This window comes from Felis catus, chromosome C1 (assembly GCF_018350175.1).
Source record: "Felis catus isolate Fca126 chromosome C1, F.catus_Fca126_mat1.0, whole genome shotgun sequence".
Lineage (NCBI taxonomy): Eukaryota > Metazoa > Chordata > Mammalia > Carnivora > Felidae > Felis > Felis catus.
The window spans coordinates 58,463,299-58,971,970 of NC_058375.1; the positions used below are offsets into that span (position 1 = coordinate 58,463,299).

General features: G+C 37.9%; 2 protein-coding genes, 1 long non-coding RNA gene and 1 pseudogene across 13 annotated transcripts; 1 reads left to right on the forward strand and 3 right to left on the reverse strand.

Annotated features, from left to right (window-relative positions):
• The first annotated feature begins 296 nt into the window (after window positions 1-296).
• LOC109502390 lies at window positions 297-214,505 on the forward strand. 3 transcript variants are annotated; one of them, XR_006584388.1, is made up of 11 exons: window positions 321-388; window positions 1,649-1,813; window positions 7,545-7,608; window positions 116,514-116,668; window positions 145,850-145,944; window positions 151,776-151,905; window positions 168,648-168,809; window positions 174,562-174,648; window positions 197,036-197,157; window positions 211,735-213,268; window positions 214,376-214,505. It is a non-coding gene; the product is annotated as an uncharacterized LOC109502390 (long non-coding RNA). The 3 variants fall into 3 exon arrangements; XR_002744525.2 differs by lacking the exons at window positions 1,649-1,813; window positions 116,514-116,668; window positions 168,648-168,809; window positions 174,562-174,648 and having other exon boundaries at window positions 297-388; XR_006584389.1 differs by lacking the exons at window positions 1,649-1,813; window positions 116,514-116,668; window positions 168,648-168,809; ... (2 more) ...; window positions 211,735-213,268; window positions 214,376-214,505 and adding an exon at window positions 154,719-156,636 and having other exon boundaries at window positions 297-388.
• PTGER3 (prostaglandin E receptor 3) lies at window positions 185,948-359,375 on the reverse strand. Of its 7 annotated transcripts, none has more exons than XM_045036002.1 (5): window positions 357,628-359,369; window positions 326,480-326,659; window positions 284,576-284,667; window positions 229,335-229,494; window positions 187,703-187,833 (listed from the first exon to the last, which is right to left on the reverse strand). In XM_045036002.1, exons 1-4 carry the CDS (start codon window positions 358,519-358,521, stop codon window positions 229,467-229,469), a joined length of 1,194 nt encoding a protein of 397 aa, XP_044891937.1. In that variant the 5' UTR covers window positions 358,522-359,369; the 3' UTR covers window positions 187,703-187,833; window positions 229,335-229,466. The 7 variants fall into 7 exon arrangements, with proteins under 7 accessions (XP_044891935.1, XP_044891939.1, XP_044891937.1 ...); XM_045036001.1 differs by lacking the exon at window positions 187,703-187,833 and adding an exon at window positions 213,745-214,622; XM_045036000.1 differs by lacking the exon at window positions 229,335-229,494 and having other exon boundaries at window positions 185,948-187,833; window positions 357,628-359,374.
• LOC123379384 lies at window positions 252,850-259,840 on the reverse strand (annotated as a pseudogene).
• An 11,340-nt stretch (window positions 359,376-370,715) lies between the features above and the next one.
• On the reverse strand, window positions 370,716-387,563 carry ZRANB2 (zinc finger RANBP2-type containing 2). 3 transcript variants are annotated; one of them, XM_011284930.4, is made up of 11 exons: window positions 387,430-387,563; window positions 384,992-385,044; window positions 384,792-384,900; window positions 384,245-384,327; window positions 379,828-379,904; window positions 379,401-379,535; window positions 378,132-378,301; window positions 376,328-376,414; window positions 374,254-374,412; window positions 373,116-373,189; window positions 370,716-372,566 (listed from the first exon to the last, which is right to left on the reverse strand). In XM_011284930.4, the coding sequence occupies exons 1-10, from the start codon at window positions 387,483-387,485 to the stop codon at window positions 373,156-373,158; spliced, it is 963 nt and encodes a 320-aa protein (XP_011283232.1). In that variant the 5' UTR covers window positions 387,486-387,563; the 3' UTR covers window positions 370,716-372,566; window positions 373,116-373,155. The 3 variants fall into 3 exon arrangements, 2 of the variants coding, with proteins under 2 accessions (XP_011283232.1, XP_003990271.3); XR_890632.4 differs by having other exon boundaries at window positions 372,470-372,566; window positions 373,116-373,185; XM_003990222.6 differs by lacking the exon at window positions 373,116-373,189.
• Between the last annotated feature and the right edge of the window lie 121,109 nt (window positions 387,564-508,672).

Consider the following 508,672-nt stretch of genomic DNA (forward strand, 5'->3'; position numbering starts at 1 on the left):
ATGTTGCAGTAACAGTATTAGTTAAATGTTTTAACCACTATTATCACTGTTTTAGAACAGCTCTGTGAGGTTGTAGCAGGATTCTCGCACAGAGTCGTGACACCGAGGCTTTTCTTTCCAGGAAGCAACTTTATTCCTGCTGGCACCGCTCAGCTGGGTTCGTACCCAAAGAGCTGAGCCCCGAATGCCACGTGGTGTAGTTTTTTATATATCTATTTTTTACTTCTTTGTCTCCCATATATAGTAACACACAAACATGCAGTCTGATTAAGTGGTCTCATGTTACAAGGTCATGAGGGATGTTGTCATGTAAGTGGATAGCCAGGTTGCCTTGAAGGTTTTTTTTGTTTTTTTTTTCCTTTCCTTAGGGAGGAGATCCTACCACAAGGTAAGTATTGTTTTATCCCATTCAACAGGGGATTCACTATAATCCATAGAGGCAAAGAGGAAAGGGGGTTCTGGGGGAATAGGTAGTTTACCAGAAGAGGAACTCAGAAATAAGATGGAGAAATAAAGCCGCATTTACTGAGAATCTAATATGAACCAGTGTCTATGTAGAAATTTTACAAATGTTATCTGATTGAATATTTATAATTGAAATATGGAGAAGTTCCCTTAGACTTATTTTACATGTTAGGATATGAAGGCTTAGAGATTTTAGATAACTTTGTGGATCATACAGTTGGTAAAGTATAGCTGGAATTTGACCTCAGTGTGATTGACCTTGACCCCAGAGTTCAGGTATTTATGTATGAATTAATTCATTAATTTATTCAATAGTATTTATTGAACACATCCTGTGAGGCTGGAATTATGCAATGAACCATATGTATAGCAATAAATAAGAGAGATAAATTCCTGTTTTTGTGGAGGGAAATAGACAATAAACAAGTAAAGAAGTAAATGAGCAAGATAATCAGAGAGTGATACAATTGTTGCAAAGACAAAATCCGGGGTAATGGGATGGAGAATATCCAGTGAATGAGAATCACTTCATTAGAGGTGTTCAGGAAAGGCTACTCTCAAAAGGTGATATCTGATCTCAAAGCTAGAGAATGAGAAAGAAACAGCTCCATAAGGATCCCAGGGGAGATCATAAAGATAAAAGGAGTAGTTGACACCCACATCCTGTTGGGAAAGAGATAGGTGAGTGTGCAGAACTTAAACGGGTGTAATTGGCTGGAGCACGCACAGCAAGTAGGGCAGAGTGAGTGAGGAAAAGAGGGGGAAATAGGCAGCACCACGTTGTTGGAGGAGGTCACTGAGAGGGCTTGACCCTGGCTTGACCCCGGCTTGACCCTGAAGCTGGCTCTGGGCAATGCGAGGCTCCTCTAGGCCTCCCTTGTTCTTGGAATGCACGTTCTGCTGCTACTGTTCCCACTGTGGGAGACATTTTCAAGGACACAGCCTTGAGCTATAAGGTGTTGTTGAGATCAGGACTGTATATATGACTGAACCCAGTAAATGCTTCTTTATAAACTTTTAAAATTCCGGTGTGCGAGTGCAAAGATCCACTCATCTTGTGGAAATGAGGACAACAAGCCTTCTAGGTAACTTGTCTTCCTTGTGAAACCCGCCTCCTACCATTCTGAAGTGGCCTGCCTCTTTCTTCCACTGTCTCTTCTCACCCTCCGTGTGCACGGGCCAGCTTCAAATTTCCCCCGGGTCGTCCCCACTTTGCAAACTGACACAGAACATGGATTGTGAATTCGAGTTCCACATTGAGTGAGTTCAAGCCCTGCTTTGGGTGAGCACAAGCCCCACATGTGGTGAGCACGAGTTCTGCATGGGGTGAGCACCAGCCCTGCTTCGGGTAAGCCCCACTTCTCTCTCTCTCTTTCTCCCTCTCTCTCTCTCAAAAAAAAAAAAAAAATGTAAAGGAAAAGCTAGATACGAGGGAGTCTGTGAAGGGAGAAATGCAGGATTTGGAAATGGATTGCACATGCCAGGGACTAGGTAAAAGAGAAAGGGGAAGTCAATGGCAGCTTCCAGATCTTGAATTTAAAGGATTAGGAAATGTACCAAATTGGGAATCTTGAGGAGAGGGGTCAAGGGAATAAGAAAATGATGATATTAAGAAATGTGGCCCATAAGAAATTATAGTAAAATAACCATGCTAAATGTAACGGTAGCTTTCTCTTTTTCTTTGAAAGTTTTATTTTATTATTTTTAAAATTATCATTACTAGTCTATTTTTAAAATTCCAGTATAATTAACATACAGTGTTATATTAGTTTCATGTGCATGGTATCATGAACAATAGTATGCATCACTTAGTGCTCATCATGTAAGTGTGCTCCTAATCCCCTTCATCTTTTTCACCCATCTTCCCACCCATCTCCCCTCTGGTAACCATCTGTTTGTTCTCTGTGTTAAGAATCTGTGTTTTTCTCTTTTTTTCCTTTGTTCATTTGTTTTGGTTCTTAAATTCCACATATGAGTGAAATCTTGTGGTTTTGTCTTTCTCTGACTGACTTATCTTGCTTAGCATTATACTGTCTAGATTTTTGCTTTTAATGCTTGTGCCTTTGGTGTCATGTTTAAGAAACCATTGCTAAGACCAATATCAAGGAGCTTCTTTCCTGTGTTTTCCTCTAGGAGTTTTATGATGTCAGGTCTTATGTTTAAGTCTTTAATCCATTTCAAGTTACCAACATTTATTGAACACATTATTTGTTAAATACCATGCAAAGTCTATGGGTACAAATATGAATAATACAGGATCCCTTTCATCAAGGGGTTTATAGTCTCATGGATAAGATACTCATTGTACCTGGTAAGTGATGAGATGCACACACAAATAATAGAGAGGTTCATGTTGAGTGAAGACTTCTGCAGGAGATGTGCCCAAGGAGAAACTGAGGGATGAATGAGAGCGAGCCAATTGAAGAGAGATGGGAAAGAAAACTGCATTAATAAGGCATTCAGGTGTAAGACAGATGGTACTCAAACTCCAACATCATACTTTTTCCCCAAACCTTGTTTATTTCTTCCTTTTCCACAACCTTTTTTTTTAATTTTTAAAAACTTTTTTCAATGTTTTTATTTATTGTTTGAGACAGAGAGAGACAGAGCATGAGCAGGGGATGGGCAGAAAGAGAGGGAGACACAGAATCTGAAGCAGGCTCCAGGCTCTGAGCTGTCAGCACAGAACCGGACGCGGGCCTCGAACTCACGGAGTGTGAGATCATGACCTGAGCTGAAGTCGGACGCTCAACCGACTGAGCCACTCAGGTGCCCCCCTTTCCCACAACCTTATACTTCAAGCTAGAGGATACCATAATAGAAGTGATGATCTGTTTCATATTCCTAAGATCCCAGGAACAGTGATAGTGTATACGATTTCTAAGGTCAATGCTCTTTTAGTCAATGCTTCAGTACAAGAAACCTATTAAAGCTAAGAAGTCCAGTGACTTTGCCCCATGCTTCTCTGATTGCTGGCTTGCTGATTAGAGACTTTTGTTATATAACCCCAATCCTGGACAGCATCAGGATTACTGCAGAGCTTTGGGCCCTCAGATCATCTCAATGGTATTTAAAAACAAAGTTCCTTTTCCTGGAATCTTAAGAAGTAGAAACTTTGAATAATGTTTATGTATATTTTCAAATAGCAAAAATGACTGCAGTTCTTTCTTGAATTACGAGGAAATCTCCTCTTGTAATAAAAATAATTGCTGATATTATCTGTGTCTTTTTTTAAGGGCCCCGGTTGTATTTCTATGAACAATACATTTTTTCTTTGGAAACATGCAACAGTTCTGAGAACAATATCAAGTGAAGTAAGCTGATTATGTGGTGACCCGGAAAGTTCGTCTGTCTTGTTGTGTGTCTTTACTTTAGTAAGCATTAAAGATATGAAACTCTTTTCAAAGCTCTGTCAGGTCTTCCTGGAAGGCAAGGTGGGGCTGCAATACTTGCAAAGGGGCCCTGTTTTAGTCTGTATGGGCCACTATAGCAGAATACAATGGACCAAGTGGCTTACAAACAACAGAAATTCATTTCTCACAGTTCTGGAGGCTTGGGAGCTCCAAGATCAAGGCCGTGGTGGATTGATGTCTGGTGAGAGCCTGTTTCTTAGTTCATAGTCTTTTCATTGTGTCCTCATGTGGTGGAAGATGCCGGAGACCTCCCTGAGGCCTTTTTTATAAGGGCACAAATTGTATTGATGAGGCTTCTGTTCTCAGGCCATAATCATCTCCCAAAGGACCCATGTCCAGATGCCATCACACTGGGGATTAGGTTTCAACATATGACTTTCATGGGATTACAGACAGTCTGTAGCAGTCCTCTTTTCAAGTTCTTGGTTAGGGGTGGAAGTGGGCTAGAGGGTTTCTATAATATCATTTATAGCTCTTTGTACATAGTGGGCTCTCAATAAATGTTTATTAAGTGACAAAAAGAAAGAACGAATGAATGAAACTCTTATAAGTTGATTGGAGTGTGTGTGTGTGTGTGTGTGTGTGTGTGTGTGTGTGTGTTTCCAGTCACCTCTGAACTGATCTTTCTGCTTTTGCCTTTGTCTCCCATAGTCCATTCTACGTAAGCAGCCAGAGTGATCCTTCTGCTTCTGTTTACACAGAAGTCAGATCATGTCCCTCCTTGGTTTAAAGCCTTTTATGGCTTCCCATCTCACTCAGAGTAAAAGCTGAACTCCTAAAGCTCTAAAGCATTGCACAGTCTGGCGTTTGTTACCACTCTCACTCATCTAATCTGACCTTCACTTCACTCATTCTTCTCCGGCCACACTTGTTGATTCTCATAGATGCTTGGCAGCATTGTCCCTCAGGGTCTTTACAATTGCTCTTCAATCTGCTTGAAATGCTCTTCCCACCTAAATATATAAAGACTCCCTCTTTCTTTTTAGTCTTTGCTGAAATGTCACCTCCTCCATGAGGGCTTTCTTGGCCATCTCATTTAAAATTACAGCCTGCCCCTCTCCCCAACCCCCACCCATTTCCTATCCCTTTTATTATCATCTAACACATTATATATTTAGTTATATTTATTTTGTTTATTGTCTTCCTCTTCCCTAACGTCTCTCCAAACTAATAGAATATAAACTCTGAAGGCGGGGGTTTTAATACATCGTTATTCTCTAATTCTTCTTTGCTCAGAATATATACATGGCACATAGTAGCACCTCAAGAAATACTGGTTCAATGAATGACAAAATCAATATGTGTGTGTGGTCTTTAATAATATTTTTATTTAAAAAAATTTTTTTAATTTTTTAATTAAAAAATTTTTTAATTGTTTTTTTATTTTTGAGAGAAAGAGAAAGAAAGAGAGAGAGAGCAAGACAGAGTGAGAACAAGGGAGGGGCAGAGAGAGAGGGAGACACAGAATCCTAAGCAGGCTCCAGGCTCTGAGCTGTCAGCACAGAGCCTGACATGGGGCTTGAACTCACACACTGTGAGATTATGACCTAAACTGAAGTCAGACGCTTACCCAACTGAGCCACCCAGGTGCCCCTTTAATAATAATTATCGATGTTCATAAGCAAAGCTTCTGTCTGAGACTTCTATTTTCTGTGTCTTCTTCAAAGCCTAGGGCAGAACAAAATAAAGGAGGAAAGGAACAGAATTGACATGAGTCAGTGTTTAGCTGAGTGGTTTAAATTGGACCAACTAAGTAATGGAATGAAGGTCAGAGGAAGCAAAGGGGTAGGGTGTAAGTGTGCGTTAGGAGAGAAGAGATTTCTAGCATGTCTGGTGTGACAGAAGGCAGTGGGAAGGACACAGCCTGGAGTGTGAGAAATTCCTGTTCTCAAGTTCTGGCTTTACTGCTCAATTTCTGTGTGACTTTGGGCAAGCTCCTTGACTTTCTGAGGCTTCTACTTGTAAAAAAAAATACAAATACTACTTTGCAAGGTTGTTGTGAGGATTATATAAGGCAATATAAATAAAAAGAGTGGCATAAAGTAGTTTTTAACAAGTGTTCTTGTCTTTCCCTGAAAACTCTTCCTCTTGGCTCCCACTTCCTTTGGTTATATTAATATCTATTCATTCCTTTTTGCTTTCCTTAAACCCTGCCCACAACCTTAGCTCTTTAATTCCCTGTAGTTACCCAGCTTGGCTGTGCCCTGACTGACAAAGTAATGGGTTTCAAGAGTAGCCTTAGAATTTACATCCCTAAAGTGAAATTCTGAGATTGTATGGTCACAAATACACTTCTTTTCAAGGAAAGTGGTAAAGGAAAAGTTAAAGTGCCCAAATGTCTACCTCTGAAATGAGTATAAAATCAGAAGGGCTCAGTAGCAGCTTTAAAGGGTTCCCAACTTCTGTAGTCACAGGACAGAGATGACTCAGGACCAGGCTGGAGTCTGATAGTCAGGAGGTGTGGGAGAGACGTGTGTGATGTTTCTTTCATGGTGGGTAGCAAGTGGGGAAATGTTTGCGCCTCGCTTACGTGTTGCCAGAGGGTATCCCCTGTGAAGCAGGCTCCAGTAATCAGGTTGACAAGACGTCTCTCCATTTGCCTTTTTCTCACAGCATGTGTATTAAGCTTTCATACACATATAGCTATGGCAGCAGTGTCAGAATCTCTGCATGAGCCCATAAACATGGGTTTCCTTTCACCAAATCTGATCCCGGACATGTATCATTCTCCAGGGGGACCTGACAGTCATCTGGTGATGTACTTCCTGATCACATCAAAGTTCTTTCAACACTGCAGAGGCTGTGCTTTGTTCCCATCAGAATAGACACGTGGTCTGGGTACAGATTTGTCTCTCTGCCCACAGTGGTTCCGTTGGCACGAGCGGTCATAGACTTACAGAAAGTGCTGTATTATCTATCACCAGGCTGTTTCACAAAGCATTTCCTCCACCACTGGGGCACATGTTACATCAAGGAAAGGGCAGAAATAGGTTCATTCCCACAACATTCACTGATTTTGCTTTACTTCAGGGAGCCGGGAGCAGTCACACAGTACCAGCTATGAGATGACATGCCGTAAGATTACGAGCTATCGTACAGATTGTGGTGTATGCCTTAAACCATCAGCCCACATGTGTTAGTCTCCCCCTTAGTCAGAATATGAAGCTCTGGGGTAAAAAATGGAGACTAGAACTTCTTATTTCATTCTTTTTTCTTTTCTTTCTTTCTTTCTTTCTTTCTTTCTTTCTTTCTTTTTTTTTTTTTTTTGCCAGCAAAATGGGTTTGTTTGGGAATAGCAATGATGGATAAACAAGCTATGGCAAAACCACAGGCTAGTCTCCCAAACAAAGGAGAGGAATGCTCTTTTACAGAAAAAAGGAGGAGTTGGGAAGTCTATTATAAACAAAAATCCATTGGAGTAAACTTGGAGTTCTAAGTATAGTGGTTTTTCATTAGCTATGTTGTGGCTGTCTCTTATTGGCTGGGCTGTTGCTAAGTGAGAAGGAAAGCCTTTCTTTTTCCCGCTGGGATAGTAAAGAAGTGTCTATGTTAAAAGTGCTTCTCTTCCTGTTGGGTCTGTACTTGACGAGTGAAAGGGCATGAATGCATCTCCTGCCAGCCTCCATACTGTATTCTAAATGAGATTTCCTTTTATTAATTTTCCAGAGTTTCAACCGTTCTGGAGGTTGGAAGTCTAAGGTCACCATGGTGCCAGCATAGTTGGGTTTTGGTGAGTTCTCTCTTCTTGCTTTACAGATGACCACCTTCTTATAGTAGAGAGAGGAACACTTTTTATTGAGAGAGAGAGAGAGAGAGAGAGAGGGGTGGAGAGAGATGGATACATAGAGAGAGAAGCGGGGCTCACCCAAAGCAGAGCTTGTGCTCACCAGATGTGGGACTTGAACTCACGAATGGTGAGATCATGACCTGAGGTGAAATCAGATGCTTAACAACTGAGCCACCCAGGTGTCCCAAGAGGAATACTTTCTTTTATGCCAAATGACATATTAAAATTGTTTTTGCCTCTTATATGTGTATTCCTGGGCTTGGTAGATTTGGAAGTCTAAGTGCCCAAGAGAGCAATGATTTAATCAGGGAAACTAGTCATAGTCTGAAAGTTCAGACTGCACTCTGGCTATTCTGGGCTTCTCATACCACTAAATCAACAGGCAGAGAAAGGAGTCACTGTTTGCCAACATGAATGAGCCCAAATGCCAAGGGAAAAATGGGTTGTTGCTCCATGGTCAAGGTAAGGAGAACTATGCCTGGGACCTAGGCAATTTGTTAGAACATCTTTTAGTACTCTCTGGTCCAATAGTTCTGGTAACTGGTAGTTCAGTAAACTGTGGCAACTCAGTAAAGACTGAACCAATAAGGACTCAGGTCCTATAGAAATGAAGAGGGTAAGGTAAACAACTTGGTTGTAGAAAAAGCAAGTTGTGGTTATCAACTGAGGCTTTGTATTTACAAAGCCAGTGACCATAGCATCTAAATTGCATGTTAATTAATTGTTGCTGCTTCCCCCTGCTGCCTTGTATTTAGAGTGCTGGTCATACCTAATGTTTTAGACTTTAAGTGGGATTATGGTCTGACTCTGCACTAAAGTAATAGCTAATGATTTGTTTGCCATCTATAGCAGGGACACAGATTTATTTTTCACCAGATAAATGATCAGAATGGATGTTGAGGAGCAAAATGAGTAGACCATGATGAATATCTTCTGCTGCCCCTCCAGATCCACTTCTCACCCTTTGCCTCCTGCTCAGGTGCTTGAGGCTGACTTTTGTGGACAGCAGCTAGTGGGTCCCTTTGCCCTCTGCCTTCCAGTTGGGTTCTGCCAATGGGAGATACTGAGGAGACATTAGAAAAAGGGAAGAGGGTGATGTCAGTGTGTTTACTGCCTAGCTCTCTGCCTGAGGTGTTACACTGGGTTGGCTGCTTTCCTCTGAGCTCTCTGGTTCTGGTAACTGCCACATCATTTGTCTCTCAGGTCTAGGGTTAGAAAGGACTCTTGCCATTGAGAACACTGGGCACTTCTTTGTTGCCTTCTCTAAAGTCTGCCCACTCATTTGTAAATACTTCTTTTGTTAAACCCTGCTGGATCCTCAAAGGCTACAATTATTATTTTCATTTAACAGACTAGGAAACTAAGAATGAGAAAGCCTAAGTTATTTGCACAAGTTTTCAAAAATAGTGGGCTGTGGAAATAAGTAATTGTGGAACTAGGATTTGCATCCAGATGACTACAACCTGATGCTAAGTAAATGGCATCAATCCTGATTACTGCGGCCCATATTGTCCACCAGGAGAAAAGTTTGAAAAGATAATTTATTGGCATTCAAAATCTCACTTTAAAGTTTATTTATTTATTTTGAGAGAGAGAGAAAGAGAAAGCACTAGTGTGAGTGGTGAAGGGGCAGAGAGAGAGAAAGAGAGAGAGAGAGAGAGAGAGAGAGAGAGAGAACCCCAAGCAGGCTCCATGATGTCAGCTGGGAGCCAAGCCAGACATGGGGCTGGAGAACCATGAGATCATGACCTCAGCATTTCTGGCTTGGCTCCCAGCTGACAACAATGAGCAGCAGGCTTGGGATTCTCTCCCTCTTTCTCTGCCCCTTCCCCACTCACGTTTCTGTTTTTTTTTTCTCTCTCTCTCTCAAAATAAATTAAAAAAATCTCACATTTTAGATAAAGATGGCAGTAGGGAGACTTGAAATATATCTGAAAAGAAAGAAAAATAGCCAAATTTGAATATATCAAGCAGATGTTCTAATATGATTTGCAGAACACAGCCTTACTCATCTATTCCGAAAAGACCCCTGTTGGTTTTGTAATGTGTAATCTTTACTTTTTCCCTGGTCTGAGGTTTCTGTCTTTGGTTATGAGGCCACAGGTTGATGGATTGACAGTGGTGGTGATGTGGACAGAGGTGTTTCACCAAGGGTTTTATTGTGGTCACATTATGTTTTAAGGTGGAAAATAATGCCAGCTATAATGGATATGAGACAGGTGAGTGGGAGCCTGGAATGGTGGCCCACACGAGAGAGCTGAGTCTAGTCTGGAAGCCAGAAGAGGTAAGGGAAATGCGAACAATGAAGACAGCTCTATCATTTAGTCTTGGCTTTGAGACCTTTCTGAAAAGCTCATCAGGAATTAACAGGGAATGGACACATGGAAACACCATGGATATAAGACAAAAAAAAAAAAAAAAAAAAGACCTTGTTTAGAAAGACAGAGAAGTGAAAATAACAAGGAAATCTAAAAGAGTCCATTAAGTCAGCCTCAGTCTGTGCCCCCTGCTGGAGAAAGGGGAAATTGGAATGGAACTTGCACGGATGGAATTAGTAAAAGACTAGGATCGTAAATACTTAATGTGTGAAAATTTTGAGAAAAATGCACACATGCTGCATTATAGCACACAAGGGATTTAAAGATAAGCCTGAATATATTTGCATCTAATTGGGTTAATGTGGCACTTTTGCTGATTGTGTCATTAGAGAGTGTGACAGAAAAATGTGGGTCTCACTTTGAGCTCTTCCCTGAATGATGGAACACAATATGGATGGAGGCTTGCAGAAGTGGATTAGCATTTGGTAGTGCAGGGTAGAAAACCACAAGGCACATAAAACAGAAAGCCAAGTGTTACTTCCATTGTTCCATTTATTCAAAGGGGCAATGTTCTGTATAGAACTTGTTGATGTGATTTGTCATGCATTTCTGCCCAGACCTGCACATACACAAACAATCATGGGGGCTTTGTTGGCTCATGCTCCATATCTGGCCTTGGGATCAGAATTGGCCCTTCTATTCCTGGAGCCAAGAAGGATTAACTTGCTTCACCTTCTTGAGCCCGACCAGGCTCAAGATGGAAGAGAAATATGGATCAAGGAGGGAAGAGAAATATGCCAACGTCCAGGATCCTAAGATTGTGAGATATGATAAAAGAAACAGAAAAACACCCAGCTTGCTTAGGATTGTACTTAGGCGAATTTATAATTTTTTTTTATAACATTTATTTATTTTTGAGAAAGAGAGAGACAGAGCATGAATGGGGGAGGGTCAGAGAGAGGGAGACACAGAATCTGAAACAGGCTCCAGGCTCTGAGCTGTCAGCACAGAGCCCGATGCGGGGCTTGAACTCACAGCCCTCACAGACCGCGAGATCATGACCTGAGCTGAAGTCGGCCGCTTAACCAACTGAGCCACCCAGGTGCCCCGGATTGTACTTAGACAAATTTAATGACTAACTGTAGATCAGACAATGGTAGTATATATATTGCCCTGGTGGGAAAGCCTCACCTGAGGGGAGGACATTCTGCCCAGGACCCTCAATGGGGACTTCAACTGAGCTGTTCACCATGGGGCTTCCCCAGTCAGAAGGCTGGATGGTATGAGTACCCAACTTGATGTATTAATCCTTCTTTGTTCTTTTCTATACTTCTCTCTCTTTATGTTTACTATAATTGTTCAATTCCCTATATTCCCTTTCCCTTATAATTAATACAGCTTTCCTCCATGAAACAGAAAGTACTGCTATCATGAATTATTATTATTCAGAAGTCAAAACAAATGAGCAACAATTAAGAGCAAGCTTAACTTTTCTCAGTAATAAGTGAGATGCCAAAGGAGACAAAGTACTCTCAAATGTGAACATTAAATGGGAGCCAGGCTTAGGAAAAACAAGTAGAAGGAGATATAAATACATGCATTAATAATATGTTAAGGACCCTACAGAGAAGAATAGTTGGAACACATACACATTATATATATAATTCTACATGTATATTTTTTCCCATTTATATTTGATTTATATTTGTTTGAATGTGGAGTACAATGGAGGACAGGTCCAGCTAGCATGATAAATGACATAGCATGTATTCTATAGAAAGTGAAAGCATGGGTACTATGAATTTGGCAGCCTATCTCTTGGGTGATGGAAATGGAAGAAATAGGCAAGAAGAGGAGTCCAAGCCAGGTCAGGAAGATGGGTTAGTAGAGGTGTGGCTCTAGGATAAGAATTAAGATCCTGGGTTGGAAGTAGGTCTGTCAAAACCAGCAAAGAATAAAATCTAGAGAAGGAAAGTGAGAACAGTATCTCTGGGGTCTGCATATAAAAGAAGGTCCATAAAACAAAGCACCTGGATCATGACTGTTGTGTCTAGAACAGTGGTTGTCTGCACTTTAGTTTTTAAGCACCTTTGTTGGGTGAGTAGATCAGAGTTAGAAATGTTTGCTGCTCCTCAGTGATGGGGTTTTGTAGATAATTGTGGCTGGTGGTCACAGGAGGAGGAAGAACTAAGGAAGTGAGTCCTCTGTGAAGACTGCAGAGTTTTAAGCACTTCTATCTTAAGGTCATAATTTTTATTGGCTTAGATAATTTTTGTTTTGTTAAAATCTTTTTTAAACTTTTATTTTTATTTTTTAGAGAAAGAGAGAGAGAGAGAGAGAGAGAGCGAGCTGGGGTGAGGCAGAAAGAGAGAAAGAGAGAGAGCCCCAAGCAGGCTCCACACAGTCAGTGCAGAGCCTGAAGCGGGTCTCAAATTGATGAACTGTGAGATGATGACCTGAGTCTAAATCAAGAGTCAGATGCTTAACTTACTGAGTCACTCAGGCACCCCTGGCTTAGGTAATTTTTATAATAAGTATAAACTGTTGAGTTTACTAGTAAGCATTTGAATTTTAAAATCTACCCATTCTTGGACTAAGAAATTTCACCCTAAGAATTTATATGAATGAAATACTCATGTAGCTAATATTTATTGACAGCCTATTATGCGTTGGGCACTGGGGAATATATCAGTAAAGAAAACTAAGTCCCCTGTCCTCATGGAGCTTTCACGGCATAGGGGGTGGACAGGCAATAAACAATGAACAAAACAAAAAACAAATGACTTAGTATGTTTGAAGGTGATCGGTGCTACAGACAAGTAGAGCAGGGTTAAGTGTAGGCTGTGGGAGCAGTTTGTTAAAAGTGTTTAGTGAAAGCGCATTGAGCTGCTTCCATTTGACATAAGGCTTACAGAGGTAAGATAGTGAGTTGTGTGATATCTGGTGAGAAAGAGAAGAATATCCCAGGAAAAAGCAAAAGCCAAACAACAAATGCAAAACTGTCAGGCTGGAGTTCCCTGGCATGTTTGAGGAGCAGCATGGAGCCTGGGGTGCTTCAGTTGAGTAGGGAAGGGGGAGGGATGTAGGGAATGAAGAGAGGAAGAGAGGCCACAGTTAAGAGACTGGAGATGTGAGAAACACAGAGGAAACCATTTGAAAAGTCCTGGGACCTCAATTCTGTTGGAAGGAAGGAAAAGATTAAAGAAGACAAATTGTAAATAAAAACTATAGATTCCTCAAAAGAATGGAATCAAGTTCTTATTTCTGAAATGTGAGATCCATCAATCTGTATCTGTATAAATATAACATAGACATAAGTAGAAACATAGATCTAGATTGATCGATCCCACGCACCACGCCCATGTATACACACGCCCACGCACACACACGGGGTGGTATTGTATTGTGAAAGAGAGCTTATGAGAAGAGAGTTCTGAGAAGTATAGATTTAATATCGTGACTGATGTGATTAGAAAGGCAGAGAAGGGAAGTCAAAGGCACATTTTTAGCTCAGCTCTGAAAACTGGAATTCATTCTTTAAAGCTTTACCTGCTCTGAAATATTAAAATATATGGAAATTTAAGCACATTTTAATTTAAGGCCTTATAAGGGCAGTGTATGTAATAAAAGAACCAAGTGATCAGTCCTGACAACTGAAGTGTAAATAAAAATTACATTCATGATTTCTCACTGTAATACACTGTATTACATGTGTATGTCATTACATACATGTAATGTCTCTACACTGTAAATACATTACTGATGTATCAAAAGTTCTCTTTTGGAAGTTTGACGTGGTCAAAAGTGTGGACTGTGGAGTCAAATAGAATTTAATTTAAATCTTACTTTTTAACTATTTGCCCTTTGGCAAGCTACTTTATCTCTCTGCACCTCCACTTCTTCATCTGTAAGATGGTGATGATATCTACTTTTTAATGAATGTTATGAGTATTATATAATTTATTGCTCGTAGTAGTCACTCAATCAATGATAGTTTATTGAAATTATTTTCTGTCTCCTCATTTGCCTTTCTAAACTCCATGAGGTCTGTGCACACTGAATTCTACAAGATTTTCCCTTTTTTTACTTGCATTATTTCTATTGCTTTCCCTTAAATTTTCTCTTTGATACAGATGAAATCTTTAAAATCATAGAAACTTTAATCATTTAAAACTTTAAAATCATAGAAAAGAGAAATGACTCTAAGTAGAAGTTGAATGTATGATTCTTTATTGTCAACAATAAGAGCTTGGCATTAATTCTACCTAAATCTACGTTTAGAATGCATGTTCCAATGTTTAAATAGACAAATATAAATGATTTCACTAAAAAGAAAAACCTCATTAGCTAGCAGTTAACTCATTATATCAGCTTGAACAAGATATATTTCTCCTGCGGTAGCCATGTATTCTTAGTTTCAAATTGAAACGCACATATGAGACACATGGACAATGGAAGTCAAACAGGTATACTCAAGGCCATGATAAAATTGCTTTGGCAGTTTAGATGTCTGAATATCTAGTCTAAAAATTTGTTAATTTCATGTTTTATAACTCAGAAGTCTGGGAAACATTTGTTCAAAAGATTCAAGGATTTAGAGGTGCCTGGTGGCTCAGTTGGTTAAGTATCTGACTTCAGCTCAGGTCATGATCTCATGGTTTGTGAGTTCAAGCCCCACATCAGGCTCTGTGCTGATCACTGGGAGCCTGGAGCCTGCTTGGGAGTCTGTGTCTCCTCTCTCTCTGCCCCTTCCCCTCCCCCGCTCATGCTCTGTCTTTTTCTTTCTCTCTTTCAAAAAAAAAATAAATAAACATTAAAAGAAAAAAATTCAAAGATTTGAAAAAAGGATTTTGTATGCTTTTATCTTTTCCCCAAACACTAACCAGTTTCATTGATCTTGATCTGTTGCACTTCATGTATTGCTCATATATTAATCTCCAGATATTTAATAGAGTAAAAAATGTTAGAAAATATTATCTTTATTCTGTAACTTTTTTTATACCATGTATTTTAGCTCATGGTACTTTGGGAGTTTTCAACAAATTATTCACAACATATTCCCTGAATGTAAATAATAATGTAGTTAGTAAGAAATGGAAAGGATACATATTTGTATATGCATTCATTCAACAAACATTTATGCCTATATTCATTCAAGAAACAGTTATGGAAGATTTACCATGTGCTGGGCATGATTCTAAGTGCTGAATGAAGTTTAGCAGTGAATGAAATAAGGCTTCTTTAATTGTAGAACTTTGTGGTTCTATAGCTGTAAGAGGATGTAAAAGATATAGCCAAATCCACTGATTTTACAACCAAATAGGCTTATGTCAGAAAGCTAAGAAACTTCCAAGGTCACCTGATTAATGTCAGAATACTAACCAGAAGTTGTTTGATGATTTCTACTACAGCATCTTATCACCAGTTCTTGCTATGAATGTGGAAGAATACTAAACGTCTTTATATATTTGCCTTGGAATCTTCTGCCTTTCCTGGGGCATAACAAAAGGGCTAATCTGCAGATGTTTAGGTTTAGGGAAGCTTTGCAACTTCTTATTTTTGTTATAGTTTTTACCCATCTGTCCTAAAATCTGTTCGTACATCCCAGACAAATTACCATGACAAAAAAACACCTGTGTTGATGATATACGTGATGCAGAGGGTGAATTCTGAGTCATTTTGGTTGTCTGCTACCTAATATTGTTAACATTGAGCTTAATTTATTTCAGGTATTTGGTTGGCCATCCCTTGTTGATTGTTTTTTTTTAGTCAGCAATTTACATTGTCATTAAAATGCCCAGATTGTGAGAGGGACCTTCAGCCTTCTGAATGAAGCAATTCAAAGTTAAATTGGTCAAGGAGTACCCTTTCATTCAAGTGTCCTGAACTACCTTCCTGGAAAATGAATTTAAAAGAGAACTCTGGATAACTTAATTTTTAATAATCTAACACATTAGTAATCATCTCTGGTGCCTTCTTTTTGTGCTGCCAGAAACTCTGAGAAATAGATTTGGCAGAGAAGGACGAAGCTTACTGAGTGATATAGTGCTTCAGTACTACACTGTAGGAAGTAAGCAAAAGCCAAGAGAACTTCTGTTTCACAATTTAATATAATTTCACTGATAAATATGAGATGCTAGAAAACTGATGTTTATGTCCCTGAAGGCAGTGTATAATTTAAATTTGCTGCCTACTTAAGCTCACTCTTAGGCATATTTTATTAGGAAACAGTTGAGACATGCATCAACCTTTATTAATATACAATGAAGCAAGTAGCACTTCCTTTCTAAAACTCCATTACAGCAACATTATGGCAACATTAGTAAACCTGCCTATGGGAATATATTGTCACTCAGAATTGATTGAGGGCATCAAAATAATCTTTAAAAAATTTTTTAAGTTTGTTTATTTTGAGAGAGAGAGAAAGAGTAAGCAGCAGATGGGCAGAGAAAAGGAGAGAGAGAGAATCCCAAGCAGGCTCCACAGTCAGCACGGAGCCCCATGTAGGGCTCAAACTCATGAACGGTGAGATGAACATGAACTCATGAGACCTGAGTGGAAACCAAGAGTTGGATGCTAAAGCCAACTGGGCCACCAAGCACTTCAGGCATCAAAATAATCTTTGGTAAAAGATGAATTAGTGTTGTAGACTAATTCAAATGAAATAAAACTTTGTCCAGGACCGGTCCCCAGATTCTCATTTTCCTTGTCGCCCTTGACCACACTTCCGTGAGCCTGAGTACAGTACACGAGTGAAACTACACTTACAAGAACAATGGATCTGATCACTGCAAGGGGGGCACCTCTTCACCATGGTCCTCCGTGGACCTGATACAGATGTCTCTTTCTGTGACTTTCTTATTAACAGAAGCTAAAAGAGCTTCCAAGCCAGCAGGTAACAATTTAGCCCTTTGCCTGTAATGATGCAAAAAAGCATATCAGTGTTGTTTGATATTAACTTTTAAAAAGGCATTTTTCTTTTCCCTACATAATCTACTTTGGGAAAATAATAGCGACCATAAAATAAGAAGTGACTAGCATATAAGTCTTTGGAACACAATTTTCCCTTGCCGACTTCTCCCTCTGGGTGACATTTCAGAGAACACTGTTCATGCCAGTGCTCTAGAGACATCATGTTTATTTCCTCATTGTAGAAATTAAGGGGAAAAAAGTTAATTATAATTGGGATGCTGCCAGGGAATGTGTGTTGGAGGCATATTTAGGATGGGAAAGTGAGCATTTCCAAGTGGCCTGATGTATATTCTCAAGGTTTCTTTTATATGAATTTGTTTAGTAGTTTTTGTTCATCACCTTCCTTTGTCATTGTCTGTATTTGGAGTGGAGGAAGCTGGCTGTGGGAGCATAGATAGTAATTAGTCCTCTACAGATATGTAACTACTTCCATAATAAAGATAACTAATTAATTCAGCATAAATTATAGCATCCCTGCTAAGTGCCAGACACTGTTTCAGGTTCTGGGAAATATATCTGTGAACAAGGCAAAGCCCTGTTGGCATGTGCATAAAATCTCGGGGTGAGGCAGACATATGAAACAGCAATTATGAAACAGTGTTAGTGCTATAAAAGATAAAAACAAAGGGGTCCCCGAGGGCCCACAGAAAGGAACATATCCTCAGTCTTGGGTGGTAGAGGGGACGAATGAGGGAAGTCTTCCTGGAGCAAGGGATGCAAAACAAATATCTAACAGGCTAACATCTATGACTTAATAGGCAGAGGTTCTGTGAAATTAAATTTGAGCAGATAACACAAGACAGTATTTACTTTCCAGTATGAAGAGGCTCTCACTATCCACTGAAATGATTTGCTAAAAGTCTTTTAAGAAATAAATAATAGTTTTTATCTAATACTCCATTACTTTGAGTCTGTCCTAAGGAAATAATCTAAAATATGAAATGGTTTATAATCTTGAATATCTTAATGATAGTGTTCATTATAATGAAGGAGTATTGGAAACAAAGTAAATGTTTATCAATAAAATAATGTTCATTAAATTTTGTTGCATCCATGCTACTATTAGCGTGGTTATGAAAACATAAAAAGTAGCTTTTTTGCATGTCATAGGAGATAGAAATGGGGGGAAGAGACTACAGAAAGACAAGAAAGAAAAAGGCAGGAAGGCCCAGAAAAAAGCAAAGTATTTAAGCCAGAATCAATCTAGGATTTCTCTGAACATGAAAGCTATTTGTTCATCTTAAATAGTGATTTTCAAAACTGATTTTTAGAAGGGGAAATATTTTTGATAAAAAATTATATCTTTTGTGGATTTCTCATATATACAACTTATAAAATATATAAACAATATTTCATTAATAATTTATTTGAAAATTCCAACTTTTAGAACTTACTTAAAATAAGTTAATTAATAAGAACATTGAGACAGTTTGGATGAGCTCAATAACCTGAAATTAGGTTTTTTGGATAACAGTAACCATCTTTTGTTTATTTCTTTAGTTTGTTTTGGCTGTAGGGTATGAAGAAACTTTTGATTCATTCCAATGAATAATACTGACACTCTTGTAGAGTTTAATAGAAACAAATTATAAAATTCATAAAAAGAATAGAACAAAGACTAACTTAACACTTAAAGAAGGTTAGATCTGTGCCTATAGTTGGCAGGAGGTTCTGAATTCTGTCCGCTAAATAAAGGCGAGTTAGCTTGTAGCTCTTGTTAAGTTGTTTTTCTCAGATATGTTAGAAATTTTGTCATAACACATATGAATAAGCATGTTGGAGTTTATTCCAATCTTTAACAGAGTTTGCAAATACATGATTATACTGTGTATCTAAGTAAAATCTAATCAAATATTTGTATACCCGGTGAAGACAAAAAGTATTACATACATTATGCCTGACTTGAACGGTCATTTTCATAGATACATAGCATGTGCCTTTTTCCTTTGCCAGGGAATGTTATTTATTTTAAATAAGATGTAGATAATTTTGTGTAATTTGGGGAAAAAGTTTTAGAGAATGCATTCTAAAAAAAATAGTAATGCTGTAAACCATTTTACTTACTCTCCGTATTCCTGTCCCCTATAATATAATAAATGTCAAACAAAGTAATAAATGCTATAGGTGTTCAGGGAGAGAGAGCAAAGCGAACTTGAGGAACAAAGAATCTTCAGAGGGATCCTTGAGTTTTGGCTGAATGTTAAACCGCACAGGAGCAGGATGACTGTATGAGGTCTTGCAAAGAACAGCTACAGGTTTTTTCTTTTTTCCTTTTCCTTTTCTTTTCCTTTTTCTTCCTTCCTTCCTTCCTTCCTTCCTTCCTTCCTTCCTTCCTTCCTTCCTTCCTTCCTTTCTTTCTTTCTTTCTTTCTTTCTTTCTTTCTTTCTCTTGGTGGGTGGGGAGCTGAACCGAGATTCTGGAGATTACATGGTGCTGAAAAACATTGGCTTTCTGACTAGACAGAATATCTCAGCCATTAATTGTTCTTAATCTATGATTAAGGATGTGTAGCAATACAGGAACATCATGAGAAATGGAAGAAACACAAAATAACCAAATGGTACTTGTAGAGCTAAGGATGCCGTACCCAAAATGAAAAAAATTATTGGATGAACTTAACAGCAGTTTAGACACTGCAGCAGAAGAAAGAGATGCGTGATCTTAAAAGCATAGCAACATAAGCTATCCAAGATGAAGGATGAGAAAAAGACTGAAATAATATGAAAAGAGACTAGATTACCTATGAGGCAGGTTTCATAGGTATGCCACCTTTCTTTTCACATTCTCCCTGCATTCAGAAGGAGCCCTCATTTAGTTTATGCTCAACTGTTACCTTTTGGAATTCTTAGCAATTTTTGAATAAGGTATCCATCATTTTAATTTTGCACTGATCTCTTCAAATTATCTAGCTGGTTCTGCCTGGAGAATAATACTGAACAATCTGACATTTGTGTAGTTGAGATACCAGAACTGATGGGCAATGGGAGTGGGAGGTGAAAAAAATGCTTGAATAAATATTAGTTGTAATAATTTCCAAATTGCTTCTGGTCCAAGAAGCTCAATGAAACTAATCACAAGAAACATGAAGAAAGTCACACCAAGGATGATCATAACCAAATTACTTAAAATCAGAGATAAAGAGAAAAACTTAAAAGCAGCCCAGAACATTTGATTTTATTTTTTTCCAGTTTTATTGTGATATACTTGATATATAACATTGATAAGTTTAAGATGTACATGTGTTGATTTGATACACTTACATGTTGCAAAATGATTATCACCATAGCATTAGCTAACATCTCTATTACATCATGTAATTATCCTTTCTTTTTTGTGGAACATATCTTTTTTGTGTGTGTAATATGTAACATGTCACATAATTATAATTTCTGTGTGTGTGTGGGGGGGGTATTGAGAACATTTAAGATCTATTCTCTAAGCAACTTTTAAGTATGTAATACCTTATTATTAACTATAATCACCATGCCGTACATTAGACCCCCAGGACTTATTCATTTTATAACTGGAGGTTTGTATACTTTGACCAATGTTTCCTGTTTTGCCCCACCTCCTAGTCCCTGGTAACCACTATTCCACTCCCAGTTTTTACAAGTTCATCTTTTAAAGATTCTACATATAAATAATATACAGTATTTGTATTTCTCTGACTTATTTAACTTAAAATAATGCCTCAAGGATAACCCATGTTGTTGCAAATGGAAGAATTTCCTTCATTCTCATGTCTGAACAATATTCCATTTGTGTGTGTGTGTGTGTGTGTGTGTGTGTGTGTGTGTGTGTGTGTGTATCTTGCATCTTTATCCATTTTTCCATCAATGAACACTAAGATTGTTTCTGTATATTGGTTATTGTGAATAATGCTGCAATAAACAAGGATGTGTAGATATCTCTTCAAGATCCTGTTTTCATTTCCTTTGGATATACACCCAGAAGTGGGATCACATGTTAGTTCTATTTTAGTTTGTTGAGGCACTTCAGTTCTGTTTTTTATAGTGGTGGTACCAATTTCAATTCCAACAGTGCACCAACAGTGCACAAAGTTTCCCTCTTCCCCATATTCAAATCAACACTTGTTCACTCTTGTCTTTTTGGTGAGTGCCATTCTAACACGTGGGAGGTAATCGCTCATTGTGGTTTTTATTTGCATTTCTCTGATGATGAGTGATATTGAGCACCTTTTAATGTATTTGTTGTCCACTTTTATGTCTTCTTTGGAGAAAAGTGTCTATTCAATTCCTCTGCCCATTTTCTAATTGGATTTTTTTTGTTGTTTTTGCTGAGTTGTATAAGTTTTCAAATATATTTTAAATAGTGACACTTTATCAGATGTGTTTTGTGGCCTAACATTTGATAAATCCTGGAGAATGCGCCATATGCACTTGAGAATGATATGTATTCTGCTGCTGTTGGATGGAGTGTTCTATATATGTCCATTAAGTCCATCTAGTCTAATGTGTAGTTTAAGTCCAATGTTTCCTTATTTATTTTGTCTGGATGATCTAGCCATTGTTTAAAGTGGGGTATTAAAGTTCCCTACTATTATTGTATTGCTGTCCATCTCTCTCTTCAGATCTGTTAATATTTGTTTATATATTTAGGTGCTTCTATATTGGGTGCATAAATATTTATAAATGTTATATCCTTTTGATGCAGTGATCCTTTTATCATTATATAATGACCTGTATCTCTTGTTACAATCTTTGGCTGAAAGTCTATTTTGTTTCATATAAGTATAGCTACACTGCTTTCTTTTGATTTCCGTTTGCATAGAATATATTTGCCCATCTTTTCACTTGCAGTCTATGTGTGTCCTTAAATTAAAGTTTGGCAGCATTTAGTTTGTTCTTTTTTTCCTTTTCCTTTTCTTTTCTTTCAGTGCATTCAGCCACTCTATGCCTTTTAATTGGAGAGTTAATGGACTTATATTTAAAGTAATTTTTATTTTTTATGAATATAATTTATTGTCATGTTGGCTTACATACAACACCCAGTGCTCATCCCAACAAGTGCCCTCCTCAGTGCCCATCACCTGTTTTCCCCTCTCCCCCAGCCCCCCCCATCCACCCTCAGTTTGTTCTCTGTAACAAATGATTTTTTAGTATAAGTATGCTCAATGCAATATTGGCAACATACTTACATTAAACATGATTTTTTGTGTTTGTTTTTGAAATCCAAATTTACCTGGATGTTCTGATTTTTAATTCTCTTCTTTTCAAATGAAATTTATATATCCATAAAGACAAAATAACCTGTGCCTATTCATGAAAATGCTACGAACATAATGAAATTAAGATTTACTTGTTACCTGAAGGGTGAAAATATAAATTTGATTTTCCTATTGCTCTTTTGCATTTCTTTTTATTCTTTTTTTTTTAATTTTCTTTTTTATTTAAAAAAATTTACATACAAATTAGTTAGCATATAGTGAAACAATGATTTCAGGAGTAGATTCCTTAATGCTCCTTATCCATTTAGCCCACCCCCCCTCCCACAACCCCTCCAGTAACCCTCAGTTTGTTCTCCATATTTATGAGTCTCTTCTGTTTTGTCCCTCTCCCTGTGTTTATATTATTTTTGTTTCCCTTCCCTTATGTTCGTCTGTTTTGTCTCTTAAAGTCCTCATATGAGTGAAGTCATGATTTTTGTCTTTCTCTGACTGACTAATTTCACTTAGCATAATACTCTCCTGTTCCATCCACGTAGTTGCAAATGGCAACATTTCATTCATTTTGATTGCTGAGTAATACTCCATTGTATCTATATACCACTTCTTCTTTATCCATTCATCCATCGATGGACATTTGGGTTCTTTCCATACTTTGGCTATTGTTGATGTGCTGCTATAAACATGGGGGTGCATGTGTTCCTTCAAAATAGCACACCTGTATCCCGTGGATAAATGCCTAGTAGTGCAATTGCTGGGTCATAGGGTAGTTCTATTTTTAGTTTTTTGAGGAACCTCCATACTGTTTTCCAGGGTGGCTGCACCAGCTTGCATTCCCACCAACAAAGCAAAAGAGATCCTCTTTCTCTACATCCTCTCCAACATCTGTTGTTGCCTGAGTTGTTCATGTTAGCCATTCTGACAAGTGTGAGGTAGTATCTCATTGTGGTTTTGATTTGTATTTCCCTGATGATGAGTGATGTTGAGCATCTTTTCATGTGTCAGTTGGCCATCTGGATGTCTTCTTTGGAGAAGTGTCTATTCATGTCTTTTGCCCATTTCTTCACTGGATTATTTGTTTTTTTGGGTGTTGAGTTTAATAAGTTCTTTATAGATTTTGGATACTAACCCTTTATCTGATATGTCATTTGCAAATATCTTCTCCCATTCTGTCGGTTGCCTTTTAGTTTTGCTGATTGTTTCCTTCGCTGTGCAGAAGCTTTTTATTTTGATGAAGTCCCAGTAGTTCATTTTTGCTTTTGTTTCCCTTGCCTGTGGAGATGTGTTGAGTAAGAAGTTGTTGCCGCCGAGATCAAAGAGGTTTTTGCCTGCTTTCTCCTTGAGGATTTTGATGGCTTCCTGTATTACATTTAGGTCTTTCATCCATTTTGAGTTTATCCTTGTGTATGGCGTAAGAAAGTGGTCCAGGTTCATTCTTCTGCATGTCACTGTCCAGTTGTCCCAGCACCACTTGCTGAAGGATTGTCTTTATTCCATTGGATATTCTTTCCTGCATTGTCAAAGATTAGTTTGCCATACATTTGTGGGTCCATTTCTGGGTTCTCTATTCTGTTCCATTGATCTGAGTGTCTGTTGTTGTGCCAGTACCATACTGTCTTGATGATTACAGCTTTGTAGTATTGCTTGAAGTCTGGGATTGTGATGCCTCCTGCTTTGGTTTTCTTTTTCAAGATCGCTTTGGCTATTTGGGGTCTTGTCTGGTTCCATACAAATTTTAGGATGATTTGTTCTAGCTCTGTGAAGAATGCTGGTGTTATTTTGATAGGGATTGCATTGAATATGTAGATTGCTTTGGGTAGTATCGAGACATTTAAAGTAATTATTGATAGATATGGGGTTATGTTACCATTTTGTTAATTGAGTTCTGTTTATTTTTATAATTAGTTTGTTCATTTCTCCTCTTTGTGTCTCTTTTTTGATTTGATGATATTCTGTAGTGGTATGCTTTGATCCTTTTTCTTTATCTTTTGTGTGGTTATGATGAAGCTTACATAAAACATCTTATATTTATAACTGTCTATATTAAGCTGACAACAGCTTCACTTCAAATGTATACAAAAGCTCTACATTTTTACAATACTCCTTCCACATTGAGTTTTCTGCATATATAAAACAACCACTTCCCAGTCTTGACAGAGAGGCCCCATGGGGGATGGAAGTTAACATTGGTTAGGCCTAGATTAAAGAAAAGGAAATTGAGGGGAGGAAGTGCAGAGCAAGGGAGAGAGGGAGGGAGGGAAATAGGACCACCTTTCCACCCTTACTGTATTGCTCTTCTAAAGCAATACAGTTCCAAAATTACTTGGTTTAACAGTTTATTTATTTATTTTGAGAGAGAGAGAGAGAGAGAGAGAGAGAGCACACAAGTGGGGGAGGGACAGAGAGAGAGAGAGAGAGAGAGCCCCAATGTGGGGCTCGAACTCACGAACTGTGAGATCATGACCAGAGCTGAAGTGCGACGCTTAACCGACCAGGGGCCCCCATTCCAAAATTACTTTTTATTTTGTTTTATTTTGTTTTTTTTTCAATGTTTATTTATTTTTTTTTGGGACAGAGAGAGACAGAGCATGAACGGGGGAGGGGCAGAGAGAGAGGGAGACACAGAATCGGAAACAGGCTCCAGGCTCTGAGCCATCAGCCCAGAGCTTGACGCGGGGCTCGAACTCACGGACCGCGAGATCGTGACCTGGCTGAAGTCGGACGTTTAACCGACTGCGCCACCCAGGCGCCCCGAAAATTAATTTTTAAAGCTCACAATGTACATGCCACCCTTCCATCTACCCATTTTAGTGGTGCTCCACTGCTTACAAATGCAGTGAAAATTCTATAGCCCATTGATATGTCTTATTTATTAATAAAAAAAATTCCATAGCCTTGTGGATATAGAGAAACTGATTCTAAAGTTTAAATAGAGAGGCAAAGATCCAAAATAGCCAACACAAAACTGAAGGGGAAGAACAAAGTCAGAGGACTGACACTACCTGACTTCAAAACTTACTATTAAGTCATTGTAATCAAGGCAGTGTGGTATTGGTGAAGGAATAAGCAAATGCATCAGTGGAAGAGAAGAGAAAGTCCAATAATAGATCCACATAAATATCAATAGCTCTTTCATAAATGGGCCAAGGCAACAACAAGAGAGCAAAGATACTTTTCTCAACAAATGGTGCCAGAGCAACTGGACAATCCACATGCTAAAAAAAAACGTAGACAAAGACCTTCTATCCACCACAAAAATTGATTCAAAACAGATTGCAAAACTATAAAACTCCTAGGAGATAACATAGGGAAAAAGCTAGTTAGCCTTGGGTATGACAATGACTTTTTAGATATAATACCAAAGGCACAAACCATGAAAGAAATAATTGATTAGGTAGACTTTGTTACCATTAAAAACTACTCTGTGAAATATCAAGATGATAATAAGACAAGCCACAGACTGAGAGAAAATATTTGCAAAATACATATCTGAGAAAGGATTATTATCCAAGATACACAAAGAACTCTTAAAACTCAAAATAAGAAAACAAACCATTAGAAAATGGGACAAACACCTTCAGAGAAGCTTCACCAAAGAAGACCTACAGATAAAAAGATGTTCAGCATCATCTGTCATTAGGAAATGGCAAATTAAAATGATAGAGAGATACTACTATATACCTATTAGAATGGCCAAAATATAGAACACTGACAACACCAAAAGCTGTTAAGGATGTGGAGTAATAGGCTTTCTCATTCAGTGCTGGTGGGAATGCAAAATGGTACAGCCACTTTGGAAGACAGTTTGTCAATTATATTAACTATATTAATTATACACTTTTATTAAGAATGATACTTATCAATTAATGACTTATGCTGAACCCAACTTTCCCTCTTAAAACCTTCATCAAGATGATTTTTAAAGGTCATGGAAAAGCTTCTGTATAAAAACCACTGTTTTGGGGCGCCTGGGTGGCTCAGTTGGTTAAGCATCTGACTTCGGCTCGGGTCATGATCTTGCGGTCCGTGAGTTCGAGCCCCACATCGGGCTCTGAGCTGACAGCTCAGAGCCTGGAGCCTGTAGCCTGTTTCAGATTCTGTGTCTGTTTCTCTGACCCTCCCCCGTTCATGCTCTGTCTCTCTCTGTCTCAAAAATAAATAAACATTTAAAAAAAAACCTACTGTTTTTATACTAAATATATATAGACTAAATATACTAAATATACTTTTACCTACCACTCAGGAATCACATTCCCTAGTATTTACTCCAAAGAGTTGAAACTTATGTCTACACAAAAACCTGCACATGGGTGTTTATAGCAGTGTTATACATAATTACCCAGACTTGGAAGCAACCAAGATGTCCTTCAATAGATGAATGGATAAATAAACTGTGATACATGTCTTGGGCTTATAGTCCCTTGGGTGAGAAGACTTGCCCAGGGTAGTTAATGAGTCAACAAAGATAAAAAAAAAACTATTTCATTATGAATTTGGTGGGACCCAAAGATGGCAAAGCATCAAAAGTATCAGTGCTTCTGCTGCCGTTGGATTGAGGCACGTTGACCCCAAAAGATCTCAGTAAATGCTAGTTTAGGAAGCTTCTGGAGTTTACCCAGTGGGAATGGCCAAGAGGAGCTACAGAAATAGCTCAAATTCAGATTCTTTTTAGGGGACGACCTCATAATGGCAGGTGGTGGATGTTTTTGAAAAAGTCTTTTAAAGATTACTTTAAAAACAGTGATTGGGATCATCTGCGGAGCTTTTAAAATTCTCAGGCCCAGGTCCAACTCCCTATCAATTAAGTCTGATTCTCTGGGGCTGACACCAGGCAATATATGCTTAAAAACTTCCCAGGCCATTTCAATATGCAACCACATTTGAAAATAACTGCTTAAAAATAATACTCTGAGTAGTTAACCTTGTGGAAATCACAAACATATACCTACATTTAGTAGCAAAAAGTAATATTATGCAAGTGTGTTTTTATCCCATAATAGAGTTTATTGTGACTATATAACACTCATATTCAAAAAATGCTACATCTCAATCTCAATCAACTTAGAAGTTAGAATGGTGGGATGGTTAAATTTATATGTCAACTTGACTGGGCCATGGTGCCTGAATATTTGGTTAAACATTTTTCCGAATGTTTCTGCAAGGGTATTTTTGGATGAGATGAGCATTCAAATTAGTAGATTTTAATATTAGATTACATTACATCTTAATTGTAGAGTAAAGCAGATTATCCTTTGTAATGTGGGTGGACTTCATCCAATCAGTCGAAAGGGTGAATAGAACAAAAAGAACGATTCCTCCCTCCACGAGAAAATTCTCCAACCGACTGCCTCCTGATTTTACCTGCAACATTGGCTCTTCCTGCCTGATGGCCTTCCAGCTGGATCATCTCTCTGTGGGTCTTGCACATCATTGGAATGCCCTGCAGATTTTGGACTTATGAGCCTTTATAATTGTGTGAATCAGGTCTTTATAATAAGTCTCCTCTCTCTCCCTCAGTATGTGAGTGTGTAATTTTATATTTTTTATAGTGTGTGTATGTGTGCATGTATGTGTATTATTAGTTCTTCAGAGAACTTGATTAATACAAATGTTATTTCTATGAAACTGTTGACTTGTCTCAGAAAAGTGGCTCCACTGACGAGTAGGATTTTGATACTGAGAGGCATGTGAAGAGTTTGAATGAAGTTGTTTCATGAAATTTGAGGGTAGAAGAAAGTAATATTTTTAATGTAATGCATTAATTTACAGAATAGGTGATTTAAAACCAGTATGTAACTAATTAAGTCAAATATGGAGCTATTTGGCTTTTAAAATTTATATTCTTATTAGTATGCATATATTCAATCAGGATTTTACCCTCATTACAATTGTGTTTGTATTCTTATTTGGATATTGAAAGATCATCTTATATTCTGGGTTGTCCTATATCCAGGCCTATGTGGCAATTAATTTTATTGGACCTGTTTTCTTACATGTAATAGGGGATAAAATAGTACCTACCCCTTAGGGCTATTGTGAGAATGAAATGAGATAGTGAACATAAAGTGTTTAGAATAGTGCCTGGCACAGTTATTATTCAGTAATTATAAATGTATTTTTCTTTATCTTTTTATTTATTTTAAAACATTTTTTAATGTTTATTTTTGAGAGAGAGAGAGCACAAGTGGGGGAGGGCACAGAGAAAGAGAGACACAGAATCTGAAGCAGGCTCCAGGCTCTGAGCTGTCAGCACAGAGCCCAACGTGGGGCTCAAACCCATGAACCATGAGATCATAACCTGAGCCGAAGCTGGATGCTCAACTGACTGAGCCACTCAGGCACCCCTAGTTTTTATTTTTTGAGAAAGAGTGAGAGCACACATATGTGCGAGGGGCAGAGGGAGAGGGAGAGAATGTCAGGCAGGCTCCATGCTCAGCACTCAGCACAGAGCCCAATATGGGGCTCCATCTCATGACCCTAGAATCATGACCTGAGCTGAAATCAAGAGTTGGAGGCTTAACTGAGCCACCCAGGAGCCCCTAAATGTATTTTTTTCTTTAAAAGCATATTGTAAGGATAGAGTTGAAGCAAGAATTGGTAGAGTTGAATTCAGATAATTGAAATTAGGTTCTGTTAGTTTGATGTCATTTGTCCAGATAATTTCTCCATGCAAAAACGTCTTCATCATGTATTATTTTTGGGAAAATGTAATTGTTCTATCATTCTTACCAATGGCTAGAAAAAGCAGCTGAGGTTATGAGCTTATTGCTCTGTGAAGACACTGTTAATTTTTAGTGTAATCCTGAGAGAGAGGGTTTAAATTTTATCAATTTGGGGGCAATGTATTAAATACTGCATAATTTTTGTTTGATTTCAGGAACAAAAAAGCTCTCTCTATTAGCACGATAAGGCCTTATAGGCCCTACTTTTTATAGGCCCTACTTTTCAAACACAAAAACCTCATTGCTGCATCTAATTTTTTGCCTATAAAATTATAACTGCATATTTTATTATTAACAGTTATATTCAATTATATTAACTATATTAATTATACAATTATATTAACAATGATACTTATCAATTAACAACTTATGCTGAACCCAACTTTCCCTCTTAAAACCTTCATCAAGATGATTTTTAAAGGTCATGGAAAAGCTTCTGTATAAAAACCACTTGTTACGTTTTCTACAGTAATAATGTGAGAATCTTGTTCATTCATTCACTCATTGGTTTTCAGTGCCAACAGTGTGGAAGAATGTTGTGTGTGTCACAAAAAAGGCATAATCATGGTCCCTTTCCTCAAAGAGCATGGGGATCATTTTAAATCTCCCAGCTGAAGTAGACTGTCTCTTCAGCACAGTCATCCTCTGTCACATTACTCAGTATTTTTCCTCATGACCTACCTAAAAATATATGTTACTTGAATGCGGGTAGTCTTTTCTCCTAGAACAAGGGCTTGACACTAGAAGATACTGAGTAGATATCTGTTTATTGACAAATTATCTTACTAGTATTGATCTACAAGGTAGATATTTTACTGCCAACTTTTTACAATTTAGGAAACAGGCACAGAATGTTCAAGTTATTTGCTCAAAGTCACACGGTTGAGGAAATGTTAGAGCTGGGATTTGATCCCTGTTATGAAGGCGCACAAACAGTGCTGCAATGACACAGCAGATTAGGAAAGGTGACTAATTCTTTTTGGTTGCACTGTAGGTAATTAATAGGAAACACAGTAAAACCTTCATTTGCGAGCATAATTCATTCCAAAAACATGCATATAATCCAAAGCACTTGTATATCAAAGCGAATTTCAAGAACCATTGTCTCAGTTGTGATCATGTGATGTTCAATGTCATGTATTACTCGGATTGCAAGATGTTGCTCATTTATCAAGCTAAAATTTATTAGAAATGTTTACTCGCCTTGTGGAACACTCACAAAACAAGTTACAATGTAAGGTGTTACTGTAATGCTTTAGATGGAAGTTGTTTTACATTCTAGATGTTCTGAAACATCAAGTGGAAAAGCTTGGACTTGATTCAAAAAACAGAAGAGGCAGATTTATAGAGAATATGCTGCTTTTATTGCTTTGTCTTTGCACATACTGATCTCATTGCTCAGTCCCCTTCTCTCCACTGCTTCATCTCCTTTAGTGAGTACTGAAAATAACATTTTGTATTCCTGGATAAACAATACTGGGTCTGGACATATTTTCTTGTCCTTATATTAAATAATACTGAGAATAAGCACAAATAACTTAGCTACTTGCTCTAGGAAAGACATGTTCCTGGAAGGTAAGACAATGAACTAGTTAAAATACTTTACTTACTGAGACAACTGATTCATTGTCCAGACTGGCCTCAAAACCAACCCACAGTTATGTCATAAGCTCTGCCCATTCACATCTAACTCCCTGACTAAATGGGTCTAGTAAAACCCACCTTAAAGGCACTGAGCCTGGATCTCAACATCCTCTGTCATCCCATGTCTTCACTCTTCTGAGACAAGGTAGTGTTATCCATTACTGCAGTAAGTCTCGTAAGTTTAGTTCTGAACTCCAGATTTTTCTGATGGACTTTTAGGGAGCTGACAGTTGACAGTTCATGTCCATTTTTCGTAATACTCAGCTGAGGTATTTCCTTTGGTAGACCTGAGGTGTCCCCTTTAATTCCATGCCCAGACACAGTTAATGCTCTTCTCCTGTGCACCTATACCTTGCTAACATACTTCCCATAATCTATCAGAGTGTGATCTTGCTGTTAGAGTTCCTAAGGGTAGTGGCCATTAACTTTCATCACTGTATATTCTTAACACTACCTTGAACATAGAGTGGGTGCTCAATGATGTCGAATTGTTGACTGTTGCACTTCATGAATGAATACATATACAAGCAAGTGCAAGTAGAGAGACTTACTGTAAGGACATAAGATAGAAGGCCATTGCTATTGTTTATCAATGGGATAATGAGCACTAGTAAATAGAAATGAGTTGCTTCCCCCAAGATGAATCAAATCAGGAGAGTCCAAGTACCATTGGGAACATTTCTGGGACTAATTAAAGAGAAAAGACAGACTTATATTTCTATCAGTGGTTTTCAACCCTGGCTGCATATTAAAATAAGCTAGGATGTTTTAAAAAATCCAGTGCCATCTTCTTGGGTGCTAACCTCACCCTACCACTCTTATTTAATTTGGACTGTTGTAAGGAAGGGCATTAGAATATTTTAAATGTACTACTAAAGCCTCCAAGGAGCAGCCAAAGTTGAGAATCCTCAGTTTAAGTGCTCGGGGTTACTTGCTGGTTCTTTGACATCCTCCCAAGCCCAGGGATTCTTCAGGAGGTATAGTTAGTAGGAGGATGCATGAGATCCTCCTGCCAAGGAGGCTGAGTGGGATTTTGTGTGAAAGATATGGGATGATCCCAGGTTAGCTAGTTTAAAAAGTGTATCCAATATGATCTTTTTTTATAATTTGGAAAAAGAAGACAATTCTATTGTTTGTGTAATTCAGAGTATGAAACATAAATGCTAGTAAGAAAACAAAATACTGCAGTTCTCAATAGAGGCTCCTTTGGGAGTTTTTTAAAACTTTTTTTTTTTTTGTGGGAGAGACTTGAAATGTGAATGTTTATCAGAAGGCAGCATGTGTTTAAAAAACTGTAAAACTCTGCATTTCCCACTAGAGTTACAAAAGTATGTATGTGTTTCTCCTCCGTGCTCCCTTAGCAGCCTCTATTTACCTTTATCTGCATTTCTCACTGTGCTTAGTGTGGAACTTCTGTTTCTCTTTCTCCCCATTAATTTGTAAGCACTTGAGATGGGGGGGCAGGAATATAATTCTCTTTATCCCCAAGTTTAGTGCCTAATGACTCTTAATAGAGTTGGTTGGTTAGAAAGAATGAGGGCCAATAGGGAATGAAACATCAATCATTTGGCTAGATTTCACTACAGCATGATGCAAATAAAATCATGGATGTAAATTCATGCTGGCTCATGGGCAGATGGTTACTCAAAGAAACTGTCCCATGACCGTGTGACTGACTTAAACCTAGGTAGCTGCTTAGCATATGTTGGTGCATCAGAGAAAAATCTGGCCACTATTAACACCTCAAGGACAAGTTCTAGAAATGGTGGCTACTAGAGACAATGTGTATCAAGATAAACTCCATTTATTTTCTCCTCTACAAATTAGAGCACATTACTTCTTACAGGGTAGTTGTGAGGACTGAATTAATTAATGTGTGAAAAAACATAAGATAATATTTAGGGAAGTTTCACTAACTGCCTTTGAAAGAGAGCACATTTGCCACAATATTGACATTTGGGCAGAGATATTTTATTCATTTATTTTCAGAGAGAAAGAGAGGGAGGAGCAGACAGAGGGAAAAAGAGAGCATCCCAAGCAGTCTCCATACTGTCAGCACAGAGCCCAGTGTGGGGCTTGAAGTCATGAACTGTGAGATCGTGACCTGAGCCAAATCCAAGATTTGGACACTTAACTGGTTGAGCCACCCAGGCACCTCTGGGCAGAGATATTTTATAAGGGATTCAAGAATCAGAAGAGTTGTTGAAATAGATGGATTATTAGGCTCCTTGCCATCCTGAGATTCTCTATTTTAATTGTCATTTCATAAATGAAGAAGGTAAGGTACAGAAAGCTAAAGGAATTTCCATATGACTATGTTTTACTCATCTTTTGGGATTCGGATAAAACATCATCTCTTCAAAGAAAATGTCCCAAATACTACTTCCTTTAATCCATATTCTCTCTTAGTACTCTGTTGCTCTTATCACAAGTTGTAACTCAGTATTTATGTGATTATCTATTATTTATGTGATTATCAATTCAATGTCTTCATCCCACACTAGATTACAAACTACATGAGGCTAGAAGCTAAAGTCTTTTTTTGCCATAATCTATAGCCATCCAGAGGCTAGCACACAGTTCTTGGCTCAGAGAAGGTTCTCAAATATTTGTTCAATAAACAGATGCCAGATTAATTGGTCAATTATGTAATAATTAATTAATTTTAAATAATTATGTATTAATTAATGTATTTACTCATGCCAACTTACAGAAAGGATTCAAGTGCATAAAGGGTAATGTATTATCCATTCATTTATTTATTTATTTACCCATTTATTACAATTTTATTTTATTATTTTATTTTTAAATAAATATTTATTTTTGAGAGAAAGCATGAGTGGGGGAGGGGAAGAAAGAGATGGGGGCGGAGGATCTAAAGCAGGCTCTGTGCTGACAGCAGAGATCCCGATGCGACGCTCAAACTCAAGAATGGTGAGATCATAACCTGAGCTTAAGTCAGAAGCTCAACAGATTGAGCCACTCAGGCGCCCCATTACAATTTTATTTTTATTGAAAAGATTAATTAATATAAAGTTTTTACATCTGATTAGTTGTTTCTTTTCCACTACTACTTTTGTTATTATTCTTGGCAACTGCAATACCAATTAAGATGAGTAGTTCTATACTCTGGCCTCTGGAGTCCATGATTTCCTTAATTCTGTATTTTATTCTATCCCACTTTAGCTACTCCTTTTGAACCTATCCTAGACTAGTGTTTTTCAGAATGCAGATTGTGACATATTGGTGGGGCTGAAAATTAATTTAGTAACTAGAATTTTTTAAAAATGGGATGGAATAGAATTTAAAATATGGTGCATTTAAGTATTATGCTGTGAAAATTTGTAGATGTGTAGTAAACATCTATGTAAAATTTCTTTCTTTTTGAGGGTTATTGTCCAAAAAAGCTTGTAAAGTACTAGTCTAGACCTCATCGTCATCATCATCAATAACTACTGAAACTCTGGAACCTCAATTTTAAGCAGCCTAATCTTTTCTCACTACCACGTTCCTTTTTGCTCCACTAGCTTTGAACATTTATCACCCCATGCAGACCTCCAATCCACTCCAACACCCTTTACTGTCCAGTGTTTCCCCTTCTCTCTTTTCTCCTTGCCCAGGATAGAAACCCTGGTCTCAATGCTCTGTTACTCTTTCCTTCCAATTCGCTTAGCTGGCAAAACCAATGATCTGCCCACTCCACACTGGACCCCATCAGGGAATGTGGCTGCGGTTCTGGAAACATACTTTTGCGAAGTGGTCTCACTTTGCATTTATGATTACAAATCTCAAGTGAGGCCTCAGAGCTATCTGTTCATCTTCCTACAATTCCCTAATAAATCTGCTTTCTAACTATGAGGTGCTTTCATACCTTCTCTCTCTGTTAACTTCCAGTATCAGCTATGCCTTCTCTAATCCCTCTAATCTCTAATGAATAAGGGAATTTACTCATTTCCTGATGAAGAACCATCACAATACAACTAAGTCATCTCTCCACTTCTAAATTCCCACCATACTTTCATTCCTACCCATGTATTCTGTAACAATAGCCTGCTCTCACTAAAGCCAACCCTCCCACTTACCACCTGAGATATTGCCTGTGAATTTCCCCTACTTGCCCTTTATTTCTCTGCTTCTTAGTCACAAACAGATCAAAATACTCTAGCTGGGGAAAACACGGTTTGTTTTTGGCTTTTGTTGTTGTCATTCTTCATGCTTCATGACTTGCAGGGTATAATAGGAAGAGGATTGAGTAAATTGAGGAAGCCTGGGATGGGCTGGATGGGGCATCACAATATGTTGCCATGAGCAATTAGGAATAACCAAATGCCATTTTGTGTCTGTTGATGCTCTCTAAAGGGCTAAATAGATAGAAAAGGAGGGGGAATGAATAAGAATACACTGTATACTTCTAGGAGTGCCTGACTGGCTCAGTTGGTAGAGCATGTGACTCCTGATCTTGAGGTTGTGAATTCAAGCCTCATGTTGGGTGTAGAGATTACTTAAAAATAAAATCTCAAAAAACAAAACAAAACAAAACAAAACAGAATACACTTTTAATTCTTAAATGTTCTGAGAGCTGGCCCTGCATCTATATTATGATTATATAACATGCTTTCTTAGTAAAATTGTCTAGCATTTGTGGGAAAGTATAACAAAATTCTTCTCCTTGCTTCTACATCCCCCCTATTGTCTCTTTAAAATATGCTCTGCGCTTCCTCTACTTCCCACAGTCATTATCCTGATGTAGAAGGCAAGGAAAGTTTAAAGGTCTTTCTCACTGGGACCTTGAAGTACTCATTTGCAGAGTTTATGGGAAAGAAGATCCTCTGTTTTCAGTCTCTTCTGATGCATGTATTTCCATTTCCTGACCTTTCCAAAAATGACCTTTCAGAAGCAGTGGTTATTGAGAATGGGAAATAATATGGACGACTCAAACTTTCTACCATATTCTGTTTTAAAATTGACCTCATGGTCATCCCTTAGAAGACTTCTCATGACAGGTTCATCCACCTCAGGAAATTCATGGCTACCACAATTCTTTGCAAAGAACTGCTTAGAAAGATCTGCATTCTATCTCAGCTCCTCCAGTATGTGTTAATGATATTTTAGGTTCATAATTTAAAAATCTTTTAAAGTGTTTCCTTATCTAAGATTGCCTTTTATTCTGGAGACACCTTTATGAATCAGATAAAGGGGTACCTGAGACTTAGAGAGGTTGTTATTGAAGTTACTGGGTTGTGTTTGGTTAACTTTCTAAATAGAGCAGGGCCTGGTGATAGAACTCAAATTTTGGAACTTTTCTCTCTGAGTATTCTTTATTACATGATTACATTGCCTTATTGTGCAGGGCTCCATCAATGTTAATTTTCTGCCCTTTTAAGGATACTTATGGCCCCAAGAACAGCCCTATGTCAGAAGTGTATGTGATTAGATAGGTAATAATAACTGGGTTAAGAAAAGAGGGGGGGCACCCAGAGTGTTTCCTAATGAGAGGCTATAATGTATGCGGATTGGGAAGCAAAGGAGACATTACAGGTGATCAAGGAGCTAAAATAGGTTCACTAGGGCAGAAGTGAAGAATTGGAGGTTGAAAGTAGCACACTTGGGGGAAGGCGGCAAGGATTATTTAAGGCATGTTAAGATGTGTGTCTGATGTACCTTTAGAAAGCTACTATTTGTTGAATGATTGAATCCAGTTCTCTCACTTTAACTTTGAGAAAAGTAAGAATCTAAGAGGTTGGGTAACTTACTAAAGGCCACACATCAAACTCATAGCAGAGCTGGGATTAGAATTTAGGTCACATTTCTGATCAAGTGCTGATTTCCTTATGCTATTTGATCTAATTTAGTGGTTTCAATACTCCCTATGATTGCCAGGGTATTAGAACAATTTGGGAGTTGAAAAAACTGTCAAGGACTTGAACTCATCCCCCAGAGATTTTATTAAGTTGGTTTGGGATGGGCCTGGGCATGCATATTTTTGAAGGCTATTTAGGATACTTTAATGTGTGGTGAGGTAGAGAGCCCCTTAACGAAATTGTAGAACTTTTTCTCATTATAATAGCTAATATAGCTAAAGCATATTCTCCTGTATTTTTTTTTTAATTTTTTTAATGTTTATTTATTTTTGAGACAGAGAGAGACAGAGCATGAATGTGGGAGGGTCAGAGAGAGGGAGACACAGAATCTGAAACAGGCTCCAGGCTCTGAGCTGTCAGCACAGAGCCCGACGCAGGGCTGGAACTCACGGACCGTGAGATCATGACCTGAGCCGAAGTCGGCCGCTTAACCGACTGAGCCACCCAGGTGCCCCTCCTGTATTTTTAAAACAGAAAGAAGAATGCTTGCTTTGAGTATTATGTTTTGCAGTTTTCTTGAGTGTACTTTGCCTTAATGCAGTCATGCACATGGAAGAGCTTCGATCTCTAGGCGTTTAGGGGGATAGGAACAGTTCTCAATCCTAGGTAATGGTGATAATGTACACATTTAAACAGTTCTCCAGATAATTCTTATAGATCTTTCTTCCATGCGTCATCCCAAGTTGGTAATCCCTGTTCTGATGCACATAAGGGAGTTTATTTCTGGGATGTGGCTGACTTAATATTTCTCTAAATCTGCTCATCAATCATTATTTCTATTATGTGTATGAGGACAAAGGGCCATTTGCCATGGTGACCATTTATCTTTACATAGAATCACCCAATCATGACTATAGACTGAATTTCTCATAGTGGTCAGTCATCTTGCACATGTGTCCCATCACAAGAAGGCAAAGTGATGGAATACAGGTGGTGTGCATCAGTTCCACCTCCACTCTCACTGTTCTGTTCCAAACTAGAATGTAACATTCCTATATTATTCAACATAACACCCCAAGTAGGATTGGATGAGTTTTAGCTGTCATTTTTATAACAAAAAAATAATGCCTAGAAAACAAGAACTGAGTTATTTATTAAGTATAGATGTGAAGCTCTGCACATATGAAAGCTGTTGATCCCAGGTATGTGTTTGTAATATTATTTGAAAGTGTTTATACACTTTCCATTCCATCATGCACCTGTCATCCTCCTTCCTTGCTTTTCTTCTTCCTTCCTTCTCTCCCTCTTTCCACTCCTTCTTCCCTTCCTTTTTTTCTTTTTTCTTTAACTTAAAAAAATCATATTTGTATTGCTCATGTATACCATCCTTTTGGTCGTGCTTCCTATCTGTTTTCAGGAACTCTTAATCTTAAATATACAATCTTCCCTTACTCCTGTTATGTAGTTATCCTGAGTTTAAAGATCCTGAGTCTTCTTAAATACAGAGAACAAACTGAGGGTTGATGGGGGGGTGGGGAGAGGGGAAAGTGGGTAATGGGCATTGAGGAGGGCACTTGTTGGGATGAGCACTGGGTGTTGTATGGAAGCCAATCTGACAATGAATTATATTAAAGAAAGAAAGAAAGAAAGAAAGAAAGAAAGAAAGAAAGAAAGAAAGAAGCTTTCTAAAATAAAATAAAATAAAATAAAATAAAATAAAATAAAATAAAATGATCCTGAGCTTATTAGCTACACAAGAACTTGAAACAGTATGACTGTACTTCACTCTTGATTTCAGATTTCCTTGATTATATTGTTTACTTGCATGTCTTAATTTCATCTTCAAATTCATTAATCATAACTGTAATCACTTCACTTTTCTTGCAGGAATGACTACTTCAGGAATCTGTGGTCTTGAATTGGATTAGGAAATAAGCTACTTTTTAAAAAGGTTTTATTTTATTCTTTTAAAATACTTTTTTAATGTTTATTTTTGAGAGAGAGAGAGAGAGAGAGAGAGAGAGAGAGAGAGAGAGAGAAACAGAGCATGAGCGGGGGAGGGGCAGAGAGAGAGGGAGACACAGAATGCGAAGTAGGGTCCAGGCTCTGAGCTGTCGGCACAGAGCCCAATGTGGGGATCGAACTCATAAATTGTGAGATCATGACCTGAGCTGAAGCTGGATACTTAACCAACTGAGCCACCCAGGTGCCTTGGAAATAAGCTATTTATTTTTTTTAATATATTAAATTTATTGTCAAATTGGTTTCCATACAACACCCAGTGCTCATCCCAAAAGATGCCCTCTTCAATGCCCATCACCTGCCCTTCCCTCCCTCCCCCCCTCCGCCATCACCTCTCAGTTTGTTCCCAGTTTTTAAGAGTCTCTTATGCTTTGGCTCTCTCCCACGCTAACCTCATTTTTTTTTCCTTCCCCTCGCCCATGCGTTTCTGTTAAGTTTCTCAGGATCCACATAAGAGTGAAAACATATGGTATCAGTCTTTCTCTGTATGGCTGGAAATCAGCTTTTTTTGAGAAAGAGGTTGCAAGAGTAAGATTTTGGTTCCCAAAGCAGGCTTAGCAGATATTTGAGAGAAAACATAGAAGAGTTAAATAAAAAAAAATGAGGGGCTCATGGGGGGCTCAGTGTGGGTTGAGCATCTGACTCTTGATTTTGGCTCGGTCATGATCCCAGGGTCATGGGATTGAGCCTTGTGTTGGGCACCACGCTGAGTGTGGAGCTTGCTTAAGATTTTCTCTCTCTTTCTGTCTCTCTCTCTCTCCCTCTGCCCCAGCTTGTGCTCATGCTCTCTCTCTCACTCTCTAAAAAGAAGAAAGAAACAAAGAAAGAAAGAAAGAAAGAGAGAAAGAAAGAGAGAGAGAAAGAAAGAGAAAGAAAGAAAGAAAGAAAGAAAGAAAGAAAGAAAGAAAGAAAAAGAAAATGGTATATTTTTGAAACATGTTGCACTTGCAATTTGCTCATTTTATGTGGTAGATGATGGATTCTCCTTTCTGATATCCTCCAGGTAAACAAATATTTTTTTTCAAATATTTTAAATGTCTGGCCTCAGCTCAGAATATTCTCATTGATAACTACATTTATGGTCCTTTAGTTTTCCAGAGTAATTTGAAAAAAGACAAGAATCAATATATTTTGCAAGATCTATGTAGGATGAAGACAATGTGATGTTTTAACCTGTATCAAATGTATACATTTTTAAAAATAATTTTTTAAATTTCAAACAAACCCCTACCTTGTAGCACATTACCGGTATTTTCCCATCTTTAGTTTTCTCCAAATATAATATGGTTGTTACCTATATTTTTTGACAGTGCTTTAGAGAATATTTTATTTTATTTTATTTTATTTTATTTTATTAAGTAGGCTCCACACCCAGTATGGAGCTCAAAGCAGGGCTTGAACTCACTCACCTGAGATCAAGACCTGAATTGAGATCAAGAGTCTGATGCTTAACTGACTGAGCCATCCAAGTGCCTCTAGGGAACATTTTAGAAGAGAGGGTAAATCACACTTTACCTCTGCAAACTTTACTCTGTCCTAGGGAGTTTCTTTATGCTTATGGGATCTTATAATATTTTACTCAATAAACATTTGTGGCTTCCAGGGAGTTGAAAAATTAAAAAAAGTCAAAGTTAGAAAAAATGTTATTTGAAACTATTTATATGTCTAAATACAGATAAAATATTCATATGCATGACTTCATTTTTAGATAATTTCAAAAGTCTAAGATTACGCCCTCTTATACATGTGAGGCTCAGAATATCGCCCTCTTGTAGCTCTTTCCCCATAATAAGATTCTTCCCTAAAGCACTGGGGATCGGGGTTTTACTCATATATTGACATCTGGATCTCTCACCCATGTCCACATGCACAATAAAATGAAATAAATTCTATGTGTCACTTACCAGAAAGATGAAAAACATTTAGGACAATAGATGTGGAGGTGGTTACACTTGATAGGTAAGTCTAAACTGTACAGAAATAGCATTCTTAATCCTGGGACAGCCTTAATTCCAGAGATCAGGTGCTTAAGTGAGAAGCAAATAATTTATTATACTGAAATCATCCAAATTCTTTGGCGTAACTATGAATAGCACTTTATATATTTTATACTTACATTTTTCTAAGTATTTCAAAATTCACTAGACAGATTATTATTTGAATTTTAGATACAAAGGAGAAAAGAAAAAGTTAAAATATCTAAGAAAGGTACAATTCAGGACCTTGTAAAAATCTGACATGACTTGTCTCTTTGCTAGATCTGAAATAATTGTTAGGAAGAGAGAACAAGTGAAGATTTTTTTCTATTGTTTTCTTTCTACAACCCAAAAAGCGTTAAATAATATTTAGATAACATCTGCACTACTTCTCAGCCCTTTGGTGGTAAGTTTTCTATATCAAATGCCTGAGAAAGTTTGGAATCCCCAAGATAAAAAACAGATGTAGATTTGTCTGCAACCCATTACCAAGCCTCATGGGCCTGACAGGACAATGCTTCAAAGAAAGAGAGGTATTCTGTGCTCTTTTGTAACTTTCTCAGCATTTGGTGCATAGGTGTTATAATATCTGTGGCAAAGATGTTTATTTTCCTTGTATTTATTTTTCCCTTCTGCCTTTTGGTGATTAATTCTTCTTCCTCAAATTGGCAGTGCACTGGACATTACCTTTATCAAGCTCTTCTTTACCTATGTGTGGCCATGTGACCGTGTTATGTACAGTAAGATGTAAGTGTGAGTAGAACCTCCACACAATATTCTTTTTTAATGTTTATTTTGAAAGAGAGAGAGGAGACAGAGAGTGAGCGAGAGTGTGAGAAGATATGTGCATACATGAGAGAGAGGCAGAGAGAGAGAGGGAGAGAGAGAGAGAGAGAGAGAGAGAGAGAGAAGTCTTAGCCTCAACAATCAGACAACACAAAGAAATAAAAGGCATACAAATTGTCAAGGACAAAGTTTCACTCTTCATGGACGGCATGCTACTCTACATGGAAAACCTGAAAGACTCCACCAAAAAACTGTTGGAACTGATATATGAATTCAGAAAAGTTTCAGGATATAAAACCAATGTAAAGAAATCAGTTCCTTTTCTATACACCAATAATGAAGAAGCAGAAAAATAAATCAAGGAATTGATCCCATTTACAATTTCAACAAAAATCGCAAAATACCTAGGAATAAACCTAACCAAAGAGGTAAAAGATCTATTCACTGAAAACTATAGAAAGCTTATGAAAGATATTGAAGAAGACACAAAGAAATAGAAAAATATTCCATGCTCAAGGATTGGAAGAACAAATATTGTTAAAATGCCTGTACTACCCAAAGCAATCTGCACATTCAATGCAATCCCTATCAAAATAACACCAGAAGTCTTCACAGAGCAAGAACAAGCAATTCTAAAATTTGTATGGAATCAGAAAAGACCCCCAAATAGCCAGAGTAATGTTAAAAAAGAAAAACAAGGCTGGAGGCATCACAATCCCGGACTTCAAGCTGTATTACAAAGCTGTAATTAATCATCAAGACAGTGCAGTACTGGCACAAAAAGAGACACATAGATCAGTGCTCCTGAATAGACAACCTAGTAATGGACCCATGAATGTATGGCCAGCTAATCTTCAATAAAACAGGAAAAAATATCCAATGGAGAAAGACAGTCTCTTCAGCAAATGATGCTGGGAAAACTAGACAGAAACATGCAGGAGAATGAACCTGGACCACTTTCATACAGCATACACAAAAATAAATTCAAAATGGATGAAAGATGTAAATGTATACAGGAAACCATCAAAACCCTAGAGGAGAACACAGGAAACAACCTGTTTGACTTTGGCCACAGCAACTTCTTACTAGACATGTCTCTGGAGGCAAAGGAAACAAAAACAAATGTGAACTATTGGGACCTCATCAAGATAAAAACTTCTGCACTGTGAAGGAAACAATCATCAGCAAAACTAAAAGGCAACTAACTGACAGAATAGGAGAAGATATTTGCAAAATACACATCAGATAAAGGGCTAGTTTCCAAAATCTATAAAGAACCTATCACTCAACACCCCCAAAACAAATAATCCAGTGAGGAAATGGGCAAAAGACACAAATAGACACTTTTCCAAAGAAGACATCCAGATGGCTAACAGACACATGAAAAGATGTTCAACATCACTCACCATTTGTGAAATACAAATCAAAACCACAATGAGACATCACTTCACACCTGTCAGAATGGCTAAAATTAACAACTCAGGCAATAACAGATGTTGACGAAGATGTAGAGAAGGGAGAATACTTTTGCACTGTTGGTGGGAATGCAAACTGGTGCAGCCACTCTGGGAAACAGTATGGAGGTTCCTCAAAAAGTTAAAAATAGAACTACCCTATGACACAGCAATTGCACTACTAGATATTTATGCAAAGGATATAAAAATGCTGATTCGAAGGGACACATGCACCCCAACATTTATAGTAGTACTATCAACAATAGCCAAATTATGGAAAAAGCCCAAATGTCCATCTATTGATGAATGGATAAAGAAAATATGGTATTTATATGTAATACAATGTCACTCAGCAACCAAAAATAATGAAATCTTGACATTTGCAACAATGTGAATGGAACTAGAATGTGTTATGCTAAGGGAAATAAGTCATTTGGAGAAAGACAAATATCATATAATTTCACTCATGTGGAATTTAAGAAACAAAACAGATGAACATAGGGGAAAGGAAGGAAAAATAAGATAAAAACAGAGAGGGAGGCAAACATAAGAAACTCTTAAATTCAGAGACAAACTGAGGGTTGCTGGAGGGGAGATGGGTGGGGAGATTGGCTGAGTGGGTGATGGGTATTAAGGGGAGCACTTATTGGGATGAGCACTGAGTATCATATGTAATTCTACTCCTGAACTCAATACTACGCTATATGTTAACTAACTTGAATTTAAATTAAAAAATATATATAAAAAAAAAAGAATGTGTCTTCTGAACTGAAATAAAAACTCTGTAATTGGTAGTCATCTAAACTTAGACAAGGTCCCAAGCATCTCTAGGTCTCAGGTTCAGTATCTGTAAAATAGGGGTGATAATTATCAATTTAATCTCATTTACTTGTCACAGGATTAAACAAATTCATATATAAATGGACTATTATAACAGCAGTTGGCACAAAGAAAATTTATGTAAGCATATGATATCATTTAATTCATAAGGAGGTTAAAACAACTGGTATCTTCTCTTAACACTCCTAGAGTTATCCAAATGTATTTTAAAAGAACATATATGCTAACTCCAGTTAATCATTCAGTAAAAAAAAGTTTCAGTTGCTGCAGTATATGAAGTAGAAAAAGGCAGGTCCTGTGTAGGAAAAATATTTTTTGTGTAAGTGATGGTGAGGGGAGATATAGAAACATATTTTAAGGATGAGAGCTAACATGTGGTAAGCACTGTGTATAAGGTAAATGCAAAAATACTTGTAAATACTTTCTCATTTTTCAGATACTATCCTTTTTTCTACTTCTAACCTTATTTTCTCTAAAAATTCCTTATTATGTTTCCCCCCAACAGCTTCCAGGAAACCTGCGAGAGACTATATTGCTAGCTGCAGCAGGGCAGAGAATCTGGAGACTCTTACTTTCTCTGTCGTGTATCAATTGACCATTAAGATGGGAGGTCAGGGGTTTAAACTACTCAGTCACTTTAGCCTTTGCATTCAGTGGTAAATAAAACAACTCTAATATAAATAAATCAAGTCAAAATGATGATTTCTATAAACACTGACCACCTGTGAGGAGAAGGACAATGAGAAGGCCATGCACAGACAGGTGGGTGGCCAAGACCTGACTTCTAGAATAGAGATCATATAATCAGCCTGAAATGACATTTTATACAATCCAACCAAAAACATTCAGCAAGTTAATAATAATCTGAATAAAATAACAATCTTCAGCAATGACCGTAACTTGGCACATAGCATTTAAATTAGTTTTAGCCGTTTATCTTCATTCTAAAAATTTTCTCTAGAAGGCTCTGTGATGTTTCCTGAGAGGCAGTGGGAATAAAATAAAAAGAACCTTATATACTGTCAACCTAGATTATAATCATTATTTCCCTTATGCACAAGATACACAAACAATATTTTCTCTCCACAATCATACCTACTGATGGGTCTCTCCTCTGCAAAGGATGCTGTGTGTCCCTCCACTTCTGCATCATTTTTTTTTAAATTTTTTTTTCAACGTTTATTTATTTTTGGGACAGAGAGAGACAGAGCATGAACGGGGGATGGGCAGAGAGAGAGGGAGACACAGAATCGGAAACAGGCTCCAGGCTCTGAGCCATCAGCCCAGAGCCTGACGCGGGGCTCAAACTCACGGACCGCGAGATCGTGACCTGGCTGAAGTCGGACGCTTAACCGACTGCGCCACCCAGGCGCCCCTACATCATTTTTATTTAATTTGACTCAATAATGAACCACATCAATTTGAGCCATTTTTCCTACACTAAAGATTCCAGATCCCTTACTCAAATACTTTCTTTGTTTTGTAGAACATATATGTCATCTATAACACTAGTCTGAATTACTCTAGGAGAAGTAGTATGTAATTTTCCACTAAAATCCAGAAAAAAACCTTAATGGGACCAAGTGGACAAAGTTTAGCTTATAAATTAATATTTTATCCATCCCAATCTAACTATAATCAAAACATCTGTCCTCACTGTATATTCATCTTAGTTTCTGTCCTTGGATTTTGCATATCCATCAGTAAGTGATGAATTATGGTGGTGGTGGTGATGGCGGAATTTATAATAGCATTATAATTCCGCCAAAAGAAAGAGGAACACAATTAAATTATAGTATAACAGAAGTTCATTTTACCACTCTGAATACCATCAAATCTAGTAAAAATCTTGAGTCTGTGGCTAGTCAGCACAAAGGAAAATAGAGATCTGGTACTAGATAAATAAATTAAAAAGTCAAATTCAAATAAGACTGCCAAAGTCTATTTTGATTTTGGCTTAAATTATCCTGTTGTCTGTCTATATTGATCAAATTAACAGGATTTATGCCAACTTTCCACTTAGAACTATGTGTACATAGCTTATGAGTCTGGAAACATAGTTTTGTTGTACCTAAAGTGATTTTTTAGTGAAAGTTGCCCTGGTCAGCAACAATGGGGACAAGACCAGGAAATCAAAAGGTCCTCACTGTGAATCCAGGGAGCTTACTCTCATCATTGCTGATTCAAATTCTAGAAGCTGGAACTATGATTAGATCAGGACTAGAAGAATCCCCAAGTTCCAGGAAACATGTCAAGAACAGTCAGAAGACCCTTGGAAAACTCTTCTGGAGTTTTTATATTTTTGGCTACAAATGTTTTACCAGCATGATTCAGTAAGCCTCTTGGGGAAATAAATGAAGACCAATGAAATGAGAATAGCCACAGCTGTTTATTCAGAGCTTGCTATAGCAAGGAAGTCAGCCATCTTCCCTGTGTTCTGGTAGAGACTCAAAGGCAGGCAAAGGAGTTAGAAAGTTTTATAGGGGAAAAAAAGGGAAGGCTTCAGGTATGCCCTGATTAGCGCTGTTTGCATGGGGAAGCTGTGGGGAGCTAAGTAGAAGTGGGGTGTCCTATGTGATTGATTATGGAGCATGTTTGTCTTTCTCTGGTTTGTCCTACATCGGCAGCAGAGACAAGAATTAGAGAAGCTGTCAGTTATTGATCAAGTCCTGGCCAATTGGGGATGATTGTTACAGAATTCATTGTTTGGCTTTCTGAATTATTACTAGAGATTGAAATCTGACTTCACACAAGTCTGAAATAGGGGGCTGGATTCCTGGGCTGTTTATTGTAGATAAGGGGGAAAACTTGGGTGGTTTGCTACAGGTTGTGGGTCAGAGTTCTACTTTCTAGCTATATGTTCTGGACATTGCCTGTTTGTATATCCAGTCTCCTACTCCAAACATATTTTTCCAAAAGGAATATAGCTATACATATTGCAATAAAATAAAAGAAGGTAAGGGAATATGTAGTACTAGAAAATTCTATGTCCAAAGTTTTCCTTACTTGCCATTTTAATGTTTCCATTAGAGAATAAGGAAGGTGCATAGGAAGAAACTGTTCTCTGGAATCTCAAGTGAGGTAAAGACATTTCAGTGACGTTTATATTAGTTTATCACTGCTAAGCTGTAGCAATAGAGACCCAAAAATACAATGGCTAAAACAAGAGTCTCTATCTCATAGCAATCCAGACATTAGTAGATGATCCAAGATCATCATCATCATCATCAACATCATCATCATCTATTTTCCTATTTATTTAAGATAGGACTTCTTTCAATTTTTTTTGAATATTTATTTTTGAGACAGAGGGAGACAGAGCATGAACAGGGGAGGGGCAGAGAGAGAGGGAGACACAGAATCGGAAGCAGGCTCCAGGCTCTGAGCCATCAGCCCAGAGCCTGACACGGGGCTCGAACTCACAGACCGTGAGATCATGACCAGAGCCGAAGTTGGAAGCTCAACTGACTGAGCCACCCAGGTGCCCCAATCTGTTTTGTTTCTTAAATTCTATATATGAGTGAAATCATATGATATTTGTCTTTCTCTGACTGACTTATTTTGCTTAGCATAGTACATTCAAGTTCCATTTACATTGTTGTAAATGGCAAGATTTCATTCTTTTTGGTTGCTGAGGAATATTCCATTGCATATAAATAACACATTTTTTTTTTATCCATTCATCAGTCGGACATTTGGGCTCTTTCCACACTTTGTCTATTGTCGATAGTGCTGCTATAAACATCAGGGTGCATGTGCCCTCTTGAATCAGCATTTTTGTGTCCTTTGGATAAATACCTAGTAGTGCAATTGTTGTGTCATAGGGTAGTTCTATTTTTAACTTTTTGAGGAACCTCCACACTGTTTTCCTGGTGCCTGCACCAGTTTGCATTCCCACCAACAGTGCATAAACGTTCCCTTTTCTCTGCATCCTGAGTAACAGGTGCTCAGATGAAAAAAGCCAACTGTTCAGAAAGGAAAGGCAAATATTGCACCTACTCCACCAATAGATGGAGGAGGATTGGTCCTAGCCCACATTTTTTATTGCCTGAGGTTTTCACAGCTGTCTTTTGGACCCTTTATGAATGATGGGATTTAGATTTAGAGATCCAACAAACCATGGCCTTATTCCATTCATTATATTTATTTATAAATTATGACATGGAAAGACTTTGTTGAACCAAACTATTATTCTTTCTTTTACTGTTTTGTTTATCAAATCTCTTCCTTAAAATAACCACATTACCAGGTGTAAAAGAAATAAATATCTTATTTGTTCCTGAGGTAGAGTACATATCTTTCTGAAGACATTCAAATGATCAATTTCCCACCAGAATTAAAAATAAAAAACAAAAACAAAAACCAAAAGCTGAAAACATTCTGCACATTCAGGGAGAGTCAAGCTTGATATGTAGCCCTTGTGTTGTTTAAGATTTTCAGTTCTGCCATGACAGTTGGCCTTTGAAAATGTCCTCTTCTGCTGTTGGTAGGAGATGGTGATTTGTGCTTCTTACAGGAGGCAAATGGTCCTTGGAAGATTTGTTTCCCATCTGGCCCAACTCCAAGCCAGTGGAAGGGGCCACTGCACTTGAATATTCCTCAGTTCTGGTCCCACCCTTGCTAACCTTAATTTGTTGCTGTGCAGTTAATGGCTTCCTGTCATTTGCTGAAGGTCTGAGAGCAGTTCCCTAGTTAATCACATGCTTGATACCTTGTAATGGTTTTATGTTTCAGCCAGATGCCAGGCAGGATATTTTAACTTCCCCCAGAAGCCAGGTGTTAAATGGCCTTATTTAAGATTATTATAGATGAATGGAGGCAAATATTGCACAGATTTTGTGTGTTCTAAAAAAAGGTGATAATGGTGCTAATTAAGAATTCTTTTGGAAGGGCTTCTCGGAAACTGTTATAGGGAGATAGATGATATGCATTAAAGTTATTATCAAAGCTATGGGTGTTTTATTTTAGGCTGATAGTAGGACATAATAGGAGTGCAACCTTTGGATAGTGGATTTTCAAGTTCTTAGCAACTCAGTGTTTACAAGCTGCTACCATTAGAGAAGGCTATTCACTGTCCTTGCTGCTGTAGGAAGGGTAAAAATCGTAGTTACTCCAGGGGAAAGTAATAATGGCACTCACAGTTTGTCAACATTAGAAAAGAAGCCCTTTTCCTATCATCCTGGGAGAGAAACTGCTCAATAAATGTCTAACACTGCAGTGTAAAGTCTAATGCTAATCCTTTGTGTGTCTAAGCTGTTTAACCTGTGATATATACATTTTAATCTTAAAAGATTTTGAAAAAAATTTATTGCTTTGCATCTACCCTCAAGAAAGTGAGCAAATAGGGGTGTCTGGGTGGCTCAGTTGGTTAAACATCCAACTCTTTATTTCGGCTCAGATCTTGGTTTCACGATTCATAAATTCGAGCCTTGCGTTGGGCTCCGTAATGACAGTATGGAGCCTGCTTGGGATTATCTCTCTCTCTCTCTCTCCATAATAAATAAATAAACTTGAAAGAAAAAAGAAAATGAGCAAATATATTTATATATGGCTGTGACTCAAAGGCATGGGATTGCAAGTCTAATGTTTGTGGTAACTTAACGTTAAGGGCGTGGAGGTTCCAGACGGTGGGGTGGTTAATTGTGATGGATGAAAACAACTTTCTAGGGGGGCCTGGGTGGCTCAGTTGGTTGAGCCTCTGACTCGATTTCCGCTCAGGTCATGATTCCACGGTCGTGGGATGGAGCCCCACGTCAGGCTCAACGCTGAGTGCGGAGCCTGCTAATGATTTTCTCTCCCTCTGCCCCCTCCCCTATTCGTGCTCTCCTTCTCTCTTTCTCTAAACCCCCACCCAAACAACAACAACAACAACAAAACAACCAAAAACAACTTTCTAGTAAAACAGTTTTATGTTCTAGTAAAACAACTTTCTACTAAAAAACTTTTGCTAAATCTTCTCCATTATGTAGCATGCCACATCACTTATCAAAACAGCAGTTAATACAGGCTTATGGAAGAAGGAAAAATTTCACTGAATTCTTCAAAGATTCAGATGATGATTGAAAAGAAGATAGAGGAAGTAAGAAATAAAGAGTTGAGATTAAACAATCAGGAATTTTAAGTCATACTGGAGTGTAAAACTGTCATCTCTATCCCTGCTTTCAACTCACACAGGAAAGTTGAATTTTTGTAGACTGCATAAAGAAAAAACAGCTTTTTGACTCTCCCCAATGAATGACTGTATTTAGTCCAATTTTAAGATTGCTATTGTTAGCGTGTTAAGAGGCTTTTTTTTTAACTGCAGTATAGCTGACATACAATATTATGTTAGTTTCAGTTGTACAACATAGTGATTCTCCATTTACATATATTACAAAATGATCACTGCCATAATTGTAGTTACATATGTCACCAAAGTTAGTACAATATCATTGACTATATTCCTTATGCTGTACTTCACATACCTGTGACTTATTTTATAATTAGAAGTTTATAACTCTTAATCCCCTTCACCTATTTTACCCATTCCCCTACCCACCTCCCCTCAGGCAACAGTATGTTAAGAGACTTAACTAGAAATCTTAAAGAATGCAGTAAGACTCTTACAGATGGGGAAGTTTTAATCATATTTCCTCCACCCTCTCCAAAGGGTAGAATAACTAAATGGACTTTGAGACAATGAATTTAGGAAGAAACTATTTGTCACACTAAAAATTCAGGTGTGAAAAACTTTTGTATTCATCGTTAAGAAAAACTGGCAAACCAAGTATTTCAATGCATCTTTATTTGTAACAATTCTGTCCATCGCAATTCTTACATGAGGTCTTTACCTCAATAAGCTGTTGAAATTTCTTAGGCCCCGGTTTCCTTATATATAAATGAGGGTGTTTGACTAACAACCTTTAACGTATCTTTAAGCTCTAACGTTTATGGGCCCTCCATAGATCATACGTTTTTCCATTTCTATCTCTTAAGGCATTTTGTCAATGTTTTAGGGAAAATTAAATAAATAAATAAACTTATTTTATAAATAAAATATAACAAATAAATAATATTTATGGCAAATTTAGAAAACTTAAGGATGGGGGATATAAATTCACTTTATGGGAAGATGCGTAACTGACATCCTTTTAATGGATAAATCAGTCTAGCTACTTATAAGATCTTCTGTGTTTCTTCTGATGCATGGCATACAATCATAGATTCTTCTAAGCAGGCAAAACTTGGATTCAGGTGAAGGGCGTTTCTTTCCCCAGGAACACCAAAGAGAAGGTAAGGCTAGAGGCAAAACAGAAATAATCTGAGAATTTTTGTGAGAGTATTATATTTTGAATATTTGGTTGTTGGCTAAAAATTGAATCCAAAACAGAAATTACATTTTGGAAAATAATCATGGAAGACAGATTCTACAATTACATGAGGTTCAAATCTAGGAATGCTTTGACAATTCAAGAATAGCTCTAGAAACATATAGATGAGAGGAAACAAATGCATATGATGATGATTCTGGCTCAGTTCTGGGGGAGATAAACTGGATGTGCTGTATTAGCAATTATTTCTGCTTATAATTTTTAGAAAGAAGACAAATGACCCTATTAGAAAAAATGCACTTGGCTTCTCTAGGAAGCCATACCTTACGAATGTCTTTAGATCAGAAGTTCTTAAACTATGAATCATGGATTCTCTGATATATCAACTTAGGGGAAATCCACATGATTCCCCGAATTATACACAAATGCATACATGCATTTTTTATGGAGAAGTGATCAATAGTTTCAATAGATTCTTAAAGAAATTTATGATCCTCCAAAGTTCAAGAAACTGCTCCCAAATGGTTATTTAGAAAGTTGTTCATATCTTTAGATTGTAAAGGATGCTTTTCCCCCCTTTTTTCATTTCCTTTTTTTATTTACATTCAAGTTAGTTAGCATATAGTGCAATAATTATTTCAGGGGTAGATTCCAGTGATTCATCCCCTATGTATAACACCCAGTGTTCATCCCAACAAGTATCTTCCTTAATGCCCCATACCCATTTAGCTCATCTCGCCCTGCCCATAACCTCTCCAGTAACCCTCACTTTGTTCTCTATATTTGAGTCTCTTATGGTTTGTCCCCATCCCTGTTTTTATATTGTTTTTGCTTCCCTTCCCTTATGTTTATCTGTTTTGTATCTTACGTTCCACATATGAGTGAAGTCATATTTGTCTTTCTCTGACAGACTAATTTCACTTAGTATAATACCTTCTAGTTCCATCCATGTTATTGCAAATGGCAAGATTTCATTCTTTTTGATTGATTGCTGAATAATACTCCAGTGTGTGTGTGTGTGTGTGTGTGTGTGTGTGTGTGTGTGTGTATCTTCTTTATCCATTCATCTGTCAATGGACATTTGGGTTCTTTCCATACTTTGGCTATTGTCCATAGTGCTGCTATAACCATTGGGGTGCATGTGTCCCTTCAAAACAGCACACCTGCATCCCTTGGATAAATACCTAATAGTGCAATTGCTGGGTCATAGGGTAGTTCTATTTTTAATTTTTTGAAGAACCTCCATACTGTTTCCCAGAGTGGCTGCACCAGTTTGCGTTCCTACTAGCAGTGCAAAAGAGATCCTCTTTCTCTGCATCCTTGCCAACATCTGTTGTTGCCTGAGTTGTTAATTTTAGCCATTCTGACTGGTGTAAGGTGGTATCTCATTGTGGTTTCAATTTGTATTTGTAAGGGATGATTTTTGATTTAAAAACATTTTTTTAAATATTTATTTATTTTGAGAGAGAGAGAGAGAGAGAGAGCAGAGAAGGGGCAGAGAGCACAGAAGGGGCAGAAGCAGGCTCTAGGCTCTGAGCTGTCAGCACAGAGCCCGATGCAACCCACAAACTGTGAGATCATGACCTGAGCTGAAATCAAGAGGTGAACCCTTAACCAACTGGGCCACCCAGGAGCCCCAAGTTTCCATTTTTCTACTATTGCATAATAAAGCATTCCACATGCAAAGTATGCTTATCCTCTCCAAAATTCTTCTAAAGTTTCATCCTATTTTAGAATCAGTTTCAAGATCTGAGATCTTATCATCTAAGTTCAATCCAGGTAAATGAGGTTACTTGTGTGTCATTCTTCAAATGTAGATTGTTTAGTATTCTTCCTCTCTATTTGAAGACCTGTGACCTAAGTAAGGATGACACAGCTATCATCAGGCAGAGTGACAGTAATAAGATATTACAGATGGAATCAGACACAGAAAAGGATACAGAAGTACTATAAAAAGGAAAAGAGTAACAACTCATGCATTAATTTGAGCTATTTAATTTTTCCATAATTAATGCTATACTTCTCAAATGTACTGAGATCATGAAAGCCTCAATGGATCACAGAGGGATTGGTTGACATTAATTTTGACACTGTAGTTTGGAGCATAGCTCGGAAGTAGGCTCTGGGTTTTAATCCCACCTCTAATCTTCCCTGATTGTACAACCTTAGTTATTAATAACACAAGGTTATTTTATGGCTGTGCCTCAAATTTTTTATATTTGAAATGAAGAAAATAATAGGATCTATCTTACAACATTATTGTTAGGATTACATGGTATGATATACATAAAATGCTTAGAAAGGTACTTGGGACATGGTAAAAATCCAATAAGTATTAGCTATTGTTATTTTTATTATTTAGTTTAGTTTAGTTTCCTTCAGAAGATAAAATATTTAGAAAGAATTTTATCACAAGTGGCTAAAATAAATACCACTCGGGTCTTAAAGAAGTGTGCTCCAGTTATCTGAAAAATCTGCTTATATGGAATTTTCTCATTGTAGTAAAGCCAGATAATAATACATTAGTGTCCATATTTCATAGCACAGCTGAAAGGATGAACTGAAAGCCCTCAGAAGTCAATCCTAAATTCCAGTTCTAATAAAATCCAGGAAAAGATTTTATTGTTCTGTTTGCCCTTCTGCACCATTCTTTCTTGAATGGTGTCTTTGAGTATTGCTTGCCAATCTGGTCTGCCTGTTGCTGTCTTCTAATATCCCTAGGGCAGAAAAAATTTCCTTTTGTGGTTTAAAATGTCCTGACATTTCTTCCACTCACTATTTGTGGGGCATTAAAATAAAAAAGCATCCTCGTGCCTGGGTGGCTCAGTCAGTTCGGCCTCTGACTTTGGCTCAGGTCATGGTCTCACAGTTCCTGGGTTCAAGCCCCACATTGGGCTTTGTGCTGACAATGCAGAGCTTGCTTGGGATTCTCTGTCTCCCTCTCTCTCTGCCTCTCTCCTGCTTGCTCTTTATTTCTTTCTCTCTCTCAAAATAAATAAATAAACATTAAAAAAAAAGAAAAGAAAAATGGAACCTGTACAATCATCTTGGGGGAAGCTAATCTATAGAAATACAAGCAGCAATATAAAAGAAGGAATGCAAAAGTATAGCTGATAATCAAATTATGCATGGCATAGAGTACCAGCATATTGATTGCATATCACTTCTGATTAGTAAGTGTCTTTGCCATGCTGGTTGTTATATATTTTTAATATAACTCCTATGTGTAACTATGTTTATGGCAGTACAGTTTGCATTGATGACCTTTTTCTCTTCACTCGCTGATACACTGCCTCCCCCCCCCCCCCCGGAAACTATAAAAGAAAGTCAATATATATCAATAGGGAGATGGTTGAAAACATTTGTTTCACTCCTACTATGAAATTGAGGTCACTATTTAAAAGAATGAATTACAGCTATATCTTCTGTCCTTGAGGGATATCCAGGATCTATATTTAAGTAACAAAAGAAAATTCTATGTAAAAATATCTACCACATTTATCTTGAGAAAGAAGAACGAAGGCAGATGTGTGACAATCTCAGATTTCAAGATATACTACAAAATTATAGTAATCAAAATAGTATGGTCACAAAATAGGCACATAGATCAATGGAAGAAGATACAGAACCCAGAAATAAATCCATACTTATATGATCAATTGATCTAGATATGCAATAGGGAAATATACAATAGGGCAAGAATATACAATGGGGAAAAGTCAGTCTCATCAACAAATGGTGCTGGGAAAACTGGATTGCTAAATGTTAAGAAGTGAAACTGGACTACTCGCTAACACCAGACATAAAAATAACCACATTCAGGTCCTTTAGATTAAGGACCTAAATGTAAGACTTGAAACCATAAAAATTCTAGAAGAAAACGTAAGTAGTGATCTCTTGGACATCAGCTTTAGCAACATATTTATAGCTATATCTTCCTAGGCAAAGGAAACAGGAGCAAAAATACACTATTGGAACGACAATAAAGTAAAATGCTTTTGCACAGCTTTTTAAAAAACCATTAAAAAAACATTAAAAAACCCCAACACCCACTTTACTTAGACATAAAAAAGAATGAAATCTTGCCATTTGCAACAACATGGTTGGACCTAGAGGACATAATGTTAAGTGAAATAAGTCAGACAGACAAAGACAAGTATCATATAATTTACTTATATGTGGACTCTAAAAAGCAAAACAAATGAACAAACAAACAAAAAGCCAGAAACAGACTCACCAGACAAACTGGTGGTTGCCATAGAGGAGAAAGGTGGAGGATGGGTGAAATAGGTAAAGAGGATTAAGAGGTACAAGTTTCTAGTTATAAAATAAGTAAGTCACAGAGATGAAAAGGACAATATAGGGAATATAGTCAATAATATTGTAATAACAATATAATCACAGATAGAGACTACATTTATTGTGGTATAGGATTGAGTAGTGTATAAGACTATTGAATTGCTGTGTTATACACCTGAAACATAAATAATGGTGTATGTCAACTATATAATAAAAAAATATTTCATAAAAAGTAAAAAAAAAAAAAAAGGTTTGTATTCTGCTGTTTGAGCATGGGGAAAGTTTGGAGGATATATGCTACACTACCAAACATGGCTTATCCCAGGAGATGGCATTAGAAGGAGAATCAAAGAAAGATTATTATCTTTATATGTGGTTGAATCATTTCCCTTGTTTCAGGAAGCATGTTTAACTTTTGTAATAAAAATCTAATCAAGTTCCTTGTGAAGCTACAAAGTACTAAGTTTAAGTTGGTTATGGCTGGAATTAGGGCGAATAAAGAAGAGATTATTTTCTCTTTAAATCTGTTTGTATTTTTTTTCAAGTTTTACAGTAAGAATTGATGTTTTTGTTAAATATATTCTAATTTTTTAAGTTCTTTTTTAACGCTTATTTATTTTTTGAGAGAGAGACAGAGCGTGAGTGAGGGAGGGGCAGAGAGAGAGAGAGAGAGGCACAGAATCCGAAACAGGCTCCAGGTTCTGAGCTGGCAGCACAGAGCCCGAAGTGGGGCTCGAACTCATGAACCGTGAGATCATGACCTGAACTGAAGTCAGATGCTTAACTGACTGAGCCACCCAGGTACCCCTGTTCTTATAAAACAATTTTAAGATAAGAGTTCAATACGGTACTTTTCTTGCTAAAAATAACCTGGTTAAATCCTAGAGTGATATATTATGATTGCTTATTTTGCTAACTGCGAAATGAAAACTTGCTTTGATTGAAGGAAGTCACAGTAATGGAGAGGAAAAGAAAGATGAGAAAAATACCCAAATGACTAAGGAAAATGGTAAACAGTATCCAGGAAGAAGTCTCTAGCAGTATGCATAAATGTCACAGTTTTAGGAGATTTTTTTTCTTCCTGAAAGGCCCTAAGTCTTGAAACTAAGAGATTTTCTTGTCTAGAGCAGATGTACAACTGGACACAGAAGTTCAGTACCAATTAGTATAGAGTTGTGGGTGAAACAGGCTTCAATGAAGGTGGTAAAAATTAGTCACGCTGCTTGGTATACTGATACACTCTAATAATATCCAGTATACTGATAAAAAGCCAAGTCAAAAATATATACACTGGAAAGTAGAGGGTTAGTGTATAGAAGAAACACTCTAAGCTCAGGGTAACTGCTGTAATGACACAATCCTAAAATCTCAGTGACTTAACACAGTAAAGGTTTATTTTGTGCTCATGTCCCAGTGCAGTGTTGGTTGGTAGAGGGACTCTACTGCAAGCAGCTATTCTGGAACACAGGTTCCTTTCATCTCGGGTACTGGCACTTCCAATATCTTAATCACTATAGAATGGGAAGATTGAGAATGGGGCTTTGGTTATGGAAGATTTTTTACAGGCCAGTAGAATATATCACTTTCCATTTTCCCAGAACTTGGTTTTATGATACCAACCAATCAGCAAGGAGGCAAGGAAATGGAATTTAGCTGTGTGCCCAGGAAGCAAAGGAGAGAAAGAATGTTGGTGAACTCCTGCAGGCTTTCTTAAGGGAGGGCCTCTTGGGGGAAGACTCCTTGACTGCCACTATTGAGGGAGGCGGGGGAGATGAAGAAGCAGGAAGGAATAATAATGTAAAAGAGAACAACAGATGGAAAGCAGAAAGGGAAAGTGGTTGTTCATGTACTTTTTTGTGCAAAAATATTTTTATATGAACTCGTGATTTTTTTATATGATGTGCTAGGTGAGCACATTTTGGAAAATGTGCTGGAAGTGTATTCTCCTTGGTATTAAACAGAAAACACTATTATTTTCTGTCTGCAAAATTATATGTGAATTGAGACATAGCTGCATCTGACTTTGATCAGTTTGTCATGCAAATGGGATCAGACCACTTTACTTGGAATGACTCATTAGTCTTTCCTGCTTTGTTGATGTTCTCCACATGTAACAGCAGTGTTGTGTAATCTATTGTATGGGTATTATCAGACAGATGTAGAAGAAGACATTTAACAAGTATTCTGGATATGCAGGTAACTATATTCTGCTATTTGGGTGCCAAAAGGGCTTTCTAATTATTTTAGGTGGCATTGTGATTCATTATAGCTCTGTACAAGGACAGGGAGAAGAATCCGTGCCAGGAGCCTGTCTAAATTGCCTTTACACTCCAGTATGGACCAGTGATAGGAGAAGGCTACAACTTCAAATGAAATGTCCTGTCTCCCCTCAAGATACAGCAGATTTTACCCTTAGCTTTATCTCCCACAAGTCTTTCCCCCAAGTCCCAACTCTGAACTCATTAGTACTTACTATTACATTCCTTGCTTATTCTGAACCTTCTGTTCTGGATTGTGGGGTGTCTCTCCAGACACAAGGTAACTCTCTAGAGAATCTGTAAACTCCTTGCAGGCAGGGATAATTATTAGTATTTTATTTTTAGAATTACAAAGATTGTTGGAAATTGATGTGGATCATTCAAATTTGGAGTTGTTTGGGAAAATTTTATAATTTGAGAAGTTTTTGTGTCTTACATGTTTCCTCATAACCAAAAGAAGCATTCAGAGTAGGTTTTGAAAGTTGAAAACATTATTTAAAAACAACAACAGCAACACATTACCTAGTATGAATATTTTAAGAGTTACAATTTTACTTAATGAAAGTATCTTTTTTTTTTTAATTTTTTTTTCAACGTTTATTTATTTTTTGGGACAGAGAGAGACAGAGCATGAACGGGGGAGGGGCAGAGAGAGAGGGAGACACGGAATCGGAAACAGGCTCCAGGCTCTGAGCCATCAGCCCAGAGCCTGACGCGGGGCTCGAACTCCCGGACTGTGAGATCATGACCTGGCTGAAGTCGGACGCTTAACCGACTGCGCCACCCAGGTGCCCCAAATGAAAGTGTCTTTGTATCTCTAGCACTTTCCAAACTTCAACTAAGGGCTAGGGGCATTATGTACATAGCCTTGTATACTTAAGCCTTTACTTTACTTAAAGTAAAGTACTTTACTACTTTACTTATTCTTTACTTAAGCCTATGTTGCTCAAATTGGGGCACGAGAATTCCCTGAGAGAACTTGAATTTGTAACAAGGGAACTTAAAAACCTCAGAATAAATATGGGATAAGTAATTGTAAAAAAAAAAAATAAATAAAAATAAAAAAACCCCCAAAAAACAAAAAACAATCAACCAACCAACTCAACAGAAATAAATCTCTGGTTCACATAAAAACTTGTACAGAACTGTTTATAACAGATTCAGACATAATCACCAAAAATTGCAAACAACCCAACCAGTCAATGAATCAGCGAACTGTGGTATGTCCACAGAACAGTATACTACTCCACTATAAAAGAAATAGCCTAGACTATTGGTTCATTCAATGAATGCCTATGCTAAATGAAATAAGGCAGCTTCAAAAGACTTCATGGAGTTTATGTTCAAAGATACGACATTCTGGAAAAGGCAAATTACAAGAACAGAGAGGAGATCAGTGTTTCCAGAAGTTGGAGTGGGTAAAGATAAGACAGTTTTTGGGGTGGTGGACCTGTCCTGTATCGTAATTTTGGCATTGTTACATGTCTACATACATTTGTTTATATTCATAGAACATATATCAAGAAAGTGCATTTTCGCTGTATATTAAATTAAAAAAAAACATTTTAATCCCAAGAAGCTGACGCCGGCAGAATGTTATAAAATTTATACTTTCACTATAGTAATTTGTTATATTTTTCAGAAGTGATTTAGCTCTATATTTCCAAAGCCATAATCTTGTTCATAGCTTTTCATCCAATAATCCCATTCTAAAAGCTTTACCCTAAGAAAATAGTTTAAAAATATGGGAAACCCATATGCTAGTGCATGTTTATCATCTTTTTAATAAATGAAAATGCTTTCCTATTGCTTTTATTTTCATTGCTATGTTTTCTTGGAAAAATGATATATTTTTCACATACTTATTGACCAATTTGTGGGAAAGAATAAGATTAATATCCTCCAGTGGTTGAAGAGTAGCAGATGTTCTGTTCTTCTCTGTTCAATAAATGCACAAAGCCATCCATTTCTGTGAAATAATTAGAAATAGTTAAAATTTCTACTGTTGTTGCTGTAAATAAATAAACAGATTATGATTAAAAAAAATTATGGTTGCGAGCCAGACTCCTTAGGGGGATTTTGGTTGAAGAGTCTTTCAGTATGTAACATACTTGGAAGTTTGTCCTAAAAGTTTTGTTCCTTTAATCCAACCTGGACTATTGAAGTCTAGAATATGAGAAATTAAAAAAGAATACTAGCAGAATATGACAAATTAAAACTCCAAGTTTTGTATTCTTTTTTGTTGAGAGCTTAATATTTTGAACTCTGCCTTCTGTCTACTATGTACAGACAATGTTCTATACACAGTGATTTAGCTGTGAGCAAAGCAGACAACAGTTTCTTCTCTCATAGAACTCAAATTTTAGTTTATTCAGAAATTGGAACAGAAAGTTTAGTTCCTCCTCAGGTGTTTTCACCTTTTTGCTAAATACATAGGTCTTATATAAGGTTAATGATTTGGACAAAACATTGAAATGTGAATCCTGCTATGTTTTTTAAGAATACATTTTTCTACATTTACCCGTACCATTTCCTACCTTTTTCTCAATCACTCTTTCATCTTCCAGAGAATACTTTTTCTGTTCTTAAACCATTGCTTTTCCCCTGACATTCTCAGTCAGTGAGCTCGCTTCACATTTCATTGAGAAAAATAGAAATAATACAAAGAAAATTCCCTTATCCTACCACTGAATTCACTAACCTGCATGCTTCTGACCTCATATCCACTGCTTCCCTTCCAATTGTTCTGGAGCCGTCAGTGTGCCTATCCTAGGTCAATCCATCTCCTCGAACACTGGATCTAATCCTATCTGCCTATTCATGGAGTTTGCTTCTATAATTATCCACAGTCATTCTGAAATTATCAGTTTTTACCATCAGCATAAAAACATGATACAACATCTCTAATCTTAAAAAAACCATCCCGAGATGCCATGTCTCTTTCTAGCCATGATCCCATGTTTTCCTTTTATAGAAAACTTCCTGAAGAAGTTTTTTATAGATGCTATCTTGCTTTCCTTGCCTCTCAATCTCTAGTGGAATCATTGCAATGAAGTTTCCATCCTCATCATCCTTCTCTAATGACTCTTGCAAAGATTAGCAAAGACCTCCATACTGCTGAAGTCAATGTCAATATTTAGCCCTCATTTCTAAGAGCATATGATAGAGATTTTACTTTTACCTCTTGAAACCCTTTCTTTACTTGGCTTTGGAGATATTCCACATGAATTACCTCATGGACCACTAGCGCTCATCCTTCTTTCCTATATTGTCTTCCTTTTCCATTCTTTCAAACTTTGGAGAGCTCAGGACTCCATCCTCAGTTATCTTCTTTTCTCTACCTATACTCACACCATAGATCATATCCCAAGGCTTGAATAAATACATGCTGATTATGCACAAATTATGTTTTCACCCCTGAATTGCCTCTGAATCATAGGCTACTCCTAATATCTGACTGGATGTCTCTGTAGCATCTCAAATTTAAAGTGTCTAAAAAGTTAACTCCCGATTTCTCTCTTCCAATACTATTCCTCCTATACTGTCCCCATCATAGCAAATAGCACTTCATTTACTGAGTTGCTCAAAAATCTTGGAATCATTTTCACTCCTCTCTTTTTCTGATGCCCCAGACTTAATTAGGAATGATGTCCTAAAGCTGGCCATGTCTTACCTCTTAGTGTTCAAACTACCACCATCTCTTGGTTGACTGCTTGCCTCCCAATTGGTCTCCCTGGTTCTGTAGCCAGATTGTGTCACTGTCCTCTGAGTATCCAATGGTTCCCCATAACATTTAGACTAAAATCCAGAGGCATTACCATGGGCTGCAAAACTGCATGATCTGTCTCCTGACTACTTCTCCAATCTCATTTCCTACTGCTTCTCTCAATTATTTCTCTATATCCTGCTTCTTAAGTATCTCAAGATTATATACACCCCAGGGATTTTACACTTGTTATTTTATCTCCCTGGTACAAGCCATTTGCTTGTAGGACTGCCATGCTACTTTCCTGAAATACAAACTATGTCTTCTACTTTTATGATAAGCAGTTGCCCTGTTTGCATGTCTTACCTCCTCATATTCTTCATATTACTCGTCTTTCTTTGATGCATTATTTACCAATAATAAAAACCCTCCAATTAGAATCTAAGCTCCAGGAGAGCAGGTGCTTATTCTGTTTGGCTCATTATTATATTCTAAGGGCCTGGCACATAGTAAGACCCTGAGAAATATGTGTCAGACTAATGGGGTTGCCAAAATTAGCAAATAAAAATACAAGCTGTCTAGTTAAATTTAAATTTCAAATAAAAAGCAAATTTTTTTTACTATAAGTATTTCCTAAATATTGTCTATATTTTGTCTGGCAAGCCTATGAATTATTAACCTTGAATAAGCTCAAACTATCTAATATTTGTTAAATACTAGTAACCATCACATCTATAAAAATCAATCTTTTTTATACATTAGGCACTCAAATGCTTGACAACTAACTGAATTTGTAAATGAACATCTCCTCTGTCCTTAGGTCTGTATTTTGAGATGCTAGCAAACAGGTCCATTTAGGGGTAGATTTTTGAAATGTGCTATTTGGATAACATGAAGACTATTAGAAGAATCATCTATAGCTCTGTATAACTAAAATTCAAGAACATAATACTGAAGGGCTTTAATCTAGGCAGAATATATTTAATTAATTATAAATATCAGGACTTAATTATTTATAGAAAGGAAAATCAGCTAGCAATGCAAATATTATTTAAATGGCATGATGCAGAAGAGAAAGAGTAGATTGGGAGTCTGGAGATGCAGTTTGTGGCCTCTGATTATCAACTCAGACACATGAGTGGTTGTGTTGCAAGACCATGCTGGGCTCCATTCCTTTATCCATAAATTAATGGTGTTTGACTCCTTAATTTATAAAATTCTTTAAAGATAAAATCTCCTTTATTATATATTGAAAATATACATATCTCAGATGATAAAGCATCTGTTAAAATGATGTTGTGTATTTTGCTATGGTTAGAGAACTATGTGGGCAGGTTTTTGGCAAGTATAAACTTAAATATTAGTTTCAATATTTGTGCTTTAAACTTCATTTTTTCCTGCAAAATGAGGTATTTGCTTATTCATTCAACCAAAATTATTGGGATAATTTCCAGGTATAAATATGTTTGCTTTTGGAGATCCTAAATGACTATAGTAAGATTGTCTCTGCCCTTCAAGGAACTCGTGGTCTGGTCGTGGGAGAAAGACATGTCAAATGCAAGGCCAGGATAACTTGTCATGGTAGAAGTAAATACCAGGTAGCACAGAGGCAGAAAGGAGGAAGAGAGAAATGTCTCCCTTTTGGTAGAGATTGAAGTGAGGCTAAGGATAGTTAAAAAATACCTAACCGAATATATATCTTGAAAGTTAAGATAGACATGACATTGTAGAAAGAGTGAATGTGGTCATTGTCTATGTGTGAATTTGTATAACTGTTTTTTTCACAGTCGATGTCCATGTGTGAATTTGTATAATTGGTTGATGTCTATGTGTGAATTTGTAAAACTGTTTTCTTCATGATCGATGTCCATGTGTGAATTTGTGTAATTTGCTTTTTCTTCCAGGGCCACTTTTGTAATCCACACAATGGAGCTAATACTTGCCTCCAAGCATTTTGGGCAGTGTTGGATGTGAAAATTCCTGACACCGAGTTCAGGATAATTTCCTGAATGACAACTACACTTTTAAGAAATAGACTAATGGATTTTGCATTGATAATGATAAGTAATTTTTAAAGGCTTTAGCACAAAAAGCTTTTGGTGGATCAGTGCCAGTACATGTCAGAGATTACAACCATCTTCAGGAAACTGAGAAAAATTAGAATAAAGTCACATAGTTGTGTTAATGTCAGATGAATTATTATTATTTTGGGGGAAGCATTGTTTTTTATTCTGAGATTAAGCCCTGTGTAGTTATTTGGCTGGAAAATATGCTTTATTTTATGAAAGGCTGATTAAGGAGATGGTTGATTGATTGATTTGAAAAATAATGTCCATACCTTATAAAATATGAAGTTAGCAGTAATATGCTTGTCATATAAATATTTTAAAAATTTAACATTTTTAAAAATTTTTACTAAAATGTAAAATTATGGTAACCATTGAATAAGAATATTTTCTTTATGATAACTGAGGTTTAACATAATACTACCTTCTTTAAGTAAACGTGAATTCTCATTTTAAAGATATATTTAAGATGTATTTACTATTCTCTGACATTAATAAAGCCATTTATTTGCAAGGGATATAATTAATGATTTAAAATAAAAATTCAAAATAGTTCTAAAATTTTTTAATTATTGATAGTACATCATTCATTCATTTACTCTCTCACTCAACAACTATTGGGCACCTACTCTATGGCTGGCACGATTGTAGGTATTTAAATCAATTCTAAACAGGAAAGACTAGATCTCTGCACTTATGCAACTCATATCCCAGTGAAAGAGATAGGCAATAAATGAACAAATCATATTTAATATCTTATTATCATTGCATCAAGTTTTTGCACGAGGGCCCTTGGCCCTTAGCTCTCATAATTATAATATTCTCTTTACGAATTTTGCACAGGGTGTTGAAAATTGCTCAGCTTACTAATGAAACTATGAGAGGCTAGTTGCATAAGAGTAAGACTGCTTCAGCTTCAGTCTCTTTGGGACACTGATGTCTCACTTTAGTAAAGTCAGAAGCTCACTTTTCTCCATCTGTAAAGTGGACATGAGAGAACATTGAAAAATAACGATTGAATGAGATAATGTGGGTGTAGTACAACTTGGTTAGTGCTCCACAAATCTTAGCTATTAACATTATCATTAAATATTAGTCTATTTACACTCAAGAACAAAGAGAGTAGGGTGTCTTAGCAGGCACAATATGGAGAAAGTTCTGGTGCCTTGTCTTTTAAACTACTTGCTGATTGCTGACTCATAACAGGATTTTGTTGCAGGCAAAGTTTAGGATATATGTTTTGACTTTACAGTTATGCACAGATCAGGGGCGCCTGGGTGGCTCAGTCGGTTAAGCGGCTGACTTCGCTCAGGTCATGAGCTCTCGGTCCGTGAGTTCGAGCCCCGCGTCGGGCTCTATGCTGACAGCTCAGAGCCTGGACCCTGTTTCAGATTCTGTGTCTCCCTCTCTCTGACCCTCCCCTGTTCATGCTCTGTCTCTCCCTGTCTCAAAAATAAATAAATTAAAAAAATAAACACCTTTACAGTTATGCACAGATCAAATGAACTCTAGCGAAGTTCACTTTTGTTATTTGATAATGTAAGGGACGCTGTATAAAAAGCGTACCGGTACTGTCGACTGGGTGGCTTATTTATCTCTCAGTAGTGTGCCTTGTGCCTGCGTGAAGTCACTGACACATCTGATACTGTGATTACTTGGTAGACTCTGGACAAGGAGCTATAATATACATGAAGGTGCAGTTTGCATCAATAACTAAAATGCTCTAACAATAAGAAGTTGGATATCATATGTGCTTTATTTTTCCATTTTATGATCCTCACTTCCAGTTTATATATAAAAGCAAAACATCTATTTTCTTATTTATTCAGTATATTTGATAAATATTTAGAATGTTTACTCTGGGCCAAACTTTCACTGAAAATTCTGAGCTTTATCTGACAAATAGGGTATATCTGATAACTTTACAACCTAGAGTCTACAAGTAACATGTTTTATTTGATGGGTCATTCTTCATTAGAAATATTTAAAAAAAACATGAAAATTAGAGAAGCAGTATGAAGCAATTGGAGGTTTGAAAAAGTTGGAAATTTGGAGCCAGACAGATCTAGGTCCAAATCTTAATTCTTTGATTTATTAGCTATATAAATGACCTCTCTGTACGTCACTTTCCTCATTGGTAAAAAGACAAGGATAGTATCTAGTTCATAACGATTGGATGAAATAAGGTAGCTAAAACTACTACCACTCAGTAGCGATCAATAAATGTTCATTTTCTTTCTGTTCTCTTGGCACCACAAAAGACACTTTTAAGTATAGATATGGACGTGTTTGATTTTTATCCATTTATTATTTCATTTATTCAACAGACAATTTTTGAGTAATCCCAATGAGGTAGAATATATGGACAGTTGAATGCCCACACTGCAAGATGACCTACTCTGCTCCAGCATCGTGACTCTGATTAGGGCTGCCCATTTCCTCAGATGTTGGGGGAATCAATGCCACCCCGTACGGCCAAACAGGAGCTGGGCATTGCTGTCCACCAAGTGGTGGGAAGGTTGCAGCAGCTGACATTTTTATTGTAGGCAGGACTGAATGAACAGATATGCTTATTCATTAATAGGGGAATACATTAAAGTGATCCTCTCAGTTTGATTTTTCAACATTTAAAAAATGTATGTAAAACACTTGTGTATCAAATTTTTATACACATGCCAGGGAAAGATAATAAATTGAATTTTGGGATGGTAGGTTAAGTAGTGAACTGAGCCTATAGCCTGAGTGATTGATGAAATGTGATTGCTAACTATGGATAACAATAGCATGTTTGTGTGTATGAATGTTTGTTTGTTTGTTTGTTTGTTTGAGAAGGAGATAGATTCCCCAGACACTGCAGTAGACTTAGGTATAATTTTCCCTTTTGCTGTTGCTTCGAGGGCAGGACAAACCTTGGAAATAGGAGCAACTAGGCATGAGGAAAAATTTAAAGCTAACTACTGTGTCACTTGTGGGAAGTGGGCAATGTCCTGTCTTCCATTTCCCCAGCATCTTGAAGAAAAAAATCCTTGACCCGATTAACAATTATGGTTCATAACATTAAAAATAAACAGCCTATTTTTACTCCTGTTATTCTAGAGATCATGCTAAGATGTTGAGGGTACAAAAAGTAAAAACACCATCTCTCTTAAGTGTGCTGCATAGAGGTGGGGAGGAGGTGTATAGGTAGATACTTTAATAAATAAATACAATACACTGTTATAAATACTATGATCTATATCACTATATGTTATAGTGTGGGGATAAACATGAATGGTCACTTTTTCCTGGGTCTATCAGTCAAGGTTCAGTCAGAAAAATTAAAGTTACTCCATATATTCCAGTTGTAAAAAATCAAGTCAAGGAATTAGAAGCTTTATATTTTTGAAAGAAACGGGGAATCAATTTATTAAAATTGCCACCAGTGTTCTTAGCCTAGGTGACCAGAGTGTGTATGTTTTTTTAGAATTCATCAGAAAGTATAATTTTCCACAATTTCTGGAAAGCTCCTATCAACTACCCCACCCACAACAGTGAGGTAGGTGGCTCTCAAGAGTATTGATGGTTTTCAGTATTGGCTTGTCTCTTACCAGCTGTCTCCTCCACCCCAAAGTAAATATATTTACATATTATCTACCTTAATTTGATTCCCAGGTTTCTTTGTTTTGAGGTCTTTTTTTACCCCTTTTATTTTCTTTGCTATATCACAGGCTTATGCTTGAGTTAAGAAACTAGTTGATTTGGGACAGGATGATAGAGACCTATTTACAGAAGATGCCAAGAAATCTCCAGAAGGGGAATTCATTCTAAGGAGAGAGAGTCGTGCATTCTAGTTAGATTCAGAGAAACATAGGCAAGGTGGATACCACCATGTCAAGCACACAGATCCTTTGTAGATTGAATCACCTAGGACTTGCCTACATTACAGCAAACAATTATAATAAAAAAGAGTGAAATACTCAAAGACCTACACTGGTACAAAATGACAGCTCACTGGCCCAAGCAACTTGTGCCGTGATGAGCAAGGTTAGGAATGACCATTAATGTTAAGCTTAATTCAGGAACTATTTCTCCTGCTCCCAACTTATAAGTTAATGACATGTACTTAACAAAAACAAACAAACAGAAGTTTGGAGAAACTGGCTTTAAATGACCCTCTTCAGAGTCAACTAATCCCTACTAAATCCTCCACTAGGTCCCCCTCTGTTAGCTGTCTTAAATTCCTCTTCTTTCCCTTGCTCTCTCTGCTTTAGGTTCAATGATGAATTTTCTGTTTCTCAAACACTGAATGTGCTATTTCATACTCAAAGTCGTTTCACTTGCTCCTTTATTTTTTTTCAGGTCCCCATTCAAATATCACCTTCTCAGGGAAGTCTTCCCTGATGGCCCCCCTTACTCTCCAACCTGTTTTTCTCTGCATAGTGGATATATAGCACTCATGGATTTCCCCTAATATTTTATGCTTCCTCTCCTCCTTTTGACAGTGTCTCATATTGTGAATCCAGTACAGATTCCAATTTTTCTAATGTAGAAGTTAAAAAAAAAAAGCCTTTCTTGACAATGGAGTACAGATACCACTAATCACATGGAAGGTTTTGAGTTGGAAGGCAGCAGTGTGACAAACAAGCTGAGTGTGGGTACTCACTCATGCTAATGCAAATGTCAGCAGAAGCCATGAGTCCTTGGGTTGGCAGGAGAGAAAACAGCCTTGTTGATAATGCAAAATACAAAAGTTAGCAACAGTAACAGCAGCCATAGCAGCTTCCTGAGGTGAGTTTTGTAATAAAGTTCTGGAGGTCGTTGTTGTGTGAACGTTCTATTAGCTCTTAATAAATTCCTTCCTGCAGATGCAACTAGTAGCTTCTATTACCTGCATTTTTTTAAAAAAAAGTTTATTCATTTATTTGAGAGAGAAAGAAAGTGTGAGTGGGGGAGTGGCAGAGAGAAAGAGAGAGAGAATCTGAAGCAGGCTCCTCTTGTCAATGCAGAGCCTGATGCGGGGCTCAAACTCATGAATTATGAGTTCATGATCTGAGCTGAAGTCGGACGCTTAACCAACTGAGTAACCCAGGCACCCCTTTATTGCCTGAATTTATGACTGAATTATAACAACATGCATTTATTTTTCCTCATGGCATCCCACATATTATTTACTTGATTGTTGTGCTTACTGTCTACTAGAATGTATCTAGAACAGTGCCCTGATTCCTAGAAGGTGTTCAATAAATATTTGATGATGAGAAAAATGGGATAAACATGAAAGATCCCCTTTTGACCCATAGATATTTTAGCTATCAGTATTAGTTGTCTCTTATTACATAACTACCCCAGATGATAGTGGCTTAAACTTGCAAATATTTATCACATCACACAGTTACTATGGGTCAAGAATCTGGGAATGGCTTAGCTGAATGGTTTTGGCTCAGAGTTTCTATAAAATTGCCATCAAGGTGTTGGGAGGGGCTGCAGTTACTTGATGGCTTGACTGGAGCTCAAGGGTTTGCTTCCAAGATAGCCCACTTACATAGCTGCTGGCAGGAAGTCTCAGTTTCTTGCCATGCAAGTCTCTACATAGATTGCTTGAGTGATCTCATCATATGGCTGCTGACTTCTTTCCCTGAGAAGTAATGAGAGAGAGAGAGAGAGAGAGAGAGAGAGAGAGAGAGAGAGAGAGAGACAGTGGGGGGGGGGGGGAGGTTACAATGTCTTTTATGACCTAGTCTCAGAAGTCTAACATACCCACTTCTATCACATTCTGTTCATTAGAATCACTAAGCACTGCTCACACTCAAGAGGAGGGGAATTAGTCTTAAAAAAAAAAAGATTTCATTTTTTTATTTGAGAGAGAGAAAGAGAGCCCATGAGTGGGGGAGAGGGGCAGAGGGAGACAGAGCGGATCCCAGGCAGGCTCTACTCTCAGTACAGAGCCTGGCACAGGGCTCAATCCCACCACCCTGAGCTGAAATCAAGAGTTGGACACTCAACCAACTGAGTCACCCAGGTGCCCCAAAGGAATTAGCCTTTTGGAGAGGAGAATCAAATAATTTTTGGACATCCACTTAAAAACCAACTTCATGAAAGCATGGGGTGAAAAAAGCTGTAGTCCTATTTCCCATCTTTTTCTAGGACTGCCATCACATATTTCTTATCTCCTTTTCCTTAGTAATCATACCCCAATATTATTTGGAGAAGCAATATGCTCATCTAAAATACCATATTTTCTGCCTCTTTGAAGTTTGATTTGGCCATGTGATAAGGTTCTGGGAAGCTGCTGACTCAATAGGAGGTGAACTCTTTTCATACTCCTCTCCTTTACGCCTTCCTGCTCTTTGGAGTGTGAACATGATGGGGGGCTCTCCAACACCTCCTAGACCATGAGCCACCTTGACAATGAAATATAGAAAGCACAAAAATGGAAAAGATGATGATTTTGTGGAGTCACCAAACAAGACCTAAACTACGTCTTCTATCTTGCTGAAACCAATATTACTTTGGGTTATTTATAGTCAAACTAATTCTGATACCTGTATCCTTGGAAAAGTGATTCAACCTGTCTTTTGTTTACTCTCTCTCTGAAATTGTCATACCCCATGGTAACTGACTGGCAGGGCTGAAAGGGAAAGTCTTTGATCCCTGTCTGTTTCTCCCCCATCACATAGATTCCACGGAGGCAGAGGAAAGTCTTTTTTCTACTCATCTTGGAAAAGTTAGTAATTACTGACATTTTCTTTCATTTCTTTAGATATCAGGGGCTTTGTATCATAACACACTTGAGAAAGTCTTCCAAATGCTTTACTAATTTTTGTTTTAAGGGAGATGAATATCTCTCAGCAGGAGAGATCCCGCTTATTTCATTTTCATTCTGTCTGCTGAGCTTGACATTTTATCCTTCACTCTATAGCTCACTGAGACTTTCTGATATCCTTTACCCTCAAATCTATCCCTTAGAGTCCTTTCCAGGCTCTAGAAAACTCCCTATAATGACAATAGTATATTGTCTAAATATTTATTTTGTTATGTGCTGCATACCTTAGGGTAATTATTTCTAACCCTTGTGGCCATCCGGAACAGTGGCACTATTATTATCTCCATTTAAAAAGGAGGAAATCAAGCCCTGGAACCTTGCTCAGGATCACAGAGTTCAAAAGTGGCTAAGTTTGGATCCAGACCAGGCTCAGAACGATCCCAGAGCCAGTGTTCTTTCCACTTCGCCTGCTCTTAAACTCCACTGAGATCTTGCTGGACACAATTACAGTAGAAAGTATAAATATGGATTGAAAATTACAATGTAATTGCCAAATTGGCTGACTTTAGCATACACAGCCTTGGGAATCCATCTGTCTACAACATTTTTTTTCTTAATAGAATTTGTTGAAACCAGATCAGCACATCCTTGCTAGTGGGGTCATTGGCCAGGATATGGGAATCACTTCATGAAATGAGTGTTTATGAAAGTAGGATGTTGCCAGAGGGTTGTGTTTTAAGTGACTATGTTACGGAACCATGCTGGAACTCTGGCAGAAAAACCAAGCGGCACTCAGAGATCTTGGTGGATCAGAGATTTATTTAACACCGGTGGGCTCAGAGGAGACAATTTCTCCAAAGATCTGATCCTGAATGCAAGCGGGAAGGGTAATTTATAGTTGTCAGCCTCCATATTTGTGCTGCATGGGCAGCAAACAGGGCAAGAAGAACCCGGAAGAGGGGTTTCTAAGCCAGAGACCAGAGTTTGTTTTAGTCCCATTGGCCATCTTATGGTGTAAAATTATATTCATTTTCCCAACAGAAACACTCAATGGTAAATAATTAGACCCTGCCCACCTCTCTGCTCACCCTCTCCTGAGGTCCTATCAGATGAGCAGTAGCAACAATGGAAACCAGAGACGTGCAAGATACAGTGAAGGCTGCAAGGGGCAGGAAGGAGGAAGGTGGAAGAAAAAGAGAGATGGTAGGAACATTCACATATATTTCCACCTAGCACAATGCATGTTGTCACTATCTAATTTCAATGAATACTTTATTTAACCTTCACATACCCTATTGGCTAGGCTTTACTAATCATATTTTATTAATGGAGAAGCTGATTGTCAGAGAGTAAAGTCAATGAAATCATAGGTACAAAGAACGATCAAGTAAAGATTTGAATTCAGAGTTGTCTGATTCCAAAACTCATGCCCCTTGTAGTATATCATGTTACCTATTCGTGAGCAGTGACATTAATAGTATTGCCTGTTTTTATCTTAGTTTTTATTTTACATATATTCTCTCATGTACTTTCATAATAATTTCATAATACAGTTGTGATAGTTAATTTTATTTCAATTTGGCTAGGCCACAGTGCCCAGGAATTTGGTTAAACATTATTCTAGATGTTTCAATAGAGGCATTTTTAGATTAGATTAACATTTAAATCAGTAGACTTTGAGTAGCGCAGATAACACGAGTTGGCCTCATCCAATCAGTTGAAGTCCTTGATGGAAAAAGACAGACCTCTCCAGGGGAAGGGGCACATGTGCTTACAGACTGTCTTTGGACTTGAACTGCAACTCTTCTTTGAGCCTCCAGTCTTCCAGCCTACCCTGATGATTTTGGACTTGCCAAGCCTTCCCAACTGTGTGTACCGATTCCTTAAAATAAATCTTTGTCTCTTTCTGTATGTATACATCCTGTTGATTCTGTTTCTCTGAAGAACTCTAATACAATAGTCATTATCACCCCTGTTGAGGATGTGTAAAGAGCTTCAGAAAGGTTTAATAATTCTCCTCTTAAACTGGTGAACTCTCCAAGATCGCACAGGTGATAACTGGAGGACCTAATACTCGAAATCAGTTCATTCATCTCAAGCCTATTTTTTTTCTATGTTTTTTGAAATTATTCTTTAAAAATGAATACACAGTAAAGCTCAGTTTATAAGTTTCTATGGTTACTCTAACAAATTACCACAAACTTGGTGACTTAAAATAACACAAATTTATTCTGTTATAGTTCTAGGGGCTTTAAGTCTAAAATCAGTTTCACTGAACTGAAGTCAAGGTGTGGGCAGGGCTTGATGGAGCCTCCGGGAGAAGAATTGATTTCCTTGTCCTTTTCTGCTTCCAGTGGCTCTATGTTTTCCTTGACTTGTGATCTCTTTCTCCATCTTCAAAGCATATTACTCCAGTCTCTGTTCCCCACATCACCTTGTCTTTCTCTTGTCTGTGGTCAAGTCTCCCTTTTCCTCCCTTTTAGGATGCTGTGATTACATCTGACTCACCTGGATAATCCAGGATAATTTCCCCATCGCAAGGTCCTTATTTTAAAGTTTGTTTATTTATTTATTATGAGAGGCGGATAGAGGGGTGGAAGGGCAGAGAGAGAGGGGGAGAGAGAGAATCCCAAACAGGCTCTGTGCTGTCAGTGCAGAGCCTGACACAGGGCTCGAACCCATGAACCATGAGATCATGATCTGAGTTGAAATCAAGAGTCAGACACTTAACCAACTGAGCCACCCAGGTGCCTCTCAAGGTCCTCATTTTTATCATATCTGCAAAGGCTCTTTAGCTGTATAAAGTAACATTCACATGTTTCAGGGATTAGGACTTGGGTATTTTAGGGGCCATTATTCAGCCTACCACTCTCAGATTTCTTTCCACTTCTCTCTCTCTCTCTGTAATATATCAATTAGTTTTAGTTTGATTACAAAAATATGCTTACTTTTCCTTTACTTTCTCATTTACCTTGTTAATTCTATTATGAAATACATTCAAATGAGGGCTCTGAACAGGAGTGATTAGAAATATTAGAACAAAAGATATAGAATTGTTGAATTAGAAAACCCCATTACATCTATTCTCAAAAATTATGGTTTAGAGTCCATAGACATCCTCAGAGCCCATACATTAAACTTTCTCCCTCAGGAAAGTTTATCAAATCTATTAATTAACTGCAAAGGTAACTGATGAGTATCCCTTCCATTTAGAAGAACAACCGAAATGTAGGACTCTGGTAGGAAAGGAAGCAGACATAACTCGAATCCTCAGACTTTTAATCAGTTCCCAGATGACTGAGAGCTGACTAAATCCGGTGCATCAAAACTCACTTTGTTCCTATGGGTTCTTATTTCCTTCATCCTGAAGAAGCACCCCAGGGCCTCAGTTACTCAGAACTCATACCCATAAAGCAAGTTTTCTGGTGTCAGCAGCTTATTCTCTCTGCTTCAGCACCCTCCTGGGGGTCATGCATGCCTCAGCCAGGTCGAATTGTGCAGTGACAAGAGAGCTTGAGCTTTGTGTTTAGAGAGACCCACATTTGAATCCCAAATCCACCACTCAGTATGTGATGTCCTTGAACTTCATGTAAAACTTTAACTATCGGCCAGAGGAATGTGGATAATAATATTTTCGCACATAGAGGTTGCTTCGAAGGATTGAATGAAAGCAAAGCTATTGTGATTGCCTAGCCTTCCTTACATTTCCTTGGCAGCCATTAACCGTTGACTTATTACTGCGCCTCCTAGCGTTACAGGCAGAATGAAAAGTACCAGATGGTCTATATTTAGAAGCAGCCCTGATAATGCTGCTCTTCTTTGCAGAGACGAGGCTAGCAGCGCTGAAGGTGCCTTAGAGGTGTTGACAGAATGGTTGCGATGGAGCAGTGCTTTCCTCCCCAACAGCCATCGCCTCTTCTAGGCTAATAGAGCCCCAGTTTTGTCCTGACACTGGGCAGCCCTGGGCAGCCTGCAGAGGATGAGTGCCCGACTCTTCTAGGCCAATCGTGATCACTAGTCATTTTTGTCAGTGATTAGTTCAGAGGTGGCCATGTGAATTGTTTCCGGTAGATGAGACATAAGGGAACCTCAGGGAACTTGCCTGAAGAAATTCAGGGAAAGGTTTCCTTCCTTGATTGGTTTAATCACCTCCAATTCATTTCTTTGGCGATGAAAGGGGGTAGGGTGGGAGTCCCTTCCTAGGGTTATGGAGATGGCTGAACACATGACACCAGACACTGGACAGATGAGATTGACAGCAATTTATTAGTCACATGTACTCACAGCCCAGGGAAGGAGGACACCGTGCCCTGCAAGACCACATGGGGATTGCACTAGGGAACAGAGTAGACAACAAGGGCCTCTGGGGACAGGCATTGTAGTTTCAAGAGAGTGGGGATGCTCCCCCTTTTCTGTGGGGAGATGTGATTGGATTGTTTAATAATTCTTCTGGCTGTCAGGGAACTGAAACTTGTTACTTAAGGATAATCGGGAATTGCACTGATCACCTTGAAAAGGAGGATTGTTTGGCTACAGGACCTTATCCGTGGGAAAAGTGTGGAGAGGGGACTTTTATTTATTTATTTTATTATTTTTTAAAATTATTTTTATTTATTTATTTATTTTTTTAAATGAAATTTATTGTCAAATTGGTTTCCATACAACACCCAGTGCTCATCCCAAAAGATGCCTTCTTCAATGCCCATCACCTACCCTTCCCTCCTTCCCACCCCCCATCAACCCTCGGTTTGTTCTCAGTTTTTAAGAGTCTCTTATGCTTTGGCTCTCTCCCAATCTAATCTCTTTTTTTTTTTTTTTTCCTTCCCCTCCCCATGGGTTTCTGTTAAGTTTCTCAGGATCCACATAAGAGTGAAAACATATGGTATCTGTCTTTCCCTGTATGGCTTATTTCACTTAGCATAACACTCTCCACTTCCATCCATGTTGCTACAAAGGGCCATATTTCATTCTTTCTCATTGCCAAGTAGTACTCCATTGTGTATATAAACCACAATTTCTTTATCCATTCATCAGTTGATGGACATTTAGGCTCTTTCCATAATTTGGCTATTGTTGAGAGTGCTGCTATAAACATTGGGGTACAAGTGCCCCTATGCATCAGTACTCCTGTATCCCTTGGGTAAATTCCTAGCAGTGCTATTGCTGGGTCATAGGGTAGGTTTATTTTTAATTTTTTGAGGAACCTCCACACTGTTTTCCAGAGTGGCTGCACCAGTGTGCATTCCCACCAACAGTGCAAGAGGGTTCCTGTTTCTCCACATCCTCTCCAGCATCTATAGTCTCCTGATTTGTTCATTTTGGCCATTCTGACTGGCGTGAGGTGATATCTGAGTGTGGTTTTGATTTGTTGCAATATCTTTTCTACTAAAGCAATGGAAGTTATTGGATTTTGGAGACTGAAAAAAATGTCATTAATTTTCACTGAATAGAAAATGCTCTGAAAATGATAAAAACATTTAATCAATTTATTCAACCAATTCAAGAACAGGCCAAGAAAGAACAGCTTTTCCTAATCTTGCTGACTTTTCACCTTCTCAAAGGTCTGAGAAGACTAGACGTTAAGAAATCTAGGAAGATCACTGGGCACATTAGACCTCTGTGCAAAGCCAGAGGCCTTCTCTCTGGACAATACCTTGTGAACATGTCTAAGGGGTGCTCTCAGCCCTTAGTTGCTCTCTTTCACTTGGTCTGTAGGTAGCAGGCACCAGTGAGTGAAGAGCCTTATATGCCATTCTCAGGAACAATTATTCAATTCTGAAGTAATTGGGAATCCATTAAAGATTTAGGCCAGAAGGTTTGGATATGATTCCATTAGCTTTATATCAGGATCACCTTGGTGAAGGATATCGGAGAGGAGAATTGAGACTAGAGCTACTGGGGAGGTGGTTACCATGGTCAGAAGAAACAGAATGAAGACCTGAGCTTCCATAGAAGCACTGAAGATGCCCAGGTGCAGGGTAGTAAAACTAAAAAATCCCAAATGACTATGTGGGGGAGGAGACAGGGAAATGGAACAGTGAGGGGGATGAGCAAGCTAATTAAAATTACGCCTACTGAAAAGTTAAATCGATTCTGAGGTGACCAGGAGCATAGCCATGGGGTTGTAGCATAATTTTTAATTTTCAGATCTATTTCAGATAGTTGAGGTGCCAAGATAAATGACCTCCTGATTACATATTTCAGTGATATATGTACAGTGAATAAAAAATGAATCATGTTGCCGTCCATTGTAAACTCTCAAAGGTCAAGGACCAAGCCGAACTTTCCAAAGCTCATTTTAAGCATTTCACAAACCTCAAAAATGATAATATTTTCCCCATAAAAGACTCTAGGAAGAGAAGCCCAGAGCATAATTTGAAAGATTTTAGCTTTAAGTAGAAACATCTAAATAAAACTAATTGAATAAAAAATCATAGAATAAAGTATAATATCAGTTATAAACTGAAAAATTAAAATAACGTGTATAATTTGTTTAACTTCTCAAGAATTACTTATCAATATATTAGTTATTACTTATGAATACATTCTATGACCAAAGCATAGCATGAATAAGAAAACTATTACCATATTGGTTAGCTAAAATTAAAAAAGGTTATTATCTGAAACACAGAGTTATATTGAAGGAAGAATGAATTTTTTTTTTAATTTTTTTTTCAACGTTTATTTATTTTTGGGACAGAGAGAGACAGAGCATGAACGGGGGAGGGGCAGAGAGAGAGGGAGACACGGAATCGGAAACAGGCTCCAGGCTCTGAGCCATCAGCCCAGAGCCTGACGCGGGGCTCGAACTCACGGACAGCGAGATCGTGACCTGGCTGAAGTCGGACGCTTAACCGACTGCGCCACCCAGGCGCCCCAAGAATGAATTTTTTTATTAATAAATCAGAAAATATACACAACCCAAATGATGGTTTTTGAAGTGGAAGAGACTAAATTCTTAAAAATATTAATTTCTGTAAGTCAGAAATTTTATCCATGATTGCAACATAGCAGTGTTTTCAATTTCCTAATGAGATTTTTGTAAAATCTTTGAAAATACATAAAATGTAAATTTATTTAAACTAAAAATTATGCCAGATGATGTTTAGAGGTGAATGGGGAAAGGGGATGCTGGGAAATGAAAGGAAATAAAATGATTATACTTATTGAGATATATTTTACAGAAGTTATGCCATGGAATAAATGGAACATATACCCAGAGAACTGGGTTCAAATTCTGACTTTACCAATTCTTAGTTGTGTCACCTTCATTTCTGCAAGCCTCAGTTTCTCCACTTGTAGAATAGGCCATAATTCATGTTTTCTTTGTAAGATCATTGGTAGCATTAGAGAGAATATAAAAAAATCACCCAGCATGACATGAACACTTGTTAAGTAGTAGCTCTTCTTGTTAGGTTGCAATTACCATTTGAAGACCAAGAGGAAGAATTTGAAAAATCACTTTGGTAATCTACTATAATATATTTTTTTACATGCATGTTATAAGTATACAAGTTTTCTTAAGGATTTCAAAAAAGATGCAAATGAACAAAATGCTTTAAAAATCAATCTACTCCAAAAAATTCAGATAAGAGAACATAAGTGTTCTTATGTTACTTGATCACAAGTGTTAATAACAATGTTTATATAGCTTCAGACACTCACCGAGCACATAGTATACAGTTCAGCCTGATCAGTATTAATTTTCCTTGTAAAAGCAAGATGAGACAAATGCCAATGATTTTAAGTTACTTTATTTATTTATTTTTTAATGTGTATTTTGTTTTTGAGGGAGAAAGAGCGTGTGCACCAGTGGGGGGAGGGGCAGAGAAAGAGGGAGACACAGAATATGAAGCAGGCTCCAGGCTCCGGGGCGTTAGCACAGAGCCTAATGGGGGGCTTGAACCCACCAACTGTGAGATCATGACCTGAGCCAAAGTCGGACACTTAACCTGCTGAACCACCCAGGCACCCCTTAAATTGCATCTTTATGCATCTTTTCATGGCATTTTATATACAAAAGTAAATTTGCTGCATGTACAGGTAATGGAACTAAACAGAATGTAGTATTAGAATCAGGGATAAGGGGGGCGCCTGGGTGGCGCAGTCGGTTAAGCGTCTGACTTCAGCCAGGTCACAATCTCGCGGTCCGTGAGTTCGAGCCCCGTCTCAGGCTCTGGGCTGATGGCTCAGAGCCTGGAGCCTGTTTCCGATTCTGTGTCTCCCTCTCTCTCTGCCCCTCCCCCGTTCATGCTCTGTCTCTCTCTGTCCCAAAAATAAATAAACGTTGAAAAAAAAATTAAAAAAAAAAAGAATCAGGGATAAGGATGGGAATATTCAGGGCACTGTTGCAAATATGGACATTGAACTGCATTCCTAAAGATAATATAAGTCTATTTGCCTAAGGGATTGCTGTTTTTTTTTTTTCTTATTTTGGTCTGGAAACATTGGTTGGTTGGTCCATAAACTTCTACCTGTGTTTTATGTTCCTGTTGGAAATATTTTTTCTACAAGAATTCTATTTCTCCGACATATACTTAAGTTTATTCTGTCTTCTCATGCTGGCTCAAATCTGGTTACTTACACAGTACTTCTGGCTAGCAAAATCATGCATATGGAAATATGTGCAAGGTTGGTAATGAATTTTTCACCATTACACAACACCCTGTCCCCAAAGCCGTATCTGCTTTCGGGCTTTAATTTGATGTTAAGGTTCTGCAAATGCTATGTAACTGTAAATAAGGCAAAATAAAATCCCTTTGTAAAAATGAAAACCAATAAATCTAGAAATGAAATAAGTAGAAATGAAGAAATTCAGGTGATGTAGAGAGTTTTGAGATACAGTTGAAATAGACTGTGAAGGCCTCATATTGACAATAAATTAGCTACTGCTTAGCAATCTAATATGCCCACAGGAGCCCCAATATATTTCTCTATATTTTTAGAGTTATTCTGTCATAAGAAGACAGAATATTTCTTTTTATTACCCTGGGAATTTTCTATCTGAAATATTATTTTCTGATCTAGCAAATAGCTATCAAAAATTGTCAGAAAATCCTCCACATTTCAGAAGAAAACAAGAATGATCTCAGGGAAATTCAGAAGAAAACAAAAACAAGGCCCCAGAAGATTTGCTTATATGGATAAATTGAGCAAGGAAAAAAAAAAACACCCACAATGATAATACACTCTGCATTGGCAGAGTCACATTGAGCAGAAGGGCAGAGGGAGAGGGAGAGAGAATCTTAAGAGGCTCCGTGATTAGTGTGGAGCCCAACGTGGGGGCTCAATCTCACGACTGTAAGATTATGACCTGAGCTGAAATCAAGAGTTGGACGCTCAACTGAGGCACCCAGGTACCCTGTGAATTTCACATTCTAATGTGGGCAGAAGAGGGACAGGTAAGAATAGAAAGTGCTGAGGGTAGTGAGGGTGCCTGTGTGGATGCAGCGGGGGATGGTGTATGCACTGGGTGATGGTGGACATGACCAAGATATGGTGCCAGGGAGTTTCTCCTAAAGTGATATTTGAGTAAAGTCCTGAAGAAAGTGATGGAATGAGCCATGTGATTGTTTGGGGGAAGAACATTCTAGATAGAGGAACAAGTGAAAAAGAACAAATGAAAGATGGGAGCATGTGTGATGGGAGCTCTGGCTAGAGAAGCAGGAGCAAGGGGGAGAATAATGAGAGATTGGATTGGAGAGGTACCAGATTACCTGGAGCCTTGAAGACTATAGCAAGTGCTGCTGCTTCTACCCAAGGAGCCACTGGAGAGTTTTGAACAGAGGAGACACAGAATCTAGCTTCATCTATTTTAAAAAAGATTACTCTAGATGCTGTGTTGAAAATAGACCACAACCTAAAACTGAAACTTCCTCTTCCAGACTCCAAATGATTATTAACTTCTGTAGATTTCAAGAAAATTGGCAGCTGAGCTGTTGGCTGAATAAGGACACAGCTCTTCCCGTCTTATGTAATATGCACACTTCCAAATCACGGGACACGAAAGAATGTGTTTGGTTGGCTTAAGCTGACTGACATAGTTAGCCTTATACCTATTTGCCATAAATCTTCTAAATCTTATGTGAAAACACCAGAGCAAGAAAGGGTCACAGATGTTTGAATTAGAAATGCTAATTCACTGAGCTACAACACCTTGGTCAAATTATTTCACCTGTGGAAATAGAGATGACATTGCTAATCTCATGGGACTCTTATGAAAAACCATGCATGCACACACCTACACACAATTGCCCAGTTTAGTGACTGACGCAAAGTAGGCAAGCAATACATATTAATTTATTTCCTCCTTTGTGGACCTTTTGAAACTTAGTTATTTAATAACTGCAGGAGAATTAGGGACCTGGATTGAGAATGACTAGTATAATTAAAAAAAAATTTTTTTTAAATGTTTATTCATTTTTGAAAGATGGAGAGAGACAGAGCACAAGCAGGGGTGGGGCAGAGAGAGAGGGGGACACAGAATCCGAAGCAGGCTCCAGGCTCCAAGCTGCCAGCACAGAGCCCGGCATGGGGCTCAAACTCACGAACCGCAAGATCATGACCTGAGCAGAAGTTGGACGCTTAACCGACTGAGCCACCCAGGTGCCCCTAGAGAATGACTAATATAATTTTAATTATAGATTATTTGTATTATTAAGGCAATTGCACTGTGTGCTGACCTCCATGGAAGGACAGCTCTAGTAAAAAAACAAAAGCTAAGCAAACTTATCCTCAACTGTATATTATCGTCATTAAATGTCATCCAGTGGACTAAATAGAGAATAAAGTTGACTCACTTAACTAAGGACCAGTATTATTGATTACTTAATAACGAGACCTACCCTACATAACTCTATATGTTGGATTTGAAATTTTGGGGCAGATTCAAAGTGACCATTTTCCCCTCAAATGAAGAATCTGCTCTCTTCCTGTATATCATTGCCTGCCCTCCCCCACCCCAGGTGATTTTCATGTATATTAGAAAAATAATGGTGATCAAAGAGTTGAGAAGAATTAACATGAGAAAAGCCTCTTGGACATTAATAAATATTTTGAGGGGTGCCTGGGCCGCTCAGTTGTTTGAACGTCTGACTCTTGATTTTGGCTCAGGTGGTGAACTCAGGGTTGTGGGATCAAGCCCCACTCAGCATGGGGCCTGCTTAGGCTCTCTCTTCCTCTCTCTCTGCTCCTCCTTGGTGCTCTCTCTCTCTCTCCAAATTAAAAAAGAAGTATTTTGAGGTCCCAGATGTAGTGTTCTTTGCTCTAGCTGATTTGAGAAATGTTTTCTAGGCATTTCTTACCAAAAAATTACAGGGCTTCCCTCAGTACTTACCTAAGAACATGAACACAACAGGAGCTCCTATTTGAGAAATTCAAACTACAGATACTTTTGAAGCCTTTCTGTGTGCAGGTAGGATAGTTGTTTTTAAAGTGGGAAAAAATAGGGGTACCTGGGTGGCTCAGTTGGTTAAGCATCCAACTTTGGCTCAGGTCATGATCTCACAGTTTGTGAGAGCCTCTCTCTCTGTCCCTCCCCCACTTATTATCTCTCTCTCTGTCCCTCCTCCACTTATTATCTCTCTCGCTGTCTCTCAAAATAAATAAACATTAAAAAAAGTTAAAGTGAGAAAAAATTTCAGATTTTTAAAATGTTCACAATGAAGTGTTGCCTTCATAAGATATATGTGAAGAGAGAAAGCAAACTCATTCCCAAATGTGTATTAAATATTTCTTATGTTCCAGGAATTTTTTAGATACTGGGGATAGGACAGTGAATAGTGGGCACAATTTTCTGCCCTCTTGGAACTTATCTTCCAATAACAGAAAAGAGACAATAAAATAAACGAGTAAATTAAATAGTAAGATTGATGGTCATAAACACCACGGGGAAAAGTTTCAAGCAGAGAGGGAAGCAGGGAGTATGAAAAGCATAGGCTCAATTTTAGATAGCATGGTCAGAGAAGATCTGAGTCAGAAGGTAATATTGGAGCAAAGTCTTGAAGTTTAGTGAGCTAGAGAGATATCTGAAGGGAAGAACAATGCACGCACAGGGAACAGCAAATGTGAAGACCTTGGAGACACTGCAAAGACTATCTGTGTGCTTAGAGCTGAATGAGCAAAAGGGAGAGTTGAAGGAAGTGAAATCAGAGAGGAAGTGAGGAGTAGGGGGGTAAACATTGGGGAGGGTCTTATAGGTCTTATAGGTTGTTACAAATGGATGTTTACCAGAGGGAAGGTCAGTGGGGGATGGGTGAAATAGGTGAAGGGGATTAAGAGTGTATTTATCACAATAAACACTAGGTAATGAATAGAATTGTTGAATCAGTATATTGTACACCTGAAACTAATATGACACTGTATGTTAACTATACTGGAATTAAAATTTAAATTATTAGAAATAGGTTTGAAATTATTTAAAGGATAAAAGTAAGCTTGAAAATACATGACACAAGTAATAAACTATAAAGACTTATCATTTAGATTAGACCAAGAAACCAAAAGGAATGTCAAGTTAAATTTAACTGCCAGTGACACCTGGGTCTGCTGAGAACAATTGGAATATTGATGGAAAGGGATTGTACCAGGTAATCACACAAAGGGTCCAAATTCATGCCAGTTCTTTCATATATATATATATATATATATATATATATATATATATGATGATTTTTTAAACATTACCAGAAATATATCTTTCATATATATATATATATATATATATATATATATATATAATTGCTTTATGTTTATTTATTTATTTATTTTGAGAGAGAGAGAGAGAGAAAGAGCCAGGGAGTGACAGAGAGAGCGGGGGTGGGGAGAGAAATCCCAAGCAGGTCCTGCACTGTCAGCACAGAGCCTGATACGGGGCTTGAACTCACGAACTGTTGGGATCATGACCTGACCTGAAACCAAGAGTCGGATGCTCAACCAACTGAGCCACCCAGGCGCACCACTCATGCCAGTTCTTTACATTTGTTCTGAATTCAGTATCATCTGTATATTCCCCCTTACTGATCAGTCACATTATTACACATATCTTTCTCTTTTCTTATACCATATTTCTTCTTTCCATCTTTAATGAAACTATTTGTGGCCATTAGCTTGTCAAGGGTTTTGGAAAGGGACACAGGGGTTTTGAAGATCCAAATGTCCCCTATAGTTGGCAGGTTGTTCAGGAAGGGCTCTGTGTGGAGGTTCTAGGCAACTAGAACCATTTGCAATGAAATGGTTGCAGGACAGGACATTTGTCTTCTATTCTCTGTTGTCTCCCTTCTGCTTTTGTATGGTTACTTATCCATGTTCTCTATCCTCTTTTCCTTCTTTTCATTTCTTTCTTCATCTATTCAGAATAGTTCTTGGTAAAGCATTCTGATGGAAAGTTAAGAGGAAATTACATTAATGGGGGCTAGAAATAGAGGATGTACTTTCTCACACAGTGGAGAGAAAGAGAGATCAGATACCCTGGCTGCAGGCTTCAAAGGAATGGCAGGTTGTTGTATGACAGAGCAAATCAATCAGGATGGATCCAAAATGTACAAATTATGTGCAAAGAAGGAGCGGAATGGCTTGAACTCTAACAAATGAGTTCAGACAATAAATCTTTTTTGTCACCATTAATAAAATAACTCTCACAAGAGATTTGTTATGTATATGATGATTTTTTAAACATTATCAGAAATATTATGGACTACAGCCTACCTTGCTATGCCTCAATATCATTCTCTATACCATGGGAATAATATTTTATTACTTCTTTATGGGTTGTTGTAAAAGATTAATACATGCAAGGCACTTTGAACAGTGCCAGCCACACAGAAACTACTCAATAAATGTCAGTGACTCCTTCTCCTTTTATTATTTTTGTCATTACTATTATAGGAGAGGATAAGGTACATATAAAATGATGAGGGTGGTAATGGAGGGCATCCCAAAGAAATGATGCTCAACTGGGGATGGAAGTAAAAAGAGCATGGAAATTACTCTAATTAGAAAAAATTAGCATGTGCAAAGGCACTAAGGAAAGAGGTCCTACTACAGTAGCATGTCCCTCCAGGAGAAGGAGGAAAGGGAGGACAATTTTGAGGAAGAAGTGAACAACAGGATTAAATGCCAGAGAGTTCGAGGACAGTGAGGGCAGAGAAAGAACTTTGGATTTATTGATTAGGAAGCCACAGTGTTATGGGCTGAATTGTGTCTCCTCAAACTTCATATGTTGAAAGCCTAACAGTACACCTCAGAATGTGACTGAATTTGAAGATAGGACCTTGAAAGGGGTGATTAGGTTAAAATGAGTCCATTAGGGTGGGCACTAATCCAACCTGACTCGTGTGCTTATTGGAAGAGGAAATTTAGACTCACCAAAAGAGAGGGATGTGACACACACAAAAAAGACCAAAGCCCATGTGAGGGCACGATGAGGAAACAGCTATCTGCAAACCAAATAGAAAGATATCTCTGAAGAAATAAACCTGCTGACACATTGTTCTTGGAAGTCTAGCTTCTAGAACTGTGAGAAAATGAATTTCTGTTGTTTAATCCCCTGGTCTCTGATATTTTGTTATGGCAGTCCTATAAAACCAATCCATATGGTTACATTCAAAGAGAGTAGGTAATGCGATAGTTATATATAGTCATAATAGTCATAATGCAATAAGTTAATGATGAGTGGATGGCAAGGAATTAGAAGCTATTGGAAAAGTAATAGATTTTTAGGGGGTTGAAAATATACCATGATTTTTTCCCAGAGGATTTGGTTACTGTGGGGATAGACTTTGAGATTTATACAGTTTTTGCTTTCTTTAAGATTTGTTTTTATAATCAAATAATTTTAAAATTCCATGTAGAGAAATTACCTTATCGGTACTTGAGTGTCATAGCTGAATCTCTCTCATGACCACAGGGTGAGCCATGGTATTTACTCTTATAGTGATGATATCAGCAATTCCAAAGTTGGAAATGTTGTAGTTTCCCTAGAGTCAGGAAGAGTTCTATTTTTGTGGCAAGGGGGTGGGGGAGGATGATCCTCGGGAAGAGACATAAAAGTATTGGGGGTAGTCTTTGTTTCCTTCTAAAATACTATCTTTGTCTCAAGTTCCAACTCTTGAATTGCAGAAATAAGGCCACTCACACATTCAAAAAATATTCATCAAGCAGTATTAAATATGCAAGGTCAAGAATTCAGGATTTACAAGAGTTAACGATCTAACTTGATTTCATACCAACCTCTAAAGTTAAGCCCGTTCTTACTGATGCAAAGCTTCTTTGTGTCTCTGTGGTCTTGCCTGACGTTCTCGTCATCCTCACTACAATTTTGGTTATGTTTTATTTATACCTGGAATAGCATTCAATCCCTAGTCCAAAATATTCTCTATGCTTCTCAATTCTATTCCTCTTTTAAGGTCTGCTCAAGTCCTTCCTCTCATAATGAAGTTTTATCTATATACTCTAATCAAAAGGAGTCTGTTTTTTATTATTTCCCATAATGCTTATATTCTATCTATCCTCCAGAATAGGATGAGAATTATTGGCCTTGGTCTTGGACAAACTTTGGCTCAAATGTGAGATCTTTAATTTGACAGCCATTCAACTTTGGGTGAATTGGTTAATTTTTCTGAAACTTCATTTATTTTCTTGCAAAAGTAAATGAGTAAAAGGATTGTGTTAATAATTAAATTAGACTCTGTGTTTGAAGTACAAAGCATATAGTTGATGACCAAGAGTCTGTGTTCTCTTGGTTAGAAGGAAAAGTAACTTACTCTAAGTAAAAATGAGGTTATCTTAAAGACATGAGGATGTCTCACAATAATCCAGGACAGACTAAACAACCGGGCTGCAGAGTCAGTAGGAATTGAGGCAATCTTAAGTGCCAGCCGCTTCCCCATCTTTGTCTTTCTGTCGCATGGCATCCTGTTTCCTCTCTGCAGTTACTCTGATCTCTCACTCCCAGCCAGCTTCTCTGAGTCTCAATTTCCTCATAACATGGCTCAGAAATGGTCACTGCAGCCCAAACTCTAGATGAACCTTCAGCTCAAGCATCCAAATTACAGGTAACTATCTTGTTCTTTCAGTTCAAATTCCTCAAGCAGAGGGTCTAATTGGCTTGGCTTCTCTTCAAATGAGATCACCAAAATTGGTGTCCTGCCTAGAATGGGCCATCTCTGCCAGGGGCAAGCCCTTCCCACCCATTTGTTACCTGCTCACTTTGTAGTTTGCCATTTGCCATATGGGAGAAAGGAATAACAGATTCCCTAAGAGAGAGAGACCCTAGTGGAAGAAAGCTGGGGAGCAGCTACCATAAAATATTTCTAGGATTTCTAATGCAGTGTTCACTGCTCCTAACAATTGAACACTGATTTTACTCTATCATTTATTTTTAATACTTATTTGCCCCAAATGATTGTATTTTCTTTTGTCAACCAAGATGTTTATAATACATGCCACATAACACTTTATATACTGTTAATATTTATTCATCAGCATTCATCAGACATTCATTAGACACCTACCTGTCAAGCACTATTACTACAGATATGGTAATAAATCAAATAAACACAATTCATGATCTTGTGGAGCTTACATTCTGAAATTTTTTGTTTCTATGTATGATCCTACTTAGGCACAGGAGATTGGAAGAGTTGTAATGACTTTATGTAATCATCTTCAGAGTGAAGCCTTCCTTGATCACCCAGTTTAAAAGTGCAACCACTACCACTGTTATGCCCATTCAGTTTTCTTCTTTCCCTGCTGTATTTTTCCTCCCTAGCATTGCATTAACACATCATGTATTATATTTATGAATCTGTGGTCTCTATTACTAGAATGAAAGCTTGTAAAAATAAGAATTTTTATCCCTTTTCTTCCCTGTGTATTTTCAGCACTGATATTTGTTGAAAGCATGAATAAGTGAAGGTCTGAATAAATCATCATACTTAATTTTTGTCAAGCACATATTTACTGTTAGGCACTGTGTGAGCTATTCTTGTACATATTGGTTTATTTACCCTTCACAATAACTCTGCGAGGTTATTTGTTATGAGTATCACCATTTTATAGGTTGAAAAAAGGAAGCATAAAAACTAAGTTTCTTGCCCAAATTCATGTAGCCAGGAGTGAGAGACAAACTTGAATTCAGGTCTTCCTGATTCTAGAGCTCATGTTCTTCACTGAGGAACCATGTACAACTTTTAAACGAAATACTGGCTTAGAGAAATAATGATGAGTCTGCACTGGTCCATGCCTCACTGTAATATTCATTTGTTTGATGACAATATGGATGTAAGGTGGACTTTTGGTTGAGGAAGCAGTGTAACTGGCTTGCTATGCTTGAGTGTTCTTGGCTCCATATCCTTCCTCTCTCCTGCCAGAATTCTCAGGAAGTATGTACACCAGAGGAGAATAAGGAGATAGAGGGAAAGAGGCACTGTAGAAATGCAGCGTAGCCATTCATAGAATTCTGAATTATTTATTCTTCCAAGGATATACGCATACCCACATCTCTTCTATCTAATAAAGAAGAACTCTTCATTGATGTGATGATTGATTCCAGTATCTGTGTCCTGTAGGAATTTGTAGTAAAGTGGGGGTAACGAGGCAACAGCAGGGATATATGCTTAAAGTTGTAGGTCACATAGCACAGGTATCTGACTCAATGTTTCTTAGAGGAAGATTTCCAGGGTGCTGAGGGATGCCTGACACATGGGGAAGCAAAAATAATAAAATACTGAGGAAAATCATGCATGGCCTCATGGGCCCACCAAGAATGAGAAGGCTCATATTCCTCTTGAAACAGAGAGTAGCAGATATCTCCCTTCCTCTTCTCTAGTACTGAGACTACATGCCATAAATCCTTTATTCATAATATAATGAGTTCAGTCTAATTTGCTCCTGCATTTAAAATTATTCATTTATCTTTTATTCCTGATGGAATCAGAATCCTAGAACTGAAAAAAAAAAATTAAGGTTATCTACTCACCATTTTTTTTTTTCATTCAGGACATCTTAGTTTTCCTAATTAGATATAAAATCAGTGGGGGAGGGAGCTTCCTTTACCATCTCTTTGGTTCCAGATCCTACTGTTTTTCACTATTATCTTACAGTAAATATTTGCTGCCCTGGATTGTATTTCTTTGAAGTATTGGTCTAGGAGGCTTGTAGTAAACAAAAATATTTATCTTGCAAATAATGCAAGAAGCCAAGTAACAATATCACCTTGCTCTGAGTACAACATGAAAAGAGCAGATAAACCTGTAGGCTGTGTCCCCAAGCTGGTGTCAAGGCTCTGAGGAGCTATGAATGTAGCCACTGAGATTCTGAAGAGCCTCTTGCTCCAATAAAGAAGGACAGGACACACAGTTCATAATAAGCTCATCAAACCTTTACGCTTTTACTCAGAGACGGTTGTGAATCACCCATAAAAACAACTAGAATATAGTACAGGCTTTAAAATAAATGATAAAGTATAAAAGAGATCAAAGGAATCAGAATTTGAAAGCATAAACAACACACGTAAAAAACACTGAAATGGAGATTTCATACTGAAAACATACCAAAATAACATTGTGGCAATGATGGCAGGGTCTGAAATGATTTTCTGATGATAGAACTGAAGAAAAGAGTGCAGATCACAAACATGGTAAAGCCAGGTAATTGGACATTCTTAATTAATGCATTTGAAAACCAACTAATTCTAGAAATAGTAGCTTCCAGTCTTGTATTTAGTTTTCTTCCTCTTAGTTTCAAATCTCAACACTGCCAAGAATGCAGCTACAAATAGCTGTGTGTCTTCTGTGGAATTTCCCAGTTCCCTTGTGATTGTGTGGAACTTCCATAGATTTTGTCTAGTGGATGTAACAAAAATGGTAGTGTTTAGTTGAAACAAGCTAAAAAACCAAAAGGTACACTCTACTTCATGCTTCAGACTAAAAGAAGAAAACAAAGCAAACCCAGTCATTCAAAGCAAACCCAGTGCTTTGCTTCCTGTTTTCAGTATGGGTCAAAGAAGGCACTGTCTCCCAGACTCAGGTTGTGTGAAGAACAGGCATGCCAGTAAAGGTAATTTAAATGGAAGGAAAAGTGATATTCAGGGACTGTGGAAGTCAGCAATCCACCCAGGAAACTAAACTACTTTGTCTATCTTAAAAGAAATAAAGGGGAAATGAAGCTGTTGAGACCCGAGAGCCAAAATTAGAGTAATCACATTGTAGAAATATCTCAATCCTTCTCCTTTTCCCCTTTCTCCTCTTCTCTCCCCCAACCCTGCCTATCTCTGTCTCTGTCTGTCTCTGTCTCTGTCTCTCTCTATATATCCATATATATCCATTTCCCTTTCTTTTTTGACGTATTCATGGAATTTTATGAAAACATAGAGGATTTTTATGTAACAGAACAATATTTCTCAATGCTTAGTGTTTCTGTTAGTAGAAAAATGGAAACACTGGTAGTTGATTTAGATAGCATTAAATTAAAAATCTCTTTTGTTCTACTTTGTAAGATATTAAAAAAGAAAGAAGCTTTTTCAAGTACATCAGAGATGGACAGCTAGCAGCTGGGTAATTGTGTAATCAGATTTGAAGTGTACATTCATTAATCCATTCAGCAGACATCTCTTGAATACCTCATATGTGACAAACAGTTATACGGCTTTCCAAAACTCAGGCCATTCATGGAAGAGCTTTGGTATTCATATGTACTAATCGCATTTGATGGTGTACTGTGGCATCTTTTGAGAATATAAATGTATGTTATATTTAGCCTGTGATGAGCAGTTGCTTGAGCCATTAGGCTCTTCTATGAAATTGACATGACACGTTGGTCATATTTTGAGGGATTTTGCTTCATAACACTTTTTTTTTTCAGGTTAAATTTTGCTGGCAGATCCTTATTTCCTCAGAGTTAATCATACACATGCACCTTGTTGACAATTGCAGGATATTGAATTTAAGAAAACAAGTTTTCAGGAAATTGTTAGACTTATTGAGTGAATTACTGTCCTTGTAGTTTGAATATTTTCTTGATGCCTTGTTGTTTTTTTTTTTTTATCATTTTCTACATGTTCCATTTGAATGCTGGAGACAGCGTCCTCTAGAATAAAGAATGGAGGAAACTAGACTGATCTCAAAGGCTTAAAAGAGAAAGAACAAAGGCTGTTGTTCAAAGGCAACTGAACAAGGAACTAAACAACTTAAGTTCTAATCCCAACTCTGGGACCAAAGAGATAGACCGTTTTCATTAAGACATGTGTCCTTTCTATACCTCTTTTCTATTAGTTGCTAGCATTTATTGAACTCTTACTATGTTCCAGGTAACTGTTTCAGAATGTTTCATGTGCTAGCTCCTTTTATTCCCTATATATGTGTGTGTGTGTGTGTGTGTGTGTGTGTGTGTGTATTTAATTTAAATTCAAGTTAGTTAACATGCAGTGTAGTTTTGGCTTCAGGAGTAGAATCCAGTGATTCATCTCTTAAATATGACACCCAGTACCTTCTTTTATTCTTACAACAATCTCTATTGGTACTGTGATTATCCCCACTTTACAGATGAGTGGGGAACAGAGCTATTAAGTAACTTGCCCAAGCATGTATAGTTAGAAGTAGAGGAGCTGGTGTTCAAACCCAGGCAGTTTGTTTATCACTACACTGTACTGCTTCCCTACAATACCTTTTATTTATTTATTTATTTATTTATTTATTTATTTATTTATTTATTTATTTATGGGACAGAGAGAGACAGAGCATGAACGGGGGAGGGGCAGAGAGAGAGGGAGACACAGAATCGGAAACAGGCTCCAGGCTCTGAGCCATCAGCCCAGAGCCTGACGCGGGGCTCGAACTCACGGACCACAAGATCATGACCCGGCTGAAGTCGGACGCTTAACCGACTGCGCCCCCAGGCGCCCTGACAATACCTTTTATTAAATCACTCTAATGAAAAAACCAGTGGGATAATGGCTACAATATTCTGAAATTTTCCTTTTTGTTCTTTTTAGACTATTTAAAATTATAAACATAATACTTAGCCAGTTACATAGTTTATAAAGTGAAAATTAAGATATTTTATTCCTTAATACCAATTCTACAAATTTGTCTGTTAACAGTTTGCTGTGTATCCTTTCAGAGATTTTATATGCTCATATCACATGTATTTTTTAAAGCAAAAATGTAATATAGGGTAAGTATTGTTCCACATTTTTCTTTTAAAAGAGAATAATTTATGATATACATTTCTCCATCACTGTGCATAAATTTACCAATTTTCTTAAAGAATTGCCCACAATTCTACCTTATGAATATATAGCAATTAATTTAACTCTGCTTCTACTGATGAGTTTATACTGCTCCTAAAATTTCATGATTACAATAACTTGACAGTGAATACACACACACACACACACACACACACACACAGGTGTACATGTGCATGTATTTCTAGAAAATGAATTCCTAGAAGTAACATACTTTTGAAAATCATGAAGGATAATATTAATTTAAAGAATCACTGTGACTAATTTACTTTTTTTTTTAACTTTTTTTTTTTAATTATTTGTTTTGAGACATAGAGAGAGAGAGCAAGCAGGGGAGGGGCAGAGGGAGGCGGAGAATCTCAAACAGGCTCCACACTGCCTGAGGGAATTTGGAAAAAGGGAGCAGGCAGAAGTCAGGGACATTTTTGTTTCCTCCCGGAAGGGGCTACCTGTGAAGGTGTGCTGTCTGGAGCTGTTGCTGTTCCCTTGTAACCAAGAAGACATATGCCCAAGGATGAAAATCAGTGTATGGAAGATGCCAGAGCTCAATCAGCTGCTGAACTAACCAACTCTGGAGATTCCCTACCTCTGGACTTCTTGTTAAAAGAGTACAAAGGTCTTGATTGTTTAAGGAACTTTTACTTGTGTTTTGGTTAATGGTACCTGGAAGCAGTCTAGTTGATCAATAGTTACTAGTTCGGAGCACTTCCTCAGTTTCAAAAGCCATATTAACGTATCCTACAAATCCTATTTTGCCAAACCAAAGTGAAAGTTTCAATTATTATCCAACAAATTCAGATTATGTAGAGAACCTCTAAATCAGGCTTCAAAGTCTTCTTTTAGCAATAGAAGTTTAAGCGGGGGAAAGAGTGGGTCCTAAATTTGCTTTTCCTTTGACTGTGGAGGTAAGTTGAGAATGTTATAAAAAAATGCATAAGTGAGAACAAAGTACAGGTTTTCCCCCGCTAACAGGAGAATGTTCCGATGGAAAATTTTGTAAGCTGAAATGGTATAAAGTGAAGAAGCAATCACCATTAATTTATGTGGAAAAAATTTTCAGCACTTCCAGGCCCCCAAAATAACCTCTTTTAGGTTTTTCTGATACCTAGGACACATTTTGCTAACACTACCACAAAATAAATTGAGATAAACACGGACTCACAGACTCAGTTCAGAACTATGGCAGCTATTGCTGAGGTGCTGAGTGTAGTTCCCAGGGAAAGAGCTTGGTGGCGCCATTCTCGCTGTTCAAGGTGCGCTGCCTAACAGGTTCTCTCTGAAACAAATGAGGAATGTTATTTTCGATTTTCACCTTTTCTCCTAAGAGTGAAAATCCTCTTCAGATTTTTATTAGTGAAAATATGTACTAACATAGGTTTTCTGTAAAAGGGAAGTGGCATAATGCAAAAATTCTGAAAAGCAGGGGATATCTTTGTACTCTTTTTCCTAAGTTGTGACTATTACAACACCATCACACAGGGTGAAGGAAAAAAAAATCTCATAGCCATTTAATGCACATCAACTGTTTTAGAGAGTGATGAGCTGATGGAGACCAGTTTAGCCTTTCTTCTAAAAGTTCAGAATTCCCAAATATAAACAGTTTAATTTCACTGCATTCTAAGCTTTTGAGCAAAGTGTTCTAAACTTATGAGATGTTGTCTGGCATGCATAATTTATACTAAGTTTATATTTTGTTTTCAGAGGGTCATTTTTGTTTTGTCTATCATTGTCAAACACTTGGGATCTGAAATTAAAATCTTATTCACAAAAGAAATTAGCTCAACACTTATAAATTAACAGGACTCTCATGGAAATGGATCTGACAGATAATCAAAGCTATTCTGCTGGAGTTTTGATCAGAGTTTTAATATTAGTTTAATCAGAGGTAACACTCTCTAAATAAAGCACATGGTATTTTATTTCATCATATAGTAATTTAATTTTCATAACTTAAACTGGGAGGCTTAAATTATATCATTTGCCACTTTCTCGTATTGTACATTCATGTTTAAAAAAAGATAACGCATGCTTACATTGATGATTATGAAATCTGCACGTTCCTTCTGGATCAGAAAAGTCTGAATGCCTACTGAATGTAATGGTCAAGAGTGTGGTGTTTGAGGTCATGTACTTCTGGATTCAAACACCTACTCTCATTTACTTTGACATCTTGCACAAATCATATTATGGCCCTCCAGCCTTAGTTTCTGCAAGTATAAAACGGAAGCAGTAGAGTGTTATATGAATAACGTCTACTTCATAGGATTTGAAGAGCAAATGAAATTATGTAAGGTACTTAGCATGGTGGCTGACCCATTAAAAGTGCCCCCAAAATATAAGTTATTGTAGACAAAAATACTCAACTTCCTTCTGTTTGTGTAGATCATTAAATTTTCTAAATTATTTCTTATATCATCCCAATTTATTTTGAGACAAATGAAAAGATAAGACAGATATTAACATAACTATTTTATAGAAGTTATAAAAAGGGATTGTCAGCAGGCCTGAGATCATTCATTTTATGTTCATTCATTCAATATTTACTCAAAAAATATTTATTGAGTGTCCACTATGGGCCAAACACTGAGCAAGGCACGCCATGATATAAATTAATGGAAGAATCAAAACAAGAATTGTCCGTTATTTTTGTGACCTAGTATGTGGTCACACCAACCCCCTTTTTGTGCAATTTACAATTTCTTTCTGGAAAACTTATCCTTCCCTTATTGTTTGCAACCTTGATGGTACAAAGGGACATGGCATAAACTACGGCAGCCAGTCTCAGTAGCCTGGGTTTTGGAAACTTATGGGGAAGGACACGAGGATAAAAAGAATCGCAGTTTGTTCAGCCCAGATGACGCTTTCCATTAGTCCATGTAAAGATGCTCAGAGCTGCTCTAACTTAAGCCCTGATTATCTGATGCTATAATGTAGGTAAGATTCTCTCTTTCTCTCTCTGTCTCCATATATATATTCCCCCCTTCCTTAGGTTAACCAATGTCAGATTATATTGCTTTCAACCAAAGAAACTTAACTTAGAAACTTTGAAAGTGTGACATCACTCATCCCCAGAAGCCTTGGAATCTGTTTCTAAGAAAACATTGGTATCACGGAGTGTGGTTTTAAATTTTTTTTATAGTTTCTGCCACAGTTAGCTTGCTTTTAACAGACAAGCCTTGACATTCATACTTACCAAATTCATCCCATCTAATTACGATCTGCTGATATTTTCTAGCAGTGCATCAGAGATCTATGCTTTTACTTAATATCTGCTCCTTTGTTCCCATATATGTGCATAACAAATTGAGTTTAATCCTGCACTGAATCCAATCTGTAGTGTGCTAAGATGCTTTATAAGATGACTGTCCTAGAACCTAGATTCTTGGTCTTCTCTATTCTTTCAGAACCTCCTCAATCTTGGGATTGGTTTTCCAGCTCATATCCTTCTTAGCTTGTTATATGTCAGGCACTGAGTACTCGCCTTTCGTTTTTACTCTGAGTATCTTTCTTTCCTGGAAAGCCTTATACTGTAGTCTTTGTGACTACTCTATCTTAGTTTTATTTTGTACCTAGGAAGAGAGAAAGTACTAATTTATTAATGTTCCCTTTACAGCTGAAGCAAAACCAAATAATGGCATTATTTTTTTTAGGCTAATCTATTTCTCTGATTCTTCATTCCCCATGTTTGCTCCATTTCTCTTTTCCATTCTATAACAATCCAGGCTCTGCCTTATGTCTTTCCCTTATGTAGTCAATTTTCTCGGTATAACAAACAACTTCAAAATCTCAGTTACTTCGCACCAAAAAAATTTTTTTTTTCACTCATGGATCTGTTGATGAGCTGAGTTTGGCCTCAGCCTGAATGTTGGGTGCAGATCTGCTCCATGTATCTCTTTGCTTCTTTGATAGCATATGTTACTTTCATGGTGGATGGCAGAGATGCAAACTTCTGAACCAAATCCTGAAAGCAACCTAAAACCTCTGCTTATATCATAGCTGCTACAGTATGTTGGCCAAAGTAATTCACATGACCAACATTAGTGCCAATGGGGGTGGGCAACATACTATTTACTTGGTGAGTGATACTGTAAGGTTGTGTACAATTTTATAGCAAGGTGGGAGGGAAGAATTAGAAACCATAATCCGGTCCACATCTCCCTATGTTCTCCTAGAGCCTGGCATATATCCATTCTATTTATCTCATGCCTTCAGAATCTAAGGTGAGCTAAGAACAGAAGAAAAGCAGAATCCTACATAATACAAACCCATTTAACCTTAGTGTTAGACCTTGCAAATAAAATACCATGTTCGTTTTGTTTTTGTTTGTTTTTTTTTTTTTAACCAAGAGTGTAGAGAGGGAATAAAGCAGTATTTTATGGTGTTCTGGCAAAAGCATTTAGACCATATTTCATAGGAATTCTATATATATTCTAGACAAGTTGCCTTCCATCTATCTTGAAAATATAAACATAACTTTATTGACTACTCAGTATGTGGCAAGTACAATGTATGTTCTTTATGAGCATCACCTTTTACAATTCTTATGAAACCTCTGTGAAGTTTATTGATAAAGAAACTCAAATTTAGAAAGGTTTAGTTTTCACAAAGGTAAGATTAATTGTTCTGTAGCCATGGCAACAATTAGTCAACAGAACTGTTTTTAAATTTGTCCCTTACAGTGAATGCACTTTCATAAGCCAACTTATCAGGGCCAGTCCTCTGCTTCTGAAAGTTAGCCATTCAGGACTTGCACCAGTAAACACACTGCTGAGTTTTAACCCATCAACAGCAGTTTTTACACCTAGTAATCAATCAGGTTTCTACAGATGCCCCTAAGTCTCTATGAACTGCATGCCTCCCCAAATTTTATGGAAGACCAGCTGAGCCTGTGCCTAGCCAGTCTCACTCTTTCTTGCTGTAGTCAGAATATCTTCAGCCTTTGTCTTTTTATTTCAGAGAATGTGTGATGGTTTCATGGTCTTTTGAGAGTAATTTATCTACATTTGCACAGCTGGAAAATGGTAAAGTCAAGCAACAAACCTATTCCATTTGATTTCAGAGCCTAAATTCTTACCTAGCACACTAATCTGCCTCTCCTCATTCCACAGTAGTTACTGCCCAGGTACTCTTCCCTGGAACAGTTTAGCCTCTGGGTTAATTCAACCTTTGGATTGTAATTTAATTTTGCATATCTTAACTATCCAACTAACTTGTAAGATCAGTTGAGCCTTACACAATTTCACATTCCCAGTGACTAATTTATCCATTATTCATTATTAATTTAAAAGATATTCAATGGAGTACTTAATATGTGCTAGGCACCATGATAGTGATGAAATTAAGAACTTTCAGCTCTCAAGGGCTTAAATGCAATGTGAAATGTACCACCACCCATACAGGGTACAGCAGGACCTGAGAGGTAAGAGTGCCTATGTCTGTCGTTAGCATTATGTAAATTGCCAAATGACTGTTATTTGTATATTCGTTCTATGAAGCAATTATTTTATGGCAGAGAAAAATAGTCCTCAAACTGTTAAAACCATTCATAAGTCAAACATTGAATCAGGAGTTGTTCTAACCCAAATATGAGTTCTTTAGAAGGAGGTCACATCATAAATTTGCAGTTTATCAAGTGATAAGACATTTAAGACTGTCATTTTCTGTTTCTACTGCCCTAAAGGTTTTTATTATTTATAAGTGCAGTTATAGTTTTCTAATATAGAATATTACACATTTCAGATAACTGATGCAAAACATTGAGAAAATATGGAAAAAAACTTTCATGATATGTAGTAAAACAGGAACTGGCTTAATAAGGAGACAGAAATTCAGAGTGATCCTTAGTTTCCAATTATACTGGTTCTTTTTTATTTTGGGAGCAAAGCTATTTTTCTGGACACTTCCCGTTCCTTTTCCTTGGTATTCTATCAGTTTTGAAACATAACATAATCACTAAAATAAAAGTGTTGTAGTTTATACAGAAGATGTCAGTGCTTTAGGCATAGAAACAATGTTTTCGTTTAGTCTTGATTAATGAGTGGGCACTGCCTAGGATTTCAGTACTTTTTCTTTTTTTGGTCTTTCCCAAACAACTTTGACCTTTGTTGATAAGTTTCCTGGCAGAACCATGAACTCAGGGCCACTGATTGATTGTCATGTCTGCCTCAGGGAGAACTGGATTCTCTTCTGTCTGCTACTGCTGCATTGAGTTGTTGTGAGGTGATATGTGACATCTCCTGAGTTACAGTGATCTGTGGTCATGATTAACCAAAAAGGCAGTAATTTTCAAAAAATTTAAAACATCAGTGGAAAAGTGATAATTCTGACTGTGATTACTGCAATTTGCTTTTGATCCCTTTCTCCCTTATGGAATCTCTGTGACTCCAGACTGCCCAGCCTCCCCTCCCAGTATACCAGCACTATTTTAAAAAAAATTTTCTGTTTATTTATTTTGAGAGAAAGAGAGAGAGCGCAAGTGGGGCAAGGACAGAGAGAGGGGGAGACAAAGAATCTGAAGCAGGCCTCAGGCTCTGAGCTGTCAGCACAGAGCCCGATACAGGGCTCGAACCCACGGGCTATGAGATCATGACCTGAGCTGAAGTCAGATGCTTAACTGACTGAGCCACCCAGGTGCCCTTTAGCACTTTTGAATCCTGAAAGAAATATTTGCTCTTGTATTCTGAATCTATATGTCCTCCTTTTGTCCAGAGTGTGCCTATTTACAAACCCAACACCAGAAGTTAACTGATCACTGGGATTCGATAAAATTATTCTTTTTATTTTATTTTATTTTATTTTATTTTATTTTATTTTATTTTATTTTTTTTATATGAAATTTATTGACAAATTGGTTTCCATACAACACCCAGTGCTCAACCCAAAAGGTGCCCTCCTCAATACCCATCACCCACCCTCTCCTCCCTCCCACCCCCCCATCAACCCTCAGTTTGTTCTCAGTTTTTACCAGTCTCTTATGCTTTGGCTCTCTCCCACTCTAACCTCTTTTTTCTTTTTTTTTTTCCTTCCCCTCCCCCATGGGTTCCTGTTAAGTTTCTCAGGATCCACATAAGAGTGAAACCATATGGTATCTGTCTTTCTCTGTATGGCTTATTTCACTTAGCATCACACTCTCCAGTTCCATCCACGTTGCTACAAAAGGCCATATTTCATTTTTTCTCATTGCCACGTAATATTCCATTGTGTATATAAACCACAATTTCTTTATCCATTCATCAGTTGATGGACATTTAGGCTCTTTCCATATTTTGGCTATTGTTGAGAGTGCTGCTATGAACATTGGGGTACAAGTGGCCCTATGCATCAGTACTCCTGTATCCCTTGGATAAATTCCCAGCAGTGCTATTGCTGGGTCATAGGGTAGGTCTATTTTTAATTTTCTGAGGAACCTCCACACTGCTTTCCAGAGCAGCTGCACCAATTTGCATTCCCACCAACAGTGCAAGAGGGTTCCCGTTTCTCCACATCCTCTCCAGCATCTATAGTCTCCTGATTTGTTCATTTTGGCCACTCTGACTGGCGTGAGGTGATACCTGAGTGTGGTTTTGATTTGTATTTCCCTGATAAGGAGCGACGCTGAACATCTTTTCACGTGCCTGTTGGCCATCCGGATGTCTTCTTTAGAGAAGTGTCTATTCATGTTTTCTGCCCATTTCTTCACTGGGTTATTTGTTTTTCGGGTGTGGAGTTTGGTGAGCTCTTTATAGATTTTGGATACTAGCCCTTTGTCCGATATGTCATTTGCGAATATCTTGTCCCATTCCGTTGGTTGCCTTTTAGTTTTGTTGGTTGTTTCCTTTGCTGTGCAGAAGCTTTTTATCTTCATAAGGTCCCAGTAATTCACTTTTGCTTTTAATTCCCTTGCCTTTGGGGATGTGTCGAGTAAGAGATTGCTACGGCTGAGGTCAGAGAGGTCTTTTCCTGCTTTCTCCTCTAAGGTTTTGATGGTTTCCTGTCTCACATTTAGGTCCTTTATCCATTTTGAGTTTATTTTTGTGAATGGTGTGAGAAAGTGGTCTAGTTTCAACCTTCTGCATGTTGCTGTCCAGTTCTCCCAGCACCATTTGTTAAAGAGGCTGTCTTTTTTCCATTGGATGTTCTTTCCTGCTTTGTCAAAGATGAGTTGGCCATACGTTTGTGGGTCTAGTTCTGGGGTTTCTATTCTATTCCATTGGTCTATGTGTCTGTTTTTGTGCCAATACCATGCTGTCTTGATGATGACAGCTTTGTAGTAGAGGCTAAAGTCTGGGATTGTGATGCCTCCTGCTTTGGTCTTCTTCTTCAAAATTCCTTTGGCTATTCGGGGCCTTTTGTGGTTCCATATGAATTTTAGGATTGCTTGTTCTAGTTTTGAGAAGAATGCTGGTGCAATTTTGATTGGGATTGCATTGAATGTGTAGATAGCTTTGGGTAGTATTGACATTTTGACAATATTTATTTTTCCAATCCATGAGCAGGGAATGTCTTTCCATTTCTTTAAATCTTCTTCAATTTCCTTCATAAGCTTTCTATAGTTATCAGCATACAGATCCTTTACATCTTTGGTTAGATTTATTCCTAGGTATTTTATGCTTCTTGGTGCAATTGTGAGTGGGATCAGTTTCTTTATTTGTCTTTCTGTTGCTTCATTGTTAGTGTATAAGAATGCAACTGATTTCTGTACATTGATTTTGTATCCTGCAACTTTGCTGAATTCCTGTATCAGTTCTAGCAGACTTTTGGTGGAGTCTATCGGATTTTCCATGTATAATATCATGTCATCTGCAAAAAGCGAAAGATTGACTTCATCTTTGCCAATTTTGATGCCTTTGATTTCCTTTTGTTGTCTGATTGCTGATGCTAGAACTTCCAGCACTATGTTAAACAGCAGCGGTGAGAGTGGGCATCCTTGTCGTGTTCCTGATCTCAGGGAAAAAGCTCTCAGTTTTTCCCCGTTGAGGATGATGTTAGCTGTGGGCTTTTCATAAATGGCTTTTATGATCTTTAAGTATGTTCCTTCTATCCCGACTTTCTCAAGGGTTTTTATTAAGAAAGGGTGCTGGATTTTGTCAAAGGCCTTTTCTGCATCGATTGACAGGATCATATGGTTCTTCTCTTTTTTTTTGTTAATGTGATGTATCACGTTGATTGATTTGCGAATGTTGAACCAGCCCTGCATCCCAGGAATGAATCCCACTTGATCATGGTGAATAATTCTTTTTATATGCCATTGAATTCGATTTGCTAGTATCTTATTGAGAATTTTTGCATCCATATTCATCAGGGATATTGGCCTGTAGTTCTCTTTTTTTACTGGGTCTCTGTCTGGTTTAGGAATCAAAGTAATACTGGCTTCATAGAATGAGTCTGGAAGTTTTCCTTCTCTTTCTATTTCTTGGAATAGCTTGAGAAGGATAGGTATTATCTCTGCTTTAAACGTCTGGTATAACTCCCCTGGGAAGCCATCTGGTCCTGGACTCTTATTTGTTGGGAAATTTTTGATAACCGATTCAATTTCTTCGCTGGTTATGGGTCTGTTCAAGCTTTCTATTTCCTCCTGATTGAGTTTTGGAAGAGTGTGGGTGTTCAGGAATTTGTCCATTTCTTCCAGGTTGTCCAATTGGTTGGCATATAATTTTTCATAGTATTCCCTGATAATTGTTTGTATTTCTGAGGGATTGGTTGTAATAATTGCATTTTCATTCATGATTTTATCTATTTGGGTCATCTCCCTTTTCTTTTTGAGAAGCCTGGCTAGAGGTTTGTCAATTTTGTTTATTTTTTCAAAAAACCAACTCTTGGTTTCGTTGATCTGCTCTACAGTTTTTTTAGATTCTATATTGTTTATTTCTGCTCTGATCTTTATTATTTCTCTTCTTCTGCTGGGTTTAGGCTGCCTTTGCTGTTCTGCTTCTAGTTCCTTTAGGTGTGCTGTTAGATTTTCTATTTGGGATTTTTCTTGTTTCTTGAGATAGGCCTGGATTGCAATGTATTTTCCTCTCAGGACTGCCTTTGCTGCGTCCCAAAGCGTTTGGATTGTTGTATTTTCATTTTCGTTTGTTTCCATATATTTTTTAATTTCTTCTCTAATTGCCTGGTTGACCCACTCATTCGTTAGTAGGGTGTTCTTTAACCTCCATGCCTTTGGAGGTTTTCCAGTCTTTTTTCTGTGGTTGATTTCAAGCTTCATAGCATTGTGGTCTGAAAGTATGCATGGTATAATTTCAATTCTTGTAAATTTATGAAGGGCTGTTTTGTGACCCAGTATATGATCTATCTTGGAGAATGTTCCATGTGCACTTGAGAAGAAAGTATATTCTGTTGCTTTGGGATGCAGAGTTCTAAATATATCTGTCAAGTCCATCTGATCCAATGTCTCATTCAGGGCCCTTGTTTCTTTATTGACCGTGTGTCTAGATGATCTGTCCATTTCTGTAAGTGGGGTGTTAAAGTCCCCTGCAATTACCACATTCTTATCAATAAGGTTGCTTATGTTTATGAGTAATTGTTTTATATATTTGGGGGCTCCGGTATTCGGTGCATAGACATGTATAATTGTTAGCTCTTCCTGATGGATAGACCCTGTAACTATTATATAATGTCCTTCTTCATCTCTTGTTACAGCCTTTACTTTAAAGTCTAGTTTGTCTGATATAAGTATGGCTACTCCAGCTTTCTTTTGGCTTCCAGTCGCATGATAAATAGTTCTCCATCCCCTCACTCTCAATCTAAAGGTATCCTCAGGTCTAAAATGAGTCTCTTGTAGACAGCAAATAGATGGGTCTTGTTTTTTTGTCCATTCTGATACCCTATGTCTTTTGGTTGGCGCATTTAATCCGTTTACATTCAGTGTTATTATAGAAAGATACGGGTTTAGAGTCATTGTGATGTCTGTATGTTTTATGCTTGTAGTGATGTCTCTGGGGCTTTGTCTCACAGGGTCCCCCTTAGGATCTCTTGTAGGGCTGGTTTAGTGGTGACAAATTCCTTCAGTTTTTGTTTGTTTGGGAAGACCTTTATCTCTCCTTCTATTCTAAATGACAGACTTGCTGGATAAAGGATTCTCGGCTGCATATTTTTTCTGTCTAGCACCCTGAAAATCTCGTGCCAATTCTTTCTGGCCTGCCAAGTTTCAAAAGAGAGATCAGTCACGAGTCTTATAGGTCTCCCTTTATATGTGAGGGCACGTTTACCCCTTGCTGCTTTCAGAATTTTCTCTTTATCCTTGTATTTTGCCAGTTTCACTATGATATGTGGTGCAGAAGATCGATTCAAGTTACGTCTGAAGGGAGTTCTCTGTGCCTCTTGGATTTCAATGCCTTTTTCCTTCCCCAGTTCAGGGAAGTTCTCAGCTATTATTTCTTCAAGTACCCCTTCAGCACCTTTCCCTCTCTCTTCCTCCTCTGGGATACCAATTATGCGTATATTATTTCTTTTTAGTGTATCACTTAGTTCTCTAATTTTCCCCTCATACTCCTGGATTTTTTTATCTCTCTTTTTCTCAGCTTCCTCTTTTTCCATAACTTTATCTTCTAGTTCACCTATTCTCTCCTCTGCCTCTTCAAGCCGAGCTGTGGTGGTTTCCATTTTGTTATGCATTTCGTTTAAAGCGTTTTTCAGCTCCTCGTGACTGCTCCTTAGTCCCTTGATCTCTGTAGCAAGAGATTCTCTGCTGTCCTGTATACTGTTTTCAAGCCCAGCGATTAATTTTATGACTATTATTCTAAATTCACTTTCTGTTATATTATTTAAATCCTTTTTGATCAGCTCATTAGCTGTTGTTATTTCCTGGAGATTCTTCTGAGGGGAGTTCTTCCGCTTGGTCATTTTGGATAGTCCCTGGCGTGGTGAGGACCTGCAGGGCACTTCCCCTGTGCTGTGGTGTATAACTGGAGTCGGTGGGCGGGGCCGCAGTCAGACCTGATGTCTGCCCCCAGCCCACCGCTGGGGCCACAGTCAGACTGGTGTGTGCCTTCTCTTCCCCTCTCCTAGGGGTGGGATTCACTGTGGGGTGGTGTGGCCCATCTGGGCTACTTGCACACTGCCAGGCTTGTGATGCTGGGGATCTGGAGTATTAGCTGGGGTGGGTAGGCAAGGTGCACGGGGGCAGGAGGGGCAGGCTTAGATCGCTTCTCCTTAGGTGATCCTCTTCAGGAGGGGCCCTGTGGCAGCGGGAGGGAGTCAGATCCGCTGCCGGAGGTTTGGCTCCGCAGAAGCACAGAGTTGGGTGTTTGCTCGGAGCGAGCAAGTTCCCTGGCAGGAACTGGTTCTCTTTGGGGTTTTGGCTGGGGGATGCACAGGGGAGATGGCGCCGGTGAGCGCCTTTGTTCCCCACCAAACTGAGCTCTGTCGTCAGCGGACTCAGCAGCTCTCCCTCCCTTTGTCCTCCAGCCTTCCCACTTTCCGAGCAGAGCTTTTAACTTATGACCTCCCAGACGCTAAGTCGCGCTTGTTGTCGGAACACTGTCCGTCAGGCCCCTCCACTTTTGCAAGCCAGACTCGGGGGCTCTGCTTGGCCGGCGAGCCGCCCCTCCGCCCCGGCTCCCTCCCACCAGTCCGTGGAGCGCGCACCGCCTCGCCGCCCTTCCTACCCTCTTCCGTGGGCCTCTCGTCTGCGTTTGGCTCCAGCGACTCCCTTCTGCTAATCCTCTGGCGGTTTTCTGGGTTATTTAGGCAGGTGTAGGTGGAATCTAAGTGATCAGCAGGACACGCGGTGAGCCCAGCGTCCTCCTAAGCCGCCATCTTGCCGCTTCTCTCGATAAAATTATTCTTATACTATTAAAAGCAATATACTAACTATAATTTATTGATCATTTCTTAAGTTCTATAAAAACTTAATGTCACGTAATCCTCAGAAAATCTATATAAAACAAGTACTATCATTATCCCCATTTTATAGATTACAAAGCTAAGTTTTAGAGAAATAAATCATTTGCTCAAGTTTTGGTAGTCATGTTCTGGTAGTCTGTTCTAAGTGGCAGACCAGGCTTCCCATCCAGGTTTTCTTGATTCCAAAAGTCCTAGTCTTTTTGCAGAGCGGCCTAACATGTATCCGAGACTGATAAGGGTTTTAGAGGGACCTTTATAGTTTGGTAAGAGATGGTGTCCACAGAACTGCTGTTCACCTTAGAATTTTAAACATCAACAGAAACTTGTGGGGGAAAGATACTTTTTATCAAGTGGTAGCTTTCCTGAAATTTCTCAAAAACTGCCACATAGGTCTCTCATACGCTAGAATCAGGCTAGCTGTGTTCAGCACACTAATAAGTGATACCAGCAGGAAGGGGAGTTCCCTGATGTGTGCAGCCTTTTGCCTTGTGATGACGATTTATCCTCCTGTACCTAATCAGTAAACAAAGGAAACACAGAATCATAATGCACAGAACTATGGAGCATTATGTCAGAAGTGATCTTAGAGGTGACTGAATCTAAACAGTTCATTGTCAGAGGAAGAAACTGTCCCAGAAGTAAAGTGACTTATGTTCACCCAGCTGTGAATTAGGTGGTGGAGTCAGAACTCAAATCCTTTCCTCCCTCCCCTCACTCTCCCCCTTCTTGCTCTTCTTGATCTCTTTTTTTCCCCCTCTGCCAGCATTTATATGTCTGCTATGTGTCAGTCACTGGGGAGTGGGAATACAACGTAGTAAATGCAATAAAAAATCCTTGCCATAATGGAGTTTATGTTAGTGGGGAAGGGCATATTAACAAACAAACAAATAAATCAATAAAATTTATGCTATGCCAGATGGTGATAAAAGCTATGGGAAAAAATACAGCAGGGAAGCGTGAGAAAGTGATAAGAAGAGAAGGGAGTGATGCTATTTCAATAAGGTCCTTCTTAGAAAGGGGGTCATGAGGAGAATTCCAGATGGGGTGACAGCCAGTGGGGAGCACAGTTGGCTTTAACCTGTTTGAGGAATAGCAAGGAGGCCCAGGGCACTGAGAAGAGTGGATGGGGGAGTAAAGCCACAGGATGAGGATAAGAGAAGCCAGATGATGTCAGCCATCTGATCTACAAGTAAGCACCTTTACATCAACTTCGCTGCTTCGTTTCAAGAGGCTCAAAGAATAGTGAACCTAACTAATATCTCTTTTATGGCCATGGCTATGTCAGAGACCCTCTCAGTAGAGATATGTAAGGAGTATAAACCTGCTGGACCCGGAGGCAGCATACCCAAACCCAAGTCCTGCCATAATTAGCTACATCGTTGCCTCGTTTAAGCTTCTTTTCCCTTCTCTATTAAAGGAAGGTGACGTTAGCTATTTCCCAGAGTTTTCATGAAAATCGAAGGAGATAAAAGCAATTTACGTGAAGGCAGTTTATAAGTTGGATATTTCGAGTAATAGCAATCAGTCAATAAATACTCTTGATCACGTCCAGGGTGAATGTAGTGTTTGCCCTCTGGCATCCAAGAAGCTGTTGCTACATCTCTGTCTGGCAAGGTATTCAGAGAGAGGCATTATAACTGGAAGAAAATAAGAAAAAGAAATGATGTTCATCTTTATCTCTGTCTTTCTACCATGACCTTCAACTTCATTACTCACTTGACAGAAATAGAATGTGGGAGATGGCTGTGAGCAGTGTAGTCTTCAGTTAACCCTGTAATTAAATATAGTTTATTTTCTTCACTGCCGGGGTGAGGGAACTTATGAAATTAATAAATCGTATGAAAGTGATGTGGTTTGCTAGATTTGCAGACGCAAGTCTGTTTTGAAATGCACCTTGCAGAATGAATTGGGCACGTGCAGAGTAGCAGCAGCATGGTAGACAAGGTCAGTGAGCAGAGTGCTAACCAGGATGACGTGCGTCTTGAGTGGTTAAAGGGGGTGACATGAGGTGATAATAGTTCAGGTGATGATAAAGGTAACGACTTTATGTTGGACACTAAAAGTCACAGGAAGCCAATGATGTGATATGACGTGATGTATCTTGAAGTCTAGGGAAGTTTCTGGTGAGTGCAGGCTCTGGGACTGTATACGTTGGCAAAGAGAAAGGGAAAGTGAAGCAATTAACTCGTAAATTTTGTCAAGATGAGTGGACATATGGATAATTCAGGCATGCACCACTGCTTTTGATCACAGTGTTGGAATGACCAGAGAAGCTCTCATACATTGACACGTGCAACATTTGTTAACTTGGTGTTTCTAATAACACAGTTATTTTTGTCACATCCATGTGTTTCCTGTAATATTATGTACTTAATATTTTCCTTTAAATGACTTTAAATTTTGAAAAATGTACACACATTTATTTTTTTAAAGGGAATTTACTGTAAATAGGAAACCATCTGTCTTCTCCTAAATGGAGGTAAAAGTACTTAAGATAAATACATTGATCACAGACCACCTAAAATCATCTCATATATCATGAATAATGAACATACTCTGGTTTGGAAAACATAGCATTATCTTATTAGATTATTATTTCAGTATTTTCACTACTTTATCGGCCAAGCAAGAAAGGCTAAGAAAAATAAAGTTGGTGCTTAAGGTCACACTGTTGCTCACAAACACAACTGGGATGAGCACCCAGGTTCTTTGTTCTGGTCTGTATTTATTATGGCCCACGAAGAGGCAGCTGCCAAATAAGAACCTAAGTAGGTAGGTAGAAGTGTGTTCTCAGGATCACCAGGAAGCAATGCATTGTGGTGGCATTGAGACTGCCTAATGGAAAGGCCCTGGACTCTTTCTTTAAATGCCTAAATGCCCCTCATTGTGAATAACTCCCAGGACAGGTTGATACTGGGGCCTCATCCTCTCCAGCACCCGTCCCTGGCCACTTAGAGTTAATCCTAGTCTGAAACAAAAAGGAGCACTAGGAATAATTTTCAGTCTGGGAGGTTCTCAGAAGCCCTGGGGAGTCTTACACTTATTTAGACCTAGAGCTTCTTAGAAGACTTTGGATTGGACCAGGGGCCAAGCCTCTGGATGAGCATAGGTCAAGTGGTAGTCCTTCAGCTTCTTTGGTGCTTTGAGAATCCCATCCAGTGACATCAAATCTATCAACATGGTAGGACACAAGATATGGAGGACTTCAGGGTTGGATGGGGGAAATGAAACTTTGGGTCATTCCTGAGGGATTTCAGGTCCTGGAAACAATACTAGTAATGTAGCAGGATTCTCACACAGAGAGTCATGACACCAAGGCTTTTCTTTCCAGGAAGCAACATTATTCCTGCCGGCACCACTCAGTTGGGTTGAGCCCTGAATATCAGAATTGAGCCCTGAATATCCCGTGGCATAGTTGTTTTTAAAAAATACATTTTCTATTTTTTTGTCTCCTATATATGGTAACACACACAAACATGTAGTCAGATTAAATAGTCTCAGTTTACAAGGTCATGAGGGATGTCATCACGTAGGCGCATAGCCAGGTTACCTTGAAGTTTTTTGTTGTTTGTTTTTGTTTTTTTTCCTTTTCTTTCTTTTTTTTTCTTTCCTTAGGGAGTGGATTCTACCACAATAATACCAGAGGAAAGTTAAATGACATATTCCTTAGGGTGAAATATCTTAATTTTTTTTAAGTTTATTTATTTATTTTGAAAGAAAGAGAGTGAGCATGAGTTGGGGTGGGGTATGGGCAGAGACTGAGGGAGAGAGAGAATCCCAAGCAGGCTCTGAGCTGAGTACAGAGCCCAAGGCAGGGCTTTACTCGTGAATGGTGAGTTCATGAACTGAGCTGAAATTGAGTCAGATGCTTAACTGACTGAGCCACCTAGGGGCCCCTAGAGTGAAACATCTTATACTTAATTAAATATGCAGTGGATACTAAATAAATGCTTATTTGAAAATGCATCAACTTGGCACAAAAACAGACACATAGACCAATGGAATAGAATAGAAACCCCAGAACTAGACCCACAAACGTATGGCCAACTCATCTTTGACAAAGCAGGAAAGAACATCCAATGGAAAAAAGACAGCCTCTTTCACAAATGGTGCTGGGAGAACTGGACAGCAACATGCAGAAGGTTGAAACTAGACCACTTTCTCACACCATTCACAAAAATAAACTCAAAATGGATAAAGGACCTAAATGTGAGACAGGAAACCATCAAAACCTTAGAGGAGAAAGCAGGAAAAGACCTCTCTGACCTCAGCTATAGCAATCTCTTACTCGACACATCCCCAAAGGCAAGGGAATTAAAAGCAAAAGTGAATTACTGGGACCTTATGAAGATAAAAAGCTTCTGCACAGCAAAGGAAACAACCAACAAAACTAAAAGGCAACCAACGGAATGGGACAAGATATTCGCAAACGACATATCGGACAAAGGGCTAGTATCCAAAATCTATAAAGAGCTCACCAAACTCCACACCCGAAAAACAAATAACCCAGTGAAGAAATGGGCAGAAAACATGAATAGACACTTCTCTAAAGAAGACATCCGGATGGCCAACAGGCACATGAAAAGATGTTCAGCGTCGCTCCTTATCAGGGAAATACAAATCAAAACCACACTCAGGTATCACCTCACGTCAGTCAGAGTGGCCAAAATGAACAAATCAGGAGACTATAGATGCTGGAGAGGATGTGGAGAAACGGGAACCCTCTTGCACTGTTGGTGGGAATGCAAATTGGTGCAGCCGCTCTGGAAAGCAGTGTGGAGGTTCCTCAGATAATTAAAAATAGACCTACCCTATGACCCAGCAATAGCACTGCTAGGAATTTATCCAAGGGATACAGGAGTACTGATGCATAGGGCCACTTGTACCCCAATGTTCATAGCAGCACTCTCAACAATAGCCAAATTATGGAAAGAGCCTAAATGTCCATCAACTGATGAATGGATAAAGAAATTGTGGTTTATATACACAATGGAATACTACGTGGCAATGAGAAAAAATGAAATATGGCCTTTTGTAGCAACATGGATGGAACTGGAGAGTGTGATGCTAAGTGAAATAAGCCATACAGAGAAAGACAGATACCATATGGTTTCACTCTTATGTGGATCCTGAGAAACTTAACAGGAACCCATGGGGGAGCGGAAGGAAAAAAAAAAAGAGGTTAGAGTGGGAGAGAGCCAAAGCATAAGAGACTGTTAAAAACTGAGAACAAACTGAGGGTTGATGGGGGGGTGGGAGGGAGGAGAGGGTGGGTGATGGGTATTGAGGAGGGCACCTTTTGGGATGAGCACTGGGTGTTGTATGGAAACCAATTTGTCAATAAATTTCATATATATATAAAAAAATGAAAATACATCAACATTTGAAGTCTTTTCCATGATGAGAGATTATACACTGGGTTGCACCTTTTTATAGATAATAATGACTCAATATTGGTAATTTTATATAGTTCAATCTGATATTTTGGTAGAAAGTGTGAATTGGGCATCATGGACTTCTTTCATAATTCAGTAGTAAAGGTGTCATAAACTTGATCAAGACATGCAACTTTTTGGATCTCAGTTTCTTCATCTTGGTATTGATATGGGAAAAGATTGTTGGTTCCAACTGAGAAATTTGTTTGTTTAATTAAAATTGGAAAAAGAATGATTACTTATAATTTTATTCAGTGAAAATATTTCAGAATATGAGGCCCCAAAAAAACAATTTTTTGTATGTGAAATTTTTTTTTATTTTGAGATACTTTAGGTTCACATGTTATAAGAAATAATAAAGAAGATCTCTACATATTACCAGTTTCCCACTGGTAGAATCTTGTAGTAGTACAATGCAGAACAACATTACAACAACCGTTTTACCAGAACTTGGATCTTGGTCTATAGTTTTTTTTTTTTTGTAGTGTCTTAGTCTGGTTTGGTATCAGGGCAATACTAGCTTCCTAAGATGAATTTGGAGATATTTTCACCTGTTGTATCTTCTGGAAGAAACTATATAGTGTTAATTCTTTAAACTTCCAATAAAATTTTCCATTGCAACCATCTGTGCCTGGAGATTTGGGGGGAAAGTTTTTAAACTATGAACTAAATTTCCTTAATAGTTTGAGGGCCTTTCTAATGATCTATCTCATACTGGGAAGTTGTGGTAGTTTGTGTGTTTTGAACAAGTGACCCATTTATTTATGGTTGTCAAAATTTTGAGTGCAGAGCTGTTTGTACCATTTTAAATTATCCTTTTGATTCTCTAAGACCTGTAGTGATATCCCCTGTTGATTACCCAGTAGGGGCAATTTGTATCTTTTCATTTTTTCTTTGTCACACTTGCTAGAAGTTTGTCAACTTAAATGATCTTTTCAAAAAGCCAGGTCTTTGTTGCATTGATTTTCTCTGTTGCTTTTTTTCTGGTTTCAACTTCATTAATTTCTGCCCTTATCTTTGTTATTTCCTTCTTCTGGAGTTTGTTTCAACTTTGTTTTTTACGTTCTTGAGGTAGAGGCTAGATTGTTTATTTGAAACTCTCTTTTCTAATATATGCATTTAAATGATATAAATTTCTCTCTCAGCACTGCTTTAGTTGTATCTTATAAACCCCGAATGCTATGTTTTTGTCTTCTTTCAGTTAAATGTATTTGATTTTCTTTCAGACTTCCGATTTGACCCATGTTTTATCTAAAAGTATGTTATTTAGTTTACAATATATAGTTCTTCTCCTATTATATTTTGTCACTGATTTCTAATTTGATTCTCTTGTTACCAGAGAACACACGCTGTATGATTTTAATTTTTAAAAATTTGTTAAGCTTTGTTCTATGCTCCAGGTTATGGTCTATGTTGGTGTATGTTCTGTGGTTATTTGAAAAGAATACTTCATTTTCTGTTTTGGGGGGAGGGTTTCTATAAATGCTGACCAAATACATTCGTTTATGGCGTTGTTGCGTTGTTGAATATCCTTGCTGATTTTCTGTCTAGCTATTGTACCGTTGCTGAGGTATTGAAGTCTACAGCTATATGTGTGATTTATCTATTTCTCCTTTAAATTCTTTCAGTTTCTGTTTCATGTATTTTGTAGCTTTGATGTTTGATGTAGAGAAAATACATCTTGGATTCTTATGTCTTCTTGATAGATTGAGCCTTTTATCATTATATTACATCTTTCTTTGCCTCTGGTAATTTTCTTTGCTCCGAAGTCTACTTTATCTGATGTTATCCAGCTCCCTTTTTCCCCCTTTGATTAGTGTTTGTTTTTTTCCCATCCTTTTATTTTCAACCTGACTATAGTAAAAGCTTGCATTGCAAGTAACTTGTTCTGTGAGTGTTCTGCAAGACAAGCAAACATCTCTAACAAATTTTAACTTGATAAATGGACGATGGCTTGCAATATGAGTAACACGTGATGCCGAACATCACATGATCACAACTGAGCCAATGGTTCTTGAAATTCTCTTTGATATTTAAGTGCTTTGGATTACAAGCATGTTTATGGAATGCATTATGCTTGCAAACCAAGGTTTTACTTACATTGTTACTTTAAAGAGAGGTTCTTGTAGATAGCATATAGTTGGGTATTTTTTAATTTGCCCTGTCAATCTCTTTTAATGTATTCAGATCATGTATTGTAATGTAATTATTGTTGTGCCAGGGCTTACGTCTGCCATTTTAATTTTTATTGTGTTTGTACTGGTTTTTTTTTTTAATTTCTCTGTTTTCGCTTTCCAATCTGTGATGGGTTGCTTGAACATTGTTTAGAATTCTATAGATTCATATAGGTTTGCCTATATGTCTTTGAGCATATCTTCTTGTAAAGCTTTTTTAATACTTGCATTATGTATTACACTGTATATACGTAACTTACCACAGTCTATGGATGTCATCATTTTACAAGTTTGGGTGAAGTACAGAAATCTTATCTTCCTTTATATCTCTTTACCCTCTCCATTTCTAATCGTCTAACATGTTTCCTCTTTTTATATATTTAGAACGACAACAGAGGGTGTTAACAATTTTGGCTCTAGATGTCAAACATAATTTAGATAACTCAAGAGGAGAAAAAAAAAAACCCTATATTTACTCATACGTTTGCTTACTGTGTTCTTTCTTCCTGATGTCCCAAAGTTCTTTTATCATTTCCTTTCTTTTACAAAAGTTCTTTTAGGCATTCTTTTAGGATGTATCTGCTAGTGACAAATTTTTTGTTTTCCTTCATCAGACACTGTCTTGATTTGTCCTGAAGGACATTTTCTGTAGGTATAGGATCATGTGCTAATACTTCTTTTCATTCATTACACTGGTTTCTAATGAGATATTTCTTATTTTTCTAATTATTTCTCTCCTATAGGGAAGGTGTTTTTCCCCTCTGGTTGCTTACAAGATTTTTTTTTTCTTTGCTTATTGTTCAGAAATTTAATTATGGTATTTTTTGGCTTGAATTTCTTTAAATTTACACTATTTGGGGGTACATTCAGCTTCTTGAATGTATAGGTTTATGGTCCTTTCCAAATTTGGCATGTTTATGGTCATCATTTCTTCAAGCACTGTTCAGCTCTGTCCTCTGTCTCCTCTCTTTTCAGGACCCTGAAAATGTGAATGTTAGATATTTTGTCCCACAGGTCTCTAGGCTCTGTCAATTTTTTTTAACTTTAGCCTACTTTTTCTTTTTTTCAGCTTAGATAGTTGCTATTGTTCTGTCTTCTAGTTCATGGATTCTTTCCTTTGTCATATTCACTCTGTTGGCTAGTCTATTCACTACACTTTGTATTTCTTCTTTTTTTTAATTTTATTTATTTTTGAGAGAGAGTGTGTGTGCACACATGCACATGAGTGGGGGAGAAGAAGGGGCAGAGAGAGAATGGGAGAGAGAATCCCATACAGGCTCTGTGCTGTTAATACAGAGCCTGACGTGGGACTTGAACTCACGAACCATGAAATCATGACCTGAGCCAAAATCAAGAGTTGGACACTTAACCAACTGAGCCACCCAAGCACCCCTACACTTTGTACTTAAACAATTATACTTTTTTGTTCTAAAATTTCCATTTGATTTGTCTTTATATCTTTTATGTCTTTGCTGAGGTTTTCTATTTTTTTTCACTTGTTTTCAGTAGGTTCATAATTGTTGATTAATGCATGGTTAACATGGCTGCTTAAAATTTTTGTCAGATCATTCTACTTTCTGTCATCTTGGTATCAGCATCTAATTTTTTTTTATTATTCGGTTTGAGATTTTTCTGTGTTTTGGTGTGAGAAGTAATTTTTTTTGAAACCTGAATCTGTGTTGTACTATGAGACTGTGGTTATTGTTTAAGCATTCAGTTTTAGCTGGCTTTCTCTGGCATTGTTCAAGCTGTGGAGGGGGTGTGCCACCTCATTACTACCACATAGAGGTTTACTGTTACTCTCTAATGATACCAGAAGAGAGAGCTTCTCATTATTGCTGATTGGAAATGGGAGTTCTGGTTCACCGCATGGTCTTCACTGATAGTCGAGGGGAAAGGAAGAGGAAGTATGCTTGTTATTGATGATCAGGAATGAAGTTCCTGACTCCTTACTTGGTCTTCTCTGACAGTACCCTTGTAGGAGTGGTGAGACATCTTGTGATAGCCTATCATGGATGGAAGCCTAGGCTCCCCATTCAGCCTTTGGTGGTGTGGGTGTGGATGGATCCATGGCTATTCGGTGATTTGGCTATAGTAAAGCAGTTGTTGTCTAGAAGTTTTTTGTCCTGCTTGACTGTGACTTTTCTGGTCTTTTTGCTAAAAGAGTAGACCAAAAAAAGTTGGGGCTTTTTGTGTGTCTGTCCATTGGCTTTTCCAGGTTGCTGACTTCTTCAACTTCAGGTTTGGGATATATGAGATAGAAAGGGAAACTCACCATGGGTTATTCCATGGGCCTCAAGGTTCTTAACCAGTCTTCCTCTTCTCTCCTCTTCTCTGTACTTTTTAGAGTCTTCTTATGGTCATTTTCATATGTGGTCCATCTACTTGGTGGGAGGAAAAGGAAAAATTTATTTATCCATTTTCCTGGAAATAGAGGTCTCAGTAAACATACAATTTAGAAGATCTTTGGGGAGCCTGGGTGACTCACTTTGTTAAGCATCCAACTCTTCATTTCAGTTCAGGTCATGATCTCATGGTTCTATTGATCCCCATATCAGGCTCTGTGCTAATCGTGTGGAGCCTGCTTGGGATTCTCTCTCCCTCTCTCTCTGCCCCTCTTTTCTTTCTTTTCTTTTCTTTAAAAGAATGTTTTAATGTTTATTCATTTTTAAAAGACAAAGAGGGACAGAGCACAAGCAGGAGTGGTACAGAGAGAGAGGGAGACACAGAATTCGAAGCAGGTTCCAGGCTCTTGGCTGTCAGCACAGAGCCCAATGCAGTGTTCAGACTCACCAACCATGAAATCATGACCTGAGCTGAAGTTGGACACTTAACTGACTGAGCCACCCAGGTGCCCCTAAATATAAGGTTCTTTTAAGCTTTATCCAGCCATCCTTGTTTCTGGGAATAACATCCTGACCAGCTGACAGACTCACTGACTAACTGACTGATTGATAATAACCAATCTTTATGTTTATCAATATAAGAAATGATGATATATGTGTACTGAGGACAGAGTTAACACTCAATGATTGATGCAGAGATACATAAAGGCTATTTTTTCCCATATTGAAATCTTGTTTTTGCATTATCTAACAAAAAAAGAAAAATTCTAGGGACTCCTACCATAAATTTGCCTCTCTATTTACTTTCAAGTTCTCTTGGTCACTATGGGTTTAAGAGATTTAAGAAATGCAGTTTTGGGGACACCTGGGTGCCTCAATCAATTAAACATCCAACTTCAGCTTATGTCATGATCTTTGTGTTCATGAATTTGAGCCCTGCATTAGGCTTTGCCTTAGTGGTGCGGCACTGGTTGGGATTCTTTCTCTCTCCCTTTGTCTTTTCGCTCCTTCCCCACTTGCACGTTCTCTCTCTCAACATAAATAAATAAACTTAAAAAAAAAGAAATGCAGTTTTGAGAAAATTGCCCTATTTATTTTCAGGCCCAAATGTTCTTTATGGGGCAAAGAAAAACTAGTGGTTCTTCGCTCATGTCATAGATAAATTATCTGGATATTTAGCTTGACTTTGTTGTTTAGATACATCTGAACAGTAGGAGAATAAAAAGTAGAGCCCAGTGATTATGAACCTGATGCACTTCTATTGTGTAAACTTAACACTTATTGAGTTATAGGTTTGTTTGCTGAGTTCCTGAGGCTATCCACAGACTCAGGCAATCACTTCATGAAGTAACTGCCTCATCTCTACAGCACAGCCAAGTACCACAATTCTAGCTGGAAGTCATGTTCTGTACTCAATATTGTAGACACAGTAATCTGGCAATTGCACAGCTAAGTAACTGTTCTGTAATAACAATCAGTGTCTGTTAATGACTCAAAATGCAATTGGCAAAGACAACATTTGATAGTCTGAATGAATGGAAGAAACACATTTTCTTCCTCAGCAGACCACACAAAATCAGTGCCTGATTATCAGGCTGGCGGGTGCAATCATTCCACCAGCCATAATGGTTATTGAAATTGCTTATGGGCCTCTCAAAAAGATCCTGGGAATAACAATAGATAACATGTTTTAACTGAAGGAGCCAAGACCAAAGAATTACATCTCACAAAACTTGTTAGTAAAAGCAAATTATTCCTGGTAACTTCAATAAATGGCAAATTACTCTTGACAACAAGTGATCAATAATGTGTCATTGCCAGAAACAATCATCCACAGTTCATACCCAAGTTAGGAAATCATCCTTAGCATTTTGACAAGTGGGGGCCACAGCCATACTTCACTAATGGTCATGGTTTGATCATAAGATAGTATAGCAGAAATGAAATAATAATAATAATAGTAATTGTTATTTTCTGTTTTCCTACAAACCAGCAACCATGATATAATTTTGTTTGGAAAACATCCTTTACTTCTCTGGACATACTATGGAAGCATGAGGATTATGTGGGAATGCAGAAAAGCCTACTCTAATCATTATTTTCCCAGATAATGTTAGTGGTAGAACATGGCTCTCCTTAACACCTCATAGTCCAGGTTGAGAATAGATAAGTTTATTGTTTCTTTTCCATGACATATCACTTACATACTCATCTTCGAGCCCTTTATCTTTCTATTCTTCTGTCTTTATATCTAGTAATTTATGCCTCTATTCATTGACCTTCCTTTGTACCCATCCACCTATCTTTCTTTTTTAAAATTATGTATGTATGTATGTATATATGTACGTATGTATTTAGAGAGTGCGTGCATGAGTAGGGGAGGGGCAGAGAGAGACGGAGAGAAAGAATCCCAAGCTGGATACACACTTAGCCCACTTAGTCCCTATGCAGGGCTCAATCTCATGAGCCATGAGATCAAGACCTGAGCCAAAATCAAAAGACAGACACTTAAATGACTGAGCCACCCAGGCACCCCCACCTATCTTTCACAGTACCTTTCTCTCTAACCAGAAAAAAGTAAAATAGGAAGAAAGAGGAAGGAAAGTAAAGGGAAGAAACTAATATTTTTAAGAGGCATATAGAACATAAAGAAAAGGAAAAACAGCATGATGAAATAGGAGAAACATGTATTTCTGGATTCACAATGAACTTTTTTTTTTTCAGCTCCATTAATTCCTGGCTATATGACCAGGGACAGGTTCCTTGAATCTCACCTCCTGTATTTTGCAAGGGATGATACCATGTCTCTACTTACCTCAAAAGATGAATGCAAAAAGTGTCATCAGTTAACAAACATGAAGTCATTCTGTAATTGCAAGGTACAAAACAAATTTTATATAGTTTTTATAATGAACTTGCATATAATATAGATAATATACTGGATGTTTTCATTTTGTAAGTGTGCATTCTTCTCTAAGAATTTCTTCTAGTATTTGTGTGGTTTTATTTTTAAAAATTTTAATATCTATTTTAACTGGAATTTATCCTTTGCAAAGTATGAAAAAGGCACCAAATCTTTCCCCCCCATATAGACCTGTAGGTGTTCTAATACCATTTATTAAAGAGTTTATCTTTCCCACTGATTCAGATGCTGCTTTTGGCATATACTAAATTTTCATATGAAATTGGATCTATTTTGTATTTTTAAATTTTGCCTATCTATTCTTATGTGAATACACGATGTTTAATTCTATGTTCTTCAAAATATGTTTTCCTATTTGATTCTGTGCATAATTTTCTTTTATCTCTCTTGATCACAGTGTTTTCTCTTGTCCATGTTTAAGTGAAATCATTTTTTTTCCACACACTCTCAGAAGAGGAGTGTTGGCCAGCATTTTCCTAGCTTCACAGTTGTAAAACGACATCTTATTATTGCAGAGTGGTCAAATACATGATTTACACTTCTATGACCCACCTTCTTTGTTCTCCTCCCGTACTTTTACCTAGATCTTTTCTTTCATTTAGTCCTAGTGTCTTTATCCTACTCAGTTTACATTCTACTCCCAGAAGACTCTCCGGGAGGCTGGTCTTTGTCCTACAAAGGAACTTTAGTTGTTTTATTTAAAAATTTTATAGGGTACAAACTGACCCATACCATCTGACCTTTTGCTGTCCCTTTGCACTCACCCATGGCTTGGAGTCTGTGAAACCAGTTCCCACTTTTCGTGTTGTTCTAAGAAGGACCCATGAGCTTTCCAGAATGGATCCCTCAATCTGGGGTTCTTGGGCAATTCAATTTCTGAGTCCTTCTGCTTTCTCAGCTGTGAGAAATTTCTCACCTTCTCTGCTTACTCCCTCACAGTCTCCAGTACAACCGTTGTAGTCAGTTTGCTCTCAGTTCCTCAATGTTGGGGTTGTCAGAGAGAACTTGTTTAGTTTTGCTGTTTTCGTTTTGTTTAGATTTGGCTGCTTTGTTTTGCTATACTGTTTGCTTTGTCTCTTCTGTAGGGGAGTTTGGAAAGTCAAAAACTATCCTGTTCCCCTACAGTCTTCCTTTGAACTTCACCCCTCGGTTTCCTTATAATAGTTTTAAAGGTTTGTCTTTCTGTATATAGTTATTGACTCTATGTTTTATTTTCATGTGGGATATGAAATAAGCATTTAACTCTATTTTTTTCCATTTATATACTTTCCCCCACATACATGCACCTTTTCTTCTTATGATTTATAATACCATATCTCTCACAGGTTTTCATAAATGCTTGGCTCTGTTCTGAGACCTGTATTCTATATTTCTATCCCTACACCAAAATTGCTGTGCTCCAATTACCTTAGGAATTCTCTTTCTTGATCTTTGCTGCTACAAGTCCTCCCCACACCTCTTCCTTATTCTTTGTTGTTGCTGTTCATAATGTACTTCTCTATTCTTTGTTTTCCTCTCATCATGTGAGTTTTATTATCAGCTTGGTAATTTTGCTAAAAATATTGTTGGAGTTTTGGAAAGGCCTGGCTTTTTAAAAACATATTGATTCTTCTCACCTATACATGTGATATATCACCATTTATTTACAGATTTTATGTACATTGAATCCAATAGCTTTCTGAACTCTATGTTAGTTTTCGTAGATTCTCTGTAGAGTCTCTTGAACACTCTTTATAGATAATATCATCTACAAAGAATAATTGCTTCCTTTGCTTTCCTAAATTTATATTTCTTTTCTTTAGCTCATTATTCTGACTGGGCTTCCAATTTGAATTGTTTAGTAGTGGTGGTGTAAATAACATTTTTATCTTGCTACTGTTACTAAGGAGTATACTTCCAATCTTTTACCATAAAACATGATGCTTGTTCTGGATTTTTAGCAGACATTTTTATCCAGTTTAAAAAAAAAAAGATACTTCATCTCTTGCTCCCTAAGAGTTTCTATCATGAGTAAGTGTTGGAGTTTACTGAAGGTGAAGGTCTTTCTTCATCATTTTAGCATTTTGTGTCACATGTTTTATTTTACTTTAATCTATTTACATGATGAATATATTCAGAATTTTTTTGCCCAGTATTAATCATACTTGCATTATTGGTTAAATCCACTTTGTTGGTGATATATATTATAATTTATGTCGCTAACACGAATTCAGAAATAATGCTATTGGCAGTTGGTTCCTGTCTTTCACAAAAGTTCTCAAACAGGGTGGGAGAAAGTACTTATCTTCTTGGAAAAATGGGTGGTAAAGAAAGGGAGGTAAGGGAAATGGAACACTAGCAAGCAGCTCTCTTGGGGAAGCAGGAAGGTAACAGGAAGAAGGTAGATCCCTACATCCCAGTATTCTCCAAGCCTAATCTTACCAGGTAACTGGGGCTTTCCTAGAAGTCACAATTGACCAGTACATGCTACTAAACCATATCTAGACTGGGACAGACCTCTACCATGTTGTTGGACCCACAGAACGTCCAGTGGTCTAGCTGTGCAGGTCAAATCAATCATTTTGTTAGTCTTATAACAAAGAAAGTCACCAACTTATGAGACTTTTTTTTTTTTTTTTGCACTTCATCTACTATATATACAATTTGGTATGAGAGGTGCTCTCTGCCAATGGCCTGAAATTCAAATTGACTGAATCTCACAATCTTGAGTCTTAAAGAAATGGGAATGTTAGGCTAATGTTAGTATACCCCCAAGCTGAAGCAAGAAAATTTAAGTGACAGCCTTGAAGGAGAGCATAGTGAGGTGCTAGGTCTTTCTCAAAAATCTTATTTAATGTAGAAGTGAGTCTCAGGAAAAACACTGGATTGGGATAGTGTCTTTCTTTGTGAGGCTATTGTTCAAGTATATTCAAAAGAGCAGCCACTAAGAGGCAAGTGGATAAAAAAGGCTGTATTAGTCAGAGTTCTCTAGAAAACAGGACTGAGACATAGGCAAAGATATAGACATAGATACAGATTTGGTGATATCTAGATCTAGATCTAGATATCTACCTATCTATCTATAGATATCTATATCTATATCTATATGTAGATATAGATATATATACAGATATCGAGAGAGAGAGAGAGAGAGAGAGAATGCAATTTATTGTGAGAAATTGGCTTACAGGATCATGGAGGCAAGAAGTGTCACAATTTGCCATCTGCCACTTAGAGATACAGGAAAGACAGTTGCTGAATTTTAGTCCACCTCCAAGGCCTGAAAACCAAGGGAGCTGATGGTGTAAATTCCAGTCCAAGGGTAGAAGAATGAGATCTCAGCTCAAGCAGGCTGGCGGGAAAAGGGATGTATCCCTTCTTCCTCCACCTTGTGTGGTATTTAGGCCCTCAAAGGGTTGTATGATGCCTAGTGACTTTGTGAAGGGCAGTCTTCTTTATTGAGTCCAGCAGTTCAAATGCTAATCTTGTCCAGAAACACCCTTACAGACATACCCAGAAATTATGTTTGATCTGGGTCTCCTGTTGTGCAGTCAAACTGACACATAAAGTTAACCGTCATAGAGGCCCACAGGAAAGTGGCTAGAATTTTCAGTCTAAACAATCTATCCTTGTTACAGAATATTGTTCAAAACTTTAACATTTAATGATCATAACCTACTTTTCTAGTATTATCTCTTCATACAACTTTTTTCCCCCTGTTTTTTTGTTTTTTTGTTTTCTCAAAAATCCCCTACTAATGTTGTCTCTGTTCTCTGGTTTTATCTACATGAAGCATTCCTGTCTTTTTAATTAGATTGGTATCTCTAGATTGAAGATACTGCTTTTTGGTCTTGTTCATATTCCTTGCTAAGATATGGTACAAAGACTGTCACATCTTGGTGACTGATTAGCGTATTAGGATTATTGTAGCTTCCCCTATCATTTCCAAACACCACTCATTTTCTCTTTACTAGCTATTTCTCCCCTTAGAGTAGTCAAATAACTTAAAAATTATAGAAATATGTAGTTTTGTGTAAAATGATTTCATCTGCAGAATTTATGAAATTAAAAAAATGGCCTCTTCTATTTCAATTATTCTCTAGTAACATTACTTTAAGCAGTATTAATTTAAAATGTAATACCAGTTCATTAAGAAGTATATTCATTGGGGCGCCTGGGTGGCTTAGTTGGTTAAGCATCCCACTTCAGCTCAGGTCATGATCTCCTGGTTTGTGAGTTCTGGACCTGCATCGGGCTCTGTGCTGACACCTCAGAGCCTGGAGCCTGCTTCAGAGTCTGTGTCTCTCTCTTTCTGTCCCTCCCCCAACCCCTCAAAAATAAAATCAGCATTAAACAAAAAGAAGTATATTCATATAGGCACATTTTCCCCGTGGAGACTAATTTGTTTTAAATGAAACAAATTAAGTTAACTGAATATGTATTCTCCCTAAATCGTTTCAACTAAACATGAATCCTAATATTCCCGTGGGATTGTATTTTTCCAGGGTTGTTTATATTATGTGTCTATCCTTATTCTAGTTAAGGATATTTGATGGCAGGGAGCAGAAAATCATTCAAGGAAAATTAAACAAAAATGCAATGGCAACAAATGCAACTAAGATTTGTGTTTTATATATATTTTTTGGTTGGTCTGGTTCGATGTAATTATTTCTCTTCATCTTTTCTAGAATCTAATGCTATAAACATACCCCAAGCACTGCTTTGTCACATCTTGCAGCTGTCATTGATGTTTCTATTATACATCTCTAAATAGTCTTTAGTCTTTGTGACTTCTCCCTTGACATGTGGCTTATATAGATGAATGTTGCTTAATTTCTAATTTTCCAGATATCTTTCTGTCATTGATTTCTGGTTTAATTCTATTATGATCATGACACATATTTTGTATGATTTAAGTTCTTCTAAATTCGTTGAGGTTTGGTTTATCTACCCAAATATGGGCTAACATGGTGAATGTTCTATGTGTATTTGAGAAGAATGTGTATTCTGTTGCTTTTTGGTTGTATGTTCTATAAGTGGCGATTAGGTCAAGTGGATTTTTAGTGATATTCAGAGGTTCCATATCCTTTCTGATTTTCCATTGTCCTGTTTTGTCAGTTATTTAGAGAAGAGTACTGAAGTCTCCAATGATAAATGTAGATTTGTTCATGTCTCCTTTCATTCTTTCCTTCATGTATTTTGAAGCTTTACTGTTAGGTGCGTAACTATAGGATTATTATGTCTTTTTTGGTGAATTGAGCCCCTTATCATTATGTAAGACTCCTCTTCCTCCCTCATAACAGTCTTTTCTCAGAATTGTGCATTGTATGATATTAATATAGTTACTGTTGCTTTCTCTTGGTTAGTGTGTGCATACTATATGTTTTAATACGCCTTTACTTGTAATATTTCTAAGTATTTATATTTAATAATGGGTTCCTTATACATAGTGTGTTTTGTTTTTTAATACAATCAGACAATATCTGATTTGAATTTTTGTGTTTATGTCATATGTATCCTACTACTTATATACTCTAAGTATTGTTATGGTCTCATTAATATTTACCATATTGCTGTTGTTTTCGTATATTTTTGCTCTTTTTCTTCTGTTCTGGTTTATGTATGAATTAAGTATTTTTTAAGATTATATTTTATCTCTACTATTGACTTATTTTTTCTACATCTCATGTTAATTTATTGGAATAATTACCTTTGGGTTTACAATATACATCTTAAGTTAATCGCAGTCTACTTTATCAATATCTCCTGTTCACCTTTTGTGCTATTGTTTTCTCATATATTTTGATTTCACATGTGTTTTAAACTCAAAATACATTGCTTGTTTTTACTTTGGAGAGTCAATGATATTTTAGAGGAATTAAAAGAGAAAGAAAAATAATGGCTTTTATATTTATCTTTATTTTAACCATTTCCAGGGATCTTCATTTCTTTGTGTAGGTCTGAACTTCTGTGTTGTCAGTATTTTTTCCTGAAGAATTTTCTTTAACATTTCTTGTCTTTCAGTATGCTTTTAATGAATTTTCTAAGTTGCTGTTTGTTGGAGAGTCTTTGTTTCCTTATTATTTTTGAATGATATTTTCATGATATAGAAGATTGACAGTTTCTTTCAGCCTTTTAAAAATGTCACTTAAGCATCTGTCAGTTTCGGCTCAGATCATGATCTGACAATTCGTGAGTTTGAGCCTCACATTGGGCTCTGCACTAACAGTGTGGAGCCTGCTTGGATTCTCTTTTTCCCTATCTCTGCCCCCTTCATCCCTGCTCACTCTCTCTCTCAAAATAAATAAATAAACATTTTATGTATTTACTTATTTATCTGTTTATTTATTTTTTGTTTGATGTTTATTTTTGAAAGAGAAAGAGACAGAGCACGAGGGGAGGAGGGGCAGAAAGAGATGGAGACACAGAATCCCAAGCAGGCTCCAGACTCTGAGCTGTCAGCACAAAGACCGACACGGGGCTCAAATTCAAGAACCATGAGATCATGACCTGAGCAGAAGTCGGATGCTTAACTAACTGAGCCACCCAGACACCCCTCAAAATAAAGAAATAAATATTTTTTTAAAATGTCACTTAAATATTTTTTTAAAAATGTCACTCTATCTTTTTCTGACATGGGAAGTTTCTGACAAGATGTCTGGTGTGGTTTTTATCTTTTTTTTCTCTATATAATGTGCCTTTTCTCTGGATGATTTCAAGATTTTCTTTTTATCTTTTGTGCTTAGCATTTTCAGTATCACGTGTCTAGATGTGTTAATTTAATTTAATTATTAATTTTTACATCCTTTCTGTGTTTTTCTAAGCTTCCAAGGCTTGTGGTTTGATACCTTTAATCTTTTTGGAGAATTTTCAGCCATTATGTCTTTAAATATTTCTTCAACTCTTTTTCTCTGTCTTCTTCTGAAATTACTATTACATGTATGTTGGAGTCTTAAAACTCTTGCATGCTCTGTTTTGCTTTCCCTTTCTAGCTCTTTCTTTGTGTGTTTTAGTTTGGGTGATATCTAGTAACTATCCTTGGTTGTGTCAAGTGTGCTGATAAGCCAGTTGAAGGCATTCTTTATCTTTGCTACTGTGATTTTTATTTCTTAGCATTGCTATTTGGTTTTTTCTTACCCTTTACCTTCCCCATCTGTTCATCCTCAAATTCTCCACTAATTCGTGCATGCTGTCTACTCCTTTCATTAGATAACATATTAATCCTAATCACTTTAAATTCCCTCTCTAATAAGTACGTTATCTAGGTTATCTCTGAATCTTGTTCTATTGATAGTTTTATCCTTGACAATGCATTGTTTTTTCTTCAATGTTGCATGTCTTACAAGGTCTAATTGATTATTGGACATAGCGTGTAGAGGAGCAGAGGCTGGGTTAACTAGTATTCATGACTGACGATGGATATACCCTTCCTTCTGCTAGGCCGTTGATGTGGGATATTGTGTCCATATAGTAAGGATTTTAATTAGGTTTGGGGCTCATTGCTATGGTGAACTTTAGTGCACCACCAGCTCTACATTTCTTTATTATTGCCTTGTTCTTATCATGATGTTTGTTGTTTAGGCCTTTTTCTCAGTTCTTGTCCTTAAGTTTTAGGATTTCTCTGGTGTCTCTCCAGGCTCTTATCCTTTCCACAATGGTAGGCTGCTATTGATTGTTTTTGCTGCTTGTTTGCCTGGTGATGGAGTGCAGAGAAGTTCCTCCAAGTCATTTCCATTTCATACTTGGAAGGTAAATAAATGTCTTGTTTCCAACATTTTGCAACTAAGTAGGGGTAAGAGGCCAGGGAAGTTCAGCATCTAGTTTACATTCATTTGCTTATTTTCTCTGTTTTTGTTACAGTATCATGCTATAATTTAAAGACACTCTTTTTTGAAATTTCTTAAGAGAAACAGAACAAAATAAAAATCTCTCCGGGCTTCTGTGAGAGTAAGGGAGATACAGTTATATAGATGATCAGAGTGGAGAAAGAAATTGCATCTAACTTTCCAAGAAATTTTTCAAAAATCCTTTCATTTTAGCCATTTCCTCTCTACTTTGTTGTGCCAACCATTCCTGAGATTTAGAGGACATTTCAAATTGTATATCATGTTACTTTGTAGCATTTCTCACTGTTATCTTAGGACTCAGCATTTTTTTTCAAGTTTATTTTCAGCTCACACAAATTTTGCTACTGTAGGCTTATCTTCCATTTTCCCTAATTTATGTGTTTATACCTTTAAACTGAATCATGTTACTATTATTTTAGTGGGATTTTTGGGAGGGAGCCAAAGGAAATAGATGCATTTAATCCACAATATTTATACAGAAAGTCCTGTGGCTGACAATCTTAAAGTGATTTATCATTTTCACTTCTTATCCAGTTTCTTTATTATATGAATAAGCAAACTTTGGGAAGAGCTCAAATAGTCCTATTGACATGGCCAGAAATAGATAAAATTGTCTAGGATATGCAGTTTACATTTCATCTCTGGGATACATGTTTGTCATGTCTTATTTCCTTATTAAGATTTTAATTACCATGATGGGAAAGTTTATGTCTCACATGTTTTTGCAGTGCCTGTAATATAATTACTGTTTCCTTGAGTTATATTATTTAAACTCATTCATGTATTTAACAAGACTAAAATCCCAGTTTTAAAGTCCCATAACTTCTGTAAAGACATTGTGCTACATAGAAATTATTACTTATTTTGCATTTACTTGGAGCTTTTTTTTCCCCATAAAAAGTCATCTGTTTGTGACAATCAGAAGGATATATCTTGAATGGGCTTTTAAACCCGAACACCATATAAAAACTAAATTCTTTCTTTTTAATGTTATTTTGGAGTAAGGTTAAGTGCTCTTGTTAATACAAAACTGGCTCTTCTATTTTCTCACAAGAAGTTGCAGAGCTTTCTAATTAGAAATTCTCAAAGTGAGGATATGCCAGTGAAGTACAGATCACTTTTATTATCCCATTTACGTTTATTGGACAGCCACTTAACTTAGGGATCTGTGTTGGGTACTCAGGAGGAGTTCAAGGAGCAAAAATTCCTATCAGGATCCAACTGGCTTTTTAATGCTACATACCTCTTGTCCAGGCATAAGAACACTAAATGCATAGGCTTATTCCCATATTAATCTCTAGCTGATTTTGAAAATTAGACTGGAAAGTTTTAAGGAGCTTGATTTCATTATTTTGGGGCTCAACTTTTTAAATTTTTTTTATTTTTTATTTTTTATTTTTTTAATATATGAAATTTATTGTCAAATTGGTTTCCATACAACACCCAGTGCTCATCCCAAAAGATGCCCTCTTCAATACCCATCACCTACCCTACCCTCCCTCCCACCCCCCATCAACCCTCAGTTTGTTCTCAGTTTTTAAGAGTCTCTTATGCTTTGGCTCTCTCCCAATCTAACCTCTTTTTTTTTTTTTTTTTTCCTTCCCCTCTCCCGTGGGTTTCTGTTAAGTTTCTCAGGATCCACATAAGAGTGAAAACATATGGTATCTGTCTTTCTCTCTATGACTTATTTCACTCAGCATAACACTCTCCAGTTCCGTCCATGTGGCTACAAAGGGCCATATTTCATTCTTTCTCATTGTTGGGGCTCAACTTTGAAGTACTCTTGCTGCTAATTAAGTTTCTTCTGCTCTAATTCTGTTAACAAGATTTTGACCTGAAGCTCCAGTGATGTGTTTAGGTCTTGGTAGCTTCCCTAGGAATCATATAATCAATATCTTACCCGTTTTTCCCTGTTAGTTCTTATTTCCTTAAGGTATGAAAAACCATATTTACCACTTAAGACTAAACCATACCTCATGGCTCACCCTGCTACTAGATTTTCTTGGTAACAACTGTTTTCCTAAATTTGGGAGACACTAAATTTTTGCTTCACATTTTTCTTTCACTTTACTCTGACCATGTACTTGGATGTTCTCTCCCAATTTCTGAACACCCCCAACCTCTGAACCCCTCCATGTAAATCGTTGTGTTTTCTACTATCTTACTCTTGAATCCTCTGTTATTCTTAGGTCCTGAGCCTGAATATATCCCCCAGCCCAGTGATGGTGGCTCATTCCATGTCATGGATTCTATAATAATGTACAGTCACTTTCTGAGACAAAGCAATTATTACTCTTTAGGGATTTATAATCAGGTTAAGTAAGCAATATATGTATAAAAAAACATGAATAACAAGATGAACAAGAATGTTATCAATGCCAAGTAGAGTGGCATACCTTCTCTAAAATATTTTGAAAACTCTGATCTAAAGATCTAGTTTATTTCTTTGTTAATTCATGTCTCCTTAAAATTTGTGAAGTTTTCAGTCATTTTTTTTCTATTTTATGTGAGTCTTTATACACAACTCTACATTTATTACAACAGTTATTATTTCTTCCAATATATAGGTCCCTTAGGTTCTGTTCAGTTTTTAAAAAAATTAATGTTTATTTATTTATTTTATGGGGTGGAGGGCAGAGAGAGAGGGAGATAGAGAAAGAATCTCAAGCAGTCTCCATGCTGCCAGTGCAGAGTCCAATGCAGGGCTTGAGATCATGACCTGAGCCAAAATCCAGAGTAGGATTCTTCACCGACTGAGCCACCCAGGTGCCCCTGCTCACTTTTCTTTATTATTTTTTCTTTCTGCAACTAAGACCTGACAATTTCAATTATTTATATTTAAGTTGTCTGATTCTTTCTTCTGCTTGCTCAAATCTGCTCTTGAAACTCTCCTAAACTTGTCATTTCAGTTATTGTACTTTTCAGCTACAGATTTTTTTCTTTGGTTGCTTTTTATATTTCCCTTTACAATATTCTCATCTTGATAAGACATCACTTTCATGATTTTCATTAATACTTTGTCCATGTTTTCTTTTAGATCTTTGAACATATTTAAGACAATTATTCTCAGTCTTTTCTTAGTAATTTTGATGTCTGGGCTTCCCAAGGGATGATTTCTTTCAGTTTTGTACCTTTGAGTGGCTCATGCTTTCTTGTTTCTTTTATGTCTTGTGTTCTGTTGTTTTTGTTTTGTTATTGTTATTGTTGAAAACTGGACATTTGAATATTACAGTGTAGTCACCTTGAAGTCAAATTATTCCCATTCCCAAGATTTGCTTTTTTTTAAAAAACTATTTTTGCAAAGACTATCTTCCTTATCCTGTTGGTAACTGAAGTCTTCAGTAGCTTTAGTTATTGCTCTAATATTTTAAAAGAGATTTCCTTGAATGCTAGAAGCTAGAAACCAAAACCAAAAAAGAAAACAACTTTTCCCATTTTTGCAGATTGGCTCTGTGCTGGGGTGCAATACTTAGCCAGGCTTTCAATAAGCCTGGTGGTCAGTTTGAAGTGAAAGCCTGGGGTATTTTCTAACCATGTATCTTGCCCTGGGAAAATGTGTGGCTTTCTAAACCTTCCATATAAATAGTTCTTTTCAATATCCTAATTTCTCAAATAATTTTCCCCAGCTTTTCTTCCTGTACCACAGTCTTCTTTTATATATCTGTACTGTAATCTTTTGTAGTATAGGTCTGTACATTGCTAGTTTGCCACCATGTCATAGACTCTGGGTCTGGAGTTCTTTCTTGTCCAGCAAGAAAGCAGGACACAAGATTAAAAGTGCAAGAGAGGCTAATGTACAGGAGAAGACAAGAGCCTTGATTAAGGGTCCTTGCTCCATTTTTATTAGGATCAGAAGGCTTACAAACTTGGTGATGGGTGTGCACAAAGAGACAATGAAACTGAATATTAACTTATGGGCATGAGGGAAAGGGGGTTTTGAAAACATGTGGTGTTAGGGGTTTGAGTTAATACAAAACAAAATCCTGGCTCCTGGCAGAAGATTGTTTACAGCAGACATGAGATGACACCTCTGTTTACCTAAACTGGACTGGGGGACAAGAAAGACAGAGCATGCTACCTCAGAGTCAGCAAGGTACCTTTCTTTTGCTAATTAGCTCCACTCTGGGCAACTTCAGCCTGCTGTGGTTGCTTACCTAATTTTGTCCTTCCTTCCTGAGAAAGTAGCTTTCTGCTATTGCACTAAGTTAGGGGGCGTTTCCACCCTGAATACCTAGTCTTGTTTACCTCATCTTGGAAATTTTCATACTGAGATTCCCTATTCCTATATCTTTGTCTTATACTGGGACCTTGGCCCACTTTACCTATTCTTATTTACCTAATCTTGTTTACCCAAACTTGGGTGTGTACATCCTATGCCTAATTCTTTATGCCTTGTTAACCCATCAGTGCAGGCTCAGGGAATTCCTAAGCTTATTCCCCACACCATAAAGCATTTTAAAGCAATGCCTCCTGCTTTTGAGGCCTCAGTTCTGAGTTAGCCAAAAGGAAATAAGTATTTTGTAAAAGTCCTTCAAGTAGCCCTTAGACAAGTTAGAACAAATCTACTCAGTAATTTGCAAGTAAGATCTACTCTACTCTTTCCAGAAGCAGGGACCAGGGTTCGACAGGATCAATAGCAGGATAAAGAAAATAGAGGTGAGTTATATACAACGGCAACATGCCATTCTTTGTAATGTTCTGTGCAGGAGGCATGGTGGCAAGAAAAAATACCAAGGCCAAAGGAATATTCTCAGCAAAAGTAACAAATGATTGCAGTATGGACTGTGGAATTTAGGTATGAAATATTAAAGATGATAAAGGAAGGTGGATGACTCCCCCTTTGAAGTGAAATGTTTCTTTAACCCAAACACGCATGAAAACCTGATTTCATAAACATTTACTGTCATTGTTCTATTTATATTTAATGACTTGAAGAATAAAATAAAGCATCTTACACAAATGGCTTTTTTTTTTTTATTTCTTAACAAGTCCTACTGAATCAGAGATTTTCAGATACAGTCCAAGTCATTACAGATGGAAATGTGAGCTGTATTATTAAGACTCTGACTCATTTATTGGCAGCTTTCCAAAAGGGGAGATAGAAACAGAGAAGTATGAAGGTTTGCTCATGTTTCTTCCCCTTGTGCAATCTAGTTCCCTGAGAGTCTGTTTTTGGTTACTGTCAGATTGGTTCCAGAGAGGCAGCATTATGGTCAGATTTATCATGTGTTTAGGAAAAAAATCTTCTTTGGATTACTTAGCATTGGAAAAATGATATTTTGTATTGAGTTTTTGATCTCATATCAGTTAAACCCACGCAAGATGACTTGGAAGAGCAGGAAACATACCCAGGAATAATTTTTGATGGGATTACTAAACTTTCCATCTTGGCTATAGAGATAATAAATACAATGTAGGGAGGTGAGATATCTGCTGAAGAAAGGCACAAGCATTTCCATTTAAGTTGGCCCCTCTAGAATGTTTGGGTAGAAACTATGATATGCTTTAATTTTAGACTCTATCACACTTGAGAGTGTTTATTTGACTCTAAAGTGAAGTGAGTTTTCAGTTCCTACAGAAATACGATGCACTAGAAAAAAAAAAAAAAGAAAGATGATGCACTGGTTTAATAAAAGCTGAATACAGAAGACACCAATAGCATATTGATAGTGAACTTGGTCCCTCCTTTAGTTACTTAGAGACAGAGTATATTATGTATATTTGGCATATGCTAAGTGACAGGCATTTTGATAGGTGTGTTCACACTTAACTCTTCTTTTTAATCTCATAAAAAAAATCCAAAAGTGTTATCATTGTCATTTTTACAGGTGAAGAAATGTTTCCCATACCATGTAGTAAGAACTGGGCCTGGAATTTGAATCTACACCCACACTTTTGTAAAATCTTTTCTGTTAACAAGAAGTGATAGAGCATGATGTTTGAGAACAGGATTTCTACCAACTGCTACCTGATATAGTTCCCTTTACTTGAGGTAAAAAGAACTGTGTCTCTCAGCAGAATATTGAGGCTCAGAATAAAGTTACTGCTGTGAGCTTCCCAGATCCTATGGGAAGTGAAAGGAGTTGGGAAACTTCTCAATCAACCCTGCATTTCCATCTACCATGAAACAGTACCTGACAAATGTGGGTTAGAGAGAAATACCAGTGGTGATAGAACAGTTGGAATTTCATGAACAAAACCAGATGGAGGCTACCCTGATACCTCTGAATTTGTTAACTAAGCTCTTGGTTTTGTTTTGTTTTGTTTTGTTTTGTTTTTGGCTCCTTAGGAACCCCAAAGAAATTTTAGCTAAGAAGGCACTTATTTGACCAGTTTATGTTTGATCTGTATTTCTTTCCCTTTCTTTCTTTTAACTTTTTAAAAAATGTTTATTTATTTTGAGAGAGAGAGAGAGAGCACGAGCATGAGTTGGGGAGGGGCAGAGAGAAAGGGAAAGACAGAATTCCAAACAGGCTGTGTGCTGTCAGCACAGAGCTCCATGCAGGGCTCCATCCCACGAACCATGAGATCATGACCTGAGCCCAAACCAAAAGATGTTTGACTGAGCCACCCAGGCACTCCTTCTCCTTTTCTTCTTGTAAGAAGTTTTGCTGGCTTCAAAGCCAGCATCAACTGGATAAGACTACCACTCACAGGGATGGTCTTAAGAGAGGGACTGCAGGGGCCCTACTGAAGTGGGAAATTTACTGAAAGTAGTTAGTAATTTAATTCATCTTGTTTAACACTATCTGCCAAAGTAATGTATAACTTAAAATGTGTGTCTATATATATATGAAATAGTTTACTATTTACAGTTAATTCCACATTTTTGGCTGCAATAAAATTGATTTTCAAATAAATGAAATGTTAAAAGTAAAATTTATTGTACTAAGTACTAAGATTTATTCAATATGACATGGAGGACATTGCTAGAGGAAGAATCAAAATTAAAACCAAGTTCAATGGGACAGCAAAGTTGGGGGAAGACAGTGTTGAGGGTCAATTCTAAAAAAGTGAAGTGTGTATGAAAATAGGAAAGTTAGAAGCTATGGGATATCAAGAGTAAAGCAATGTCAGAGGAATAAGTCAGGACAAATTGAAGTTTTGGGAACGAGAGAATACCTAAGTTCTACTTTTTACATGGCATTTGTGCAGTGGAGGTGATTATTCAAAGGAATCCTAAAGGATGAGGCATTTATTGTTTGTTGTGTCCAATGGCTTGCGTATCAAAAGGTTTCTCCTGAATGAATTCTATGACATCTTGGACCTTTTGCTGTTGTTGTTTTTAGACCTTGAAGAATATTTGCCTACACATACATAAAATACCTTGGTAATTATTTTTTCTAAGGAGGAAGTATGTGTGAATGAACTAGAAAGTGTGATGTCATAGTTTGGGATCTAATCTTAGAAAACCATCATCTAGGGGTGCTTGGGTGGCTCAGTGGGTTAAGCGACTGACTTCAGCTCAGGTCATGATTTCATGGTGTATGTGAGTTGAGCCCCCCATCAGGCTCTGTGCTGACAGCTCAGAGCCTGGAGTCTGCTTCAGATTCTTTGTCTCCCTCTCTCTCTGCCTTTCCCCCACTCGTGCTCTGTTTCTCTCTGTCTCTCAGAAATAAATAAAAGTTAAAAAAATTAAAAAACAATTAAAAAAGAAGAAAACCATCATATATAATTTCTCTTGCTTTTAAAAAGTGAAGTGAAAGAAAGATACAGGTGAAAGATGTTACAGGAATGCAGAGCACTGGCCTATCATTCCCATAGCCCTGTGTGTCCTCAGGATACCAGATGGAAAACTGAAGTTGGAGCTTATTGCCACTGGCCTCCTTTGATCCACAAGTAACTTCAAATAGAATTAATTCAAATAGAAATAATCTGAATAAGAGGCATATGATAACTTCTGATATCAATCTACGCAATAACAAGGCGAACATAAAACTACCAACTTTTACATGAGCAGATGCCATTTCTTATCTCTATCCTAGTGAAAAAGTGAAATCAAAATTATGGTTTACGGAGCTAAAGAAGAGTCTGACTCATGGGTTATGGCCATGATTCATTCGGTGAGATCTTTCTTCAAGGCTAGAACATGACCTAATCAGGTTCACCACTAATTCATGCAGCAGTCACATTTACAACTGAATACTAGGAGATGGGTAGGTGCCTCCCAGAGATGTCAGATGATTTGAGTTGTGAGCAGTTCCTGTTAGTCACCTAAGAGAAAACAGTAACCACTGAGATCAAATGTAAAAATTTACTTACAATTTTACATGGCCAGCCCGGAAACAGAGAAGGTTCCTGGCTATAGATATCCACATAATATAAATAGATGCATAGATTATTAACTGTGTAACCACTAGTCTATTACTCTGAATTTATAATAAACATTTTTTTTAAAGCATCAATGTGGGATTTTTTTTTTAACTTGTCTGGTATATAAATGGAACAACACTGCTCCAAATAGAGTTGTTTCTTAAACAGCAAGATCTGGGAGACATTCACAGCTACTCTACATCTCCATTACAATATTAAGACACAGAAAATTTCAGCTGTAGGGCATCCGGTCCTCAGCATGTGAACCCGAAGGTACAGGAAGAGTGAGCCTGCACTGCTTCAAGCCCTTTTGTCTAGAACGCTTCAGTAAGAGCTCTTTTATGAGGAAGTAATTTTCCCCCTTTCTTAAGATCATTTATCACTTAGTGTATAAACCAATATTTCTATGTATCTGTCACAAATGCTCAACCCTATTCCAGAGCATATTAAAAGGAACTAGTGAAATACGTATATGCTGTGTGAATTCTCCCATATCTTGGGGAATTATAAAATTCTTCTTCCCTCTCTACCCTATCCTGAGCCTCCTTGCCATTTTCCTGCCCTGTGTTCCAGGAAGCTCTGGTTTGTGTGTATTTCACACAAAGTGAGGTGTTGGGCTAAAAACAGTGGACAAGAGAAAGAGAAGCATGCCATTTTCTAATCTTTGCTGTTAAGAAAACACAGTAATGTGGCTGTTTGTATTTAGAGCCATCAAAAGCAAATCCCTGCTTTACCATTTATAGTAGCATGATCTTTGGAAAGTTATTTGGCTTTTCTAAATGTCAGTTTCCCTCTCTGTAAAATGAAAACATAGCAGCATCTATGTCTTAAGATCACTGTGAGGGCTAAATGAAGTGATGTACACAAAGCATGTTGCATATTGTCTCATTTAGTTTGCAATTCATCCCATGAAGTGAAGCTTAGTACTATTCTCACCCTACAGATGAGGAAGCTGAACCTTCCAGAAATAATTAAAATTAAAATTCTCAAGGTCATGCTGTTAACAAGTGTGGGATGTGGTTCAGACCCAGCTCTGCTTGACACTAGGGCCCGCATCCTTCACTGCACAATACTCCTTTGTAAGAATTCAGTAGTTTCTAGTGAGAGAGGATTTAAGTCACTGCCAGAACTCTGCTGCGTAGTCTTTGTATTTGTGATGTATGTCATTTGGCCTAACTTGATTGCATACAAATCTGTCTCCAGTTTTTATACCATACTAGAGGTTCAGCCATTTCTTATCAAAACATTGGTGATTCGTTTAAACTCACAGATCTAAACATCTCTTCAAGTGTTGCAATAGTCTGACCACTGACAGATAAATCCTTAAGGATAGTTGCAGTGAAGGTTCTACAGCTCACGATGGGCACAGCAGATTAGTAGCTGATAGAAGAAGATTCCTCTCTGGGTGTTCTGTAGTTATATTCACAAACGGTAATCCAGCTGCCACCTAATTGAAATGGCTAATAGAGTTATAATGGGTTATCTTTCTTCAAAGCAATACCAGAAAATTCAAACCAAAGAAAATTAGCTCTGCAACTGGCAGCTTAATAGCTTAGTCTAATGGGTCTCAACATTTTTGGCCAGAAGATGCCTGTATGGGACCCAAAGTATGTGCTATGTGTGTTGCTGCTTGTCTGTTACATATCTATTGCTGGGTTCTATGTTAAAAATTAAAACTGAGAAATTTTTCATTTGAAAACAATAATAATAAACCCATTACACAATAATGGAAATCAGTGTCAACAGAAATGACCTATTTTTACTGAAAACTATATTTTCCAAAAAAAAAAAAAAAAAATTAGGAGGAAAGTGGCATTGTTTAACATTTGTGCAGATCTTTTGATGGCTTAATAGAAGACAGCTAGAGTCTTGTATCTGCTTTTGCATTCATTCTGTTACATCACTGCATTTAATATTGACTCTGCATAACAGCGCTGTTCACTCATGAGAGAATGAAAAAGAAAGGAAGATACCATTTTAGAATTATCATTAAGACAGTTTTGACTTACAGATCGCCTGAGTGGGTCTTGGGGACTTCTAGGGGTCTCAGGACTACATTTGAGAATGGCTGGGTTGGTCAATAAACTTAATGGCACAAGGAATGTCCTATCAATGCTCTTTGGTTGATAGCACAATAGTATTCATGGCTAAGATGATCCAAGCTTAAAGAAAATAGACTATTTAGTAGCATAAGGTATTGGAATGCATAAATATCCATTTAGATTTATAAGTTCTAAAACTTTCACACAAGCTGTGGGAAAGGTCAGGGACCTTTGTCACTACTGACATGCAGAGATAAGAAATAATAATAGTCCTTTCTCCTGATTTTTTTTCACTTGGAGCCTTTTCTGATTGCTTCCATAAGCCATTTAACAGAGTGATTGTTGTGAGATTCAAATATATATTCCTTTCTGGTTTTCAGCCTCAACAAACCCATCAGGCATATAGTATGTAAATGAATCTATTGGAGTCTAACTGGCTTTCTCTTCTAGAGGTTTCCAGAAAGTCCAAATCTCCCCCTTTTCTCTGCTTGCTATTTGAAGTATGTGGATTGTGACGGTTAGGAGACTGGTGTACTCCAAGTTTCTTGAAGCCTTAGTTTATTGTAGACTGTGTATTTTGGCAGGCTTCTTGAGAGCACATAGCCTGGCTTGCCACCAGTGTGAAAGTCCCACAGTATCCCTGGGCACTCTTCCTTTCCTGCTTCCCATCAGACTCATTAGGTTCCCATGGAAACATTGTTGAGGCTCAAAGTAGGCCAGATCTACCCCCCCCACCCCACTCCACCCACCCAGGAACACAGTCGCCTAATCACCTCTCCTCAGAGTACAACCTGCTTTCTTCTACCCCACTTGGTTTTCTCTTATCCTCTGCCCAAGGAGTTCCTTAATTGGCTGGTGCAGCTCATTCACAATAGTCTCTGTTAGTCGTATTTGGCTACCCCTGAAGCTAGTTTGGCACATAATAAACCTTGAAAATAAATGTGATACCAGTGTTGCCAATACTGATAGGATTCTACAAAATCCATAAAACTCATTATTATTATTTTTAAAATTTTTAACGTTTATTTATTTTTCAGAGACAGACAGAGCATGAGCGGGGGAGAGGCAGAGAGAGAGGAAGGGAGACACAGAATCTGAAGCGGGCTCCAGGCTCTGAGCTGTGAGCACAGAGCCCGATGCGGAGGAGCTTGACCTCACAAACTGTGAGATCATGACCTGAGCTGAAGTCGGATACTTAACTGACTGAGTTACCCAGGCGCCCCTAAAACTCATTATTTTTGATGTTAGGCCTCAAATTAAATTAAAAAATTAAAAATTTTTAAATTAAATTAAAAAATTTTAATACACTTGGGGCACCTGGGTGGCTCAGTCAGTTGAGCATCTGACTCTTTTGGCTCAGGTCATGATCCCAGGGTTGTGAGATCGAGCCCCACATCAGGCTCTGCGCTGAGAGTGGAGCCTGCTTAAGATTCTCTCTCTCTTTCTCTCTCTTCCTTTCAAATAAAAAAATAAATAAAAGTTAAAAATGTAATACACTCAGGGGCGCCTGGGTGGCGCAGTCGGTTAAGCGTCCGACTTCAGCCAGGTCACGATCTCACGGTCCGGGAGTTCGAGCCCCGCGTCAGGCTCTGGGCTGATGACTCGGAGCCTGGAGCCTGTTTCCGATTCTGTGTCTCCCTCTCTCTCTGCCCCTCCCCCGTTCATGCTCTGTCTCTCTCTGTCCCAAAAATAAATAAACGCTGAAAAAAAAATTAAAAAAAATTTATAAAAAAAAATGTAATACACTCATATCATTCGTAAGACTCTTAGAACACTGTGGTAAAATGTGAAATGGCAGTTGTCATATATTCATAAAAATAACTAACATTTGTGTCACTTTCTAGTCAGAAAGTTCTTTCACAGACATAGTTTCACTTAATTCACAAGAAATGCTCTTTCAGGCAGTTGTAATCCCTGTTTTACAGATGAGGGGGAAAATTGTGTCTTGAGTAATTGAGGCAGGTTTCTGGAGTAACTGACAAAGCTGCATCTCAATCACAGGTATTCAGATTCAAAACCTAGTACCCTTTCTGCCCTATTGGTGTTTTGCACATTTCAGTTATTTGCATATAATTTTAATGTATTTACTATGTCTATGTACTTGAGTGTGCTATATCCATGAACGTAAACGTTTTATTTTGTTACTTAAATAAGTGTATATTGAAAAGTAGCTTGGTATTACTATAGTTTAAAGGAATAATGTAGTAATAATATAGTTTTACTTTGCCTTAAAACAAACTATAAAAATAAAGACAATAAACATAAAACAAAATTATTAAATTTTGGTAAGAGACTGTTGCCTACTAAAACACTTGAGGTCTCATATTCCCGCTGTTAAAAAGGGAAAATAGCATGAGATTAAGAAGATATTAAAGTCACACAAACACCAAACTGGAGCAGTCTCTTGGAGGACTGAAAAGAAATTGAACATGGAAAACTTGAGTGATACACTATATAAAATTATTTCAGTGAGCATGCTGTCAGGAACCGACTTATAGTATGGTATATCTGAAAAAGTAACATAAGAAAAGACATCAAGTTAGAGACAAGGCCAAGTTTACCAAAAAGTAAACGTAAATTGTAATTAAAAAAAACTGGTAAGAATGTCACTCCACCCAGGCGCCCCATCACTCCAAATCATCTAAAGATGAACTGTGTTTGTCTAGGAGGAAGGGAGGTGAATAAAATTCAGATGGCATTTCAAAGGATTTTCTTTATAGGAGAGACCCATGTATAGCAATAATTCCAGTTTGGAAAGAAGATAGGATGGGCCCATTTCTCTTAATCTTTCTTACATCAGAACACTGCTGGGCTAAACAGAAGGAAGCTGCTGTAGTTTTCCAGGCTCCTCAGGGCTGCTGGGCACGCATAGAGGGTCAGGATCTCTGGGCACTTGAAAACCCTTTGTGGCTCACCAGGGCACAGCAGCACACTAGTATGCTGCCACAGACCGATGAGAGGACCACAGGATAAGGAGAGATAAAACATGACAGCAAGGAAGTCACAATTTCTTCCAGAAACATCTATGGGGAATCTTCTATGAGCAAGGCACTTTAATAGGTACTAGGGGTATGTGACAGATTCATATTGGCAGAATATCTGTTTTACCATGGAGGAAACCACGTTAAGGACCTACAACTTGTGGCATATAGCAACAATGGTAAGCTTACAAGTATCCAAGAAATGACTACCATATATTTCTCTAACAAATTTATTTATTTGTTTGTTTTATATACTTTATGAGTCCTTCACTTCATTGTATGCATTTCAGTTCTTCCAATGGCCTCATAAAAGAATGAGTAAAAATGTTAATCTAAGCTCCTTTCTTCATTTAGAAAGTCAAAGTTCACTGGGTACTAACAGTAGAAGAAGCATCTTACTGGTGCCTAATACGAAGTCTTTTAACCTTATCAGTCCCACAGAATCAGAATACTAATCTCACTTTACAAATTTTGATTAAAGAAAAGAAGTGAAACAATGGACAAAAACCCAGCGTTCAGATGGAGGCATTTCTGACTTCAAAGCCGATCTCCTTTCACTATGATGTACTGCAGGTTTGAAATCTGTCTCTATCAATCTTAATCTTGACTTAATGTAACACAAACAGCAAATTATCCAGTGGAGTTACCATAATTAGTTAATTATGTTCCTCCTTTACATACTTCACAAACTGAAACCTAGACACAAGACAGAAGTAAACACACACACACACACACACACACACACACACACCCCTATGCACATGCATTAAGAATATAAGTTGTAATAATACTGTAATTTAAAAATATAAAATCATCTATTCATGTAAAAATTGGTGTTTTCAGTAGTAGGAGAAGACTTCCAAAAATCCTTCAATTATTCATCAACAAATAGTTACAGGATCCCAATAAAATGAAAATTCCCTGACAGATGCACTTAAAGTTACATACTGGGGCCTCTTGTGAATGTCTCTACTCTCAAACACTTTTAATAGATTTTTGATTGAACTTTTGAGCCTCAGTAACAAAAGGTATTCAAAATGAGCCAGGACAGTGTTTCTCAAACCTCAGTGTGCCAGTTTTGATTCAATAGGTCTGAGATAAGGTCCAGAATTCTGCATTTGCACTACTGTCATGGGTGAGACCCAAACTACTGGTGTTGGGGCCACATTCCGGGAGTAAGGGACATGCCAATCAAAATGTGGTCTATAGACCAGCGAAATGTTGGTTACTGGTATACAATGGATTAAATACAGAAACTTGAAGTAAGCATTTAAAATTCATTTTGACAGAGTAATTTTATGTCTACTGAATATGATAAAATAAAATTGGGGCTTGTAATTTATATGTCTTTGTTTTTCTTAATTTCATTAGAAATTTTTATTAGAGGGGCTCATGGGTGGCTCAGTCGGTTGTGTCTGACTCATGACCTCACTCAGGTCATGATCTCATGGTTCGTGAGTTCAAGCCCCACATTAGGCTTTGTGTGGAGCCTGCTTGTGATTCTTTCTCTCTTCCCTCTCTCTCTGCCCCTACCCTGCTTGCTCTCTGTCTCAAAATAAATAAATCAACTTTAAAAAAGAAAAATTTTTATTATATTTTACAAAAATTTTGGTCTTTGACAGTCTGGATATATATTAATGGTCCTTTATCACAAATGATTTGAGAAGAACTGTCCCTGGCTCTTGAAACACAATAAAATTGAATAAATGTGACAAGCAAACATAAAAACACAAGACAGAATGTGTTGGACAAGAATTGAAGAGTTTTGAGGGTTTGGAGAAGTGAAATTAGAATGACCTGGCATTTATGGAACACCTGTTTATATGGAACACACACACACACACAAATATATATATATATATATATATATATATATATATATGTATGTATGGAACACCATACACTATGCTAACACCTTAACATTTAGCCACACAGCACCCCATTTTAAAAAATGAGGAAACTGAAGAATCAGTGAGATTAAGTAACTCAAGTCAAGAAGGGGAAGGGTCCAAAATAGACCCTAGCTATGGATCTTCGTATTTTTAACATCCTCCCTACATTCTACTAGGATCACACAATATGAGTCTCACCTTCCCAAATTAAACTCCAGACACTTTGTTTCTAATCTTCATTATAGCCAGGGTGCAGGCAGGTGTGATCTAGGCTTCATATTGTGAGGATGGGGAATTCAGAGACTGGAGACATGGACACCAGACTAAGGATAGTGCAGAAGACATTGTTGGTGTCTTTTATGGGTTGAATTTGGGTTGAATTGTGAACTCCACCCTGCCATCAACTTCATATATTGAAGTCTTAACCCCTATTACCTCAGAATGTTACATTATTTGGAAATAGGATGATTGGAGAGGTAATTAGTTAAGATGAGGTCATACTAGGGTGGGCCCCTAATCCAATATGACTGGTGTCCTTACAGGGAGGGGAAATTTGCACATAGGCACACAAAAGGGAAATGCCATGTGAAGATGGAGGCAGAGATGGCGGTGATGCTGGAGAAGTCGAAGAACATCAAAGATCACCAGCAAACCACCAAAAGCTAAGAGAGAGGCATGGGAAGGATTTTCCCTCACTGCTCTCAGAAGGAACTGACCCCGAGACACCTTGGTCTCAGATTTCTAGCTTTCGGAGCCGTAAGACAGTAAATTTCTGTTGTTTAAGCACATATTGTTCAACATTTTCTAGAAGTAATATTTAAGCTATCAAATTGAAAAGTCTTACTGAGTGTGGAGGAGGATTAAAAAAAAAAAAAAAAGAAAAAACCACCCAGGAATATCATAGTGAGATGGCAGAACATCAATGATACTAAGAAATATCTTAAAAATTATCAGAACAGAAAGAGAGCTTGTGAGTTTAATCCTGGAGTAATTCTATAGGGCCCGAGGAAAGGGCAGAAACAGGAGCAAAAAAGCTACTTTCAGAGTGAGAGGGGCAATACCTCTATCTCAACTTCACTTTGGCTACAGTCCGGCTACACAGTGGCTTGGGAACCTCTCATCTAGCCATAGAAGGCAAATGTAGGACTAGAGAATCCAAACAGAGCTGCATGTGTGCATGCACACACACAAGGTGGGGAAGAGGGAATCTTCTCTTCATATTTAGTTGTTTCTGCCCTCCTGGGTATGTTGGAAAGAACAGAGCTCAATGTATCAGTATATATTCAATTCAGTATCATGTATATTACATATCTAAACCAGTTGCTACTCTAGGTCTATAAACGCAAACCTAAATGGCATGGTTTCTTCCTCTGTTCACGGAAAATTTGACTCTGTCATACTATTTATTACAACTGTATGAAAAAAATACAATTTTTGAAGGTAGTCTGTTCAGTTTAAGTTTCTCTGGGATTTGAGGATATTTGTTGGAACCTTTCTAGAATGTAGACATTTATTCTGGAACTTTGCTAAATGCCTTTTCATCCCATTTTGGTAAGTTGGTTAAAAAAATATAAATTCTTGGACCCACATGATTCTTGTTTAGGAATCAATACAATTGCTTTAATTTTCTTGTAAACACTTTATGAAGGCAGATAAAGTATGATCTATAAACTGAGTACACCTGAGCATCAGGGTAAAATTTCAAAACTGAGGCATTCCCGAATTTACTTTTAGTGTGCAAAGTAAATGTGCTTCCGAATTAAAAAGAAACAACCATAGAGGAAGTCAAATATTTTCTATTCAGTAAGACATTGGTACTGAAAAGAGAAGAGGTGATAATAATCCATTAAGGATTTTCTTTAAAATCTCTACATACATTACTGCTCATACTTTTATTTTTCATCCTTGCCACAATTAGTTTATAGATTGTTTTATATACATACTTCAGTGGGAAGTTTGTTTCAAGTTTCAGTAACTGGCTAAATAACCAGTGCCTTATATACAAAAGAAAAGTTTCCTATGGAGGAATTGTTTTTCCTTTTTGAATGACTTTTTTGTTGTTGGTGGTGATATACTTCAAAGTGCTCCAAGAGATATGTGTGGGTATTTTCTCCATCAACGCCAAATTTATGTCCTTGTTATGGCCTTAACGAATAATGCTAATACATTGTAATAATAAAAAGTAAAAAAAAAAAAAAACAAAACAAAAAACCAAGACCTAGTTTAAGACCTACAGTCATCATTCAACCGTTTCTTTTTAGTGCCAGTAGGACTAACAATGGAGTTTATAATTCATGATAAGGATAATAACTAATAATGTTATCTTTACAGAAAATGATGATGGAAGAATGTTAAACATTTTATTCCTGTAAAGAAGACAATGAAGGGGCACCTGGCTGGCTCAGTCAGTGGAGCGTAAGGCTCTTGATCTCAGGGTTGTAAGTTTGGGCCCCACATTGGGTGTAGAGATTCCTTAAAAATAAAATCTTAAAAAAAAGAAGACAATGAAAATAAGAAGTGAGTTAAGGTAAGAGGTTAGTTAAGAATGGTTATTTCAGGGGTTATTTTCAGGGGTGGCTGGGTGGCTCAGTTGGTTAAGTGTCTGACTCTGGCTCAGGCCATGATCTCATAGTTCGTGAGTCCAAGCGCTGGAACCTGCTTCAGATTCTGTATCTCCCTCTCTCTGCCCCTCACCTGCTTGTGCTCTCTCTCCCTCAAAGAATAAATAAATAAATATTTTTTAAAAATTTTTAAAAAGAATGCCTACTTCACTTTTATTTTCCTTGAGCCTTAAAAATATCTAAACCATAAGGAAGAGAGAGGGAGAGAGAGAAAGGGAGAGGGAGAAGGAAAGAGAAGGAAGGGAGAGGGAGAGACCAGCTATGATGGAATATGAGCATTGGAATAGTGGAAAGAGTAGGGACTTTGGAATTAGAAGGCATGGCACTTAATTCTTGGGCACAGAGATGTTTGGAGAGGATGTTTATGGTCTCTGAATATCAATTTTCCTAGCTGTAAGATATAAAAATATAAGACAGTGTGACAAAAGCCTTTGTAAACCATCAAACACTATACAAATGACAGTTACCATTCTTCAGACTTGCAGAGAGAATGTAAAAACCTTTGTGCTAATAGAAGGGAGCCAGACCTCTGCGACATCACTGAGCCACATCACCCAGATGCAGATGAACAACCAGGCCACTCTGGAGGAAAGTCACACCGAAGCTGCTAAAACACATGTGTCACACAGGAAATGCCCCGGGGAGAGCAAGCTATGTCTGTTTGGGAGGCTTTCTTAGGTGATGATTGAGCAGCTATTGATGGCATACTTTCTAGTGTTGTTCATAATGAGAAAAAAAAATCTATGTGAGGGCTTTGGAAGATGGGATTCAAAGGCAGGGAACTAGAAGCAAGAGTGTCTATTCCTTCTGCAAAGAGTCTCTCAAAAGAATGTTGTGGTAATAAATTGAGAAATAATATAAAATGCTCATATGGTACAGAGACCACTCCTTGTCTCCTACCGTCAGAGCCATGATGATCGCACTACTGCCGTGCTTTGAAAAGAAGGGATGAGAGATGATGCACCATTCTGCTCAATTGCAGCTTTCCCCTCTGCAAATTACAGTTTTTCCACTCTTTCCCCTCCAAAATACTGATTTCAAATGTCACCTGTCCTCATAGTCTAGACATCTATTTATAATTATACTTAGAGAAGTTCTTTAAACAGCTGAAATCACCTTTCTCCGCTTATTTTCTATCTCTCCTTCCCACTAGAATATAATCACCAAGAAGCTACAGACTTATCTTGACGGTGTATCTTCATTGCCTAGAGCAGTGTCTAACACATTATAGGCCTTAAAAAAAATGATGAGTGAATAAATGAAGAAAGTGACAATATTTGGTTACAGTGCAGGTACAGACAGTTACCCAAAAGGAAATGATATGATCTTATGATTGTCAACATGCATGGATGGATTCAGATGATATAAAACATTTGTTTTCCCCAAAATTCCACAGTGATGCCTCTCTGTGGGTAGCTACTAATCTCGTTGAAGTCTAGTCTCCATCCTTCTTTTTACCCCCTTTTCCTCCTCCTCCCATCTTTCCTCCTGTCTTTGCATCCTTTTGCCCTTTCCCTCACCACCAAATCAATAGTCTCGTTTGTAGCCTGGAGATGAGTTCCGGCTTCCATCAGGGACAGACAATGGTTGGTCCTAATTTCCCAACTAGAAGTAGGCTCAAGTCTTTCAGCCTTAAGGTAGAAATAACTAAAGAAAGAATTTTTCTTCCTCTGTTCATTGCGCTTCCATAGCGATTTCCATAGGATATTATGCTAACAGTGTCTGTTACTTTTCTTTAAATCACAGATGAGGAAGATAAGGGGTAAAAGGAAAGGGCTGGAAGCTGGAGGGGTATAGAAAAGCCCACTGTGTGACATGAGCTGATCTCATAGGGATGGCAACTCAAGAACTCTTGAGTCCTTTAAAACAGTGCTTTTTAAATTTTAATGTGCATAGTAATCACCTGAATATTGTTTGTAGATTTTGATCCAGGAGTTCCAGTGTGGGGCTCAAGAGTCTGCACTTCTTAAAAGCAGCCAGGTGGTCCATGGGTCCATGTTTTAGTCAATCTCTAAAGAGAAATCTTTTCAGTTTGTACCCCTGCTTTAAAACAGCATTATGTAAGAGAAAGAGCAAGATGAATTTGGAATCAGCTAGAACTGGATTTGAAATCTGGCTCCACTAATTCCTTAAAAGATGTTGGGCGAGGATTATTTTTAAAGTATCACTTCTCTAAGCCTCAGTATCATCTGGAACAAGGGGATGATAATATCTGTCTTACAGGATTGCTATAAAAATTAAATGAATTTCGGTGTTGTTTTTTTTTTTTTCAGAGAACACTTTAGCATGGGGTCTAGACTGCTCTCTTTCTGCCCATTTTGAATTCTTCAAAATGGCATATGAGGACTGTCACAATTCAGCCCCAAGTTCTATTTCAAACTTTATCTGCTTCTTGATAAGTGAAACCATCTATACCCATACAGCTTGCTCTCCACATTAACATAATTTTACTTTTCAACTTCTGCCTTACCTAACTTTATATTCCGGGACATGTTTGCCCAGAAAGATTAAGTTGAAACTATTATCTATTTCAGACCCTCTTGAATTTATTTACCGAAATACTCAATTTGTTCTAATTAGATAAATACCCTCTTGTTAGAAGAATAGATCACTCAACTGGGCTCATCAAATTATGTTTAATCTTCAAAGATTCTCTTCAAAGTCCCCACCTTGTTTTATCCATTAATCTTATGCTGTTATATTATGAACATTGTTCAGTACCAATCAGACTCCCTCATTGAAAGATATGCGTTAAATTAGATCCTCAAACCTTACAAATGCGGTTTTGTTCCCTGCTTCCAAGATGCTACTACAATTCTGTCACAGTCGTAAATGGCTCCTCTTACCGCAGTAAGCAAGAAACTTGTCTTTGCTTGATCAATCAAACAGGTTATTTCACTGTTCTTTTCAGAAAGTTGGAAGTCAATAATCTCTTGTACGAAAACGATTATCCACACAAATGTAATTAATTACTTGTTATTTCTTGAAGGTATTATACTTTCTCATAGTTTGTGCTTTTGTACTATTGATTCCTTTTTCCTAGAATATCATCACCTTGTCTTTTATGTAAGTTTCAAGGCTCCAGCTAAATGTTGCTTCTTCTTTATCGAAAAGCTAACTAACAACATGGATCTGCCATGCTTCTGTGCTTCCATAGCATTTAGAATGCCTTTTCTATAATATCCTATTGTTTTCTGATTGCTTGGGAACACACTTTTCTTTCCTAAAGACATTGTGCTCCCTGAATGTAGGTATTGTGCCATTTCCACCTCTATCTGCGCCTTGAATAATGAAAGAAGATTACTAATTGATCAATAAATGTTTGTTGAATGTCGAATGAAAAACATTTAGCTGAACTATTAGAGAAAGAAATGAGATAAAGAAATTTTTGTCAAAAGGAACGGGTTTATTTTCATAAGGATATCTTGTATATCCTCAATTGCACTTTCCTTTTTGTTCTAGATAACCCTCTGATGGCTCTGAGGAATGTTAACCTCTGGAGTAGCAGCTCTCAACAAAACATGGTCCTGCTGATGTTTCATGCCTCTGTCGAAAAGGTAATTTCTCATTTCCCTTTCATCTAGTAATTACAGATGACAATTAAGAGCTTGCAGTTGGTCCAGCCCTTCTATGAGCATAGCAGATGGTTTATTTCCTGTCTTCAGGAAAATTTTATCTCCTCTGGCATCAAGTCTGGATATAAATGTTGTCAGTTTTATGATATGAAATAGGGGGTCAACATTTTGTTTAGCCCAATCAGACCTGGAAGAAAGACTAAGTTTTATAGTGTTGTGAAATCCATGATGGCTGATAACAACGTATCCTGACATAGTTATGTGTCTGTTAAAGTAGTATTACTCGTGTGCACAACAATGCTTTATTGGATAGCCACAATTAATCCAACATGTGGGCTATTAAAGGTAGCAATAGAATTTTCAAATTTTCCATCTACACAAAAATCTAGAAGTTCCAAAACAGTGTCAGAGTTCATGGCTAACAGGTTTTGACAAGAGCTAAGCTAACGTTTGCATTAGTGAAGCATTTCCTAGGTAACAGCATATTGAGACATCAGCGTTGTTGAGGGAAAAAGTAAAATCTAAAGAGTATTTATGACAAACAGTTAGCCTGGGTTGGTATTCCACACTAGCAGTAGGCTGCTTTTGGAAAGAATGCAAAACTATGTATATTGTATCTCAGTTCCTGATCACTTTGGGTCGGTTGGAGGCATAATTACTTAATAAAAAAAATTCAGTGTTCAGTAGTGAGCCTCAGCCATGTTCCCACCTTTGACTGTCATCTAAGAATGAAAGAAATAACCTTTCTTATTATATAAGCTAGTTAGCCCACTGAGCACTCTGGGTAATATTTGTTTCATATCATAATGATAATAAGCATTGTAACTTATTTGTGTTGAGTCCCAATGATTCTGCTTTCTGTGTGGCTTGTGTTAATCATATTTTCAGGAATGTGGGTAGTAATCATAATGGTTTATTATAAATATATTACAATGTTGCCTTTAACATTCATGACCTGTGTGATCCTTGAACAATTCTGGGAGGTAGGAATGTACCCGTTTTACAGAGGAGATGGAGAGTCAGCCAGAAGAAATGACTTTCCGTAGGTCACATGGTTGGTGAATGGAGGAACTAGTGCCAGAACTCCGAGCTCCTGTCTTGCAGAAACGGTGTCCTCTGTCCTACAATACACAGATCCCTGTTAATGTATTTTAAAATAATTACAGAAGAGATGTTACAGACCCTTCACACAGAATTTGATCAATGTTTATTTTGAGGAGAGTGCACTAATATAACATTAGTTTTAATTGTGTTCTCCATTTGAGAACAGTAATCATGAAAAGAAATGAAAAGATTGAGTTCAGGATTGATTTTCTTGTGTTTGCAGCAACGATTGCAGCTTCAAGAATTCTGTAGACAGGCTTTTTTCAGAGATTGTTTTGACTTCTCTGTGTCAGAGTATTAAAGACAATCTCAGCGTTCGGTGCAATATTAATTGTACGGGGTTTGAACTCAAACCTTCTCTATGGATGTGCCTGCGCATTACAAACAGAGTGTCAGGGCAAATAAATACATACTCATGTGTAGCATAATACAAATAATTAATGATACAGATTAACAGCTTCTAAGCATTAGATTGTGCCAGCTCTTACGTGGATACTTGTTTGACATGTAGTTTTCGGTTCATATTTACAACACTACATCGTATAATGGGTGTGGAAACAGGCTCAGTGGAGTAAGGAACTTGTCCAAATTCACACAGGGGTTGGGTGACTGAGTTAGGATTTGAACCCAGGTCTGTCTGATTTCAGAGCCCCTAATGCTCTAAGGCACTGCTTTTCTTTTATCACATTGTGGAGCCTCAGAAATAGGGAGGGACAGATGGAGGACTTCTGATGGAAGGAAGGGAGATGAATGAGTGGGGAGAACAAAACTTTGTGGAAAGGGGCGCCTGGGTGGCTCCGTTGGTTGAGCGTCCGACACCAGCTTAGGTCATGATCTCACAGTTTCTGAGTTTGAGCCCCACATCGGGCTTGCTGCTTTCTGTGCAGAGCTCGCTTCAGATCTTCTGTTCCCCTCTCTCTCTGTGTCCCTCTCCTGCTCCTTCTTATGCTCTTACTCTCAAAAATAAATAAAACGTTAAAAAAAAACAACTTTGTGGGAAAAGAGAGAGGCTGTAGTATGTGCGAACTACATGAGAACAGAAATCAAGAAGATACGGCATCTGGTCCAGACTCTGGTATCAACTAGCATGACTTTGGAGATGTCACATACCTATTCTGTCATTTAATTTCCTTGTTCATAAAATATGGAATTGGGCTTAATTAACAGTTTTCTAGACAGGTTCTGTGAGTTCCAGAGATTCAAAGAGTGACATGGTTTCTAGGAGGGCCGTAAAACAAACAAACACAAAATGCAGCTCACTCCTATATAAAGGAGTAGACAGGGGCCCCTGAGTGGCTCAGTCAGTTAAGCATCCAACTCTTGATTTCAGCTCAGGTCATGAGCTCACAGTTTGTGGGTTTGAGCTCTGTGCTGGGCTCCATGCCCAGTATGGGATTCTCTCTCTCCCTCTGCCTCTGCCTACCCCTGCGCCCCACCGAAAGAATATCCTTTGATTCAGAAAGTCTATTTTAAAATTATCCAAACACATTAATCAGAGCTGCACATAATTTATATGAAGATATTCAGTATAGTAGCAAGATAGTTAACCCAACCCAAGTGTCCAACAGTGGAATATTGCATATGTTACGTATATCCATGCAATAGACTATGTATACATTAAAAATAGCATTTGTGAAACGTACTTAATGCATGAAAGAGGTTCCTTATTTATCGTTAAATAAAACTGCAGGTTACAAAGCTATGTAAGTCTTATGTTGTGTATATTTAGAAAGCTCTTCTCCCACATATCTCTATGGCTGGGTTCCTTCCTTTAAGTTTTTGCTGAAATAGCATCATAATCATACAGTATATCTTCCTTACCTCATGTCATCATGGTTTATCTCTCTTTTTTTTTTAATGTTTGTTTATTTTTTGAAAGAGAGAGAGACAGAGTGTGAGCGGGGGAGGGGCAGAGAGAGAGAGGGAGACACAGAATCCGAAGCTGGATCCAGGCTCCAAGCTGTCAGCACAGAGCCCGATGCAGGGCTCAAACTCACAAGCTGTGAGATCATGACCTGCGCTGAAGTCAGACGCTTAACTGACTGAGCCACCCAGGCACCCCGGTTTATCTTGGCTCTATTTTTTGTTTATTGAATATCTCACTAATGGACATATTATATGCTTTATTACCTATCTCCCCTTCGCTTGAATGCAGGTTTCCTAAACGCAGGGACATTTTCTGTTCACTGCTGTATTCCACTGCCTAAAGGAGGAGCTGACACATAATTAGGACTCAGCACATGATTGCTGAAATGAATATATAAATATACAAAATATTAATGATGATCTCTGGGTGAAGGGCTTATGAGTGCTTTCTTTTTAACATGTCTTTTTTTTGTACTTTTCAAAAATGTTTACAGTGCATACATATTACTTTAAGAATCAGAAACAGATGGAGCAGCTGGGTGGCTCAGTCAGTTGAGCTCCTGACTTCAGCTCAGGTCAAGCTCTCATGGCTCTTGAGTTTGAGCCCCACGTAGTGCTCTGTGTTGACAGCTCAGAGCCTGGAGCCTGTTTCAGATTCTGTGTCTCCCTCTCTCTCTGCCACTCCCCTGCCTGCACTCTGTCTCTCTCTCTCAAAAGAAATAAAAACATTTTTAAAAAAAGAATCAGAAATAGAAGAAAAATAGTTCTAAACCTTCACTTATTTTGGAGCGAAATCTACCTCTGTATCTTCTATCTTCTGAAACTGCCAAATCAAACACCCATCCAATTACATATAAAAGTCATTATAATATTTCAAATAGCTATTCTCCTCCTCCCTGGCATTCCCCTCTGCACCGTATTGCTACCACCACTCCATGGATGGCCCAAATTCAAGTCTCTTCCCTATCATGGCTGCTTTCATTAATCTCTTCTCTTTCTATGGTGAGGCAAAAGTCACTAGTCAATGGTCTAATCTTAGTAGTAAGCTAAAAAACATGCAATAACTTAGTTCTTTTCACTTCAAAGAGGAACACATTGTTTTGTGGCATTGTGCACTCACTTTTGCCTTATCTGTTGTGTACACACATGCACCTATATGCCTCTTACTGGTTCACCTCACCTACTTCATAACTTGGACTTATCTCTTTATAAAAGATAAATAATGGAGTCCAAAATTTAGGTGCATATAGGGAAGTATTTGCTTAATTCATGTATTTTTAAATGTTTCTAATTTTCAGTGTTCTCAAACCTTGGATTTAAAGTCACTGTTAGGGGCGCCTGGGTGGCTCAGTAGGTTAAGGGTCTGACTTTGGCTCAGGTCATGATCTCACAGTTTGTGGGTTTGAGCCCCACATTGGGGTCTGTGCTGACGGATCAGAGCCTAGAGCCTGCTTCTGATTCTGTGTCTCCCTCTCTCTCTGCGCCCCCCCCACTCATGTTCTGTCTGTTTCTCTGTCTCAAAAATAAATAAACTTTGAAAAGATTTAAAATCACCTTTAAAAATATCCAGAAATAAATCAATTAAGGAATGAAATTCATTAGTTTCAATTTGTATTTGGTATCACTGCTGTGAATAAATGGATTCATCTGAGACTGAAACAGAAATATAGTGGAATTTCAAGAAAGGGAAATGGTAGCACCATTTATTTTCTCTCTATACACGTATAAATGAAAATATTTTATATATTTTCAAAATAATGTGGCTTATGTGTACAATTTTCTTCTAAGTACTTAGCACCAGTTAAATAAGATCATCATAAGCTAAATCCTTCTTGAATTCAAAATATCTTTTCTAATGAGGGACATGTACTTTGGCTGGGAGATTGTATTTATATATATATATATCAGTTTATATATCTTTCTTTATATCAATTTATATCCACATATCCATTTGTCTTAACATCTTTTCTTAGATGTCTCTGGTATCACATATTCACATATCCAAAATTGAGTCCATGATTTCCATCTCAAAACATTTGTTGTTTCCCCTTGAGTTCAGGATAAATTGAGAAATATAATAAGGAAATGTAAGATACAATCCAAATATCACTGCTGCGCATACTCAGGAACCCAGGCTGACAGAATCTCTGATATCTTATAACTGTGCTGTCTGGGTCCTTCTGAGTTGCCTAGCAGGAGAGGAACACATGGAGACTCTAGTGTTTCTACCTAGAAGTGAAACTTTTCACTTTTGTTCACATTTTATTGCTCAAAGTAGATCACATGGCCATGCCTAATTCCAGGAAGCCATATGCCCAGAAGGAAGAATGAATGGGAAATCTGGTGATAACTAGAATTTCTTCCACAAGAAGAAACTTAACTTGTTTCATTCTTTTTACTTGGTTTGATCCATTGGACTTTCGTGTTTTGCGCACTTATGATCTTGCTCCCCATCTCTACTCTGTGCTGAGGCCTGGGAGGTGATGCGCACTGGGTCTAGAGAACGCCCAGGCAGTATCTAACCTAGATTCCCCTTCTCTCAACCTTCCTATTATTCCTCCCAAAGCCCTGGAAAAACTTTTTATTTTACTTCCTTCATGGGAGCTGGGGGCATCCCTGAAGCCAAAAATTATATTCTTGCCTACATACACCCTTCCCTATTCTATGATCAATGCCCTAGTCAATTCTTCAAACTTTAGACCGATATTTAAGGGAATTTTTCAGGATTCAGAATACCTCTTTCTCTCTCCAGAAAACCAAGCTTCCAAGAGTACTGCTCTAAATATACCTAGAAAGAAGTCTGATTTGAAACCCAAACCTGAGTAATGTTCCTTTTGTTCTAGGCAAGAACTGCATTTTCCTTAGGAAAAAAACAAACAAACAAACGCTATTCTTTTGAAGTTTGACAAATTACAAGACAACAAGATTTAGAGAGAATTGAGAAGACATAAGATAGTCTTATGTCTTCATAAGGTAAGTTATTTCTTCTTTACCTATATCTCCTCTAAGCTACAAGATTCATGAAGGCAGGAAGCAAATTGTTTGACTCGACATTGTTGAAGCAAAATATTATTTGAATAAACGAACAAGCAAAAGTACATCAGTATTTTGGATAAAACAGGGAATACATTTAAATTTACAATGGGATCCAACATTCTAAAGTTTGTCTCCAAAAATAAAAGGGTGGTAAAGTGCTCTGGGTGGACAAGAAGTTCACTCCAGTGAAGGAAAGGAATCGAGATGCACAGAAGCCTGTGCAAAGTGGCAACGTCAGAGGACAGTGAGGCAAAGCAGGAGCCACTGAAATATCGTCTGACCCAACACTGGGAATTTGTCCTAAGTTCCTTGAGGAAGGAGGTTGTGGAAATCAAAAAGAGCAGCTTGCCAGGGACTCCATATGAGAAGATGTATTTTCCCTCAAATAAACACTGCAGGACTGGCCAGAAGTGGGGGTGGGGTGTTCATTTTCCAGTTAAAGGGCCACAAGGTGGTGGGAGCAGAGCACATGGAGAGGTGGTAATGGCTGAGACAGCAGCTCTGTTGACCGCACAGCACTCTTGAGGTCTAGATTCGGTCCTTACCCATTTTGGATCAAAATCCACCAGAGACTGTACGGGAAATGCAAAAGACTTGGAATCCTCTTGTGACGAGTTCAAGGGCCACAGGTCATCAAGATTAACTACCCATAAGAGGCCTGAAGGACCTCAGCCAACAAAGGTCACACATTGAGGCTGTCATTGCTACATCCTTGCAAAGCTTCTCTCAACACACTGAACAATTAGATGAATGAGGTCTCCTTATGAGAGGAAATTCCACAAAACCCTGTAGGGATGTGTTGAGAAACTGCACTACAACTATTCACTGGGATTTGGAATGATTTTTTCCAGATTTTATCACTTATCAGCCACCAGAGGTAGTTCAACAGCATTAAAACCTTGATGGCACGAATATGACAATGTCCAAAATCAGCCCAGGTGAACTTTGAACTTTCAGTCTACGAATACATGATATTGATATCATTTCAAGTCCAAAATACCCAGTTCTCGGCTATGATATCATTGGCAAAAACTGTCCAGAATTTGAAATTGGAAATTTCTTTGTGACCAAATGTCATGGACTTAGTATAAAAAATTATCCAGCTGGTTCCAATCATAAGAGTAAAACTGTCTCCAGTTCCCAGAAGCCTACACTTGTCTATTTATTTCATGATTGTCTATGGAGAGTGAAGTACTATTTTTATGCATGTTAACTTTCTTCTTATGAAGTTATCATTATGTAAAATTAAATTATAAAAAGTGACCACACTCAATAAATTTCTAACCTAGAATTTTTGTTATCCCCTCAAAATAAACAAGTACTGGAAAATGTCTGAAGGGATCTTAGAATATGATTTTTTGAAAGGTGATCAAGTAATTGCATGATAAGTAACTGTAGAGTCTGCTTTGTTCATTTGTTTTTTTTTTTTTTAATGTTTATTTATTTTTTGAGGGAGAGAGAGAGAGAAAGAGAGAGACAGAGTGTGAGCTGGGGAGGAGCAGAGAGAGAGAGAGGGAGACACAGAATCCGAAGCAGGCTTCAGGCTCTGAGCTGTCAGCACAGAGTCCGATGTGGGGCTCGAACCCACAAGCTGTGATATCATGACCTGAGCTGAAGTCAGATGCTTAACTGACTGAGTCACTCAGGCACCTCAGATTCAGTTCATTTGTAAGAGAGTTGCCAGACTTCGCAAATAAAATATAGGACACACAGTTAAATTTTTATGTCTCAAATGTACATCTGACATAGAGTTTGGTCATGAAGGGTGACCCTGATGATTTTTCTAAGTCCAGCTCCAAAGGCCAGGACCAATCTATAACATACTTATGTTAAAAAAATTATTTGTTGTTCACCATAAATTCAAATTTAATGAGCATCCTGTATTTTATTTGGCAATCCTAATTTGGAGGAACGGGCTGCTTGCCACGGCACTAAAAGTACTATTGTAATTTTTCATTCTGCATTATACTTATACCATTAGTCTTATTTATAAGAGAGGAAAGCAAATTTAATTGGATAGCAAAATATCACTGAATGAGATTACTCTGGATTTTTACTCTATCAACGTTTTCCTTTGCTAATGCTGAGATCTGTATTAGTTGGAGAAGAGGATTTGTTGTGAAGTACTTTAGGGTGGTGTAGCCCAAGATTTTGTAAATGGGAACCGACTAAAAAGAAATTCTCTATACCTGTGAGGCCTCACTTTGACCAGCCGTAGATTTTCATTCTAGCGCTTGAAAATTCCCGATGAAAGAGAGGAGACAGCTTAGATTTACCTCCACTTAGATCCTGGAAGTTCAGAGCTTTGCATCTTTACAGGAATAAATGTTCTCATTTCATTAATTGGCTCAGGGAATTTAGGTCAGTTTAGTGATCTATCACATATTTATGGTGAAAGCAAGTGTACATTGCAAAGCCTCTTGAATTCTTAAAGAGCAGAGAACACTATTTAGAGAATAAGTCACCTTTGTTTGGTTTTACTATTTGTAATAATAAGAGCTCCAATTCATTCAACACTGAGTATGGTACAGGCACCGAATAAATGATCTAGAGTCATTATTTCTCTTATCCTCACAACATTGCTCTCAGGTATTTTATCTCCAATTTATAAATAAGTTTTAATTTTCACCGTGGTTCACACAATTGCCAAGTGCAGAGCTTGATTGTAAACCAAGTTCTTATGTGAAAGCATACATTTTAACCACCACATTGCACTTCTCACCAATTTGTGTGTTGCTTTTGCTTTACAGCATGAGATGACTGCTAGCAAGGCCCTCACAAATAAGCCCCTTTCTTTCACTCAGAGTTACAACTCCTTTCCCCAAATGCCAGGCATATTGAAGCTTTGCTCACTTGGAACTTAGACAAACAGGCCACATGCATTCCTCAAAGGCACTAGGGAAAATGGAACAGTGAATATTTTTCTGCCTAAAATGAATCACATTTTATATCGACTGATGGGTCCAGCAGTGAAACTCTCAAGTTTTTGCTTCAGGGTCAAATTCCTTAAGAGGAGCTTAGGCAGGCCCAGCCTGGCTCACAACCTGCCAGAGGTGTCGTGGATGATTTGATGGTAATCACACTCCATGAGGAAGATCAGCGTGTTTGTAAAAGCCACAAGTCCAAAACCAGTAGTTAAGGGAAAGTAATGAGAGTACTGCTGGAAGAAGATATTGGGAAGTGATTGAAATCGTTCTAGCTTTCAACAGCTAGTGAGATTAGCCTATGGATGAGTCCCTCTTCCTCAAGAAAACTAAGGAAGAGCGTGAATAATCTGCCTTCAGCATCATCAGAATCACCTTGATTGGAAAACTGACACACAGCCTCGCGATTGATACAAAGCACTTATTTTCTTTAGGGGAAATACTATTGACCTTTAATAATCAGGAAAATACAGATGAGAGAAGAAATAAAACAAAGGCACAATTTGTGCTAGTTTACTTCTGTGGTGCTGTTGACACTTTATTGTATATTATTATTATGCCAAAAAGACGGCTCTAACATTAACATTTTGCAGGATACCTATCATGCACAATTTGCTTTGTGTTAAATGCTACCCCAGTGTCCAGAAGATTTAATGTGCCTGTGCTGCTTGTCCATAAACTTTGGCCACAATTGCTATCATTGGAATAATTAAGGAAATATGTGAAGTACTTTATTGACATCATTACTCTATAGTCCTTTGGGCAAAACCTGTGAGACAAATCATCTTTTGTCATCTATTTCTATTGATAATCTCTTAAACTTTTTTTTTTTTTTGAGAGAGAGAGAGAGAGACAGAGTGAGTGTGAGCAGGAGGAGGGGCAGAGGGAGAGGGAGAGAGAGAATCTTGAGCAGGCTCCATGCCCAATGAAGAGCCTGACCCAGGGCTCGATCTCACAATCTGGGGGATCATGACCTTAGTCGAAATTGAGAGTGGGACTCTTAGCCGACTGAGCCACCCAGGACCCAGGAACCCTATTATTGATAAACTGTTAAAATAGAGTCCAGTATTTAATAAAGGTAATGCGCATACAGCTGGAAGTCAGAATATTTATTTGGAATCTGAACTCTGAGATTGACTCCGTTTATGATCTTGGGACTTAACCTTAGTGAGCTTCTACTTCCTACTCTGAAAAATATGGCAGCTTGCTTGGAAACTTGAGCCATTCCATCTAGCCATCACATCTAATGACCCTTGTACAGGGATAGCAATTTATGTCATTCTGTTTAACCAAGATCAAGCGCTTGCTGAATGCTGGGCACCAACACTTCCTGCCCTGAGAGGAGACCCAAGGCTTTAGCAGCAAGCAGCAGGCACTACTAGAGATCTGACTCCAGAAATAGTCAACTAAGTCCTCTAGCCCACTGTTTGCATTGTTGTTCTGGCAAGCTTCGCTGTCATTTAAAAAGTGCTAGTTATTACAAATGGAACCTAATTGTATAAAAAGATTGTGAGAACTTGCAGATGCTTTTGGACTGAATTGAAGGATCTAAGGTATCTGAGCACTTGGGCTATGCTTGGAATATGCACATGGTAGGAGTTCAACCAATACTAGAATGAATGGAGACACCTAGATGGCTCAGTCAGTTAAACATCCAACTCTGGATTTTGGCTCAGGTCATGATTTCACAGTTCATTGAGATCGAGCCCTACTTGGACTCCACACTAATAGTACGGAGCCTGCTTAAGATTCTCTCTCTCCCCGTCTCTGCTCCTCCCTTCCCCCATGTGTGCACATATGCTCTCTTTCTCTCAAAATAAATAAGTAAACTTAAAAATGATACTAGTATGAATGAATTAATTAAAATATTGGGATAAGAATTTCACATTTGATTAAGTTTCCAAAAATGGAAACATCTTCTCCATATTTAGCAATATCATCCATACTCCATAGAAATTTGAGAAATAGTAATATTCGTATATTGTATGATGTTTTATGGCTTGTATTTAACATTCATTTATGTTGTTTTATTTGATGCTATTAAAGCCGTGTTTGTTGGTAAAGGAATTATTACATCCTTCAGTTGTTTTTTTTCAGGAGAAAACTAAAGTGCCAAGAGTCTAAGTTAGCTGCCAAGACTCTATGGTAACAAGTGGCAGGAGGGTATGCATTCTTTTCCACCACACAGTTGTGTTTCTATCATAGTTTTCAGCTGTCACTGAATGAGATAATATATACAAAGTGCAAGACACAGGAGGCAGTGCAGTATAAAATTCATTTCTCCCCTTTCATTCTCTGCTTATCCTGTGGAAAGGCTAGAAAAGAACTTATTTGAGTGGCATGATTCATTTTTCAGGGACCATTGAATGCCTACCAACAGCCAAGAACTATGCCAGGCTTGGAGATACACATGTGAGCAAGACTCAGTCCTTAACTTCAAGTTGCTTACTCTCTACTGCAAAAGACAGACGAATTAGGGTATTTTCCAAAAATGTAGTCCTTATTTGGAGAAGTACCTCCTGTGAGCTAAAGAGAGATACCACATCAGTCTTGGGGCAGTCACAAAGACTAGCCAAGAAAATAACTATCTGACATTTGGCTTTAGCAAGGCTGTGTTGGTATAAAATGTGTCCACAAGTTCTTTGACTTTCCCTTCAAGAGATGGCGTTTAATTTGCCTCCCTTGGGTGTAGACTGGACTTACTGACTTAATAAAAAAAAATATGGCCAAAGTAATGGTGTTTCACTTCCAAGACTAGGTCATAAAAGACACGTGGCTTCTGCCTTGCTCCTTCTCAGACCATTTGTTTTGGGAGAAGTCAGCTGGCATGTTGTTGGGATGTTCAGGAAACCACGTGGAAAGTCTTATGTGATGAGGAGCTGATACCTTTGCCAAAAGGAGGCAAAGGACTGAGACCTGATGCCTATAGCCATATGAGTGAGCCATCTTGGAAGTGAATTCTCCATCCCAAGAAAAGCTTTGGATGACAGTATCCTTGGCCAACAGTTTGACCACAATCTTATGAAAGACCCTGAACCAGAATCTCCCAGCTGAACTGTTTCTAGATTCCTGATCCACAGAAACTATGAGATAAATATTTGTTGTTTTAAGCTGCTAAGTTTGGTTACTTTGTTACATGAACAGTAGGTAACTAATATGCAACAAATGGTAGGGGTCTCATGAAAGTGTTCAAGGTTGAGGGAAGAGCATGTGCTGAGATCAAGAAGGGAGAACATGACATGTTTGAGGAAATGAAAGCACATAATACTACTGGCGACTCAGTTTGGGGCTGAAGGGATGGGAGCGTTGGGTAATGAGGTAAGCAGATCATGAAAGGTCTCATAAAACATGGAAAGGAGTTGGGAATTCTTCCTGTGGCCTGTAATATTTACAAATGAGGAAACTCACAGGTATGGTATAATTGGCAGAAAGTATATGCTCTTTTAATTTTATTCTGCTCTCTTCTCTAATAACATGATTTCTTTCTGGCTAAAAGCCTTGATGAAATGTATAGCCGTTGTAAAGGAACTCAGAAAAGTAGAAGTCACAAATTACATGGGCCTTGAAAAAGAGGAAGTTAGTGACCAGTGTCGCACATAGTTCTTTTGTCAGGGCTGGGAAGGATAGTGGCCAGGGGCTTTATTTGGGAAGCTTTTTGAAACCCTATGTGTTCCATATCTCAAGGGCACACTGGGTCCAAGGAAGAGGAGGGTGAGGGTGGGCTTACTCTGCTCTAGTAATATTGGAGTTGCTAATGAACTATAATCAAAATGGTATTTCCTTCTGGTAAGTTACTGCTTGTAATCCCAGGAAGAGATTGTTCAGTTGTTCTACATTTGGGTCATTTCACCATCATACCTAAAATGTGCAGTGCTGTCAAAAGATGAAAATAATGTTTGAAATGATCCTATGAATGGGCATTACCCCTGCGCTTATCTAAAGCTTATCTTCACATTTGTCTGGTCCATACGTTTGTGCCATTAGTTTGGGGTAGCTGGTGAGAATGCAGTTGCTAGTTCAGGTATGTGTTTTCTTCTGGCCGTTTATATCAAGAATATTTAACAGGCAGTGTATTTGAAGGTAGTGTAAAGGGGCAGGTGCCACAGGCCCAGGTGTTTAGTGTGTGCTGGTGAAAGCAGGTCAGGCAGTAGGAGAGTCCATTCTGCATGCTGAAGAGCAGTTGCTACTCAACTGCTGCCATTTACTGTCATCCAGAAAAGCAGGTCTTACAACCCCAGAGTTTCCGGTTTTTCAATACAAGCCAGGAATCCAAATTTTTATGTGAAATTTCCTGCTTTTTAATTACTTAAACTGAAAATTTGGTTTGTTAAATTGCATGTTAGCATTGAACAAGCAGAGAATAAACACACACACACACACAAGCGCGCACGTAGTTTAGATGTAGCTCATGAGCTCCCAGTTTGCTCTCTCTATTATAATTAACAGCTCTGCCGCCTCAAAATTCATATTCCAAAAGCAGCCAGAGTGTTGCAACTAAAACACAATCCTGTCTACAGTCCTTCACCTTTTACCTCCTTCCTTTAAAGTTTAATTTATGCTCAGCTTTCATTTTTAATTTTTTTATTTTGGAGAGAGAGAGAGAATGCACACATCAGCAGGGGAGAGGGGCAGAGGAAGAAAGAGAATCCCAAGCAGGCTTCATACTCAGCATGGAGCCCAACATGGGACTCGACCCCACGACCCTGGGATCATGACCTGAGCCAAAATCAAGAGTCAGACCCTCAACCAACTGAGCCTCCTGGGTGCCCTGACACTCAGCATTTAATAATTATTACGGGTAAGTGTGTATGTGTGAATGTGGTAAGGAACAAATTTTTTACAAGTGTGAAGTGGTATTATTCAACTAGTTAAATTTATGCTTAGTGTTTAACTAAAGCAAAATTTAATTCAGAATCATGATCTCTGGAAAGCTTGTATTATAAGAATCTGCACAGGTTACTATTTCCCAACTTGATTTCAGATTATTGATGGCTAACAGCTTATATTTGTGTTCCCAGAAGCTAGCACAGTGCTGATATATAGTTTATGGTACAAAAGAAAGAATAAATAAATGAATATGGATAAAAAGAAGAATGTGATCCAACTTCCTTGGTTCCTCATCAACCTCTTGGCTATTTTCCCCAAAATAGAAATAGAGGGCAATAGGTTCTATCTTGGTTTCTTATGAGGATTTTTCACCACCCACACATTCCTATTTCTAGTATAATATGTACTCTCTGAGAGGAAGGGCATGAGTGATATCTACATCCCATAATAGTGCTGCTCTGAACAATACGATGCCATGTTTACCCTTCCTGGCCCCTCAGGATACAGTTCAGTTTCTTGGCTGTTACTCACTAGAACTATGTGTTCCTTTCATTTGGTACTAGAAAGCAGAATGCAAGTTTTAGTTTGCATTTTTCATTACTGGCTCAACAATATGGAGCAAAAAAGATTTCTTTCTGACATCTCTCTTCAAGATAAGAAAATTAAAAGGTTGGGCTTCAGATACAAAAGAGAAGGGAACAAACCAAAATTATCTCGTCCTTTGTGTGCAACATATGGTAGAATTGGCTCGGACTTAATTCTGAAGAAAATAAGAACATCAGTCAAGGACAATGCAATTGCAGTGACTGTTTATGCCTCAGTGAGAGATATCACCATAATATGAATCGCCAGTATTTTGCAGTCACTGCTCTTGGAGCTCAAGAAAATGTGAGCCCTAGGTCTTATATGAGAAATTTATAATGGTGTGAAGGAAGTTTCCAATATATATCTCTCCACAAGTGTACGAAAGGTGCCTATATTTGCAGATTTGGTAGCACCTATCCAAAAGCTTGATGGAGAGGAAGAAATCACATTGAATACATGTATCAATTAAATGGAAACTAAAACCTTCTCAAAAAAAAAAAAAAAAAAAGCAAATGCCTGGTCGGAAGACGTTAAAATCATCAGGCAGATTGTATGTCATTCTCTGTAGGTCAATGACTTTAGCTTTGTCAGGATCCACTGTGTGCACAGACCCTGTCCTTGCTGAAAAGCGTACATGAAATCAATACTTACAACCATAGTGGGATCTCTATGGAAATGCAAGGTGTCATCCCATTTCCTGAAATTATGAATGAGAAAACAAAGTTAAGACATATCCAGATCCGACAGAGAAAATTCATATTGTTAGAAAATTAGAAATAGAGCAACAATATGAATGTACTTAATATCATTGAATTATACGCTTATAAAAGAGAGAGAATGTTAAAAGTAGAAAGGAGAGCTTGGTATATAGTATCAGTCCTTTCTTCTCAGATGAAGAAAATGAATTTTTTGAAGGTTAAATGTACTTGGTAGGAAGTTGTGGGGCTTGCCAGGGGTTTTATCAAGTGACAGAGGAAAAACTTCCCCACTGAAAAGTGTTGTGATTATATTCCACAAGTCATGTTTGTTCAAATCCCCATTTCAGATATATTGAGCACATAGCAAGTGCTGGACACTGGACAGTGGTTGGATATGAGTGAAATGCTGCCAGTTCAATTGTAATGGTTAGAAGCAATCACCTCTTTTGAAATTGATGGGAGCTCCTCAGATCTCAAATGCTAAAACATGTGCAGTTAAAACAGATAATTAAGATGGCATTTAATTTCTCACTATTACCTTTTAGCAAGGGATGAGATATTAGAAAACTTTAGTCTTTATCTTTCAAGTTATTATAAGAAAACCTTGCAACAGAGATGATGAGGTCCAAGTGAGAAGGGAAGTAATTACAACATTTTTAAAGTTTATTCATTTATTTTGAGAAAGAGAGAGAGAGTGTGAGTGGGGTAGGGGCAGAGAGAGAGGGAGAGAAAGAATCCCAAGAAGGCTCCACACTATTAGCACAGAGCCTGACATGGGGCTTGAACTCACAAACTGTGAGATCATGACCTGAGCAGAAACTGAGGCAGATGCTTAACCGACGGAACCACCCAGGTGCCCTAATTATAAAATATTTTTTACACAGCTCAAACCTTATGAATATTACAGCTATAGGTATATATATATATATGTGTGTGTGTGTGTGTGTGTGTGTGTGTGTGTGTGTGTGTGTATATATATATATATATATATATATATATATATAAAGACCCTGTTCTTAAAGAACTCATAGCCAAGTCCAATGCATACAGGTGGAGGAACGTCAAGAACTCTACATTACTCGAGAAAGATTTTTTGTTCAGTTTAAATGAACTTTGAAAAATTAAATTTTGGGGGCGCCTGGGTGGCGCAGTCGGTTAAGCGTCCGACTTCAGCCAGGTCACGATCTCGCGGTCCGTGAGTTCGAGCCCCGCGTCGGGCTCTGGGCTGACGGCTCAGAGCCTAGAGCCTGTTTCCGATTCTGTGTCTCCCTCTCTCTCTGCCCCTCCCCCGTTCATGCTCTGTCTCTCTCTGTCCCAAAAATAAATAAACGTTGAAAAAAAAATTAAAAAAAAAAAAAAGAAAAATTAAATTTTGTAGCCAACAACAACTCACTTTTTAAAAATTAGAACCAGTGATTAGGACAGAAATTGAATGCCAGTTTCTAAACTCCTGATGGGAAGAAATCCCAAAGTTAGTTAGTGATGCATCAATCACATCTTTTTTTAATTGAAAGTGTCTATCTTGAGATTTTCACATAATTCATAGGCTAGAGTGAGAATCTTCTGCATGATAATTTTTTACCTTTTGAACATACCATTGTTGTCAGATATTCTCATTCAGATTTAATTGTTCTGGGGTGAGATCTAGGAATTGGAATTTTTTAAGAAGTCTGAGAAGGTGATTCTGATATGCCAGTATTGACAACCACTGTCATAAATCATTGTTTCTCAGAGAGTTATACTCACAGTTAAGATCATTTTAGTTGGTACTAAATCACTTTAAGTTGTAATTATGAAGGTTTTTAATGTGTATCATAAAAACATATATAAGTAGTCAGTGGGTATTCTTATTTAGGACAAGCAAAAGATTATAAAAAGTGAGTTACTTAAAAATAGATTGTCTATATATCTGTCAATGTCTATGTCTATCTATGTCTATCTATCTATCTATCTATCTATCTATCTGTCATCTATTTATCTATCACCTATAAGAGTACAGTTGGCAAAGGTTGTGAAGGCATGATATAAATGATTGAATTTTAGATAACCCTGAGCTGGATTATGAGATAAAAGAGGAAATATGGAGGGCCAAGGAATTTGGAAGATAAAATAGATTTTAAGATCAATGATGAGATGGGAAGCAAATAGCATAAGGCAAAGATCATATTTTCAAGTATTCTTTGTCAAATGTACTTAGATCAAGATATTTAAGAATGAAAGGAGTATGTGGGTAGGATTGATATACTTTTATGTAAACAAAGAAGCCTTACTGGTACTCTTGCCTGTGTGGATGGCTTACCCACATCTCTGTAGATTTGGACTGGATTGGGTTGACCATGAGATGACACTTCAGGCATTATTTCCACCTGTGAACATCGAAGGACTCCGTAACATTATAGCAAAGGAAACGAAGAGTAAGCCCCAAGAAGTAAATGCTGCTTAAAATCAATGTGGGTCGGCAGTTATTTTCATTGGTTCCATAGGTGTCACCCTATGTGCTCTAAAAGCTTGGCATGTAGTGAGCAGTTCTGTGAATATTGACAGGGAAATCAGTAACGGCAGGCAAATGAGTGTTTAACTTCCCAAAAGATAATTCTGTCATTGGTTCAACAGAAAAGTCAGAATGACACTGTAATTTTATCTCCTGTGGCAACTTTAATTGGCCAGCAGTGACTGCTGAAAGAAGGCATTGAGGAACACTTTGAGGATGAGTCTGTCTCATGGAAAAGAATGTCATGATGAGTTAGTGTGACCATCAAGGAAGTTGCATAGGGGAGTGGCAGTACCATGGTCATATCCTCCATATCTGAAAATGGTTACTCTGTTGTTTGAGGCTATAACATTCAGCAAAATGATCTTAGTCAAGGTAAAACTTGACAGTTTAAAACAAATAAACTCTTCTGGAAGAATGGTAAGTTTCTCACTGCACCAGATAAGATAGAATACGTAGATTAGTACTTTCTGTTTCTGCTTTCATAGTGCGTGAACTTCTCTGACTTTCAGTCTTGCACTTCATTCTGTAAGTCAGTATCTCCTTATTCTTTAATATGCCTGCTTACTAAATGACACGTTTGGAAATAAAGTTGTTTTAAATAGCAGTTTTTACAGCTAGCTGCCCCTGACTATTAATCTATAAGTTAATATAACAATAAAGAGGTTAAGTGATCAGCCTAAGTCTCCTTGGCAGTGAGTATACAATCTCAGCTTTCTTCTAAGAGAACTTGGGTACCTTGTTCTGGGAGGGAAGCCAGATATCATGGCTAAGTGACCCTGGGTCCTGTTGTTTAATCATAGGAGTTGTCTTGTATCTGAGTACATATTTTATGGTTATTAACCTTAGCTATCATAAAGAGTTGACATCCAGGGAGAATTATGCTGGCGTGAAAATATACATACATGTTTTTTTCCACCAAGATATTTCTCTCCAGGAGACATTTCCTGATTGGAATCAGTGTCCGTTTACACTGGTGTTCAAAAAGACATAATTTCTCCTCTCTCAACATCTCTTTCTCTTTTCTTTTTCAACCATTCATTCAAAAATAGGAATATATTATGAGTCAGGTACTGGTTTAGACTCCAGCAATATAACATTGAACAAACAGACACTATTTTACCTCATATATTCTTATTTCAAACAAACAAATTTAATCACATTAGAGAGTGATATATGAAATTATAGGAGAGTAAAAGGGAAAAATGGGAGCACATAAGAGACATAGATTGTGGGACATCAAAGAGGGCTTCCTGGAAGAAGTAACATTTTGGCAAAGTCCTGAAACCTCAAAAGAAGTAATCCAAGTGAGGTGAGAGGCTGAGGTATGAGCATGTGGAAGGAGAGGAGGGAAAAAGGCCCAAGGCTAAGAAAGAGCATGTCACTCAAGGAGGTGAAAGTCTTCACTGTGATGGGAATATGAAAGTGGAGTGGGGAGAATGTAGTTGGAGATTGCACCCTCCACCACAAAATATAGTATTTGGAGGATATTTTAAGGAGTATGAACCTTATCTTGAAAACAAAGAAGCGGTACTGAAGGCTTTCAATGGTCTGACATGATCAGATTTGCATTTTAGAAAGGTTTTGCTCTTTTCTCTTTTTCTTTCTTAACATATATATGATATGTATTATGCACCATATCAAGATAGATTGAATTTTTCAGGTGCTTGTTACTGTGGAAGACTGGAAACAGACCCTTAAACCCTAGTGGAAGATATATAAATCATAAGTTGAGTTTATGACACCCAAAGTACAATGAATATGACAGTGATCTTGTGATAACTTTATTTAGAAAATACTGCTGATTTACTCCCCTCTATGGTGATATCATGGACATGTCTCCCTTGTTTAGAAAATCTGTTGTTAGGGGCGCCTGGTGGCTCAGTCGGTTAAGCATCCAATTTTGGCTCAGGTCATGATCTCACGGTTCCTGCGTTCAAGCCCAGCATTGGGCTCTGTGCCAAGAGGTAAGAGCCTGGAGCCTGCTTTAGATTCCGTGTGTCTCTCTCTCTCTCTGCTCCTCCCCAGCTAATGCTCTTTCTTTCTCTCAAAAATGAATAAATGTGAAAAAAAAGTTAAAAAAAAAAAGAAAGAAAGAAAATCTGTTGTTAAATGGGGAAAGGAAAGAAGTCATTCTATCTCCCCTTGATGAATTGTGTTTCTTAATTTTAAGTAACAGAAATCAAACTCAATCTAGCTTAGGGAAGAATGAGAATTTACCAGTTTATCTGTTGGAGGGGCTGGAGTGATTGGAAGCAGAGATTCAACCCATCTTCCTGCTTGTTGACTTTATATCTTAAGCACTGTTATCCACGAGGAAGGAGACATAGCGCTGGTTTTTCTAATGTCTTAGATTAGATTCTCCAGAAACAGACCCCCCAAAAGGATTTATTAAAAATGTCTCTGGAAAAATCTGATAAGGTCATGGAGACAAATAGACTCAAGAAAATTAGAAGAAAAAAGCTGTCCTAAAGTTAAGTTTGAGAACTTATATTTTCAGTGGTAAAATTTCCTGAAATTGTGATTTTTTTTTTCTTCAGAAGTTCCTGGCACCCCAGGTCTAGGAATGAGAAAGCAGGTACTGGGACTGACCTAGAGTTGGTGTTTGCTGAGTGGGTGTGATGGAAGAAAAGGGGTACTTGGGAAAAGAGGATGTTGAAGGAAATCATGCAAATGGAGAGAAGGACAGACAGCAGGACACTGTTGAAGGAAAATAAAAGAACCAGGGGAACTTTCTGAGGAACCAAACATATGCGGAGCTGAAAGGAAAGGTGTTCGTATTGGCCTACTGACTGCCACAAACTTAACATGTTAAAACAATAGAAATTTGTTCTCTTATAAGTTCTCAAGAAGAAGTCTGAAATGAGTTTTATGTGACTAAAATCAAGGTGTTTCCAGGACTGGTTCCTTCTGGAGGATCTAGGGGTGAATCCATTCCTTGCCTCTTCCAATTTATGGTGGCTGCTGGCATTCCTTGGCTTGTGGCTGCATTATTCCAATTTCTGCTTCTGTCATCACATTGTTGTCTCCACCACTATGGTAGCATCTCCCACTATCTTTAAAAGGACACTTGTGATTACCTCATTGTTTCCACCTGTTTTGCATTACATCTGCAAAGTTCTTTATACCATGTAAGTTAGCATATTTACAGGGTCTGGGTTTGGCTAAGACATGTTGGAGAGGGGCTTTTTTCAAACTCCTACATCACTGTATCAAGATTGAAGATTGTTTATGTTCACAGTTCCCAGTGGAAAAAAAAATATATATAATTGAAGTATAGTCACGAATGGGTATGAATGAAGATCATTAAGTCAGTCCAGGAAATAAAAGAGTAGAGCATTGGATGAGCCATTCTCTTGAATCCTGGAACCATCAGGGTATAGATGGACTTGGGATTCCTTAAGACAATGGTTGAGTAACTTGCTATTGGCCACACCATTTGTAGGGGCTAGAAGTATTCTTATTACTTTTACCAAATATTCAACATTTAGTTAGTTTAGGGAGACCTATGAAAAAAGACAAGGAGGAAATCCATTTTCTCTCTGTTCCAAGGCAAGTTTGATTGTATTCTCCATTTGTACCTCTTGTTTTTCGTTCCAGCTCTCCCTTTGAGCCCCAGACCACAATGCTACCAGATCTATACTCAGTCCTTCTCTGCTTTTTCAGTGCCCTAGGAGACTGATTTCTATGAAGGGGATCTCCCAGGGTCTTCTTGCCCTCTGACTTCCAGTTGGGTTTGCAACAGGGGAGCCTCTGGCAGGGGATCAGAAAAGAGGAGTATTCGTATAGTTACGCACCCACCTCCCGCTTCAGCCCTGACTACCATGGCCCTGGCAGTGACTATGTATCTCCATGGACAAAGTTCCTGTGTAGTGGGCTCTTTCCCAGCTTCAGGTCTTTCTGACCTCTGGTAACTCTGTTCTCTCTTTTTGCCCAGCTTCCTGCTGTTGCTAGATTCTGGGTGCTTCATTATCCCATTTGTTCCTTGACTCTATAATTCTCTGTATACAATCTCCTTTGAATGATCTTCAGGTAGGCCCTTTTGAATGTTTTTTTTTCTTTCTGAAACTCTGGTATAATAGGGCATAATTCTAGCTGTTCATAGTATTTTCTTAAATTATCATTATAGGTTGACATGTCTTCAGAAATCTCTTGGACACTCTTTTTTATTGTGTGGTAAAATAAGCAAATAAATAAACAAAACTACCTCAAGTCTTTTTTACCTGCTATTGGTAGTGTTTTCTGTGACTTGTATCATTTAAGCTTGTCTTCAGTTATGAGTAATAGAAAACATTACCAAGAGTGAGTAATTGGAGTTTGTTTTTATCACATACAAGGAGAATGAATATGATTAGATGCTGATATTGCTTCAGTGCCTCAATATTTCAAGGCTTTGGCTATCACCTTCATGATTCTTCAGTGTTTCCCTCTTGGGTACAAGATGACTGCCAGGGCTTACTATCTGTGTTCCAGGCAGGAACCAGAGGGAAAGATGGCCACACCCACATTTATACTATTACATGTTCAGAAAGGTAATCCTTTCTCAGAAGGATTTTCTGTCCAGAAGATAGTCTGCTTATGCCTTATTTATCAGAAATGGCTTACGAAGGCACTGCTAGGTGCAAAGAAGACAAGAAAAGCAGTAACATTCGATTTTTTCTACAAAGGAGATAAGCAAGGGAAAAGAAGGTTGGAAATAGATGTTAATTAAGTGAGGATGTCTTCTGTACTCTCTTTGTACGTAATCCTACCAAATCATCTAAGGGCATGCATTATGAAGTCGGAGTGCTGAGTTCTAACACTAGGTCCACTATATTCTACCTGTGTGAATTTGGGAAACAACTTAATCTCTCATTGCTTCACTTTCAAGTGAGGATAATAAAAAAGTTTTTCTCTCATAGGGTTACTGTGATGACCAAATGAGTTAGTATGCGTGCAGCATTTAGAACGGCATTGACACATGGTAGGCACTATTTAAATTGTTGTCTGATTTTTTGTTGTTTCTACCAAAACCCTCAAAGCAAAGGCTATAGGAAATAGAAAACGTAAGGGCCAATACAAAGTAACAGGGCAAAGCTTGGTTAAATTGTGAAATTAAAGATTATCTCCTCCTTCATTCATTTTTTCCTTCAACCTTATCCATTCTCTTTGCAGACTCATCTTGCCACCCAGATATCCATCACCCTCCTGTCATGCTATAACAGGAGCTGCTATAACACTCCACTTCCACTTACTGAATGCATTCACAATGTACCAATCAATCTGTCATAGATATTTTTTATGTCCTTACTGTGTGCTAGGGGCTGGGAAAAAATGGTAAGTAATACAGCTATGGCCTTTCTGTGATGATGCTTGTAGTCCAGTTGGGAAGCTGATATTAAAAAATAATTAGAGAATTAATTGGTATTTGCTATATTCAAAATTGGAAAATTTCAGTATTCTATGACAACATGCTAATCTTAGGAGCCCACGAAAGCTTGCCTCAGGAAGTAGCATTTATGCTAAGACTCGAAGGTTGAATAGGAACTAGTTGGGTAGAGAGGTGACATTGGGGCTGGGACAGAGAAGCAGAGTTTCAAGGGCAGAGGCCTAGAAGAAGGATGAGGCCTGGTGTTTGAGGAGCTATGGGCCTATGTCTCTCTTTTCTATGCCATCAGAATCCCTGTGTCCCACTCCCTCTGTGCTGCTCCCAGCATTCTAAGTGGACAGGTAATTATTTGGTGAAACCCTAATTACCCAGGCCACACAAGAGCCTCAGGGTATTCCCTTCCCCTAGTTTCCCTGAAGCAAAAAGACCTTGATAAGCAAATCTACACTTGAAATGTTCAAGATTTCTAAGCTTTGATACTCTGTTTTCAGGGCTATTTGTATTTGAACAAGAAGCATTTAAACATAAATGCTTACTTCATAAAGGGTGACTTCTCCATTAGTGGAGATTTCAGTCCTTTGCCTGGGAATTTCTTTTTGCTCTAAGGAGTTGGAGGGATGAGGCAGACTATTAATGCCCAATATAAAATCACCTCTGAAGGTAAAGTTATATCTCAAGCATGTTGGCACTAATAATGATGTGGAAAACTTACTCTATGATTTAGTATTAGCTGGAACATAATTTTTCCTTATTTATTAACACAATTAAACATTTATATTATTTCCCTTTTATGAAAATCAAAACTTTGAAATCCTGCTTGGAAAATGAGAATAGAAATGAGTTTTAATCCCCTGGATTTGGCTACACCGAATATTCTTTTCTTCATTACTAGTTTGTGCTTAACCCATATAGTCAGATCCTTCAGGAAGCAGTGGCTTTCTTAGGTGTGGTATCCATCCATCATTTCCTCTCTGCTCCAGAGCTCCCCTGTGGCTGGTGAGTGCAGGAAGGGCTGATGCTTGCTGTGACTTCCATTTGCTCCTGAGGGGGAAAGTGAAGTTTCCAATCTTGTAATGTCATGTCCAACCATAAATAGATGATTCAAAAGCCACATTTCTGAGGAGCAAGAGGTTAAAGGGAGCCTTGAGTGTTATAAGTGGTCAACATGCATTCTTCAAGATGGTCTCATTAACTAAACATGGAATGCAGAAGCATTTGTCAATATTATACATGCTGTTTTAGACTGCATTAATAAAAGATTCATTGGTGCTCCACTTCACATCGGTTTTGCCAATTTGAATCTCTTTTAAATGACTGCCTTCTTTGTTTTGTAGCTTACAGCTAAGCTTTTATAGTTACTCTAGCTCTCTCTAGGCTGTCTGCTCCACTGCTCACTCGTGCTCATATACCCAATTATTTCTGTTCTATAAAAGGTATCTGCCTTTCTTAGTGTATGCATTTATATGTTTATTTATACATTGGTTTATTCCAAAATGTTTTTGACACAGTTCAATAGACTGGACACTAGATTTTATGATCATTTTGGTTGCTCAGAAGCTATCCAAAAACTTCTAATATTTTCATTTTAAAACACAAATATTCTCTTCAGATTTTTAAAAATTTAATTCTTGTAAAAGGTATGGTCTCTTTAAAAAGCTAGTTACATCTGATGCTGAGATGTAAGTCTGATTCAAAATACAAAAGTCCACAGCTGTTACCAAGGAAATCAATGACCTCTTTTTTTAAGTAGCTGTTGGGATGCAGGTTAGTTTCCCAAGAAATCTCTAATTGGAAACTTTAGTCCTCAAAAGTCTGCTGGGGATGTGACTATGTGTCTAAAGGTTATAATGTCTAGTAGCATGTGAGGTTAGGGGTGTACAACAAAAAGTCATTTTTTTTCAAGTGTAAATAACAAGTGTTGAGACTTTCAGCTCCTCCTGGGATTACCAGATATTTGGCAGATACTTGATTTAAATTGGTTTGACTTAAAAAGCAAATAGAGCTGACAACAGAGAAAAACTGCAAGGGACATTTTTTTTCTAATTTAAAAAAAAATTATTTATTTATTTATTTTTTTTTTAATTTTTTTTTCCAAACGTTTATTTATTTTTGGGACAGAGAGAGACAGAGCATGAACGGGGGAGGGGCAGAGAGAGAGGGAGACACAGAATCGGAAGCAGGCTCCAGGCTCTGAGCCATCAGCCCAGAGCCTGACGCAGGGCTCGAACTCCCGGACCGTGAGATCGTGACCTGGCTGAAGTCGGACGCTTAACCGACTGCGCCACCCAGGCGCCCCTATTTATTTATTTTGAGAGAGAGAAAGAGAGCATGAGTGTGGTAGGGGCAGAAAGAGAGGGAGAGAGAGAGAGAGAAAGAGAGAGAGAGAGAGAGAGAGAGAGAGAGAGAGAGAATCCCAAGCAGGCTTCATGCTGTCTGTGCAGAGCACGGTGTGGGGCTCAAACTCATGAACCCGTGAGATCATGATTTGAGCCAAAATCAAGAGTCCAAGCTTAACTGACTGAGCCACCCAGGTGCCCCTGCAAGGGGCATTTTAACTGCTAATGACTAGGAACTGCATACAAACCAAAGCTTTTGAATATCCAATGGTGATAGTCAAATGTTTTTGTTGAAGCAGAATAAGAAAATTTGAAATCAAGACAATGCTGAATTATACCTAGATATTTGTATTTAAAATGACTATAGTGTATATATTTGTAATAAGTCCTAGATTAATGAAAACATTGCCTAAATTGTACACTAGATTTCCTTTTCCCCTATATCCACATTAGGGGAAAGTTCAACTGATACCATTTATTAATTTATTGAAGGGAAATTTCTCCATCTCCTAATATGGCAAGATACTATTCAAGGCCTCATGGATACAGAACATATTCTCCTACATTCGAAGAGTTTACTATAGTCCACTGGTAGAGTCAAATACTCAGCTCTCATAATGCAGTGAGATATATGTCATAACAAAGCTATTCATGCGACATTATGAGAATGTAAAGAAGCAACATAGAGGAAAGGCACCGAACCCAACCTGGGAGAAGAAAAAGGATTTAGAAAAGTCTTCTTAGGGGAGCCTGGGTGGCTTGGTTGGTTGAGCGTCTGACTTCAGCTCAGGGCATGATCTCATGGTTCATGGGTTTGAGCCCTGCGTCAGGCTCTGAGCTGACAGCTCAGAGTCTGGAGCCTTCCTCAGATCCTGTGTCTCCCTCTCTCCCTGCCCCTCCCCTGCTCATGCTCCGTCTTTCCCTGTCTCAAAAATAAGTATAAACATTAAAAAAAATTTAGAAAATTCTTCTTAGAGGAGGCAATGCTTCCATTGATTTGCATAAGAATTTAAAAACTACAGGAGCAAAAACAGAAAGGCCATACTCTAAAGTCTACTTTTCAACTAGTGTTAGCTCTTTACATCTTAAAAAAAATTTTTTTTTTAATGTTTTATATTTGAGAGAGAGATAGAGACACAGACAGCAAGTAGGGGAGGGGCAGAGAGACAGAGACAGAATCCGAAGCAGGCTCCAGGCTCTGAACTGTCAGCACAGAGCCCAAGGCGGGGCTCAAACTCACAAACTGTGCGATCATGACCTGAGCGGAAGTCGGATGCTTAACCAACGGAGCCACCCAGGTACCTCCATTACATCTTGATTCACAGTAACCAAATGTTAAGATATAATATAAAGCAACAATATATTAAGATAGTATAGTGTTGGCTCAAGAGTAAGAATGTGATCTGAATTCAGAAGAAAGAGCCCCAAAACTGTTCTTATAATATGTAAGAATTATATTTTGGGATTTATTATATAATAAATAAGGTATTGCAGACAGATGGGGAATGAGATTATTTGATAAATTCTGTTAGGAAACTTGATGTTTGGGGACAAAAATCAAGCTGACCTTCCTGTTATAGCATATGTCAAAATTAATGCCCGATGAATGAAAAATTTGATATAAAAATGAAATAATTTAAAAATCAGAAAATATGAATTAATTTTAACTCTAAGATGATGAAAAATATACTGGTATATATTGATACACTGGACTTGATAAAAAAAATCTGTGTGTGCAAAAATGATCATATTTAAAAGTATATGTTTAACTGGGGAAATTTTAGCAAAAAAAAATATGGCACAGTTTACATATACTTAAGATCACTTCCAGGCCAATAAGAAAAATACAGTAGAATGGGCAAAGAGCACAAGAAGAAAGTTTCCAAAAACTTATTACTGTTAAATATATGGAAAAATAGGGAAGAATATTCAAAATGACAGTGTCTTAATTTGGAGTATTTTAGCAAAATACCATATACTAGATGGATTACACAAAAGACACTTATCTATAACACTTCTGGAGGCTGGGAAGTCTATGGTCAAGGTGCTAGCATGGTCAGATTCTGGTAAGGGCCTTCTTCCTGGCCTGTAAATGGCTACCTTCCTGCTGTACAGACATTTGGTGGAGAGAGGAAAAGGAAGAAAGCTCTGGGATGTCTTTTTCTTTAGGGACACTGATCCCATAATGAAGGTTCCACGACCTCATGTAAACTTAATTACTTCCCAAAGGCCCCATTCTCTAATACCATTACATTGAGGGCTATATGAGTCCAGTGGACACAAAACACCTATGTTTCAGGTGTGCCACATAGTGATTTAACTTCTTTATACTCATCTTCAATATTCTTAATTTTTTTCTCACCCGGGGTCTCTAAGCATCTGAACTAGAAGACATAATTCTTACGCTCTTAAACCCAATTCTTTAAAGATCAGTTAATGTTAGTATCTAGTTTTTCAAAACACTGTTATTGCCTGTTTATCCTATACTGTTTAGAATTTGGAAACTGGTATCTTTTTATCATGTGCAAATGCAAGAAAAATGCTTATTTTCATTAAGGTAGATTTAGATCCTTCTTGTCTGAAGATTTATATGGTACATAAATAGATCTTACATGTGTCGTGATTAACTTAATTGTATCTTGGTACTGTTATCCTCATACCATTGGATTTAATTACATTGCATTATGCCTGGTAATTAAATAGAATAAAATATCATTATATCATTAGTTGGTTTTATAAGGCCTTGAAATCTATTCTAAGAGCTCTTATATGTATTAAAAGTTTTCACCACTAAGATCAATGCTCCTAGAATTGTTACTGGTCACTGAGTTGTCAGGTGTACATTTGCCAATTACTTGGAATTTGAGCTCAAAGGCACCAATGTGCAACTGATTTGGGTGAAGCCTTCCAATTCAACCCGGAGGATGACCATCATTTTGTATCATCTTACTTTTAAATTTGTTCTCTCCCAAATGGGGGTATTGAAAGATTAAAGCAATGACCAGCAAACACATTTTGGCTGAATTGTCTGTTACTATGCAAATAACAGAAAAAAAGTTATCATTTATAATCGGCTGAGTTGTGTCTTCCAGTGATCTTGACACTGCTAGTACAGTGTATCTTGTAAATCTTTCCATGATGCCATGAACAATGACATGAGGGTGGAAATATGGTGATTGAAAGGCAAGCTGGAACTACAGTTGTGACCACAATCCAGACTGTGTACAATTATGCAAAAGATATGCCTTCCAACAAGGGCCAGGTGTATGCCTTTTCTTCTCGAGTGACACTTGTTTCTGTCTCCATCTTGACAGTCATAGTTTCAAGCTATTCTATTTTTTATCAAACCTTGCTTTCTTCACAGAACGTGGAACTGATATGTAGAGGTGCCCTGCTGCATCCCAGGAACTGTGTTATGTATGATGTGTCATTTAAATCTCACAACCACCTTGTAAGTAGGCTGTATTATTACAGTTTTACAGATAAGCAAACTGAGACTTAGATAAAATATATTGCTTAAGAGAAGCTGGGTAGAAAGTGGCATGTCTGGTATTTAAACCTAGTTCTTTCTGGTTCCAAAGATATTAACCATTTCTTTTCTACTGTGTTGACTCACAGGAGGTTGTTTGTTTGTTTGTTGAAATTAAATGGCCTCCTACCATTATCCCATGAACATTGAGGTTATTTGTAATGTAGACATGTGAATGTTGCATTCAGCAAGGATGCTATGGAACCCCTCTAGAAACTGTGAGGATGAACATTTAACATTCCTCTTTATTTTTTTAAAAATTCTTTTTTATTCTTTATTTATTTTTGAGAGAGAGAGACAGTGAGACAGAGTGCAAGTCGAGGAGGAAAAGAGAGAGAGGGAGACACAGAATCCAAAGCAGGATCCAAGGTCTGAGCTGTCAGCACAGAGCCTGATGCAGGGCTCAAACTCACGAACTGCAAGATCATGACCTCAGCCAAAGTCAGATGCTTAACCAACTGAGCCACCCAGATGCCCCTAACATTCCCCATCTTGATCTAGAATTTGAGAAGGGTAGGTATCATTCTTGGATATTTAAAAAGAATTTCCCCAGGTAGAAGGAAGTTGAAAACAAAATAAAAGAATACCTTTTAGGATTCACAAAATTATGAGAATTCAGCTACATATTGTAGTGTGTTTTTAAAGTGTTTATGTCTCTCTTGTTATTCACTAGCATTTAGTGCAGATATACCAAATATGCCAATCTTGCCTCAGCATTGCTACAGAGTGTTATAAGTGTTACAGAATGTTATGCTTAAATCAGAATATTAAAAGGAACCCCAAACTACCCCCTCAGACTCACCCTGTTTAATCCATATTTCTTTTAAGGAGGCTTTGCCATGAATTTACTCATAGAACTAGATTCTTAGTGATTGTGGCCCCAAGTTTATAGAAAAAGACAGATATTTTTTTCTTTAAGCTTTTTATTTTGAAATGATTTTAAATTTACAAAAAGGTTTCAAGGGTAGTACAGAGAGTTTTGTATATCTGATATATAGTCCATCATCCCCTAACATTAACATTTTATATAACCATGTACATTTATCAAGACTAAGAAATGAACATTGGTACATTACTATCAACTAAATTCCAGACTTTGTTCAGGTTTTACCAGTTTTCCCACTAATTTCCTTTTCCTTTTCCAGGATCCAATTCAGTATATCACATTGCACTTAATCATCATGTCTTCTTGGTAAGAGGAGACAGTTTTTAATGTTGAGTAGTAATGATGGCAATGATGCAAATGACTCAGAAAAGGTCATTATAGGTGGAAGGGAAAGTTTATTAATCAACTCCTCTAAGTCCAGAGACAAAAGGAGTGTCCTTCCAGGAGGAAACAATACTGGAAGATCACCATGACTCTCTCTTCCTTATTGCCCCTTTATTTTTTTCTCTAAAGGATAAGATTGAGGAGAACATCATTGTTGACCAAAGCAGTAGTTTCTTTTCCCTCTCCAGCATGTCTTCAAGTGGTACTCACTCCCCTGTTTGCTAATTGTTCCATACACTGAACTCTTAGGAACCAGAGCCTTTAGCCTCTGCATGGGGAAGCCCACACTCCTCTAGCTGCTTCCCTGCAAGTAGATGGATGAGTCAGTTCACATTACGTGGGACAGGGTAGGAAAATCCATTTGGATCTTTTTTTAGGGTGAAAATGCTAATATTCTGAGATCCACAATTCCATCTATTTCTTATGTTTATTTTTCATACAGTTTAAAATGCAGAGAGAACAAAAGTTGTGATTATCTCCTTGCAGAACTTATAGCACAGATCATTTGGTGTGTGGCTTGCTTTTTGTCATGGTGTTATAAAAAATAATCTACATTGATTAAAAATCATTTTTAAAGATGTAATTTAAAAACACTTTCTGTAAAATAAAGCACTGTTAAATCATCAAAATTCCTCATGCAACAATTTACTAATCATATGTGTATATATGTGTGTATGTGTACATATAGACATATTCTGCCTAATACACCTCTTACATGTGTTTATGTGTGTGTATACATTATATGTTAATACATATGTAGGTACATATATGAATATATGTACATAAATTTATACATATATGTACATACATGGCTAAATACATATATGCATATATACACATATACATCCTATACATATACATATTCTAGCCTGTATGTCACATATTAATCAAAATAGGTTAAGTTGTGTTGTGCTAACAAACAACTTCAAAGTTACAACTTATTTCCTGCTCACATTATATATGTATTGCTGATTGACTTGAGACTCAACTCCCCAGTCACTGAGGAAGCCAGGTCAATGAGGACTCTACCATGTGGTGGTTGCACCACCTAGAACACAAGCCCTCTCAATCACTCAGCATGGTAAAAGAGAGCTTGGGCAATTAAACATGAGATTTCCACAATCTCAGTTACATACAATTTATACTCACAATTCATTGTTCAGAACCCATCACAGTGTTTAATTCAACTTTAAGGGCCAATAATCACATCTTCTAGGTGTACAGAAGGCAGGGGAGAATCAAGTATTGAAGAAAAATTATATATAATGTGTACCACATGAAAAAACTCACTTATGTGAAAAATTACTTATGTAACAGGTCAGGGTAAATAACACTAGCATAACACTAGTATAACAAGTTGCTCCAGATTCCAATGACTTAATATAATTAAAGTTTGTTTTTACTCATTTGACAACATAATGCAACTGGCAGGAAGTCAGTACTCCAGGCAGTCAGGTAGGGACTTTAAGATCTAACATTTTGTGACATAAACACTGAAAAGTGAAAACAATAAAGAGGCAGTTGGTGAATGGTCAGATCAGTTTTGTCTTGTATGTCTTGTGTGGTTCGATCCCATAACAAATTAAGTGAGCAGCACCCTGAAAGGGATTGTTCAGCCACTAATTCCCTTAGCTCTCTGATGTGCTACAAACTACTTTTTTGATTGTAGAAAATAACATCCTGATACATAAGCGATGTTTTGAAAGAATAGTCATCCTGGCTTATCTAAACTGGGCTAGACTGCCATTGAAAAAGGGGTAATTTAGAGGAGTTTTTATTTATTTATTTTTTAATTTTTTTTTCAACGTTTATTTATTTTTGGGACAGAGAGACAGAGCATGAACGGAGGAGGGGCAGAGAGAGAGGGAGACACAGAATCGGAAACAGGTTCCAGGCTCTGAGCCATCAGCCCAGAGCCTGACGCGGGGCTTGAACTCCCGGACCGCGAGATCGTGACCTGGCTGAAGTCGGACGCTTAACCGACTGCGCCACCCAGGCGCCCCTAGAGGAGTTTTTAAAGAAAAATTTATCTTCTCAACTTTGCTTCTTCCTTGTTCTCTTTCTTGCCTTACGTTACTTTTAAACTGTTCAGCCACTCCAGCATATAAATTTACTACTGACTAAAGTTGTATTTGCTATTTCCTGAGTTCTTGGTTTATATGGTCCAGTTCCTCAGCATGAATGGCTTGAGGTCTGGGGCTACTTGTCCTCCCTTTGCTCAAGTAAACAAACAAAAGAAAGTTAGTACATAGCTCAGTACATTTAAGATTTGTAAATAACTTGTCATTTCAAAGTGAACTAAAAGCCTTGAAACTTCAACCGGGATTCATCTGAAATTATGTGGGGTTATTAAAATATGCCATAGAACTCATAAAAATATGTACAAATTTATTTCAGAGCTACATTTTCCTCATGGTTAAAGATTGGTTGGAGAGAGCCCAGTACTTAAGTAAGGAATTCTTGGTTCTTGCTCTGGGTCAGTCATTAATGACCTCTATGACCTTGGGCAAGAGTTGAGTATTAGATGACTCCTAATTATAACCATCTGTGAGTTGTTGACTAAACTGGATGCAGCAATTTCTACTGTGGCCTTACAGCTTCTGGATTTTCACTGTGGAACCAGAGCATGCATCTGAATAGTTGACCAGTGATCTGGATCCATATTTTTTAGTGCTTATCTTGTTGATTGAATTTAATAGCTGTGCCAATGTTCACTATCTAAAATCACCTAATGGTGGCCCCTTGGTTGGCTCCCTTTTCAGTGTCGTATATTCACTTCCCTTTGGTTAACTGCAGGGTGGAAATTAGGGTAGCTAAAACAGGAACAGACCCTGGGGACTCCACTTTATAGCCTGTATAAACAAATGACCAGTGACTAGGCAGAGAAGCCTGAAAACAATAATTTTCCAATTGAAATAAAAAGGGCATAATAATTAATATACTACCAAACAAAGGGAATGACAAACTAGAATAAATATTAACTATAAATTCTGGATACCAAGTGAAACACCTGGCCAGTTCAATTATTTGGTATCATGCCACCTGATGCCCAAATCTTTAGATGAACTTAATAAGAGAAATATAACTGAATGGCAAAGATGGTATCTTCTGTTTTTCTGGTATATTCTCTACATCAACTGGTCCTCAAAAGTTACTTTTAGCACTAACCACTTAATACATTTCTCATTCTGTGATAGTTATGCCATCAAAGTCTTAGGAGCAGATAGGTTTTCATCTCTTCTGATTGATATAGAACATGTACATAGGACCACCCATCTTTATTTATCCATGCTTTAACAATATAACAATTGGGCTTATGGTCTTGTATTTTGATTTTTCCTACTTGACTTCTGGATGTGTTTATGTAACATTTTCAGCAGAATAATATTGAATGATAGATTCTGGGTCAGCTTTCATATTCCTTATTTGTGTTCCCAGTTGCAGGCTTATGTAAAGAGGTAAGAATGAATCATGAATATGTTGGTGGTTTTATTTGCCACCTGGGAGTCCTAACTTTAAAGTGAGACATTTGAGTTTTGAGCACTTGAGCCTGCTGCACACATTAAAACATATTTTTGATGGCATAAATGCTTGATTTAATTTTCTGTCCTCACATTGTCTCAGAGAGTTATTGCATATTTCCTTTAACCTGTGTGTTCAAAAATAAGTGAATGACTGTGTTAGTTATGAGGTAGAATATAAATGGTTTCCATGCTTCTCTAGGGCATCTTTCTTCATTGAAGCCTGTCCAATCCTCAACTGTGTTAATATCCGGAGACAAGACAAAGGCACAGTTAATTTATAAATGCATAGTTATGAGGCAAAATTAGATGCTAGCATCACATAAAGCCTTTGCATGATGCCTGCTTGTTCAGGCATATATGACACTGTGAGTACAGTTGACTGAGCACAGCAGTTGTGTAAAATCAGGTTAATATGTTCTAAACTATCCATTAGAGAGAGATCTCAAGGGACAGACTATCATTTTAACTACTAAAAACAGAGACAGAAAAAGGTCAGGTGATAATTCCAACTTTCTTGACAGAAATTTACTATGATTTCTATAAACTTTCTTTGCTTGTATTTATAACATGCATCTATTTGGAGGTTTGCATTCCTCCAAATAACTCAACTATAAATTATTCTTCATTTTGGGTTTAGCTCTATAGAAATTCTCTGAGCATGATGTCATCTTTTGAGTGTGAAGGTGGTGTTGTATTTTCTTAAGATTGTATTAGATAATGCCTTCTTGACACTATGTAGAGCAAAAAATTCTAATAACAAAGGACATATTCTCAGAAGAGACTTAATCAGTTGTGTCTCTTCACTTGGATGAGGGAGATAAGATTACTCCAAAAGAACAGATGCCAATATCCTGCTGAGCCAAACTCAAAATGACATGGGTAGCAATGTAGGTCTATCCACTGATGAGGTGCATCTGAATTTCATCATACTGCTCTTTTATTTCAAAAATGATTAATATTAATTCAGTGTTAGTTTAAATTTTTTTTAATTTTATTTATTTTTGATATAGAGAGACAGAGCACAAGTGGGGGAGGGGCAGAGAGAGAAGAAGACACAGAATCCGAAGCAGGCTCCAGGCTCCGAGCTGTCAGCACAGAGCCCGACGCGGGGCTCGAACTCACAAATTGTGACATCAGGACCTGAGCCAAAGTCGGACGCTCAACCATCTGAGCCATCCAGGTGCCCCAATCCAGTGTTAGTTTAAATATCAGCATTCAAAATTTAAATAACCCAGCAGGAATATAAATGTCATCAGGATTACACAAAGTTCTTGGGCAACTGTTAATATTCTCCACATTTTCTTGATCTTCTGACTTTCTTATACTAGTCAAACATAGAAAAAAATCCTAAACCAGTATGTTTGCTTGTCAAGTTCAGAAAGAAGAGAATGATGATGATGGGTTTTGCCTGAGCTTACGTAATTTCTCGCCCTCTTGAGAAGTGGATTTTATGTGTATCAATTATTTTCATCCTTTCCATTACACATTTCACACTTTCTATACTCTAGGCTCTGGGGATATGGAAGTGAGTAATTCTATACACTAATTTAGTCTGAAATGCCTGTGTGCATTCATTAAAAAAATTTATTGTCCCCTAACTATATATCAGGAAACAGGTACCTGGGATACATTAGTTAAATAAAGATTTTAGCCTTTATGGAGTGTACATTCTAGTGGGAGAAGGCAAGGTATGAACAAAAACCATAATGAAAAGTAAATATTATAGAGTGCCAGAAGGTGATAATTATATTTTTAAAAGGAAAAGAGTGTGGTAAGGAGAATCAATAGTACAACAATATGGGAGCAGGGAGGAAAGCATGTAGAGTTTGCAATTTTAAATGAGGCTGTTGGGATAAACCACAATGAGAAGAAGACATCTGATCAAAGAATTGAAGGAGGTGAAAGAGTCAGCTATGTGCATAACTGGGAAAATATTCATGGGGAAGGAACAGCCAGACCCATCCCCTTAAGGCAGGAGAATGTCTGTTGTGTTTGTACAACAATGAGAATGGTTAGTGTGGATGGAGTGAATTGATCCCCAATGTGAATATGTAAATGTCTTCTAATGCCCAACCCAATTTTTGTGAGTGGAAGAGTTGGATACAATTAACCTATAGCATGATGAAAAAAAAAAGACTGATGAAAAAAAAGACTGAGCACCTAGTATTTGTACCTTATGTTTTCTTAGTTTATCTTCACATTAATCTATAGAGGGAGTTATTGTAATCGCCATTTCACAAATTGGAATAATAATACATAGGTTATGAGACCAAGGTTACAAAGTGATCAAGTAATGGGGCTGAGATTTGATCCCTTTGAATCCTGAATTATTTTGGCTACACCATCCAAACTCACCAGTAGTCATTGCTTTGAGGTTCAATTTCTGAACAAAGCAGCCACAAATATCTAAGGGTTACTAAAACTCAACTCCAACCTAGCAAGTAGTGTCATACTGGTTAATAGGGCCAGAAGTGACTATGACTCCCACTTGTTTTCTGTCACTCACCTATTTCCCGGCACTCCTTTCCCTGTTTACAGGAAGAGAAGCTGTTGAAGGTGACCTAGGTAGAGATCACAGACATCAAGAGATGCAGACAACCATTTAAAACAACCCACCAAAGAGAGCTGTATGACCAGGCTGTGTTCCAGCCTGTGTCCCCTTTAGGTCACATTCCTGAGCAGTCATTTGATAACACCTGCTTCTTCTTCCCAGCGTGTAACTGCTGGAGTATTCTGGAGCAGTCAGCTGGGACATCCAATAACAAAACCTCTGCCTGCAGACCCCCTCCATTCCAAAGATTGGAATCTACCTGTAATAATAATGTATTTTACCTCCACATGCAGTTCTTAGCATGAAATTGTGAATGTTTACATTGTAAAATTTCATTTCTGACCAAGCCTGAGATTTGTAATCCTTCCTTCCCTGAGGACATAAATTGTCTGTTTTCTGATAAGCTCTTTTATTACCTCTGCTTGACCCTCTCTCTTATTACATTGAAAAATAATAAAAAAATTTACGATTACAGTGTACCACACACACATACACATGCTTACTCAGTCATGCTCTTCAGATAAAATGTGTACAATGGCTGTGTAAAATATAATGCAACAAGATTAAAGCCAGATCCGCTGACTGCATTGTTAAGGTTTGCATACCGATGGGAAAGAAAGAAAATTAAAACCAGTTTTTTGGAGGACATGGTATAGATAGGATCCTGGGCACGCACACTTAATTTCCTCCCATGAATTTGGGCTGCTGTGGGAATAAAGTAGAAAAGCCTATAACCTGGAAAAAACTAGGCCTCCTTGTGGTCAGTTTTAGCACAGTGTTGCCAACAGAAGAAACACAATCTAACTCTGATTAGGCTTTCAAAAAAATGGAATCTTGATTTCCACTTTTTCCTGGATGATGGACTAGAAACACTGAATGACCCTCCACTGCAGTACAACTGGGTTGCGGCTGAAGTATTGCAAACGTACCGTTTAAATGTATTCCTCAGATGACAGTGAGAAAAATCTCCAATGACAAAAGGAAAGGAAGCATGAGAAAAAAAGGAGAAGAAAAAGAGAGGAGAAGAGGAAGAATGAGCTGAAACTCAAATACTGAACCATGAATGGTAAGCAGATGGGTTACCTGGTTACCTGGCAGCTGAAGTCCATGTGCTGAGATGCAGAGACCCAGCCCCCAGTCTGTTGCAAAGCTCAGAAATAGAACCTGAGATTTTCACATTAAGTCAAGGCCCTCAAAGTGGGCTAACGTGGTCACAGGTCATTCCACCCTACCTCCAGGTGGAAGATAAAAATCATCTTGGGATGAAAGCATTGGGACCTCCAGGCTACCATAGAGCAAATCCTTCCCTGAAACTGGTGGCCATCTGGAAAGCACTGTTTAAAAACCTCTGGCTCCTAATGAGTCATGATTATGTTGGTTTGTTTGTTTTTAATTAAAAAAATTTTTTTAATGTTTATTTATTTTTGAGAGAGAGAGAGACAGACAGACAGACACTGAAGCAGGCTCCAGGCTCTGAGCTGTCAGAACAGAGCCTGACACAGGGCTCCAACTCACAAGCTGTGAGATCATGACCTGAGCCGAAGTCAGATTCTTAACAGACTGAGTCACCCAGTCACCCTTTCATGATTAGGTTTAATTGGAGGATCCATTCTTCAGGGAAAAAAATAAAATCCATCTGGTGTTGTTCCAGAGATATACCTGAGCTATTAGGACCTTGCACATAATTGTGATCATGATTTGATGTCCGAAATGATGAGAGAAGTTAAGTCAACAGAATCTTTGCTAAGCTTCTGTCACAATGTGTCATATCGGTGTGCCACTCATTATATTAATAATCACAACAACAATAATACAGCAATAATAGCAAATACTTAAAGAATGTTTTTTTGTGTGTGTGTTAGGCACTATCCTAAGAACAAATGTACTGAACTATTTTAGCAAATGTGTTGTCTTTATTTTATAGATAAGAAAACTGCAGCACAGGGAGGTTACATTCTTGTTCACATGGATGGTAAGCACTGAAACCTGGCAATATGGATCTATGCTAACACTAGCATATTGGAGGAACTAAATACATAATATTTATTTCAATATCTTTTCTGTTTGCTGACCTATTGATTGGTCTTGGATGGGCTGGAAAGTAACAGAGATCACTTTATTTTCATCTCAAAATCTTCTAGCTCCCAGGCCTTTCCAGAACCTGGGCCTAGCCCAGTTTGCAGTCTCCTACCTTTAGTGGGAACTAGCATTTGTTCTTGGCATTGCTCTATGTCCTAGAATCTACCACAAGGTTGCAGATTATTCTCATTCAGGGACCTTGGAGCAGGAACTACTCTTTTTCACTAAAAGTCCATTGAGTTTTCACAGGATTATTGATATGGGTGAAGCACTACAAATATGAAACTGCCTATTTCATAGTTCTAAGTAGTAGGATAATGTGAGAGACAAAAATGACATTTGTTATGAATTTCGATCATCTCTTTAATCCAGACTTATGTAAGAGATAAATTACTGGAATTATTATTGAGGAATATTCGAGGATAAAAACGGAAATTCTAACTTTTTTTTAATTTATGGAAGAAAGAATTAAAAATTTGAGTCATGGGTAAATCATTGCCTAGTACATACAAAGACTTAATACAAAGATTTATGAGCTAGCTGGATAAATAAATCAAATTCAGGTCATGGCTGCTAAATTAATAGCAAATAAGAATAGATCAAATTCACTTGGAAATAAAAGCCTTTTTGGAAAATGTTATGAAACAAGAAGCTTACCTGTCCTTTATTATATTGGACATTTTTGAGAATGGTTTCAATTATTCTGTAAATTAGAGTGAGATTTTGTTCAAGGTACAACCTGAAGTTAATATAGATATTACATTTATCATTAAAACAAACAAACAAACAAACAAACAAAAAAGAACTTTGAGGCAAATGAGGTACAAAATCACCAAGATAATTAATTTCTTTTGAGGGTAATATAGGCTTAAATAGAGTGCAAAGTAATAATGATTTTTTCAAATAAAATTATTGACCTTTTTGTATTGTGCATTGCACAAAACCCTAATTTAAGGGCACTGACCTTTTGAACCAAATTAGGAGTCAATTTCCTAAGTGAACTCCTGCAAGGTGCAAGAGTAAACTAAACAGTGCAGAGTTTATGAGCCTTCCTCCAAGATAAATTGTTATGTTAAAATAACTGGGAGGCCTAGAACTCTGAAGAATGTTTGTCATTTTTTAAATGAAATCATTCCTATTTTTGAACAGATTAAACATTACGTGCTACTATTTTTGTCTCCAAATCTGACTCATCACTTAGAATCTAAATATTATTTAGATTTTTTTTAGATTTAAAAATTTATATTGGATACAAACTTGGACTAGATGTGTTATCCCAGGTCAGCTATTTCTTCCAGTTATAATTATTATAATTAGAATCCCCTACTATTCTTTGTCTAATGCATTTTCTCGTTAAAAATATTATTCTAGGGGCGCCTGGGTGGCGCAGTCGGTTAAGCGTCCGACTTCAGCCAGGTCACGATCTCGCGGTCCGTGGGTTCGAGCCCCGCGTCAGGCTCTGGGCTGATGGCTCAGAGCCTGGAGCCTGTTTCCGATTCTGTGTCTCCCTCTCTCTCTGCCCCTCCCCCGTTCATGCTCTGTCTCTCTCTGTCCCAAAAATAAATAAACGTTGAAAAAAATATTATTCTAGGTGATAAAATACCTACTTAGGACTTGGATGTTATCACCCTCTTTGGTCTATTATTATCAAATGTTAAAATAATACTTCCATTTTAAAAACTTTGGTAAGAAGAGAACAAAACTGAGGGCTTTCTCATGAAACCAAACAAATGCCTGTGTTTAAAAATAAAAATAAAAATAATGGAAAGTTTAAATTGGAATCCAAATAAATAACTCTAAGCATTTACAGGTGCCTTTATTTCTCTAGTCTATGCTAAAGAAAAGCCAAAGAGAAAGATAAAAAAAGGAAAACAAAGCAAAGAAAACCTTTACTCCATATATTTCACTTTAAGAAGTTATATTAACTAGATGTTAATATTCAAAATAGCATTACTTCAGACTCACAAACTTACATAATCTTCGAGAGGCATTTGTGCATTAACACCATTTTTGTGTGTGTGTGGAGACAATGTGATAATATAATCTGGTATGTTCTAGAAACTTTTCTTTTTTTTCCAAATCATTTTGACTTTGACATCTACCCATTTAAATAAATTGACATTATCACCTCAACTTTTATTTTGCCATAATATCAAATTCTCATTCAATGCATGGTTTGTGTTTATAAAGGAATTTGAATTTATTTTTCTTTTTCCTATTATCCATATCCTCATCCACCACACAATTAACATTTTGTTTATTGCACTCACCAGACTTGCAAAATCCTGATAAAGATAGGGAATAGGAAAGATCCAGAATAAGGAAAAGTGTAATAAGAGAAATGCTATAAAAAGGAAAAACACCAGTTGAACTTAAACTAATATACAGAACATGATTATAACTGACAAACAGGTTGTCCATAAAGGTAGAATTCTTCTGTTCTTAATATCTGGTTACTGAGTGTCAATGCTTCAGAAAGAAAGGACGTTCCAGAAAGAAATGTAAGTGGTGGTCGTGGTTTTGAGAAAGATTTGGGAAAATGAAAAGACTGGTATGCTGCCTGTTTCCCAAGATGTTTTCATGGACAAAGTCTGGGCTATAGAGAGAGAAAGAGTTTTTGGAATAGAGACACTGGTAGAGGCAGAGATAGAAATTGAAAAAACAAGAGAGGGTGAGAGAGAGAGACACAGAAGATTTACAGAAGACACTAAGAAAATCCATTGCATTTAATAAATGCCAAAAAAGGGTTATTATCTAGAAGATATTTTTAAGACCCTCGCAAATCATTAAGAAATTGACATGTAAACCAGGAGAAATTTCATAAACAGGCCAGTCACAGAAGAAAACCAAATCATCATTAAGAAAGATTCTCAACCTCACATTTCAATCAGGAAAATGTAAAATAAATTAACAATGAGATACCATTTCACACCTACAAGGATGTAAGAAGTGAAAACATCACAAATTTCAGTATAGATACACATGGAGGAAATTCTTATACATATGAACATAAGAAGATGCAAATGCCCTTTGACCCAACATTTGCACTCCTAAATATTTATCTTAGAGAAACTCATGCTGATAGGCACAAGCTAACATGTTCACTGGTTATTTTTTTCTTTCTTTTCTTTTCTTTTTTTTCTTTTCTTTTCTTTTTTCTTTTTTTCTTTTATCTTTTATCTTTTCTTTTCTTTCTTTCTTCCTTTCTTTCGTACTGCTACTTATTATAGTGAAATAGAATAATTTTTTCTTGTCAGGGAACTGACAAATTATGCTTTCTTAAAACTATGGAATACTCTACAGCAGTTAAAATTAATGATCTAGAGCTTCATGTTTCAATATGGATAAATTTCAAGAAATACAATTATGAGTGAAGAAAACCAAGTAGCAAATCATACATATAATATGACAACATATATGTAAATATTCTAAACTCACAAAACAGTAGGATACAAATTTAATGGATGCATATACATGTAGTAAAAGTGAAAAAAAAACATGCATGGGAACTTCTGGATGGGGTTAACTTTCGGGGTGGGCATAGGGGAAAAAGTGAAAAAGAATTGGTTGGGAGGTGTGGTTTTTCTGTGATATTTTCTTTCCTTAACAAAAAGAAAGTTGAGAAACTTCCAGTGATGTGATCTTGGCAGCAAGGTTGATTTTTAATCTCCAAAAAATTCCTCCTGAAAAATAAGCAAATGAATTAGGATAACAAATAAGAAATCCTTTGACAACATCTGTATAAACTAGAAGGCAAGATATTTCCAAAAACTTCAGATTGTGAACACAAGTGATAAATTACCTACAGTAGCAGAATAAGGACACAGCTGGGTGGCAGGAATAGTGAGAAATGAGTGGGGACAGCCGGTGTACTCCACTGGTTGAACTCCAACTCAGGGTTCAAAAAATTTGCCAACAAACATTCATTACTAAGGGAAGAAGACCTACATATTCTGGGTGGAAACATGGGAAGACATCTGAGAATAACCAGTGAAACTAGGAAAAGTCCCAGAATCTCCAGTTTGCAAGTGAATTAAGAAAACTGCATATAGATATGAAAAAAAAAATCAAAGTTCTGAGTAAATTTCAATGTATAGTTAAATGATCATACAATTAAGCCACCAGTTAACTTCCATTTACAAGTTAAGTGACAGAACAAGGATGTAAACAATCCAGAATGTAAGGCATTCTATAGGACAACTAATCCAGTTTCCATAAATCAATGCCTGAGGGGAAAAGGAGGAAGGGTAGGACTTCTCTGAATCAAAAAAAACTTACAAGATGTAATCAAATTAAAGTGGGGACCTTGTTTGGATCCTGATTCAAATAAATCAATGGACACATTTTCCAGACAATTCCTAATTTGATTTTGGACTAGGTATGGGATGATAACAAAGTAACATTGCCAATTTTATTAAGTAATGATGATATTTTCTGAAAAGAAAATGTCCACAATTTTTAGAGATTTATATTGAATCACATAGGGGTAAAATTATGTGGTCTGATATTTGCTGTAAAATATATAAAGAAGGAAAATTGTGAACAGTTTTTTAAAAAAATACATTAAGTTATACAAAGCTACATTAATTAAAACAGTGTGGTACTGGCATAAAAACAGACATATAGATTAATGGCATAGAATAGAGAGCCCAGAAATAAAACCTTTTGCATATGGTCAAATGACTTCAACAAAAGTGTTAAGACTACGCAATGGAGAAAAGAACAGTCTCTTCAACAATTGGTATTGGGAGAATTGGATATTCACATTCAAAAGAATGAAGTTGGATCCTTATCTTATACCATTTACCAAAAATTAACTCAAAATGGATTAAAGGCCTGAATGTGAGACATAAGACCTTAGAAGAAAACACAGGGGGAAAGTTTCATGACATTAAATTTGGCAATGGTTTTTTGGTATGACACCAAAAGTACAGAAGTAAAAACAGACAAATGAGACTGCATGCAATTTCAAAACTTCTACACATCAAAGAAAATAGTCAGCAGAGTGAAAGGCAATCTTCAGATGAGAGAAAATATTTGCAAATATTATATATGGAGTTATATCCAGAATACGTAAAGGACCCCTACAACTCAATGGCAACAAAAGGCAGCCCAATTTAAACATGAGCAAAAAACTTGAAAGGACATTTCTCCAAAAAAGATATACAAGTGGCCAACAAGCATATGAAGAAATGCACATCTAAAGAAATCATTAAAGAAATGAAAGTTAAAATCCCAATGCAAGATCACCTCACAACTATTAAGATGGCCACTATCAAAAAAACCAGAAAATAACTAGTGTTGGTGAGAATGTGAAGATAATAGAAGCCTTGCATTCTGTGAATGAGAATGTAAAATGGTGCAGCCACTGTGGGAAACAGTATAGAGATTCCTCAAAGCATAAAACTACAATTACCATGTGATCCAGTGGTCCCACTTCTGTATATATATCCAAAAGAATTCAAAGAACCTCAGAGAGATATTTGCACACCCAAGTTCATTGAAGCAGTAGTCACAATAGCCCAGAAGTGGAAGTAACCCAAATGTCTATCAATTGGTGAATGTAAAAAGAAGTTGTGGAAAATATATACACTGTAATGTTTTTAGTGTGAAAAAAATAACGAAATCTTGTCACGTGCTACAACAAGGATGAACCTTGAAGACATTATGCTAAGCGAAATAAACCAGTCACAAAGACAATTGGTGAATAGTTCCACTTCTGTGTGGTATCTATAGTAGTCAAATTCATAGTAACAGAAAGTTGAATTGTGGTTGCCAGGGGCTGGGGGACGGGGGAATGAGAAATAGTTCAAAGGGCATAGAGTTTCAGTTTTGCAAGATGAAAAAGTCCTAGAGACCCATTCCATAACAATGTGAATATAGTTAACAATACTGAATTGCACACTTAAAAATGGTTAAGATGGTAAATTTTGTGTTTGTGTCTTTACCATAATTAAAACATAAATAAACAAATGAATGTGACAAAAATTTGGTTATTTTTATATCTTGGTGGTTGGTACATCTTGTACTAGTCTTTTTAATTTTAATTCTATATCCAAATGTTCGTAAGTTTTTTGGTAAAAAAGAAATTTGAGAGAAATATGGTAGTACATTAATATCTGTTAACTTACAGTAGGAAGAAATTGGGTAGGTTTTTTCCTGTGTTTGGAATATTTCATGATTCAGAAGAAGTAATGACTATAGAAAACTGGCAACATTGGACCTTAAGTTTATTCAATTTGAGTCTGTGTGTCCCAATTCCAAATTAGTATAGGATTTCCTTTCCTATACTAGTCTAATCACATAGTTCAAATGGGACTGTTAGGAGGATGATGGGATCAATTCCCAGAAAAGTGATCTGGGCTTTGAAGAAACTTAGAAAGTGTTTTCTATAGGTTGGAAGAACAGGAAGGAATTTCACTGTAGATAAAAAATCAGACACACATGGGCAATGAGGTCCGGATGTATTTCGCTATCACAGTTTGATGCTGCTATCTACTTGTGCCACTAATAGATCCAGAGACTCCTTTCTATTTTTTTTTTTTTCACTTTCTTGAAGGAGGAAAAAAGCAAAACAAAACAAAACAAAAAATCCTTGCAGGCTTCCAAGGTATCTGCTGCTATTCCCTGATAGCTGAAGATAATCAATCATCTTTTCTTTTCTTTTTTTTTTAATTTTTTAAATGTTTATTTAGTTTTGAGAGACAGAGAAACAGAACCTGAGTGGGGGAGGAGCAGAGAGAGAGGGAGACACAGAATCTGAAGTGGGCTCCAGGCTCTGAGCTGTCAGCACAGAGCCCGACGTGGGGCTCGAACCCACGAACCGTGAGATCATGACCTGAGCTGAAGTCGGATGCTTAACCAACTGAGCCACCCAGGCGCCCCAAATCATCTTTTCTTTAGGAAATGCTAAAAACTTGTCAGTTATATTAATGACCAGACAAGATGACTCATGAGCTTTTGTACAGTGTTATTATTGACTACATAAAAAGAAGTTGAATGATTTTGTAACAGCAATGTCATGGGACAGATAGGTAGCTACAGTTGTGAACATAACATAATGTATAAAACTTGTAGAATCACTAATCATACACCCGAAACCAATATAATATTGTGTGTCAACTATACTCAAATTTAAAAAGAAAAAGCAGAAATTGATAATAATATCAACATCAAAACAAAATTGCATTCCCTGAAAGAAATAGGTCATAAATAACTATGAATCTCCCCCCCAACCAATTACTGAGGAAATCTGCTCTAATAATTTTATACCAACTCTTTATTGCATGTTTCTTATGTTTTTGCATGGTTAGGAGAAGTTTCCAAATATGCCCTATTAAAGATCTCTTAAAATTTTATTATTTACTATTTATTTTGAAATAATTATAGATTTACAAAAAGCTGCAATAATGAAAAGTCCTTGGGTACCCTCATCTACTTTCTCCCAATGGTTACATCATGCATTAACTATAGTACGATGTCAAAACAGGAAATTTATATTGGTACAATGTTGTATATGGTTCCATGTCATTTTATCACATATATAGATTCCTGTGGCCGGCACTGTAATCAAGATACAGAATTCTTCCATCACCACAAAGGTCTACTACTTTCAGAATCAAATGTGGAAATTTTGCCTCCCTTTGGGTTACTTTACTGCTTTTCACTTGTAATATAATTATCTTAAATACTTCCTCTGCATAGATTGAGATCCACGTCAGAAAAGTATTAATATTTTCTACTGACACTGCAAGAAGGAAATTGTTTTCCTGCTGGCTGGTAGTGAAAGTTCCCCAACTGGCTTCCTCTTGTATCACTTCTGCGGAGATGGGAGGATGCATTATTACTGCCAGGTGGAGACAGAAGCCCAGGATCCTGGCTGACTTCCACTGACACTGTTGGGAGAGGATTGCTACCACTGGATGAGGGTGGGAGTCCCATCTCCCCGCTTGGCTTCTCTGACATCACACTGCAGGCCTCTACTACAGCCCGGCAAGGGTAAAAGTCTAGGATCCCCATTCAGCTTTTGCTGACAGTGATGGGGCTAGAGCTGCATTTTGTTCCATGGTGCACTTCTGCAGTAGGGCAGTTATTATTTAAAAATTTGTCATCTTGTTAAGCTGTTCCTTTCTTTGTCCTTTGCCAGGAAGAACTAGATTTTATGAGGGCTCTTTTTTGTCAGTTCCCATCAGCTTTTCCAGGTATGGTTTTTCCAGTACCCAGTCCAGGATATAGGAATCAAAAAGGAAGGCCATCTTGGTCTTTCCTGGGTTTCAAGGTTCATAGTTGGTCAGTCTTCTCTATACCTTCACAGTCTTCTTATGTTTGTTTTATATATCATGTCCAGGACTTTTACCTGCACTTAGGGGAAGAAATAGGAAGAAATGCTTTTACTGTATTGTGGTCCAGAACCAGTGACCTAGTGAGATTTTAGAACTTCATGAAGCCTAACTTTGTTCAGGAATTTTTTAATTTGATTAAGAATTAAGCAGCTTTTATTAAACATTTTCTTTGTTATCTAATTGAAGACAATAGAGACATGAGTTACAGTGGAGGAATCACCTCATACCACCTCTAAAAGCTAAACTAATGAATTCAGCGTATCATCTTCAAAGAACAATGTGATTTCCTTTGGAAACCAATAGCAATAGGGCTTGACTATTGCTTAGGTGGCTTAGGTGTGTACTAAAATGACTAAAGGAAGAAATGTGTGAACCGATTATTAACATGAAACTTCAAAAGGGGGAGTGTTCCAAACACAGTTATAATACTATCCTTGTCAACATCATGAAGTGAGAAAATGCCCTGTACAGAGGAGTGGATTTTCCAATACTGTATTCCTAGATGCTCTGTCCTTAGAAAAATGTATTCACTGGGCTAGCATAATCTAATTCATCCCTTTTGTTCTGATTCCACAAAAGTAACTTTGCACTTATCTGTTGAACTCCAGGCCAAGTTCTTAAGGAAAATAAGCTGAGTAGAAGATTTAAATATCTGATATCTGTAGAAATTTTATTTCTCACTAGAATTCTTTAAACTGGCATGCTCACCAGTATCTCATGAGTTTTGATTAGTGTGAGCCAGTTTCTTATTTCCAAACCTTCAAAGCTGAGGAACTGATGATAAAAAGAAGGAGCCAGAGCATTTTACTGCCTCCTTGTGAAGCTCAGATGGCTTTCTTAAGTACTTTCTCTAAACTCCTTAAATTATTTCAATTAAGTTAGATATATGCTTTAGAAATAGCTGAAACTATACCGCTTTAACATGATGACAGATATTAATACCTAATAGACACTAACTACAGTGAGCTAAGAACTATAAAGAAAAAATATCCTTAAATATTAATATTCAAAAGAGTAAATGTTTCCCAGAGGTAATCTGACAATGTGATAGTAATAATTCTTCCATTCAACAAATATTTATCGAGTGACTTGTACTGTCCCAGGTCTTAGGATATACCAGAAAAGGCAGCAGACAAAACTCTTGTCTGCGGAACTCACATTCTAGAGAATGGCAAAAGGACAGAAATAAGACATATAAGTCATATGGTTCTTAGAAAGTTAATAGGTGTCATGGAAGAGAAAAAGTAAAACAGGGTGAAAAAGATCAAGAGTGTGAAGGTTGGGGGTAAGGCAGGATGTAATGGAAAAGAAGAAGGTCCAATTGAGAAGGTGAGATTTTGCACAGACTTAAAGGACATGAGGGATGTAACAAGGACATCTTGTAAGATGGATATGTTACAAGGACATCTGAGGATAAAGCATTGAAAGAGAATTGATGGAAAAGACGGCATCAGAGAAGCAATGAAGGTACACATGACAATGTGGACACTTTTTGGCCATTTTTGAAACTAAGTCTTATACTGACTGACACAAGAAGCCATTGAAGATATTGTTTAAACTTTTGTTTTGATATGATTTCAAACTTACGGCAAAGTGAAAAGAACAAGGAATATTTTTATTTACATTAACCAATTGTTTACTTTTTCTCCCAATTGTTTTTATTATTTGCATTCTCTCAATAGGTGATAGAAAGATAGATGATGGATAGATAGATAGATAGATAGATGATTTTTCTCTGAACTATTTGACAGTAAACTGGAGACGTTTGTGACCCCTTACCACTAAATAGTTCAGTGAATATTTTCTAAAAACAAGGACATTCTCTTACATAACTATAGTACAATTAACAAAATCAGGAAAATTGATATTGATAAACACTGTTATCAAATTCATAGCCTATATTCAAATGTTGTCAATTTTCCCAATAATATACTTTATAGCTGTATTTTTCCCTCTGACACAGACCTGGAATCATTTTTTTTCTTTAAGAAATCTAGTTCCTTTTAATGCAAATGATAAGTAGAAATCAAGACATAGGCATTAGGTGTGCTCATTGCTAATGCTGTCATAACTTTTAGATAATCTCAGTGGACATATCTAGTACATGTACATGTACATACACATATATGGTTATATCTATAATCACTTCTAAATGTGTTTATCTAGGTAGGTAGATATTAAAAATCATGAGTTTATATTAATACTTTCTATTTCAATCCAATACAAATGTTTCTTCTTTCCACATATATAGCTTCCCCTTAAAATACTAGTCCCATTACTTTCAATATATTTACTCATATGTTTAAGCAAGTTTTAATATTGCTAACCCATAGTATTGCAAAAAGCCAACCTACTAACTGAAGTTCAATATTTGTTTAAAGTTTTTAAAGGTAAAATTTCATGCAACAAAATGGATAACTCTTAAATGTACAACTTGATAACTTTTGACAAATGTTTACATCTGTGTAACCTGCAACCCGTCTAGTTCTGGTAAGTATGGAACAGAACCAGCTATGGAAAAGAAGTCCTCAAGAACATATGCAAGGAGGTGATTATAATGACTGACCAGAGAATTTTATTTATTTATTTATTTATTTATTTATTTATTTATTTATTTTAAGATTTTATTTTTAAGTAATCTCTGCATCCAACATAGGGCTCAAACTCACAACCCCAAGATCAAGAGTTGCATGCTCTACTGACTGAGTCAGCCAGGCACTCCCCCAGAGAATTTTAGTGAGGTGAGGAGAGGAGCTAAGGACATGGGGACTGAAATGGATAGGAGATGGAATTAGTGGATTTTGAGATTCATGCAGGGTTGAAGGGTAATAGGGGACATTTTCTTTTGCTGTGTCTGTCATGTCTCTGTGACAACACAGTGATTGACACAATAGATGTTCATTGTCAAAGGTGAAAATATATTGAGAATTCATTTGCTTTTGAATAATCCTAATGGTTTCTTTTCCCTGAGAACAGCTTTCCTTTTCAAGGCCACTTGTAGATGGGTGTCTGCACTTATAACTTGCTTTCTACATTTGCTAATCTTAATATGAATGTGTGAAATAAAAGAGAGAACACAAAACCTGTCTTACGGTTATTATTATTTAGTTTAGACGGCAATTCAGCATTTCCAAGAAAGACGCCTTTCAGCTTTACAATTTTAACGAACAAATGCATCACCTTCTAATGAGAGACTTTTGGTCCTGAAACTCATCTGAAACGTTATAGAGTCCATTTAAAATTTTGTATTCTAAAATAATTATAGTAAGTTATAAAAATACCTCTAAGAATGTGGTGTGAAAGAAAACTATGTTTTCTTCTTCTGTCTTGCTTAATAGTTGATAGCACTAAATTTTCTATTTTAAAAAGAAAAAAAAAGATGTCAAAATCTCCTTATGAAGCCAGCAGATTTAACTCCAAAATTTCCATATAGGTTATTTATTTTTAGACTTCAGCTGATAGAAAACATCTGTTTTGCTGCAACTTTAATATAACCTAAAAATGCATATGTTCATCATCTTTGTCTCATTTATGTAATTTATATCACCCATATGAAAAACCCTTCCCAAATAATCCTTGACTTGAGGTACTGTAAGTAGAAGTAAATGGTCACTTGCAACGCATAAATTCAATCTACAGTTTACTGACCATAGTTTCAGCTGATGTATTCTCTTTATTGCTTTATTAAATGAGATTTTATATTTGTACTATAATATGCATAGATTAAAGATAGCCATCAAAAACAGTGAATGGTGCAAGAATAGCTGGTATATTTTCATAGCAGACTTTAAATTCTGTGACCTTAGGAGTTTATTGAATCTTTATAGTTCACATCTCAGTTGGCTAAATGGGGTGATGGAGGCAGTGACCTGATCTGTTTAGTCTAGAGATTTATACGAATTACAGATTCTTTTTTGGGTTTCTTTTCTTTCTTTTTTTTTTTTTTTTTTTGGTGCAACATGGTTTTTGGTCATTTCATTGCTCTTTAGTATCACCTTTAGAAAGTATATAGAAAAAGAGCACAAAGGTAAAATAAATGTATCATTTTTAAATTTTATGCCTCAAATGTACCAGTAATTATAACTGAGATATAGACCGAAAGGTTTAAAATAATCACTGTTTTTCTCTGACAGACTTTCTAAAATTCTACTATTCTCTAAAGCCTCTTCTCTGTGGGTATAGTTCTCTATTATTTTTCCCCCATTCTGGGCTTAGATTTCCTCATCTGTAAAAAGGGGCGGTTTACTACGGTGCCCCATCTAGCTACAAATAAGCCATTTATCTAAAGCACCCTTCTCAGTGTGGCTTGAGATTTAAAGGTCTGTTGAACACTCTGGGAGACAGCTTTGGGCAAGATCAGTCTCCTGAAGGATATTCAAGGGTTGCTCATGAGGAGGGGAGTCAGGGAGTGCGAGACTCACTTTTCAATGTGCTTCTTGGTTGTTTCAGTGTTTAACTACATACTAGTTTTAAACATGGCTTACAAAACAAGAAGCAACCCCACTGCCACAGGTCTGACCTGCCTGGGAATCTCTTTATTCAGGTATCCCTGAACCCTATTATTATGCAGACCCCTGAATTGGGTGGACTGTCTCTCAGCCAGAATTTGGAGAGATCAAGGAGGCACTGATTGATCTTCCCCACCACGGAAAATTACCACTCTGGGTAAGTCCAGGATTTTCACTGGTAAATTCACCTCCTCCCCCCTACCCTCCTCCCTCCTTTTGACAGGTAAACTGAGTCCCAAAGAGGCATGACACCATACCCTAGTCCAGGGGCACGCTCTATAGTTCTTCTATTGTTAATAAATACATTCAACACTGAACTTCAGCAAAGAAAGGGGTGAAAAATAGTGAGGGGGTGGAGGTAGGAAGCTAGGTTTACCAGTGACTTTGGGTAAGTTTATTTAATCTTTTTGAATCTCAGATTTCTTGCCTATATTTGGGGTCAACAAAATCTACCTTGAAAAGATTGTAATGAGAATTAGAACTACAGTGTAAAGACTTTAGTATTACTGGGGAAAGAGAAGGGACATCATAGGACATCTTTACCATTATGTCCTGGAGTCAGGGAGCCTGTGTCCTATCTCTGACTATTTAAGTGGACGTTGCCAACTTTTGCTTTTTCAGGAGTAAAAGTGAAATAATACCTGTTTTTGTTTTTTCACAGTTACTAATAGAACAAAAAAAGTAATGAAATTACCTTTTTTATTGTAAAATGTTATAGAAACAAGTGAAATTAATGTTTACTAAACTTCTACTGGAGTTTTGAAATTATTAGTTTATTTTTCATATTTGAATAGAGTTGCTTAGGTTGAAATTTTAAAATGTTTTTTTTTTATTTTTTTATTTTTTTTTAATTTTTTTTTTCAACGTTTATTTATTTTTGGGACAGAAAGAGACAGAGCATGAACGGGGGAGGGGCAGAGAGAGAGGGAGACACAGAATCGGAAACAGGCTCCAGGCTCTGAGCCATCAGCCCAGAGCCCGATGCGGGGCTCGAACTCACGGACCGCGAGATCGTGACCTGGCTGAAGTCGGACGCTTAACCCACTGCGCCACCAAGGCGCCCCTAAAATGTTTTTAACGTTTATTTATTTTTGAGACAGAGAGAGACAGAGCATGAATGGGGGAGGGGCAGAGAGAGAGGGAGACACAGAATCGAAAGCAGGCTCCAGGCTGAGCCATCAGCCCAGAGCCCGATGCGGGGCTCGAACTCACGGACCGCGAGATCATGACCTGAGCTGAAGTCGGACGCTTAACCGACTGAGCCACCCAGGCGTCCCAGGTTGAAATTTTAAAGAAATTACTAGATGTCAAACATACAGTCGGATGAGCAGTCTTTATGTTATTCTCCTTTGCTTCTCTTGTCGCTGATAAGCAGCACCACCAGGGCTGACCTGAGGCAGAAATGAGACCATGTGTGCTTGGCTGCTGTCCCTGGTCTGCCCCAAGGCACCTGCGGGGTGAGATTCCCTATTCTCATGCTGAATTTCATCCTCTTGCTCATTGCCTCCATAAGTTACTTCTTAGAAAAGCAAAGAAACTAAATAATTAAGTTTGAGCATTAAAAAAAAATGAAACGCAATAAAAATATCCTTTTAAAACTTTTTAGAGCATGATCATGAATATGGTCACTTTTTGTGATAAATACTAGAGAGACTTACCTATTTATTCCCATATTCCATTCAGTATCTTTAAGAAGCCTAGTCTGTTATATTTTTATTAGTTTCTTTTCTTCAATTTATTTGTCAATGGCTTTACATGTGTGTTTAGAAATTATGTGACTTTATTTTAACCGATTTCGTGAAGCTTTGCGTCTGCGACAAGATTTGCAATTGCACTTGGCACTGTATTTACTTGGCATTATATTGGCATTAGATTTTACAATATCTGGCAATCAGCAAGAAACAGATAAAACATTATACATAATGGGAGAAAATAGAAGCTAGTGATTAACTCATCAGTGAACATGTATGTGTTATTAAGACTTTTGCATCACTATACAATCTGCACTAGTATTATTATTCTCATTTCACACAGGAAGAAACTGAGGCTTGGCCTTGTTAAACTCACCTATAATATAAAGTTAGTTTTACAAGTGACAGGTCAAGAATTGAATGTACATCTGACTCTCAGGGCCCTAACTACATTATAGTAAACGATAAAGAACTTCAATTTGGTTATGTGTTTTTAAGGAAAAGCAAAGCAAAGAAACAAGGTCAAGGTCAATAAAAACTGTTAAAAACTGTTAATTAAATACACAATTGTGTGATCTAGACGATTAATTTTGCGTGAATTCAGAAAAGGATATAGGTTCATAGAATTGGAGAAGATGGGGAATATAGAGATAATTTAGTAATGTCCAAGGCAAGAAAATTGATTGTCCCAAACCACATAATCTGTCAATGACAGGGATGGGTTTTAAAACTACAATCCCTTGCTTTTTCCAAGATAAATTTGTGTCAAAGTAAAAAAAAACAAACAAAACAAAACAAAACAAAAAACATTATATCTTAATTGTGAGATCTGAACTTAAAATTTTTTTTAATATTTATTTATTTATGGAGAGAGAGAGAGAGAGAGTGAGAGCACATGTGAGCAGGGGAGGAGCAGAGAGAGAGGGAGACAGAAGATCTGAAGCGGGCTCTGCACTGACAGTAGAGAGCCCCCAGAGAACCCACAAACCATTAGATCATGACTTGAGCCAAAGGCAGATGCTTAACTGACTGAGCCACCCAAGCACCCCAGATTCAAAATTTTTAATAACATCCATCATGAAGTTAGCCCAAACTGGATAAACTTGATATTACAGTGACACAGAAGAGATGGAGAAAAATATTAGAATGATCCAGCCATTCAACCTGTCTAGATGGAAGCTTTAATGTATATCAGACACTGTTGGGTCCTGTGGCTGCGGAATTAATGAGTAGCTCCCAGTCTGTTAGGAAACCAAGAAACATCTACCAACAAGGATAATATAATGTAATAAGGGCAATTTGAAAGGCAAATCACAAAGTGCTGTGGGCACAAAATGAGTGGGGAGGAATTAATTCAGCCTGAGAGATTTCTATTGATTCTGCTGTGGTGCTCCACAGAAGAGATGAGATTTGAGTATAACAGGCATCTAAGGGGCTGAAGGCTGTGCCAATCAGAAAGAACAGCAAAGGTATAAGATGTCATACAGCAAAGTGTGTTAAAGAAATAGCAAGAGATTCAACGAGGCTCTAAATATTTATCTAAGAGCCCCAGAAATGTATTTTGAAGAATGCTTAGCTTGTGAAAATTGCTGAACCATTCTGTTCAGAAATGTTTTGCTAATTTCAAATTTTTCTTAATTTTGCAAAAATCCTTTAGTATACTTTCCCACTCTTCTGGTATCAGCATTAGCAGCCTCACCATTGACATTTACATTTTAATAATTGTCAAAAGATGTAAGTGTTGACCACCCGTAACTCAGCACAAACTCTCATCACATTGGCTATATTTTGCCTATACGTCTTTGAAAAAATGTCTAGACTTTGTCAGACTATTTGTGTTTCAGTTATGAATGGAATTCAATAAAAGGGTAACAAACTCAAATGGCATTGACTAAATGTGAACTAATGCAATGAGAATCTTTCCAGTTCCATAAGCAAAAATATCTTCCCCTTATGGTATCTGCTCTTTGCATTATGTTCTCCTCTCAGAAGAGTTACCACTCATAAAACTTATTTTGTTTTTTTTTTTTCCTACATAAAGCAAAACTTTCTCATCCTTAACATTTTTTTAATGCCTCAGTGGAATTCTTTGGCTAAGTTCAAGTTTGCATGAGCTTGGAGGGCATCTATATTATAACAGCTTTCATGTCTGTTTCCTTCCTCCTTCCTCCCAGCTCTGAATAGATGGGATCTTAAGGGAAGGGATGAAATCTCACTCATTTAGTATTTTCAGTATCTGGCACTTAGTAGATATTCTATCAGTGAGAAATAGATGAATGAGAATAAGTGAATGAAACTGGTGGAAGCCCCATTGAACTGAGAATTATGAATCTGGTAAGGAGTAAAATTTAGTTGTCTAAGAAAAGAGATTACCTGAGGGAACCTGGGTGGCTCAGTCGCTTGAGCATCTGACTTCAGCTCAGGTCATAATCTCACCACTTGTGTGTTTGAGCCCCGTGTCAGGCTCTGTGCTGACAGCTCGGAGCCTGGAACCTGCTCCAGATTCTGTGTCTCCTCCTCTCTCTGCCCCTCCCCTGCTCTCTCTTTCTTTCTTAAAAAAAATAAATAATTAAAAAAAATTTTTTTAAAGAGAAAAGAGATTACCTGAAATACTGGGATTTTATGGAGCCAAAAATAACCCTCCCCTTTTTACCCATTCCTGAGTTTGTAAAGTTAGACACATAAGATATATGGACATTTCTTTAAGTAAGTTATGCTACTGATACTGTTTAAAGATCATGACCTAAGTCATGACTTAAGTCATCATTTACAATCAAAATAGTTTTCCAATACTTTATCCCAGGGTTGCATAAACTTATCTCCCAAGTTACCTGCATGGCTGACACCACAGGGCCCTCCCAAAGGAGAGTCTCTTTACCACTTGACAGAGAGGAAATCAGAAGATATTTGTTCATTCTAGAAATATTAATCATACATCTGTTATGTACTAGACAATAGAGATATGATGTTGAATAATTTCTGTGATCACAATGTTGGACTGAAGTGAACAGGTTATTTCAATATAGCATAATGGTGAGCAATAGGGAACTAAGGGAGGACAGGAGGACCCCAAAGCCTGGACTTAGAAAACTCCAGGAATGTTTTCTATGGGATATCTAAGATGTGGCTTGAGGGAAGAGTAATAATAGCTCTCTAGTAAAAAAGGAGCATTGCAGACCCCCCCCCCCAAAAGTATCTGAAACATAAAGAACTTTTTAAAAGTAATTGGTAGGTAGAATAAGAATGGACAGAGAGATATAGAGAAGGAAGAGAAAAGGAGAATGAAAACAAGACAAGAACAGTTGGTAGAGGACAGTTCAGGGGGGGTTTGCAAGCTATTTTAGGTACTTTCCATTAGAATCTTTCCTAAATGGAATAATAGTTAACTGAATGGTTTCCAGCTAGAGAATGACATGTGACAATGGCCACTTTGTGAAATATGTTAGGAAAGATGGCAGGAGGACCATTTGGGAGACTTGAACATCAGTAGAGGCAGGAAGGTTGGAGAGAAGTAGATAGATTTAAGAAGCATATAGGATGCAACATCAGGAAGAATTATGGCAAGTTAGTTGAAGAAGAAGTCAAGCCTGATGCCACTGATCTCTCACTTAAGTGGAAAGATGGTTTGTCATTCTCTAATCAAAGTAAGATGTGGGGGAAGGAGGGGTGTGATTTAGGGTGATGATAATGAATTCAATTTTAGATTGATGAGTTTGGGGTGTTTGGGGGTCATTATTATAGCCACATCCAGTTGGCAGTAGGATATATAGAAAAAATGAAACACAAATGTACTCTGGGCTGGAGACAAAGATTTGAAGAACATTAACAAGATGACAGGTTGATCCAGGTGTTGACATTGCAAAATCTAAAATAGAAGAGATACTGAAAAACTGAAATTGTCTACTGAAAGTTAACATGATATAAAAATGATTTTGAAAAACAGATTCTTGGGGCTCCTGGGTGGCTCCGTCGGTTGGGCGTCCGACTTCGGCTCAGGTCATGATCTCACGGTCCGTGAGTTCGAGCCCCGCGTCAGGCTCTGTGCTGACAGCTCAGAGTCTGGAGCCTGTTTCGGATTCTGTGTCTCCCTCTCTCTCTGCCCCTCCCCTGTTCATGCTATGTCTCTCTCTGTCTCAAAAATAAATAAACGTTAAAAAAAATTTAAAAAAAAAAAAGAAAAACAGATTCTTTGAGGAATGGTTATTATAAAAGCTTCAAGTATTCCCCTTGGGCAGTTATAGAGCAGTCTATCCACAAAAGTATATTTAGTACATAATATGAACTACAGTTGCATCTAATTGCCATGGATTTACTTGCTAATGGTGGCTTTTGTTTGTTTGTTTGTTTTCTCAGTTACAACTGGAAATTCTCCCCCATGTTCATCTTTGCCCAGTATATGATTTGGAACAGCTCAATACAATTAGCAATTTCAGTTCAGAACATTGCCAGTATTGGAAAAGCAAAGTGTGACATGTCCTACAAATTAAGATGCACTGCCAAGTATCTTCAGGGTTCCTTGGCTCTGTATGATTAGCTCCCCCATTCATCATGTGTTCATGCAGAATTTTACCATGCCGTCTTGAGAGAATACAGGTGCCCAAAATTCAAGATGTAACTGAGTTAGAGGATTCTACTGCTGGAAGAAAACTTAGAATCTACTAAAGCCAACCTCATTCAAGAATCATGGAAAAATCTTTAAGTCTATTTAGGGCAGTTTTCAACTGTGGGTTAAGATCCATTAGTGGGTTGTGAAATCACTTTGGTAGGTTACTACTTGATTGTTTTAAAAACTGAAATAGAATAAAATAGACTAGAATAGAAAATACCAAAGCATATCACACAAAGAACAAGTAAATATTGTTTTGTAGAAATAAAAGCATGGATAGGAATAGAAAAGAAAGGCATTTTAGTGACTATAACAACATGGATAAATGTGGGAAAGTAACAAAAAATAAGGAATGTGCAGGATTATCAAATAGTTCATGATGGTTATTGCTGAATATAAATGTAGATGACTTATGAGAGAAAAAACTGGACCATTACTAGAGCCCATATTGCACTGGGTCATGAGAAACAACTGGGGAATTAATGTGTTATTCAGGAGGCAACAGAAAATCATGGAAGTTTTCTGAGCAGGGAATCAACATGATAGAAAGTGTAATTCTAGAACTGTATGGAAGGTCATCTTGTACAGAGATCAGGTAGCATTTGTAGTAATAATCCAGACATAAGGAACTCAAAATCTATGTGTGTCAAATTTCTTCCTGACTCAGGGATTTCCACAGGATGTTTCTTTTGCCTGGATGCTCTCTACCACAGCTGCTACCACCTTATGCTTAAGCTATTTACTTCTAGGTTTTCATATATCAGTGAAATTTCCTCTCTGAGGGAAACTTTCTGACCTTCGACACTAGGTTAAGATACATATCACACTTACAATCAAATAATTAATGTACTATTGTTTAGCGTCTATACCATCTGCTAGAATGTAAGCAGAGGGACTCCATAGCAGAGGGACTTTGTCTTGTTCAAAGCAGTATTCTCAGCAGAGTGGTGCCTTTTAAACTGTTGATTACTGATAACTTTCTGTTGAATAAATGAAAGAATGTTGATAGTAACTACAGAAAGAAAATTAAATGCAGAAGACATTGTAAAGGAAAACCCAGCAGGACTTAGGGATTCATTAGATAATTGAGCAAGGAAAAGGAAAGAACCAAAGATTGTCATTCCTTCTCTCAACAAACATTTGTCCCATATACTGTGTTAGGCTTTAGGAAAATGGAGATGAATAAGACATAGTTTCATGGGCAAAAATCAGAGCAGGGGTGTCTGGGTGGCTCAGATGTCTGAGTGGCTTAAGTGTCCAATCTTTATCTCAACTCAGGTCTTGACCTCAGGGTTGTGCGTTCAAGCCCCATGTTGGGCTCCACACTGGGCAGACAGCCACTTGAAAAAAATAAAAATTAAAAATTAAAAAAAAATTAAAGCAAACTTTTGCATAACACTTACTCTATGGCAGACACTGTTCAAAGCACTTGAGGTACATTAACCTGAAAACAACTTCACAAGACTAAATTCACTCTGATAAGTGGCAGAGCTAGAATTCAGTTCCAGTTTCTTAATCACCCTGCTGTACTGCTGCTTCAGCCTGAAGCAAGGAACACAGACAGGTAAACAGATGGTCACAAAATGACATCATAATATACGCACACACATGGTCCAGGAAGTAGCCCAAAGAAGAAAGTGGTTATCTATCAAAAAGGGAGGGTCCAGGAAAGGCTCAATGAGGGGAAGTGACATGAAACTGAGTTTGGGGGGATTAAATTGGAGTTTTCCATGTGGGAAACATGATGGGGAGACCACTCTAGATGACAGCTTTTCAAGGCAGGAAAGTATGAAATAACATGATGTTTAGGAGGGCCTACAATAAGTTTGGAATTCCTGGAAAATTCCTTGAAGCAGAGGACAGCAAATGGTGCTAAAGAGGTTAGAAGGAGAGGTTTGTCTACCACCCTAAGGAGCTGAGACCTGATTCTGAAGGCTGTAGGAAACATGGAAGCATCGTAAGCAGGGGGAGTGGATGGTATATAATACAAGATCAGACTTGCTTATTAGAAATATCGTGAAGCAGATAAACTGAGGGGTAAGCTAGAAGCAGAAAGACCGATTAGGAGACCACTGCAATCAGCCAGGTAAGAGATTATGGGACTAATATAAGGCAGTAATAGTGGACACAAAAAGAAAAGGATGTATGAATTCTGCAGAGCTTGGAAAGGCACTGGATGTTGGGGAGAGAAAAGAAAAAAGTAAGGTCTTTTCAAGGTTCTTGACTTACACCAGACAACTAAAGAGTGGATGGGACAACCAACCAAGGGAGAGGATCTCAGACATTCAAGATGGTGGATTCCATTTGCAGCTCATGTCATTAGGGATAGTCTGACTTTCTAGGTAAAAAGGAATGCACTCAGTAATGTGGGGTCTCCATTAAATAAAATGTTTGAAGTTCACAGTGGACGCCATGGGTGCGAATAAAGTCATTGAGAAAGAACAAAGCAAAGAGCTGAGTGCTGAGCACAGAACCTTGAGGGATTGGTCACAGCAGGGCGAGAAGAAGGGGAGCCAGGGAAGTAAAGTAAACATGACCAGAGAGGCAGGAAGACATTCAGCCAGTGCATCACACATTCCAGAAACAACCTCCCCATGGACTACCATCTGGCAAATTCCTGCTTGTGTGTTCTTTCATTTCATGCTCACGTCGTGTTTCCTACTTTGGAAAGGCTTCCTTGATTGCCTCTTTCAATATAAATCCTTCTGTTCTTTGCTACCAACTGCTACTTGTGTATAATTTGCTCTTTATAGAAACTATCCCTTCATATTTCTGTCTGAATTTGTCTTAATGCATGACTATAAGCATCCTGAGGACTAGAATAATATTGAATCCATTGCCTACAGAAGATGCTTAATAAATGTTTGTTGAATGGAACAGTTTGGGAAACACTGAGTACCATTTAGTTTCCCTCAGAATGGGCCAGTAGAAAATCTATCTAACTGTATTCCCATTCAATGTTCCTAATTACAATTACTCGCAGTTCTCCAAGTAACCCCTGTTGATCTCTGTTCCTAGAAAACTCATCTCATATTAATTGCCTAATGAAGTCCTACTAATTTTTCAGAGCCCAATCACATCTTTCAGGAGGCCTTTGTCACTGCCAACCCAGACATCAAACCACCATCAAAGCCCCCAGACCCAAAAGTTAATCATCTCTCTTCTGTAGGAACTCTGTTTTATGCAGTTTGTGATTCCACATTTTTTTTTTTTGCCCTGACTATGCACTATGATTCTGATGTGTTCATCTCTGTGTCTCACATCGTAAACTTTGAGCTTCTTCAGTGGAAAACCAATGTCTTGAAGATCTGTGGCTCCAGCAGCTATCACAGAAGCCAGCACATGGTGGTGGGTACTTGGGAAATGGGTCAGGAATTGGATGGTTCACAAGCTTATGGCCATCATGTGGGCCACCACTAGAGGGCACTAGCAGCTCAATCAGACTGGCAGTACTTAAGGTGTTCCCATAGGCTGAGACTCCAAGACAGGGCCCTTTGTGAAGGCACCAGAACTCAAACTTGGACTTTTTTATTTCACCCTGGCAACAGGACGAAGGTGGTTGCGCTTATTTCTGCCTCAGTGTCTCTGTTCTGAATAGCTTATTGGATTTCTAGTTACCTTTTCATCCTCCATGCTCTCTCACATACATGTGTTCTCCTTACCTCATCAGGTATGTCTAAGGAACAACTCTATTCACATCACCTCTTTTTAGCATATTGTTCAAAGCCCTGTGCAGTTGCCCAACCTGCCTTTGCAATTGTATGTCTGCCACTGGTCCTGATCCTTCCTCATCTTACAAAAGCTCAAGAAATGCTTTTTGAACTGTGAAGTAATGGTTTTTCCACCAGGGCCCATTAAGTCACAGACCGGAGACGAGTGATTAGTTCCAAATGATCTGGGCAGGATAGAGGCATGCAAAAATGAATAGACAGTGAGGTCAAGCTAAGATTTCTAATATAAATGCACACCTGATTACCTAGTAGCTGGAGCCTTATCTGACCTGAAACTGGCTCTACTCTTAAGTCCCTGTGTGGAGTCATTCAATTTTTAAGGTGCTATTTTAGTTTATCAAAAATTAAATATGCTCTCTACTCCCATGTTCCATTGGAGAAGTATACCTGTCATATTAAGATACTTCTATCAAGTTCCACAGCCTTCTTGCTAAAAGTTTGTCACAGTCACTCAGAGAATTATAAATATCTGTAGCCTCTGATGTGGTTGTGTTGGAGGAAGGGAGGGGAAAAAATGAAGAGGAGAAGGGTAGCAGTTGACTTTTGAAAAGCCATTGCCATATTAAGTATTTTGAATTGCTTCGATTATTCTTTTCCATGGGTTTGAAGTTTATTGGACATGCTGCTATGAGTGGGTACGGCCTCATGTTGGTAAAGTTGTGAGGAATGGTTGCTTTTCTTGGCCATGTGTTCATATTGTTTTTCCAGCAAGGGATAGTGTATTTCTCTTGAAGAACTATTAATAACTTGTTTCCATCTTGTGAACAGTGTACCTAACCTATGGTGCTTCCCTCTTTGCAATAGTTGTGTTTGTACAATGGCTGAAATGGCTGTGTCTCACTTCTGATGGACTCATTTTTCAAACTGAATAAAAATAGCAACCATTATTGAATACTTATTATGTTCCAGGCACTGAACCTTATGTGCACTTAATCCTCACTGCTTATAGTAATTTATAAATCAAGTTCTACTTTTATCTCCATTTTACAGATGGAGAAAACTGAGACTTGGAGAAATTGAGTAAAGTGCCCAAGGGTTACCCAGCCCTAGTTCTATGTGATGCCAAAGTTTGCATGGCAGGTATGACACCCAGATCACAAATACAGATACATATAAAATACCTCATTTGTTTATTTTTATAAAGTTAACCCAAATTGTTCTCTAAGCTTGTTTTGCCAGGGTGGTAGAAAATTTAGGGGCACCTGGGTGGCTCAGTGGGTTGAGCGACCAGCTTCGGCTCAGGTCATGATCTCGCAGTCCGTGAGTTCGAGCCCCACGTCGGGCTCTGTGCTGACAGCTCAGAGCCTGGAGCCTGTTTCGGATTCTGTGTCTCCCTCTCTCTGCCCCTCCCCCATTCATGCCCTGTCTCTCTCTGTCTCAAAAATAAATAAACGTTAAAAAAATTAAAAAAAAAAAAAAAAGAAAATTCAATTCGAATCACTATTGGAACACACCATACCATGAAGCTGTGCTGTGTGGTCCTGGAGTTAGTTGTAGTTAGTACTACATCATCTGAGATACAGTCATTTGTCTACTTACTGAGTCCCAGTGTGATCTTCACTGTTCCAGACTAGAATCCAATCCTTCTGATCTGGCCATTCTCTTGTTCCATCTCACATTTGAGGCATCAAAGGGCATCTTTGGAGTTTGGAAGTTTGGAATCTGGTGCCCAGGGTGCCACTCTCATGGTATATCGAAGAGACATTCCTACTGCCATGGGCCACCTCCCTGGAATGCTATTTTTGCTACTGAACAATGTGTGGGTCTTGACTTTGACCTCTTCCTGAGTTTCTCAAAATCCTGTCTACTGTCATCTTCAGGGTAATAGTAGCATAATTTCTTGAACAAGCTCTCACTTCACATCACAAAGAGCCCTTTACTTTAAGCATCTTCTGTTTTCCACTGTGAAAAAATACCAGAGGCTAAGAAATAACAAATGTTTAGCTGTGAGGTAGGAAAATATAGGAAGAATAAAGGTAAGCTAATATTCCCATAAATTGTTCTGCCACATGTGTTTTGTTTTGTTTTTTAGGTTTTTCAGATGGGTTAGTCTGAATGGGTGTGGGTTTGCTGATAAGGTATAATGAGTTTTGATGACTGTGTCTTTTCCTTGAAAGTCTATTTTATAGAACCCACTGCCAGGAATAGTAGTATTTCTCTTAAACCTCTGGTTTATTTTTGTGTGGTGGATACCATGAATCATGTGACAGACATTTCCCTCTCTGCAGGTCTTTTGGAGACATTTCGATCAGATATGTGTCTGTGTATTCTGATATTCCTAAGAAATATTTTCTAGGCTGAGATGTTTGAAATAAAGAGAAATTTGCTTTAAAAATACTTCACAGGGGCACCTGGGTGGCTCAGTCGGTTAAGCGTCTGACTTCGGCTCAGGTCATTATCTCACAGTCCATGAGTTCGAGTTCGTGTCAGGCTCTGTGCTGACAGCTCAGAATCTGGAGCCTGCTTCAGATTCTGTGTCTCTCTCTCTCTCTCTGCCCCTCCCCTGCTCGTGCTCTGTCTCACTCTGTCTCAAAAATAAGTGAAAACATTGAAAAAAAATTTATAAAAAAAAATACTTCACATTATCATATATGTCAGGACATGGTAAGGAGGGAGACTAATGAAAGTGGCCTCTGATTCAGTCTTTTTAAATAATTTTTAACATTTCTCTTTTTAAATATATAGATTCTAGATTTTTATGTTTAACTAGCAAATACGGTGTTACTACTAAGTAACACTTGTTTAGACCTGATATCACAAGTATAAAAGAAAACCAACAATATAATGCTTTCATCTTTGTTTCTCCTTAAATATTTGTTTTTCCTTCGTGGAACCGGGAGAAGAGAAAGTTTCAGGTCACCCCAGAAGGCACAGAATTGCTGGGCCAGCCATCTAGAAGCAAAGCACAATATGGACCTGTCCGTATTTATACCTCCTCCGCCCCAAGGCAATTCCACAGACTTGAACCTCCCCACCCTTCAGAACAGGAGAAAATTGAATTTATTTCCACTTAAGTTCCAGGAGGTTGCCATGTTCCCCATGGGCACTCCATAAATATTGACTAAATTGAATGTTGCCCTGTGTTATCTTTCTTTCTTTTTCCTTCCCTGGTCCTCTGACTGCTTTCTTGGGGCCTTGAAAATTATATATATATATGTATTTTTCAGATTCTTTTTGTCTCATCAGCTCTCAGTGTGAGGCCTCTCTATTTTAATATCACCTCTTTGTGTTTGTTTTCTCTGTGTGTCTTCTCTCAGTTTCTCTTGGAATCTGTTCTCTCTCTGCTTTCTTTTTCTGAGACTGTCTCTCTCTGTTCCTCTATGCCTCCCATCTCTCTGTCTCTCTGCCTGTCTCTCTCTCACAGATGTACCTTTCTGTATTTGTGTTTGTTCTCCTCCTGGAGTTATCATCTGAAGGGGTTCACAACAAGCCTCCCCAAAATGTGCTACATAGTCAGGTAGATTCTTTGAGCTGTAGTCAATGATGTCCCAAAAGACTCAAGGAAGAGTTTTTACCATCCCCTTAGCTGCCTAAAAGAATTTAGATAGAGGGCCTTGTCCCAGAAGAGAACAAATCACCAGATGAAACTACAAGGAATATGGGACAGGTATGGTAAACTTTCTGTGTCCTATTGTCTTTACTTTGCATGGCAAACATCTGTTTACCACACATTTGCTCTTCCCATTTTCCTGTGAATTGTCTTTCTCCCCTTTGAAGTCTCAGACGCCTACCCCATTCTTAGCTCAAGATGTCAATAAGCCTTAGTTGCCTGACTGTCTGGGGGTCTCATATTGTTATGGCACTCCCATATGCAATTAAATTTGTCTTTCTCCGGCTAAGTTTTTCTATGTCAATTTAATTAATAGACCAGCCAAAGGAACCTAGAAGGGTAAAAGAAAAAAATTTTCCTCCCCTACATATCAAAAATCGTTGCCTTTTTTTCCCAAGAGATTAGACATATTTGAAGATTTTTATAAGTGCTCAGAATAATTAATTTTATGCTTTTCCCCCCTTGAAATAGCATGTTTAGCCCCTAAATATGGGAATGCAGTAACAGCGGATTGGTCTGTATCAACTACAATACATTCTAAGTCATGTAGAGTGATTGTGTCAACTCTCCTCTGGATTTTCTGTTTGCACTCTGCCCAGACAGCACTGCATTCCTCTGTTCCTTCTGACACAAATACGGCAACATTTCACCAGGCGACTATTAGCCTAGAGGGAATACTAACTTCCCCCTTCCCCTAGAGTTTATATCCCGTTCCAGTAATTTGGCCCCAGATACTGGCACAGAAACACTGGTTGCATAAAGTCCCTGGAGCCTGATACTTACTTTTTGTCCTCTGTGCCTCCAATTTTAAAAACTGAAGTGGGACACTGGTTTGCTATTACTTTCCTACATTGACTTTCTGGTGAAGATTTGAAGGGTGTGGTCAACCGCCTCTGGGGTTTCACACAAGTAACTGTATTGCCTTGGGCATTAAAATTAATCCTCCAAACGTTATTGGTAAAATAACATACTAATTGTTATCTAAGAAGGCATATGGAGGATTAAACTTTAAAGGTCCCTGGTACGGATAGAGTAAACAAAACCTTTGCCCTTATATTTAGGAGAAAAATCATATTTTTTCCCCTTAAGCATTCAATATTGAGAGCTTAACATGTGCCAACCACTTTATGCAGAATATCTCATTTACTCTTTATAGCAACTCTGCAAGTTAACAAGATGACCCACGTCCTCGTTTTGCAGATGAGGAACTGAGGCCAAGAGAAGTTAAGTGACTTGACAAAAATCATAGCAGAACTGAAACTTGTGTGTATTTTCACGTTATTGAAATCAATTTTTGTGCCTAGAGAAGAGCTATTCAAGATTATTTTGGTGCAAAATTAGTATTCAATTAATTTGAAACCCTTGTTTTTCTTAAGCTTGTATGCTAGTTTATAAATTGAATTAAGAACCTTATCAATTTAGCAAGTTTAATAATTACTTTGAAGGAATACTTTACAACTTAATTAAATTCTTTGAATATCCAGCCACATTTATTAATATGATATATATTTATTTCCTTTTAAGTACATTGTGTGACTTAACAGTCTTTCCAATAACTTAATTAATTCTTATAAATCTAATAAATTAAGTTTTTAGATATGGTGAACTTCAGTTTCTCTTAAATGTTTCAAATGAAATTTCAATCTGAAATGTTAAGTCTAAAGCAATGAATCAATTACTCATTTTAACTTGGAATTATAAGATTGACCTCTTATTCTAATAGGTCTAATTTTCTTGAACAGTACAAATAATTAAACTTCAAAATAAGCACAGATTCCTAAAGACAAATATTTTAATGCTTTTATATTTTGGTTTTCTTATTCATAAAACAAAATTTTGCTATCATTAAAAGATAAGGACACAATGCTATCTCCCCATTAATTTTGATGTTACTTTCCTAAAGTAATTTTAGCAGATGCCTTCTCAATTTTCTGGGGTTTCTTAAATACCAGAAATATCAACAGGACATGACTGGACCCTTATCTGTTGGGACAATGTGTCTGTTGGGACACATTGAGATCTATTTACCTAAGTCAGTTCTCTCTGTGGTAGACAGCATTCCAAGATGACCTTTAAGATTTCTGCCCCCTAGTGTGCACAACCTGCATAACCACCTCCCCTTGGGTGTGGGTAGAATTTGTGAATATGAGGAGTTATTACTCTTACAATTGTTACATTACATGGCAAAAGGAATTTCCCAGATGTGACGAATTTCCAGATGGAATGAATTTAAGTTAATCAAAGGGGGGGAATTTCCCAGGCAGGTCTGATTTAATCAGGTGAGCCTTAAAAGTAGCCAGAAGCAGTAAGAGTACTCTCCTGCTGGCCTTGGAAAGGGACCTTCAAGTCTGAAAGGAGGTCATAGCCCTGGATGACACCTTGATTTCAGTCTTGATTTCAGCCTGATAAAACTCTGAGCAGAAGATCCAGCCAACCCACATCCAGAGTCCCCCTTAGGAACTGCCAGATAATAAATTTGTTTTGCTTTAACTTGCTAAGTTTGTGGTGATTTGTTAGAAATCAATTTAAAAAATGAATACATTCTCCAACAGGGGTGGTCTTACCACTTGTGTGCTTCAAGTTCAAGTTATACATATCTAAAGCTTTCGTCCACTAACAGAGACCTGAATGCACCACCACCCCCAACTCCAGGCTGTTGTTCCTTGATAGGATTTTGCATCGTTTGCCACGTGAGATATTTAAATGTCTTCCCATGTATAAGAGCTTTGTCAAATATCTAAGTTCCTGTATATAGGAACTTGAAGGAGCTCCTCTCTGTTTGTTATATTCTTCCTGTATTTGGGTCATAACTCATCTAGACAGTATAATGACATCCCATTGAATTCTTTATATCTTTCATCATTTTGCCTAACTATTCCAATGTCAGTTTCTGGAAAACACTAGAGTCCACATATGATTCTAGAATCAGACTCCTTCTATTCTTCCCTTTAATAAGCAGGCATAAGCTAAGTTTTGATGAACAGTCTTGAGTGTTGAAATGATATTGGGATTCCTACTTTCCCTCGTCATTCTGAGAGCATTCCAAAATCTCTCTGGCTAGTGTTCGTGGGTTCTCTCTGCTTTCTCTAAAACACTAGTAATTATATTCTGACATCATCACTTACTTAGTCCCTCAAAAATGTATAATGAGCCTTCTCTCCAATGATCCTGAAGTCCACTTGTGCATTTATTCATTAAGCTTTTCTCTTAACAGTACAATGATAGTTGACCATAATACATAATACTCTGAGACATACAAAGAATAAAAGATAACAATTCTTATTCCATAAGATTTTTATGGTCTATTTGGAAACAAGATATGGATACAAAAAAATCAATAATTTTGCATACAAAATCATAAAGTTTAAGTGATACATGTTAAGTGACATGACTGGTAAAAATACTAAGTGGAGGTACAGATTAGAGTAAGTTAAAAAATGCAGAGCAAGTAGAATTTAAGTTCATTTATTCATTCAACAAGCATATATTTAGTGTCTCTGATGTGTCAGGTGCTATGTTAGGCACTGAGGGGCCAAGAATAAGGCACAGTCACCCTCTTCATCAAGCTAACATCATAGCTGAGAAAACAAAAGCATAAGAAAAGTATGAGGACACACACTATGAAAAACACTATTATGATGGTGTATACAATATGTAATGCAAAGGAAGTGGAGAGAGGAATTAGGCTGACGATAAAGATGGGTGGAAGTCAGTGGTGAGGGAGCCTTTCAAGAGGTGACATTTTCGTTGAACCTTCTGGCAGAAATAACACTTGTCTTTTCGTTTAACCATTTCAGCCATGCCAAGAACTACCCCAAGCACTGTATACTAATGAACCTCATATAATCCTCCCAATGACTTCATTTGATCAAGGATATAACGGCAGTGTGGAGTAATTCCCAAAGATGACACAGAGGTCATTCGGTCACATCTCCTCCAGCACGGCTCCAATCTCCAATCAAAGCTATTCTCGTCTCTCTCAGACTTTTGCAGACTCCGGTCTCTCTGCTGCTGCCATTGCCTTACACCTGGTCTCTTTGTGATCTTTCAAAAACACAAATCAGATAATGTCAGTGCTCTGAACAAACTTTCCAACAGCTTCCCATCTCACTTGCATTAAAACCTAAGGTTCTTAGCACAGCTTTCAAGATCCTGCGTGATTTTGCCCTCAACTCCTGTGACATCATTACCTACCACTCTCTCCTGAATCCGTCATTCTACAGCCACCCTTCTCCCTCTTTGCTGCTCCTTGAATGAACCAAGAATGCTCCTTGCTGATCCCCCTGTCTGGGACACTGTCCCCCAGATATTGGCATGCCTCACTTCCAGACCTCAATTCAGGTCTCTGATCAAATGTCATCTTCTCAGAAAAGCCTTCCTGACCAGCTGTGGAAAACACAACGCACTCACCTCTCTGCTCCCACTTCACTCTGAATCCTTACCCTGCTTTATTTTTCACTGTGACACTAATCAGATATTTTCTGTCTTCATCACTGGGAATAACGTCCTTGAACTTTATACTCCTCTTTACTTTATCCCCAACACGCAACACAAAGCTGGCACTAGAGGCTCAGTAAGTGGTGTTGAATCTGTGTATTCATTAATAAATGAAGTGATTTGTCAATGGTCACATTCTGGGTGTGTGGCAGGGTCGGCCTTTGTCTAACTCTAGACTCCAAGTTCTTAAATACTTCTTACTACTGAGGAAGAAGGGGAAAAATACATTGACGCTGGGGAAAGCTGCAGCATAGAGGATGTGAGAATGAGGGTGCTGATGTAAAACTAGGAAGATGGTTTGGGACAGATCGTGAAGGATTTGGAAGTCTTGGAAAAGAAGCTTATAATTTCCCCTGTGAGCATGGAGAGGAGGCTTGCAGCATGGAGAGGAGGCTTGCACCCTCTAAATATGAGTGGAAAGAGCTTGAGACCATCTGACCTGGGGAAAGGGCATTTATATACAATTTAATGACACTTCAGATCTCTTTTCATTTCCATGACAATTCTACAGAACACTGCACTCTCTAAGGGACTAAGTGGAGAATTTAGCAAATAGATTCCTTCCTGGTATTTTTCACACCTGGCCTGGTATATATAGACTTTTAAATGCTGAAGCTTTGAGTTATGGTTAGCTTTGATTCCTAGTCTCTTTTGGAGATCATTCTGCATATTATTAATCATAATTATTAGAATTATTTTTTATAAAAATGTGTATATGTTGTCCCTGTCTCTGTTGAGCAGCATCTTTTTATTTTTATTTCAGTATTATTTCTGTTTGTGTGTATATGGTGGGGTAGGCAAGGGGGGAGGTGAGTCTCAGGTTTCTGAATCCTACTTCCTGATATTTCTTATGGCCAGAGAAATAATTGAAGTTGGCATCTTTTCAGTTCAATTCGAGCTTCTTTATATGATGGATTTTGTTTATTGCTCTTTGTACTTATTTTCCAATGAAGTCCTTAAATAATTTCTCTCTGTTTTTAAATTTCCAAAGTTTTGTTATCCTTTCTGTGGTACATTAGGAAATATAAAGCAGATTTTACAAATCTGTTTTACATGGGAGCTGCCTGATTTATGTCAGCTATCATTCTCTAGCTGGGTGGTTATGCTAGGTTTCATAATATGCCAAAGCTCATATTCAAATACAAACTATAGACCAGCATGTAAACAAGAGGCAGAGAAATATTTTTTTTTCTTCCACCGAGCAACTCAAAATAAGGATGGGAAAAGGCAGCTTCATATGGGTTTAATCCTGGCTGGAAAGCAATGAAGCAACAACTCTCTTTCGTTTTGGTGGTAATCAAAGCAAGCAAAGCTGTGGGTGTTGACTCTTTGAAAATCAGTGGAATTCTACCATGTATGCTTGCTAGTCTCACCCTGGCCTTTCTCCAAGCTGAGTAGAGAACAGCTCCAACAAGCCCCCCCCCCCCCCGACTGAGCAGAAAAAGCACCGCATGCTTTTTTGTGGGAGATGCTGAAGGGGCATGAAATGCACCAGAGAGATAGTGTTTTTATGCTCTCAGGCAGATTCAAAGCTTCTGAAAAGCCACCATTCAAAGGATAAATAATAAACACCAAAGAGAACCACAGACAAGGGTAGGGAAGTTCAGGAACACATAAATGCATGTATCTATGTCGATCCTCATTTTCCAGTCAGCCTTCCAAGAATTAAACATCACCAGAGATGCTGGGAAAAGGACATGCAAATCTTCGGTAGTAAGAAAGCAGGCCTTGATTTGTGTACTTGGGAATTTTTTTTCTTCTGATGGAAAGACATGGGACATAGCAGTGATGTTTACTTCATGCATTTGTGCAGATGAGACAAAGATCCCTCTTCCTTAGAGATTCTTCTTCTCTCTGCCTGGCACCCTTGTGCTGTGAACGCCATGCAGTATGGTACTGCATGTAGTTTGCAGCCATCGGAGACAGAGTGAGCCACAGCACATTGCAGGTTTGGGAGGTTTATTTGGAAAGTAAAATGCTCGAGAGCTGCTGAATTTATCTCGTGTTCAAAGAAGTCTTTCCCCTCTTTGATGCCATCCTCACTTAGATTTCCATGCTGCTGAACTACTGTAGCTAGATCTATGCTAAATAGCTCCTTTGCAACATGCAAATTAATGCCCCCAAATCTAAATCCAGTGCACCAAAAGAATTTCCACTTAAGGTTGTGCTCCATTTGTTGATTTATATTTATGTTCTGTTAATAATAAATATAATTATCTTATTTCTCTGTTGGAGAAGTTCAGTTTGAAGATGGAAAGGCAATTATTTTAATTTTTGTTTGTATATAAAGATTAACATATCTTGCATTCAGAAAAAATTAAATTACCACAAAAAATGAAAACAAGAATCATGATACCAGTTGAATAATATTTCAAATTAGGTGTTAAGATCAGGTTTCCATTCTAGGCAATATATAATTCTTTTTATAAATTTTATGCTTGATAGTTTTTTCTTGCAGTGACGATCTATTAGATGATTCTTCATGTTATATCTTGATAAAAACTTGAGACAAGAAGGAAAAATGTCAGATTACTAACTTCCTCTTGAAGGCCCCAGGTATCTGTGAGGACTCCTTCTTAGGCTCCTTCTCTTGGGTCAGTTTTCTTTCTTTACTTTTAGGAGTTACCTTCCATTTTACTTTATACCATAGCTCTTTTCCTGTCTTTCATTCCCAAATGTCACCTTTGGGACATTTGACCTTTACTGTGTGACTACTTGAGGTTGTACATTAAGCATGTATGAATTCTTCTTCACCTCTTTCAGAAACTTCATTTGGTGCTTCTATGTTATACTATTTCAATTCAGCTCAATTCAACAATTATTTCTTGATAGACTATTATGTACAGACACTAGACAAGGACTTTGGGGGACATCAAGTTGAAGGGAAGATAGACCTTGCACTCAGCATTCAATAGGCAATAGCAACAACAGTAATAACAACTGGCATTTAACTTTTATTCAGAGTAGTCCTAGAAGTCCTAGCCACAGCAGTCAGTCAAGAAAAAGAAATAAGAGGTATTCATATTGCAAAGTTAAACTGTCGCTATTTGTAGGTGACATGATACTATATGTAAAAAAAAAGTCTTTTTTAAATTATTTTTAAAATTTATTTATTTTGAGAGAGAGAGAAAGTAGGGGAGGGGCAGAGAGAAAGCAAAGAGAATCTCAAGCAGGCTCTGTGCGGTCGATGCAGAGCATGATGTGGAACTCAGTCCCACAAACCATGAGATCATGACCTGAGCTGAGATCAAGCTCCAGATGCTTAATGAACTGAGCCACTCAAGTGCCCTGATACATAGAAAATCTTAACAATTCCACCAAAAACTACTAGAAGTAATAAACAAAAACAGTAAAGTGGCAAGACGCAAAATTAATACCCAGGAATTGGTGGTGTTTCTATACACAAACAACGTCACAGAAAGAGAAATTTTAAAAACAACACCGTTAACAATTGCACCAAAAAAAATAAACTACCCAGTAATAAACTTAACCAAAGAGGTGAAAAACCTTGTACTCTGAAAACTATAAAATCCTAATGAAAGAAATTGAAGATGACACAAACAAATGGAAAGATATTCCATGCTGATGGACTGGAAGAATTAATATTATCAAAATGTCCATATTACCTAAAGCAGTCTACACATTTAATGCAATCCCTATCAAAGTACCAACATCATTTTTCACAAAACTGGAACAAATAATCCTAAAATTTGTATGGAACTACAGAAAACTCCAGGTAGCCAAAGCAATCTTAAGAAAGAAGAACAAGTCTGGATATATCACAATCCCACATTTCAAGATATACTACAAATCTGTAGTAATCGAAACAGTATGGTACTGGCACAAAAATAGACACCTAGGTCAATGGAACAGGATAGACACCCCAGAGATAACGCACATATATAATGTCAATTAACCTATGACAAAGGAGGCAACAATATACAATGGGGGAAAGATAGTCTTTTCAACAAATTGTGTTGGGAAAGCTGGACAGCCACATGCAAAAGAATAAAACTGGACCACTTTTAACAGCATACACAAAAAGCAACTCAAAATGGATTAAAGACCTAAACAAGAGACCTGAAATGATAAAAATCCTAGAAGAGAACCCATGCAGTAATTTCTCTGACAGCCATAGCACATTTTTCTAGCTACATCTCCAGAGGCAAGGGAAACAAAAGCAAAAATAAACTATTGGGACTACATCAAAATAAAAGTTTTTGCACAGCAAAGGAAACCATAAACAAAACAAAAAACAAACCACCAAATGGGAGAAAATATTTGAAAATAATATATCTGATAAGGGGTTAATACCCAAAATATATAAAGAACTTCTACAACTCCACACTGCTGGATGTGAGTGATTCCATCTTGTGCACCACATACATTCACAGGAGTTTTGTTCTATTTCTTTCCTACCTTAAACACAGTAAGCCCTCTTACTTTCTTCATATTTATTTGAATGCTATCCTCTCTGGAACCTGCTTCTTGGCCACAGTGACTTCTACTCATCTTGTAAAACTCACTTTTAGCTTCCCCAAGCTGGGCTTTCCTGACACATTCCCCCCTGGGGGAGCATTAAGTGGCTCATCTTTGGATTTCATCTACAACCAGCAAATCCAGTCACACAAAACTTACCCCACTCCTTTGTCTATTTCTGATCCTAGGCCATGAGCTGCTAACAGGCAGGGACTCTCATTTATCACTGATGATTGTTTAACAAAAGAATGAAGAAACAATAATCCAAAAATTATTCCTCTTTGATTTTGGAACGCATTTCCTGTATTCCAGTTTGCTATAAATACAATCACCCACAACTGGAGATGTCACCCAAGGACTTACGGTTAAATATTAATAAAACAGCCAGAAACATTTCCATGAAATTTAAATGTTTAGCACCTCTAGTGCTGCTCTTTCCTTCACTCCTTGTTACTCTTTGTAGAGGTTCTCTCCTCTTCTCTAACTGATAAAGGCGAATCTTAAGAAATAAAACAAGCAAAAAAAAAGCACCTCCAGTTTTAAAATGTGGGAACATCAAATGACAGCCCCAACTGCTTGACGGAATGAAAACAAGGTCAGTGTCTTATCCTTCCACAGTGGTTGCCCCCCACCCCCAACGCCGAGCCAGAACTGTGCTCTCGAGCCATGCTGTTTGTTTTACAGCTTGCGGACTTGCACAAAATTCTTTTTCTCTAACAACAACAATCATAAAAATAGCATGGTCTTTTTTGCAACCTTACTCATAGCCTAAGGAAAGGAAGATTACAAAATTATGCCAGCATAAGAGCATCAGCTGAGATCCCAAAAGGTCCTAACAATACTTGGCAAATACTTTTTATAATTTGAAGAACTGACTAAGAGAGACATATGCTATGAGTCTTAGAAAAAGACATTTGAGGTTGCCCTTAAAAGTGGGAATGCAGCAAATCAACACAGTCTTTGCCGTGAAATTCTCACTCAACTGAGAAGGGCAAACCCGAAATAGGTCTGAGTCAGTTTTGAAAGGGCTTCCTCCAAGACAGAAATGCATTTCTTTACAATCATCCCATGAACAAGTATTATGGAGCACCTACTCTAAGATCTCTGGTGTGAAATACCCAGAAGTGAGGTAGTAAAATGTGGAGTTTCAGGGGGAAAAAAGACTGGGGGCAGACAGACCTGTATTTCAGTCCCAGTTCTCTCACTTATTCGCTGTTGCTTTGAGGCTTGTTAGTGAGCCTCTCTTAACCTGTGCTTCCTTGTCTATAACATGCTGATAATAACCCTACCTCAGCTTTGTTCTGACGCTTAAACAAGATCGTGTATTCAGAGAGCTTAGCAAAGTGCCTGGCACCAAGTGGCGCTTAGTAAACGGTGGCTATCACCTGCTGACATGTATTTAACATGGCTGGTACCAAGCACAATCAATCTCAAATGAGAAGCATACAGAGAAAATCTGTTACAAGTGAAAGTATGTCTCTAGTCTTCGTGTGCTCGTAAATTATACCAGGCCCTCCAAGGATAAACACAACCCTACTCTCTGTCCTCCGCCAGTAATTATAACCTCCATTAAAGCAAGAACATTTCTTCGTTTTCCTTTCTAGCTTTCTAGAAAGAAACCATTCCCACACCAAACCAAACACCATTCCCACAGCATATCTTGAAGTATATATTGAACCAGATTTCATCAATATCCTTTCTGCGGTTAGGTGGTTGGCTCTTGGAAAGCAGAAACAAGGTCCACTATTCGTCTTTTTTTTTTATGCTGTTACTACTGAGTACAAACTAGAGGGGAATTAAGGACAAAAGAAGACAGCTCAGATTGGATCTAATTTACTAGCTCCATCCAAAAGTTCCCAGATCAATGTCCTAATGCAGCCTGAGGGAAGGTACCCATCATGTGCCAAATACCTTATGTTACCAAACCTAATTTTCATGCTAAGCCACATGAGGTAGATACATATTTCCCCATGGTATAGAGGAAGCCAAGGCTCAGAGCAGTGAAGACTTTTCCAAAGCCAGGCAGCTAAGTAGGCAGCACCTCGATTTAATCTAGAAGAACCTGATGCTTTCTCCCACAGCACACAGCCTATTGATTCAGCAGTGACAGTGGTTTAAAGAATAATATCGGAACAGGGCCAACATGCTGTGCATGGAGTGTAGAATATTGGTCACTCTGCTAAGAGAGCATCTTTTCTTGTGACACTGTTATTTCCTGATGAGGCTACCTCACCAGGACTTTCCCCAGCATCTGTCTTATCCTGGTAGGTGTCAAGATCATAGAGAGAAACCATTTTTTTTTTTTTCACTAAAATCCACCTCCCTGAGTTCATATGTCAGTGTTCAGGCAGGAATGTGAAATGCCTTTTACATGACTAAAATCTCTTCCCTGAATAGTCAAGACTTTTCCATGAATGGATAGAATTTTATAATACAAGATGTTCAAATAGGTCAGGAAAAATTCCTTTGAAAACTACTGCCAAAATGAAATTCTCCAAATGTTCCGGTCGAAAGTACGTTTGCTGCTAGGAATACAAACAACAGAGAAAATTCATTTGTTGATAGCTTCCCTGATATTTTAATTATACTCTCCAAATTCTGTTTTTTTTCCTCGATGTAACAATTTTATTCTCAAAATAAAAATGTTTAATCCACATGTAATAGTAAAATTAATGCATTATCTTTTTTCCTTGCTGTAAAATGAAATTAAAAATGCCAAGAAGCACATTTTGCTTCCAGCAGAATGGAAAGTAACCTTTTGAAGGGCCTGATAAATTTGATTTCTTATGTAGTTTTCTGATAATCATCAGTTTAACTCTGTTAAATACCAAGTGGCATTTTAAGCCTGCAAGTCTGCCAGAAAACTACATTGAATTCCCAGTGTCTTAAGTGACCTTGAATAGCTTAACACATTTCAGTATCTTTCTGGTTGTCTGATATGAGGCATATTTGGTTATTTTCATTGCCTTGTTGAAGGCAAACTTAATATGTCTTTAAAAAAATGTGTTACATAATTTGTTCAACCCATGGAGGAAAATTAGAATTTTTAAAAATACTGTGAATTTTTAAATTCCTGTGCCATTTGGTTAAAAGCTCACCTTTAAACAAAAGAACATTAAAGTTACTCTGTTTTTTGAAATCTCTCCCTTGAAAGCCACTCCTATCCCCCTCAGAGATCTACTCATCTTTATGAGAGACTTATAGAGTAGATGTTATTTTTTAAGGTATTATTTAATTATTTTGAGAGAGAGAGCATGCATGCATGAAGGTGGGGAAAGGGCAGAGAGAGAGGGAGAGAGAGAATCCCAAGCAGATTCTGCGTTGTCAGCACAGAGCCCAACGTGGAGCCCAAACCTATGAAGAGAGAGATCATGATCTGAGTCTAAATCAAGAGCCAGATGCTTAACCAACTGACTCACCCAGGTGCCCCTGGAGTAGATGTTATTAATTCCATTTTATAAATGATGAAAATGAGACTCAAAGAATGTACATATTGTGCCCCAGAAAATGCGACTGTAAAGGGGCAAAGGCAGGGCTCAAACCACTGGGTCTGATACCAGGTCCAATCTTTTAACCTGAAACATGACTTTCTTAACATTCCCTTGTTTTTCTCTCCTTAAAATTTCTCTCTTGATATTTTAACTTTGAATACTCCCTCAGCACCATAGTGAGAGGACAGAATTCTGACACAGATATGACAACTAGAAGACATGAATAAGTAATTTATAGGTCATGATCTTTACCTATCCTTTTTTTATTTTCTCAAAACTACTTGATAGTTGATAGTTCACCCTCTGTGTGTATAGGGCTTTCTGAGCAAGTCTTTTGCTGGGCATGAATAACAAAGCTAACAATCTAAGGTTAATGTGGTTAGTACCCTTTTTTCTAAAGTTTATTTATTTATTTATTTTGAAAGAGAGAGAGACAGAGCATCTGCAAGGGGAAGGGCAGAGAAAGAGGGAGAGAGAGAGAACCCCAAACAGACTCTGGGTTGTCAGCACAGAGCCCCACGCAGGGCTCCATCTCACAAACTGTGAGATCATGACTTGAGCTGAAATCAAGAGTCAGACACTCAACAGGTTGAGCCATCCAAGGGCCTCAATGTGGTTAGTATTCTAAAGGTTTGAACAAGCTTGTCTCTATCCCTAAATAAGATGAGTGGTTCCAGGATTCAACTAGTTGCTTATGGTCAATTATTGCCTTTGAATAGCAGTAACTCCTTATTCCATGCAACTACAAAATCATGAAAAATCCAACATAAGGGCTAATTGAATCAGCATCACTTTATAAACGAGTTTGGGAGACGCAAAGCTGAAATTTGGATTCCAGATTCTGCAAAGACATTTTAGAATGCTCTGCTCAGTCCCTGCAGTGAAGATTTCACAAAAACAAGGTTCTGTTTCACAGAAAGAGCTCAGAGCATACTTGAGGAAGAAAGTATAGAGAACAGGAAAAGAGCCAGGTCTCACATAATGTTATGTACAGGACTGTGACATCAAATTGACACTGTATCCTCTTGACAGACTGTTTTGTTTGCAGCTGTCATCATAGAAGACAACGAGAGTTTCAAAGCTCAAGCTAATTTCACAAAGGGACTTTCAGCAGTGGTCAAGCAGTTGTACTAGACCAAGGGTGCCAAATAAATGCTTTCCACAGATCCTGGCAGTCGGTGACAAAGTCCCTGTAAAATCAGAGTAAGATTAGGAAGTAAGAGCAATGCAGTCCTTACTCTCATGCTGTTTGGTAGAAGGCTGCACCTGATTCTTCTGGGAAAGACTGCCCTTTGCAATGAAATGATAACATTCCTAAAAGTTTTGGCATTAAAACATCTCCTGTTTGAAAAGAATAAGATAATAGATTTCAGGTTTGTTTGTATTTTTTTTATCCTTAATTAAATTACAAGTTGGCCATTGTTAGGGATTGAATTTAGTCCCCTAGCTGAAGTTTTAATCTCCAGTACCTGTGAATGTGACCTTATTTAGAAATACAGTCTTTGGAGATGATCAAGTCAAGATGAAGTCATTAGGGTGGGCCCTACTCCAATATGACCGTGTCTTTATAAAAAGGGGAAATTTGGACACAGAGACAGATACATACAAAGGAAAGATGAAGTGGAGATAATGGGAGAATGTCATCTACAAGCCAGGGAATGGCAAAGAATGCTAGCAACCCCCCAGAAGCTAGGGTAGAGGCATGGAACAAATTCTTCCTCACAAACCCTCAGAAGGAACCAAATGTGCCCACACCCTGATCTCTGTTTCTAGCCTCCAGAATCTTGACACAATACATTTCTATTATTTAAGCCTCCTAGTTTGTGATGACTTGTGTGGCTACTCTAAGAAATTAATGTAGCCATCCTAGATCAATTATCTATTTTTCTTTTATTTTGTTTTGCTTTTTGAAATTTTACTAGTTATTGAAATCTCAAAGTCTGGAAACCCTTAAACCAAATTACCTTAAAATCCCATCCAATCTTAAGATTTTATGATGTTTTACACTGTTGAACATTTTTCCTAATTTTTCTGATTAGTCATTAAGTGCCCACAGGATTGGAGACATTCAGATTCTCCTTAAGAAAGCAGAGTACAAACAGGAACAACATTTAGGTGTTACAGGGCCAAACCTGAGAAAATGTCTCAGCATATGGCTTGAAACATTGAATGTGGATGCTCGATTGATTTCTTTCCCTGTAGTTTGAGTAGAAATAAAACTCGATGCTCCTGGTATAATATATAAGGATCCAACACTCCTCTGGCCATGGATCTGATGAAGGTGTATGTTTCTCAGAAAGTTAGAGAAGGGTACCCAAAAATCTATGGCATCTTCTATTTGGTTCATCAGACAGTCCTCATCTCTCATGGGTCATGGTAACTCTTTTTCCTTTTCTTTCTCCTCCTCAGCAAGCTACACAAGAGGAGATTAGGGGCAGTGAGGTATGTTTTACCAGATCATGCTTGAATGCACTGACGAGGGCCCCATTTCCGTTGCTCAGATGGGTTTGAAAAAAATCCAGCTGGGAATTCATCCATTTATTCACTCATGCATTTATCCAATGAATAAAAAAAAAAAAAAAAAGAGGAGACCCAGGGACACCAAGCCATGCTATATATCACACTGTCATAAAATGACTCTATAATTATAATAACTAGTATGTGTTAAAAATCTCTACCTTCATTTTATAGATGAGCTAAAATAATTGAGCTTGTCCTTGGTTCTACCACTGATGAATGCAGTAGCTTGACCTTCATTCTGTATGTCTCCTCTCCATGTCTCCTCTATATCAAGATGCCTGCCCTTACAACCCACCAGACTGGTGTATACACATCACTGTTCCCTAAGACATGCCTTCACTCAGGAGCTGGCTTCTCCCAGTCTCTACGCACCTCTAACCAAAGTCTATCACCTCACAAAAAAACTGGTCTCCAGAAAAACTTCCAGAATTCCTGGTCTCCATCCTTGCTCAGCCAGCCTCCCAGCACTTAGATTTTTAATTGTGTAACTTCTGTTTGTTTGTTTGTTTTGCATTTATTGGAATGCTGTGCTGTGTTTGATATCAGCATGTCTGTGTATTTGATTTTATCTCCCTGGAAGATCATCTGCTCTTTAAAGGAAAATACTGTATCCCCTAGTTTCTAGTCCTAACCTCGCTGCTAAAGAGATAGACAATATTAGTTATATCACTTAATCTATTTGAACCTCCATGTCCCAATTCATATAAAAAGAGGGTGGTGGGAAGATGCAGTCTATCAACATCTCTTACCCTGGTAGTGTGTATATAGGTCTCCCAAGCATCCCTGTCCTTTGCTGGCTCTGAGAATTGCCCAGTTGAGGCTCATGGCCATATTTGCTCATGTGAAGGCTACTCTGGTCTTATCAACGTAGACCACCCCCACATCTCTGCTGGGCAACACTACTGAGTGTAGACTCAGGTAGCCCACACTGCCGCCTAACCTGATCTTCCTGTTTCTCTCCTCTCCCTTTCATTTGCCATAGAGTCATAAATACTGCTCCAGACCAAGATGACAGATTCTTCTCCACATCCTCTCATCTTTACAGACACCATTCCACCTTCCTAAAGTACGTTTACACTTCCTGCTTCCTCTATCCATCCCTACTCCTATAAGACATGGTCATTCCTCACCCATTCCGTGAAAGCTTTGCTGACCACCAATCTGCCATCAGAATCTGTGCAACTCCTGTAGCATTTAAAAATATTTGTCCCTCTGCATTTTAACTGCATCATATAGAAATAACATAGTGAAATGCTTATGAGCATAGTTGTCTTGGTTTCAGACTGCCTACCTTTATAATCATCACTGTGCCACTTACTAGCTATTTGCCCTGGACAAATTATTGCTCTGCACCTCAGTTTCCTCATCTGTTGAATGAGGATAATAATAGTATTTATCACCTGGAATGTTTTTAAGGATTGATGAGTTAATGCATGAAAGCACATAGAATAGTGAACATATTATTGAGTTAACACTATGCACGAATACCACCCCATATCTCTTTTTCCCTCTAGGATTTCAAATAAGAAAAGAACTAATTCGTTATAACATCAGATTTGTAAAGTCATAAGATCTCCTTTTCTTTCTTTTAAATCTCCCTTTTCATCAACCACTTCATATCCTGGTGCCCTCTCTCCTTCAATTGTCTGAGGTAATAATGTTGACCTGCCCCTCTGCCTGATATTTAAGTAATGCACCACGAATTAGACCATTCCTGTATAATAGGACAGGGTGCGGCTTGTTGTTGGAAAGATGGAAAGACATAATATATGTGAAAATGCCTGAACATGTAGATTCATTCAAAGAATGTTCATTAAGCACCTTTTCTGTACTTAGCATGTGCCACCAGATCCTGGGAAAACAGTCCTTGATTCATGTTGTTTCTGTTTAGTGAAGGATACAGACAACTCTATCTACAGTTGGGATGCGATGTGATTAGTTGTGATGAAGGGAGGAAACCGGATGTTATCATAACCCACAGTGCATATAATTGTCTCCAAAAGTAGAAGAAGGCTTCCTGAAGAAAGAGCACCCAGGCTGAGTCTCAAAGGTGGAATGGGAACCAATCAGTCTTGGAAGAAGGGAAGTCTCCCAGGCTAAAGGATAACCACAGGGGAGAAGACAGAGAGGCCCAGAGCCCCGCTGTGTTTTGGAACTACTACAAGAAATTCTGAGTGATTGAAGAGTGGGAAGAGATAAGCATGGACCAGATTATAAAGGGGTTTTATGCTTCTGCCTGGATTTTACCCTGCAGGCAAGCGGGAGCACTTTGCATTAGGCAGGGGATTAACAGCAACAGATCTGGGTTTATACTGACAGTAGTGTGAACAGTAAGTTGCAGAAGACTGCGGTAGAAACCAAACAGGGTTTTGTGGGGTTATTCCAATAACCTTCATGAGAAAATGCTTAAGGACCTGAACTAAGGGATGCGGATGAAAAGACCAGAGGAAAAAAAGGCAAAATTAAACAAATAACCTAGGAAGGAAAATACATAAAGTTCACACCAGTTGTTTTTGGGGTGTGACTGTACTATATCTTTCAGTGATTCAATGTCAGATTCCTCAACATTTTAACAGACTTTTTAGATGCAGCGAGTGTAATGGTAGGAATTTTGAGTGCATCCCAGGTGGTCTTTGAACGGTAAGGACTTTGGAGGGTGCCTCACCCACATCTCAGTGGCAACAGTCTTTCCCATGGAGGTGCAGCCTTGGGTTGCAAAAATAACCCAAAGCTACCAATTTTATCCCTAATTTTCTTTGGCACATTTATTTAGATACAGAGCCTGTTTCAGATTAACTTTAATTTTATTTCTTATCTTACAGACCTCTGTCCCTATTTCTTTGCTGGATCACTGCCAAACCCCAAGCTCCTATCATGCACAGTAACTATTTCCTTCTTTGTGGGCGGGCAGGCTGCTGGAGCTAAAGGGAGAAGGAGATGTTTTCTGCTATATATATATATATATATATATATATATATACATATAACATGGCTGGACCTTGAAGCGTGGCTGCTTTGTATCCTCATCCTGGGTATCAGGCTCTTGTAGTGTACAGGAACCAATGACCGAGTGTCCAAAGCTCTGAGTAATGCTAAATGTAGACTGAACCACCAGAGACTCCTTAAGTTTGCTTTTATATCCCTTCTGTTGATAATTTTATATTGTAACTGTGTATAAGTGATAAATTGAGGGAGGAAAGAGACTGTGAACATATTGCATTAAGCATTTCTATGAAGATCCTATTCGTATCCTGTCTGAGGTGAGACACGAAATATTAAGCATGCAGTTTGGTGCATACGTTAACATGGGAATTGCCTTCCAGATTATATTTCAATTTTAAGAAAGAAGAAGAGTGAAAGACACAAGCACAGTTTTAAGAGACCACTGCCATATGGAACTTTGTATGCTCCAGGAAGAGTGACAAGCCTGTACTGGAAGGTAATTGAAATTCATGACCAATTTATCTTGCATGGGCCTCTCCAAGCCCAAGTGACAAGGTGCTGATGGTCTCAACCTAAGTGGTTTGATATTCAACTGTTAGTTGCAATATATGTTGGACCAGCAGGAGGAAACAGATAGGAGGAGCTTAGACACACTGTAAGGATGTATACCAGGAATTACAGCTTAGTGAAGTTTGAATCATCTCCTCTTAGGAGAAACAGTGACACATGTGATGAGACTGATGCCCAAGATTTTGGGGAAAGATTTACAAGTAAAGCTGAGAGAAACGGGCTCATAAATTTCCTTGGCAATCCCCAGAGATCTCACCTTGAACTTAGAGGCTCAAGTGCCAAAGCTGAAACTTGAAACATTGACAGATGTCGATTTTTGGAGAAGATTGCTTTGGAGTGTGGTAGCCTTCTGTCTTGTTATTCAGATCCCCATAGTCCTAAATGGAGTTTAAATTCCCAAATTAGGATTGGAGGAGCTGTAAGAAAATGAATAGTCGTCAGCATTGCTTTTGTATGGAGGGGTGTCGTATAGAACAGGAATCGTGAAAGGCATTGGTTTTGACCAAGACTTTCATTGGGCTTCTCTAGATGTTCTATTAGTAAAAAAACATTATTTCAAGTAGATTACCATCACAACATTGAATAGGTACTATAGTAGGAAAGAGAAATCAAAGGTATCCATTGGCTACTGAAGTTTTGCCAGTTCCCAAGACAGACATTTGCATTCAATGATTTGTGAAACTTTTTTGATTACCTAGTACGTGCCTGGCACTGTGTTAATAACATGACTAGAGATGGGCCACAGACAGTTTCTACTTGCAAAGGATTTACAGTCCAGGAAGCATGTGAGGACCACTATTCAATCTAGGAGAATCTGAGAAGTGTTCCCTTCCAAAGGAAAATCTTTTAATAAATTATGTGGAGTATACACAGCACATGCAGCATTGGTAGCATTCAGGAAGTAGGACAACATTCAATCATCTGTTTACTTTTTCCCAAACCTAATTTTGGATTTTGAATCTAAGACTGAACAGGGATTTAGCCATAAAAAGGATGAGAAAAAACAAATAGAAAAACAAATGTGTTGAACTTCAAAAAGATAAAACCAAAGTCAAAGCACAGAACTGAGATCTGAGGAGAACGGAGACTCACAGCTTCTCTCTGCCTTCCCCTCCCTCATACAAAGTGTTTACTAAACTAAGATGACGTGAGTAATATCACTTATCACTGACAGGAAAACTATAAGCTCCGTCAAAGAATAATACTTTTATAGAAGAAACCCTACAACACACAAAAGTTGATCATGAAAAAATAAACTAGCAAGTGAGAAAAGGGAGAAAAGGGGCCCTTATTGAAAGAATAATGATGATGATAATAATAAGCCAAATAAAGAGAATAAGACAAATGTAATAATATAATTTGCACCACTGAAAGGGAAATGGGATTCCAGGGCCCTTCAGCTGCCCCCACACGGTAGTAGACTGAGGAACCCAAGAGAAGTGTTATTCACCATCCCCTGTGGTTCACCAGCTTTGGTGAGAACCAGCCATGTGCCTGGTCATGGGCCTCATGCAGTGGGCAGTACAAAGATGAATGAGTCACTTCTGTATCCTGAGGACATAACAAAAACAAGCTCAATCTACTGGGAAAGTGAACAGTGCTCCGCTCCAGTGGTAAAGTTCAACCTGTAGTAAATGCCAGATCAGAGGTAGAAAGCCAAGAAATCTAGCAGATTTGGAAAGAAAATGAGCAGTCTTTTTTGATAATCAGTAAATACTTCACAGAAGAGGGCAAAAAATAGTGATGAGGTCCAGAAAGAGAGAGAAGGCAAGTAACAGAAATAGCACGTATAAAGGCACAGGGGTAGGAGAGTGCAAGGAATATCCAAGAAATGGCAGGGAGTTCTGTGCAGTTGTCTGGGGGGTGGGCAGGGCTGACCTGAGGGAATGAAGATCTTATTTACCATGTAAAAGGTTTAGAAATTAAATGTATTGGTAATCAGTAGTTAATCAGACAGTGGCATGTTTAGTTTAAGAGAAATACTTGAAATGTCTGTAGTGGATTGAATGGTGGCACCCAAAAAGATATGTTCATGTCTTAATTCCTGAAGCCTATGAATGTTACCTTATTTGGAAAAAGGTTCTTTGCAGAAGTCATGCAGTTAAGGATTTTGAGACGAGAAGGTAATGCTGAATTATCTGGGTGGGTCCTAAATCCAATGACAAATATTCTTGTAAGAGAAAAGTAGAGGGATATTTGAGACAAACACACAGGAGAAAGCAATGAGAAGACAGAAGCAAGGATTGGAATGATGTGGCTTCAAACCAAGGAACACCAGGGAATGCCAACACTTATTAGAAGCTGGAAGAGGATTTTCTCGTAAAGCCTTCAGAAGGCGTTTCACCCTGCTGACACCTTAATTTCAGACTTCCAGTCTCCTGAATTGGGAGAGAATAATTTTCTATAGTTTGAAGTTAACAAGGTTGTGATAATTTGTTGGAACAGCTCTGGGAAATTAATACTGCTCTTCAAAACTAATCGGTACAAATGAAGTAACAATGACTAGCATTAAGTATCATGCTTTTCAATTTACAAACCTCTTTTCTACACATTATTTTATCTTATTTTCATGATAAAACTGTGTGGGAGTAGTATTATTATTTCCCCCATTATATTGTTGAACCTAAGCTTCAAGAAATAAAATCACTTCCCTAAGGTGACCAACTTGTACCCTCAGCTCTGTTTTTACTACTAACCTAAGTTGCTTTAGTAATGAGTCAGCCCTCATAGCCACTACTCCTCATCCACATGTAGTTGATAGCTTCAAATGGCATCTAAATAGCTCTTGAAGTCCGAGGCTGGAGAATAGACCAGAGAAGGAGGGAAAGAGATGGAGGGATCCAAATGGGACCAAGATTAGGAGATTCTAAATAAGGATTAAAAACAATTAGGTGGCCCTCTTCAAATTTTCTTGGGTTTTAGCTACTGATGCTGTAATATTGAGTGAAATGTTTAAACTCCTTGAGTCTCTGCTTCCTATTCTAGAAAAAATGGGCATAATAATCTCTAGCTGGGTTGGTTTAAAGAGTAAACAAACTGTGTATTTAAAAAATAACTTTGCAAACCCTAAGGACACAGCCTAAATGTTAGGTGTAATTATGACAGTTAAATCAGAATGGTGCAGTGCTCTGGTTCAGACGGGATTGCTCATTAGTATCACGGGAGGAACTTTTAAAACTTGCTGATGATGCCTAGATTCTCCCCCGGAAGTATGAAATCAGAATCTCTTAGAGTGGAACTCAGGCATATTATTTTAAAAATCATCTCAAATTATTCTTATACATGCTGCCAGTTTCCTGCCAGAGTGGGAAAAGATGAGCTCTGGGGTCAAATTGATCCAGGCATATATTCCATATAATAACTTTACAATCGCTACTTATAATTGTGTAATCTTGAGTAGGTTACTTGACCTTTCCAAATCTCTGTTTTTTCAAGTTTCCAACAGGTGTAAGAATACTTAGCTCTTAATGCTGCTTTAAGAATTGAATTAAATGTATGAATGAGACAGTTGGTTCAGGTTAGTTTGATTTCCCCCATCCCTTTTGCATCAATAAAGTCAATGGCAAACTAAAAGGGAAGAAGGGAATGAGGGAGTTGCATTTAGCACATGACATGCATTTCCAAAAATTAACCCCAAGTTGCATTTTCTCAATGAAGCAAAGTCATATAGAGGTGTGGCTCTTGTGTTATGAATGCAGACGTCACTAAATGCAAACATCACACAGAGCTGTTTCTTATAAAAATAATAGGTACCCAGGGGTTATAATAATTCACATTAACTGTGAAACCAAGTGTTTCCTCATTAATCAATGCCATAGGAAGGTGCCAACTATTTCCTGTGCTTAGCAAGTCGATTAGATTAGAGTCACAAGACAGCACTTTCATTGTCAAGGGCATTTATGGTCATTGAATGTTAGGTCACCTGTAATAACCAAATGTCATTCTGTTCACCAATAGTGGAGGTGTTCAAAAATTGGTAATAAGATAGGGTGATGGTCACAGATTTTGTGTTATTTTTATTTTAGTTATGGAAGATCTCTGTACTGCAAGGCATTTTAGAGTCCAAACTGGCATTTTTGTCTTTTTTTTCTAGTCTGAAAAACCCAGAGCATGTGGATGTCAGAAAGATGTTTCTTTTCTCTTAGAAATGTACAGTGTCTGCACACACTTAAAAAGCTCTAAGATATTCTACAGCCAGTACATAATTGGACATGCTGTAACAACGTTGAGGATACATGCCTTTAATTTGCAATTATAGCTAAGAAGAGAATATTTCAGCATATTGTGAATTACATTAGAAACTTGTTTATTAAATAAACCATATTGTATTGGTTTACTGAGTCTAACCCCAGTAGTAATAGGCGTATCTAGAGCCCAGATTTTGGCTTCTAATCCTGTTTCCAATAAAAAGAACCAGGGTTCCTCAGAGGAATGGCTGACTCAGGATTGTGGTAAGGATTACACAAAATAAACCTACACCATCTTCGAGTGCCAAAAAGTAAGGACGTGTAAAGAACAAATCAAAGCATACAATAATGGAGATATGTCAAAAGGACACAGAAACCAACTAAAGGAACTCCCAGTGGCCAAGGAAGAAACATTTTAAGCAACAAAATAAAATCTTATTAGATTATAATCCAAAGTATAAACTGAATAAATACCCATGAGTCCGTACTGATATAAATAAATGATTGAATAAATAAGTGGGAGAGAACAGACAAATCTCCCATACAGAGGAATCCCAAATAATTTAATTTTATGTAGATCCTTCATCCTCAAGGAGGCTGAGCACAATTTCCCACTCCTTTTTCTTTTTTCTTAAATTTATTCATTCTAGATAGAGAGACAGACAGACAGACAGACAGACAGAATGGGAGAGGGGCAGAGACAGAAGGAGACACAGAAACCAAAGCAGGCTCTAGGATTCGAGCTGTCAGCACAGACCCTGACTCAGGGCTCAAATCCACGAAGTGTGAAGTCATGAAATCAGACACTGAGCTGAAATCACTTAACTGACTGAGCCACCCAGGCGTCCTTCCCCACTTCTTCTTAGTGTGAGCTGCACATAGCAATTTTTTTCTCCAAGAGTACAGTATGAAAAGGGCAAGGGAGAGGGGAGGAGTGTATTAGTCATGTTTCTCTAGAGAAACAGAACCAATGGGAAATATATATTATATAATTAATTATATATGTAATCAGCTATCAGCAAGCTGGGTAACCAGGAAAGCTGGTGGTATAAATCAAAGCCTGAAGAACTAAGAATCAGGTGAGTCAGTGGTGTAATTCCCAGTTTGAGGCCATAGGCCTGAGAACTGAGATTACAGGAGTGCATGGGTACGGAGGGATGCTGGTTCAAGAAGAGAGAGCATTCATCCTTCCCCTGTCTTTTTGTTCTATTTGGGCTCTCAATTCATTAGATAATGCCTACCCACACCAGTGAGGGCAGATCTTCTTTACTAGGTCTACTGACCCAAATGCTGGTATCTTCCAGAAGCACGCTCACAGACATACCAGAAAAAGTGTTATTGGCTATTTGGGCATCCCTTAGGCCACTTAAGTTGATACATAAAATTAACTATCACAAAGAGTAACTTTAAAGTGGAGAAGTCTGAAAAAAACTACCTTATCAGCTAATCAAGGTCAATATCAACAATGATAAATAATGTTGATAGTAAGTGCTTTTGATATGATGTGATGACAATGGCATTTTACCTCTGTCATCTTTCTCCTAGAAACCCATAGTCCCAGTCCAATTATGAGAGAAACATCAGGCAATTCCAAATACAAAGACAGTCTACAAAATACCTGACCAGGAACATCTGAGAAACTGTCACAGCAAAAAGGGACCTAAGGAGACATGATAACTAAATATAATGTGATATCCTGGTGGAAGCCTAGAACAGAAAAAGGGCATTAGATAAAAACTAAAGAAATCAGAATAAAGTATGGACCTCAGTTAATTATGACATATTGATACTGATTCATTAATTGTAACCAATGAAGTATATTATGATATTGTGATTTATAAGGAATATATATATTTAGTCATTCAGATGACCAAAACATATTTCTCAGACATGTTCGGTCTGTGTCCACAGTTCCTGGATCACAGTTCCCAAACCCTTGGGGTTTCCTGAATGATAAGAGAAATGGGAACGTCTTTTGTTATCATATTTGGTCCTTGTCCTCAATTCCTGAAAATGAGAAAAACATATAAAAAGAGATTGCCAACGGATTTTTCAAAGTGAAAGGCATATCAATAGTTTTAATATGTGCGAATAGATGTAACTTCACAATAGAGAAATACATATAAAACAACAATGAAGTACCATTTAAAAAACCCATCAGATTAGTAAAGACTAAATATTTCATAATATATTGAGATGGTAAGGGTGCATAAAAACAGGTATCTTCCAGTTTGTTGATGAGCATGTGAAATGAAATGCCTTCTTTGGAAGATATTTTAGTGACATTGTAGCAGAAGCTGATGGCACCCTGCCTGTATCCCTGTGTCCATACATTTCAGTGTTAGTGGCCCAGTTTCCAAATGCCATCACCCCCTACTAAAATGGGTTGGCATGAAGGGCATGCACTGGCTTATGCAATATTTCTAGAACATGACAGATAAGGGGATAATGAGAATTATAAGGACAATAGAATTGGCTGGTTGCTGTTAGTGTCATAAGCATTCAGAGAAAAAAAAATGGCAGGCTCAAATATCAATCAGGATATGATATGAAAGCCAGAAGTCTTCAAAGAACTATTTACCATTTAAAAAGCAGCTTTGGTACTACTGGACCTAGTAGAAACTTAGCCTAAATATGAGACATCTCCTGATAATTTGACAGGAGCTGCTCATCACAAGCTGGTTACCATCAGATCCTCCAAGTCATTAGCTTGGGTGGGCACAGCAGGAACCCATCATACAATGATACATTGTACATTAGTGATCAAGCATGAGTATGTCCAGAGGAACAACCAAGTTACATGAACCGGTGGCCCAGCCCCCCATATTACCTAACTTGTTTAATCAATATATCTCCCTCAGGTCACGCCCAAGATTTTACAGAGAGTACCCAATACCAGTTGTCAGAGGATGACAAAACCCAGGTCTGATTCACGAATGGGTTGGCTCAATGTATCCCATAAGCTAAAAATAGACTTATGAAGCACAGCTCCACTCAGGGGTGGTCATAAAAGACAGCAGTGAGGGGTAATTCTCATTACCATGGGCAAGACTTGAAACAAGACAAATGTTCAAGCACTTGTGTAGATGGTCTAAGTGGGGCGGGTTCAACTCTAGCAGATACTGTTGGTGCTCTGACCATATTCTCTCTTCCTTGCCCTTTAGTTCATGCTGTTCAGGCGTCCAGCTGGCAGCACCTGTGTTTCTTTTCTTCTCTGGCTCATAAACCCTGCTGTGCCTGCCTGTGAAATAGGCCAGAAGTGTTAGGGAGTTAATCCCTCCCAGGCAGTGGAACGTAGGGAAGCACAGTGGGAAGTACCTGTGAGGAGAGGAGTATTTTATAACTGAGGTTATAGAGAATTCCTAGCACACCATAATGATAAATTTAGAGTGACGTTTAGTCATTTTGTTACTCCTTTTAAATTATCTACAGACAATCCCATTATTACCAGAACCTAAGGCAGAGTGCTGCTCTGTCCTCAGAAGTCCTTACTCCCAGGATCATACAGTGGCCTTCAGACAATGACTGACATGACAGGATGGAAGTCAATGCACCAATAACCCAGTTCCTTCACCCTCTGAATAGGGTTACCCTGAGATTTGTGTCAATACTGGCTCCTAGAATTCCCTAGAGTTTCAGAAATCCTGAGCTCCACGTACTCAAAGTTGTAAGTGGCTTGCTGATATGCCCATTACTGGCTCCTTTCCTTCCCTGCCTCACTTTCCCACTTCCCTGTTTGACTTTCCCTCGTCACCTGAATAAACTATGTGTATTTGGGTCCTTGTCTCAGGGTCTGTTTCTAAAGGGCCCAGTCAAGATGGGTATCTATTAAACTTGTAAATGCACACACCCGTTGCCCCAAGAATTCTACTTCCAGGAATATATCCTGAAGATATACTCACACATGTGCCGAAAGACATGAGGTCTTTACAATTATAGTAGTAAACACCACTGAGTGTTTACTCTATACTAAACATTAAAGTTCTTTTCAAGTAGCAGTTTTCTCAATCCTCAAAAAACCCTTCTGAAATTATTACCAGATTCCCATTTTCCATAAGAGGAAACTGGGGCATACAGAGGTTAAATACTTGATTAAAACAGTAAGAGCTAGTGATACAGAGCCAAGGTTCAAACCCAGGAGATCTAACTTCAAAGGCCCAGCCTTATCCACTCTATATAAATGTACCAGCAAAGATACTTATAGCAACGGGTTTTTTTTTAAGATTTATTTTATTTTTAGAGACAGAGAGAGAGCTCACAAGCAGGGGAGAGGGGCAGAGGGAGAGAGAGAAAGAGAGAGAGAGAGAGAGAGAAACCTAAGAAGGCTATACACTGAGCATGGAGGCAGGGCTTGATCCCATGGCCCTGGGATCATGGCCTGAGCCAAAATCAAGAGTGGGACACTCAACTGACTAAGCCACCCAGGCGCCCCTAGCAACATTGTTTGTAATAGCTAGTAACAGCCAAAATGTCCATCATGGGAAGCCAGTTAGGTAAACTATGATATGTCATATTAAAATAGAGCTATTAAAATAATAAGGTTTGTATATTAATATAGAAAGAAGCCTAAGATATTGTTACGTGAAGAAAGCAAGGTGCAGAACACTGTGTTTGCTAGAGAGGCTTTCAATCTTGCAAAACCCAAAGAGCTATGTATATATATATATATATATATATATATATGTGTGTGTGTGTGTGTGTGTTTCTCTCTGTATTAATTATGGTGGGAATAGCTATTGCCTTAGGAAAGGCCTGTATGTCAAAGCATGAATGGGAGACAGATTTTACACTGTAAACCATTTTTTACTGTTTTAATCTTTAACTTAAGTATATATTACTCTTTAAAAAGCTATACTAAAAATATGTATAATCAAAATATATACAAATTGACATGGAATCACAGAGGAAGGAGAACTTCATTCTACTTGGATGAGTCTCCGAAGGTCCCATGAGAAGGTCCTACCATATGGGTAAATGCAGATCACTCCTGGTAGAAGCACAAGGGAAGTTCCAGAAATATGAGAGCCCACAGAGTTACAGTTTGATGTGTAGAGTTTGCGTAAAATGAAGCTAGGAAGAGAGGTAGATATCAGATCGTCTGTAGATATATTAATTCACAGGAGAAATGTAATTATTCAGACCAATCAATAGCTACTTGACAAAGACGTTTTTCTTGTAGGCTTTTAAAGATATCTTTGAATACCGTTATATGGTATTACAAATTGGGAAAAGAAAAATGTATCAAGTTAAAAAAGGGTTCCTATAAGGAGTATTAGTGTTCTTCATTTTCTCTTATTGAAGAGAGTTTGTCAAGGAAATATATCTATTACCAATCAGAGGACTGGGGGCACCTGGGTGGCTCAGTCAGTTAAGCATGTGACTTGATTTCGTGAGATTGAGCCCTGCATTGGGCTCTGTGCTGACAGGAAGGAGACTGCTAGGGATTCTCTCTGTCTCCCCCTCTCTCTCTGCCCCTCCGCACCCTCTCTCAAAGTAAATAAATAAACTTTAAAAAAAGAATCAGAGGGATTGGGCAGTTGTTCTGAATAATGGCTGCACATTAGAATCGTCTATGAAGGTTTTTAAAAAAACAAATTCCCTGGATCCCCACATGATACTAATAAAATCAGTGGTTTTAAAACCTCTCCTAAATAATTTTAATGTGTAGTCCACATTCAGGACTCCCAAACTAGAAAGTTTATGGATTTGAACTTACTTTAGAATCTAGTTATGAGTATCTGTATGGATTGATGGAATGTATTTATTAATTCATTCATTAAATATGTTTGGTAACCACACACACACACACACAAAAGAATCAGAGAATTGAAGTGTTGACCGCACCACTTACAAACTGTAAATTCAATGTCTTCATCTGTAAACACAGATCATTATAGTACAAGCTTCATAGAATTAATGTGAGGATCAATTGAGATAATTCATGTAACAATTAATATATTGCCTAATGTTTATCAGGCATTCTATAATTGTGGCTTATTATTATTAATAAGGACTACTAACTAACAATTTCAACATGATCACAACCTTATTACCTTATTGATTTTGTTAGAAACTGAAAACAATGAAAGGACAGCACTTCTCTAGGAAAATTAAGGTCTGCAGTTTTAATTCAAAAGAATCTCCTGTGCTCAAAATTATCTCATTTGCCTTTTCTGCTGCCAAACCCTAAATGACATTTGTGTTCTGCCTAAAAGCATATGGCTGACTGACAGTGTCACAGCTGTGGGATCTGTCAGCATATCCCCAAAACATGGGCCATGTCCTCTGGTTCAACCAGTTACACCCAGAATGCTAAACAATGGCTGGAAGTGTTTGACTACGACTTTAAATGAATTCTTAAAAATTCAGAACATCAGTATACCCAGGGAAATACAAAGATCTACAAGTCATTAGACCTAACTTCATGTTAAAAAAATATTGCAACCATCCTTTCTGCTGAGCATGCTAGCAAAAAGGTGACATTTACAAAATAGAAAAAAAATCAAACAAACTCTGGTTTAAAAAACTGTCACTAATGTGACAATGTACTGGCAATAGATCCTAACTGGCTATCACAAAAGCCACCACAAAAGGATGCCAAAGGTATCACATTTTTTGCTCTAGATTGAAACCCAAATGTGCTTAACCTAAACAAAACATCAGACTGGTAGAACTATAGAGATACATCAAAGAAGCTAGATTAGAGATAGTTGTATCTAATATTTTACCTGTACCTATTCACTGTACCTATTTTCTGACTTTTCTGTTACACTCAGTCACCTGGGAAGTTCCTCCTGCATAATTACAGTGACAGTTCTTGTTTTCCAAACCAAAATTTTGAACACACATTTTTATAACATCAAATACTCTTATGGGGCCAAGGGAACAGAACATCTTAAGACTGTTTTCTCCCTAAATTCTAGAGATCTGGTATATACCTTTTAAGATATATACCCTGAAAATGGTATATATTAAGCTTTTAATTTAAAATACTTGGAAAGTGTGGGGCACCTGGGTGGCTCAGTTAGTTAAGCATCTGACTTTGGCTCAGGTCATAATCTCACAGTTCGGAGGTTCAAGCCGGCATGCGGCTGTGTGCTGACAGTTCAGAGCCTGGAGCCTACTTCGGATTCTGTGTCTCCCTCTCTGTCTGTTCCTCCCCAACTCATGCTCTCTCTCTCTCTCTCTCTCTCTCTCTCTCTCTCTCTCTCTCTGTGTCTCTAAAAAGTACATAAATGTTAAAATTTTTTTTACAAACTTGGAAAGTGTGAGTTCCATGAAAAGAGAGGAAAAATAAACTGGGAGAAGACAACAAATGTAGGATAGCAGAAACTGACTATAATCTCTTTTATTATTATTTTTTTAATGTTTATTTATTATTAAGAGACAGAGTGTGAACAGGGGAGGGGCAGAGAGAGAGGGAGACACAGAATCCGAAGCAGGCTCCAGGCTCTGAGGTGTCAGCACAGAGCCCGACGCGGGGGCTCAAACTCATGAACCATGAGATCATGACCTGAGCTGAAGTTGGAGGCTTAACTGATTGAGCCACCTCTCTCTCCTCATCAAGAACAAGGAACATCAAGTGGGCATTCCTGTGGCTTCTGCCTGCACTAGCATGCTGATTCTGTGGTTGGGTTTTGAACATGAACATAAGATTCTAATTTGTAGTACACTTCTTATTGTAGTTCCTGAAACAAATGATGATAGCTAATATGTAGCTAATATATAATATTCTTTAATACTGGATATATGGGACACAAATGCCCAAGCAAAATGAAACAGAGAAAAAGAACAATTTTGCTATTACATTTAAATTTAAGATATCCGCATCGAGGAAACAGGTATGGTTTCTTGGACACTTATTCAGAGATAAAAATAGAGGCCCTGGTTTTCAGCAACAAGAAGCTGAATAATAAATAACATACCTGAAAAAAATATATAAATCAAAAATAAAATATGAATGATGAATAACACAGGCTAGAACTGCCCTCTGGGCTCATTTAGAATGACACTACATTGTGTTCAAGAAGACCATCTGTAAAACATGGGTTCCACATCCTTATTTCCATTCATCCACACATGCCAGCAATTTCTTTCTCTAATCATTTGAACCACGGGCTTAATTCTGCCCTGTAATTTAGTCTGCAGGGATCTAACCTGACCCAAAGCAATCTTGAGTTCTGAAATGGTGAGACAGGAATAATTTTGCCAGTTCTTCCCTTTCTAAAAAAGGAAATTTCTCTAGTCTGTGTATTCAGGTGTTGGTCTTTTGGCTCATGCTATAAAGAATCTGATCCTTAATTTTTTTGTACTTCTCAGAACCTATAATGAAATATCTTTCTCTTCTAGTAACCCGAGAGAAGCTGAGAAAGTCAGGAACACAGCTGGTGGGTAAACACAAAGAATGGAAAACATATCTTACAGAATATATTTACCTAAGTAGAACACCATTTAGATTTTCACCACCTGCCTGGTATGTTGACTTATATGTATTTAAGTGACTAGATACCATTTCAATTCAGGCATCAAATTATTCAACCACCATACCATTTACTGTAGCTAAAATTTAGGAATAAATAGGCATTTTTAAATCGCTGCTTTTACTGAAGAAAAATCCTTTTATTTATTTATTTTTCACTTTGAGTTTTGCTATAGTTCGTGTGTAAAAGAAAATGAACATAGGATACAGCTATTGCCTGCTGAGTCTACATTTAAAAAATTTTTTTTTAACATTTATTTGTTATTGAGAGACAGAGACAGACAGAACGTGAGCCAAGAAGGGGCAGAGAGAGAGGGAGACACAGAATCCGAAGCAAGCTCTGGGCTCTGAGCTGTCAGCACAGAGCCCGTCTCGGGGCTCAAACTCACAAACCGTGAGATCATGACCTGAGCTGAAGTGGGTCGCCCAACCGACTGAGCCACTCAGGCACCCTGCTGAGTCTGCATTTAATGGAAGTGTTATTTTATACTCTGTGCAGTAGAGAGAAAAACAATTAGAAGCCAGAAAAGTTGGTAAGGAATTTCCATTTAAAATATCCATTTTTTTAAAAATGTTTATTTATTTCTGAGAGAGAGACACAGAGTGCACGTGGGGTAGGGGCAGAGACTGAGAGGGAGACACAGAATCCGAAACAGTCTCCAGGCTCTGAGCTGTCAGCACAGAGCCTGACTCAGGGCTCAAAGTCAGGAACGGCATCAGAAATTATAAATTCCACAAGCCGAGGGTAATAAAATGTATCTTCACAAATGACAAAGGAGCCCTAGACTTTACTAAGTCAGGGCTGGCTCCCAGTCATCACCTAGACCTTTACAGAGGCTCTGTTGATGGCAGCAATTCCTGGGGCTAAAAGTTGGTAAACTGATTAATCCTAACATTTGTTTCAATTTCTCTGTTGTATGTAGAAACTGCTGCAAGTCTTTCAAAAGGAAATGAGTGACAATGCAAAGTGAAAAGGAAACAGACTAACAGTCTCTGGAGGAACTTTAGAGGTTGAGGATCAGTTTTCTACTCCAAACTAAGCTTCTCATTGACACTTTTTCCAACCTTTTGGTTGATTTTGTGTTTTTAATGACAGCCTTCTCAACACCTTAGAGAAAATGGAGGACTGGCAGATTTCTTCCCCTCCTATAATTCAGATGATTAAGACGCCAAAGCTTCACTGTGACTAAGCAGTGCCTCAAAATAATTTCAACCAAGATTTCACTTTCTCAGGGTTCTGCTTGCTATAGGAAATCTCAGAAACCAAACTGAACCAAGGTGTTAATGATTAATTATGGTTTACTTAGTTTTTCCCCCAGATTATGTTTGCATGTTGACATATAATATCAATGTCCATAGCCCCGGTATAAGTATGATGGGAATTTTAGAGATAGATACAAAGCCAATAGTTTTTTTTGGTTTTGTTTTTTTGGGTTTTTTTTTTTTTTTGGTTAAGAAACCTTTTTTCAACAACCCTAGTCAAGAAAGCAAAACAAAAATATATGAACAATTATATAAAATAGGAAAAACGCTGCCTCTGTTTCTCAATAGATGTTGAATTTAGTTTCTTCATAGATATAAAATGGGGATAATACCACCACTTCAGAGTTAAGAATTAAATGAAATAGGGGCACCTGGGTGGCTCAGTCTGTTGAGTGTCCGACTTCGGCTCGGGTCATGATCCCACGGTTCATGGGTTCAGGCCCAGCATTGGGCTCTGTGCTGACAGCTCAGAGCCTGGAGCCTGCTTCAGATTCTGTGTCTCCCTCTCTCTCTGCCCCTCCCCTGCTTGCACTCTGTCTCTGTCTTTCAAAAATGAATAAATGTTTTACAAAATTTTTTTAAAAAGAATTAAATAAAATGACTTGTGAAAGAACATAGCACATCCTAAAAACAGTAAATGTTAGTTTCTGTTCTATCTTCTGATACAAGGATCCTGAATTTGGTATCTGTTGTTCATATTTTATTACCTTATTAACTGTGGTTAGATATAGAAGGGCATGAAGCACTAAAGGAGAAATCAAGAATCCTGACATCTTTTGTGTGTTGTTGATGCTACACAAGTTCTATACAAGGCTAACTCTCACAAGTATACTGGTGACAGATAAGGCTATTAAGGAAGCTTGTAAAGTTTAGTTATAGGCATTACAGTTATTGTTAGTTCATCTGCTTTTTAATTCACACACTCATTCACTTATTCATTTAAATTGTAAATAAATGATAGGTGCTTAATACTTATTTAAAAAGGAGTGAAAGAGACGTTTATAAAGAATTTATTATGTTGTAAGTACTATGCTAAGTACAAGGGTGTTGGCACAAAAATAGACACATTGATCAATGAACAGAATAGAGAACCCAGAAATGGACCCACAGGTGTATGGCTAACTAATCCTTGACAAAGCAGAAAAGAGCATCCAATGGAAAAAAGACATTCTCTTCAGCAAATGATGATGGGAAAAGTGGACAGAGACATGCAGAAGAAGAACGTGGACCACTTCCTTACACCATACACAAAAATAAATCTGAGATGAATAAAAGACCTAAATGTAATACAAGAAGCCATCAATATCCTAGAGGAGAACACAGGCAACAACTTGTTTGACCTCGGCTGTAGCAACTTCTTACTAGACATGTCTCTGGGGGCAAGGGAAACAAAAGCAAAAATGAACTATTGGGACCTCATCAAGATAAAATGCTTCTGCACACAGAAGGAAACAATCAAGAAATTAAAAGACAACTGATGTAATGGGAGAAGATATTTGCAAATGGCATATCGGATAAAGGGTTAGTATCCAAATTCTATAAAGAATTTACCAAACTCAACACCCAAAAAAACAAATAATCCAGTGAAGAAATAAGCAAAAGACATAAAGAGACACTTTTCAAAAGAAGATATACAGATGGCTAACAGACACATGAAAAGATGCTCAACATCACTCATCATCATGGAAATACAAATCAAAACCACAATGAGATACCACCTCATACCAGTCAGAGTGGCTAAAATTAACAACTCAGGAAACAACAGATGTTGGTGAAGATGTTGCTAGAGAAAGGAGAACACTTTTGCAAGTGTATTGCAAGTGTGGGAATGCAAATTGGTGCAGCCACTCTGGAAAACAGCTCTGGAAAAAAGCCCCCTACAACCCAGCAATTGCACTACTAGGTATTTATCCAAAGGATACAAAAATGCTGATTTGAAGGGGGCACATGCACCCCAATGTTTATAGCAACACTATCAATAATAGTCAAACCATAGAAAGATCCCAATGTCCATCGACTGATGAATGGATAAAGAAGATGTGGTATATATTTACAATAGAATACTACACGACTCAACGATCAAAAAGAATGAAGTTCTGTAAATATTATCCATTATTATTGTTATAAAAATAGTAATGATTATTACTATTCTTATTGTCATCATCATAGTACTTGCCCAGTTAAAGCATCTCTATGCTAACCATTAACCTGATAAAAGAACCCATAACTCCCAAGTATTTTATAATCTGACTCCAACATATGCTTCTTTCTGGCTTTATTTCCTGCTACATGCTGCCCCACATCCTGTGCTTTACCATAATGACCTACTTACCATTTCTTCTATATCATGTGTTTTACCTCCTCTGTCTTTACTCAGGCTGTTTCCACTGTTTTGTATATCCTTTAACACAGTTTCTGCCTGGAAAACTCCTAGCCATCTTTTATTTATTTTTTTTTTAATTTTTTTTCAACATTTATTTATTTTTGGGACAGAGAGAGACAGAGCATGAACGGGGGAGGGGCAGAGAGAGAGGGAGACACGCAATTGGAAACAGGCTCCAGGCTCTGAGCCATCAGCCCAGAGCCCGACGCGGGGCTCGAACTCACGGACCACGAGATCGTGACCTGGCTGAAGTCGGACGCTTAACCGACTGCGCCACCCAGGCACCCCTCCTAGCCATCTTTTAATATATTAGAGTTCATTTGCATCTCTTTTGTGAAATATTCCCCAACTTCCACCCCAGGGGAAAAGTAGTCACTATGGTGTTACTGTCATTTACAGATATCTGTGTCTCCTCTACAAGACCTCAAGATCCTCCAAATGCTAACTTTATAATTCATCATATTTTTTTTTTTTGGTGTCTACCACATGTGCTATGTGTGCTAAGTGCTAACTAAATATTTGTTAAATGCGTAAAGTTTTTAGAAGTGTAGAATATTCTCATCCTCGCATAGATTATCTCATTTGAGCCTTTCAAAACTTCTGGGAAGAAGCCAAAGTTGGACATTTAACCGACTGAGCCCCCCAAATGCCCCAAGTTCTTTATTTTTGTTTTTTTTTTTAAACACACATCGTAACAATCTGGGAACCATGGAGTCCAGTTCTAAGGTTTGATTTAAGCAAAACTCCTGCTAGTTGCTTTGAACTGAGGAAGTCCCCAGAACAGAGTTTTTGGGCAGCTCCATTCCTCAAGATAGCTATAAACTAGAGCTTTGTAAACTGCCCTTGTATATAATACTCTGTTGTGTTCCAGAAAACCTATAACTTCTTTGGCATTTTTAATGACTAATCCAAAGTTATGAAATGAAGTAACAATAAAGACTAATAGACATAGCTGTGCTTTGATTCTGCACTTTTCATATGAAATCTATTTTCAGAGGCTTCTCGTACCTTCAAAATGTAAAAGCTGTGTAGTTCTTATCTATCATCCTGTTGTCACATCTTGATGTGGTTTTATAAAAAGTAACTTGACAGAAACTTAGTGAAGTTAAAACAAAAGCAATTCTTCTCCCTAAAGTTGTCTTTTTTTTTTTTTTAATTGTAAACATGCCTTCCAAGAATGATGCCAGGTACAGATTTCTGATAAAATATGATTTAATCTTTCTTATAGATTTTTCATTTGACCTTATAATTTAAGTACATTCAGGTAAAACATCAGATGTGTAGATGGAGAGAATAGAAAATAGTAATTAAAAATAAAATGGGTAATAACTGAAAGACCTAGTAAAATATTGACCAAATAATTAACTTTGTCTTTGGCCACCCTGGTTAATCAAATACTTTGTGACACACATCACTCTGTATGAAATGACATTGCTTTCACCCTAAACAGTGTTTTTCTAAACAGTGTTTATGTCGGAGTGGTGAACTGGGAAACAGGTGGAAAGGTAATTCTTTACCAAATTCCCAGAAGGGCTCTTTTTTTTAAGTTTATGTATTTATTTTGAGAGAGAGAGAGAGAGACAGAGAAAGAGAGACAGAGAGAGAAAGAGAGATAGAACACACAGGGGAGGGGCAGAGAGAGAGAATCCTAAGCAGGCTCCACACTGTCAACACAGAGCTTGATGCGGGGCTCAAACTCATGAACTGTCAGATCATGACCTGACCCGAGATCAAAAGCCAGATGCTTAACCAACTAGCCACCCAGGAAGGGTTCTTATTCAACTTCTTTTTTTTTTTTAATGTTTTTTTAAATTTATTTATTTTTGAGACAGAGAGAGACAGAGCATGAGCAGGGGAGGGGCAGAGAGAGAGGGAGACACAGAATCCGAAGCAGGCTCCAGGCTCTGAGCTATCAGCACAGAGGCCGACATGGGGCTCGAACTCACTGTGACCTGAGCTGAAGTCGGACGCTTAACCGACTGAGCAACCCAGGTGCCCCCTTGTTCAACTTCTACTACCAGTGGGGGGAGATTAGTGAATGAGTAAATGAAATATGGACAAACATGCTAATGTTCCAAGAACAAAGGAAGCTAACTGTTCACAGCAACTCAAGGTAGAGGAAACCAGTCTTGAACTATTACTCAAAAAATAGAAATCTCTTATCAGTTTGAAATATGCTCCCACCTATATAGTCCTATTTTAATGTCTCTGATTTTCAGACCTAAATTATGTTTATATCCAAACATGAAGCTAATGGTTCCAAACCAAATAAAAGTGTTATTTTATGTTCCCACAGTATTTCAAGAAATACCAATGGACTTTGGTTTCAAGGCTTCTGAAATTGAGGGCATAAATTCACAAAATAGCTGGCTGGGAGTGGGATACGGGGTGGCAAATCTCCGGCAGCACTGAAACAGACTACGTACAACACATTGACCCAGACCCCCATGGCAGCCTCTAGCCAGCAAGCAACTGTAGCTACCTCAGGGACTCCCCGTTGCTTCGGACAAAGCCTTTCATTATCTGTTCTTTCCCAGAGTGTTCGCTTCTCTTTCATGTCTAAATCACAATTCACACTCCCAGATCTCCTTCCCCATCTCCACACACTATACTTCAGACACTCACTTTCTTTTATTTTTTCAGGTTTTTATTTAAATTCCATTTAGTTTAATAGTTTCAGGTATAGAATTTAGTGATTCATTATTTACATATAACCCCCGGTGCTCATCACAAGAAGTGCGCCCCTTAATCCCCATCACCTATTTTCCCCATTCCCCGCCCACCTCCCCTCTGGTAACCATTGGTTTGTTTCCTATAGTTAAGAGTCTGTTTCTTGGTTTTCCTCTCTTTTCTCACCTCTGTATTCATTTGTTTTGTTTCTTAAGTTCCACATGAGTGAAATCATATGGTATTTGCCTTTCTCTGGCCAACTTATCTTGCTTAACGTAGTACACTCTAGCTCTATCCATGTCATTGCAAATGACAAGATTTCATTATTTTTTATGGCTAAGTAATATTTCATTATATATATATGGATATCTATATTATATATAGATATATAATGGATATGTATCTATATATCTATCTATATCTATACCTATATGTATCTATATATCTATATCTATATCATTTTCTTTATCCTTTCATCAGTTGAAGGACATTGGGCTCTTTCCTTAATTTGGCTATTGATAGCACTGCTATAAACATCAGGGTGCATGTATACCTTCAAATTAGTATGTTTGTATCCTTTGGGTAAATACCTAGTAGTGCGATTGCTGGAGTTCTATTTTTTTTTTAACTTTTTGAGGAACCTCTATACTGTTTTCCAGAGTGGCTACACCAGTTTGCATTCCCACCAAAAGTGTAAGAGGGCTCCCAATATTTCTGCATCTTTGCCAACACCTGTTGTTTCCTTTGTTGTTTATTTTAGCCATTCTGACTGGTGTGAGGTGATATCTTATTATAGTTTTGATTTGTATTTCCCCGGTCATAAGTGATGTTGAATATCTTTTCATGCGTCTGTTGGCCATCTGGATGTCTTCTTTGGAAAAACAGACACCTTCTTTGCAGTTTTCTAAGGAAATTTAGTTTCCTTCCTTCTTCACCTATAATGCTCCTGTGTCCCCAACCCCCCAGGCAGCTTGCTGAAGTCTTACCCTTCCCCAAGACTTAACTCAAATGTCTTATTTATGAAGACTTTCTAGATTCCCCATCTAGACACACATATAGACACACACACAGAGAAACACATGATTGTAGACCTAAGGTAGAATCAGAGACTCCCTGAGTAACTAGACTAGATTAGTTTAGTTTAGAATCATATATAACATATTATTAATATTGTAATGTTATAAATCCACTAATTGTAATTATTTGCTTACATATCTCTCTCTTCTGTAATTAAACCATGAGCTTCTGAAGGGCAAAACTGCATTTTCTAACTCAGTCACTTGCCATAGTGCCTAGTACTGACCAATGGTTTTATAAATGCTTAATGGGTGGGACACCTGGGTGGCTCAGTCAGTGCCCGACTGAAGTGCCCGACTTCAGCTCAGGTCATAATCTTGTGGTTCGTGGGTCTGAGCCCCTACATCAGGCTCTGTGCTGACAGCTGACAGCCTGGACCCTTCTTTGGTTTCTGTGTCTACCTCTCTCTCTAATCCTCCCCTGCTCACACTCTCTCATAATTTTCCTGGATTTTAATGGAATCCTCCCTATCACCTGGCTTATCAGAAAAACATCATGCCTTTGATTATCTTTCTCCAAAATGTTCTCCTCGATGTTTGCTGAAATAAATGTATATATTTACAGTAATTTCCCAAATATATATCAGTGAACAATGCAGTATATTCTTTTGCAGAGCAGAGATGATCTCAGATTCATTTTTATTTGCCTGGGACCAGCATGTAACAAATGCCAAATAAATAGGTGTTAAGAACATGAAAGGAGAGAAAAGAGCACTTTTTCTTTTGTGCTTAGGTATTCTTGGAAAAAAAATGACTTCAGAAGAATAATGGTAGGGTTGTTGTTTGTTTGTTTATTTGTTTGTTTGTTTGTTTTGACTCAGAAGTTCGGGAAGTGTTAACTTTTGGCCTTGCCATATCCTTCAAAATGGTAACAACACTGCAAGCAGCTAGAAATAGGTGAGGCAGTCTCTTTCATGGAAGCTGATTGAGATGTTACAGGATGCTCTAAGCACACAAATCAATAGCCACAAGTAGGCATAGGATGGGTCTATTTGCTGAAAATAAAATCTTCAAAGACTTCATTGTTCTGACATTATTCTAGCTCCATTTATTGAAAACTTTTATTCCCATTCTTGTGCTAACCTCTTCACATATATTCTCATTTTATTCTCCTGACAATACTATAGACCAAGTATCATTACCCCTCTTTCTACAGAAGAGAAAAGTGAGGCTTAGAAATGTTCATCGGTTTACCTACCATTATGTAGGTATCCTGCCTTAACACAGGATGTAATTCAATTCTGATAGAAAATCAGGGTAAGAAAAAAATCTTTTCTGACTTTCATTCGGGACCTTATTTGGTCTACTAAGTGACCCATACATTTTTCTGTGACTTAAGAACTGAATTTTATTTCATCAGAATTTTCGTTCATCAGAAGCACAGATAAACCTTAATTCTTAATTACCTGGAAAGGGGGACACATTACACCACACACTAAACTATCCACAAGGCAAAACGATCTCAACAATGTCAGCCAAGACTTTGACCAAAGTTAAACAACAAAATTGGCCCATTGAATTCTACTCCTTTTTTTCTTTCAGAGTCACATGTCTCCGAGCATACGCATGAGTAATATACATCATTGTGAACGTGCTGCACTGTAAATAAAACACAGAGCTCAGAGTGACTGGCTTCGATTCAGGAATTCAGCTACTTCAGTTGAGGAAACTTAGTTTGGCAAAGCTTAATTTCTTTAATCTTCTACATCCTCTGACTCTGAAGCTTCACATTGACTCTGTGTTTGGGAAACTCAGTTTCTCCCTGCTTAGTTCCCACATTAGCAAAATTGGCCCATCCATCACCAGCATAGATTTTTAAAGTATTGAACAACAAAAATGCTCATGGATTGACTCTAAGGAAAATTAGATGTCTCCAAATATGTGAATACAGGCAATACATGTAATATTACCCAGAGAATTTGCCTACATCAATGTAAAGATATAACTAAAGTTAATAGTTACATAAGATGATTTATCATTTGAATTATGAAAAATGTGCTTTCTAAAACACTCTCCAGATCTTCTTTCCTGACAGAAGCAGCAATAACAACAGAAACAATAAAACTTCTATAAGAAACAGATGGCCAAGCTTATTATAAGCCATAATGTCAGATGTCATAATAATTGCTTCCTCAAATTGACCTCCTCTGACCTACCAGCTCTCAACTTTCTTTTCTCCACTTTTTAAGATACTTACTTGTTGATCACCAAATCTAAACATAACCACCTTGTAAATATCATTGATGTTACATATGGTTTATATTTTAAACCAGATGTAAAGGGAGAAGACTATGTCTATAGTGAGCCCACCAAGATGCCTTGATCCTAAAGTCAAGTGTAAGAAAGCATCTAGTAAATTTGAGAAAAAGAACGAAAACATTGGAAGAAAGCACATTAAAGACAGAATGGATTAATAAGAGGCTATTGGAGTTAATTTCAGACATTTCTCACTGTAGGTGACATCAGAGATGTACTTTTGTTGGCACATATTTATAATACACAAGAAAATCTACGTATTTCTTAATTCCCACCTCTAATTTTCACGTAGGTAGTCTAATTTAGAGTAAGAGGGGCATTTCTCATTTCTTTTTATCTACTCTTTCTGCTCAGCTATTACTATAAGCAGAAACAACAAAAAATATATCATTCTGTCATTTGGCATGATTTTAGCCTAAATTATTATCATTTTTTTAAACCCAAGATGGTATTTTTTTGTTTTTGAGAGTGAGAGCACACACATGAATAGGGGAGGGGCTTAAGAGAGAACCTTAAGCAGACTCCATACTCAGCATGGAGCCCCACAAGGAGCGCTACACAGACTTGGGCCCTCAGAGCCTCATTCTTCACCAGGAGATCATGACCTGAGCCAAAATCAAGAGTCTGATGCTTAATCAACTGAGCCACCCAGGCACCCTTAACCTCAAGTAGTTTAATAGAGGGATCTTATTCACTATATACTAGATTCTCTGATGAAAGTGGGCTGGTGGTTAACTGGGTAACCCAACTGACACCAAAACCAAGGGGAGGCTCAGGGTCGAAAGGAAAACAAAGAAAGGAATGTGCTAAAGATAAAACTTTTATACTGAATTGTCATGCATGAAATTGAAAAATCAGTTGGATCAATTCAGACAGACCCTCCTATTAAGGCAAAATTCCAGGTTCTTTTGACTCTTGATTTGGCTCAGGCAGGTCATGATCTCACAGTTCGTGGGTTTGAGACCACGTCAGGTTCTGGGCTGACGGCTGGGAGCCTGCTTGGGATTTTCTCTCTCTCTCAGACTATTAGAGGGGCATGGTACATTTAGGAACTAAATAAATAATAGAATAGAGGTATAAAGGGCCTCAATTATTAAGGACCATATATGTGGTGTTAATAAGTTTGGAATTTATTCTGGGAGAAATAAGAAATTCTCAAAACTTCTAATCAGAAAAGTGCCAAGGTTATTTCTATGCCTTAGAAATATTTCTCTGGCTGCAGTGTGTGGAAATGATGTGGAGGAGAGGTCACTCTGGCCACACAGTGAATAGATTTGGTGAGGGAAGCTGAGGGTTGGTTGGAGAAACAAGGCTGGGGGCAACATGAAAGCATTAGAGTAAGCCATCAGGTAAGAGTGCTGGAACTAATTTAGCTGAACTGGGGAAAGAGACAAATGGACAGATTCAAGGACATTACATAGAAGCAGAATTGACACATGTGACTATAATGACAGGAGGGGCAGGTCATCCAGGATAATTCCAGTGTTGATGGCCAGAGCCTAGAGCCCAGGGAAGAAGCAGGCTTTGGGAAGCAGGTCCTGAGTGAAGTTCAGTTAAATGTGATGTCCAGCCAGACACTGGCTATAAAGGTGGGAAGTCTGAATAGCACAGACTTGGAAGTCCTTATAGCATTTGGATGTCAATTTAAGCTATGTAATCCATAACGAGTATGTTGTACAAAAGGGATCAGTTAAATTGCTGGAGAACATCAAAAGGAATAATTAGGTAAAGAGGATCTTGCAAATGTGAATGTATTTGAGATTGCCTTTTAGGTATCTTCAGTCCAATTTGAAGTTGGCCACCCCCCCTACACCTCCCAAAAAAACCTATTTAGACAGCTTAGTGATTACCTATGTCTACTAAAGTAATCCATGGTGTTTCTTCATCATTTTACATGGTTAATTAAATATAAAACCTGAAAATGAAGGGCACCTTTAAAGACTTAAAAGTTAATCATTGTTTATTATATTTACACATCATTTAAATCAATTGGCTAGTTTTGATGTCAAGTGTATTTCACTTTTATATTATCCCAAAGAATAGCAGGTTAGTTCTATAATTTCATCTTATCAAAAGCAGGTAAGAGTTTAACTCTTATTCAAAGTATCAGCTTTTAACTTAGAGGTAAAAGATGACATTTTGGAGCCAAACTTAAATTCTGTAGCTAAAAGGCTCTACAGTCTGGATTACAGATATCTACTTTGAAATACTATTTACCCCTCTTCTTTTTTAAAGAGAATAGGGGAAGACCTTGAGGCATTTTAGCAAAAGGCTTCTTTAAAACTCTTTGTGATATAGAAGTTAAAATAGAAATCAGACCTCAGAAGAAGATGAAAAGATAACACATCAAATGTGAGAGTCTGTGCCCAAACATCGCATTTGAGCCTGAGCACCAAGATTAGGCAGGGCAAAGGTCAAATTACTCTGGAGTTTTTCAGTACAATTAACTCAAGTACAATTTATAAGTGACCCTTACTAAAATTATGGTGATGATTTACAAAATTTACCCTAATGATCCTAACTGAAAGGAAATATCAGTATTTTGGGAAGTACTCCATGATGATGCCATATTTTAAAAACATTTTACATTCTCATTTCCTGAATTTAGTAATAATCATCTAAAGAAATTTCAAGCATTTTCTGGGGGTGCCTGGGTGGCTCAGTCAGTTAAGTGTCAGACTCTTGATTTTGGTTCAGGGTCATGATCTCACAGTTTGTGAGTTTAAGCCCAGCATCGGGGCTCTGTGCTGACAGGATGGAGCCTGCTTGGGATTCTTTCTCTCTTTCAAAAAAAATTTTTTTTAATAAATTTTTAAAAAGTAGAAAAAGGAGGAATTCCAAGCATTTTCTAACATCTGGTTATTATTTAGGTGTTTATTTGGCATTTTTTAACAATCACCTAATAGGATGTTTCATTGGGGTCTTTGATTCAGATTTCTTACCCAGGAGTCACATGATCATTTTTAATCCACTAGTAATTACATTGGGACTACCCTTAAGTGAACAGAAAATATAAATATAAATGATTCAGAGTTTCCAGAAGGGAGCTGGTTATTTACCAGGAAGGATAAAATTGGCCACCTCTTGTTTTATCAACATACCTGATGGATACTTGCAAGAACATAGGGTTATTAATTAAATGTGTACTTCATTGAATGTACATATAATAATGGCAGTACTCCTGCAGAAAGACTTCTCAAGTTCAGAAAACCCCTCTTACTTGTAATGATTTTCTGTTTTATGATAATTTCTTGTAGTATATGAATCTCTGATACTTGGCAGGAACTTTTTATTTTCTTTTTGCCATTAACTACTTATAAAAGAGACAACCTACTACTTTCATAACTTGGCATTATTTAAACTTTTTTTTTTTTTACCTAAACCCATTTTTCCTTTAAAGTGGAAGTTGAAAATCAACATTCTTGTGTCATTGCATAAATCTATGATTACTATGGATGACTCCATTTATATGTGATTTCACCTACCTCTCATCATTACTGTAATAACTATAAAATCTATTTTAAGCCTCAGATTCTCTCCTGAAAAATTTAATGTATGTATACAATAACTCACTGGATAATGCCATTTGGATATCCTACAGAAGTCTCAAAATCAGTATGTTTCAGACTGAGGCTTTCCTCCACCCATTCCTCCTTGTTTAATGTTACCAAAATTTCATCATTCACCCAAGCCAGAAATCATGAGATACCTAGAATTTTATTCCTCTTCTCTCCTCATAAGAAATCAGTCAGGATTCATGATGAATCTATTTCTGAAATATCACTGGAATCTGACCCATCTTTTCCACTCTTGCCAGCACTACTTAATTTAGGACCACTTTCCAGAATTACCAAAAGAGCCTCCTTAATATTATATCTGTTTCTCATATTGCCCCATGAGTCCTTTCATTATAGTGCTACCAGCATTACATTTTAAAATGAAAATTTAAAAACTTGAAAAAAATGAAAATTCAGTCATGTTATTTCTGCTTTAAAATTCCCAGTCATTCCCTCTTTTCTCAGATTCTTTTTTTTTTTTTTTTTTTTTTGGCCTAGGTTCAATATAGTTTATTAATGGGACATGACTAGGTAGGACTTCCCAAGCCCCTTTCCTTCCTCAGGGTGTCTGGGTTGGAAACTGTGGATGTCAGGAGATTCTCAGTGTGTTGGTGGATGGGGCAAGAATTCCTCAACAGCTGAGGGCCTCTCTTTTCCTCTTGTTCTGGCCTTGGCTGGTGATCCAGGGGGCTCTTACTCCTTGGAGGCTGTGTGGACCATACAGCCCATCACCTGATTGCTGTAGCCAGATTCATTGTCATACCAGGAAATGAGCTTGACAGAGTGGTCATTGAGAACAATGCCAACCCCAGCATTGAAGATGGAAGAATGAGTGCCACTGTTAAAGTTGAAGGAAACAACTTGGTCCTCAGTAGAGCCCAGAATGCCCTTGAGGGACCCTCTAATGCCTACTTCACCACCTTGATGTCATCGTATTTGGCAGTTTTCTCTAGGTGGCAGGTCAGATCCATGATTGACATGTTGGGGGCAAGGACACTGAAGGCCATGCCAATGAACTTCCTATTCAATTCAGGGATAACCTTGCCTACAGCCTTGGTGGCACCAGTAGAAGTAGGAATGATGTTCTGGGCAGCCCCTTGGTCATCATGCCACTGCTTTCCAGAGGAGTCATCCATTGTCTTCTGGGTGGCAGTGATGGCATGGACTGTGGTCATGAGTCCCTCCATGATGCTGAAGTTGTCATGGATGACCTTGGACATAGTGGCCAAGCAGTTGGTGGTACAGGAGGCATTGCTGACAATCTTGAGGGAGTTGTCATACTTCTTATCATTCACTCCCATCACAAACATGAGGGCATCAGCAGAAGGGGCAGAGATGATGACTCCCTTGGCCCACCCTTCAAGTGAGCCTAAGCTTTATCCATGGTGACAAAGACCCCGCTGGACTCCACAACATACTCAGCACCAGCATAATCTCATTTGATGTTGGTGGGATCTCATTCCTGGAAGATGGAGATGAACTTTCCATTGATGACAAGTTTCCCATTCTCAGCCTTGACTGTGCTGTGGAATTTATCATGGGTAGAATCGTACTGGAACATGTATTCCAAGTAATTGGGTTGATGAAGGGATCACTGATGGTGACAATATCTACTTTGCCAGAGTTAAAAGCAGCCCTGTTGACCAGGCGCCCAGTACAGCCAAATCCATATTTTTCTCACCTCTGCCATCGTGTCTCAGGGACACGGCTGACACTGCATCAGAAGATGCAGCTGTCTGCTGAATGGGGAGGAGCAGAGAACCTAAAACCCAGATTCTTTAGTATGACTTACAAGATTGATAGAGTTCCTCTGTACAAAATGCTTTCCATAATTGAATTATATCCACGAAGGCCTCCCTTATGATATTATAAGTTCCATAACCCAGCAACCAGAAGAGGTCATATGACTAGTTCTCAACAAAGGCAAAAGTAAAGTGTGCTACTTGGCAATTCAGACCTTAAAGGGAAAGCCTCTAGCTGGACATAGAACCCCAATCTTGACACACAGTTGAGAGCCTTAACACAAAAGGAATCAGGTCCCTGAAGCACTGTGTAAAAAAGAACTCCTAGTGGATCTGTAACATCCACACTGGACTGTTATTAGAGTTAGAAATAAACTTTTGTTGTGTTTGAGCTATTACATTTTGAGGCATATTTGTTACCATAGTTTAACCCACCTCCATGTAATACACTCCAATATAAATAAAAAATATATTTATTATAAATTATATTATAAATATAATTCCATCCCTAATTGTGTGTACAACTTTATCTTTTATACCGATTTCCAACTTCTCATATGTATCCTAAGTTTTACCTATACCAAATTACTTAAAATTCCATAGATAAGTCATGCTCACTCTTGCTTTTATACTTTTGCTCCTGCAGGGTTATACCTTTCCTGCCTTATGCTTTAAGACTGAAGCAGACAATGCTCCTCTGCAGAGAAAGAGAAAGAAAGAAAGTTTTTCTTTCTCTCTGTTGTGGAATGAACTGTATTTGCCCTCCCCTAAATTCAGAAGTTGCAGCCCTAACCCCCAATACCTCAGAATGTGACTGTATTTGGAGACAGGAACTTTACAGAAATCATTAAGGTTAAATGAGGTCTTTAGGGTGAGCCCAATCTGACTGGTGTACTTAAGAGGACACACAGAGAGACATTCATACTTAGAAAAGACCATATGAGGACACAACAAGAAGGTAGCTGTCTGCAAGCCAAGGAGAGAGGACACAGGAAAAAGCAAAGTTGCCAACACCTTGATCCTGGAAGTCTGGCTTCCACAACCGTGAAAAACTAGATTTCTGTTGTTTAAACCATCCATTCTGTGGTATCTTGTTAGGGCGGGCCCTAATAAACTGGTATGCACTCCTTGTAGCAGGATGTTTGTCCCTCTGAAATTTGGGAGCATTCTGAGATGCCTACCTTTTTAGCACTTATCGTAGCTTTTTTAAAAAAAAATTTTAGTGTTTATTTATTTTTGAGAGAGAGAGAGAGAGAGAGATGAAGCATGAGTGGGGGAGGAGCAGAGAGAGAGAGGGAGACACAGAATCTGAAACAGGCTCCAGGCTCATAGCTGTCAGGACAGAGCCTGATGCAGGGCTCGAACTCACAAACCGTGAGACCATGACCTGAGCTGAAGCTGGACGCTCAACCGACTGAGCCACCCAGGCACCCCAATTATCGTAGCTATTTTTAAATCATTGGTTTACTTGTCTGTCTCCCTAAGTCTCTGTGAATCTTTGAAGGAAGGAACTTTGCCTTATTTATCTGCTTCACTGCCCCCTGATGATATGTTGGAAAACTACTGTGGGAAGTGGATAATCGTTCTTTAGAATGGATTACTTTTTTTCTCCACAACTGGCAGCTTACCAGTAAGTAAATAAGTAGTCGTTGGGGTTTTCGCTTGCTGTGAATCCTCCTGACATACCTGGCCAGGCTGCCAAACATGTGGCATTGATTTTGATACAGGATTTCATTATTGAAGACTCTGCCTTGCCATTTTTAATATTGATATGTTGGTATCATTTTGCATATTTACTAAGGTCCGGAAGATGAAGATGGGTTTTAGAACAAGAACAAGATCTTTCAGGAAAGTTGGTGGAGTTGTTGTAGTGAACTGCTTTTAGTATTTTATCCACATTACAATAGCCTCTTTTTTCCAAGAACTACCCCTTTATGCGGAGGTGGGCTTAATCCAGGCTGTGTGCCTCACTTGGTTGGACCAGAGTGGTCACCAGTTCCAAGTCTGAGTAATACAGTTTGATTCGTACATGTTGAATTGAGAATGAGAGAAGGTAATCTTGGTCTCTTTTGAGTGGTTGAAACCAAAGAGATATAAAACTCCAGAACTGTGAGATAGTCATGTGCATTGAGAAACAGACATTTGACTGAAGAATGAGATATATCCCAAATACAGAAGTTGTGTAGAAAAAAAAAAGACTAACACATGGCCACAAAGAGAGAATGACAGAAAGACAGAGAGAAGGAGAGAGAGAAGGGTTGAGAGAGAGACAGAGAAATGGGAGAAGCAGCTGTAATGCCAGTTAATTTTATTTCTTCATTTCAGTTCCTTGGGAAGTCCTATTACACTCTTTGCTCTTGGATTCCATGAGATTTTAAAACAAATTCCATTTTTATTTAAGCCACTTTGAGATTGACTTCTGTTATTTGCAACAAAAGGGTCCCTTGCTTCAACCAACTAGATAGCATAGTTAACATTTGTAATTTTTGATCACCCAATTCATTCTTCCTGGATTTGGGTAGTAACACTTAAACCATCCTATTTAGAGTGACTTCCCTTTATTGTAGCACATAAGGTTCATTAGGGCCAACCCCAGGCCATAATAATTAGTTCAAGAAGGGAAACACGATCCAAACTGGGCTAATATCTCCATTTGCTAGAACTAAGAAGTTGTGAGGAGCTGAAGAATTTTTTTTCTACTAAGGTTGCCTAACTAGTAAGGATGATAGCCTGTAGCTTTTCCTGTTCATCTTGCCTGCATGAAAAGAGAACATTCCTGAGAATAAAACCAGTGCAGGAGAAGGCAAAGAACAAGACCAGAAAAACCCAGATTCTCCAAATGTCATGTAGGCATCAAGATCCTTAAGAACACAAATGGTACCTAGCATGTCATTTTGGGGGTGTCTTTTTACAGCCTTACCTCTTCATTTGAATATTCTGCCAAATCAGTGCTCTATCATCAGTGGATTTTAGTTAGATTAAGTAAGAAGGGTTACTATTTAAGTCCTTGTTATTCCTTGCCATCACAACAAACCATTTGTGTTTGTTCTCCAAATGCTGAATCCTAAGTAGTTACCCCTTTCCATCTCACTACCACCAGCTTTGTGAGAACTCCTGATCTGAACCAGTCTAATAGCCTCGTGATGCATCTCCAAGTCTCTACACTCTTCTCTCTCGAATCCATTTAACAGAGTGTAACGAGAAACATCTATCTAGTCACGGTTTGGGGCCATGGCTGTTATACAAATTACAGACAGTGTATATAAGGGAACTAACACTGTGCATGGCATATCGATTAATATTAAAATGTCTACAACTATAAAGATACCCCTAGAATATTAACAGGTAATTATTTTTTAGTACTAACTGTCTACCTGGTGCTTTATCTCATTTATCCTTTTTTTTAATATCAAATTTATTGTCAAATTGGTTTCCATACAACACCCAGTTCCTCAATACCCATCACCACCCTCTGCTCCCTCCCGCCCCCATCTACCCTTAGTTTGTTCTCAGTTTTTAAGAGTCTCTTATGCTTTGGCTCTCTCCCTCTCTAACCTCTTTTTTTTTTTCATTTATCCTTTACATTAACTCTTTGAGGTACTTTTGCAGGTGAAAACCCCAAAACTCAGAGAGCTTAAAAAACACAAATTTAGAGAGTGGTTGAGATTATATTCAAACCAGGGGTGACTGACTTCAAAGTCTTTGCTTAATTTCCTTACTATCTATTACATCTCTCTACTATATAATTTTTATATTTTCTAAGCAGAAAAACAAATCAAACGTGGCCCCTTCTAACTTGGAGAAGCTGATAACAATGAGACACAAAAGCCGATCTTAGAAAATGCACCCTCGGGAGCCTGGGTGGCTCAGTCGTTTAAGTGGTTAAGCGTGGGACTTCAGCTCAGATCATGATCTCATGTTTTGTGAGTTCGAGCCATTCTTCTGACTCTGTGTTGACAGCTCGGAGCCTGGAGCCTGCTTCAAGTTCTGTGTCTTCCTCTTTCTCTGCCCTTCCCCTACTTACGCTCTGTTTCTCTCTCTCTATCAAAAATAAATATTAAAAAAAGAAAATACACCCTAATACCCTGCTGCAGATCCTTCACTTCATGTTTTCCTTACAGCTTTGCAGTTTTGTGAAAAGCAGCACATGAGAGGTTTTGCTCCTAGCGTGGGATGTGGCCTTTAGGACAGAACACCTGCTCTCAAATTCAGACTGCGTCCCTACCCACCAGTGTGTGTCTGTGCATATGAAAACCAGAGAGAGTGACTCTAATAGACTAAATTGGGATGCTTTCCAAGGACTTGGAGTCATGGGACAACAGATCTTATACAATCTAATCTGACTTGATTTGGCATAAAAACGTTGTTTTTTTTACAAAGAGTTTACACTCCCATATACTGAACAGATCCAGCTAAGTATTGCTGTTATTTTCTTCATGTTAAATTAAAAAGAAACAAATCACAAAGCAGGAATTCCTTCTTCAAAGAAAAACTATCTTTATCTTTTAAAGTCCTTGACTTATTGGGGTGCCTGGGTGGCTCAGTTGGTTGAGCGTCTGACTTTGGGTCACGATCTTGCATTTGGTGAGTTCAAGCCCCACATAGGGTTTGCTGCTCTCAGTGCATAGTCTGCTTCAGATCTTCTGTTTACCCCCCCCCCCCCCACTTGCACTCTCTCTCTCAAAAATAAATAAAACATTAAATAAATAAATAAATAAATAAATAAATAAATAAGTCCTTGACTTATGGAAGTGCATGAAGAAAACGTATAGTGACCCTTTGAAAGTCACATTTCCTGTTGTATGGGGTTGGGGTGCTCACAGAGACTTGGCCGGCAGTCCACCCTACTGACGTAGTTCACACACTTAGACTTCTAGTTTAGTTTTCCCTTTTGACATTCCTACTCCAATAGGACTGAGGCCCAGACCTGAGTCCCAGCGCACTTGGCTAGGGTCCTGACTATTTTTGCTTCAGGAATCAGGTGTGAGTGGTCACAGGTCTTAGGTTTCAGCCCCTCCTACATTTTACTTTCATTCATTGATTTGCCCCTGTGTGTCCTTGAGAGGTTTATATCATTGCAAATATAACTACCTAAGAAGGATTTCAGTGACCAGAAGTAGCAAGATAAATTAGAAAAAGAATAAATTCCAGGGCCTCAGACCTGGGTTTGCTTCATTACCTCGGTAGTATGTTCTTGGGAAAGTCAATTATCTGCTGTATGACTTAGTTTCCTCATTGGTGAAAATGGGGATAACCATTTTTATTCTCAGGGCTTTTGTTAGAATTAACCATGATATCACAGGTAGATATATCTAACACTGTGTTTAAGCTAAAGTAGATGCTCAAGAAATCTATTTTTTCTCACCTTCTGAAAGTAAAAAAGAGATTCATATGTTTAGAAAAACAACTCAAGTTAACTTCTGCATTAGGCAATACCCAAACTCAGTGTCTCACACTGCTGTAGACTGGGATTGTTGGACTTCAGGTTGCATTGCTGGGACTCATGACAGCTGATGTGTCATGCATTGCTTACATCATTGTTGAGAATTTGCAACAAAAATAAGCAGCATGATATCATTTAGAAACAGTTACACTCCATACACTCTTGTTTATTTATCTGTGTATACATGTTCTAAAAATTTATATTTACACATGCTATGGCTTGTTTTGTTTTGATAGGATGGGTGATTGTTTCTGCTTAGAAATCCTAAGAAACAAAATATTTTTATAAAATGTTCATAGTAATCAAAACATAAGTTAAGTGCCAGAGAACACAATCATGGATTTCATCAGGGCTATAGACATAGTGAGTGTAATGGAATAGTAGGGTTTTCCTGTAATGCCTGAGACAGACTCTGGACCACGCTTCACTGCCTGGGGGATCCAGTAATGGCTGGTATACAAAATCAGCACTCCCTGCATAATTGAACATGAATCTTTGAGCTTTACATGTTGCCACTAATTTGAAAATAGCTGCACACTAATTTACATTCATTTTTCTGATATTCAAAGAAAATGGAGAGAGATAATCTAATCACTGAGACTGGGAACTGGTATAACTCCATATACAAGTAGTTTAGCAAGTATGTCTGATATTTTTTTTTTATGTACTTCATTCCTGTACAGGATTTTTTTAAATTATAAAGAAACAGATGGAGCAGACCTTGCAAGAACTGAGAAAGAAAAAATGATCAGTGACATTTCATCTGAATTGGGAATAATTTCTCAAGTCCGTCTACATTCCTGGCTTAATTAAGATTATGAGTTCATGGTTCATGTGTCTGAAAATTAAGATGAATATTCTGATCATGGTCAAACTGGGATCTATTGAATGGGATTTGTGAAATCTTTGTTATAGTTTCTGCATTTTCAGGATGATATTGTAACTATAGGTATGTAATAAAATCTAAATTTTGTTTCCATTTTCTTATCATTCTGAGGGATGTGCATCAGAGCAAATTCTCCAGTCTTGGGTAAAAATGTCAGAAAAAGACCCTTGTGTTTACTGTTACAAAGTGAAGATATTTCCTGCAGAGACCCTTGTCCTCAATTTCAGCACCCTAAACATGGAGACAGGGAGACTGAGGAAAGACAATGAAGAGACAGTGTAGGTGCAGAGCAAGCTCACTTTTGATATCCATTCAAATGTTAGTAATAATGTATTTTAGTACTAGAGGGTATCTTCAGTGGGAGTACTCCAACTCTCTGGCATTCTTTGCTATAATTTGACCTCATCGTTAAATGCTCCTAACCAGGTAGGGGTCTGATGTGTTGCTCCTGACAAGCCTACTCTTGCTGTGGATGGTTCTCCTTCCCAAATGTTTCCTGTAGATAGAGATCACAAACGATAAGCAAGGATGTTTAGAGCATGTTTCTCAAAGGCTCTGCTAGCATTAAAATATTTTCTTAGAGTTAACTATTGGAATAGATTCAAATATAGTTTGCACCTTATCCACAGAGCTCCTCTGTTGTCTCTTCATGTGTGGGGTAAAGAGGTCAAGAGAAAAGTTTTTAGCGATGGGGAGTGAATTACACATACACACACACACACACACACACACACACATACACACACACATACACATGCCTACAAATAGAGATACAAAAGGTTTGTTTCTTTTTTTTTTTTTTTAATTTTTTTCAACGTTTATTTATTTTTGGGACAGAGAGAGACAGAGCATGAACGGGGGAGGGGCAGAGAGAGAGGGAGACACAGAATCGGAAACAGGCTCCAGGCTCTGAGCCATCAGCCCAGAGCCTGATGCGGGGCTCGAACTCACGGACCGTGAGATCTTGACCTGGCTGAAGTCGGACGCTTAACCGACTGCGCCACCCAGGCGCCCCCAAAAGGTTTGTTTCTTACAAAACACTTGGAACAGTTTAAGTCCCTAGGGTTGAGACCTCTTCACTTAAGAAGTTTGGCATTTCATCATTTTCCAGGTACAAAATATAGTTCCACATTCCCCCTATGCTCTAATTTGCTTTCTGATGTTGAATGTTATTAATAGTCAAGCAACATTAAATTAGCCACACATCTCTAAGTTGTCCAAAGTGATTGAGCATCTCCTTTTAAAGTGTCCCACAAAACCAGAGAATACTTGAGACAGTGTTGAGAAGGGAAGAATATTCCAGACAAGAAATGGCAAGTTTAAAATTGGAGTCAAGAAACAAAGTAGTTCAGAAGAGTATAGTTCAAGGGAAAGGAATGATTAAGTTAAGCAAATGGTAAAGGTCATGATGGATTTTGTAAGCCTTGTGAAAGAGTTTGGAAAACAACGATACGCACCATTAACCAAAAAGAGAAAAACGTCAAGGACATTTGTGCTAAGACTTGAGTTGTGTGGTCATTGATGCATTCCAACCTGGGCTGCTCATATTTTGATCCGTTTGTCATCTGTTGAGAGATACTGGTGGGAAGGCTAGTAAAGATATGGATACTCCAGAGCAGTGCTGTTCAATAGAGTATTCTGTACGATCAGGTAACCACTATACACATATGGCTATTGAGAATTTGAGATAAGTCTTGTGCAGTGAGGATGGTAATTGCCTTTAGCTCAGTGGGTAATAAAGGAAAAATAGGGATAGGTTTTTTGGGGATTAAATGCTAGGAGATATGGGCAGAACTCCAAAATCCATTCTGCAAATCAAGAGCAATATTAAGAACATGGCCAAATTCAGTGACATCAGGACAACCAAATCTGAAGACTGAGTGTGTCGAAGTGCAGAGGCATATTCCTGAATAGTTTGGCAAGAGTTAAGGAGCAGAGCAGGGTTGTAGGAGAGTCAGAAAAATTCTTCTGGACCTGATTCACTGAAGTAGCCTTGCCTTAGAAACATAAGGTGTGGTCTCCCCAGGTCGATGTTCATTGTTCTTAAAAAGAAACAGACTGAAATCAACACCCTGCAGCCTGTGGAGAGATTAATTAATTAACCAAGAAGAAACAAAGCAAAAGACGCCTCGAAGGTCTTTCTTCTTGGGCATTTAGAAATGTAAATATTTGCCATCACAAAATGGCCACCAATTATAAATGAATATTAGTCCAAAACTATGAAGAGTTATTTTTTCTTTAATGTTTATTTTTATTTTTGAGAGAGACAGAACATGAGTGGAAGAGGGGCAAGAGAGAGGGAGACACAGAATCTGAAGCAGGCTCCAGGCTCTGAAGTGTCAGCACAGAGCCTGATGTGGGGCTCGAACTCATGAACCGTGAGATCATGACCTGAGCCAAAGTTGGACGCTTAACCATCCGAGCCACCCAAGCACCCCTATGAAGAATTACTTTTAAATAAATACTGGTTTCTTTGTCTGCAGACCTAGACTCTAAAATTATTCAGGCAACTGATGAGAAAGGACTGAGGCAGGTTTGTGGGACTAGTTTCTTCACCTCACTGACTCAGAAGTTCCTCGTAAGTAAACTCAGGGAGTGTCCCTCTTCCAGGCGGGAAATGAGCATGCTCCATTAGTGAGCCACTACTTCAGACAAAATCAGACTGAAAACACATAAGAAAGTCAAACATGCAAGAGATGTATTTTAGAGTGGAATTCTGTTCCACAGAGAGGAACTGGTATAAATTTGATAATTATGCCTAACTTTTCACACATAATACTGGATAATAAATTCTAGCACTTCATGCTGTTCTTTATTCTTTTCTTTCATAAAGATACAATTAATTTAATGTCAGTGTGCCCCAAACAACTAAATGTTAACCATCCATTACACGCTTAATTGTTTTCACCTTTGTCTTATTTTCACCCTTTTTTTTTCCATTAGTTTATGCATATTTGTATTTTCATTTTCCACACATTTTTTATTCTTTTAGTGGTTATTTTTTTTGAAGGACAGAGAGATAGACAGTGTGAGTAAGGGAGGGGCAGAGAGAGGAAGATACAGAATCTAAAGCAGGCTCCAGCCTCTGAACTGTCAGCACAGAGCCTGACACGGGGCTCGAACACACAAGTGGTAAGATCATGACCTGAGCCAAAGTCAGATGCTTAACCTACTGAGCCACCCAGGCTCATTTTTTAGATAATAAGAGAAAATCACAATAAAATGGACAAAAAATTTTGCAAAACCAGATTTGCTCAAGACAAATTTAGAGATACTCCATAGCCTATAGGAAGACATAGTAAGAAATACATGTTTATTAGCTGATTATAAATCTCCAAATTTGACATAGGAAAGGTCATGCATAATAATGGTGCCAATGCATAATTCACAAAAACACAGACATAGAAAAGACAAATGTATCAAAGCCAAGAGTAGCCTCTTCCGTTCACTCTATTTCACTACAATTTGCCCTTTAGTTTAGATTCCTTGGATATTTCTGTGTGATGGAGAATCACACCAGTGTACCTTGAGCAGGGAGATGTAGAGAAGAGTTGAAGATGATTGGGCAGGCCTGGTAAAGAAAAATAGCAGAATACTGATATTTACTGAGCACCGCCTATGTGCTTAAAGATGCAGTGAATTATCTCACTCTTCACAACAGCCCCTTGGCTCATCACAAAAGTATTTTTTTTTTGGCACCTGCAATGTGCCAGGTTCTGTGCTTGGTAAAGACAAGGACGGATAAGATCAAGCCAGTCTCTGCTCTTGTGAAACTCATATTCTAATTCAGAAAACAAAGAAAGAAGTAAACAAAGAAGCAAAAACAAGTTACAAATTAGGATAGGCACTGTAAAGGAAACAAATTAGATAAGGTAGAAAATAATAAGAGAAAACTACCACAGATAGGAAGCATAAGAAAGAGAGCTTTGAAAAAGTATTTAAGCCAGTAACCAAAGGAAGAAACAGAACTATATATGCAGGAAATTGAGAAAAAAAAGTGGAATACCATGTACAAAAGTCCTGGGGTGAGAAAGATCCCTATGTCTACTGAGAAATGAATAAGCTGGGGAAAGAAGAAGAAAAATCATTAGGAGGCCATCAGTAGTGACCTTGCTGAGAGACAAGTTTTGTGTGGATTAGAATAGCAGTACTCAAGATGAAGCGTAGTGAACAGTATCGAGACATATTTTGGAGGCAAGATATATTTTACAGTAGTACTTGCCACATGGGCTTCTTAATATCCCCTACTTTAGCAGATGAGAAATAACCTAAAAAGTTAGGAGATTAACCAAGGGTCTTACAGGAAATAACTTCAAGATGGGGGTTATGAACCCTGCCTTCCTTAAAGTCCTTTCCATGCATCGTACTTCCTAGCTTTATTAATTCAAGGTCAATTCAGGTTTACAGAATCCTAAAAGTAGAAGCTTTTGCCAGTTTGATGATTCTGAATTCAAATATGCTTTAATAACCTGGACAGCATACAGATTTTTAGTTCACAAATCCATAACTTCATTTCATCTAAAAAAGGCACCAAGTTCTACAAGCTCTCCAGATATAGTTGTTCTGCACAAAATACCAAAACACTTTGCATTTCTTCCAGCGATGTGCAGTGTTAACACCATGTATATGAAAATTTTTCCATTGACTAAAGCAGCAATTTGTAGCAATTGTGAACCATATGCTGTTAAGTCTAAACTGGGTAATTTCAGTGACCAACCCATTTTTTCATCTTTGCTAAAAATATGCCTGTATCCCCCCATATTTAAAATGGCCCTGGTTGCTGAAAATCTCTGACCATGCCAAGTAAGTCAACACAAGAAAAAGGTTTAAAATAAGCACTTGGTCTGAAAAATTGAGCCGAAAAGGACTTTGCTTTCTAAACTCAGTACTTCTGCACTTAATTTCTTCGTTTTTCTTCTGTCCTTACTGTTGAGATTCTGGGGGATATATTAGTGCTGATTGCTAGTACTTCCATTTCTCCTTTTTCTCAGAATGTGGTGAATTATTTTCCTCTTCAATTGGCTCAGCATGCTACTTGCTCTAGAAGCGAGTGGGTGCTTCTCTAAGGCTCTGCCTTTTGCTACCACGGGCCCAGCCGTGTTGGGAGCCTCGGTTAGCTCGAGTCTCTGATGGAGACGACCTGAGGCCCGGTCTCCACACCCAACCCCCCACAGGCAGGCTAGGTGAGGGCAAACAAACTTTTGTTGTTTCAAGAAACTAAGATTTTGGGTTTTATTGTTGTTGCTGCTGCTAATGTATGCCCTCGTTTTCTTCACATTCTTTAGGTGAAGGAAATACAAATCTCCAAATTAGGGAAGTTTGACAGGCAGTATAGTTGGCAGACGGTCAGGAAGTCTGCATTCAGATAATCTGTTTTTAATCATTCTTTGCACTTTGCCTGCTCACCGACCCCTCTTTTTTCTCAGCTGTGAAAAGCGACAATCATGTAAGTGCGGTATGACGGTTTGTCAAGTGCCTAGCAGGATGCCAAACCATAGATGATGGTTAAAATGAGAATAGGCATCCTTGAGAAGAGTAGTGGTTAATAGACTAAAAATCTAGAGGGATATATACACATGTACTTCCGACTGAATCTGAAGAGACTGCAAAAATGGCAGAAAAATGGCCATTTATCCCCTCACTCCCCTCCTATCCCTGGAAGCTTCTCCCCAGTCACAAGTGCACCTTTTTGTCCCTTTCTGTGTACCTGATGCTCTCTGCCCTCCTCCAACTCCTCTGTCATAAACTGCTCCCAGGGAACAATGCACACCACTCGTCAAATCATTCATTAAAGTAACCACGTTTCCCCAAGACTTAACTTTTGTTACAAGACTAAAGCTCCAACATAGTATTTTTGGCCTTAGGGGGAAAACAGCAATGGGAAACTTTTCACCTGAACCCAGGACAACAGAGAGGATGCCTCTAGCTTGTTAGGTCCACTAAGCTGGGTGGGTTTCCTGGTTAGTCTTAGACAAGACTTTCATGAAGCTGTCCAGAGTGTGCTGGGAAAAGTACGGCAGTTTGGCAGGGTCTTCTGTGGGCTCAGGACCAGCAGTGCTAGCACTGTGTTTGCATGACTCTTGAAATGGACAGGGGCCTTCTGTACTGTCTTCATACTAAGCCTCACAACAATTCTGCAAAAGGGTGTTAAGAACTTTGTTACAGATGATGAACTGAAGTTTAAACTTTTACAGTCATTTCCCAAGTTCACGTAGATGGAGAGTAGAGGAAGATGTATCCCAAACCAGCAACTCTGATTTCCAGGCTAATCCCCTCTTTCCCTTCACCAACACAGCTTTCTGCCTCTGGAGGAGTAAATGCAATGTTGTCTCTTGATCTTAATAGCATATGCTATCACAGAATGCAGATATCTCTTTTTAGTAGTAGATGGTAACATGAAATTATGTTTTCTACATTTATAAGATAACTAAAAGAAAGAGGGGGGAAAAGAATGAGAGTTTAAAAAAAAACTACAAATGTACTCTTGAATATGAAATTAAGTTGAGATATCCTGTACAGCCATGTGTTCTAGCTAAAAAAAATCCCACTGCTTCAGGTCATTTTCATTTTCTCCTTCATGAAGAAAGACAGAAGGAAATGGGGAAGGATGCTACATTTTTAAGTCCCATCATTTTTCTAAGAAACTATCATTGTTTTCTGGTAGCTAATATAATTTCTAACATCTCATCTATTTGCAGACTGTTTTAAACATTGGAAACATCTTAAAGGTTACAGTGAAAAGACAAGATTTGTAGCCAAACAAACCTGGGTTTGAATACTAATTCCACCATCTAAAGTTATAGACCTTGGGAAAGTGAGTTAATTAAGCCCCACTCTAGAGATGGGCCTCAAGCTTCTCATCTCTAAAATAGAAGTTTACAGTAACAATCTCATAGAACAGCAGTGAGTATTATATGAGATAGTGAGTATAAATCACTTATATATTGAAAAAATTTTAAATGTTACTTCTCCTTTCCTTTTGCATCATATAGTTCTGTAATTTTTATTCCCAAGTAACACACAATCAAGTGGATTTTATTGATTTAATAGATATTTGAAAGAAGGAGAGAAAGAAAGAAAGAAAGAAAGAGGAAAAGAAAGATGGAAGGAAGAAAGGAAAATTGCAGGCCAATATCCCTGATTAACATAGATGCAAAAATCCTCAACAAAATATTAGCAAACCAAATTCAACAGTACATTAAAAGAATCATACACCATGAAAAAGTGAGATTTATTCTAGGGATGCAAGAGGGTTTAATATCTGCAAGCCAATCAATGAAATACACCACACTGACAAAATGAAAAGATAAAAATCGTATGATCACCTTAAGGAGGGAAGAAGGGAGGGAGGAAGAGAAAGAAAAATCTTTAAGGACAACAGTTCTAAAATAAAATGGAGATAGTTTCCTTCTCTGAATGGTCTGTTATTGTTCTGTCAGCAGAGATTGGAAGCACTTGGAGTTATCCTGTCCTTGTCCTCTTTCCCCAGTAGTGAAATAAGTAAGAGATATAAAAACTTTTTGTAACGCTTCTGATAATATCATGAGAAATTGGTCATTTGTTCATGAAGCAGAACATCCTGCTTGAAAGACTTTTAGCTCCTTTTGATTTTGTCATTTATTCACCACTGGAATTGTTACAGAAATATATTTTAGGGCCACTGATCTCATCCCTGTACAAAATTATACATTTATGTTTCAGACAACTGACCAGGTTTCTAATGTAAATCTAAGAGACAGAGGAATTTTCCAATGCCCAGTCTAAGATTGGTCTTAACTAAACCCTTGCTCTTTGTGCTACTTCTGGTAGCGATTTCCTTCCTCATCTTGGAGGAGAACATCTACAGGTTTGGGCAGCTGTCTCCACCCTAAAGAAGGACTAGTTTCTTTTATAGTTTCAGAGTCTTAAATGTGAAATGTGAGATTAAGTACATGGTAGGTGTTGTCAAATGGAGCATATCAATGCAGTTCCTCTATTTCCTACAACCATTAGTATTTGGACAGATACCCTGGGTAATTGTAGGCATTTATAATTAGGTTTTGATTGGGAACCATTTCAAGAAAATGATTTAGTCAGCTGTGAACCAGATTGTTGGCCAAATCTCCCGCCCAACTGAAAACACAGCAAGGCATGTTGATACAAAGAGAACTTTAGAACTATGCTGAAAGTTCCTTTATTTTGCCAAAAACAATTGCATCACTTCCTAGGAACATAATTACATGTCTCATGAACCTCTATTTTTCTTTTTAAAAAGTACAGCCAATGGGATTTTATTGGCACAACCTGTAGCTCAGGATCAGAGTCACAATATGTGCATCAAAAGCAAAGGCTGGGCAATGTTCTGTGTGATCATGAATAGCATTTAGAGGCCTCCAAAGTTCCAACATGAACTGGTGTCAACAGTTGGACATTGACATTAAAAAGACTAGAGAGGCATTTGACCCTCAACCCAAGATGAGACTTTAAAGAGGTTTTTTTTTAATGTTTATTTACTTAGAGAGAGAGAGAGAGAGAGAGAGAGAGAGAGAGAGAAGAGGCAGAGACAGAATCCCAAGCAGGCCCCATGCTATCAGCGCAGAGCCTGTCTTGGGGCTTGATCTCACAAACCATGAGATCGTGACCTGAACCAAACCAAGAGTTGGGATGCTTAACCAACTGAGCCACTCAGGCACCCCCAAGATGAGACTTTAATTAGCAGACAAAACAGAGATGCAAATGCCTGTTATGTTCTTTTGAAGGCTTATCCATGTACAAGCACAAAATTGTAATTAAAAATCTCCAAATAACCAAATCTAACTCAAGAAGGCAGTGGCTGGACTACCATTACCCTCAGTGCTCACTACTAGCATCATATTGCTGTTTGAATGCCTCCTTCAAATGACTTTGCAAATCCTTCATTATCTTGTTTTAAATGGGTAGCATCTAGCATTCCTTAAACCTTCAACCTCTAAGTGAATACATTGCTTTTATTTGGAAACTACCAGGGAAGAAACCTGACTGTTCAAAACAGTGAAATCAACTTAAGTTGATAACTTATGTACAGGAATTCCTACAACCTCCTACTCTTTCCAACATAGAGCACTTTGACTTTAGTCTAATTGGGTCATTTATAATCTGCTACAAACAACACAAATATCTTTCCCAACACTTGTTTATGAGCTTTATATTATTTATTTATTTACTGGAAAAACTTCCAGGTATTTTAATGTCAGAAATATGATCACTTTTGAATTGTCTTTCCTAACTGGAGCCAGGGCTGGCATACATCATTGAGATTTTTATTCAGTCCCTAAACCCATTACATACAGAAGCTGCATCATTTTAGGTGTTATTATTTTGGAGTTTACATGTAGCCTCCTCTCTAAATCAACCAACACATCTGTTATGGGTTGAATTGTCTCCTTTACCCCAATCAAATTCCTATGTTGCAGTTCTAACCCCCAGTATATCAAAATGTGATCTTATTTGAAAATAGGGTCATTGCAGATGCAGTTAGTTAACATGAGGTCATACTGGAATAGACTGGTCCACTATGACTGGTGTTCTTATAAAAAGGAGAAAATTGGATATAAGACACACACTATGTGGGGTGATATGTCTACAAGCCAGGGAATGCCAAACATAGTTAGCAAACCACCAGAAACTGGGAGGGTAGCATGGAACAGATTCTCCCTGATGCTCAGAGAAGGAACCAACCCTACCAACTCCTTGGTCTTTCAGTCTCCAAAACTGCAAGAAATAAATGTAAGCCACCCAGTCAGTGGTTCTTTGTTTTGGAAGCCTAGGAAACTAACACACCTTCTTCACTGGTGTGCCAGGGAATAATCTCATTAGTGATTCCTTTTTTATCCCTGCTCCTGTGTATTAAATGGGAATATGTGCATGTTACCAGTGATCCCAGGAGTTATCTTCAAAATGATGGCTATTTTTAAAATGGATATCTCTAAGCATTCCTTTGGCCTTCCAAAAGATGAAAAATGGTGAGACTTGGAAGGAAAGCAAGACACTTTGTCTTCTTCTTATACCTTCCTTTAAAAAATATTGTAGCAGCCCACTGGGTACATACTAATAGTGAAAAACATTCTGATAGAACTATGAGCATCAATCACAAGTGCAGCCAATTGGACATTCAACTAATGTCTTTAAGGTGGGAGCTAAGCAACGGAAGGATTTCAAGTAAGAAAATAAACAATGAAGTATCTTTGCTATCAGGAAGGAGAGAAGGCCATGGCTTTCATCATTTGGGAAACCAAATAAGATCCACAAAAACAAACTACTGCTTAGAAAATAGAAAAGGAGGTAGTAATATCAAGGGAAGATCAGTAGTCAGCACCTGGACTGAAACCTTGACTTTCCTAGTCCTAGAAGAATTTGGACTAGGCAAATTTCCTACTACCACTACATTCCCAGCTTCCAGATCTTTGAGCCACATTTGATATGTGTAGTTGTCAAACTACTGATGGCAATTCAAGTTAACTTTTTAGAGGACAGTTGGAGATTTGCAAAGAGCTTGTAGCAAAATTTCTTGGGGCCCTATTACGATCATGTGTTGCTTTGGCACACATGTAATTCCTATCAGATCCAGATTCCGGCCACTTACTCAAAATTGAAGCATCCTATAAATGCCTTTCTTGGGGCCATATTTTACCTCTGGGGATTTATAGTGGTCTTAGGAATAACGGCCTCACATGTATCATCTCTAATCTTTGCAGCAACCCTACAAGGTAGGTGTTACTTACCCTGATTTATAAATAATGAAACTGAGGCTAAGGGAAATTAAATATAGAGTCTCCAAGGTCACATAATTACCTAGTGTAAGTCAGGATTCAAATCTAGGACTGTCCAACCTTAAAGTCTGAGCTATCTCTACAAGCTTGCACTATTCTGCCTTTGAAGAATTGCTGGATCTAGTTAGAGAGCAATATTGCAGTTTGTTATTTCTCCTTGAGTTTCTAAGATTGCATTTAAATTTTTGTCAAGTGAGATAAGGTTGTGGCACTCTTTCTCAGCTTTGTCTGTTACCTCCACAGAATCTCTGCCAATGCCAAGTGTAAATTTAAACTAGTTATGTGCCTAGAAAGCCAACCACTGAATGGTTATTCTGAAAGTGTGGCTAACTGCCTGCCTTAAGTAACATATGGACAGTTTGGGCCTTGAATAATCTTGAGTTATTGCTTTTGCTCAAACTCATATCTCATTGTTGCATATCTTCCTTCTGTTCTTTCTTTCACCAGCAAGGACTTGTTGAATGCCAAGTCCATGTCATACACCAGGCATGGAGATGAAAAACATATTCCCTGCCTAGGCTATGCAAAGAAGATGGGTAAATAAACCAACAAATTAAAGCACAGACAATTATTTTATCATTAAGATGTCCTACAAGAAGTGAAACTTGAGCTGAAACTCATGAAAGCCGAGTTATGGTTAATCATATAGAGAAGAGAAGGGAATATCTAGCATAGAAGGAACAGCATGGGCAAAGCATAAAGGCATGGGATTTTAGTTTAGCGTTGCTGGAAAATAGGTTGATGTGGAAGAAGACAACAGAGGCTCAGCAGAGACTAGATTGTAGAAAGTTCTCTGGACTAAGCTAAGTTTTCTTAACCTTACCCTGAAGGCCATAGGAAAATATTAAGGATGTTAAGAATGAAAACAACATGAACAGATTTTCATTTCATTAACAAAATTTCACAGTGACAGAAAATGTGGAGGATAACTGGAGGTCCCAAGACTGGACACAGGACACCAGTTACTGGGGTAAGATGGGAAATGATGGAAGCCTAGATTTAGACCATGGGTGTGAAGATGGAGAGACAGAATTAAGAAATACTTGTAGAACTAACAGACCTTAAAGGATGGTTAGATCTATAAAGAGGTTGGGCACCTGGGTGGCTCAGTTGTTTAAACGTCTGGCTTCAGCTCAGGTCATGATCTCATGGTTTGTGGGTTCAAGCCCCACATTGGGCTCTGTGCTGACAGCTTGGAGCCTGCTTCACATTCTGTGTCTCCTTCTCTCTCTGAGCATCCCCCACTCATTCTCTCTCTCTCTCTCTCTCTCTCTCTCTCTCTCTCTCTCTCAGAAATAAACACTTGGGGTGCCTGGGTGGCTCAGTTGGTTGAGGGTTCGACTTTGGCTCAGGTCATGATCTCACAGTTTGTGAGTTCGAGCCCCATGTTGGGTTCTGTGCTGACAGCTCAGAGCCTGGAGCCTTCTTAGGATTCTGTGTCTCCCCCTCTCTCTCTGCTCCTCCCCTGCTCATGCTCTGTCTCTCTCTCTCTCAAAAATAAATAAAGATCAAAATTTTTTTAAAAATAAATAAACATTAAAAAAATAGATTCTCCCTCTACCCCTCCGCTTAGCTCATGCTCCCTCTCACTCTCTAAAAGAAATAAAATGAAAACAAAACAAAACAAAACTTATAGAAAGGAGGTTAACTCAGCCATTTGTTTTCCTTTATTCCAAAGTCTTACTAAGAATATATTACTGTCTTTTCCCCATTCTCTGTTTATTTTCTTGGTATAATGTTCACTTAATTTTGCTTGAATATCTCTTATTCTTCACAACTACCAGAAGCATTATCACCCACTACCACCAACCCAGCAGTCAACAAGTATTTTTGGAGCACATATTACTAAATCATACTTTGTCCAATCTTGTAACAAATTTATAATCCTCTCTTTTATTCCTGAATTTTTATTAGTGGTCTCTGTTTGGTTTAATCCTGTATTTTCCTTTCTTTTTTAATCCTGTTTTCCTTTCTTTTTTTCTTTTTAATTTGAGATAGCATGAGAAAGGGGGAGAGGGGAAGTGGGAGAGAGAGAGAGAGAGAGAGAGAGAGAGAGAGAGAGAGAGAAAGAATCTTAAGCAGGCGCCAAACTCAACGTGGAGCCCAGTGCGAGGCTCCAATCAATGACCCTGGAATCATAACTTGAGCCAAAGTCAAAAGTCAGATGCTCAACTGACTAAGCCACCCAGGTGCCCCAAAGGCATTGTGTTTTCTTAGTGTGTAATTTTTTCTTCCCTTCCTGTGCCATAGTATTTCAGTGCTTAAATTTTCTCTGTACACCCGTATTTTTAAAAATTATTTACTCAAGACAATGCTGCACAAATATTTCTAGTCCATTTTTAAAGCATTTAAAAGGATTTAACATTTAAGTTGTAAGTTAAATCAATAAACTGATAAAAACCATAATCGGCAACTACTTTCATTAGTAAGTTAACTTTCATTAAGAAAACATTAACTACTTAACTTTCATTAAGAAAGCGACTAAAGATTGTTAGTCATTTGCTTAGGCTCTGGTGTACTTATTTCCAATAAATAAATAAATAGCACTATACTTTGCTCAAAGAATTCACAAGATGAAAATTTTTTAGATCCTCATATGTGTAAATTATACTCATTTTAACCCACAGGCTATATATCTCAAGATACAAAGTTAAAATTCAGCTCCTGTACCACGGTAAGAAATGACATAGTTAACTAGAAGGCAAGTTATTTTGGGACACATGGGTGGCTCAGGTCATGAACTCACAGTTTGTGAGTTTGAGTCCCACATTGGGCTCCCCTGCTGACAGCTTGAAGCCTGCTTGGGATTCTTTCTCTCTCCTTTTCTCTACCCCTCCCCCGCACCAGCAGGGGCTGCGTAGAGAAAGAGAGGGGGACAGAAGATCTGAAGTGGGCTCTGTACTGACAGCAGAGAGCCCAATGTGGGACTTGAACTCAAGAACCCCAAGATCATGACCTGAGCCAAAGTCGGATGCTCAACCGACTGAGCAATCCAGGCACCCCAAGACAAGTTATTTTAAATGCAGGCTTATATTTATCTTATTTATTCTTTTTCTAAAAGTAATAATTCTACACTCAACAAATATTTACAGTTGTTTTCAGGGCACCTGGGTGGCTCAGTCAGTTAAGCACCTGACTTGGCTCAGGTCATGATCTTGCAGTTCATGAGTTTGAGCCCTTTGTCAGGCTCTGTGCTGACAGCTTAGAGCCTGGAGCCTGCTTCAGATTCTTTCTCTCTCTCTCTCTCTCTCTCTCTCTCTCTGTCTCAAAAATAAAATAAAAAATATTTTTAAACATTTATAGTTGTTTTCTTCAAGAAATATAAAAGACTCCCTTGTATCACTCAAATTTAAAGACTACCTCAAATGGCATAACATAGACTTTTAACTATAGAGAACAAACTGTGGTTACCAGAGGGGTAGGTGAGGGGATGGGTGAAACAAGTCAATGGGATTAAGAGTACACTTAAAATAATGAGCATGGAGTAATGTATAGAATTGTTGAATCACTATATTGTACACCTGAAACTAATATAACACTATATGTTACCTATATTGGGATTAATTATTTTTGAATGGCATAACATCAAAGAGGAAAAGTAAATGGAGAAACAACTGTCCACTAAATGCCACCCTTACCCATAGTGTGCATACCTAGTTGTCCTAAGCATTACTTACACAGATTGCAGTCTCGTCACTTAGCCTCTCCATCAAGTTTTTATTGAGTAAATTCTATGAGCTTTGCTCTGTGCTAGGCTCTGTAGATACAAGAGATACATAAAACACGGGTCCTGCCCACAAGGAGCTTACAATGTGATTGGGAGTTTTGTTAAACAAACTATAAAAGCTCTTAAAAATACATTTTGTACAAACTATTTTTATATAAAAAGGCACTTCAGATAATGAAAAAGAAAAGCCTTAGAACCTGAATGAAATGCAGCCACATTTTTATCCATGGATGAGCCTAGAGATATTTTGAATTAACAAAAGATTCAGTAAAAATCTAGATTAATGAAAAATATAAGCACAAATATTTTTAGGACAACAATTAAACATTTAAGTAATGATAGTAATTAAGAGTATATCAAGCTAGGTATATTTTATACAGATGTTTAAAGTACCTGAATAATTACCATTGTCTTTACAATACATTTCTTTTGAATGTCCTTCCAACTACTGAGAATGTTGAAAAAAACTTTTGTTCTCTTGGTTTATATGGTTCCTTTATAACCTGGGTTTTATTATTTATTTCATTTTTAAAAACCATTCGTATAGACAGTAAAAATGTGGATTAATTCAACTCTTACTGAATTTTCATATCTTTTATGGACCAAAGTCCCCTTATAGCTATAAGACACATATACACATTTACATATAAAAGATAATGACTCTAATTTTCTCCTCCTTCCTTGGGAGAATTTGGATAAACATAGCTTCTGATGGAAGCCCAATCATCTAATCCTAACATGCCCTGTTTCCGTAGCTCACCCTGGCCCTACGCCATTCCTCTTCAGACTACCCAGCCCAACCCCTTCTGGAGCAGAAGAGCTGGGTGTTTGCTTGTTTTTGTTTGTTTGTTTGTTTGTTTGTTTGTTTGTTTGTTTCACACTGGGCTGCAGTGGTGCTGTACTAAAGCATTGGTTCTGCAATAGGATGGAGGCGGGCGTAGGCACGAGTTCATTGTTCCAAAGCAAACGTCATAGGTCTAAAATTACACAGAATATATTATACGTAGTCAGGAACCAAGTCTATACAAATCACCTGTAAAGCATTTTAACATCACAGGTTTGTTTGCATATGTTTTCCACAGAGCTTCACAGTAGGTACTATAATTACAATAAAACTGTAGATCAAGCCCCATTTCTCCACACATGACCTCTTTGGCAGAAATTTATTTTATTCTGAAGGCTAATTCTATTCTCAGCGTAATCTCATTACATAATTATGAGAATCCATGTTTCTGGAAGATAATTTTAAAAAGGAAGATGAAAGCCCTTGTTAAAAGTCAGTAAGTGTGTTGCTGAATCATGATCCAGAATATTTGAGAACATCTGTTACAGAACTTATTTAGGGTGAATTTAGTATGAAATGGATATATTTCTGTGGATTAAAAATGAAAGTACCAAAAGTATTTTACACTGGCATATACCATCTCTCCATTAGATTTCAAACTAATTTGACAGAAATCATTTCTAATTGTGTGAGAACTCTTTACCAAGTAGTTGTGATTTTTCAAACTTTTCCAATCATTTTATTACTTGATGACTTTCACATATAGTGTTTTAATAAACATTATTGTATTGAACTGCATGTGATTATTCTGCCTGGATGTAGCTTTGTGGGGGTGGAGAGTAGAGTGTGCAAGCAAGGGAGAGGCAGAGGGAGAGAGAGAGAAAGAGAGAGAGAGAGAGAGAGAGAGAGAGAGAGAGAGAGAGAGAATCTTAAGCAGGTTCCATGCTCAGCATGGAGCCTGACACGGGGCTGATTCCATGACAGTGGCATCACAACCTGAGTGGAAACCAGGAGTCAGATGCTCAACCAACTGGACCACCCAGGTGCGCCTGGATGTAGCGTTTTTAAATCAGGAAAGTTTAACATAAAATTTCCCGAGTTGAATAGCAACATGGAAACAAAGAGCTTTCTTTCCATAACATTCATTTAAATTTGCAACTGCTAATATTGTACGTAAACGTTGCCTTTGTTGAGACTTTACCAATTAAGGCCCATCTTTCTTGGTGTCAAATACTGCACTAGTGTTAAGAGACCTATGGAGAAAATGTAAGAAAAGGATCCTGTCCACCATGAAATAAAATTTGGTTAAGGGGAAAAGACATACATAATGAAAATATTTCAAGGATATTATAGAAATCATCAAAATGAACACTATATAACTTCAGAGTGGGATAGGAAGAGAACAAAGAAACTTAAATTTCAAGGCCTAAGGACAAGGTGAGATTGCACATGTGGGAGATGGGTAGGTTTTGCGTGGGGAAAAATAATCGTGAAGTATTATAAACAAGAATAGCACCAAGAGATTTGAAGTTGATTCTGTCCATGACATTTAAACCTACATAGTCAGGAAACCAGTTTGTATAGTTGAAACTGAGAACTCATATTCTATAGCTGGAGATAAGTCTGGATAAAGAATTAATCACAGTTAATACTTGTTGAGTATCTACTGTGTAAGGCTCACTTTACATACATTATCACAATAACCCCATTACAGGTAAGTATCGTTATCTTTAATTTGTAGATTAATTCATTGAGATTCAATGAAATTAATTAAATTTCTCAAGCTCACAGAGCTAGTGCGTGGCACAGCCAGATTTAAATCCAAGTTTGATTCCAAAACCCATGCTTCTATTATTGTCTTGTAAATGGAATATCATGGAAACCAATCTCACATCCCACTCTACTGTACGAAGAACAATAAACTTGTAATCAAAGAACTTACAGTTGGATCTAAATTCTTACTTACCCATTGAGACATTGGGCAAGCCCTCTTTTGCAAAAATAAAATAATTTTGTATTTTCTCTGTGTGTACAGCAAGTTACATAAAGCCATTTAAAATACAAGTTTGAATGAAAATAATTGTGTTTTACAGCTAATCCACAACTGGTTCAACTATTTAAAGGAATGACTCACTGCTTTGGTTTAATCTAATTGACAGAGAGGACAATGGAGTCACAGTATAGTCTCCTATGGCAAAACTGCTGATACATTTTATCATGGCTTCCGTAGATGTCCTAGTAGGTGAAATCATAATCCTTAGCACAGTGGCTAAAGGAGGGACACTCAATAAATATGTTTTGAACTGAGTGAATGAGGGGGGGAAGGGAAAGAGGAAGAGGGGGAAAGAAAGTACGAGAGAAAGACTGGTTGAATTTACAAGCAGGTAAGGACATAAGCTGAAAGATATTCAGTGACTCAGAAGTGGTTTTTTTTTTTTTAGTTTATTTATTTATTTTGAGAGAGAGAAAGACTCACAAAGCACAGGGCAGAGGGGGTGCAAAGAAAGAGGGAGAGAGAAAGAATCCCAAGCAGACTCCGTATCAGCACAGAGCTTAACGCAGGGCTCGAACTCACAAACCGCGAGATCATGCCCTGAGCTGAAATCAAGAGTCAGATGCTTAAACAACTGAGCCACCCAGGTGCCCTTCAAAAGTATTTTTTAAAAGCTCATAGAATTTCTAATTTCAATTCAGACAAAATAGATTCCTTTATTTCATAAAAAGTAACAAAATTTGATATTTGGTAGCTATATCACTTACTAATTTGCCTTTTGTATGTCACCTGGGAAGAAATTTTAAGAAATCCTGAACCGATAGTGGTAAATCAAAAGGCTATGCCCGGATTTTTTATTGCTCTAACACAATGGTTAATCATGTAGCCTCACTATTGTTTTCTGTGACACCTTAGAAGAGCCCTTAGCTGTACCCACTCCTTTTAATCTTCAAAGACAGAGAAATAGCACTTAAGCTGATTCCTGAGTTACAAAGTGACATATAACCAGAATACAGACCTAAGGACTTTTAGTTCCAAGCTTAGTGCAGAGGAACACAACATCTCCAACACATTCATCACACATTTGGCATAAATATCTTTTGCCATGGTGCCCTCCTGCCTCCATTTGGCACCTTCTTCTATCTCATTAAAGTTTATGTCCTAGTAATTGAATTCCTGCCCTCAAAATGTTGACTTTTCACTTTTGAAAACTTACACTGATTTTTCAAACTCATCAAATCAAAACTACCATAAAATGTAAAGATGTCCATACCGGTTGGGACTCAGGCAATGACTTGAAGTTGGGGGAACACTGAAAAATGGGTTTTTCATTTTCTCACTTTTTCACCATTCTCTGTGAAATCAGGCTCAACTTCTTTAAATATGTACCCAAAATCCAGTTCCAGGATGCAATTTAGCACTCACAGGCACACTTTACGATAATAAACCTGGTTTCAGTGGGTATTACTGATGACAAAAAAACATTATTTTTTTTTTAAAGACGAAAATGAATAATCCAAATCAAACATAAATTCTCCTTCTCAGGTGGGAAGAAATACACAAACTCAGGGAAGCAGGAATTTCAATAAAAAGTTCAGCTCCGTTCTTTCATTATCTGTTAGAATAGAGAGAGAAAGATGTAATAAGCATGGGTAGGGGGACTGTTTTTGTCTGGCATGAAGAGAGGGTATAAGTGAGAAATACTTAGACTTTGAAACATTCTTTTTTTTTGAGTTATTAAAAAATATTTAGGAAGTTTATTTTGTAGGTCACACAACCTTTACAAATGTTTCCATAATTGTATCTTGGTGGGCTGCAGAGTCACTCACTCTGCATGAAACATTCCTATTTGAAGTAATTACATGTGTGTTTTGTAAATAAAAGCAATTTAAATAACTCTGGGATTTTGGATCACTTAAGCTTCTGAATGATTTAATTATGCTAAGTATATGCCTTTTATGAGAAATTTTTCTGGTTCCCAAGTTTATAAATCCAGTAGAATAATTAAATCATAACACTGTATCAGTTGTAGTCACATTGAATAATCTTGTTGTAAAAACAAGTCACAGTGTCTAACAATACCCTAAAAAGATATGAAATACCCTAAAAAGGATGAATGCAAATCTAAATAACCATGAAATACATTTTTTCTCCTATCAAACCAACAAAGTATTTGTGTGTGTGTGTGTGTGTGTGTGTGTGTGTACGTGTGTGTATGTTTTAAAATAATATACAGTGCTGGTTAGGATGAAGTAAAGCAGAAACTCTACCACATTGCTGATGAAATTCTAAATCTTTATAATTTTTTTGAAAAGCAGTCAGACTATGTGCATCTTTAAAGAATATTAAAATTGGCATATTAATTATTTCTTAAAGTATAGTTATGATAAAACAATCACAAATTTTTTTAAAACTATATTTCAGGGGCGCCTGGGTGGCGCAGTTGGTTAAGCGTCCGACTTCAGCCAGGTCACGATCTCGCGGTCTGTGAGTTCGAGCCCCGCGTCGGGCTCTGGGCTGATGGCTCAGAGCCTGGAGCCTGTTTCTGATGCTGTGTCTCCCTCTCTCTCTGCCCCTCCCCCGTTCATGCTCTGTCTCTCTCTGTCCCAAAAATAAATAAACGTTGAAAAAAAAAATTAAAAAAAAAAAAACAACTATATTTCAGTCTTTAGGTAATGATATAGTTCTATTCATTGTGGGGCCAAATTTGAACACAGATTATGATAAGTAAACTACAGTGTACCTTTTAATAGACTATCATAAATATTAAAATTACTTTTAAAATAATTTGTAAATAGTCTGGGGAATGTTTATTTTATGTTAAGTTAGATAAAAACAAGATATGGTAAAAAAAAAAAAAAAAACCAAGATATGGTAGAGCACATGTAATATTATCCTAAGTATGTAAAACAAAATCAAGAAAAGGACAGGGGAAAAGATGAGAAAGAAATTTACTAAAATGATGGCGAATTTTTCCTGAGGAGTGGAAGTAAAGTTTAGCAAGCTGCTTTTCTTGTTAATTTTCTGTGTTTTTCTAAGTTTCTATAGAAAGCTTGGTTTATTTTCATAATGAAGGGAAAGGACAATGGGATTTACTTTAAAAAATTAAAAATGAAATTAGAGTGAGCCTACTAATAAAGAGATGGGAACTGGGGATCTCCCTTCTTTTCCCTTCACTTATTTTCCAAAGAATTCTGCATTTATGGCAAAAAAAAAAAAAGTGCCCAGAATAGATGTATTACATGCAGATATTTAAGGAAAGGCTGTAGGACAATGAAGATGAGTTGAATAAAAACTTTATTGACTTTGAAGCTACATTCCAGAATGAACCAGCTTATTGGTATACTTTAGGCATTGTTGCACACTATATCTCTATTGGAAAACACATTTTGATCTTCCCCTGAGGAACAGAAGTGATTACCTTTCAGTAACTTCAGCCATGAGAGAACAAATGGCCAAAGACTTTGAGCTGCTTAAATGTCCATATCCATCCTAACAACTTACATGGAATGATGGAGTCATTGTACCCAGCCTCACCCAGGGAATGAAATAAAATGAACGTGCTGACTTTCCATTACAATAGCGAGTTCAACTTGTTTGAAAAGCCAAGTGTGTTATGTTTGAAAAAAAAAAATTAAAACTTTTCACATTCTTTCATTAAAACAAAAAAAATCACATAATGGAGTAGTACCCAGAAGATTATTCATTCATTTAACCCTATAGTCAGAAATATTGAAATATTGAAATAAGGTGTTTTAGGAAGGAAGCTAATGCTTGAAATTTAATATGACTATACATTGTATTCGGCATTATGATCTGCTTTCTAGAGTATCCATTCTTTGAAGTACGTGTTTTATACAAAATAAATCTATTCGAAAGGGCAAGCAGGGGTGTGCTAACCATGTGGCGAGCACACTGAGTTCTGATGTCTAATCAAAACAGAGTGGCTTAGCCTTAAAATACTCCTAGAGGGTGTTCTTAGTGTGAAAAATCAGTGACATGCAGGCTCTTTTACTGCATGAGAGTTGACTAGTCACAAGATCAGCCTGGAACCAGTCTCAGAAAGTTCTTAGTTGGAGGAAATTTAAGTGAAGTTGTAAAAACAGCAACAGCTCCTCTAAGGAATCTAGTCCTCCTTAGTCAGATGTGTGTGCTTAAACTGCACTTTAATTCTTAGGGATATTTCGTCCTCGTAGCATGAACGCAGATCAGAACAGAGATAGGGGAAGGCTGTACTGTAATCTAGACAGCTTCTACATCTCACCTTTCCAACTGGTCACTCCACATCAAGGTTGAGGAGCACTGGTGGGGTAAGGAGGTGGAGCTGGATGCATAGTTGTTTGTGTGGTGCCTGATCTGTGAACAGACAGAGGGTTTCAGTGGACAGAATCATTGATGATGATCCCTTTTGTCAGATGACTGTTCCTTGAACATTTTATAGAAAAGCAGAACCAAAAATCTATACATCAATTTGCTTAGCTGTAGCCAACTAAACAAAAATATTTTAGATCTTATCTTCCCAAGACTGCTTCATTTCTGTCTCCAAGCTTTGACCCACCTTCTATTTCCTCCTATAGTTTCACACCATATATTACTTGAGTAGAGACCACACCTAATACGACTTCTAAATCCATAGAGCAGCTATCATACCACTTGTTAAATGGTGAATGAAAACTCACTGGCTTCGAGAGTGCCTGGATGGCTCATTCGGTTAAGGGTCCAACTCTTGATTTCTGCTGAGGTCATGATCTCATGATTTGTGGGATCAAGCCCCACATCAGGCTTCGTGCTGCCAGCCCAGCTTGGAATTCTCTTTCTCCCTCTCTCTCTGCCCCTCCTCAACTCAAAAAAATAAAAATAAAAAAATAAAAAATAAACTTAAAAAAAGAAAAACCCCACTGGACTCAAACGATTGGTGTAGGTAAATCCAATTCTACCACTTTCTAGTTTTCAGTGACTTTCTGTTACTCCTAGGACAGACCATAATTCTTCACATGACCTCAAAGGTCCTTTTTGATCTAGCCTCTGTCTGCAACTCCAGCTTTGCCTGTTGAGGCCACACTAGCCATCTGTGAATATCATGAATAGCATCATCCTCCTTCCTACCTCAGGGCCTTTGCACTTGAAGCTTCCTCTGCCTAGAATGCTCTTCCAATTCCCTCATCATCTGGCTGATTCCTACTTGTCCTTCAGATCTCAACTTGGAATTCACTTCTTCAGAGAATATTCTGAATATTGACTAGGACTGGTCCCCCACTATGTGATACCCACTATTTTTTTTTCAAGAGCTCATTGTAGCTTGCAAACAAAAGTCACTTTTGTGAGTATTGTGTAATATTTGTTGCTATCTCTAGGCTACAAGTTTCATGCCTAGTTGTCCTTACCACTGTGTCTCCACCAGCTACCACAGTGCCTGACACATAGGTCATGGACAGTTAAGTATTTGCGGCACGATTAAATAGGATTCTCCAAATAATAGCTTAAATTCACTGGATTCTCCAAATAATAGCTGAGCAATGTTCTACAAATAGCTTAAATTCACTGGATTCAATAAAAACTACTAAGAAAGAAAGATTTCCTCTGTATACATTTGTTAGTAATTCTCTTATAAGAAATGGCTGAAAAATTAAATTCTTACCAAAAAAAGTATTACAAGAAAAGAAGAAATAAATGAAATCCAGTGTTTCCTTAGTCAGTATTTTTTATTGTGTTCCTTAGGTATTTTTTTCTCAAAGGTTTAGTTAAGATCATTTTAAACAGCATGCCCATTTCATGTAGCATAAATTACATAAGATGTAATTCTCTTTATTACAGACATGTAGTTCTCCAATTCCTGACTGTGTTAAGCAAATATATAATTTCTGTTTTAGGAAGGCAGTATTATTTGAAGGACAATAAAAAGATATGTCTTCTTTGCAAACCAAATAAACAGTTTGGCCAATATCTATTTCAGCACAAATAGAAGTTTAATGGCACTTGTAATAGAAATATTGTGGCTCTGGAAGAGTGGTCAGAGTTGAGGTCAGAGTAGAGAAAAAAGCACAGGATTTTCTATTTATTTTCTGAGCCTTTCAGAATCGCCTGTGTGCCTTTGTACAGAATAATCAATCCAGTTAGATTGGATGCCTAACTACTGGACCCCTAGGTTTTTTCTTCCTGCTCTTATACTACATAGTTTATTGTTTGGAAGCCTACTTTAACTAAGTAAAGTACTTGGGGTTGCGTTATTTGTTGGCTTAACTTGAGGAAAAGATACAACTGTAGGCGTTTGAATATCATGTTTGTCCAATGTCAAGTAACAGAAAAAGAAGGAACTGATGGGGTACCTGGCTGGGTCAGTCAGTGGAGCATGTGACTCTTGATCTGGGGTTGTAAATTCAAGCCTCATACTGGGTGTAGAGATTATTTTAAAAAACCATTTTTAAAAAGAAAGAACGGAAGGGGTGCCTGGGTGACTCAGTCGGTTGAGTGCCCCACTCTTGGTTTTGGCTCAGGTCATGGTTTGTGGGTTTGAACCATGTCAGCATGGAGCCCACTTCAGATTCTCTGTTCCCCTCTCTCTCTGTCCCTCCCCTGCTCATGCTGTGTCTCTCAAAAATAAATAAACATTAAAAAAGAAGAAAGAGGAGGAGGGGAAGGAGGAGGAACTGAAGAAATGAGGCACCGCAAGGTAACATGGGAAGAACTGAGAGCTTGGAAGCATGGTATGGTTCCCTGTTGCACTCTCTAAACCACTCCTCTCCATTGAGCCCTATTTCCCTTACAAACACTCCATGATTCGCTCCATCATTCTCAGAAAACTTTGCCTTTCTTTCACACCTAATTTCTGCAACTTACTCTGGCCCAGCAGCCAGTGGCTCATTCATTTCATGTCTGTTTTCTTTCCTATGTATCTCTTTTATTTTACCCGGTCTCTCCAGTCTTTGTGCCCTTGTCTTCCTGGTTAGTGAATCAGTTTGACCTATATGAAACTGACAGCTTTGTTGGATCAAAAATGGTTGGATGTTGGAAATTATTTATGATTTAACTTAATAACAGCCTTTTAACTAACCAGTGTTCTGACCCAAATTTTTCTCTCTTGAACGCATCCTTCATATTATTTCTAAAGCAAACCTTGGCCAATCCTAAACATCTTTGAATGTTCCCCATGGCTACAGGTAAAGTTCTGAAGACCCACCAGTGAGTGACTCCCAACTTGCATCTCCAGGTTAATCTCTTGCCTTTCACTAGAGCCTTGCTTCAGTCCCTAAACTATACAGTCTAAGACTGGCCAATGCTTTTTCACCCTTACTTACTGTGGAGTTTGCTATTGCCTTTCTAAAATGCCTCTCTCTATTTCCATCCAGAATTCATTCTACTTCTCCTTCAAGACCCAGCCTTTCATTTTCTTGGCAAAGTATTGCTCCTATTATTGTCTTTCTATACCATTGTACACATTATTTAAATTGTACTTTGTCAGTTTCTCACTCTGATTCACAGTAGGATCTCAATAACTTTGTGAATAAATTGATTTCTAAGTAAATGATTGGCCTTCCTATTGATCAACATTGTGAGACAAGGACTGATCAAATTTTTCAGCACACAAAGAACCTACTACATGTAAGTCACTTTTCCAGGTGTGATGGTATGCTCATACTTTAAAAGATTCCCTTGGTTTAGAAACACATAGTCTCCATATGCTTCACATTTCCCCTGAGAATATCTATCCTTACATTTTACCTGTGTACGGCTTTTCTTCCCAGAACTGGGAAGAAAGCACTCAGACACTCAGTGCACATTTTTAAATGAATGAATGAATAATAAGTAAGAACTGTCTTAGGCTGAGTACTCCCAGAAGCAGAACCTAAGCCAAGGATTTGTATTCAAGTGACTTATTAAGAATGTGCTCCCAGAGAAAAACCAGTAAGGAAGTGGGAAAGTAGGACACAGAAGAAACCAAGCAAGGAGTGCAATTTTAAGTGATTCCAGCCTCAGCCTGAACTTGTGGGAAACTCTGGAGTATAAATTACAGTTTCAAAGTTTGTCTCATTTATAAACAAAGAATCTGGGCTTCTCTACTCCCACATCCATCAGTCAGTGCTTCTTTGGGGGAACAAGACCCCCAGGCCCTCTGGCTCTCCCCTTGCCTTTGAAGGTCAGAGTGTAAGCAGTTATCAGCAAGAAGTTGGGGGTGAATATATAGAACTGCTGTATGGGATCTAAGAGGTTCTGGGTAGGACTCCAATTATGTGGGATGTACTACCAGCCACACACTTAGCAAGTTGTGGCTGGTAGTGGCGGGGGCTGCCATATGCAGAGATTGGAGAACTCTGGGAAGGTGTCCTGTAGACAATTGTCTTCTCCACTCCTGCTACTGATGCCTAGGATCCCTTTAGCTAGGGTCAAAACTTTTAAATCTATATGGAGAAACTATATTTAAAAAGAGAATTACCTTGTGTGGAAGAGAGAAGAGGTAAAAAACACTTATGTAGAACCCACCATAGGTCAGACCGGGCCAAATTTGTAGGTGTAATTAAATGTAATGTTTTGTACCCTGGCTTCCATACACACTCAAGTATGGGTCCTTCTGAGAGTGTAGGATGTGCAGGCACTGAAGGGCCTCTCTTAGACATTTTACTGCTTGTCACCATGAAGATGGTGTCCTTTATGCTGCCCAACATCTTCCTGCTCAAGATAAGTCCTTTTTCTCTTGTTTGAGCTAAGCTCATAGGTCTGTGGTTTTTTTTATCCCCAAATTGCCAAACATGTACAATACCCCCTTTGCCCACATTGCTGGTCCTCTCTGGATATGACAGCCCAAATATTTCAGTTAAAGCAACCTTATTTTCTAAGCCATACTACAGAAAATTTTTAAATATTCCAGTTAAGATATAAAACAGAAAAGACTCTGTGTGTGTGTGTGTGTGTGTGTGTGTGTGTGTGTGTATGTGTGATCTTGAATTTGAATTTGACTTTTGGACCAAATTATTTTCCTTGTGGAAATTGTGGTAGAAATATTGATGCATAAGTGGCCACTCGACAGACACCTGAACACAGCCGGGTTGTTTTGTCTACTGCCATGGCTTATTGGTGGCCCCTGGGCCATCTGTGGTTTAGCTGCAGATGCCTGACGCCTGTGTTCCCAGAGCCACTCTGCCTCTGTCTGTTGAATACTGTGTTTTTCTGGGAGGCTCCTTCCAGAATAACCTGGCTGAACTCCACATTAGCTCACTAACTTCTCATCCGCTGCCTGATCCTGAAGAGCTGAGAGGTATGGTAATCCGCATTGTTTTCTTCAGAATTGCAACACCAGATTCAAAACATGTTGTAAAGGCCGTCTGGCTTTCTGAAGGATGTAGAAAACTGTTCAATAAGTACTTATCTCCTATCACTTCTAATGACCTGTGTCCTTGGTACAGATCATCCTCCCCCACAGCTAGCCCTCCTTTCTTCCATCTTTCTGTTCACTGGCTATGTTCCATCCATCTTCAGATATTCCTAAACTTCCCTTATCTCTAGAAATAAAACACACAGAAACACATGTGCTTGACTGCCTGAACTTTCCCCTTTCTGTACGTGTGGTCCAATTTCTCACCTCCCCTTTCACCACCAGCTTTCTATGTGGTACATCTACTACTTGTACTTCCTCTCCCTTCAAAGGTCTCCTAAATAATAGCCCACAATTATAAAGTACTTCCTGTTTTGTCAGGCACTGTTCTAAACATTTTATAAATATTAATGTATTTCATTCTTTGAAGTTGGCACTATTATCATCTCTTGACAAATGAGAAAACTGAGGCACCGAGACATTAAGCAACTTGTTCAGGGTCACCCACCAGTCAGTGGCAGAGTTTGGACTCAAATGCAGATAGTCTGGTTCCAGAATACATGCTAACTACAACCTACACTGCTTCACTGAGTCCAACCCCCATGACAGTGAAAGTAGTGTCTTGGAAACTGGGTATTTATCATAATATCTGGTATGGTAATACTTGGGCTACATCTATCTGTACCGCATAGTAAGACTTAATATTTACAAGATTGTCCCTCTCTTGTTACACAAGTATAATAAAACGTCATAGATCTAGAATGAATAAATTATTCTGATGGGAGCTGCACTAAATGTAATTTTTTCCAAATTTTATATTTTTATGATAGATAAAAAGGGAATCATTGGTCAAAGTAAAAAGTAAAGCATGTAAGTCAATAGGGGCAGAATTTGACTTACTTGAGAGGGGAAAATGGAGATAATTTTAGAATGATGAAATGCAATTCTAGGCTTCTGATATCAAATGGGTTTTACCTAATCGAGGCAATAAGATATGCATTTCTTGATTACTGCCTTGGCATAATCTGGTACAGAGACAATTGAAATAACAAGAAAATTACAGAAAACAGCATAAAATCACACTCCAGAGTATATCCTGGTGACTTTTGCCATCATCTTATTTGTTGTAATTTGTAACACATATCTCGATACGGGAGTTCTTCTTAGGCAAGCATGGTAGTGATCCCTGAATAAATAAACAAAACTGGACATTTTAAAGCTAAAGAGATCACACAGTCCAACCCTCTTATTTACAGATGAAGATATGAAGAAACATTACTTTTTATAGTCACAGAGCTAGTTTGCAGCAATGTCTCACCTAAAATTCAGCTTCCTTATTTCTGTTCCATCACAAAGCCCGATAATTAATTTGCAGATTTGATCCACTTGTAAATACCACTATAGTATATAACAGTTACTCAGCAAATAACTAAGAAAGAAAGAGAGAGAGAGAGAGAGAGAGAGGAATAAAGAAAGGAAGGAAGGAGGGAAGGAAGGAAGGAAGTCTGGCCCGTTATACTAGTCAATGAGCCCCACAGAGGTTTTTATTTGCTTTTGTTCATTGGTGCGCTCCTAGTGATTAGTCTAGAGGCTTCCACAGTGCAGGTTAATTACTATTTGATGTCTAAATGAATGATTTACATAGAGTGTCTCTAAGTAGATTGACATTATTTCCATTTCATAGGTGAAAAAAAATAAAGCTCAGTAATGTGACTTGCTCAAGTGTAGACTAGGACTAGAAACTAGACCTTTTGCTTTGAATTCATTACCTGACTATAAAAATATTGCTTTCTGATAAATCAATTAGTTAATTATTTTGTATAAGAAATGTAGATACATAAACTTCAGCAAAATCTTTGTTTTAATGTTTATTTATTTTTGAGAGAGAATGCATGCAAGCTGGGGAGAGGCAGAAGGAGAGGGAGGGAGAGAATCCCAAGCAGACTCCACGCTCAGCACAGAGCCCAATGCGGGGCTCGATCTCACAACCGCAAGATCATGACCTGAACCAAAATTAAGAGCCAGACACTCAACCAATTGAGTCAACCAAGTGCCCCCATAACCTTCAGTAAAATTCTAAAGAAATGCATACAGCTGGTGGATTATCTAGTGTCATGTGCATGCTGGTCGTAGTCGTGTCTACTCCTTGTCCTGCTATTTCACACTACCAACAAGAAGAAACAGTTCTCTCTTCTTACTCTCCAAAGCTTTCCTTCCTTTCCTGCTCTTTTCTCAGAGAAACAAAAGAGGTAGACCCAGCATCTCTTCTTCTAATGATTGTTTTCATGGCTCTCCATGAGATCTTGAGCAGCTAGAACTATACTAAAGGCTCTAACGTCTTATGATCTTCTCATCAGAGGACCTACATCTTTTGGGTTTTTGGAGCCTCACTGGCCAACAAAAAATTACACTGTAACTAGGCTAGGTGACCTCTAATACTTTGATTTAAACCTGGCCTGTTGGAGGCATTCTATCTCTTTTCCTGTCTAAAACATTAAAATATATTCTACAGTGGGTGTTATATGTAAGTGATGAATCACTAAATTCTATTCCTGAAATCATTATTACACGATATGTTAACTGACTTGGATTTAAATTAAAAAATAATGTCATAAAAACCATTAAAAAGTGGTTATACCAGTTAAAAAATAAAGAAATAGGGTGGAGGGGCGCCTGGGTAGCTCAATTGGTTAAGCCTCCAACTCTTGATTTCAGCTCAGGTCATGATCTCACAAGTTCGTGAGTTTGAGCCCCACATTGGGCTGTGTGCTGACATCACAGAGCCTGCTTGGGATTCAATCTCTCCCTCTCTCTCTGCCCCTCCCTCTTGCTCACTCTTGTGCATACGCCATTTCTCTCTCTCTCTCTCTCTCTCTCTCTCTCTCTCTCTCAAAATAAATAAACTTTAAAAAGTTTAAAAAGTTAAAAAATAAAATAAAATATATTCTAAAGACAAGATACTTTAAATGCAGGTAACACTGGCTTCCTCGCAATAGTACAGGTTGTAAACACCCCAAGAATTCAGAGAAAAGGGAGATTAAAGTGAATCAGGAGGGGTTTGAGTTTTCATCAAGAGATATTGGGTGTGAAAAGAACTGGTGGGGAGGAGGGGAAAGCTTGAACACAGGCCTGAATTTACAAGAGTAAGAAAGCAAACTCAACTGGCTGTAATGTGCAGCTCACTGTGGGGCTAATATTGGGTAGAGCTGCGCAGCAGTTGGGGAGCCTGGACAGGTATCCACTCCAAGAAGTCTAAGCTTTGACACAATTTTTGGAATTACAAATGGATGACTGGCAGCCAGCAACCAAACGCAGGACGAAGGATCAAATGTTAAACACTGACTTCTGGGGAACAGTGTCCCAGGCTCCACAGACAGCAAAAAGGGCTTTATTCGCTGGCTCTCATGGACTATTGTCCACACTTCTACCACATCTTTTACTGTGCCTGGCATATTTGCTCTCACATCCAGCTCCCCAGGGGACTCTGAGAAGCTTGAATACCAACACTGAAGATATAGCTCACCCACAAATTTTCTTTATTTCATGCTACACCCTAAGGGGGAAATGTTTTCCCTTCAAAACACTGTGCAAAATTAGAAAAACCAGAGTTTCCCAGTAACCTAGAAGTCTAACCAGCCTTTTGTGGGGATATCTAGAGGCAGGGAAATTTTCACTGTATAATACTTCTCTGTAAGAAAGAATATAACAGTTTCTTACATAGCATTTGATAAAAGCCTTTAAACACTGTATTTTCAGATAACCAATTAATCATTTTCCCACTGCTAAGAAATTTAAAATGTATTCTCCAACTTGTTTTTTCATTAGCAGGGGATGTACAATGTGTTTCACTTGAATATTTATTTTGAAATCCCTGTTCCCACTTACCATCAAATCCAAATGACTCTTATTTGTGTGTGTGTGTCTGGAAAATCCTTTCTTCCCTATCCTTTCTGCATTTTTCTTAGTTCCTCCTGTATTGTCCACGCACATCATCAGTGCAACCCAAATTAGTCCCCTAAGTGATTTCTCTGCCTCTAGTCTCTGCTACACACCAGCCTTCCGAAAATCTCACAGAAAATCTCACATGTGGTGTAGAAGACAATGGACTTTAAAACTACTACCTGGCTAGAATCCTGGTTCCACTAGTTATTAGCTGTGTGATCCTGAGTAAGTTACTGGAACTTACTGGGCATCAGTTTCCTCCTCAGCTAAATGGGGACAATGGTAGTTAATACCCCATAAGATTGTTGGTAGGATTAAAAGGGTTAATATATAAGAAACACTTAGAACAGAAATAGGGACACAGAGGGAGCTTTCAGGACTTATTAGCTAGTACTATTTCAGCTATACTGAATAGCCAGTCACATCTATAGACGCTTGTAAGAGAAATTCCTCTGCACGACCCCTGCTGAAGGGGAAGCTATGGGCTGCCATATTTTGTACAAGGATTCTATACATCCCAGGCATACCCAATTGGAAAAAGTATACCATCCCAAGGCATAGGCTAGCCACTGATGTCTGACTTTGCCAGTCAAGGAACAATGAGCTGACATGACAGAGATTTCTCTTAAGAACCTGAATTTTGAAATGTTGAGCAAATGAGGACCAGAGCAGGACCAGAGCTGTGAAGAAGCAGATATTGTATGCAAGCACAAATCATTAAGTTAAGAACTTATATTGACAGCAGAGAGAGAAACTTGGTAGTTGATAATGGAAACACAGTCAGGCAGGTAGAAAATAGCTAGGTCCAATGTTGGTGGAAGACTAGTGTGGAATTCTACTTATTTCCAAGTGTTGATTCTCTTGATTCTGATCTATCCTTTAACTCCAGACTACATGTTCCAGCCCGCAATATTCCATTACAATAAACCTCTACTTGCTTGAGCTAACCTGAGAGGTACTCCATTTCTTATATCCCAAAGAACGTAAACAGCATTTAGGTAATAATATTTAGTTATTAATGTTTAGCTAATAATGTTTAGTTATCCCTAATAACTAAACAATGGCTCTGTGGACACCCTAGATGATGAGTTGGGGAACTGGATGCCATTGACCAATCAACTCACTGCCCTACAATTCACCCCATACACTGTCCCTACAGACCTCCTCATCCCAAATTAGCTCCACTTCTATTGGCATATGCCCAGCTTAATTTTCTCTCAAGGGCTAGTTCAGATCCCACTTCTCCATGAATGCCTGGGTATCATACCAGACAGAAGTGGATCCAGGTTTTGAGGAACCTGAAAAGTATAAAACTTTCTTTAATAAAGTGAATATGAAAGCAGGGCGAAGGTCTAGGAAAGATCTGTGCGAGGGAGGGGCTTTGAAGCTTGAGTTTCATTAGCATCACCCTATGTCTATCTGCCTTTGATGCCAACTCAGGAGGAACTTTTCCTCCATAAAATTATCCTACCAGGTACTTTTATTTATTTTTTTATTTTTTTAACGTTTATTTATTTTTGAGACAGAGAGAGACAGAGCATGAACGGGGGAGGGTCAGAGAGAGAAGGAGACATAGAATCTGAAACAGGCTCCAGGTTCTGAGCTGTCAGCACAGAGCCCGACGCGGGGCTTGAACTCACGAACCGTGAGATCATGACCTGAGCCGAAGTCGGACGCTTAACTGACTGAGCCACCCAGGCACCCCTACCAGGTACTTTTATAGCAATGTGTATAATCACACAGACCTGCTAGATAAATTATCACAGTATTATATTTTGCCTCCCACTTTGGGAACATCATCTGTGACTGGGCTGCAGTACTGCTTCTTCCTGGAGCCTTGGGAAGAAATTTTTGATGTCTAAGAGATCTACAATTGCATGGATAAATGTCAGTACCAACCACTGCTCCTGCTCAGTTAGCATCTAGCAAAGGCCACCTGATATTGCTAACTAAGCCATTCTCCATACAGATGCTGATAAAGCAAACCTTGTCACTATCCACATACATTCACAGATATGCCCACACATATGCTTTATTAAATTGCATATGCAAATTTTTATATGATCTTTAGAGTAAAGACCAAAATCGATTTCATGGCATACAAGACTCTAGTCTACCTCTCAGACTTCATTCATCTCTCTCCTTCCTTCTCCATGCCTCACCAGTACCTGCATTGTTGTTCTTTGAATGTTGTGCCTCCTGGAAACTCGGGGATTCTGGCCATGTTGTTCCCTATGTCTGAATGCTGCTCCTCATATGCCTACCTCGCACCATCCAGCTACTTCTTCCTCTAGAAGACTTCATTCATCCTTCTGGTATTGGCCCCCACAGAAGGAGGGTACCACATTATATGTTCCCACATCATTCCTGGCCTCCCCTTACTTGTGAGCAGAACACAGCAAAGTGAAGGCATTTCTGTGATACAGAGGTAGCAGTGGAATTCACCTTTGGGGGAATTCAGTTGTTTTTGTTTGGGGAAATACTTTAATGAGCCCTTTGGATTTTGTGAAGGTGAAGCCCATGGCCTAGGAAGGGAATGGTTTGCATAGAGGCACCAAGTTGCTCAGCAGACCACTGTCAAGGACTGCCTCCCTGGTGGAAAGAGGGAGCTGAGAGGTAATGTTTTTTCTTGGCTTCCTTTTTTTTGTGAGGAAGGATTGGTTGAGAGCTAGAGCAGGTCTGGGGATTTACAGTCCTGGGACTCTGAATAGTCTGAATATGACCGACGTAAGAAACATCAGTGGAGCTGAGGTAGATGGCATCCATTTGTGAACAGCTAGGAACTGGAACAGTCAATGAACGTTAGGGAGTAGTTTTAAATGTGTGGGAAAATATCAGTACATACCACTGTTCCTGTGCATTGAGCATTGAGCATCTGTGGTTTTAAATTTTACTTTGTTTTTTTTCTTTTCACTTCCTCCCTCCCCACTCACCCCAGCCTCAGGTGAAGCTCTCAGTAGAGAGTCTTATAAAGAAGAATTATGAGGGTGAGGCCTCAGAGAAAGAAGGGAGAGGATCACAGTCTGGAGATGAACACCGCAGGGAGAGGAAACTGCCTAGACAAGCAGAACAGAGAAAGCGGAAGGAATGCAGGGCACCTGTCCAGAGTGAGAACTGCCAAATGACAGTGGAGCATGAAGGACACTTGGAGTCATAGAGGGTTCAGGAGGGACTGTGTCTGCTGAGGCTACCGAGAATGTGCTCGAATTCTTCTATTTTTTCTTTTTTCTTTTTCTTTTTTGATGTTTATTTTATTTTTGAGAGAGAAAGAGAGTCTGAATGGGGGAGGGGCAGAGACAGAGGGAGAAACAGAATGCAAAGCAGGCTCCAGGCTCTGAGCTGTCACAGAGCCCAAGAAGGGGCTCGAACTCACAGACTGCGAGATCATGACATGAGCTGAAGTCGGCCGCCCAACCAACTGAGCCACGCACGTGCCCCAAGAATGTGTTTGAATTCTTTTATTTGATAGGAAAGGAAAGGAACACCATGAGGCTAGAATTGGGGATATTTGGTTACAGCCAGAGTCACTTACTGAATATGAATATCACCTGATTGTAAGCTCCGTGGAAGCAGGGTTCCTATCTATTTCATTTCTGCCCTATGCCCACATATTACAATGCCCGGCACAAAGGATGAACTCAATACATATTTCCGAATGAATGAATGATCTTTCCAGCAAGACTCTAGCTTTAAAATCAGGGACCATATTGTAAATACTCTCTAACTCCAAAGAGCCCAGAACGATGTCTGATACAGAATGGCACCAGTTAGTATGTGGCTGGGATTTATGATGCACTATATATAGAGTGAGAAGGGAGATTTTTTTAATCTTAGTTATAACCATGCACACCTGGTCAAATTCACAGCCTGCCTTATCTTTTAAGCACTCCCTCTGTGTAAAAGTAAACCATGCAAAAGGAAGAATAGTTGATTGATACTAACAGAGAAGCACACTAGAGACCAACCCTTTCCTGTACCATCTTTGCTGCTGTCTGACTCACTGAATTTGGTTGGTTTGTTCCACATCTGGAGTTTCCTAGATCTCAGAACCAGGAGGGTGCAGCCCTATCCCCAGAAGTGGACTTTAGCCTTAGCCTAGTTCCTAAGAGATCTATAGGGGCACCTAGGCAGCTCAGTCAGTTGAGCATTCGACTCTTGATCTTGGCTCAGGTCTCGATCTCATGGTCGTGAGTCTGAGCCTCACACTGGGGCCCACTCTGGGTGTGAAGCCTACTTAAAAAAAAAAAAATCCTGCACAGCAGGGATTATCATCATGGAGAACTTGAGCTAGCCAGATGCCTATTAGTGCCCATAATTAGTGGGCTGAGTAATGAATACATGTTGTTACTAGATGTACAGCACATATGGCTTAGCTCTTGTAGCTATTTGTTATGCTGCTTATATTGATTTCAATAATATTCTTTGGATGGATCAAAATAACAAAATTATTTCAACTATTCAAAATTACGCTACTAGTAAAAGAATAAGGGTAGTTTAAGAACTCACACACTACTTATCAATTTAGAGGAAACAGATATTTTTTTTAAATAGGCTTCACGCCCAGCACAGGGCCCAACACAGGGCTTTAACACACTACCCTGAGGTCAAGACCTGAGATCAAAAGTCAGACATTTAACCGACTGAGCCATCCAGGTGTCCCATATTCTTTAAATATTGAAACACCTCCTAAATACTTTTTGGATTGCTAATAGTATTGTTTTGGTCCCCTCCCCACACCCACGGCAACCCACCTATCATTATAGCCCCAGGGAAATGGGAGAGTGAGGCCCAACTAGAAGGAAGAAATGCACGGAGGGACCACAGCAGACAAAAGCCGTTCTAGTGCCGGAAGGAGTGGACAATGTCCTTAGTGCTCCACAAATGCCTCAGCATCAAACCCCGCATGTGGGAGGATGACAAAAAAATAGAAAGCCCAAATAGAAAAAACAAATGGCTACGAGCTTTTGAGGACACGGCCTCACAGGTTGGCCTGGCACTTACGTGTGGACACTTCCAGAGCAGGGGAATGGCAGAGAGGAGGCCCTCATAATTCTCTGAGTATCCTCAGACTCCACATGGTGGAGAAGGCCCCCCAGAGTCGCCCTGGGGTCCATGGAAGAGAAAGGAAAGCTGAACGCCAGAAGGATTGCAATGGAGCTGCTATGTTTAGGGCCAGAGTCTTCCCTACAGTTAGACAGCCAAAGCCAGTGTCTAGAGAAAAGAAGTGGCAAAGCCTTAAGAGTCTGTTGTGTCAGAGAAAATAACGGGACCAAGTCAGCAAAGAAGAACCACAATGCTCAAAATGAGCTCTGAAAACACCAGATTCACATCCCTGAGTCAACGGGGATGCCAGAAGCTACCTAGCAACCAGGAAGATCAAAATCAACTCTAGGGAGAATGGGGAGGACCCCACAGACAGGATCAGGACTCTGTGTAGACAAGTGACCTCTCCTTGTCTGCCCCATTATCATGACAGGATATAAGCTTTCTCCTTCAGATGCCATCTTGGCTAAGAGAAGGGGGGAGGTGGGAGAAACCATGAAGTCAGAGCATTTCCCTCAAAGAGACTGGTTAATGCAAAGTGGAAAAAAAACACCCCAAAAAACAATAGATGGACAACATACTTTCAAGCGTAAGTTTAAAAACCCATCCTCTACTGCTCTACCTCACAGCCTCTGTCCCAGCCATCAGAGAACATAGATTCATGATGAATTTTTGTTCTACATACAAAATTTTTAAAAAGAAATTTTAAAAATATCTAAGTTGTACACTATACAGTTTTCACCCCAGCCATTAACAAAAGTGGAGACGCTTAATAGCCTAACAGATGCTAACAGCACTAAATAAATGTGGGGACTACCTTTATAAATCTGAATATGAGCTTTTAATTTTTCAGTTCAATGCATTATAAAAGTGACCAGGAAGGAAAATGAGACAGTGCCCAAGATGACTAATAAAAGAAGGCCATCCTAATAGCAAACAAGTTAGGAGTCTGTGTCTAAGAACAAATTAAACCTTATAATAGGTGTAAGATTTGTTCTGTTGTATAACTTATAATCAGAGACAGTCAGTGGAGGGTCTTACTGTGATTTTATGTCCAGGCTTTAAAAGGTTAATCACAGGACATACAGCTCAGATAACAAGAAAATGATCAAATGCACTCTTATAGTATATTACCAAATCAATAGTTGGAGGATTGAGTAAGATTAAAGATTATGGTAAATATAGTAATTGCACTGAGTAATGAATTTCATGATAAATTAATCTTTATCCTCCAACTCAGAGCTGATTTGACTGATCTGTATGCACATTGGTTGCTGGAGGATTTCCTCGTCCCTGAGGCTGCAGCTGTGACCACTGTCTGAGGCAAAAGGCTTTCATAGCTAGGAGGTGACTTGGTTCCCTGTCGTCCCATCTATTCTTACCAATAACCCACAACCACCCACTACAATCAGACTGAATCAGAGCCAATGTAGCACTGTCATCAGATTAATGGTTGAATACTAGCAGCAGCTATCAAGGGTCCTTTATCAGGCAAATAGATTAACCTGAGTAGCGGAGGTCAATTCAATTCAGCATTCATTGATTACCTATCTTTTATGTGGAAGACACTGTGCGAGGCATTAACACAAAATCTTGACTTATCACCAGTAAAAATGTTATAAACTGTATACAATTAAATAGTATTCATTATGTTGTATACATATTTAATGGTAATAAAAAATCTAAATCCTCAATGCATTCCCATTTCTGTAAGTGACAAGGACAAAGAATAACGATGATAGTCCCATTACTCACATTTTGGAGTCTAGATCTTCTACAAAAATTTAGAAGTCAGTTATTTAAATACAAAATAATTTAGCAAATCATATATTATTCAGGTTCCCTTATTCTTAGTAATATAATAGTAATACAGTGTGTAATAATATAATAACTATGATCCTCTGGCAAAAACTTAATAGATTCTCTGACATAAAATAGCCCCTTACCCATAAAAGACATTTAAAATGTCATGCAATACAGCTATGAGAAAGGACAACCTGCCATTTGCAACAACATGGATGGCACTTGAAGACATTATGCTAAGTGGGATGTCAGAGAAAGACAAATGGGATATGATATCAGTTATATGTGTAATCTAAAAAAGCCAAACTCATAGAAACAGAGAGTGGAGCGGTGGTGCACCAGGGGATGGGGTTGGAGGTATAGGGAAGATGCTGTTTAAGAATACAAACTGGCAACAAGTAGTAGGTAAACCCTAGAGAGTTCATGCACAGTAGAGTGACTCTAGACAGCAATACTGTTGAGAGACAAGCTTGCTGAGAGACTAGAATTTAATTATTCCAACCACTAAAAGGAAATGATAATTATGTAATGTGATAGAGGTGCTAATTATCACTTCAATGGCAATCATATGAAAATATAAATGTATCAAATTAACATGTTATGCACTTTAAATTTACATAATGTTATATGTGAAATATATTTCAATACTAAAAACGGTACATAAAATAAGGAACTATTCTTTGACTATAGCAGAGATTGCCATTTGCTTTCTAGTACCCATTCTGTCTGTCTTTATCTGATTATTAGCTGGTTCCAATTAAAACACCCCATTTCCAGCACTCTCCCAGTTACGTGTGGCTGTGTGACTAAATTCTGGCCAATTATATATAAAAGAAAAGTGATGACACTTCTGGAAAACTGCTTAAAGGGAAGGGAACATTCTTCTTTATTTAATCCATCCTCCTTCCCCTGAACGGAACCAAATTAATGGCTGGATCTCAAGCAGCCATACTGGACCATGAAGTGGTACATTAAGAATGGCTAACAATAGCTTCAAACTCTGATGATCAGAAATGGCCCAGATCAGCCATGGACTGCCTACATGTAGAATTTGTATAAGTTGGAAAGAAATGCCCTTCTATCTTCTTGTAGCCGTTGTCATTTTGGATTTTTTTGGCATCTGACCAAACCTAACACACTGATAAATCATCCCATCAAGCTAGAATAATTTCTGGGCAGTTGTCAAGAGAACACCTAAAGTAATACAGAGAAAACCATACTGATAAAAGGAAACTAGTGGTGTTTTCATCATGTCTAGCTTAAAATGAATCAAGTAACAAAAAAGCACAATCCTTGAGGCTTTAGGATTTGACATAAGGAGACTGGTTTGGGGGCCCTTACATAGGTCATGCCCAAAAGTTGAAGATGACTCCAAATTGTCTGCATATAATTTTCTCAAAATTTGTACAGCATTTCCACATGATTAAAGACAAGTGTAATAGCATCAAACCACTGTATAATACAAATCTGCTTTCTCCCCATACTGGGTTTACAACACAGCTCAGAAATTGATCTTAAAGCTGGACTTGAATCTTAACTCACTTTAAACCTGGACAAGCTTGTTTAAATTTTATAAATTTCAATTACTTTGTCTATGATATGGGGAAAATGATAGCATTTCGCTCCATTTCCTTTCATAAGGAAGTGAGGATAATCAAATGAAGTAAATATATATCAAAGTGTTACCAATGTTATTAACATCATCTTGGTGTCTCCACTTATGTTTCACTGGGAGAGGCACTTAGTTTTCAGTTTTCTGAGTTTTTATGAGCTACATTTATTCAAGTATTTAGGCTAAAAGAATACCATTGGAAATGGGTATTTGGCTAAATTACAGCTGCTTCTTTTGTAACCAGCATATGAGAAACATGTGGACAGACCCTGAAAATAAAAATAAACTTATTAACTATGTTAGATTATACAGTTGGAATATGTTACTCACTGACTGAACTATAAATGCTGTGTGTAGCAAATTCCTTTAACCTGGAATTAAGGATCCAGCAGAATTTATTTTCACAGAATTGAACAATTATCAGTGGTCATAAAAATGACTCTGGACCTACACAATACTGTTGCATATTCTAAATTATCAAAGACATATCATCAGTAATGGAACCAAATTATTTCACTAACAGCAGTGTACCATATCACAGTCTTCTTTATAACAGGTAGGTTCATAGCAATAAAAACACTAGATTAGCTGAGAAGTGTCTACCTGGAACAGAACAACAAAGGCTATAACTACATTTTACAGATAGCAAAGGTGAGATTGAACTTCTTGCTCAAAAGAAAGTAGGTTATTTGAATTTCATTGTTAAGATGGCTTTCTAGGGGCACTTGGATGGCTCAGTTGGTTAAGGATTTGAGTCTTGATTTCAGCTCAGGTCATGATCTTACATGATCTCACTTGATCATGGGATCAAGCCCCATGTTGGGCTCTATGTTGGATTCTCTCTTTCTTTCCCACTTCCTGTACCCCCACTCCCCACACCCTGCTGGTACTCTCTCAGCCTCTCTCAAAGTAATGAAAAAAAGAATGGCTTTCTGGGGCACCTGGCTGACTCAACTGGTAGAGAATGCAACTCTTGATCTCAGGGTCATGAGCTCGAGTCCCATGTTGGGGGGTAGAGTTCACTTAAAAAATAAATAAATATAAATAAACAAATAGATAGATAGATAGATAGATAGATAGATAGATAGATAGATAGATAAGAATTGCCTTCTGGTCAATTTCTTCTGCAAATTTCATAGGCAACCTTCTGACTCATATCTAAGTGACCAGGAGCTGCCATGTGGTTAGTAGTGAAAGTTCTCTTTCTCCCTCTCTCTCTGTCATTCTCAATTCTCTCTCTCTCTCTCTCTCTCTCTCTCTCTCTCTCTCTCTCTGTCTCTCTCTTTCACTTACATGCACACACATGCACCATTAGAACTTGCTTCTCCAGTATGATTCTAAAATGAGATGCTCTACAAGGACGTGAACGTGAGGCTTGGCTCTGGCCTCACATTGTAGAGCTGACGGTACAAGGAAACCTGTGGGAGAAGAGAAACTGTCTGGATGGATGCCAGACTCTTTTCTCACTGCACCCTTCTTGACAACCCCACTCACCTGCAGCTCTTGTCAGCAAGGCTGACTGGCGGGACATCCTCTCTCCTGTCCCTTCTACAGTCTCAGTCTTCCCTTATACACTTGCTTGATTTTTCTTCCTTTTCACTGCCATTTTCAACATATTATCTTAGCCAGAAAGTGAGAGAATCAGTATGTACGTGGAGTAAGAGGGGAGGAAAGAAATGCATAGGACAGGAGTATGAGGAGACCCTGGTATCAGTTCTTTCCAGGGACGGAGTGGAGATTCATTCCATGCCTCAGCCTCTGACATGGGGACCGAAGAGAATTTTGAATGGGGCCACTTTTGTTTCAGGCATGTTTTATCCTACCAGTACCTTCCTTTCAGATTTGTCCCTCTTTCAGCTTTCACGTTTTTCCTTGGCTTCTATAAAGAAATCCTATCCCAATTCATCACCAAAGCTGAACTATTATTCTATGTCCCATTCTTATAAGGCCCTACTAAGTGGCTAGAACTAATGGTAATAATTATTTTTGGGATACAGAGACTGGCAGTGCTTTACTGTGTTATTTTTTACCCACATAATGCATTTACTTTCTATGAGAAAGTCCTTACTTAAAGGAGTACCAATTCTAGAATTTTAGATCTTAGGGGGGTTGCTATAGATTTTTTAAATCTTTAAAAAATAATAATAATAGCTCACACACAATTTTTACTAAATGTCAAGCACCTTTCTAGGTGCTTTACATATTTTAGCTCATTTGCTGCTCATAACAATCCTAGAGGAAAGGGTCTACTAATATCTTGACTTTACAGATGAAGATACTGAGGTACAGAGAGGGCAAGTACTTTACCTACAGTTATGCAGCTAGTAAGTAGTTGAACTAGGATTTGAACCCAAGTAGCGTGGCTCCAGAAACCCTGCTTCCAACAAATCTAGATGGCAGTCCGAAAAACCACCATGGTTGAAATTAGCTTGGGAAGAAGGCACGAATGCTAGTCTTGGCTCTCCCTCTAAGGACTTGTGTGACCTTGGACAAGTTACTTCAACTCTGAGTATCAGCTGAACTAAATTTGTGGTTTATGTTCTTATAATTTTTGGATACAGTGATATTGTGATATAATAAAAAATACATATATTTTAGTCTTCATCCCTACCTACTGAAATGTTCTGAATGATAAAGGTGTCATTATGATATTTGGTTTTTGTCCTCAGTTCCTGAAAAAGCTCCAGAAGGATAGAAGTGAAAGGAGCATCTTTTGTTATTCATAAGAAGCCCCTTTCAACCTCATCTGAGTTTATGTTAATGAGGTGACTTTTGAAAAACCCTTAAGATGGGGGTCTCGTTGCCAGGGAAACTAACCATATGATTAGAGGCTTGGTACTTTTAATCCCACCCTCTGACCTCTGGGGAGAAGAGAGGAACTGGAGATGAGTCAATCACTAATGGTCAATGATGTAATCAATCATGCCTATGTACTGAAGCCTCCATATGAAACCCTTACCTAGGGGGATTAGAGGGCTTCCAGACTAATGAACACATTGAGGTACTTGGAGGGAGGTGTACCCACAGAGGACACAGACACTCTGCACCTCTTCCACACACCTTGTCCTACACACCTCTTCCATCTGGCTGTTCCTGAATTGTATCCTTTTATAATAAACTGGTATCTAGTAAGTAAATTGTTTTCCTGAGTTTTGTGAGTCATTCATGCAAATTACTGAACCCAAGATGAAGGTCCTGGGAACCTCTCATATATGGTCTGTTTGTCAGAAGTCTGGGAAGCATGCACTTGTGATTGGCATCTGAAGTGGGGTGGGGGCAGTAACTGAGTCCGTAACCTGGGGGGTCTGCATTAACTCTGAATAGTCAGCATCTAATTGAATTGTAGGGCATCCAGCTGTTGTTGAAGGATTGGTGGGTGTGGGAGAAACCCCACATGTTTTATGTCAGAAGTGTGAAGAGTAGGGTGTTGAAGAAACAGTGTTTTTCTTTTAAAAGCAGAACCATTACTTTCAATGAAATTCCAGTTAGAAGCCTGATATACAGGACAGATAAAAGAGAGATCTTGAGCTGAGGCTATAATAATAGCTGGCCTTGAACTGTTCAAAATCCAAACCATTATCCTTGTCCCTAATTCCACTACACACACACACACACACACACACACACACACACACACACACACCAGCAGCAGCAGCAGCAGCAGCAGCAGCAGCAGCTCCTGCAGATAAGGCTCTATTGAACCCAATAGAAATCCTCTTGACTCAATGGTCCCTACAGCCTCTTCCAGCAGTAGGATTCTACACAATCAGTTGTTTAGAGACACCCAGGGATAAAATATCAAAATATGCTCTCCTCTCGTCTATGCTCTCAAGTGGAAACAGCTAAGCTTAGAGTCAGACAAAAAGAGCAAGGAAACAAGTCATCCTTGCACTTGATTTCTTTTAGGGCTCAAGCAAATATGGAAATACTATTTAAAATCCTCACCCTATGCTGTGACTCTCCCTCAGACAAGCAGAAATAAGAAGTACAGGTTCTAAGCACTTAGCACAGTGACTGGCATCTCAGAAGCATCTGATGAATGATCATTGAGGCTGAATTGAATATAATAGCAAAAAATGTCTGAGACTCACAATGTATATAACTACTTTATCCTGGGCAGAACTCTTTGAGACTAATTCCATTATATACTTAAAAAATAAATTCCATGGACCTTATTCTTCCTCTGACTTAAATAAAAGTCAATTTTATTTGAGGTTACTCAATGTTAAATTTTTCCCTCTTCTAACACTGAATGCGGGTAGTAGAGTTAGACATGCTTACTTCCTTCCCACCTCCAGATAATCTCTTAAAAACCTCATCCTCTTTTTTCTGCACAGTGGAACACATTCATTTTTAATTCATTTACTTTTCCACATTATTGTCCCACCTTTGATATGTATTCCCCTCCAAAGTACAAGGGATAAGAGATGATGTCCTTCTTAAGGGTCTAGAGAGACCAAGAAAGATCCTCCAGTCTTTGGCCTCCTCTGTAATGCACCTGCCTGCACACGGGACACTGGTGAACATTCTTCTGTGACAGGAGACTCTGGGTACCTGAGCTAGAGGATCCTATTGCTCTGCTCACTTTCTTAGAAATTCACTATATGCCAAAAAGTGAACTGATGTAGGCAGAAATCTACATTTTGTAACTTAGTCTAAAATATCCGACACGTTAGATTCCCCTCCTTCTGCAGTGCATTAAACCTGGGGTGATGCTCAGGGCCATTTGTGAAAGTAAGATCTGTAGGCTCTGAAGGGCTCAGAGGAGAGTCAGAGTGACTTGGGGAGGCCCGCTCAGGTGTGCTTTTAAGTTTTTCAGTCTTTGAAATGTGTTACGTTGCATGCTTTGCTCCTGGAGGGCACTTTGTATCCCTGTGTGGCTCAGCATAGTAACAGGCAGACAGAGCAGCCAAACACAAATGGGTTGAGTGAGTGAGTGGAAGATTGAGTGAACGATAACTACAACTAATGGGGAAACTGTGGTCCTGTGATAAGAGCACCTGACAGGAAGCAGAAAAGTGATACCAAATATTAACCTATCAAAGCACTGGAGCTGTGCTGGCTGATAGTTCTCTGTTCAGCTTCCTTACATGTCAAAAGGAGGTGTCAGAATTTGCTTCTCTTGAATGCTCTCAGCTTTGGGAAGGGAAGTATTTTTTCTACTCTATCAGCCTCTGACTCCACAGCAGGGTTGCTGAAGGGGCCCTGGAGAAAGCATGCTAGATCCCAAGTTCACACTATTCAGACCTTGTGGCCAAAGGCTGTTCTGCTCCTCACACCATCCTGCTAACCACAGCTGCTCTCCTTCCTGCCAGCCTGGAAGGTCACCTCCGGAACTTCCCATCCTCTACATAAGGCCATTCCATAGACATATGAATCAACACAGACAAGGTTTTCCCTTCACATTACCTTATAAACTTAACATGACTGTAAGAAGTGTTGCACTCAATGAGACTAATATAATACTTTTCAATTACTAATTTAATATTCCATCCAATTTAATACTTTTTCCCATGATGGCACCAAGGAACCTTCACTGGGAAGGAATTAGAGGCATTCTGAGTGACATGTATGCGCAAAAGTTTGGATACCATCATCTCTAATTTCAGTCCCTAATTGTAGTTAACAACTATTTGCTGAAACATGTACTGTATATCCAACATTGTGGTAAGCTCTGTAAGGCTTAATTTCTTTTTCAACTAAAACCCCTTCTTGGATATCCTCACATTTTTTATTCATCTCATTTGTACTGCAGTCATTAAAATAAATTTAAACCATGTTTGTATGTCTACTATATGTCTATATTACAGTCTTCACTGTCTTGGAGGCTGGGGGAAGGAGAGGAAATGGGAGGGTATGGGACACTAAGATTAAAAAGATGTGGTCTCATTCAAGGAATCTAGTGGAGGAGCCAGAAACAAGTGCAGCTGACTATCATATAGCTCAAACAATGAGAGGTAATCACAGAGGCATAAATAAATTATCATGGATGCACAAAGGGGGTAGTTGTTAATTCCAAATCGGGCATCAGTTAAGAATTCTTAAATAGGTATAATTACAATGCACCTTAATGAGAGAGTAGGACTTTCTCAATTAAGAAGAACATTCAAGCAAAGAAAACAGTAGGAACAGAATTGTGAATGTGCATAAGGTGTTTGGGGAAACAATTTCCCAAAGGCTGGTATCTTATTGTCAGATAACACTGGAATGGTACAGTTTTGAATATGTGAAGCATTCAGGGTTTGCACAATGGGCACTGGGAAAACACCAGGCATTTCTGGGGACACCATTACTATCTCCACTCTCCAAAGGAGAGAACTGAGGCTTAGAAAGAGAAGAAACTCATTTCTAGGCCAAGCGTAGAGCTAAAGTTTAACACCAAAGTCCAAATGTTATACCTAGTCTTCTTTTTCTTTTTGAGATACAATTAGCACATACTATTATATTAGTTTCGGGTGTACAACATAATGATTTGATATATACATATTGTGAAATGATCACCACAGTAAATCCAGTTAACATCCACCATCCATGTATAGTTACAAGTTTTTTTTTCTTGAGATGAGAATTTTTGAGATCTACTGTCTTAGCAAATTTCAAAGAGGCAATACAGTATTATTAACTGTAGTCACCATGCTGTCCGTGACATCTACACAACTTTCTTATTTGACAACTGCAAGTTTGTATCCACCTAATCTTAGCCTTAGCTTTTTATCTACAAAATTTGGATAATAACAATTCTTCCCTCCCTACTTGAACAGTTTGATCAAATAAAACTACAGATACTAAAATGCCTTGGAAATTATAAAAGAATTCTGTAAGTGTTGATTGTTTAGATATTAATTTGTCACATTTACAACTAATGTTACTCCTGAAGGTGGTATAAATGTATTTTTGAAAAGGGAAATAGAATTATTTAATGTTAATACTGGCTATAAATGATGAAGTTTCTACTGTGATTTGTACATGTATTATTTCCTTTCACTTACTGGTGAAATAGGTATCATTAGCATCAATTTATGAATCAGTAAACAGAGGCAGAAAAAGATTTAAAAACTTCCCACTCATACAGCTAGTAAGTCAAGAACCAGGTTGCAAATCTATGTCTTTAAATCCCCCGGACTCTTCCACAAGGCTACCCCACGCGGCCTTCCCACTGATGATGTTAAAACCTCTCAGGTAATAATGTTGCTCTTCAGAGAGCAATGAATGATACCAACAATTTCAACACTTCCAACAAGGATGTTAGTATCTGATTCTGTGTCTTAGAAGAGATGTAACTATATCTAACCCTGTTAAGGATCATTTTGTATAAATAAGTCGTATGTTTTCTTTAGGCTTACTTTAACTGGAAAACATGACCTATTTTGCCCCACCCAGTGAAATGAAAAATGTCTTTCTTCAAGAGTAATTGCACTATTGATTAAAAAAACAAAAGCAAAAACAAAAACAAAACAAAATAAAAAGCCCCTCACTATTTATGTAATGGTATTGGTTCCTTACAGTTATTTGAAATTTTAAAAGCTTCCTTAAACATTTACTGAATCATTTGTTTCTATATTTTAAAGTACATTTCTCTTGTTCATAAAATTTAAAAAATAGGGTGGGTAATGTATAAAAATTTGATAAATATTATTCATATTTGGTTTATTCTCCTACAAGATATGCTTTATGCATAGTTAAAAGTGATCTGAGTTTGACCAAATTCACATTCTTGGTGGCCTTTTATATTCAATGATGGCAATCAGATACCCCAGCTAATAAAGTCATTGATATTAATGGCCACCAGCTATTCTGATTTAATTGCTGGAAAATAATTGCTGTAGCTCTTTTTGATAACATTTTTGCTGTTTTTTTGAGAAGAGTTTTCCAAAAAAGTTGTAAACTGGTAAGATGAACATAGAGACCTTGAAGGTTAGCTTTGAGATTAGATCCAACAACAATTCAGTTAGTGTCACATGAGGCAGAATATAAACCACATATAAAGGGTTTTAAAGCAGGGAACTAAGTTCAACATTTAAATTCAGCCATCTTTACGCACCATTTCAAATACTGTGGCCATTTTTACAACTGGTTTTATGTATAAAACCATAGAATCATGGGTTGGAAGAAGTCTTCCAAAAGATATTTGCAGTTCCTGCTTTTACAGCAAACTCCCTTGTGGTTTCTAAGTATTTGCCCGAGCATTTGCAGTCACAGAAAACTCATTACTTTCTAAGATAGGCCTTTCCACCTTAGGCACCACCGATTTTGCTTCTTTTTACATGGGGTCAAAATTTTTCTCTCTGTAGCTTCTCCCCATAAACCTTAGTTCCAGCCTATAGGACATACCATCATATTTCATGTGGTACTCCTTGAAGCATTTGAGAGAATCACACCATTATCCTTGGATGAAGCCAGAGATGAGGAGAAACTTGCCAAGACAAATATTTGAAAGAATAATAATCAAAACATTTATAGTGTTCAACTTTGAGTGGTAGAATATAAGGAATTTTTCTTTGGTTTTTGTGTTCTTCATTGCTTGAATTTTACACATGAATACATATTCTATTAGAATGAAAAGAAAAAGTAAAGCCATTTACATTTTGGGAAAAACATTAAAGTCCTAAATGTAATGGATATGAATTGGTACTTCACTTTGAAGAATCAGAGAATCTTAAATCTGGAATCTGTGCATGATAAACCTCAGTCTCCTCTGGACCTAGACCTACATCGTAGGGATTCATTAAAGATGCATCAGTGACTAAATAAATGCAGAAATTATTCATTTAATCAGTGATCAAATCTATCAAAATCCAACACAAATAGTCTGATTCTCATATCTTTCTTGGAGATATAGTCATCACCAGAGCAGTCATGGTACTAACAACCAAGTTGTCGTTGTTCTCAATCCAAGTACTAAGAGGAAAAAGAACACCTGCATCCTAATTTAAACTGATTTAATGTCTTTTTTAGTTCTGTGTGTTCCTCAATGTATCACATTTCCAAAAAGTCTCTAGTAGTTCTGTTTTCTGCTGATTTTATAGCTAGCAAAAAACAAAGGACATTAAGGCACCCAGAAGTAAATTACTGTTCTGTTTGAACCATGGTAAATCTCTGAGAATTTTGTACATTAAATAATATGGCGATAATGATGATGGAGCATGGCATGCATACTGTGAAAATTAATAAGGGGAAGCCTCACTAAAATGGAGTAGGGAGGCCAGAAGGGAGAACTCTCAGCCCATACCACTCAAGGTCAAGAATTGTCCATTAGGGACCCCAACTGAAGAGAGGTCAACAGGAAAGAATCAACAGTCACAGGTCCCAACAGGAAAAGAGGTACTTTGCGTCTCCTACAAAAATCTGACTACCCCAGCAATTCAGAGAATGAAGAACCATCACCACCCTGAACTCTTGCCTTTCTCTAATGGACTTTTCTTCAAAGAAACCCCTCCCAACTTTTCCTCCTTTTCCATAAAATAACATTCCTCTCCTTTGTTAGACTAGCCTATGGTTTTGCCATCCCTTGCTTGCCCTGAATTGCAAATCTCTGCTATTCCCAAATAAACCCATTTTTTGCTGGTAAATAGCTGACCGTTTCATATTTAAGGTCAACAATACCAAGTGGTTTGCATATGTTACCTCTTCTAAGATTTACAGCTACCCTATAAACTAGAAATTATTATCCCCATAGTCCTTTATAGATCAGGAAATTGAGGGAGCAGGGATGTGTTATACTAGTCTCTATTAGATAGTGGTAGAAAACATTGACTAATTTAACCAGATCCTATTTATTGCTTTTCAGACAAGAACTGCCATACTGAAATTCACCTATTTGCTTATATGCCTTATTATTTATTTTTCCCGGATTTCACTTGACAAAGTTGTTATAGGGACTTTTCAAAATACCTCTTCTGGGTTCCTCAAAAAAAAAAATAAATAAACAGAACTCCCATGTAATCCACCAATTCCATTTCTGGGTTTATATCTGAAGGAAACAAAGTCACTATCACAAAGTGATAGGATTTGCATGGCCATGTTCATGGCAGCATTATTTACAAACCATTTAAATGTTGTTTCCATATATATAATGGAAGAGTTTATTCATACCTAAAAGCAGGAAATCTTGCCACTTGCGACAACATGGATGAACCTTGCAAACATTATGCTAAGTGAAATAGATAAATGAATACAGAGATCAGGATGTCTCTTGCCACTTTACCAATATGGTTATGGACTCCTGAAGCAATCAATATTGCTACTGTGGCTACTGGTATCACTACTAATACAACACTAATAACAATACCTCCTACATATATATTGTACCCATAACTCTTCTAGAATATTTACATATTTAATCCTCATGGCTACCCTATAAAGTAAGCACAAAAATCCAAATTCTTCATATACAAAAATCTTAAAGAGTTGAAGGAATTATTTTCAAGGTCCACAGCTTTTAAGCCAAAGTTTGATCCCAGGTCTGACTCCAAAACACATATTTTCACATCCTTAATGATGACCTGACCATGACACTTTTCCCCCAAAAAAGATACTGCTTATCTACCTGGCATCTCAGTTGCTTCTTTCCTTTCTCCAAGAATATCCCTCCCTCCTTTCCAAATGGTTGTGTTGGGCAGCTGAAAAAGAGCCCCTAAGTTTGAGAGGACCATTCTTCATCCAGTGAATGGAGAATGGTGTTTCCCATTAAGGAACGTCAAGTAACATGTATAATCATTCATTGTTATTTTAATTTTTTTCTGAACATGTTCTCATATTAAAACTTACTCCCATAAAATTAGGTCCATAAATTACTACATTATTTTTTTAAATTATGTTATTATTATTAACAAACCATTATGAAAATCTTCAGACTCCATTTCTCATGCAAATTACATAGAAGCCAGCAGACAAATGGAAATTTGCCTTTCAAACATTTGCCCTAAGCATTGACTCATTTGATTTGGCTTAATTAACTGCTGATTAGTAAAAAAAAAAAAAAAATTAAGTAAAGATTTACATGTAATTGGGTTGAGCCCATTCTGAATAAATGTTAATTGATCCCTGAGATACCTGAGAATTGTTGACTCCTGTAATTATATCGAAATAGTAGAGATAATATGCAAAATTAGACCAAAGCTAAACTCTAAGATGTATCGATTTTTCATGTTATACAGCTATTGGTGACTTGTCATTTGAATCCATTTCCTGATAACAGAATTCAAGTTTTGGGGGTGCCAAGATGTTATTCCCTTGAACAATATGTTCCTCACTGTTCTTATTAGTCTGATAAGTTCTGTGGAAAACAGAGCAGCTAGTTGAAAAGAGAATACTAGTGAATGAATAAAATGTCAGATATACATAACCGATTCTACCTGCTAGCAACAAGGAAAGAAAGACTCAAAAACAGGGAACAGTTTTTCTGTTTCTTAAAGATAAAATATTCTCCATTCTAGAACTGAACTGTATTTTGCAAGAAGTTTGAGCAAATTTCAAAATTAAGCAGGGGAGACAATAGACAGAAGGGTTTTCCTGCTGTCAAAGGCCTGTTCTCCCTCTCTTCCATCTTGAATTTTACATTTTCTCCCAGGAGTCCCTCTGTAATTAGAAAGCAAAAGTACTTAACTGCTTTTCAGTTCTCAGTAAACCTGCTCCTGAGTTAAGCAGGAGAGGAAGTGTGAAAGGAAAAGCAACAACAGCACCAACAACAAAAAACAAAGGGGCTGAAAAGAGATGTACAGTTAGTAACCTGAATCGTGATAAACTCAGCATCCTGCAAACCCTTAGACCTGGACAGGAAGTGGCAATGCGGCCTTTCTGTGCAACCATGTATGGCTGGGCTGCTGACACCCACTCCTCTGCAGAAGCAATTCTGTATCCAACAAGGAAGGGTCAGAATATTTACAGTAGTGTGTGAACGCCCAGGTGGGGCATATAGACTTTCAAATGTTTGCTAAGAATCTTGTGAGCTGATTCTAATTGGTCCTGTTGGAAAAGCTGCCTGTCCATTGCTGCCCAAAATTGTTTGTGGCTGTTTGAAAATGCCCAGGCATCATGACAGTCAAAATCTTTCTCTCACGGGGCCTTAGCGGAGCCCTCAAAGGTAAACTTGAAGCTTTGGAAAATAATCACAGTAGTAATTCTTTGCTCAGAATATGTTTGCCAAATGTATTCTAACCTGAAAGCAGGTAAGAACCCCAGCTTCACTTCTCACTAACTCTGGACTTGGTTGAGTGATTCACCCTTCCTGAGTCCAGTCTTTTCATCTGCTGAGTGGTGATAAGAACACCTACCGTGTGGTATTGGCATGAGCATCTGATATCATATGCAAAGTATAGTAGCTCATAAAATGACATCTACCACTATTGTTATTATCACCATTATTGTTAGTATTCATGTTTACTTAAAATCATTCTCTTTCCTTTCCTAATTTGATTCCTAGAAGAATCTATCAGAAGCCAGTTTTTAAAAAGGTTTGTTCAAAATGAGTGAATAACTCCAGAAATAATTTCAGATATAGGATCTAGAAAACAGGATATCTAAAAAAAAAAAAAAAAAAAAAAAAAAAAAAGAGTCAAAAGGATCAATGGCAGAGAAACCCAGGATTCTAAAGGGGGTAAAGACTACCAGATAGGTTACAATGAGATACCACCTCACACCTGTCAGAATGACTAAAATCAACAACACAAGAAGCGTTAGGGGGGATGTGGAGAAAAGGAACCCTTGTACACTGTCGGTAGGAATGCAAACTAATGCAGCCATTGTGGAAAACAGTATGAACATTCCTCAAAAAATTAAAAATAGAACTACCCCATGATCCAGTAATTCCACCACTAGGTATTTACCCAAAGAATACAGAACGCTACTTCAAACAGATATACACATCTTTATGTTTATTGCAACATTATTTACAAAAACCTAATTATGGGAGCAGCCCAAGTGTCCATGTATATATGTATATATATGTATACATATACACAATGGAATATTATTCAGCCATAAAAAAAAGAATGAAATCTTGCCATTTACAACATCATGGATAGAGCTAGAGGGTATTATGCTAAGTGAAATAAGTCGGTCAGAGAAAGACAAATTCCATATGATTTCACTCATATGTGAAATTTAAGAAACAAAACAAATTAAAACAACAACAAAGGAGAAAAAAGAGAGAGACAAACCAAGAAACAGACTCTTAACTATAGAGAATAAACTGACGACTATCAGACGGGAGGTAGGCGAGGGGATGGGTGAAATAGGTGATGGGGATTAAGAGTACACTTATGATGATGAGCACTGAATGATGTGTAGAATTGTTGAATCATTATATTGTACACCTGAAACTAAGATAATACTGTATGTTAACTATCTTGGAATTAAAACAAAACACTTAACAAAAATTTTTAAAAAGGAAATACACATTTGAGATGTAAGGGATATCACATACATAGACACACACAAACACACACTGATAAGCCCAAGTGTATGAAAATCTACATGACTTAATCTTTGTGATATCTCATGAGCCAAAAATAAAGAAGTAAATAAGATACCTAACAACACAAACTAGGATTTGGTAGTTTGGATGAAGAGCAAGGTGAAAGCAAGCAGAAAACCTTAATAAAAGGAAGACTTGGCCCCTGTATTCAAGGAACTCGTGATTTGGTTGAGAAAAGAGAACAATCTTAAAGGAGAGGGAGAACAGGAACCTAAAAATTCTTTTTAGAGAAAAAGGGAACAGAAACATTGTATGGGCCTTCCTACCTATGTCTCCTAGAGGTTTCCTATGAGCTATTTTTCAAGATTCAGAAGAAAAAAACTTGTGTGTGTTTAGCTGACAAAATTAGCTGCATGCATTCCATAGAAAAAGGAGAATCATGTTTTTCAGTTAGAAGATACCACATAGATAGACCAACTCTGATCGTATAGATGAGGCAACTAAACTTAAAAGAAGCTATGTGTTTTTCTCAAACACACACACCCTATGTGGGACCAGAGCTAGTCTTCTAATATCACTTGTGTGTTCTGGTGAATGCCCAATACTAAATTAGCAAGATGGTACTAAAGTTGCTTGAGATGAGAATATCATAATTAATTTTCAATGTTCCATCAATGAATGGGGATAATAAAGTAATATTAACCATCAACTACTTGTATAGTGCTTTCAAAAGTGTCCTTATCTTATTTAATCCTATTAATGTTGTGCTGATGAGAAAATTCAATTCAGAGACGTTTACTGAATTGTCAAGGGCAAATAACCAGTGAATAGCAAATCAGATAATTAGGCTTAAGTGTTCTGACTCCTTTCTTAATGTTGGAAATTTTTCTTTTTCATTATGACTTAAAAATTTTTGTAGAGCATTTTGGTGAAATGATTTTGTTTAAAATATACTTTAAAATATTTTAAATTACATATCTAATATCTTCGCAGTGGTCAATATTAATACAATTAGCAAATTAGTTATTTCAGTTTTCAATGAAAATCCTGCTGAAGGAAGAGTAACAGGAATATTCAAAATTACCATGGTGAAGACAAAATCTGGGATAAGGATAAGGCCATGCATATCTAATTAGGTCTACACAAACTTTAAGGCAGTGATTCCTCTTCAGAGCTTGTCAATAATCAATATTACTTCTCCAAAATTTTGAACTAAAAATTGATTTTGTCACAACAATTCTTGAAAATTCTAGGCAAAAAAAAAAATGTTTCAATAGTCAAGGATTGTTGAAAATAAATATAAATAGCTTTTCCTCTAAAAATGGCTTTCAAAGGATCTTCTAAGGGAGAAGATTGCAAACCACTGATTCATGAAAATCCACTTGCACTTTTATACACATCTCATACTGCTATACAATTCATGTACACACATCCAGAATGGAGGCTGGTTTGGTATGAAAGAGTGGCTTCCAACAGACAAATACTTTAGTGTTTTAAGATCTCATTTCCATCTTCCTCAATAAGGCTAGAAAAATGCAAAGATAAATGTCATTAGTTACTCCAGACTTTTCCCTGTAGAGAAATACAAGCTATAAACATCAATAGAGCATTTTACTAATAGCTTAAAGTGTTGGCTTAAAGCATCATTAATTTTACATTTGTAACAAGATCTGTGAGTGTATGCCTTGCATTTTCACTGAAAAGATGCAATCATTAAGGTCATCCTTGCTGCTTTGGTTCTAAGTTGCAAGGCAAAGGTGTAGTACATGCAGAAGTGTAACTATGTATGCATCCACACACACATGTAACGTAATAACATAAAGTTACATAATAGAAAATAACAGAAAGGTATATATTCTAACCATTTAGCTCATTTGTGTATAGCATATTGTACTTTTCAGGTGGAGTAAATCCTTTTATTGACTTTTAAATAGCTTCATTTTAAATCTTTCTGGCTGGGTCAGCACAAAGGAACACAGAAGCAAGATCTTTGTTGTAAGGCAAATGGATCACTGAATGAGTTACTCGTAATTAAAAAAATAATAATAACCCTTTTACTTTCAACCTGGTTTTGGTGAGTAGTCTATGCTGCCCCTCTTCTGGTCAGGATTGTGTTCTTTTCTTTTACCCATGTGATGGCAATATTTTAAAATGATTGCAGCTCCTCTTTCAGTAATTCTATCCCTGATTATGTTGTTTCACTATTACGGGCATATAATGAGATGTCAGGCAATTTTGGCATTCACAGGGAAGTAATTATATTGACTTAGCTCCAGTTTTAGATTTTAGCTTTCTAACCAAACATGGAAAGTCATGAGGTTCCTTGAATCATAAAGACTCTCTCACAGTGAGAATTCCTAACCTGTGTCCATAAATTTCCAAGATGTCCACAGACAGAATTCAGGAGGGCTGTACAGTCTCTGACACAATGTAAAAATTCTCTGTGCTTTTTGTGAGGAGGGGATCCATTCCTTTCATCTTATTATCAGAGGGGCCTCTGATCCCAAAGTGGTTAAAAGCCAGTGTTCTATCAGCTATGTTCTACTTAAATCTTATTTTTAAAGGCTCCAATCGGTGGTAATGGTTTCAGAATTATGTTCCTCCAATGTTCTTTTCAAAATAAAATGGAAAAAATCTTATATATTATATTCAAAGCCTTCTTTCCAATATTGTGTATGAATATTAGACATAAACACTGATTATCCACAGATCTCCCTTACTTGGCCTCAGAAATTTCCAGTAGACTAATGAGTACTCTTGTTCTAATTTTTTTTTTTTTTTTTGCTCAGATTTGGACTTTAAGATTTTCAACCTCCCATTCCATACAAACCAAAGGGTTAAGTGTTAGTCATAGAGAGTATGACCTGAACTTTGTCTTCAAAATGTGTGGTAATAGCTCTATGATTGGGGTACTACAGACTGGCATGAACTCAGAAAAAACACAGGCCAACAAAGAGACATTTGCCCAGAGTTGGACTGCTTTTTGATAAAAATCATTTTTCAGATTAAATAAAGCTGCTACGGCTCTGTACACAGACCAAATATGCAAAAATCCCATAAAAGACAGAGTTGGGTAAATTAGTTCTTTCTTACCAAGGCAAGTGTCTGGAAGTGTGAACTTAAGAGGAATTATCACAGACTTTCAAAGGTCTTGGGAGAAATGGACTCATTCTCTTTAGATAGCCCTTTGAGAGACATACAACCCCAGGGCCTCTTATCAAGAGCAAAATAAGGATTGGAGGCATCAATAGAAAGATGATACTTTCTAAGAAATTGTACCTCCTTATTTGTGAATAGGTTTATGCGATTATGGAAGTGGATCAGGGCCCATGGTGATCCAGGCATTGTTGTAGTGGTAGCACCACATTTTTGTGCAGTCAGACACAAACTGGCATTCTAGTGCCTGCCACTTTGGGAAATGCCCGAACAATGCCTTTCAGATCCAAGATCCCACAGATGGCCTTGTCCTGCAAACCCTCAGATCCATAGCCATGTGTCTCAATGGTCATGGCCCTTGCCCTAAAGCAGAGGTTCTCATCTGGGAGCAATTAGTATATTTGGCAATGTCTGATTTCTGATTGTCACAGCTAGAAAAGTATTACTAGTATCTACTGGGTAGAGGGCAGGGATACTGCTAAACACCCTGCAATGCACAGGACAGCCCCCAAAACAAATAATTGTTTGGTCCAATGTGCTGAGAGGCTGAGGTGGAGAAATCCTGTCATAAGCTCATGCCACTTTTGCCCATTCTGAGAGGAAGTTATAGACTTATGCTCTATTTAGACCTATACTACTCACAGGGCCACTAGAATTTAGTTAGTTTGAATGCTTTGGAAATTGCAATTTGGGGCAAAATGCCCTCCCCTTCCCAACTAACATCAACTCCTTTCTCCAAGACACAGGTTAAATGTCATCTCCTACAGGAAATGATTTCCTATTTTAGCATCACCTCCCTCTTACGCTTACTCTAATAGCAGCTCTGATCAAATTATTTCCTATTTCTGTACTATATTATAAACTCATTGATAGCTGATTTTTCAGAAAAAAATCCTTGTGTCTTAACACCTACCAGAATTATTGGCACATAACTGGTACAACAACAAACATGTGTTGAAGGAAGGAATAAGCCCAGAGGACTGGCTTGGATTCTGAGTACCCAACGTCCAAACTGGGTTTATTCAAAACTGTTATGGTGAACACAACAACCTCCAAGGATATCTAAGGATGTCTGACCCCATGTCTGACTGGGCAATGACTCATTTTATGGCATGAGGTTCTACATTGTGATGGTTTAATTTCTGGTGGTTAATTTCTTGATTAACAGAAGGTAACAGAGTAAAGACTATAGAGACCATAAGACCTGGTTGGAAGCCTAGGACCCCCTGGGAGAAATCATGGACAGAGCTCTCCCTAAATACCTTTCCTAAGAGGAAGGAAGGCAAATCTGATGCACTACTTTTATGAGTTTGGCTTAACAGCCTATATTCCACAGAACATCTCCCTTCACTCAAGAAGGATGAGGTGATTGACCTGAATTAGCACATAGCACAGGGGCAGCCCAACATTTGTTTCTACCAATAATCAGCCAACACCAATACCCAGGTACAAATCTATCAAAGGGTCTGACTACAAAGACAATTCTTTGGTTGGCTATGTGTAGATTACACTAGAATACACTAGATGAACTAAATTGAGAACAATTTATAAATATGCTTTTGTATTAAAGACAAAAAATCTGGGATTATAACATAAATGGATATCATGTTGAAAGTGGGAAAAGAGCACCTCAGATCTACAGCAAATCAATGATACTCTGTACTGTACATGATTATGGAATATAAAACAAAATGGTATAATCATCCAGTTAGCATAATGCTGTTGCATATTACATTGTGCTTTTATTTGACAAAGCACATCAAATAGGATTTCAGAAAAACACTTAGCACAATTATAAATAAAATATTCCTGACATAAGTTGGCATCAGGAAAAAAAGACAGGAACATTTCAGAACATTCAACTTTATTTTTCATTGACAAACACAACATAAAAAACATACATTTATTAAATACACAGACTATGACTTGAATGCCATCAAAACTTTGATGTAGTTTTCATAGTCTCTTTTACTCTCCACAATACTGAATACCAGCCTTTAAAATATACTGGAAGATATGTTTAACTATACTTAGGTATCTCCAAAAAAACTTTACACAGAGATGACAAAAGTATATGTTCCCACTTAACCAAGTGTGTAGGGATAGGATGCTGAGTAGGACAGATGGAGAAACATATGCTTTCTATACTGAGCTTCCCATTATGATTAAAAGTGCCAATGATTTCAGTTCTTACTTAAATATACCACATAAGTAGTACTTACACTCATTTATTGTAAACAGATGAAGATAATCAGTGCCTATTTTTAATTTGTTTGTGTAAAAAAATGTTCAACTTTATCTGTACATGAACATTTGGTAAAAGAGGGAGAAAATAAAATATTTCATATATTTATATGAATAAATATGTATAAATATATTTCATATATATATATATATATATATATATATATATATATATACACACACACATGAAAGGAAGAGAATTTGGCTGTCAGTGATGACTTAAGTGAACTGAACACCTGCTCTTACAGAAAAGAACACTGGCCATCTTTGTCTCACTGACACTCAACTGTATGAAGATAAATGCAGTCCCTTCCTTTCTTTGATTCTGAGGAATGGACTAAAAGAATGAAGGATTTTAACAAGTTGGAAATGTATGTTTCCTCCATGTCTTTCCTTACATTCTCTACCCCACCTCCATCCTTCCCTACTCCATATAAGTACCTTTTCAGTAGTCAAAAGAACACTGGAGTATAAGTCATATGCATTTTTCTCTGCCTAACATTGCAGCTTTTATTTCTACACAAACTGAAAACATATCAAGAAACTATTTTTAAATAACTATTAAAGTTTGGTGATTGGCTGCCTTTTGTCTAGATATCTGATTCACTTTAATTAAAAGGCCAACATACTTTGTTTCTAAAGCAATTGACAAAGGAATTTAAGAGCTGCACTTACGAAAATAACTTTGAGGTGGAATTATCTCCCAAATGTTCAAAAAGCTTGAAAAATCTAATTTTGTTCCTCATGATGATCTCTTTCCTTCCTACCTTTACTCCCATAATAACATTTTTCCATCAAAACAGACTTTTTAAAAAAGAGACTCAGATCCATTTCATGTATCAGGGCAGAAGCATACTAAAAGTACACACCTGTTCTCTGTCCTCTTAAAAACAATCCCAGTTTTACCAACAGTAAATATCTGTTACATTCCTTCTGCTGAGAAAATGAATAAACTGGAGGCAAGGCTTAGGGTGACAGTCTCATTCTTAATGAAAAAATATATAATCCAGTAAATATTTGGGTTGTTGAGAATATGCAACTGATTGATTTAAAACTTCTGAAAATCAAATAATTTTCATTCTCAATGAAGAAAATGAGAGACATATAAATGAATATGGTTTGTATCTGATTGAATTGTTTTTCTAGAGAATCAAAATATACTCAGCTTATGGTATCATAATGTAATGGTTTACAATTCACCTTGTATGAATTATAAACCTTTAAATAGAATCTTTGTTGAAGGAATTATAAAATAGAGAATATATAAAGTAAAAATGCTGTTTTCTTTCATTCCTTAAAAGAGTAGAGAACAGGGACAGTGAGATAGGACATGTTAAGTAGTGTGGAGTGAAGATATCTTTCCATCTGACTTTAAAATGAATTGTTGATCTCCTTGTGAGACAAAAATTCTTTGATTCTAGACTTGTTCAAGTCTTTCAGAGATAGGCATAGTCTCAGTTTTCTCTTTTTTCACTTTGAGAGTAAGGCCACCCTGCACTATTCTTTTTACTTTCTTCAGTTTTATTCAAGGTGGACTCAGTCCAAAAGAGACATTCAGGGAGGACATGTGAAAGGTTTTACTTGATCACTGTAGATACGAATTCCTTGTAACATCGAAACTGAAACTTTTTGGGTAGGAGTAATTCAGCTGAATATGAACTTTCTCATGAAATTAGTATCCATGTAAATGCCAATATAATGGGGTTTTAATTTTACAATTTCCCCTAATTCTCTGTTTCATGCTTCAGTAATTACTGCCTGTTCGTTAGAATAGAATACTGAGCTGATACAGTTTTTAACAAATGTGCATGTGAGCTTTAGGCTGATTCTCAAAGTTTGTAAATTGGCTCTATCAAAACCTATGTTAGGAAACATCACAGCTATGTACCACCTCTTATGAGAATTTTATTGCAACTCAGAAAACAGTCCTCTGGACGTAGCCACAGTATTAAAGAGTCTTCATTTTTTAAAATGATATAATCTCATTCATTGAACAATTCTGCACTTTTATTTAAACCTCAATTTTAGCAGACTTTGAGAAATATGCAAGCACAAAACCAGCAAGAAACAGCATCACTGCATATTTGGCATGATTGATCATCTAAACGTTTCACATGGGTAAATCGTAGAAATTTTAGTTTTTCCACATTAAACTTTTATATGTTCGTACGAATAATTACTCTGTAGTCTTTCTGTGTCACTCATCTTCTGGTATCCTGTTTATCTCAAGAAAAGCTTTCAAGGTTAAAGGATTAAAAAATAAACAGGCAATATATATGCCTACAATTTCAAAGATCAAAATGTTTCTACTTTCTGTCTCTGGTTTAATCCCAATACCAAAGAACTATTAAGTGATTGTTGACATGGGGAGATTGAAAGTTAATCACAAATTAGGAGTCAAAAACAACAAAAATATAAAAAGTATCAATAAATAAAAGGTCTAATTCACTTGAAAATCTATTATTAGAATATTGCCACAGATTGACCACCTGTTAAAAATAGTGATTTGTCAGAGTTTCTAGTCAGTCCATTACTCAACATCAGCATGGCCCCGGGGTCTCTTTCAGCTAACTTTTACATGAGCTTACTCAATTCTATTCTATAACGTGGTCAAGAGATCTTTTATGCAATAAAGAAGTGTTAAGTAGAAATATATGTTCACTTTTTGATTCATAGCCATTTATATCTGTCACAATTAAACACAGTTACTTAGAATATCTTGAGATACAGAATTACGTAAATTTCATAAATATTAACACATTTTGTTTCCTCCATTTAAATAGTTTTAAGATATCCACCACACTAATTTTATCTGAAAAGTAAAATGTTCTTACCGGATAGCATGCCATCATTTTCTTCTACAACACAGCATACTGTATAAACTCATCGTTTAGAAAATCAGCACTGCTTTGTAAAATCTACAATAGACGATTTTACATATATTTCTACATTGCACTCAGTCACTTCTTCCCATGTGGTTTCCTAGACCCCTATTATTTTTAACCAATATTGTCAAGTTAGGAATTGTCACAATTTATGCACACATTTTCTTTTCCTGCTCAGATATATATATATATAGATCAATTAAGTATATGAGAATGAATTTAAAGGTCAATAAACTTAAATTTGGAAACAAAGGTTTTTCTACAGTGACTTTAGATGCCTGCTTCCTAACGACATCTAGGGCCTTTGCACAACATCTCTGAAATCTAATCTCAACTACCATCCAAAGGCTGAAATCATTTGGGACTTACATTTCTTATCTGGTTTTCTCTGGATGAACAAATGGTTGCCTAGATAACAAAAACACACCATTTATGTAATTTTTCCTTCTCTACTTCCTTTTCAACCTTGTTCAAAAGCTGCTATTTGTCCACTCCTACCATGTATCGCTGGGAAGATATTTATTTTGTCATTAAGGATAAGTTTGAGGCTGTTTTGTCTTTATGTATTTCTGTGCTTTGAAGAAAAGTGATATTTCTTTGACAGTAATCTCCATTACCATTTGGAAGTATCGGTCTCTTAAATTATTAACACAAATAAAGCACTTTGTTGTACAGCAATATGATACTACACATTTGAAGATAAATTCATATTTCTGTAATTAAATAGGCAGAGATCATTCACTTTATCAGTTTTATGGACTGTAATGGCATGAAGCACTTCAATCATATGGCAGGTGCCTCACCGATATGCACTGAGTTTTGGCAGACATTTATTCATTCATTCATTGAATACATTCTGAACACTTTCTATGTTTCAAGTGTTGGACTAGGTGCTGGAAGGAATAACCCAATGACATTCATTCTGTGTGTGTGTGCATGTGCGTGTGTGTGTGTGTGTGTGTGTGTGTGTATCTGATTATAACCCAGGACCAGAGGACCATTCAAGAGGTAAAGCTTCTTTACTATAAGGTCATTTAAGTGCACTTTTTTTTCTTGAAAAAGGAGGTAGTTTTGTCTAATTCTTCATGAGGCGACCTGTGGGAAACCCAATTCTATAGCATAGAGAGATTTTACAATGGGGCTTTAGTATTAGGTTACTTATCATCATTTTTTCTAAAACATAGGCAGTACAACCGCCATGAATTACATAGGCACTCTCAGATCTCGTTTCTCACTCAGCTTAACACTTTGCTTTAAATTGATTATTCCTGATTGACCTGGGATGGTTTACATATTAACCTAATGCATATATTGTACCTGTTGAAATCAATTCTTCCTCAAATGCCTACTAAACACAGGGGAAAAAGTAGTACTATAAAGAAGTATAAAATAAATCTTAATTTTTTTTTAACTAGGAATACAATAAGGTAAGCTGTAAATTCAGATCTTCATGAGAAAATGTTAATGAGTTTGCAAAATGAATGCTCCAAAGAAAACAAAGAGCATTTTGTGCGGGTTCAAATTAAAAGATTATTGTGTTTGTTGGGGAGATTCTTTTCTTTTTAAGTGCAACTCTCAAAACTTAACGTAATGATCTACTTGTGCCCAAAATATATCAACCTTAGCCATCAAGGTTTGTACACATGTAGACTATAAGAAAAATATATTAATAATAAATATTTAGATAAAGAGGGAACAGAGAAAGTGCTGTGAGGGGTCAACCTTATTAATTTTCTTATTCTATAAATAGGCCAAATTCTTTACGGAACCTTCAAAATATTTATCGGTCTTAGAATCAGAGTTAGTATTTAGATATTCCAAAAGACTAGAGAATACTTTTGGTGGAAAAATCAAGGAAGATAATTAAGCACAGTACCTATATTTAGTTCTCCAATCAGTTCTTAAATAGCATTTGGAAAAACCACTACATTGACTCTCAAGATCAGATTCATGAATCTTATCCAGGCTTGTAGGAATTAAAAATGTATTAAAAAAGAAGAACATTTAGTATTTGGATAGTCACAAATCCCACCATATTTGAAATAAATGGAATTGGCTGTCATTTAGATAATGAGTAAACCTAATTACCAATACAACCAAAACTTAAACTTTATACGTTCAGCAGATAATTTATAGATTGAGCAATATTTACATCAGTACCACCAAATATTGTATACATTATATGTTTTTATCCTAATGCAACTTTTTAAAAAAAATATACGGGGAAAAGAGTGACATGGAGAGAAAGAAAGAGAATACAGAAGACCAAGGTCTTTGAACAAAAGCAAATCTTTGCCTATCTTTGATGATCTATGCATTCAATCCCCCAAGTACTCAGTATACTGGAATATTAACTTTTCCTATCCCATCCCCACCACAGACCAAGATCATTTATAAAAAATGTGTTCATCTCATAAATAATCACATATTCAGCTACAAATGGCAGAGACCCAAAAACATTAGACTGTCACTAATATATTTTCCTTTGTTTGTATTTCAGTACTTTTGGCACACAGGGGATTATCTATGCTTCTGAGACCATTTAGCCTTATATCAAAATTCTCCTTCAATGCATAAATGGTGGCATGTCAGAGATGCCTAAATTCACAGTAAGGTTTAGGGCTATTTGTTGCCAAAAGCTGTGAACATGCAAGTTGATTAGGTGTTCTCTTTCATGCTCCTGTCTGTATTATTTCATTGGATAATGAGATAGGCTGCCCTTTCTGTCCATCATTAGAGCAGCTGGAGACAGCATTTGCTACCTGGCAAAACTTTCGAAGAAGGATCTTTCTTAGCAGCAGATAAACCCAGGGATCCAAGATCTGGTTCAGTGAAGCCAGGCGAACAGCTATTAAGAAGAAGTTGCATTCTTTCAGCTTTTCAGTGTGTGTCTTGCAGTGCTCAACAGATGTCTGATTGAAGATCATTTTCAACATCATTATCTAAGAAAGAGGGACAAATAATTGTTCCAAAGATTAACAAAGTCACATGTATCTCCTCTGCACAATACTTTGCACATAGCTTACAGCAAATTGGTTGTTGGACTGAAATGATTAATTCAGGAAAAATTTATATTCACAGGACACAGCCCTGAATGAATACAAGACATTCCTACAGATTTTCCCTCATTTTTGGCATTTGACCTAATGCAGCCTTTTAAAAAGTACATGTTCTCAGGATCTGGGTCCTTGGTATTTAAGAAGCTTGAAATCTCAAAAACACATCTCAAAATTAGCCAAAGTCATCTGTCTTGATGCAGAAAGTACCAGTGGGTTGACACCCTAACGAAAGCCAACACTTCAACAAACCAAAACAAATTTACTCTTAAACTTCAGTAGTCCTAACTGAAGCAAATTACAGAAAAAAAAGTAGAAGCAAGAAAGGAGGAAATAATACTTATTCTTAGCATTTTCTGAATCCATACAATTTGCCAGGACTCCATCAAGTTCTTTATATGCATTTAATAAAAAATTAAGAGAGATAGAATTACAGTTTCCTTTTTACAGTTGCTGCCAAGGTTTAATGATGTAAAATGGCTGAGCCAGACTTCAACGAGGTTTCCTAATGCCACTTGACCTATAGGGCTTTGTTTTTTTTTTATCTCTCCCTTCTCACCATATACACACACTGGAATGTAAACTTCCGGAGGGCAGGATTTGGGACTATTGTTTTCCCCACTAATATATTGCCACTACCTAAACCAATACTTAATAAACAGTGCTCAATAAATATTTGTGAATAAATAGGTAATATGACATATATATAAATATAATATTATATGACATATATCATATAAATATATTTATGTATGAATGAATAGATATTTGTGATTTCCATAGAAGAGAAAAGAATGAAGGTTCATATACCTCTGAAAAGATATTCAAGCTCATTAATAATCAGAAAAGTGCAAATTATGAGAAAATAAGAACCATTTTACACCCACTAGTTTGACAAAAATGAAAAAATGAGACTTTCCCAAATGTTAGTATGGATGTGGAGAAATGAGGACGCTTTTACACACCATTATCTGGAAAAGTGAACTGGAACACCCACTGTGGAAAATAAAGGCACTGAAGAGAATGAGACAAACGAAAGATTTGAAGAATCTTGTTTCTTGAAGAAACAAGCACTATTTCCTCTGCTACCTGCAAGCAATCCTACTCCTAGGGATATACCATCCTGAATTCCTGCCCCGGGAGTTGTGCATAGGACTGTTCATTACAGTGTTATTCACAACAGCAAAAAACAAACAAACAAACAAACAAACAAAACACAGAAACAACCCAAACACAGGTTCACATTAGCAGACAAAGAAAGGTGCTGACTTTATAACTGGCTCCTGAATTCATCTTTCTAATTGTGCTGCACGACTCTTAAGCACTTGAAATGTGGCCAGGACAAACTGAGATGTTGGAATATGTAATGATTTTATAATGAAATGATAACATTTTGATATATTGTGTCAAATAAAATGTATTATTAAAATCAGCATTACTTTTTTTTTACTTTTTAAAAATGTAACCACTAGAAAATTTAAAATTATATATGAGGCTTTCATTTGTTGCTCACAGTCCATTCTATTGGACCCAAGGTTTCTTGTGAAGCCCGGATGTCTGTCCTTAGGTCATATATCTCAAATTGAGGTCAACATCTCTGAACATCTAAAACACTCTGGACCACAAACCCACAATCCCAGCAATGGCACTTGCTCCCTTATACAGTCATGTCAGTTTTCTTCAAATCCTTCCTTTGTCTCATCCTCTTCAGTGCCTTTTGCTCTTGTTCCAATCTCATCCTACTTCAGCTCCTTCTGTCATCTGAACTATGGTAACAATAGACACCCAGATGGTGCATACAAATGTCAGCATATGACAGATTCATCATCTTAACTAAATTCTAGCTCCGATCAAACCCGCACCAGCTATAAAAACTTCAACTTGGTCTAATTGGACAAATTTGACCCACAGATTCTTAAACCAATCACTGGCAAAAGAGACAGAAACTTCCAGGTTTTGTTTAGGACAAATTCATCCCCTGGGGCTTAAATCATGGTCCTTGACCACATTACCACCTAAATACCTGAGCAAATTATGGTGATATAAGCAAATAAGAACAGGGGAATGGGTAGACAACCCACAGATAGTCATATATTCTTACTCTGTAATTTCTTTCAAAGGAATTGTTTCCAAGTGATTTATACAATAAAAGCAAAAACAGCTGTATAAATAAGTCAATATTTAGCGAAGCATTATCTATATTAGTAAGAAACTAAACACATAAATTTCTAACATCAGGAGTAAAGTTTAATAAAATATTGCTTATTTGTATACTAGTATATGTAAGAATTAGGTGAAAACAGAATATAAAGTAGATTATGTATATAAAGCTATATTGTTATTATAATTAAATTCTGTGAAATACATAGACTTGTGGAAGGCAATGGAATTATTACTATTAAGCAATAATTTACCATTAGATAATTATTAAATTATTTTAAAAGTTGTATGTACATAAAAACATTTCAAACAATTTATGAAATTCTTTGAAAGGAAGTTGATGATAACTGCCTTCATTAATAAGCACGAATTATTATACACCAATTTTTTTTAAATAAGTAAATCTATGTCAGTGTCTTCTGATGCTGGCTCATAGTCTTGTGAACTGAACACTACCTCTCACTGCATACACAGATGGCCCCCAAAGATATCTCTGTCCCAGTTCCTAGAACCTGCAAATATGTTTTCACACATGACAAAAGGACTTTGCAGATGTGATTCATGATAAGGGTCTTGAGATGGGGAGATTCTCCGGGATTACCTGGGTGTGTTCAGTGTAATCACACGGTCCTTAAAATCTGAGAATTTTATCCAGCTGTGGGGAGAGGGAGATGTGTGTACAGAGAATTGTCAGTGAGATACAACATTGCCAGTTTTGAACATAGAGGAAGGGAGCCATGAGGTGAGTTAAGGAATGGGGATGGCTTCTAGAAACTGAAAAAGGTAAGGACATAATTCTCCGAGCTCCTTCAGAGCTTCTAGAAAGGAATGGAGCCCAATGGACACCTTGAGAGTAACCCAGTAAGACTCATGTCAGGGTTCTAACATACAGAATTGTAAGAGAAGTCGGTCTTGTTTTAAGCCCCTAAGTTTATATTAATTTGTTAGAGTACTGCAGTAGAAAACTAATACACCCACAGAGTGAGCTCTCAAAAGAGGTGGAGAAGGGATGGGGAGGAAGTTGCTTGAAAATGATTTACTGTCTCTGATAGATAAAAACATCTCAGCAAGCTTGTTTACTTTGTTCACTTTTATTGGGAAACTTTTTTTTTAACATAAAGTAAAAGTAAACTTCATCCTAACTCTTATTTAAATTACCTCAATTTCTAAGTCTGTAACATGTAAAAATGAATTCTTGTTATTCTATCAGTTAGATTTCAATGTGTTTCATTAAAAGGGATAAAATTTTACTTTCAATTAGGTTGCTTTTAAGAAAAACATACATCCATTATTTCTTTTTTCTCCCTTTATAAACTACTGGAAAGGTTATATCTAGCTCTTTTAACCCCTCACCTCATCCAATAATTAAATATATTTGACCACCTACCATCTTTCAGGAAGTTCTCTGGGCCTGATCTAGAATGATCTAAAAAGTCACTTCAATTACATTTTCATTTTTTCAAATATAAAATAAAATAGTAATTGTCCAACTTCTTATAATCAGGAAAATTTACAAAATTACTAATTAAAATGGGATTTCAGTCATTTTACACAGCCCTCCTTGATCATTTTAAGTTTTTATGGGGCTTAAAAATATAAATTAGACTATTATAGGTTTCATATGCCTTACATTGGTTAGTCCCCTGTAATTTCCCATAATTTACTACGGACAATTCAGTGATTATGAAATTATGAAACCAAGCTCTGTAAGCAATAGCTGGCGCATGGGGAGAGACACTCCAGCTTTTCCCAGAAATCATGAGATGTGCAATATGACAATAACTACAATTAGGGACAGAAAGCATGATACTGTCATTTCCAAATGGCAGCAGGGATGGAAGTAGGACTCCCAAATCCATCTTATTTTGAACACAAATGCAAATTAGCATCCATCTGTTGATTTCCCTGTATTTCAGGAGCTAAACAGTGATTACAATTTTTGCAAATATTTTTCAGACATTCAGACTTTGGAAGAAAACCTTTGGCATGAATATGTAGATTTCTAGTAGAATTCATTTTTCCTATTAGTCCAATTCAATTCCTTACAAGGGAAAAGGGACAAATAAAAACCAGGGTGCTTAGACAGCACAGAGTCTACTTTTTTGGCAAATGCATGGATAATCTGCAAGATTGCTCTGTCTGAACAGCCTCTTGTAATGATCTGGTCAAGGGAGCGGTTAAGACTAATTCTGGGGGCCCGGAGAGCAGCTTTTCTGCCAGCATCTTCCCCAGGCTCCACGTGACTCTCCCAGGCCTCTTGCATCTCCCCGTTTATCAGCAGGAATAGAGAGCTCTTTTTGTGCCCGCGATAAGCAGAAACCCAACTATATCAGCATCCCCTAATTTCTCCATCCCTGCCTAGGGTCAAGGGCAACTGCTTTGCTCCATCTAAACGAAAAAAGTCTCTTTCCCAGTGATAATGACCTTTTCAATGTGTAAAGCACTAACCAAGGAGACGGTTTTTAATATGCTGCATTTGGATTTTGTTTTATTGAAGCAGGATTTATAACTACACGTTTAAAAATCTTTGGTACTTCACTGCTTGATTCAAAAATGCCTTGGGTTATAGGTCATAAATATCTATTGAAGATGATAAATGAGTAAACCCAGAAAAATTAACTTGTAGGGGAGGGAATAAAATTGTGTGAGAGAACTTTCCTCACAGCCAATTTTTATCTATGATGTTTTGTTTTCCATAATCCTTTGTTGTTAGGCTATGGAGGATAACCTGCTCTACTGGAAATTCCCTCTATCGTTTAATAAATGTACTACGTTATAATACAGTGAAACCTGTCTGGGCCCTTTAAATCACTTAATTACATAATTTGAAGGATTATCATGGGAAGAAGCTTCACTGGAGACTTAAAAAATAATTGCAGACTTTCCAGTCTGGTTACAACTCTGTTCTCCAGTTGCCAAATCACCTCAGCATTCTAGACTCTACTGTTTCAGAAGCTTCTCCTGCCTTATCTAATCTGAAAACTGAAAACAAACAGCTCATAAATGTTTAAAAAGTTACTAGAAGTCATGTTATTGCATCTTTACTATTATGTAATTTTATAAAAGTCTTCAAAATAATGACAAATGAAGAATCAGAAGAAATAAATTCTACTGCTGGCCTGGCCACCGTGTGTGATTTTAGGCAAGCCATTTACTCTCTATGCTTTAATAAACTCACTAGGAAACCAAAGGGCTGGCCTGGAAGGCATCTTCCATATACTTCCATGGTTAAGTTTTTTCTTAGCAGTTCTGCGGCAGAGCTGGAACATGAATAAGGAGTTAATGAGAAGAAGAAAAGAAGCCAAAAGGTAAAATATGTAAACAAAAGATAAAATTACTCTTCAGGAAAACCCCAAATGTGTCTTTTGGAAAACAGCAGAGAGAGGAAAATTACAAAGTTAGAAAATGGACAACTGAATAGTACAAGGAACTAGATTCATAAAGCTTTAGGGGAAGATTTTTTTAGAAGTAACTGACTTTGTCAAACACTGACCAAGAGTTAGAGAACCCGCCATGAATCTGACTCAGCTCTGTGTCTAAGTTGGGGACCAGTTAACTAACTTTGGATCTTAAGTTCTCCCTTCTCTAAAACATGATTAATATATGCTTGCTGAATATCTTCTCCATCTAGTATAGTGCAGTTGCAAAAATTAAAATGAGATGAGAATAATTAAGGTCTTTGATTTACAATGAATGCCTCTTCCCAAGCCCCATGCTATTGCACTATTGCATATGCTTCCAGAAGAGAATCCTCTGACGATCAAGGATAGAAGAAGAGTGGATGCTTGAGGAATACTAGGAAATGAATGCATTATCTGTATGTCTGCTTTCCTTACATTTCTACCTGAGTGGTTTTTTTTTTTGAAAGAAAAAAATTTGAACTTCAAAGGTGTTTGGTAATGCAGAACCATTAACAAATCACTGCACAGGAAGACCTCCAAATCTTAAAGAAGCCTGCATTCTGTCACCACTTTATTTGGTACCTAAGAATTACCATTTCCTGTCAAGTTGCATGAATTGTAAATTCTGTGTGATTTGGGTCAGTATAGCCCATTGCACATGGTATGTCTAGATAAATACCTTTCTATTAGAACAGTAAAAAACATGTCGGTAACTAAGTATTCAAATTCTGGCTGAAAAGGGAAAAGCAAAATCTACACTAAAAGTATGTATTCCTTAGATTATGGGTGATAAATTAACTTTGTGATACACATGTCAGAAGAGCTACCTTCATTACTTTTCAAACCTTTACATCTCAGTTGTCAAGAGAAAAGTCTAGAAAATATGTCTTTGTCAAGGTTTTAAAAACATTAATCCTTGCAAATATTTAGATGTAAAACAGTTTCCTTTTTTCTGCCCAAATATAGTTGCATTTAAACCCAGAATTGCTGAGTCCTATTACCCACTCAGAGAACCACAGTATTAATGACAATTATAGTGGTGTATGGTGACAGTACCTATACTTGTAGTGAGCACAGCATAACATATAAACTTGTCTAATCACTATGGTGTACATCTGAAACTAATGCAACATTGTGTGTCAACCCTACTAAAATTTTTTAAACAGCAGTCAACTGATTAAAGAAGGAATCAGAGACGTGGACTAAATTTTGTGTGCAGGGATATTTACCTCAAAAGAAAATTAGGAAAACTTAAAAGGCCAACAGTAAGGCACAGTTTAAAATCTGTGATATCCACTGATTTGCATAGTATATATGAGATATGCATAATACATATGTATTTCAATGCTGCCATTTAAAATGATGTTTTTGAAAAAAATTTAATAATGAGGAAATATTCAGGATGTTAAAAGTAAAAACAAATGTTTATTACATACTATAATTGAATTTTCAAAACATCTCCAAGTGGTGGGGTGCCTGGGTGGCTCAGTCGGTTAAGCGTCCAACTTTGGCTCAGGTCATGAGCTTATGGTCCATGAGTTCGAGCCCCATGTCGGGCTCTGACAGCTCAGAGCCTGGATTCTGCTTCAGATTCTGTGTCTCCCTCTCTCTCTGCCCCTCCCTCATTTAGACTCTGTCTCTCAAAAATGAATAAATGTTTAAAAAAAAAAATAAAACAAAAACATCTCCAGGTGGGAATTAGGGAGATTTATATTTTCTTCTCTATTTTTTTCTTTGTTTTCCAAATTCTCTGCAATAAATGTGTTATTTGCACATTCGCAAAAGAAAAGCATTGAATTTAGAGTAGTTGGTAGCTTCTGTATAAACAATAACGTATTAAATAATTTATTGATAAGATGTTAGTGTCACAATCCATCCTGGAACCACCACATGGTCATTTCAGTTTGAATTCTTAGGTAGTCGATATGTGCATAATTTAACAACCAATAGGTAAACAGTGTGACACTCTATAATTGATCAAAACATTTAACTTAATCATCAAATTCATTACGGCTTATTAGAGAGAATGTGATGTTTAGTGGTCAATTACTGGCTTCTGTAATTCATGGACCGTACATTGAAACATATCCCTCCTTGTGCCACAGCCTGTATTCAATGCAGGCTGACTGTGGTTCTTACCTGATATGATAAATTCTCATTTAACTTTATTTCATGTCAAAATGACACTGTCTTCTCGATCTATGCTGTGAGAGGACTTCATCTCACAGGGTATCCACAGAGACACATCTTGTATGTGGGATGGACACTGGGTGAATATGGACATATTGGGGTCTCTCTGAATTCATGGTCCCCAAACTTATTTCACTCCCTAGTCATCTCTCTCTCTCTCTCTCTCTCTCTCATTCTCCACAGTGAATGAGAATAATTCTGTGATACAGAATCATTCACACATCTTCCACTGTCCTTCACCTCACAGAGTGGGGGCCTTTCGCCTTCTTGCCATCAAGTTCAGCATCTTTTGCTAACCATTCCTCCTTTCCTCTTGTTTAAAGAGAAGAGGTGTTCCATCTCCTACCTAAGACTAACGTTCTATCTGTGCCCCGGATCTTATCCATCATGAATGTCAAAGACCTTACTTTTTCAATTACCTCCTTCTTCTTTACCTTTAACTTTTGGCTTTTTCCCAGTATCATATTAACATATCTAAATTTCTCCTACCTTGAGAAAATAAAACCTTCTGCAGAATTCTCACATCCCTGCACATACTGCTGCAGAAGTTACAGTTGAACTTCTCAAAAAAGTGTCTACCTTCCTTACGTTTATTCTTAAACCTATAATAGCCTGGCCTTAGTGCCCACAAATACTCAAGAAGCACTGTTCCCAAGGCCACCACCAAGGCTTCAAAATCCACCAGACACTTACAAGTCTTTCTTGAAACACTCTCTTCTCTAAGATTCAGGTTCCCAAATGTACTGGTTGGCATTTCCCAAATGTGCCCAAATATTCAAGTTGCCATTTGATTTGATTTGATTTTCTTACTAATTTTCCTGCTACCTCTCTGGGTGATCCTTTGCAGTCTCTTTTATGGCTCCCGTTTCCCTACCCATCCTGAAAATGTTAGCACTTTGGGGTCTTATCTTAAATAATGGGAGGCTGCCTCCTCTTCTTGCTGTGCATAAACTCAGTGGGTGACCTCTTCTACCCCGATGACTTCAGAATCCATCTATGCGCTATAGGCTATACCTATATAGCCTGAGCTCCAGACCGATTAATTTATCTGCCTATAGCACAGCTCTGCCTAGACGTCTTACATCCAACTCAACAGGCTCAAAAGTAATATTATTATCTTTTTCAAAGCTGCTTCTCCACCAATCTTCCTTATTTCAGTGAACCCAATTCCCTAAAACAGAAACCTAAGAGTTATGCGTGATTCATCTCGATTCATTCCTCTCTGCTTCTCCCTCCATTCCACCTCATTATCCATATTCCTTATATCCAATCACAAAGTCTCCCATTAACTTCCTAATATTTGTTTAATCTTTCACTTCTTTCATCTTCATTCCTATTGACCCTAAACCCAGACCACCACCATCTCCTGTCTGAACTACCACAATAGTCTATTACAGGATTTGTTAGCTTCCATTCTGAGCCCCTCCATCCTGCTTACACAGGATGCTCCTAAAACGGGAATGTTACTGCTATTTCCCTTTGAAAAGTTCTGCAATAGCAAAGTCTGAAGTCTTTAAATGAACATGCAAGGCCCATCACCACTCAGCCCCTGTTGAGCTCACATCACCACTCTTTACCCTCACATTTATATTCCAATCATCTTGAACCTCTTTGAGTTCTTTAAAAGTGCCAGTCCCTCCTGCTTCTGCACTTTTACAATATGGACCCCCAGGTCCTTCAACTGCCATTCCCATCTTTCCTTGACCAGTCCCAATGTATTTTTTTGTGTAGGCTTGAAATGTCAATTTATTTGGTATCTCCCTTGACAAAAGCCCAGCAGGTAAGTTTTAATATGGACTCCCCAAATTCTCTACTTCCTTTATCACCACTAAACATTTCGTACTATTGCTTGTTTTTAATTATCAGTCTCTCTTAATACATTAACATTATTACAAGAGCAGGGATTATTTCTGTCCTTTTAGGTTTACCTGAGGAAGCAGCTAACACAGAATACATTACAGTGTATATTCATAAATAATTTTGAATTAATCAATGAATGAATGGTAGGACGAGTACCCCCTACCCATATGGGGGTACAGGATTCTAGAGTTTTTATCTAATGTACAAATCCACCAATATCTATCCCTATTCAAGACTGTGGTCTTGTTGTTTTTGTTGTTGTTGTTGTTGTTGTGTTTCTGCTATTATAATTACTCAGAATAACAGCTTCAACTTAGGTACTAAAGGACTTTAGGTACATACATCTTCTCATCACTCATAATTTTAAGTAGAATGTTCACAGCTACAGTAGTAACCTGGAAGAAACTGGAAAGCTGGGCTGGAGAATCAATAGGAGAAGCAAATATTTAAAGTAAAACATGTTGAATCAATAAGAAAGAAAGAATTCTTGTTATGTATTTAATAACATTTTTTTCCCAGAAATAGAGCTCAAGACAAAACACACAATAAGACGTGCATAACAACACAGTCTTTAATAAGGATATTTACTATCAAATTTATAATTTATAGTAAGTCAAAAGTTCTTTCATTGTTAAAAAAAATGTTATATAGGATTCTAGTGTTCCTTGCTTAAACAATTCTTGCCCACAAATATGAAACGATATCTTATACCTATATTATATTAAGTATTTAAAATACCCTTCAGAGTATCACAGATAACACATAAATAATAGTTTAATTTATTTGTAAAATTCTCTGTCAATGTTAGGCTTCTAGTCAGCGTTAGCATAGGAACTTCCTAACATTTCACATAATTCATTTTCTTTTTCCCAATACAAAACACATCTTCGTAAAATTCACCAGTTTTTTCTATAGTTAACTCTTGTTGTGTGGACTGTAAATAGAGGCTAAGTAATTGTGCAGTGCCAGACCCACAATGGGAGGGGCTTAAGGTGTCTTGCGTTGGTGTCACTTTTTCTTTGACATTAAAAAGAACATTCTGTGATTTCCCAATCATGACAGGATGGTCAGTCTCCAATGCCTCAACCCTTCTGAAGAGAACTGTGTTCACTAAGTTAAACCTGCATTTTTGCTGCTCATGTGAGAAAGCCGCAATTAAACACTTCTGCTGACTCTTTCACCTTTTGGGTCTACCAAGTAGCCGCACTGAAGACATTGATTCCTGCATCCCACTCAGCTCACTGTGCTGTTTTAACAGGTACAAAAGTTTATAGTAAACAGTAAAATACTCAGATTTATATAAATCTTATTTGTTTTTATTTTTTTCTTCTTCAGATGTTAAGTATAACAAAAGGAAGCATAAAAGATCCTCTCCGTGGGGCACCTGGGTGGCTCAGTTAGCTAAGCGTCCAACTCTTGGTCATGGTCACCTCAGGTCATGATCTCATGGTTCCTCAGATCCAGCCCTGCATCTGGTTCTGCACTGACAGCATGGAGCCTGCTTGGGATTCTCTCTCTCTCTCTCTCTCTCTCTCCCCCCCCTTTTTCCCTTTCTCTCTGCTCCTCCCCCCACTTGTGTGTGTGCATGCTGTCTCTCTCTCAAAAGAAATAAACTTTTTTAAAAAGTCATTATATATTTAAAAAAAGATCCTCTCACTGTTGCCTCCTCAGTACACAGATTCTAATAGACTGTGGCTATGACTTACCACAGAATTGTAACTTGCTATGTCCTTAGAGACACAGGTCCCTTTGTAACCCCATTATCCCTTAAAATTTATGTAGCAGCTTTGTAAAACGCCTTCACAATCATGCCTTCCTTTCATGTACCACATATGCAGCAGGTGAAAACTATTGAGTGCCTTGTGTTATTTACATTGCAAACGATAAACTTTAGTTTTCAAAATGCTCTTCTGAAAAGATTGTGCTTTTCATTTTCAGAAAATCAGACTTTACAAAACTACTTAAATTACAGTTAGCAGTTACAATTTTGTACCAGGTTTGAAGAAAGTTTAAACAAGATCGAATTCACACAACATGGGATGTAGGAAAATGGAAACTTGTAACCTATTCATCTTCTATGTTTCCCCCTTTAGGCTGCTTTTGTCTCATCTGTTGGTTTAGTTGGATTCATACCATTTGGTCCAACAGCAGATTAACTAATAGGAGCCAGAAGAAAGCAAACATGAGGAAGAAACCAATTCTTCCCATGACTCAGAAGCCAAACTCCTATAAAGACTATAGGCTCCTAAGAGAAGATAGTCAAATCCCAACAATTGAATCCATTAGCTCCCTCTCTCCTTAAGGTGTGAGTTCCCTGAAGGCATTTTTACTGCACTATATGGCTTCCCAAGGAGGACCTTAAGCGAGTAATTTATAAAATTATTCCTATTACTATCTTAGAGAATGTTATTGATTTCATTTTAAAATCTATATTTAATGTTAGCATTTTCATAAATGTTTTTGCAGGAATTGGTGAATAGATGTCACTAGGATTTGTAAATATTCAGTTCCCTACCCCACTGGGCCAAAACACTTCTGTTTTTGTCCATTTCTCTAAAAATATTTATTGAAATAGTTTCTCCAGTTAAAATGATTTGAAAGTCATTGGTTTAATGCAGCTCTGTCCAAAAGAAATATAATTCAAGCCACTATATATATAATATATATATATATATATATATAATATATCAATATAGAGATTGAGATATTTTACATTATTTTTTTACATAATGCCCAAAATCTGCTGAGTATTTTACACTCATATATGTATTTTACACTCTTAATTTGTAATTATCACCTTTCAAATGCCCAGTAACCACATGTGGCTAGTGGCTACCACACTGGACAAAGGTCTCGGGCTTTACACTTTTTGAGGGCCTATCACATATATTTCCTCAATTAAACTGCACAGGTATCATCACTATAGTGTCAACTGTTGGTTGCCTACCCAACACCCATTCTTCCATCTCCCTTTCTCATCCATACATCTACTTTCATGGGAGTCTAAGCACCCCAGAGCTGATCTCATCCCTAAATACTAGAACGTGTCTGGATCAGGGGTGATGATGTGATCCCATATGAAATAACAAGATCTCATATGAAGCAACAAGAGGAAGTTCCCTTCCCTGGATATCTGGGGGAAAGTTTCTCTCCCTCCTCTGGAGGGAACCAGAGAAAAACACAGCTTCTTACTCCTGCTAGACGTGAACTAGGAAGCATGTATACTAGTCTCCAATAATAAATAAGGGGTACATTCCAAGACACCCAGTGAATATCTGAAACCACAGATAGTACCAAACCCCACATATACTATCTTTTTTCTTATGTCTACATACCTATGATAAAATTTAATTTGTAAATTAGGCACAGTAAGAGATTAACAATAACTAATAATGAAATGGAACAATTATCCCAACATATTATAATAAAAGTAACGTGAATGTGGTCTCTCTCTCAAAATATCTACTACACCTTACTCACCCTTCTTGTGATGATGTGAGGTGATAAAGTGCCTACATGACGAGATGAAGTGAGGTAAATGATGTAAGCATGGTGACAGGCTACTACGGACCTTCTGACAATACATCAGAAGGAGGATCATCTGCTTCTGGACCACAGTTGACCACCAAGTAACTGAAACTGTGGAAAGTGAATCTGTGGATGGAGGTCAGGGAAAGGTTTCTGTACTACCAACCATCCCAAAATCTGAGGGGAACAAGCCATTGATAGGATGAGGCCAACACAGTAGACTGCAAAAGACAGGACAAGCTTTGGTCCTTGATGTCAATGCTAAACTTGGGGATTAACCAGCCCTGAAGGCTGTCCTAACTCTGGATTTGCAGTTGTGTGTTTTTTTTTTTTGTTTTTGTTTTTGTTTTTTTACTCTGAAGCCAATATACTATATCATCTCTAATAACAACTGAGGGAAACATAATTATACTGAAACTTTTGAGCATCTTTTGAAGCACTGTTTTTCTCTTTGTTATTTTTACTGTTTCCCTATTGTTGCTAAAATCCCTCATTGTTTAATTGTTATCCCCAGGGCACCTTCCTAAACATCTTGTTTGTTTGTTTCTTTGAACACCAGGCATTGGAGTAGCTGTTTTCTAGTGTTTCCACCCTCTGCTTCCAATTAACTTTTCTCTTCCATTACAGAAACAATGTTGTGTCTCCCATTCTTGTCTACACTAAAAGTATTTTTTAATCTTTCTGAGAATTTTTATTACTAACAACAACATGGAAACAATAAAAGTAACAAAGGAAAAGAAATGTTTTTAAAAATGCTCACAAGTTTGACTGCATACATAGTACACAGTATTCATTAGACACAAGCTGTATTGGTGGTTTTGGCATCGAAAACATTTGGGTTTGGGGCGTCTGGGTGGCTCAGTTGGTTAAGTGTCCAATTTCAGCTCAGGTGGTGATCTTGTGGTTCTTGAGTCCGAGCCCCATGTCGGGCTCTGTACTGACAGCTCAGAGTCTGGAGCCTGCTTCAGATTCTATGCCTCCCTCCCTCTCTGCCCCTCCCCCACTTGCACTCTGTCTGTCTCTCTCTTTCTCTCTCTCTCTCTCTCAAAAATAAACATTAAAAAAATATATATTTGGGTTTGATTTGCTCAATATCATTTACAAACTCTGAACCTTAAAGCAAGTTGCTTACCCAGCAAATGAAAAAGTAAAGTAAAATAAAAGATATAGATATCATCCACCTCCAACATTTATGTGAAGATTAAAAACCATGTAATATATGTAAAACTCTTAAGGCCAGGATTTATACATCAATTTTCTGATTCCAAATCTAGTTTCTTTTTCACTTTATTATAACATTTTTTCTTTTTTTTTTTTTTTTTTTTTTTTTCATTCGTCCCATAGACACTTAGTGAGTGGCTGCTATGGGCCAGGAAAACTCATAGACTAATAAGGCAAAGTCTCTGTTCTTAAGCAGTTTACAGTGCACAGTGAATCAGACAAACAAATGAATATTAACCAGAGGGAGGCCATACAGTTTAACCATTTATCACATAGGCCATAAAATCAGACAAATCTGGATTTGAAAGTCAGCTCTGCTTTGTGTTAGCCTTGTGATTTGGGAAAGCTACTTAACATACCAAAACTAATTTCCTCAGCTGAAAAAGGAGATAGTATCCTTTCAGAGTGTTGTTGACAGAATGAAATGAGATTATGTCTGTGAAATGCTTAGCATAGTGCCTACTATAAAGTAAGCATTTGTCTACTGTGGACCATCGTCCTCATTGCCATAATAAATATTATGACAACCGTAAATACAACTGTGCATAATTAAGTGATCAGGGTATACACAGGCACTGTGGAGTATAAGGGAGGGCTTTTAAATCTGTCTCCAGGATCAGGAAAGCACGGCCCCCTAAATAGCGGATGTTTCTGGAAAGTTTTGGAAGACAAAGAGTTCCTACTGCTGAGTGGGAAATTGTGTGAATCATCCTAGGAGCTACAAATTGATCTTTATGACAGAAGGTAAGGATGCTGGGGGAAGGATGGAAAATGAGTAGAACATGTGGCCAAATCCAGGATCTTAAGAATTAAACTAAGGGATCTGAAGCCTGGGTGAGAGGACGCTAGATAGTAACATGCCTGAATTCTTTGTGAGAGAGTCACTGTCAGCACACTGAGGTTTGTTCACTACAGCTCTTTCTCTACAGTTATAAGAAAAAAAGATGAAAGCAGGTCTGCAAGAATCCCAATCGTACTATATCATGCTGCGAGTTTTAAAACTGTCAAAACAAATTTTCTAATTTTGACTGTAGTCAAACACTTTCCCACTAGGCAAAGAGAACTCAATAAACAGTTTTATTTGTTTTATAAATAGTTCAGTGAAAAGAATAATATTTGTGAATTGTACTAGCTGGAAAATTTTTGCCTAATAAAACTTTTTACCACTGTATGTGAGTGTTCTACGCCTGAAAAGACAGACAACTGGATGAAATGGAGGTCCCACCTTTACAGAAAATACCTCCTAAATTGTAGGTATCGTGTTGAATGGAATCCTTTAACGGTTTATTGTAGGACAAGTGAAAATTCTTGTCACCTTCTACAGGGATTTACATGACATATTCTCTATAAACCCAAGGTCCTAATAAGGCCAGTCATTGAATGGATCAACGAGATTCTGCAGGAAATCTTGTTTAACCCATGTGATTATCTAATCCAGCCAGTTTGTGTTATTTTTAGGTATTTTCACTCAATCTGTTCTTTTTTGTACATTTTCAATAAAGTAATATGACAGTGCTTTAGTAAACCAAGAAAAGTAGAGACAACCACTATGAAACTGAATGTTATGGCATAAAAAAGCTTCATGTATGCCACTCTCTAGGGGTGTGACTGGGGGAAGTTGTATAACTGTTTGAATCTTAGAATGTGGAACTGAAAAACAGGGATGAAAAATACCAAACTGATAAACTGTTGTGAAGATTAAACTAGATGATCTATTAAAGGGCTTCACACAGCAATTCTCAAGTACTTGCATGTAGTAGGCATTCAGGAAAGATGTCTTTTTGTTTTGTGCATCTCTTTAGCTTCCTCTCCTTGAGCCTCGTTTCCACTCCAACTCAATAAGGGATGTGAACGCATGCGCATGCAGACATACACACACACATTACTGTTGTAATGTTTCTAAAGCTGAATTTGGTGGTAACAACGAACTCCCACCTCTTATAACTATCACCTCGAGTTTGTAGAACTATTTCTTCATATTCTAGGTGGGAGATAAATTCCAGCACTTATTTCCCACTCTTACCCCCTACCTCAAAAATAAGATGCTGCAGGAGCACCTGGGTGGCTCAGTCATTAAGCATCTGACTTTGGCTCAGGTCATGATCTCATGGTTTATGCGTTTGAGTCTCACCTAGGGCTCTGCTCTGCCAGTGCAGAGCCTGCTTTGCATCCTCTGTGTCCCTCTCTGTGTGCCCCTCCCTCTCTCTCCCTCTCTCAAAAATAAATAAACATTTAGGGGCGTCTGGGTGGCTCAGTCCATTGGGCGTCCTACTTCAGCTCAAGTCATGGTCTCGTGGCTCATGAGTTCAAGCTCTATGTTGGGCTCTGTGCTGGCATCTCGGAGCCTGGAGTCTGCTTTCGATTCTATGTCTCCATCTCTCTCTCTCTCAATCTCTCTCTCTCTCTGCCCATCCCCTGCTTGCAGTCTCTCTCTCTCTCTCTCTCTCTCTCTCTCTCAAAAAAATTAAAAATAAATAAACATTAAAAAATATAATAAGATGCTGCAGGAATAAGATCCTTCTTCTGGTGACCCCTTGATATAGCCAGGGGGTAAAAACCCCAAGCTAAAGTGGTCACATCTGCACCCAGGACTTTGAATCTTGAGAGAGTGACACAAAGAAGGGAGCTCTGAGATGGCAGTTTCATCTCGGCGACATGCAAACTGTCTTGCAGTGTGACCTGACGCTCAGCTTTGAGAAGAGCCTGGGCCCTGTCTGTCTTCTAAACCTGGCCCGGTAGCTTCTTATGAGCCCTGTGAACCACTGATATCCTTTTCATATATGCCCTATAGGCTTGGAGTCAGATTCTGTTGTTTGTGACCAAGAACCAAGTTTAGGGAGGAGATTAGAGCTCTGAAGTCAGAAGATATTCCTATACTTCCTGAAACTGATCTACAGCATAACTTAATTAGAAATAAATGCTAGAGAAAAAGGATTTTTTTTAAAATGTTCCCTAATGTCTTTTATAGAACAAAAGCTACTTTTTAGAAATATACTTTTGGGGCACCTGGGTGGCTCAGTCAGTTAAACATCTGACTTCTGCTGAGGTCATGATCTCACAGTTTGTGAGTTCAAGCCCCAAATTGGGCTCTGTGCTGATAGCTCAGGGCCTGAAGCCTGCTTCGGATTCTGTGTCTCCCTCTCTCTCAGCCCCTCCCTTGCTCATGCTCTCTCTCTCTCTCAAAAATAAATAAACATTAAAAAAATTAAAAAAAACGAAAGAGGGAGGGTTGGAGGAAGGAAGGAAGGAAGGAAGGAAGGAAGGAAGGAAGGAAGGAAGAAAAAAGAAAGAAAGAAAGAAAGAAAGAAAGAAAGAAAGAAAGAAAGAAAGAAAGAAAGAAAGAAAGAAAAAAAACTTACTTCTGGATCTGGGCAAATCCTCAGTCTATTCTTGGAGGAAATTACTACCATTAATAAATTCAAAAATCTGCTACCCAGCATGTTGGCTGTTAGCACATTCACTGATTTATACAGAGAAAATTGTCAGATTAACATCAAACCCAGACTACAACTCGCCCTTTATGGAGTTTTCTTCTTTGGTCATCTCACTATGGTGTTAATAGTATTTGTGAGCTTACAGAGCCTCATATGGCTACCTCTGTTCCATTGTAAACCTTACATCACACTCTTAACTCACTTCTGGACAATCCTCTGACCCTAAATCTTTAATTGTGGCTTAACAAAATTCACATTAGTCTTTGAAAATGAAATGGGGTCCTCGGAGTTAATGTCATGTATACCGGTTTCTTGTATTCACAGAACAAAAAAATTATAATAAAGAAGAAAGATGTTGAAACTGCTTCAAGATGACATCATCACTGAAATATTGTATTGTTATAAGAGCAAAATTAAAACCCCATTGTAAATATAAACCTATTAACCAAAAGCTTTGGGAAACAACAACAACAACAACAACAACAACAACAACAACAACAACAAAAACACCATAGGATCTGGCCAATGAGCTGCAAAGCTATGTCATAAACTGATTGCTTAGAAGCAGAGCCTGAACTGACATATGGCAAGAAATCAAAGTGAGAGATACAGAAAGAGAGAGTCCTGGCTTTAGTCTTCCAGAAGGCCACCTCCAACCTTGACACTCCTGCAATTTATGTAAATCAAGCAAACCTCCCCCTCCCCCACCCCTCTACTTTTAAGCTTAGCTTGGTCTGGATCTTCTCCTGAGCATCATGATTCTTAGGACATCCTGTTATTTCATAAACAAAGTTGCTTACTTCTCTTTCTCTGGGTGACTGTCCCAGTTTATGTCTCAGAGAAAAAAAATAGCACCCATTAGATAGAACTTAATCCTGGCTCTGCCCATTATTAACTGTGTAAGCTTGCAGCAGTCACTTCCTTGTTAAGGAACCAAGGGAATGCCTTTGGTGGACAGATAGCCACCTTACTACCAGAGGCCCAGAGAGGGAGGACCCTATTTCTTGTCATAATCACAGGGCAGGGATTAGAGAAATTTCAGAATGTCTTATGAACTCAGTCTTCAAATCTCTTTGTGTGAATACATCCACTTCTCCACCCTAATACCAGCCGTCATTGTCTCTCACCTGGAAAACTTCAGCACCTTCTATCTGTTCTCCCTGCACCTAGTCTTGCCTTTCTGCAATCCAGGATCTTTTAAAAACATAAATCCAATAATGTTACTCCCCTGATTCAAACCTTCCAGTGTTGTCTTAAAACAACATTGAAACTCCTTAGTATGGCCTTATACAAATACAATCTGGCCCCCAGCACTGTCTCTGACCTCACTTCACAGCACTCCACTCTTTCCTTCTCACTTCACTTCAGCCACACAAGCCTTCTCTCTCTCCCTTGAGCACACTAGGTGAGCCCTTTGCTGTTCCCTCTGCCTAGAATGCCGTTCCTATAGATTATCCATACCTGGTTCTTTCCTCCACTCAGGCCTCAACTTAAATGTTGAGAGGTCTCAACACCTCTCTGAGGCGTTTTTCCCTGACAACTCAATCTACAAAAGTTTCTGAGGCTTCCTCTACCACATCACACTGCTTTATTTTCTTAACAGTGTTCATGACAACCTGATTTGTAGGCTATCTTCTTCTACTAGAATGCATGTTCCCTGAGAACAGGAAACTAGTCTATGTCATTACTATATTTCCAGCATCTGGAACTGTGCCTGATGGATAGTAGATACTCAATAACCAACCACTGAAAGCATGAATGGGTAAATAAATTCTAAATGGCCCTCAGGTGTGATCCTATGTTCAGTACTGACAATGGAAAATAATATTGTTTTTTTAGTCACAACCTCAAGTCTCTCCAGGGAATCACTCACTACATATCACGTTTCTTGAGGAAAAGGCCATGTCATCATTCTGTCAGGTTGTAATAGTGCCTGGCGTACAACTGATATTCAATGAAGTGGCACTTAAATGAGTTGATACATCATGACTCCTGCCCCTCACATTGTCAAGATAACTGCATGTAATTTTGTTGTTCATAAATTTAGTGGAAGTTCTTGATACTTTATACAGAAGTATAGTATCATAAAACTTAAAAAAACTGTCTCTAGTTAAATTAAGTATTGTTCCACATAAACCAAGGATGAGCATATCAACCAACATAAGAGAACTGAAATTTTTATATTAGAAACACCAACTCAAGATGAATTGGGTGACTCAGAGGCACCGCGGCTTAGAGAAAAGAGCTTGGCCTTTGACTCCCAGCTTGGCCTCTTACTAGCTCTGTTACCTTAAATGAATCAGTCAACTTCTTTCAACTTTAGTTTCTTCATTATCTATAAATTGGAGCCAATAATGCCTTCCTCTTAGGGTTATTTTAGTAAATTAAACACACACACACACACACACACACACACACAACTAATTGTAAGATAGAGGCCAACACAGTACTTGGCTCTAAGAGAATTCTTTGTGCCCCATGAAAAGCAACAAATTTCCTGTAAGTAAGCTTAAACAATCTCACCAAGAATATTCTAAAAAGATATCAAACACTAAATGGGTTGTTTTACTAAATGACCCTCAGAAGCCAAGAGATTTTATAATGTGAACTGTCTTATTTTACAAATATAGAACAGGAGTGTAGAAAAGCAATACAACTTGCCCAAGATAAAATGCAAATTCTTATTTCTAATCTTCAAGGCAATCTACCAATGCACTCCGCACCCTTTCCCTCATCCTTCAATCCCTATTTGACTGATAACATTGCTCAGCATTCTCAAACATACTTCAACAGAAACAGATTTGCACACCATTCCCAGCACACCTGCTTCAATTTTTTCCTCTGTGTGTCTGCACACACTCCCTCCCCGCACGAATTCTGTGCCAAACTATGTCTCTCCCTTCTCTTCAAGCAATACATAGGGGGAAAATTTTTTTTTCACTAACGACTCTACAACTCCATCAGACCTCAGCATTCACAGACTCTGATGCCCCACCTCTCTAATTCAGGAAGCAACAACCTGCACAATCTTCTTCATACATAAAGCAGATCAACTCACGGTGCCCTCACACACTGCTTTTAGTTGCTTTCCATCATACTTAAGATAAAAATATAAACTCCCAAACAAAAACGACAGGGTTCTGCACAGTTGGCCCCGCCCACATCCTTGGCCTTACCTTGAAGGTGCTCTCCCTCCTACTCACTCCGGTCTGTCCACTGGCCTTCTGTCAGTTACTCCGATGCTTCTGTTCTTTCCCACATTGATGGCTTCACATGCTGATTTCTTCCTCAAAGTATCATCCCTCAAGATTCATCATTAAGTGACATTTTCTGAGCAGACCCTCCTTAACACCCCACACCTCACCGTGGAATCAGGAGGGGGTACTCTTTGACATCTCTCAAAGCATTTTTATCTTGCCTTCATAACATGCTCATTGCTTTAGTGATGTATGTAATGGGGTGCAGGAGCCACCCCCCTTCTCTACTCAGGTGGACAGAGCAAGCCACATTGGAGCAGACGTCATGGAATAATAAGAAGCAATGACTTTGGTAAATGTAGAATGAGTAGGTTTACATAGTGGAAATCGGTGTGGTATCATAAGAAAATTCACACAACACTCCTGGTACATGCCACTGATCACTTCGGAAGAGGCAGACCATCATGCTTTCTGGGGGAAAAAGGGGGGTGGCTGAGAAACCTAACCTCTTCTCCCAAGATTTAAAGCTAATAAACTTGGAGAAGAGTGACTCTGGCTACATTCAGTAGAGGGAGAAGACATGGAAAGTCTTAGAAGAAAATTCATTGGAAGAGAAAGGCAAACTTGTCAGGAGGTGATGTGAGTACAACATAGAGACTAAGGGCCCAGGAAGGCTGATTCCAGACAGTATGTGACCTGAGGCCAGCTGCCCTCTGTGTCCATAAACTGTAGCACAGTGGTTGTCCTCTGGGTAATTACTGCTGAGTTCTATGGCTAGAGTTACGGGTATGAATTAATGTGCTAATGATGGTGCCCAAGTACAGACCTACTATAGCCTGGACAGGGACACGCTACCGCAGGGCCTCACAGCAGCAGTAGACGAGCAGCACTGGCCTTCTGCCCAGACAAGGCCCATCTGCAGCAGGCACCATGTGCCAGTGAGAGCAACCATGGTAATGACCCGTCAGACTGGTGACATTTGTTTATCCGAATGAGTGTTCACTGACTGTCTGCTACCTCAGTAGGTTGAAAGCTTCATGAAAGAACACTGTAGAGCACAGATTGCACACTGCTCAACAAAAAGTGTCATTCACAGAGAATATGTGAACAGTGCGCCCCCTAGAATGAGCCCATAACTGCCCAACACGTGCAATCATGAGTCAGCGCTCATCACCACTGCACCACCAGGGTGAGCAGAGTAGCGGGTACATAGCAAGCCCTCAAACGATATTTATAGATGATTGTATAAAAGAATGTGTGGTCTACTTGGTCCATTTGCATACATTTCTATGCCCCTTTTGAGGAAGTCTTTGGGTGTTTTCCCTCATGCATCTAGTATAGTACGTCCACCAGGGATGATTTTATCTATTTCAAGCTACAGGAAGTCGGAACTGAAAGGAAACTTAGAGGTGATCATTGTTTTATTTTGTTGACGAGGAAAGGAAAACCATAAAGATAAAGTGACTTCTATCACGTGGTGGCAGAGCCTAGATGAGAATCCCTGTCTTTCGCTTCCCAGTGCCTTATTTTCTCTGTGGCCCTCACTTCCTTCTCCAGTCAATTTCTTTTGTTCTCATGGAGCAGAGAGGAGTGCTCACAAGTCAGGGGTCACTTCATCACTAACTGCCACTCTTACCTTAGGACAGCTGAGGCACAGGAATGCAGACATGCATGTTCTCCCAACCCCACACAAGGTGGTTGGTAGTGAGACATTATCTGGGTAATTGCAGACATCAAGACCGCGGTGAAAGCTCCACCCTATTGTCTGGTGAATTCCTCCAAATGCATCTTATGTTTTACAATCTTTCTTTTTCTTTTCCTTCTTTTTTTTCCTTTCAGCATTTTCAACATTAACAACATATTTCTTTTTCTAAATTTGCATGAATCACACCAACAGCAGCATATTCTCAACCACAGAAAGCGACACTTATAAAATATTCAGAAAGTGGGACAGAAAGATCAAATCTACTTTCAGGAATCATATACTTTTCAGAAATATCAAAAGATTGGCGAAAAGTATATTTTTTTTAAGTTACACCTGATTTCCTGGAGGGTCAATAATTGCTTAAAACAAGGAGGATTCCAGCTCTAACTTGACCTCCTGTTTTTGTATTTTCAAGATTTTTAAAAATAGTAATGCTGTTTGTACTTCTGTTACATAACTTTTACTTAAATTAGTAGCTAATCTCCTTCTTTCTAGCAGAATTAAGGTGCAAAAGATCAAGCCTCCCCTTCATCTCTGCCACTATATTTCATTTTTAGATCTATGGTTCTTCAAATGCCTATCATAAAAATCAGTACTTATAAAAGTAATACCGTATATACATTTTAATAAGTGCCAAGATCACCCGATGAAATGTCTTCCTTGTGAATGTTGCCCAGGAGACTGCCTAGGAGGGTCACTGGATGGGAAAATCACACTCTGTGTTATCTGTAGACTACAAATAATATTAATGTTCTGTCAGGAGCTGGCCAAATTGTGAGGCGATTTACAACTCTGTGATTCTCACTCTTGGGCCTCATCTAAGGATAACATAAGTTCAGTTTCAGGCTTTGAGTCAGTGGTAGAAATTCTATTCAGCCTCAACATTGGTGATCCCCTGTTCTGATGAGGACAACTGAGTAATGAGCTCCACCCTTAAGAAGTCTGACCAATGACAATAACTAGATGCAAAATTAATTTGACTTACACATTTATGCAAGGACAGGTCTGAGTACACAATGAAGCCCCTGACTGGAGAAACAGGCAACACATTCTCTACCTGTGGCAGTGGTCTTCAGAAGATGAGGTTATGCTTACTCCTCCAGGTTTAGGGAAAGGGAAATGGGACCCAGCAGGTTTTAGATTTAGAGAGTTAATTCACTGGCAGCCATGAGGCAGAAAGGATTCCAGAGCTGACAGAATGCAGAAGAGAGATGGTGGCAGGGGGGAGGGATGAATTATAACACCTTGTAAAAATTTATGCACTTGAGATTTATAATTTTTAATGTTTTATTTTTTTCTGAAAAGTTCCACTCTCCACCACACATTTTTGCCCCCAGTAAACTATAACTAATCAAGCTGTGAAACATCACTTGTGTCTCTTCTTCAGTTTCCTAAGGAAAAGGTCTATCTGAACACTAAGAAGTCAACATTATCATCCAGTAAAACATCCTAGTAGTGTTCCTACTATTGAAGGATATTCCCAATTATTCCCACATAGATTTATGTTGGTTTTCATTACTATGCTGTGAAATGGGTTGGGTAGGTGTTTTTATTCCTACTTTACAAAAGAAAAGCAAATAGTTCACAAGGATATCAAGTGAATTGTCTAAAGTCACACAATTAATTGCTTACGTAATGGGGACCAGATAGTGTCTTCTGATTTGGGTGCTTAGATACTCAAACAAGAACCATGTATTGGGTATACCTTATATGGCATGAAATCATGACCATTCCTTGGAAAAGAACAATGCACGAGACAGACACTGTACCTGGCCTCAGGAGGTCAATTAAGCAATATGTCCAATGAAGTGTGACTCAGACTATGACTGGGAAATGCAAGGTAGGTGCTATGGAACCAAAGGGCCAGAGCATGCAATCTGGCCTAGAGAGAGAGAATCAAGGAAGTCTTCTCAAATAAAGTGACTTCTAACTTGAGACCTGAGGCAATCCAGGAGGGGTGATTGCTCTGTAGCTATTGTTGAGTGACTGAGGGTGAAGTGGCAAATGAAAAAATGGAGAGACAAACGTTCTCAATAAAGAGCAGAGATAATTTCTTCCACTCCATAGTGCTATTCCTCAGTTTGTGTGTGTGTCCTTCTTGCTAAAGAAGTCACACATTGTCCTCCTATCATTTCTGATACCATGCTTACTGTAAAATATTGACATATACTTAGGGGTCAGGATAGAAGGAGAACCCCAAGGACAACCAGGCTTCTTCTTTGGTTATCTTCTTTAACCTATGAGAGTTGGAATTTTCTAAGGAAAAGGGGTACTTGAGAGGCCATCTAATAGTCTTTAAGAAGTATGGTGGGAGTTGAAATACAAATTTCCTACTTCTGTCTATGATTAAGAATTGAGGAAAATGGGGGATTCAAAATTTGACATGTTACAGTTGTAGACCTCTGGATCTTAAGGCATGAATGAGATAACTGCAGAACACTGGTGAATTATAAAAAATACTACACAAATATAACGAGTTTTAGGGAGGACTTCCCTCCCAGCTTCTTTGCAATGCAAGGCCAGAACTGGAAACTGACACATGACCCAGAATCCCTTACTACCACCCTTCAGCACCCTCAGATGAATCACGTCTATTACAAATGTGTGCAGCATATACTCCTGAATGTTATTCCCAGAAAACTGAACCCGTGGAAACTTTCATAATTGAATTCTTGACCTTTACACCTTTTTCAAAAGAGAAAGGCCAATGAGTCACAATTATTCTACAATTCTAGACCATCTGAACTTCTTTAAATAGAACAGTTTAAGAACTATTTAATTCTTGGCACTCTCTGTTAAACCCTCTCTGTTAAAATAAAAAAAAAATCTGCATTCTTTTAGCCTTGATTTATCTCATTAATCTTCAAGTTATATTGGTTTCTGAATACATCATTTAGATAATCCACCATCACCATATGTACTCTGTCCAAAAGCCCCACTCAGGAGTCTTGTTGTTGCAAAAAAAAAAAAAAAAAAAAAAAAAAAAATTCAGCCACACAGTCTCCTTTCCAAATTTCCTGAACCTGTGGAAACTTTCACGGTTGAAATCATCATTGAACCATCATTCTCACCAATAAGAGAACCTGAGAATAACATAAATTGGGGAAAAAAAAGCCCTTAAATGTCTAGTAGTCCTACCTCCATACTTTACAGATAAGAGGATATATATCTTGCCCAAGGCCCATTATTAGAGCGATAATTCCTGGCCTATATTTAAGCAAACAAACCAACAACAACAACAACAACAAAACTGAAAATAAATGCGGTCACACACCCTGAATCATAAATCTGGTTCTAATAGTCTTTACACTTGAATTCTTTGTCTGAATGATGTAGAAAATAGTGGCAAATTTACAGGATGCAATTAAATGAGATAACAGATGTGAAAATATTTACATGGTGAAGAGGATAGAGTAGAGGCACAAGAAATGTTTGTTAAGCCATCACCCTTAAATCAACCATTTCTAATAACTTCAGTTCTTTATCACCTTTCTTCCTTGACTCATCTCTTCCCACTGTCTTACCCTAAAGCCCTAAATGACTCATGAAAGTAAGTCATAACCAATCTCACTTTCGCATTTTCCAGCCCAAATCTATCTGCAAACCACAGCCTTGTCAATCTTTTAAAGACCCTCCCCCTATTCTAAAACTCAAAATAGAGATCTGTAGTCTACTGGCAAAGAACATGGTCCTTATCCCATGTTCGTCCTAACAACCTCAATCTGATTCCATACACCTTTTCAAAGAATTTTCCCATGGTTCTAGTGTACACGCTCTGTTCCGGTTCCTGGACATGCTCATGCTCAGCCACAAGGTCAAGCTATGCCATCCCCCCTCTTCCCTGAAGTCCACTCTGGTAAAGTCAGGTGGATGTTCTTCCCAGAGCCCAAGGAAATACTAATTATATAAAATCTGGTATTGTTCTCCAATTATTTCACTCATAAATGTGGGGCTCCACTGAGCAGATTATAATTCTTTGACCAGCTTTTATTTATTTATTTATTTATTTATTTATTTATTTATTTATTTATTTATCTATCTATCTATCTATCTATTTATTTATTTATTTATTTATTTATTTTAACGTTTTATTTATTTTTGAGACAGAGACAGAGCATGAACGGGGAAGGGGCAGAGAGAGAGGGAGACACAGAATCAGAAGCAGGCTCCAGGCTCTGAGCCATCAGCCCAGAGCCCGACGTGGGGCTCGACTCACGGACCGCAAGATCATGACCTGAGCTGAAGTCAGACGCTTAACCAACTGAGCCACCCAGGCGCCTCTTTGACGAGCTTTTAAAAACTCTACTTAATATCCCTCCCACAGTGCCTAAACAAATAAAGTAATAAACAAAAAAAAGTAAAGAATTCCAAGTAATCTCAATTCTCATAAAAACAAATTACGGAAGGTTTTTATACAATCATTTTCCTTGGAGCAACATCCTAAATAAGGCAGAAATTTATAGGCAGAGAAGATCAGCAATTGCCTAATACTTTTTTATACCGTGAAACAGGATTACCTCTGTAAAACAGTCTATTGCATATTTTTACCACATGTAGTGTACTTAAGGCAAGTTTCACTTGTCAAGATATATCAGGGATTCCTTAGATTTAAATAAAGTCACATCCACATTGTGAAATACCTTCTTTTTATAATTTTTTTTACATTTATTTATTTTTGAGAGAGAGAGAGTGAGACAGAGCACAAGCGGAGGAAGGGCAGAGAAAGAAGGAGACACAGAATCTGAAGTAGGCTCCTGGCTCTGAGCTGTCAGCACAGAGCCCGATGTGGGGCCCGAACTCACAAACCATGAGATCATGACCCAAGCTGAAGTCGGATGCTTAACTGACTGAGCCACCCAGGTGCCCCGGGAAATATCTTCTTGAATTGAAGCATCTCTCTTTGCATTTGTGGATATTGAGCAGAATTTGCTGGTTCAAGATTAAAGGCAAAAGTTTCTAAGGCTGCTTTTATCCAAGTCAGAAGTTGTAGATGAGGAATTCTGTTCCTCAGACCTTACTTTTCACAATGTTAGCCTTATAGTTACTATTTTTAAGATAGCTACAATGTTAGCCACATTCCACCTGTCTGGGGAGCGTAAGGTTTACAAAAATACAAAAGGTACTCATGGATTTTTGTGAACAACAGCCTAAGGTTATTCCTATTTCTGGAAACTTGGCTATCATGTATAATAACTGGATGATTCGGTGAATTTGGTTCATAAAAAATGAAATAATAATAAAAAGTGTAACAGATTTGCATTGCTGAGTCAACTGGTGGATTCCAATAGGATTTGATGCCTCATAAACCTACAGTGACTACAAATTGTAGATCGTCTATCACGGTGACATCACTTCCCACTGTATTCTCAATTTCACATCTCACATCATATTTTTTTAAGTTTATTTTTACTTGTTTTTGAGAAAGAGAGAGAGAGAGAGAGAGAGAAAAAGCGCAAGTAGGGGAGGGGCAGAGAGAGAAGGAAACAGAAAGAATCCCAAGCAGGCTCCACACTGTCAGCTCAGAACATGATGCAGGGCTCGAAACCACGATCCGTGAGATCATGACCAGAGCTGAGGTCAGACGCTTAACCAACTGAGCCACCCAGGCACCGTTCACATTGTGTTTTGTAAAGTTTCTGGGAAAAAGAAAATGTAAAGAAGGTTTTGTTTTGCACCATAGATAAACCTGTAAGTATTTTGTAGCAGCAACTTGCTGCCATTTTCTTACTATGTTATCTCTGCTAAATTTTCTGGTAGCAACAAATGAATATTATTATAATTGTGATAGTCTCCAAAATAAGATATACTCAGGGTCCTTTTAAGTAAGGAGTTTGAATAATTACATTGGTATCCTATGCCCAACTCAACAAAGGCTAATAGGGAATCCATAGTTTACCTGTAGTTAGAAAACAGGTGTAAAAAGGTTCTCTCACTTCAACATTAATACACTGAAAATTCAAGTCACTAAGTTCTAGTGTCTTTATTCTTATAGTTCCCTAACTTATTAAGAGAGCTGTTTTGCCAGTTTCTTTGAGATAATTCCAACTTTTTACTGCAGATCTTTCTGAAGATATCTGAAGATTTAACTTCGATGGTGCACAAAACAGAAGACAGAAGCACTTCTTTATCAAGTTTATCAAGTACCTCTTTTGGAAACCGTGAATCTCTCCTCTTTGATATGACCATTTGTTAAATTTACTTCATTTTAAATGCAATGTTTTTATAAGAACTGAATCAACAGAGTGTCCGATAAAATGATGCAAACCAGTTAATATTTTTTGAATGCAGGAACTAAATAAGACTAGTTCCAAATATGTCTTTCTTAAGAGAGTGAGTTTGACCATCCTAGCTTACAATTTTCAAAACTGATCTCAATTCTTAAGGCTACCAGGCCCGTCACATTAGAATCAAAGTTTTGAAATAAAAACACTACAGTTTCTCTTCATCCGGTTAACTGTATAGGTAAGCATTTTATTCATACGATTTAACTGCATTTCTTTTAGGATATAAAGTATGTGGTAAGAGCAGACTCAAAGATGTGGGTCTTAAATGTCAACTGTGAAAAATTCAGATATTCTGTTTGCCTTTAAAGTTATGTTAATTACCACACTTTAATAAAGTGTTTATTTTTTTAGAACTCTTTTCCCCTTCTGTTTGGCCACCTGTATACCTCACTCTTCAACCACAGGAGTAAAGGTGTCTAAAATTGATGCTGGGTTTGATAAGCTACGGTGATGACATTAGCCTGAGTTCTAGTTCCTGGAACAGAGACCTGTGACCACACGGCCACTTATGGGCAGCTAGGTCCCAGCATAACTCCTTGTGCCCACATGTCACTGATTTGGAGCCAAGACCTGTGCTCTAAATATACTGTACCAGTTAAACACAGGTATTCTAGGCTATCTGCTTTGTCAAATGCAGGGGAGTGTGGGAAGCAGAAAGGCACCAAGGTTCTGTTTTTAAATACAAGGGATTTAAAAGTAAACATGGTGCACAGCAATGGCAATATACTTAACACCACTGAACTGCACACTTAAAAATGGTAAATTTCATGTGATGTAGAACATAAAAAAACTAAAAGAAAAACCATGTGGGAGTGGGTTCTGAAAACTGTGTTCACGGATTTCAGAAGTTTTCCACGACGGTCTGTTAAATTTCCAAGTCCAATATATAATCTGCTATAACTCTGCCAGTGACCAGGTCACGCTTGCTGCAATGCTTCCTATTAAGCCAGGCTGCTTGGAACCTAAATGAACATCCACTCATCAGGTACTCATAAACAACACTTACTCATAGAAATCTCCAGCTAAAAGTACCACAGAGGAAAATCTGGAAAAAAAAAACAGGTAAGTGTGTGGTGCCACACAAGGAGCATGGGTAAACATCACCTGCTCCCAGGCTGTGCCCCTCTGCCAGGAGCTAGGCAGTGCAGCAACCACTATCTTCCTATCTCAGGACTGGTCTTGCTCCAGCCCAAAGGCCGGTCAGAGTTCCCAGGCCTTGGGGTCCCATTGACTGAATGTGGGTTCAAGCACTCCCTAGAGGGTACAGCACCATTCCAAAGGGCTGAGGCAGGCTGCAGCGGCAAAAGGGGTCTTCCTTCACTCTCTTGCTTCCATCAAGAGTGAACCTGCAAGGAAGGTTAGCCCGGCTGTGCTGGGAGGGCACGCAGTGTGTCAGAAGCTGCAAGAGGGCTGTGCCCGCCTGCTGTTGCAGGTAGAATATTTCTGCAGACTGAAAATCATCTCAGCATGCAAGAGATACTTGAAATAAGGAGAAAACGCACAGCAGCAGGCTACAGTTGTCACAGCCATTCTGCCCCTAGTGCACCCATTAGAAATCTGTGTCTCTGTACACGCACTGGAATGACACCTGGGCATCCTCCTACTCCCTCCAATTAGGATGGGAGCAGCCCCGTGGCCTCCACGCTTGCATAAACAAAGCCTAACGCGATGCCTGTCACTTGGAAGGTGCTCGGCAAGTAAAGGAGGAGCTCAACTCTGAAGCCACAACCAAGATAGCGGGCCACAGGCCTCTCCAGTCCTCTGTGGTTGCCAACACACCCCTGCAAGTGCTGCCGCCATCAAGAGGCTTCCTTGGCCCGCCGGCGCGCCCGCCCGCCCGCCCAGACCTCCGCACACAGGCAGGAACTACGTACCAGTAAGGGCGACCAGCAGACAGACAGCACGCACATGATCCCCATGAGTTGGATGGCCGTCTCGGTGGTGATCCGACCCCACTGGGCGCCGGACTGTGACGCCGTGGCCTTGGCCCGGCAGCGGGACACCAGGGCCTTGATGGTGGCCAGGTTGCAGGCGAAGGTGACGGCCAGCGCTGAGAGCCCCAGGAAGGCAAAGGTGGAGGCGAAGAAGAGGTTGCCCCAGTTGTGCGAAGAGCTAGTCCCGTTGCCCCCTCCCCCGGTGCTAATGAAGCACCACGTCCCGGGCCACTGGATAGTGTACTGGCCTACGCCCAGCACCGGCAGCAGGGCGAAGGCGAGCACCGCGAGCCACACGCCGAGCAGCACGGCGCGGGTGGCGCGCGTCTTCATGTGGCTCGCGTACCAGTGCGGCGCCCGGATGGCCAGCGCCCGCTCGACGGCCATGGCGCTGGCGATGAAGAGCGAGGAGAGCCCAAAGACAGTCATGGTCAGACCGAAGAAGGTGCACAGCCTCCCCGACGGGTCGAGCTGCTCCCAGCGCTGCTTGGACAGGTACACGAAGATGACCACCGGGCTGGTGAGCAGTTGCCCGACCAGGTCTGTGAGCGCCAGCCAGCCGATGCACAGCAGGAACGACTTCTTGCGCTTGCTCTCCCGGCGCCGGTAGCTCCGCGACACGAGCAGCATGGCCAGCGCGTTGCCCACGAAGCCCGTGATGAGCATGGTGATCGGGAAGGCTACGGACACCGAGCCGCAGTCCTCGCCGGGCTCGCGGGGACGCGTGAGGTTGCCCCGCGCCGCGGCGGAGCGCTCGGGCGCCCACATGCCCGGGTACGAGTGGTTGAGGCGGGTGCAGAAAGGGGCGCTCCCGTCGCCCCGGCTCTCCTTCATGTTGGCTTCGAGGTGAGGAGAGGACGGCGCCCGGAGAGCAGCAGCGGGAGCTGGCGGAAGGGGCGCGGGCGGCGGCGAAGGTCGGTGTCCACCCGGACTGAGGCTGGGGCCGGGCTGCCCTCCATGATGCGGGGCGTAGCCGCCGCCTCACTTCTCTCCTCTGGCCACGGCGCCTGGACTTTCAGGCAGCCGCGCCGTCGGCTCTGGGAAGCCTGCAGCTCCGAGGCGCGTGAGGTGCCGGCCCCTTCTATAAGGCCGCGGAGGGCGGGGCGCCCGGGGGTGTGGGCCGAAGCGCGCCGGGGCGGGGGCGGGGGGCTGGAGGAGCAACTGCGCGCGTCCCCCGGCTGCTGCGTGACCGCTGCCCTGGCCGCCAGTGCTGGAAACTCTCAGGAGGACTCTTCTTGCCCCGACTCCTGGCCAGACGGGACGCCCAGCCAGTCCGCCCTTCGCTGCGCCGCGCCTCCTCCTCTCCTCTGCCAGAGGAGCGTGGGCGGCCCGGGCTAAAATGTCTCCCCGTGCTTCCCGACCACAGGCAAGTCGCCAAGGCAGACCCGAACGTCCGCCCGCTCCTTACCCATCCGCCAAAGCTTATTGCAGGGGCCGGATCCTCCTCCCGGAGCTCTTCTGTAACCCTGGCAAGTGTAACTCACCTGTTTCTAAGCAATCCGGGCCAACCACACTCCTTTGCATAGCTGAATGTGAACTTTTCTCCCTTTTTATACTTTGGGACCAAGCAGCTCTGTTCCCGGGGGTCACCCTGATAATATAATACTCATAGTGCCTCATAGAGACTTAAGGGAATACGTATAAAGGAAACAAAGTAAAATCAGAGTGCCGAATTCGAAGATGAAATCTCAACTACCGTTCTCCACCTAAATTCTATCCCTCTCCCCGTAAAAGAAAGAAAGGAAGGAAGGAAGGAAGGAAGGAAGGAAGGAAGGAAGGAAGGAAGGAAGGAAGGAAGGAAAGGAAAGAAAGAAAGAAAGAAAGAAAGAAAGAAAGAAAGAAAGAAAGAAAGAAAGAAAGAAAGAAAGAAAGAAAGAAAGAAAGAAAGAAAGAAAGAAAGAAAGAAAGAAAGAAAGAAAGAAAGAAAAAGAAAGAAAGAAAGAAAGAAAGAAAGAAAGAAAGAAAGAAAGAAAAAGCTACGGCTAAAGTGGCTAGAGGCAGGTGGCAGCCGCTTGCATATCTGAGATAATGAAAAACTGCCGCCAGCCTATTCTCAATTAGGACTAGAAACTGTAGTCAGATGTTAGGAAGGTCTTCACATTTAGTGAAAATGGGCATAATTGCCTAATATCTTTTACTAAGCGAATATTTAGTGTTTTTTCAGTTTCCCGTTTTATCAGATCCTCCAAGGTCTTGTTCCTATCATTACTCCCCTTTGACGGTGAGCTGAGGATCCTTGAAGTTAAAGGATGTGCCCAAGGTCTTCCAGCAATTCTGCAGTCTGCATCTTTAGTCTTGTTTGCGTCCATACCATAGTTACTCTTAGCAGTTGAGAAACAACAGTAACTTTGTTCCCACATTTTGGAAGGGTCTGGCTTTTCTGCCTCTTCACATTGTCCAGGAAATGAAAAGATTTTGAAAATAATTTGTAGACTTCGTTTTTTCCCCTCATTTAAGAAATTAAACCTGATCATATAGCAGTACGAATACCATTACTCAGGCTTCAGATTGACTTCAGGAGGAAGTCCTGTACTTAGTTTCTTTACCTTTCCTAGCTTAGTTGGTATCTTTTGGGGGTGTAAATGAGTGGTAGGAGATGATCCTACATTTTTTCTGTGCTGTTGTATTAACTCTCTGTATGAGAGCTTGAAAAAAAATGCTTATAAGCCTTATATAGTTTTTAAAGGAGAAAGAGCAAAAATGTAATTTCAACTCCATTTTAACAACATGCATTAATGACATTATTTTGTTTTGCAGTCATTAAAATTTTTTTACACTTTTGAATTTTCTTTTAAAATATCATGTTTCTAATGAGAATGACAGCTAGGAAGGAATACTCAAGTGGTTTACTTTTTAAATCTTCTCCAAACTTTTGTCTTATTAATTTGAATTCATCTGAAACTCATACTTATGAAAGTTTTTTCTAAAATCTCATTTAAGGGGCGCCTGGGTGGCTCAGTCGGTTAAGCATCCGACTTCGGCTCAGGTCACGATCTCGCGGTCCGTGAGTTTGAGCCCCGCGTCGGGCTCTGTGCTGACAGCTTAGAGCCTGGAGCCTGTTTCAGATTCTGTGTCTCCCTCTCTCTCTGACCCTCCCCCGTTCATGCTGTCTCTCCCTGTCTCAAAAATAAATAAACGTTAAAAAATTTTTTTTTAAATAAATAAAATCTCATTTAAAAGATAATATTTAATATTTTCATATATATACTTTAATGCATATTGGATGAAAGTATCAAATTAAATTTTTCAGTAATGAGACTCTAATGTAATTATGTATTTTATTTAAAAACTTAATTTGTCATGATTCATACAGCAAACATCAAAGCTGAATGTCTCTCCAGTTATATCAAAAATTATTCTCATTTTTATGAATATTTGACTTCTTTGAAATTTTACTTCTTCCATTGCAGTATTGCTGTAGCTAACTTGACTTCGTAACAGTAACAGAGTTAATGTTAGACTCTTTACTCACCTCTATACCAGTGCATTAAATATGTTGCATTTCAGATCTTTTGTGTAACATTTTCCTCCTTTCAGTGATTTGCTTCATCTTATTCTAAGTTGTCAGCTTTTTAGTTACTTACCTTGTAAACAAGTGATTTAGGGAATCTGAGGAGCCATGGAATAGGATGCTGCCAGATGGATTCTGGCTGGCACTTTTTAGTGTCAAGGCAGAAATAGCCTGAACTGTGTTGGTCTGAAACACCAGCACCCTCTAGTGACCAACCTAATAACATGCTGTACAGCATATTAAAGAGAATTTCTAAATGACAAATATGTTTTGCTTAAGGAACCTCTGATATCTTTCTTAGGGGTGTACTAATTAATACATAACTATGTACTAATGGTCATTTTGTTTTCCTTGGAGTGCACAAACTATCATGTCTAATCAACAGACCAGTGGAGTATTAGAGTCAGATCATTGGAAAGACCACATATTCAAATGTTTTTTAAAAATTTTAAAGTATATAATCAACCATTATCTATTTAATTTAAAAAAATTTTATGTTTATTCATTTTTGGCAGACACAGAGAAACCAAATGTGAGCGGGGGAAGGGCAGAGAGAGAGGGAGACACAGAATCCGAAGCAGGCTCCAGGCTCTGAGCTGTCAGTGCAGAGCCCAATGCGGGGCTCGAACCCACAAACCCACAAACCATGATTATGACCTGAGAGAAAGTCAGAGGCTTAACTGAGACACCTAGGTGCCCCTCACCCATTATGTATTCTTAAACTATTCTCTAAAAATAATTTACATTTTAATATGTAAATATCTTACCTTTTAAAATTCACAATATATATCAATATTTAGCTAGCATTGATGAATATATTCTGCCACTGCTACTGAACTTGCATTAAGAAATCTTAAAATAGACTTGGTTACAAAACAAGATCAGTAACTATTTTGCATTACTTCATTATCGATGGAAAATATCTATAATTCTTATTCCATTGATCCAATTGCTAATTTCAGCATATTTTTAAAAATGTTTGTTTTTGAGAGAGAAAGAGTGCAAGAGTGGGAGGGACAGAGAGAGGGAGGCACAGAATCCAAAGCAGGCTCCAGGCTTTGAGCTGTCAGAGCCCGATGTAGGGCTCGAACTCACAAACCACAAGATCATGACCTGAGAGGAGCCACCCAGGTGCCCCCAGCATATTTCTTAGTCATCCATCCATTCATTCAAAAAATATTTATTGAGCATCTATTCTGTCAGATACTGTGCTAGTTGTTAGAGATATAAAAGAAACACACAGATATCCCTACATTTATGGAGCTTATGTTTTAGTGCAAAATTCTTGATTTTTAAAATCTGAAATAACAGAAGAAAGGAATGCTAATTTCAGTGGCTTTTGTGATTTGCCATGGAGGTAAGTTCTGATATAAAATCCGATTTAAAAATTCATGAACAATTTTCATGAAAAATGGAAAAATATGTAGTTTTATCAAATGGGATTTATTTCAGGAATCCAAAGTAGATTTAAACACCCAAACATCAACCAATATAATTACTATTTCAACAAAATAAAGGAGATGCTTGAAGTTTTTGCTAAATCAAACATCTGGGTATACTGAATCCCTTTGTATTGATTGCATTTTCTTCAAACTTTTCTTCCTGTTTCTTTGCATGCCTGATAGTCTTTAGTTGAAAACTGGACTAAGTAGTTAATATACTGTAGTGACTATGGTTTCTATTGTTTTCCATGAGGATTATTGATTTGGCCTGGGGCCAGGTGGGGGCTGGGGGTGCAGGTGATGTGGTCATCCACCAGGTAGTTAACTTGCCTGGATTCAGACTGCCAACATTTCCTTTTGTGGTATACAGCTGCTTTTCTATCTCTGCTCTGTTGTCATGATTTCTCATGGCTGCTCTGTGGATTGATCTACCCTATACTGCATAATTTGTTGGTCAGTGATGGGGACCACCATGTCTGTGGTTTTCTTCTGCAGATTCTCCTCTAATTTCGAGCTGCTCTGCCAGCTTTGGGTTGTGCCCTACATTTCAAGCTTGTGAAATTTCAACTATTTGCCACCTAAGATGCTCAGGGTGGAGAATAAACTCGTTTAAGGAAAGCATCAAAGTCATGGACTTAGGTCTTGAGTAGTTATATCTTCTAAGACTAGGTTCCACTCTGGTCTCTGCTTGCTTTTTCACCAGGCTTCAGGGAGATTCTCTTTCACGCACGGTTTAGCTGTCAAACATATATTTGGGCAGAAATTCTATCTCATTCTTTTTAAGGTTCTTAGCACCTGGATTTCCTATTTAAATATGCAGTGGTCTTTTCAGCCTTGAACTCCAATCTCTGGCACTTTTTGTCAGTGAGACTGATTTTTCCCATCACTGATTTCCCACAGATATAGTCATGAGGGTTGGGCATCTCTCTCAGTCCAAAAGGCCAGTAACCCTTAATTCTTACCCTTTTAGTTGTAGAGTTTTGAGATTAAACTCTTCGCCAATTTCTGTATGCTTTTGAATGCTTTCCAGTGAGTTTTAGTTGTTTTTTTAAAATTTTAAACCAGATTTTCATTGTTATCTGTAGGGCAGTGTGATAATAGCATAAAGACAGACATATCTGTTCAATGGAACAGAATACTATATCTACTTATATCTAAATAGGTAGATATTTATGGCTATACACACACACAGCGGGGGGGGGGGGAGGGTTACAGATATACAGATAAAAGATAGGTATACACACACATCCGTCCATACATGTTCAATTAATTTTCAGCAAGTGTTAAGATAATAAAGTCTTTTCAACAAAGGCACTGAAAAAAATGGATACCTGTATGAAAATAAAAATGGACATAAACCTTATCTCATACCACACAAAATGGACTGTAGATTACATGTAATTATGCTTAATCTTCTAAATTAAAATGGGAGAAAAATTAATGATTTCTTTAGTCTCCCATCCTTACTGGAAGTACTCTCCAACTTGTCTTTTAACATTTAACATGATTCTCTGTCAGTATGCATACAAATCCTTCATTCTTCTTAAATACCATGAATAATCCAAATTCTTTCTCTTTGGACTATTTGTAATTTTTGCAATCAGAAGCAATGGTGCAACAAATATTCTTGTGTATACTGGTGTGCATACTTGTAGGACTTATTTTACATGACAGATCCTCAGAAGTGAACTGTACACTGAAGACCCCCAAATTTACATCTGCAGTCTACATCTTTTTTGAACTCGTTTCATATATCCAATTGACTGTCATGCCATTTAGATAGAACTTCATCCCATTTAAATGGAACTTCAAATTTTCTTCCCCACTCCTTGTTCTACTCATCTTCCCCATCTCAGAATACAATATACCATCCACTTACTGAAGCCAGGATTCCAATGACCATCCTTGAGTCTTCCTTCTCTACCATGTTTTCCAGCACATCATCCAGTAATATTCTAATTCAAAATATATTTCATCTACATTCACTTGTCTCCATCTCCACATCTACCACCTGGTTCAGATCACTACCACCTTTTAATCTACCACAATAGTTTTTAAATTGCCTTGATTTTGTAATTAAAAATTTTATAACAAATTGAGCTAAAACAAGTTTAAAGCATTTAATTATATTTTAAGATGCTAATAGTATTTTCACTTCTCCTTTCACTCCCAAAACCCTTATTAACAGATTGAGGTATATGTTTTCCATTTTTTTTCTATGCTCACACAAAGATATTTCCACTCAAAGTACATGAATTTCTGCTTCTACATTTGCCAGCCCTGAACTAGTATTGCTGTTTATATTTACAATCTGATGGGTAAAATATATTTTGTTAAATTGGATTTCCATAAATACTAGTGAACTTAAATCCAACTTCATTAAGGAAGTTAAATCTATTTCCATGTGTATTAACTTCTTTAATTGCTTTTACATTTTCTATTGGATTAACTTCCTCTTTGCTTTGTACATTTTTTATTGGATTGTCATATGCTATTAATTTGTAGGAGCTCTTTGTACTGTTAGAGATACCGATTTCTCATTTTCCTACCTTGTCATTTGCCTTTTTTACTTTTTGTGTCTGGATTATCTTATGTAAACCATTTATTCAGAAAAAAAATAAACTTTTCCTTTTTGGTTTTGGGAATTCTTAAGAAACTTAAGGTCTCCCCTTGATTCATACACCCAAGTTACATTCTGAAATATTTTCCCTCCAGTATTATCTTTAAAATAGATTACTTTTTTACTTTTTAGCAGATGGTAACGAGGTTGAAGTTTAACTTACTTTTTGATGGGCTATCATATGGGGTAGATTTGCTGTAATTTTGTTTCTATGCTTGGGGTTCTTAAGAGCTTCTTGGACTCGTCGCAGTCTCCTTTCAGACATATGCTGACCATGACTCACCTGAAGACTTGGAGGACCAACCAAGGATCTCCACATGCACGCACCTCTCCTGTTACTTGCCATCTTAGTGGCCTTGTCCTTCCTACTCCATCCAAACTCAGGGAAAATTGCAAATCTCCACCTAGGGAACTCCTGTGATGTATCTCAGAAATCTTCTCAAGGGAGTAAGTTGGCATTCAATAGGGTTAGCCTTGTTTCCCTTTATCAGATTATCACGGTCTTCCTAGTTCAGTGTCCTGAAAAACCCTGTTTTAATATATTGTGCGGAAAGATAAATCTTGTCATGAAGCAAAGTTCTCTGCTTAGTTGTTTTCTCTTTCTACTTTGTTTGATCTGTTTTTTATGTTCTTGACATGGAAACGTAGATATTGGTGTAGCTTCTTTCCTAATACATGGTTTCAAAATTACACATTTCCCTCTAAGTAGTGCTTTAGCGGAATCTCGAGGATATTTTCATTACCATTCAGAATATCTTAAATTTCCATCACTTGTTCCTTACCATATGGGGATGTTAAATCCTAATTATTTTCTAGTTTTGCTATTGAGTCCGTTTAATTCCACTGGTCAATGAATGTATTTTGTACTATAAATCCTTTGAGAACTGTTGTATGGCTCAATAGCCTACGTGTAAATATGCTATGTGCAGTTGTTAGATGTAATGTTTTACAATAACCAAGTAGGTCTACTTGATCATGTTTATTCATACCTTTTTCTTTATAGAGAAAGGTATTATGATTTTCAAATACACAGATCTATTCACCCTGTCAGTCCTAACATTTTGAAGCTTTAGACGTTGATATGGAATGCTTTAAGAGAAGCCAGGGCTGAAGTGCACTTCCAAGTTTGTGACATTAGTGTTAAATGGACTCATCACTATACAGTTCCTGTTCTAATACTAGCTTAGTCTGTTGTGTTTGTATTAATATTGCCACATACTGGTATTTGCTTGGTAACTTTTTTCCACCTTATTTTCAACCTGTGTTCTTACTCTGAATGCATAACTTATAGCTATAATGGGGTTTTTGTGAATTTTAATCCAGTGTGACAACATATAATTGGGGTGTATAATCCATTTTCACTTAACTACAGGTAGTTTTTAGCTAGCCTATTGTTGTATTTCATGTTTTTCTCTTTAAGAATTATTAAAGTTTTATTATCCTGTTATTAACTTCTTGTACCTTTCGGGGTTATTGTGGAAATTGAAATGCTTTCTTGACTGTGAAAGTTTACCTTAAATTAGTACTTTTACTATTTCTTGAGGAATGAAATCTTTTAATGGTTTAAATCACTTACCTTCATGGGGGCACCTGGATGGTTCAGTTAAGCATCCCGCTTTTGATTTTAGCTCAAGAGATCAAAACACAGATTAAGCTCCCCACTGATAGCACAGGGCCTGCTTAGGATTCCCTCCCTTTCTTTCTGCCCCTCCCCTACTCATGTGCATGCACAGTCTAATATAAAAAATAAATAAATCACTTACCGTCTTCCTTTTGTGTTAATGTTGTAATCTTACTTCCATGTTCTAAGCCCAATACATTACTCACATAACTCCAAATTTAGGACTACACTGATTACACAAATGCTGTAATCTGCTTAAGCAAGCCTTCTATTCTTTTCCCATAAAGTAGGTCTTTCTAATCCGTTCTCCAAGAAGTAGCCAAATTTGCTTAAAGCTAACTAGGACTATTACAAACCTTTCAGTATTTCCCAACTGTTTGTAGAATCTACTTAAATTATTTTCTATGGCCTAGCGGCTTTGCATAAGAGTGTCTACCTCTACCACTTCATTTTTTTACTCATTATGCCTTACACCAGCCTTAAGGTTATCATGTTAGCATAGACTTAGCAACTCTGGTATAGATCTTTCAGGAATTCTCTCTGACCTTTAGGTCTTCTACCCACCACTCATTTACTTCATGGTACTCATCAAAATTTGTAATTATTCTGTTTTCTTAGTTTTGATAGATTCACTAGAATACCTTGCTGTTTTACCATCTAGTCATTAACTAGTTAGTTCACTGTCAGGCATGCAGCAGACTCAACCAACATATGTAAATAATTGAATAACACAATTCTTTGGTTATATTCTAAATATTGATACTGACAAATTCCCCTCTAAAAGGTCTGTGCTAACTCATCCAATGATGAAAAAAAATTAGGGATCTTAAAATGAAGAGATCATATTGATTCAAAAAGTCCCAGCAAATGCAATCAAAATGGCACTAATGACAAAAGTCCAATGGTGTGCCTAAAATTTTCAATGTGTTAAATATCAGTCTTTGTAATCCTTGAACAAGATTTTTTACATGTAAATTCCTTATAAATCCTGACATTTCCTTTTCTTTCCACTTTTGCTCATATATCAAATCTTTCAAATGCAGAGGAAACAGTTTGCTACTTATCTGCTACCTAACTGGCTTACCAGACTCACAAATGCCAGTATTCGCTGTGTTCTCATGTACCAGGCACAATGAACATTCCCAGGGTGATACAGCTACCATAAAGTAAAAATTCAAATCAGGAAGTTTCACTCCAGAAGATAAACATCAAATCTCATAGTCAATTCTACCCCTGGATCACACCCATTCAACTTTACTTCCTATTACATCCAGGTGGGAGATACCCAGCCTTTGTGATGAGGTTGATAATAGGCTATGACTGTTTCATCTTTGGGGGTAAATACAAAATCCTTGCTCTCAGTACATCACTGTAACTCACTGTTTTCAGTCAATGTTCAATGTGGTCCAGTTTAATCCTGACAAATCAAGAGGTTCCTTCTCTCCAAGGTTTCTCACAGCCATGGTTACTTTTGGTCCTCTAAACACATGATCAAAACTTGAGCCTTCACCATTAGCTCACATTCATCTACAAACCATCTCCTTCCTTCAGGACTACTGAAGTCAGTTCCTGTAAAGCATTTTGCTTTCATCCAGGCAAGACTAATTCTTCCCATTTTTATCAGACTTTATTTCTACCATAAAATATTTTATAAGTACTCCCCCACTAAACTAATGGGAAAAGGGCTGTCCTATATCCTTTTAGCTTCAAACCCAGGTATTTTTACAACCTTGAATACTATGTAGCTTTCCTCAAAAGCTTCCTAGATATATTTTAATCATTCAAGTACTTAGGAATTTACCTGGTTATTGTAAATATTTGTCTTACACTAGTACCTTTTATTTTGCTAAATACATACATTTAAGAACTATTACTTATTATAAATGTTTTTTTACAAATGTGTGCAAATGTTATGAAAAGGAACTATACTGTTTACTAGTCACTCTCAATGACTACAAATTTGCCTTAATGCTACCTGGATCCATCCCTCCTGATACTCTACTTGTCAAAACTCTTTTTGAAGGTCAAGTCCTCCCACCCTCACCCCACCATGATGGATCTAGATCCCATCCCCTCACCTATTTGATGATACCTTTCCAACACTTCTTCCCTCCCTCCTCCATCATTTACTTTCTGTTCTATTGGAGAATGGAAGCATACCAACAAAAACCCAGTCTCAAAGAACTTCCCAGGCCAAAGCTTCGAACAATTTGAGCAATAAAATAACATAGCATTAGCCTATGACCTAAAGTATAGAAGAAATATGCATGAATCCATACAAATATAAATGAGGCTTTTTTTTTTTACAAACAAATTCCAAGTGAGAGGACAGCCCTCCCCAACAGGATGTGGAGTTCAGTTCCCTGATCCCTACTCTGAAGGTGGGCTGTACCTGGTAACTTGCTTCCAAAGGATGGAGTAGGTAAGGGAAAAATACTAACTACAATGATGAATTTGGGCAAATTTGGATATTATGTACCAGATATTTGATGAGAAAGTAACTTTCCCTGATATTCTTTCCAACTCCCCCATTTTAATCACAAGAAAAAAACCAGACTAATTTAGAATAGGGGAGTATTCGCCAGGACATCCAGCCAATACTCCTCAAGACTGTCAAGTTAGAATGAAAAGCTGTCAAACCACAGGTGACTGCAGAGATAGGACAACTAAGTGCATTGTGGTATCCTGGACTGAATCCTAAACAGAGTAATGGAAAATGGTGAAATTCACATGAAATCTGGATTGTAATTAATAGTAATAATTCAATATTGGTTTCTTAGTTTTGTCAAAAGTGTGTGGTAATGTGTTAATGATGGTGAAAACTGGGTGGGGGTATACTGGAACTGTACAATTTCTGCAGCTTTTCTGTAAATCTAGTTATAAAATTGGTGTCTATCTGATCTGCCTACCTACAAATAATGACTGAAATTAATACCATCTTACCACATCACTAGATTAAAAAACATCTGACCATTTTGGCTTTGGTTATGAGAGAGAATACTGAAATTTGCCATCAGACTTGAAAGTAAATTCCTATTTAGCAACTTCTGCGGTTCCCATGGGCAAGTTTTAAATGTCCTTAAGTTGTAACCTTCCTTTTTGTAAAATACAAGATACACAACCATGTCTAAAAGTGGCAGGAAGAATCACATAATGCCTGTACATTTATTCATACCCTAAACTGTCTTAACTGAAACCATCCACTCTATTTTTCAGAAATAATAAAATTTCCAGTTCAGGAATGCTAAAAGGTAATGTGAAAACATCTCAGGACTGTATCAAAAAACAGGGCTGAGTGGAGAAATTCCCTGCCTTCTTATCAATATCTACAACAATGGCTGTGGATGCCAGAATACAAAAGATGAGATGTGAAACAAAGACTTTTTTACCTTTATAATTGCACCGAGAGGTGGTTTTTCTTACATTTTAGAGCTTGCCCTGAACTTAAAACATTACCAGATACCATGCACATATTATTTAAATGAAAGGATTCTAAATGAGAACTTAAGAAAACTTACTAATTAAAAGTTACTGAGTGTTATAAAGTCACAGTTTTACAAAGAATTCAAGAAGCACACTATGGAGTGCTATTTTACCACATGAAATGAAGTGTGGGATGTTGTTGATAGGAAACATTCAATTTAAGTATTCTCAATTAAAAAAAGTCACAAGAATTTCGAGTATCCATGGCTATAACTGATCATAGCTTTGGAATGTTTTAAACCAAGAACTCCTAAATATAACGTGATGTTACAGAAAGATAAGTGAATATAAAGAATTTACAATGCATAATCAAATGTAACAAGACTGATTTGCTTAAAAATAAACATTAACTCAGAGCTTAAAAATTCTAATTTATTTCTCACAAATGCCACTTGATGCTTGATTCACAGCTTTATTTACATTTGTCTACAGCATCATTTCTTCATGAAATGAACTAGTACAGCTTAGTTAAACCAAATGAAATCATAATCATCTGAATTGTCTGTAAACTATCAGCTAAATTTATAACCTTGCATTTGCTTAGTACAGCCAAAGTTTCAAATACAGAAAGCACAAGAATAAACCAATGGTAACATGTAGACTCTAGAAGATCATCTGGGCAAATTTAGAAGGTGGACTTTCAAGAAGTCTGAGGCACAATACAAGAGAGTAAAAGTTCTTGTGCAACCTACAGTAAACGCAGCAAAGAAAATTAAGACATAAAAAAACAAGGGGAAGTTCATTGTAAAAATATTATCAAAATACTTCTACATAAGATATTTTGCTTTCATCTTTAGATCAGCTGAAGAGAAAAATCACTCATTTTAAAGTAAAAAACAAGTATTTTGTTTGGTCTGTCTACTAGATAACCTTAAAACTTTAAAATTTTTAATTGCAGTAGACAATAATTTAAAATCAAGGAAAACAAAAACAAAATGTGGGTACTGATCCCCATGACAAAAAGTCCCCAAGCACAATTTGTCGATTTCCCTTAACATACTTACCTTGCATTGTCACTGAAGATACTGTTAAGAGAAGAAACCTTTTTGTTTTTAAACCAGAGGACAAAATGTAGCTCAAGTGACCAGATTTTGAGAAATAAAACGAACTCTGTATTTTAAGCCATAAGTAATTTCAAGTGAATAGGAACAATAAGTATTTCTGCATGTCATGCAGAAATAAGCATTCGTTACTTAGAAGAAAATTTTATGCAGTGTTTGAACATCTCAAGGCAAATAAATGTTCATTTAAATTCACAATCTCTCTGCTGGTCTTTCACCCAAAGAAATATACTTCAATTTGTTCCTCATTAACTACGACTTAACTTTATCGATACTACCATATGTGATAACCAGGTTTTTAAAAGATATCACATGAAGCTTCTTAAAATATTAAGATAAAAACATTTTGAAACGGATGTTTTTCTCATCAATATCAGTAAAGAGAGGAACCTGTTTGACATTTTTGCTCAAAATTATTGTCAGGAAAGGGAAAATGAATAACACCCCTTTCCTTCTGAAATTCACAAGATTTTTTTTCTTCATTAAATGTGGTGGTACAAAAAAGTAAAACTGGATAAAAGAGAGACAAAGATTCTAAGGCACCCTCAGCATAGGGAATTTCAAAATGAGAAAGTTTCCAGTTGGCTGTTTTCAACTAGTTTTACTTTTTGTGATAGGAATCCCTTTGACATAGATTCATAGGAACAGGTTGACTCCTTTTCCCAATTAACATAAACAGACTGTTTCCAACTACTTTACCACAGTCTTGCCTCCATGCCCAAAGTTCAGGCAAGCCTAGGTTATCCTGTCTTCAGTCAATAGTTCATATTCCGAAATGGAAAAACAAGAGTTCAAATTAGGAAACAAAGTACTCTGTCACAGCTGAAATGGTTTTAAATGAAATAGTTGTAAATAATGAATGATAAATAGAGTATCTATTTTAGGACATTATGGCTTAAAATACTATTTACTTTTAATTTCACAAATAAACACAGCTGTATTGTTGTGAAAAGCAATGAAAGGCATGCACCTCTACTAGCAGTTTTAGCACTTCTGACCAAGTAAGACACCAACTCCTTAAAAAATATGCTTCATGCACTGTACTTTTTTTTTTTTTTAGATGTAATTTTTAATACATTATTTCTTTTTTGAACTTGAACGGGAACCAGAATGGGATGATCCAGAAGATGACCTGTGGTGCCTGTAAGACATAATGGAGAAAGCAGATAATCTAGTAAGCTAGAGCTGTTATCAGCATTCATTCATAAGACTGTGAGAATATAAAAAATAAAACCTCATTATACTGACAGAAAGAATAATTAAAATATAAGATACAAACTTATACACATAAAATTAACTAGTGTTCAGACGTTGGATGTGAGCCCAGTAATAGCATAACCGTAATTTAAAATTCTCTATATTTTACAAGTATCTTCTCCTTTCAAGATATAGCCACCTCTCAATTATTTAAGATAATGAAGGAAAGCCTTGCAAAAATGTGTAAAATTACAGATAATATATAACAAAGGCATATAAACTTGGTAATGGAAGTGTGACTAAAATCAATCCCTGTGATACACTATATAGTGTGGTAAGTCTATATGTAAAACAAATACAGCAAGGCTTCTGTGTATGAGACTATATATTCATAAATAATTACGTTTTGGAAATCTAGGTCACACAAGATGATTGTACAATTAGTTATAGGGTTATATTCATGCAGCTAATATGAATAAGTCAATATATCAACCTGGGTAAAGTAGTGGTGTTCCGAGGGGTTGGCCCTGGGCTCAGGGTTGTTTAGTGTTTTCACCAATCACCTGGCTTATGGAATAGAGAACATGTTCATTAAGTTTAGATGACAACAAACTAGGGGGATTATATGTGGCTAAGATAAAAATTTGCAGAGTGGTAAGAAAGCAACAGAATGAGTTTCACTCAAGTACAGAGTAATTGTCTTACAAAAGAACAAACGCACATAAACAACACTAGTTGTGTGTAACCTTAATATCTAAACTTCAAAATGTGGAGAATTAATAATTCTGTACAAGAAGGAATCATGAGGTAATCCTACCGCTGAACCCAGCAATAATGAGACTACTTAATCCTTATTTTCACAAGTTGAAAGGATATGGAAAATTGGCAAAGATTACAAAAAGAAATCATTAAAAGTGCCTACATAATTAGATACTGAGAATGTAGAGAAAGTTAAAAACTGAGTAATTAGCCTGTTGCAAAAATGGCGGACAGATGACATCTGCACTCTACAAATTTTAAAGATGTCAATACCGATAAAGTGATCTAGTAAAGGTCTTTCTCTTAAAAAAAGGTAGAAAAGATTTGGACTGCCAAGATGAAAAATGTATTAGCTACAAGAACAACTTCCTTATATCTTTATAAAGGGAATAAAACAATAATTTGCCATGGAAACGTATTTATACATATTTGAGAATAGATTTCCAATGATCTGAAAAGGTTAATTTTTTTTTACTAGAGGCCCCAGATTTCTATTTATATTTAATGGAAAATCAAAATCATAAATACGTTTAAAAGTTAACTTCTAAATTACTTCAACATACAGCCTCTGAATTATAATCTTAAAAGACAGAAATAACCGAGAGTTGGCTATAATAATCATATGCAAAAATAAAAATTTAAACAATAAAATGATCAGATAGTGGAAGAGTGGTTTGATCTACAACTTTTCTAAGCAACCTGATCAAAGCACACACGATAAACAAAGTAATAAATGTTTTGAAGTTCAAAGTTGAAAAGTGTAATTTAAAATTGGAACAAAGGAGATAATGAAAATCTAATCCTTGACTAGAAAGTTTAATCTATTAAACACACTTAAGAACACCCATTCTTATTTCTACAGAAACCCAAACCTTTCGGGTGACCGTGATCTTGTTCGTCTTTTTTTGCGATCACCAGGTGAAGAAGATCTAGAACGACTTCTCTTTCTGTTCCTCTCAGGAGAAGATGATGAACTTGAATAAGATCTTTTTCGTGGGGAAGAAGAGCCCCTGTGGGACCTGGAGCTGGATCTTCATTGATTGAGAAACAAATCAAACATTTCATTAAAAGAAGAAATGAGGCAGATCGTTCAGCTAACAGCTCCAAAAATAAACAAATAGGATTTATAACTGAAAATTTTATAAGAAGGAATACTTACTGCATACTCAACAGAAGACTTCTGGTTCAATCACGAAAACAATTCTACTTAAGTACAATTACTTTAACATCATTTTTTTTAACATTCTAAGTGTTTATCACTTATAACTAAAGCAGAATTTTTTTAACTTGAGGCTATCATTTTAAAGTATACATAAATAGCAAAACCAAAAGGTAATTGCATTTGCATGACTTTATGACTAGAAAACACATTCTCCCATTTGGGAAAAAAATATGTAGGTTATATACAAATTCCCGAGGAAAATAAACATTACAATTCCTTGTGGAATTATGCAACTTATTAAGTTGCTCTAGAAAAGGCAAGGATAGGGGACAGAAATGAGAAAACAGTATTCAATTGCCAAATAATCAAAAAAATAAAATAAAATGAGTAACTTTAAACTTTGATTTATATTAACAATATTTTTATGAAGAAATACTATTCATGAAGTATGAAGTGTTGACATTCACATGTTTCAGGTAGAAGTAAATGTGCAAATGTTTAAATGCAAATTTTTTTCTTCGTTTACATATTTTGGTTGAAGGAATTTAGCTCAAACTTCCCAAAAAATTCACCTTTGGGCTTAAAATAAAATCAGAAAGCCCAAAAGGAGAATTCTTTGGAAAGTTATAAGCAATGAAAAAAATGTTTGGGAAGAATATGAAGACTGTTCTGTAAATCTTAATTCTAGTACTTCCCAAATGGAACTAGGACTTAAAGATCTTCACCTAAGAAGCACTCAAATAAAAGTACTAACACAATGATAATACACAATAACAATAAACTCATTTGCTTTCCATTTTGTACTGGCTTAATACAAGTTTGCATATCATTCTTCCTTTAATGTTAAATTGCAGTTGTGCTCTAATGCTACAGATTTGGCTCTATTAAATAGCATTTTTACCAAAAGAACTACCATTATGATTCAGGGTAAATTTCCACAGAAGTGGAATTTTAGTCATTTTCTTATTCTTGTTAGATGCTTTAAATAATAAATAAAAACTTAAAAAAAAGGCAGCATATTTTTACTAAGTTTAAAAAAACACTTTTAAGGAAGTAGACTAGTGTCTTATTTGCTTCTTCACAAACTGCTTCCCTCTACTGGTCAAACTAAATGCAACCTGAAGTTAACAGTAACGATTACCTAAGACCACATCCTACCTGACTAACCAACCATACTTCCTTATTTAGTCTGTAGAATTCAAGAGGAGTGCTTGTTCTAGACATAGTGTTTGTGTAAAATTTTATATTTATAATTTTTATAATAGTGTTAATATTACAAAAAAATAGAAATAGGTACAAGACATTCCAGAAACTTTATCTGATATAAATGACAAAATAGTTTCTGCAAATATTGAAACAACTGCCCTACAAAACAATCTGTTTTGAGGCAAGGTTAATTTTCTTCCTTTCAAAAACACAGTGAACTTTTTCTCTGCATATCTGTAATTTTATTTGAATTACTGCAAACATAACTTTACTAGAGATCTGGTGATAAGACTCTGCTCCATCTTCCTATTTCATCACATTTTAGCTAGTACAAAAATAACAAACCTTGCATAATGCAAAATAGCAGCCTTAATTCAATCATGGGAATGTCTTGGCACACTGCTGGCAATGGAAACATCTCATGGTGAGAAAATTAAGCCGAGGCAAGTGCATTAGTTTCTAATGCTAAAATAAAATTGACAAGTAGAAGCAAAATAAGAGGAAAAAAAGCAGCAACGCCTTCTGCAGCCTTAAATATTTTTTCTCTCTGCTTTACAGAGAGATGCTACCTCATTCACCTTGATTTCGACCCACGAGATCTCGAACGTTCTCTGGAACTGGAACGAGATCTTGACTGCGAACTGGAAGAGCTTCTTGAACGGGACCTGGAACAACATGGAAGGATTTTTTTTTCCAGGACCACTTAAATGAACTTTGTGATATGAACACTGAAAGAAAAATGTATATTAGAGTTCATTTTCATATAAAAAGACAACTATTTGAGATACACATTTTCAGAACAAAATATTTTAAGGTAATATTAAATACTTATGCCAAAACTTAAGCTAACATTTAAAAAGAAAACCAACTATCACTTCCCAAGTTTGACTAAATTGCTCTAAAAATCACTCAAAATTGTACAAATAAAAACACTAAGCATTATCTCACTTCATTAACATTGAATACTTTCTGTTCACAATTTTTAAAGCAACCTAGGACTTACACATCCAGGAATTTTGAATGCTGCTGTTTATAATTTAACTTCTCTGATACATCTCTATCAATTTCCCTTAGAAAATTCCTTGTTTCCTCAGTCTCTAGCTAGTATGATACTGTAAGTATGATGACATGTATATGTTTAACTGTTTTTCTATCTACTCAAAGGTTAAAGAATTAAAGAGAAAATACATTAACAATCCTGTCTTAGGTAATTATATTACCTTTAGTTTACCCCTTAAAATAATACTTTGTAGAAAAAGATTACTATTGACATCTTAAAATTACTACCTTTATAATTACTTTTGTAAGCTTTCAGGCTTTATAGTGCTCAAATAAAAACTTATCTAATTTTTCTTTTCTAGAGAATAGGTATGCATGTGCACTCAAGCGGGGGATGGTGCAGGATGGGGGGGGGCAGGGAGATGGGGGGGAGGGGGAGATAAGGGAGGAGGGAGAGGGAGGGAGGGGGGAGAGAGAGAGAGAATGAATGAATGAATGAGAATGAGAATATCTTAAGCAGGCTCTAAGCTAAGTGTAGAGCCCAACGCCAGGCTCGATCCCACAACCCTGGGATTATGACCTGAGCCAAAATCAAGAGTCAGACATTCAGCGGACTAAGACACCCAGGTGTCCCCCAAATTATCTGTTAAGTGCTCAATTAGCTAATATTTTGACCCTTAAAAACCATTAAAATCCACTGCCCATGATTTCACTGGATCATGAACAGGAATTGTTCATGAGAACATTGTTTACACAAAGATACTGCTTTTACTCACTTGAATTTTCATTGTTGACTACACAACCAGGTAATATTAAAATTTTACGTTACTAACAAAATAATATTCAAGTACAACACCAACTAAATCTTCTTTTTCCTGGACATCTCAAGATAATGAGCATTAAGCCAATATAACTAATATGGCTGAATCGGCTCCTTCATTAGGAATACCTCTATTAAATCATTAAAACATTGTATAGCAAGCAATGATTTAATTAGGGTCTAGAAAATTTCTACACTAGCCTTTAACATCATTAGTAAAAATATAAATCTTAAATTTACTTACAAATTTCTAAATGTAAATTACCTATTTAATCAAGTAGCACTATATATAATAATTTAAATGAATTTTTAAAAATCTATTTTAATAAAAAGCATGGTGATAAAAATGGACCAAGGGAAGTTTCATATTAAAACTCTGCATTTCTGAAAATATTGGACAATAACTTCATGGCACTAAGAAAAAATTATTTTATAAAAGTTGACTTGAATGAAATCTCAAATAAAAAGGAAAGCTTATTCAGTCAAGAAAAACAAAATTTATAAATAAAGAAGTTAGATACTGACATTTTGACTGGTGTTACCCTTGACCTGTACCCGTTTACCTGGACCTAGACCTTGAACTTGAGGGGGAGGATGAGCGTGATGAAGATCGTGAATGTGAAGATCGAGACTTTGAGCGACTTCGTCTGTTAGATTTCTTTTTATTACTATCTTCTTCTTCACTGGCATCAAGATTATACTTTGAGAGATCAGCATCATCTTCATCCTCATCCTAACAAAAATTCAGTCAATTATTTAGACATTTGGATATTAATGCTATCTACGAGGAATGATAAACAGTCCTGTGTATTGGACACCTCCATATGGATATGTGATGTCATCAACATCTCAGCAAATCCTCAATCCTAAAAATCTGCCTGCTATATTCCTCATCTCAACTAAACAGACTGGTTATTTCAGACATTCCAAAGAAGTAATCCTAGAAATCACACTTATTTCCTCTTTTTCTGTCACAATGTATTACCAGGTAAGCAGTCAAAAATTTTCAATTTTAACCCCTTTACTATGTATTACAGTATAACCTTTAGGTGGTCTTCCTAACTCTAGAAATCCATTCTGCTTCCCCTACATCTCAACATACTGACAGTCACCCCCCTGAACCAGGTCAGATAAACATACCTCATTTGTTTCTTACAAGCTTTAAAAATTGTTCCACGCTGATTTGTTTAGTTGCATTTGAGGGCCTCTTATGATCAGACCTCAAAGTGTGTACCCTCAATCTGGATCTATACATAAGGCCATAAAACTTTACACTTCGGACTCAGAGAATAAATACCACCTGATGGTAGTGCCCCTTACCATTCTCCCCTCTGCTCTAACCACACTGGCTTATGTATGATTTTTTTTAACATTGCTGGTTTGTTTCCTATTAAGTGACCTCTATTTACGTTCTCTGCCTGAAAGTGTTCTGACCACAGCTCTTGTAGCCAGCAACTAATATCATTCTATCATTCAAATCTCAGCTCAAATTTCACCTCCTCAAAAATCCTCCATCCACTGAAACCAAAGTAGCTCTTCTCATGATCCGTTACCATGTGTCTTTATAACATAATTGCTTTCTAAATTATCTTGTTCATTTATGTCTTTCCCCTCTAGAATTTAAGTTCCATTAAAAGAAGGGTGGCTCTTAGTTATTACTCTATCTCCAGAGCTAGAATAGCGTTTGACAGAGTGGACGCTCAAAACCCTTGTGAGAACTAATGAATACACAGAACATAATCTTCACTATGGGACAAAGATCGTCAAAAGGATTCATGTTATAACATAGCTGCAAAAAGACTAAGAACAAATAAGACAAGGAAATCATCTACCTCATCTAATTTATATTTAGAAAGATCTTCATCCTCATCCTCTTCTTCTCCCTCAGATTCTTTATCTTCAACTTCCTTTAAAATAGATGCAGGACCAACTGCCTTCCCCCTGTATTTTTTCTTTTTACGTCCAAACTAGAGAAAAAAATTACATGATATTGCTGTCAGCTGAAAATATTTAAAATCACTATTTTTTCCTAAGAAATTACTTTTATATGTTTCGGTCAATATGTATTTTTTTAAGTTAATTTTAACAACAATTATATATTTAAGTCAATTATGACTTAAAAAATGGTAAGCTGCTTTAGAAGAATCAAAGTACACTTATAAAAAATAAGATACATTTAGTATTATTCCTTCTCAGTTAAAATATTTTTGAACAGGTTTTCTAATTTGTATTCAACCTGCACACTAATGTATAGCTTACCTCATCATATTCACCATCAGATTCTTCTCTTTCTATATATTCAACATTTTCTCTTTCATTAAAACCACCACCATAACCTAAAAGGGGAGGGGGCATAAACTATTATCCTAGGACAATTCATTAAAATAACGAAAATATATATATCCAACAACATCACCTCCAAGCAACAGAGAAAAAGAAAAATCTCATCAATGACATTTGCCTATCTAATAAATTACTAGTTTAAAAAAAAGCGTATTAAAAAAACATCACTACAGAAAACAGTGTCAAAGTTAGATACCTTAGCTGAAAAAGCCCTATTGCTACACTTCTAGTTCTTCTCATTCTCAATTTCAAAATGTCCTGTATTACTTAGATTATGCATGGAATACATGGGTGGAAAACATTTATTCATATCTCTGCCATAACCAAGTTTCATAATGACTTTCTTCTGTAGTTCATCATAATTCTTCCGGGAAGAGTGCGCTAAGAACACAGACTCAAAATTTCACAGATTACCAGTTGCAGAGTGTCTGAAATCTTTTGATGTATTGAAATTTTGCTGGGCTAAAATGTAGCTAGGGCTTGGAATATTCCTAATTATACAAATACAATGACATAATAAGGGACATCCAAATTGGTTTTAATACAATTGTTTTTAATGTATTGTTAAAAGTCACTCAGGTTCTCTGAATTAACCAGTAAACTTTTATTTTTTTTATTTTTTAAATTTTTTTTAATGTTTATTTTTGAGACAGAGACAGAACATGAACGGGGAGGGTCAAAGAGAGAGGGAGAAACAGAATCTGAAACAGGCTCCAGGCTCTGAGCAGTCAGCACAGAGTCCAATGCAGGGCTTGAACTCACAGACTGCGAGATCATGACCTGAGCCAAAGTCGGACGCTTAACCGACTGAGCCACCCAAGCGCCCCAACCAGTAAACTTTTAAAGTGAAAATATTCTATTAAAAAATAATCAAGTTCAGCAAACCACTATTCTTTCATGTCACAACCAACATCTACAATTAGGTGACATTTTTCACATAAGCTTAAGAGAAGGTGAAGTTAATTTTAGAGAAAGTGAGGGAATTTTGAACTAAATCTCCCACTGAAAAAATAGAGAGGTATGTGGGCAAAAGCAACATAATCTAACTATTGCACATACTGCAGAGCAGTACCAGCACATAAAGTCAGTGTTTCTGGGATTTAAGGATTTCATGAACCAGCAAAATGCTAATTACATTTATAAACAAAAAAGTATTCTTAAAGAATTTAGGATGTATGACTTTAAATTTACTAATCACAGGCATTTAAAAAATGATCACTTACCCTATCATCTTTTTCTGACAGTCACAAATAGAAAGTACATTAACTGTCTAAACAAAATAATGTAATAAATTTAACTTTAAAAAAACATCACATTAATCTTGTTTTCAATATACTTTGTACCAGCGAAAACTGCAATGTGTCGGTATTTATCTCTCAAATAATTGCAATATGACTCCTTGCCTCCTCCTCCTCCTACCTTATTTCAGAGACCATATGGATTTTAATTGTAATATACAAGAATTTTCTTTTGTTTCTGTAAGGATGACATACGAATGAGAAATGTATTAAATACAGTTACAACTTTCTTTAGTAAAATCTTGGCTCCAGTTTTTCAGAAATCAAATATAAAAAACCAAAAACAAGTACAAATGGGTATACGCTGAACCTCAAGAAAACTGCTCACACATTTAACGCTAATTATAGATTACAAACTCTGTGGAAAGTTATTACATCAACATGTCCTGAGATTAAGATATGAATACTCTGATAAACAACAAATTTTAAGAGATAACTAATGATAAAGATCTAATAAGCATCAAAATACTTAAAAGTAGGAGAAAAACTTAAAAAAAAAATCCACAGGATCTAGATGGAAAATAATTCACATAGGGGAAAAAAAAAAAAACAAAGTGAATATAATACAACAGCATGATTGTCCTTAGGCCAGTAGTACAGAAAAATGCCTGAATAAACTAGACTGTTAATATGTGGAACATGTGAAAATATTAAAACAACCCTACTTAACACCAACAGACTTTTAAGAGTTCTCTGTTCACATTTAGTAATCTATACTTGAAAAATGATACAGTAAATAAATTATGGCAAGATTTAGACGTTAACGTTACACATAATTTTGCATAGGTACGTAAGGACAATTACTTTAAAATAAATATCATAGCAAATATAAAGCTATTCTCACCTCATACGGGCTACAGAAAAAAAAAAAACCTACTAATTTAACAAGGACGCTGCTAACATATAACTATTCAAAAACTAGGAGAATAGGTGCGCTTGGGTGGCTCAGTTGGTTAAGTGTCCAATTCCTGATTTCGGCTCAAGTCAGGATCTCACGGTTCAGTTCATGGGTTTTAGCCCTGCCTGGAGCTCCACGCTCACAGCATGGAGCCTGCTTAGGATTCTCTTTCCCTCTCTCTCTGCCCCTCCCCCACTTGTGCACATGATCTCTCTCAAAATAAACATTAAAAAAAAAGAATTGTACAAAATTATTTGTACAATTATTTAATGTGATAATGCAAAGTCAGCAATCTTTCAGTAGTGCATCAAGTTTTCTTTCATTCACAAACTATCCCACGCTTAGGAAATGTTCTCCAGAACCCTGGACTTCCTTACTAAAAATAGTAGAGACACTAGAGAGCAATGCTATAGGTTATTTCACAACTTCAACTGCGACCAGCAAAGACAACTGGTTATAGCCAGGGAAGTGGGAATGGCTCAAGACAACAGAATCACAGAAAGAAAGAAAAAAAAAAAAAAAGAATGAGTAAAGAAAAAGTGAGAAGGTATCAAACTTTGAGGACTTTAGTTGTTACACTACTGCTCTTACAATAGTGCAACTTTAAAGGAGAAATCACAAAATAGGTCAGAGAATATGAGTAGATAAAAGGCTTTTTGGAAATACAATTTAAAAAACTTAAAGATTCTGGACTTTATCCTAAAAACAAAAGTTTTATTTATTTTTATTTTAGAGAGTGAGCAAGCAAGCAGGGGAGAAGGGCAGAGGGAGAGACAGACAATCTTAAGCAGGGCCCACGCTCAGCATAGAGCCTGATGTGGGGCCAGATGCCAGGACCCTGGGATCATTACCTAAAATGAAATTAAGAGCTGAACACTCAACCGACTAAGCCTCCCAGGCACCCGAAAACTGTTTTAAACATATGGAGCTTTTAGTTTGGAAAACAAAATATCTCTGGCTGCAACTGGGCAGGAGGGGAGTATGTACAGACAGAAACTAAGACAAGATATAGTGGTATCCTTATCTAGGGTAGTCATTGAAAAGAATTTTGAGGGGAGTAGAGGAGAGATAAGGAGTTACTAAGAAGGACATTTAGGTTTCTGTCTTATGCAACAAGCATATGGTGCGTGGTACTAATCATGAGAAAGAGATCACTAGAAGAGGGCCAGGTCCTGGGGGAAACTCATGAGTTCGGTTTGGATATAATAAGTTTGACATTTACTTGGTGATGTTGAATAGACAGCTGGATATATGGGTCAAAGAAGTCTCAGCTGAAGACACACATTTGGGTATCATGGTGTGCTGAAGTCACTTAAAAGTTAGGACTTAGAAAGAAAACTGAGGGACTGGGTCTTGAAGAACCCCAACATTCTGTGGTCAGGTAGAAAGGGATGGCCCTAAAAAGGACACAAAATAAACTATCAGAAAAAAGATGAAAAAAAACATAAGATATATACCTTAAGGGGTGAATGAAAGAAAGGAAACTCTTATCAGAAGGCCTCAATCTGTCCAATAAGTACAAAGGTTTAGAATGAGTAGGGTGGACTTGAGGATTACAAAAGGAAAAATATCTAGGACATTAGGTTATAATGTTCTCACATGTGACAGTATCACAAAAAATTAAAATTAAAAAAAGAACGAGGGGAAGAAAACAAGAATTTGCTAAAGTCTAGAAGGGCCAAGTCCAGATGATTCTTAAAGGGCTAGTGAGTCTTCCCTCTGCCCTTATTAATGTTCACTATTTGTTAGCACAGAGCTCTCTAATGCTATACTCTGTAAACTGTGATACTGTTAAACAGAAAATGACTTTGTGTATGGCAGAAAAACATTAAGGTAAAAAAACCTAAGGGCAGAACAGACAGAATCCTCAATTACTGTACTCTTATAAGAAGGTGACAGAACTGCTAATTCAAATTTTATTTCTTTTAAGATCACTTAGGGGCACCTGGGTAGCTCAGTGTGTTAAGCATCTGACTTGATTTGGCACAGGTTATGATCTCCTGGTTCATGAGATTGAGTACCAGATTGGGCTCTGTGCTGGCAGCATGGAGACTGCTTGGGATTCTTTCTCTTTCTCAAAATAAATAAACATTAAAAAAAATTAAAGTCATTTCGTTAGAATGTGATTGAATTTTACCTGTTCTTTCTTCTAACTTAGCATACTTTGGAGTATTACACATGTTACACTCTGATCTTCTGGCCCAATTCACGTTACTGCACCTTTGGAAGGGAAAAATACCAAATTAGTAGACTATAACACAAGAAAGAGTTAATTTCTAGACAGTTTAGAATTTTAAAATAAAAACTAGGATAAAACCACTACCATAAAGAAATATTTATTAAGGATAATGTAAACAAAGAAAATGTACTAGTGCACATTTTCTAAGAGAAAATATGGATTCCAACAAAAGACAACTATTTAAGCAGAAGCAAAAGCTAAACAGTATGAAGAGTGCCTTTGTCATTTTTTGAAAAATAGGAGACAAATTATACATACACAGATTTTGATGTCTTAGAGGGAAAAATCACCTTTTAAATTAAAGGCTACAGACTAAACAGTACACAGATCTTTGACTTAGAAGGTTTCCTCAAGTTTGTCAATGTGACAAAGAATCGGAAATATTAACAAGTAGTGGCTAGATATGTGATTATGGAAGAAAAAGTGGATAATTTAAAACACATACGTTTTGCACTGCCAGTCATTAGCACTAAAAAGGCCCCGGCTCTTCTCTGCAAGTGTCTTTCCTATTTCAGTACCCCCAGCTTTCATCATCTTAGCCTCAGTTGTTTTCTCTGAAAATAGGAAAATGATACGTGATTAATCTGGGGAAATTTTAAAAATGATCTGTATACAGTCTTAAAAGAAGCTTCCTTAAATGCTTACCCCGACCACATCTATTACAGCTGGTTCTTCTAGCAAAGTTTACATTTCCACATCTGAAAATAAAGTAAAAGATATTTAGAAAGAGATTTAAAACTGAAGAATTTTTAAAATTCTTTATACACAACTTTTTAATGATCCCTTACTATACACCTACATCCAGAACTTCTCTGACACCATCTCAGTCATGTTAATGTCAATGTTAACTACGAAAAAAAAATCATCACAATTTAGGTGGAAAAAATAAAAGATAAATATAAAATTTAAGTCAAAAGTCCAGGATAAGAAACTCCAATCTTTCACTATCTAGTTACGTGATCCTAGTAAGTCGCTTAAGATTTCTGTGTTTCAGTGTTCTATTAGCACATATGATCGATGACAACAAAATCCCCTTGGCAAAGCTGAAGTGAGATATCCACTTTAGCAATTACTGAGGAGGCACCACAGAGTTAGAAACAAAACCAAAACAACTTCAAAGTAATTCCTAGTATAGAAAATAAGGAAATACATACAAAAATGTGTTAAGTATGATAAGAAATACATAATCCTAAGGATGGACCAGTGGGGAGAATATAGCTTCATGGGTCTTGATAAAATGCTCTTTTTACAAGCAGAAGATAGAATGGTAAGGAAAGATGATAGGTTATATGGACTAAAAACACACACAGGTTCAATAACTATAAGGAAATGGGAGTTGTGTAGGGGCATTTACCAAACCTCTGAAACCTAGTTGAAAAAAGTAACAACCACAACCAATAAACCCAACATATGGAGTAACACAGTGTCACTTTATGTTTATATTCAGCAAACTTAAGTGAACAAAAAACTTATCAAGTTCATTTACATGGTCTTGATAGTGCATCTGCATATTGGTAAAACCATGTTAAATGCCGAGTGATATACAAAGCTTAAATTTTAAAAAACTGATTACTTTTCTTTGAAAATACATATCTGAATATACACATTGTAGAAATATTCTATTCATCTTTGTAATTGAGTTGAATGCACTTAGACACCTACTTCAAATATTTGTGTATGCTGTCATTAATGACACTGTCAAAGGTAAATCACTGTACAAGTAATCAATCAGTAACATTAAAATCAGAAGCTGTGCTATACCTTTTGAACGGTTTCAATAGTATTTACCACTGAGCAATAGTATTCATAGCATATGAATTGGTCCCATTCAATACTGTCAGATACACCTGATCCTTCAGATCATCCTAATCTTTATGCAAACAGGCGATCAATTTGTTATGAAATAAACACAATATTTCATTTAAACTACTTACAAGGTGGTCAGAAGTCAAATACCGAGGAAATGTGGACTTAATCTCCGTTACGGACATTAGATGATTTAATTCTCTTAAACTAAAACCAATAGCTACCAATTAAGAGTATCTGCTGTATTTCATTGCTCTACACACTATGCTATCCTATATTCATTGAAAGGGAGCTATTCTATATCATTTTTTTTTTTAGCAGAGTTAAATAACCTACTTAAAGTTACATATCTGTAAGCAAGGGAACTGGAATTAAACCCACATTTGTTTGCTTCAAAGTTTCTCTGTGAATTTTTATCTCTGGCTAGCCTAAGGACAAGAAATCTGAGACTTTTATTTGAACGTGAGTTGTGCGTTCAATTTTTGGACAACTACTTTCCATGTATTTCCAAACAGGTACATGTATTTGAGCACCCTCCAAAATAATCTAGCAATTTAATAGAGCACACAGACTTCAGTAGCAATGTCAAAAGGCTGAGCCACTAAACACGTGCTTCTCTGCTGCAGGCATCTCCAGGCAAGCAGAAATACAGGCCTCCTGCCTTTGGGCTCTAAACAGGCGAAACGTTCGATTCTCGTGGGGAAATTAAAGATTACTAGAGAAAAAAGTCAGAATCTCCTAAATCCAAGAAGGGTAGCGTTTAGGGGCAAGTATAAACAGTACGGGAGAAAACGGAAATTAAAAAGCAAACAAACAAACAAAAAAACAAAACACAACAAGGCGAATTATGAAAAAACAAAAAACGAGTTCGAGAAAGCAGCTTCCCGCGAACAAAAGTAAAGTTCTGCAGGAAAAAGTCACGTGGGGCAGATCCAATAGCAAGCTGGCCACGACTCTGTAGATTTCCTTATCGCTGAAACCTGGCCGAGGCGGGGGTGGGGTGTGGGGGCAAAAGGTAGGCCATCTCGCTCTCGAAAAAGAGGGGCTGTCTTGGAGAGTTAATGTCGAGGCAACTTGGGAGACATTCTCAAAACAAAGGCTCCCGAAATACCTCATCGAGAAGAGGCTGGAGCCTCCTTCCCGCCTGGGAGCCGGCGGTTCGCCTTCTCAACCCGGCCTGAGGTACTGGAGACCATAAAAACGGAAAACGCCGAAACAACCCGAGAAAGCCTCCACCGTTAAACCCTGCCCCAATTCGGGACCCTTCATGAACTCACTTTTTGTCAGGGCAAATCCAGTCACCGTCACTGACTCGGAAATTCTTAGTCGACATCTTGGACGCCGCCACCACAGCCACCCGCAGCTACGTCTTCGCAGGAGGAAGCGGGCAGGGGACTTTCGGCACTCCGGGGCTGTCTCCAAGACGCCTGATTCTGACGCACCACTGCACCAGGCTTGATAATGAGGACACTCGGCCGGGATTGAGTTTGAACGTTATTGTCTAAAGTAAAATGCTTGTGCGACTGTTTCCTGGCCGAAGGAATTATAGTGCAAATGTATTCTCTGGAGCTAAACTAACAGGCGCCGCAGGGACAGCCAAAGCGGGAGGCCTTCGTGGCACTGGAAGCCTCGGAGAGCCCCCTACAGGCGGGAGGACCCGAAAAGAAAATACTTCCGCTCAGATGGGCGGAGCTAGGGAGCCGAGGTGGAAGTGGCTGTAATCAGGTTTGAGTTTGGGATGGCGGGCTGCTTAGGCTAGGTTTAGGGGGTGAGGTATGGTGGCCTAGTGAAGTATTTGTAGAAGTTATTTTATTTTATTTATTTATTTTTAAAATTTTTTTTAACGTTTATTTATTTTTGAGACAGAGACAGACAGAGCATGAACGGGGGAGGGTCAGAGAGAGGGAGACACAGAATCTGAAACAGGCTCCAGGCTCTGAGCTGTCAGCACAGAGCCCGACGGGGGGCTCGAACTCACAGGCCGCGAAATCCTGACCTGAGCTGAAGTCGGCCGCTTAACCGACTGAGCCACCCAGGCGCCCCTGTAGAAGTTATTTTAATAAAGGATTGGGAACTCTGTTCTTTAATTATGCACTTGGTACACGGGTGTCATTTAGAAACGTACTCTTTTTTGATACATACTTAGATGTAACAAATAGGCAATGTACACGTGGGAAACCAGTAATTTTAGAAGTAGGGTATTGCCAATATTGTTAAAAAATTACCTGTGTCTTTTACCCCTTGCATTCCTCCAGCGGTAACATTCTCCTCTGTTTGAGGTTTAATCTTTTGCTTTTTGAAAATTTAGTTTATGTATGTTTAACTTACAAAATGTTGAGCTTTACAGGGATAGTTGGTTGTTAAGTAATTTGCAGCTTCCCCCCTCCCCCCCCCCCACATTCAACAGTATACTTCCAAATTCGTTTTAGGGTGTCACATATATTTGCATGTAGGTGTAGTTCCCTAATTTCACTGCAATATACTGGTAATATTTCTATGTGTGACAGTTTATCCCTTTTATTTACCAGGTTTGTCATTACAAACAACGTCGGTATGAACCTTCTTAGAATGCACGGATTCAGTTACCAGAATGTAAGGATTTTTCAGAGTATAATATATATCTAGAAAGACCATTTTTCAACTACTTTCTAGTTATGATATCTGTCTTAAAGTCTTTAATAATTATAACATCTTAGTCATCTAGGATTTGGCAGCTGGTGATTTTGTTTTTCCTTGAAAACTGGTTATATTTTCCCACTTCTTTGTATATTGTTATGTTGCATAGACTCTGGGTCCTATTCAAAGCCTTTGGGGTAAGTTGATCATTTTGTTTTGTTTCAGGAGTCAGTCAGTTTGATTCAGATCAGTTTGATTCAGATCCACAAGTTAAGTCTCACCTTCTGTGGGTGCTGGGCCCTATCAGTTCAGTTTTCAAAGGCTTTGTTATTCTGCTTTGAGTCTGTCCTGTACATACAACCCTCAGCGATTACTTTAGAACTTGGGCAGTACAGTAGTCCCCCTTATCTGTAGTTTTGCCTTGTTTCAGTTACCTGTGATCAACTGTGAGAAGCAGATGATCCTCCTGACTTATCCTCAGAAGGTCAATAGCTTAACACTGTGTTATAAATGCCTGTCATTCACCTCACTTCATCTCGTCCTGTAAGCATTTTACCATCTCACAACATCACAGTACAAAAATATATTTTGAGAGTGAGGGAGAGACCACATTAACAACATTTATTACAGTATATTGTTGTAATTGTTCTATTTCACTATTAGGTCTTGTTGCCTAATTTATAAGTTAAGCTATAAATTATAGGAATGTATGTATAGGAAAAAACAGTATATATTGGGTTTTATCTGTAGTCTCGGGCATCCACTGGGGGTCTTGGTCATATTTCCTATGGATAAGGGGAGACTACTGTAGTTTAAATTGCAGTTCCGTTCACATGTCTTTTGCCATAGAGCTTGTGTCTTTGCTAAAGATGCTTAGTTCATGTGTGAGAACAGAATTTATGTGGGTTTATGCATAGAATTAGGGGGATCCCCTTCTACATTCTCCCCTTGTGATATTCCATTCATGCTCTTTTTTGAAGGGTCCCCTTTTATTAATCCTTCTGCTAGAAATATGAGGTTTTTCTTGGGAGTTTTAGCTGCCTTCCATAGTTGCAGTAGCTGACTAGGGCCCACACTGGGGCAAAGAGGTGAGAGAAAAAAATGTAGATTCCCTCTGTACTCTTCAGATCACAGAGGCCTCCTTTCCCAGCTCCCTTCTTTAGAAACATAGGTGTTCTCTTGGTCCAAGCCTAGGCCTCAACTCTCAGGTCAAAGCCCAGAGGGAGAAAAGGAGGGGGAAAAAAGCCAGGTATTCTCCCACAGAAGCTCCTTTTCTCCATTCATCTTGCTAGAAATATAGGATTTCTCTTCATTTTTAATGCCTTTGCTACCATTAGTTTTACTAGATGTCAGGCCTCACGTCCAAGCTGTGAGAGAAAATAGGAAAAACAAACAGGGCATTTCTCCAACTTTTCATTCTCACCAATCTGCTGTTTTTAATTTACTCTTCAGAGCCCTCAGGTAGTTGCTTTTTGTATTTTGTCCTGAGCTTTTCGTTGTAATCAGTAGGAAAGAGTAGTGTAATCATCTTGACTGGCAGTGCAAATCCAGGGAATGCAAATTACTACTACATATCCATCAGAATGATTAAAATGAAAAGTTCAGACAATTTCAAGTGTTGGACAGGGTGTGGTACAACAAATTCTTATATATTCTTATACATAGTGGAAATGTCAGTTGATGTATCTTCTTTGGAGAACATTTTGTCAGAGTCTATTAAATCTGAATACCTGTATACCTTATGATGCTGAAAATCCACTCCTGAGTATACTCCCAACAGAAATGCACATATGTTCACCAAAGATGTATATAATAATGTTCATCGCTACACATTCCTAATGGCTCCAAACTAGAAATTCCCAATTTCTTATTTATGATAGCCTGGATAAATAAATTGTCATATATTCATACACTGGAATACCATATATAGTAATGAAAATAAATTGCAACCACATTAAACAGTGTGGCTGTCACTCAAAAGTGTAATATTGAATTGAAAAAGCCAGATACAGGATGCCTGGGTGAGTCAGTTGCTTAAGCATCTAACTCTTGATTTTGGCTCAGGTCATGATCTCACAGTTCATTAGATTGAGCCCCACGTTGGGCTCTGTACCGACAGCACAGAGCCTGCTTGGGATTCTCTTTCCCTCTTTCTCTCTGTTCCTTCTTAGCTTGCATGCTCGCTCTCTTTCTCTCTCTCTCTCAAAATAAATAAATAAATAAACATTAAAAAAAAAGAAAAGGCCAGACACAAACTAGTACATTTACATGAAGTTCAAAAGCAGGCATAACTAATCTAGGATAATAGTTACCTTAGGACATGGAGAGAAAATAGCAACATGGGGGTCTTTTGGGATCCTGGTAATATTTTTTGTCATGATTTGGGTTCTGGCTACATAGGTGATCTTCATTTTATAAAATTTCATTGAGCTGCACACTTATGATTTGGGCATTTCTTAAAAGAAGAAGTTTTAAAAATACTTATATTTATCCATCTCACCATATCCCACCTATCCCCTCATTCAATAGATGCTTGCTAAATATTATACCAACTTCAGGGACAAAGAGAGTGATCACAGACCTGCTTATGACATGGTGAGTATCACTAGTGAATACCTTGTGGCCCTAATGGTGAATGAGCTTTCTTATAGTTGTGATATTGAGTCTACCATAACTCATATTAAGGCATATTACATGGCTATTAAGAAAAAAAAATCTTTTGTTGGTTCTAGAGTTAACTGAGAGTTTAAGGTGGCAATGATCCAGTCTCTGAGGTTTACATTTGTAGATTCAAGGAGAATTTTCTTAAAGTACAGATAAATCAAGCACATTTTGTTTTTGCATGTTCAGTCACATTCGGGGGAAAAAAAAAAGAAACCTCGCTACTCAAAAACAATGAAAAATAACTTTTTATAAAGTTCCAAATCATAAATTCACTGCAAGAGTCATCATTGAGATATAGTAAAGTATTTTTTTTTAGTTGATCAGAATTGTTTCCCTAATTATGGTACATAAATCCTTGTATTATAAAATATGTGAAATTGTGACTTAACAAGCAACCATAAAAAAGTTTGCTCTTGAAATAAATAGTTTTAAACAAAAGAACAAGGAATTTAAATAAATAAATAAGGTAGCCAGTGAATTTAACACTCATGCCTAAGAAATTCCCTAGTTTTAATCCAGGAGCTTGTGGAAAGTAAAATTTACTTCTTAGGTCACGAGGACAGTAGTGACCTTAGGCAATGTTGTGGAGTCTGAATTTGTGGCAGTGCTTAGTGTAATATGTGCAGATATTCCAGGATGGAGGGTCAGGGTGGCGATAACCTCCAGAAAGGTACTCGGAATTTGGAAATGGTAATAAAATACCGTCATTTGAGGTTGGAAGGATTAGCATGCAATTAAGTAGATCAGCCATCTGAAAATAGAATTAACTCATGCTAACATCTGATTTGTAAGGTGCACAAAAATCTCCTATATCCAGTCTGTGTTTTTGAGGGAATTCTTGTAACAGGTTATAATGGCTACCATTTATTAATCACTATATATTCAATAGTGTGCTAAGAGCTTTACATCCATTATCACATTTAGAATCCCACCAATCTTTAGGAAAGATATTGTTAGCTTTGTTTACAGATAAGAAATCAAGGTTTAGAAAGTGTAAGTACCTTGTGAAATGCTATAAAATGTAACATACGGTGACTCTGGAGTCAGATTTCTTGGTTTCCAGTCCCAGTTCTATTGCCTGTCAACTATGTGACCTCAGACAAATTACTTAATCTGTGTTTTGTTTTTTCATGGAGGAAATAAAGATGATGATAATAGTACCTGTACTTTAGAATTGCTCAAAGGATTAAGTGAAATAACTCACTTAAGGTGCTTGATAAACAGAAGTCAATAAATAACAGTTATTATTAAATTAGAGGCTCACAGTAATGGATGTTAGAGCTAGTGAATAATATCCAGTTAATGTACCAAATTCAATCAACTGTAGTTAGTAAAAATTTTCTGGGAGAATCATATGTCGTCAGAAAAATGGTTTGGTAACAGTGGACAAAACATAAGAATATATCTGGTAATGACCAAAAGAGAAGGCTACTTGAGTTCAAGGATTACAACTAATTTTCAAAGAGAAGTAGTTCTAAAATAGAAAAGGAATTTCTATCCAACTTGAAAGAAAACTCCCTTAAGACTACCCATTCTCGGGGCGCCTGGGTGGCGCAGTTGGTTAAGCGTCCGACTTCAGCCAGGTCACGATCTCGCGCTCCGTGAGTTCGAGCCCCGCGTCAGGCTCTGGGCTGATGGCTCAGAGCCTGGAGCCTGTTTCCGATTCTGTGTCTCCCTCTCTCTCTGCCCCTCCCCCGTTCATGCTCTGTCTCTCTCTGTCCCAAAAATAAATAAACGTTGAAAAAAAAAATTAAAAAAAGACTACCCATTCTCTTTCTTCTAATTACACACTCACGAGACAACCTCTGACTGATCATTTTCTCTCCTGAGTACATTTAAACCACCACAGCAAAATACCCAGAATGAATTCTCCATACTCAGTATTCTTTTAGATTTAGCTGTCTTTGTAGATTGATAAATTGACATTCTGAGGTGCATATCACTTTCGTATGGGTCCTCTTAACATGTTGATCCCCAAGAGGTTAATTAACACTGGTGGAAATGATAAAGTTGAGTCCCTGAACCTACAAAGCTAAGAATCTGGCTTTGGATATTGTACTACAGCTCTTTATGCTTACAAGTAACAAAAATCACAATAAAATGTCTTAAACAGCAAGAAGGGGAGGGAGTTAATATTATAAAGAGAAGGCGTTTGATGGAATAGCAGGGCAAGAGTGCAAAGCAGATTCAGGAGACTGAAAGAAGCGTGCTTGCACTCTTTCGGCAGTCTCTTGCCACTACCTCTCTGCTTACACATCATTTTTTTCTATCTATAGACCGGCTTTCCCTGCCATAGGACATTCATAGGACAAACAGAAGTAGTACATACTGACTTTAGACCTGAGTAAGTGGGGCTCTCAATGAACCCTGTACCCCTGGGAGGCCTGCCCTTTGGAGAAACTTCTTCAAATGTTCTAGGTCCCCTCTGGTGCCCTGGAGCCAGAACCTAGTCCTGTGTGGATCTTGGCAATGGAAGCCCTGGAATGTTCTGTTGTTGCTGGTGGTGGGGTTTGGCCTGGTCAACAGGCCCTTCTGGGTGGGATGCTCTAAACTGGACCTGGACCTTATTGGCCTCAGTCCCTGTTTCTCCCTTGCAGAGTCCTCTTGACAATAACCCACTCACACTGCCCGGGGTCCACCAGGTGCTGAGGACTGGGACTAACACCAGTGGGTATGGGCTCAGGTTGCATGGCCCTTTGCCTGTTGCTGGTGAGCCAAAGCTCCCACTGGCCAGGGCAGTATTTCTTTCATGAGACTGCACCAAATTTAGCTGCCAGAACAGGGCTGATTCACTGATTTGGGGATGATTTTCAGTAACACCGACAGAGGACAAGTTGAGGACCGTGGCTACCCACTTTCCTCTTTGGGCTGCCTGTGTGAGCTGGTACATGGACACTTTACCTGTCTGTGTTCAGATCCAGGAGCCTCCTCCTGAGGAGCTACTGAGAGAGGTATGGGTAGCCCACGTGTCTTTTATACTGGGGTCCTCCCCGCCACCCCGGCGTTGGTGCCCAGGGCAGTCACACCACCCTTTTGCAAGCTATGTGTTATATGTCAGGTAATTCTGGTCATGGCCATTCTTGTCCCCTCCCAGAACTTTCCAGACTGTAGTACTGAAAAGTCAGTGTCCCCTTTCTGTCAGTCATTTTTTGCTTTTTATCAATGTGGTGACATTTTGCTGTCCTGGATTGGTCTCAAGACCTGTGGGGCATGTGATAGATATGGCTTACCTGAATGGGACTTCTCTTCTTGCTCTGCCCAGGGCCCCTCATCAATCCCCACTACTGGTAACTGGTATGTGGAAGGCAGGGTAGAGATCAACATTAAAAAGGTCATGTTCTAGCAGTGCAGTGTGATCAAGGCTTAGTTCAAGAGAAGACATGGTTGGAAGATGTGTTGTTCTGTGTTAATGCTTTAAGTTCCATAAATAAACACTATAAACTTCTAAATGATAAATTTAACATGACCATAAAACAGAATAATTGTTTTCATTTTCCTGCATCCTCTGGGTAAGACTTGCATTTGTGGTCATCATCAACAAAGCACATTAACAATATTTGAGAGTCATTGGAAACCATTATTCAAGGACATTACAATGGGTGTTGCCATGAGATGAGTGATGATGTATCAGAATTCAATAAATGACATTAGGGAAGTGCAGAGGCCAGAAGATCTATACTGTTTCAATTTTAAAAGGTTCCAAAGAGCCATAGCATTGTGAATAGTAATAGTGTTGGTACCTTTTCCTTACAGTGGGATATACGAAATTAGCCAAGAATGGTATCTTTGACAATAAATAACACAAAGAAGTGGATCCTGCAAATTAGGAAAAGTTTTCATGTGCATTGATTGGACAATAAACATCTGTGTTGGTACCTTTTTCTTGCCCTAAATTTTAATCAATAAACCACTATACCTCACATGAGCCCATGATTTTTGTAATTACTTTTATAATCAAATTGTTGCTATTGATGGCTTCTACCCTGCACACCCCCACATATTTTCCCAGGGCCTTGTATACCTTAGAGGGAGTACTGGACAGAAGATAGTGTTAAGAAAGCTTCTACCTTTGTATCTCTTTTCCATTCCAGAGATTCTCAACTGGAATCTCTTGGCCCCAACTTCAAATTTTCAGACAAAGGCTCTGGCTGTGCTAACTTGGTCCAATCAGCCATGTCAGGTGGTCAAGGGCATGGTGTAATGTACAACCCTGACTGCTAGGATGAAAAGGGAAAAGGATAGCACCCAGAGAAAAGAAAACGCAGTTGGTTTTTGTGTTAGTTTTCTAGTGCTATGTAACAAATGACCACAAACCTAGCAGCTTAAAGCAATGTATTTTATTATCTCTCAGTATCTGTTGGTCAGAGGTCTGAGCATGGCTTATTTTCTGCCTAGCATCTCACCAGACAACAATTAAGTTATCCACTGGGGAGACAATTCCATCTGAGGCTCTGAATCATCTTCCAAGCTCATACAGGCTATTGACAGAATTCAGTTCCTTGCAACTCAGAGTCTCATTTTCTTGCCAGATGTCAGCCAGGGCCAGCTCCTAGAGACTGCCCTTAGGTCCTAATCATATGACTCTCTTCTTACAGCATGGAGTTTACTTCTCCAAAGCCTGCAAGAGAATTTCTCTACAGTCTATTTCTGCTGCTGCTGCTGCTGCTATCACCGTTACTTTTATTATTATTTACTACCACCACCACTACCACTACTGTAGGCTTATATAACGTAATGGAATCAAAGGAGAAATGAATCCATCACCTTTGTCATGTAATGGAACCGGATCAAAAGAGTGGCATCCCATCATATTCACAGGTCCTGCCCATACTCAAAGGGAGGGCATAATACATGTACACCAGGAGGAAGAATCTTAGGAGCCATCCTAAAATTCTGTCTACCAGGGCTCTTAAAGATGGCCACTACAGTTGCCTCTATCTTAAAGCACTGAGAAATATTTAAACTGTCTGTCCTCCTTATTCTCTTAAGAACAACAGTTTAGGGGTGCCTGGGTGGCTCAGTCAGTTAAGTGTCCTACTTCTCCTCAGGTCATGATCTTGCAGTTTGTGGGTTTGAGCCCTGCATTGGGCTCTGTGATGACAGCTTGGAGCCTGGGACCTGCTTTGGATTCTGTGTCTGTTTCTCTGCTCCTCCTCAATCACACTCTGTATTTCTCTCCTTCCAGAATAAATAGACATTGAAAGAAAGAAAGAAAGAAAGAAAGAAAGAAAGAAAGAAAGAAAGAAAGAAAGAAAGAAGAAAGAAAAAGAAAAACATAGTTTAAGGGGCACCTGGGTGGCTCAGTCAGTTGAGCGTCCAACTCTTGATTTCGGCTCAGGTCATGATCTCAGGGTTTATGAGATAGAGCTAGCTGCATGTTAGGCTCTGCGCTGACAGGACAGAGTCTGCCTGAGATTCTCTCTCCCTCACTGTCTACCCCTCCCTGCCTCACACTCTTGCTGTTTCTCAAAATAAATAAACTTAGAAAAAACAAGAACAATATAGTTTACAATGAATATATTGTAAACTATGAATATATGAATATTCATAGACATTCAAGTCTCAGGTACCGGAAATATACATCTCTGGGAATATTTTGTCACACAGAATTCTTTTTCTACAATTCAGGGACAAGAAATTATTAAATGCTTATTTAGTAGACTTACAGTTTGACATTCTTAGAAATTCAGTGGATTAAATGATGTGAGTATATACACACATACAGTTCACATATTGCCTACAACTTAAAATTCTCCTTTTTTTCAGTGCAGACTATTAATAGGGAATTTTTGCCAGCTGGTGTTTCAGAGTTCTTTATAAATTAATTATTGTATTTACTAGCCATGTGGGAGTGGAGAAGTCTAATTGGGTCAAGGAGGCTGGTTCTGCTGGAGACTGAAAGGCAAAGCATGTATAAGGTATCAGTTGCAAATCTAATGCAGTGCTTTTTTGAACACGTATGTTAGAAAAGGGAACCATACTGAAATTACCTGCATATTTATGGAAAAATCACATAATTAGCATACACATTTATTGAAATTTGCCATCAGTCTATGGCAAAGACAAAATATTTTAGCTGACATGAAACTGCACAGGTGTCCCATGCCACAGGAGGAATGAGATGCTTGATGCTAATAGCACATTCATTCACTCATTCATGCACTCACACAACAGGACCAGGCTAGATATTATAGCTACAAAGAGGACAATATCCTAGCCTAGTGCTCACAGAATGCTGGTGAATATGGATGTGTAAAGAGATAGAAAAAGAAAAATGTCATAAGTGTAGGACAGTCATAATCAGAGAATATTGTGGGCATTTCTAGGTGGAACAGCTCTCCCAGTTCACAGGTAGGAAAGGGAAATCCATCCGGGTTAGTTCATCACAAGTCACAGAAACCAAATGTAGTAAAACTTTATCCTTCAGTGCTAGGTCCAGAGGGAGGCAAGCAGGTCACATGGGGCATGAAATTTCAAGGGGTGTTGTCACAGTTGCTGGGCCTGGGTGTGTCACCTGAGAGTGTCTCCTTAAATTTTGGGGGTAGGCAGCTGCACACTGAAGCCTTGGTCCTGTTTTTCCCTTTGGTCTTATCCTTAGTCAACACTTTTTTCCCCCTGGTTTTCTTCCTAATGAAAAACAATTGAGGAACTCATTCACACTGATGTAAATAACTAAAAATTTAAACTACACATTCTTTAAAAGAATTTTCAGTTTAGCAGAAATCATCAAGCCCTTAAACCATGGCTCAAAACCTCAAATGTTTGCAGGGCCAGGGAGTAGCAGGCCTGCATAAGATGCCAGGCAATGAGGGAGATTGTGATGGGCTATTCAAGGACCTTCAAATTCAACTTAAAAATATATACTGTTTTGGACAAACAGAAAGTACCTGCTGGATTATTAGATCAGTAGAGTAGCTGTTTGTATCTTCTGCCAAAGGTTAAAGAAATTTAGTTGCTATGTTAGAATTTCTCTAGGCAAATGGTGTAAGGACATAACGAGAATTGGATGGAAAATACCTATGGGGGGGGGGGGGTGGGTATTCTTTCTTCAATTAAACTTTCCTTGTGAGGCCTTATTAAACATTTCTTTGGCTTTCTTTCCCACAGACCCCAAGATCTGGCCTAGTTATCCCACTCTGCTGTCGCAGCTTATTGTCTTACCTGTATTTCATGAGCCACAAGACATAGCTGGAAAGTTTTTCACAGCTAGAAACTAGAGAGAAATAGATAACATTTAGGGAAAAGGAAAGTTACCATATCACTAGAACTCTTAAGAGTCTCTTGTCTAGACAGAAGTGTATAGTAGATAAGAGTAGTCAAATATACCCAGTGTGCTTTCCTTTTACCAGGAAACTGCAGGTGCTTCTGAAGGGACTGTCAATCACAGTGCTCCCCTTAACTCCAGCACAGTTTGGGATCTTGTCCCAGGCTGTCCAATCAGAATACTCAGTCCCTTGAAAGGGAGGAAGGAGTAAAGCAGCCAGCCTGTGATCCACTCATTTCCTTTATCAGAAGGACACCACTAGGGGAAAGAGAAGAAAAGTGATGTGGTCTAATTCCTTGTCAACTGAACTTCAGGTAAATAGAATAATGATTTTAGACAGGAGGAGGAAGCCTTTCATACAGAATGCCCTTTAGCAGGTGTCCCTTGATAAAAACTGCTTACAGTAAATAAACCTGGAATCTATTGATTTATGGGACATAGCTTCCCAGGAGAATTTCATATAAACTACACAACTCTTGGAGGTATAAAATGAAGATGTTTTATAAATAAAATACTTCCCATTCTGTGAGGTAACAATTGACAAAACCTCACACAGAAACGTCATCTATTGCTCTGGGTTGGTGGATAAAAAGGGCCTTGTAAAAATGTTCCAGACCTTTCTCTGCTTTGTCTTTGTCTCTTGATTTCCTATGCCCTTTTAATTTTTAGTAAAGCTTGATGCTGGGAAAAATCTGATTGTTGTGAGACTGACTTGGTAATCCAATTCTGTGTGTTATTTCGACTGGCCATGGTAATTGGTTGAAGAATGAATGAATATGCGAACTAGGAAAGACTGATCAGAATATTCCCTAGGATTCATTTAGGAATTCATTTGGGAGAGAAAAGTTCTCTCTCTATCGGAGTTCTTAAGCTGGTAAATGTGGGAGTGAGACACACCGCAGAGAGAGAGCTCACCCACAAAAGGAAGCCAAACAGACACACTAAGAACTGATGGATGGAGACACTTAAAGAGAGAGGGGGCTCCTGGGTGGTTCAGTCGGTTGGGCATCCGACTTCGGCTCAGGTCATGATCTCGCGGTCCGGGAGTTCGAGCCCCACATCCGGCTCTGTGCTGACAGCTGGGAGCCTGGAGCCTGCTTCCGATTCTGTGTCTCCCTCTCTCTCTGCCCCTCTCTTGCTCATGCTCTGTCTCTGTCTGTCTCTCAAAAATAAATAAAGATTAAAAAAAGAAGTAGTAAGGGATAGGAAGAGTGAATTCTAAATATAGCATTTGAATCTCTGAATTTTTTCTGTTAAAAACTCCTGAATCCCCTGGACTTCCTACATAAGCCAAGTCAACACATTCTTCTTTTACTTAAGCTAGATTATACTGGGCTTCTGCCACTTGCACCCACAAATTCTGACTAATATTCTAGCTGGAATTTGGTACAGACCAGACTAGGAGGAAGAACTGAGAGCTCAGAAACAGATGAGTCTTCCAGGAAAGAGTAGTTCTCAGAGATAAAAATCGGATAAGAAACAAAATACATATCATAAAACTATTGAGAACTTCCACCCCTGGTTCACACATAAACATTATTGAAGGACTAAATAAGATTGCAACTTTTTTTTTTAATTTTTTTTTTCAACGTTTATTTATTTTTGGGACAGAGAGAGACAGAGCATGAATGGGGGAGGGGCAGAGAGAGGGAGACACAGAATCGGAAACAGGCTCCAGGCTCCGAGCCATCAGCCCAGAGCCTGACGCGGGGCTCGAACTCCGGGACCGCGAGATGGTGACCTGGCTGAAGTCGGACGCTTAACCGACTGCGCCACCCAGGCGCCCCTAAGATTGCAACTCTTACAATAATATTTTCAACCACTTTATCCTGAGCAGTATGGACGCACACTCTTCTGCCTTCCTTTTCTTTTCCCAGCTGTTCACCGTGACCAAGTAAGACAGTGTTTTCCAGCTTTGGCTTTGGCTTAGGAAGCAAAGCTGTTTTAGAAATTGTCGCTTTATGTTGTAACTACCTATTTGTTTTATATATTCCCAATTCCTTACAGATAGGAGATAAATCTTATTTATTTCCTCAACCTCAGCACCTGGAACACAGTTAGTGCTCAATATTTGTAGAACAAAGGAAGAGAGGGGTTTTATTTTTGCCATCATTGAAACTATGCACAGGCGTGACCAAGGGGAAATTGCATGGGCTTGGTTCCTTCCCACTCCATACCAAATGTGCATAATTATATTACTTGGTATGCACCAAACTGTTAGCTTATGATGAATACTTTCATAGTTAAGGCATGCTGCTAACGTTTGTGGTGAGCAAGGAGTGACTACCCTAAATTGTTCCACAGTTTAGAGTAGTGGTTAAAATCACAGGCTTTGGAACTAGAATTCCTGCTCTGTTGCCTGCTAGCATTGTAACCTAGGTCAAAGTGCTGTGTCTCAGTTTCCTCATCTGTGTAATAGGAATAAAAATATATCATAAGGTTGTTGTCAATATTAAATAAGTACTATGTTTAAAACTGTGGAAAAAGAGTGTCTAGCACACAGTAAGTGCCATGTGTTTGCTGTGATTATTCTTATTGTTGTTCTCCAAGCCTCACTTTTATAATGGTAAAATGGGTATAAAATTACGTCTGTGGGTAAATTGCAAATAAGATAATGCATGTAAAATTCTTGACAGTAAATGCACAACACAAAGCAAGTATTAATAGCTATTATTAGGATATAGTTAGATTAATTGGAAGTTAGCATGTGCACCAAACATGTGTTACCAACTTTCAAAAACAAAACAATAATAGGACTCATTAAAGTGTACTTGCACACTCTTAAGTAGTGTAATGTTGTAGTTAATGTCATAGGCATGGAAACCAGTTTGCCTGGGTTCAGATCTCAGCTCTACTACATATTACTTGTGTGATCTTGGGCAAGTTACTTAACTTCTATGGGTCGCCTCTAATAAAATGAGATTAATGACAGTGTCTGCTTGATAATGTAGCTCTGAGGATTAATTGAGGCAATGCCTCTAAAATAATAAACACGATGCCAGAAAAATAGTAAGCAGGCAATAAACATTAGCTTATTATTGCTCAATCACTTTCAATGGTAAAAATGAGGATGTAAGTGTCTACCTGACCAGACTGGTATGTGGATAAAATATGATAATGCCAGTGAAAATGTCCAGTAAATAGGAGATATTTCATAAATGCCACTTTTCTTTCCCATTTTTATGATTCAGGAGACAACTCAGAACTTTACAATGCCTTAAGGTTATCAGTATAAATATCAATTGGATTTCTACATGTGCGGTTATAGGACAGAGAGGATCAGGTAAAATTTGATCAGTGACACATACTAAGTGTTGTTTATTGAATAAATAGCATTTAGACCATTCAGTTGGCTTATTAGCTGTTCTTTCTTATTAAAGAAGATTGTGCCAGAAATACCCTGTTTTTGTATATTCGTTTGATTCAGGTCACAGATAAATGGCGATTTGCTCTGTTCAGAGAAGGATAGAAAAGTAGGCTGGTATTTCAAGTTTCTTACAGCGAACATGGTGCACAATCTGCTAGAACTGAAGGAGAATGTTATTAATCAAAAGGTGCATGAGGAGGCAAAGGACTTCATTATGCTGTTTTGCTCCCACAACTTGCACCTGGAGCTTTTTAATGAATGTGCCCTTTGGAGACAGGTGGCACTCTGCAAAGCGTAAACCTCTCTAAACCTCTTCTTGTCTCAAACTGACACGTCTTCATGGCACTGTGAATAATCAATCTAAGCCTTAAATGATGTGAAAGGCTTTGGTAGGACTGTAATTAGTTGAAACTATTTTTTTTCTTGGTCTTTAGGAGTACACATGGCTAGAACAAGGGAAAGAAAACGTCAAGAAACAGCTGGAAAAAAGAAATCATGTATTCATTGAAAAAGGCAAGCCTATAAACAATGATATTGTGTACTGGGTGAACAAGTACAGTAGATGGCAGTTTAGTAACATCCAATATCGTTTTGTCATGTTTAGAAGTCATCTTTTTTTTTAAAGAATATGTAAAAAATATGCACCTTATGTTTTATATGTTTATTGTCATCTTTTCTGGGAAAAGTTCTGTGTGTGATCTCTGTTGGCTTAGAGAAACAGAATTGTTATAAACTTGTCAAATAGTACAGAATATAAAAGGGACATTGGGGTGCTCTGGGATTTTTACACCACATTTTATTAGCATCTCATTCATTTTGAAGCACATAAAGATTTTTTTTTTTTATTTGAAGCAATAAAACTTGGGAATTACTCTCAAGTAAAATAACACCACAACCAACAATTGATTCCTCTGAAAACCCGAATGTAATTTTAGCATTTCATGGATGGTTCTTTAATTGTTAGTTAAGATATTTAGGAAACTAAGAGAGGTGTGGAAAGGGAGCAGAGACAGAGAAGATATTAGGAAGGGAAGGTAAAATTTCCAAGAACTTTTGAATGTGAAAAGGAGAAGAAATAAGAACCTAACCTTTCCTGAGTTACAAGTTCAAGATTGTATCACTTGTCTGTCGCATGGAATTCACCAAAAGTCCAGGCATTTAAAAAATTCTGATCCCAGAATGGAAAGCTGACAGTTCTTCCTACAATGGAATCAGACCATTACACACGCTCTATTGGTTTAATTGAGCATACATTATATCCTTCAGCAAGAAATCTTCTGCCATGGTACCCTATTTTCTTGGGCACCAGGGCTTGACAGATTTCTCACACAACTAAGCAGTTGAGAATGATACAATTTTGACATGAAATGTGCTTATACTTTGAAAGCCATTAAACAAGACTTGTTTGCTTACAATTTTCTAATAAAATAAAGGGCCTTCTGTGGAAAGCAGTTTTAAAAACACATCATAACATTGTAAGTGTGTAGGTCTTGCAACGTTTGTTCTAATTTTCTAGTGACAGACACAGAGTAATAAGATTTCCCTAACAGATGCTTAGTGCTGGGTACTCACATGTCACTCAAGCTGACAAGGTTCTAGGAAAAAACACTTTTGTCACCATGTTACCATTTTGAAAAATGAACTGCACATAATTGCACATAATTCAATTTTGCTTAATTGAAAAGTATAAACTTCACAAAATATAATTTATTAAAGTTAATATGACAGAATTAATTGGAAATATACCCCAAACAACCCACTAGGTCCTGTTCTACAAATTTGTCTGCAGACAAGATTCTAATCCTACGTGCCTGGAGAAAAGCATTAGTTTAGTTTACAATAGGATCATAGAATTTTGAAGTTGGGAGGGAGACTGTGAGGTCTCCTGTTTCAAATTAATACCTACTTTTAAGGATTTTCTTTCTATATGTATCCCTGTAAGATTTTAATTTAATTAATATTCAAATAATAAATAGCAAGCACCATTCAAATAATAAATAACAAGCAGGTTGTGAATGAAATGAACATGGTTTCTTCACTCATTCATTCTCTCAACAGATATTTATTGAGCATCACACATAACTGGTATGTTCCAGGAATTATGTTGGAGACTGTTAATGCAAGAATAAATATTTTGCTATTTCTGTCCCTGAGGAGGAAGTCAGAGTATAGCTGGGAAGATAGACAAATTAATAACTATATTGTAGTGTGATAAAGGCTATGATAGGTAGACAGTCGTGTGGGAAAACAGATGAGGGAGCAATCTGTGTCACCTGAGGGTTTTTCAAAGACAACAGACAGGAAATCACATTTCAGCTGGAGCAGGAGTTCTCAGAGGAGAAGTGGAGGCTGAGGATCTAAGAAAGGAAATAGGCATGAAGGCAGAAAAGTATGTTTGGAGGGTGAGTGTGTGAAATGTAGGGAATGTTGGGAAGTGATAGAGAGTCAGACTTGGAAAGTTAATTAAAGGAAAGACTGCAAACATCAGATTCTAAATAGGACAATTGAAAAAATGTGAAAGTGAAGATAGGGATATGATCTGATTTATATTTTTAAAAAACTAGGTTTGTAATAGATATGTTGAAGTATGTTCTGGTGTTTTACTTGGGCAGTGGAAGTGACAATGGACAAAGGTATATATATTAAGATATGTTTTAGAAATTGACTGAACTGTGGGCACTTGGATGGCTCAGTCAATTAAGCTTCAACTCTTGATTTTGGCTCAGGTCTTGATCTCACAGTCCTGGGACTGAGTCTCACATCACACTGCATGCTCATGGGGCCTGCTTAAGATTCTCTCTCTCTCTCTCTCTCTCTCTCTCTCTCTCTCTCTCTCTCCCTCTCTCTCTCCCTCTGTCCCTCCCCTGCTCACTCTCAAAAGGGAAGGAAGGAAGGAAGGAAGGAAGGAAGGAAGGAAGGAAGGAAGGAAGGAAGAAAGAAAGAAAGAAAGAAAGAAAGAAAGAAAGAAAGAAAGAAAGAAAAAGAAATAAAGACAAAGAAAGAGAGAAAGACATTGAACTTGGTGGTCAGTTGCTTGGGAGAGGCAGGTGCTACAGGAAAGGGAAAAGTGGATGACTTTAAGAAGTGTAGCTGGCAGGATTAGGTTTGAGGATTTGGACAAGCACTTATTAATCCTCTTCACAAACTTTTGAAGGTTATAGCAGATGAGAAAAATTGAAGTTTTAAAAAGTTAACTAATTTGATAAGGTTACCATATAGGTAGTAATTTATGGAGACCAGATTCGAGCATATTCTGTGCAACTAATCCCAGAAGCCAACTTCTTAACCACCATGCTGACTATTTCTTTCTGTACTTATTGAGTGGGCAGTGATACCATTTACCAGACTGGGAAATAAAAAAGAAAAAGAAAAAGTTGTGACTAGAAGATAATCAGTTTGACCTCAAGTTGATCTTGAGTTTGAAAGGCCAGACAGTGGAGATATTCCCAAGAGTATTGGAAATTACAGTCCTGAAGCTCATGAAAGATGTGGAGTCAGAAAGTTCAGATTTGGGAGATATCAGTGACTAAGAGTGTTAGAGTGACTCAATGGCCCAACGAATAGGCATAGGGAAGAGGATTGAGCAAAAAGCTTACAGTGGCAGTGGAACAAAGAGTCAGGGGAAGGAGACTGAGAAGGAGCATTCAAGTGACCTAAAGGGAAACCAGCATAATACATCTTCCACATAAGTCTGTGAAGTGAAGACCTAACTTTTTTCCTTTGAGTATACATTGGATAGAAGGTTGAACCATTGTCTACTTAATTGTCCATTATTGCATTAAGAGCATCCTTACAACTGAAAAATTGTCACTCGTAGTCTCTTTTTTTTTCTGAAGTTCACAATCTCTTCCAATTCAGGGTCACCATCTTCTACTTCACACAAATTCCCATCATCATACTAGACCATGAATCCACATCTTTGACGATGATGGATGTGCCTGCTCTCACCTCAATTTCTAGACTGTGCTTGAGCCAACTTTACCTCCAATATGTTTCCATATTTTTCCAGGGATTGCTCTGCTTGTGAAATATTTAACCATGAAATTACAATGACTGAGAATAGGGTCTTCCTGTCTCTTTCCCACTAACTGAATTCAGATTCAACTTTGTTCACATCACTTATTGAGTATGTATCATATGTTGTGTGCTAGGATTTAGGATATCTATATCTATATCTATATCTATGTCTATATCAGGATATATATCTATATCTATGTCTATATCTATCTTTCTATCTCCATCTGTATCTAGATCTGTATCTGTATCTATAGATCTTAGCACTGAAACATTGCCCTTAATCTTAAGAATTTCAGTAAATAGGAAGGGAGCAGATATGTAAACATTTTTTTGCCATCTGGGTGCGATAACTAAAAAGACAGAGGTGTATTATAGGAACAGTAGTGTGTATGATGGAAAGTTTGAGCAGTTGCACTTGAGTTGGAAATGGGAGACATGTTATTTATCAATAATTGCCTAACTATACCCCTAAACTTAGAGGCTTAAAATGGCCACGATTTATTATTTCTCACAATTCTGTGGGTTGACTGGGCTCCCCCTACATTCAACTCATGGTTGGGGTAGGTAGGAAGAGCCAAGAAGGTTTTACTCACACTATGGGGTATAGGTGCTGTAGGCTAATTCTCACTCCCTGTGGCCTTTCTCTCCACATGATATACTTCAGACACAATAGCTCAAACTTCTTTAGGGCATGGTAGTTGGGTTACATTGGAACCGGCATGGTGCCAATTCTATAGCATTCTGTTGGCTTGCTTCAGAGCAAGGCTCTTTTTGTGGGAGTAATGGCATACGTGTTGTAAGGATGGGATAAAAATTCAGCAGCCAATTTTGTTTTTAACAGACAAATTACCACAGGAGACTTTAAAAAGGAAGAGATGCTTGAGATGAGTCTCAAAAGCTGAGAAGTTCGTCAGGTTAATGGGGGCTTAGAAGAGGATCTCTTCAGGAAGAGCAGCAGTGACATGAAGGCAGGAAGCAACATAGTCATTTGGCTTGCCAGGATATGTGGAATGCCTATGAGCATTTGTGGGAAGGAATGAGAAATACAACCAAGATTATGGAAAGCCTTGTTGTAAGAAGTAAATTGAAATTTACCTTCCAGATAAAGTCCGCAGAATGCCCTTAAAGAGGTTTTATATAGGGGAGCGGCTGCTCTTTACTCTCATTGATTCTTCTACTTTGCAGGCTTTGTGTGTTCTTGATCAATAAGCCTTTGGCTTTCTTTCCTCATTCAATCCAACCTACAACTCATAGTATTCACTTAAACCTCTCTTACCAGCCCAGCACTCTCATGACCTTCTTTTCATTCTGTTTTCCTAAACTTCAATTTTAGAATAACCTATCCATTTGTTCTGATCTTAGTACCAGGTATTGAATAATACTAGAGCAAATCACATAGCCATGTTGATGGGCTGCCTTATACATTTATGATTTCTAACCTCTGTTGGGCTCTTAATATTGCCTAGCAATTTTTATATACCCTTGCCCATTCCTTATGCTGGTCATTCCTTACCAGTCTTTTTAAGTTTTGCATTTAATGCTGCAGTAGCTCCCCTTAGCAGATTACCTTGACTATTTCACAGAGGAAATAGCTGTTATAGCTGTGAAAAACTTTTTTCACGTCATCTCTTTGAAGTTCACTTATTCTTTCTCCTGGATCAGCCCCTTCCTTTCCTTCCAAATTCCTGTCATCTTCCTGGGACTTCTTTTACTTCTCCTACACCTCTGAATTGGTTTACAGTTCTCATCCACTTTTATCTTCCTTCCTTCCTTCCTTCCTTCCTTCCTTCCTTCCTTCCACACTCATGTTTCCTCCTTTCCTTCACCTGTGCTCATACCCCAAGCCTTCTACCTCTTGCAAGCTCTTGCTCTAATAATTATGTCCTTACTTGCTTTTTCAATCTATCTCTTCCCACAACTTTCTCCTCAGCCTAACACATGAAAAAAAATGTTCTTAATCCTATCATTTTCTTCAGCCTTGCTGCCTCTGCAATCCATAATCTCTCACTGTACTCCCTGATGATTCTTATTTCAACTTTACTCCTCAGCAGCCTGCAGTTTGACTTATGTCTTGATCAAATGCCTAGCAGTTTCTAACACATGGTATGCATGTGTTAGATATGCATGTAACATATGTGTTGATGATCAGTTTCTAATTGCCGATATTATGTTCTCTTTTTAGCCCTCATTGGACTTATAGTAAGAGGTGAGGGACAGATTCCATTTTAAGGTTCTGCTACTGGCATAATGGAACTTGCAAACCACACATGCAAGTGGACATAATGGCTGATTCTGTACTCCACTGATTTCTTACAAAATGTTACTCTATTTGCATTCAGTTTGTTGGAGCCTGTGTTGTACCAATGGCTAAATATACTGAATGTTATTAGTATTATTGATATTGCATATATAAAATAGATAAAAAATTATATACTATATTATATGATACCATATAAAATTACTTTTTATTACATCTCTCTTGAATTATGGTGCCCATTTAATACATGATAATCACAGATTTTTAGAACAACAAAACTTTCTCATATACTAGGAAGATAGTATATTTAGGAAGATAGGAATCAGAGTTTCTTGGCCCAGAATAATCAATATATTTTTATGAGATGAATGGATGAATGTTTCTTATATGTAACCCAGCCAGAATTTTATAAATGAACATAGAGTGTATTTCTGATATTTCAAGTTAAAAATACCATCCATTGTTAGGGCTCAGAGTGTTTACACATTCTAAATGACTGCTGCACTATTGTTATTGAAAGAAAAAAAAAAACAAAACTCCACCAATTAGTACTGCAATTCACAGGTAAATTTTGTTTGTTTTCTCTGGAAATTTCATCTGTTAAAGTGCTGTTTTGGATGTGGTCTTTCCATGGAAACACGCATAAACTCCTGACGAGTTTGAACTTAAACCACTGCTATAAAACTAGGTACTTATTGGCCTTCAATTCATCTGACTTTTATCTTATGGAATGTGAGCTCATTTAATGGCATCAAGCGAAAGAAGCTAGAATAGCATCCCGTGTACTGCATACCTTTGGGACCTTCCTGTATAATGTTGACATTCAGTCTCAACCAGCCTGACAATAAAATGATCCATTTATCCAACACAAGCAGGCAAAGGAGGAGATACTGTATCTTTTCGCTCTGCCTCCCACTCCCAGAGCCAGTCCGATGCTTCCTTTGGGCCAAACACACGCACACATAAAGCACTTCATCAACAATTTTTCATGTTTTCCGTTAAATTGGATTTACTCTTCTTACATGAATTTTCCCCTAGATACTTTTTCCAAATAGCACAGAAAGTATTTGAAGTGAACTAAAACTTTTTAATAATAAACTTTGTGGTTATAAAGCCCTAGGACTAGGAAACACTTATAAACAAATAAAAATGAACAGCTTTACCATTGTATAGACAAGACTAGTGAGGAGTTTAGAAAATATATTAGCCTAAATCTTAAAAATAAAACTTTTCAAAGGGGCAGTATCATCTAATTGGGGAATTTTATAATTTATAAATTCCTTACAAATCTACTCCATAAAGTAATTGCTTTAATCACCAAGAGTATTGAGTAAAATTTTTACTTCCTTAATTCCACTCCCTGATAGTTCTGTTTCTTTAAAAAGAGAGAGAGAAAAAAAAAGCCTCTAAAGCAATTGTGTTTTTACCTATTCTATGACTATTATGGTTTCTTGATTAGATTTCTATTTTCTCTTACTGAAAATAAACCTTTCCTTGTTAAGCCATGTTTTGTTGCCAATGGAGAATTCTCTTTTTTAGAAAATGCTTTAATTTATTTGGGGGTGGGGAGTGGCAGAGTGAGGGTCTGAAGTGGGCTCTGAGCTGACAGCAGCAAGCCTAATGTGGGGCTCGAACTCACAAATTGTGATCTCTTGACCTGAACCAGTTAGGCGCTTAACCGACTGAGCCATTCAGGTGCCCTGATGATGGAGAATTCTAGAATGACCAGGCAGGTTTGATAGCCCCTCAGTTTTGCTGTTGCAAGTGACATAAACCCAACTCAAACTAGCTTAACTCAAAATAAGAAGTCTCTAACTCGTAACGGAAAAGTCCACAGGTGAGCCTTAGCTTCACATGCAGCTTACTGTAGAGCTCACATCATTAAGAGACCTCTCTGGGTTGCTTCTATTATCAGGTTGACTTTCCTTGTGAGCATAATGGATAAGGCAATTCTAGTTCATCACATCTTTATTAATTCCACTTGAAAGTCCAAGCTTATCTTCTCCAGGAGCATATGTTCGAATGGGCTACTGTGATGGTTAAGTGCAGTAGTATTTGTTATGTTAGCTATTATTACTATCCCCTTAAGTTTGTGCTACTTGTCCATCTCTGTACCAAGCATTGTGGTCAGAGTATCTGGATAGTTTAAACCCTCTTGTAGAGTTTTAGGGGAAGGTGTTCAATCCCATACAAATCATATATTTGAGAATAAAGATATGTAAATTCTCTAAAGGATCAATAGAGTACTTTTTGCCAGAAATAAAGGTGAAAAGCTGGCAAGTCAATTGTGGTGGTTCATTTTACGTATTGATCTGAGTGGGCCATGAGGTGCCCAGATATTTGGTCAAACATTATTCTGGGTGTATCTGTGAGGGTAATTTTGAAGGATATTAACATTTCAATCAGTAGACTCTCCCTAATGTGGGTGAGTCTTATTTCATCAGTTGAAGGCCCAAATGAAGACAAATGGGATGACTTTCCATGGATAAGGAGAGTCACGTCCTGCCTGACTGCTGAGATGGGATATCAGTCTTTTCCTGACTTTGGACTTGAACTGAAACATTGGCTCTTTGAAGTAATAAGTACGATTCTAATAAAATAAAAAAAAAAAAATGGAGGAGGGGCACCTGGGTGGCTCAGTCAGTTAAGCATTCTACTTCGGCTCAGGTCATGATCTCACAGTTTGTGAGTTGAAGCCCTGCGATGGGCTCTGTGCTGACAGCTCAGAGTCTGGAGCCTGCTTTGGATTCTCTGTCTCCCTCTCTCTCTCTGCCCCTCCCCTGCTTGTGCTCTCTCTCTCTCAAAAATAAACATTAAAAATATTGTTTTTTAATTAAAAGAGAGAGACATGGACAGAAAGATTTTGGATGGCAAATGTGGCAGACAGGCTGTCAGGGAAGCAAGTGATGCTCAATGAAAGACTTTGCTTAGAGGTGCCTGGGTGGCACAGTAGGTTGAGCATCCAACTTCAGTTCAGGTCATGATCTCACAGTTTGTGAATTCAAGCCCCACGTTGGGCTCTGTGCTGACAGCTCAGAGCCTGGAGCCTGCTTTGGATTCTCTTTCTCCTTCTCTCTGTCATTCCCCCATTTGTCTGTGCGCTCTCTCTCAAAAATAAAAATAAACATTAAAAAAATTGAAAAGCAATACCACTTGCCTACAGATGGTATGTGGGCCAGGTCCTGTATCAGTTAACGATTTTTCAGTTACAACATTCTGAAAATCCAGCAGAAAATATCTAAAACCAGAAGGGAATTTATTGGTTCTCATGACCAGTACTTATAGCTTGTGAGCCATTTATCAGCTTATTGCCTCTGGGCTCCAAATTCACCCTTCAGTATATGTTCCATGGTAACAGACGATCCCGTTTAGTGTTTTTCCTTTGACGTGAGACTTTCACATTAAAGCATTCTTAGTAGAGGCTGCTGGATGGAACTTGGAGGAGGAAGGAGCTTTCCTTACTTGTCTGGCTGCTGCTTGGTGGGCCAGCAGTGCAGGTGTAAGGCCATCTGGTGACCTTGTGCCCCGGAATGTGGCCCTTGGGCAACTTTCCAGGCTGGAAGTGACCACTGTGCTATATACTTGACATAGATTAGCACTCCAAAGTCTTTCTGTCTGCACCAGTGCCCCATTTCCCTTTTGTAGATCCCTGTGCAAGCTGCCTGTGCCCCAGAGAATCCCCACCAAGCCCACTTCCACTACCCCTAAAAGCCTTGCATGCTTTGCCTGCCATCCAGAAGGTTTCTACCTAGTACAGGTTGCTGATTGCCTGCTCCCCACCTGCAGTCCACGAGGTTGCTTCCTAATGGCCTAGCAACTACAGAACAGCCTATGTCTGGGAAACCAATTAAATTTCTGGGCTCTCCAATGGTGGAGATAAACTCTACCTTCTCCAAGGAAGTCTGAACACCAGCATTGGTAAGGGGGTCTCCTTCCAAGTTTGTCCTTCTTAGGGTATTCTTCCTCAGCCCTAGGGTACTATATAAAATTTCCTTATATATTATAGTGCCTCTCATGTCACACTTTAATACTCCTTGATATTAAATTTCCCATTGTTTATGTTTCTATGTAGTTTCTATCACCTCATTGGACCAGACTGATATAATTTTTCTCAGGGCTCAAAATTTATTATCAGGAGCAATCTCTTGGCTATGCTTCCCTTGGGGTGTCAGCCAGGCTTTCTTTTTGTGGATTCACATATTGTATTTTTATACTATCAAATCTATTTGAAGACGCAAAGCTTTTCCCCATAAGCTTTAGCTCTATCTCCTCACATGTCAGTATCTGTATGCACATCCTTAATCCGATTACGGTGTCCTCAGGGGATTCTCAGTTTCCCACTATCTACCTACCTAGAGTCAGTCACTTTTACATTGTAGGATTTGTCACTTATAACACCCTACTTCTGGTATCAATTTCTACATCCGTTATGAATTTTTTCCCTTATAGGGTCTTGAGCTTGCCAGCTTTGGGGCTGGGACTTACACCATCAGCTCTCCTGGGCCTCCAGCTTGCCAACTGCAGATCTTGGGACGACTTGTTAGCATCCATAATCACACAAGCCAGTTTCTTATAATAAATTCCTCCTGCCCAACAGACACACATCTTTTTGGTTCTGTGTCAGTATTGACCTCTGAAAAAAGAAGGGAACAGAGGTAAAAAGACACAGAACATGAGGCTAGGGGATTGAATGGAGACATGAGGATTGGAGAAAAGTTGGGAAAGATCTAACACAACACCTTTCTTTCTCCCTGAAGGAAACTATACTGACTTCTAACACCATGGATTAGTGCTGCCTGTTTTTGCATTCTGTATAAATGTCATTAGATTGCATAAATTACTTTGTGTCTAACCTCTTTCATTAAGTATTATTGATGAGATTTGTACATGCTGTTGAATGCATCTATAGTTTATTAATTTTCATTGCTTTATAAGTACTCCAGTGTATGAATACACCACTATTTATTTTTCAAAGTGACTGTTTATGTGGAATTTGGGGGTTATAGGATGTTCATGTGTTTAGCTCTAGCAGATTCTGAGAATCAACTTCCCAAAATGGTTCTATCCATACACTTCCACCAGCAGAATATAAGAGTTCTCGTTGCTTCATAACCTCTCCAGCACTTGGTTATTTTCAGACTTTTAATCCTTAGCCTAGGACATCTAAACTTAATTTTGTATGCAGGGGTGAGCCACTGAAGGATTTTCAGCTGGAAAGTGGTGTGAAGAGGAGAGCTACACTGGTAGCATTGCATAGATTAGCGAGCAAGAGAAAGACATGAAGAGGGAGACCAGTTGGAACGCTGTTTTAGTGATTTCATAAAAACAATGTGAAAATAAACTGGAGTATTAATAGAGGGGCTAAATTGGAAGAGACAAGAGATACTACTGTAGTGTGTGCCTATAAACAGTAAGATTTGGCAATTAATAAACAGTGCAGGCAAAGGTAGCGTGGCTGAAGAGGAGCACATGCTTGAGCTTAAGCGACTGACAAAACATTGGTAGAATCTTAACCAACTCAAGAAGGATTGGGAGACAATTATGGTTTGGGGGAAATCATTTTTACTCAAAATCTATCATTTACCATATTGAGGTCTTTACCAGACTCTTAGTTTAAAGCTATGATAAACTTTTTTCCCAACTCTCATTTCTTATCATTGGAAGATCCCTCTCAGTAGAAGTTGGCCCTGTCGGGCAAGAAAGAACCAGGGCTGTGGTGGGATAGTTAAATTGCCTCCTCTGTGAACTCAGTATCCAGAGGAAGCAACAGAAGGTTTTCTATTATTCAAACCTGACAGCTTTGGTGTAAGGAGTGATAGTAGCTAGGAAAGTGACAGGTCTGGGACTTCTGGGAAGCCTAAGTCCACATAGCTTTTAAAGCAGGAGCTATTCTGTGTGCTCACTTCCATCACTAATTCTTTCTTTCTCTCTAGACATTTGTTTCTATCACTGACATAAGCAATTGCTTCTTCTGTTTTTGCAATACAATTCTCTGTTTAACTGGGTATTCACAGAGATATGACAAACATGTAAATGCTCCAGGACCAGCACTCCACTACATTCACATGTACTGGTATTGAGGTAGTAACTCCAATTGATTATTTAAAAGTTTTTAAAGTTTATTTATTTATTTTGAGAGAGAGAGAGTGTGTGTATGTGGGTGTGTGGGTGTGTGTGTGAGTGGGGGAGAGGCAGAGAGATCTGGAGAGAGAGAAACTGAAACCGGCTCCAGGATGTCAGCTCAGAGCCTGATGCAGGGCTTGATCTTATGAACCTCAATATCATGACCTGAGCCACCGAAATCAAGAGCCAGATGCTCAACCAGCTGAGCCACCCAGGTGCTCCAGATTATTTAAAGATTTGAGACAGTTTGCTTGCATAACAGTTCAGGCATTGCTGTGTTGGCCTATCTATATGCATTGCTACTGAATGGATCTCATAGGCTGTATGTGTGTTTGCGCACAGCTTCTTTAGCAGAGGTTTTTATTTTATATCTTTGGTAATATTTTACCGGCCATTGTATCCAAAAGCTTAAGATGACTTATTAAGTTTATTTGTGGTGTTTCCTCCAATGAAATCACTTCGCAAAGGATTTGTCTTAAACGTGTACTTTCCAAGCCTGTTACTGTATCTCAATAGCTTACAGTGTGGCACTAACAGGAAACAGAAGTAATAGTACCTTATATTTCTAGACCACTTTAAAATTTTCAAAGAGCATTTGCATATGCTTTATTTTCCTTTACCCACCATCTTGTGAGTGAGGTGTTATTTTCATTTTTCAGATGAAGAAAACTAGGCTCAAGGTCATACATAGTGTCACAGCCAGGACTTTAAATCAGATCAGTGCCTGTGATGGTTATTTAATTTTGTGTGTCAATTTGACTGGACCATAGGATGCCCAGATATCTGGTTAAACATTGTTTCTGGGTGTGCCTGGAAGAGATCAGCATTTGGAGGACTGAGTAAAGTAGATTGCCATTCCTAATGTGGGTGGGCATCATCCAATCTGCTGAGGGCCTGAATAGATCAAAAGGATGGAAGAAGGGCAAATTCACTCTCTGCCTGTTGGGGCTGAGTCATCAGTCATCTCCTGCTTTGGACTGACTGAGACTTACACCATCAGCACTCCTGGTTCTCAGCAGGCGTTTAGACTCATGTTAGAATTCATACCACTGGCTTTCCTGGGTCTCCAGTTTATAAACTGCAAATGGTGGGGCTTCTTAGCCTCCATTATCATGTGAGCCTATTCCTTGTAATACATCTCATTATCTTCTTGATTTAGCTTCTCTGAAGAACCCTGACCAATACAGTGACCTTTTGCAGTGCCTCTGCCCTGATTACCTTTTGTGTCTAGCTATCGATTTTCCTGTTATCCTTCAACTGTTAGTCATGAAGTATATTCTTGCCAGGTGAGGATTATCTGTATATTGCGTAAATAGACATTAGCATTAAAACATCAGCAATTCTCAAAATTACCAGGTTAATTTACTGCCTGGAACTGAGATAGGAGAACTGAAGGGATCCCATGAAGGGACCCTATGAAGACAGCTCTTTTGCTGCCTCTGTTTTTGCTGGGACCTGCACCTCCACCTTACACATGCTTTAATGTGTGTCCTCTTTGTAAAGGTTAAGTAGTTAATGATTTCTTTGGAGTCTTCCAGCACAATAGAAACATTTAATGAACAACCAGGCGGGGTTGTCATGTAGTCATGTATGTTTTCTAATGCCACTGACTCCAGACCCCTGGCTCCAGGGCATAAGTGACTTTTGGAGGACACTCAAGCACTTGTCCTTGCTCTGACCACTTCTTGGATGCCTGAGAGGACATGTACACCAGACCACCATCCTCAATAAAAACTCCAGAACCCAGGCAAAGACAAGACTCACTCTTCTTTCCTTTTCCAAATCTCCAGATGCTCTGTCTGTATCTGCACTCTCTCTACATCTTCAATAAACTCTGCTTTCATTTCCTCTCAGCTCAAGTTTGATTTCTATCCTGCACTGAAGCCAAGAATCCTCATGGCTGGTCCAGTGGGACCCCCTCTGGGTTCTTGGACTCAGCCAGCCTGCATCAGAACCAGCGTACATTCAGGAGTTAATCTTCAGGCATGAGAGTTTACCTTTTATCTTTTTTCATTTGCTTTAACCAATATCTTCCTGCTGTGTGAATAGGGTTTAGATGAACAGCCAGTAAACTTTTATCATGGGTCTATCTTACATTTGACTTCTTTGGGGTACTAATCAAAGCAGTCAATGATAGCCTGATTATATTGGTTTTCATAGTCTAAGAACTGAGTCACTGCGTATATAATATTTTTCTTGATAGAAATAAATTTATTTTCCTGGTTATATTATATAGCTCATCAGAATGTCTGAATTTTTGAACGGATTGGTCATTGGTAAATGTATTAAAGAAAATAATCCAAAATAGACCAAAGAGAGAAAAAGCAACTCTTGTATTAACTTAACGTTAAGTATCAGTCTGCACCCAGAGGAAAGACTAAAATGCAGGTGAGAACAGATGTAATGTTTGTTAATTTATTAGCAGCATGCAACTCAATCACGCATTGGAGTCTACTGACTAAGATCAATGTAATGGAAAGCACAACTCTCCTGAGTGCTGTTCTTCTAGACTTTTTAGTGAAAAGATATTTTTAGGCAACACTATGAAATTCAGAGAACTGTGAAAGGTAATGAGGTATTTTTCACAGAGCAGTGTACCCTGTCCATTCTATCACTGAGAGAATAATGACATGAGTCAGAAAAGCTGAACACATATACATTTAAATTCCTGAAAAATGATGTGGGTGTGCATTTATTTAATTATTTGGATATTTTGTCAATGTTTACTTCCTGGCTAACCAGTGAGCATCTTTATATTCAGCCATGTAACAGATTTATGAACATAAACTTCCCTGCTTCTGCAGGCTTTGGAGAGTGATCCAGCCAACATGAACAAAGTTGGAGAATGGGAGTTATTAATTAGGTTCCAGAATGATGAGAAGTAGGCAGTTCTTACTGAAGACTATAAGGATTCTGTGAGCCAAAGGAATTGGCAGATATAAACTTTATAGAGGTCAAGGGAAAGAAAGAACATTAGATTTGCACAGCCAAAAATTGGGCCAAAAGATGTTTAGCCAAAAAATAAGATCAGAAAAAAGCAAAAGCCATTGATAATGAGCAGGAGGTTCCTTGACAACTTCCTCATTTGCCATAGCTAGGGAATAAGATGATTGAGGTTCTTCTTTATAGAACAGTGGACACATGAGTGGAAGGAGTCAGGATGGCTACAGGGGCCAGGAGCTAAGCATGATTAGCCTTAGCCAGGAGCTAAGGGTGATTATTGATTATTCTTCCCTACAATTGACTTTACCTAGTATTCTGTCATTAAACACAATTTAAAATATGTAACATCAAAAAGTTACAAAGGTAGTGAGTTATTAATTTTTCTAGAAGATTCTAAACAGTGTTTGATTTTTAAAAGCTGAGTTGGATGATTTTGGAATTCAATTAGTAATACAGAGCCACAAACTCAGAATGGGAAAAAATTTCAAAGTTATCCAATTGCTTGTGATAATAGGAATTATTTCTATAATGTTCAGGTTGAGTGTTAATCTAGTGTTTGGTTCTCCGTTGGCATGGTAATGTTACTTTATGAGCCACCCCATTCTATTGTGTAGTACCTTGCATTTGTAAATTTTTTTTGGCTGCCAAAACAACTTTCCTGATTTCTAGCAGTGTTTTGATTTATGTTTATGAAAAACTCTCTTCTCTATTATATGCAGCCTAATGGAACTACTAATCATAGCCCTGACTGACTCCACCCTATATGGGATACCAGCATGACCCAAGGTAGACCTGCAGTCACTCTCTCCCTCAAATTTCAATCTTGAGCCCGGTGACAAATGTTTGTTGTTTCATTTCTAGCACTGGTGCCCTGACCAGACCATTTTCTTCCCCCTGAGACTGCCTGTGTTTCCTGCCTTCTTATTCTCTGAATGAATCTACCTGGGTTTTTCTTGTTTCCAAAACTGATTCTCCTACGTCCTGTCAGTTATGTGTATGACAATCAACCGGGGAGCCTATTAAAAATGAAGAATCCCAGACCTCACCACCCTCAAGTATGTAATTTAGTAATATGGGTTGGGGGTACAGGAAGTTAAATTTATAACACATCCTCTGGGTGACACTGACACAGTCAGATTACAGGCTGACTTTTGGGAACCACTGTTCAGATGATACAACTCAAATGTAAATTTGCACTTCAATAAAAAATTTCTGAAATTGGAAAAGGCTTGCTGACCAACTCATTAAATGAAGGAATCCCAGTTCTTTCATCCACTCAATAATTCAACAAACAGATATTGAACATCTGTACTGTGCCAGGCACCATGATGAGCCTTGGGATATATGATACCATTAAGATTATTTCAGACTTGCTATTGGTGGGCACTGAGGCACTGGAAAAAGAGCAAGGAGCACATATCTGGATTTCCACATCCTATATTCAATACATATCACCAATAATCCTCAAAAGAAATGGACAAGCATTTATTTCTGTATTTCTATCTGCTCCGTACCTTTCAAAAATGTAACAATGTAGATTTTTAAGTCTAGGTATGTTCCTTCATGTAGATAAAAAAAAGTTCTTGGTAAAACCAGAAATCTCAGCTCTAATTCATTAGTCTTTGACATAATAATAAAGTTCAACCATACCAATTTAATAAAACAAGATTTTCTTCTTTTGTGTTGCTACAGACTTGCCTCATAGTCACATACATAATGTACAATAAAAACAACGGCGTAGTTGAATAGAACGTGAAAATGCTCAGAGGCTCCTTTCAGCTAACAACAAAAATTACTCTGTAAAATACCTGCTGTTAAGTTAGCTTCAGCTTTCATATTATTTTGGAGGCTATTTTAAGATTACAATTAATGAAACATATCCTCACAAATTTTTGTTGACCTCTAAAATTTCTCATCATAAGCTTAAATAGTTGTAAAATATATAGTTTACAGAAAATTGTGAACATTGACATAAAAATTTCATTAGTCCTTGAAATGTATCCGTTTGATTCCTGTCATAATCCACATAAAAATACATGAACAAACTCATTTTAGCAGTCAGAAATTCTTCATTTATTTTTTCCTCTCTGAACTCCTATTTCTATACCACTTTTCCAATAAAATTTTATCTGCTTTAATACATTTTTCTCTGCCTGAAAGTCTTTTAGTGATCACTTTTTCCTGCCATAAAAACAGTTATATCGATTGAAAAGTAATTAAAAATTTGTGACCATAAGACTCCAAGTGTTAACATTTATTCTGAGTTGATATTTCATTGTACAAATAAATGCAAAATTAACCTAAACAACATAAACAATTGTGTATTTAGATATAGATGAAATTTATTAAAAATATATCAATTATTCAAATGGTTGGGCTATTTTTTGTTCAATAAGTGTATGTATCTGTGGATGCATATTACTTATTGCTGGAATAAGACAAAACTCAGGATCAGTCTGTTCTATTTCTGTTTTTATGGATGTAAGATCTGAGAAAACATATTCCCATAAATAAGTAGATGAGAATGGAAAGAGTTTTGTTTTAGCAATGTCATTCAAATATTTGAACTCCTTCCAAGTTATATGCCAAAATCACATAGTTATCTATCATCAAAAATTATTTTTAATGATCTACCAGCTGTCATCTTAATTAGGTCTTCTTTCAGTTTTGTTAAAGGCAAAGAATTGAAACCGATTCCAGATTTTATGACTCAGTTATTAGTCATTTACTTTCTCAATACCAACACCAATATTTTGAATTGTCCTATTGTTTGGAACCCTGGGGATTTTTACACTCAGGGTCAATGTACTATATAGTAAGATGTAAGATGGATGATGGCATGCCTCTCTTTTTTAAAAGGAACAACTAGCATGAATAGTTTCAGGCAGTCAAATTTTGGAAAGAGTACATGTGATGCTTGGTATTTGAAAATTATTTCCCGAAAATTATTCATACCCCCAAAGCACACATGTCCCAGTTAAAAATCTGATGGTGTAAGCATGTCTCCTTTTGAAGACAGTTACTGGTTATTCAACATTATGTGAATGTAGATTTTTCTATATTGGAACAAAGAGACCTATGGTAGATTGTGTATTCTAAAATAGCTGCAAAAAAAAAAATCCCCTTTCCCACAAGATCTTCTTACAATCTGACACTGACATTCCTGTTATTGAGAAGTGGGGATCTATTTTCCATTCCTTTGGATTTTGGGGAGATTGCGACTATTGAGGAAATAATGCTCTGCGATTTCTGAGGCTAGGTCATAAAAGTTGATAAAGTTTCTGTCTGTCACCTTGGACTGTTCACTCTTAAAACCCAGTTTCCATGCTGTGAGGAAGCCTGATGACATGGAAAGGCTGTGAGTAGGTATTTTGGCTGACAGCCTTGTTTGAGGTCCCAGACAACAGCCAGCATCAACAGCCACACGTCTGTGTGTGAGGGAGCCTTTCAGATTACTCTAACTTCAGACACCCTGGTTATCTGAATGTGACTGCATGAAAGACCTCAAGCAAGACCCCCAAAACCAAGAGAGATAATAACAAAATTACTATAATTGCTTTAAGCTACTATGTTTTGGGATGATTCATTATGTGGTAATAATTATCAGAGAAGACCTAAGAGAATACCTTAGTAACAAAAATAATTTGATGTCTAGTCAATTCAAAATTTACAGAAGTGTTCCCTGATATCTAATGAAATTTATTTTTTCATGTGGTGAAAATCGCAAAGTACATTAATAGTGCATAAAGATGGCAGTTTAATTTCATTAAAGAAAATATAGCTTGATTCTCATATGTTCCAATTTATCGTTGTTTAGAGTACTGCATGTAAATGACATTACCCAAACCCTTATCTTTTATTTAACTTTAAAAAATTTAATTATATTCTCAAAGTAATACTTGTGCTTCAATTTGAAATCTCAATAGTACTACAAGCCTAAAAACAAACAAACAAGCAAACAACTAGAAACAAACCCCTGTCCTCTTCTCATTCTATTTAGGCAAACATTTGTTTTCAATCTTTTTTAGCTGTTTATTCTGGTATTTATATCCCAATCTCTAATACTATACTTTATTGGTAGTTCTGTATTTTTGTTTTTAATTTTAGATATTATCTATTAGCTTCCTTCTATGAAAGTTTAGGATTATCTCTTTTATACTGCCTCCTCAGCCCTAATATCAATGCATACACCTGTTTTTCTTCCTATTTTTCCACCGTAGGTATATCATGCTTTCTGATACATCAGTACTTATAGTTTAAATTTGTATTATACTATGATTACATTTCTCTTCTTTTACAAATTTGTGTTATGTCATTTGCTTTGTTATCTAGGGCCCTATGACTTAGCCCTACACTTTTTTGCAGAACTATAAAACAGCTTTCAATAAAGCTCATGGCTTTGAATATACAATTTCTAGGTTCCTTTCTCCCTCCCATCCTTCCTTCCTTCTTTCCTTCCTTCTTTCCTTTCTTCCTTCCTCCCCTCCCCCTCTCCATCTCCCTCTCTCTTTCCTCCTTTTCTCTCTCTCCCCCCACCATCCCCCTCTGTTCTGGAGCCCACTATCCTCCTGTGCCAATCTGATTCATTGTTTTCTAGGCCAAGGACCCTCGCTGATATTCTAGGCAATCATTGCTGAGAATTTTCTTTCTTTTTATTTCCCCCTGAATTAAATTTCTTTTTTTTTAGACTTTGTCTTCCTTTTTCTTGGTCTATTTTTTTTTTTTTTTTTGTCTTGATGGAGCACATTTTCCAGGACTGACTGACTTTCTCTCTCTTTCTTTCTTTCTTTCTTTCTTTCTTTCTTTCTTTCTTTCTTTCTTTCTTTCTTAACAAAGTCTGCATACAAAAAATTTTTTGGAGATCTTACGTGTCAAGAATATTTTAATTCTACCTTTACATTTGATTAAATTATAGCTGAAGGTAGAGTTTTAGGTTAGAAATAACTTTCCCTTAGAATTTAGAAAGCATTTCTAAATTTCTGATTTCTGTTGATTCGTTGTTACAATTTTACATCTAAAGCTACTTGGATTTCTGTTTTTTTGTATATTACTGAGACTTTTTGATGATTTGCTACCTGAATCTTTGGTTTCAGCTTTCTGAGTGCTGTTAATCAGGTTCCACTAGTCATGTCTCTTCCATCTTACAAAATGGTGTTTTTCATCTTTGTCTACAGTCCTTGCTGTCTCATTCCCTCCTCTGTTTTTTTTTGTCCTTGTGGTTTTATACATTTTTTACTTCCTTACTCTTGTTTTGGTGGTACTTCAGGGCATAATGTATGTGTTTACTCAATCATGTTTAACCTGAATTCTACAACTTTCTAATGTTTTTCACTTCAGAGATACTACTTCTGCCCTCTTATTTTTAAATTGTATGATTTTTCAGCATTCGTCAGATACATTAACAGAAATTAACAGAAATACATCTTTCTGTTTTCTTTTTACTCTTTGGTATTAAGAGAGATAGAAGTGTATTATTAAGTGTTCATTCAGGAGAACTAGGAAAACATAAAGAATTGGCTATGGGGGCTTCTGGGTGGCTCAGTCAGTTGAGCATCAGACTGCGGGTCAAGTCATGATCTCATGGTTTGTGAGTTCCAGCTCCATATCAGGCTTGGGCTTGGGCTCCTTTCTGTCAGTGTGTTGAGCCTGCTTCAGATCCTCTGTTCCCCTCTCTCTGCACCCCTCCCCTGCTCACCCTTTCTCTCTCAAAGATGAATAAACATTAAAAAAAAACTGGTTATGAAATTGTTGGAAAGACAGAAGGAGTGAAAAGGGAAAGGTACAGTTACCCACCTACCACCCACCTGGCTGGAGGAGCGGCAGAGGAAATGGGGTTGCCCAGAGCCCCAGATGCCTGTGCTGAGAAGCATGTTGTGGTACTACTGGTGCTCTGGTGTTACAACCATCAGTCACCACCCTTTGTGGGCAGCTAGGAGCCCACACCGCGCGGATGCTGCAGGAACCCAGGGGCCCACAGTCTCCTGCTTCAGAGGCTGTAGCAGCTGCTGCTACCGGAGCCATAGCTCATGAACACTGCACTGCTGAGGCACGGGCAGCGCCATCACTGCCTCGGCTGAATGATTGCACTGCCTGAGTGGGACTCCACAGCCTGCACTTGCCCTGCCCCTCTCCTTGATGCTTCCTTGCACCATCAGAAACAGAAAAGAAAAAAAAAAAATCAGGCCCCCAACAGTGCCTCCCATTGGCAGAACCCACTAGAAAGCAGCTGGCAAGGAAGTCTGTGAGATGTGGTGTACAGGCTCCCAGCCATCCTGCCATACAGAGGAGATTCCAGAATGCTGAGAGCCAAATGACAAATAGCCAGCCCAGAGGGTTTAAAGGGAAAGTCAATAACTGACTTGTGAATCTTATCATTTTTCTGGGGAGGCATATTATCTATTTGGCATATCCTCTGAGCGTGATGCACGGCTATAAATATATTCTCTATACATATTTCTAATAGTCAAAGGCCTTTGAGAATAAAGTCAGAACTGCTTGTGGCAAAGAGGTTTGATAATTTTCTAACTGTGAAGAAAACTTTAATGATTATGATATTTCATTGATTATTTTGGCATTTCCAGCGCTTATCTTAGACATTGCTGGTTTTGCTGACATTTTACAGAATTTGGAGCAAGTGTACAAATTTAATAGGTTGTTAATAAGACTTTTCCCATTGTCTCAGATTTCCAGTTTAGGCCAAAAACTGAGCACGAGAGATGTTAAATTCCTCACATTCTAAAGACTGCTGTGAAGGCAGCCAAAATTGGTTCAGAAACCACCCCCAGGGACAGCTAAGATAGAGCTAGACTGGATCTATGACCACCAACCTACCCCTGCTTCTCACTTTTGTTTTTGTCCTGACTAGAATGAATGACTAGACACTTTTCTTTTTCTTTTTTTAGCTTGTATATTAAAGCAAACATGGCCTTTCAGGGGAACCTGGCTATTTTTGTTGCTAAAATTGAAGGTGAAGAAATTCCTGTTTGGCCAATGTGTAATCATTGAAAATAAAAATGTGTCTGTCTGTTGGCTCCTGTGCTCCTCCTATCAGAGAGACTGGGAATTCAACTGGGAATCAACCCCCAACTATTTGCTCATGTTTTGAAAAGTCAAAGAAAAGACACATTTATGACAGAATATAGTATTCCTATTTAGTTGTTTTTATGCCATCTAAGCAGAGCTATTCAAAATAAAGAAATGCATGCTGTTAAGAATTGATGTCAATATGATATTTGGATGTCATTTGGCCAGGGGATTCATAAAGGTTCAAATTCTTTCCTGCCTTGGCCATCCTTTCCTGAGAAATCCTCAAAGAAAGTGTATGTGCAGGATATACTGACCAATATAGCATAGTGACATCATACTGTAACAGCTGCTAGGACTTCGCTCCCAAACTCCAAAGCAGGACAAGAGGGAACTAACCAGGACTCCACAGAAAATCTCCAATCTATGTGTACTGGGATGGCTTAATATGGTCTGGAAGCAAAGAAGCCCAAAAAGCGTGTTCTGATCATTTCTACCCTAATACCCAATCCATATTTGAATCGTACCATTCTCATGTGGTGAAAATTCCACTTACTAGAGCCAAGGGCAGGACCACAAGGACAGCTGGAGATAGATGGTCTGACCCAATGCCTTAAATGTGCCCTCCCTGGACCTGCCTGGACTGTCTGTAAGCTGCCTTGTAGAAGACAGAGAGAACAGATAAAGAAAGAAAAGAAGAGAAGGAAGAGAAGAGAGATGGACAAGCTTTCTCCTGGGGAAAGCAGGTCCCAAGCTTAGCCTTATTTCACCACACTCTTGCAAGTGAGAGTCCAGAGAGGCACACATTGAGGGGGAGTTAGCTAACCTTTTCCTTCCCTTACTACCATTCACACATCTTAGAAGAAGAAGTAGAAGGGTAAGATCACACAAGTGGGTAAAATTTACCTCTGTGAATGCTCCATCGTGATCCAGTTTAGAGACCAGTCTGACCATCCAGGTCAGTACTGGGATGAGGTAAGTGGGGGGGGGGGGGAAGAGGGGGAGATAGCAGGTGTGAATGAAACCTTCAACTCCTCCAAGAGGCCCCCAAGATCATTGGACTGATGTCAGTCTTGGAAGTGGTCACTATGGATACTTTAAAAGTCTGAGGTTTTGGATTTTCATGTTTTATACTTGCTGTGTAAAAATTATACTGATGGCTCTGGAATTGCTTTACCTTCTCATCTGCTGAGGCACTTTTTGTCTGTCTTATTCATTTCATATTTTCTAGACTTTTGGGTATCTTTTCATGCTTAGCCCTATGTCCTCAATCGGACAATGTACTCCTGTGGAGCAGGTCAATTACCTTTTTGTATTTCCAGAATCCAACAGTGTTTGGCATTGAGTAGGCATTCAATAAATGTTTGATGATGAGGAAGAAGTTGCATAGTGTATGAAGGATATTATTTAGATTCATTAGGGCTTTACCAGAATACATTTTTTAAAATGAAAACTATCTTCAGATCTGTAGTTTGAAAGTTTTTCTCAGTATTTTTCTTTCTTAAAAAATTGATTTAGCATTTTCAATACAGCTTGATGGGCTAAATTTATTTTTTGCCTTTGCACTTATTCTTTTAGAAGAACATATATTTGGAAGAAGATATATATGAAGAACTGCAGAGACAGAGGCCATGTCTTTTGAACTAAAGTGGTACCCAAGGAAGAGTGATAGAAAGCACTTGCTTTGGAGTGACCCAGCCTAGCTGGATGAAATAGGAAACTCGGATCAATCTTAGGACAGGTTGAACTGTTTTCCCATTCTCATTATGCCCCTCTCCAATGCTCTTTCTCAGAGCAAAATGACAATCATAATGAGAAGTACAAATGGGAAAAAATAATGGGAAGGGATTGTACTTTCTTGCCAGTCAACGTGCTAAGTTATGTATATCAGCTCATTTTATCCACACAATTACTGTATATAAAACACAGTATTATTATCTGCAATTTATAAACTAGAAACAAGCTCAGAGGATTTCAGCAATTTGCCTAAGTCCCGCCACCAGTAATTGCAGAGCTGAAATGGGAACAGAACACTCCCTTGTCTAGCCTATGACCTTGACCACTACACTCCATTGTCTCCTGAAGGCTAAGAAATGTTCTTCAGAATAAAAAAGCAGGGAACCTTGGAGACCAGGGATGGCCTACATTTCAGACAATTTTTGGGAGGTTACTCAAATGATCTGAAATATGAGCTTAAGATTTTATGAAAGTGGCAGTCAGGTCAATTGAGCATTTACCTAGAGTTTTGGACTGACACCTTTACTGAGGTTTAGAAGTAACTAAGAGACACTCTAGGTTGAACTTTGAGATTGACATATTTTGTTTACTGTTCTGCACGATAGTCATTCTCTGCTGAAAAGAATAATTCACTGGTATAAAAGAATGACCTGGGATTGGCTTATTGTCAGAAACAAAAAAAGTTATAATAAACCAAGACAGGTTATTTAAAGGCAGCAAAAATCTGGGATCAGGTGAAGTATCAGGTTTTTTATATATGCATATAATTTCATTTACCTTGTCCAGAGCATCCATTTTTGTGTTTTGCTTTTTTCTTGTTTTGGAATAATGAATGGAGTTATTTTAACTGAGTGCTAATGTGGTGAGTACCAGGTGAAAAATTCAATTGAAATGCTGTCACAAGATTCTTTTGTTTTACTGACAAGAAGTGTCATGTTCTCTTGATTCCTGATACATGGAGTGTGAACTGATAAATAGTTTGGAGATGAAATTGTCAGTCACCATTATCACACTCAAGCAATTATCTTTTCTGGTGGCTTACACTGCCCTGAAATTCAGGTTTTTGAGTGGGGAGGCAAAGAGAAAGAGAAAGCAATATGGATGTAACCATAAATTGGAAAAGTACTTAGGTTAGAAATGTAAGATTCCAAAGGGACTTGAATTGGGATGGGGGGGTGGGAGAATCAGCTGCTACTTCTAAGACTGAGAGAGGGAAGGAAACCAGGCAGAAGGGGGTAGATAGGATGTGGATCCACCTGAAGCTAATGGCGCTTAAGCTTCAGTGTTCCTTACAGGATGGAGATCATTCCAAGGCCTTGATAGGGACCCTAGCAATATGTTCACACAGCCTGCTTTTGTAAAATTTGTGCATGATATTTAACTGCAGTCAATTAAGTCTGTTGTCTGTTCCTTCTCTTCCATTAAATTCTTCCTTCTTTTGGTGGTTTTGGAGAGACCCCAGACATTGTTGGAGATCTAGCTAAGAAAATTTGAATGTATAATACATTTTGTTTTAGTTTAGTGAAATATATTTATGTAATTCATATCATCACTTCCCATATATTTAAGTTAATACTACTGCCTTGTTCTAGAATAAGAATAGCTTCCAGGAATCTTCCTTTTGTCCATTCTACCAATCTGACTGATGTTATGACTCATGGCTATGTGGCCAAAGCAATATGAATATGTCTTAAGGTGCCTAGCATCTGAAGTGTATGTGTAGTGGAACAAAAACAGGGCTTGAAGTACATGGAGCCAGAAGCTAGTATGTAGAAAGTTTTTGTAATTGGAAGATTTGGTTTCTATCAATATTCTTACCAGTCAGGAATATATTTAATGATACAGCATGTAAATTAGTCACATTTTTGTTTTTGGGTGGAAATTATGTGAAAAAGAATTTGTCAGAACGCTGTATTTGTAGGGCACATGTGTGGTATTTCCACAAATGATGATTATAATAACCATATACAAAAGAAACTTTAGAGGGGGTATATCAGCTATTTACTATCACATATCAAACTTCCCCAAGCTTACTGGCCTAAAACAAAAATCACTATTCCATTGTTGGCAATTTGGCTTGGGCTTTTCTAAGATGGCTTATCTTACTCCACATGGTTTTTGCTGGATCTCAGCTGTGGTGGCTGGTGCTTTTTCTTCTCCCCTCACAATACTGCATCCTCCACAAGGCAAAGGTTTGTTCGATTTCAGAGTGAGAGCATGAGCATGGTCTCTTGAGGCTTAGGCTCATAACTCAGACAATGCGTTTCTATTAATCAAAGAAAGATACAAGGCCAGCCCAGATTCAAGAAATGGGGAGACGGGGCACCTCAGTCGGTTAAGCGTCTGACTTTGGCTCAGGTCATGACCCTGTGGTTTGTCCACTTCAGGCTCTGTGCTTGACAGGTCAGAACCTAGCACCTACTTCTGATTCTTTGTCTCCCTCTGTCTCTGCCCCTCCACCCCCTGAAAAATAATCATTAAAAAAAAAAGTGAGGAGCTAGGCATCACCTTGAGGTGCGAGGTGCCACAAAGAATTTACGGTCACTTTGCAGTCTACCATGTAAGATTTCCCACTTTGACAAAAATTTCAAACATTAACATAATGATACCAAGTTGTGAATATGAAAGAGATCATTAAGCTATCAATAATAAAAAATTAAGTCAGCTCTGCTGGAGGCAAATCTGAATTACCATTCTATTTTCTTTCTATAAAATAGCATTAGAAAAATCGTTGTTATTTGAAGAGGCATTCAAAGAGTATGAAGCCAAAAATATGGTGGGCATGGAGAGAAGGATCAACAAAATATATCTCTGAGAGCTAGCTGAATTTGCATTTGGTTTATATAACCCAGCTGTCAGAATCATGCTTGGGAGTTTATAAGGCCTGGATTTGGATAAGTTAACATTACTTAACAGTTGAAAAATTTTGGGTAAGTTACCTATTTCTTTGAGAATCAGTTTTTCATCCAAGAAAAGGAGTAGTACTAATTTCTTCATTCTTTTGTGGCTATTAGTGTACTAAATGATGTATTGGAGTGCTTAATACTCTTCTGTTGTGTAGCAGGCAGACAGATACATACACTTGTATTGAACATGCCTACTATATCCCAGCTTCTGTTCTTAGAACTGGGGCTATAATAATGAACAAGACAAAATTCACAAAATTCTTGCCCTCAGGAAGGTTCCATTCTACTGAGGAACTTATGTCTAGTAAGACACTGACTTACTCTTGAGGAGTTTATATTCCAGCCCTCAATAAATCTTAGTTCTCTTTCTTAGCATAAAGACATGAATAAAATTATAAGGAAAAATACTTGGAGCAAGTCTATGGAGATTTTGTACATTTCCTACTTAAAAGTGTGCATTAATTGATCAAAAAGAGTTTAAAGGAAAGAGATGCTGGGAGTTCACATGTAATGAACTTGCCCAAACTGTAAATGGAGGCTAAATTATTTAGGATTACTCTAATCCGGTTAGCTAGGAAAATTGGATCTCTCTCTGTCACATTTAAAAGAAAGATTCTTATCGAAGGCAAGCTGTTCCCTTGTTTTCTTAGTATCCTGGAGAATTAAAAGAAAATCTAATTTAGGAAAGCTTTTCTGTCTTAAAAAAAAAAAAAAACAACTCAATATGTTGAAAAGGCAACATTAAAAATGCATTCCCTATCTGAATCACAACTATATTGAAAGTATCAAATATTGAGTTTGTAGGCATTTTCTTTTAGCATCTACTTTTCCTATGAAATAACATTACCACATGCATTAAGCCAATTAATTTATTTCTCTCTTAGAGATGAATACATTATCCTTATACAGTTCCTAGCTGGAGGAGGGGGGAAACCCTCAATTTTTTATTGAAGTTACAATTTCAAGGGGGAGTTTGTTTGTTTATTTATTTATGGGAGGGGGGCTTATTTTAAATCTTATCTATCTTTAAATTTGGGCAATTGGTTTTGTACTTGTGATATAATACAGTATTTTTGAACACAGTACGAATACTAGAAAAACAGATCATTTATTTTTAATTTATTTGTAAAGCCTACTAATGTTCTATGGTTTTAGAAATTATATTTCCTTGGATTTTACAACATGAATTAATAGCAATGAAGGACGCAGTTACTTTGCCTACACATCTTTGGGGGGATGTGGAATGTTGGCTTATTGACTAATACAGGGTATTAAAATATACAACATAGAAAAACCCATTCTTGAAAGTTGTCTGCCTCTAACAGTAGTTAGGTATTTTTGTTTATTTTACATATAGTCCAAACTTGATTTTGTGTTGGAATTAAATTTGTGTTTTCATTTTAAAAACACATCTTTTTCTATTCTTATCCAGAATATGCCTTAATATTTCAGCTAAGCCATTCTCCAACTTCCACTTCCTATTATTTCCCCTACTTTTTTCTTTAGAAATAATTTTTCTCCCATTAGTACTCTTAATTCATTAAAAGCTGATTCCCTGTAGCTTTGGACTTATTTTGAAGGAGGATTTTACCAAAGATAAGCATGTTTGGCTTCACTTCTCTAAACTGAACGTAAACTATCTTAAAATAGTAAATTTTATTATAGAATTGATCTTTTTCTTTCCCCCTATACCTTAAACCAAATACTATTTCAGTCATGCATGACGAGCAAGGTTGTACGACCTTTTTTGTATTCACACTAATTATTCTTCAGCCCATTTCAACCATAGAAATAGATGGTTTAAATCTCTAGATTTGAATTGCTTTAGTTAGACTGATTGATTCTATCTCATTAACCTTTCAGTTATTGTCAGCTCCTTTTTGTATGTGTTTTTTCTATAAGGAGAATGTTGTACAAATGGCACAGATCATTAAAAAAGTGATAAAATGAACTTCACCAAATGAAAACACATTTGCTCATTGAAAGATATCATTAAGAAGCTGAAAAGGCAGGTCACGTATATCTGATGAAGGACCTGTGTCCAAAATATATAAAGATCCATTACATCTCAGCAATGCAAAGACACACAATACAACAAAAAAAATGAGCAAGATGTTAGATCAGATACTTCACCAAAAAGATACGCAAATGGTTACTAGTCATTAGGATAATGCAAATGAAAATCACAATGAGATACTACTACATACAATGAAAATGACCAATAATACTAACTGTTGGTGAGGAGGCGGAGCACCTGGAGCTCTCACAGGCCTGCTGCTGGGATACGAAAGAGCACAACCATTTGGGAAAGCGTCTGGCAATTTCTTATAAAATTAAACATTTACTTACCATAAAGCTTAGAAATTCCACTCCTAGTTATTTACCCAAGAGAAAGATAAGTGTATGCAAATACTCTTAGCCACTTTATTCAAAATATCAAAAAGAAAAGAAAAGAACCCAAATGGCCATTAGCTACTGCATAGATAAACAAATTGTGTCATTTCCATACAATGGGGTCCTACTCAGCAACAGAAGGGGGGGGGGAACTACTGATATACACAATAATATGGCTCCATCTTAAAAACACCACTCCAGCTGAAAAAAGAGACACGCAATAAACTTCATTTTGTATGAGCTCATTTATATAAAATGTTCAGAAAAGGCAAAGCTATAGTAACAGAAAGCAGACCCGAGATCAAACTGGGATGGGCATTTACTTCAAAAGAGTCTTAGGGAACTTTTGGGGAAATGGAAAATATTCCCTATCTTGAGTATGGTGGTAGTTACACAACTTTATATACATTTGCCAAACTTCACTGAGCTGTACTCTTAAAACAAGTTAATTTTATCTATGTAAGTTATGCTTTAATAAAGCTATTTTAAAAAAAGGAATGCTTATTTATCGTAAATAATTTGGAAAATACAAAAAGCTATAAAGATGAAAATTCATTTCTTATCAATGTAACTATGATAAATATTTTTAGTAAACTTTTATTTGAAGAATTGAATACTGCAGAAAATGCAAAATCATAGTTGTACAAGACAATGAATTTTCACAAAGTGAATATACCCATACAACTATAACCGAGCTAATGAACCAGAACATTAGTTAGCACTCCAGAAGCATGTCTTCTGCCCCTTTATAATCAGTAAGCCTCTCTAGTCAGTAACACCAGCACTTAGTTTGTCTATTTTTGAAATTCATAGATGGAACTATTTACTTTGCATCTAGTTCCTTCAGTTCAAAAATACCTTTGCAAGTTTCATCCATGTTGTATGCAGTTCTAGTTCATTCATCATTATTGTTTTACAGTTTCCTATTGTATGAATATGCCAACATTTATTTGTCTGTTTTACTGTGTATGGTTATCAAGTTATTTCTAGCATTGGGTTATTAAAAATAGGATTGCTATAAACATTCTTGTATATGTCTTTTGATGAACAGAATATATATGCCTGTCAGATACATACCTAGGAATGGGATTGCCAGGCTTTAGAACATGGATATGTGCAAATTTATAGATATTTTCAAATAGTTTCCCAGTGTGGTTGTACCAGTTACTCTCAACAGCAGTGTATGAGCATTCCTGTTGATCCACATACTAATATTGTTCACAGAATTATGCAGCAATATCTCCCAGTTTATTTTAAAAATTTTATAATTCTTAATAAAATTTGTCTCATGGTATTCAGAAACTTGAAATTTGCTCTTTGAATTTCTTTTTACTTAACCATATAACATAACCATGTTATTAAATGTTTTCCTGAAAGATTATTGTTAATGGCTACATAATATTTTCTTATAAGGTTGTTACTATCTCCCTGAACTTCAGGGAGAAGTTGTCTGAACTATTGTCTAAATTTCAGTTTCTTCAACCATCCAAAAGTAATAGTCATATCCAGGTAGAGGGGTTTTTGTAAATGTAAAAGTAATGATCTAAGTAGTGCTTTACATAATATTTGGCATATGATAGATGTTCAAACAATTAGTTCCAGCATTGTATTCATCTTCCTTAATGAAAGAGAATAATTCAAATATAGTAAGTAGACCTTTAATTTCTTTTATTAGAGTTTTACAGTTTTCTGCATACAGATTTGTTAGACTGAGCCTTGAGTACATCATTTTAGGGGGTGTTATTCTAAGTACAATGTGTTTTTAACTTTAAATTCCAGTTGTTTTTTGCTGGTATGTAGGAAAGCAATTGATTTTTGTGTATTAACCTGTAACCTTGCTGTATGTAACCACCACTTATTAGTTCTAGGAGGCTGTTGTTGTTACTGATTCTTTGAGATTTTCTTCACAGAAAATTATGTCACCCCTGAATAAAGGCGATTTTATTTTTTCTTCTCAATTTGTACACAAGAAAATCTCTTTTCTTGTCTGGTTGCACTAGCTGGGTCTTCAAGTATGATGTTGGTAGGAATGGTGAGAGGGAACATGATTGCCTTTATTCCAGTCTTAGCAGGGAAAACATCCAGTTTCTCACCATTAAGTTGTCAGATGTTAGCTGTGGATGTTCTTTATCAAGTTGAGGAAGTTCTCTTCTATCCCTACTGTGTTGAGGGCTTTACAATGAATTGGTGTTGGATTATGTCAAATACTTTTTCTGCATCAATTGGTATGATCATATAATTTTCTTCTGTAGCCTGTTTATGTGATGGATTACATTAACTGATTTTCAAATGTTGAAAAAACCTTTGCATACCTGGAAGAAACCTTTGCAAACCTTGATTATGGTTAAATTTTTTTTTTATTCATTGTTGGATTAAATTTGCTAATATTTTGTTGAGGATTTTAGCATCTGTGGGAGATATTGGCATGAAATTTTCCTTTATTGTAATGTCTTTATTTGATTTTGGTATTAGGGAAAGGCTGGCTTCATAGAATAAGTGAGGAAGTGTTCCATCTGCTTCTGTTTTTTTGGAAGAGATTTTAGAGAATTGATATAATTCCTTTATGAAATGCTTGGTAGATTCACCAATGAAACCATCTGGCCTATGTGCTTGCATTTTTGGAAGCATTATTATTGATTCAATTTCTATTAATAGGTGTAGATAGGCCTATTAAGATTATCTATTTTTTTCTTACCTGAGTTTTGGTAGCTTGTGTCCTTCAAGGAATTAATGTATTTCACCTAAGTTATCAAATCTGTGGGCATAGAGTTGTTCAAGGTATTCCATTATTACCCTTTAGATGCCCGTGGTATCTGTCATGATGATCTCCCTTTAATTTCTGATATTAGTAATTTGTGATCTCTCTTTTTATCCTAGTATGGCTAGAGGTTTATCAATTTTATTGATCTTTTCAAAGAACCATCTTTTGTCTTTGTTAATTTTCACTATTGTCTTCCTGTTTTAGATTTCATTGCTTTCCGCTCTAATTTTTATTGTTTTCTTCTTTCTTTCTTTCTTTCTTTCTTTCTTTCTTTCTTTCTTTCTTTTTCTTGATATAAGATTAAGTTGAGCTCCTTTTTCTAGTTTTATAAAATGGAAACTTAGATTATTTATACAGACATTGTTTCTCATATATTAATTTAATGCTATAAATTTCCCTTTAAGCCCTGCTTTTGCTGCACCCACAAATTTTTATTAATTGCATTTTTGTTTTCATTTATTTAAATTTAGTTATTTAAATTTCTGTTGAGAATTATTCTTTGATCCATGTGCTATTTGGTAGTGTGTTTTTTAGTCTTCAAATATTTTGTGATTCTCCAGCTATTTTTCTGTTATTAATTTGGAGTTATGGTCTGAGAACACACTTTGTATGACTTCTACTTTTTAAAATTTTTATGGCCAAGAATGTGGTCTATGTTGGTGAATGTTTCATGAGAGCTTGAAAAAAATGTGTATTCTATTGCTGTTGGATGAGGATTATATAAACATTAATTAGATATAATTAATGGTGCCATTCAGGTCAAGTATATCCTAAAAGATTTTTTGCCTTCTTGATCTACTTACTATATGATGAAAGAGGGGTGTTGAAGTCTTCAATTTTAATAGAGGATCTATTTCTACTTGCAGTTTTATTGGTCTTTATGTATTTTGGTGCTCTGTTGTTAGATGCATACAAGATTGTATATACAATTCTTCTTGGAGAATTGACCCCTTACTCATTATGTAATATTCCTATTTATTCATGATAATTTTCCTTGTATGAAGTCTGTTTTCATATAGCTATTCCAGCTTTCTTTTATTTAGTGTTAGCATTTTCTCCATCCTTTTACTTTTAATCTGTTTATACATAGAGTGGATTTCTTATAGACAATATAGAGTTGGATCCTGTTATTTTTTTATCTATTCTGATAATCTGTCTTTTGAATCATATATTAATGATGTAAATACATTAATGAGGTAAATATGTTATTCACATTTAAAGTGAATATCACATTTAAAGTGAATATCATTCACATTTAAAGATTATGAGGTAGTTGAATCAGTATCCACTAATGCTTTTAAACTATTTACTACTCATTAAACTTACTCTATGTTTTGTTTTTAATGTAAATATGTAGTTTAGGAAGGGAAAGTATGAAAAAGTAGGGCATGATGAACTTTTGATTGCTGGGTAGCTACATAATCACCCATGGTATGGAGCAATAGCTGTACTGTGGTCAGTTACTAAAGATAAAAATTACCAATGGTAGAGAACCAATCAATGAGGAGTTGGTTCACTGAATGCATAAGGAAGTGCAAATTAACAAGAAAAAAATGAAATATTGATTATTGTTACCTGTAATAGTTACAATGAAAGAAAATGCCAGGTTGGACCTTGATGCTAGATGAAGCTCAGATTTGAGTCCTACCTAATTTCTGCCACTAGCTTCAAAGCTGCCCATGAAGGTAAACATTATGCTTGGACAGGAGAAAGCACCTCTAAGACTTTTGGTCACCAAGAAGGTAGTTACCATGGGAGGAGGGCAAAACCAAAAAAACTACTGAATGCTATAGTGTGAAGAGGTCATTTCATTTTGTAGATTGTTATCATCAGTTCCCTGAGAACATTTACTAAAATGGATGTGAGAGTAACTAATTTAGGGACCTTGTCTTTGGATGTGAATACTGCAGGGTGGGAGAGCATGTTTGGATCGATACAGGACCCACAGCTCACAGCTGAACAATCACAGATGACTGTTCATAATTCAGATACACAGGAAGTTATTCCTGAGGGAACAACTAGCCTGGTGACCTGGGTAAAAGCCACTGTAAGGTCTGTTTACATTGAGGAGGGGTCTGCCCAATTGCCCCCTAAATGCAAAGTGGAATGCTGCAGATGAAGTAGTTGATATGCTTCATATACAAGTCTTGGAAGACTGGCTTTGTGATAGTTAGGATATTTACCTACTGGATATCCCTGTTACCCAGGTTATGGTTAATGCTGTGATAAAGGGGGCTCTTTTGGATGGGCACCCAATATAACTTTACTGCTGCAAAGTCAAGCAACAGCCTTATAGAATTTACTGTCTCAGTTTCCCCTTATGGGTCTTAAAGATGCTAAAAAAAAAAATAATAATTAGGTCAATTAACAAGAGAATTCAGGGAGGCAGGAGGGAGAATCAAGGGACTCCTCCCAGGAAAGTGAAAAATTTTAAACTGTTATTAAGAAATGGGGTAGAGCAAATGTTGATAGAAGAGAAAAAAAAGAGGGAAAATAAAGGGAGTGAGAGTCACAGGACTTGTCACAACAGGTGGATGGGTATTAAGAATGGGTGACTCAGTTGGTTAAGTGTCTGACTCTTGATTTCAGCTCAGGTCATGATCTCAGGGTTGGTGAGATCCAGCCCTGCATCAGGCTCCATGTGGACAGTGTGGAGCCTGCTTGGGATTCTCTTGCTCCATCTCTCTCTGCCCCTCCCCCCCAACCTCTCTCAAAATAAATAAATAAATATGCCTAAAAAAAAAAAAGAATGCATTGAATAAAATGGGCCTTGAGGTGTTAAAAGATAAACTGAGACATATCAAAAATTTCAAGTTTATATGAGCAAAACCTGATTTGAATTGACCAGTCTCAAGCCAGAAATGTTAGGAGCACTCCACTGCTCCACTGACAAGAGCTAGGGGAAAGGCTTTTTTTTTTTTTTTTTTTTTTTTTTTTAGGGGAGAAACTTTTTTTTTTTTAATTTTTTTTTTCAACATTTATTTATTTTTGGGACAGAGAGAGACAGAGCATGAACGGGGGAGGGGCAGAGAGAGAGGGAGACACAGAATTGGAAACAGGCTCCAGGCTCTGAGCCATCAGCCCAGAGCCCGACGCGGGGCTCGAACTCCCGGACCCTCCCGGACCGCGAGATCGTGACCTGGCTGAAGTCAGACGCTTAACCGACTGCGCCACCCAGGTGCCCCTAGGGGAGAAACTTTTATAGAGAAGGTGCAGAAGCAAAGCAAGGAAATTATTTGATTGGCTACAGCCTAAGTGACTGCCTTATTTGGGAAAGGCTGATGGACTGTTGACGATTAGTTGTCCTCAGGTTTTAATTTCTTAACCTTTGAAGCATTATAGCCTTGGATTTTGGTTTGCTTACTACCAAGGCATTAAATCCACCTCAGTCTAATGGCCTCTTTGCTAAATTAATTTTAAAATGTTATTAAAATCAAAGTCTAAATACAACATTCTTAAAGTTGGGTGGGCCAAAGGGACCCCCAGCTAGCCCCACAAAATTTATCACAATTTGGAAAAAGTTAAAAATCCAGAAGACAAAGATTGCAATGAGAAACCTAAACTACAATCCCTTGGGTCAACAGGCTGACAATTTAGTCAAGTTAAAGACTGACAAAAGGATTGGGGTTCTTTGACTAGACTCCCTGCTGGGGATCCCAAGCCTTTCTCACACACACAAATGGACAAAATGGTTGGGGAGGGTAAAGAAGGGAAATTCTCGGGCCTCCTTGATAGAAGGGCCCCCCACTCCCACTGTGACACCAAAACCCACCAGTGAAGCCATGACTCAGGCTACAGTGAGGCTCAATGAACATAAAAATGTAAAGGTTGACAGGACTTCGAAAGTTGGAACCTTTAAACAGACTTTATGTAAAGTTGTGTCTCCTTTACCTTAATGTTTTATGGGGATGGATATTACATCTAGCTGGGGAATACTTCCGCTGCCTAGTATTGTAAAACCACAATCTGTTGGTGGAATCCTAATGGAGGCTATAGTTTGGAATGCAGAGGTTGATGGAGTCAAGGTAAAAGTTTGTGGAAGAATTGGTATGTTTGAACAGGCTTTGTGAAGTGACTTGATCGTATTATGGAGATGGACACTGTATCTGACTGGGAAACTTTCCTCCTACCTAGTACTATAAAACAGAAGCTATGCAAATCTGCCCTTCAAGCAGTATTACTTGGACATGCTAAATGGGAACTAGTAGGATTCCATGAGCCCACACAGTATGGACTAGAAGCTGGAGTACTGGTATGGACAAATACTCTGTGTCATACCCCCATATGGATCATAGATGGGGATTATGGCAAGAGACTGTGAGTGCCTTCCTATGGTGACTACCGGGGTTTTGGACTAGAGAATTTCCATTTGAGAGCAATGACTAGCTTGCTATTGGGCATTAATTGAAACTGCCACCATAACTCAAAGACATAAAATAAACTTGAAACCTGAAACACCCATGATGTCTTAAGTGATGTCAGAAGAAACACTCTAATGGGGATGACAGTACCCAGAAAATTTCTGTGATGAGATGGAAGTGGTGGATGCAAGATCATGTTATCCAGGGAATGCAAGGAGGAGACACTCGAAAGCCGGTAACCTCTTTCCCCCTAGGACTGACTGTGAAGAGTTGCTGGATTCTATTGTCATTTGTTTAGTGTCCTATAAACGGCTCTTGACTGACCAACAAAGAACTGCTTGGTTTATGGATGGCAGTTCCAAAGTAAACAGACAACATCTTGCTTGGCAAAGCTGCCACACTGATCAAAGAATTCGGTAAAATGAATTAGCTTGATGGGCTGAATTCCATGCTCTTTTCCTAGCAGTGATGGAAAGATTGAACCATGGTAAAAATCTCTATGCTTGGGCCAGACTCACTGGTCTGGCCATATGAGCAGACAGGAGGGCAATAGAAACCTAGCCTTTTCAAGGAATTCCCACATGAGTCCCATCCCTATGGAAATCATAATGGGTATCTGAGTGGTGTATTAATGTAGGACATATTGATGCCCATCAGAACTCCTTTCCAGGGTCAGAAAGTGATTGAAATCATTAAGCAGTATTCTCATGTGCTTGCTTAAGAAGGCTACCAAGGTACATGGAATGAGTGGATGTGAGAGTATTGCAGCAATGCAAAGATGGGCTGGATCTAGACATAGTCCTCTTGTACTCCGTGAGGCACAAAATGCCAATAAGAAGTGTTCTGTCTACCAGCAGAAGAGATAGAGACTGCAGATGGCTATGTGGCAGATTCCCTGGTAGGAAGGCCCTGAACATTCCTGGCGAGTCAGATTGATGCTAGTAGTCCTGGGGGCTACAAATGGGCTTTGACAAGAATAGACACTGACTCTGGATGGGGCTTTGCTTACCGGGTGGTAGATGCAAATGCTCAGAGTGCTATAAAAGAACTGGAACAGAAGATACTGCACTGATTTGGACCTCTGAGTCATATTTCTTCAGCCCAAGGAATACACTTTACAGCTTAAAATCTCCAACAATCAGCAGATAAATATTTTCTTCTGAGTAATAGTTTAATAGAGAATTGGGATGGGCAATTAAAACATCAGTCATCTAAGATGGGGTGGGGGAAGATCTAGACATGAAGGGCTAGCTTACACACCTTCCTAGTGTGCTCACAATCAAGAGGAGTGCTCACAATCAACAGAAGGGGGTCTGTAGGAGTGTTGCCACTGGATAGATCCCTCTGTGTTTCTGGTCGATCTGGGGAAGAGTGAGTGGAGGAGGATGCTTATATGACTATACAATTCTTGCCAAACTCGGAGGATGCTTGTATAATGACTATACTTTTCTTTCTTCCCCACATCATCTCAATTTTGTTTTTTCCTTCATGCAGTAGTCACAGGACCAAGGCTTCAATTAAAAATGTTGGAAGCAGGGGTGATTCCTAAGTGAGAAACTATAACTATATTTTTAAACCTTTATGTCAGAATTCCTAAGAGCCTGGGCCTGATGTGTGGGTTGTGCCTTCACCCCATCTGGTAAAATTAGGGTTAACAATGGGCATGGCTGTATTGCCTCATGGTAAAAATAGCCCCCTAGATCTGCACCTCTGTAAACCTCTGTAAACCTAGATCTACACCTTCAGAGTAGACTGAAGGGGAGATACTTGCCAACCTAGTATTGTTGCCTGCATCCAGACCAACACAGTGGCTGAATCTCATGTACCCCCCAAGGGTGGAAACATTTGAGTACAAAATGAAGAGAAGGAGGTATAGCAGCTAAGGATAAAGAAATGAATAAATGAGTTAATTAATGAGGGTAATCAGATATATTAATGCTTTAGAAGAGGCCCAGAGCAGATGATATTATCTTTTAGCTCAATTATTCCAGATTTCAGAAATGGTGAACTCATATATTGCTGAGACCACTCCTGCTTTTGGAACCTGACAAGATTGAATAGAAGCCTGAAAACCTGAATGTTCTTGTCCTGAGAGACATTTTCGCATAATATCGTGATGGACTGGACTAATTATTAATGACTGAGTGGAGTTCTAGTAATGAGACATTACCTTTTGACTTTTATGATCTTTTTGCCATAAAGGGTCCATGACCAGTGATCAGGGGTGGACTGTGACATAATAACAAATTTATCTTTGGTCTCTGCCCCTGGTCTTGACAAAGACCTTCTAAGACCCTTGGGATCTCTGGAGTGACAAGGGTGTCTTTTTGTATACTAATGAGATGATTGGTAGCTGGGGGCCCATAGGTAGCTTCAGGATGGGGTCTGGTTGCCAAAAAGACCAAGGCTTGGCTAGAGGGTTAGAACTTCCAGTTCCACCCCCATCCTCCAGAGAAGAGAGAGGGGCCAGGGATTGAGCTGATAATCTATCATGCCTATGTGATAAAACGTTCATTAAAAAACCCTAACTGAAGGGGTTTGGAGAGTTTCCAGTTTAGTGGACACATTGTATGTTGGAAGGATGGCATACTTCAACTCCAAGGGGACAGAAGCTTCTACACTCAGGACTTCTTCAGACCTTGTTTTACGTACCTCTTTATCTGGCTGTTTGTATCCTTTATCATATCTTTTATTATAGAATAAACTGGTAAATGTAGCTAAGTGTATTCCTGAGTTCTGCAAGTCATTCTAGCAAATACTGAATGTGAATAGTGGTCCTGGGGAACCTTGGTCAGAAGTATGGAAGGCCTGGTTTTATGAATGAGGTAGGAGCCCTCTTGTGGAACTGAGCCCTTAACTTAAGAGATCCTGGGGTACCTGGGTGGCTCAGTCAGTTAAGTGTCTGACTTCAGCTCAGGTCAGATCTCACAGTTCTGTGAGTTCAAACCCCACATCAGGCTCTCTGATGTCAGCATAGAGCCTGCTTCAGATCCTCTTTCTCCCTCTCTCTGCCTCTCCCTCACTCATGTGTGTGCATGCTCCTTCTCTCTCTTCTCTCTCTCTCAAAAATAAATAGACATTTAAAGTTGTTTTTAAATAAATAAATAAATAAATAAATAAATAAATAAATAAAAGATTTGATGCTAACTCCAGTTTAATGGTGAGAATTGAATTGAATTGTAGGACACGCAGCTGGTGCTGGAGAACTGCTCAACGTAGGCAAAAACCCACAGAGCTGTGATTCCCTCTATTCAACTGTCTCTCCAGATTTTACACTGGTGGTTTGCCCTGAGATCTCAATTCTTTGATAAGAAAATCCAAGATAAGTTGTTGTTTTTTATTTGTTCACCTTTTTTCTTGTTGTAAGAATGGGAGTGACTTTCAAGTTCTTTACATGTCAGATCTGAAACTGAAGTCCACACAGTAATTTCATCTATTGTGCTAAGTTTTATACTAGAGCTTGCTTGTTAAACTCTAACTTGGATGACCATAGGTTTGCCTGGAATCCTGGTATACCAGCTGTAAATAAGTTAAAGCCTTATTTGACCACCCCCATTCATTATTATATGTTTCTCGATTTGCATGGAAAAAATGTAATCTCCACCTTGCTACAATACCCTTGGGAATAATGAAAGACTTCTCTGACAGGGGCAGTTGTATTTGGCTCCTGCACCCATTCGGTTTTGTTATCGGAAAACCATACACTATTTTTTCATTTTCTTTCCTTTCTCAGTATCTCTCCTTTTTCAGCATATTTTAAAAATTTTGTTGCTTTCTCAGAGACTCTCATTAAGGTGACTAGAATATGTTATATTGTGAAAACTAAGATTCTGTGTGACCATATATCTTAACTATCAGAACCACGATTTGAGAATACCCCTCTTAATATGACTATTTTATTCTATTTGGGCTTCTATAACAGAACTCCATAGCCTGGGTGGCTTATAAACAAAGGAATTTATTTCTCACATTTCTGGAGGCTGGGAATTCCAAGATCAGATGCAAGCAGATTTGTCTGGTAAGAGCCTCCTTCCTAGTTCATAGATGGACTACTTTTCACTCTGTCCTCACATGGTGGAAGGAGCTAGGGAGCTCTCTGGGGTCTCTTTTGTAAGGTCTGTCTTCATGAAAGGGCATTAATCCCATTTATGAAGACTGCTCTCATGAACTCCCAATAGCCCCATCTCCAAATACCACCAAATTTGCGTTAGAATTCAACATATTAATTTGGGGAAACACAAACATTCCATCTATAGCATTGTGTTCCTGCCCCCTCCCCAGTTCATGTCCTTCTTGCATGCAGAATACATGTAGGGGCAAAGGGCAGGCTCCCAAAATGTGCCACCTTGGCATACTGATTATTTTTTTAAAAGTTACTTAAAAGGGGCACCTGGGTGGCTCAGTTGATTGGGCGTCTGACTCTTGATTTTGGCTCAGGTCATTGTCTCACAGTTTGTGAGTTCAGGCCCCTCATCGGGCTCTGTACTGGCAGCGTGGAGCCTGCTTGGGATTCTGTCTCCCTCTTCCTCTGCCCCTCCCCTGCTTCCTCTCTATCTCTGTCTCAAAAATAAAGAAAGTTTAAAAAAAAGTTACTTAAGAAACAGCCAGTGCAATGATACTCAAATCCTCCTCTGTATATCTAAAAGCAGGAAACAAGTATCCTATATGAAAAATATTCTCCCCATAGTAAGAAGTAAAAGAACATTTTTTATCACCAGAGAGTGACTTTAAAGTCCAAAAAGCTGCAGAAATGAACCTTGTTATTTTTTACTAATCTACTACCTCAGCCCAAATTCTGCTTGGAATTCCCTACTAATTAAAGCTCCCAAACACCTGTTTTCCTTATCCTATAAACTCCTCACAAATTATCTCTTTGCCTAAAATATATAACTGCCTGTCTTGGTCATTTCCTTGGTCTTAATTTTATTATTGGGCCTCTGTGTACACATAATAAAACTTTGTGGTTTTTTTTCCCCTCCTGCTAATCTGTCTCATGTAAATTTAATTCTTAGTCCAGCTGGAGGACCTTGAGGGGGTGAGAGAAGAATTTTTCCTTCCCTTCATACACTTACGTCCCAATAGCCCCAAAAAGTCTTAACTCATTCCAGCACAGCTCTGAAATCTCAAATCCAAAGTCTTTTCTAAATATCATTGACATTAGATATGGATGAAACTCAAGGTACAATTCATCCTTAGGGAAATTCCTCTCTAGCTCTCAACCTGTTACATGCTTCCAAAATATGGCAGTGGGACAGGCATGAGGCAGATATTTCCATTCCAAAGGAGAGAAATACAAAAGAAAGGGGTAGTAGGTTCTAAGTAGTCCAAATTTCAAGGCTTAAACTCCATGAGATTTTAAGGCTCTAGAATAATCCTCTTTGGCTCAATGTTCTGCCCTTCTGGCCTCCAAGTCCTATCTTCTAAACCCATTGAGGCAAGGGGCCCACCTGTGGTGGGAAGTCCTGCTCCTGCAGTTTTGCTAGGCAGGGGTTGGCCCCCTAAGGCTTTTGATGGCCCTATCCCTACAGTTTTGGACAGAGGTTATCTGTCCTGTTAAAAGCAAGGTGATGGTCCACCCTTTTGAACCTAAGGAGGCAGCCCTGATGATCTTGAGATTGCCTTGAGGGTCTTTACTGGTGTGTGTTCACAGCAGGATAGTCCTACTATCCTATCCTATAAAATCCAAGCTCAATACCTTCTTTCACTCCTTCCTGTCTTTTCCTCTTCAGTTCAAACTAGCAGTTTTCCTGCCAGGGTGGCTGATTAAGTTCATTGTTCACAGCTATCCTAATCTATTAAATGTTCATGGTCACTTTGTTACATCCTTAGTTCTCTTTCCAATATGCTTTCTCATTTTTTGTAAAATGGATAGGCTGGGAATTTTCCAAATCTTTCATTTCTAGTTTCTTTTGGTTGATAAAATTCCATCTTCAAATCTTTTCTTTCTTCTCACATTTTTAATATAAGCAGTCAGACCAGGCTGTACCTTTGCTTAGGAATTTCCTTAGGTAAATATCCCATTTCATTGCTCCTAAGTTGTAACTTCCACAATACACTAGAACATGAACACAATTCAGCCAAGTTCTCTGCCACTTTGTAACAAGGATCTCCATTGTCCAATACCATGGTCCTCACTTCTGTCTGAGACCTCAGAATGGCCTTGTTCCTAATTCTACCAAGATTCTGTTCATAGTGATTTACTCTCTAAGATGGAGGTTTTCTATACAGCTCTCCTCTTTTCTTTCTAAACATACCCCAGAATCACCATTAATGATCCATTTATGACAATGTAAGCTTTTTATAGCATGTACCTCAAAACTCTTCCAGCCTCTGCCCTTACGCAGTTACAAAGCCACTTCCACATTTGAAGGTATTATCATTATTATTATTATTATTATTATTTTTACAGCAGCATCTCCACTTTTTAGAATCAATTTCTGTGACAATTAAGATCCTCTGTAGCCACAAATCTTAACTATCAGGACCAAGATTTGAGAATGCCTGTCTTAAAATGATTTATCTATTTGTACTAGGAAATGCTTATCTAGGAAGATATGGCTTATAAGCTAGTAAGTAACTTCACTGTTTCAGTAAATTCCTAACTGGAAAACAGATGTCCTACCTAGGCAAAGAGCTTGCTTATGCAACAAGAACTTTCTTATGAAGATTTGCTTTAGAACTCTTGTCTTGATATGTTTGTCAGTCATGGACTACTATTAGTTAATTTGCCCAATCCTAATCAGTTCCTTACCTTGAAAGCCTTGCTGATTTAAACCTTGACCTCCAAATCATATATATCCTCTATATCTATAATTACATTTAAAATTGTTTCGATGTTTATTCATTTTTGAGAGACAGAGACAGAGACAGAAATAGTGTGAGTGGGAGAGGGAAGAGAGAGAGGGAGACACAGAATCCTAAGCAGGCTTCAGGCTCTGAGCTGTCAGCACAGAGCCCAACACAGGGCTTGAACTCATAAACCATGAGATCATGACCTGAGCCGAAGTTGGATGCTTAACTGACTGAGTCACTCAGAAGCCCCACATATCTGTAACTATATTTATATTCTCCTCTGACCTTCCCCTTCTGAGCCCTGCTAAAATTCTCAAGGTTATTTCGTTCCTTGTTGCAGTAGGGTTTCATCAACTCAACATTGCTTGATCTACAAGTTATTTGGATGGTCTTGGGCCCCTTGTACTATTAGAATTTCTGAGACAAGTATATTAATTAGACTCCATTGTAATTTTTAAAAAACTGGATTCTCCTGAAATATTATATCAGATAGAAAAAACTTCTGGTGGGGGTGGGGGGTGTTCTTTGCCGGCTTCTACCTGGCCAGATTCTTATTTCACCAGTTTCTATCATAACAAACCATTAATCCTGACACATTCCTATGAATTAAGAATATTCTTATCTCAACACTACAGGTGGGGAACTTGGCACAGAGGCTAATTGACTTGCTCAAGATCACTCTGTGAACCAATAGCCTGGCTGAGATACAGTCCAAGTCTCTTGACTCCCAGGCTCACCAGATGTGCAATGCCATCACTCTGCTCTGCTGTCAATAGGCTGCTGACCTCATTTCCTTCTTAGTTGGCAGAAGTCTACCCTGTATGCCAATATCATTTCTGTAGTTCATACCTGAATTGCTTTTCTGCCTGGCCAAATTTGCAGTGTTACAATTTTTTCAGAGTATGGCAAACGTACCATAAAATAATATATTTTTAAATGACATAAGATAGGGAGGTAGGAGAATTCTTAAAATATGCTGAGTCTTACAATGTATAGCTTTGCAGTAATAGAAAACAATCAAATAGGTGTCAAAACTGAGCTTTTCTCATAGGTAAGTTCTATGTAGCCAACCACACACTGTACCCTTCAAGAGGAAAATGGGGAAACTAATGTTGCTTTGTACCACCTCAAATAGCTAACAAATCAGAAGTTATACTGTAAATACTGTGTTCTTTATATAAACTTGCTTCATTTAGGCAGAACATCCTTGAATTATAACTTTCTATCCATCTCTATCTTGGCAATGTTGTTTCCAAAAATGTCATGAATTGAAATGGTTTGTCTTGAGATGGATTCCACTTTCTTTCATTTTATATCCCCCCCTTTTTTTCATTCACTGGAATTGTATTTACTATGAAGCCACCATCATGATTTACTTCTTTGTAGGCCAACCCAAATCAAATAGACTGCTATTAAGGTCTACAAAGGGCTTGATCATTTCCACTCACCTCAGAAAGCATGAAGAGGTAATAAGTCTCATTGTAAAGATGTTTTTGAGGCTTTGTGAGTGGTGATTAGACAGAGCTTTTAGGGAGCCAGAAGTGAGTTTACTCACCTGATAACGGAAGCTCCTAGGAATCCTGATTAACTGCCCACAGCTAACACAAACACATGATGGCCTCTTTATCCAGAATTTAATTAGGACATGAACATATGACTTGTTGCAGAATTCCTGGAATTTCAAAAGCCTGACCCCCAATATTAAAAAAAATTTTTTTTTAATGTTCATTCATTTTTGAGAGAGAGAGAGAGAGACACAGAGTGAAAGTGGGGGAGGGGCAGAGAGAAAAGGAAACACAGAATCTGAAGCAGGCTCCAGGCTCCGAGCTGTCAGCACAGAGCCCAGTGTGGGGCTTGAACCCATGGACCATGAGATCATGACCTGAGCCAGTCAGATGCTTAACCAACTGAGCCACTCAGGCACCCCATTCTGACCCCCAATATTTTAAAGAGGAACACAATTTTTCCCCGCAGGCTCTGTTTCATCATTGTATGAAAAACTTTTGTTTTGAAAAGTATTTACTATTTATTTAAGGGAGATAGATAAAATTCTTGGAGTGTATATATGTGAATCAGAGATAATCTCTGGATGGAGGGACTTGGGTGGCAGCTGTAGGAATAAGGGAGAGATAAGAATTGGTCTTGAAAATAAACGCACAGAAACAGTAGCAATATTGGGTGCCAAGTAAGAAAGTAAACAAAGTGTGTTGAGCTAGGCACCTATGTGCCTTGTAGGGATGTAAAGGTGATGAAGAAATAGTTCCTGCCTGAAACTAGGTGGATGGGGAATACATTTACATAAACAGGCCGCCATAAGAACAGCTAAGTGTAGAAACAGGATTCAAATAAGCTCAGGAGGACTTCCTAGAGGAAATAATGCCTGAGCATGTAGTTTTTTTTTTTTTTTTTAATTTTTTTTTTTCAACGTTTATTTATTTTTGGGATAGAGAGAGACAGAGCATGAACGGGGGAGAGGCAGAGAGAGAGGGAGACACAGAATCGGAAACAGGCTCCAGGCTCTGAGCCATCAGCCCAGAGCCTGACGCGGGGCTCGAACTCCCGGACCGCGAGATCGTGACCTGGCTGAAGTCCGATGCTTAACCGACTGCGCCACCCAGGCGCCCCAATGAGCATGTAGTTTTAATAACTCACCTCTGATATTTAAAATGTGTATTAGTTTGCTAGGGCTGCCATAACAAAATACAACAGACTGGGTGGCTTAACCAACAGAAATGAATTTCTGCACAGTTCTCAAAACTAGAAGCCCAAGATCAAGATGTCTGGCAGGTTTGGGTTTCTTCTGAGGCCACTTTCCTTGACTTTCAAATGGTTGCCTACTTGCTGTGTCCTCAGGACGGCTTTCCTCCATGCATTCCTGTCCCTGATGTCTGTGCGTCCAATTTCCTCTTCTAAGGACACTAGTCAGATTGGATTAAGGCCCACCCATATGACCTCATTTAACCTTTATTTTTAAAGACCCCATCTCCAAGCACAGTAGCATTCTGAGTACTGGGGGCTAGAGCATCCACATACAAATTTTAAGGGAACACAATTCAGTCTATAACAAAATGTTACAGTTCTCCAAAAGGCAGAATAGGCTTTTCCTTTCCATCTTATTTATCTTCATTTTCTCCTTCTTAAGTAAGGAGTAATGTAGCATAACAACCAAGAGCAAGGGCTCTGGAATCAGCCCACTTGAATCCAATCTTTGCTATGCTACTCGCTGGATGTGTAACCGAAGGCAAGTTGCTTTGTTTCCTCTGTATCTTGGCTTCCTCGCATGTGAAATGAAGATGTTAATAACTACCCCATTGGGTTTCTGTGAAATTTAAATGGATGAATAATATAACATACTCAGTAGTGCCTGGCACATAATAAACACTCAATAAGTGTAAAATAAAAAGGATAGCAATAATTTCTGGGTATAAAATTGTGCAATATGATACTTACACATACCAGTGCTAATAAATAAAAAAAATTGTATTCTTTGGAGCTGAAACTAATTTTTCATCAAATGTCATAATCAGACAGAAAGATGTATAAGCTTAAGGTGACTATCCCAGCTACAATTTGTGTCACTTACTATTCACATATTCACATACAGCATACATCTGTTTGATCATCTGTGTTTCTAAAATAATTCTAGTGAGATTTCAGACACCTAATATTGTTATTAATAAAAACTCCATGTGTCTTTTCCTTTCGTGTGGGTGATAATTCCATATTTTAGTTTGCTGTGCTACATTCACCATTAATCTAGTCTTTGGTATATTTTTGGTGCACATATTAGCCTTTGTATTTGTTCCTATAAAGACATTGGCATCATTTTCTCTCTTATATTCGCAAACTCTAAATAATAGCAAGTAGGAAAAAAGTTTTAAATGATAATTATTATGTGTTGTGCTTTCATAGACAGCACTTGTCACCAATAACAATGACCAATGAACTGTTTTCAGGCATCAACCAACTTACCCAAAGGGATGTCTCTGTAGAACTTTGTTCTTTTTTTAAACATGAATATAGCATTTGCTCTCTGCCGAGCCCTGCTCTAATCACTTTTCATATATTAAATTATTCGGTCCTAACAACAGCTGTATGAAGTGGATGCTATTATCCCCAATTGACAGGTGAGGAAACTGAGGTACAAAGTGAGTAGTCACACATCAAGGTAGGCAGGCCAAGGTAATTATGGTCAGATTTTCATTCTGAGCACTCTTTTCTCTTTGGAGTTAGAGCACACTAGTCCCAAAAAGATGGGAAACTCCTCCTAATCTTTCTGCTCACTCCTTCCTAATATCCTTTCTTAGAGCTTCTTCTTTGCATGGGTTGGTTCTTGAATATTGGTTTCCCAGGGTTTTATTCTTGAAATGCTTGTTTTCTCCCTTTAAAATCTCTCTCACTTATTTCTAGGGCTCATCCACAATCTAGATAGAAATGGATCTTATACCTGTATCTCCATGGCCACCTTTTCCCTGAGTTGAATACATATTTCCAACCACCTACCGGGCACCTCCAACTCGGATGTTGAGCACAGGCAACATGGAATTCCCCATCTGCCTCACTAACCCCAGTTGCTCCAGTTGCAATCTCTAAGCCCAGTGGTGGATTCTCCAGGCTTCTTCTTCTCCCATGTCTGATCTGCACGCAGTTCTCCTGATTCTAGCTTTTGATGGCTCTCTACTCTTGTCTCTGATGTCTAATCTCACTTTCACTGCTTTAGTTTAGCATCTGTAAGTAGGTGTTCATTTTCTATTGTCTTATCATCCATTAAGGATTTTCACTTGCTAAAAGTTACTCTTTGAACAGGCTGCTGGTAGCTTATACCAGCATTCTCTGCAGTTGAAGATGTTTCAATCATTTCATTACTGTTATTTCACCAATATCCCAGGCCTGAGCCAGGATTTTGTTTCTTGAGCTAGCTTTCTGTCTTCTATTTGCTAGGAAAGAATCCAGTTCCTATTTTATTGCAGTAATATTCTTCTGCAAGAACAAGATGCTTTCAGGATCAAGTCTTTTTCAGAGTTTTAAAAAATAGAGGAGGTTTATTTATTTATTTTTTTGTCTTTTTCTTTTTTTTCTTAGCAATTACCATTGCATAAATAGCATGCAAAGAGATACAGATCTTTTAAGAAAAACGTGGTATATTTTTCTCTGGGCTAGTTCCCTGGTCTATAAAATCTCTTTGGGGTGTATATTAATTACATTATACATTATCTCTCACCTGGACCTTGCAACCTTCAGACTTGTCTCTCTTCCTCTCTCTCTGTCTTCACTCTAATTTATCCTCTCTCTACATGACCTTCCAAAAATTGAAAAAAAAAAAAAAATAGTGGCCACTGGATTAAATGAAAATTGTTTCCGAATGGCTTACAGAGCTTTCGACAAGTTAGCTGAGAACAACCTCTCTGCTTCATCTCCCTCTCTCATCAATTCACCATGTTCTCTCAATTCACATCACAGCAACTTTTTGGCCTCCACACCTCTGCACATGTTTGTGGCTCTTTCCTCAATGTCACTTCCTCCTTCCATATTTACAAACCCACACATTCCATTAAGACCTGACCCTGACATGATTCCTTACACTCTTACACTCTTACAGTGTCTGTAACCGTCTACCATTGTGTCACCCAGGACAACTCTGTCCTGCTCATGATTAAACAGACTTGGACTCTTGTGCCTAATTTTCATCTGGCTCCTGGCCACTGACACGTTTCTTATTTAGCTCCCAATGTCTTGTTTCTAAAAACGGAGTTAGATTCTATGACTTGGTTCTTACTACTAGTTTTTAGATCGGGTTTTACCTCTGACTTTGTCCCTAAGCTTGCCACGCAACTACCACACAGGATGAAGCCTTGACCCCAGACTCAGTCAGCTTTCAGGAAACCCCTATACATCTGATGTCCCTCAAAGGAGGGATCATACATTCTGTTAAATATCTTCCTATTTTTTTCTCAGACATAATTGGTCACTATCTCTTGAGGCTTCTGTGGTCATTCTGTATGCGTACCTCTATCACAGTATTTCTATATTGCAGTTATAGATACTATAATATTTCAGAGCACATTCTCAGGTGTGAGGAGTATAACCTAGCACTTCTATTACTCCATGTCTATTGGACCTTCTATCAGACACTGTCAGTGTCACTGCCAGAGCCCTTTCATATCCCTTTTATGACTTTTGTGTATTCTTCACCTGATGTCAGTGTGCCTTTGCTTCTCTCAGGCTACATCTGTGATTCTTCTTTGGGGGACTGCCTTCAGACTATGGAGCTGCTTCTCCCAGAAGGCCAGAGAGCTGGAGGTGCCTGGGAATCACATCCCTCCAGGGTGGCTCTCAGCCAAGGCCTGAATGGCCAGGGAGTGCACCCAAGGACAGGAGCACTCTCCACCCTGAGAGGTAGGCTGAAGTCTGTGGGACTTTGCTTGAACTCTTACTTGCCTTTTTTTTCCCCTCCATACTCTGCCTGCCCTTCTCCCTTCTTGGTTTCTCTCAGGAATACTTCCCCAATAATTCACTTGCATAGGACTCCTTGCCTCAGGATCTACTTCTGAGGATCTTGGCCTAAGACTTACTTAATCTCCCTTTGAAGTCCATTTTGTTTGATTACAAAAACATTTGTCTAATTGAATTCTGAGAAACGTTGGAACTTCAGATTTAATCTCAACCAATTTGGGATTTTTACCATCACATCTCTTCCTTCTTCTCTACAAGTTCTGGTTGAATGGTCCTAGTGGTGGTAATGTTTCTGCAGTGTCCTGAGGGATTGTGTCCATCTGGTCTCAGTTGTCAGAATCTGTCAGGGTGACATATTATCTTACTACTCAATTATCTGTTTCCATGTTTGTTCTCATTCCTATGGTTAAAGGTTAACAATGCCTAGGTTCCTTTTTTTTTTTTTTTTTTTTTTCATTTCCAGCAGTTAGAACACAGACACTAACTGTTGAGTGAAAACAAAAGAAAATAAAACAATACAACACCTTTGTAAGCTAGGCATTAACATCTTAGCTTTATAGGGGATGTAAATGGGGCTTATAGATATTAAGTTAATTGAGGCTAAAGAAGATGACTGATTAATAGCACAACTAGAATGCAGGTCTTCTGACTCAATATAAATTTTTCTGCACCACCCATTTTTACTTCCTCCATGTCACATTAAAGATCTCATGGCTGTGTCAATATGCCTGGTGCTCAAGGGAAGGTTCTGTTTATGCTGATCTCAGCCACCAAACAAAACAAGTCACAAACGTCCTCCTGGAAGCTTGTTAGAGAAGTCATTCTAAAGCCTTTGCCATTCTTAGAAGTGAAAACCAGAATGTTCCTGACTGGGCTTCCTCCTTGAATATGAATATTAATTAACACCTTTCTTTTCTTCTTAGAGAAACTCTCCACATCTTGAAGTTTTCATTGGAAATCCACCTGTAATAAGATCAAGCATCAGCTTTGATATCATTTTTATCCATTTGATAAGCCTTCTGTGGGGGCGGGGAAGAGGTCTGCAATGCTGGGGAAGCACTGGGTCTTTAAGGAAGGTGTATATTTGTAGCTTAAATCAGAAAGAGGACCAATTAATAATGGAAATATTCCATTATGGCGATGAAAGAAATGTACTCTAGGAACGTCTCCTGAAAGGACAATGCTCTTACGTGATTGATATACAGTGAACAAGAAGTCTGGGCACTGCACTCTTTTCCATTCTCTTCTATTCTCACTCTTAGGAGTTCAAGGCAGTAGATCAGGTTGTATCTTAAAGGACTTAAGAGGCATCCCTGATATCTTCAGAGGAGGAGATGCTATATGACCTTTTGTTCCTGTGTGCATGTGCGGGGCTCTGGCCCCTCCTGTTGTAGCCTCGTACCTGTGCTGAGCTGTGTAGGTATAGGGACTGCATGGATGGCACCGTGATGCTCATCTATGCTGCCTCGAAGGAGGGAGGAACCACATAGTTTGAAAGACCTGACTTAGTTAATATGCTACACTCTGCCTCTCAGGCACTTGGGGGCACATCTTTTGTTATTCCGCTTATTTCTCCTGACAAGGGCATGCTTTGGCAGTTTGTGAAGGAACAACATTACCATTTAGTGGAAGAGCACTTTCCGTTTTAAAACTTTTAACTTGAATTAATGTCATGTAGAGTATATTTGTTTTAACCTATTGACTCTTAGCACTTAAACACCTTAGGCAAGATCCATCTATATGTACAAAACCTGAAATCATTTGCAATTTGGTAATGTGTCTCACTGTAGCATTTTTGAATGTGATTATGAATTAAATACAGTAGTATCGTCTTATATTCCATTTTGGGATCTTAAAGTTGACATTTACTTTTGCAAATAAATTCCATGCAAAAATTGGCATAGTATTCTCTCCAGCTTGCACATTTATGGTATTTTAATCTTTTCATTTAAATCCCTGAATAGTAATTTGGGGATTTTTTTTTAAATTTCTTGAGATATATTGGGAATGAAGAGATGCCTATATTAGGAGGTAGATTAAAAAGCTAAATAATAATTTAGGACTGCCTCCAAATAAAATTTGAAACTTAATGAAATTTGGCCTCAGTTAAAACTTCTTATTTTGTGTGTCCCTCTATTGTGCACTGTCCTTGGGATGGCCTTTTGCCTTTCCTGTCTTGTACATGTCTTCTATGCCTTGAGGAGTATAGATCTCTACTTCATCATCAAAAATCATGATGACTGTTCCTTCTGAAATGGTTGAGGACTCCTTCTTGCTGGAGCCCGGGAGGGGCCGAGAGCAAGGATGTCCCTGAGCCCTCCAATTCTAGCTCAGCCTTATCAATCATGAGAACTTCAGGCTACTAGTGAATCCTCCAAAACAAAACAAAACAAAAAAAGAAAACATTAACTTTAATTCAATGCAATGTAGTTTAAACTCAAAGGAAAATTTTTTGCCTTATTAGCATATCTCTGGCCTTGTCTTTTTAAAAACAATAGATATTCATATTTTTTCTGAAGGCCAATGATTGGTTTCTTGCTTGATAACCTGATAGTAAACTCAACTTTAGTTTTTATAGGCTCTTCTCTCTGTGGTTTGGAAAGTGACTTTGGGAACCAGATTCAGAATTATAGATTCAGTCTTAATTCATGCATCTAATAAATTTAACTGAGTGCCTACTATGTGAAAGGAATTCTTTGAGGCACAGGGGAGATGATGATGAACAAGGTAGACAAAGTCCAGACTCTCGTGAAGTGTATATTCTGATGGGGGTGGGAAGACACACAAAAATCTTTGCAAGTAAAGAAGAAAAATATCAAGTTAAGTGTTATGCACAGGGTTAAAATGGAATGATGTAATAGGGAGTGACTGGACCTACTTTAGATGATCAGGAAGGCTTCTTCAAGGAGGCAATATTTAAATTCTAGCTGAATAACAAACAGCAGTGAGCAATGTGTGTCATAGAGGGACAGATTCCTGGCAGGGCGGAGTCCCTAAGGGCTAGAATGAACATGTGTTGTTAGACTAGAGGACCTAAGACGACCAGGATGACTGAAGAGTTCTAGGCAAGAGGAAGAAAGATAAGAGTTGATATGAGAGAGATAGGCAGCAGTCACATACTCTAAGGCTTTGCAAGGCATGTTAAAGAGCTTGGATTTTATTGTAATTCTATGGGAAGTAATCAGAGCTTTTTTGCAGGGTAGTACTATTTTAAAATGATCACATTGGCTGCTATATGAAAGGTCAAAACTTGCTAAAAACCCACAAGAAGGAGACAGAGGAACAAGGCTGGCTAATTAGTGGATGCTTTCCCTTGGAGGTCTTCCTTTTCCTCTTTTTCTTGTGCATTCTTACGTTCTTTGGACTTTTTATACCCTCTCATGCTTCCTGAAGCTTTACTTGAAATCTTGCTTCAAAGATATTGCTTGGTTCCCCACATCAATGATTTAACAAATCCATAAATATCATATCCTTTATATCAACTAAGGGAACCATGAAGGCAAAACATTTTAGGACAGAAAGAATGCTAGATATGGTCAGGAGACCATGTTTACTAAGTATAAGAAATTGGAGCTGGTGTAGGATTGTGACATTGCTTTGTCCTGGGAGAAAATAGGTAATAAGTTTTAACTGGAATGATTTGGATGCCAAAATTTTTTGGTGGCTTAAGTAAGAAATTCTAAGTAACTCCCCCTTTGGCCATTCTGATTAAAGTTATTCACAAGGCTGATGATGAGGATCGTAAAACTATCATTTGTGGTGGTTCAAGTTCACATTTCAGTTTGAATTTCCTTTTTTTTTTTTTTTTAAGTTCTTCCTGTGTGTCAGTTGCTAGGCTAGACAGAGACACCACTGAGAACAAGGTTATCAGGGTCCCTGGCCCCATGCAACTTACAGTCTAGAAGGAAAGAGCATTTAGACACTTCACTGTCTGTGAGTAAGAGGAGTACTTATCATGTCCAACATCAGTTCTAAATCTTTCCCTACATTTGAAAAATTACTGATGCCTAAGCCCTAAAGCCAACTAGACTTTCTAGGTAAAACCATAGGCATTGTATTTTTAGAAACTCTCCAGATCATTCTATTGTGTATGCAGGATTGGGAATCATTGTTCCAAATCAGGTTTTCTCAGTCTCTGCACTATTGACATTCTCGTTGGGATAATTTGTTGGAGGGGTGCTGTACTGTCCGCTGTAGGATATTTAGCAAGATCCCTGGCCTCTAGATGCCAATAGCACTTCCTGCAAGTTTTAACAAACAAAAATATCTCCACACACTGCCAGATGTCCTGAGTGGGGGGGAGGGGAGTGAAGTCTCTCCTTCCCTTTTGTTGGGAATCACTGTTCACAAGAAGTAGGTCCTGGCTACCTCTTTGATCTACTCTCTGACCACTCTCTGCCTTGCCTCTCTGAATCAGCAATGCCATCCTGAATGTCCCTCAGACCCCATGCTCCTGCTTCAGGCTTTTGATGGCTTCCTCCAAATAACCACTTGAACTCCCTCACTGTTTTTCAAGTCTGTTCAGTGCCACCTTCTCAGTGAAACGCTCCCTTATTATCCTATTGAAAATAAGGCATTTCTTATGCTGCTTTATTTTTCTTCACAGAACTGGTTTCTACTTGACATTTTATTAGATATCTTTTTAAATCTGCCCCTCCCCACAACTTGTAAATATCACAAGAGCCGTTTTAGCTTCTGATATATAGTAAGTGTGCAATATTTGTTGAATGAATGAATGGATATCTGTTATGAAATGAGAAATGCAAGGTATTAAGGAGAATTGTTGTCTTTAGAAAGTAGCCCAAATTCTTTGTTTCATCATCCTCTACAATGATTAATTTTGTTTTTGAACTCTTATATGGACTAAAAGTTGCTTTTAATTAAAGGTCATATGTGCACATACATACATACATATGCACACAGGTGTTTAACCACTAACAAGCAAATTAATGCGTTAAAATTTTACTCATTAAGAAGAAGCAATTACATGGTAGAACCTTAACTACTTTCTTTTTGAAGTTATTTCTATTTTCAATCTTTGCATTTTTTATCTTACTGATTTATTTTTGCCAATGCAAAATGTTCATTTATCTCTAGATTCTGTAACTGAACAAAGCTGTATGCTCAAAGCCTTAGATTTGGTCACAGTATTGGATTATATACCCACAATGACCATTTGTAACAAAATTTAGCCAACACTGGTATGTAAAAGTCTAAATTTTAAAAGTGTAGGAAAGATCTTCCATGGTATAAGGAAAGTATTGCTCTGTAAACTTTCAGAAAAAGCTTGACAAAAATATTTTAAAGGTAGAATGGTGACTTGACACTGAAGACTATGATCTAAAGATATTAGAGGAAGCTATGTGAAAATAAGGTGGGATTAATGTAGAGTGGTGCCTCTCTTATATGCCCGCTTTTCCACCTATCAGTGGTACAGCCAGACCTTACTTCCAGCCTAGGTTGGAATCTGGCTAACCTCTCAATGAACCCTTTATTCTTGCCGTTGTCATGAACAGAAAATTCCCAACAGAATCAAATGCAGTAAATTCCTTTGGAAGGGAAGAGTATGAAGTCAGAAATGTGAGCATGGACTCATCTGGAGCTAAGACACTGCATCAATGGGCACAAGGTGGTCAGGTGCATACTTGCTTAGACCTAGGAACCACAAGCCACTGACAGAGTAGAGTAAGATGGCAGTTAACCAGTGTGTACCTCTTGCCTTTCATTAGCCAAAGACTTTGCATGCATTAGGCTATTTAATCTTTACATTTACCCTACTAAGCAGATGTTGTTAACCCTATTTTGTAGGAGAAAAAAATCAAAACTTGGAGAGATAAAATATCTTGCTAATGTTTGAAAGTTTATACATCATGAGGACAGGATTTGAACCTTGTTCTAAAAGAGCTCAAAATTCATGCTTTTACTGCTCTACCATATTGCCTAGAAGAGAAAAAGTTGATACAAATTTGGCAACATTACAATTTTTTTATTAATGCTTGCCCAGCACTATATACTTTTCTTAGGCTGAGTATAAGGAGTATTCATAGAATCTAATGTAAAATAAGATGCATTTTGACAAGAACTAGCCCCACCTTTAGAACCCTGGAGGTTATTGGAGTAGGTGTATACAAATTTTCATGAGAGCCTAAGGTGCTTTTGGGGAGAGAAAACATTTCAAATCCCCAAAACAGATTTCAGCACAAGAATTCAAGTGGATGTGCAAGAGTATTTATTACACTGATGAAATAAATTTCTGGTGTTTATAAACCACCTGGCCTATTACATGCTATTTTAGCAGCCCAAACAGAATGTGACAGAGTTCAAAAGAAGAGAGGGTTGGAAATGTAGGGTATTTTCCTACATTTAGGTTATAAAAATTTAAATGATAAATATTAGCAATCATAAAATGAATTATTAGTCATATTTTTCTCAATACTCTGGATAAGACCTGCATTTGGAGTTATCATCAATGAAACACGGCAACAACCTTTGAAACAGCCATCGGAAGCCAATATTCACGGGTGGCACAATGAATGATTACACTATTATATAAATAATGATGCAACCAGCATTAAACAAATGGTGTTAAAGAACCACAGAGGCAAGAATATCTATCATGTTTCATTACAACAGGTTTCAAAGAACCATAGCATTGTGAGTAATAACAGCACTGCTACATTTTTCTCTTAGCAAGAGATATGAAATTAACCAGAAATAGAGCACTTGACAACAAAGAACACAAACAGATGATTTCTGGACCTGAAGAAAAAGAGACGATAGTTGGACACTATAAGGAATCTTGGGGCGCCTGGGTGGCTCAGTTGGTTAAGCATCTGACTTCGGCTCAGGTCATGATCTGGCGGTTTAGAGTTTGAGCCCTGCGTTGGGCTCTGCACTGACAGCTTAGAGCCTGGAGCCTACTACAGATTCTGTGTCTTGCTCTCTTTCTGACCCTCCCCTGCTCACGCTCTTTCTCTCTGTCTCTCAAAAATAAACATTAAAAAAAAAAAAAGAATCTTAACATACACTGATTAGATAGATAATAAAATATATAAATATTTCTTCTCTACTCACTATTCTGAATCTTTATTCAGGTATTCCACTATAGCTAACATGGGCTTGTGAATTTTTAAATACATTCTAGAGTCAAATTGTTTATACTATATATAAAACTTTTTTCTTTAGAGACCCTGCATAATCTAGGTCTTCCCTGGTGTTAGCATAGGAAACTAAAGGCATCACAGGATATCTCCCTTGCAAAGAACCTAAATGTATCTATCAAATTATGCAGCAAATGCTTCCAGAGAAAATTAATATGTATATCTAATTGGCAGGCTGAAGAAGTGGTCTGAAAAAGGGGAAACTCCCCAAAACATTAATCAAGGAAAAATGAACAGATAACATTTTGTGCCAGTAAGAAAGTGTAGCATCAACCTGAGTATTAGATACCTCCAAGTGCTAAGCTTTAATAACAGGGAGGGACACAGTATAATAATAGGCCCAGCTCTTGATTACTTTTCCTAATGAGAGTGAAGCACAGCATGGAAAAGTGACAACTTGAGATAATTCAAAATGTCACATTAGCTTTGAGTTTCAATCTCTTCTATAACCAGTCTTCATAAAAACTGCTAATGAGTAGTAAATTGGACTGATTTGAGTTTAACTTCAATTTGCTTCGTGTGCTAATCTTTTGAGAAAGGGTGTAAGACAGCGAGATGTCATAGATAGCACTAGAGCAGGAGATTAGAGCAGAAGTCAAGTGACCTGAGTTAGAGTCCCTGCTCTGCAATCAACAAGCTGTGTGGCTCTGGGCAAGGAAGGTGAAGAAATCAGCTGTTTGTGAACATCGGGTGCCATGCATGGTGCTAGATCCAGAGGAGACAGGTGCATATTGGTGCAGCTGTGTCCTGTAGCCACTCACAGTCTAGTGGTAGAGACTGATGTATAAAAATAGCATTGGGGGGTGCCTGAGTGGCTCAGTTGGTTAAGCATCCAACTTCAGCTCAGGTCATGATCTCACGGTTTGTGAGTTCAAGCCTCACTTCGGTCTCTGTGCTGACAGCTCAGAGCCTGGAGCCTGCTTTGGATTCTGTGTCTCCCTCTCTCTCTGCCACTCCCCTGCTAGCACTCTGTCTCTCTCTCTTTCAAAAATGAATAAATATTAAAAAAACATTTGAATTCTTACAGCCCTAGCGTCTAAAATCTCTAAAGAACTCACCAAACTCCACACCCAAAAAACAAATAATCCAGTGAAGAAATGGGCAGAAGACATGAATAGACACTTTTCTAAAGAAGACATCCAGATGGCCAACAGGCACTTGAAAAGGTGCTCGACGTCAGTCCTCATCAGGGAAATACAAATCAAAACCATGCTGAGATACCACCCTCACAAGGGTCAGATTGGCTAAAATGAACAAATCAGGAGAGTATAGACGCTGGTAAGGATGTGAAGAAATGGGAACCCTCTTACACTGTTGGTGGGAATGCAAACTGGTGCAGCCGCTTTGGAAAACAGTGTGGAGGTTCCTCAAAAAATTAAAAATAGATCTGCCTTATAACCCAGCAATAGCACTGCTAGGAATTTAGCCAAAGGATACAGGAGTGCTGATACATAGGGGCATTTATACTCCAATGTTTATAGCAGCACTTTCAACAATAGCCAGATTATGGAAAGAGCCTAAATGTCCATCAACTGATGAATGGATAAAGAAGATGTGGTTTATACATACAATGGAATACTACTTGGCAATGAGGAAGAATGAAGTCTGGTCATTTGTAGCAATGTGGATGGAACTGGAGGGTATTATGCTAAGTGAAATAAGTCAGGCAGAGAAAGACAGATACCATATGTTTTCACTCATATGTGGATCCTGAGAAACTTAACAGAAGACCAGGGGGGAGAGAAAGAGGGGGGAGTTACAGAGAGGGAAGGAGGCAAACCGTAAGAGACTCTTATATATTAAGAACAAACTGAGGGTTGATGGAGGTTGGGGGAGTGGGGAAAGTGGGTGATGGGCATTGCAGAAGGCACCTGTTGGGATGAGCACTGGGTGTTGTATGGAAACCAATTTGACAATAAATTATATATAAAAAAATTTCTATTGAAAAAAATGAATTCTCACCGCCCTTTGCTTATAACTCTATAAGAGATGTTTCATAAGATATTCCAATCATCTTTTGAAAAAAAATTTTTTTAATGAAGCAGGCTCCAGGCTCTGAGCTGTCAGTACAGAGCCCCAGGCAGGGCTCAGGCTCACAAACCATGAGATCATGGCCTGAGCCCAAGTCAGACACTTAACCAAATGAACCACCCAGGTGCCCCAGGGCTGTGGGAATTCAGAAGGTAGTGTGATTAACAAACAATGAGAAAATCAATAGGGATACATGATAATCAGTGTTATCCAATAATAAATAATGCAAGTAATAATTAAAATATATAATTTTAGCATTTTAGGAAGTGCATAGAAAAGAGTAAAAAGAAACAGGTGAAAATAACTTTAATAACATTTGATTTAATCCAGTATATGTAAAATATTATTTCAACATTTAATAGATATAAAGCTATTAAAGAGGTTATTAACACTTCTTTTTTTCTACTGAGTTTTGAAGTGTGTGTTTTACACTTACAGCACATACCAGTTTGGACTAGCTACAATTCAAGGACTTAGTGGCCACAAATTCCTAGTGGCTATCATCCTGAACCATGTAATGATAAGTCTGTATTTATGTCCAAAAAGACTTAAAGCATATGTGCACCATTCAACGAGGGATTTACAGCTTAACATAAGGACACATGAAAAAGACCTGTGGAATCGAATTCTCTACAACAGTGGTTTTAATATATGGCTTTAGAAACTGATACTGACTGGGTACTTAAGTATCTTCTAGGAAACTTGCAAAAAGACAGATTCCTAGATCTCTGAGATTCTGTATCATTAGGTCTGGGTTGAGCTTAGGAATGTATATTTTATAAAAGAACTCCGATTATTTCTAGGTGCATTGCAGGCTGGGAACTACTGGCAATAGGCTCAATAGTTGGCACCTGTGGCAATAGAAAAGGTAATTTGATTTTAGGTAGCATTAGCAGAAGGATCTTCTTCTATGTGAATAATCCATAAATTATGTTTTTTTGAGAAACTACATTCCTTCTATTCTTGGACTGGTGTGGAGTTGGAGCCAGCCCAGCCTTTTCCTCAGCTCTGTCCACTTACTCAGCTCAGAGTTGATGGTGTCTCTACGTGAGGCTTTGGGGAGATGTGCAGATTTAATTTCCCCCTTTGATTTACACTTTTTTTTGTCTGATATCTTTCAAATGAATTGTCTCAAACCTGGCTGTGAAATCATTTTAGGTAACTTAAAAAAAATCTCTCATGGATTTGTCTTTAGATCGACCAAATGAGAAAGCTTAGGAAGTGGGGACTCAAACTCTAATTTTTACAAATTCTCCAGGAAGCATTTGGTGTGTTTAAAGGCATTTGGGATACAGTGACCTAGAGAATCATTTGGGAATGTATTGCTGGGGTTGCTACTTTCATTGCCAGATTTCAGATCTTTCACCACCATCTACATTGTAGTACAATAGCTTTGGGCAGTCCTTGTTCCTTATTTGTCTCTGAAGCTTATATGATCTTGTTAGGCTATTTACCATGCCTAAGCCTCTGTTTCCTCAACAGTAAAATTGGGACAATAATCAATTCATAAGGCTGTTATTAGTGTTTCACATTTTACTTCTTTGTCCTCTTGTTTATGTTCCATCACTCTGTTTGTAATGTCAGCTGGTCTCCTGGCTTTAAATAGCTTCTAAGCTGATGACTCTTCAGTTAATATTTCTAACCCACCCTCCTTCTATTGCCCGACCAACTGTCTAGCTGCCTATGTAACATCTTTACTTGAATATCCTAGAGGCATCTCAAATATAACATGCCTAAAACATCACTCCCCAGTTTCTAAAATCAGTTTCCACTATAATCTAACTCATCTCAGTAAATGACAACTCTAAACTTCCTGTCGTATAGGTCAAAACCTCGGCCTTATCTTTGATTCTTCTCTTCCTCTCACACTTGACATTAGCAACTCTTGTCAGCTCTGCTTTTAAAACATATCCAGAATTTGATAACTTCTCACCAACTCCACAATTAGTGCCCTGGACTATTTCTTGCCTGGATCATTTCAATAGCTTATAAATTATTTTCCTAGCTTCTGTTTTTTCCCCTCCCCCATTGTCTGTTCTCAACACATTAGCCAGAGTGACCCTTTAAAAACAGAATTCAAAATCATATTATTGCTCTGCTCTAAATAAGATGGTTTCCCCTCTTAAAGTAAACCCCCAAATCCTTCATGTTGCCAACAAAACAAATTTTGGATCTAGAACTGTTTCTTCTCTAATCTCAGCTTCTCATTTCCTCCTTGCCTGCCTTGCTTCATGTATTTCTCACCATTCCTCTAACATAACGAAAACAGTCTTGTTTCTGGGAAACAAAGGGAATGTCATTTACTAGTCAGCCTGTCCAGAGATTCTGGGTGGGCTGTCTTGTGGTGTCCATGGGCAGACTTGCCACTAATGTCCTTGGGCAGATAGACCTGGTACCTGTGTCAGCAAGTGGGCAGCCTGGTACCTACATCCATAGGGCAGACCTGGTGACTGAGTGGGCCTGAGACCTGGGTCTGTTCTGGTGGGCCCTGATCCTGAACCTGTGGGGGCCAGCCAGGTGCCAGGGACCACTGGGGGCCTTGGCTAATGGGTCGGTGGGGCCAGCCTGGTGCTGGAGTGGGCCTGGTACTAGGATCTATGGTGAAGTGGGGTACTCATTTCACTCTGTTTCCCCTACAAAGAGGGTATCTCTCTCTGCACTAGGCTAACCAGACTTGGGAGAAGAGTGACAGGGGTAATGTGAAACTGTCTTTCCTATTGTCTTTTTTTTTTTTTTAATGTTTTATTTTTGAGACAGAGAGAGAGCATGAGCAGGGGAGGGGCAGAGAGAGAGAGACACACACACAGAATCCGAAGCAAGCTCCAGGCTCTGAGCTGTCAGCACAGAGCCCAACGCGGGGCTCGAACCCACGAACCGTGAGATCATGACCTGAGCAGAAGTCGGACGCTTAACCGACTGAGCCACACAGGTGCCCCTGTCTTTCCCATTGTCTTTAAGGTATCTTTTCTTACTTTTGTGTTCTATTCAGCTTCTGTAAGTTCTCACCTGGAATCCTTAGTGCTTGTGAAGATATTTTCATTCATGGATAGTTGTTGTTGATGTTTCTGTGACGGGACAAGGCTTGGAAATTCCTATGCCACCATCTTGCTGATGTCACTTTTTCATGTTCTTCTAACACTGCCATTCAAACTTCTGAGCAAACTTCTGAGCAAACTTCTGAGCAAAGAGTAAAACTCTAATGGCAGAATATAGTTCGATGTGGTTGATATTCTAGGTAAAACATTTTTTATTTTGTGCTACTTTATATCTCACTTATAGATGCCTGTTTAAAAGCTGGTGGAGGGGCGCCTGGGTGGCTCAGTCGGTTAAGCTTCCGACTTCCGCTCAGGTCATGATCTCGTGGTCCCTGGGTTGGAGCCCCGTGTTGAGCTCTGTGCTGACAGCTCAGAGCCTGGAGCCTGTTTAGGATTCTGTGTCTCCCTCTTTCTCTGACCCTCCCCTGTTCATGCTCTCTCTCTGTCTCAAAAATAAATAAATGTTAAAATAAATAAATAAAATAAAATAAAAGCTGGTGGAGTAAAAACATTGTCAGCTGAAAAGGACTTCTCAACTCTCCTGAAAGAGGTTGGAGTAAATGTTAACATTTAGTGCATTATGTGAATTTACACTAGGCAGAGATTTCATGGCTTAACAGTGCTCACTCTGAGAGTCCCTAGTGCTAAATAATTGATTAATGCTGCACTAACCTGACCTGACCTTTGATTATGACATGTGGAAGTCCCTCTTCTCTTGGCTCAGTGTTGACTGTGTTGCTTCTAAGTGATGGACATATTTTGACCATGAAGATGAGGAGCAAAAGACAAAAGGCTGCCAATCATGAACAGGGCTTTTCCTTTCTCCCTTTGGTTCATCCATTGTGGAAGTTCTCATGTAAGTCCTGCTTTCCCTACCTAATGTCTTTTACTTGTATGCCCTTTGCCCCACTGAATTTTCAATCTAATTCTGAGTAGGTAGTCCAGTATGAACAACCTCAGACTTACTGAAAGGTAGGATCTAAAATTAATTAATCATTGTCTTGGTCCATTTGAGAAGGTACAGGAATTTGAACTCCAGGACATCTGACAACTTTAAATTATGGTATTGGGAAAGAAAAGTGTGAATATAGGTGTGCTCAATTTAAGCTCTTGACAAAGAAGAAATCTTAGTAAAGGAACTTTTTCTTGAAGAATTACTAGATTCTCTCCTTAGCCCTTTCTTTCTGAATAGGGGTACAAGCTGGGTGGAATTTTCAAAGAGTTAAGCCTTAATCCTTATGTCCTTTTTAAGTTAACACATTCTTTCCAGGACTATGTAGACAAATTTTCATCTAATGACTAAAATCAAAGTAACCATCTTAACTGCCTCTGAGAGAAAAGGTTTTCCTCAGGTAATGGCTGTTATCATTTGAAAATGCTTCCCTATGTGTTCTTCCTCCTCAATACCATGGCTTCTTCGACTATAGACTTTTAGTTTTAAGACCTTAGGAAAGAAAATAGAAATGTATGTTATGATATAGAGAAAGTGTCTGCCAGACAGGAATGGGAGACAGAGGGATAGATGGAAGATGAGAGGGAATAGATTGGATATTAATAATTTATCTTTTTAAATGTTTATTTTTGAGAGAGAGCATGAGAACACGAGCAGGGGAGGGGCAGAGAGAAAGAGGGAGAGAGACAATCCCAAGCAGACTCTGTGCCATCAGCACAGAGCCTTACATGGGGCTCAAACTCATGAACCATGAGGTTATAACCCGAACTGAAATCAAGAGTCAGACACGTAGCCGAGTAGCCACCGGCATCTCCAGATGTTATTCATTTCTATGTATGTGCCCCACCTGCCTCACCCAGGTCATCCTTGAAAGGTGGGGACAAAGTATATAAACACAAAATGTAGAGGAAGAAATGGAAATAAGAAGAGCCTGTGCCCACTTCCTCTTTGAGTTTCTATGAGCTAACAGAATCACCAACATTAGCACTGGTGTTTGTATGGGTGCTGGGCTGAAGATAATGATGGTATGATATGTTTATGAAGAGAGAACTCTGCTACCAGAAGTTTCCCTTAGCTCCCATATAGGAAAGATGCAGAATGTCCTTGTATAGTCAGAGGAGATGACGCAGAGATAGCTAAGAGTAGAGAGCCAGAAGGCCTGCTTTGGGCAGGGGCCAAATGGAGAATGTAACTGAGATTTTAGATAATCTGAACTATGAATGGAAGCCAGCATGGGCCAAGTCATCAGAGTGGGCATGGAGATTTACCAATCATGCTAAGAAAATAACCAAGATTCACCAGCCATGAATTTCAGTAGCATATACCAGAGGGATATATATAACCATAAGGGTCAAGGAACATTTTTAAGGAGGCCAACAATGTTCTAGAGGAAGGAACAAGAGACAGCTCTCTGATTTAGGGATCTTTATTCCCTCTGCCATTAGGACATTTAAGATTTTGTGATATTATTTATATCCAGAGGCAATGTTGGCTTGGAGAAAGCAAGATGGAAGAACCCTTGAATGATTTTGCAAGTACCACAGGAGATTAGGTTAGTCAGGTCATTTAATGTAAACATGACTGAGTTATTTAACATGAGAAGCTTAAATTTTCCCACTGCCCAGTAAAATGGGGGACTTGAGAGCAAGATAAGGTCAGTCATAAAAAATAAAGAACCCATATTTTTCATGTAGCTGGATTTATAATATGTTAATTATTAGCCCCTATGATGCAATTAAATTGCAAGCTTGTAATACATGGCATGTGACAGGGTGCTTCTCCTTGATGATCCTTCTCCATCAAATTCTTCTTATCACTGGGTCTTGATATGTGTGCTTTGATTATGTGATTTGGAGAAACAGCCCTAATTCTGAGGTTCTTAACTTTATAAAAAAAAAAACTTTTTTAATGTTTTCTTTTTTATTTTGAGAGAGGAAGAGAGAGCACATACATGGGGAGGGGCAGAGAGAGAGGGAGAGAGACAGTCCTAAGTAGGCTCCAAGCTGTTGGCACAGAGACCGACAAGGGGCTCAATCTCACAAACTGTGAGATCATGACCTGAGCCAAAATCAAGAGTCAGATGCTTAACCGATTGAGCCACCCAGGCGCCCCAAAGGGTCTTAATTTTATTTTTAAGGCTCAGTTTTACAAATTTTTGCAGGTGTAAAACATAAATTTTAGTGTCTAGAACACATATCAGGGCTGAAATGGGAGACAGTCAGTGATTACTGGCAGGAACAACTGTGAATAGGAAACCATGCAGGGCAAAGATCATGAACTGTAAATGTGTTATGTCTTCTAGCGGGCAGTTCTGTGCCTGGATACCAGTTTCTCTGCTTCAGTATGGTAGAAGCTTCCCTGCACCAACCCTCTTGCTATGCAATTGGCTAGGATAATGATACATCAAAATACCACGAGTTTAAGCCCTCCTGCAGTATGATAGAGACAGCGGGTTCTCATGGTATTAGCTCAGGAAATTGACAGTGGTTTTCTGGTTATCCTCTCTCCCAATTTATTACTGTTCCCTGTTTGCGATATTTTTAACTAAGTGTATAGCCACATGTTTTAGTCTTGTGCAATCTTTGTGGAATGCAAGGCAAACTCCTAATACCACTCATTTCAGAAATAGAGATCAGATTAACAAATATTTATTGAACCTATTTGTATTTGTTCTATATCAGGTGCAGTGGATACAAATATAAATAAGCCATGGCCCCTGTCTTCAAGGATTTCACATTATAGTGGCATCTCAGTTTGGGATATATTCTATAAGGTTAGTGAAAATAATAACAGTAACCACTACTTAACATCTACTTTTCAGACAAGGCTGTGTGTTTTACATATACTGCCATCAATTCTTTTGATAATAGTGCAATAATTTATTTGAATTTTAATAAATTCCCCCAATTGACTCAGATACATATATAAAACACTGAGTCAGAAATTGAGCCCAAGGGTGTGTGACTCCCCATTGTAACAACTTATCTAGCAATTGAATATATCTTGGCAAAAGAAAGATATAATTCATAATAGGCTCATAGATGCCAAGAAAAATCTGCCAAAGAAGCCACACTGGTGTGGAAAAGAACAGAGCAGGATTCACACAATTCTTTAAGACCAAAGAGGAGAGAGTTGGAGCTACCTTTCCTGTTTACACACAGGGAAAGCACCATTCCTTTTACTGAAGCACCATTTACCTTTTACTGAAAAGGTAAATTAGGGATTGAGGGACATTATCAGTGGCTGAAAAGTATTATTCCTGAGCTCATCCCCCTTCAGAACATCACAGCTTCTTCCCCCTTCTTCTTAGGTCTCTGAGTCCAATAGTGTCAACCTCCCAATATTGGCCATTTTGAAATAAAGTGGTATTTTAATTTAGAATATGAACATGAATTTAGAGAGAACCAGTGATATTTTTATTAAGTAAAGCAAAATAAGTTTTTTTTTGTTTGTTTATTATACTTTTACTTTCTACTTTAAAAGTAAAATATAGGGATTTTTTTTTTTTTGATAGTCAAATGCATCCTTTTGTGTATCCAGTAGATGTCAGCATTGGGCTGTTTCTGACTATTCAATCTGTCTCCATATTATTCTGAAAGGACCATAAATATTCAGTATGAAATATACTGAGATGTAAAATAGCAGGTGCAGCAAATCTGTGGTGAGGATACATTTAATGGGTGAAGGATTCAATATTCCATCTACCGAGCAAACAACTGTATATAAAAACCCCATCTGTAGCTTTTTTATCCATGTCCATTTTTAAAAATCAATTTATTTCAAAATACCAGTATACTATTTTGTAGAAGATAGCTTTATACAATTAAGTGACAAAATGGATTAAAGTCATTGACATAAATGTAAATATTTGAGCAATTTTAGGTTGCATCTGCTTAAAATCAGAAAGGGACACTGAAGGGTTTTTAAAAATCTCATTAGGATATAATTTCAGCCATAAAGTTTTTGGCAAGGTTTTTTGAATTACCCTTTTTTTCTTCTCAATATTAAGATTCCAGATCCTTTGGAACACTTCTGGTAAGAGGCACACCAATAAAACCAAATGGATGGTTGATCAACATTAAGTGGAAGATAATATGTATAATTCATGCTTCCAACAGATTCTAAAGTTGACACAAGTATTTGAGATTCCTGGCATATGGAACACAAGTTTCCTAGGAAATTGGTCAGTTCTGTGGCTGAACTAAGTAGATCAGACCTTGTATCAAACAAATGGATTAACAAGTCAAGACATCCTTGTTTCCTTAAGAATAGAGTCTTACTCGTCCAGCCTTTATCAATTCATTATATGTAAATATACAGTACCCAAGGGAATAAACCTGGAAAAAGTGAGAGAAATCCTTTAGCACATCACCTTCAGAAATTGATGACCAAATAAGTTTTTCTTGAGGTAGAAAAGCTAGCGTGTGAACATGAGTCTTATTTCAGTATTCTAGCTCGTTTTAGAATAAAAACAACAAATCTATCATCTATCTGTGTATCTATCTATCTATCTATCTATTATCTACCTATCTATTATATATCCATCTAGAGAACATGTACAAGATTCTGTGGTAGACCCCAAATAAAATTTAAAAATATCCTTATTCTCAAGGATTTTGGAAGATCATTGAAGAATCAGAAACATTAATAGAATATCATAATGCATTTTAACAAATTTAATGATAGAATTATGCTCAGGGTGCAGATAAGGGCCACTTAGCTTAGTTAGGGAGGGTCTTAATGATTTCTTAACAATGAGCTATTTCTTGCTTGAAAATTCTTCCAGGAGCTGTGTTACTAACCTAGGAACAGAAAGCATCATTATTTAATGGGGCAGCACATGGGGTCTGAAGATAGCTTCACTGACTTACTGCACTGTAGTATTTGGGATTTTCCCCCACCGAGTTGAGGATCAGTCTAGTCCAACATTTCTCAAGTGTTCATAAATGTCTGTTTTAGAGTCATCTCAGAGATTAAAATTCAGAAGAGTAGATGGACTAAAGAACAGAAAAGGAAAAATAAAAATAACAGCAAATTTGAGGCACAACCAGATGAAGGAACCACATATTGAGCCTATACTAAGCCACCTACATTGGTTCATCTTGACATCAACAGCATGAAATTTGTCACTATAATGACTATAGTCTTTGGTCCTGTGAGAAAACTGAGCTATATGGTTCATACAGAAATCAAAACCGTAACTGTGGCATCACTTATATTCTGTTCTTACCCACAAAACTCTTAGGTCACTATATGTGATGACTACATACAAAGTGAGTAAGTGGTTTGAGGCCTTGCTAATATGTATATCTGATCATATCAATATGTTAACATGACATTCAGAGTATGAACTACTTTAAAATAATTTAGGTGAGTTTCAGTGGTCACACAATAGACTGCTATCTGGAGATGATGGTTTAGCAAATCTTTTCCTTGCTTTTTCCTGAATGATGGGAAAGAACACCTCTTTTATGAGCACTATATAATATTTCCAACCATTTTTTCTCATCTCTTTGGGACACTGCAGGGAAACACATTAGGTCATAACTCAGTACTGGAAGAAAATTCTGATGATGAACCTAGGTTGTTCAAAGCATCTTTGACATTAATCTGCCATATGCAATCACTATGTGTGAGATTGAAGACCATATTTCAGTTTTGTGTACCAGAACACAAAACCCTATCATACACTTAATCCAAATCATTGGAGAGATAGTCCTCTCCAGAGAACAAGTGGAACAGTAGGAGTATGGACTAGGAAATTGTTATTCTAGGAAATAACAATTACCCAGTTTCTCAATTCATAGACTACTTGGTGTCATGATCAGTGACAAAAATCATTCTGCATTCCCTGGATTTATTTGAGCTGGAATTATTCACATTCTTGGAAAGAAAATGTGCTTTAATACTCCAATAGCTTTTCATTTGGATTAAGTCACAAACATTCTAAATAATACCTTTGGTGTATATTCAACACTCCCTGTTTCTGTATGTAGAGGAGAAAAGGGGATTGGGAGTAGGGCATGGGGAGATAGTTATGAGAGTGCATTTCTTCAGAGACTGGGCATAGCAGTTCTTACTCTCTGTTGGTGTAAAGGTGTTTGGAAACAAAAGTCAAAGTTTGCATATGAATTCACTCATCTTATGTAGATTTACTCTTTTCACAGATTTAATTTATAGGTTTAAACATTTAGAGCATAGGTTTTCTTTACTAAGGTTTTCATTTATCTCTTTCTAAGATGAATTATTTTAGCCTATTCATCAATCTTGGTTCATTACTTTTGATACTTTAGCTTGTTTTATCAATCAGTTGCCATTTGACCTCACTCCTTTCTGCCATGTGAGTAAGGCATTTTCTTTGAAGTTGGAGACCAAAGAAATGGGGCACAATATTGGAGAGGGAGTATATTTTTCCCCCATGAGTATCCTAGAAATCTAATCTTTTTTTACTTGAGGCCATGTATTTTGGTTTTAATGACTAGACTTTGATCATTACACCAAATGCCATCTCACTGATGGATATTGACTATGAAGTTAATTAAAATGAATGGGTAAAGAAGATGCCATTTATAGATACAATGGAATACTACTTGGCAATGAGGAAGAATGAAATCCTGCCATTTGCAACAACGTGGATGGAACTGGAGGGTATTATGCTAAGTGAAGTAAGTCAGCCAGAGAAAGACAGATACCATATGTTTTCACTCATATGTGGATCTTGAGAAACTTAACAGAAGACCGTGGGGGAGGGGAAGGGGAAAATAATTACAGAGAGGGAGGGAGGCAAACCATATGAGACTCTTAAATACAGAGAACAAACTGAGGGTTGATGGGGTGTGGGGAGAGGGGAAAGTGGGTGATGGGCATTGAGGAGGGCACTTGTTGGGATGAGCCCTGGGTGTTGTATGGAAGCCAATTTGACAATAAATTATATTTAAAAAATAATAGGCTCTAATGGACCATAATCCCATGAGGAGACTGCAAATTTAGGGTTCAACTGACTCTTTGCCAGTCAGAGAAACAAATATTCTGGTACCATGCTGCTGTTGTATAATCTCCAGGGCCAGTCTATTTATTTTTGCCAGTCAGTGTACCAAACTAGTCTCAGAGAGTTTTTCTGTACTTTTGCTAGTATTCACTGAAAAACATGTGTGTGAGTGTGTGTGTGTGTGTGTGTGTGTGTGTGTGTGTGTGTGTGTGTCTTATTGGTACTTTTGTTTGAATTTTATTTGAATTTTATTCATCATAAAAATGAGAGTGATCTGCATACCTTTTAATTCAGGGTTAGCTCTTTTTACTTGATTTTCCCTGCAGACTGCCTGTCAGTGCTTCAAAAACATCAACAACTGATAGGTTTCTATACAGCTGCCTGGGCAGCTGTGGTAATGAAATGTGAATGTGCTTTCACAATATCTGAAGACTTCTGCTTGGCATTATAAGCAGAAAGAAAGAACTGCGTTTTAAGAAGATGTTGGCATATTCTTCAAATGTTGTTCTGAAAATGATGAAACTTAAAACAATTTATCATTCTAGGGCTGTTTTAGCTTTATTGTTCTAACAACAAGATATCCTCCCATTAAAATCCTTTGTGTGTGTGTGTCTCTCTCTCTCTTTAGGGCTCATTATAACAGAAGTCAGGAGATCTGGCTCTCAAAGACAGCACAGTAATAAGCACCAAAGGGTTGTTCTCAAAGAAATGAGATCCAATCCTGCATGGGTGAAACATTAGAGAATAGAGAAAGGCCTTTTCAGTGTTTTCTATGCATATAATCATATGATTTACCATGATTTAGAAATTATTTTCTGTAATTTTAATGAGACAGGTTATCTCTCCACTGAGTATGAGTATTACAGATTATTTTTTGCATCATATTAATCTGACCATGAAATAATTCCTTTCTAGAAAAAAGGATTTAGAGTCTACATAAAATCAATGTGGTCAGACTTTAGTGTTTTTATTATTTTCCTGAAATACAGAGCAGATGATTTTATTTCATTTTTTTAAATGAAAATGAACAATTGCTGGTCATCCATAGAGAATCTGTGATAAATAACGTTTAGAGGTACAAACTCAACAAGCCGACTCTGTCTCAGCCTAAGGCATCCCTGTGTGTGGACTGCTCTCAGACCCCAGCCAGGGAACAAGCTAGAGGCCCAATGTCACTGCTGGAAAAATACAATGTATTCCAGAGTCAGTCATTCGGGGTCCTGAGGCTGCCAAGAACACTCCACGTCAGTTGGCATAGAAAATGTTTCAGCACGGAGGAGGGGTAAGGGAAGAGCTTTCCCACCCCATCAGGGACAAAAGGAGATAGCTCTTATAAAATATAATATACAGATTTTAGAGACTCCCAATCGGGTGTCCCGTTAATGAAATATTTGTTAAGAACCATAAAGAGAGGCAGCAAATACTGTTTCACCTCAATTCGCTACAACATTTCGAAATGAACATGTACACATCTTAAAATCTTAAACTTCCACTGGAAAATTTGCCTTCAAATACAACTCAAGGGGAAACGTGGTCAAAAGCACTGTTGAGAAATACACTTCTTTAATCTTTTTCCTTTACAATAAAAATACACAGACTCTCAGGCAACATTTAACAGCATTATAGGAGAGTATTATATTTCTGCTTGCCCTAAAATGTAATATATTTCCTCTGTATTTCTGCCTCAACCTTTTAGTCTCAAGTTTTATTCCAGGAAGGTAACCATGAAAATACCTGTCTTTTTGAGAGTGAAATTTTATGCAATCATGGATTTGTCCTATTTAGGAATAACAGAAACTATTTTCTTCATTTAATATAGAGGTTTACTAATTTATCTATTTGGTTTATGTGAGTATATGCACAATATTTGAAGGTCCCCAGCCCCAATGGAAGTCACAAGTATTAACTTAAAATAATTTAGTTCATACAGGTGAATTCTATCAACAGTTATTCAAACTCAATACCAAGGGATAAACTTTGGGATAAAGAGTCAGCATAGACAGTAATGCTCTTGCTGAAAGATCCAAGTATCTCCCTAAGCACAGAGATATAGCTACGGAAGCTCCAGAATTTTCTTTTTAAAAAATAAAAAAAAAATGAATCTTCAAGTGTAATTAACAGTGCTATATTAGTGTCAGGTGTACAGTATAATGATTCAACAATTCTGTACATTTCTTAGTGCTCATCAAGATACGTGCACTCTTAATCTCTTTTGTGTATTTCACCCATCATCCCACTCACCTGCCCTCTGGTAATCACCAGTTTTTTCTCTGTATTTAAGAGTCTATTTTTTTGTTTGTCTCCTTTTTTCTTTGTTGGTTGGTTGGTTGGTTTTGTTTCTTAAATTCCACATAGTACTGAAATCATATGGTATTTATCTTCCTCTGACTGATTTATTTCACTTAGCATTATATTCACTAGCTCCATCCATGTTGTTACAAATGGCAAGATTTCATTCTTTTCTTATGGCTGAGTAATATTCTATTATATATATATATATATACACACACACACACACACACACACACACACACACACATACACACACACCACCTCTTTATCCATTCATCTATAGATGGGCACTTGGGTTGCTTCTGTATCTTGACTATTGTAAATAATGCTGCAGTGAACATAGGGGTGCATATATCTTTTTGAATTAGTGAGTCATATGCTAATTCTATTTTTTTTTATTTTTTTTTAAGTTTATTTATTTTTGAGACAGAGAGAGACAGAGCATGAACGGGGGAGGGTTAGAGAGAGAGGGAGACACAGAATCGGAAGCAGGCTCCAGGCTCTGAGCCATCAGCCCAGAGCCCAACGCGGGGCTCGAACTCACGGACCGTGAGATCGTGACCTGAGCTGAAGTCGGACGCTGAACCGACTGAGCCACCCAGGCGCCCCTCTATTTTTAATTTTTTGAAAAAACCTCCATACTGTTTTCCACAGTGACTGTACCAATTTGTATTCCTACCAACTGTGCATGAGGGTTCCTTTTTATCCATCTCCTCACCAACACTTGTTATTTCTTGTGTTTTTGATTTTGGCCATTCTGATAGGTATAAAGTAATATCTCATTGTGGTTTTAATTTGCATTTCCCTGGTGATGAGTGATGTTCACCATCTTGTCATGTGTCTGTTAGTCATCTGTATGTCTTCTTTGGAAAAGTGTTTATATAGGTCCTCTGCTCATTTTTTAACGGATTGTTTGGTTTTGGTGTTGAGTTGTATAAGTTTTTTATATATTTTGGATATTAACTCCTTATCAGATATACCATTTGCAAATATCTTCTCCCATTCAGTAGGTTGCCTTTTTTTCTTCATGTGAGTAAATGGTATCAAGTATCAAATTAGAATTGGTTCATTTGGTTCAGATCAAATGTTGTACCAAACACTCTCACATGTACCTATTTTTCTAGGCATAGAGGTTGGGAATGTTGCAAAGATTATGTAAAACTAGGATCATGTTCCCAAAGAACTGATGATTGGAGGTGTGTAGGAGTGAGATCCATATAAGAAACACATTTCAGGCTGTATTCACTGGAATAGAGACCAGCTCAAGCAGCATGTGTAAGATGGCATGAGATGTGTCTTCAGAAATTGGACATTCTTCACCCATATTCATTATGATTATTTTTTAGAGTCTAAAGGTGAGGGCAAGGATTTTGGGTGTCATGGTTTGGGTTCCTTCAGAAGTAGACCCTGAGGCTCCAAGGGCAATTAGTTTCTCAGGAGGGATTCCAGGAAACACGTATATAAGAGTGGGAAAGGACAGGGAATGAGAGACAGCCAATAAATTGCTTCATTCATTAAGCCAGTTACTCCTCTGAGCAACTCTACCTTAATCTAGTTGGTCATCTCTGGGAAACGCTGAAATGGGCACTTCAGAGTTAGGTCTCCCTTGTATACTCTTGTCAGTCATTGGTTATAGGCTGCTTCTAGGGCTTATTAATATCCATACACTTCTGGCCTGCTGCATGCATGTAAAGAACAGGCCTTAGTAGCCAGAGAAAGCTCTCAGTTACTTGCAGCTGCTGGCAGTGGTGTTTGGAAGGTGTATACAGAAATGGTGAATGCAGAGAGCTTATGGGAGGACACTAATAGCATCTGCTACAAGAGGTCAGAGATATACGGTTCAAAGATCTTGGATCAATCTTACTTTGGCAGTAGCGTGAAATAATATTTTAGACTGAGGTTAACACAGAATATAAGACAAATGTTACAGAAAGAAGGATTTCCTTTGGAAATACATTAGGACGATGTCATTTTGTACACTGGCATACAGTTTCTCAATAGATCCAACTCCCAGGTTTATGTTAAGCATTGGAAAGAGCTGTCTCTGCAGTTGAGCAGATGAAGTGGTTGGCTTGCATTTGGGGGGTGATGTTGTATGAAAACATGCTGTCTTTAAACATTGGAATCACATTCATTCTTTGAGAAGCACATGAGACCTGAGACTGAGAAAAGAACATAACTCCTGTTTTCACAATTAATTTAGAGCATGTGCTCCTTGAGTGGAATTGTAAGTGGAATTACCTGCACTGGTTAACTTCTCTCTGTCTTTCTCTGTTGGGACTGAAGTTAAGTAAGTGCAACTTAAATATGCACAAGATGTGACTCTATTTGTATGTAAAGACCAAATGTAATGGAGTCATAAATGGTTCCACTTTATGGGCATATATTGCGAGGTGTGGTATGCTTGGGACCTGAAATGGATTACAACCACATTTCCTAGCAATCAGCTAAAGCTCTTTTGATGATTAATATGATAAATTCAGAAACTAAACAGATACAAAGAATTAGCTACCAAAAGGTAAACTGCAGACTCTGCTTTCCAAGATAAAACACCAGGGATAAGAATGTAAACAATGCTATTTTACAATAAAATGTGGAAGAAAGCACAGGTCTTAATTCACTTCTTACTTTCTTGAACAGGGATTAGGGGAAAACAAATCAAGAGATGAGGAGTAGGAACAGAGAAAATGAGGAGAGAAAGACAATGCAGATATCCTAATCCACATGATTACACCTCATTGGCCCCGTTATCTGGAAATACATTCTAAATGGTGGTTCTCCAGGAGGTGTACTTTTCTCTCCTAACCTCCTAATAACCCCCACTGTTCTTAACTCTGGATTTTTTTTCAATCATACCTCTTTTATCTGAGTCTTTAGCTGGATTAGAGGAGTAGAGCTGAGATACTGAGATGTTGTAATGGATACCCCATAGAGCTTGAAAAGTTCGTTATGCTACTGCTGTGTCCCCAATTCCTAGCTTAATACCTGACACAGATCATGTGATCAATACACAACTATGTATGGAAAGAATAAATAGTGGATCTATTAAGGTGATTTCCTTCCTGATATCTAGTCAAACTCCCTGGTTTCCAAGTTCTATGAGTCCCATGGGAAAGACCTTGATACCTGTCCATAGGAAATGGGTTTCAGAGGTATTTAATGTGGTAGAATAACAGGGGGAGGAAAAGCTAAATGGAAGGTAGTGTCAGGCTCATGGAAAGAAAGGTTTGTATGAGTTAAGAGGAATGTGCTGTGATGGAAAAGTCAGCAACAGTGCTGAGAGACGGAAGGAGCATTTCTGATTCCCCAGGCATACTTCAAGGCCTCTTTTCTCTATGCTACCACCTTTTGTATATATTTTCACTTTAGCATGTATTAAGTGGTATTATCATTATTTTTTGTGGGTCTAGCTCTCTATTCTTACACTAATAAGTGCTCCAGATCCTAGGCTCTAGTGAGAGAGCTAACAGGACCCTTGAATTGCTTTCTACATTGTACGCAGATACTGTCCATAAACAAGTTATGGCAATCCTTTCTCACACAGCTTCTATTTTCTCATGTGCTGTGCCTTTACACCTGTTACCTCTGTTTGAGATGCCTTAGACCTGCTAGTCTGCTTGGCCAACTCCTATTCATTGTTAAATCTCAGAAGACACACTGCCCTCTATGAAGCATCTGATTAGGGCACTCTCTTCTGGTGTTCACACTGTATAGAAAGTACTCTCTGCATTGTATTGTAACACCGTGTTTGTGCCTATTTGCCCTCTGGGCTGTTAATGGGGGCTCTTTTCAGCTCTGCCTCAGCGGTCTCCATCATTCCTGTGGATTCTGTCATGACTCCAAGGCTTATGGAGAAAGAACTGTCAAGAAAGTGCTTGAGCAATCAGTTACTTGTGCCTCTACATAGTATGCACAAAGGAGGAAGTGCTTTCAGTACTCCAGAGCTTTGGCCCTGGATTTAGAATCAAGTGTACATGTGGTCTCAGAACTTGTCTTCATTCCCTCCTCAGAAACCCCTTCTCCTGCCACCTTCAGCCCACCCCATTCTCTCTGGATATGATTTCCATGATAATTATCTTATTTCCTCTTCTACCCATCAGTGGGGGTAGACAGAGGACAGAATATGGCCTGTGGACATCTGATGAAACCAGGATAATTAGTTTGTACTCAGAGATCCATAGTGGTTCTCATGTCTCTTAGTCCTTAGCTGTTAAGTCTCTAAGGACAGGCACTGGGACTTTTTATCCTTGTATCCCTAGCTCCTAGGGATTTATTAGCTGAATAAGTGGAGAAGACTACATAACTGCTTGGAGATTTCCTCCCCCTACCCCTCCAAACCTCTAGAATTTGAATGTGAACCACCTCATGTTGCAAGATGATAAACTTTAGCATCAGTGTTCAGTTTCTGACCCAGCTAACATCTGGAAGTTAGGAAACATTAATTCTATCCCTTTTCAGCCAAGATTTGGATTTATGGCCAGAAAAGAAGTACTTTAGTTCCTTGAAGCATTTACCTCATCTATAAAATAAGAACTATTGCTTCCTATCACTTAAAATTGGAGGGATTTACTGACCTTAACCAAATGGTTATCTAGAATTAGCCACGTATTATACTTTGCATTCCTAGGATGTTTTATTCTTTTTTGAAACATGATCAGCCACCATATGTTATTTGATCCTTTTAGGAACACAATGAAGAAAGTGAGGCAGCTATTATAAGCTCAAGTGGTAGGTTTAAAGAAAAAAAAAAGAAAAGACCCAGGGAAGCCTTGTGACTTTGCATAATCTCACAGCTAGTTAATGGCAGAGCTACCTCATTTTTAATATATAGACAGAACATTCAGAACATTTCTTCAGCTCTTAACATATGCCAGGGTCTCTTCTATGTATGATACATATATTAATTTATTACATCTTTATGACAACCCTCAGAAGTAGGATGGTAGGCTGAAATTTTGTCCTGATTCTTGTCTCCTCCCTGTCTGCTTCTTCACGTCTTTGCCATGGCCTCATCGTGGGAGAAACCTATTCCTCCACTCCTTAGCTTGGCCATGTAACCTAGTTTGACCATTTATATGTGGACCAGTGTATTCTTCCTCCTGCACCTCTGCCATTGCCATAAGAGAAGCTTGTGTGGCAAGGAGGAAGGATGCTCCAGGCATAGCTGCCCCTGTTGATGCAGAGACTTACAGTCAAAAGCAGAGCTGCCCCCGTTGATGAAAGAGAAATAAAGAACCACTCTTACCTTCAAGCCGAGCCCAGCACAGATCAGCTAGACCCCAGCCTATATGCAGATCTGTAAGAATGATTTTTCTCTAAGCTACTAAGTTTAAGAGTGGTTCCTTAGGCAGCATTATTGTGGCAATGGGCTACTGATATACATAGGTAATATTATGTGTTATTCCTATTTAATGGGTAAGGAAATTGAGGCACAGAAAGGCTAGGTAATTTGTTAAGTGTTGCTAAGTAAGCAGAGGATCTAGAATTCAAAGTCAGACAGTCTATTTCCATAGCGGAAGTTCTTTAATCCCACGCACTGCCTTTCTAATATTCTAATGGGAGTAATTCTCAAAGGATATTTGAATTATTCAGGAATTCTGGTTTGAAAGGGGAAACACAAAAGGCAGTATAAAAAAAATCTGAGAAGATTTTGAAGTTAGACATTCCCAGGTTCAAATCTCAACTCTGCCACTAACTAGCTGTGTAGCTTTGTGTAAATTATCTGATGACCCTGAATTTTAGTTTCCTAAGAAAAATAATAGTAGTGAGTATTCTTCACTTAATTAATTCCATTCATTGAACACCTATTCTGTACTATTCTGGATACTCACAATATTGAAATAAGTAATACTTAAATAGCTATAGTCTAGAAGCAAAACAGCTGGTATACAGTAAGACAAAGGAGATTGTAACTATATGGCACAGGACAGATAAAGACCACAGATAATGGGGTCCTAACCTTGTGTATTAGGGTGCTCCAGAGAAACAAAACCAATAGGATATATGTTACCCTATTTGTTATAAGACTTATTATAATGAACATTGTAATATTTATATATTAGTTATATTAAATATTATATATAATATTTACAATAACTATTATAAGATTTATTGTTATAAGGAATTGACTCATCTGATTGTGGAGGATAAGAAGTTCAAGACCTGTAGCCAGTAAGCTGGAAAAGAGCTGACAGTATAGTTCCACTCTGAGTTCAAAGGCCTGAGAAGCAGGAGAGCCAACAGTATAAGTTGTAGTCTGAGTCTGAGTCTGAAGGCAGGATAAGACAGATGTTCCAGCTCAGCTCAAAAACAGGCAGAGAGAATGAATTCTCCCCTATTCAGCCTTTTCATTCTATTCATGCCTTCACCAGTTTGGATGGGGCCCACCCACATTTGGGAGGGCAAGGTGCTTCATCAGTCTCCCAATATATCTGTTAATCTTACCCAGAAATATTGTGACAGACACACTCAGTATAATGTTTATCAAAAATCTAGGCATCCCTTGGCACAGTCAAGTTGACACATAAAAATTAACCATCATATGCTGATTTTGAAGGTGGTCAAGGAAGGCTTCCCAGAGGAGGTAATACAATATGCATAAAGCATTAGCCTAACATGTATTAGATGCTCATTAAATTCCAGTTTTCCTTCTCGCTCTTTCAAAGGTCATAACAACAAATATTACTTTCTGGGCCTACCAAGAACGTTCCAGGCCATAAACATGGGGGATTTTTTTTTTTTCTCCTTATGTGCTGAACTAAAGAAATTCTGAGTCTCTTGCTGATGATGAGGGTCATAGGCATGGTTCATTTGTAATTGCACAACATAATTCTACCCCCCAAAAGAATGCTTTTTGATGGTGTTTTAAAAATCTCCAATTGCTTTTTACTTATGAGGTGAATTTGTGAGTTATGTTACAAGGTAATTTAACCTGACAAGACAACCATACTAAACATTCACAGACACAGTTTTGTTTCTCCCTCGAGAAGAAGCTGTTAGAGTGGAGTGGTAATCACTGTAACATGATCAGCATGGGGGAGATTGATCACACCTAGGAAAGTGACCTCGTAGAGTTTCTTTGCAAAAGGCACACCTTTCCTGTTGATTGATTACACATCAGGGTGACCATCCCTGGATGGGAAAACCCAGTGTGGTCCTTACCTTCTGCTGGCACATGCACTTTTTTTTTGTTAGGGTTCATGAAAGATTGATGTGCAACAGCTGTGATGTAGGGTCCCAAATATTCTTGCCATGGAAATCCAGCTAGTCTTGAAAAGAGAGAGAGAAAAGGATGTGTTATCCATGCATATAAATACAATAAGCTCAATTCAAAATGGTGATTAAATTTGAATGAATCCACAGAGAACAGTCCTCTTTAGAACTGTAGAGAAGGGGATTGAGAGGTAGTCACAGAAAAGAAGGCCACTGCCCTCTACATCCTGTCCCTGACATGCCTCAGGGTTTCTGGTGCATAGATAGTTTTCACTTCTCAATTTTTATTCCAGAATATTACTCTCACTTTCAGACAAAATCTGTTCACTGAGGCTCACTCCATCCTTTACCCCAAACTGTCAGCGTCATCACCTGACTAACAGTTACTTCCCCTCATTCCTTGAAGAAATCAACATTGGGTTTTTAGTCTTTCTCTCCACCTTCCCGAGTAACTTCAATATACTCAAAGATAGTATATCCGTTTCAGCCTCTCTCAACTTCGGGGAACTTTACCTTCATTTCCTCACTCTAGAGCTTGGCAGCACCTGCTGTCATTCACTGCCTCAATTCTGAAATATTAATTTAAAACACTCTAATCTCTGACCACATCTTTCCATCTCTTCCTGTCTTTGTCTCTTCCTCTGTTATCATCATTAGATTTGCCCAAATTCCTAGCACTGCTAATCCGTTGATCCTTTTACTTTTCCTCTGTCAGCTCCCTCCCATGGTCACTTCTGTCCGTAGCTTAAATCCTATTGTCTACTACTTCAAGCATTTGGGGGGCAGAGGGAAGAGGGCTGTGATCTCAAATCCCTTGTCCTGTTTTCTTATGTCTCAGCCATCTGGAAAATCTTCAATTTTTGATCAATCTAATTTTTCTTTTTTCTTTCTTTTCTTTTCTTTCTTTCTTTCTTTCTTTCTTTCTTTCTTTCTTTCTTTCTTTCTTTCTTTCTTTCTTTCTTTCTTTCTTTTGCCTCTTCTCCTTATCCAAGATGCTGAGCATTACTAAGAAAAAATATTCATCACACAATTCTGAAAGTTAATGCTATTTAATTGTTATTGATACCAATTAATTTCATGATCTACAAATTCAAATGGATCAATACCACCTAAAATTTCCTCTATGGATGCCTCTTCACTTTTTCTTCCATTCTGAACACCAACTTTTCAAAATATTTCCACTGTCTTCGAACATCCATATTTCCTGTCTCTTCCTTTCAGCAGATGACTCTGCCTCTGACTTCATAAAAAAAAAAAAGAGACTCCACTTCAAAGTTCTGCCACCTCACCGACAGACTTCCTGCAGTCAACTAGTTATTCTTTGTTCTTGTATCTTTCAGTGAAAGTAGAAAAGCAAATCCTGTTTTAAAGCCAATCCTCCATGATTCCATGCCCCTTCCCTCTCGTTTTCTTACTCAATGTATCCAATTTCTTATAATAGAAATTTCATTCTCTGATTTGTCATTTTTCCTCATTTTCCACATTAGACAATCACGAGGAACTGTCAAAACTACCACCTAAATATTTCTCAAATTCATCTCTTTTTTTTTCATCCTACTGCCACTGGGTTGTTGCAATAGTCTTTTTATAACCAGCCATTTGGCCTCCAGTTGTACCTCAGTCCAATCTGTTCTTTGTATCTCAGCCAGAATGATTTTTCCAAATGCCAACATGACTTCCCAGTTTAAAATCTTTTCGTGCTCCACATTGCCTTTAAAATAAAGCTCAGAGTCTGTAAAGCAGCTTGCAAGTTTTCCATTATCTTGTAAGCTTACCTCTCTTGATTTATTTCTCATCAATGCTTACCATCTCATCTTGAAAACTAAGGTGGGAGTCAATTGAATTTCCACAGATTTGCTACACCTGGTCCTACCTCTTAGTCCCTGCACTTGCTATAGCTTTTACCTTTTTAAAACCTGTTCTTTCCTCCATTTCAGGTTTTAATTTAGTTGCTCCTCTATAAACTTTTAACTTGACCTTTCATTCAAGACTCAGTCAGATATCCCTTTTATATTTTTCCATTGCATCTTGGATTTCCATCATTTTAAGTCTTACCACACTCTATTGGCATTGTTTGCTTCTGTGCTCTACCACACTAGACAATGAGTTTGTTAAGGACAAGAGTTGTCTTTTTCACTGGGTTATCCCTAGAGGACTTGGTGCAAAGTAGAGTCTCAATAAATAGTTGTTGATGTAAGGCATTTCACTAGCACAGCGACAATTGCTATGGTTTTTCTCTTTACTGATTGTAGAGAGGCATAGATGGTTGGAACCACCAGTTGGCAGATAATTAACTTGAAGAAATAAAGAAGAAATATGGGCAACTCATTTGCCATAACATGGAAGAGAATCAAGAAATATAATCATGGCAAATTTTGAGTTCATCTTCATTTGAATATCATCTTTATTTTGAGGAGTTTTAATAGCTTCTGATATTCTATGACATTCATCTTTGTACACCTATCTTTGTTATGAATAGGATGATTCTTTACATGATTGTTTTATGGTATTGGTCTTTTTTTTTTTTGGAGGGGGATGGGTAAGGGAAGATAATCTCTTGTTTCTGAAATCATTTTATGCCAGAAATATATTCAAATATCATGTAGTATTTTGTTTTTGTTCCAGGTGTTTAGGCTTCATTCAACAGTGGTGTTTTATTAGAAATGTACTATCACAGATAATTTCCAGGAGGGCATTTGATATGGATTATTATATGGAAAAGAAATTTTCAGATACTCATTTCTGTACTTAAACTCTTGGATAAAGTAGTAAGAGTATAGTTTGTCTAATGGGGTCATTTACAATTCTGTGCTGCAAATACTGTTGCTAAAGAGAACTTTTAGGTCTCTCATAATTCCGCGTTGTACCCACTAACTACTAGTTTTAGTCAGGTTTCACGGAGGGTATTTGACAATTGAGTAATAATGAGGTTTAGTGTACATTTTATGTAACCTTCTATCAGGTAGGCCAATTAAAATGTTACATCTGAAAAAGCACATATTCTGATTTCTGCCTAGGGATGTAATACATTAACTTACATTTGGACATGCTTTTGCTTTATACCCTTCAATTAATGACATCTCCCAAATTTACTCTCTTGGGCTGGTTAGCTCTCCTCCTTAAGGCCCAATGATAATAAACCCCAAACCATGGATATGATCCCATAAAAGACAATTGGTATTCACTGAACAGAACATAAAAGATATGTCTTGTCCATGTCCACACTTTGGCTAGCCCTTTTTCAGTTGTGGTAAAAAAAGAAAAGAAAAGAAAAGACAAGACAAGACAAGACAAGACAAGACAAGACAAGACAAGAAAAGAAAAGAAAAGAAAAGAAAGACAAAAAAACAAAAGTGAGCATGGATAGATTTTTTTTTCTTCCAGGCCATTTTTTTCCTTCTGAAAAAAAAAAATAATAATGAAGCAAAGCAGTCTGGCCGAGAGAATTATTACTACTACCAAAACCCTTTCTTAGTTTCCTTAGACCCAGGGTTGGGTAAAGGAAAATGGACCACTCTGGCTCATAGAATCCTAGAGAACTTTATAGTGTTCATGATGACACCAGGATCACAAAAACAAGCAACATAAAACAAATTAAACCCAATTCAAAGGCAAACATTTTTTCCATAAGATATTTTCAATGATTTACTTAAATAGAAAAGAATGCAAAATTAAACAATAACTAAATGTAAAGTACAAGTAGGACAGTTATGGGAGTACTTAGGGACAGAGAAAGAGAGAGGAGGAGGAACATGATATGTCTTCTATATAGCACAGATTCTTATTATTGGAATTCAATGGTGCCATGCATTAAACTATGCCAATCAAAGAACTATAAATTACAGAGCCTAATTCCTTGGTAGATTTTAGATCTGACCTTCAATTTTGGCCCTGTATTCTGCTTGGACTGTCATTTACACACACACACACACACACACACACACACACACACACACACACACACATATACATACAGCAGAAAACATGTCTTAAACAACAGAAATTTATTTTCACATAGTTCTGAAGGCTGGAAAGTCCACAATCAAGTTTCTGGAAGGGTTTGGTTTCTGGTGAGAGCTTTTTTTTCCTGGCTTGTAGATGACAGCTTTGTCCTTACTTGGACTTTCCTTTGAATGTTCTGAGAAAGAGAGAGAGAGAGAGAGAGATCTGTCTCTTTTTTTATAAGTCCACCAGTCCTTTTGGGTTAGGGTCTCACTTTTATGACCTCATTTAATCTTAATTACCTCCTTAAGTCTCTATCTCCAAATACAGTCACATTGGGGGGTTAGGGCTTCAACATATGAATTTTGGGGAGACAGACTTCAGTTCAAAGCAGGCCCTAAGAAAGACTAGGAGATATTATTAGAACTTAAGAATAAATGTACAGCCTGTTGCAATAACGGGGGAATGAATGAAGAAGGTGGAGCTCATATAAACCTATACAGATTTTGTTACTGAGTGGTTGAAATTAGAATCCCAAATCCAAGTAAACCAAATTTTATTTAATTTTAATTTTAATTTTTTTTTTTGAGAGAGAATGTGTGTGTGTGTGTGTGTGTGTGTGTGTGTGTGTGTGTGCACGTGTGCATGCACAAGCAGAGGAGGGGCAGAGGAAAACAGAGGGAGAGACCCTTAAGCCCCATGTGGGGCTTGATCTGACCACAATGGGATTATGAACTGAATGAAAATCAAGAGTTGGTTGCTTAACTGACTGAGCCACCCAGGTGCCCCTAAACCAAATTTTAAAAAAGCAAATATATAACTGGTGAAGCAAAAGAAGGTAAATTGTGTGATGAACATAGAGATGTGCCATCTCTCCTCTTACAAGGAAGAGCTTGTCGCCAAGCTGCTGGGAATACTTTTTGCAGGCAAACTTCAGGGGTCTGCCCCTGCAGGTACTGCTTTGGCCATAGAGAGCCCGATGCCCAAGGTTACGTGCTTCCCAAAGCAGGCAATACCCAAAGACTGATTGGGGTAAGGATATTAAGTGATTGCCATTTCAACACAGCATGTGACAGCTCCCATGGGTCATTTTAACTCCAGAGTTCTCTGTGGCATTGGCTGAAGTTGTCTTTGGGTCCACAGCCTGGCTTCCTTCTCCTGTGTTCTATGGGTGTTAATCCGTGGCATACCACCATAAACATCCTGCACCCTATACCTCATCTCCAAATCTGTTTCCTGAAGAACCTGACCTACAACAGGTTATGATCCTGCTACTTCTGACTCATCTGTTTAGAATTTTTATAAGGTATAATCAAAAGCAAAGGAATGAGATGCCTTTATGTATATTGACAACTAACTTTACAGCCTGATTCATTTGACCACCACTGTTTCCAAGGATTTCTATTGTTTGTTTTCTTTGTGTGCAAATGTGTGTATATACAATTTTTGTAAAATTGGATCATTTTATACATATCCATTTGTGTGTGTGTGTGAGACACACACATATATTTGTTTGGAAGGCTTTTTTTTTTAACTTTATTTCTTTATTTTGAGAGACATAGATAGAGAATGAGCGGGGGGAGAGAGAGAGAGGGAAAGAGAGAATCCCAAGCAGGCTCCATGCTGTCAGTGCAGAGCCCGACATGGGGCTCAATCCCACAACCCTGGGATCATGACTTGAGCTGATATAAAGAGTTGGTTGTTTAACAAACTGAGCCACCCTGGTGTGCCTGTTTGTATGTTTGCACATATATATGTGCGTGTGTGTGTGTGTGTGTGTGTGTGTGTGTGTGTATACATTCTCTAGCTTGCTTTTTGTAAGAATGTAGTATATATACAACATACAAAATATGTGTTAACTGTTTATTTTCTTAGTAAGGCTTCTCGTCAACAGCAGGCTGTTAGTAGTTCAGTTTTATATAGTCACAAGTTGTATATGGATTTCTTTTTTTTTTTTAAGTTTATTTTTGAGAGAGAGAAAAAGAGAGAAGGAGAGAGAGAGAGAGAGAGAACGAGTGGGGGAAGGACAGAGAGAGAAGGGGATAGAGGATCCAAAGCGGGCTCTGTGCTGCCAGCAGCAAGCCTGACGTGGGGCTCAAATTCACAACCTGCGAGTTCATGGCCTGAGCTGACATCAGATACTCAACCGACTGAGCCTCCCAGGTGCCCCTCTGTATGGATTTCTATATGAATGCATGGGGTGGTAGGTGGATCAGTGTCCCTAACCCCAGTGTTGTTCACGGGTCAGATGTATATATTTTTAACTCAGCTATTTGAAAGCTAGTTGCAGATCTCCAGATAGCTCACCCTAAAATACTTTACCATGTATTTCCCAAGTACAATAATTTTCACTTAATAACAGCAAAGCACCACATAATTATGATACTCCAAATATTTAATATTGTTATAGTATCTCTAATATACAATCCACCTTCAAATTTCCTCAGTTGTCTCAAAATATCCTTTTTTTTAAAAATTTGAGATCTAATAAAAAATACACTGAATTTTGCTGCTTGTCTCTTTAGTATTCTTTAATTATTTCCCCTGCACCCCTCACCCCCACCCTTTTTGGTCTTTTACGGAATTCCTATTTTCGAAGTGCCAAGTCCAGTTGTTCCATAAAGTGATATTCAATTTAGATTTGCCTAAATGTTTCTTCACAATTAGTTAATATTACATAGATGGTGCATCCTTCAAGGTATATTATATAAGGAGCTATATGATGCCGATTTGTCCCATTGTTGATATTTGTATCTATCAGATTTCTTTATTGTAAAGACCCTTTTTGAAGAAGCAACTTTGAATAGAGATTTATGTACACTAAAACTCCTTACCCAGCTAAATTATTTCTTTATCTTTTACACTTCAGCTTATTTCCCCACACCATACTAAGTCACATCCCATGACAAATGATAGGAACATTATCAAAAGATCTGGGGAAAGTGAACTTGTAAATGTGACATTCATTCTCAACCTGGAAATGCTTGTCCTTAGAAGTAGCATCCAGTAATTTTATCTTCTTATTGTGGCCTTTTGTCATTTTATGACAGTGTCTAACCAAAATACTTGGGAAATTTCCCTCATGGATCTGAGCATTCCTAACCTCTTGTCACTTTCCATATTGCTAGTATCTGTATGTGTCCTTCCCAATGTCCAGTAAATGGAAAGTAGATGAGATGAACAGCAACATTATGTAAATACTATGTATCACATGAGGGAAGAATGTAGATAAACCTTAAAAGATGAGGCACAAATCAATGCAGATTATTGCCAGATGGCCCTCACCAAAGTTAGAAAAATGAACTTTATTAGAGACCATATTGATAAGGGAAAGAATAAGGGCAGGGCACAAATGTAAGCAAATTGACTGCAAATTTCTGTGAATAGCTCGCTGTTTCCTCCCTTTTATCACTGTTTGATCCTGGACAAGTTACTTAACTAATTTCCTTAAACCTCATTTTCCTCATCTATTGAATGGGGAATAAAAACACCTAAAATGCATAATTTTTATAAGCATTAGAAATATTGGATGCTGAATTCCTAACTTTCCAGTAAGTATATGCAAATAGTATCTTTGCTAATAACCATTACTAATGAACCTTTTTGTGGTATTTTGTGGTGGAAAACAGTCACATCAGATATTTGATTAGATTCTTGCAACCTCTCCCTCCACCATTTTACAGATAAGAAGCGGAGGGTCAGCAAGATTAGCAAAATTAACAACTTGTCAAGTTACATGTGAACAAAACATTAAAGCTGGGACCCAAATCCAAGTTTTTTGATTTTTAACTAGTAGTCCTTTCACTAAACCATGTTAAGCTAAGAGCGAAGCAATAGTGCTGTCTTCCTACAAGAAGAGAACGTTTATTTTTAATTTCTCTAAAATAGGTGAATAAATAACAGTCACATAGTTTATGCAGTGTTAATATTAATGAAAGGAAAAATGTCAACTTCAAATTATGGAAAGTAAACCATTAAACAGAATCGCAAGAAACAATGTTTCTTAGAAACAAGAAACAAATATGTGTGTAAAGACCAAACCACTGTTTCTTTGCCTTTTTGAAGAGTTATAAGATGAATTTTAGGAACATGATTATTAGATGTTCTAGAACTGTTTGGCCTGAATTTGTGCTTGTTTAGCATAAATTATTCTTTGTAGTTGGCTTTGTGGACATTTTTTTATACTCAGATCAATTAATTATACAACCAATCAATTATACAACTCTTTTAATATGTAAGCTATGTGCAGGTTTATGCATATATAAATTGGTTTATGTCTACATGAGTTTGTAATCTATTGAAGGTAGGTAAATAAATACATATGTAAAAATTAAGGAAATATTTATTGAACTCCTTATATGCCTTGTACTATGTGAGGACCCAGAGATTAATAGCAACAACAAAAAAAAAAGACACAGTTATTGCCCTCAAAGAGATTACAGTTAGCTGGAGGGAAAAGAAAATGAATACACAATGAAAATATATTGTGTACACAAAAGAATTTCAATAAAATTTAGTTTGTAATATAGGTCACAAATATAACAAAAACATATCATTTCAGGATTCCAGAGAATGAATTAAGGCCTTTCTTCTTTTTCTGCAAAGATCTGAAGGAAGTCAGTGAGAATTATGTACCTTTAGAACAGCTTTTTGGTTCTCTGCATCAACTACTGGGTTGAGTCATGGCCCTTTGTATGTCCCTGCCTGTAATCATGTCTCCGTAGAACTGAAATTGGTTTCTTGTAGAGTCATTAGAAATAGCTTCTATTCATATCCAAGACCCTTAGTTTTAGCTGAGGATCTTTCCTTCCATATGACTTTTGAAAGATTTCTGTCAAATTGCATGCCATTAGCATGGTAGGGTGGACTGATTTTTTTTTTTTTTGCATCAAGTTTTCAGTCTCCATTTGGTTGCTCTTGTCAAAGACAGAGTAGGGGTGAAGGTGCTCAGAGAAAGGCTGATATTCAAAGACCATCAAGATATATTCTCATACTTGGGCAAAGGTGGTCCCTTTAAGTATGACTTTTTTCTCTGATCATCTGTTTTATTAAACAGTCAGAATCATAGGATTCCTGTATCACAGCTCTTTATGGTTTATGAAGCATTTTCATACATTATTTCATCATACAACAACCCTGCAAAATAGGATGGGCAGCCTTTTGTCCTTCTCTGACAGATGGGGAAGCTGAGAAACAGCATGTTTACTTAGATTGTTCAACATCACATGTAGAATAAAGGCCAAGCTGAGAGTAAAACCCAGTCATTTCAGGCTCCAAAATCTTTGCTGTTTTCACTCCCACCCACCAGCTTCATGCAGGGCCATCTCAAACACTATGGTGCCTTGCTCTCTGCTTTCCCTTTCTTCTATTCTCCTTTCTTTCCCTTTATCCTTTGTCTTCCTGCCCCATCTTTTCCTTCCTCCCTCCACTCTCCATTTCACATTCTTTGCCTGCCCTTCCTTTTTCTTTCATCCTCTTCTGCCTCTTTTTTATCCCTTCTGCTTGAAATTTATCACTAGACTGACACTGGCCAGCTGTGGGAAGACCCCCCTGATCAAGCTGTCCCTCTTTAGTGGCTTAGATCAGCAGGGCTCTTGATCTGAAAGAAGTATACAGAAAAGATTATATTCATTGTAAAATCATAAACCAGGGTATGTAGAATATCTGGGTTGGAATGGAAATTCAATCATTTCTGGGTCTTACACTGGGCAGTTGATTTTCTTACGCCTAATATGCAAACTGTGAGGGGCAGGGGACTGGCAGCCAAGGCAGAAGAGAACACCCTCATTGGGAGAGAGCAGGAGAGAAGTTATGTGTCTTTATAAATTGACAGCTCTTGCAAGCAGTTCCCAATGTTGTTTTCTATCCGCTCCTGCCCATTTGTGGGAGAATCAGGTCAAAACAAGGCCAACTGGGAACATCTGTGTAGGAAGAATAACAAAAATTATATGTGTCTCGTATGGGACACAGATGATGTGAGAATGACTTTACTGCTGATGCTCTGTAATTACAGTCTTAGAAGAATAGCTAGGAAGTGGGAGATTGAACAGAAGTCATTCTAAGCACAATATTCCCATTCTTCTTTTCTAAACATGAAGTAATGAACCTTCCACTTCTTCTGCCTATTTTGTTTCTCCCTCTTTAAAATAAAGCACTTGTTGAGAGTTGTATTTGAAACTATTTTTGGAAATAACTGGAGCATACAGTCACTTGAGTAACATGCAGAACATTTAGTCCCCATCTCTCCAGAGCTCCCAATCATCCCTTCTGGGGTTTGCAACTCATCTACCCATCTGTGCATTTGGTCCCCAGAGATGAATGCAAAACCAAAAGAGATGAAAGTTTTTGGGAATCTTTAGGCTACTGAATATTAAAACCACTGGATCTGGAGTCAGGAAAATTCTGAATTCTGGGTCTAAGATCTGCCTTTAGTACTCTGTGACCTTGGGAAAAACACTTGCTTCTTCTGCAATTTCCTTATCTGCAAAATGAAGAGACTAGACTAGGACAAAATCCTTTGATTTTAAGATACCATAGGAATAGTCTGTTTCCAAAGCCCTGCAATGTGGTAGGCCACTTGGGTAGATGGAAATCACTTTCTGGTTTATCTTTCATTGACTTTTACAATAGCATTATAGTAGAACAGATGTTTTTGATGTTTAATGAATGATCGATATAAATTGCCATAATAATATTGCTTTACTGTTTTCATCCTGGTTCATTAACTGTCATTAAAGATACCATGTGACTTGTATTTTGCATGTGCTGTGATGTAATCATCTAGAAGCTGTATTCTTTCCCCCACCAAAAGATTCCCAAGTCTACCATTTGAATCAATGGAGGTGTGAAATTCATTTTCAGATCATCTCTTTAGGAGATCACAAGGTCATTGGCTCTCATCAAGAACATGGATGAAGAAAACAAGATACTGGAATAGAGCGAGAGAGAGAGAAGCCAATTCCCACTGCTCCCTGAAGTTTAAATAGTTCCCCTGTGGTTTCAAGTTCAGTTCTGTTCTGCTTTTAATTTAAAACCATTCTCTACCAGGCAACTGATTTTTGCTAGTCTCTTGGGTGATTTTCTAAGACAGATTTCACTGTATTCTACCCTTGTGTGTGCACTTAGCTCCCATTAGCAGTAATGGGTGTTATGCATGTATAGCTCCCATTAACAATAATGGAAATTATATGTGTGCATCCATAGGAAAGTATGCTCCCCAATGTTGGAATTTTTTCAGGAGGAAAAGCACTCCTCATGCAGCATTTGGCTTTTGTTTTAGGCTCTCTATTGTGGTGACAATTTGTGCTGCAGAGAATGAACACTGTGTGGAAGACTGCCAGCCTCCCCATGTGCAATCTGTACAGTATTTAAAAAAAACCTTCGTTTATAATTTTTTGGGTGACTAAAACAACAGTCAGACAAAACTTGTTAAAGCAGTCAAACAGATCCAGATCATTTAATAAAGGGTCAGGGAGGGAACTAAGTAAGTCCCTTAAAGGCAGGAATTCTGGTAGGTAATGTTACCTCTTTGAGAGTAACAAACATAGATTTGAACAGATGGAGAAAAATAATTCTTCAAAAATAACTGAGTGCTATTTATGCAGACCATAACAACCTTCCTCCACACTTACATGATTTAACCCAGAGAGACCATTTCTATTATAATACAGTAGTGAAAAATGGTAGGCCAGAGGTGATATTATAAAGGATTGTGAATCATCAGCATATTAATTTTGGAACAAATCATGCAAAGATAAGATATTTAACTTTAATATGAAGCCAAGAGTATGATTCATCTGCGCATCAGAATGCACTTAATATTTAAAATGTTTTTGGATTGTCAAAGTGATGGTCTAAGTATTCATCTCTTCTGTGAGTGCCTTTTGCTGAATGTCTGGTATTGTTGTTCATCTGTGACAGAAACTGGTCTGTGTCTAGACTTGGATACCCCCAGGACTGCTTGGAGACATATAAAGTCAGATTATGTGTAAGGCTTGGGCTTTGGTAGGAAGAAGAAGGCACATAAAAAGCCTTGGACTGTTTAGGAGAACAAACCTTGGGAAAGATACACCTAAGTCCAAATGATGACTCTGTCCCCTCGGAATTCGGTTTACTTCTTGGGGCCCAAGTGTCCTCATTTGTAAAATTAAGATCATAATTCTCATCTTCTAGTTGTTGTGAGGATTAAATGAGTTCTAAAACCGCATTAGCTGAACGATTGTTAACCTATCTAGGGAGATAAGATTTGACAATACTAGAAATCAAAACATTTCATAAGCTAGATAATGTTGACCAGCTTCTAATTATCTCTAACCTATTGTGTATTTTATTTTATTTTTTATTTTAATTTTTTTAATATATGAAATTTATTGTCAAATTGGTTTCCATACAACACCCAGTGCTCATTCCAAAAGATGCCCTCCTCAGTGCCCATCACCTATCCTCCCCTCCCTCCCATCCCCCATCAACCCTCAGTTTGTTCTCAGTTTTTTTTTTTTTTTTTTAATTTTTTTTTCCAACGTTTATTTATTTTTGGGACAGAGAGAGAGCATGAACGGGGGAGGGGCAGAGAGAGAGGGAGACACAGAATCCGAAACAGGCTTCAGGCTCTGAGCCATCAGCCCTGAGCCTGACCGGGGCTCGAACTCACGGAGTGCGAGATCGTGACCTGGCTGAAGTCGGACGCTTAACCGACTGCGCCACCCAGGCGCCCTTGTTCTCAGTTTTTAAGAGTCTCTTATGCTTTGGGTCTCTCCCACTCTAACCTCTTTTTTTTTTTTTTCTCTCTTTCCCCTCCCCCATGGGTTTCTGTTAAGTTTCTCAGGATCCACGTAAGAGTGAAAACATATGGTATCTGTTTTTCTCTGTATGGCTTATTTCACTTAGCATCACACTCTCCACTTCCATCCACGTTGCTACAAAGGGCCATATTTCATTTTTTCTCATTGCCATGTAGTACTCCATTGTGTATATAAACCACAGTTTCTTTATCCATTCATCAATTGATGGACATTTAGGCTCTTTCCATAATTTGGCTATTGTTGAGAGTGCTGCTATAAACATTGGGGTACAAGTGCCCCTATGCATCAGTACTCCTGAATTCCTTGGGTAAATTCATAGCAGTGCTACTGCTGGGTCATAGGGTAGGTCTATTTTTAATTTTTTGAGGAACCTCCACACTGTTTTCCAGAGTGGCTGCACCAGTTTGCATTCCCACCAACAGTGCAAGAGGGTTCCCATTTCTCCACATCCTCCAGCATCTATAGTCTCCTGATTTGTTCATTTTGGCCACTCTGACTGGCATGAGGTGATATCTGAGTGTGGTTTTGATTTGTATTTCCCTGATGAGGAGCGATGTTGAGCATCTTTTCATGTGCCTGTTGGCCATCTGGATGTCTTCTTTAGAGAAGTGTCTATTCATGTTTTCTGCCCATTTCTTCACTGGATTATTTGTTTTTTGGGTGTGGAGTTTGGTGAGCTCTTTATAGATTTTGGATACTAACCCTTTGTCCGATATGTCATTTGCAAATATCTTTTCCCATTCCGTTGGTTGCCTTTTCGTTTTGTTGATTGTTTCCTTTGCTGTGCAGAAGCTTTTTATCTTCATGAGGTCCCAATAATTCATTTTTGCTTTTAATTCCCTTGCCTTTGGGGATGTGTCAAGTAAGAAATTGCTATGGCTGAGGTCAGAGAGGTCTTTTCCTGCTTTCTCCTCTAGGGTTTTGATGGTTTCCTGTCTCACATTCAGGTCCTTTATCCATTTTGAGTTTATTTTTGTGAATGGTGTGAGAAAGTGGTCTAGTTTCATTCTTCTGCATGTTGCTGTCCAGTTCTCCCAGCACCATTTGTTAAAGAGACTGTCTTTTTTCCATTGGATATTCTTTCCTGCTTTGTCAAAGATTAGTTGGCCCTACTTTTGTGGGTCTAGTTCTGGGGTTTCTATTCTATTCCATTGGTATATGTGTCTGTTTTGTGCCAATACCATGCTGTTTGATGATTACAGCTTTGTAGTAGAGGCTAAAGTCTGGGATTGTGATGCCTCCTGCTTTGGTCTTCTTCTTCAAAATTACTTTGGCTATTCGGGACCTTTTGTGATTCCATGTGAATTTTAGGATTGCTTGTTCTAGCTTCGAGAAGAATGCTGGTGCAATTTTGATTGGGATTGCATTGAATGTATAGATAGCTTTGGGTAGTATTGTAACCTATTGTGTATTTTAAACACAAACTATTTTTTTTCATTATTTAACCATAAACAAGCTTGTCAGAGCCTGAGTTTCTAATTTTAGGGGAAGGATAAACATAGCAATATTCTCAGGAAAATAATCCCAAGCACACAAACTGACACTTCCATTATTTTTGACACTAACCAAAGTTTAAAAATTATAAACTCTAAATTTTTAAGGATTTTACAGCTACAAAGAAACCTATTTTTTTTTTTTGAGGATGATGAAGACTCATATTTTCTTTACCTTGTTGACTCATCACTGTGATACTGAATGTGCAAGGAATTTGTAAACAATGAAGTTCTTTGCAATGTTCATACATAATTCTATTATTGTCTTTAAGATATTGAAATATGGTAAAAATATAGATCTTACCCATTCACCTACTAGATTAGCTGGTCACTTAGTATGTTACATTAGGAGAAAGAGACTGTGTGTGACCACAGGCATGATACTTAATCTTCATAAACATCAGTTTCTTCATATGCAAAATGAAAATAGCTGTGTTTACTTCATCAGGTTGTTTTGAGGAGTAAATAATACAACATATGTAAAGAACCTTCTGTGGTGTTTAATTGTTGTTTCTCTAAGGAAGCTCTTGCGAATGAAGAGAACAGCCTCAGGAAGGTTACCACAGTTGTGGGTTGTGGGCAGCCAGAACCCCATGGGGTACTTGAAATATTGGGACAGGAAGGGCACTCATGTGGATTGGAAAGGCTTTAGAAGGTGATAAAGGATACATATTTTAGTGATTACTCAGGTTTACCCAGAGCCAACATACAAACGGCAATAAGGACATGCCTAGAGTCTTTCCGGAGCAGTCTGCCCTAATGCTAAGAAGGCAAAACTTGTCTCTGAGAGATACCAGGGCAAAAATTCCCTCTGCTTTGTCCTAAGATGAATGATGAATTACAGCCTTATCATGGACAAGGACTGCTTTGTATAATTTCTAATTTTTTGGAAGGATTCATTTTCTTTCTACTAGACAAATTGTATTTATTAAGTAATGATTGGAGCCCCCATTTTTATGACATGTATATCTGTCACTCAGGATTTAAAATTCAGTCTAGTCTGTGCTTCCACAGAGTTGTTTTAATCTGTCTTAAAAGTTTAAAAAAAATAACCTCTAGAGTCTTTAGTAAATATTCAACTTATGCTTTTATTTTTTTTCCCCCAGAACACTGAATATAGCTGTGGACTACTAAGGATCTATAAAGTTGGATTTGTTACTATTGCTTACAGATCACTGTATATACAATCTGAACTATATACTGATGTCTACTAGAAGGGAGGTAAGCAGGGGGATGGATGAAATAGGTGATAGGGATTAAGGAGTGCACTTGTTGTGAAGAGCACTGGGTGTTCAATGGAAGTGTTGAATCACTAAGTTGTATGCCTGAAACTAATATTAATCTATATGTTAACTAACTGGAATTTAAAGAAAAAGTTAAAAAAAAAGAAGATCTGTGTGCTGCTGATTTGCTCAGGTTGGAATAGGGCCACTGGGTGACTGGTAATCACTGTCTAAATTTTTTTTTTTTAATGTTTCTTTATTTTTGAGACAGAGAGAGACAGAGCATGAGTGGGGGAGGGGCAAAGAGAGAGGGAGACACAGAATCCGAAGCAGGCTTCAGGCTCTGAGCTGTCAGCACAGCGCCCCATGGGGGGCTTGAACTCATGAGCTATGAGATCACGACCTGAGCCAAAGTTGGATGCTTACCCGACTGAGCCACCCAGGCGCCCCTCTCTATATTCTTATCATACTTTATTTTTCTTTTATAGAACTTATTTCCATCCCCCCATATGCTTTTGGTATAGTATCTATCTCCATGAAAGTGGTGACCTTGTCCAATATTCTTACTGCTATATCTCTGTGACGTAGACCATTGCCTGATATGTAGAAGGTACTCAGTACCAGCTTGTTGAATAAAATGATGAAAAACTGCCTCCTTTAATAGGTACGGTCTCTTGCATAGGTTCAATGGAGACATAGAGAGGAGATGTCTATGGAATTCTGTCTGCTAGACAGACAGCATGTTCTGACTCAGTATCTTGGGCAAACGGTGCTGGTATGATCCCCACCTTTTCCATGAGCTCTTCGGACAGGCCAGCTGATTTTCCTGAGCCTTGGGTTTTGGATCTGTGTAAAAGGGGTAATTACACTACTCTCATAGGGTTTCAGTAAAGATCAAACATAATAATATATGTCCTACTGTTTTGTGGACTAAAAATCTTTATTGTTTTAGCATGGCGTTATTGGAAAAAGGTGAGCTATTTGGGACATCATCCAAAAAGCTGTGCTCTGCTTCTGAATGCCGTATGAGCTTGGGTCAAATCTCGTAACTTATCTAAGTCTTAATTTCTTCACCTGGAAAGGAAGTTGTTATTAATGATCCTGAACATCTCACCCAAGTATAAAAGTCCATGTCACTAAGGACTATATTTTTCTCTTCATGTTCCTTTCTGAGGCTTAGGATTATGTAGGTGTTCCTCCAATTTCTATGAAAATATCATAAAAGAGATTTAATGTCAGGTATTTGCTTCATTTTCTTTATCACCATTAGGCATTGTCCTACTTAGAGTGACAAATTCACCATCTAACAGTGCTCAGGTTTTCAGTTATCTTTTACTATGACAGCCTACAGTGGCTTCAAGGAACACCATTTCCCACATAATTACTACTGTTGATGTGCAACTCAGCACATTTGACAGAGGTGGCTTGCTGTTATGGCAGGAAGGGTGCCAAGTTATAGTGGAGTCCAGCCTTTCAAGTTCACATTATTCTATCTTTGGAAAACATGTCCTTCATCCCACCACTAAATGTGAGAGAGAAAACTGCTTTGCTTGTACAGAACACTCTATTTACAGAGACTCTCTGTGGAGATCATGACAGCCATGGGCTGGATTTATGGGTGAGCTGTGCTTACCAGGTTACATCTTACATCTTAGGCTGATTAAACCCACAGTTCACATTCATGTGTCTGGACTCTACAGAGTGGAGTCCACAAATTCCTCTAGGAGGCAGGCCCTGAGGTCAAGGCAAGCTGCTGCAAGCGTGGGGTGTGCCATAGTATGAGGGGATGCTGTTATTATGGAAGACGTCTCCTTCAGGGCATCACTTTTCATCCACAAAGAGAGGGGGAACTGCCTCTGCACCTGTCGCAGTCCTAGTTGGGGTTGTTAAACAGCCTTGGACATGAAGCTATTGGGAGCTAGCAGTGAATATAGATAGAAAGCTATGAGGTCAGTGTCTGGGTGGGATTTAGGTGAGATAGAGTGACATAGAGATTGCAAAGATTATCTGGAGTTCATGTTCCTTAGATTTTAATCCATTAAAGTGTTTTAGGGCTTGCCATAATAATATTTCAGTTTATAGGTCTAACTCTTTTTCATTTCTCCCCAAATGTCACCCTAAATCCCAATTAGGCAAATTTTACAGCTTGTAGTAAGTCACATTGAACTTTCTCTGTGTTGTTTTGCTCATGTGATGCCTTTGGTCTAAAGGTCTCTCCTTTGCCATCATCCATCTGATTCTTATACTTCTAAGATACAGATCAAGTCCTGCCTGTCCCATTTGGTCCTAAAAACCACACAAGTTTATCCTTTTACTGAACTATTACTATATTTTATGTTCATCAGATTTAATTGCTTCTGATGTCAGAGTATCCTTTTTTATTTTAGCTTCTCATAACCTCTCATGAAATATTGGAAATACAGTAAGTCCACACAAATTTATTGGTGGTAAAGGTCTAAATTATTTTTAACAATATTTTTTCTCTGTAATTTAAGCGAAAGCATCTTTGATACCCAAAACTGTGTATTTCATTTATTTTGAACTCTCTCCCTTTTAAATATGTAGAGAACCATGTAAAGAGCCTAGTATAGACCCTGGCATATACTAAACACTCAATAAATATTAGCTTTATCAACCTTACTTTCACTGGCTTTGTTTCTCATGGCACAGGTTGTATGTCAGCATAGACTAGATTTCAAACTTAGCCCTCCCTAAACTCATGTGCCCCACATTTTTCCCAGTGGTCTCAAGGAAGAAAGGTAACCCTATTTAACCTTTCTTGGGGTCAGTATCTCTTCTGCCTTCCCATGGCCACCATAATACTTCTTTCCACTAGTCAGTATTATTGCCAGCCTCTTCTAAATTTATTTTCCCCTTCAACCAATATGCTGACCTCTCTCCCTGTGGAATCTTCCACAGTTCATGAGCTCTTTATCCCTAACCATAGTATTACCAATTCATTAACAAAACCATTATGAATAATAATAATTTGGAAAATTTTAAATGTATTTATTTCTAAAATAATGGAAAGATCTTTCAGTGATTCTTTTTCATATACTTTATAGAATGAATTCAGTCATGTGCTTAGACTTTTTTTTCTGAATGCTTCCTAGTCATTTTAATTTAATTTAATTAATTTATTTTTTAAAGTAAGCTCTATGTCCAATGTGGGGCTGGAACTCACGACCCAAGATTAAGAGTTGAATACTCCACCAACTGAGCCAGCCAAGTGCCCCTCTTAATGAATTTTAGATGTAAACAGAATAAGACAATATTTTTCTGTTTAAAGAAATGTTATTTACACCAAAAGTAGAGCATGCAAGGGCTAGTTGAAAAGAACTCAAAATAAAGAATTATATTTTCTTATTAACTCATTTTGATTGTTGAAACCAGCTTGTTTACTGGAATTGTTAGATCCATTTGGAATTCTGGCTTTGCCATTCCCTAACTAGGTGATCTTGGACAATTTGTTTAACTTTCCTGGGCCTCACCTTTCTCATAAATAGAATGGGTATAATATAGTTGCATCTACCTTATAAGGATTTCATGTTTTCTAAATTAAATAATTTTTGCAAAAGACAACACAATGTCCTGGAATATAGTAAGCAAGCTAATTGCAACTCTGGAGTGATTATGTCAGCCAGGAGAAAACTGTGCTTATTCCATACTCCATCAATAATTTCTTAGGCAGCTATCGCAGCCTGATATTGTCTGTAGCTTTGAATTCACTGGAGCTACCCTATCCACAGTCCTTTGGGAGTTGTAGAGCTGAGACTTCATTAACTAAACTATTTTCCTGATGTCTGGGGAGTTCCCTATGAAAACTGGGGAGATATGTGAGGAGCTTTGGTCAGAAACAAAATTATGAAGACAATTCATGGTGTTTGGTTTCTTAGCATTTACTTTTTCTATACCCATTGTTGAAAACTGTCATGTACCTGGGTATATGTGTGGTAGCAGCTGTAGTTAATTCTAGATCAGTCATTAATTCAGTTCATAGACACAGCTTCGAGCAGAATATGGTAACTGGACACCATGGTGATAAATGACAAGGGCAGTTCAGGCAAGGAATCAGGGAACTGTACCATAGAGTACTCTTGTACTCATGTATTTATTCATTCATGTATTCATCTAATATTTATTGAGGGTCTTCTATATTTTAGGCACTGGTCTAGGTGTTTGGGATATGTAAGCTAACAAAACAAAGAATGTCCTTCTTCAGTAGTTCAAGGTCTAGAAGAATAGACACACAATAAAGTGATAACTGTGGGAAGATAGAAAGTATAGAGACCTATCTCAGGCTGTGATTCATGGAACGCCCCCTTAAAGAAATGCTATTTAAGCTGTGTAGGTAATAGCTTGAGGGAATGAGGCTTGTCGCAGAGAGAGTTAAACACAGGGACTTGCAGCAGAGTGCTGAGAATCAGAGCCTGTTAGGCAGGCCAACATCTTGTCACCCCTTAAAATGGACATTTAAAAACTATTTGTTCGATATTTATTTCTTGAGGCCAGGAAGAAATTGATTTTTCTATTACAAAAAATTATATGCAAAACACATTCACTTAGTTATTCACTTCAGCTGGGTCAAAGTAGAGTCAATATTGTGGGATTATTCAGTGAAATGTTCCCCATTCTCTTTCTTTTCTTTGGTTGGTGTGTGTTTTGGACCGGAGAACTTCTTGGGAGCTGTTACTAAAAATGTAGAATTTAGATAATAAAATAAATTGTTCATCCCTGATAAATATCACCTTGTCACATATTATTTGGTGTTAGAAATTTAACTTACTGCCAACTTTCAACTGTTATTCTATGTTTTGCAGAAATACTTATTAAGTCAATATGTCTGGGGGACAAGGAGAATATTTTTATTTACATTTGGGAATGCTGATTCCTTTTTCCAAGAACAACAGCAGTGTCAATTTCACCAGTTAAACAAAACTTGGGGGACCAAGTTAGTAAGCCCAATATTTTTAATATGCTCCAGTTGGGTGAGAACCCCAGCTGGTCCAGCTCCTAATCCAGTTCTTAAACAAGTTAAGGGTGACTGGAGCATAAATTCCAAAGGGGGGAGTGTGTGAGACAGAACTGAAAATGTAAGTAGAGTCCAGTTCTGAAGGGCCTGATACAACAGGTGAGGAGTTTGCAGTTTGTAAGAAATGTGAAACCATTGAAGGACCGTAGGGAGGGAGATGACACAGCCACATCTTTGTCTTAGAAAGTGTGAGCCAAGGCACTGGTGGGAAGCAAGACTGATAGAGGGAGATGTTGGGATAATTGAAGTAAGAAATGAAAGTAGATCTAATGAAGAAGGAGTCAGTAGGGATAGCGAGACATAGAGTTTAGGGAGTGTCTTAAAGCATGAAGCAGGGTAACCGGCACTGCTACAGAAGGTATTCTGAGGTGAATCTGTTGGCAGATAACAAAGCTCCACGCCCTAGACTGGAGTTCAGGGGCAGGACTCCAGTCCGTGGTCATAGGGCATGAGTGGTAAGAGAGATGAGGCTTAAATAGGCAGGGTGTGAGAGTTTACAAACTTCCCTGATTAAAACAGGGATCTGGGAGATGGAGCTGACATAACAGGCAGAGACTTTGTTATAAAAGAAAAAGGCAAGAGAAAAAGGGAGGAGACAGGGAAAGGGAAGGTAGAGTTTGGTAAGCATGTGGCTAGATGAGGGACTCAGTCTTAGGGCTTTAACTGTCACACTCCTATATCAACAGCTACCTGGAAAGAATTTGAGAGACTAGGATACTAATAGCTGATAATGGCATAATGTTTTACGTATTCAATCTTTGCCTCCCTCCCATTCATTCTCTGCACGGCAGCCAGAATTCTTAAATAGCAACCTGATCATTCATTGCTCTGAGTAAAACACTTCAGGGGTTTTTTGGATAAAGACCAAAAGCTTTGTTACAATTTTCACAGCCCTACATACTGTAGCCCCTGCTCACCTTCTGGACTCTCTTGGAGGTACCCTCTCCTACCTCTAGGATTCAGCTGTCAGAGTCTTTTTTTCAGTTAAAAAAAAAAAAAATCTAAACAACATTTTGCTTATTTGCTCCAGACATGCTGTGTGCTGTAGTTGAGAGTATTCTTCTCGTCACTTCCTTTTTAAGTTTTTGCCTAAATGCTGCTTCATCAGGAAAGTTCCTCGTTTACATACTTTCACAGATACCTGCATTTTCCTTTCATAGTCCTTATAGTTGTAATTAATAATCATTTAGAAATGGTTTCTCATGTCTCTGGTCATGAGTAGACTGTAAACTCCGTGACAGAGAAACCATATTTGCTTTTCTATTATGGTATATCTTGGCGTTCAGCAGAGTGTCTGGCATATATCAGTTGTCAGCAATTATGTGCTAAATTGCTAGTTAAATGTATGGACTATTTTCAAGCACCCAGTAGCTATGCCTTAATCTGAAGCATTGGGGTTTCTAATGGCAGCACCAGTAGTTGCTCATCAGTAACAGAGCAATAAGCATCCTCAAATGGGAATGGACCTTCCTAATACCCCTTAAACTATATTGCTTAGGCAGTTGCCTACTTTACTTCAGAAGAATGTTATCGTTGTTGGGAAAAGAGCAAGTAGATAGGAAGGACAGAAATATAACTAAACTAGCATTCTGAGAGAGAGAATGGAGGGTAGGAACTTTGGTCATCTTCTTTGAAACAGTGAAATCCCTAAATATAGATATTCCTAAGCAGAAGGAAAATGTTTAATAGGTATTTGGCCAGTGTGGATTTTTTTAAAATATTTTGATCTATTAATTGAAATTTTGAGAAGTTTGTTTTTCTCCTTGAATTTTTCCCCTTCTCTGTCCTCCATCCAATCAGATAATCAGTTCCATACTTTCTTGCCACATAAAAGGTTTTTGGCAGGGTTTCTTGGCTTCTATTTGCCCACCGAGGATAATAGAATTTGAAAACAGAGGAAATTGGGATCGCTGTGTGAAACCAGGAGAGACAGAAAGTTCTCCAAGGAAAAAAGAGTTTTCTCTGGATCTGGGGGAGATCTGCCAGTCCTTGAACAGAGGGGATGTTCACTTCCTCCCTGGAAGCACCCGAGGGTATAGTAGGACTTCAGAGGAAATCTCCAAGTGATAAACCAGGTAGGTTAGAATCATAGCCCTGTTAAAGAGTCCCCTGCCCTGTGCATGCCATGGAAAAGACACAGTGGTATACTTGATAAGGTCATGTGGTTGTAGAAAAATCTAGCTGTTACCAATGTGGACAGATATTTAGTGATTAACGTTCTAATACCTGGTCCTGGAGACCTTAGAACCTCAGTGCAAACCTGGGTATGGGAGAAAGCCTGGAAATAATTGGGGTTGAACTTCTCACCAGCTCAGTAGGACTGGGTACTCAGAATAGAAATTAGATGATTTACAGACAACAGTGAAATGTGATTTTACTTGTTCATCTAATTAAGATTCATACCTGCCACTTTAAACAAGTGAACAATAATGAAGAAGGTATACTAGTCTTCTTTTCCTATTTTGAAAGAATAGTTCATTTTTATTTAACAATTTTAAAATTTCTAAGTTGAGTTAAATGTGCACAGTATTTTAAAGAGTTCAGTACCGGAACTACCTGCACTTAACTAACTGATATCGTCATGAGTAGACAGTGCTCAATGGTACCTTGATGATAAGAGTAATAGATAAAACCTAATTTTAATTCATTCTGATAGTCATGTCTTGCTGCACATGACGGGGGGGTGGGGATGGGGTGGGGAGGGCTGCCCTCTTTATCTGAAAGAAAAAAAAACTAACACTGAGCACTAGTCTTCCAACAAATAGTTGACCTATTATCAGTAAAGAGTGATTACCTCAGTGAAGCACAAAAACATTACCTTAAACAGAATAAGGCAATCAGGTATGTGTTCCCCATTACCAAAGGAAGATGCAAAGGAAATAGGTCTACAGTAAGAGTATGTTGATGATGGCAATACCAACTTGACATGGGTGGAGAATTGATGGCAAACAATTTGGAAATTTGGAAGTCAGAATGTTGACTACTTCTTATTTATGCAATTTGTTATTGAAACAAGAGTTTCTTTTTAAATGATTTTTATTTGTGAATTATTTTACTCATTCATTCCTTTTTTTTTTCAACAATTATGAAATCTTATCGTGAGCTAGCCATTGAGCTGGGTGACATAGGAGGTACAGAAATGAATGAGATACAGGTTAAGTCCTTGAGGTATTTTTTATTTGGGAAAGTGATAATTTGTGTGCAAGAATGACTGTAACATGGGGTGCCTGGGTGGCTGAGTCGGTAAATCATCTAACTTCAGCTCAGGTCATGATCTCGAGGTCCGTGGGTTTGAGCCCTGCATCAGACTCTATGCTCACAATTTGGAGCCTGGATTCAGATTCTGTCCTCTTCTCTCTCTGCTTCTCCCCCACTCATGCTCTGTTTCTCTGTCTCTCAAAAATAAACGAATAAAACATTTTAAAAAAAAGAATGTAACACAAGGCAAGTAATAAGTTTGTAAAAGATAGGGGAGAATGATACTCTTTCCTTCTTTTATCTCTTTCTCTCTTCTTTCCTTTTCCTTCTTTCCCCCTCCTTTCCCTTCCCTTTCTTTACCTTTCCATCAATACTTGCATACATCATGAGTACAAGTTTTGTAAATAAGTAGGAAATACCCGGTCTCTACTACCAACTCTGGGTGTGGACAGGGACAATAGAATTTAGGGAGAAGCAAAGAGAGTGGGATCTGTGAATTTATAGGAAATAATGTTTCCCAATGTAACCAGATGTGACTTTTTTCTTTTCTTTTTTTGAAGGCAAAACCACAGAGAAAAGCTGAGATAAGGCAAAATGAATAAAGGCAGGGACAGTAGTATGTTAGAGACAACTCACATACATGAGGTATGCTTGTCAAGTATTTAGGAATTTTGTGAGCAAGATGTTAAGCTTTTAGTAGCTTGAAATCAGTATGGTGGAAATACATCTCAGAAAGAGGTGAATGCCACAGATCATGACTTAAAATGAAACAAAACCAAACCAATAAACTGCCTTACTGACTCACCAATGGAAATGACAACTCTAAAAGTTTTTTACTTTCCTAGTGGGCAAAACTATGGGTATTGTGCGTGTGAGCTTTAAGAGCATCTAAGGGAAGCAATAACATAACTGAAGATATACCAGAGACTGCAAAACTGTCTGTGGGTGTCCAAGGAGCAGGAAGCTTATAGAGCTGAGAACAGAAAGGAGGCCCTCCACTTCTTTGATCATCAGGAGTAGGCCAAAGAACAACTAGATGAGTGGATGATGGACATTTGCATAAGGAGAATGTTCACTCCACAGGCCATGCACTGGTAGTATTTGCCATGGTGTTTCCTATCAGATAAGTTTCTTACTGCAGGTTTGAGAGAAGCCATGGTGCATCCAATGGCCTATTTCTACCTTATTATTATATAATGTGGACCTGAAATATTGTAAGCAATACTTTTATTTACTTATTTAGAACTTTACACTTGTACAGCCACAGTAATAAATACCTAAATGATACAGGAAGGCACAAAAACAAAAATAAAAGTTCTTGCTTTCTAGCTTCAATAAGATGCTTCAGTCTCATCCTTGTTTCTACAACTTTTAAAATGCAATCAGCCACACCCCCCAGGGAACTCTAGCTCTTTTTGTGAAAAAAAATTAGCAATAAAGATCAAATCTAGGGGCTAGAAGTAAAGATTTTAGTATTTTGTATGAGGGTTGGGGGATGCAGCACATTGATGAAGCCACTTGAGTTACAGAGCAGAGAATATCATTTCTTTTTAAGGAAAAGATAATAATTTTATGAGGATTTTGAATTTAACCAAGTTCCATTTTAGCCCTAATATGAGACTTTTAAATCTATTTTTTCTTTCTCCAGTAGTTTTAATGTAACTTATTGCCAAAAAAAGCACATTTTGTCTTGTATTTAGAAGTCTTTTCTTATTCTATTTATATCCCATGCCTTAAGCACCCTAGAATTGGCTACTTAAAGCAGCCCCTTTTATCATCATTTTAGAGGAAAAATAATATGAGAAGTAAAAGAAATTCTACCCCATTTCCTGAAAAATTATAAAGAATATATAGGCAGAAGATATCTAGTATTTCATGTGGAAAACTAGCCTTTAACTTCTTATTTTCATGAGTACTTTAGTCAATATGTGTATATATATTTTTTTATCTCAGCTGAGGTAATGAATTTCAATGAATATATACAAGTACTATTAGCTCAATACTATTGTATGAGTCAAATTTTTCAATTAAAGAATGTCAGATTTCATATCTAAATGAATGCCAAGAATCTGCAGAATGTTTTAAAATCTGAAAAATTCAAGTGGAAAAATTTCTGCAGGTAATACTACATGGTTTCACAGGACTCAGTTCAAAATAGACAACAGCATATTGTATTCTAACGAATTTCATATTCAATATTATGCTTAAATTATATTTAAATATTCTATGATTCTTTTACTAATAATTCCAGAAAATTTTGGCCCATTCCTAACCATTTTATTTTCACATAAAATAAAAACAGAGTTTATCAAATTTTAATCACCAGAAGTTTCAATTCAAATATCCTTTCCAATACATACATACATATATACATATACATGTATATATACATAAACATATGTACACACCGTGGGGCCATGCACACATATACATACATGTTCCAAATTGGTAATTTGTATTAATTGAATAATCCTTCCAAGATAAAACCCCAATGTCCTTATTCTGGTAAGTTGATAAATTTAGCTTTAAAAGATCCTCAAGTGTAGAATATGGCTTTCCTAAAATCTTGACAGGCTGACCAGGCATTGGGCTTCCTGCTTTTGGCTTTGATTAGAAATTTGTTCTTAAGATTCTGTGATTTATTCTAAATGCTTCACCACCACAGAGATTCTCAGGAAATTAAACACTTTCAGGTTGATCTCCTCATTTTGCATGTCCAGTTAGCATCAGAACTCATTTAGGAGAGATGTGGCCATTTGAGGGCCCTATATGGTCCTACAAGTTCGTTCAAGGTCACTTTCGCAAAACACTGTGGACCTTACTTTCAGGGTTCTGGGGCAACTTGTGTCATACCAGTATTCAACATGTGGCCGCTCCCCTGCTCATTCTTCTCCCATGTTCTTAATACTAGACTTATTGATATTTTCTTAATATGATCCATTTTTAAATTGCCTTGTATATTATCCCTGTGCTCAGTATTATCCATTTGATAACCCCTCCTGAAATTGACATCTATAAGCTCATTTACAGGATGATACATGATTCCTAACAATACTGAATTGTAATGTTAACATAAGTCATCAAAAGAGGATAATTTATTCTCATAGACATAATTGTATTTAGAAAAGATGATTCTCTTGGACTGGGCCCAACTGAGATAAGGAGGAGTCTAGCAATGTGGTTGTTTTCTCTAACTCTACAAATCTGAGGGAAATAATTTTATCTTTTTTTGAATTTTTTGAATTTTTTTTTTTCAGTGTCTATTCTTGAGAGAGAGAGTGACAGAGCATGAGAGGGGGAGGGGCAGAGAGACAGACTGGGAACACAGGATCTGAAGCAGGCTCCAGTCTCTGAGCTGTCAGCACAGAGCCCGACGTGGGGCTCGAACCCATGAACTGCGAGATCATGACCTAAGCCTATGACGATGCTTAACCGATTGAGCCACCCAGGTACCCCTTCTTTTATCTTTTCATTCATTTTTTT

Coding starts and splice junctions, on each gene's coding strand:
- PTGER3 (XM_045036000.1), bottom strand. CDS start 358,521: ATGAAGGAGAGCCGGGGCGACGGGAGCGCCCCTTTCTGCACCCGCCTC. Junction 284,668..326,479: donor TTCTTCGAAAGTTTTGCCAG/GTAGCAAATGCT, acceptor GTCTGTTCACAG/ATCAGGCACCACACAAACAA. Junction 187,834..284,575: donor TGGAGTGACCAGTTGGAAAG/GTGAGATGTAGA, acceptor CTTATTTTTCAG/GAGGAATTTTTTGGAGATTA.
- ZRANB2 (XM_003990222.6), bottom strand. CDS start 387,485: ATGTCGACTAAGAATTTCCGAGTCAGTGACGGTGACTGGATTTGCCCT. Junction 378,302..379,400: donor CTAAATATAAATTAGATGAG/GTAGATGATTTC, acceptor AATTTTTGTTAG/GATGAGGATGAAGATGATGC. Junction 374,413..376,327: donor TCTCGTGGGTCGAAATCAAG/GTGAATGAGGTA, acceptor CAATCAATGAAG/ATCCAGCTCCAGGTCCCACA.